Source organism: Leuresthes tenuis, unplaced genomic scaffold, assembly GCF_036924035.1.
Source record: "Leuresthes tenuis unplaced genomic scaffold, fLeuTen1.0.hap1 SCAF_20, whole genome shotgun sequence".
Classification (NCBI taxonomy): Eukaryota; Metazoa; Chordata; class Actinopteri; order Atheriniformes; family Atherinopsidae; genus Leuresthes; species Leuresthes tenuis.
The window spans coordinates 12,324,643-12,834,671 of NW_027325374.1; the positions used below are offsets into that span (position 1 = coordinate 12,324,643).

The 510,029-nt window shown below is 38.8% G+C and overlaps 9 protein-coding genes across 10 annotated transcripts; 5 read left to right on the forward strand and 4 right to left on the reverse strand.

The window, feature by feature from the left end:
• Positions 1-8,000: 8,000 nt before the first annotated feature.
• LOC140277889 (cone cGMP-specific 3',5'-cyclic phosphodiesterase subunit alpha'-like) lies at positions 8,001-38,267 on the forward strand. Its single transcript, XM_072372711.1, has 30 exons — positions 8,001-8,299; positions 8,409-8,516; positions 9,354-9,506; positions 12,276-12,329; positions 12,609-12,753; positions 13,253-13,398; positions 13,733-13,926; positions 14,182-14,302; positions 14,553-14,624; positions 27,695-27,847; positions 28,884-28,973; positions 29,225-29,365; positions 29,453-29,527; positions 29,669-29,733; positions 30,000-30,066; positions 30,429-30,476; positions 30,603-30,752; positions 30,881-31,024; positions 31,385-31,450; positions 31,666-31,821; positions 32,312-32,419; positions 32,524-32,633; positions 32,740-32,827; positions 32,931-33,031; positions 33,482-33,589; positions 33,748-33,811; positions 34,256-34,330; positions 34,439-34,522; positions 35,133-35,286; positions 36,326-38,267. The coding sequence occupies exons 1-30, from the start codon at positions 8,111-8,113 to the stop codon at positions 36,382-36,384; spliced, it is 3,288 nt and encodes a 1,095-aa protein (XP_072228812.1). The 5' UTR covers positions 8,001-8,110; the 3' UTR covers positions 36,385-38,267.
• On the reverse strand, positions 19,334-21,902 carry rbp4 (retinol binding protein 4, plasma). The gene is made up of 6 exons (XM_072372710.1): positions 21,852-21,902; positions 21,450-21,552; positions 21,120-21,256; positions 20,887-20,993; positions 20,379-20,591; positions 19,334-20,057 (listed from the first exon to the last, which is right to left on the reverse strand). The coding sequence occupies exons 2-6, from the start codon at positions 21,549-21,551 to the stop codon at positions 20,020-20,022; spliced, it is 597 nt and encodes a 198-aa protein (XP_072228811.1). The 5' UTR covers position 21,552; positions 21,852-21,902; the 3' UTR covers positions 19,334-20,019.
• Positions 38,268-40,379: 2,112 nt separating the features above from the next.
• Positions 40,380-55,982, reverse strand: fra10ac1 (FRA10A associated CGG repeat 1). Of its 2 annotated transcripts, XM_072373131.1 has the most exons (14): positions 55,883-55,982; positions 54,635-54,714; positions 54,293-54,385; positions 54,082-54,127; positions 53,807-53,883; positions 53,535-53,618; positions 53,234-53,318; positions 52,307-52,352; positions 43,986-44,099; positions 42,646-42,688; positions 42,094-42,236; positions 41,865-41,918; positions 40,786-40,870; positions 40,380-40,541 (listed from the first exon to the last, which is right to left on the reverse strand). In XM_072373131.1, the coding sequence occupies exons 1-14, from the start codon at positions 55,898-55,900 to the stop codon at positions 40,499-40,501; spliced, it is 1,011 nt and encodes a 336-aa protein (XP_072229232.1). In that variant the 5' UTR covers positions 55,901-55,982; the 3' UTR covers positions 40,380-40,498. The 2 variants fall into 2 exon arrangements, with proteins under 2 accessions (XP_072229232.1, XP_072229233.1); XM_072373132.1 differs by lacking the exon at positions 43,986-44,099.
• A 1,856-nt stretch (positions 55,983-57,838) lies between these two features.
• On the forward strand, positions 57,839-75,624 carry lgi1b (leucine-rich, glioma inactivated 1b). Its single transcript, XM_072372948.1, has 10 exons — positions 57,839-58,509; positions 58,691-58,762; positions 59,984-60,055; positions 61,095-61,166; positions 65,435-65,506; positions 66,354-66,523; positions 66,723-66,887; positions 67,941-68,161; positions 68,628-68,874; positions 73,349-75,624. Exons 1-10 carry the CDS (start codon positions 58,316-58,318, stop codon positions 73,696-73,698), a joined length of 1,635 nt encoding a protein of 544 aa, XP_072229049.1. The 5' UTR covers positions 57,839-58,315; the 3' UTR covers positions 73,699-75,624.
• Positions 75,625-75,647: 23 nt separating this feature from the next.
• slc35g1 (solute carrier family 35 member G1) lies at positions 75,648-82,390 on the forward strand. The gene is made up of 5 exons (XM_072372949.1): positions 75,648-76,152; positions 78,132-78,306; positions 79,143-79,277; positions 79,505-79,701; positions 80,536-82,390. Exons 1-5 carry the CDS (start codon positions 75,837-75,839, stop codon positions 80,946-80,948), a joined length of 1,236 nt encoding a protein of 411 aa, XP_072229050.1. The 5' UTR covers positions 75,648-75,836; the 3' UTR covers positions 80,949-82,390.
• A 12,835-nt stretch (positions 82,391-95,225) lies between these two features.
• On the forward strand, positions 95,226-159,909 carry plce1 (phospholipase C, epsilon 1). The gene is made up of 45 exons (XM_072373936.1): positions 95,226-95,339; positions 98,184-98,324; positions 98,676-99,348; positions 99,543-99,905; positions 100,051-100,254; positions 121,458-121,618; positions 122,044-122,186; positions 134,473-134,624; positions 134,814-134,981; positions 139,149-139,294; positions 139,427-139,574; positions 139,664-139,774; positions 139,866-139,975; positions 140,085-140,201; positions 141,989-142,117; positions 142,207-142,343; positions 142,846-142,952; positions 143,088-143,212; positions 143,331-143,475; positions 143,966-144,130; positions 144,391-144,505; positions 144,655-144,814; positions 144,978-145,100; positions 145,999-146,135; positions 146,225-146,463; positions 146,682-146,743; positions 146,894-147,059; positions 147,163-147,270; positions 147,626-147,742; positions 148,442-148,600; positions 148,882-149,017; positions 149,286-149,327; positions 151,973-152,091; positions 152,263-152,380; positions 153,756-153,893; positions 154,078-154,368; positions 155,105-155,268; positions 155,791-156,052; positions 156,164-156,282; positions 156,566-156,694; positions 156,831-157,028; positions 157,143-157,334; positions 157,451-157,663; positions 158,387-158,595; positions 159,724-159,909. The coding sequence occupies exons 3-44, from the start codon at positions 98,722-98,724 to the stop codon at positions 158,549-158,551; spliced, it is 6,930 nt and encodes a 2,309-aa protein (XP_072230037.1). The 5' UTR covers positions 95,226-95,339; positions 98,184-98,324; positions 98,676-98,721; the 3' UTR covers positions 158,552-158,595; positions 159,724-159,909.
• A 6,570-nt stretch (positions 159,910-166,479) lies between these two features.
• On the reverse strand, positions 166,480-346,398 carry LOC140278755 (protocadherin-15-like). The gene is made up of 40 exons (XM_072373834.1): positions 346,323-346,398; positions 322,689-322,839; positions 309,036-309,050; positions 308,660-308,725; positions 297,066-297,226; positions 295,313-295,468; positions 292,176-292,295; positions 290,423-290,533; positions 287,909-288,079; positions 279,369-279,477; positions 275,635-275,747; positions 273,846-274,052; positions 271,779-271,913; positions 268,950-269,099; positions 268,774-268,865; positions 266,384-266,485; positions 259,645-259,777; positions 256,930-257,009; positions 255,348-255,441; positions 249,199-249,327; positions 241,407-241,526; positions 241,068-241,253; positions 239,731-239,967; positions 235,973-236,089; positions 233,274-233,414; positions 230,643-230,755; positions 215,773-215,882; positions 215,401-215,541; positions 210,432-210,559; positions 198,992-199,222; positions 198,614-198,702; positions 197,042-197,218; positions 196,313-196,531; positions 195,391-195,399; positions 194,312-194,422; positions 179,159-179,180; positions 177,254-177,292; positions 177,009-177,082; positions 172,338-172,467; positions 166,480-167,788 (listed from the first exon to the last, which is right to left on the reverse strand). The coding sequence occupies exons 2-40, from the start codon at positions 322,819-322,821 to the stop codon at positions 167,018-167,020; spliced, it is 5,442 nt and encodes a 1,813-aa protein (XP_072229935.1). The 5' UTR covers positions 322,822-322,839; positions 346,323-346,398; the 3' UTR covers positions 166,480-167,017.
• Positions 346,399-356,102: 9,704 nt separating this feature from the next.
• On the reverse strand, positions 356,103-359,030 carry LOC140278023 (leucine-rich repeat-containing protein 51-like). Its single transcript, XM_072372912.1, has 4 exons — positions 358,979-359,030; positions 358,291-358,496; positions 357,859-358,007; positions 356,103-356,226 (listed from the first exon to the last, which is right to left on the reverse strand). The coding sequence occupies exons 1-4, from the start codon at positions 359,028-359,030 to the stop codon at positions 356,103-356,105; spliced, it is 531 nt and encodes a 176-aa protein (XP_072229013.1).
• A 134,326-nt stretch (positions 359,031-493,356) lies between these two features.
• LOC140278150 (glycylpeptide N-tetradecanoyltransferase 2-like) lies at positions 493,357-499,171 on the forward strand. The gene is made up of 12 exons (XM_072373086.1): positions 493,357-493,410; positions 493,518-493,626; positions 494,091-494,235; positions 495,628-495,746; positions 496,241-496,332; positions 496,911-497,027; positions 497,130-497,300; positions 497,548-497,656; positions 497,818-497,988; positions 498,106-498,273; positions 498,644-498,781; positions 499,017-499,171. Exons 1-12 carry the CDS (start codon positions 493,391-493,393, stop codon positions 499,038-499,040), a joined length of 1,383 nt encoding a protein of 460 aa, XP_072229187.1. The 5' UTR covers positions 493,357-493,390; the 3' UTR covers positions 499,041-499,171.
• Positions 499,172-510,029: the final 10,858 nt, after the last annotated feature.

Here is a 510,029-nt window from a genome sequence, read left to right on the forward strand (position 1 = left end):
GCTTATCCATGATTTTGTTCCTCAGTCTAGAGATAAACAACTCATGGCAAATATGTAAGATCTTTTATTGATTTAACTCTTTCAAAACTACAGCAAATAGTGAGAAACAAGTATAACAAATATACTATTTACATCAAAGGATTTCTCTAATTGCGGATCATAATTAATCATAACGAAATCAGTCAAATCTATCAAACAGGTACATCAACATAACATGTTTTGCACAAAATAGTGCCTAATTTGTTAATTGGGGACCATTTTTTGGTTGTAAAAGGACATAATTTGTAAATGGATCATACTGAAACTAGCATAACAATTATCTTATTCCGGCATGCACAGTTCACAGCTCTTACACTACATGTATACTGACTATTGACAGCAGGCAGTTTTCATCTGGCAAATATCAAACAAGCTGGCTCTGTCACAAAATGAAAAAATGTGTTCTGGGTGTTGATGCAAGGTTACAAGACCTCACAAACAATTTGTCAGCATTGGGATTACTTTAATTCAAAAGATTGATTGCACTTACAACAAAGCCTCAAAGAAGTGTAGGAAATATCCACTGTAGCCAGAACAGTAAGTTGGATAAAAATCATTCCTGTGTATTTACTTTCAATTTTCATCTCTTGCCATGTTTTGCTCTCTGGTGAAGGATACTTGTTAACACCACTATTTCTTCACATAGAAATAAAGCCTTGAAGAGCTTTCTGGATTTTTCATATTTGCCCCTCAGCTCAGTGGAGTAATATTTTTCAGCATCGAGTAATGGGAGAATTATATTTAACACTAGCATTGGGTTGGAAATGCATTATTTGTTAAGATATGTACATTTTTTGTTAGTTTTGATTAGTCTTTTATTTTTCATGTGGCTCCTCCTGTCCTGTGGGAGTGGTGATGGCTGGCTGCTGTGGCTCTAATTGCTGACTCCACTTACCTGGACAGGACACAGGACACAGGACACAGGCGCAGGGCTTTCAGAATAAGTAGTTTATTTATTTAACCACTTATATGTCTCCAGGTCAGAGAAATCAACAGGCTATGGAAGACTAACACACTTCCCTCAATAACTATGAAATCTCTCCTCTAAACGGAGGCAGTATGAAAGACTACAAAATCGCAACCACTCCTTTAACGGAGGCACTGTGAAACTTTATCAAAACAAAGTCGCTCCTTACGGAGGAAACAAAACAGGCTATGAGATTAGACTCAGCTAGACTATGACTAGGAATCAAAAGGTGACAAAACAAAACCACTCTGATGGAGGGAAACGCTTTCTCGCAAGGACTTGGATTCAAGGCTGTGAATGTCATGGAAGGCTAGAATGATCATACTCTCACAATTTTTTTCACTTGTAACGATTGTAACAAAAACACACTGGCATGGGACAGAGGGAGACGCAGACTATACATACACATGGAGGGAAATGGGGAACAGGTGGAAACACTCTGGGATCAAGGAAGACAATCAGACTGGTGACACATGAGGAAGAGCAAGTGACCTGAAACGAGAGGGAAAGTTAATCCTTCAAAATAAAACAGGAAATGACGAGACAAGACAGGCTAAAAAACAAAACACCTCACTGCAGCGTAACACTGGGCTTGGCTGTATTTAAGATTGCCAGATTCTTTTTTTGCTGTTACCGAAGCTTCAAGTTTTAAACTTTAATTTTCATGTTCACAGAAGGCCTGCTGCCTGGAGCTGCTGTTTGCCCTCTCTGGATTCTCTGCACCACAGCCAGTTTGCCACAGCCTTAGTCAGCCTGCCTCTGCCCGCTACAGCAATTGTTTCAGCCACTGTTTGCCACAGCCCCAGTCCCCGTGTCACAGGAGAGTTAACCTAGTTTGGAGGACCTTTTCCTGGAAGAGGAAAGCCTCACCTCTAACTGTTTCTCTTTCCAGAGACCCACTCTCACCTCAGAAGGAGCTAAGTCTCAGTGTTCATGTAATCCCCCCCGATTCATTGCAAATAAATCTACCTAGCTCATACTTCCCTGTTTCTCTGCTGCCTTTCCTTTTTAAATGACCTTAAACAAACTATACCATTTTGGTGTTACTTGTGGGGTTATTTATATGTTTAAATGTCTCTGTTTCTGGATGTAGCATATGTGGAAACATCGAGGTGACATGTAAGATTTTAGATCTCAGAACAAAGACTACAACAGAAACAGTGTCAAGGCTGACAATACATTTTTAAAATATGAGGTGACTATCTTGATTTGCTAATTGATGACTTAACGATAGCATCCACATCTGGCAACATGCACCTACTAATCAGGGTTTGTCTGCCTTTGCTGCAGCATTGCCATAATTTACAGTCACCTTGTCCAAAGTGATGGAAACTACTTGTTTAAAGTCAGCTTGGATGTGGGCCACTGACATTCCTTTGCCATATGTTCACTAGTATTACTCTTACTGCAGCTAGTTTGTCCTTGTGTGAGGCACTATCAGTGATGGGGTCAGTCTGAATGAGGAGCACCACAGGAACATAAGAGAGAGGCTCGGACCTGGTTTCAATAGGTTTGAATGTTTATTCAATTTGGAGGCATTAGGCTTTTTTTAAAACAGTGTATTCTCTTGTCTTTTATATTATGCAATCATGGGGGCAGTGAGCATTTATATGAAACAGACTATAAGAACTGATACTGAATAAGTGTGACAAGCCCGCTTATTTAATCTTGGAGTTACTGTATACTAACTTTGACTTATTTCTGTTTACTCTGACAAAGGCATGAGCAGAAACGGAGCATTATTTTAGCATCAATCCCATTTTAATCAAGTTCTATAATGTGGCTGAAGTTATTAAATATACACAATGCCTGTATGCTATTATAGGATGAAAAATACAGGCAACAAAAACATAGCTCCTAACACAGTGTGAGGTGACTAATTACAAAACCCTGACAAAACTCAGATGTGCATTAGCATTTGCAAAAAAATTGGGATGATGTGTAAAACAATAATAAAACAGAATGTGAAGATGTACCCAACATTTAAACCCTATATCTAATTGAAAATAGTACAAAACTACTAACTGATCTCGTTTATATATATTGAAAACTTATTGTTACCCAAACCAAGTGACGTTGTTACTTAAACCTAAAAAGGAAATTATATTGTTTTGTCATAATGTCTTGTGTTTACATGAAGCAACCATATAACCAGTAAAATGACATCCATGATGTTCATGTTGGGAAAAGAACATTTATTTTGTTTATTTAATCCTATAGATGTAATGTTATGGTCTAAATCCAACCAATAGGTGATACAAGTTGTGTGTTCAGGTTATGGAGGGGCAGTAGCTCAGGAAGAGCAGTCGCCCGCCCATTGGTTTAATTCCTACCTTCCCTGAGCCACATGTTGAAGTGTCCTTGGGCAAGACACTGAACCTCACGTTGCCTACTGATGCATCCGGCGGTGTGTGAATGTGTTGAAGAAAGCACCGTGTAGCCCGTATATGTACGAAGATGTGCTGTATGAGTGCATGAGTGAAAGGGTGAATGTGGTGTTAAAGTGCTTTGAGTGATCAGCTAGACTAGAAAAATGCAATCCAAGTACAGTCCATTTACCATTTATGGACCGAAGATATATTGGTCTTCATCTCACGTCACACAAATTTCCATGGTGCTAAGTTTAACTGCAGCAGCCAACCGCTTCATTTTCCCCTCGTTCCTCCTTTCAGGGTCTTTTCAGCTTCTTTAAGAAAAGGCTTGAGAATGGCGTTTTTGTGTAAAAATGTCCATATTATTTGCATTTTCCCTGTTCCACTTATACAGGACCCTGTTATGAGTCGCATTGATGGATATGAACAAAGACCTTTTCAAAGATCATTTCAGCTGGAGATCTGTTGAGAGTAGAAGATCCCCAACTTCTTTGCTCTGCTAACATCTAACTACTTTCCCACACAGAGAATTTAGATGGAGATCCCCATCTAAATTCTCTTGGATGATCTTTTAGCACCCAGTTATGTGACTGGCACACAGCAAATCATTTTGGAGAGGTTTCATAGGGGTGGCTTTTAGAATAAGAGACAGTGTGACAACTTTTAACTTTCCAGTGTGTAAACAGCTAAGCCAGGCAGGCAAGGCAGAGGCAGAGATTAAACATTAACCATCCATCACCGTCTCTGAGCATAGCTTGCTGCCTAGTTTGCCACTTTCTTCAGTTGTTGTGTCTTCTTATCATGCTCTATCACAGACTCTATCTGATCCATCTGTCTACTTCTCTTCTAGTGTGTGTTTGAAGTAGCACTCCAATATCTGCAGATGTGCACAATCAGTACATGCACAGCTGAATTAAACTACTGTTTGAGTTTGACCTGGGCCATTTTGATTGGACCACAGTCCTCATCCCAGTGTTTATGAACAGGAGCGGAATTGCCCAACAGACTGGATTTTGTTTGAGACAATCTGAATTTCTCTTTAAGAAGTTGTCATGGAAATACTTGAAGTGAGTGCATGCTGACATGTAGTCTTAATTGGTTGCTTTTCAGTCACAATATCTGATGTGTTAAGCCGTGTGACAAAAGGAACAGAAAACAAATGAGAGCAGCTTTATTGGGAATTCCCAGAGGAAAAATGGACTTGTTTGTGGAGGCCAAAGTGTGATTCTCACGTCGACCTCATTTTAGTTTCTAGTTTGCCTGGTTTGTGTCTCCTAATATTCACTATCAGAAAAGAGTGTGATGGGACATTTAGCAATAAGAGTCATGCTTGAGCACTTAAGGAGATGCCTTGCTAAACTTGGCTCAGTCATTAATGGCTCTTTTATGGATCATTTTGAAAACAAAATTAGCAACAGCAGAATTACTTTGTAACCCCACCTGAAAAATATCTTGTGTTGACCCACACACCTGCTTGGACTTTTTGGGCACCCACATGACTTAGAATTTAATCCTGTCACCCCAAGGGACAACTGAATGAAATGTTTTGTTTGATATATTTCTGTATTTACTTTACCTTATAAAAAGATATGTAATGCATAGATATGTAAGGAAAGTTGGGAAAGTACTGCGGTAATTAATATGTTTCAGATGGCGACAGGTTGTTTAACCCTAACTAATGCAGTGAATTAGGGTTAGAATAGCACTGTCGCCTCACAGCAAGAGGGTCCCTAGTTCAAATCCTGGCTAAGCTGTCTGTAGTTCTGGAGTGTGCATGTTTTCCTTGTGTATGCGTGGGTTCTCTCAGGGTACTCTGGCTTCCTCCCTAAGAGTGACTGTGAGTGTAGATTGGTCGTTTGTCTCTGTGTGGCCCTGTGATTGACTGGCGACCTGTCCAGGGTGTACCCTGCCTCTCACCCAGTGGCAGCAAAATTGGATAAGCAAGTGTAGAAATTGGATGGCTAGTGGTGAACGACTGGTGAAATCTAATTGAAGAACATCGGCGGTAGAACTCATAGCAATGTTTAATGGTCTGTTTTGTTGATAGTGCATAAGGAGAGGTTCAGAGTTATAGGGTTCTCAGTTTATCCTAAAGTTTTACATTATTAGACATTCCACAAAAAAAGTCTCCAATAGTTAGCAAAAGACATACAGGAGTCAGAGATTGAAAAAAAAAAAAAAGATTAATTTGAGTCTTGATAAGAATACAGTGAGTGCATGCAGAGTGCACTTGATTTGCTCTGTTTGAGGTCAGCATGAGATGTATGAATTGAGTTTAACAAAAGTTTGGTGTGAGAATAGATTGAGTTCATATGGAGAGCTCTCTGATTTCTCTGTTTGAGATAGATTAAAAAGAGGCCCAAACTGAGAGCAAGCGAACTGTGAGTGACTGGAGAAATAAGATGTATTTTCATTTTGGTTCTACTTAGAACTAATAGCTGTCTAGGAGAAATAAATCAAGCATTTTAGAGCTCTCATTCCTATTTTTCTTTCCCCTGACTATATTAATATACACTATTTACTGTATAAACAAAAAGATTAAATTTTGAAGCATGTGCCAGACAACTAAAATGTCACAAAGTATTTATCTATCTATCTATCAAGGCCCATTTGAGTCTTGTTTAGAGTGTCCATGCAGGAGTGACTTGATCATCAACGTCATTCTCAAGGTGTGTTGATCCATCTTTGAGGGCTTCAGTTTCATGTGATTTTGGTCAGACTAACATGTTAACATACATTATAAAAATCTTTTTTTTTTCTGGCACACTCAATTATTTGCTTTTTCCTCGTGTCGTATAAACATGCACACTGTCTGCAGAGCATCACGCGATGAGTGATGCTCCACAGTCCCAGACAGCTTCACTTCAGCTTGTATATTTCGTTAAATTGTCCCATTATATATTTCATTTGCAGCATGTCATGTCCTGATCCTTTGTTGCCCACATGCCACTGTATATCAGTAACATGCACACTGACATGCACAATGCAGGCTGAAGAGACCCAGACAGCTTGCTTTTTGTGCTCACTGAAGCTAGTATTTTTAATTAATCTGTGGTGTTTGATATTGGGAATAGATAAATAAATGCCTCTGTAACTGTTATTTCAAATGATAGTGCTCAGCCTGTCTCTGAAAGCTTTTTTGTAGGACAGCTGATCAATGTTGGAGCATTTTGCAATGCCTGTGGCTAATGCTCATTATATACTCAACATTCCAGTAGTGCCTAATAAATCTAAAAGTTAGAAACAAATAAACTTTATTATAGGTTTCATCAAGGCTTGATTTTCTTCATAGTCTGGTTGAATTGTTTATATTGGGAGGGTTTTCGCTCTTTTGCTTTAACAGTACTACAAATACAAATCAGTTATTGGTCAGTCAATGAAAAATCCCAATTATCTGTCCAAGAAAGCCTACTTGGTGAAACAGTAAAGCACATGTATATGAAATGATCTTAGTCTCTGGTACTCATTCATAAATAAAGGTGTCACTGAATTCGTTGTGTCACTGCAAAGTAAGTGCATGAGCATTCAAACTGCTCAGTGGGCATGCACCTTCAACAAAATAACGTTTAAATATTATATGGCTCTACAGGTTGGGTTAGAAGGGCTGCAATACCTTGTCAAGACACAAACAAGACTTGCCAGTTCTGGTGACTCGTTCAACTGCGCTCGGTGGGTTGCTTCATTTACTTAAACGGACAGCCCGCTGCAAAAATTTAGGACCAAAAGATAATGATATGATTCTTCTCTAATTAATTATTCATTAGGTAACATACAGTTTAATTAAATTGGTTTAAATGATCCCTGCAGAGGATACTTTTTTAAAAATGCATTTTTTACATACTATCTTCATTGCCCCGCCTGCAAATGTATTTGCCGGCACATCCCGGGTGACAAAAGAAAACGCACCCTCGCACCACATCACGGACATGACGTCACCGCGCTGCAATTCAAACTTCAGGAAATGAAAGTGTTGTGTTTAACAACGGTCTCGACGCAGAGAGGCTAGTTTCAGTGGATATCTGCAGCAGCTATCTTTGTTTGTGAGTGTATATATTTTAATTATCTGTGTCAAGAAGTTTCGTTGTGTACTTCAACTTGGGTAATTGGCATGTTAGGCTATGTTTATGGCATCAATTTAGCTCTGCTAGTTTATAAAGACAGATGGTACTACTACTTTGTGCGACGCCAGTGGGCTGTCAATTTGTCTTTTCATTGAATTTCACATTTTTAAAAATGTACTCATTATTTTTTTTTCTAACCGTTTAAAGCGAGTAGGTAATTTCATGATTTAGCAAACACTTACGATGAGAGGATATGAGGAAATGTGTAAATTTTGGCCAGTTTGGGTTGAGCATTTTTAGTTGCACCCGGACCGACGACAGAACATGTGGTGATCTGAGTTTTAGTCTCAGTAATCAGACCCAGCCCAATATACAGATTTATGTGTATGTTTGGCTGCATGGGCCGTAAAATATTGAAGTCATGAGCCACAGGCACATATGTTATTTTCGGTAAAATTAGCTCAAGTACAACCTATTTACTTCCCCAAATGTATATCAGTGTTCAGTACCACTTTTTATCACAGCTAATGTGTAATACTGGCCAAATTATTTAATTTTTGATTGAAACAGAGCACGCTCTGGTGAACTTGAGATTAAAACGCTCACTCATTAAAATTACTTTTCTGTCTAGAGCACTCCATTTTCCATTTGCAATAGCATCAAAGAAAGCCATGGCATCTAAAGGTGCCAAAGAGACCATAGTCTCCAAGTTGGGTTTCAAATCCAGCAGCTCTGCCTCTAAGGCTGAGGCGGAGCTGGAGAAGGTCAGGAAGGAGAACGCTCACCTGAGGAGAAAGATTGATGAACTGGCCAAGCGACCCATCAAATTACCTGACTCAGACAAAAGCAAGCTGCTGGAGGTAAATGAAGTTTTCACCCTTACACCAAGGAGCCACAGTTCCTTCTGGCTGTTTTGTTGTGTTTTCATGTGTATGTCATGATTTCTTTTCTTGTTTTGTTTGTTTTTAGAGGATTCTTTCCCTCGAGACGCTGCGAGAGAGGAACAATCAGCAGCTACTGGTTAAAGAGCATGAACTGGAAGCTCTGAGACAGCAGCTGTCAGCTAAAGGAGGAGAGGTACAATCACTGACACCTCTCTGCAGGAATATATGGTTAAATGTCACATATATAGTCAACTATCCATCAAGAAGTCCACTGTAAACAAGGGCACGTGCTCAGAATGAGGAGGTACCCACAGCAGTGTCTTCGAGACTGCTCTTCAACTTGTGAAAATTTGTTACATTCTTGGCATTGTGTCAGTGGCGTATGTTTCACTGGCAGCAGACAACTGGGGGGGGTCTCACTAGAATCCCAATGAGCTGCCACAAACAGTTGAGGGGAAAATAACTTCTATTCCATTTTGACAGCAGCTCAGCAAAGTGAAGCTTAGACATCTAGCAGCAGGTGCATACCAACGCATGGTGTTATGTGCTGTTCACTTGACATTTATAAACTGTCAGTAGTGGGTGTGTCTATGTATTAGCATTCATGACTTACTGGTACTGTTTGATACTGGTGTAAGAATTCATGCTATCTATTTACGGTTGTTGCTTATCCTTTTGTAATCTCTCTTCTATTGTTGCAGAAATGGTTATCGAATTTAGTCTAGTCAGAATGGCACGAGGCTAAACTCGAAGATGACATGCTGGCACATTGAATATCAGCACTTTGTTTTGCTCAGACATTAATCACGCTTGCCTCCTCCTCATTGTTTCATCAGCAGAGGTGCTAACTGGGCTATGCTACCAGACTTTCAGCCATGGAGCGTCAATTATGTAATGAGGATAATTGTGTGGAAGACATGAAAACAAATTTTCTCAGCAAATTGCCTCTACTTAAACAAAGGTTGAAAAGACTCAGGGTTGTTATGGAGGCTACTTAAGTTCCCGTTTTTCATTTTGTCCTGCATTTCAGGTGGTAGCATCGCTGCAGGCCCAGCTGGAGCAACGGAGGAAAGAGGCTGAGCAAAGAGACGCGCTATTCCAGAACTTGTCACAGGAGACGGAGAATCTGAAGAACAAGCTGGCCACCGTTTCTGCTCGATGCCAGTCCCTGGAAACGCAGGTGGTGTTAGGATGACCTGACAGCCTTTGTACCTGTCAAGATGCTCTAATTAGTCTGGGGAAAAAAGAGCGGGGGGGGGGGGGGAACTCGGCCAATTTTTACACATGATCTGTTGCCTTATTGGAAGTCAGTACATCTCAAATGATCTAGTTGGCGTAAATCGTGTCTGGCTACACCCTTGTGCTGTTACAGGTCATAAAAACATTAAATGGTATCACGAGTAGCCTGCCTTTAATTGTATTTGAATAATTCAGGGATATAATGAGGACATTACTATAAAAATGTGAAGGAAATGAGGGGCCAGGCTAGATGGGGAAATGTTACCTTTTGTCAGAAAGCGTTGGTGAGCAGAGTCGGCTGAGTGTTTATATGCTCCCTCAGACAGCATATTTCCCCCTGTTGGAATAGAATGAAATACTGCAACAGCTTTGCTCTCTTATATCCCCCTCATGCAAGTTTTCGCTTTATATCCAAACTGCATCTTCTGTAAGCACACGTCTTTGGAACGGTAATATTTTTAACAGATCAAATTCTGTTTGAGGAATGAATTGGCTTTTGTGCTTCACAGCGCAGAGATGTGTTTTAAAGCAACAAGCACATGAATCATAGCTGGTATCATAAGGCTGGGTTTGGGCTTCGGCATCTGTCTAGATCAGTGGATTGGGTTGCTTTTAATGTAGAATTTCATCAGATTCTTTTCAGCAGGTTTATTGTAAGTTTTAACTGGTGAAAAAATAAAAAATGGGGGGGGGGGGGTGTACTGATGCATCAATTGAAATTTGTCTGGGAGTGCAGTTGCAGCTCTACATTTGTCCACCAGGTGGAAGTGTTTAATCTGTTTTCCTAAGATGCTGACGTCACATTTTCCTTGGGGCATCCTTAACAATTTGTCATGATGAAAGTTAAATTCCCAGTAATACATGGGTCAGAATGAAACCTTGCAAATGTGAATGTTTTTTGTTTTTTTCCCTATAGTCCTAATTTTTATTACATTCATGTCATTACAAGGGCAAGACTCCACTGCTGACTAATTATATAGAATAACCATTAATCTGTGCAAGAACCTTTGATGGAGCTGTAGTTGCCACTTGCCTTTCAACTGAAGACCTTTTTATGGATCAAGTAAATCTTTTGGGGCCTTTTATTTAATTTTATATATATATATATATATATAAGAAGAAACGTTATCTGTTTATAGCTTTTTTTCCCCCTTCTCTAACAGCTTAGTTAGAGATATCCTGCTGTTTTCATTAGAATTAAATAAATTAAGTAAAAGTCCAGGCCATATGCACTCGTGCAACACATTGTTATTGAATTTCTTATGTTTTCTACCTACTCTGCTCCCATTGTGGATGCATCACTGCATCAGTGAGGGCTCGAGCTAAAAGAGTGGGAGAGTTTGAAGGAATCAAAGTGGGGATAATGGAGAGGATACAGACTTTTTTGTTACTCGACAGTCGAGTGCTTGACATGCCGTCTTTGAATAGAGATGTTCTTTGTTCGTTTATTTCATACCTATTTTTACACCCAAGGATGGAAAGCACTAAAGTCCAAATCAGAGATATGAATGGATAGGACTATAGTGCTTATTAGTTATGGGGTGCGTAACATCCTGGTTTAGTCATTCTGTTATGTCACTCAGATATGGGTTAGTGTTGCCTTAATGTTCCTGTCAGCCTCTTTCAGACAAATCCATGACAGTAACAGAGAGCCCCTGTATGTGAGCATTGTTTGCCATCTGCGTCAGACTGGAGATGACTTCCGGTTACATGTCCACGCAGCACAGGAGTGATGCCAGATGTTTATTAGCAGCAAATTGTCAGCGTGTCCTTGGAAGATGATTTTGTCTCTAGGTTTTGCCGCTTTAAGCATTCTCTGAAATCATATTCCTCTGTTATGAGAGTGTTAAGTGATCGATAAATGTTGCTGACTGCAGTCACCACTTCAGCATCCTCAGTGAGACATGAAACAATCACCTTCAAATGCTGCCATCAAAATGGAAGAAAGGATCTTTCTGCAATTTATCAAACATATCATTCAGCTTCTGCTACAAGTTTTTAAAAATGTATTTATTTCATTTTACTGAAACATTCTGCTTTTTAATTCCTTGGCTTGACTAGCTAGCCTACCAGCTTTTTCCCTCCTCCCTCCTAGGTGCTCAAACGCTATCGATAGTTTTAGCTTATGGGTGTACATTTAATTTATGTTAGAAAGTTGACAATCTCAAGTTAAAGGCTTTTCTTAGATCAGACACAGAGACCTCTGAGTTAATGTGGCATCACTGTGAATTGAGTGACAGTCCTTTACGGATGGGTGTTATGGAGCTGGCTCTGGGGTTAGTGCGCTGGGTCCTGTGGCCAAGCTTTTGAAAAGTAGTGCAAAGACTGACCGCTTGCTCAAGTGTGTTTTTCTTGCATTATTCAAAATTGCGTTGAATGATTTAAGGCAGCAAGCCTGTGTGGAACCCCGAGCCCTTGAAAGAACTGCAGTTTTGTGTCTGAGATTATTCTCCTGAAAAGTCATAAAGCTTTAAAATGATCTTAAAATGGCAATATTTACTATTTGCCCAACTAACTGTGTTGACTGAAATTAAAGTCAGAAGATTAATCTCAACAGAGATATTTGCAGAATACCGGCTGTATGTGTGATTTTTCTTTTCTTTTTTTAAAAAATGGCCCAACAGCTGCACACTGCTTTTTCATAAATAACACATTTATTTATTTATGCTGGCAACAATGTTTCGTAGACTTAAACAACATTTCTTCTCTTCAGACTGGGCAGACACCTCCTGCAGACTTGGCACAGGTGCAAAATCAACTGAGAGATGTGAGTGTTTCTGTATGCAGTTTAACTGTGGACATTCCTTTTGTTTGTTTCTACCATAGCTATGTAACTCAAAGATTATAAAGCCCATCATATCTTTTTTTTCGAAGCATTTACTGGTAATTTCTTATGCTTTTGTCCAGGCAAGAGGAGAGGAAAAAAAAAACGTAATCATCATTTAATATCTGTAAAAACATCACTGACTTGATTGTTCTTGAATTTAAACGTCCACATGGAAAGAATACAGCATGTCACTGCAGGCATTGTGTATTTCACCACCAGGCTCTTGAAAAGAACCAGCAATGGCTGGTTTACGACCAGCAGAGAGAGGCCTACGTCCAGGCTGTTGTTGCACGTACGCTGGAGCTGGAGCAGCAGCTGTCTCAGGAAAAGCAGCAGCAAACCGAAGCAGAGGCCAGTTCAAAGGGTAACAGTATCTGACATCCTCATACTATCCTACAGTGTGTGAATGTTTTCTGTTAACGTTAAGATCAAATAAAGACTTCACTATGTGTTCGTACAGCATGAAATGCGAGAAGGGAAAGTTAGTGAAACGCATGCTGTTTGATGCAGGTGTGTATTTTTATTATTTTTTTGCTTGAACATTAATGATTAATAATTATATAAATTAATTTAGCGGGCACAAAAAGTGTCTGCTAAATGAGAAGCACAAGTGAGGCCATGTGGGATTCAGTAACCTGCCCAAGGATACTTGAGCATGGAGACAGGGGAAGTTAGGGACTGAACTAGTTACTTTCACTCACTCTCCCTCTTGAGTAACAGCCACCAAGATCGATTGTGAGTAACACCGAAAAAAATCATCTCTCCTGTTCTGAAAGGCAGCAATTTATCTAAATCTTATATAAAGAGGAAGTGAATGTCACTGATTTAATTTGCTTAAAGATTTGATTTGATTCTCATTTCAGCTCCCATGAAATCTCCAGGTCCTGAAAAGGAATCTGAACTGAAAAGCCACTATGACCGGTTGCTTTCAGGGATGCAGAAAGAGCTGGAGAGTCAAAAAGATCAGTCTGCCAGGGCCCAACTGGAGCTGAGTGTGCAGAGGCAACAGGTAAATAATTAAAAGACTCCCATGTAATTACATTTCACTCATTTGACCAAATCCTTGTAAGTATCCCTCTTACCTTGATTTGCTTTTATTCTGTATGCTGTGGCTTGTGGTTTGCACATAAGAGACAAACCTTGTCCTTAGTCTCCTTCTAAAAGTGCAAACAGATTAATCGACATTCCCTCCGTTCAAAAGACACCACTGAATCAGTATGCTGTTGAATGCCCGCAGTTCTTGGATTCAGACATCTTTATAATTGATCTGCAGCGCTCGATTGAAGAACTGAGGAGACAGAAAATGTAAACTGTTTTGCAATTTGTTTTCATCGGCTCTGCAGACCTTGAAAGCCCAGGCTGAGCTGCAGTGTCAAAAGGAGCAGGTCGCCAGAGTCCAGGAGGAGCTGTCGGTGCTGCAAAGGAAGTACGAGGAAAAGTGCAGTGAGTTGTCAGCCTTTCTGAGGAAGTACGAAGAGAAGAACAAAGAGCTGGACGAGACCAAGATGCAACTGCAGGCAGAGCAAGCTGGCAACAGGTAAAACAAGTCTGGTGTGGTGGCTGATATCAAACCGCCAGTTTTCACAGTTGATCTATAAATCTGACTTGAGCAAAGAAACTACACAGACCTGCGGTAAAATGTTTCATTTTATGGTAAATGGAAGATTTGCTACAGGTTTCTGAATGTGCTATTTCTCCCTTTACCCTCATAAACTACTGTTGTGTTGTTTAAGAACCATAAAGAGGAAGCATAACCGTTATTAGTTTTTATGTGGATTTCACAAACATCCAGGCGGGCAGTGCATGGGGAAAGAAAGGTGTCTGAGCGGACGGACAGATTGAGAGCAGAACTGGAGACGGCTGACACCAGATTGGAAGAGGAGAGAAAGAGATCTGCTGATCTTTTATTGCAGGTGACACGTAATTATCTGTTTATTTAGTTAGTCTTTACTCATGTGATATGAAAGTTATTTCTTCATAACGCATTAAAAGAAGTCTGCATATTGAAATGCCATCTATCATCGATTGTATTTGAGTAAATGCAATGCAAGACAGATTGCTAGAATATAACTTCTGTTAGGTCTGTTAGAGCTAAATGGCGTTATCATTTACTCTTTAAATGGACCTCTACAAATAGTATATAATAATCTTTGGTCTTCGCAGGTAAATATGCTCCAAAAGTCACTTCTGAGCCAAAATGAAGAACACAGGAGGATCGCAGCACTGGAACAACAGGTAACTAAATTGTGCATTTAAGAGGTTATTGTTCTGTTATTTTATTTTTTAATATTTTTTTAAAAAGAAAAGGATAAAAAACGTTCCCTTTTGTGCTCGCCACTGACGTCTCCACTTACTGCCTCTGCTAAGATCCAGCTCTCTGCCAAGGACTTTGAGAATGAAAAAATTGATCGTCAGAGTATGCAGCAGCAGTTACATAAGGTCCTGAAGGAGCTTCGCAAAGCCCGCGATCAGATTGCTAAACTGGAGTCTGCTGTAAGTCATAGAGCCATATGTTTCGAGTTAGATTTGTTAAGCAAATTTCTTAAAGAGGGATTATGTAAAGTAATTATGAGTAGTTTTAATGTCTTTCCCGCAGCAGGCAACGGTCAAAATGTGGGGCATACTTTAAGAAAAAAAAAAATTCTAGTCCAGTAAAAGTGGTGAATGCATATGTATTCACCCTCTTTGCTGTGAAGATCTGGTGTTACCAAAGTGAAGAACAAAGAGCTCTCCAAAAAAAGGTCGGTACAAATCAGGATTGAGTTGTGAAAAAAGAAATAAAAACACTTTAAACGACTGGTGTATCTGTCCAGAGTGCCATCATAAACTGTGCACTCCACAGAGCCAGGCTTTGTGGAAGAGTGGCTTATATAAAATTTCACCAAAGGAGAGGGTCCTCTGGTGAAATGAGATCAAAACATAAACCCAACAGCTCTCATCATCCCAACACTATACCCACAGTGAAACATGGTGGTTGCAGCATCATGCTGTGGGGGATGCAGCAGGGACCTAGACACTGGTCAGAATTAAAGGGGAACTCCGGTATTTGTAAACCTAGACCTTATTTCTGGCATGAAATGCGTTTATCTACTCACCGAAAACAGTTTGGCTCTGCTATACTATAGCAGAGCTATAGTATAGCTTTTCATAATTCTCATCTGGAAAATTAGCTTTGCAAATGCAGTGTTTTCTCAATGCAGCCAGTGGAGTGCTGACAGCTAACTGTCGGTGTTAAGTCATAACCTTCAGGTACATGTCCATCAAGGGAATATGGCCAGAATCTTAGGAGTCTATTGTAACCGCTTGAAAAAGCTAGACGTTTTTTTTTTTGTTGTTGTTCAGTAATGCTCAGCAGTAAGCTGTCCCATGAGTCTGACCCAACTCAGAATGAACTCAGCTGTGCAAGTAATGATGTGGAGCAACATGGATATTCTTTGGTGAACAAAATGGTTCCCAAGTAAACGCCTCTCTGCTGCAAAAGTGGCGCAGTGTAAAACAAATCATATGTAGCACTGAAATGGCTTTTGAGGTTTGAGTTGTTTTAGATGGAAAAAATGTTGATCTTCTTGTGGCCTCCTTTTGGATAGCTTTTATGCTTTAGCTCACCTTTCGGAAAAGCTTCCGATTCTCCAGGCTGGATGCACTCCGACCGCTGCTTACGACACTACTACTACTCATAAGTTCCTCACCCAATCCCACTTTAGAAGAAAAGGAAATATCCCTTTAATGTCATTTTAGTAAGATTAGTGTAAAAAAACTTTTCTGTGCAACCAAAACCAAATGCTTTTTGTGTTCTGTTGCAAAAATGCAATGTCTTCTGCTGTATTTCAGAAGCAGCCAAATGCCCGCTTTTCAGAGCCCAGCTCGTACAATAAGCTCGAGTTTGAGCGTCTTACTATTGATGACACTTACGGCCCCACGTCTCCGACTAAAGTCATCAACCTCCTGGATGAGAGTTTCTTGGAGTGTCCAAAGTGTCGGGCTCCCTATCCAACCAGTCGCCACAGGGAGCTCCTGGCCCACATCGACTACTGCTTGTCCTAAGCTAGCACTGATCAGGGTTTCCCCACCTGTCCTTCGGGAAATGTAACCCCTGTAGTGTTTTTCTTAAACACGCATCCTGATCTGAGAGCACCATGCAGGAATTATAGGCGCAGATTCCACAAACCGCACTCTCATAAGGAACAAAGGTGAGAAAAGCATTTTTAAATTCACCTCGAAGGCTTGTAATATGACTCCCAACTACTTTTTTTATTTTCTGATTTTAAAAAAAACAAACAGTCTTATTGTGTCTTATTTCATCCTCATTTGAGCTAAAATGGAAGAAATCCTGATATTATTACAACACTGGGCTATTTATTTATCACTCCAAGAGATACCCCAGAAAAGACAAATACTTGACATCTTATCAAATAAAGTTGTTTATTATAGACATTTTTTTAAGATAAAAGGGAATCGAAGGGCATCCTTTAAATTGCATTTTTCATTCCTGTGTTTACACCTTGTTGTCATATACTCCAACCTTTTTTGCCCTTTGAATATCACAGGGTCGTAGCACTGATCATTTTAAAATAATTTGCATGGTTTCCTGCATTTTTATTTTAGTTTGTAAAGCTCTTGTGTGTGTGTATTTGATGCATTTATTTATTCTTGGGTTTTTCGAGTGAGCTACTGTCTTTTTATGATCAAAGTTTTATCTTTTAGAAAATTACTTATTTCTGTACAACTTTATGCAGTTATTATGACCTTTTTTTTCGCTCTATAATCATGGGATATACCCTGTTATATTCTGTATGAAACCTCCATGATACAGAAGGCTCCATAGATTGAAACTGCTCGTAAATGCAGACATTCTCCACTCCTGGTTTCAGTAACCTCACCTTCTGTGACACTGTAACATTTTACTCAGTGTGTATATTGTTGATGGCATATTTGAATTGGACCATTAAAAAAGAGCAGAAGTGATCATTTGTGATTTCTGGCAGTATTGTTGTGAAGAACAAAATGGGGGAGATATTTCTACGTTCTAGTTGTTGTTTTTTCAACTATGCTAAAAGGCACTTCTAATTGTCGTCGACCGTCAAACTATAGCACCATCTGTTGTCTATTACAGTATGACCTAAGTGTGGAGCGTGCTGCACACAGTTGGATAAACCTCACTGAACCATGTGACTGTAACCATGACTAAGATTTTTCTCTTGGTTTTATTCGCCGAACCTTACCAGACCGCAAACGTACAACAGTGGGGAGCTTAACTGGTCACATGTGGCAAGTTGTCTGTGCATTCTTCCCGTTCATCTCCACCGGGACTTTTCTAGCCTGCAGCCCCATAAGGCTGGAATGAGATTGCATGCGTTAATTCCTTGTACTAAACTATTTACAGTAGGGATTACTGAAGGTCTCCTTCGTAGGAGAAAAGGGTTAAGGTGTCTTTATTCCTGCAGTCTTGGCAATGTGACTGGATAGATTTAAGAGAGGCAGGCACTGCTGTCCATCTGACCCTTTAGGTAGTGGTTTTAACTTGGGCTGTGTACATTAAGAGTGCCAATCTGGGAATTATTTTGAGCAGCTTTTGTCATCTTTACGTGTACTTTGTTTTATTTCAATCATGTGCTCCAAAATTGTTTTGCTGTCCTCTGTACTGTACGAAAATGTGCAATAAAGACCTAAATCTCCCTTCAGCACAACAGTTTTTTTTTTTGTGTACTTTTTGTCACAGCTCCACAATAACTAAATCTGTCCATCAGATATCCAGGTGTTTTATCATTTAAGTGGAATCTTCTAACAGTTATTGGCACTTGACAAAGGATAGCGTCACAGAAGCTGATAAGATATTTTACATTGCTTGATCCAACATTTAAAATTTCCAATCAACTACAGACCGCCTCTTCCAATTATGGAGTTTAGCATAGTTGTCTCTGTCAATTTGATTTTAAGGTCAACAAACTGCTCATCACAAGCTTTCAGACATCTAAGATTGTAAAAATTAAACGTAAACATATGCGTTACAACTGGCCTCATGACAAGAGCTGCTGTTAAGAACTAAGCACAGATGTCTGTGGTGAGAAAGTACATCTCTCTCTTGAACCCACCCTTAAAACACTCAAAGTAACTTGAGCAGACATTGAGTTGACAAACAACCCCCAATTCCCCAAAAATTACTTAAATAGTCAGAATCCCGACTGGAGCTTTTCTGTACATGTTCTCCCTGTACATGCATGGGTTTTCTCCAGGTACTTTGGTACCTAATGTCCAATCGCAGCTGGGATTCGCTCCATCCAAGGCTTATTTAAAATCTAAAATTGTTCAGTGGTCAGATCAATTTGAAATTCTTTTCCTGAAATCATAGACATCGTGTCCTCTGGATTAAAGAGGAGAGAAGCCATTTGTTTTTGTTTTTTAATCTACACTCTTTGAACACTGTTCAAAAACCTGCATAGCTGATGGTATTGGGAGTGCATTAGTGCCAATGCAACTGCTAACAAAATGAGTGCTCAGAGGTATTTGCCGTTTTTAGTGCAACATATGTTCATAACCATTTTTTTTCAGGGAAGGTCTTCCATAATTCAGCAAGACATAGCTAAACCACATACTGCATATATTATAACAGCATTGCTTCATGGTAGACAGAATCCTGTATCAGACAAGAGTGAGAAAACACTCCTCTCCCAAAGATCCATAAACTGGGCTTCTTGGATCCCCAGAGGGGATGATACACAGGTCGATCCAAATTTCTATGATATACAAGAGTCGCTTCTACATTTATGTTGTACTCATTTCCTACCAGCTATATCGGAAGGTGTAGCTAGAAGATAATCGCATACCTTATAAACTTGGATTTTGATGTTTTAGTACTGCTTGAGCTAAGAAGCCATGAGTTTATTATTTCCTTTTGAGAATTCGGCTAAATACCTGAAGCACCATCAACAACTGATGATCCAGCGTGATTTGAATGTTTTATTTGAAAAACTGAATAAAAGTATACATCATACAATTAAGAAACAACAGAACTACCACTATATGCTATGTCTAGCACCTAAGGTGTATATATATATATATATATATATATATATATATTAAGATTATCAACAATATGTACTTATGTGCTACAAGATGCTGCATGTCCATCAGTATAAAAGTAAAGCGACTAAGATTGGAACCTCCTTTTCTTTTCTAAACTAACTGTTCAAATTCAGAGCAGCTAAAAGTTTTGGATGTCTTACAGCTGCCAGACATTGTCTGACAACAGACATTGTTCCATATGTCGTTCTTTGTTGAGTAGATTTGGATGTTGTTTTTTTTCTTTCTTACTGGAATCAGAAAAGCTCCATAATAATGCAGGTTTCCAAATGGAGGACTGTTCCATTTAATGAAAAACAAAACGTACAAACAGATGCTGAGGACAACACTGATGGGGAAGTTTGGGGAAGTAACAGATGACTAGTAACATTCTGGTATTTAAATGTGACAGTTCATAGTTTGGAATGTTTTGTTTTGTTTTTTAAAACAAAAATGGTCTACTTTCTCTCTCAAGACAACATAAACAGAGGCAGTGGGGGTAGGCCAGAGGTTGGATTCAGTCTGACACCAGCAGAGGGGATCACAGTCCTAAGGTTGGGGGCGTCGAGTGTCACTGTTGGTAAAAAGTTTCACTGTTGTCACAGAAGCCTGCAATGCAAGAAGAGAAACATTTAGCTCATTACAAAATACAGTCTGACAACAACACGCCATCATACGTTAGCTGATTCTGTATTGTCTTAAAAAATTGCTTATAGCTGCTGAATTTAACCAGCAGTAATGTGCTAATGAGATTTTTATAATAGTTTGGAGTCTTTCTGAACGTGAATCTCTTCAGTAAATTAAGTTAAACAATGATTACAAGGATTTACTGAACATTCGTCAATCATTAACTTGCTCTTTCACCTTTCTAAGTGACACCCATTGATAAATAGTCCTGTTTCAATCAGCATTTAGTGGAAATCAACTAACCGTTGTGTGAAACCCGTCTGTATTTGCCCAGTAGACAAAGATCCATCTTCTTCTGCGTGATGATGACTTGGTCTTCTGGCCTCAGGCCAGTCGGGTGACGGGAGAACACAAAGGAGTAGCTGTCCAAGCATGTGCCATCTGAGTCTTGTACTCTGCAGGAGTAGTGGATGGCGTAGTTGTCGTAGTCGGTGTCGATAACCCAGTGTTCATCATCTGAGAGCAGGAACAGAGTGGGAGAGGTTAGTTGTTTGACTAAACCACCATCAATTTGTTAAAATTGGTGGTTTAAACTTATTAAACCAGTAGATGAAAATCCAAAATAGATGCAAAGTGAAAAAAAAAGTTTCAAATTCAAATATCTTAGTACAATACATGTTGGAACTTCTGATGTATCTATATGACAGGTTCTTCCCTTACATTATAATTAAGGTATAAATTTGCAATAAAATTATTTTATCGTCTGAAAGCAACAAATTATGTTGAGAAAGTGAACGTCAGTCCTGCTTACTTCCAGTCTGGAGGTATGAAGCAGCTCCCCAGTACTTCATCCTAAACTTCGCAGGGTTATCAGAGTCCTCAAAGGTGGCAAACATGTGGGCGCACATTTCCCAGTTGCTATTTCAAAGAGAAAGATGTGAAAAGATGTGAGACATGAGACAAACTAGCTTAGAGGTATTTTGTAAAAACAAAGCGCAGGAAAGGTGAGCCTCTGAAGTCTCCACTGAACCGAAAGGAACCTACTTGAGGATGACTACTCTGCCCTTGGCATTGGCTGTCATTTTGCCATCGTCCTGGACAGTAAACTGGGCCACAACGTTGTCAAGTAAGAACAAACCCTCTGGGTCCTTCTTTCCAACAGCATACCAGGTCCCTGCATACTGTGGTTGAAAAATAATTCATGTGTAAGCTTACATCTCAATTAAACACTAAAGAAAAAAGATACATATTAAGTCCAATAATTTCATTCATATTACTTTGAAAGACAAGATATCTATTTCCAGCCACAGAACTTGGACGATAGCAAGTACAGTTAAATAGAACTCAATGGATCTCTTGATAATGTCAACTCACCCTGGTTTTGTCAAAGTCCTGCTTGACTTGGAAATTTTGGATCTGACAGTCCTGTGCCAAGGACAATGCCAGGAGACCTAGGGCCACAAAGTACCGCAGCATTCTACCTCAGAGGATAGAAAGAAAGGATAAAAAGAGGGAAAGAGGTTCAGTGAAGGCAGTTTGAGAAAAAAAAAACAGAGAAAAGAAAGATGACAGACCAATTTGTCAGCCACAATGTTTGTTAATTTCCTTTCAAGTCTCAAGTCAAGTAAATTTGAATGTGATATATAAAGTATCGCCACAGCATTTGTCAACTAGTAATATGTAAGTCAAATTACATCTTTGACAAAAAAGTAAATCACTTTAAAAGTTTAGCTTAAAATACAAAAAGCAAACGCATAATCCATTATCAAAGCATACCTTACAAAAAGAAGTGGCAAGCTCACAAAGATCCTCAGTTTTGAGTGTGGGTCTGGCCTTATATACAGCTGGCTGGTATTGCATAACTTCAGGGGACCTGAAACTCCCCTATTCTCCCCACAGTTACCCTGCCCTGCGTTGGATAAACATTTACATAACTGCAGGTTCCAATCCTATTGATTTGTGTGTCCTGCACATTTGGTTGACCACATCGTCGAATCCTCCCAGAAGTTAGTTTTGCTGTTCCTGCTTATGTCTTCTTAGTCTTATAAATGCAACCATCAGCGAGGCCAAGTGGACCATAGAAAATAAGCTATAAAATGTGTGAATACAAATGTATACGCCTCAGTGGTATACAGATACAAAGTTATGCACCCTCAAAATAAGGTGGACGGTTGAGTGTTTAAAAGATGTAACTTGAAAAAGTTGCCTCAAACAAAACTACACTTTGAGTATATGGGCCGAACCTCCAGTTTTGTAGTTAAAAGTTAACTCGTTCAGCAGTTTTTGCTTTATTTAGTTCAGAAATGTTGCAGTAATCATGCATACTTCCCACCATCATCAGTGTAATGTCATCAGTTACTGCTTTATCTCACAGCACTGTGTTTGCATAAAAGAAGGGCAGAGTCCACTCTCTTCTGGTGTAACATAGTCTATTCAAGAACTATTCAAAGATGTGTTATTTTATAGTCAAACAGCTTGTTTCAGTGTTCGGACCCGATGTTGCGGGTAAAATGTGCGTTGGGTAGGAGAAATACCTTCTCCCCTCCCCAGTTTAGATCTGTTTTTCATCTGGCTTAAATCTTCTGTGGCAGACTTTTTATAAATTGATGCTGTTATTTTGCAATGAGATCATATAACTACTCCTCTGTGGACTAGGGGAGCACAGCGGAGCCAAACATCTGCAGCTTGCATAAGCAGTAAAAAAAAAAAAAAAAACACAGCACTTTCACTCTTGAGCATAAATAATAGCAGCTGGAGTTTGGCCGAAGGCAGTGCAACATTTCACAATCTTGAAAACAGGGGGAGAAAAGAAATGTATATGCTTCACTGCCAGGTTTGTGTGTACATATGAACATTTTGAACAGTTTTTTGGCAGCAACAGGCTTCCTGATTGTTGGCGTGAAACTCGAGTTACTCTAAATCTCCAATAAATATATGGGATTGAGTAAAATACCTCATGGCTAAATGCAGCCCTTTTATTAGCTGAAATGTAAAACTTTGTGAAGGGAAATTGCACCTCATGGGAAAAGTACATGTACTGGTTATGCCAAATATGTAAAAAAATTCAGTCCAATACTGTCACTACTGTACATTTTGGCCTAGAATACTAACAAGTTGTCAAAAAGCTTCCAAAAGCAGGATCATTTGCAAGGCAGTCTCAAAAGATTTAATTTGTTTAAATCTGATTTACACAAAAAAGTTCAGATTATATTATGTCATTACTGACATTCAATTCAGTCCACTTTGATTCAATTCAGTCCAGTTTATTCTAGTTGTATTTATGTAATGCCAGTTCAGAAAAGTAGCCCTGTTAAAGAAACCCAAGGATTGCATTGAAACTTCAGTTCCATTCGTTCCCCAGCCCTGAGCATTAACTAGGCGATTCATGGAGAGAAAAAAACAAACAACTCGCTTTTAAGGAGTCTCAGAGCGGCCATCTGGCACCGACTGGTCAGGAGCTGAGAGAGCAAAACAGACACACAAACAATCACAAAAACTCAAAAAAACAAAGTTGACACAAAGTAAATGACACCAGTGAAGGTACGACTTCATGAAGATGGAAGACAATAGGGTGAGGAGAGGGGCTCAGTGCATTACAGGAGGTCTCTCAGCAGCATAGGCTTATAATAGCACCACTAAAGGTATGGCTAAGGGGCACCCAAGCCAACCCTTCTAAATTTTGTCAGACATAAAAATGGATGCCTGCCACCTGAGACAATACTAAGAGCTGTCTCCACTAGAGAGGGGCCTAATAGCTGAAGGCTCTACCTCACATTCTACTTTTGGAAACTCAAGACACCACAAGTACGCCTACAGACTGAAAGCAAGGGGCTGTGTTGGGGAAAAATGGAACTCTGAAGTCTTTAAAATGAAATTAAGCTTTGTCAAGAGAAGCTAAAATTGGAGAATTATCTTTTCTAATTTAACTCCTGTTGCAGCATTTTGGATCAGCCGGTAGACTTTTCGGGGACTTTTTAGCACAGCCTGATATGAAGGAGTTGTAGTAGTGCAACCTGGGAGGAACAAAAGTATGACTTTTTTTTTTCTGAGTCATTCTGAGACAGGATTGCCCTCCTTATGACAATATTGCATCGGTGTACAATAAGGCAATGTGAAATGTCTTGGGACACACACAGGAAGGATTTTACAACATTTCTGGAAACCATCATAATTCCACCCAGAGCACATTTATGGTCTGTTTTTCTTAGGTGTTTTGGCTCTGAAATAGTACTTACTGGGTTTGGGGTTTTTTTTCTGCATGAGGATGCATAAAATTACAGGTCAAATTTTTCAAATCTTTATGACTATGAGGCATGCTTGTTTTTTTGTTTCTTCCGTTGTATTAATTCTTCATTGTAAAGTAGAATTAACCCCCTGTTTTGCATCAACAAGAACTGAAAATGTAGAAACTTTGGAAAAGCAGCATTTTTTGGAAAAGTTAGGCAGCGTGTTTAATATTTCATCAACCAGCCAGAGATTGTTGGTGTCACACAAAGAGAAAAGTTTGAAGTCAACATGTGAAATAAAACCATTGAAGCTGATATTACAGCCACTGAACACTGAAAAATGTACTATTTTTAAAAGATTGTCCAAGAGTAGTATGTTCTAACAATACAATTTTGTACATGGATTTGGTACAAATTTTTATTGTAGGAAATTGAAAAGTTATGAATATATTCATCTTTTAAATTTAGAAATTGATTGAGGCTTTGAAATGATTTGTTCTCTGTAAATCCTTCAACAAACACTGCTGAGTTATAGATTATCCATAAAATGTTGTAAATGTTCAGCAAAAGGTTTTTTTTGTTGTTGTTGTTGTAATATCATCTAGTGTCAGCAGAATAACTGATAAGTTCATCTTGGTCCTCACAGAAGAATCAAGTGGGGAACTTCCTGCCGGTCTGCCAGCAGCTTACAAGAAAGTGCATCCAAGTTAAGAATGTCCAGCCATCTTTTTTTAGAACCTTTCACTCAGACACCCACTGGACTGGCTTGTTTCCAGTCCAAGATCTTATACTCTGTTATGATTACCTTAACGCACAAATGGGCTGCTTTCATAATGAGAGCTTTTAGGGTGTCATTATGGTTGTGCAAGCGATCGCTTTTGTTGAATGACAGCATTTAGGTGCTTCCTTCGCCATAGCAACAAGGATATAACATTGGCAGTAGTCATTGCAGTGTTGGTGGGGAGGTTATTTGAGGCGAGGAAAGCTCCTATGGCTTGATTGCAATAATTGCTTAAACATAGGATGGTGCATTAGCCAGGAGCTGTTATAGACTGCTAGTTTGAGTCCAGTAATTGGCTTGGAAAAGCAGTGTGATCATATGAAATAAGCATAAGATAACAATGCTACAGTAATTACTACAATAATACAATGGGAAAACATTTAGGCAAGAATTAACTTTTTGGCTGAGTTTGTATTCGAGGTATACTGAAAAACCAAAGAATATTCAGGAATTCTACAAAAGGAGGCATAAAGCTACAAGATAAAACCAACTTAAAATAGACGTAAAATAAATATGAAAGTACAAAAATGAAAGTTCCAAATTACTCAAAATAACAACAAAACAACAGAAAACCTCAACATAATTTGTCAAAATGATGACTTAAGATACTTAAGACATGCAAAAACAAAAAAAGAAATCCAGATACTTAAAAAGTAAAAGAAACAAACACAAACTTGTAATGCAAAAAGTCTTGAAATGACACAAAAAAGCCATAAAAGGGACTTTGGGAATCATGCACTTCTATGCCATTTGCTGTTGCTTTGTGTCTCTTCCAGTATGGGTGTTTTGCTTAAACAGTATATACACTAGGATGGTGCTTGTGCTTTGCGTGTTTCCAGGAGCCTGTTTGCATGTAATCTTCCCATGTTGTACCAAGGCACGAAAGCCTCTACAGATGCCAGTGGTTTGACAAGTTCAGCCTGTCCCTGAAACTCTAACCATCTTAACCCATGAAGTATAGTTTCAACATTGTTACTTCTGTGCAGTCTCAACTTATTTACCTTTTTATGTCACTACAGGGCTTATAATATCCTGCCAGGATGTAGCTCAACTGTGCTGCCAGGCATCAGACCTGCCAACATCTCACTCTCCCTCAGCCGGGTAGGATTGCCCCATGTTCAATGATCATCGCTGGGATTTGCAGGTTAAGGACGCTTAAAGCAGGGGTTTTAATGTCATGACGTCACGTTAATTAGTGGCCACTTTGATCCTTTCAGCCTCTAAGCTGCACTCTGCCCTATTCTGTCAGTCGGTGGACACAGGATGTGTCCGCAGAGGAGAATTCACATCAGCTCAAAGGGACACTAGTGATCCATCCAAACCTGAAGGCCAGGACAGAGCTCATATCTCCTTTTTAACATTTCCGTGCAGGTGATGCTTTGGTGAGTTTCAAAAAAGAGGACACAGTTTGAGTTCAAAATGGCAGACAAGGATAGCGTGGAGAAATACCTGGAGAACAACCCGCAGTTCGCCAAAGAATACTTCGATAAGAAGGTGCGCGCGGAAGCTCTAACCGCCGCCTTCTCTGCAACTGTCGACATCAAAGACACCGCATCGTTCAAGGATGTTAACTCTGTGCAAGAGGCTGCCATCATCTTCGAACTGGTCCAGGAGTTGCAGAAGCCGGGAGACATGGAGAAGAGCCTTCACAAAGTGTTGCAGAGAGTTTCCCTGATCATACAGGCCGACAGGATCAGCTATTATATGTGCCGCTCAAGAAACGGCACGCCTGAGCTCACCACTTGCCTCTTTGACATTACTCCAACATCCAAATATGAAGCCAACCTGGTCAACCCGCAGAGTGAAATTGTGTTCCCTATTGACATGGGTATTGTTGGTCACACAGCGAACTCAAAAAAGCCGCAGAATGTCCCAGATGTCTCAAAGGTGAGAGGTTTTGAAGTTCCCGCTCCTTCTTGAATTGTAGCCCGTAAAAAATGTTCTCCAGTGGGCGTTGGGAAGGGAAAAAACAAAACAAAACAAGGAAAGATTTTGTTTTTTAAAGGTGGGGGGGACAAAACAAAAAAAACAAGGAAAGATTTTGTTTTTTAAAGGTATAAAAAATTGTATCCTGTAAAATAAGCTGCCTGTGAATTAAACATATTGTTGAAAGGACACAGGCAGGACTACTTTGTGTGATTTGCTTCCAAACGTGCAAAACAAATGTCCATATATGTTATGAATGGATAAAGTAAAGCGGAGCCACACTAGTTAATGTTCACGGTGCATTTGATGAAGATGGGATTTATTTTTGCTATTTATAGCCTGTTACATGATGAGGTTCCAGTTATTTTAAATGAAGTAAATTAAATTACTACAGGAAACTAAAGTAATGACCCTGACTTAACCTGGCTGGTATTAAACATCATGGTCTTTATTATAATCAAATCAGTAGCAATAACTGAAATATACTTGCTGATCGACAACTATTCACTCAAAACCATTCATTTGAGAATAAAATAGATGAGATTAGATTTGGTAGCTGATTAATGAGCAGATGAAAAAAAGACGACCAGTGTGAGTGTTGTGTTGCTGTTTTAATGGATCTATCTTTCTGTTTTGGGATCATACAGACCTAATACAAGTGTTTGTTTGTTTTTCATTTGATCCAGAATCCAAAGTTCTCTGACTTTGTGGACAAACAGACTGGATACAAGACCAAGTGCATGCTCACTTTCCCTATGATAGCTGACAAAGAGTGTATTGGAGTTGTCATGGCCCTCAACAAAATAGGAGCAGATGCATTCACTGCAGAGGATGAAAAGGTAAGAATAGATGCTTAAACTCTTAAAGAACTTTCAAGCTTATCCGCCGTGGCCTTCAGAGTGAGGTGGAGAAAAACACCACAGTGTTGTGTACACACTGCTGTCCTTGATAGGCTTGTCTAACAATTGGAGATGGAGGAACATTAACTGTATTAGCACAACATGAATAGCATTTTGTGGGAATTCTGCTCATCCTGTGCTTTTTTACTTGGCTGCCAGTTTAAAAAGCCTCTACTCAGACTTTTGAAATGTTCTGCAGAGTAGAGATCACCTGGGTCATCACATCCTGCCAGTAACGTGTAAAACACTCCCATTTTAGCCGATCAAATCTATCTGGCTTTGGCCAATCAGCCTGGTTATAAAAAAGACCAAATGCTTTAACTGGAAAAAAACGTTATCTCTGTGGTCTGTGTCAGAGCACATTAACTACTGCCTCTGAAGCCATAAACTCACACTAAGAGAACAATTATATCAAGAATAAAGTGGGTCAGATGGAGATAATGTTTTTATAGGACTACTGAAGTTGATTCTCACTTAAGAGATTCAAGGAGAAGGCTGGGGGTGGCTTTAACAGTTTAGATGCTATAAAATGTCTGGCTATAGTATGATAGTTATATTTCTTTTGTGTGTCAATGTTGCATATAAAAACATTTCACTTTCAGCTGTTAAGGAAAACACAGTTGTTATCTTAATCTTGCATCAAAGGCCCGTAAAGACCCATTAAATGTATTGCATGTTTATGTAAATCTATGTATAGTATAAGTGTCGTCTGTATAAAGATACCCAACTTGGACAGTTTTGTTTGAATTTATTGAATTTCTAAATCTACATTTCAACATATGCATGGTGTATACTCAGTGTCCCATCCAATTAATCCTGTGCAGTTCACTTCCTATGAACCCACATATCTACGCTTGAGGAAGTGAATCAAAATTGTTCTGCGATGGGAAATGTTTTCATGTTTTTCAGATGTCTTGCCTTGCTGTGTTAAAAAAAAAACAACAACAAAAAAACCCTCCTCTGTTTTGGTTTATAGCTCTTTCACAAGTACATGACGTTTGCTCAAGTCATCACCCTGCAGCATTACACGGCCTATATGTTCAATGTGGAGTCCAGGAGGAGTCAGGTAAGCTCAGACACTAGAATTTTTCACATATAATGTATGCTTTCAGTCAGGAAAGCAGGTGACAGAGTTGGACATGGGAGACTGGATGTGTCACATAGTCCTTCCTTTCTGTCAATAATGATTACAGTGTCCCCTGCTAGCTGCCTGGAGATAAGAAACTCGTGTTATTCTGGAAATATATAAAAAGTATCTCACAGCATGTATTTCCTGCCTTCTTTTTTTGTTTGTTTTTCTGGTTTCTTTGGTGCTAGGTGCTGCTCTGGTCAGCCAGTAAAGTGTTTGAGGAGTTGACAGACATTGAGAGACAGTTCCACAAAGCCCTCTACACCGTAAGGATCTATCTGAATTGCGAACGATACTCAGTGGGTCTGTTGGACATGACCAAAGAGAAGGTTGGTTTTCAGAAACACATTTAGTTTGTGGCTGCAAGCTTGAAAAACTTTGTCTTTTATTGAATTTGTTTGTTTGTTTTTCTTCAGGAATTTTACGATGAGTGGCCTGTGAAACTTGGAGACGTGGAACCCTACAAAGGACCAAAAACACCCGATGGCAGGGTGACAAACCTATTTTCCTCCTAAACAAATTATCTTTTCCCACGCATGGCACTTTAAATCTAGCTTTCTTTGTTTTTGTTTTTTTATTGACCAGCTTGACGATGAGAAGTGGTTTCTAGCTGCCTTTTGCTTTTTACGCAGGAAATCATCTTTTACAAGATCATTGACTACCTCCTGGAAGGCAAAGAAGAAATCAAAGTCATACCGTGAGCAGCACTGGCTACATGCTACTAACACACTCAAATTCAGAACACATTTGAAAATGAAAACAAAACTAATTGCATCTGTTGGCAAAATGGCAGCATCCAGTTTTAACTAACACGAACCATCCCTGCAATAACTACCATCGATCTACTTCTAGTAATGCAGTTTCATCTGAAACAAAGAGCATGAGGCAGAAGAGTCAGCACGGTTTCAAATGGATTTCAGCCGAGCTTATACTTCTCTGTTTCTTTCTGTCATCTTTTTTCAGTGGTCCACCTGTAGATCACTGGGCTTTGGTTAGCGGACTGCCAACCTATGTCGCAGAGAATGGCTTTGTAAGTGCTCCAGTTTGAAGTCAGAAATACACCAATTATAAAGGAACAAAAGCAGACGTGCGCTCTCCATCTATTCCACCGACTCGTTGACAACTAATAACAAGTGAAACCATCTGCAATTAGTTTTTGCTCCAAGAAAATTCTAATGACTTGGTCAAACTATGTGCAAAACACAACAACAGAACCAAAATCACATCACAATCTCACCATACTTAAAACAGAAGAAATAGATAAGCAAATAGTTACTGTAGTTCACATACAAAACATGAATTAAATCTGCTTTATGATTTGTTCAGTGATGACAAAATGTTCGATACGTTCAAAATGACCTTGAATAAATGTTTTCCTGTGACGGCCTGCAGATCTGCAACATGATGAACGTGGCTGCAGATGACTACTTCACTTTCCAGGTTTGCTTGGGCTCATGAAGCACACATCAGTATCTCTTCTGTACACAATGAGCAATGCTGAGGATTGTGTTGAAGAAAAGCAGAAAAACAGAGCCCTGCTCTGACGCACGTCTCTGTGCTTTACAGAAAGAGGCTGTGGATGAAACAGGTTTTGTCATCAAAAACGTCCTGTCGCTGCCGATCGTCAACAAGAAGGAGGAAATTGTTGGCATCGCCACGTTCTTCAACAGGAAAGACGGCAAACCATTTGACGAACACGATGAGCAGATCACTGAGGTTCGCATTCTTTCTCGATTCCTGTCACCATCATACAGCATGTTTTTAGAGTACTGTGCTGCTGTCAGTCTGTTTCAAGAGTAGCATCTTTCTGTTATTCTGTTTCACTTTCATCTTGTTTGTCCCAGGCCCTGACACAGTTCCTGGGCTGGTCGGTGCTGAACTGCGATACCTATGACAGGCTGAACCGTATGGAGTGGAGGAAAGACATCGCCCAGGAGATGCTCATGTACCAGACCAAATGCACCACAGATGAGATGCAGTCCATTCTGGTCAGAAAACATTCTTCCACATTCTTGTCTCCAGAAACACACCTTTGATCTCTCCACATTTGCTTAAGAGGCAATTAAAGGCAGCAATTTAAAGTGACGCTCTGTAAATAGCTTTTTGAAAAGCAGTTTTCCATCTGTGTGTTAGAGGACTGATGGAAGGTCTGGTGGATTATATAATCACTTGGCTACTAACATTTAAAAAGATGACACAAGTTTAAACACAAGGTTACTGTTGGAGCACTTGTCTGAAGAATATATGACAAAAAGATACGTGCTATAAATTGCACTACAGGGCCACAGCATGTTGATTGATAGAATGTAAATGTCATTTGAAATGAGTGTTCTTTCTTTTATGACCAGAACACCAAGGAGAAGTTCGATGCAGACCCGGAAGACTGTGACCAGAAACAGATGTACAAACTCTTGGTGTGTATACTGCACCACAAAACCTCTTGGGGAAAAAAACAAACACTTCTTTTAATTCATGAGCAGAATAAAAGAATAACTTTCATACAGTCGTTATATTATTACTTTGATAAATAAAGGAAATGTGTGTGCAAAGTGATTCTTCCATCGTAATCTGTACTTTCCCGTGATTCCTTAATGCCTCTGTCTGAACTGTGTTGTGCGTTTTTCTTCAGAGGGCAAACTGCCCCACAGCAGACAACGTTGATGGTGAGAATCTGTATTCGTTCGCCTTCAGTGACTTCCCCGTTTCAGAGTTCGGTCTCATCAAAGCAGGCATTCGCATGTTCTTTGAACTCGGAGTTATCGAAAAGTTTAAAGTTCCCGCAGAGGTGAGTCACCTCGTCTGTCACTTGTGTTAATGAATCAGCTCCAACAAGATGTTCTCAAAGGTGCTTTTAACAAGGGACGTTTTCCTCCCATGTTCTGAGACATGATATCATTATTCTTTGACTCTTGTAATCTGAAGTATGTTTTGAATTGTAAATCTTCTTAACGTATAAATGGCAACCATAAAAAAAAAGCTTAAGGAACTGATATTTTTCTTTTTTGAAATGTGTATATTTCAAGAAAAGTGGGAAAGCTCAACCTTGGGGATGCAGAGTGTTTACAGCACTGTCTGTGAAGCTTTTGTATTAAAGACAAACTGCTTTCCCTCTAAACAAGTAGATGTGATCCTTGAAGCAAGTAGTGCTTGAATAGTAATAAATTTACATGGGGCTCTGTAGTGTAGCTGTAGAAGCAGAAAGTGAAACGGTTTCCATCCTTGTCACATTATCCTTGATGCTTCTCTTTGAATAATACCCACCCTTTCCCTTTCAGACACTGACCAGGTGGATGTACACAGTGAGGAAGGGTTACCGTGCCATTACTTATCACAACTGGAGGCATGGTTTCAACGTAGGCCACACCATGTTCTGCCTGCTGCAGGTAACAACTTTTCGATTACTGACCAACCATATACTTACATAGATGTTGGCACATGTGTGCATCTATTGTGCAAAGACCCGTTTTAAGAATTTATTTTGCTACAGACAGGGAGGCTGAGGAAGTACTACTCTGATCTAGATGCCTTTGCCATGGTGGCTGCAGCTTTCTGCCATGATATCGACCACAGAGGGACCAACAACCTCTACCAAACAAAGCAAGTGAAAACTCTTTGAGTGAATATGCGAGCAATGTTCTCACACGACTAAGCAAAATGACTGATCTAACGCCATCATTTCCGGGTGTTTTTTTTTTCTCTGCAGGAGTGCATCTCCTCTGGGCAGACTTCATGGGTCCTCCATCATGGAGAGGCACCATTTGGAGTACAGCAAGACCCTCATGGAAGAGGAGGTATGAGTCATTATTGGCCAATAAATGAACGGAAGTAACATATTTAAATGGTGCTTGGTGAGAAGGCTCACTTCTTCTCACTGGTCTCTCTCCTCTCTTGCAGACCTTGAACATCTTCTGTAACCTCCAGAAGCGTCAGTTTGAGACTGTGCAGCACTTGTTTGATGTCTGCATCATTGCCACCGATCTGGCCCTATACTTCAAGTAGGCTCTGTGAAAAAAAAATTGAGAACCTATATGATCCCACAGTGATGGCATGGAATGAGAGTAGAATGGCAAAAAAGTAAATAATCTGCACAGTAATAAGGAAATTAATGCGTGGATATGGCCAATGAAGGAATGAAAATGTGTAACGAAAACACATTAATATAAAGATAAATTCATCTGAACATTTAAAGTACAAGTCAAGTCACTGCAAGTCATATTCTCTCACTGGCTGGGTAACTACTGTCATCAAGTCATACAGCTTAGAAAACAGTTTTGCTGTGATGCCATCTCCTGTTTACCTTTTATTGGGAAATAGTGAAATGAAAATAAATGGGTAAAAAGAAATATGTTAAATAAAATATGTTCGAAAAATAGAGAAATGTACATGAAGCTGAATTAGTCTGTTCATTTGTGTTAATTCCCTGTCATTTGTTTGTCCTCATGCAGAAAGAGAACCATGTTTCAAAATATTGTGAATGCCACCGAGCCAATGCCAGAGGAAAAGGAGGCTATTGCTTATATTTCCAACAACCCCATCAGGAAGGAAATTATCATGTACGTAGTTGATTTAAGAGGAAATGCAGCTGTTGAGAAAAGTCTTTCCAGCTGATTTGTGAGACAAGTTCTAACACAGCAGGGCCTTGAAAGTCATCAGCATAACTAGCACTAGAGTGTCATTTTCCTTTGCCTGACAGTCTGTCTCTCACCTTCAGGGCCATGATGATGACAGGCTGTGACTTGTCAGCCATCACCAAGCCTTGGGAGGTACAGAGCAAGGTGAGAGGCCTTGAAGTGAACACCACAAGAAACTACAAAGAAAAAAAAAGTTCTAAGTGAGAACTGGAGGGAATAATATATATGATTGTTGTTCAGCTAAACAAACGGATTCAAATCAGTTTCCTTTTTAAAAACCTGATTATGCAGAAATTGTCCTTGATTTGTTCCCGGTGGTACACGGAGGCGGTAGTCTGGTTTCAAATGGTCTAAGTCTGTTAGAGTGTGTGTTATTACTTTTATGTCAAAAGCTAACAGAAAGTAAGTGACACTTCCATATTTACGGATGGCAAATTAGATCCTGCCCCGTTGACATGAAATCTCATCTACATCTAACAGCTTTAGTTTCGAGAGGAATGAAAATAACCCTGACACGATAAAAGACTTGGCTGGAGTGGAATATCTTGTGTAATGCTTTGTTGCCTTGTTTACGTCTTTTCTCTGCAGGTGGCTCTGATGGTCGCTGCTGAATTCTGGGAACAGGGTGATTTGGAGAGAACTGTTTTGGACCAACAGCCAATTGTAAGAGCTGCACCTTTTTCTATTTGTACTTTGCCTTTGTTTTTATAGGGTCCATGGGACTGCTTACGCCTTTTTTTTACATAAAAACCTCTGCTCTGTCTCCCTTAGCCCATGATGGACAGAAACTGTGCCGAACAGCTGCCCAAGATGCAGTGTGGTTTCATCGACTTTGTGTGCTCATTTGTGTACAAGGTAATAGACCGTTTTTTTACACCGCACAGCCCTTCCTCTATATTTTGAAGGAAAAAGCAACGTGATAGATGTTATGACTGAAATTGCGACAGCTCATCTGTCTGTGTTTGAATCTAAGCACACTCAAAGTCTAACAGGAGTGTTACAGTATAATTCTACAGAGAATTTATTCGCAGGAAAGCATGTGTGTGTGTGTGTATGTGCACGTGACTCATGTTTTAAGCCCATCAACACTAATACTTGTAAGGACTGCAGTAAATGTTTGAATTTTTAAGTGATTTGGTTTTTTCAGAGAGATGCAGATTTAATTCTGCACTCTCTCACAGACCACAAAATAGCCTACGAGTTCAAATAATTTGTCATGCAAACTCATTATGAATGTGACTGAGGTGTTATTGTGCCTTAATCCATCTGAGGATGTGGAGCGAGATTTGTGCTAAATACACACACGGGCTACATTAATAGTAATTAACATGTTCCTGCTGTCCCCATGCTGCTGTATGAGGCATTGGATATTATTCAAGCAAAGCTAGAAATCCCAAAACTATTACCTTAAGTAGCTCACAGCATGAATAACATATACTCTCTCTCCCCCACCCCCATTTCTCAGGAGTTCTCCAGGTTCCACAAAGAGATTCAGCCCATGTTTGATGGTCTGAACAACAACAGGTCACACTGGAATGAGCTAGCTGAGGTATACAATGCAAAGATGAAGGCCATAGAAGATGAAAAGAAGAGACTAGAAGAAGAGGAAGCCAAGAAAGGTAAGAATATATATTTGTATAATCAGGATAAAGGTAATGCACTTATGTCTCTGTTCTATACAAACACATCACCTGAGTGGCATAATGGAGTAATAGAGTAAAACAAGTGAATATAATCTTATTATCACTAATAAAATTGTTGGTTTCCTGCTTTTTATGTGTAGCTCATTTGTACAAAGGGAAGTTTGAAAGCAGGTAAAAGTCTGGATGCCTGGTCGTATTTGAAAATGGGATTTGTCATTAAAATTAATGGCATGCTGGTCATATACAGACAGGTTTATGCTAACAGTTTTATTTTGTTCAAACTTTTGTAGAGGAAAACACGGATGAAACGAAAAGTGCTCTTTGAAAGCGCTTTTTGCTTCTTTAAAGTGGTCTCATAAACTTTTTTCCTCTTTACCCTCTCGATATAGAACACTGAGAAAAACTGTGAACCTGGGAATCAGGATGATTCAATTCAATTCGGTTTTATTTATATTGTGCCAAATTACAACAATTTTCATCTTAAGGCACTTAAATAATATAGTCCAATTCAAGCCAATTGGAATTCAATTCATTGTAATCATAATCCAATTAAATCCAATTAAAAAATTAAAAAATAATCCAATTATTATAATGCTTATAAAGGCTGGTTAGGAGTGGGATTTACTTATTTTGAATATATTTGGAACAAACTTGAAATATTTGCTCTCTGTACAAATATAATTTATGAAATGCACCCATTAGGGTTAATTGTCATGCTGAGCTAATATCTAATCCTCACCCAAATCACAGACCAAAAAGAGTGCTGTTACCTATTTTTTTTTTCATCAAATGCAAAAACATTGTAATTACAGCAGGCTATCAGGGAAGCGATACTAATTAGCCTATTTAGCTTGTTAATAATGTTTTTTTCCTACACATACCAGGCAAAGAGTGTTCACTTCAAGCCAGCTGTCTTTTTGCCGCTCAGAGGCCATAACCTGAGTACAGCCACATGTATGATGACACCACGACCGTCATGTATTGATACGTCTTCCTTATTTTTGTGTTTGTTTAGCTGGTGGCGGCAGCGCTGGAGGAGAGGCAGGGAAGTCAAAGACCTGCACCATCTGTTAGGGTCATCCGGTGCTTGGATCTGGACTGATGAAGTCTGTTTGGGACTGATCTATACATCACTAGTCTCTCCTGGTCTGACAAATCATCTTTTGGATCTTTTCCTTTGTATGGTTTCCACCACACCAGCTTAGCTCTTTGTTCAGTTCAGTGAACTCTAATAGTCATAATATAGTCAGGTCTGGTCTGCAGTGCAGTCTGGATTATGTCAGCTTGTCTTCAAGAAGGGATCAAGACATTTTACTAAGAAGAAACGTCGGGACTTTTACTGCAGAAGATGTCTGACTCCAAAGTTGTGACGTGAAATTTCTTCCTTCCTCTGCTTTGTACCCCCGCATGGCCACGGACATTTCAAAGGCGAAACATGATTGCTCAACAGATTTTTCCCCTTAGTACAGAATTATTTCAAACATTTCTGGTGGTATCACGCTCGGAAAAGCTCATATGCAAATCATGCAAAACAGTGTACATAGTTGAAATAGGCACTGCATGAGCTTGGTGAGCGTATACATGTCAAAGCAATAACATTCAGACGAGGTTCTTATTGGCAGTCATTAACACACAGTATAGCATCGCTGTAGCTGCTGATATTTCTGCAGTGGTAGGCCTGAATACAGAAAGGAGGGAGATAAAAAGAAAAATATAACTGTCTAGTAGTCACAGGGAACTGGATAATTTTCTTCTTTTTTTGTGATTCTCTGAGTATTTTGTACTTGAAACTGTTTTGATGAATGGAGACCTTGAGAGAAACTTTGAGAGAGGGTGTTCTGTATCTTTAAACATGCTGAAATCCCATTCAGGCATGGCAAATATGCTCTGCACTTGTGAAACTTTATTGTCGGCTTTAATGAACACCTTGAAGCTGTTTTGACCTGGAGAATTATGTAACATTAACCGCAGTGTTTAGATCAAACGTACGATTCCATTTTCTTTTCATGAATTCACATGTATATAGTTTATACTATAGTAAATTGTGTAAACTTGATGACAAAAAAACAAAACTGAAGGATAAAACTTCTTTGAAGGCTGTAGGAGCAACTCTTGCTCCCACGAAGCAGACAAGAGTCAAACTGTTCAGGAGATCTACGTCTCCTGTAAAGAAGCTTTGATAGGATTTGTTTGCAAGCCAGTGTTTGAGAGCCACACAGCTTTAGACTTTAAATACACATCTTACAAAGGGGTCAAATGAGGCTGCTAAAGTCTTATTATATATTTATATGCAGATAACATGTTTTTGTAAAGCTGCAACTGTTGTCCCATTGATTGAATGATGGCCCAGTCAAAGTTCTCCGCTTCTTTTACTAAGCAGATGAGTGTTAATCAATACCTTTCTTTGTTCACCTAAACTGAAGTGATCTAGTTAGGCTTCTGGGCTTACAGTGCAACATCAGTGCACCCTCTGTCCCATCGGGTAATAGCAAGCGCTTAACTTCCTGTTATGCGACCTCATCTCCTCTGATCAATGGGGAATCAATCAAAGGCATTTAATCCGATCAGCATAGCTTTGAGACAACGGGGAGACTCCTTGTCTGCTTCCTTAGGTGAAGCGAGGAGCTGTTGTAATCTACACAATCTAGCATTGAGAAAAACATTTTCAAACATTCAACCAAAGATTCACCCCCGTCGTTGCTCCGGCGCCATTCCATGTTGATAACACCTCCAGTTTTGTTTCCAGCGATATGAATGGCCCCTAACTTTCCCTTTTGGCTCCTTTGTGAGATTTCAGCATAATACACTTTGCTTTCTACTTACTTATCCAATCACTTGTCATTGAGACATTAGAAATCTGTCATATGATGTATGAAATGACCTCAATTGTATGTATAAACCATGAGATGTAATATGTATAAGCAAATGTAGGAAGTCATGAAGCTGTAAAAATAAAGAGTATCACTTTTGTCATTATGAAAATAGTCTTGCACGCACACAAAGGTGTCATTTTATCTTGTTTTCGCACTCATGCACGCGAAGGTTGGACAGAGAGTGAACTCAAGAATCCTCGGGCTTAGCTGCAGCAGCGCTCGCTCTTAGTCGTATATCTTGCAGGATCTTAAAAGGTTCCAAAGCTGGATGAGCCTCTGGGGCAATAGGATCAGGATTGATTCTCATCCCTGCCTGATTCAGTGCTGTCTGGCTATTCAGTGCTCTTCCTGGGGCCTGTTCTCAACCAACCGATTCTGCATGCAGAAATGTGGAAACTGCATGGTGTTGGATTTTCTTTTAACAAGTGTAGGAATAATAAAATCACCCAAAACATTTTAGATCAATATTACTGAAGCAAAGCAATCAAGTATGCCTGTTATGTAAAGGGAGCATGCTGATGAAGCGTCCCCTGAGATGGAAAATCTGACAGAGCAAATGTTTAATTTGGCTCTTCAGCAGCTTTAACCCTTTCATCAACATGGCCCTTCATTCCCGAGACAGTTTAGGGGTCAGCGAGGCCAGCACCTCTATTCACAAGTGCCCCTCTGCTTCTCTGTGGAGCGTGAAGGCTCTTTTTTTCTTTATACAGAAAGTGGACTATTGCACATGAACTTGACATCTTGCTATCAGCAATTCAGAGCTAGGTATTATGTGTCTGGAAAAAAAAAAGGCTTGAAAATGAGTTTTTATACCAGAAAGTGCTGTTGAAACATAGGGTATATGGATTCCTCCCAGGACATTTGTAAGAGCCTATGCACACATGTGCAGGCAACTGATTTTGACAGCACTATTGATGCTGTAACTGTAAACGCATCCAAGTGCGGAAGTTTAGCCTGAGGCTGAATTGTACCCAATCTCCAGTCAAAGAGACCACAATGTTATTGCTCAATGTACCATATTCAACCACCTGTTGGCTCACACGGCCATGAATCACAAAGTGAAAGACTGAGAGGAAAGTTTAAGGGGAAAACAAGACAGATAGTGCTGCAAGAAGGAAAGTAATTGTCTTTATTCAAGCCTAGGTCTATCACCTCTCAGCAACCTCATGCAGTCTCATTTTCTACAGTCAGCAGAGTGCTTCAATCTGCCCTTTCCAAAGGGATATCTCAATTCAATCCACTTTGTCTTTCTGGCAATAGTACACAAAGAGTTGGACTCTTTTGAATGTTTGCTCATTTACTGACAATTCTTTTTTCTTTTTGAAATCATTTAATCATGCAGCCCTGCTCAGAATTATTGTATATGCTGTAGTAAGTTTCCTGTTTATGCTCTTGGACAGCCATGCAAATGGCCGTGTAATGCTTAGGTAAGGACATTTTAAACATTTTATCTAACACAGCTGCACGCAACAGTTTTGCCATCTTAGGTCAAAAGTGCTGTGAATGTGTGTGATTTTCCATGACATGTTTCTTTCACATTTACAGCAGGATTGCTTTTCTGAATTTTCTAATTTTACAGGTTTAGATAAACAAAGGAATGAATGGGGAATAGCCTGGGCCCTCTGCATGGTCAGCACTGAGTAACAAGACTCTTTCTGGCTTCTTTAAGTTCTTTCATCTACAAGTGAAATGTTGTCTGTACTACTGGCTGCAACTCAAGCCCAATGACTGATCCAACCACATCACAGCTGGAGAGGTGGACTTCTTGTGGTACAACCCTCTCTCCAAAGAGGACTTATTTCTATAGAGAATCAGGAAAATTTAGATGTGCTGAATTTTTTAGTCAGAGAGCACCTCAATTTGGACAAAACGCAGGTTTATAGGTAACCTAGTTCTAGAGACATTACATAGAATTGAGTCCTGAAAGGGACATATAAAAAATGACTGCACAAAATAATGTTTGCAGTAGTTGAAAAGCTAAAGACTTTCTCAAGTAATTCATCACAACATGACGCAAATCTTCACAGTAATCCATCAAAAAACAGATACTTTTCATGCTGGATCTTAGCTGCAAGTCAGACTTTGCCATCCCTAGAGGCATGCTGCCTTAAAACCGCTTTCAATTATTCTCACCACGATAGTGGAGAGACTCAAACGCAGATGACGCCAGAAGTGTAAATGAAAGACTGACAGGTACAGACTGAGTAAACATTATGTTTATTTCATACACATAAGACTCAAATAGAACATACTTAATGTCAGCGGGATTCAAAAGAAGTGTAGTCACAGCAGGGTTGCCGCTGATACCAGCAGATTCAAAGAAACATGTCTTCAAAGTACTCATCAAATTCTTCCTCCCTAAACAGATAAAACAACCAGAACACAGAAATGTCAGTCCCTGTCATGCTCAGCGCTGACTTAAACGATTGGATGCTTCACATGGGAGAAGACCCTGAATAACTCTGGCAACATCAGTACTCCTAATGATAGGAAATGATGTTGCCTACCAACATTGATACAGAACACAAGGACTACATAATGGGTAGAAGGATACATTTGACTTAGAAACCATTTTAGTTTAAAAATTAGTTATCAATCTCACCTCGACTTTTCCTCCACTGTAGGGGCGGGTCCTCGCCAGTGGTCAGCTTCTGATTGGTCGTCCTGCTCATTCCCAGCTTCGCCGTCTAATAGGAAGGTGTCAGAGGTCCAGGAAGGAAAAACTAGATCAATATGTAACCATCGCTCACTAGTTTTAGTTACTGTTAGTCTTGTAAAGCAGGAATTTAGTCGGAGGAGAAAGAGAAAACTACATGTTATTCTGCAACTGCATGGCCTTTTTCTTACCATAGACTCAGAAATAAGACTTGGTAGATCATTTATGGTTTATATCTACATGCACTTTAAAAGTCCTGTTTTGGTCAAACTAACACGATAAAGCTTTTGTTTCTTTTCTATTGTCATCTAAACATGCTTATTTAGTGGTCCATGAACTCTTCTAGAGTCAAATGTCAAGCCATCTTTTCTGACAGCTAAAGCTCGGCCCAAATTAGAACCTGCAACAGGACAATGATCCCAAAAGCAGCAGCAAATCGACCACAGTGACTGGAAAAGAAAATAATGAGGTGTTGCAAAGGCCAAGTTACAGTCCAGACCTAAACATGTTTGAGATTGTGATTGGGCTGTTAGGAGAGCTGCACATAAGCAAATGTTCCAAGCCTCACTAAACTGAAGCAGCCTTGTAATGTTTTGAATGCAGCTCTACAAGCTACTGAACAACAGGATTTACTTGGTTTTACACACACCACTTCTGCATCTTAACCTGTGCTTTTTGTTCTCCTTTAAAAAGACGATAATGTTAAACAAAAACGATAGTGACAGAGCGAAATATGTGTGGAGAGAATTCTAAATGTATGAATAATGCGAAACTAAGAATTAAGATAAACATCTTTGAGAAAACAGAGCTGCTGTCAGTCGATCACCAGGAACTGCGGGGCGAATTGATGTGTCGTCAGAGAGAGCTGCCATGGTGATTTTATTGGAGACGTTTGGAGCGTCATGACCACGAGATTAGGTCAAGAGACCGTGAACTACCCGATGAGTGAGTGTGGTTTGTTTCTAAATAAGGAAAGCACTTGCGTGTTTCAGTGTGTGTTGGTTAGAGAGAGTTATGTACGCTACCTTTGTCCGAGTTTTGTGAGCCTGACTCAGAGCTGCTGGAGGAGGTGGAGCCATCTGTAAAAAGGAAAAACAAAAAGCATGAAGACAAAATGGGAGTCACAAAGAATTCATGTCATTTCCAAGAACACAATCTAAACAAAGCTGTTTAAACCGGATTGATCCATTTGATGAGATTACAGCCTTGAAGTACAATATATTTGACTTGGATGGGAGAGAAGACGGCTTTCACCTCTGTGCCTCTTCTGTTTGTGTTTCTTGGAATGAGAGGATGATCTCTTCTTCTTCTTCTTCTTCTTCTTCTTAGTCAGAGGCTCCTGGTTCTCCTCTGATATCCCTCTTATTTTCTTTGTCTTCGCTTTCACCTCCTTCCTCCTGAACAGTGCCACAAGTTCACCGAAATGAACACAATACAAAGCAGCCGGCTACGCTTGAAATACAACGTCGGGCCCATATCAGTAAATGTGAACTGGACTTTACATACATTTGTATCTTAGTTCTATAATAACTAAACAATTTGTTATTACACACAGTTGCATCCAGATTGAAAAATAAAGAAAGAAAATAAACACTTGCTGAATTTGACAGGTGAGGTCATAAAGGAGATATGACTCATGGTTTGAATTCTTTTCCCCTGTATACCTCAGAATACTGTGTGCTCACTGTCCACGGTGCCCTGCCCTACTTCTGGCTGAAGAGTGCACACTCTACAATCTCAGAAAACTGCCTTTGAGAGCAAACAGACCTACATTTGGAATATAAGAGAGAAAATGTGCTGGCTTACTTGTGATGGTAGTTGAGCTTGAAAGAGCATTCAGGGCACAGTCCTGGAAGAGAAAGCACATGGCATCATTACTACCGGCCCCCGTGGGGTCGCCGCTGTAAAAATATTTTCATGCTTGCTACTGTCATTAATTTCATTGTCATCACAGGTATCATCAGGGGGCTTGTAGTGTTAATTGTGGCACCTCTTACAGCAGCTCAGCTGTAATACCGATACGATAAACAGCCACATGCAGTATGTCTCTGTATTCCAGCCGTTAAATGCACCGTATGTCACGGCTGAAATGTGCTGACATGAACCAAACAGATACAGAGACATGTTTTTTTACTTTCACAAAGCTGTTTCATATTGGAAATCAACTAATTTCTTTAAATGTTTCCAAAAACATATAAAGGAGAGCTTGAAATGTGTGGGTTTTTTTTTTTTTTAAAAAGACTAATTTGGAAAATGGCTTCAATACAAAATTTAAGAGAACTGCACAAAGGCAAAATATTGATTTCAATTAAAAAAAGACTTGAACCATTTTACCATTGTGCTCTACCACCTCTTCTTTAAACAGCACTCTAACTGTTTGGGAACTGAGGAGCCCTCCCAATGTTTCAGGCTGTTAAAAAGCTTCTTTCTTTGCATTTCAACTCGTATTTGTGGGTTTGAGGGCCTGAAGATCATGACCTTTTTGTTTTCCGCCTTATTAGCCCTGCCTGTACATTCTTGAACATTAAAATCTACATTCAGCACTTCCAAAGTCTACACATAGAGATGAACTTTATCTAAAAGGATATGCAACAGTGTTATCAAAATACATCTAGATATCATCTCCAGGATATAGACTAATCATTTGGATACAAAAAACAGAGAAGAGGACCAAGGAAATGACCCTGTGGAGATCCTGGTGTACTTTCCTTAAAAAAGACAAATGTCTTCTTATTATAACAACATGGAGATAGCGGTGTTTAATGATTCATTAAACATTATGTAACAAACTAAGAAGGATCATCCTTCTCCGTTACATGTCTCCAATAAAGCATCCCAAAGTTCAAGGTCTTGTTTAATTTCTGCCCAAACGCTCGATTTAGAATTAGCACCAAATTATTCATCTTTTTAGTTGAGGACAAACAAACAATGTCTCTGGGGGTGGTCTGTTCCACTAGCTTGCTAAAATAGCCTGGTATTCCCTGTTTCGCCGACTTCACTCTGACGGTTCTTCAAATTACAGTAATCATTTTAACAGGATCCTCTGCAGTATGATACTTAGAGGAGGATTATTGTGAGGTGCACAGCAACACACACAAACACACACACACACACACAAAGCTTTTACAAAGAACGATTTCTCTTACTGAGTTTGACTAAAGCGTTCCTCTTCTCCCCGTGTTCGACATAGGCAAAATTCACTTCCCAGCTTTTGAGGCCGTCCTCTTTCTGACAGTGTTTGTTTCCACACTGGAACTGACCTGAAAGACCAGAGAGCTTGCATACAGCACACATCGAAGAATACTACATTTCCCAATTGCTTACATTCGAAGGTGTTCGCTACTTATCTTGCATACAGTTTGACTTTATGATAGCTATACAATGAGAGGTAAAGCTCAGAATGCCACAGATGCATAACAGTGACCATGATCATAATCTTGTGAGTAAACAATTATCATAGAGAAAGAGGAGATGACATCGCAGCAGAAAAGACAAGTGGAAAACTACATAATAGTTTTATTTTAGGACTGGGCATTTCAGCCAAACTCTTCAATTGTCCAAACCCTGCAGCTCTCCTTCATCCATCTCTCCACACACTCCCCCTTTTCAAGCCTGCTCCTTTTCATCTCCTTTTCTACATCTCACCTCGTGCCCCCAGGCCACCCTCCAGCCACTGCACTGCCTGACTATTATCCCTAGAGGAGATTATGGCTGCACTGATCTGGTCTTCGGGGGTTCCTCCAGGTTGTAACAGAGGGAGCGAATGCGTCAGAGGAGACGTTTCTTGGCTCAGAGACAAGAAATGCTCCTCCATGGGAGGAAAGTGAAAGCCTGTCCTCACCTGCCTGGGCTCGAAACTCAACATTCAGCTGAGTGGATGCTGGTCATCACGACTTCACACCACTTGAGCGATACGGTGGACTGGCTCTTCACGTGCAAGATTAAAGTCCATGACGTGCCAGATTAAAGTCCATGATGTAAGCAAAAGAAAAAAAGCCTGGGTTCTAATGACGCTCACTGGATTTGTCTGCGGATGGATTTTAGCTTAAAGAAATTTAAAAGAAATATGAGTTTATAGTTTAAATGAAACAGGTACATTCTATATACCAAAACCTCCTTAAAGTAGGTGGTCTATCAATTATTTAAGACAAATATTCAATTGATTTTTCCTGACACCGAATGATGCCTCGATTCATCTTAGTTTTTCACATCTTCAAATCCAGAATAAGACATGTGCACACATATGTGTGTTTACACATGTTGGCTTTACTTACTTTACTGCAAAAGCAAAAGCAGCAAAAACTGCCCTAAAGGTTCTGAAGCCCTTCAGTGCTAAACAGAAGCAGCTCAGTGTATCGTGAAAGACAGATATATCAAGAACAGTGCAAGTGAGTCCTGACCCCCCCCACCCCACCCCCCCAGGCTACATGCAAACCCTCAAAGAGTGGAATCAATATTAATAGTTTTCTCGGTGAGTTCATTGACAAAACAAATGGCAAAAACTAAATATAATCAAGGCCAGAGCTGTTTGCTTATTTCTGACACTCCGTCCCCCAGGCCAACAATGTCTTATATAATGAGCAATATTTCGGCCACTGGTTCTGTGTTCAGATGGTTTTTAAAAAAAAGATTCAAGCGGCATCCCTGCTTTACATAATTGACTTTTTTGGCCCATCTCAGAGTCTGATGTGAAGAAAAAAAAAAGATATTCACTGTGGTTTGATGACATGCACTGGGTATTCTCACACATCAGCTCAGGTGAGCCTCACATGCTTCATAAAAGAAAAAAAAAAAGCTGCCATCAGGGTGGCTGAGTAAACTCGTTAAGAGGGGAAACTCCTTTTCTCTTACGTCAATGGTTGATAATACCAGCAGCCAGCAGCCTGAGATCAGGACAGATATTCATCTCATGACAGATGGCTGCATGATTAACAGTAACTGGACAAAGTCAACGGTCTGTGACCTGAGTCGGAGTGCATTCACTTTACATTCACTCTTGAACAACTCTTAAAAGTTCCCAAAGGACCCATTACTGTGAAACCGAATGCTGAATATGCATATATTCATGTTTTCTAACAGCAAGTTAATCAAAGTATTGAGTTCAAAGGAAACATTTCAAGGACAGATAACCTTTATCTCTGTGGCTGGAGTTTGGACAAAACAACCAATAGTACTTAAGTCTGTGCATTAAGCTACAAAAGGAAGACTATTATCTTAGGATTACTGTATGAGCATCAAGTGAAACCAGAGGAAAGACACGACGCTTCCACACAGCACTGCTGTTGATTTTTTTTGCCCCCATGGTCACTATATTGAAGAAAATATGCTTTTGAAGGCATGGTTCTGATAACAAGCTGAATGGCCTCTCTCCTCTTTAGCCCCGAGGACATGACTTCTTTGAACATTTTGGATTTCTTAGACCACTGGACAGTTTTCTGCATCGACTCAGTCTACAACTAACAAACTCAAAGCCATGGAGAGCAAGGCAATCTCTGCATGTTGTTTGTATACAACTCTGAGCTTAAAAAAAAAAAGGAGTGGTCCATAAAATGGTTTAATTAAGTAGGTTCACTGGCAACAGGTCAGTAACCTGTTTGAGAATTAAAAGAGCACCTTAGAGAAGCAAAGTCTAAAAGAAGTAAAGATGGGCAGCAATTCAGAAATGTGCAAAAATACAAAGTCTATAGCCTGTGGAGCAATTTCAAAATAATGTTTCTCAGCTTAAAATGGCAAAACTTTGAACATCTCATGATCTGCATTTTATAACACCACCAAAAGATTCAGAAGGCCTGTAGACATCTCTGTGAACACGAGCCACACTCGAACAACAGTCACATGCTCTTTGAGCCCTCAGATGGCACTGCACTAAAAACGGACATAATTCCACCGTGAAAATTACTGCATGGGATCAGGAACACTTACAGCAAACATCATCTGTAAGCACAGCTCAGCGTGCCACCCACATGCAGGTTTAAATTTGGTCAGGCAAAGAAAATAGTTACCTGAACTTTTCTGGGCCAAAGCTCATTTAAAATGGACTGAGGAAAAATGGAAAACTGTTCTGTGGTCAGATGACTCAAAATTCAATCTTCTTTTTTGGAAATCATGGATTCTGTGTCCTCTAGACTAAAGAGGAGAGGGACCATCCGCTTCATTATCAGCTCCTACCTCTTCAGCCCCCTTATATCTCCAATGGTATGGGGGCACATTGCTGCCTATAGAACTGGTAACTTGCGCATCTGGAAAAGCTCCATCAATACTGAAAGGTATATATATCGGCTTTAGAGCAACATATATTCCCATCCAAATGACATATCGGTATTTTTGATAGAAGACCTTGTATATTTCAGAAAGACAATGCTAAAGCACATACTGCATCCACTCCAACAGCACGGCTTTGTAGTAGAAGAGCCTGCCTGCAATCCACATCTTTTACAAATTGAAAACATTTGGTACATAATGAAATGCAAAATGGGGAAACATTCCTCTCCCAGAGGTCCAGCAGCTGGTCTGTTCAGTTCCCAGATGTTTGCAGACTGCTGTTAACAGAGGAAGGGACACTTCACAGTGGTAAACGTGGCCCCGTTCCAGCTTTTTTTTGAGACGTGTGGCAGCCATCAATTTCAAGTGGAGCCAGTATTGTTAATGAAATGGAAACCTCCGAGATTTGATATCATTTCTACAAAAATATTGATTTTTAACAGTGATGTTAAAAAGTGTGACTCTAGTACAGAAGCACGCCTCTTCCTGATACAGGTAATAAAGCCTGGAGGTCGCATATTGCAATAAACTCAAATTTACACTGAGAAACATCAACCTGAATCCGATTAACTATCAGCACTGCGTATTTCACAGAGAAGTGGATTCCTCCCGATCTTTACTTCTGAAACCTCAAGCACTCAGTGGTATTCAAATTTGCTACAATGTCTTTTTTGCTTTTTGGAAACCAGGCTGTGCATCTGTGGGGAAACTATCCTGACTCAGTCTGAGTGAGTCAGAACAAGATCCAACGTTGGCATATATACGTAGGCATCTTGTCATCTCCCAACACTGACAGGCAGTGAACGCATGACATCGCAAACTGTTTACTCTCAGCTGCAAATGTAAAGATTTTTTTTTCCATTACTGCTTGATTTCAGCAGAGATGTGACATTAGGATGTACTTTGTCATCTTACTTTCTGTGTAAAAATATGCCAGCAAACCTCCCAAAACACTGAGCTGTCACTCTAATGTCATGGCTTTCACAATTCGGCCTGATACACTCAGCAACCCCCGATCTCCTCTTATACACATCTGTATTACTAGAAATGCAACTGGCAGCCAAATGAATGCAACACCAACCACACAGTCGCAGGGTGGATCAGATTTAGCTCCGTTTTGTCTGTCCTTCACGTCGAGAAGCAGTCGACGGAAATATTGATGTTAAGTTCAGCACACACTCTTCGTTTTGTAAAGCAAACAGCGACACAACTGTCATAACCAGCCTCACAGCTCTCCGTCTACCATCGAGAAACACTTAAGTATTAAGTACAAACCCTGCATGGAACACAGGCCTAGATGAAGCAATCATTTAATGAGGACATTATCTCACCTGAAAATTCCCTTGCCTCTTTCATTTTACTTCAATAGATGTTCTAGTTAAAATGCCAGGATGTATAAAAGATGTCACATTATGTGGAACCAGTTGTTTGGCGGTGGATTTAATGCTTTCTATGACAAATAAATCTGAGGCCGGAGCAGAGGTGGGAGTGGACAGCTTGAGCCGTAAAAACAGAGGAAATAAGAAGACAGGACATAGCAAGATTAAGAAAGGAAAAAAAATAAATAAATGGATGTCCAAAAAATTAATAATACACTGAGGCGTGAACTAAAACTGTGAGGTCGGCGAGTCAATAACACAAGAACACTCGAAGTGGCCTCACTTTCCAGCTAATAGAGTCCGTCAAACCTGCTCAAATTCCTGCTCTTTGAGAGTGGGAGTGTGGAAGGGAGCATGTTCTAAGTTCTAACCATTTTCTATAGCATGTGAAGTTACATAAGCCGACAATAAGCCTTTAACAGGAGGCCTACGTAAAAGGAGCGCAGCCTCAGCCACCTCCCGCCCTTTCACCTCCTCTTGACAGAAACACTGGAGCTCAGCTTTTACGAGAAGGGAAAACCACAGAGGAACATGACCTGGAATGAAGTACTACATGCCTCACACCACAGATGAACATCAGGGCCAGCATGCCAGATCGTCAAGACAAATTTCAAATCTGGACTGCTACATGTTAATGATCATCCATTACATTTAGGCAATTTCTTAACCAGTCCTCCGGGTAACCGTTTCCGTATGTCGCACAGCGACACGATTTTAAATCTGGTTTCGGCGGCGATGTTCCCACACTTTAGCAGGAGGGATGCATTTTACATCAGCCAGAGATGAAAGATTAAAGGACACAAGTCTAGAAAAGAAAGGGGTCATAGGCTCAGACAAAGATTATTGCTTTTGTAAATTTTCCTCGTTGGAGAGAGAGAGACACACACTTTGGTCAGACATCGTGTTTGCTGCCTTGAACAAAAGTTCTGTACCGCTGCTTCACGTCAAAAATGCTCCATCTTATGTACACAGAACCTACGTATTTTGTGCTTACGCCCTCTGATTGGCTCAGAGATAATGAACTGTTTTAACTGGCTCAAAAGCATCTTTAAAATGTAAAGTATCTTTTGGTAAGAAGTAAGGCTTTTTTTTTTTTTTCACAAACCTACATAAAGTTAAGAGAAGAGAGACAGAGATTGCTGCCATTCATACGGGCAACTAGATCCCAGGTGTTTAACTACGGATCCCAAAACTACGGATTTGAAGTGAACGCTTTGTTTCTGGCATGTTAGATTTTGAGCAAAAGTCATTATTGTGCAACATTGTGAAAAAGCCTAGAGAGACTATTTTGTGTCTCCCATTTATAGTCTGCGATTGCAATGTTTTTGTACTTTATCAAATTTTTAAAAAAAAACACGTAACAACGCCAACGGGTGCATTCTGCAAATTAAATCTGTTCACAAGGTTTCAGTATTTAAGGGAATTAAGAAGGCAAAACGCAAAGCGGCCTTGAAAGACAAAGTTTCCATGAATTAAAGGGGTGTAAATGTGAGTTTCTGATCCCTAGCAGTGCTACACTGAATGTTTTTTTTCAGCTGCTGACTGATTGGTCTGTATCACACACATCTGTGTTGAAACGTCGATACACACACAAAAACAGTGTCGCAATGCAGTATCACTACCGAAAACTTATTTCATGCTATTCCACTGAGCTGTTATACCTGAGGAAGCATAGCAGGGCACCAGCACATATGAAATATAAGGCAACTAAGCAAAAATAAAAGAATAACGAGAAAGTGATTCAATTACACAACTTTTGTTTATGCAGAATATGGAACTTTTAGAGACATGTCACTGGACCAGAAACAAGGAGCTACCAGCGTGTTGTGGAAATACATCTCATTCTTCAAGAATGTAGTCTAAAATGTAGTGAAACTAAGACTACCATGGGAGGATTAACAAGCGACCCCCATTTAAAGAAGAAAGAAAATAACCTTTATGTACTGCACACTCCTTGCTCCCGTATCACACTGTGGCCACGAAGGGAAGGGTCAGGGTTCTTAGTGATCCACCTTATTGGATGGAGTGTGGTCAGCATTACCTAACACCAACATGACCTACAGGGCACACAGAGCCGGGATGATAAGGGGACTGTTTGCACAGAGGTGTTTGTGGCAGAGCTGAAGTTTAAGGAAATGCAAGATCAGTTTAATTGGGGAAAGTACAGCCGTTTTTAATGTATCGGTAAACAGAAGTCCAGTCTGGCCATCTGACAAGAACAACACGTGAGCCTGGCTGACATCATTTCGTCCACGTGGATTTTCTAGTTATCAAATAAACCTTCTTTGTGACGTTTCCACAGAGAGTTGGCAATATTGAATTTTGCTCTGTCCGTGCCTTAAAATCAATTCTAACCCATGTTATAGCCTATTAAGCTTCATTTACACAAGCATTTTCACCATACCTTCACTTTAACCGTGCATCTGCCTAACATACTCAGATTAGCATCGATTTCTTCAGGGAGTTCAGCGACACCCATCAGTTACGTCGGCATTTCTCTGAAAATGACTGATGTATACAAATCACAAGAGTGACAGCTGAAGTGAAACGCGTCTGACTCCTACCTAATCCCACTTCCTGTCGAGTATCACAACAGGAGATGAACTGTCAGAGACCAGGATTACAAAGTCCTAATCTGGAACAATATATTGGCTTAGTCAGCTTTCTCAGACACACTTCAAGTTTGTGACGCTGCAACGGTGTAAACATGAACCAACCAGAAGCCCTCGGCAGAGTAAAGCAACTGATTTGGATCCGCACTAAGAATTCAGAGTGCTCCGCCTCTGACTGCGCCCCACATGTCCCTGTTCCAAGAATTTCCAGTCAAATGGTAGTTTTTACACATACTTGCTGAAAAACAGGCTGAAAACATACCACCAGCTTGGCGGAGGAATTAGTTGAATGTGAAAAGTATGAGTGTGTGCGCTCAAAGCCCATCGATGAGCAGTCGGAGGACGTTCCCCCTTGCCGAGTTGCAGGCGTCGTCATTCCTGGCAAACCTATAACTATCTGTCACTGTCACACGAAGCAGCGGTTGACAGCGAGGAAGTGTGCTAATCCTCAACAATCATTAGACAGTGATCATCAAAGCTCTTCCTCTCGGTAGTGCAGAAGCAGACTGAAGATGACAGGCATAAACAGAAAACTCAAGTGTTAGGTTTGAGTCAACAGATCGGGTGATTAGCGTTCCCAAAATCTAGAAGCCGAGAGTCAAACAAAAAAAGAAAACAAAGAGAAACCACATAAGAGAACATGCTGTTACTATTTGATTAAAAAACAGTGAGTCAAACTAAAGTGACACAATAAAAGATCTCCAATGAGGACAGGCTTGTTAGGGGGGGTGACTACAGTACTTTATGTACTGCTGTGTAAAGTGCTGTATCTCTATCACCATCTAGTGGAGAAGTGTGTTTACTGTGGACAGCAAACGGTGACTTGTATCCATGCAACACAGTCATACAGAAAGTACAACAGACTAATGGCTGTTTTTTTTAGCCGTTAGCACACAAAGAAATCAACACTTCGTGCTAAAATGAAAATAAACAATAAATGTAAATGACAATGCATCAAAATGTAGCTTATTTTTTTTTAAATGCTAAAAAAGTCTCTGGAGAGTGGATTTAAAAGAAGCCATCCGTACAACAACTTCAATAAGTAAAGGTTCCCGTTATCATTTAATGAATTTCTTGATTTATCTCATGAAGATCCCTCTTGGATGATCATATCAGAACACAAAGTGACACTGTTTCGCTGAGCAGGGAGAAGTATGCTTACATCAACGTAAAAATGCATCCCGTCTATAGTAGATCAACAGGAGTAAGTTGTACCTTTGCCAGAGACAACTTCATTCTCAGTCCGCCAACGAAACCCAAACTGTTGGGAAGTTTAAAAAAAAAAAAAAAGGTATCAGTTAGCAAAAACCCTCATAAGCAAACACAGATTAAATTAATCTGTATGTGTAGATATTTATACGCTCAATACATTTCTACTTACTTTATTTTCTTGTTTTTTTTATCAGTTTCATACTCATTTACAGTATCAATGCATTTATAGACAGAGATTTCACAATTTTTAATCACTGGTTGCGTCAGTTCATTCACTGGATGAATAAAGTATTTTTCTGTTTTATTCTATTCTGTTCTTCTATCAATAGTAAGAGAAGAAATCAAACTCATGACAAGTTTTGAGTCATCTGTGCCGATGCATTTACTGCTGGATATAAAACTGACTAATGACAGCTGTGGGTTCCCTGGTTATCATGCATCATGAACCTGTGAAATCGCCACACAGTCCGAGAATCACATCATTTCAAAAATAAATATCTGAATCCAGGAAACTCATTAGCCCAAACACAGGAGCTGCTGAGCAGGGCCGCTTTCACACCGACTCTCAGTTTAACTCACTGTCAGTTTTAATGATTGGCCTCAGACCAGAACAGGCCAGTGGCCACGAGAGACAGAGCGCAGCGCCAGAACACATTACTCCACCAACTTTTGCCTACAGTCGGCCAGTAAAGATGGAGATTAGTGTGAGCCAGCAAATATTAACCTTTTCACTTGGCGTCAGCACTGGGACAATTAGTGTAATCTTTCACACAACTGGAGCAGACCGCAACAATGGATCATTCTGCTGTGTCCTGGCAATTGTGGGCCTGCAGTCACTGTATTATTTCCTTGTAAGAGTTTTAACTCCTGTTTAACCTTATATTGTGTTTAAAATGGGTCCATTGTCATCATTTCTGCCATTAATCTCACCTTGTTCTCCTTGTATCTTCTGAGGTCAGCTATGCAGTACTCCTTAAAGAGCTTGTCGTAATACTTCTTGGCAAGTTCTTTCTCCCTGGGGGGGTGTAATAAGTGGCAAGTGAGGTAAAAAAAAACAACAACAAAAAAAAAAACAGCACAGATGCATCTAAGGCAAACAGATTTTTGTCACCAGGCACAAGCTACTCAGGGCATCCCATCCTACAAGCATACTTTCAGAACAAAGAAGAACACACTGAAACGAACTGAATACTGAAGCTGCTTGTGTGAGCAGCTGACATCAGATGATCACCATGTCATGTCTTCCTCGTCCTCATCCTTCCAGAGAAAGCGATGATTTTGACGCAGCACATCCAGATCTGTTCTGTCTTCAGCCCTGAAGGGTACAAAAGGTCAGATGGCAACAATTATAAGCATTGACAAATGGATCAATTTTGTACTATTTTCAATTGTAATTCATTATTTGACGGGATCAAAAAAATGTGTATCCTGTGCTGTAAAACCGAAACAAACACTTATCATGCCAGCAGCCAACTGAATTTCAAGCTGTGGCAGACTACTTACACAGAACGTCTGAAGTCAGCCATCTGTCCTCCGTAATACAAAATGTAATCACCGACAAACTTCTTGTGCCGCTCAAACTGTGATTTGTTTAGGATCAATCTTTCAGCGTTAACCCTGGTGCCCTGGGAAGTGCAGAAACCGCCAGTACTTCCACTCATCATTAATTTGAATGTTTTCAAATGAACAGAGCTAATCATTTCATTCATCTCAGACATCTCTCTTCAGACTGAAACTATTAGAGAGAGCCCCGTCAAGGGTAAATTAAAAGAGGATACGGCATTCATTGATATCAGGTGGGCTCTTCTGTTCCTGGCTTCTTCTCTGAAAAACAGGAGCAGAAAAAAAAGAAAACACTGAATATTCAAGATGATGAATAATTGCTGAGAGGCCTGTGCGATGATATTTTAAGTCAATTTCCCCAAATTCGATTGGCATAAGGATGTTTCTCATCGCCGTTGTGTTGTAACAGCTGCCACAGTAAAGTACCTGTCCACTTCATTAGAATGTAAACTGCGGTGAGCCACCTTAGACTGCCGGCCTCTTTGGAACGGCTTCTGTATGATTTCCTCCTCACGTTTCCTGTCAAAAGAACGCACAAAGCTTGTCTTAGTGGTGATGCGGTCACCTAACAGCAGTCTAACTGTTAAATATTGGATGAAAAGGGAAGACAGTTAACAAAGTGCTCATCTTTGTTCAGGACACATTTCTCTTTTTAGTTTGGTCAGCACAGACACATTCTAACATAAGAGTGGAAGATAAAAATCTGAACAAACTGATACTGCGGATCATTGGGTATTATGAGTATCATTCATTAATCTTTCATTTTACCTCTTAAGGGCTCTTTCTGACGGCTCACCCTGCCCATCATCGTCACTGAAGTCGGAGTCATAGCCACCACCTCCGTGAACCTGAGGAAACAGAAGAGCTCATCTGGGTTTGTACAAAGGCATGTAATCTTTTTCTGCATGCAAATATATGTGCAACAGTCCTGCTCAGAAGTTGTCGGTACCAATACATTTCAGAGGGATAATTCAGATTACGTTCAGGCAATTTAGACATGTTCAGAAATGAAGACACAATTCTGTCTTTCCTTTTTAGACCTTCCTGTTGTGCTGTTAGATAAATGCCTTATGTTGTTGTCATGCTAAAAGAATTGAGACTTCACTTCAAACCATGATTTCTTACACAGAAAACACGTTTGACGTTTTAACTTTCCAATCTTGCGATGTCATTCTATACATTTAATGTCTCAAATACCATTAAAGACCTCCGTTCCATTAAAGACCTCCATTCATTTTTTTGGTTCGCTTTTACTTTCATAGAATATTATCAACTGCCTTATAAACCTTTCCATATTTTTTGCAAACATCATGCCTGGCTTTTGTGTCCATCTTTCAATACTGATGTCCTCACTTTCCTGCTGGGTTAAAGTGCGCAGTGTTTCAGGCCAGGCTGAAACCACAACTCAAAAATTGCTCCAGGTCATCCTGAAACTCTTTGGTGTTTTGTTTAGTTTTTTTTCCACTGATGGAGTTTCTTTTTGCAGCCACATCCTTCATAACATAACAAAAAGCTTTTTTTTCTGTTTCGGACCTAGACTGTCACTGCAATATTCCACTCAGTTGTTTCAACAGTATCAGCAGATCTCTGCAAACAAGTCAAGTTATGACTGGTCATACAGTGAGTATTACAATTTCTGGTGAAACTGGTTGAATGAGATGTATTTTGCGCCACATAAATAATATAAAAGGTAACCGCTGTGAGAACCGCAATAAGAAAAGAAAATGCACAAACCCTGATCAACTCGCTTTAGCTCTGACGTTATGATGACACTTTACACAGTCATTTCTAAACAAGCATGAGAATAAGCGGCCGTTTTTCTAGAATCACTGCATTTCATTGCTGTTTTCCTAAAAGTAACTGAAACCTGCAGAGCTGTCAGGAGACGACTATCAACAAAGCTGCCTTTTCTTTAAGCAAACGTCTCGTGCTAACGGGGTGAAAACAAACCCACGAGCGGCAAAAACGCTTCCATACTTCTTTGCATAAAACAATTTTGGATATATTATAGTTTACCTTCACAAGATCATCCATGTCGTTTATTCGCCAACCAGTTCCGAAGATAGCTTTGAACTGTTTACAAAATTAAAAGCGCGTCGCCAGATTATGTCGCTCAAAAAGAAGTCGCGTCGTGATGACGCAAAAAATAGCCTGCCTTCTTCAGTCGGCTGTTTATCCAGTGAACCCAGCAAAACAATTACCAAAAATATATAAAAATGTTATCTCTTAGTCGTCTTTTTTAATGTTGCCACAAATTGTAGTCAATTAACTATGTATATTTTTTAAAAGCCTATAATGAGAAAATTAAACCCATTCATTTAGTCTGGTGAGTGTAATGATTTGCTTTAATTGTGCTGGCTGTTGTTTTGGACCTTAATTGAGCTTTTTTTTTTCTCATCATTATCATTATTATTCATGTTTAGCAGTCGCCCTGGAGTGAGATATAGAACAACACTGGGCAAAATACAAACAAAAGAGAGAAAAAAAGGATTTTGGAATTCAAAACCTAAATGGAAATGCAACTCTTTTGAAAACAACCATGGAGACAGAGAGTGACTTGGCCTGCAAATGTTCATTTTGATCCCGTTCGCTTAGGATCGAGGGTTGATTATTTTTTACTTTTCGAAATAACAAAGCTCGTTTTTGCATCATAACACGTTGATTTATCTCGTTTCCGCAAGAAATAACGACACCCTGAGAAAACACGGTTTCTATGCTTAAAAATGAGCGTTTCCTGTTTTAACACCTAATTTCATTGTTCATTATCACAGTCATGACTCTTGGAGATTATCTATAGCATTGAAACGAGGAATAAATGTGTATATCGGTGCTCCACACTGACTACGTAAGCAAAAAAAAAGTGGCCTCTGTATGCAATAGCCTAGATAAGAGTTCGAGAAGACGGTAAATTAACTTTACTTGACTGAGCAAAACATATTAATCTAGCTCGAGGAAGCAAGCCGTATGAAAACGATGGAAATCATCACGACAAAAAGAGGTTCGTTATCACAAGATAATTAGACGGTTCACGGGATTATGGTATTAAATAAATTTTTCCACTGCAGTGTTCTCTGAAATGTCCATGTCCTCTTATACTGTGTTTTTGGCTTTGCTGAGTCCGAGTGACATGTTTTTTTCCTCCTTTTTCTGTTGTCTTCTCTAAAATACAGCGTTTGGGGATGTGTTGTGTCTTGTTAAAGAGCCACGTGAGCAATGATGCCTTCTCTATTATCTTTTATTTGATGAGTTAACCAGGACTGACTGATAGATGATTTGCAAATCATTCATCAACCCCATCTGTCGTCCATTTGAGACAAAGTCATTATCGCAGGACATGGCCCAATGAGAAATATATTGGAAAACACGGGCGGAGTACAAAAGACACTGACTTCCATTTTGCAACTCACTAATTGGCTCCTCAGTGTCCATATCGGTCATCTCCACTGAGGGAACAAATTTGTTCACAGGCTTCTGAATAGATGGAAAATAAAGAAGCCATTATGCCATTTGAATGTCTGAGGACAATTCAGTCCTTGGATTATGACAATTTAAAGGGGTGAAAGTTCGCCACGCTCTGGGAACAAAAGTCCAGTGTTTTATGACTTTAAATTGAGCCCAACAAAGGACTTAATGTGGGCCCCAAAGAAAGAGGAAGAGAAAAAACTATGCTCGAGAAAAAAACAGAATTTTTCATGAAATCGATTGCCATATTTATCGTGCGTCTTGCCGTTACTCCATGGTAGGCTATGCTAGACCCCTGTCTTTCCACCGTTAATGTCATTATCATGCCCAAGCAGGGAAGAAAAGAGGCGGCATTTGAATGTGTGGGGCAGGTGCATTTGCACAGAACCTCATGAATAGTCGCATCCCATTAGCCATGCACGGCTCTGAAGCGCGCATAAATAATAGCTGGCAGTGCTGATAAAAAAAAGCGCACCTTAGGGCTTCTCCCCCTCCTCCTCCCCCATCTCTCTCTTTCGTCCTTTCTCCTTCTCTCTTATGGGCTTTATCCTTTCTTCTTTGGCGACGTCATTAAGTCTACAGGACTACTTTACCGGAGGCAGTAAACTACTAAGAAGCAGACGATTTCTTTTTTAACAACACCGTGTTTTGCTTTTCGAGAATAAGATCGTTCCTTTTCATGCCATAAAAAGAAAAAAAAAACTGAGATGTTTTCCGCTCTGATGTCCCGTCTGTCCCGCATTTGTAATCGTGAGCCCTGCAGAACAAATCTGCTGGAGAGGCTTCCCATTGAGACGCAAGAAGCATAGACACAAGCCTGCATCAAAGCGCTGGCTTCTATGATTACAAAGAAATAAGAAAATTGAGAAGAAATTTAATTGATTAAAACGAGAGCACGTCTCGTCTGAAGTTTTTTTTTTTTTTTTTGGAAGTGTGATCGTTCGCAGATTTTGCCTGGAAGTTGCTTGTGCAGGAGTGACAGAGGTAATGGGATACCCGCTCAGAGGATGGAGAGGATGGACGCTCCTGTTTGGGGTCGCTGCTGTCAGCTTGGTGTTATGTGACGGACGGAGACTGAGGCAGCCCAGATGCCCCACTGGATGCACCTGCACTAAAGATAATGCCCTTTGTGAGAATGTCCGATCCGTGCCTCACAATTTCCCATCCGACGTCGTCTCACTGTAAGCGGTGTTGAAGTGGAGTCCAGCCGGACTCTTAAGACTTGATTTCTTTGTTCAAAGTAGCTTATAATGATCTGCTACAGAGGTTCCGACTGCTCCCCACTAGTGTGTCATATTCATTACATTTTCTGTCAGTTTTCCCGTTGCTAAGCCCGCTCTATTTATCTCTCTATTTAATCAGATCTTTTGTCAAGTCTGGATTTAATGAAATCCCAGGAGGAAGCTTTGTTCACACTCCTCACCTTCAACTGCTGTGAGTATCTATCTATCTATCTATCTATCTATCTATCTATCTATCTATCTATCTATCTATCTATCTATCTATCTATCTATCTATCTATCTATCTATCTATCTATCTATCTATCTATCTATCTATCTATCTATCTATCTATCTATCTATCTATCTATCTATCTATCTATCTATCTATCTATATCTCTTTATGGAGTCAAACAATGAGTCGAGTCTCCCCAGAGGACTTGTATGGAGGCTGAAATGCAGATTTTAAGGGGGATTCTCCATAATGGTGTCAGGATTATGCAATAGACCACATGGCTACAGCAGATCACAGCAGGGGCAGAGTGTGTGTGCTGGGCAGAGTGGGTGGGAAAAACAATGGACTTGTTCCTTCTTTTCCTGAAGAATTCAGAAAAGAAAAATGTCAAACAAAGCCAAGATAACTGTGTTTGTACTGACAATGTTTTCATTCAGTAACGGTATCGTAGGCCACATCCTAATAGGTCTATAGAGCAATTTGTTATTGCAGATCTGCAAGTTAACGCTCAGGTCAGGCCCATGTGTGCGCCAATCACACCTCACACTGCACACATCATAGCAGGCTGTCACAGAGCATCACTCTGTCTTAGCAGGATATCTTTCTTGGCGTCCATTGCTTCATAGTCTTAGATGACACTAACTGGCTGCATGCATCATGCATCAGCTTCCATTAAAGCACAACTTAATAAGTGGGACAGTGATTGTTTTGTAATGTGACGTGTTGAAATGTGTTTTGAAATATTGATAACATTTTTGTTTAAAAATAAAAGCGGAAATTCTCCATTGAGGCAGGTGCTTCCAGTGGATATGAATTGAACCACTTCTAGTTTTCATATTCTATGTAGATTAGTTGTTTTTTTATAGAGCGGTTTATCACATGACTTGACTTTCTTTTGATGATTTAATGAAAAAAATGTTGGAGTGAACAGTCATTTCTTTGATTTATATTTAATTCGTTATTTAACAATATGTTGTCGCCAACAAACTTTGAACCAGTGAATTGTCTGGGCCGTGACAGCGTCCCACACCCCGTCTCTTTTTCTGTTTATCAGAAGCGTCACAACATTAATCTCAACTTTTTGTTGAGTTGTGAGGCAGAAACAGCTAGTTGAGGGCAAAATCTTGTCACTGTTGCTTTCAGTTACACAGAATGATGAGATATTTACATTTTGTTGCTGTTTTTCTTCTCTTTCTCGCAGATTATTCACAGCAAACTCTTTTGACCTCATTGATGAGGATGCATTCCAAGGTTTACCACATCTGGAGTACTTGTAAGTGTTTTGTTTTTAACTTACAGAGTTCACTTTAATGTGTTCATTTCCTTGCTTTCTCCATTGTATCACCAGCTTTGGTTTAGGTTATTATCTTCTTGGAACACCAAACGTTGTCCAAATTTCAGCTATTTGGTCAATGTTTTCGGCTGCTTCATTATTTCATTAGGTTTACAACTTCATTCAAGCTTTACAGCCCCCAAACATGATGCTACCTTGGCCATCTTTATTTAGTGTTTTTCGGATTAAAGGCATGACCAAGGCCTAACCAAATTTATCAATGGTTATTGTGTGACCTAACACTAACAGATCTGTGCCTTGGTGGTTCCAAGGTTGCTCCTGATAATCAAATTCAGTTTCCACTCATTTAGGGGTGACAAATTGAGTCTTCAGCCAGACTTTGGCAAAGTGGTTACGCCTCCCAATAAATTGCACTTCAGTACAGATGTTCAAAATGGCTCTATTATCGCTTCCTGACTTAAATCTACAATCCTCTTTCTCAGATGTGAGCTGAGCTGTATGGACTTTCCCATCAATATTGTGTGTTTGCGCCAAATTCAACTGGGAACAGTTGACAGCATAAGTCAGTTTCTTTAATGACTATTCAGTTTATATCTTTGTGTTTACTTCTGCTCTCAACTGCAGAGTATGGCAATGTGTGATACCAGCTTCTTCTATTGATACAATGTAACATTTTAAAGCCACTTCACACTGATGATTCATCCACACACATGTTTCTATTCATGTTGCTCATTTAGGGAAGGATTTTTATTGGTTCTGGATATTTGGGGCACTTATGTAACTCTACATCAACCAAGGCGGATTAGCTCAATTACTGAAGAGGGATTTTTCCTATGTGAATGTACTGCATGCAGTGTTATTTGTAACATCACTCCTGTAAACAACTCAGAGCCACAAAGATAATAGATGCAGATGTTAGGGTAAGCAAGTGAAACTGTGGTTATATTTGTACAAGATGATTTTTAAAGTGTTTGTTTATTTTTGACCGGCCTGTTTAATCCCTGAATGTCATCCACAGATTCATCGAAAACAACAGAATTGCATCAATATCCCCGTATGCTTTCAGGGGCTTGAAGACACTGATACATCTGTAAGTAATTTATCTTTGCAGGAGTCATGTTGGGGGAATGTGATTTGTCCTCTGCTATCTTCTATACATTCTCTGTTTAAGACATTTCTCAAAAACAGGGAAAGCACTGTGATATTCAAGATATGCAAGATATATGCATCAGTTTCCCTTTTCTGTCACTGCATCACATTGTTACTGTCTGAAATGCAAAGGTAGGCAGAAGTGCCACTGCCAGTAGTCAGATTGCAAGGTAACTGTCTGAAAGTGTCTCTTGGATCAGGTTGCAAAATGTCAAAAGTGGATGCTTCACTGCCTCAGAGTACCAAAAAAATAATAATTAGAATGTAAGTATTTATTTTTATCCTCCAAGGAGACAATAAACTAGAAAATCACAAAGAAGGACACAAAAATAGATTAATCCATTCTCAGAAGTTGTTTTGGAAACAGTGTTTCACTTTCCTGAAATGCAGAGCTTGACAAAACTAAAGGTTGCTGGGAACATGAGGGACCTGTAGGTCAAACCCAAATTTAGCTGTACTGTAACCTTAGACTGGGTGACCTATAATCTGACCCCGGCTCTTTAACAGGTTGTTCCCTGCACATTTGAAGTTCATAAAGCTTAGTGCAGTCCAGTGCTTGCATCAGGGTTCTTCATTCACAGGTACAAATGGATGTATGTGGAGCGATTGATTGCCCCTTTCAGAGAAAGCAAACTTAAGAGAAAGAAACCTTGATAGGTTCTATTGATTTTAGAAACAGAAAACAGTCTGTTACATAGACTGAGATAATAAGAGCATACCTCACTGGTCGGTCATTCAAAGTATCCTGGCTTGGTCACACTTCTGGAGCGCACCACCTCGCCACAGGGGTCCCCCAAGGTTCAGTACTGGGGCCTCTTCTCTTTGCCATATACACCACCTCACTGAGCCAGATCATCCGATCACATGGCTTCTCATACTAATGTTATGCTAATGATACCCAGCTCTATCTGTCATTCCCACCTGACGACCACACGGTCTCAGCACGAATCTCAGACTGTCTCTCTGACATATCAACGTGGATGAAAGCCCATCATCTCCAACTTAACCTCCCAAAAACTGAACTGCTTGTCTTCCCAGCCAAACCAACCATACACCACAGCATCTGCATCCAAACTGAATCCCTATCTCTTGCTCCATCAAAGGTAGCTAGAAACTTGGGTGTCATGATTGATGACCAACTAACCTTTAAAGATCACGTTACCTCTGTTGCCTGTTAATGCCGCTTTGTATTGCTAAACATAAGAAAGATCAGACCATACCTAACCCAACATGCCACCCAGCTCCTGGTGCAGGCCATGGTCATCTCCCACCTTGACTACTGCAATGCTCTCCTAACTGGTTTCCCAGCCTGTGCTGTAAAACCTCTGCAGATGGTCCAGAACGCGGCAGGGCATCTGGTCTTCAATCAGCCTAAAAGAGCACACATCACCCCTTTGTTTATTGAACTCCACTGGCTGCCCTTAGCCGCCCGCATCAAATTCAAGTTACTGATGTTAGCTACAAAGTGCTTAATGGAATGGCTCCCATCTACCTGAATGCTCTCGCAAAGGCTTATGTCACAACTTGGTCCCTCTGTTCGTCGCAAGATTGTCGTCTAGCAGTGCCTACACCACGCTTAAGACAATCAAAACTCTTTTCATGTGTCGTTCCACGATGGTGGAATGACCTACCAAGCGCTACCAGAACAGGGGCGTCCCTGTCTATCTTCAAGAAACTCTTGAAAACCCAGCTTAATAGTTTTTTCCTAAGAAAAAAGCAAAAAGCAAAACTGTGTTTAAAACTCACCTGAATGGAAATGACTGTGTTTGGCCAAGGTGCCTTAATTTAATGTTTAAATGTTTTGTTTGACATAGGTATGGACATCTTTGCCCATGGGGTAGGTATATGATCTATTACCCACTGATACTTGATCTTGAGCATGACTTGCTTGGTTCAAACTATCCAAGAGTATGTAAAAATCATCTACATCAGAATAGAATTGAAAATACAATTTTGTAACAGGCTGTCAATCAACCTCCTCCAACAAATATCTGGGCCAACAGATGTTTCATTCAGGCAACACTTCACTTCATCAAAGACTATTCTGACAAAGAACTGCTGTTATGTAATTCTAATTAAGCTGTTTTAAAGCTCATTTAGCTGTTTGCTGTTAATCTAACAAGTTCCGCAAGCTCATCATTATAGTTGAAGTGTTCCTCATCCTCAAGGCTGGAAATGTAGGTGTTCAACACTCATGATTCCTTTGATAAGGATGCGTCAACACTGACTAAACCAGACTTACTCTCCTCCCAAAGCAAGAGAAGCGATGTGCCAATCTGAGTGGGTGCATGGCTCCGTGCTTGACATTTTTACATATGCAGAGCGTCATTTCCACTGCATGATGTTTGTTTCAGCATCCTAAATCTGCTTGTTGGTGTCGTTGTAGAGTGATGTGTCCTCCAGGTACCCTATGCATCAGTCAGCAGGTCGTTCAGCTCTGTAGCAGCAGTGTTTGATGCAAACAGGCTTTGACAATCCAGTAAATGTTGGCAACCACTAGACATTTGAATAGATTGGATGCTGTTTATATGAAAAAGCAGTAACAACAAAATAGGGATTGGCAAAATATGTGGGCATTGTAAATGCATCCTCAAGAGTAAATACATTATTAAAGGGCACAGGCAAAGGTCCTGTTGGCATCCCCACTGCTCCAAGCCCATCTGTATGGAGAGTGCATTCGTGCAGAGGCTCAAATAAAATGGTCTTTCTTCCCAGAACAACCGACTCGAATTAATAATTCAGCTTTCATCTTTTTTCGTTTTACTGTTTTGGAGCTCAGTTCAGCTTTCAAACAAAACACCTCAGTGGGTTCTATGTTTGTTGGCTGGTCTTAACTGGAAGATAAAGATACCCTCTACTGGAGAGCACTTCCAAAGGTTGCCACAGTTTTAGGTGGTTAAAAGACAAAATGATAATACAGATTGTTAGTGATAAGTGTGACCAACAGTAAGAGAAAGAAAAACTGCTCTGTTTTCAAAAAGGTGCCTGGACACTGTAAAATCCCTGTAAGAATAAAAGTTGGCACATGGGCCAGATTTGTCATCATCTTTGTCGCAGCTCATCGCCTCTTCTTTTGACAAAAGTCTGTAAATATTACAAAACTGCAGAAAACTGTTTCTGTGGTTGTGAAAGCAAAATTTGACATTTGTATTTGATTGAATTGAATTTGTATTTGATATAGAATGTCAGCCTCTCAGCAGTTTGTCATGCTTTTTATTTCCATAATGGTTGACGATCCCTCTTCTTTATTTTTACTCAGAGAACACAACAACCATTTTACTTTTGTTTATTTTTTAAAAAAAGAAAATTCTAGATCTTTTTATCTTTACATTTCACATTTTACTTATTAGGTCAGTGGAGTTATAACTGGTGTCTGTGGATGCAGTAATGAACCGTGTTCGCTGACTGGTTTTTCGGAAGTGTTCCTGAGTACTTCCAGTGATTTCCTCTATAAATTAAGTTCTATTTTTATAACCAGAGTTAAGCACAGATGCTCTATTCGTCTTTGGTTTGAGGCCTTCTCCCTTTGTTCGAAGATTTTTTCAGCTTCTCTGAATCTTTTATTGATATTTTGTACTATGACTACTGAAATAGTTGAACTATTTTAATTTCCCACATTGGTTGACCTCTTCCCATTTTGACCTCTGAGTGACCTTACATACCCATTGAGAGGTCATACCCTGTTGACCTTTAACCTTATTAGATATGTGCTGTTCCAACATGAACATTTTTGCTGGCATAACAGAAATCTAGCTTATATTTTTATTTAGAATAATGTGATATCTTCTGACTTTTCATTTTTCATATGAAGTATTTGTTCTTATTTCAGCTGAATATAAGGTTTGAATGATTTATAAATCTCTCTGTGTTCCAACTTTCTCGAAATAGTTTCAAATACTTCTGCTTCTGCTGTAATCTGTAAATCTGGTGTGCAAAGAGCAAACTATTAATGGTCTTCCTTTCAAATTCAATTCTTATAGATTCAAACATGTCATATGAATGTGATGTGCTGCAGGACCATTCTTGTCTTTTTTATATGCATGATTGCTTGTAGCTCTGCTTATGTATTCTACTGTTTCTCCAGCCAATCCTGCAAACGACCAATGAAAAGCATATGATATATCAAAAAGAATCTGGCTACTGTCTGCAGAGGCATGGTCTGCTCCTAATTCAATTACTATGTGTATTTTGTTCCACTTTGCTGATTAGGAGTCTGGCTTACAATAACCTCGAGACCCTGCCCAAAGATGTTTTCAAAGGCATGGACGCTTTGACCAAAGTGTGAGTCTGTGTTTCAAAGTATTTTCTCAACAGTTTATCACAAATGCATGCATGTATTGTGTGTTTCAATCTCATAATTTCATGATTATCTTTTTAAGAAAACAGCATGTTTAGCTTTTGAGTTAGTTTTCTGGTTGATCATTTCATATAGGTTAGCGTGTATGTAAAGTTTACCAGAGTTTAACTTTGATAGAGTACAAATAGGCAGTGGGTTTGATTTACATTTGATCTGAGTATCAACATAGTGGAAGAATTTAATGGGTCTTGAGTGGAGAAGGGCTGAAATGGTTGATGTTAAACATTGAGAGGAATCTTTCCTGGCCTGTCATCCTGTCTTGAGGTCACAGTGCTGAAAAGTAAAGGAGAAAACATTTTTTTAAAGAGGCCCTTTTGTGCTACAATGGAGAACATAAAAAAAGGATTGAAGTCTAAAGGAAAGAGGGGAAAGCGTGGGTTAGGATGCCAGAATGTCTGAGTAAATGGTAAACAAGTCGATCAGAGAAAAAAAGAACTGGATCCTTCCTTTAGTCACACTGACACACAACCAGCTGGAACAATGCCAGTGTCCGTGGATTCAATACTTTCATCCAACGTTAGTAACTATTCAGACTGCGAGTGGGTGATGAGCAGAAAGTACTCAGGAGATTGGACACTTGTTGTGCCTTTGTTGGCCTGAAGCCAAAGTGCAACGGAGTACACGTGAGTCAGAGATTGCAGCAGCAAGCTGAAACTGAAGGTTGACTGGATATAAACCACATAACGTACCTGTTTAAAAAGTAAACCTCAATCATTTTATGCCTTAAGATTAAGTTATCTGGTTATTTATGTGATCCATTTGCACACGCAGGGATCTCCGAGGTAACAATCTGATTTGTGACTGCAAGCTCAAGTGGCTGGTGGAGTGGATGCATCACACCAATGCCACGCTGGACCAGATCTACTGCAGCGGCCCCCCCATTCAGCAGGGAAAGAAGATCAATGACCTACTGCCGCATCATTTTGACTGCATCACAGCAGGTAAAACAGCTACTATCTGACCCCTTAATTGCACAAAAAAAATACTCTTGCATACTTTTCTCTCAAATCTCTTTCGGTGCTCAGATTAAAAGATAATAAAGAGGAGTGTTCTTCCTTCGTTTTTATGCAAGAATTCGTGAACATGAAGCAAATACTTAGAGATATAGGGCAAAGTGAACTGTTGTGTCATGCTTTTCAGAGTTTGCTTCCTATCAGCTGCTGAAGTTTGAGTCGATTTCTGTGGAAGCCTTCACCTTTGATAACGAGCAGTACGTCGTGTTTGCCCAGCCTTTTGCTGGGACGTGCAGCTTCCTGGAATGGGATCATGTTGAGATGACCTTCAGAACTTATGACACCATTGAAAGTGAGTTTAAAAAAACAAGTCAAGAACAGTAAGCCCACTGGATATGTTTCCAACTCAAAGGGTTATGATTCATTTAGGGAATAGTAAGATGCAGAACTCCAGAGAAATCCTTTCATGTGTTCATGACAGGAGTTTCGCAAGTTTTACTTCTGAGTTTTGTTCAGCAAATAACACAATAACAACAAAAAAAAACCCCACTGTTGTCACTTCCTGGTAGGATTTAGGCAACAATATTAGTTTCTTAGGGTTAGAAAACGATCATGGTTAGGACTAAAATACATACTTTCTACAACACATTGGACACCACATTGCTGGTTGTCTTCGTTACAGGTAAACAAAACTTTATGGTAACACTTTAGGGTAAGCTGTCCTGATGTCGGATGAACGCAAATGTAAAATGCTTTGAGGGAATTCATTTGAAGGGCCATCTGGTTGGTTATCAGCACATGGTTTCAAGCATCTGTGGTGGTACTGAGGTACATTAGTGCATGTGGTATTTTTAAAGTGCATGCATGAGAAGACACCATTAATGCCAAATTTTTGTTTGAGGTTTTGGAGCAAGATAATGCCGGATCCTTCTGTATGTATTTAAACATCATGGTTGTCTAGGAAATACACAAAAAGACCTCAAACGTCAACCTTTAGGGGGTGACAAACCTGTCGATAATGCAATAAAGAGGTTCTCCTCATCTGCCCAACACTTACAGAGCAGTGTTAGAAGGAGAGAAGATGTGTCACTATGGTAGAGATGCTGCTGTCTCAGCTTTTTTTTAAAAGTATCACTGGCATCACATTCTGAAGGACACAATGGGAAAAATATCTGACTTTAATACTGTTTTATTTGAATAAAGTTTTTTGCAGAAAACCATTTTACTGTAAATCTATCTATTCCTCAACTTAAGCAAAATACTTGATTTCTTCCTCCAAAGACAGTTATATGCTGTTTAAGTGACACAAAATAATACTGGAACTAGCAGGTTATTAATATAACTATCACTGACTGCTGACTAGTGTTGACAATGTCTTTTGTGTGTCCTCTTTTTTACTGTTAAGGCACCTCCACTGTTGTCTGCAAGCCCATGGTGATTGACAGCCACCTCTTTGTCATCGTGGCCCAGTTATTTGGAGGCTCACACATATATAAACGCGACTCCTCTGCCAGCAAGTTTATCAAGATCCAGGACATTGACATTCTGAAGATTCGCAAACCCAATGACATTGAGACATTCATGATCGACGAGGAGTCTTTCTTTGTCATTGCTGACAGCTCGAAGGTTTTTTTTCCTCACATTGCTCTTTCCAATATTCAAGAGAATTACAGTTTCAGAGCAGAAACATATACATTATTTATGGTCAACTTGAAAAACAGCTATTGTATTTCATGCCAAACTATTGCACCAGTGTTGTTGTGTCTCCTTTCTGAATAATGCCACCATGTCTGCCAGTTCTTCCCCCGGTGTTCTTCTGTGCGACATGTCGCCTCATGTCTGCTCCTGCTGATTAGTCTTACATTGCCAAATGTTTGCATATGCTGTCACATATGCTTGGGGACACTCAGGAACACTCACACGCACTTGTGTCTGACAGCATACTGAGTTTACTGCTTAAGTTTGGCCTTGTACAATAATCTTTGAAAATCAGTAAAGGACTCTTAATTGAAAATCTTTTTTTTTACACTAAGGGTATGTTTTGAATGAAGTTGACCTGAGCTGACATTTTCTATACATGTGTGTCTTGTAGGCTGGCTCCACAACTGTGTACAAATGGAACGGCAATGGCTTCTATTCCCACCAATCACTCCATCCATGGTACAGAGACACGGACGTAGAATATCTTGAGATCGCCAACAAACCCCATCTGATTTTGTCCAGCAGCTCCCAGAGGCCTGTTGTGTACCAGTGGAACAGAAGCCAGAAGCAGTTTGACCGCAGAACTGATATACCAGACATGGAGGACGTCTTCTCTGTCAAACACTTTCGAGTGAAAGGTGAGAGCTTCAGTTTCAGTTACTGTTACTACAATGACACTCTGTGTCTCTGATTTATTGAGACTGAAGTGCTTCATATGTTTTTCTTTGAACGGTTTAATTTGATAAAAACATAAATGAGTCATACTCATAATTTATAATACTGTAGTTCCTCATCACTTAGCATATTAAATTGTTCATTTTGAAGTTGGTTTTGTGTCACATTGTGTCATAAAGCCTCCCCATAAATAATTTCTGTTAAATATTACCTATATTTTCTTATGAGGCAGCTGAATTATAAGAGACTCTTTGCGGAATTGCTATTGACAACAAGCAAAGAATTATTTCACACAACACCACGTTTTAAAAAATCGCGATGCTGTGTAAAATGCAGGTTTTAAAAATGCAGTGATTTGCAAATCTCTTATACCAATATTTTTTTCGCAGTACACACAAACTGTCAACATATTAAAAGTTGAAACTGAGACATTTTAGCTCATGGCAGCAACATGTCTCAGAAAAGTTGGAACGAGGGCAACAAAAGGCTTGAAAAGTAAGTGGCAATGATAAAAGTATACATTTTTATACAAAATATACAAATTATGTTAATTTGCAACCATGAGTGAGTATAAAACGTTTCTTAGAAGTAAAAAAACTGCACCTACAAATTGTGGAGAAATTTCAGAATAATGTTTGCTAGCTTAAAATTATTAAGAAACTAAATATTCAATCTGCTTTAATCTACAGTACTTGAGAGACACAAGGAACATGCCCAGTAATCAATGATGAATGCCCCTGAGTTTTGGGTCCTCACAACACAGCACTAAAGACAGGCCAGAAATGATTAAGTTAGGACATAGTTTCCTGTACCATTCAGAAATGCAGGTCAAAGCTCTATCAAGCAAAGAAGAAGCTATATGTGAACATGATCCAGAAAAGATACCATAGTCTCTGGGCCAACGTTTATTTAAAATGGACTGAGGCAAAGTAAAAAACTGTTCTTTGGTCAGATAAATTAAATACTTTGAAATTAAATAAACAATTTGAAATTCCTTTTGGAAATCTCTGATACTGTGTCCTCCAGACTAAAGAGGAGCGAGACAGTCTGACTTGTTATCAGCACTCTATCAAAAACCTGCATTTTGGATAATGTAGGGCTGCCAGATCACACATTTGGAAAAGCTCCAACAATACTGAAAGGTGCATACAGGTTTTAGTTCAACGTGTGTTATTACCGCATTTATTCCAGAGAAGGCCTTGCATATTACAGCAAGACAATGCTAAACCAACAACTACTTAGAATTTTTGACTGAGTTTAAGACCATATTATCAGCAGAGGGAGGTATTGTGATTTCTTGTGTTTTAACATACCTCATCTGTATATATGCTGAAACAACCTGTGACGTAGTGCACTTCACAGTCTCAAGACTACAAGCAAAATATGCAAACTCATTTCTTTTATATCTGGCGATCGTAACCACGTTAACACTGGATCTCTTGTATATTAATTTCAAAGATTCCTATAAATTCTCTGTCCTGCTGCCCCTTAGGAGATTACACCCCAATCTCACCCATCTCCCATTTACACTCCTGTTGTGAAAAGAATGCCTGTCACCACCAAAACCTTAAAACACTGGTCCCAAGAGCCCATTGAAACTTTGCAGTGTTGCCTGGAAATAACTGACTGGGATGTTTTCTGTGAGACCTAATAATGGACTTACTTATTGCGTCACTGCTTACATCAAGTTTTGTGTTGATGCCAACATACACAGCAGGGGGATTTGCTTCCAGTAACCAGACTGCCCAATCAGTAGAAAATGCTTTTACAGCTGGGTGACAAGGAAAAGGAAATACAAAAGAAGCTACGGGTGAAAATTAAGGAGGGGAAGTAAAATCTTCACATATTTATTTAACCTGAGGCTGTGGCTACAGAGGATCCCAACACTCTGGGAAATGTCATGTTTGGGTCCCTGTTCCCAAGATGAAATATCCAGCTGACTTCAATGCCTACTGACCTATCAACCTTACCTGATGTCAGCCCGACATCAGCATGGATGATGCCATCATCCACATAATCTAGAGGGGATATTCACATCTCAACACCCTGATGCATGTATGTCGTCCCTCCCATTCCCAGGCCTCTGAGTTTCTAGACCTTATAGACTCTTTTAACCTCACTCAGTCTGTGAAAGAGGCTACATACTCTAAAGGTCACACTTTAAACCTGGTGCTCTCACCTGGTTTTACCCTAACCTCCCTGAAGCTGCCACAAAGACCAGACCACAAAGCAATTACTTTTGAAGTGCCTCTTCATCAGTCTCCTTCTGCGGAAAGATACTCTCCCATTTTCAATCCACACTGCAGTTAAATTTTGAAATGCCGTCATTTCTATTTCCTTAACCCACTTTGAACCACTGCTCAGACCAGAAGCACTATTGCAGTTGTATAATCAACATTGCCTTTCCATCCTTGACCAAATCGTCCCATTCAAACCAAAAATCTGATAATGCCCCTTGGATCAATAATCACATTCAAGCCCTGTAACGACATGGGAATCTTATTCAATGCCACAATGTTAATAACCATTTTATGCTGATGACAACCAGCTGTACATGCCCATGAAGCCCAAATATCACAACAGGCCTGTCAGTCTCACATCCTGTCTCTCTGACATTCAATCCTGGATGGCGCAAAATTTCCTGATAATGATGTTACGATAAAAAATGATAATGTTTGGTCACCCAAATTCTGTCAGTTCTATTATTTCTGTCCTTGGCAATCTTTCAGATAATATCATTCAAACTGCGAGAGTTCAAGAAGTAATATTTGACTCTAACCTTAGTCAGTTTCCAGCTTAAGACAATAGCTAAAATCAAGACATTTCTTTCAACTGCTGACTTACAAAAAGTTACGCACGATTTTGTCTGCTCTGGCATAGACGACTGGAATTCATTATACTCAGGTATTAGTCAGGGCACCCTTTGTCGCCTCCAATTAATTCAAAACGCTGCAGCTAGACTCATCACTGGTTCAAAAAAGTATGAACACATCACCCCTGTGCTTGCTTCACTTCACTGGCTTCTTGTTAGATTTCATATTGATTTCAAACTCTTATATCTCAGACTTATTGACCTGATGTGCCCTCCTGACCACTGAGATATAGACAATGCTCTTCTAGTTATCCCTAGATCACAGTTTGTGACTAAGGGAGTTCGGGCTTTTTCCATTAAAGCCCCTACTTTATGGAACTCTCTACCCACTGTACTCAGGCATACAACTTCTCCTGAGACTTCTAAATCCCAGCTTAAAACTTTCCTTTTCTGGAGGGCTTTTATAGAGTCTGATTAATATATCACACATTCTGTTGCTGCTAATCTGACTGTCTGTCCCCTCTATTCTTTTTAATTCTGCTGCTATGTTAAGCACTTAGTAACATTGTTTGGAAAAGTGCTATAAAAATAAAATTCTATTATCATTATTACTCAGCTTGTCTCTTGCAAAAAGTACTTTGAAGTGCTGCTGTTAACAAATTGAGCTTGTCCTGCCATATGAAGGCAGTTTATGAAAAGGGTTAAAGTTGGGTGTTCTTCTTATAAAGAAGGCTGCAGTCCTTTTACCAGACTATGATAGCCAGTGTTCTGATTTTTGTGTCGTGTGGGTGCTTGCTCATCTGATCAAAACAGACTTGATAAACATATTCAAAAGGCGAGCTCCATCGTTGGCATCGATCAGGCTTGTGATGAGCAGGTGGCTGAGGTGAGAGAGTTGAGACAAATGAAAGTCATAATGCACAACATATAACCACGTCATGCCTTGGAGGTGTTTCCGGTAGAGCAGCTTCAGCAGCCGGTTGATCCCACCAAAGAGTAAAACTGAATGATATATAAGATCTTTCCAGCCAGCTGGCATCAGGCTCTTTAATGTTCAATAACTGTTGTTTAAAGTGGCCGTTGTTTTATTTTATTTTTTTGCATTGATTGAAACTCCTTCTAGGTGCAATGGTGGATTCACTATCAGCAACTTTATGAAGTTACTCTAACATTATTAAGCTTTTTATTTAGTTATGTAGTTAGTTTTTACCCTGAACTTACTTCACATACAGGTGGATTAGTTTTTTTTATTTATTCTGTTCTCAGCATGTGATTACTGGATAATGTTGCTGCTGTAATTATGGAATTTCCCGTAAAGGATTGGTAAAATATATTATCATCATAAACATGGTCCCGTCTCAATCTTTTGAGACGTGTTGTTGCCATCACAGTCGGGACAAGCTGAGGTTTCTCATTACATTATTTTCTATTATGGATACAATTTGACTGCATTTATTTTAGAATCATTCCACTCTGTTTTTATCTGCATTTTACACAGCGTCCCAACTTTTTTTGGAATTGGCGTAGTAATTATGTAAAGTGTTTTTCTGAGTTTTTCCCGCTTGAGATCCACATTTAGTTGCTGAAAGACTAAAGAGTTCCTCGAATCTTTGTCCTTTTCAAAGGTGACCTGTTCATATGCTTGACAAGATTCATCGGGGACTCCAGGGTGATGCGCTGGGACGGTGCCATGTTCATGGAGGTCCAGGCATTTCCCTCCCGTGGCTCCATGGTGTTCCAGCCAGTCTCCGTCGGCAACTGGCAGTATGCCATCTTGGGCAGCGATTATTCACTGACACAGGTTTACCAATGGGACACTAAGAGGGGCCAGTTTGTCCCATCTCAGGAGCTCAGTATCCAGGCGCCTCGAGGGTTTTCCATCGTCTCCGTTGACAACAGGGTGTTCCTGTTTGCATCCAGCTTCAAGGGAAAAACTCAGATATACGAGCACCTCATGATCGATTTGAGTAACTAAACACTGTTTGTTTGGAATGCAATGCTTCTCCAATGCTTTTTTCTTCAGTTTTGTTGAACTGTTCAGTCCCATTTGAATCCAGCAAACAGTAAAATATTCAAAATGTGAAGAGGTTCTACAAATATAACCAGGACATACATTTAAATCAGGACTTACTTTAGTAAAGGAGGAAAATAAGAAGTTGAAGTAACTCACTTGGTAATGATCCTCCAGTTTTGAGCGGTCTGAAACATGATTCATTTTCCTCAGTCCCTATATTTAATATTTATCAGTATGTTTAAACTAGTTGATAAAGTACAAGTATTTACATGTTACTATGTTATGGAGTTGAATGACTCCATAACATAGTTAACGTACATAACGTAGTGTTAGGAAAAGTCAGGGAATTCGATAATGCTGATAGCTGGTCAGTACTGAATATTTATTTGAAAAGAAAAAGGAGATACCATTTTTTTCAATCTTTTTTTAAGTCTTTAATTCAACAGAGCATTTCAGGAGCATGTTATCCAGTATAAAGCATACTGTAAGGTACAGACATGTGGTCATTGAAAGGAAAACAGACAAAAAGGTGTGGTGCTACCATGTGCGGTTTGTTGACCTCAAGCAAAGGTTTGGAGCCTTCCAAACAAACAAATCAAGAATTAGATCCCTTTATTGGCAACTAGTCAACCCGAATTCCTTCTCTCGCTGTGACTCCTGCTCTCCTTTAATGATATTTTTTTGCACTCAAAGAAGTGTGATGAAAAATCCAACAAACACTGTGAGTAACTGAGAAAAGTAAGTGCACTGACAGTGTGTATGAGAGAGGAGGGACACTCGCGGTGTTGGTTTTCTGGTGAATGACGCACTAGAAGCGTCCCGCGGTGTCACTCGGCCCTCTCTCTTTCACTGCACTCCTACCCCTTTTCTCCCTCACTGACAAAACCATTGTTGTCTTTACCCCACAACTCAAAGCCAGCCACTGTGCGGCACACGCTACCTGTGCTTTCACCCGGGCCTCTTATTCTCACACAAAAGAAGTTGAATCTTGATAACAGTGAGCGTCATCCCAGACAACAGTTTGCCAAATACAGTGTTTATGTGTTTACAGTACTGTGTAAAGTAATTTATATTACTTTTGTATGTAGAGGGGCCCAGACTCAGTGTTATTTTTGATAGATAGCCTGTAGAACTTAGTCAGCATAGTGTGAGATACATCACTTTTCTTTACATGCTATTTCTAATTAACGTCATAGATTTACTTTTGTCAGTCTAAGCTAGTTAGTTAAGACCAGGGGATATTAGATCTTTGTCATCTTCCTCATTGTATTCTATGTAATTTAGTAATAAATATACAAAAATTCTCAGTCAGAAAACTTGTGTAATTGTTGTTGGTTTGGCTGTTAAGTTTTTGCATTCCTCGAGTGTTGATTAAATGAGTCATTGTCAGTTATGGTGTTTTATAATGAAATCCAGTCCCATGTAACACCACATTCTGTGACCCATCAAATTCTGTGATGTACACACTGTGAGAATCGTTGCCATTACAAAGACATACTTTATTGTGATATGGTTGACCACAAATGCTGCTCCATGGGCTTTAGAAGCTAACTGGACACCTTTAGTGTGTGTGTGCCTATTGACATTTTTAACATATTCTAAATTATTAATTTTCTTTAACAAAAATTAAAAAAAAATATATGATTTTTTGTATGATAGTTATGCTTCAGGGAATGAGTACGTTTGTAGAATGTTTAATATTCCTGTTGGTGGCTGGGCTGATGCTAAGACCTACACAGTGTTTAAGAATAATAAAACATAACTTCAGTGCTTGTTAGCAGCATGGAGCCAACATAAATGTATTCCAAAAAGATGCCCCTGTGTGGCCAATATGTGTGAAAGCTGGGTTTTTGTCTGTTTCAAACTGCCATGACACCCATGGAAAGGGGGCGTGAACATTAGATAACATTTTAGTTTCCCAGCGGAGCCGGGCCGAGTTCACTTCTGCCCCCCTGTGGGTAAAGTAACCACCGCATGGGAGTTTGTGGTGTGACACCAAGGTTAGTGATTAACCTTGCCTTCTAAGTCTCTCAGGGCAGCGGAGACAACGGACTGAATTCTCACCAAGGCATGCTGCAGCTCAGCCGCCACATCTTATCATGGGCGACCGCAACCACTGTGTACACGAACGGGCTTTAACCGTGGAGGACGACGTGACGGTGGCGTTTCATAAAGTTGTTGTCAGCCATGACAACCAAAGCCGCTCCGGGGAAGAAGACGAGCGGGGCGATGACGAACGGACAGAGGAGAGGATTCACTTGCGAACCAACTGCCTTGATGATGCTGAAGGCGAGGGGGAAACGAGAAGGAGAAGCGACAATTCACAGGAAGGCAGCGAGGAGGAAACGCTGTGTCCACCGGCGTTTTGCGTCAAATGCAAGCCCGCATCTTCCCGCGAGGGAGGTGCACGTGAAGGTAGATTCAAACTCCCCTAACTACCACTGTCACTGATATTGCACCTAGTGATAGAGAAATGAAGTGAACGACCAACCAATGACTTCCTGCTTAGCTTCACGTTATACAACCGTGCTACGTCATCTATCAGTGATAACATAGTTATCACGTGTGTGATATTGGCCTATAAACGGGTGTTTGCTCACGCTTACAAAGTTTACTTTTTACGAAGCAGACTAAAGTCTTAATTAAGAACATGCCATTCTAATATCCCTTTTATTTGCTCGTGTATTAGGCCTTGTCTGATGAAAAAGATGCTGTTTGTATTGATTATAATGAGCTTCAAGTCTTCATTTCAGAACTATAATGTTGGTCTAATATTCACCTCCACACACACACACACACACACATCCAGTTCATGTCCAGTTTATGAGCAGCTGGGTTACAAAGTGTGTGGCCACACTGTTTGACAGGCTGCTGTAAGCCAGCTTAAAATTTTCCATCACCCTTGAGGATGGATGACTGTGCACTTTTACAGCAACAGGACCACAAGACCTGTGGGCTTTTATTCCACTTACAAATGACCCTTTTCAGGGTTTTGGAGAAAACACTTTGTAGTTATTGACTTTAATTGCTGAGCTGATTTTTATTTGGTCCAATTTACCTCAATACAAGAAAGACTCAATAGACAAAAGACGTATGAAACTAAGAGGGTTTTTCCCATTGGTGTTGCTGTGTATGATTCATCCTAACATTACAAGGAAGTCAAAAATGTGCTCTATACTTGTGCTGATTAGTTTTCTTTCCTCTCCTCATGTAAGTATACTTGACGATTTGCAGTGTACCTGAAGCTAAATGACCAAATGAAAAGAGACACAAGAACTGAATTCAAAAGGGCAGGTCCATGTAAAATTCCTTGGTAAAAATAATCTATTCTTGAGTGACTCGTTTTAAGCTTTAAATGTAGTCTTTATGAAAATAAAACCAAATCTGCTTAAACTAAACAACAGTGACCTCCATGCCATTTCAACACCTTTTTAACAGAGACTATTACAAAGACAACATTTCACATGTTAAATCTTTCTGCTGTTGTCTTTTGAAATGTATTCATAAGCTCAACAGCTAGTTTCAAGAAAAAAAAACAGTGGATAACAAAAACTGGACAAGTGGTGTAAAGCTTTTGCAGAAATACTCGCTGACACATCTCACAGCTTATTGAAAAAAAAAGAAAATTAAAAGGCATTGCAGAGAATCTTTCACGTTGAGATGGGAAGGAGTTTACCATTCTCAGGCAGAGCGGTTAACCTTTCTGTGGTTCGGTAAAAAAAACTTGAAATGCTTTTTCGAGATCACGGGATGCTACATTCTCCGGGCTAAAGATGAGAGGCGCCATTTGACCACGCCAGCATCCGTCGTTGTATGGGGCGCATTAGTGCGCATGTCATGGGCGTCTTTTACAGCGAAGGCCTTGATTATTTTGCCAAGACAATGCCAAGCTATGCTCTGTGGGCATAATGACAACGTGACTCTGTAATAAAATAGCCCAGATGCTGAAGACCGGGTCACTGTGTGAAAACATCTGGAAAATGCAACAAAGCACACGTATGTATCAAGCCAGAGTGGAATAACTCAGCGGTTCTAAAGTTTTGAAATGTGTTCTTAGCATAGAAACATATTTATGAAAAACATTGCTCAATCTCAGATTTTGATTAGTTTTCAAGACACAGGGTTAAGAAAGCAAACTCTGTAAGGTATGGGAACTACAAAGACAGATGCCTGCATAGCCTCAGGTTGAAATTTAATCTATCCAAAGACATCATTATGTTACTCCACAGGCAGAGTGTACAAACACTTCATCTCAGTCCTTGGCAAAAACCTGCAATAAGCAAAATCAGTTGTTAAAAGACTGTGCTGAACACTGAAACTCCCCTGTTTTGCACCCCTGCCCTCACACTTATGTATGAATGCCTCATTCTTTCCTGTTTTTTTTTCTCTCCCAGAGAAACCAAAGAGATGTCCAGGTCTGGGTTTGTTCTATGCATTCCTCTCCACTGTTTTCTTCTCCATCATTGCCCTCTTGGTGAAAACCATCCAGGGAATCCACGCCATAGAGATCAGTGCCATTCGCTGCTTCTTCCAGATGATTTTTATTGTGCCGTTACTCATCTACCACAAGTAAGCATGACTTTGATAAAGGGTCCACACAGACTGTACGCTCCCAAACCGTGTTCTGTGAGAAGATTAGGAGCATAAACCCTCTGAGGCAGCACTTAACCCTAACAGTCATTTTCTCCTGGTTTTGTGTGCATTTTCACCCACTTTGATATCCCGGCTTCCATGCTCCAACATTAAGTTGTCAAAATATTGAGAGAGAATGTATTATTCCACTCACACTCTTGGAAATATACAGTATAATTCCTGGGTTGAAATGGTTCAGAATTATAGCTTCTGGCATGAAATTACAGATAGGGATTTCAAAATGCCCACAGCTGGGTTTTTTTTTTTTTCATATGGTACCAAATCCTCTATTTTATGTAAAATGTTTAATGAAAATATAGCTCACGGCAGCTTGGAATTTTACTCTTCATTTCTTCATTCCATGGTATGATGAAATTAGTGTTGGTAAATATATTTTTAAAATGACATCCTGAAGTAATTTCACTTCAGCTGTAATCTCAAAGACTACCACCAGTGCTCCTATTCATCCATCTATCTTCCCATCCATCCATTATTTCATCCTCTACATGGGCTTTTAACTTAATTCATCAATTACAAATCTTCTTCTCTCTCATTTCAGTCCCATCCATGCAGCCATCCATCACTGTCATTCCCACTTTACTTTAATCTACCCATTTCTTTAGCCATTCCACTTATCATCCCTCAGGCTCTTCAAATTTTCTTCATCCGTCCCCTCCTAAATTTTTTTTTATTACTTCCTCTATCAGTCAGTCCACTCATCCATCTTTTTAGTCATCTGTTCATCCATCATCTTCATGTATTTGCTCCTCCAGGACAGGTTTCCTTGGTCCCAGAGATAAACGTATTTTTCTGGTGCTTCGAGGTTTCCTCGGCTCCAATGCAATGATAATGCTCTTCTATGCAGTTCAGCAGATGCCTCTGGCGGACGCCACAGTCATCATGTTTAGGTGAGTACTGGTAGTGATTGGTTGAGGTGTCCTTTTTGAACCATGTAAATGTCCAACTCCTTTAGTTTTAGGCAGCTGATTGTAAACTATCCTGTGAAATAGATTCAAATGGAAACTTATGCAAACCTCTCTCTTAACCTTTCTTTGCATCGTTTCCTTTGTTTAACCGTACTGTTATTACTTTCTCACATCTCTTTCTCCCTTCCTCTTTGTCGTTGACCCCACAGCAATCCAGTCTTTACCTCCCTCTTGGCTTGGATCTTCTTGAAAGAGAAATGTACCATATGGGACTGTGTTTTCACTGTTTTCACCATCACTGGAGTCATTCTCATTGCCCGCCCGCCATTCCTCTTTGGCGATCATCTCCGTGGCATTGAGGGCAACTACACAAACCACGTCAAGGGGACTATTGCAGCCTTTGCAGGTGACAAATTAGTCAAAATTGCTTTGGTTGAAACATGATAAGAGACTTTTGTTCATATGTAAGGTGGGTATTGCCATGACAACCAGGGAACTTGAATGCAGTACAGCCGTCCTGACACATCAAACTCAGCTGAAAGGCCCACTCTTCCTATTGTGCTCAAATAGCTTCTGTCAAAGAGCACCTGTAAGATTTATAAAGACTAAAATAAGCTTTCTGAATAAAAAGAAAAAGAAGAAGAAAGCTCGAGGTGCTTGAATTTACAGCCTGAATTTGCAGCCGAACACATATTGCTGATTTTTTTTTTTTTTTTGGGACCTAATAAATGTCTTGGAGTTAGTCTCAGGTGACGACAGAACTATTAATTCAGACTTTTCGTCTTGGTTTTCTTCTTGTGCAACATTGTGCAGATAAAAGGCAGTAATGTTCAGTGAAGTGTGTGTGTCCGTGCTCACCTAAGCAGCGGTAGTGGCCACAGCTGTGTTATTATTTCCCCCTATTTTGTCTGCGCTTTCGAGAAACACTGAGATTGCGATTCTGGCATTGACAAGAGGGGGAAGTAACAGCATTGCTGGCTTTATTTTGGAAAAGAACACAGTACATTTTGAAGCATGAGAGTCCACAAGATCAATTTGAACAAAAACTCCAACCAGCAGGTTTAAGACAATGCTTTATTAATCTAATTTAAAATGGTGATGGAGCAAAGCAGGAGGTCTGACAATAGCTACAGTCTACAGTCTTTTAAGTTGCTATTCTATCTCATATTTTTTTATTACTTAGCATTACTTAGCAGATTAGCATTTTCACTCTGTGTCATATGCATTCATTTCCCTATAGGAGCAATTGCAGCTGCTTTTACATTTGTTGTTCTTCGCAAGATGGGGAAGAGCGTCCACTACTACCTCTCCGTGTGGTACTACGCTGTCATCGGTCTTATCGAGTGCATCATCACTATATCCATCCTCGGGGAGTGGAAAATCCCATTTTGTGGTCGTGACCGCTGGATACTGATGTTGATCGCTGTTTTAGGTATCGCTGGCCAGACCTTCCTCACAAAGGCACTGCAGATTGAAAAGGCTGGACCTGTGTCCCTGATGAGGACGGTAGACGTGGTGCTGGCCTTTTTCTTCCAGTTTGTTTTCTTTAATCGATCCCCGACCTGGTGGAGCCTTGGAGGAGCGCTGTGCGTGGTGCTGAGCACCAGTGGAATAGCGATTAGAAAGTGGTATATCAACTCTCGCAAGAGCTGAGAGGCACAAGTATTATATCGATATTTAGTATTACTTTTTTCACAGGACCATATGATTCTGATTTACTCTTTATTTTTACTTATTTGAATGCATACCTGTTTTGGGGTTCATGCTCCTTGATCAGTTAAGAGCTTTATTAATTATACAGGCCTCATCTAAAAGGGGTCAGTCATGAGTTTGTGATAGTTTGAAATTCGAAACTGACTTTTCTGCACAACGAGACATGTTGATTCTAAAGAGTCGACCTGTATTATTTCCTGAATGCATTTGTTTTTGTATCTATGCACACATCTGTAAAGGGAAAAGGAGCAACGAAAGTCTGTTGCTCCCAAGCATATGCTGCTCTTTGGATCCCGTGTGGCTACTTAGCCTTCCCATATCCACCTTGATAAAAGATAGACAACATAAAAAAGGACTGAAAGTTCAAGTTCAGTTGAATTAAACAAACGTTAAAGGATGTCTACAGTCCTATTTCCCTTTTGCTTTAACTTGAATGGAATGGCCAAAGTAAGGTAGGGACCATTTATACTGTATTATTTCCTTTAAAAGCTATTGAATACCAACCTATTTGATTTTACTATGATTTGTACTTGGCACTATTGAATCTATAACTCAGCTGAGCACTTACACTTTTATGACCTATGAGATAGGCCATGTTTCTTAAGAAACGACAGATAGTTCAGTCGTCTCAGATAATATAAAAGCTAATAATAAAATCCCAGCATTGGCTACAAGTTCTTACTTGAAAACGGGGTAATTCGGTATGATTTTCTCAGGGATCTCTCATCCGTTTCATAATGCACAAATTACAGTTTATCTGAAGTGCCTAATGCATGGAAGGTTATCCAACAGCTTACCTTGATAGAACTGACCAGTAACCAGCAATTTGTACTGTGCAGCTCTCAGATCATTATGAACATGAGTATGAGGTTATTTACCAAAGATCTTTATCCCTACAAAGGCCATACTGATTTTTTTCAAGCTCTCATGTTTGAGGCTGTATCACAGCCAGCTTAGTAAAAGCATGGCCTGTAACAAAATTCTTTATTTATTATATCCACCAGTATTTCTTGTAAATACTTTTTATTTTTTGTTGGAAACTGCTGGACCAATTGTCACAAAACTGGCTTAGAATCATCTACAGCGCTGAAGTTGTTTACGAAATTAAGGCCGTAAAACCATTAAGTTTTATCGATGTTTTCCCAATAACTCGCAATACATTTAGATTTTGACTGGCCCAAACTGAGGCAGGGGCAGGAGTCTTCATCCCGCATATGTACCAAAGTGCCTTGCCTTTTACCACTAATTGGCCACAAATAGGAAAAAGATTAGCACATTGTAATTTGCAGCGTGGATTGATGAAATTTGGTTCATATGATCAACGGTTATGACCCAGTCGATCCATGTAGATTGGTAAAGGCTGATTTAAATTGGCAAGACATATTTAAAAAAAGAGAAAAACAGATCTTAAGTTAAATTAACTTTCCAAACTTTTAATTGGGAGGATAAAATAATTATGCTAAACGAGTTACCATCTCTGAGCAAGCTGTCATTCAAATGCTACCGAAATTGACACAGACATTCTTTAAATACAAGACTACGTGTTCTGATTGCTGTTCAGAAATGTCAGTATGTGTATCTGCAGTGACATTAACTGTCTAACTGTTAGTACTGTATGCACATTGTCTATTTTTACAGTTGTTTGTGGTGCAGTCGGGCGTCTTCTGTTGGATGAAGGTCATATTGTCGTCTTCACTAATACTTTATTCATCCTTGAAAGGCAATTATATTGCTGCAGTATAAAGATGAATAAGTAAATAGATAGATGGATTAATAATATAATAACAATCTGTTGACAAACTTTTGGAAAATTGAAGTGTAGCAGAGAAAAACATGAATGCACTATGAATGAATGCAGTTAATGCAGGTGAACTCTCTGTAGACAATATGGCTCCAGTTCAGTTGCATGTTCGTGAATTACACTATCTGCTGTTAACAAGCCTCCTGTACAGCTACCCCTCTGTCTGCAGCCTTTGTCTGCCTGTATAGTCTGAAAGTCAAAGAGAGGTGTTAGTGGTTAGTGCAGCCATATTTCAGTAAAACAAATAATATTGCTGTCCTGATATTTGTTTTGTTTCTGCCTTGTATCCCAGACATCTCCTCTTCAACATCTAACGCCCTCAACAGTTGGATATTATATGCAAATTGCCTCTGCTAACAAAGCAGAGAAAGTGTCAATAACCTGCCAGTATAATTTGGTTGATAAACAGCTGCACAAGAGAATAGCTTCAAGCGATTGTGCGATAAAAAATCCTGAATTAAAGAGCTTAAGCAGAGGGTGAAACCCCACAGCAGAGTGTCAGTGTCATCATGCTCACCACATAGCCCATATCATTCAACTTAATTCAAGCTAAATAATTACATTTTGTTGCAACACTATCTTAAAGCTGTCATATCTGATTCTTGTGCTAAGTTGAGGTGATATGTTGTATGTGTCTGGATGATATTTGTTCAGTGTGGATAAGTTAAACTCCTAGCAAGAAAAAAAAAAAGAGAAAGACTTGAAATTTGGTCTCTAAAACACATTGCATTGGAATATTTCAATGTAGACTAATGCCTAAAGCTGTGCTATCTATTCCTTTTTACTCAAACAAGTTGCCTTGTGCGTTTTTCTTTAGTTACATCTGCTCATATCTGTAGGAATTCTGCTTTTAATTAAAAGAATGTGGGTTTCTAGTTCAACAGTTTGTATGTGATGTAAATTGTACTCTGCAGTAAGCAACAACTTATGCACTACTATGAGTATTTGCGTCCCAGTGCAACTGCAGTACTGCATTTGACACTGTTCAGTAGGGAGCAGCACAGCTAGAGACAGTTTCTTCTTTGAAATGTTTCACACACTCCTGTCTTTGTTCTTGTTAGACCTTTTGAAACTGTGTAAGCACAGCTGGACAATCAGAACTGGTTCCTATTTTTGTTCGGCCCTTTAAATAGTGAATGCTTTACCACAAGTAAGTGAGCGCAGAGTTTGCACTTTACTAGTGTTATGAAATGTAACTGATGCTTTTTTTTTACTTGTGATTGTTTTGTTCCCTTAAATCTCTTCTCTAATAAGATGAAAAGCACTCTTTTACACTGATCTGAGCGTTTATCTGATTTTGTCTCTTGCTGTGGATTGTAATGAGATTATTCTGACCTTATTAGATCCATACTTGGTTTTAAAAAAAGCATACACTTTTTAATTGCAACTTGGACAGCAAGCACTGGGATAGACTTAATATCAAAAGTGACGCACAGTTTGAAGATTCAAGTCTGAAATACAGTAAAACCACTGTGCTGCTATCGGTTATTGTTAACACAGTTAATGTTCACAGTTAATCTTATATTTCTTCTGTTTGATTTGCTTCTACATTGACATATATTTTTCTTAGAAATGAATTTAGTTGACTTGATTGCTGGTAGTTTAGGCTGGTTAGCTGTACAGTCTCAGGACCTGATAAACCCAACAATGAAGTTTTCAGGGTTTTTTATACTGAGCTTTGATACATTTCTGTATGTACATCATAAGATTCTGTCAGATGTATGTATTTATGCATATTGGATTATATTTAGTATATATATATGATTTATTAATAAATTATATATTAATTTATAAATCTTACTGTCTGTGGTCTTCACTTAAAATACTCGTATTCATATTTTAATGTTAAGAAAAATCTGCTAATGCAGATGAAAAATCTGCTGTCCTTTTGAATTCCTTGAGAAATAGTGCATCATTAAGCCATTTTAATTCAAATGAAACTTGTGGAATATCCCTACATTCTGTCACAGTATGTCTGTAACTAAAGTATCACCCATAAGCCAATAGTCTTACCCTAACTAATATGTCAGTAAACAACCATGGCCACACAGCAAACCACCGAGCCAGGTAGCATGTGAGTGATAGTGCTCTTAATATTACCCAGCAGCATTGTCATGTCTTTGATTATATCCCCTTCATTTATAAACAGCACACATGATGCTTTTTACGCTCATGCAGAGTAACTGTGCTCCAGAGTTTCACATCATAACCAATACCTTCCAAATACCTTTGTTTTTCAATGTACAGCAGTGGCACGGTCCTGTAAAAAATTGTGGTGCCCTTGAATTGCAAGTACACCGTTTAGAATATCCTCTGAGATATGTGCAACTGAACCCTTTATGTACCAGCACCAGAGGCAGCACAGCAGCCCCACATCATGATAGCGCTTCCGCTATGTTCTACTGCAAAAAGGGTGTTCTTTTCCTTCGGGGCCTCATTATGTTGCCAGTAAACAAACTGTTGTAATGTACACTCAAATTCCTCTACTTTGTTTTCCTCTGCATAGAGCATTATGCTTCTCTTTTTGAGCCTATCTTTTGATAGTAGAGTCCTCCTTGGCCTTCGCCCATGGAGCCCAGCTTGAGTCAGTGTACAGCAACTTGTGCTTAAACAACATTTGTGTCCAACAAACACTTTTTTTGTGATGGTGTATTTTTGTGCAATTTTTTTGAGTAACTGTTGGATATCTTATTGAAATATTTGGATGACCCAAAACTGTTTAGCTAGCATGTATTTCTGAAGAAATCCCATGTTACATGTGAGGGGTGCCAATAACTCAACAGTACTATCTTTTGCATTTGTAATGAACCTTGTCTGGCAGCAGAGGGCAGGATCCACATAAATAGGACTTGGTCCCGCTGCTTCTATAATGTCTGGGGTCACAATTAAAAAAACGGATGTCACAAGTTGCTAACTTTCTGTGGAAGTACACACCTAGTACGAAAATCACAGATGAGTTGTGGGCTCATTCTGCGGCTGTAGCTTCAGTGCTTCAACCAACTGGGATACATGAAATACATATGTAATGCTTTGCTGTTTTAGGTTATAAAGGTATATGTAAGAAGTCTGTTAAACAGGCATCAGTAGGGAGGTCTGACCGATACCTTCTGCTTCTGTCAACTTTTACAGTCCCAGTAGAAGCCAAGAATCACCAGGCATGTGGCATCTATCTCCTTCACCACTTGTTTATCTGGCCACCGCAATTTATTTGGGGCCTTATCTCATCGACATGTGCCTGTTGGCCAGGTGGAAGCTGTGTATCTGCGGCGTTGGGTTATCAGGGTGAATCAGATCAAAATGGGAGGACTTGGTCCAAACAGACTGGAGAGTCAAAGCAAAGAAGCTGAAGAGAGACTTACGTAATTTAATAAAAAACAAACAACAAAAACATTTGATAGTAACACAGAGGCGCTGAAAAACACAGCAAACCTTATAAGTTAGAAAAATGGGCCCTTGTTCATTTTGCAGTTCTCTCTGTGTACAGTGTGACAAAAATCCATGTTATCACTATAAAATAGCTCATTTACATTGGCCGCCAGCACCCACTTATCCATTCACCTGCACAAATGCAGTCTGCAGTTTCCAGATAAGCCTGCTTCTCACAGAGTGCGGATGTGCACTCATGCTGAACACAAGATATCTGCTTTCATCAATTTGTGTGTTATCTTGTGTCATTTTCTGACAGGATACTATATCTAAAACCCAGAGCGAATGCAGGGCCGCTTCCCCATTTTCAATCTGTTTACTTACTCTCTTACTGCACACCTGAGTTCCTCTTACCTGTCCTATTACATTTTATCACTCACATCTATTACCAACGTCAGAATGATGGCAGCGCAAAGACTTTAAGGAAGGCAGCGAAACTCCACGTTCTGTTTAAGAATGACTCTGTAAGACAGCGATGTGCAAAAACGCTGGATTGACGAAAAAAAGCCACTCGTCCTCCTTTTTTTTTTTTTTGATCACTGGAAAGGGGATTCCCAAAGGTTCGCATGCTCCTGGGTGGAGGAGAGTTGGAGGGATGGAAGGGTTGCACATTCCTGTCGGATGGCATAAGACTTCCCATCAGTGCAGCCGAGAGCGAATTGGAGACTAATCTCTCATTTTCCATGTTGAAATAAAAGCAGTTCTAGTCGTCAACTGGCAGAGGGTATCTTTGCGTGTGCGCGAGGCAAAACGCAGTAATGATTACAAGTAAAAAAAAAAAAAGAAAAAGCGTGCAATGAGAACAATGGAAAAAACTAACACGCACTGCTTAATGTTGGTGCCTATGGAAATCGCTTTTGTCCCTGTGGGAGGGGTACCTGTATTGGTTGTAGGCAAACTGCGATTGGAGGTGGAGCAAACACACATTAAATCCTTCTGCACTCTTTAAAACTGACGTCTGCCGTGAGGCATCCCTGCAAGCTAGAGGCAACAAAATATAGGATGTGCAGCTTATGAAGTGAACGACAGGCTACAGTGATAGTAGTTGCCAGACATTCCAATGTGGTGACACAGACACACACACACACTGTAGGCTACCCCAGAGCCACAGTTATTGTCCTCCTGTTCGCGGCTCATTTGGCTACCCAAGGAAATTTGAGGTTGCCTTTGGGTGCTGCTGGATATTTTGCAGTTAAGCCCCAAAGCGTTGCAAAGCAGCCACACCGAGAGCATGATTAGGAACTGTGACGACGTTCAATTTCCCCTCCCGTTAATATCACGCAGACCGCGCTTAAACTTGATCAAAATAGGCCAACCTAGAAATGAATCGTTATCCTGCTGTAAACTGTTGCACTTTGTCATAGTTGTTTGAGAATCAGATGAATGGTCCTGACTAAATGGAACATATTAATTCAGGAATATGCAGTGCATGGGAACGGTACCAAAAACAATCAGTATACAGCATTTTTTCAGCCGATAACGTTTCTACAAAATGGCAGATGAAGTGAAAATGTGGCTTTGGAGATTTCTTATGTCAGGCCCCATTTTACAGGTTAGTAGTCAAGTCTGAGTTCTGGGTGACATAAATCAATTCCTTATCATTGTGACTGTACTATAAATCTGCACGATAAATAACCGCTAATTGTTTTATTATGATGTCACATCACATCACTTAGTCAAACACTTAAAACAAAAAACGTTTTTCGCTGTTATCATTACACGAAACAGCTTTACACCAGTATAACAAAGTGATTTAGGAACATTGGTTAATACATTTACCTATTCAAGACTTGAGGACAGTAACAGTATATTGACTGGTCAGCATAAAACATCGGGCTGACAACTTCAGAATGCTTCAGAAAGTCCTGAGGTCTCTGCTCTGGCCTCTGAAAAACGGTTGTTGGTGCATGAAGTTGAAATGGTTTAGGAATAAAATGCCGAAGTTAAACTAAACAATGGAGAAACTGTCTTTTTTTTTTTTGCATACTGAACGTCCAGAGAACTACAGGTCCACTGCAACTCTTGCTTCTTAAACGTCTGATCTTAAGCATTTCCTGTTTGCCAGTGTAATTAAACGAATTCCAACTGAATTAAATTGAAGGACCTTGATTAAAAACTCACAATGCACCGAACATTTACCCCGTTTTATTGTCTCACGATTGGACACATTTTGTTTTAATGCATTTCGTGTTGCCTCGTTGATGAACTATGCTGTGTACAAAATTAGTATCCAGCCTCGCCGATGTTTTATTGCAAATATTTTAAAGCCGGGGATTTGCTACGAGATCCCTGCTGGGAAAACAGTTTTAGTAAAAGAGCAATTAGTAAACGAGCAATTAGCGCCATCGTGGTTGCACAGTATTCCGAGGAGCACCTGAAGGCAACACCGAGGAGAGAGCGGGTTCCCACCGCAGCACGAGCTGCTGCGTCAACTGTCTCTGTCTGCCAGCGTTGAGAAGAGAGTCCCAGTCAACGAAAACTTAGCTGACCGTGCATTGAATTTGTACTTTTGCGGCGATCCGGTGGATGCTAGCGGACTCGACAACACTGGCCGGTAAGTTTGTGCCAATGTGTCCTCAAACGGTCCCCTCAGCATTAGTTTGGATAACTTTTCGGGAGTTGTGTTGCGAGAGTGTTTAGATCTGAGCAGTTGTTGGTAAGTGGAGCTGCTGGCAGTGCTGATGTCCAAAGTCACCTCAAATCACCCCATTAGTGAAGCTGCAGCGTTCACCGGGATTTGTCCGTTTCTCCGAATCAACGTGAGTGAAATATGGCTGCGTCTTTCCAGAAACTGTCCCGAGGATGGGGTTCGGCTGGTTTGTGAAGTGTTCTGAGGTTCGTCGCGTGAAAAAAAAAGAGCGAAAGAAAAACACGTGCTATTTGGTGCAGTCCTCTTTGCGGCGATCATATCACTGTCAGAATTGCTTGTGTCCATTTACCTGAGTCTAAGATCACTTTCTTCTTACGTGATCAGGACAGCCACTGTTTTCATCCGCATGACAGGTGCGCGCGCGTGTAGTGCACATCAGCGTTAGCCTTTTGGTTTGACAGGTCATGTTACTGTTTACGTTGGAGTGCCCTTTGCCATCCTCAGGGAATGATGACCTTTAACTCTTTTGTAGGAGGTGTTTCTGAGAGGGAAGTTTAGAGCTTAATCGGGTTCAAATGGAAATGAAAGGGAAACTCTGCTCAGCTTAATCCAGATCCAGATCAGAATCAGTCTTACAGAAGGGCAGGAATCTTGCCTGGTGTGTTAAAGGTAGAGACCCATGGGTAAACGAAGACATATTTACATTGTAAACTGAGGTGCCACAGAACAATGTGACCTCTCAGTTGCAAAGTGTTTATAGTAGGCATAGAGTGAGATGTATTCTGCAGATTGAGAATGGGGTTTGTGGTGCTTTTTCAGTACATGGAATGACATAAAAAGATGTTTCTAATATTTGACTTAGACATGTTTGATGTAGAACGGGTCGATAAATGTATTTGAAACAAATTTCATCAGCACTACAGCCTGCAGCCTTGAAAAAACTACGTGCTTCTGACTAATTTTGAAGTACATTTTTTTTGGTAGCTTCTTTTTGTGGCGCACATTCAACAGACCTGAAGCTGCCCTGGAGCACCCAGAGGCTGAGATACTTCCAGCCCTGCACCACACTGTTTACTTAACGGTCACTCGATCGTTTTGTGGGCTTTTCATGGCGTCTTTGTAGCCTCTTCAAGCTGACACTAAATTCATGCGTACAGCTGTGCATGTGCAGGGCTCACATTGAGTTTTTTAAATTTTTTATGGCAATGGTGTTACATGCCACAACTGCAGGGGGAACCAAAGAGCAAAAACAAATGTTAAAATGATCTGGTGTTATTCTAAGACGACTTTAATGTTGAGCCAACACCAAAATGTATGGTTTAGAAGACAGCTGCTGGGGTCAAAGTGATTATTAAAGACATGTTGTCATACTAACGTGGCTCTTTGAGTTTCTTTATCCAGACTGGATACTAGATTGGAAACATACTCAGTTCTGTTTTAATTGACAATGTTTGCATTAGGCATATATATTTTTTAAATTGTGAATCAGTACGTGCCGTGAAATATAATAACATGCTCCTGCAGTTGGAGAAATGGGGTGGTGGTGTTTTGAGATAGTGTCTTGAGACTGGTTGGACTTGTTTCCAGTGCTTCTGTTGTTTTTACACCATCACTTCCAGAGTTGCCAGTAGGTGCTTTTCATTTTATCACACTCTGTGAACGGCATCATGAAACGTTGTGGTGTTTGACACTGTTAATCGTGGCCTTAACTGACTTTCGATCGCATTAAGTCGACGCCGTTCGAAGTTGTGATTCATTTCTCAGCTGCACACATCTTTGAGGGTTGTTGATGTTTTGATTGCCGCAATCCTTTTTTAGTCCTCTTTTTTTCAAAGTGATGCAAATCTCCGAGATGAGAAGTGCGACCTTTGGGCACGTTGGAGATGAAAAGTGTCGACGGTTGAAGGTAGCGTCCAGACGACAGCTGCGTAGAAAGGATTTGAACAGTGAACCCCGCTGCTGTGAGGACGCCGCGGCGGTCAACACCAACCTCCCCGAAAGATGCGTCAGCGCAGCAGAGAAGTGAATCACAACTTCCAGTCAATACTTTCAGGATAAAAATCTGAAGTTAGAATAGTTTTGCCCCTTGGGATAGTTACTGTAATTCGTGCTCATGCATTTTTAAGCCGCCTAATGCAGATGGCAAATTGGGAACATGAACAAATGTTAGGCAAAGGGGGGAGACATAAGAACAAAGCGGTTGGTGAATGTAATGGCCTGGAAAAGTAATAAAGAAAGACTCCATGCAAGCAACTTTATCGTTGTTTATTGGCTTTCTTTAACATATTTACACTTGGCCTTTTTCAGGGCCAACATATGGGCCCTGGTTCATTGTTTGGCTGCATGGAAAAAGAACATTCTGATTTCACAGATGGGACTTTAATGGCTTGCGATCACAGGGTAAAAGTACGTATGATGGGCACATCGCTGTTATTTTGACTGGCGTGGTTCGTGTTTGTTATGCCGCAGCAACACTCTCTCTGTTGCTGCAGATAAACACACACACGGACACGCACGCTCGCAGATAGCATCGTTCTTTGAGTTTCCGCGGTCTCCCCCTTCTGAGTCATCCCTCATTCCACCTTTGTTAATGAGCCCATGCATACGGTTCACGTACTCGCATTTAGGCGCTTGTCTACCGTGAAAACCCAGTCTCTCCGACAGTCTGCCCCTCTCCCTCTGTTGTTACACTAATGTACATGAACAGATATGCGCACACACAGAGCACTTCTCTCTTTCTGTGCAGTTTCCACTGGCGTCTCTCTCTGCCCTGCCCTCTAATCAAAGCCATATGTTCCCCAGATCCCTTGCATGAAAAGTCTGTTCTGTTTGCAGCAACGCTCCCCCTAAAAGCCAGCTTCTTACTTACTTTGTGGCTGGCAGAGCGGGTCGTTGTTCACAATGAAAAGAAACCTGCAAAAGGTTGCATCTTGTTAACTTCGATTTCCTTTTCTCTTGTTGGAATCGGTCCGACCGTCAGATACCGATTTCTATACAAATTTACGGTGATAGAAACTGGTAGCTGGTTCTCTCTCATTTAGATTCCTGTGTTTCCTGAGTAGTTGCTCCAGTATGTTTTATGAGATGTCCAGCTGCTTGAGTTGAGTAGAATCCTTCAGGGCTTATGGTTGGAATGGGCCTTCGGTGGGTAACTATGCACAGCAGTAAGTATGACACATACTGTACAGGCATTGAGATTGTGGTGCCCTTGTTGAAATGAATCTAGACATTGCCTTGTTATTTCTGGCCATTTGACGAAAGCAGCGAATGAATTTCTAACGACACCAGAGGGAGGTGGGACGGTCTGCAGACAGGAGGGTTCAATTTGCAAACATTTCATTAAAGGATAGGTATTCAGATTTACATTCACTTTCCTCCCTGCACAGTTCATTTCTCCGCATGTCTTTGGCATTGAAAAAGGAGGACTGAGAGCTTTTTTTCCTTCAGATACTGCAGCCAATGAGAGCCAGTCAGAAAATGTAACGGCACACTTAAAGCACGGGTGGTTAGAAACTAGCTCAATAAGTTTCGTTACCCAAGGAGAGACCCATATGGTGGTCACGTGACTTTAGTGATATTTAGTGCACTGCTACAGTGGCCAGGAGAACCCGGTGCTCTGCTGCTTACGTGAACACATGCAAGACAACCTCCTTAGCACTTGGCTGTAATTAGAGAGGTGAACTAAAGTTCAGTGTTCACTGCTAACGGGGAGCGGGAAGGTCAAGTTGGAAACTCAGATGTTTCACAATAAAAAGGACGACAAAACAGACAAAAACTGACACGATTACCTGCCCTCTGATTAGGGGAATATCAGGCTGTACCCCTCCTATCCCTCAGTGACAGCGGTGACAACCCCCTCCCCCGAGCCACACTGTTTTCTTTTCTTTGTGTAGGTCTTTGCACTGCTTGGTAGATCTCCCCCCCCCCCCCCCCCCCCTAGTTTCTTTTCAACAGTGGAACTTTTAAAGAATGCGACTCCATTGTAGTCTTTTCTCCTCTGACCGCTCTGTGTCGAATGGAAGAAGGTTCTTCTTCTAAATGATCATCCTTATTCGGCTGAATGTTCGTTTTTCCTGTGCAGGGCAATAGTGTCTATGAGATAACACTAAGATTACCTCCACAGCTCCACCGTGCTGAATACTGTACTGTATGTACATATCAACCTGAAGGCTGTAAAATGTGTCACTGGAGTTTTATTGTCTGGGCCTGTATGGCTGTCAAAGTACACGATACATTAACAGTCAATAAATGTCCTCTGATGCTTAATGCTTGCTTTCAAGTCAGGAGTTCAGAAGTTGATTTTATTTACAAGTCAAATGATTCGGACTTGTCGTTGTGGACTGTGAGTCGCTTCTCTTCCTCGCATCAGTAAAGTAAGGGTAAAGATACCTTTCTGGAAATCTGCATCTCATTTGCATGCCGTTGGACAGTAGGAGCATCATCCTGTTGTACTCGCACTGCGTGCCTTTATTACCGGGAGTGCTGCACAACGTAATGGGGGATTCCTTCTCTTCCCGACCCGCCTATTGCGTTGTGGAACGTTCAAGACCCCCAACTAAATCTTTGTGTGAAGTATTCAGCGGAGCAATTTGGAGGCTCGGGAGGCTAAGTAGCATTTGAGTTCAGTTTTAACACAGCTGATTACTCTGCCTTTTACTCTCCTTTGCTCACCGGCTGTGCAGTATCAAAGTAAGCCTTTAGGAATGATTCTTATCGAGTGTAAAGTTTTCCAGCCGTGCCAGTTTGTTGCTCTCTACCTCTCTGATGGGGCTTTTCTTTTTCGCGCTCCACGTGAGGGTGGATCTTATCACATACCAGGCTGTGAGTCATCGGTTGGATGAGTTGTGAAATAATCCCTCATGAATGAGCATTAGAGAAAAAAAAAAAAGGCTTTCGTGTGAAGGCCCCCTATTGAGGGGATAAACGGTGATTTAGGCCAGGGGCTCAAAAACTGTTCTACACTCGGGAGGCCTATACTCGTTCAAACAAACTGTTACTCATTTGAATTTGGTATTCTTAGGGAGTTATTACAGATAAAGGGCTTTGCTATTTCAATTTATAACTCTAGTTGTTGAATTTGTATTGCTTTGTGAACTGCGTCCCGCTTTGAGGTGTCGGGTGAAGTGAAGACTGTTCTCTCTGAGTTTGCCTTTACTTTCTGTTCTTCTTCTGCTCTCTCAGTGGCCAACGAGAGAACACAGGCGTGCACGAGGGTCCTCCCTCTGTTCGCCACCGCTATCAGTTGAGAGCAGAAATCCTCGTCCTTAATTGGCTCAGTTGCAGAAGAGCCATCTCTAATGAGCAGAAGAACAACGAGTCCTGGGACCCATTTCAAAGCATCCTCTCTTTGAATATCTACGTTTTGCACCAATCGTATGTAACAAAAAAACCAAAAAACTTTGAGATGAACGAGGGGAACAAGTGACGCAGAGTCACATAACAGCATAAAAAAAAAAAAGGGTACACAGCTCTTTTGTTAACCATCTGATTTTCATTATATGCAGTGTCTTTAGGACTCTCAGAGGTGCTGACATCATACCCCTTTGCTTTCATCAACATGTGCTGCACTTTACTGGAGCACGAGAAATATTGAGTCTCGCCGGCCACACTGATATACAGTCAGCCGTCTGCTCCTATTTCATCAGACTTCATTGTGGTTTGGTTTACTGTGAGGAGTTTTCCTTGGCTTCTGTTAAAGTATACAAGCTTTCTAAAACAATACACATGCCCACTTTCACACATTTTCCATTCCTAAAACAATCAGTTGCCTCGAGGATTTTTCAGTTCCGAACATCCATCGTCTGCATTAAGTACAAGTAAGCATATTATAGCCTGAGATTCTCCTAGTTGTTTAGGGCATAGATTGCATATGTTGTTTTTTTTTTATTAGTGGACTAAAAATAATAAGAGATTAAGTATTGGTTAATGCACTTACAAAGGTCCTGAGATGGATTTAGTTACTTTTGGATGGCTGAAGTGTTTCACTGTACACTTGTTGTTGTGCACACTTCTGCCAAGCCAACTATTTGTACAGTGGCTTCACATTTTCATAGTATGAGAGTGGTGTCAGTTTCCTCATCTGGCTCCTGGCATGAAAGCTACTTAGCAGAATTCCTAAAATTTCACACTGTTGCTTTAATATGGAGAAACGATGGCAGTTTCTCTTAATACCCAGATAAACGTTAACCCCTTCTTACAGGAACAGTTCACATATATCTAAGAAAAAAAAGGCCTCTATGTTTAGTGCTGTAGCCATCAGTCACACGAAAAACCACTTTTATGGATAAATTAAGCGCAAACTTAAAAGGAAGCCTTTTGATTGGCTGCTGAGCTTTGCATGGACGGCCCATCCCTCGTGTGTCTCTGTGTCTCTCACACTCTCTCTTTCACTCTCACTCTCACACTTAATAAAAGACGCTGAGTCGGAGGCTTGAATCACCTGGAAACCTGAAGCGTTGGGGTTAAACTCTCCCCCCCCTCGCCCCCTATTTGGAGCCATACTCTTGCATTAAATGTAAGTATTGCAAGGAAAATTGTCTTAAAAAAGGAAAAAAAAAAAAGGTATTCAAATTTGTGGCATTTTACTGGAAGGGCAGCTTCGTGTGGAGATAAAAAAGTTCCATGTGTGGGACAATACTGCTTTTAATAGGGCAAGTGAAGTAGAAGTGATTGAGCGTTTGCTTGGTCAGTGCACTTGTCACTCTGTGTGACCTGGTTTTCAGTGTGTGGGTGTGTTGCATGTATGTCTGTCTACGTTTTTAGCCCTGGGCTGAGATTGAGCCTGGAAGAACCATTTGATTTCCCAGCTAGGGTCAGAGTTCAGCTGATAACAAGAGCTACTTTAAACAAAGGTGCATGTGGTTGTTTTATTTTTTATTAGTTTTACTGTCAGCAGAGATGTGATTACTCTTCTTTTTAAAATTTTTTTTTATTACGGGCCCATTTAATTTGTTTATTTGTATTTTTTTTTATATAATTGTAAGATTGAATTCTTGTTAACAGAAGACTTGCACCTCTGTGCGTAGCAAACACGTCTTTAGGCACGCGTGCGTCCGTTTTTTCATGTCTGCTGTGCAGAAATGTTGTCCCACTGATGGTGAGCACAGCTGTCCATCACGCTGCTCAGAACATGGCTTCTGAAATCAAGGCTCCGGGTGTGCATCTTCTCCTCTCGAGTGTTATTGTACGACTGCCCTCCTGACCTGTAATTGGATGGCTGTGTGGCCTAACACGAGTCACAGCTGGTGTCTTCAAACGACATCAGCCTCGCTGAGTCAGCTACCATCAGAGCAGTCGCAGCTTCGGTCGACGCAGCAGAAATGCACAGCTTTACATGTTGTTTACTGTAATCCATCTTCCCCTTCGATTGATCAGGTTTCCTTTATGATCTAGTCGTTGCTGCGACTTGCCTCTGCTGTAGCCTTTATAACTACGCCCAAGCTTAGGGACTGGTGGCTATAGAATCGCACACACCAAAACCTGACTGGTGGTTTCAGGCTACGGGGAATACTGGCATGTATGCACAGGTTTGTGGAAAGGTGTAGCATTCAGTATTTTCAAAACAAAGAAATAAACGTTCATGATTAATAGGCAAAAGGTTTAATTGTCATATCCAACAGGAATGACAACAACCGACAGGACATACTGCACCGTTTTGTGGCACATATTTTTGAAAGAAATTGACATATCTGGTTGGACCTGTTGGCTAACTGCAACATGTGCAGGTTGTCCCTGACTGTTGTGCTCTGGAGCGAGTTCTCTGCTCAGAAAAGAAGATAATCTGACATTATGACTCGCTTCAGATTTGAAAATTGATCTGATCTCGATTAGCTCGACGCTCTCTTGAGTTTGTCTTCAGACAACGTCGAGGATTGGAAGTGAAAATGTTCTGTGTGGCATCACCGTGTCAGTAGGTCAAATTGCATTAGGGGTTTGCACTCGGTCAACAATGTCGCTCCAGGAAAACAGCTTCCATGTGGCGTAGTTTCAGTCTAAAGGTGCAGTGCGTATGAGATGGTGCAACTGGCTGCTTTCACCTGAGGCTGCTGCATTTCTTTCAAAATAACATCCCGCCTGCTTATCTTTTTTAATACATACATTTAGAGCTGTAAAGAAGTCTTATATTGGCTGTTACTTATGACAAGACTGGTTTAGTTTGAAGCGATCAGTGGACGTCGGGGTGGGGCTGGATTCAGTTATTTCATTGTGCACAATGTGAGGAACAGTGTTCTGGTATTGAACAAAAGCAGTAAAAATCAGGCAGTTCTATGCTCAGAGGTAATGTTTTTTTGGCAATGATATCCCCCACAAAAAGCCCACAATTAAGCTAGAAAAGTTTTCCTTTTATGTAAGTGCTTGCCTTTGAATGGAGCACTTGTCCGTCTCGTCCCTTTGGCAGATGTGCTGTCTGTGTGAATGTAGCATAGAGCCTTGAAAAGAGCCTGCAGACATCCAACACACACTCCTTGATGTGTGTTTGTCCCTCTCTCTCTCTTTAACAAACACACACTCAGACTGAATTGCCGCCCTCCCCCTCTGGGTCTGCTCCACATACTGGCTGTGGCCCACACATTTGGGCAGGGAACCGAGGGCTGTGGGCACTTTAATTACAAGGTTTCAGAGTTTTTCTTTTTTTTTTTTTGGTCATCGTTCGCCACCATAATGATACCAGAACCACACAATTAGTATGTGTGCATGTAGTGGGCGAGTGTGTCCATGAAACACGCATTTCATTTCAGCAGCATCCTTAGCGGATCCACGCTCAGCTGTTGCTCACTTCGACTCTTGTGTTATAGATGTATTGGGACAGAAAAAGTTTAATTAATTTGTTCGTACAGTAGAGACATCAATCCTCATGTGTTGTAGCACTTGGTGCGAGAAATGCCAGCCACACATGGGCCTATTTTCACAGGCAGGGTTGTTTGTAACATGAATCTTAGCGGTCATCTGAGTTTGCATTCATGCTTCTTATAAGCAGTTTGTGCCTTCATTTCCAAAGCAACATTTTTAATGCTTGTTGGACTAAATCAAAATAAAAGAACCGTGATAAAAGTTTTTCAGGCTCACAACATAAAGTTCTGCTCCTCGTACATATTCACAGGAAACGTGATGCCTCTGGGGGATTTTTGCTTGCCCTGGGCAGCGAATGAGCTGAATACTCATTGATGGGCGAGTCGATGAGATGGATGAGGGAGGACATGTTTTACTTAGTTCAGTTAGCTTTTAGATAATTTTGGTCATGCTGCCTGAACCCATCTTCTCTTTGCATCATTTAATGCCACGGAATTTGAATATGTAAAAAAAAAAAAAAACAGGAAGGTGACTTTATTCGTGTGTCCATGTCCTTTCTGTTTTTCAGGACCTCCGACTGGATAACTATGCCACAGACCCAAGTCCAGGTCCAGACAGAGCAAGCGCACGCAGGGACACACATGGCCCTGTAAGCTGTGACTGTGACCGTCCTATCAAGGAAATTCCTCAGTCCCCCAGGGTCGCCTTGGTGGGTTTTTTATCTGCTGGTTTGTACAGCTGCACAAGCTTCTGTTTCCACAACACGCATGCACAGAGCACACTGTGTATGGACGTGGTGTCTTAGTCACTCAAGAGGTTACTGGGAACCTGACTGTTATTTGCCTCAGCACAGGCCTTTATCCATGATAGCACATTGAAACTGAGTATTCAGTTGATGCAGCTATGACTGTGCTGTAATGTCTTGTCTTGCTGCAATATCGAAAGTCATTTAGTCTTTTACTCTTTGCATTAAAGGCAAATGTGTGACATTTTATGTCTGAAAATTTCTTCCAAATCAGCTAATGAGCTAAAGTTTCCTGTGGTTCTTTTTCTTTTCAAGTGTGCAGCGAGACACGGGACTAAGCAGGACACCACGGGGAGACGAAATGGCCACCGAGGAAAATCAGACTCAAGTCGGGCATGAGGTTTTGGCTCAGAATGTTTCACCTCCATCCACTGGGAGCAGACCCAGCAAAGAAGCCAAGCATGCAAATTATGGCCAGGAAGCATGGCGAGGATCTGACCAACCGTGGCTTTCCAAGCAGCGAAGCAGCCCTTCCCTCCTCTTCTACAGGAAGCTATCGTGTGAAAGTGTGAAAGGGACAATTTTGGATGAAGAAAACAAGGACTTTACTTACAGTACAAAAGTGATAAATACCAAAGAAAAACATTTTGCAGAACTTGCGTCTGGCAAGAACATCGAAGGAATAACTCTGGTATCGGGGCAAAGCTCGCAGGGATCGATGTGGCAGAAAGACACCCCCGGAGACATCGCGGAGACACAGGGAAACAGAAATGGCAGCACCCGCTATCCTTGTGACATTTCTAGCTTTAACACAAGTTCAAACACTCGCCAGAGCGCTATATCCAGTCCAAGCTCCAGCCCTGTTCAGTGGTGTCACCCCAGCTCCAACCCCAGCTCCAACCCCAGCTCAAACCCCAGCCCCTCCTGCCCCCGCAAGAGACACATCCGGCGGGGCAGCCTTCCTGTGTCTATGCTGGCTTTCTACAAGGTAATAAAGAAACACTTTACTAGCCCTTTAGCACGAGATAAACATAACCAACAGCACAATGTTTACACTGTAGATTTGTTGCCTTGCACCTCATTTGAGGCACCTCCTCCTTAGCCTCACAGAACCATACTTTGAGTTGTTTTTTTTTTTAAATACTACTATGTTTTTAGATATTGCCTTGTCTCTCATCACAGGGCTCCCCTTCGAGTGAGCCGAACTCTTTGGTGTCATCTCCCTCCGGTTCCCCTCTTTCCAACCATCAGCAGCATCACCAGAATGGACACATCCCCCGGCACCGCCTCAAAGATGGATACTCAAGTTTAGAGCGACTCAACCGGAGGCCCCGGGCTAACACGTGCTCTTTGGAGAAAGTATTCCTCCGACGGGCTTCTCTTGAGACCACGGCGGCAACCCTTGGATCATCCTCAGGAGGGACCAGGGACAGCAGCAGCGATGAGGTGGATGGGGAGGGCCTGTTTGATAACACAGAGTTCGTCAGGAACCGTAAAGAGCGTTCCACTGTCCTGGTGAGGCGGTTCTACAAGAATAACCAGAAGGTATTTGAAGGGACGAATCAATTTCTCAATTTGTATTTTGATTGATTAGGTTTCAGGCTTTGAGGTGGTGTCTCCGACAAATTGGTTCAGTTGACCTCTTATTTGTCAAAATAATCAGAAATGCTGAAATCCCTCTCGTCCTAAGGTGACCATGTCGGTGTGCGCTGGTACCAAAGCGATTGTCCGAACGCTGCCTTCCGGACACATCTCAGAGGATGTCTGGAGGGTTGTTGTTGATCGCACGTTCTGGCATCCCAGCAAGAAAGATATCTGGCCAATCTTAATGCGGGGGGAGGAATTCAGAGGCTGCAGAGGGATGCTGTGCTCCATTGGAGTTGAGCTTCAACAGGTAAAAGAATAGATACAAGCAATTTCTGTGTGCATTAGATCATTTCACATAAGTCTTCAGAGGTCCTCAGTGTTAATCTGAAATTTTCTTTCTTTGTTCCTATTTTGTCGTTCACATTTAACATGAATATGTGACATATTGGAAGCATATATACTCTTGGCATATATGCAAGAGAGTGAAATCAATGCCGCTGCTCCAATAATGAAATTTCAGACCATTTAAGGGACTTTTAAGATTTTTCCTTCTCTGTCATCGGGTCTCTGTAATTCTGCCTGCTTATGACTTATCACACTGACACAGAGCAGGAGACGACACCAGGTTTCCATTTGCCCAAGCTAACCACAGACGATCGTGAGTGCAACACATGTCTGCAGAACTTCACTGCCTTTGACAGGCCCTCATTAGATTAGGCTTGTATTTCTAATTCTCGTTGCATTTACCGGGTTTGCATTTTAAACTGGTTTCTAGCTGGCGACAGTGCAACACTGAATCACTGCAGTGGCACACGAGTATTTCTGACTTGACTGATTCTTGGGTCAGTGGAGAAAAATTGTTCTTGGCTTTTGCTTGCCTGTGTTTGTGTTGAAATGTTATGCCTGTGATGCATGGAAGATGAATAATTTGTACGAGGAGTATGTTGATAGACTAACGCGCACACGCACACCAAAAACACTTACACACAGGCTCTTTGTTTCGGAGTAGGCCCCTTCTGTGGAAAAATGATTTATTCTGTGCTCCCCGTATTACTGACAGAGCGAATGACTGAGCCCTCTGTGTGTGTGTGTGTGTGTGTGTGTGTGTGTGTGTTTGTGCCTGTGTGCATGCACGTGTAAATGGACTGAGCAGAGACGGCATCTGTAATAAATCTACAGGCAGAGAAATTGGACACAGGGTGAATTAGAAAGCGAGACTGAGACGGACGGCGATGGAAGATCGGACAAGAATCGGAATGAGACAGACGGAGACCCACAACAGTGGCCTGTTATCAAGTTTCCAAGCAAGAGTGCTTTAAAAACATGAAAACGTCTCACAGGAACTGTTCAACTTTAGCAGCCTTGGACGGCTCTGTTTAGGGTACATTCCACTTTCCCCTACCTTCCAACAAAAGGTGCTAAGCAGAGAGCTGTGCTTTTCAGTCCTTGGGGTGCAGACACTGTTGGGACCGAGGACCGGCAGCATCACACAGGATGCCCTCTTGTTGTGTTTTGTTATCTTCTTCCTTTTCGTCCTGTAAAAACTCGTAACACACGGAACCTAAAACTCTAGAGCCTTTTGGGCACGTAACAACCACGGAATTATTCAAGATTTTATGCTGATGCTCGTTAAAGTCGGGTTGTTGCTGTAGTGCGAAACAGAAGAAAAATAGTGAGAGCCGGAGTTTTTCATGCGATAGCAAGAAGACTCAACGAAGAGTTCTTCCACGAGTCTAGTTCAGATCCCCACAAGTATTGAATGTGGAGGAGTGTGTGAGCATGTGAATATGATGTGTTTTTTTTGTTTGCATCCCCACATATGATAGGTTTCCAGCACTGATATGCACTGTTGTGCATGTGTGTGCATAGTATTACTTTTTTCTGGGTCAGTCATAGCCACAACAGAGCCGAGTCATATGGAGGAGGTTCGCACGCTCCCATCGTAGAAACACACACGCCGACACTCGTGTGCAAGCTGCAGTGTGGTTCCGAACTTTGCCACACTGTTTATGAATCCTCTGCGGTTGTTGAAACACAGACCGAGTGAGGTCCAGGGAGAGCTGCTTTAATAACGAGCCTATTGAAAATGGTGGAGTTGCCAGCAGTTCACTCGTAAAAACACCATCCGAGAACCTCTAGAACAAGATTCCCAAAGAAAACGACAATACTAGGCCGCAGCAATCCAGTAAAGTTGGTTAAAAGTTTAGAAAATAGGAGGAAGTTATCCCATTTGAAATGGGAGTCACAATACAAGCATTTTCTGTACACTTTTATTTGACCTCAGGGAACAATTGAGCATTTTAAGGCATATTTCTGAGTCAAAACCTAAAGCATAGTGTGAAAACTACACATCTTAACCGGACATCTTTCATGTTTAACCAGTTTTACATGTAAACTTTATGCTAAGCAGCCTGACGCTGCAGTAATCACGATGAGGAGTTGTCTGGATGCATCCTGTGGCCTTGGGGCGTTTATTGCTACAACTAATGAAGTGAGCCAAAGAACACAGGATTATGTGAAGTAGGGGCTGGAGCAAGGCTTCAGGGACAGAATAAGGGTAAAGGAGGGGTAACACTGGGAGAGGAAGGGGGAGAAAAAGAGATTTTAACAATGGGGAAAGGAGAAAATTACCATGGGAGAGAAGTGAGATATGTGTTCGGGGAGAGAAGGCGTGAGTTATTTAAGAGAGAAAAGGGAGAGGGAGGAAGTCATGACATTAAATGTTTTCATATGATAAACACATTTATACACAGTGAACACATACAGGATCAAAGTATGTACTGTTTTTGCTTCTGTTCTCCTATCAGCAACCACATAACTGTGGTGAAAACCTGCAGTTCTTTCTGAGGACAGCCCAAAAGTGTTGGGATAGTGCTTCTTTAGCTGGTAAATACAAAGCTTTTAACCTAAGAGACTTGATGGAATAATCCTGTACCCATTATGCTTACTGTTTTTGTACCTTTTTATAGTCATGGTAACTTCCCAAAAAGCTCCTTTAGACTGTGTTATGTATCCAAATGGCCCTGATGTGCATTTATCTGTGTGCCTACAGCCTTTTTCAACCTGTTGCCCCACTGCGTAACACTACAGAAGCGTTATGTTATGTTATTCTGGTTTTAGTGAAACACTCGCATACGGAACACACACTTTGGAAATAAACTGTCGCTGAAGCAGTTGAGTTTTCAGCTTTCTGGAACGTACCAATTAGAGTCCTGCAGAGTCCCTTCGTTTAACTCAAAGAGATGTCAGGCCAAGCTGCAAGTGACACGTTAACTTCTTTAGAACAAGCAGTGTGGGCTGACAGATGGATGCTTGTAAATGTGTCTTCTCCGCCTTACTAGGCTTGCTAATAGTTTTTGGGCACGGAGATGCATTCTTTTCTCTGGGGATGCTCCGTACTTTCCCGTTTCCCTCAGTATATCTTGTTATAAGTAGACCTACAGCCAGAATGTCTCCAGCTCGCCTCCGGGATTGTCTTTGGTGGGAAAGTAAATAAAAACATTTCTTTTGCTGTCACGTACTGCTGTCCTCATCTTAATCCCCACGGGAGTTTGGCAAGAGCTAAAACAGAACTACAGTTGTACTATAGTCAAAAATAGCTCTTTGCTTCTTGGATTGTTCTTTTGGAGTCCCCGTTGAGCACTTTCCTCTTAGTATACGGTTTATAATTCTCACCTTTTTTTTCTGTTCACCTTTTGTTCTAATAATATAATCAAGAGAAGGCTTGTTCAGTGTATCCCAAGCAGCTTTTTATGGTGGGATTACCTCTGAAGTCTTAGGTTTTGTGACATGTGTCGTCTTCTGTTGCTTTATTCTGACAACTTTCCATTAAGTAGTGATGGTGTAGGTGGATTTTAAACATGATATGCATGATAGACTTTGTAAGAGGGTCTAGCACAAAGTAAAGTGATGGTAGATCTAATCTAAGACTCACTTTCATTCTGCTTTTTTACACATTTCTCAGGGACATTTGATCGTAACATCCCCTTCAGCCACATTGTTGATTACCTGGGAGATTATCTGTTTTCTGGCGTGCTGGATGTCATCACGTTTTGTGACTTCTTGCATGTCTATTGTTTGGGTAGGTTTAAAAAAAAAAAAAAGGACGTGTCATGTTTGATTCATTAAAACAACAGTCTTGGTCATGTGCATCATTTCCTCTATGGGTGGATTGAAAGATGAGTGGGAGCTTATCAGCGCACAGCATTTTTCTGTGTGGTGATAATGAAAGCCACTCATACATATACTGACTTCCAGTTCACATTCAAGGAGTTTGGCTTTTAGCTTCAAAGCTAACAGTCGAACTCAGCAGTCTCGAGTACTGTACATGGACCACATTGTTGAGCTACAGTAAACGTTGTTTATACTTCAAATCACACCTCTTTGTGTTTTGTTTGGAAGAAATCTGACAAGTATCCACAAATCTGTGGCTGATGTCACTGTAAACGGAAGTGCTGCGTCGGGTGATCTCCCCAGTTTCCAGTTCAAATGGGATTCTTTTTCTGATGAGCAAATATGAACCAGGCTATCCCAGAAAGTCCAGTTCAAAGCTCAACCTTTGGCACATGGAAATGCTTGTTTGCCCTGTTGAACTCCATGTTTCCTCATGGCTAATGAAACAGCGATGTCATAGACGGGTCACTTAAGAGCACAGATGACAACTGCTGTAAACACATCCACATTGTGGCGACCAATTAGTGCTTCTTTGGAAGGTGCTGTTTCCAAATAAAATGTCCAGCAAATATCCGGCTTTAAAACATGAACTCGGTGCCAGGCATTGTCATGAGATTAGTTTTCGGTGATTGGTTTTCCAGGTATTTGCCACAGTAAATGGACTTAATTTCATTTTTGGGGTCATCAGAGGTTCACGTCGTTTTTTTTTTTTGTTTTTTTTTCCTTTTCTGTAAATGTGTATTTGGACTGAGCTGCTTCACATGCTGTGGCAGTTCATACACCTCATTAAAGTTTCCATTTATGTTTATCATCTCATCCAATACACAGTGATGTCGCGGCCTAAAACATTTGAAATGATATAGATAAGATAAAAAAAAGATAGAGTTGATCTTGGGCTGTGGTAATTGTCTGAGCCTTCTATGGACATATTTATAAGGGGAGCAACACAATACACCTGCTGTTGTCTTCTCTTGGTTACCAGTAAGGAATGCAGTTTTACAGTTGTGTTGGATATTGTTTTCTTATCAGTGGCATGAATCAGTTAAGCAAGTTGCGTCACTGTGATAAGAAATGTGCCTCAAGTATCGCGCAATGCACGCCGATCACGTCTAACTCAAAAGGGGAAAGCTCTTAAATAACTCCTGAATGTTCCTTGCGATTCTCATTTAGTTTGAGGGGTGGTTTACACCAGGGTAGCCGGTCAATAAAGCTGCGTTATGATCACTTGACCTTGTGTCGCCTAGGCTTCAATATGAAAGGAAAGAACAATTCACAGTCCTCATTGCGTGCAATAGCGCTGCGTTAAATCATCGTGCCACAACTGTTACCCTGGCAAATGGTCCTAGATTTTTCTAACTCTTAATCCCCCCCGTCATTAAAACAGGAAGCCCTTTTAGAAGGGTTATTTTGATGGGCAGCATTATTACATCATGCAAATGCATTTAGTTTTTCACAGGGACAGCTGCCTATTGTTGTGAGACAGATTAGAGACAAAGGGATGAACCCATCCTTTAATGTCACAATCAAATGCCTCCAAATCTTTGATGCTTTCTCTGAGATTACAGCCTTTAGGGAACACCGTGCTACATTTTCAAAATGTAACTGAACTGTAACTAAAACTACTCGGAAAAAGGCAACCGAACGAGCGGTTTCGATTGTGAACTGTCGTGGAAATCGCAACAAAGCCCTAAACCAACACACACGCTTTTAAACCTCCTCGCATGTCACACTCGTTTAACCTGGTGTTTGTCACTCTTACGTTCTCTCTGTGTGTGCTGTGCCACTACAAAGGAATGTGCCGAACAGGCCACTTTCTTGCCCAGTTGGGTGTTATGGCTTAGCTAGAGATTAGAGTTTGTGTGTGTGTGTGTGTGTGTGTATTGAGACACACTCTTAGTTTAGTCAGATGCTTACTTAGACAGAAAAGGGGTAGGACTTTAAATATCTAGCATGCCTCTGTGAGGAGTACCGCTTTTCGCTAAGTGACAGCAGCTCAAACAATGTGACCTCTCTGCTGTCAAAACAAGACAAGCCTCCATCGTTAGCTGCGTAGCTTTTGGTGTGTTTTCTCCAATCTGCTGCAGGGGAGCACATTGCGACAGCGCCTCTTCCTGTTGAAACGCTGTCTGTCTGTTTTTGTGGAATGACAGATGGGTGCTAAAACCGCGCGTGGCTACGGTTTCCCATCACTGGGTTATTAACGTGTGCGCGCAGGTCAGCTTTTAGCACAGGCCTCTCACATCTTTATGACATTGTGGAGGTTTGCACTCCACCTCAGATGGGAGTGTGTTGTCTAAGCAGAGGTCCAGAGACTGGAGTTATTCAAGTGAATTTCAGGACCAAACGCCCAAGAATGTCGCATTGCAAAAGTCACCATCTGAGTTTTATTTACCATGAAACAAAGACAACCTATGAGATGTTGAAAGGGAAATATACTATTTAATGAGAGGTATTAGCTCATCTTGCATTTGACAGCAGCAATGTGGAAAATGGGGACAAGGCCATGTTTACAACTGTGTAGCATCCCCAGTTCTTTAAACTGCAGTCTGTTAACGTTTGGGAAGTGAGGAGACCAGATGCTGGACCTCTGGGAGGGAAAGTTGTCCCATTCTGAACTGATAAAGGATCCAAGCTGCTCAACACTCCCAGTTGCCATTTAACCAATTAGTGGCATCGTGTTCCTCCAGCTGTTTCTTTTGACTTCCACTTGACTCGTCCAGCCTTTTGCTGCTCCTGTCTTTTGTGTCGCTTTGAGAACGTCTCACTTTAAACCTTTTGCTCTCTATGTTCTACCATGAATAAAATGCTCCTTTATGAGATTTCCAATTTGTTAAAGCCTAATTTTATTTGCATTTTACAAAGTGCCCCAATGGTTTTGGAATTGGAGTTGTATTTTTAAAAAATGCATGCGTTACTTGGAGGATAATAACTATGTCGATGCATTTTTATATTGAATTTTACCCAAACATGTAACATGATGTCATATTAGAGCCACTTACCAGTATAGTAAATGTCATAGTGATGAACTACTAAACACTTTGGCCTTTGGACCTCTCCCAGTTTTGGTCTCATGGACTGCAGCACAAATATAGATACAAACAGTGGCAATAAATACATCACTCTGTGCTCCTCCAACGATGCAGTGACATCTTACTAAAACAGAACAACCTTGAAACACCAAATTTATCCACCGGTTTGATTGAAGATGGCTGGATGTGAACAAACGATACTTGTACTCCCTAAACTATAAATTCTAATAACGAAGCGGATGTGAGTCATGTCTTTATTGTTGCACTCAAAGAATAACACAAGTGATGTGAAAACATTCAGCCGCATCGCCCTCCTAACTCTCTTGCTCACAATTTGAGAGGTCAGCCAGAGGGGATTTTTTACAAAAACCCCTAAGCTTGCAGGATGATGTGGAGCGGTACTCTTGACCGCATCTCCTCTTTTTAGGTAGCGGCTACATTAAAAATGCATCCAAAGGAGTACGTCTAAAGAAGATGTCTGAGGACCTACATCTCAAGTGATTTAAGGAGAAATACACAAGGTAATACTGAGGGGCTCTGAAGAAAACATCACCGATCATCAGGGATTAGTTTGAAAATACCTTCTTTGTGCCCGTGTGCTCTGCTTTTTAAGATTAAAGTACATTATAATGTATACAGCACTGAAAACAGTGAGATGTCTGATTTGAGTGGCCATTATTGTTGGTATATAAATCAGCCTTTGGTGCCATCTAGTGGAGAAGAATATATATATATACAGGTATATATGAATTGCTAAACACTTTGTGCATTTCCTATGACTCCTAAAACATGGGTCACAATTTATGTTTCATGAGAAGTTGGATGTCTTGTGGCAATCTTCTTTGGTTTTGACAAGAAAGCTACTTCCTATGACCCTTTAATCTACTTTTTCCTTTTGTAAAGCTCTTGAAATCCATTGTTGCTGTTGTTTAAGTTGTTAGTAAATGAACTTCAACAGCAGCCAACAGATGAATTCACTGCTCCAAGAAAACAATTCTTTTCACTATGGATTTTTCTGATTGACAGATTTAATTCCAACTGATATTGCTGCTAAACACAGTTTGCTTTAACCTCGCAGTTGTGTTTTGAAGTAGTTTGCGTCAGCAAATGGAAGACGATCGGTTAACGAACACGCTTTATTTGAATTAATTAACAGGTGCAATGATTTCAGTTTCAGTTGTCAGTGCTGACACAGCTGTCCACCAGAGGGCAGCATCATTTTTAGAAACACATTGCTGTTTTTAAGATTTATCTGTACTAAAACTGTGTTTTAGCGTCAGCTGTACTTTTCTTTTTCTTTTTTTTGGAAGAAAACAGTCCATTTGTCCAGAGAACAACAGTTAGGACAGGCTCGTGTCCACGTTCAGTCGTTGGAAGTTCAAGTTTGCGCTGTCATCGCCTTAATTAATATTGATCAGAGACTTTATGTCTTGTAAAGACAATTAATGTGAAACATGTAGTATTATACATGAATCTCATTCCCTTATTACAGGCTCAGCAGACCAGTCTAATTAGCTGAGTATTGATCAAAGAAATGCAAAGCGAGGGCAGGCCAGCTGTTTGCTTTGTTCTGCAGACCACTTTGATGTGAACTGGGCATGCAGCTGATTAATTTTTCCACTTGAGTAGGCAGATCCAATAAGACATACTGTATTCATTTAGACCTGTGACTGCTGTGTGTCCACGTGTGAGGAAACTCTCACATTCAATATTACAGAAAAATCACTTTGGCTCCAGCAACATCGTAATAGATGCCAAAATAACAAGTTCAGTCTGTTTCTGTGGAGCTGTGACAACTCAATGTTTTTTTTTAATCTATTCTGTATTATAGCATATTTTCTGCCTAAGCTGCTGTTTTAGTTGCACATGCTTGATTAGACGTCATTCAGTGATGCAGCTGCTGACAGGCAGATGGGTGGCTTGCTGGTGATTGTAAAGCTTTGTCGTCTTTGTAGAGTAAAACGGCTGCTTTCTTTTCAACAGTTGATGAAGAAGAGCCTTAGTTGTTCACTTATTTTACTTATTTTACTGTCGGCCATCTTCTTTTCAGATGCTCTGCGTTTGCAGGGGTGTTCTGTTCTTGTAACAAATCAACAACACGAGTGTTCACGGGCTCACCGGGTTCCTCCATTTATGCGCCCCGAACCCCCCCAAAAAATGAGGAACCACGCGATACTTGAAATTAAATTTAAAAAAAAGCTTTTTTATTCTTAAGGGAAATCATAATGTCGCAGTATTTTTTTGTCCTTTCTTCTTCGAGTGCGCCAAGATTAAACCGTGATTACAAAAAATAAAATAAAAATTGCAAGTAACAATTTAAAATCGTGATCAGCAGAGCTGGGTTGCCTAACTAGAGGCGGCTGCCATGAATTTAGCTTAAAGCACGCGTCCACACTGCAGGGTGTGTTTCTCGTGTGAATGGGACTTTGATGTGGAAGCATATTCATTCGACGTGGTTGATCTGTGGTAAAGTCCTTACAAAGTGTGAGACTTTTCACCAGACATAACTCATGACTCGTCCGACTGATCTCTTACACACAGTTCAGGCTGTTGCGGTGTACACAGTACTAGCAGCTTCTGGTAAGTCGGTATCTTTCTGCTCACGTGGTTGTTAAGGAGAAAGTAGCATTTCGCTTTCGCAGCCTGCCACGTCTCCAAGAATCACCCAAATCCCGTCTTCGATACATCCACACGGAGCAAATGATGGCCGCCACTCAGACCCTCGGGTCTGGACCAGTCGTCTGTGACCTCAAAGATTTTTCTATGACGGGAATATCGGTTTAGCATCTCTGAGAGGGAACCGGCTTTTACAGATCAGTTTTGGATTCAGCTGGTTATTTGACTTTGAATGTTTCCCATGCCTGCGTGAATGTTCAAGGTTCGAAGGAGTGACAGCGCTGTTGGCTGTCGAAGCCGGTGAGAATCCAATGTTTTGCTTGAGGGCTTGTCAGCAGGACAAAAACAGAACCTCCAAGCACAGTATTGTATGAAAATGGTAACTCTGAAAAATGACCAATATTACACTATTTGATTCCATAACATGAGAAATATTTAAGCACGTATGTACAGTAAATGGAGTGCTTATTGTTTGCTTTGCTTATCCGTCTAACTGTCATGAATAAGTGCTCCAGCTGATGTTTTAAAGTTCTCTGTTTGACTTCTGTGGTTCTATTGTAACAGTGTGTGTGTAGTGTGTCAGCAGTCCGAATCTGTTGCTGCACAAAACGCTAACACACACTTTCGCTCCTGTAAACAGCAGAGGCTGAGGGGCTGCCATGTGGGAGCTGTCTGTAGCAGAAAAGCTGCAACACTGGTCTTTAATTAGAGGTTGGCATAGAAACTGGAGCGAAGCTAGTAACAACGAGCAAGAGGCTGCACCTCAGCCACAACTGGTTTGATGGCCTGTCACCTTAACAATAAATGTCAATTAGCAGTGTGGTGCCCTCAGGGTGACTTAGGCTCAGAAAGACCACATGTGTTATTCGTAACTTCAATTTACTTTGTACAGGAACAGCTGTATAATTGCTGCTGCTTAATTAGATTTCCTTACTTTACGTCAGAAGCACTAATTAACGTTTTCACTTCTGAAAAGGAAATTGTGCTACATTGAGACGCAAGGATTGTTTTTCAAAAATAGTTTCTTCTCCTTTCAGATTAGCTTCAGATTAAATCCAACTGGAGATTGCGTCAAATCACTAATGTCACTTTTTGAAAAACAGGGATCCGGGGGTCATTCATCAGGTTCAGCTGAGTTGTCCCTAATAAAAACACAGTGGCCTTATTTTACTTTAGTCAGACATTGCTTATACAGTGAAGTGGTTCCAAGAGCAGGATCGATTGAAACCTTGTAGACCAGTGTCTCCTCCATCTCTCTGTGTTTAGATTGTGCTCTCTGATTAAAATCTCCCCTCATCCTGCAGAGTTGCGATGGCCGAGTTGTCTCATAACCTAATATGGGGGTACCCTCTGCGTGAGGGAGCGATCGCTGGATCTCTGTCTTCTTTCTCTCTTCTCTCTTTTTTTTTTTTTTCCTCTCATATCTTAATTCTCTCCCCCTATTTCTCGTCCTCTGCTAGTTTGACTGTTACGGAGATCTCCTGCACTCCCTCTCTTCCTCCGGCTCTCTCGTGCTCTCTTACGCTCAAGCCTTCTCTCACTTCTGTAAGTGTACACAGTCTGAGAGGGATTGGAGCTTGTTTTTTTTTTTTTTTCCCTTCCTCTCTCTTCATTTATCAGCCTTTTTTACCCCCGATACAGTAAGTAAACCGTTTACTACGAGTAGTTGTTGTGCTTGAAGGAAAAACTTTTCATCATGTCGTGGGGCTGCACTGTGAGCTTTATGCTGCGTCAGTTCACTGTTGCAGCAACAGGGTTTGTTTAGTTCATTAGGGTGAATGTCTTCGTGGTGGTGATGTCAAAATACATTTGAAGGTACCTGCCATGTGGCGCTTTTGAACATGATAACAGTTTAAGTCTAACCGAGCTGTGCAGAATGGCTTTTTAGACTTGGGTCTGGGAGGAAGTTTATTGTATATTTGTGATGAAAAAGTCCAAACAAGTGAGAGAACTTGAATCAATATGCTTTAAACCCAAATTTAAAACAGCTTAGAGTTAGAAAAAGTAGCATTTGTATCCAGAGCAACATGGCAAACTTGCCTTTGTGCTTATTGTGAGTTGCTTGCATGTTGTACCAGGAGCTATAAGCATAAGTTATGCCTCAAACTTTCAAAAGTGAAAAACATTCATCAGGCTTATCTCTGGCTGTCTGACCAGGGCTGTGTGCTGTTTTGTAGGAGAGTATAGTGGCTTGCTGTAGTATGACATCATGAGAACTGTACGTGGGGGAGTGTGGTGGTGTTGAGGGGTCCCACTGAGTGTTTTGGGTAATGATTTCCAGGTTGTTTTGGCCCTCAGGATGACCCTGCTTTTTTTCTCTCTCTGACTTTTCCAGCTCCTCTGTCATATTCCTCTCTGCTACACTGTAACTCCCCCCCTTGCTTCTCCGCTGCTTTTGCCTGTTGTTATTAAAACATTATTTAGCGTTCACGACTTTTCCCTTTTGTACTCTCTTAAAGCTAAATGTTTTATTTGTAAAATAAAACTCACCAGTTACAGTTGAGGGAATTGCTCCGCCTCAGTTTCTGTTCTACAGCAGCTCATTATTGTGATTGATCACTAATACTACAGACTGAAAGTAACGCTGGAGAATCTGGCTATGTCGTTTGCTCTTTGGCTCCACCTACAATTTTTGGTTCTGCACATGCACAGCCATTACGCTCATATTTGCCTTCACACTGAAGAGGAAAAGACACCACCAGAGGTCACCAAAAATGTCAAGCTGAAATATCAGGTAATGCTACAGGACCTTACAAGAATGAGACAACTTATCTTTATCGACTACATGTAATGAACAAACACATAAAAAGACAAAAGAAAATCTTCTAATATATCTGATTACAGTTTTATTTTCCTGATTTATAGTTTATGCTATTTCTGTGAGCTCCAGCAGTAAAAACTTTAGTTTATTTTGGTGAACGTTTGTTGATATCCAGTCGGTGTGTTGGAACTGTAGTATCTGAGGTGCTTCAGGGCTGTTTCAGGGCTGAGCATTAAGGCTGAGCATTACGAATGTCACCGTGCTTCAGAAGTGTTGCTTTGATATCGAGGCTTAACAAAGATAACATCAGTTTTAGGCATCAGTTTTAATCCTCACTTTGTTTTTTCTGTCAATTACCCGCTATGAATCTTTATGAACCATAAAACAAAGTCATGCAAATGCTCTCCTCTCAAATGGAGATATTAATCTGTTCAATAATGGTTGATAATAAAATCAAGTGTGACCACATGCAACATGTCATTACATCTCTACTCTCTCTCCACTCTCCACCAGGTGGATTTCTCAATCCTTTCCTATGAATCTCTATCTGTGCGTTGATGCTGCACGTTCCTCGACTTCTTTCTGCTTCTCTGGCATTCACAAACCGTTTGATGACAGTCAAACGCAGCCATTTACCCGTGAAGCTCGGCGTGTGCTTTTTTGCTTTCATCTTTGAGGTGTTGCTTCTCTCCTCTAAAACGGTGGAAAGCGTGTGTTGGCTGGGTTTCGGTGCAGGTTCACCACGGATTTATTCAAGTCTACGATAAATGGAATACACGTAGTTGTTGTGCTACCTTCGTCTGTGCGACACACATCCGAGCAGAGCACACATAATAGTACCCTCAGCTTGTTAAAGGTGTGAGGCGGTGCTCAGGAGGTGGGCTCAGCTCCTGGCTCTGTGGTCAAACGGCTCCTTGTGAAATTCAACAGGGGATTATAATTCAAGTCACCCCTGGCCTCCCTCTCCATTTCCTTCGTTGTTCTCCCCTGTGTATTTCTTTCTTCACCTCTCTTTGTGTTTCCTGCTGTGCTGTCCTTTTTCATATCCTTTCCCTTCCCCTTTCTCATCCTTCATTTTTCATCTTCGGCTCTCCTCTTCATCCTTCTTCTGCTCTCTGTCAAACCTCTCCTCCTGTTTTGACAAAACCTCCTTCGAACCACGTTGATCTCTTTTGTAACAGTTTTTTTTTCTTTCTGCTTCTGTCCTTCCGTCTCATCAGTCTTGTTGGAGCCTCCTGTGGTTAGAACAGACTCCTAAAATCTGATTTGAATCCAGTTTGCTTTTATTCCTTGTTGAACCAGATCAAAAGCTATGCAAGAAACTATATCTAAAACTCTTAATCGTGACGTCAAATTTCACAGTTGTGAAATTTATCGCTTTTCCTTCCAGATATTTTAGCTTCAGCCAGTTTTTAAATATGTCTGTCAATTCATAAACTTCTTTATAGCCACAAACTATGTGGGAGTTCCCAAATATCTGTTCCCCTACGGCATTCAGAGAACAGTATTTAAAGAGCCTAATCTCCTGTTCTGAATACACACATTATTTTTCTGGTGTAATTGTCTCTTTGCACTGGACTTGTATCGTACTGTTCTCTTTTAAAAGCAAGGTTGCATTTTAGCTGCTTTTGAGGTTGATAAATGCAGAAGACTGTGGACATTTGTACTTATTATTTTCAAAATTGGCATGTCTCTTGTAGATATTGTAGTCAAACTTTTTTTTTTTCCATCTTGATAGTTTTCTCTACCTCTTTGGTTTTTGTTGGCAGACTATAAATCAGTGTTACAGGTGCTCGTTGCGGTCTGCTGTTCAGGAGAATGTGTGATGTCAGGAAGTGTTTGTTGTGCTGCCAGAGGGACAAAGTGAAAAGTGCTTTTCTCGTAAGGACTGAATGTTCGTGTCGTAGCCCAGCAGGTGAGCTACAAAGAGCCTGACCTGGAGCACCTTGTGAGTCACCACACACGGCAAGTCTTTTTGCAGAAACCTAATTATCGGCGTGCATATTCTCTCCATGTCGTTTCGGTTTTTCTCTTCTTTTCCTTCGGTCGTTCATTGCCTTCCTTCCTGTCAGCTGAGCGGATGTTGTTGCCGGTCCAGTTGTCATTGCACGTTCTGATGGACTGCAAACAACTTTTGCCTCGCCTTTCATCTTTTTAATCTGACTGAAAAGTCTTTTGTCATCTTGGAGCTAAGACAAATTATTTTGCATGAATACATAGATAAATAAAGAATTTAGCTGCAGATTTGTCGGGTTTGTCTAAGACTTTCGCTGTGAGGAGTCACAGGCAGCTTCTGGTGTTATTCTCCAGTCTGTTGTACAGTTATACTTAATTTAGTAAATCTGTCTTCCTGCCCACCCTTGATAATGTGAATTCCAATTTTTTTGTTTTGATTTTGATTCTAGCATCCTAAATCTGTCCTTATATGGTACTAGTCTGGACTCTGCAGTCTTATTCAAAGTGGATACTGAGACTCGGACACCAGGTATCTCTGGTCTTAGTTTGTCTGTGATTGCAGACCCTGTACACATACAACACACTGAAACTTTCCTAATAAAGTAAAACTTTACTCAGGCACACTAACAAAGCATATGGTAGATGCATACAAAGCGTATGTTGATGTACAAAGGTTCTGTGTCCATCCTCATTTTTTTATATCCATAAAAATCACCAGGCGGTTGGTTAATGTTTGAGGACATAAAACACCAAACAAGGATTTTAGCTTGTGAATAAGCTGCGGCACCATCATCTCATCGGACCTTAATTATGCTGTTGGGACATTAGTTTGGCTCCATCCAATTTAAAGGAGACATATTATTCCTATTTTCTTTTCTTAAATAGATATTTTTTTAACCAAGTTGGCATAATGACACGAGGTCATATCAAAGCACACTTGTTAGATTAATTAGTAAGAATCAACCGTGTACATAATGAATGTATGATTTGTGAAAAGATATCCCATATTGTGTGCATGACTAATGAATACATGACCATGGGCATGAACTGTATGGATTTACAGATTGATCTTTGTTTCTCCAGTGACCGGATCTGAGCTCGGCTGCGCTCAGTCGAGTCTTAGTCGTTCTCATTCAGTGCAGTAACTCCTCCATAAAAGTGTCTTCTAAATGAATGTAATGTACGGTAATAAACACACACGCAGTCACCACAGCTTCACACCCGCTGCGATGACAAACAGCCGACCACCCCCACAGCGAGGGGACACGGCATGTCATGTCATGGCCGTACACCTTGTAATGGAAAAGCCTCATTTTCTGCTCTGAGGCTGGAGTCTACGTGAGATGCATGCTGCTCAGCAGAGGTGACCAGAGAACATTTCTGTGCGACGCTAGCGTCGTCATTCCAGCAAGCTGGTGAGGGCGGGGTTCAGAGGCCGAGGCCAAGCAGAGGGGGCGGAATGAACTTGACGAGTGATGTAGGCAGCCACTGAAAATCTGAACGGGTCACTGAATGAGTTATTTTCAAACGTTTGGGGGCACAAAACAAAGTGCCGTGTATGAGTTTTTCCATTGGTTTTGACTACAGACACCTAAATACGTGCTCTCGAGAGCAGAAATATTGACTTTCTTCATAATCCTCTTTAAACGATCTTCTTCATGGTCATACCTTTGCACGAGCCCTGGGGCCGGAGAGCCAGCTTCTCTTAGATGTTTCCACATCTAGATTGAAACACACAGGTGATTGAGCTTTTGTGGCTGCTCCGATCTGTGGAACAGATTACCTCTCCATGTATGCTCTGCACAGACGGAAGCCATGTTTAAATAGCTATGTAAGACTCACCTCTTCTCCTCGGCTTTAGACTTAAGCAGAGTATGATACTTTAATAATTTGCACTGGGTTGCACTGTTGCTCTGTTTTATTGTCTGTTTATTCCTAGTTACAGTATTTTCACGTTTATGGGATTGTAAAGCAGTCATGTATTCTATTACCCATATTCTATGAACACATTTGGCCTTTGACTTGACTTAGAGACGATCAGCTAATGATATTTCCAGAGCCAATAGATTTAGCTCTAATATATGGATGCAAAGCTGAGAAATGGAGGAGTCTTCAGAACAGACAAGTGGAGGCCAGGAGTTTGATAAAGCAGAGCCACTTTAGATTCAGTTTAGAAATATGGGAGACAGACGTTCTCCTTAAGCCTTCACTGTAAGAAAACAGTGAGGAAGATCTTAATCGAGGAACTTCCGACCTTTAAAGCATGGGTAGAATAATGCTGCTCTGGGATTGTGTGACTGTCAGTGGCGTGGGGAAAAAGAAAAATCCAGAAAATTCTGGATGCAAATCTCTCAGAGTCAAAATACTGAGACCGAAAACAGCCATGTTCCACAACAATGCAACGACCAAAAGTCTATAGTTCTTCAAGAAAGTTCAAGATGTTTTTGGACTGGTCCTCACTGTCCCCCAAGGTGTATGTGTAAGATATCTACATGTTTAATGCGTGGGACAGCTTAGAAATACTCCAGATCTTGAGGTGGTCTGCATGTGAGAGTTTAACTTTCCCACTGTAAATCAAGACTGAGCAATTCTAAAAGACTACAAACAAATTTGGAGACTGTGATATCTGAGGGGCCTTTGGAAGCTTTACTCAACAATCGTCTTTTTTGCTAATTTTTATTAATGTTTGCTGTGAGGGATGGATTTACCTTATGCACTTGTAAGTTGCTCAAGGATCCCCAAAGTTGTGCATCCAATACATACAAGTATAAGTAAGCACAACTTGGCCAGACACACGAGAGCACAGCGCAGAACCAGCGGTGAGACAGTCCAGGCTGAGGGTGCAGGGAAGCAGACATTACTTTGTGGAGACAGCAATCGAGTAAAAAAAAGTAAGAACAGAACAGGGCAGAGTAGAAAGTATGTCTGGTTTTTTTTGGTGATGCAAAGCAGGATCAGAAGTTCCTTGGAGGAAGAGTGTGATACACGGTGTGCACAAGCATAAATCTTAACCGTTGATTTCAGAGTAAGAAACACATCTGAAACCTCCAGCGACAGATTCAGCCTAACAGAGGATGTCTTGGCATGTTTAGGTGTGCTTGGTTTATGTCTTTTGATTTGGTTTATACTCGCTAGGATGGGTGGGGTTAAGAGTGTCCGGGCGCTGGAATACCAGAGCTGCTGCACATACCTGGCTCGGAGTTTCAAATACACTAGGTCCACTTGGTTTAAACTTTCTTGTCTTGTTGGGTGGGCAGGGTGTACATTTTCTCCTTTCTCCCAGGCTCTATTTTCTCCACATTAAAGCAAACACACAGCTTAAATGGTTTGAAGGGTCTCATGAATAAGTGGGCTATCTCGGACATGATTTACAATAATTCAAGAATGAAGCAACCCAGAGATTCCGCTTTACTGCGTTTGTAAATGCTTCGCAAGCACAGTTTTTATGCTCATGCGGCTCCACTGAAAAGTTTTGCAGACTTGATTATGTTATAGATTCTAATGTATCATAAAACATAAAATGTGTTTCTTTTTCCTTGTGCTTGCGAACCATGATTTGTATCATTTATGTCATAAATTGAGGCATATTTACACAAGCCTTGGCTCGTCATCTGTCCTGCAGAGGCACAACTGAAGGACAATTTGAAAATGTCTAAGGAATAGAAGCAGTCAGAGTTAAATCTTTCTAATGACCCTAGCTAACCTCAACTGACCTTGACCCTCCAGGATGCTTCTAAAAGTAGGTTTCAGGCGAAATGATGCATTACTGTTCCTCGAGTGTCCACATCGTGGGAGAGTATGTCTCAGGGCAGAGCGCTGTTAAAGTGATTTTAGTCCAGTCCCATTTAAAAACTTTCATAGATATCATTACCAGATAAGACTTTGTGGCCTTGTGTGTCTGCATACATGTCAACAGTCAGCATTTTACAGACAGCTGAGCTGTATCGTATCGTAGAACCTAAGCCCTTAGAGAATCAGCGTAATTGCTGAGAAGTGTGTGTCGGTGTGTGTTTGAGAGAAATAGACTGTTGGTATGGGGAGAAGGTGTCATTGTGTAAATATGTGCGTTTGTGTGGGGCCAGTCGGAGACATCAAAGTAAAGAGTTCAAGACGGCTTCGGCTTCTCCAGTGTCCTGCGTGCTCATGCAGAGGGAATGTGCCTGCTGTGATGTGCATTACGGCACGAGCATGAGTCACAAAGTGTTTGCATATCTGCTTCTTTAGCATGTGCATGTATATGTGTGTGCATTCCAGCTCAAAGTTCATCGGTCTCTGCGGTGCCCCTCAGTGACCCTTGCTAATCCTTTCCCTGTACGGCTGTTGTCAGGCAGAGCAATTACCCAACAGGGCACTAATAGGACTTTTAATGGCACATTCAGTCAAGTATGTAAGTTATGTGAGTTTACTGTCACTTAAAATGTTTTATTATTTCTTCTCCTTGTTGTATTATTTGACCCTCCTTTTATTGTCAAAAAGCCTAAAACCACACTCTTATAAACGCAGTTTACAGTCTGGATATAGCTGCCGTTTTGCGGTGGTTTTGGGCAGTGTTGGAACAGGAAACTATCTGTCCAATAAAAGGTGGATTTGTAAACTGGGGGAAATATTTCAGGAGCTCATTTACTATACACAAACTTTTATAGGGGCATGTGAGCTGTCAGTTGCTAACCTTCGTAGCAGGGTAAATCAGCCATTCCAGTTGTCCTGTGCAGAGCTTAAGCCATTAGCATTTCCTGTGCACGCACTGTGACACATGAGCTACAATCATGGCGACTGTCTAATACAAGTTAGTTTAACTAACTGAAGAGAAAGATCAGTGGTAATGCAATCTACGATGAAGAAGAACACACTGGACATATTGATATTGAATGACGTGCACAGTGTTATGTAACAGAGTTGAAAAACGATTATTACCCCACACACACACACACACACATGTTTTCTTTGATTGTGGCTACATGAAAGAAAAGAATGCTATTTGTTTGGCAACATTCCAGAGATTTCTTTTCATGTATGTACATATATGTGCTTCCACGATTACTGGAAGTACTTTTGTGTGGATTTTTGGGATGATTCCTGAAAGTCTGGCTGTCTGCGTTTGAAAATGTGCTTGTTTTGTGTGCACGGGAAGCCAGCTACTCTGCGTTGATCAAAAGCAGCACCACATCCCCTGGAGTGTCCTTTGGAGTCGGGCGCATTTATATACAAGAGCTCTTACCCACAGTTTTGGGTTTTTTTTTTTTTTTGCTTCGTTTTGCCTTTATGGTTCTGTGGGCTACTCAAAAGAAAGAGAAAGCATCACAGGAGAAGAACTGACCTAAAGTGGGTGAAGAATTTGGAAAAATTCAAACAATATTTGATTCTTTGGCTTTAAGGAACAACCATCCCTGAAAAGTGTCATACTCTGTTGATACGGTATATTCAGTGGACACAGACAATCGCTAGCAGCAAATGTTGAAATTAAAAAGCTGATGTGTTTAGGGAAGGAAAAAGGAGGGACATATCTGATAAGCTATTAACTCAAATTAGGTTGATTGTATATTTTTAAGCATGAGCTTTTTGTAGGAGGTGTGTGTCCCTTGCGTCCGTGTTTGTTGTTAGTATTTAACGCCCCCTTCCTTTATTCCTTACTCTTTGCCCTCTCTAAACGTGCAGCCTGGTATGTCTCTTTTCCCCGGGGAGGACTCAGATCTGACAACAGCCTGGCCTACACCCCATGCAGGAAACCCATCCCATTGAGGGAACTAGCTTGCCATGGACTATATTCCCTGTGTGTTTGTGTGTGCACATGTCACAGCGTTGCCAGTCTGTGATGACAGATTCACATACACTCAATGTAAAGAAGTGATAAGAATGTAGCTTTCGCGTAGCTTTTTCCTGCCACTGTTATGAAGCGTTGCTTATGGACGCTGATTACACCCGAGCTGCATTTTCTCATTAAACTTGTATTACACTCATCCCCCTCTTTGTCGCCGGTATCGATTTTGTTGGATTTTGTAATATCCATCCCCACTGAAGGCATAAGTGCCCACTTATAGTGCCACAAAATGTTGTCTTAATGGCTTTTCTCTGAAATCTGTGCCAGAAGAGCCAGTCTGGAGGTTCACCCAAGGACAAAGAACAAGCCAATCGTTCTGGATAAGTGATTCCTTTTATGTCAGATGGATTTTGTTCCAAGAAAGGTTGGAATCGAAAGAATACTGTAGGAGGCTTTTTTCTTAAAGGTCAAAAAGTTCAGCTCAGTCAGAGCTCCTCGATCACTTCTTTTCTTTCGCTGTGCTTTTGTCTGCTGCTTTCTTCAGTTTTTTTTTTTTTTTTAACTCGAGCTCCCTGTTATTCAACACTCGCTGTATGGCTACATATCTGTCTGTCTCACTCTGTGCGAGTCCTTTTCCCACCTTTCCTCCCATCTGTTTTGTGCCACGGTGCATTCTTTTTGTTAATTCTTTCTTTTCACACTTTGATTTATTTTCTTTCAAGGGGAAATTGCTTCTGAGACTCATCACAGCAGACGAGCTGATGACATTGACTTGTAATTCAAATGTTGCATAATGGTCTGAAATGGCTCTGCACGAATGAATTTTCTTTTTCATTTCATATGCATACATACCTCAGGCTCGATGAGGCTATTCGACTTTATCACTTTTCACTGTCAGTGTAAGTCAGTGCAAGCCCAGCCTAACCAGATCTGATCCTGCTTTAATTGCTTTTTACTGTAACGATTGACACTTAATGTAGGTAGAGCCTTTCTATAAAGTGTAAATAACAGTTTCTTTTAAAGCATGCGTGTAATCTTTTACAATATTCTGATGGTGGATGTTTTGTTTCTACAGAAGCCGGTCCCGTTCAAAGTGGCAAAAGAGTGTTTTCTGCCTGTTTCCTTCTCATTGTACTGTATGGGAGCAGCTAATGGATGAAAGATTGGCACGGGTCACACTCAGTAAGTGATCTATTTGTTAATGGTTTTCTTAACAGATTCACAACTATGTGCGGGACAGGGAGGGATTCAACTTGATTCATCCCGCCAGAAAGCTCCTGCTGTCTTGGCCTGGATGTGCACGTCTCGGGGAGTCTCTCGGTCCTGATCTGAGCTCCTGCCCTCATCGCTGTTGCTGTCATCCTTCTCAACCACCCAGGTTTGGTTATATTCCCACCATACAAAATCTCAAATTTTTTCAGCCTGGATGTTATTTAGCAGCTGGATCCATATTTGACCAGAGCATCATGAACAACGACCGCTTAAGAGTTGCTAGTTTTGCTCATTAAAGTAAAAATGCTTGTATATGCATCTAACCGGCACCAAATGCAATTATAAGTGTTTGAGAAACATTATCGAAAAAGATGCCTTGGGGAGTGGTTGTCTGCTAATCAGAGGTGGTGGTTCACTTCCTGGCTTCCCCAATCAGCCTTTCGAAATGTCCTTAAGCAAGACTCTGAATCCCACATTGCGTCCCAACGTGTTTATCATTGTGTGATGCAGTAAATAGTGCTGTATAAGTGTGTGAATGCGGCTTGTATTTTAAAAAGCGATAGCACTAAAGCAAACAAACTTTGTCTGTAGGTATTATCGGGCTTGTGGCCAGAGAACGCTGGTGTGTTCCCTGCTGGCTGGAGCACTTCTAGAGACCACCGTTGCTCTCGGTGTCCGCTCTGCTCTATACTGTCCTTTGCCCCAGGGCCCCAGCAGCCACGCTGTGCTGAAAGGTAGGTGTTGGGAAAAGGAAAACATCGGCGTATTTAAAACTTGTGAACTTGTAAACCTCGTGAATTAAGGTTGAATTGAATTGATCTCAGAAATGTTAGCTGGGGTCGTGAAGTTAAACTTTACGCAGTTCTTTTGTCTATCCTACAGCATTGTCTTCCAGCAATGGTCTGGAACACAACTTAAGTGTCAAGTATGATAATTAGCAGTTTAATCTCCTCAAAAGCTAATAAACAAAGGTGCATATGAAGACGCAGTAGCAGTGACCTGAGGGTATCTCATTATTCCCCTGTGGTCTCCTGCTCTCTTCCTTCTCTTCCTCTTTGCTCTTTTCCCACATGTTTCCTCATCCACAGCAGAATCTGTCTTGGTTGGGCTTGATCCCAGTGGTTGCCCTTTTACTTTCTTTCCTTTTTCTTTATTACCCGTCTCTCTTTTTCTTTCCATTCCATCCTCTAATTTAGATCCAACAAATTCACACAAGATTTACAAAGGCCATGAGGAAAGAAAGAAAAAGCTTTCTGACATCACAGGCTCCACATCACACCCATACAATCAGGTTACATCTTAACATTTATATAACTGTATGTATACACAGATAGACTGTTAAATAATTTATGTTCTGTTTCACCCTCTTCCTGCCTCGGTTTCCCTCCACATGACTTTGCCGTCCAGTCAGTCAAGTTGTTGTTCAGCTGGTAACTGTCTGTCCACCATCTCTAGAATGATGTTACGTAGGACTTAAATGTAAGCTGATACTGACATTAATTTCCACTGGCAGTGGGCCAGGGGACAGGCTGTCTCTGGTAAGATCAAGGAGACATGGAGCTCAGTGTACACACAGGCGTTTAAAGTTATTCATTTCTGTATTTCTGTCTTTGGGACTTGCTGAAATATCAGTCGCGCTAATCACCACACTTTCATTTGGATCAGACGACCTTTTTTAACATTCACACGCAAACGCTCGCACACGATCCATTTGTTCAGCATTGCACTGAGCTCTGTTCTAATGGGGGTTCCAGCAAACAGAAGTGAGCCAGACACGTGTACACATAGCTATTTAGAAGTCTTGGCAGGAATAGGATTTGATACACACAAGCCGTAACTGTCTAATTTCCCGGTATCCTATTGTCAAAGCAACCCAGATACTGAATGTTTTGTTTAAGCACGACTCTTCTGTACAGGGAGAGTAGTGTGTGTGTGTGTGTGTGTGTGTGTGTGTGTGTGTGTGTGTGTGTGGGGGGGGCTTATGTTTCTGATCAGCTGTTTATACTTTGGGAAACTACCTGAGTAACCGTTCAGTGAATCTGAAAGCTGTTTCTTTCTCCAGAGACAACAGAGACTCTTAGATTCGGACTCACTTGTAAGGCTTTAGGGCAAAGGGTGAAATGCTGAGCTTTCAAGTGGCTTCAGAAAATCAACTTTGCCCGGTGTTAAGGCTCTTCGCATTGTTGGGGCCGAGATAGAAGAAAATGTGTAAAAGATTGAAGAAATGATCTGATAGCATGAAAGACATTTCATTATCCTCAAGCTGGGGCAGGGTCTGAGTTAAGTTTCCAACTTGGACAATGTTGGGGTAGTTATTGCTTTCTTCCCATTTTTGGTATTGTTCCACTCTTCAGAGTTTCAGTGTAACAATCTGCTCCTAATCTTTAAGCCTTAGTGAAAATTGCTTCTTTCTCAATCCCAGCCATGTAGTCTAAGCAGATAATAAGAGTAGGCTTTTTAACGTAGCAGTAACAAAGAGGAAAAAAGAAGAAAAAGCCCATTCTAATGTTTATTGTAGCACTTATTTTCGGATTGGGGATTTTTAAGTGTTACTTTGATGAAGCTGCATGTAATGCATTTCAATCTTCTCTGGTTTCTCAGCAGTTTTTATGTCCAGAATAGTGGTGCTGTATGGAGTTTTATTTCAGACTGGGTTTGAAATGATAGCAGAACTTTAGAAACATGGTTTGCACCGCTATATGTGATGGGTCATTTCTCCTGGAAGTCAAAGTGTGCTTTTGTTCTCCCGAGTGTTTTGCATCAGTACAATTACAGAATAATTATCAAGCGTTTGCAGCCTTTACAGAATTATATTACCTAACCCTTAACCCCTTAGTGTGCAATAATAAAGTTGCACAGTTACAGCAGTACAGTACGTTTAACCGATGTAACACTCCAAAGAAGTAGAAGTAGTTACTTTGAATAGCTTTAATGTGATGCTAATGTAACTGCGGTGGTTAATATGGCGGAGGAGTAAATGATAAATGGGAGGCACAGACATCTGGACACATTGTGGATTTACGTTGCACTGCCAACTTTGTGCTCCAACTCTGAGAGACCGAAAAGCGAAATCACCACATTTGGGGCAACTTCTGTAGTTAAGGATCTATGGACTTGTGCTGCCGCTGGTAACGTTTTGTAAGAGACTATTAAGACTATAATCTTCAGAATGGTCTGTATTCCTCATAAAGACAATAAAGTTCCATCGTTTTACCATCTGATGTGTTTTCTTTGTATAGTTCCCCATTAATTATTGCTTCTTTTTCACCCATTGCCATCTGGGATGGGCTACATTGCCACGTTCAATTGCATTTAAGCAAGTATGAATAAAAACAGATGGATGGGATGATGCTGGATTTTTATTCCATGTTTCCCCCCTCAATTCATGATTAAAACATTGTCTCAGATTGGGATCAAATGTAAAATGTGAACTGTGTCAGAGCAAATGCTTTTTAAATATTATTGAAATATTAGCCTTGATGTGATCACAGAGTTTAACTTAACTAAACTTTAGTTAAAAAAAACTCCAAACTGTCTTTACACGCCGGTTCTTTGCATGCCAGTGTCACTGTAATGAACCAAAAGTATTCGGCTGCCTTATTTGTGTACAAATAATTTGCGGCACGTCTGCGACATCAATCATTTGCAGGCAAGTCAGGAGCAACATTTTGAAGATGATAAATTACATTTAACAGGTTGGGCAGGCACGTGTGTGGGTCAGTACGACGGGCTTTGGTTGGGAGGTTAAGCTGCTGCTGTTGGAAGGCGGCGTCAGCTGGTGGAGACAAAGTGGAGGTCAAGGTGGATCGCACTGCTTAGAGGGGTAGAGATACCATAGAGATAACATCGGGAGAATTGGAGGCAGATATTGTCCTTACTAAGCATGAGGAGCCTAATGTCTGCCCAGTCCATGTCAGCTGACATACAGAACGTACTGCATTGCTATGACATAGACATAAAGGATATGGTAGAAAGCCATTACATGGACTGTTCTTTTAGTTTTAGTTTTAGGAAAAGATGGGTTTAGATATTTTCAAGTAGATTTCATAGCAATATTTGGCCAAACAACAATAGGAACAGTAGCTGCTAGCTGAAATTGTTCCCTTCTGTTCATATTAGCCATGAAATGGGGCTTTATGATGCGCTGCCAGTATAAGTGGAGCGGTAAAGGCTCACTGTCCTGGTTTGCTGAATTGTCTAGAACTAGAACTAGAACTAGATCCTTGAAGTGTACAGAGCATCTGTCACTCTTTGATTAGTGGATGAGTACCTACTTACCTTCTTTATGGTCAAAGTAGTAATTCAAGCACACGAAACTCAAAGGACCACTTGTATTTAGCCATGTATTTATGTATGTCAGCTGTAAACGACTGTTGTTTTAAGGGATTTTCTTGAGATCATTTCCTTCTTTTTTTAAGGCTATTTGAATGTGCTGTGCTACTGAAAAGGAAGTATGTAGCTCAGTCACAGGCTGCTATCCTTATGGCTCGATATTGGTGTTTATTTTTTTTTGTTTCCTTGCTTCTTTGTCTCTCCTCCTTTCAGTCGTCACTTTACATTGTGTTGGATTCCAGCATTTAGGACCCATTGACAGCAAATATGGTGGGGAGTTAAAGTGAAAGGAAGTCTCAAGGATTTTAAGAACACGTATTGTTTACATGGCCTTTATGGCTAAATATACTCTCTGTAGAACTTTTCTGTGATCAGAGTTGTAGACACACAGTTATTATCAGAATGTCTCTCTCTGTCTTTGAATCTCTACAACATATATATGCACTATCTCATGAATATTTTATAAAATACTTTGTCCAAGATAACAGCAAAACTAAAAGGAAACAGCTCTACATTCATTGGGCGCCGTCCTTTATTTAGGGGCATACCGATACTGAGGAAAATACTTAATACTTAATACCTCAGAGAGGAAAAAAACTAATTAGGAGGCATTCAATGTTTTTTAATCAAATCTAGTCGAATTTATTTAGAAATCACATTTAAAAACAGCAAATCAGTTATCCCTACCAGTGTTGGGTCACAGCGATGGCAGTACACGAAATACGCGTCATTAGTTTGTTCGAATATAGAATTCAAAACCGTTGACGAGGTGGAAGAGGAAGATCTCCACCTGCTGTGTCCACATCTCACCCCCATCAGTATTTCAGGGCTTGTCACAGGTCTGAGTGCTCGTTTCTTTTGTTAAACACGCTGTAGTTAGAATGACTGAGCGAAGCAAGACCTAGGATGGAAACAGGTAGAAGCTTAACTGTCCCCACCTGCTGTTGTTATGATGGCTATGAGACAGGCTCAATATAGCTCTCACACACACACTCAAACACAGATTCTTGCTCCCTCCCGGTGTTTCATAAGATATATCATGACAATTAAAGGGGGGTATATATATATACATATATATATGTATATATATATATGAAATACTGTGGCCCTGTCTCCAAAAATGCTTCCAAAATTAAACAAGTGGTCACAATCTAAAACCCTTGAACATTGAATTAGGTCTATGCTGGGTTAGCTCATGTCTTGAATGTCAACCAATGCTCCTGTGTCCAGCTGCTAGTGAGGGGCTGCGTGTAGTTGTGTGTCAGCTGGGGGAGGTGAAGACTGCGCCGTTGGTATTGATACTGTTGCAAACGAGTAACTAATTAGGTACCAATTCATTTTTTTGTATCGATTAGTATCTGGGTATCTTTTTTTCCCTTGTTTTTTGACCACCCCTGAGGCAGACCGAACTACTCGTTTTGGTTACGCAGTATTCAAGCAGAGTCCAGACGGACAGGTTGTGTCTGATTAGAATTCATTCATAATCATAAAGCACATCTTTGCACACAGCCGCACACATTTTTCTATGCAAGTCCTGCTTCTGCATGCGGAGCGGACAGCAGAGGTTGGAGGGAGTGATTTGTACTGATTGTACTGATTTTTACTCTCCACACCTGTGATTTGACATTGGTTGTTGTCTGCATAACCTCCACCCAGTCTGACACAAACCATGAGCAAGTTATGAGTTATGAGCAACTGGAAAGGTGTTTGTTTATAACGAGACTGACGTGTGAAGGTGAGATAGCGTAGAATATAGTTATACCTTACCCAGTATTTCAAATTATACCTCCATAAAAGAATTCCTGTGATAGCAAGCTTGTGTTATTACGTCACTGTAGTTATAAAATCCCTTTCCAAACACTCGATAGACACATGTCAAGATATGGGGCAAGCAGTGACGCTGCAAGTGACGTCACCGGCCAGGTAGTGAGTTAACGAGGATTTTCAACGATATCTGCTCACACACTAACATTCAGAGAGACAGTTTGCAGACAGCGATACCCTTCCTCTGCTTTAGCTAACGTTACAACAACAGAATATGTTGGTTCTATGAAACACGGCCAAACTAATCTCACCCTCCCATCAAGCAGAAACGGAGCAACCTCGCTCTCAGGCCTCGTTACTCTGATCACAGAAGGAAAGCGTCACAGATGTTTGTGTGACTCTTCATCCTTATCTGATTGTAGACTTCTTTTTTTTTCAGTTTTCAGCTCTGTGGTGCTCTGCCACCTTGCCTGCTTCTCGGCCAGCTTTCATTTTCATCAGCGCTGTTATGCTTGTTGGCATGTGCCGGGTTTACTGTCCCTGTCGCTCCTGCCGACTCCTTTTCCTTCAGTCCTGTTCGTGAGCACAAACGCCGCCTGTGTTCAGCAGATGGGAACAGTGCTGTGTGAGTTAGTCCTTGTCCAGAAGAGAAGACTTTTTCTTTTTTTTTTTAATTGAAAAAAGTAAGAAGAAAAAGAGTTTTAGAACAGGCCACTTCACCGTTGATGTGTTTTTCATTCATTCATTCAGATGAGAGACAGCGGCTAAAAGGATTTCAGTGGTTTAGATATTGAAGTATAACTAATTACTGATTTCTGACTGTTGAAGTATGACACTGTGTGTTTGTGTGGTGGGGTAGTGTGGCCGGTCTAACTGTAGCGCATGGCCGTGAACTATGTATAGTGTGAGTGAGGAGTGGGCGGGACACACACAAAGAGAGAGAGAGAGAGAGAGAGCTTACATGAGTGCGCGGTAGAGAGAGCGAGAGAAGCATAGAGAATGTAGTCAAGACAGAGCGAGGGAAGAAAGTCTCTGCTATTCAGGACAGGGAGGGCAGGCAGGTGAGTGACAGAGAGAAGGCAGTGCGAGTTTAAGAAAGTCTGAGTTAGAAATGAAGCGAGGAAGAGAGAGATAGAGCAGAGAGTGCGATTGAAAGGAGGAGCAGCTGCGGGAGAGACGGGACTGTCGGCTCAAATGTGGACAAGTGTATCTCAGTCACTCCGGCACTGAGCTGTCAGTGTGGGAGGCAGAGTGGTCAGCTGTGTCTGAAACCATGAAGCACTCTCACCGAACAGACTTCAAGATGATCAGTGAGTAGAGAAAACGTAAGGTACAGTGTGGCTGCGGGTCTCCTCACACAGCTGTGTTGGTGGTACCAAATCATATTTGTCTGCATGTGTGCATCCGTGTATTTTGGGTCTCCTTGAGTATTCTGCCTTTTTGTGGATGTAATCGGGACTGTTGTAAATGGCCTTCTCTTACATAAAAGGCATTTAAACTGTAGCAAGTTTCTGCAAAGGGCTTTCCGGTGTGTTTCTCCTTTTCTACGTTCACAAATCCACGCAGGCAGAACTGCCTTGCAAGGATGTGTGCTCGCCTTCTATTGGGAGCAGCTTGGCGTTCGTTGTCTTGCCCCAAGGACACTTGAGCTTGTGTCGAATCATTTGATTTGTGATTACTGGAAAGGCCTCTTCACTAACTTTGCCACAGCAACCCCGGTCTGGTAGGGTCATCAATCAGCAGTTATTGCATGTGAGAAATCCACGGACAGTGAAGAAGTAGAGGAAGTAGTTTGCATTCTGTCTAACAATATTTATTTGAATCCTCCCTTCTAAGCGTAGCACCTTCCAGCTCACTGTGCCGGTACAACAATAAGCTGCAGTGGGAGAAGGAAACACCAGTTTGATTTTAAGAAGTCAGTGTGTTAGTTGAATATGTGAATGATGATGTAACGCCTGTACTCTGTGGCCCTCTTTATACCACAAACCTGACATCATGACCGTCAAGTACTTCAGGGTTTCTGGGTAACGTCACTTTGAACTGATCCTAACACTGAATGTCACACATGGCTGTGGAAGTGTTTTGACTCGGAGGATAAAATAACATACCTTTCATGAAAAACAAAACCACCAGTGCGTTCAGTCCGATATGGATCAGGTTACTGTGAAGTGAGCTCTTACATAAAGAGAATTCGGGCTGTAGTTTTGTTTTTTTTCCTCTCTTTTTTTAGTATTTAAATCTCGTTTTCACGTGCTTGCTTTGATCGTCTGTTTTGGTCTTTTAACAATAAAAGTGGATATTTGCTTTGTTTAAATTTTTTTCCTCTGGTTTTTGTCGGAGTCCTGTTCAACTCAAACATAAAAGATCGCGAGAATCCAAATGTTATAAGGCTGCACCTGGTTCCACCACAGTGGGACAGATCAGTGTTTATTGTCTCTGCTACTGCACAGTGTTTGAATGAGTGTGTTGATGTTTGCTGCTGTAAGCCTGTTTACTACTAACTTGTTGAGCTAAAACTTACTTGTACATACATTTATGTGAGTGTGTGTTCTAGCTGACGGCGAGATAGTGTCTAATGGGATTTAGTGCGTGGTTTTATTTCTTTTCTTCTTGACAGAGGAACTGTCGGATGAGGCAATTTGGTTGCAGATTTAAAGATTTAAATCTGTAAAGTTTACAGATTGTAAAGGGACATTTCATGCCTCGTTTTCACAGACTTAGCACCCAGAAGGAGGATAGAGCCACAGAATGATCTGATAAACATGCGGGCTATTATCCACCCAAAGAAAAACATAGCTTTACTTTCTAAATTTGTCCTTTTGTGACATGAGCCGAGTAAAGAGTAGGGGAATAACACGCAGCAAAGGTTCGGCCAGCTGGCAGCTAAACATAAAGAATTTGAAGTTGAAGGCATCGTATTGCCCTAAAATAAGATTGTTTTCAATAAAAATCCTATACTTGCAATTATCATGTATTTATAGGTTCAAAGAGGAGATTTGTTAACGGTCGTTTGACACAGACAGTTTGTGCCGCACCTGTCAAAGTGCCCTGCATTCTCCAGAGGGAAGTTGTCATCAGATCTAAACGTGCTTGTGAGGACGGTGTACAATATATGGCTGCCAAAGGAATCACAGGGTCTGTGTTCAAGGTTCCTCTCCTTTGGTTGGTATAAATAACCTTTATTCGCTCAGGAAACGAGTCAGTCCTTACGGTAATGATGAAAGCTTTCACTCATTTCCTTTCATTTTGTTTCAGGTCCAAAAATCAGTGTGAGACCAGCATTAATATTGGCTCACTTATTATGAGTCAACTCACCCACATTGGACTGGAAGACAATATCTTTATTTTGCTTTCATTTCCAGTTGGTGAAAAAAAGGAAAAAAAAAACCCATTAAATTACCAGGACAATCAATTAAAAGAACAACAACATTTAGTGTCCTTGTAATGTGCGGGGCCTCCATGTTTTGCCTTAACGGATCATGTGCTCCTTGGCATAGATTCAGCAAATCTTTGGAAAACTACCGGAGGGATGGAGCACCATTCTTTTTAAAGATATTCCCTCGTGTAAAATTTTGATGGTGTGGGATTCTGTTGTTCCACACATCTCCAGTTTTCTGATGAGACCCCTTTTATTCCACATCCTTGCTGCAAAATGGGTTTTTCCATTCGATTCCATTCCAGTTTCCCAAATTCCATGTCTGACCAATTCTCAGGACAAGCCTTACCTTTACATTTTCAGTCACCCAAGAAATCTGACTGGTGCCCGAGTACCATTGTCACCAGTTAAGCGCTGTCCAATTTGATTTCAGTCCTGTGCCCACTGAAAGATGAGCTATCTTTGAGCTGCACAACAGTGAGCCTTTTTCAAAGTTACTGACTCTAAATTCAGTTCTGATTCAGTTCTGTTTTAAGACCGATCAGAATGGACGGTTCACAGTCACGACGAGATGTAAATACCTTGCATCTGACTTTCATGTGTTTGCAACTGCACACTAAAATGGCATGCATGTGCGCTCAGTGCATTTTTGCATGCATTATTCGTATCAACGATGGAAAGAGTCACATTTGTGAGATCATCTGGAAGATCACGTTAAGACACACAAACAGTTCTGAAATGGGAGTCCATATAGAGAGACTTGTTTGACTTGCTATACACACACACACACACACACACACATGCAAAAACCTATTTCCTGTTGTCAGAACAGAAATGCCACGAAGGGTTAAAAAGGATGTTCAGCTTATCTGTTCCATCCACCGCCACATTTAGAAGTGGTTCTATTAACATACACACACACACACACACACACACACACACACACGTAGGTGTGTTTGCATTCAGCATGCGTTATAGAGGAGTGAACTCCAGCATAGAAATCACAAATCCAGGTCTTGCCAGAGTCTTAACAGAAAGACCACATGTTCAATATAACTTGGAAATGGTTACGATGTTTAATAGATTAAAGGTCTTTTTCACATGAAACAGGTTATATGAGATAAACTGATCACATCGGATTCCCCAACCTCATCCCACGCGGTTGTGTTTATTACGATTTTTTTTTTTTTTAATTCTTGTTTTCTTTTCTCCTTTGTGGGTAAGATCACCCCCTAACTGTGAAGCACGATGAATTCCCATTTGCTTTGACACGGCAGCGTGTTTGCAGTCGCTGTACGGTCAGGATGTTTCTCTCCGTATTGACGCACATTAGCGTTGAGTTTATTCCTCTGTCGGACAGCTCTGTCTGCCAGCGTGTTCAGTGGATGAATAAATGAATGAGTGAGGAGGCTGCATGATCATGAATTTCATGCGAATAATTTGAGGCCGTCTCAATTTCCACTTCACAAGAAGAGCTGGGAATAACAATTCTTGGTAAGAGATGTGGCTATAATTTTAGAATGAATTTAGATTATTTTAAACTTAATGCCGTCCTCATCTTTTTCTGAAATAAAAAAAAACTGTGTTTTCTAAAATGCATTATAGTGATTTAACGCAAGTTTAAGGTTTAGTGCATATTGAAAAAGAGAGAAAATCAAGATCAGTTTAGCCAGATCACATCCTGACTGCATGGTATGATCAAGTGGGCTTCAGTTCATGTCTTCAGTTTTTGATTTTTAACAAGCTGCAGCTGTTTACATCGTAGAAACTCTATAGAATGGCTCGACAAGGAGGTCTGGTATCCATGCTTTGCTCCTTTTGGATTTCCTCTGTATTTATTTACATGACATACTGTGTGTCAGCCTCTTAAACACATTTCTCACATTTTCAGTCGTCACGTTTTGTTATTCTCTTTCATTTCATGTCTGGGAAGAATGCTCTTTGCCTAGGATTATTTTCTAAACAATCACTGATAACTTTTTAATGTGTCTCAGTAGGACAATAAAAGGATTCAGGGTTTTTTCTGTTCCGCTGCAACAGAAAGTTCAGTTTGTATAAATGACCACATTTCCACAGATTTTACTAATCAGTTCCCTCCCCTCTATGTTATCTGCCTTCTCCTCCCATTCCTTTTTTCTTTGCTTTTGTGCATGTTTTAACCAATCGAACTCTTTCTTTCTTTTTTTTTCCCCTCTTAATTTCAGTGACATCTTTTTTTCTCCCTATATTTCTGTTCCTGCCATTTCCCTTCCTTTTCTCTGCTCGTGCGCGTTGTCACTTTGCTCTTATCCTGTGCGCACACGTCTGCTTACACACAGGCACACACCGAGAGTTCATTACAGAAGCTGTGAGGCCGGATCCACAAATCAAACTGTGTAAATAAGCAAGTTTTGTTCCTGCGGAGCAGTCACTGCGGTTGCCATGACTACCTGTTGCACATCTCAGGAGTTACCAAGGACAATCTTTAAGTGTGTGTGTGTGTGTGTGTGTGTGTGCATATGTATGCTGACACAGTTTTGTGTCTGTGTAGCAGCAGGGGGAGATGAGGTTCTGCATATGACAAGTTGACAATGACCAGAGAGGGCCTGTCTAATTCCTGGTGTTTATTTAATGCACATCTCCTTGCCATATGTTGTTTTACTATCAACATTGATGTATGAATATGAAACTGCTGAACTGTCTGGTCAATAGCAAACACTTAACTCACACACAGGCATCTTCATAAATCAACTGAATATTAATTATGTAGAAAAATTGATCCTAAGAACATCTGGCCGCTTTTGTCTGAATAAATGTTTTGTCGTAGCTTTGGTTTGACCATTCGCCAACACCACAAGCCTCACCCGGACATCCTGTTTTACGAGTACATTCTTTTTGAGAGTAGGTATCATATCTCAGCGCCTGCTGTATGAAACTCTTCAAAGAGTCTTCCTGAAGTGACTCATGGAAAAGCTCCCTCGGGGAAAAAAGGTCTGTTTATGTGGCATTCATCCCGACAATGCACAGAATGTCCACCTGGCAGCACCTGAACCAGTGTAAGATCTGTCCATTAGTCCTTTGTTAGCAGAGATCGGGACAGGTTCGCGTTGGTGTGTAAACAGACAGTCTAATGGACCTGACTGAAATCCAAACACAGGAACTTGCAGGTGATCAGTGCTGTTTACTTTCAGAGGGTGAAGTGGGCTTTGCTCTGTGGGTTGAAGAGGAGAATATGGTATAAAGGGACAAATGGATCAGCTGACTGGAGACACCCAGTTTATTCCTGAAAAAGAAAAACACAGGGGACACTTTGGGAAGAAAATGTTTCACCCACACTCTCTCTGTCTAACTCTGCTTTGATGTTCTTTTAATTTACGAGCATGTGCATAAATGCTCTTTGCTTTCCCTTCTCACCTTCTCACTTTCTTCCTTATTCCTCATATATCTGTCTATCTCTCTCCCTTGTGCTTATTTAAGATACAACCTAGAAGTTTACACAAACTAAGCAAATAATGAGCATTTACTGTTCCTCTTTAACTGTCCTCCGTCTTCCTCATCTGTTCACTCAGAGCGTCAGCTGGCCAACAGCATGAGCAGCAGCACTCTTCCTCCCAGTGTCAGTGGGATCAGTAAGGAGTTGGCAGAACTGCGACACCTTGTTCAGTTCCCAGAGGAGATTGCGTGTATTCTCACTGAGCAGGAGCAGCAGCTTTACCAGCAGGTAAAAAAGTTTTATCCAGGTTGGGATTGATTATTTTTATCTTTTTAAAGCCTTTAAGTTCTGTGTGACTTCTTTGTACAGACAGATATTGACAGTCGCAGCATCATTCTATCGTTTGGCGGTATGAGAAAATATTAAAGCCTTCGATTTCAGCAAGCCGCTGTAATAAGAGTGCTTGTCTTTCCGCAGGTCTTCCCCTTGGACTACCTCTGTTTCCTCACGCGGGACCTGGGCAGTCCTGAGTGTCAAATCAAACGCCACCCAAACCTCAAGGCCTCGCTGTCGGCGCCCACCATGCCCTCTCAGAGCGCCCGGCGAAGTAACGCTGTGGAGGACCTGGTGGCACGCTTCAACGAGGTGCGGAGGCCACTCTTCTAAATTGGATTTCTCATGTTAATTGCTCTTTATTTTGCAAAATTCTGACAGAAGACATAAGGCGGTTCCTCTAAATTCCTAACATCCACATCTGTTTCATAAACCTTCATCAGTTTTTAATGATTATGAGAATTCATTGTATTAACTTTGCACAGCCATGTTCTATATTAAAGCTCGGGTTTTATAAGATAATGTAAATGTGGATACTACTCAACAGTAACTATGTGGTATAGATTAGTGTGTGTCTCCTGAATGTCTTGTTCAGCCTTTTTAAAGGTTTGTGCCAATATTTTACCATAACATTTTACAGACTAATCACTTGTCAAAAATGTTCCTGTTGTGGTCTCTTTAGCGACTTCTTGTTATTGCATAATTGGAGACATTGATGTGAAAGGTTGAGAGGAAGGTTGTGTTTTCCTCCAGCTGGAATTTTCCCAGTTGCATTGCCACGCAAAGCCTGTCATCGTCACATAGGCCAAACATACACGAGCACACACACTTGTTGGGGTGTAGGTTGGCTAAAGTTCTGCTCCCGGGCCTCGTGTCTTTTATGGTGAGTCACTTTGCGCATAAACAATCACAACACTGCACTGCTGAGAAAGAGAGCGTGTTGGAGGGAGAGAGATTGATAGAGAATAATGAAGTCATCTTTAAGTCGCATTCCTTCAGCATCAGCTGGTTTTCATTTAAGTCAGCCAGGGGAGAGACACGCAAAATGGTTTTCCAAATGTGCAGCGTAGCCATATATGGACACAGTGGAACAAGAGTCAAGTGACAACAGTGATTCTCCCCTGAAGACACCGAAGTGGCTTCAGATCCTTAAGTCTTGGTGCAGCTTTGACTGGACATCAGTTTTCCTCAGCACTGGCCTACAGTGTTTTGTCAGATATTATGTCAGATATTATATCTGTTTTTTTTTTTAAACCACGATTTGGATCGTTGTAAATCGACATGAATTAATTTGTTAGGTAATTGCAGTTGCTAGGTAACTGGAAACATTCCAGTTTTTATATTCAATTTCCAGTGTTACCTTTCGGTTGACTGAAAATCTCTGGCGTTGTTCTCACTTTCATTTTAGATCGATGGAATCACTATGTATAAACGCTCGAAAATAACTGTGACTGAAGAATAGTGTGACTTGTTATCTCTATAATATTGAGACGACGGCCTCCCTGGACTTGAATCGCTATTTTGAGATTATAGCCTTCTAACTTCAGGTTCCTAATCGTTTTCATCCTTTTTAGCTCTCGGGCCATGTAAGGGAGGGAAGAAAAGATAGCCTAGAAGGGAAAACTGGGAGGCAGGGAAGGGCGAGAAGTTAAGGCCTCTTTGTGTTTGTCTCGACTGTTTAGCTTTGACGGAACCAGTATGTGCTGCGTTGAATTTGAAATAGTTCTCTGTCAACCTCGGTTATGTAATTCTTATATCAAGAAGAAACTGACGCTCATAGTTCAACTAATAACAGCTGGAGACAGACAGACGATCACATATACAAACATCAAATGGGATCAGCTTGTACCCAGCTCTAGTTCTGTATATATATATGTATGTATGTATGTATGTGTGTGTGTGTGTGTCTCTGCTATAGATAAGAACAATGCTATGTATACAAGGGGGCTGTTGTTTTACACTTTTCACAGCATTTCTGTCAGTTTTACTAAACTCTCGTCTAATCTCGTGTTTGCTCTCTGCTGCTCTTCTGTGCCACTCCATGCTCTCTCTGCTTATAGTATCTCCTTGTGTCCTGTCTATTATCTATCATACGCAACACAGAGTACACACTTTTGCTATCTGGCCTATCAGAGGAGATGCAGACTCAGTGCAAATCCCTTGATCTTTTGCTGTTCAAAAAGCCACTCTGCAGACGGTCAGAACAGTTTAGATGCTAATCGTAATTCAGCCCCTCTGCTGACACGGTGTTGCATTATGTCATAAAGCAAGAAGTGGCTAATAGAAGGTTTTCATGCATGGCACGCACATCCTGCCACGCACAGAAAACAGGGGCGTGACAGATAAGAGGCAGCAGGGTTGTGTTTCACTAAGCCATGTACGGTAGATTCTCCAAGAGATTCACAATATTCACAAGATGTACTGATGTTGTGCTTCTAGACCTGGGGTTAATTCATAGTGGTACACCTATGTCTTTAATGAAATAATCTGTACATTTATTTGATTAAGTTTTATTTTATGTAGCCAAGGAGGTGTCATTTAGTCATTTAGTTACAAGATTTCTTCTTCCAGAAAATCTTGGCAAAGATGTCGACCTAAAATAGCATTTTACTTTTTTTGTCTTAATGTACTGCCCATTATTTTCTGCGTGTGCTTGTGTAATAATCCACGTTGAGGTCAGTGGAGGGGAGAAAAGGAAACATGTCAATGATTTCTAACAATAGTTTTATGTGAAACTATGTACTTTGTGAGATGTTTTCGAATCAGTTTGCCGGTGTGCGTTTGGTGCTTTATTTAGTCCCAGTGGAGTCAGACTGTGGTGGGCTTTACAGATCCTTACATAAGCCAGTAATAGATCTCTGGGCCAGGGGATGTTTTTACCACCTGCAGGTTAGGGAGTTGCAGTGTGAGCGTGTTTTTATGTGTGTGCGACCACAGTAATGAGGCTTTAATGCGTGGAGACTATGACACAAGCAGGCAGGAAGCTTTACTGCATGGTTTGTGTGTGTATATATAAGTGTCTATCACCCAGAATGTGTGGGAAAGTTGACCCGATACATATCTGGTTCTGCCATTGTGTCTTACGTGGATGCTTGAGGGCAGGCGGTGCGGAGACAGAGCGCAGCTGATAGATATCTGATCTCACTCTGTTCTTGTGTGTGTGTGTGTGTGTGTTGCCAGCTGGTATTAATCCTGTACATATATTACCACTTCAGACTCAGGTCCTGAAAGACCACACACAATAGAGTTTCAGCTGAACATGACATAGCTGTGGATACACTTTCCTTTTCACCCCGGCTCTGGTACGGTTGCAGTAGTAACAGCCTTGTGATAACACACAAACACTTCAGCTGGTCAGCTGGTGGTTTAGCACACGATATTTCTAGTTATTCAAGTTGTACAGGCAGAAATGTTTACTATCTACTAAAAGTTGTCATCTCCTTGATTCTTTTCTTTTCCAGCTGTTCTGTTATCGATCTGCTGCTGTGTTTGGGATCATTGTCCTGTGTCGGGATCCTGTTTCAGCTAAGCTTTTTTTCTGTTGGACAGATGGCCTCACATTTGACTTTACAATACTTGGGTACAGAGGAGTTTATGGTTGACTCATTGACTGCCATGTGCCCAGGTACTGTGGCAGCAGTAAAAGCCCAGGTCATCACCCCACTACCACTGGGCTCCATAGTCGATATGACATGTTTGAGTTGATGTTATTGATTTTGATGTGACAAAATATACATTTTGACCAAACATCTCCACTTTAGTCTTGCCTGTCTCAAAGATATTGTCTTTTGGTGTGTCCAGACGACTTTTTAGAAACAGGAGGCTTTCTGCCTTCCAAACAAGCCACCCTTTGTTCAGTCTCTTTCTGGTTGTACTGTCGAGAACTTCAACATCTAACGTGCTAACTTAGGCCTGTAGAATCCGAGCTGTAGCTTTTTGGTCTTTTGCAGTTTCTCTGAGCATTGCTCAGTCTGACCTTTGGGTGAACTTGGTGGGATGTCTACTTTTTTGGAAGATTCACAACTGTCCCAATTCTTATGGGAGCTGGAAGTCTGTTCTCTTAGCGCACAGCTTTTTGCACACAGCACGGTGTGATGTGTCGTGTCTTGCTGGTTTTCTATGCCGGCTTAGATTCTGTTTACCTAATTTAAAGACCTGGTAAGTACCAGATGATTTTTTTCAATCCAATAAGCCTTAGAGATGAAAGTGGGTGAACTGTAGCGTGCCCGTAGATGTGCAGTATATTGTGCAAAGGCTCGGAAAATGTTTTGTCGAATATGTGTTTATTTTGACATTGGAAATGGATTTGAAGATAATTTTGATAAACAAAGCAAAGTTTGTTCTTCGTGAAGAATTATATTCTTGCTCTACTGAGTTTATGATTGATAGACCTGGGCTGAGGGTCAGTATTCGCTTTACGAGGTCATTTTGATCGAACTTTTAGTGACATATATTATATGTACATTTTGTAACATGCAGGTAAGTTCGTGGGTGACGTGGCTGGTCCTCACAGCAGGCTCCATGGAGGAGAAGAGAGAAGTTTTCTCATATCTCGTCCATGTGGCTAAATGCTGTTGGAACATGGGAAACTACAACGGTGTCATGGAGTTCCTGGCTGGACTCAGGTTTGAAGAAACACACACAGCTCCTCTGTGCAGCATTACACAACACATGCAACTCAAATATCCTCACATACTGTACAGTTTTGTTTCTGTGACAAAAACACATGTACATTTGCAATATTTCTTGTCCTGCAGGTCCCGCAAGGTGCTGAAGATGTGGCAATTTATGGACCAGTCAGACATCGAGATCATGAGAGGTTTGAAGGATGCCATGGCTCAGCACGAGTCTTCTTCTGAATACAAGAAGCTTGTGACCAGAGCTCTTAATATCCCAGGCTGCAAGGTGCGCATCTGATCACAATTATGTAAGATTGCTAAATTCTTTTACTGTGCCTGTTTTCATTTTTTTCCACTGGTACCCTTACACTATAGGTGGTGCCATTCTGTGGGGTGTTTCTCAAGGAGCTAAGCGATGCACTGGATGGCACAGCAAGCATCATAAGTCTCAAACAGTCTCCAGATAATACCGAGGACTCCATAGAGGTACAGCAAACATGCACAGTTATAGACACATTTAAAAATCAGACATTGCATGTGTTTGATCCATCTTGCTCTGCTTTGTCTGCCTCTCCAGTTTGTGTCTGACTACAGCGGCCAGCACAGTTTCATGTCACGGTCTGGTCCAGACGGGCTTCACGTCCCAGAGAAAGAAGCTACTGTCAGCAACATCCTGCAGATTATCAGGTGCACCATGTTCCGTCTTTGAAAACATGTTTTTGGGAAAAAAAAGACACAGTCCTCTCCAATATTCTGTTCTTATCTGTGTGTCTGACTTTCTCTTCCTGGTCCTTAGATCTTGTAACCGTAGTTTGGAGGCAGAGGATCCTGATGACTCGTCCACCAGTCCCTCTTCCGCTGGCCCATCCTTCGCATTCAGAAGCAACTCCTTCAAGGACCGCTGCCGCAATCAGTTAGTTCCGTTTGTTTTCCCCAAAGATATTCTTTAACTATGCAGTTTCAGGTACAGGTGAAACTGTAGATCTTATTAAATATTAGCACATTAAGGATATATTGGAATATTAAAGTTTACTTTCACAGTGACCAGAGACCATCCAGCTGGAGGATGGTCTCTGTTTGCTAGCAGAATGTAGGGGAAGTGTTTAGCTTGAAACCCAGAGCATAGCTTTTTGCTGACAGATATTTTACTTTAACTGGTGCAAGTAATTAGATATCTACTGTGCCCAAGTCTCATTTTGTGTATTTGCGTTAAATTCCACAGTATCTCTTTTTTTCTCTTTTTTCATTTTTGGTTGCATTCTTCCTTTAAGGCAGTCTATAGATGGCATAGTTAAGGACTGTGACCCTTTGTCCTAAAGGTCTGTTTCCAAAATTGAGTTTTCTACGTTGCTATTCATTCACAGACAATGAGTCACGGGCAAAGTGAAAGAATGTTGCATACAGATTTATAACAGAACTGTGAATACTCCCATGCTGGGAGCAATAGGCATGGCTGGTCACTTTTGAATAAAAACACTATTCCTGCACTGAAAAGATGATTCATGGAAATAGACATTCGCAGATGTGCTGCAATACTTCTCATTGGATAAGACACGCTGTGTAGAAACAATTATTTTGGTGCCCATTGCTTGCTTTCAGCTGTTGACTGACAAAGATGGTTATATTTCACCTCCGTGCAAAGATATTTATCCTCCTGGAGCAGATGAACCGGATTCTCACCAATGTTTCATTTTGGTTTATTATTCACTTCATAAACATCAGTACAAGATAATGGTTTGTAAAAGAACACATTTGCAGATTGTTATTGAGATGAAGCGATGTTCACATAAAACTCTGTGTCACAAAGAAAAAAGATAACGGGTTCGTTTCCTGTCAGGACAGGAAGGAACAGAGCTCTGGTAATTTTCAGCACACTTGTGGCAGGTAGCTAATAACACAAGCTGGAATGTAGACACTGTAGAAAACTTATTCGATTCCAGCTTTGGCCTGTTATATTTGTGTGAAGTCGACTGTTTTCTCTGTCTGGTATATTTCACGTTTAGGCTCAGGATGAGCATTCTGCTTGATTTTGGCCAGCTCTAGAATTTTTATCTCTTTGGATCACAACACAGTTAAATGTCCCTTTACTCGGCACAATTTCCTACTTCTTTTCTTGTGGTTTGGATATTCTCATGCTGCCCCCTCCTCTTTTTGGTACTTTTTCAGCTTAGACGACCGTCAGAACCTCTGTGTCATCTTTTTCTCTCTCACCCTTCCTCTCCTCCTTCTCTGTTTCCTTCTTTTATTCTAGTTCCCATTCATTTAGGACAACGCCAGAAACAAAGCGGGTTTTGTAAGTGGCTGTACAATAAGAGTGGCAGGAGTTTGTACAATTTGTTCTCTCACACCAACATGAGTTGAGTTGTAGCCTGACTAGAAGCTTCTTTAATAGGAATGAGCAATGACAAATGCACGTGGCTTTACTGCTTGTTTACCTGCTGCCTGCTGGGCAGAGAGCATTTTTTTGTTGTGTTAATGCAGGTCATTTCTCATGTGTGATTGGACCTTCTTGCAGTCAATAAATTACTGTCTTGCCACTTTTTTTTTTTGCTGATGTTGAAACTAAAAGATTGCTTTTGCAGATTCCCTTTCACAAAAGCATGAGCAAAAAAAAATAGAAAATACAAATCCAGATGTAATTATCCTCCTGTTCCCTGACTGCATCTCTGCTCTTTGAATCCAACTTGTGTGCATCGACAGATTCACGGTCGGGGACTTGTCGGACTCAGATGGCGATTTGTCAATTGAGCCTGTGGTGAAAGAGGTTGAGTTTCAGGGGACTGAGGAGACACACAGAGCTTTTAGCCACGGCACCGAGCTCATTCCTTGGTAAGAAATGGCCTGAAAAAAAAAAAAAATCGTGCATAGCTACATTACCTCAATAGACACACCGTAATCTTTCTATTCTAAATTTCTAGGTATGTGTTGTCACTACAACCAGACACTCACCAGTTTCTGCTGCAGGGGGCTACGGTTATTCATTATGACCAGGACAGCCACCTCACAGCCCGCTGCCTGCTGCGACTGCAGCCAGATAACACAACCCTCACCTGGGGTAAATATCATCCGCTCTGTTGGCTTCTACAGAAAAGCACAAATTCAGATGCTGTTTTGGGGGTTTTATATTATTCAGAATATGAAGAATTCCCATCAGTGATTCAGCCAGACTCTAAAGGATTATTCTCAACCAGTGAGAGATTTTCCTTAGATTAATATGTTAGGATAAATATGGAAAACTGCATGGAAACATTTCCTTTGTTATGAGCTAATTGTGAAACCATCAAATATGTTTACAGCTCAAATGGAAAAGCTTAATTTCCTCTTGCGTTATTATTCTTTAAACAAATTCAAAACGGGCATCCATGACATAGAAAATTAATTTTCCCGTCAATATGTTTTGAACCGACTTTGTTTATCCACTGGAGGTAAGACCCTTATCTTTTATAGCATACACAATTTAAACAAGCTGTAAATGTGAGTGTCTGCGCACGACTTCCTTCATTTCCTATGCCTTTACTACATTTCAAACATACCATAAATGTGTTGATGTTTGGCAGGTAAGCCTCAAAGTGGAGGGGGCTCCCCCCCAGAGCAGCCTCTGGGATTAGGACAGACTGTAGCAGCTGGTCTAGCAGAAGGCCTGTTGGATCTGGGAGTGGTGAAGGTTCGTTGAGAACAGATCCTGAATCTATTGTAGTGATGTGATTTTTAAAGATTTGTAAGCAGTTTTGTGTTTGAATCACACGTGACTGCCATGGGATAAAGTGTACTCATAACATTTTGTTATTACAACACGCAGGCAGTGTTTCTGGGTCATCAGGGAGTTGATGTCCATGCTGTGTGTTTGCAAAACAAGCTGAGCCAAATGACCGTGGAGGACAATGGCCTTACCCTCCTCTATGGTCTTAGTACCACTGACAACAGGTTAGTGACTTGTTAATACCAGCACACTGCTCAGAAATCTCCTTCTGCACTGCAAAACTTCCTAAACAGCTCACTATTTACTTAATAATTTAACTAATCCCCTTACTAATTCCATTAGACTTCTGCACTTCGTGGCGCCAAATCACACGGCACAGATGCTCCACAAGGGCCTGTCAGAGTTGGTGAATGCAACCAGGAAACTGAAGAAGTTTCCGGACCAAAGGTTGCAGTGGCTGAGGAGGCAGTATGTCAGTTTGTATCAGGTAAACCGAACTGTTAAGTTATTTTACATACCTTTTTTTGTACATTATCCACTTTTCCAACTTCGCTGTCTAAATGATGCTGTATTGACTAAAATTGGCCGCTTTGGACCTGTTGAATTAAATAATAGCAGACTTATTCTTCTTGCATTGTAGATCATGCATTTCGAATTAAAATGAAAAGTTTTAAGCTTTTTTTTCCCTCTTTTTAAACAAACCTTTTATTTCCTTTTCATTTTGAATTCAGGGTGGCGTACCATTTCTTAGCCTATTTTTAGCTATTTTCAAACTTGCAACCAATGATCACGTGGTTTAACCTTCCAGAAGTATTCAATAATAATAAAAAAAAAGCCTTTGTCTCACAGATAATTGTATTACAACATTACAGTAAAAAAGGATGAGATTGTAATTCTGAACCAAAGAACAGCCTTCAGCTAAACTATGCTCGTGTTGACCTGTCTTTCTACCTTTCTGCTTCTCTATGTCTCGGCAGGAGGATGGCAGGTACGAGGGTCCTACATTAGCTCAGGCCATTGAGCTCTTTGGTGGGCGGAGGTGGAACATGGGTTCGGGTGGTGTTGAGAAACCTGGCACGCAAAAAAACAGCCCGCTGAGCATCAATGATAAGTCCAAAAAGAAGAAGAAAGTTCTTGTCAGGGTTGGTAAATAAATGTTTTCTCCTGTGCTTTTTGATGGAGCGTAACACTAAACATGTTTACCATCCTCTGCTCTAATTAAACAAATGTTAGCGTACTATATATACCTGGGGATGGTTCAGACCTCATTAAACTATATTACAGCAAATCTCTGGTCCTTTACACGGTTCTTCATCTATATTCCATGTTTCCATGTCACACAGCAGGTTCCAGTGGTTCATAGTTTCTAAAGCTTTCTGTTTATATTATACACACAACACAGGGAGACAGTGGAGATGCCACTGACGACGAGATGGTTTCCAGAAAGACACGGAGTTGCAAAGAAGGACTGTATCGAAATGGTCCAGAGTCTGACAGCATTGACCAAGAAGATCCAGGTGACCTTTTTTTAAGGAACTATTTAAATACAGACTAAATAATTTTGTTCAGACTTTACAATGCCATATTAAACTGTACAAAAGCTTATTTAAAGAACCGATGTGTGTCTGTGTCTGTGTGATGTTTATTTACTTCTCCACCTCCATAGATGACAACTTCCCTGGACCATTCTCCCTCTCATCCAGTAAGAGCCCTGGATTGCTACCCTCCTCTTCTTCTTCATCCTCCTCCTCCAGCATGACAGGGTCCAACCACTCTCGTCCACAATCATCTCCAATCATTTCCGGAACGTCAAAGTCACAGCCAGGGTACTCAGTCCAATTCAGTTTATTTATATTCAAATAGCACCAAATCACAACACATGTCGACCCCCCCCTCACAGCTCAAAGAAAAACAACTGGAGGCATGGCATGCAAAGCAGGCCCTGCTGAGATTGAAACCTTTTTTTTTTTCTTTCTCTGTGTGTCGCAGGGCATGGAGCAGCAGATCGTGGCATGGCCGAGGCAAAGCTTGTTTCAAAGGCTTTCAGAATCTTATGATTTCTGACAGCACCATGAGCTTCATTGAATTTGTGGAGCTTTTCAAGTCTTTCAGGTAAATTGAACTTGATTTATTTCTTTCGACATATGAATAAGGTTTTATTTTTCTAAAGTAGTTTAAAGACAGTTTTATGTGATATCCCAGTGTTGTGTCCCGAAGCACTGATGTATGTAAGTATCGTACATGTTCCGTTCATCCCTTTTGCCATCTAACTCCTCTCTTTTATGCGATTGTTATATTCTTATCAAAGGCACCTAAAGGTGGTGTGTTCCAATGAATTTTACAAATACCTCAAAAGGTTTTTTTTCCCTGACATTTTCAAAGGATTCTTGTGTGTATGATATTCACCTTTTCTCATTTTTTTTCTGTCAAATGAATGAAAAAGTGTTGTGCCTTGATAAGCAATTCCTGTAACAGTCCTCCTACATTTCTTAGATTGTGACGTAGCCTCTCATCTGTTGCCCAACTTTATAAATTCTGTTCTTGCACAGCTACAACCACAAAGTGGAGGTTTGACTATCTTTGTGGATGAATGTCTCGAAAATCATAAAAAGTTGATCGCTCTACTATGTTAAATGAAACCATCTTGCCCTTTTGAAGTGCTCGTAATGAATTTAACTCTCACTTCAATTTTTTATCAAAACCAAAGAGGAGATTTTGTACAAGAGTCCAGACAAATAAACACTGCCTAATATTATAGCAAACTGAATGTAGAGGAGATAGATATTTAGGTATATATAGGTATTTGAAATTAGGAAGCTGAGTCTCTTGCAGCAAAACTGGACCTTGTTAAAACTGTTTGACCTATAAACCTTTCATTTACCCATGGAAACTTTCTCTGAGTACAGACTAAAGTTGCAGGAACAATTTAAAAACAACTATTAGGCTAACTAATTAGTCCAACAGTAGTTGCTTGAATTGAACGAAATTCAGTGATTTGTTTTCTCAACAGTATTCGAAGCAGAAAGGACCTGAAAGAGCTGTTCGACATCTTCGCTGTCCCCTGTAGTCGCTCTTGTCCTGAATCATCCCCTCTTTACACCAACCTTAGGATTGATGACAGAGAGACGGGACTGCAGCCTGACCTTGGTAAACCAGCTTGCTGTTTAAGCGGTCAAAATCATGCTTGAAATCCCTTTTTTCTCCCATACTTCCTTATCTCCTTCTGTCCTTTTCAGACCTACTAACCCGTAATGGTTCTGATCTTGGCCTGTTTATCCGGACGAGGCAGCAAATGTCTGACAACCAGAAGCAGATCTCAGACGCCATAGCAGCCGCCAGCATTGTGACCAACGGCACAGGAGTGGAGAGCGCGTCGCTGGGTGTACTGGGATTGGCTATCCCTCAACTCAACGACTTCTTAGTCAACTGTCAGAAAGAGCACCTGAGCTATGATGAGATTCTCAGCATTATACAGGTAGGTATCTGGAGCTGGAGGGATGAAGGGATGGCTGAGGACTGATTGAGGCAAGAGTGCTTATGAAGAACATATACTGCAGTTAAGGATGGAGAGAAGGATGAGAAAACCCCTGATATACTGTATAGTAGTGAATTTAAAAAATAAAGAACGACAAAACACAAGAAAGGATGGGAGACTCTAAATCAACAAAGTCAATGACTTGTTTTCTCTTGCAGAAATTTGAGCCCTCATCAACCTTGAGACAAATGGGTTGGATGTCATTTGAAGGTTTTGCAAGGTATAGCAAAATCAACATTTTTTAAAAAAAAAACGCATGAAATGAACGTATATATCAAATTGATAATCGGTTTAGAAAAACTGTGTAAACTATGTCTCGAAACAGTGGGAATTTTTAAGCTAAGTGTTTGTATTGTCCTGTCCATGCCAGGTTCCTAATGGACAAGGACAGCTTCGCTTCTCGTAATGAAGAATCTCAGATTAAACCAGAGGAGCTGCAGTACCCTCTGTCATACTATTACATCGAGTCCTCCCACAACACTTATCTGACTGGGCACCAGCTCAAGGGCGAGTCCTCTGTTGAGCTTTATAGTCAGGTAAGTCAGACAGTTTAAATACTCTGCAGCAGCTTTATACCCAGTCTGCTGACGTCTTTGGTCCTGCAGCTGATTCTTATTCAAGACTGTTTCGGTCACTCAGGTGCTGCTGCAAGGCTGCAGGAGTGTCGAGTTGGACTGCTGGGATGGAGATGATGGCATGCCAGTTATTTACCACGGACACACACTCACCACTAAGATTCCATTTAAGGTTATCAATGCTCATGCCCTTTGTTAGTAGAAGAAAAAGAAACAAAACACTTGCTCACTTGCTCTTCTTCCTTTAAGCTCACATGCCTTTAAATTTCTGGCACATCACCATATCCTCAAACACATATTTTACTGCTGTCTGATGTAATCATGTGGACAAATCCAGGCTTTTTAAACGTATGAGAATAACATAAGCTCACCAGCTCAGCATCATGTTTGTATGATTTATTTTGTGTATGTAAGTGAAGCTGGAGTGAACTTCATTTGTATTGGTTTTATTGTCTCATATTTGACTTGGATTGCTGGTTGTAAGATAAGTTTTTTATTTTTTATTTTTTGCTTCCTTGATCCTTCAGGATGTGGTGGAAGCAATTAACCGGTCAGCATTTGTCAATTCTGACATGCCCGTCATCCTGTCCATAGAGAACCACTGCTCCCTTCCGCAGCAGCGCAAAATGGCTGAAATCTTCAAGGTAAGATGGAGGCTGCTTCTGAAATTCATATTCGTCACATTTTACAGTTTAACTGAGCTGGTAAATGTTTCCATCGCTTTAGTTTTAGAGCGGTCCATCCACCTGCACCGTCCCTCTACCCCACATAAGGCCAAAAGAGGTTGCTGTGTGGTTTTTCTCCCACAGTGACACTTGCACCAGCACTTTTTGAGCAAGACCACAGGCTCTTTAACTCTGCTCCATTATTTCCTTCGACCAGATTTCTTTCAGCTGTTTTTGGCATCCAAACTGGCAGACTTCCAGGGAGAAGTTTTTCCTTTCTAATCTTTAGGCTACCACTGTCTGTTTCTTCTTCTTTTTTAAGTAATACTGTATACTCAAGCCCGCACATGTTTAGGCAAGACGACCGCATCATGGAATATCATCATGCTTTCATCTTAAGAAACTTCTCAGCATTTCATCCTCCCTGGAGACTGACTTCTGAGTATCCGATAAAGAGAAGTCTTTCAAGTTCAGTCAGCTCTGTGCCCCCGGGCAGCTTACATCACCATGCTCTTGTTTGTTTGTAATGCTTTGATAAAAGCACTTTTTTTCTGGCACCAAAGATTTGCGTCCAGCTTCTGAAATGATTGTTTTCCTCGTGTCCTTTCACGTGACACTTCTCCTCATTCAACTGAAGCCATCTGCTGTGTTCAAACGTTCTTTTATATTTTTCATCAGGCGGTGTTTGGGGAACGTCTTGTGACGCGCTTCCTTTTTGAAAGCGATTTCAGCGATGACCCTCACCTGCCATCCCCGCTGCAGCTTTGTGAGAAGATCCTTCTCAAGAACAAAAAACTCAAAGCTCATCAAGCACCGGTGGACATCCTCAAACAGAAGGTGGGGAAGCAACAAATCCTCCACATGCTTGTAGCAACATGTGCATAATTTATTTCCTGTAAGCTATCCTGAAAAGCAACTTCCAGCCTGCTTATTTAGCACTGCTGATCATTAGAGTGCTGTCAAACATAAATAATAGATACAAAATGGCTCAAATGTACACACCATTTTTCAGCCAGCATCTGAATGTCTGCTACAGCTTCTCAGGGGAATAACTGCTTGCAGATTTGTGATTGATAGGGGAAAGATCATTCTTCACGTATGTTTTAACCCTTTCACAGGCTCACCAACTGGCCCACATGCAGGCACAGGCAAGCAATGGGTCACCAGGGGTTACCTCATCTGGCAACCATGCCAATGAGGAAGAGGAAGAAGAAGAAGACGAATATGACTATGATTATGAGTCCCTTTCAGATGGTAAGGAAAACTGCGATGGGGTTTGTGAATTAAAACCAAAAAAACTGACTCCTAAACTAAATCCATTTTGGAAGACCTACAAGTTTTCAGTGAACTCTCACCCTTTCTCAGGTTTAAATTCTTACTTTAACTGTAAATCTTTACATTTTCACCTTTAGATCAGTTTCTGTTTATGACTTTATTCTGTCTCTCCGCTTTTTAACACTTGAGTCTCCTTTTGTGTTGACACTATTCCTTTCCTATGTTTTCTTGCCTGTTGTCCACTTAGCTGATGTCCTCACAGCCTCTACTACCTCCTATGGCCTTGAAGGTAAATGCACAGCCCTGATGCGCCTCTTTAAGCACCACTGATTTCCTCTGTTGTTGACTTGCAGTATTAGCTGGTGTTCCTTCTCTGATCTAGTTTTGTTCCTGAGAAACAACAGCATCTTAGTAGAATCGTTAATGGTGTCTTAAATAGCTACTTAAAATGTGACAGTCAGATACTGACTTTGCAGTTACTGTATGTTTTAAGGGGACATTATGATTGATTGGTCCAAACTGACTTGCTGTGCTTGCACACTACTGCAGAATAACGACAGAGGAAACACTGGCATGAAGAAGTGCATTAGTGATCATTGCTACCTCAGCTTCTAGCTCTCTGCTGTTTACAGGTCAGGTACGGCTGTGCTGTACCTACCTTGCATGGTAATCAGCACTTCAAAGATGTTACCATTATGTCATCACGCATTGTATAATGTGCTAAGTCATTCTCCCTCTGCCGCCGATGGAGAAAACAACCGTGTGTATTGGGCTCTAACAACAGTGCTGAAGTTAACATCGTTCTACTTAAGTTCTACTCTTTGTTGCTGTTCAATGACATCTGGAGTGTTTGATAAGTGCACTTCTGTCACGAGTGTGTAGTTGTAGAAACACAGGTCGTCCCAGCCACCCAGCTCACCACAGCTATATTTCATTTGTTGTGTGTCAGTGGAGGTAATCAGCTGTCTGTGCAGCCATTCAAACATGCGTCTATTTTAAATCAAATTGCCCTCACTATGAACACTGTTTACAGTAACTAGATATCCCTTTTTTTTTTGTTTGTTTCTGTGTGTGTGAAACTGAACCATCAATAAACCACCTGGAGCAGAAAAACACTGTTCAGCTGTGCAAATGCAATGCAGGATGGGAACGTAGAGCTCACATCTGTACCGACTATCGGTGAAGCGTACGCGATTAAGACCGACATGAAAATTGGTTGCCTGTGAAAAAAAACACAAAACAAACAAAAAAAACCATTTGGTCAATGTTAAAAGCAGCCTACTGTCTGCTAAAATGTGTCTTTCTCCCACCAACACATCGGCTCCCCTCCTCTCCGTACTGTATTTGTCTGTGACCTCGCCAGTGGCTGGGCAGGCTCATCAGGGAAGCAAAACAAAGCCATCTGGTTTCTCAGGCCCTGCGCTGCCCCCGCACTAAACAACAGACCAGGGGAAACTACCCCGTCCCGGTTCCAGTCCCAGCACTGCCCTTCTCCTAATCCCTGCACTTCGCTTGTCCCTGTCTTATGAACTTACCGGTCATGGACCTTTTTAAAAAAATATATATATATATATATTTCAAACAAATAATCTAAACCTTGTCGTAGACTGGTCTGGTTTTCCTGCTTGTGCAAGACTTGTGACATATTCACAATGAGTGTTGGCATGCAAGGCGTCCTCATTAAATAAACCACACTCCACCCTCAATGCTGCTTTTACACCATACATGTTTAGCACTCAATGTCAGCCGGCCCTGAGAATGCAAACACTTGAGCACTAAGCTGCCAAATCGCCACCATCTCCAGTTGGACAGTAGCTCCTCGCAGTCGCAGCTTGGTCCACCTCAATTATCTGGCATCTGTCTGCAGCAAGATATTCAGGGTCAACTTTGTTGCTAAACCATCTATAAAGAAGGAGACGGCAAATGTCAAGAATCAAACAAGCTTTCTGTGACAAAAAGCCTCCACGTTTTCAAGCAGATGTGTTTTTTCTCTCTGTGGTTTTGGCTGCGATTAATGTGTAGGAGGAATGAGAGCAAAGGGAAGAACTCCTTACTGTTGCCTCTGTTTACAGTGAGTTGACTTTGCTTTGAGTATCAGTTAGTAGGTGACTCTGCGGTGTTTGCTTCTAACCTGCTCATAGGCTCTCCAAGTAGGAAGGAATCTTAACTGCTTAGTTTTCCATTTCAAATGACTCTGTAATTGTTTCCACCTGCCAAAAGTTTTGTATCCGAAAGGGGATGCCACACAAATGAGCTATAAATTAGAGAAAAACTCTTAACTAGTAAACAAGTTCAATGTAAGTCCCATTGGATACAGTCGAATTTAGTCCAATTACGACCCAATTTAATCTAAATTGCTTGAAGGCGGTCATAATCCAAAATCAATCCGATTCCTGCCCTGAAACACAAGGTGAATTTGTTTTTTACAAGCATTAGATTCCCAGAGGAGCAACAGGGACATTAAAACTCTTTCTGGCTCAAAAACTTCTATGCTGCTTTACATAAAGATTAGAGCTTGAGAGTGATGTGCTGGAAACTGATTCAGCATACTCTGATTTTTATATAATTGCATGCATAGAGATGTTCTTATAAGATGCATTGGCATATTCTAGCCTTAATGAGAAAGAAGACTTTGTTTGGATGTTAACTTCCTAGAATGCCAGGGGTCTATTATGGTTCCTGTGGTGGTCGCATGTTAACACACAAGAACAGTTGCTCAGTAACTTCAAACATCAATATTTTTCTTTGATTATCCGCATCTATAGTCTGTTTTGTGTTTTACCAAAGTAACAACTGTTGGGGATTATTCTGTGTTCTCATTTGGTTGCAATCCGCTGTTCTATTTAGAGAAGATAAGAAAGGCTTTGTTTGGTCTGAAGGTGTAGGTATCAGCAGGCTCCGTTTCTTCAGTAATCTGTTGTTTTGTTTGCACAGATAACATTCTAGATGACAAGCCAGAGGGTAAGAGCTCAGGAGACAAAGAGGAGCAACCTGCTGATGAAATCCCTAAGAGGATGAAGAAGGCTGACAGCACGGTGCAGAGCAAAGGAAAGGTACAAACTTTATGAAGTATCTATTATGATATATATATATATTTTTGTCGTTATACCATATCAAAGACATATGTTGAAGTCATCATAGCTTTAAAAAAGAAATTAAGGGTATCAAATTTCAATGGGAACCTGGAGAAGAAGCGTTTTTCACGTCTCTACCTGCACCTGTAGGTGTTTGACATGGAGCTTGGCGAGGAGTTTTACCTTCCTCAGAACAAGAAGGAGAGCCGACAGATTGCCCAGGAGCTGTCTGACCTGGTCATCTACAGCCAGGCTGTGAAATTTCCGGGTAAGAAATATTTCATCTTTCCATCTTTATGTTAAACAGTTCCTGTTCTCCTTCTCACTTTCTCATGTGAACGATTTATCCAAAAGATAAATACCCTCTTTTGGTACTCTCCTCCTCCTTTTCCCAGTAAGAAGAAGTTTATATCTTTCACTTTTAAGATGACGTCGCTTTCATTTCTTCTCCTTTTCCCGTCTTGTTCCACCCTAATCCACTTCCATGTAATATTTAAGAGGTCAGGCCTTTCCCCATGTTTAAGGATTTTTTTTTTCATTGTAGGACATTCAATATCCCTCTGTTACACTTCTTTTCTGTCCCACACAGGACACCCACTAAGACCACGACTCCTCCTCTCCCTGTGGGAAAGATGCGGTTTCTTAATTGTGCTTTAATTCTCTACACAACATGACGACACTTGTTTTTCATGTACAGGAGGAAAATGTTTGGGGGGATGTCCTGGTGGGCCAGTCTAGTTCAAATTGAAGCGAAGGCCTTTGTCTCATGTCAGATTTATTTGAGAATGTTCTCACTTCATCAGTTCAGAACACTTGACTTAGCTTTCTTGGCGCACACATGACATCCCTCATATCATCCGTCTTCATTCCTCGCTACAATTTATCTCAAATATCTCTCTTTGTCCCCTTAAATATCACCCCCTTAACGTCTCTTTCCTCCCTCAAGTATCCTCTTCACTGTCTGTCTCCTCTTTTCTCTAAATGACATCTGACTCCTGACATTTCCTTATAAACCCTGTGTTTTCCACTGGTATTTTATTTGTTTACAGTCTCCAGAGAGTCAGATCTGAGAGAGAGGAAGCAGGGCAATTGGCCCACTTCAGACAGGCAGCAGGCTGGTCACATTCACTAAATGTTGTCCGGAATGTTCTCAGGTGGTCATGCTACTTGTAAAGATTCCTGTTCAAATACTGACATTTATAAAAATGCAGTTGACATTTGTTATTTCAAATAGTTTTAGGCAAGGGTGAAGGAGAAATATTAGAAGATAATACATTTCTAAAAGTATTGCATTTTAACAATAGAGGATTGTGAAATGCCATTAGTTTTATTACCATTAGCACATTGGACTTCCTGTTCCCCCTCACTGTTCAGGCGATTCTTATGCGACAGATGGTTTCTGGCACAGAAATTCAACAGACATTTCTATAACTTTAGTTCTACAAATAAAACCTAAAATCGTTCTGTTTTTCAAACAAATTGCCACCTCAGAAACAGAGGCGCAGTTTGCTCTTTAAAGAAAGTGGCGTCTTGAATTGTGAAGTATCGAGAGGGACACTGTGCGACCGCTTTGCTGTTACTAGTCTGTCTGTTTATGTTAATGACTATCCTCCTCTATCCGCTTATTTTTTGTGGGAACCCAGGCCTGTCTACGTTGTCTCCGGCCGGCTCTGGTCGAGGGAAGGACAGAGGGAAGAGCAGGAAGTCCATATTTGGCACAGCTCCTTCTCGTTGCAGCACAACAGGGGAGGTCATGACCCAGAGCCGCGCTCCTGGGAAAGGTAAGCAGAGCTGTGCTACTGGATTTGCTCGAATGTGTGTGAATGTGTGTGCTTAGATGGAAAAAAACAAACTGATGGACTGTACCCCACCTCTAGCCAAATGCCAGCTGGGATATGAGTAAGAAGCTGACTAAGAAAAAGTATTTCCAGGGTCTTAAAAAGTCTCTCAATATCCCACCTGTAGGTGGGTCGGAGCGACTCAGCTGGGAGGAGACGCAAACCTCGCCGGTCCTCAACCCCCCCACATCGCTCAGCGCCATCATCCGCACTCCAAAGTGCTACCACATCTCGTCCGTCAACGAGAACGCCGCCAAGCGGCTGTGCAGGCGGTACTCTCAGAAGCTGATACAGCACACCGTGTGCCAGCTACTCAGGACGTACCCGGCAGCCACCAGGATCGACTCAACCAACCCCAACCCTCTGCTTTTCTGGCTGCACGGAATCCAGCTGGTGGCTCTGAATTATCAGACTGATGGTGAGGACGCGGTGCTGAGATGCTTCTCTCTCTTTATATGACGAGGAACATCACCTTGAACTTTCTGCAGCACTTAGATTATTGACCATTCAAAAGGATTTCTCTTAATTCATATGTATAAAACGAAATAGCCTTATATAAGTATATTGATGGCAGAAGGTAGAGGAGAAGTGACAATGCCCTACATTATAATTGGCAGAAAAACAGCTTATTTGTGATACATTTGTGAAAGGGGAGGGATAAAATGAACATGAAGTTGTTGGCTCCAAGCTGCTGAACTCCTTTTTCTCAGGTTTTCTGTAGAAAATCCAGACTGACAGATGGAGGTGTTTTCTTCATTGAAGTCGTATTACATTTGAAACGACGCACAGCATCTCCTGCTGGCTGACATTCAGTGCTTTGCTTTGTTTTCTCTGTCTCGCTCTGCTTCTCAAATCATTCCCCTCAGTTTGGAACTAAAGTAGACCAAGTTGTTGGCACAAACAAATGCTTATGCTCTCAGACGTTTGTCTTGTTTAAAAGTTACTTGTCCTGTCCTTTTGATGAACACCACCAAGCTACCACAAAGATTTGAATGGTTTAACGGGAGAAATCCCTGCAGCTACCCGTTCCTGAATGGGATGTTTGTCTTTAATTCCCCTTCTTGTAAAGCTGACGGGGAGCTTTGCTGCATTTTTGTGTTTGAAAAGTTCTTCTTGTGAACATTATCTGTATTTTTCCTCTCTCTTCTCCTCAGACCTGCCAATGCAGCTGAACACCGCACTGTTTGAGGCTAATGGTGGCTGTGGCTACGTACTGAAGCCTGTGGTGCTTTGGGATCGCAGCTGCCCACTTTATCAGCAGTTCTGTCCGATGGAGAGGGATTTTGAGAAAATGAGCCCTGCTGTCTATTCCCTCACTGTGAGTCAAAATGACAAATAAAGCAGAGTGGAACATCACTTAGAATGACAACTTCATCCTTTTTCATCCTCTCGCTGCATTTTTCCCCTCCCTCCTGACGGTTTGAATTGAAACAAAGCTATAGATTAATTCTTTGGTCACAGATTTCAAACCACACAGTAGCTAAATGCTTTTATAGTGGGATAAAATGTAATAAATTTAAACAGAGTAGAGGAAAATAAAAAGGATCTCACTGCTTTTAATTACTGTCAGAATAATTTGAACATTTGAGGCCTCGCTTTTAGAAGCAACATAAACACTGGTGAAACCTGCGGGTTTCAGTGTGTCTGAGAGAAGGAAGCTAAAAGAAGGTAAATCCACGCTGGCAGGTCAGAGTAACTTTTGGCTTCTGACTTGTGTTTTATCAGATGAACAAAGGATAAGCTTGATTTAACGACTGGAGAAGAATTTAACAACAGGCTTTGTTCAGACAGTGATTATAACACCCATTCATCACACCACACTTCATCTGGTTTTCCGCAGATTGTTTCTGGTCAGAATATTTGTCCGGGTAACAGCTCTGGCAGCCCCTGCATCGAGGTGGATGTTCTGGGCATGCCCGTCGACAGCTGCCACTTCCGTACCAAACCCATCCACCGCAACACCCTCAACCCCATGTGGAGTGAGCACTTTCAGTTCACCGTGCATTTCGAAGAGATGTGTTTCCTGCGATTTGCCGTGGTGGAGAACAACAGCTCTCAGACCACTGCCCAGAGGACTCTGCCTCTGAAAGCTCTCAAAGCAGGTCGGAGTCACAGCTGTAGATGAGAAAGCTCTAGAAAGTTCCAACCCTGTCACTGTCACGGCGGTAGTACCAGTAGAAATTCTAAATATTTGTTGTTGCTGTGTGTTTTAGGTTACAGACACGTTCAACTGAGAACGCAGCACAACGAGCCTCTGGAAGTGTCCAGCTTATTTATCTACAGCCGCAGAACAGAGGAAGGTCCCACAGGGGGCGCCACTCCCTCATCGCTGGTAAGACTCACTCAGGTCTCAGGTAGCAGCTCTTCAAGGTTTGATTGGTTAAGTGCACTTGTTAGACTTCAAAGCCTGGCTAATGACACATACTCATTAAAATTTGAAACGTGATAGACTACGATCCAAGAATGTTCAAAGACATCCTGCTGCTGCAGTCGGCAACATTGGAAACTGGCTTTGGTTTTGCTTTATCGTGCTCTCTGAGGAGAATTAAAGAGATTTTTTAATAAAGGAGAAATGTCATGTCAGGATATCTCATAACAACCTGCTCCCTTCACAGCTGTTCAGCTCGGAGGAGAAACATGGCTCCCAGCAGCATAGGGTGACGATACACGGAGCTCCAGGTCCTGAGCCCTTCACAGTTTTCTGTGTTACAGAGCAGACTACGGCCAAACAGCTGCTGGACATGGTTCGTGCTTCAGAAATAAATGCTTATGATTTAGCTGCAGCCCAGTATGAAGAAATTTCCATTTGCGTTTATGTTCTGGCAGACTTTGCTTTGGTCACTGTATAAGTGATACAGTTTGACCTTTTCTCCTCCACAGGTTCTTGCATCAGGAGGAAACCCATCGGAGTACTTCTTGTGTGAGGAGAAGGTTCCCCTGTTGAAGGAGCGCAGTGAGGTGAAGCGGTGTGCTCAGTATCGGTCCTTAGCCCCTGAGGAGGAGGTGGTCCGGCTCGTCTGCAGCTGGAACACAGAGGAGGGATATGTGGGGAGGATCTGCCTCAAAACCAGAGAGGAGGTACAAACAAAAAACAAGTTCCTTTTGTGGCATATGATAAAGACTCTGGTGCCCTCTTGTGGTCACCTAGTACAATACATTCACATTTGTCACTGTGTGGTTTAATAATTGCAGAACTTAATTGAGAAAAACACAGTGCTGGAGAGAGAGGAGGACGCGACTGTGGGAGGGAAAGAAGGAGCAGGAGGAGGAGGAGGAGGGGAGGAAGATATGTTCTTTGTCCAGGTCCATGAGGTTTCACCAGAACAGCCTCACACTGTGATTAAGGCCCCACGATACAGCACTGCTCAGGACATCATACAGCAGGTGAGTCACAGAAAATGTAAGTTGGTCTTCAGACCAGCACCTTAAACATCATCATGTTATACATAGAAACTACAGGCTTCTTAGTTAGTAATTCTGCTGTATTCTCTTTTGACCAGACTCTGTCAAAGGCTAAATATTCCTTCAGTATCCTGTCTAATCCAAATCCCTGTGACTATGTGTTGATGGAGGAAGTGACCAAGGATGCCGGTTCTAAGAAGTCCTCCACCACCAAACCCCTTCAGCGGGTGCTGTTGGACCACGAGTGTGTATACCAAGCTCAGAACCGCTGGCGGGGCGCGGGAAAGTTCATTCTTAAACTCAAAGAGCAGGTAGCTCTAAATGCGACCATTGATTTTCAGTCTTAGAGACGTTACAGTTTTTGTTTTCAGTGTTCTCTTTAACACGAATGCATTCCATTAAACGTGTTGTTTTGGTCCCTTTTGTGCTCTCCATGTGTTTCTGTGGACTACTTCCTGTGTGTTTACTCCATGCAGACGCAAATCAAAGTGGACAGTTTTGTATGTGCTAACAGGCTGTTTTATTCACAATAATCCATGCTGCCGCATGCGCGCCGCTGTTTTAACCACCGTGGCTTTTATCTTTAACATCTTGCTGCTACTTTTGTTTTCATCATCTTTCAGGTGCGCCGCTCTTCTGTCTTGTTTCTGTGATTTTCTCTGTATTGCTAATGAGCCTGTAATATTATACGTTTTATTTCTGTCAGTCCCTGGTTTATTCGTAATCCTGTTGAGTTCGAGGCCTTTGCTCATTGAGCCTTGGAATTCAAGTACTTAAATATCTCTCCTCGCTGAATAAAGGTCATATGATTTTCTAACTTTGTTCCTTGTGGGTTTGTCAGTAATGCTGGCACAGACTAGCTATGGATTATGTTACGTCAAACCAAAAGACGAAGAAGAAAGAATTAATGAAGGAACATTACACAGATATTTACCAATGTTTACAGTCTGTTATGTGCCTTCAGATTTTGAGAGAAGAGAAATCACTAAAACACACTGGCAAATTTTTCAAAATGAATCCTTTTCTGCTTCCAGGTGGTGCGGGAGGACAAAAAGAAAGTCATGTCCTTTGCCAGCGAGCTCAAGAAGCTGACCAGTCGCAGCCGCAGCATGACGGCTGGCATCGGCGTGGATGGCCCTGCCCAGAGTAAGGACGATCGAGCTGCATGCTGTGTGGCTCTGACAGAGCTCCAGGAGTGAGGCTCACACTTTGCCTGCTGTCTGTGCATGGAAAGGCAACAGAGGTACCGTATGTTGTCTCTAACCTCTAACATTTAGTGGAACTCAGTGGAGGCTAAAAAAAAGGAAAAACTCTGAGTGTTCAGAAGAGCGTCATGGATGAAATATTTGGAAATTGAATTGCAAATCTTGCTTCTAGCTTTTTCTTCCAATAAGGTAAAACAGTAGTATTCAAAATCACACTGTTGTGTGTTTGAGGCTCATGTGTGGTAAGATTGGTCCTTTAAAACATCATTGACAGTTTCAACCTTATTCACTCAGGCTGAAAACACTCAGCTGTCATGTGACACGTTAAGCGCCATCAGTCTGACATCTAATATGTGTGTGGAGCTCCCTTCACTATAAAACCTTTGTGGAGTTAGAAATCTGCATCATTTAGAGCCACTCATGCTGGTAAGCGCTGTTCTTCTTCACTGCTGCAGTGGATCAGTCTATTGGTGTGGAAACATCCAACTTGAAAGAACAAACTGTAATAATATGTTTATGGTTAATATGTTTATTGTTGCTCAAACCCCTGATAAGCTAGGCTACCTTAAATGTAGAACTAGTTATTTAAATTATTTTCTCTGAGAGTAGCAGTGGGTAGAAAAGGACAAGAAAACAGAGTGCATATAAGTGTTAAAGGCAACTTGTGAAGATGGACTCTGAAGTAAATGTTTCTAATTAAAAGCTGCTACAAAAAAGGGCCGTATTAGGCTAAGTTGTAATTAGCACATTTGTCAGCTGTAACGTGGCTCTGTTGTCAGCAGCTTCCAAGTTTCAGTTTAAAATAGGTGGAACAGCTCAGAAAATGGAAATTCATGTGACAAATCCGCAGAATGGAACTAAATGTAAAGCAGAAACATGTCAGCTCAATACAGTTTTATATGACCAGCTTTCATGGTAGCATTGGCAGTTTCTTCAGTCTATTTTTATGAAAGGAATTAATTATTCTGTCCATGTATCCTGATATTTACCGTTTAAATTAACTTTTCACATATAAGTGAGGTCTACCTTAATGTGGCAGCAATGCCTTTGTCATGGTTGTCTTATCAAGTACAAGGTTATTTTATTTTTAGGGGATCCGTGTGTTCCCCTTACCCAGATACTCTTATCTGAATGCTAATGTGAAAATGAAACCATTTTCTCTGCAGGGTATCCGTCTGCAGCTGCAGGTCTGAAGGCATGGGTCACAGAGGGCAGGGTGAGGGCTGAAAGGATCCTACAGGCCTCCTCCTCCCACTCCTCCTCCATTACGGGGCAGGTCCAGCCTGTCCATCATCCCAACTCTTCTCTAACCCCCATAGCCTGGAAACTTCACCTCCTCAGGAACTGGAAGATCCACAAATGAGATCCAAGATGAGAGAAATGCACTGAACTCTAAGTCTAAACTTGGAGGAATCCCCTTTTCCATGAGAGGCAGAGAAGTGTTTCCACGAGGGTGTAAGGAGTTGTGGACTTCTGGGATATGCCCCCTCTCAAGGTCTCGAAGGAGTTGGATCCCGCTTTTGTGTTTGTTCAGCAAGTAAATGACAGGAAGCTCTGTCAAGGGGTTAGGTGTTCAGCACCTTGACTTGATTTAGTGATGCACAGCAGTTTGGAAATCGCACCCGGGATCAGCAGTGATGATCATATGGGTGGGTAGTTCCAGTTCCTCTTGGTTTATTGTTGTGGCTGTGGCTCCACAGGGGTCCAGAGCACCAGGGGCAGCTGTTGTTCTTCAAGTCATCAGGGACGTTAAAAAGCACTAAGGTATTCCTCCTGTTTCTTAAGAACAGATGAAAAAAGAAAAAAAATTACTCTCCCTGAGCCCCATTCAAAGTATAAAGAGGTGTGAGTTTGATTTATGTGCCAGTTGTTTATTTTATTTTTTAATGTCCTGGATGAGCTGCTAAATGGCCTTTGGATCAGGCTGAACCACAAACTATTTTGAGTGTTTTTTCAAAGATAATTCAAATATGGCTCCACAAGATAACTACTCTGTCTTTCCATTGCACGGTACAGCTCGACTCTACTCGCTTCTTCATAACAGTACTCAATTTTCTATTGGATATAGTACACGACTTCACGAGTGAATCATCCTATCATCGCAGCAGTGCTGTGAGAAGCTGCTGTGGGGCAATGTGTTGAGTGGCCGTTTCTCTGTGGGAATTTGTGGCATTTAAACGCACAGGTGTGATGTACATGGGAAACCATCAGCTTTGGTTCAAAAACGGGTCCTCTGGGCCACTATTTCTGGGTTTCCAGTATAACCAGCGAGTCTCCGGACAACAGTTATCTGGGCCAAGTTCAACAAGAGTTCCTGCATCCAGCTCACAGCTTGTGTTCTGCATCTTCTTCTCTCCACATGACTGTTGATATGCGACAAAAAAAAGCGAGTAGAGTTGAAGCGTACCATCGACTGGAAAAACAGCATCTGTCAGATAAATACATGTCATACTTTTGTTGTTCACATCAGTTTTTGAACCAGGATTTCCCTGCATGACAGAAACCAAGCACCTGGCAGCTGTGGGGAGATCGGCTTGGATAAACTGAAGGGGGGGGGGGGGGGGGGGGGCAAGAGCGTGAGACAGCGTTGGTTTCTCTTCCTGGGGTGGTAGAGGACACGGTGAAGGAGGCTGACAAGCTGGCTTGTTTGGTTCTTTTCTTACTGCTCCAGTTTCGCAGTACTGTTAGGGCACATGAGGCAGCGCAGTGGCTCACTCCGAGGCGTTTTCACTCGGTTTCATTATTCTGTTATGGAAGCCGCGAGGCGTTGGGCCGTTTCTTGGACACTACCATATCTGCACTGAATGTGGCAACACACGGGCAGCAGTTTAAGGCAGTGTAGGCGTGCAGTACTCAGTAGTTCAGGAACAACTATGGACCAGCCTCCCATCATCATGGTGCCACGTTGCTGTAAAATGTTGCAACACTGCCTCTAACTCTTTGTCATTTTGAAGCTGTCTTTAAGGATGATCGGCTCTGTTCCACAAAGCGTCTTAAAGCTGTCATCACTGACCTGAAATAACTTGGACTAAAGGCATCTTATCGTGCCAGCCAACAGATAAATGAATACGTTCTAAAGAAATACATATTCTTTCAAGTATCAGTGCCAGTACAGAAACTTTCTCAAATTTGAGCAGACAATCGACTCCAGGCTTCGTTACCTGATGAACGTCCCCCGTATGTGACAAAGCTCTGATGGAGGAGTGTTTCCTACAGTTTCATTCTTCATTTGAGTGCTGCAGTGGTGATTTCAGCTCTGAGATCCTTTGTGAAAACACTGTGATCCTCTCCAAACAGTATTTTGCACATTTTGTTTTCCTTTTGCTGTTGAGTGTGTTTGTGTTCCTGTTGTTAGATGGTCAGAATGTCTCCTTTATTATGACCGTCGTACTCGTTGCTTTCAACTTTTAGCTCAGTTGTGGATAAAGTCTGCAGGAGAGCACAAGATAGACCGCAGCTGTTCGTGTTGATATATCGTCCGAAGCCAAGTTTGAAAGTTCTTGACACACAAAAATATAATGAATTGCATTTCACTTTGATTTATTAGCCCTGGATTTGCTGTTCTGTATTTTGAGAGCAGTATCTTTATACATATGGAACACTGTGCTATTGATTGCTTGATAGTGATTTCTTTATTTTTCAGTCAGAATGTAAAACTCGACCCTCTTGGGGCCAGTCCCCCCCTTTATCTGCTTTGATCTGATGACATTTCCATCTTTGTACTCATCGTCGTGCTCCCTCCTAACATTATTGTATATTTTTATGTTTTGGCATTTCAGTTTTTAGCATGTCGGTCTTCTGAATCTAACTGATCCATGAGAAAACCTACTAAAATGTACTTGAAATATCCATGGGGAAAGTTTTTGGTCAGTCAAAGACCAGAAGAAGTCGTCCTCACACATGATGCATTCAACTCTCATTTACGGTTAAGCTCACAGCTGCCTAACTGCATTATGTATCTATCATATTTCCACTTTAACAAATTACTCCAAATCCCTCCTGTGACTCTCTTAACTGATGGTGCTCCGAACAAATTCCTGCTAAATCAGTTTGGGGTTAATAAATCAGTAAGAAAGAAGTGCATTTTAATCCACATTCCATCAATTTATTCAGCAGACTGATATTTAGGCAAATGTGGCCACGATCCGCAAGAGAAACTGACTTCATGTCCTTTTACTTTTAATTTCTTTTGAATTTACCAAGCTCTGTGCCAAGTAATGTGTTTGACTATTTGTGCAATACTGAAGTTGTGTCACTTCAACTCTTCTTCTTCTTCTTTTTAAAAATGGTCTGCAAATTACTGACTTGTTCTGCTTCTGGTTTTAAACTCTTGGCCTTGAGTTGTTGTTTCAATTTGTCAGAATCAATATCATTCACGCACACAGATTATCATCTGCCGGTGGCGAGGCTTATTGTATAATTAAGGTAGACGAGACCCAGAAACCACAACGTCATGTCGGCGATAATGAAGCTGTAATCCTTTTATCCTGTAGGGCTTCTGTTATTATTATGGATTAGAGTTGAAACACGGAGAAATGCCATTATGTCAAGCAAAAGATAATACTTCATTAAATGGTCATTACCCACAGCTCCCCTGCCTGGATGAAAGCGATAACAGCGATTGTAGGTGTGTGAAATCCACCCAGCAGGAACTTTCTGCTCAACTGTAAATCTGTGAGCGTCCGGCTTCATCACTCCACCGAGTCTTGTTTTCCTTCAACTTAACCTGTAGACCTCATTTCTGAATGTAACATTTCTTACAACCTGAGACAACTGTGTGTTTGGAAGTTATTTATTTTAATGTGAAGCCCTGGTTGGCAGTTATCTTTTATGTCTGTACAAGTTCCTGTAAGTAGTTTTAAGTGTTTTTTATTTATTTCACTATGAGAGAGGGTGAAGCCTTCCGCCCTAACTTTACTCAAACTTATTTAGATATGTAAAGAAATATTTTACTTTGTGTGTAAAATATTCAGTGTAGCATTCATACTTGTGGCATGTTATCCAGCAGTAAACGGCATCATTAAATGTCTAATTTTTCATCAAACGTGGACAAAATTTGGACTATTTTGCATTTAGTTGTATTCATTATATCCACTGAATATGACCTGTTTGCCGACAGTCAACCGTTTCATCTTCAGCACCGTTTCCATAAGACGTCCATTATATCCTTTAACATCTGTGTTAAGACGTGACTGTTAAGTGAACATCTGTCTATTTACTTGAATTTCTAAATGAATGATAATTGGTGGATTTGTCATATAGCAGGATCACAATAAAGATGTAAAAAGGTTGAACGATGCCGCATATTAGCGTGTTTCTTTGTGAGGATTTCCATTGACTTGCTACTTTACACCTCCTACTTCACTATGACTCATATAGAGTGGTTTCTTCATTCAGTGCAGCTCTGACAGCTGATCTCAATATTTTTTCATCATACAGAGCCATAAAAGCACAAGTGAATATTGGGATACTTAAAACTGTTAAAAATAAATAGTGGCACCTACTTTCTATGAGGAGTCTCGAAAGAAAACACGATGTTGGTCCAGGATATAATACATTTGCATAATTCCTCATATAAAAATCACCTGAAACTGGCTTTTACACAGATGAACATTTTCTTCCACGTATTAAGAAGTCCAGCTTTAATTCTACCTCTGACACTTTGTGTGTGTAAGGACTGATTGATCTTTGGTGAACTTTGACCAGACAATGGATTCAGTTTCACAAGCAGATTTCAGGCTGATCAATAATATGAATTTAGTTTCACTCTTAGGTTTGTTTGATTCTCACATGAAAATAAGGGGTGACTAACTCTCTCCATGGGAACAGCAGGTGACACTCTGCCTGCTGACATGCGTTTCCGTGGTACTGTATGGTATATTTTACTAATCACGCATCCTTTATCAGGAAGAAGCATCTGAAGTATCTTTTTAGCAGCAGTTTAAAACGGTCTCAGTGTCGACGCACTTGTGCATGCAACCTGTCAGTTACACATCATTTAAATTAGACTAAAACTTTGCATTCACGAAAGCATGCATAATTAAGCACTTGGTTTTTAGATGAAACATCCTTTTTCTTACATCAACTCAGCAACTAATCAACTCTTTGCTGCAGTCGCTTAATGAGTCAAGCTCAGTCTGCCTTCTCCAGTGCAGCACAGTGGACTCGGGAATCAGTGACATAATCAGCTCATTTGGTTGAATCAATAAGAGCCGCTCAGACGTGCCCGGCCTTCCAGAAACTGTTTAAAATATGACTTTGTGGCTCAGTCCACTAATTCTGTTTAATAAGGAGGCCTCCGCTTCAAATATCACCACCGTTACAGCACACTCTGATGAGTCCCCTAATGCAAAATTATGCAGTCATCGGATTAAATGGCCAGTTTTAAAACCTGGTAATTCTGCAGGTTAATGATCCTTCCTTCCCAAGACTTCAAATGAAACAATTTACTGTAATGTGTTTCACAATTAAAAGTTCCCCCACATTTATACTGATGAACTTTGACAAGGGAGATGTGCTCTGTTAAGTGGATCCCCCAGGAAATTAAAAAGAAACGTTCCTCCCGAACAGCGTCTGTTTAAGTAAAACTTAATGCAATTAACAGTTAAAACTGAAGAAGGGGGAAGAACATAGGGGAGAGTGACTCACTTTTTTTTTTCATGTCGCAGATTGGAATCAAAGCTTAAATTTACCATAACTTTTTGTGTTATTTGCTCAAGTGCCTGAGAAGTTGGGTGAGAAGAGCGACTGGTTACACCATCTAGCAGCATCAACATTGTTTTATGATTAGTGGAACATCTCATTTACAACCTTCCAAAAAATAAATATAATCCAACTATCTGAACAAATATGAAGCTGAAAAGAGTCCAAAGGAAACGGGACATGTTGAAATTGAATCTATACTTATAATAATTAAATTTCCTTGTATGTCTTATAAAAAATACTCTAATCTGCCCATGTTGAATGTGTTGTCAGCAGGACTTTTGGGATGTTGGGATCAGTGTTAGGATACGAAGGGAAGTACTGAAAATCCTCTCATGAGTATTAAGAGAATTCAGACGGCTCTTATCGTGGCTGCAACTTATTGTTGGTGACACCTTACCTGAAAATATCGATGGCTTTATAATTTGCTTTAAAATGCTGAGCATTAATGGAGCTTACTGTGCACTGGATATGATGATGTGGCATACAGAGCCATCGGTGATATACCCACATTATTATTATTTATATGTTTAATATTACTTGCATTAAGTATAGCTCATGACTGTGTTGAAAATTGTCCGTGTAATATCTGATCGGGAAAGGTTAGTTTATTGTTTGACAAATGTGGTGATGCAGTGTCTAACTACCATCAGCAGAGGGCGCGTTCGCTACACTATGTACAGGGACAATGGAAGTCTCGCGGGAATACGTTGTGAGAACGAGAACACACCTGAGTGTGAAGATGTGTGTGGCGTAACGGTGATAAATAATACAATTTTTAACTCTTTGCAGAACAAAAATAAAAGACTTTTTCAAATTAAATGTGTAGTGGAGTGGACTTTGTACCACGCTAAAATTATGCTAAAATTCTTTAAATTCTTGACTCCACATTTGGATGCTCATGTTGTTGAACTGTTTCATCTGTTTTATGTTGTCTTTGAACTACTTTGATTTTGAAGTATATGGGTTAAATGACTGGCCTTATAATATGATAATATATAAATAGCAACTTTTCTTTGGAAAGTTTTGTTCAGTTAATTTAGTCCAGATTGTAATCACTGTGTAACCTGATAGCTACATAGGTACAGTTCATTTACCAGTTACCACATCTCACCGTGGTCACATCTTCCCACTTCTGCAGAGCAGACATCTGCAAGGTAACCACAACTCCACCTATAATTCAATAGATGAAACTTTATTTGGATTCAATCTGCCAAGCAACTTGACAAGAATAAAAAGGCAAGTGTGAACAATACAAGACTTCATGTGTCAATGGAACGTGTCAGGCAAATTCAAGATGAGTTGCGCCAGTGGTCATGATACTGAATGAACCAAGCTCAGTTCCATACAGACACCAGTCGCTTAAAGGGCCATAAAAAAGTTCATCAGCTTTTCCCTCATTGTCAAAGTAGAAATATATTGAGTCCTCATCTTCTAGGTCCAGTTTTTTGAATGTCCTGCAGCTCTGAGATCAGTTGGGCACAGATTAGAGCATCAACATTATAAAACAGACATTTTAAAGATTGAATTGGTAAATAACCAATTAAACGCCACGGTTGTTGCACTGGAAGTATTTTCATCATTTGATATTCAATTTAAATGGAAATAAATTAACTGATCTGAGCCAATCGTGTTATTAGATTTGTTTGAACTGAACTGGAGCGTCCAAATTAGTTCCACAACTAATGAACAGAAATCATGTCTGAACATTTTAATGATCTTAGCAATAAGAAGCGATCACAGTGACGTTGGGGTCAGTCAGAGTTTGGTCATGGGTATGTGAAGGTTGTTCCATGGCCCCATCCATAGTTCTTCCTCATCGGACTGCGTCCTGTCACTCGGGCACTCCAGCGGCTCCACCCTAACGACTCCAACCACATCGTCTTTGTCCACATCGACCTTTGACTCGCTCTTACCTTCTTTCGGCTCATCTATCTCCTCTGTGCTCTCATGCTGCTCTGTGGTGTCGCACGCCGCTTTAAGCAGGTCGGGCTTAGATGCTAAACTTTTGGGGCCCGTGATGCTGGTGCTGGTTGACCCCAAAGATGCACTGGATTGTCGAGTGTTTAACACATTCAGCGTTTTATTGTTGTCAGAGTTAGAGAAAGAGGATGTGGCTGTCGCAGAGTTGACCTTTCGAAAACTTTGGAAGGTGCACAGTGTGTTGCATCCGCCTTCTGCTGTTGTTCTGGGGCTGTTCAGGGGTACTCTCTCCTCCAGCGTGGCAGCCATTTTATCTAGTTTTTTAAAGTGCTTGGCCAGCCGTGAGCTGAAGATGGGAGAGCTCGGTTTGATATTGTTGTTTGAGGTGGTTGTGGTGTGTGTTGGACCTGTAGCGTTTACCGATCGTCGGGTGCGGATGATGGAGCCGTTCTGGGCCACATAGATGCTGCCATTAACATTAACGTGGCTGTTGTGGATGGTGGATAAGCGGCTGCGTTGGGTTTCTGGCATGCTGTCCTCACCAGTGGAGCTGGTCTCATACTCCCGGTCGACCACCAACTTGATCCGACGCTTTTTACTGCCCTGCTGTGGAAACACAAATCATATGGCATCAGTGGAAATAAAAGCTACATTAGAGACACAAAGCAAAAATACCATTACATTTATATTCTTATCAATATGTGTTTATTGATATGAAAACTTTTAAACTCAAAAAAAGCAGAAAAAGATGCTTGAGGCTATTTGAAAATGGCATCATCCCATAGTCTTTCAGATAGGCAGAGAAATGTGCAGGAAATGTGCAGAACATATCCAGAACATGAAAAAAAGTTGAAGAGCATCACTGGAACTAAATAACTCTCGCAGTAAGAATGGATGAAAATCCCCCAAAAAAGAACTGCTAAACTCTTAGCTGCTATAAAGATTTGTTGGAATTTTTATTTTTCTTTGTTACTTTGAAAATGATAAAGATGAATATTAAAAAAAATGTCTTTTAGAATGAAACAATGGTCATTAAAATTCTGCCCTGACCTTTTCTGGTTTCTTAAACATTTATTGCTCCACTTTACTTCACCTTTAACCTACTGAAGTGTTAAATTCAGACAATGTACAACGTAAAAGTTGCACATTCAAATCAGCAGAGTTGATTTCATCCTCGTCACCAGCTATTCAAAGCAGCCTGTGAATCTGATGCTTAAAATTTGACCAAAAGACAGCAACGATGACGTGCCTTTGAGAATAAACTGTATACTAGATGTAACAATTTACTGAAGGTTAGATCCAACACTGCTGTGTGCTACGCACACACTTTGCAAAAAGAACAAGGTGGTTGTGATAGTAGCTCTGCAGTTACACAATGCATCCCTGACAGTTTTTCCACTTAACCTTGATATTATAGAGGAAATGATATCTTCTTTTTCGACAGCAGAGGCGTCTTTCCACCCTGCAGATAACGGGTGCAGGGAGAGCTCACTGATCCCAGGAGAATGATGCACACAGAAAGAGAGGTGACAAATGAAAAAAGCTTAAACAAACCATCAGAGGTCAGTAAATAACAAAGTTTGAGCTGCAGAGAGATAATCAGATGGTAGGAAAGCTTTTTCAACAGTAAAACGAGAGAAGTCAGCTCAGGAAAGAAAACCGAGGATGTGAACCTGACATGAGGAAGAAGAGGGAAATGCCTGATTGGAAGGGGGGGTTAAAGACACAAGCAAACGACAAAGAAAAGCAGATAAGACTCTGCGAGGGCAGCAGAGGACATGCCAGCAATTCAAACACACGTGAATATAAATCACAGCAAACAGAGAAGAAAGAAACAGATTACAGTAATAGATTTCACTCAGGTAATGACTGCACACCCAATCCAGGCATTCTCACCAAGATCTTACTTATTGGCAATGGTTTTAATCTCAGATGGAGGCTGAGGCCTCATCAGGATTTCAATCAGCTGACTCATTTTCCAATTCCCGATCTTCCTCTTCATCTCCTTCCCCACCAGGGTTGCTGCTTTTCTCTTCCTCTTCAGCATCCTCCATGATGGGTGACAAATCTTCTGAGGTGTTGGTCACACCTGAGCTTATTTCAGACTGGGTACGACTGGAAGTTCGCCTACTGACTGAGGACTTTCCAGATCCAACGCTTTGCCTCTCCTCCTCTTCCTCACTGTCTTCTTCACCCTCAAGCTCTGATATCTCATGAGAGGAGTATGATTGTTTAGAGGTTTTGGGCCTTGACCTAGAAACTGCAGAGCCTAAATATCGGGAGCTTTTAGAGTTGCTCTTGGTGCTGTTTTTGGTGCGGCTGCTCAAATTGCTTCTACTTTCATTACTAATCCTGTTATTACTCCAAGAGCTATTATTGCTAATTCTTGAACCTTTTCTGTTTGATTCTGTCACCTCATCTTCAGTCTCTGACCCTGATTCACCCTCAGACTCAGACCTCTCTTCCTCCTCACCCTGGCTTCCCTCTTCCCTCTCTGTTCCTGAGTCGGATTCATTTGTTTCCGTTTCTGCTGTAACTGATGTGGTTGGGCTGCTTCTGTTAGAAACACTAAGTTCTGATGGAGACTCTTTGCTAACACTTCCTATTTCTGAATCACTTTGCTCTGTCACACTGTCACTAATCTCCCCTCCTCTGCTCCGCCTCCCCCCTTGATCTCCTCTGGCAGACACCGATGCAGAAACACTCATATCTCCTATGGAGCCGTACATCTTCCTACTGTTCTCCTCTCCTCTGTCCCAGCTTTTACTATTGCTCCTCTGTTCATCTCCCACCCTCGCAGGTCCCTGGAGCCTTCTGGCCAAGGAGATAAGACTGAGGGTCTCACTCAGCTTTTGTCTCACTGGAGGGGGTTTGCTTGCTTCAATGGATGTTTGGAAATAACTCCCATCGATGATCATGCCACCGTCCAGGGTGATATACTGGCCAGAGGAGTGAGGGAGCTCTCCCCTGTGCTCTGGCCTGACGCCTTCTCTTTCTCCAGCTGTATTTCTCATTACATTATTCGTCATACTGCCCCTGCCTCCTCTTCCCCATGTTTCCAATTCTGCTCTTCCTCCCCACCCTCCCCTTCTTTCTATTGCTTCATCTCTCCCTCTATTTTCATTCTCTTTTTTCCCTGCCTCCCCTTTCTCCAACCCCACATGTGCTCCCTCTGCTATTCTTCCTGCCAGTCTGCCTCCCTCCTCTATGGGTCTGACTCTGGCTTTTCTCCATGGAGGGTGGATGGCAGGAGGCTGAGTCGATGTTTTACCCGAAGGGGACAGCAGAGTACTCATTCCCATTATGGCCTTCAACCTGGCAACTGCACTCGAGCCTTTAGGTTTACTTGAGCCACCGTCTTGTTTTTTGTCACCCTCAGCTCCCGAGGGTCCCAGGGTATTTTGTGCAGGTGGAACAGGTCGAGGATGGGGTTTGAGGTAGGCAGGGTGTGGGGCTAATCTGTCTCCTTGAAACTGTCTCCTCACCTGTTGTCATGACAATACATACAAGAGTTCTAAATTTCAAAAAGTAATTATGTCAGTGTCAGAAGTGTGAGGAGGTTCACAGCTGCTAGCATTATGCAGACTTGCATCATTTTAACTTAGATATTACTTCAAACCCCTGTACATGGGAGCATAGGTTTCTAAAAGCACAGTTGAACATTTTTATGATTACAGATAGATGAGAAGATGGTCTAATTTTGGTCTTATTACTTCAAAACCACAGTCTCCCTTCCTTCAAAGTCTGGCAGAGTAGCTAATATTTAAAAAAGCCCGAGTTCATTAGAAATAGTAATAAAACAGTCAAATATAACGCCCAGCACAAGGCTAGTAAGTTAATCTGGAATCGATCAGTTTTGTCTAAATGCTGTGAAAATGTCATCACTCATTCTCACCACCTTGAATCAATTTTAATGTTGGCCTTTTTTGTAGAAATCTGTGTTTTAGCTGGACTCCTGAACAGCGTGCAGGCCTAAAAATTCTTGCCAACTTGGTGATGAAATTGCATCACCTGGTCAGCAGTCTTCAGGTTTTCCCAATGGCTGTTGCTCTTTCCAAAGTATTTTGGCAAATTATTCTCCCAGAATAATCAGATGAATTCTCCCAGGTTAAAGCTATCCCTCCCTTAAGCCAGAGTTTAACAAAAGGAGCATTCAAATCAACAGCATACAGAACTTGAATATCCTCGGGTCTTTTTCAAGGAGCCAGAAGATTTTTCCAGTCTTCGGGCTTTTGCTTTAGGTTTATGATACAGAGTTAGGTGTGTCGCTCAACCTCGACACTTTACCATGCTGGTCACGCAGCGGCCTACAATGGAATGAGAGCGAGTTGAGAATGATACCCTCTAAAAGACCCTAGTTCCTGTGGTCAAATGGCAGCCAAATATTACCTCACTACTCATTACTTATAATTCTGTTTTGTTTTTATTCCAAGTAACTAAGAAGTTCCTTCTGACTGTTGGTTGGCTGCATTTCCACCGTGACTTAAAAACACTGAAAGATTCATCTGGTGATGTATGAAAGAGAGAAACCTCTGTGGGAGAACCATGGTTCTATTAGACACAGAGAGCACTGAGGCACAAGCGGGGAGGACGGAGCTGTGTTTCGGCTGCATTAACACAAAATTGGACCATGCGGTTGTGCAAGTTAATTTGTGCTTCAGAACACAACCGCTGTAGGACAATCAAGTAGCAGCATTTCATGTCTCCGACTGACTGCTTTGATATTACAATCACAGTTTCTCCCCTCATTTACTAATTACCTGATTCATCCATTCATTAGCAGCTCTATGCAGCTATTATAAGGATGGGTGCAATCATAAATTCCACCTCGAATGATCAGAGGATCATCTGAACTGTTTCTAAGAAATGAAAAGTTTCTGTTTCATAGAGCAGGATGATTTTGTGACTTGTTGGCTGCAGACTAATGACAACTTGTTCATTACAGCAGTATTCATTTTGTCCTCAACTTATCCAATTTTCTCATTAAAAAAGGAACCCACAACATTTCAGAGTATGTATATGTCAAATATCGGTCAATGAGGATCAAGGATTTCCCACCGTAGACTATCAATATCATACAATAAACTGCATATACTACTTCTATACATAGTTCAGATATAAACTAGGTTTTCATCCACTCTTGTTCTGTGTTTACCTCTCCATCAGACTCCTGAGGGCTGTAGTAGTAGCTGCCATCATCATCAACCACAACTTCTCCATATTCATCATAGAGACCAGAGGGTGAGATCAGCTTCCTGCGACTGCCGTACTGTGGAAGTTCGTACCTGGACAGACAAAGAGAAGGAGGCAGAACATGAAAACAGAAACAAGTAGTGCAGAGCTCAATTTTATAGCTGAAAACTTTTTAACTTATTATAATTACTTTGTTAGAAATAAATGGAAGCTGTGTTATTGTGCAATCTCAGCCAATCGGCAGTAAAGATAGGAAGGAAAGCTGCTTACAAACAAAGCTGTACACTTCTTCACCCACAGCCACTTATCCAAGCAGTAACAAATAGTGCAACAATGTGGTTCAGTCCAATGATAAGCAGTGCCTAATGACTTTCCTGAACAAAGCTGCCCTAATCACAAAAGGAGCATTTTGTTGCCAGGAGACATTCAGTTTGCAGAAAACACTGGAATTGATTTTCCTCCCTTTTGTCTCTACTTGTTGCCTGTTGCTGGGAGCTCTGCCCGACTTCACCTGCCAAGAAAACTGTTGTGTATCACAACTTGGGCTCTGTGCCCTGCAGCCAGCAACTCAGAGACAGCCAATAGGTCAAGAATAAAAAAAAAGGCATCTTCTCGAATGGTTTCCTGAAAACAATATGTCCCAGAGTGATTAAAGTTCCCAATCTGCTGCGAGTCCTTTACCGGAGTTGCATCGAGAAGTTGCCTTGAGTAATTATTCTGCCTCCAGCGAGCTAGTGGGAGAAGTTGCCCTTCGATTATAATATGTAGCCAAGTAATAAACAAATGGAAGAGCCACATGGATCACAGATGGATGAGGGTGAGAGAGAACGTGGGCAGAAAAAGAATACAAGGAAAAAAACAGAAAGACAGGAGAAATTAAGGAGTCCGAGTAAAATGACCAGGTAACATTCAAATGTCACATTCATAAATCTTACAGCATGACCTCTGCAAACTAATGTAGTGAGTCTAAACCCCCCACTAAACTCTGATTAGCTACAGTGAAATTAGTCATAGGTCTCACTATGTTTCTTTCTTCTAAGTCACATTTGCCCCCATCCTTTCTTCCCTTTACTCTCTTCATATCTACTTTACGACTCCTCCCTATCTCTCCATATGACCACTAGAGGGCAGTAATAACTTAAGAATTGCTTCAATCATGACAAAGTTTCAAGGTTGGTAACTGATGGAAAACAAAAAAAACTTTTACATTTGTAATACTTGTAATTCTTCTTTTTCCTAAATATTTTTTAGTTTGCCAAAACTGCTGTCTGATGCAAATGAGTGCTTTTGAATAGGGACGCAATCTGCTGTTTGCAGGAGTAAAATAGCTATTTTTAGCCCATGTGTAATGCATCATAATCACTAAGCCAACAGCTTGCCCCGAGGAAGAGCAAACTTTAACACTTTGGGGAAAACACTTGTTTCTCCTCATGCCTTAAAATAAAAGAACAGATTGTATTCACTAACATTTGTCCGATAGATTTAATGCAGGAGCTGTGAGACTGTCTGAAGCCGAATTTCATTTGAAAACATCCCAGAAATAGTTTTTTTTTAGAGATTACAGAAACAACTTGTACAAATCACAGTCATGATTGAAGCTGGAGATAGAAAACTGCAGCCGGAGGATAGCTGAATTTTATCTTAGAACTCACAAATCACAGTAACAAGATGTAACATTCTAATTATTCAAATCAGATGTGTTTGTCTGATGTCTGTTTGTTTTTCTATTTTCAGCCACTTTGCTATATTTCTAATGTACCCTTGATTGAACAGCCAAACACTGGCGGTAGAGCAGATGGTTTCTCCGAGATGCTTTAAAGGGACACGTTCGGTGAGGCTTATGTTTAGTTGGCTGCAAGTTGTTTCTTTACCACTACGTGTCGCTAAATTTCACACTCGTTACAGGTGACCTTATAAAGCACCCGATTTTTTTTTTTTACAAGATTTGTGTGATCATCTTGAGGCAAAAATCAGCCAGGTTGAAACATAACAATAAATTCTCCATCCTACTCTAATAGCTGCTGGAGGCTCTTTAACTTCACCACTTGTGTAGCATTTTGTTGCTTGTGCTGGACAAATGCTTCAGGAAATACTAATCTTTATATTTTTTCTGACAATTTTCTGAAAAACTAACTGCATCTTAGCGAATCGGGTCATCCTATATTTTTTTCTGTGGTTGCCATCGGTCTCTGCACCAACCATACCTACAGCAGCCTCGCTGATCACTATACTGCATCACCCACACTGATGATGGCGGAGGAGCAAGATCTAATCCCTTGTATCGGTATCTTGACACATATGGTTTGAGCATTACTGATGTCTAGAAGACAACTTGAATTTGGCTTGCTTGGTTGTTTTTTTTCTCTCCAAAGGATCACACCTGCGCAACAAATGATTCAAGTTATTTTTGCATCCATATGAATCCAATCAGAGCTTGTGCCATTGGCAGATGGTCACAGTCCCACATGGAGAGAAAATCCCATTTTGGTGTCATCTTTTGGAGACAGATAAGAGTAAAGGTCAAGAGTTTGTGAGCCGTGACTCCAGATCATTCATAAATGGATTATTATGGCTATGAAGAAGTATCTCACGACTGTTTCAAGGAGAAATGAGAAAAGATTTTATTATTTGGCAGCATATACTACCCGTTCCTTTCATTTACTGAAACATATCAGATCTCACTCTCACAAAGTCTGATTTCCTGATCCTGTGTGTGTACAAAGACATGAGTTTGTAGATGTTGCTCTAAGCCACCAGCATCTGGCCCATTGTCTGCTTCCACGGCTGGATGCCTGATGAGCTGCAACAGTACTGCAAATCTAGGGAGAGAATTAGCTTCCAGTGTCTGTGTGTGTGTACGAGAGACACAGGGAGAGCGTGTGCATGAAATAACAAGCACGAGAGGGTTTGAGTGATTGTATGAGTGAATGAATGCGTCTGCCTCAGGAGATTTTGTGTGTGTGAATGTCTTCTACTGTGCATTTATGCGAGAGCATATGTCAGTAGTGTTTGTTTGGGAGTATCAAATCAAGTTCCTGGGAGACTGAAGCTAGAATTACAAAAATTGCACAAGGCTCCACAGATGGCAAGCAGTTTGCATAGCACCACACACATGGATGCCACAAGAATGCTTCATACTTGTTTGTAAACTCTTTGGTCAAATGATTTTCATTAATGTACTTCAAGTTCATTCATTCATTCATCTTCCATACCCACTTCATCCTATCCAGGGTCACAAGGGTATTGCTAGCTTCAATATAGCATTTCTCCTTTCCCTTAACATCAAGGAACAAAAAGTGCATGCATGCACCGTATAATAGAGCTCTCTCTCTCTCACACACACACACACACAGAAATCGATTGACTTCCTGTAGATCAAAAATGGAATGAGGCTGGCATGAGGCAGGTTGCTAGTGTAGCCAACAAGGTGCAGCTGATGCAATCAGCTTTATGTGAAAGAAGCTTCTGTGTGGCTGACATGAGACTCGACTGCATAAAATGCTCACAGGGAGGTCCAGACTCTCGTCTGTCACTGCTATCAAAGGTCAGACATAATTCACTACCTGTAGTATCTATTCCACTCATAAAGAAAGCATACAATGATGCAACTCTACAGTAGCTAGACCTACTGTTGTACAACAGTAAAAGGGACCATATTTGTCTAGAATTAGTATCATGTCTTAATATAAAAACGAATATATCCTGATAATTACTTATGCTATTAGGCAATGTAATGAGAGAGGTGCTTGTAAGGTTGATCCTCTGCCTTGGCCATTTAACTAATTGGCCATTCAAATTAAGGTAATTAACGCTAATAATAAATACATTCTTTCCTTGACCAAGGTCCATCGTTCCACCAAGTGTCAAGTAATTATGCTTGTACGTTTTTGTATAATTTTGCTGATAAAGAGACTGCTCAGTACAGGAAACCTCACCTCTGCACAACAGAAGAAAAACATCCACAATTTTAAATTGCTATTAGTATACTACACTATAGTTGTATATTCTGAAACCACATTAGGAATTTATTTAGATTAAGTATTTGGTGGTTACTGTATCAGAGTAAAGTACAATGTAGCCAAGCCAATGCCGATAGGCCAAAAACATTATGACCAATGACCCAGCCAGTGTTTAGTTTTTTATCTGCTATCTTAGTGTGATCTCTGAAGGTGGCGTGTTACATCAAGAAATAAAGAGCAGGTCCTCTAAGTTTGGTGAATATGTGCCCATTACTGCTGACCAGTACAAGTCTGGCCACTAAAGACTATGGTCCTCTCCCAATTCGTCTCCTTAACTTCCTCCTCTGAAGCAGTGGTCACATAGCTATCCAAATGCTTGAACACCATTCCTTGATCCCTAAAACAAAAGGGGCACCTTACCCTTGAAAAATGGAGGGTTAGGGCCAAGTGGTAGAGTCAAGGGGGCGTGATTAGACCCGGGTCTTTTCCCCTGCTCATTTTCCTCCACATTCAACACTTTGACACCAAGAACCAACTGTTCACTTATGATTTGAAACATCCCCGACCATGACATATGGCAGAGACAGTTTTGTTTCCTTTGATTTATTTTACAAATGAAAATATGGCAAAAAAATGAATGCATTCTGCTCTGTGCAGTGTGTGTAAATACTAACCCATGGTCATAGTTGTAATAATCTTGTGTGTAGTATTCTTGGCCTGGGTCAATGCCAGATTCCATCGATAGTTCCTGTAAGAACGAAAGGCCGTTATTAGCACCTTTCCACACAGTCAGTCACATCACTCGACCATTTAGAAGAAAAAAACGAAAAATCACACTAATAGACACAGACCCCTTCTTGATCATTTCAATACATGTGCGGAGTAAAGATGTATTCAGAGAAAAGGAGAGACAGAGTACCTCTGGTCTGAGCAGAGAGGGTCGGAGAAGTTGCTGTGTCTGCCAGAGGGAAAGAAAAGCAGTGGATGAAAAGAAAGAGGCACTCAAAGCTCTCCCTAAGATATTTAGATATCAACTTCTGGATCAACTGTGTGTTGAATGCACATTAACCAACAGAGTTTGACACTCAAGTAAATATTTTAGTATTTGTTAATGATTAAGTGCATACAAGACTACACGATCATCAAAAGGCATAAAGTTAATGTCTCAGAAAATGAAAAGGAACAAAACAAGAACAAGACTGGATTCTTTGCATGGTCAATACTTACTTTCATCTCCTGCACAACAGAGCTTGTAAACACTCTTGCAGTAACTAAAGGTTTCTCAGCTCTTGGGGAATCGTTTTCTGTTCTTCCCGCACAAAACTATTTCTGTAAGATTCTGTAAGATGAACTCCTCTTTAAAGGTCTGTCCACAGACTTTCAACAATGTTTAGGTCAGGGACTGTGGGAGCCTTGTTGATACTTACAGTTTGCACCTCTTCAAGTAATCCATTGTGGATTTTAAGAGGTGGAAATGATCATTATCTGGCTGTAGAGGCCATCCACTCTTTATCGTTAGGTATTTTCGTGGCTAGTGTGTTTGCTTCCAAAATGTATTGTTATGCGTCTGACTTCATTCTTCCCTCAGCCAGTGAATTGTTCCCCAATGCCTCTGGCTCAATCACAAAGCACGACTGATTTACCCCGGTTTTTGACAGTTGGAAACTTCTTACTCTCATGAAATTTCCCCTCTTTTATTCCAAACACACCCGTGCTAATTGTAGCTGAAAAGTACTATTTTGAATGTATTATTCCACAAGCCTCTTTAAAAAAAAACAAAAAACAGGCTTTCTTCAGATGATACAAACATATGAAACGAAATTTGGTAGCTACGACATGTCTCCATCCGATTATTCTTTCATGAGAGACTTGTTTGTGACAGTTTCACTTCACAGCAGAGCAGTGCACTTCTAGTGTGTCTTTTACAGTCAAATAGGAGGTTTGATTTGCCACTCTAACAACCCTTTGAGCAGTTCTCTGAAAGAATTCTTTTGCCTCCAAAATCTCAGCATGACTTCCAGTGCTCATCTTATGTTTCTCTTTATCACATTACAAACTAAGGAAATAAATTTAGCCATCCTCTTATAGCCTTATTTCAAGGTTGAGCCCTCTATGCATAGAAAGCTCATAGCTGCTGATTTCTGGGACCTAATTTAAAGGGGAACTCCGGTATTTTTAAACCTAGACCTTATTTCTATACACGTACGTTCGTTCATTCATTCTTCTTTAAGTATTGGTGAAATAAAGACAGATAATACCTTATTTAGAGGCTGCATCGTCCCTGCTCTGTGCACTCCGTTATATGGATATATATACCGATCGCGAGTTATCTAAATAAGCTTCTGATGGACGCCAGCTTTCTCCAAACTGTTCTCGGTGAGTAGATAAACATATTTCATGCCAGAAATAAGATCTGGGTTTAAAAATACCAGAGTTCCCCTTTAAGGAGTCAAAATTTTTGCAAAGCAGATAACTGAACTAACACTGCTAACAACATAATCAAGGTTTGACAGCTTTGAACAAATAATCATTGCGCTCAAATCTCGTGTCAATTTTTATTTGAATGCAGTGGGTCTTATAAGTTACTATTACTATACTGATAATAAAGGTGTGTTTTAATCTTCAAACTCTTAAAATGCACAAATCAGTGGACAGCACAAATGTAGACAAATGCCTTCATCTTCATTTTGATTGCATCAAAAAGTATAGAAAAAAGAGCAGAAAAAAGGGTAAAGCCAATCATCAAGTTAAAGATGTTCGAGGAAAAAGTGATACATAAATAACGATTTACAACTTAAGCAAGAACGAGAATGAAAACTCTTACCTCGTGTTGTCCATATCCTCGACTAGAAAGTTGGGGAGAGAAACAGTAAGACCGTTAACCTTCCATCATCAAAACACCTGTCATTAAACACAAGACACTGACGAGCCACAAATGTTTAATTCAGAGTCAGTGTATAGTTATGCATTTACCAACTGTTGAGGTAAACACATATTTACATAAAAACCCAAATAGAAGTAGCTTGCAAGTAGTAAAACTTTGAACATTACATGTGTATAAATGTGTAAAGCAGTAGGACTGTATAAGAGATAACAACCAAAGGAAAAAAAAACAAAGAGGAAACTATAATACTATATTAGGCAAAGTGCTTTCCTGCAAGAGCACATTTTCTTTTTCAATGGAAGGTTTTTTTTGGATAAACTATACCTTTGTAAATATATCATTGTCACATCCATACTATACTTGAATCTTCTTGGTTAAGGTTACAATTAGGCGTAGAGCAAGGCCTTAGGGTTAGGTATTTAACTGTGATGGTGAGCATTAACGTATGGAGCAGAGATCCAAATTAAGCAAGACAGCATTGGAAGCAATTGTTGGCCTCTGTTAAAAAAGGTTGGTCCACTTGGCTAGCCTTCGGTCAAGTTTAGATAGAGACATTTTGTACATAAGAAGAATCTGCTTTTATTTTGAGGTCATGAAAGGAAATTAAATCATTAGTGAATTTGAAAAAAATTAAATGCAAGAAACAACACTTTGATGGTTGGTTTTAAAAAAAAGTTCATAGACTGGCTTCAAACTGTCAGTGGCAGGTGAAAAAGATTCCTATTAGTAGTAGTCAGAATAACAGAATCATTTTGGAAATTGTCTGTGAATAAACTAAGAATTTAAGTCTTTACATCTAAGCCAGATGGGTGTCTTCAGCACAGAAAAGACATTTTAGTTAATATTGTTTTTCCTATTCATCTCAGCGGTCTGTAATTTTCAACATTTGCATGCAACGGCATCAGAGAGGATTTGCTTTGAAAACCACTAAAGTAATCCAAAATTTGAGAATTCAGAGAATTTGTTCCATATAAAAGGTCAAATTTTTGACAATCATGAATGCCCTCAGGAAGACATGAAAAGAAGAAAAGAAGATAAACAAAAGGCACCTGGCTATGATGTGGCAGACTCCCTGTGCCATCACGGTTTGTGTGAAACTACACTAATAATGTGCTGACTGTAGTGGGTGGAATCCATTTTTTCATGCACAGTTAGGTCAATAAATATTTGGGTACCGACACAATCCCCTGATCTCAACCTGAGTGAGCTGCATAGCACCTGCTGCGGAGAAGTATCAAAAGCCTGGAAACCAATTATCTGGGGATGTCATTAAGACACATTAAGACTTAGAGAATGGGAGAGAGAGATGGGAATTACATAATTACACTTTCATACAAAACAAGAGAAAGAAATACAGAATAACAACCAATAACCTCTTTGTCCATGAGTCTTAACTATGGGAATACAGAGATTACTGTGGTGTGAAACTTAGCTAATGAGCTGTTAAAATTAAGATGTATCACAGAACAACAAATGCCGACCGTTAGAGGACACATTCAATTCTTCCTTCTGTTCTTTGAGTGCGTACACACACGCACACACGCTAATTACTCAACCAGTTGAACGTTTCATGAATTCTTTTCAGTAATTCACACTACAACTGTGCCTCGTACACTGACTAACATATGCTCCAATGACAAATTATAGCTATTTGTTCAGTATCAAGACGCACCATAAAATAAAAGTGAGGGTTTCAAAAAAGAAAAGAACGTCAGTTAAATGCAGGTAAAGAAGGCTTGGTGAGTGGATTATGGCTGATGAACATATCAGTGGCTGAAGAGACGGAATGATTGGGAAAATGAAAAGAAGAATTACTGGGTGAGATGAATAGGATGACTTTGGGATGATATACTTGTTAAAATGAGATGAGAGTGTGTATGTACCCTCAAGATATTAGCTGCTAACAGCTTGTGCTTGGTACTGGGTGTGCGTTTGTTTTTGTCAGTGTGTGAAGAAAGGTCTATCTTTGTGCCCTTGTTGCTCTGACAGACACATTATGAGGTCCTCTGGAGACAATAACACAGACAGCCATCTAATCTCCGCCGCACACACAGACACACATCTGGCATGACTGACTTTCACTCTTTGTGTCATCTCCACCTCATCTTGGAAAACACGAGTGGAGAAATATTCGGTTTTAAAAAACAAAACAAAAAAACACAGTATGACAACGCGGTGAGGCTTCTCATTTTCTATACGTTTTATCTCTCCGTTTCCTTCTATAGGGCTAGTGTAGCTCCTCCCCCTTTCACACTCAGTGCTGACTCCTGATTACCTTTTCCTTCCACCTGTTTCAGACTTCTTTGCCTAATAACATCCATTATTTTCTCTTTGGTTAGGATCGTCTTTAGATGTGGCTGAATGTTATTAAAAGAATTGCTGAAAAAAATCTGAGCTGCTGTTAGAATTATCCCCTCTAAGGAAAGATCAACCAAAAATACAAGAGCGAAAAGAAGCTCCTTAGTGCCACTGCATAAATTACCATAACATTATACATATTCAGCACTCACTACATTCAATAAACTTCATTTGACACTAAGAAGTTCAGATTTTCTTTTGAATATTACCCTGGAAGGTAGCTGGATAGTGGTATGATTGGTTAAATAGCAAGAGAATGCGGCGTGCCAGATTCAGGTCAAAGACCATGTACGAGCTGTCAGGCCCCCTGACATCTCTTTTAGATGCAGATGATAGGCTGTATAATTAGTTTTTAACACAATTTGCAAATGTGGTTCAATGTGTCATTATCCATCACAATGGATTAACAAGTGTTATTAAAAAAAGAAAAAATCATTATTTTTCTAAATCTTACCAAGTAGTTTTACCGTTTAAATCTAACCAGGGAATTGTGTTGCCTGCCCCTGAAACAAGTAGCTGTAATGCCCAAACTAACCACACAGCAACTGAGACCAAAGAAAACAGTGAATGAAAACCATGTCAAACTTAAGTTTCTCATTGTGTTTAAATAATGACAAGTTATGGTTTCATTAACTGTGTCCACTGGACAAAGGCTGCCTCAGTGACACTGTGGGTTGCAGGGGGGGGGGGGGCCTCCGTGGATCTGGCTCATCGTATTTTGTGGATGGGTATCTAAAAAGAGCGCAGATCAAAACCTTTGGTTATTTTCATGCTCCTTGAGCTGTTCCTTATTAGTTTTTTTGCAGCACTGCTTGGCTCTTAGTCCTGTCATGAGAGACATCAGGGGTGGGCCTGGTTTTCAGGCTGGTTTCTCCTTGTCCAAATAACATCTACTTAAATGCCAAGATCCCAGCTCTTGCATGGTTAAAAAAATTTAAAAAAAGATAATTTATTCATTTAACCTTTCATTGATTTTAAAGTTTACATTTAAACTAAAAGGTGATGCTGATTTCTGTTAAATTATACCACCAACTAGCACACTCCACTTTCAGAAGACAGAGCCACTGCTGGGTTAGCCTTCATTTCTCTTTTTCTCTTTCGTCTAATACAGACTTGAGTATAATCATTTCTTTTTCTTTTTATCTTGATGATATCATATTCTCTGCTGGGTGAAAATAACAGCTAAACAGGAAGATGGTAAGCATAGCCTTTCCTCTGAGGAGATACACCTTTAAGTGATGTACATCAGAAGAATTGACACATTGTGAAAATCTGTTGGCTTGGCTTCTTCAGATTCCTCTTCCAACCTTTACCAAAGCTGACACACACTGTCACCTCTGTTATGTCGGACTCGCGCTCTTGATCATGTCAGTGTAATTCTATCAAATCATGTTACGCAGGCAAATAAAATACACTCTGGTCATAACTTTGACATCATGAGATTTCCCCTGACAGAAGTTCTGGTGGAATCTTCTCCGCTGCACTTTCACAACACAGTGTGCGAGCGTCTGTTTCAGTTGTTGCGTGTTTTCTTCCACACAAAGTCGTGATCCAACTACAAACCTTGTGCTGTCAAAATGGGATTTTTTTTTTTATCAAGGGCTCTGTGTGCTCGTAACAAAAGCACAAGTGCACATTCAAAGTAGAGACTCCGCATAAACAGGAGCAGAAATATGCAAACACACATTCAGCTACACATCAGCATTATGCAGGTCGCAGGCAGTAGTTCCGTTTCAGATGACTGCACCGAAAAATGTTTTATGTCAAGATTAGCTCTCAACCTCCGTCTGCTGCATCTCATTACACATAACTTTTTCTCTCAATTTACCTTCATTGTCTAACAGGCAGCTTCTGTATTTTACTAATTCAGTTCTTATTGTGTGCTTTTGCAACGTGTTGTTATCAATATTAATTCTGAATAAAACTAAGATTCATGAGTTGAAGACAGCAAAGCTTTGAGAACCCAGTGCATCTGTTACCAACATCAGAAATCACAGTACATCCAAGAGGTCCAGTGTACAAAAGCTAACACCAGAACCTGTAATAGTTACATCTGTCACAGACCCAGTCAAAAAATTATTTCCACTGTCATTTTATTCTTTTACTTCACCTCACTTGTGAACGGTAAGGGCTGAGAGTTAAAAATAAACATTTAGGCTTAGATGTTATGAAATACTTGATTTCGATCTCGATTTGCCATCTGACAATCTCCAACCATGGATTGTTACAGCACAATGTTTTGGAGATGAGGACAAGCACATTTCCTCTTGAGACTGGACTCTATCTAGAGCTCAGTGGTTCAGAGCAATTTTGGCAGCACAAAAGGTATCTAACAGGATATCAGGGAGGTAGTTTTAATGTTGTGGCTGATCAGTGTATTTGCGTTAACCCAAATACAGAGTAAAGCCGACATGAAAACAGTTAACTGCTTCTGGACTTTAGCTTATCAAAGTGGAGATGGGATGCCTTTATTTGATAGCAATATACTGTCATTTTAAGCCAAATTTACAAGTATCATATGTCACTATATGAGCAGAAAAGCATTTGGTTTACAAGGAAACTCCTCAATCCTTATATGCACAGTGAAATTTCTTCCAGTCTTAAATTATAAGCCAGTGGAGATGGCTGTTTGACCTCCGAATATAGTCACAGCAGCATGAGTAAATGTTCCCCTTTGTACATACGAATGTCCCTTCTGTTCCACCCTGAGGCATATTAGTGCTGTAATTATACAACACAACACACAGATGCACAACTTGGGGTTTAATCTTATTTACTGTTGCACAAAATGATACAAAGCAGGGGACCAGACAAGACTAACTCAACCTGCTACAGTATCTATGTGAGAAGCATTCTAAACGGTTACCGTTTGAGCAATAATGAAATAATGTGGGCACAAGTTTGTTCATCCCTGCCATATAATACACCCTGTGAGCTTAAAATTATTTAGCACTTTATATTTTCTGTCATAAAAATATATTAGTGCCACATTTAGTGCCACACATTTTGTTGCATAAAATTGCCATTTTATATATTTCATATTAGTGTCATATCCAGTACCCAAAGCAGGCTAATATTATTGAATCTAAGAAGCAAGAACATAGGCTGGAAAATAACTGTAAAAATGTAATGCATACTGTGAATAAAAATGCCACAATATGAATGTTATAAACTTTTCTTTTTAAGCCTTGGTTTGACTCCACTTACATATTAACATTTGTTTCTCTGGAAAACAGATGAAATAAAAATACATGAACATTGTACAGACAACATAGGCTAAATAATAAAGAAAACAAAAACTATTAAATGACATCAATGAGAGTGAGAGCTCCTAGAAGACAGACTGGGAACAGGAAGAACTAAAACCTGAGACAAATAAGTGCTTATAAAAACAGAAACAGTACGGGCAAAAGACAATATTTTAACCACCGGTTAATGTCCCTAAGTATCAATGCAGTATAAAAAGCTCAACCTCTAACGAACTGTGGTCAAATGCAAGTAATTTGCAGCAGCAAATTTACTTTGATGGGATTAATGGAGGCTTGTTTGCTCGTTTCTGACTTAGGCTCTGGCTGTGTTTGTTAAAGTCAGGGAACGTTTGTGGTCCTCGTCGAAATTATGAAACACAACATGATTACATAGCGAAGGTCCACTCGTTCCGAGAGAGCATAATTCAGGATCCGACGTTGAGCAGAACTTTCAACAACACATTCCCAAAAAAATTACGTGAAACACCAGGCAACAGTTTAAGGAACATCTCCAGCTTGGGGCCGGTCCCTTGAACTTTTGACTGTTTGAGCCCCTTGGTGAGCCTGCAGCATTCAAGAGTTAAGTTTGATTCGCATTAAGCACCAATTGGGTAAGCATCATCTCAACTTGCCATCATAAACAGAGGAACTCTTAGGTCAACCTATAGGCACCAAGTTTCATTTTCCACCAAAGTCAGAATTTCGAGACTTAAATAATTGACAACAAGTTACTGAGTAACCCAGCTGGCTGCAGCTAACAGCGAAAACAAATATGTATACATATACATTAGAAAAATATAATCCCCCCTAAAAGCTTGGATGGTTTGGAAACATTAAAAACAAGAGAGAAAATGCTGAATCTTAAATTTACTTTGATCTTTATTCATCTGTAGACATATGAGCCCTAGAGTTTTCATGCAATGTCTCGCCAACTTCATTTTATTTGTTAATGTGCACCCATTATTGCATTTCAGGCCTGAAACACAAAACAACAACAAAAACAAATAAACAAAAAGAAAAACAGTTGGGACAGCTTTTACCACTTCGTAATGTTGCCATTCTTCTCACAAAACTTGAACGCTGTATTGTGGTGTCTGATAAAGGCTTCCCGCAGTAATCCTTTGCCCATTTGGTTATACCAGCTATCGACGAATGATGGTTCTTGATTCAGTGCCATCGAGGGATCAAGGGTGTTCAGTTTGGGTCTGCTGCCGTTTACACACTGAAACTCTTCCAGATTGTTTCAATGGTATTCTCTTTATTTACATATCTGTTGACAAACTGGAGATCCTCCACCCTTGTTTGCTTCCCAAAAACTCTCTTTCCACGTTGATGCTTTCGTGCCAAATTATAACAATCACATATTGACATTGCCTATTTGAAATAGCATTTTGGTTATTTTTGTCTTTTTCTTTTAGCTATCCTTAATAGTCGCTGTGCCAATTTTTTGGAATGTTTTGTGAGCCTGAAATGCTAAATAGGATGTCTATTAAGAAATTAAATCAAATTGACAGGAAACAAAATGAATTGTCTTGGGTTCAAACTGTCTGTATTTAATAAAGATTATTCCATTCCATATCGTCCCTTTGTGTCTTTAGATTGGTTTAGTTTAGGGGGTCAGTGATATTTTTCATTCATCAAACATGAAGTCAAAGTCAAAATCTTTGAGTTATCTTGGGCTTGCATCTCAGTTATTTAAACTAAAAAGAAATAAACTCATATAATAATAAAGATTATCGTGAATGGCTTCCATGAAATAAGTTTTAAAATACCAACAATAAATTAGTTTGTAGTATGTATGATAGACCCATTTTTAGGCCAACAACAAGGACACAACACAGATTATTACTCATACTAAGAGGATGAATATTTCCAAAACAGAAGAAAATATGTGCACATGCACAGTAGTTTCTTTATTGAAATAAAATGCCATTTTTGCCCCATAAAGTCCCATAATTATCAGCAAGCCACCAAAAAAAGCAATCTTTTCCTAAACTCTAAAGTTCTCTTGGTGTCTAAATTCTGAAACACAGTAGGAATATCGTGATGCGGCATAATTGGGGCAAATTCATGCTTTCCACACCCGTGCATCCACAAGAGTCTGTGTCGCTCGATATTAAGTAAATCTGCCAAGGATCTGTTTTTTTTGTTTTTTCATAAACAACAACCACAATACCTCCTCCTCTTGTTGTAACCATTTCTTTCTCCCTAATGAACATGCAGGGAACAGGTTTTTAAGAAAGCAAACTGATCCTTTGTAGTGGGAATGGAATCATGCATGTATGAAAACTTTGGATTGGCCTCTAATATAGGACTGAATTTGCTCATAAAAATGTTGCGTGGGTATGTCATGCCGGTAATCACTTTGATGGCACAACATAACCGAAAGAGGAAAGTTACACAGTGCATCCACAATATTAATGACAAAGACAGAGATAAAAGACTACTGATAAGAACAGACAATCCGACAGAAATTGTTACTGCACGAGGTATCTATGCAATGATAAAGTGAATACTGATCAAAAAGAGAATAAAAAGTCAACGTGGCAGTGATCACATAAAGGTGGTAGCAGCTCTGTAGCAACAGAAGCGCTGGATCAAAGTTATCTATAAAAGGGGAAAAAAGGATTCCTTTCCATAAAGGTTCAATCCAAGTTGGCAGATTTGACAATATTCTCTTCTCATCTTTTCCCCTCTTCTTCACACTCATTGCACCAGGTATTGTTCAGAGGGAGTGTGACAGCCAACCCAAACTCGTAATCAGCTTCTCATCACAGCAAGTGTCAGTCAACATCTCTGTCTGTGACCCCTGTCCAATTTAATTGAGAACACCACTGGCTGGAGCTGACTGATTTTCATTTGTTGACAGGTATGCAATTTACCTGCAATGGATATGAAATGTTAACAACAGTCAAACTGAAAGTTAACCAGGAGATATTTCAACACTTTCAAGCATCTTTAAGTTTTTCGCTCCTAATTTTCTGTTTATAATAAGCTCCAAAAACGAGCGGCATTTTCTTTGCCCAAAGCGTTCATATTGCTTTCTTTTCTTCCATAAAATACAGGAAGTCCAGTAAGAAAAGCATACCATACCACAGTGAAAATCACAGTATCCAACCGAGTTGCTTTAATTAGTCACTTGGCAGCTCCACAGCAGTCTACACAGCCGTGTTAAGCAGCTCGCTCTAAAGGTTTTCCATATCCAGAAAACCAAGGCTAGAGCATTGTAGACTGGGAGGGAAATCGTTTCTCAAGCTCTTCCACAATAGAGTTCATGTTTACACTTGGAATCGGTGAAGGTGGGGGATCATCTCCTTCTCCTCCTCCTGGTCCTTCACTACCTCGCTCTCCTCCCTCTCCTCCTCCAATAGCCAATGTGTCCAAAGAGTCAAGAGAATCCAGGGAATCCATAGAAGCCCGACTTTTCCTCACTTTTTTGAGTGGAATCTGTTTCTGATCTATCTGACTGAACATGTTAGCAACAGACTTCTCTATGTCTGCTATGTTTTGGATGTTCTTTAAGATTCCTTTAAGTTCTTTACGGGGAGGTTCAGGTTCCACAGGGAGGGGTGGAGGTGGAGGGCGGAGAGACACGGGTCGCAGAGCGGGGACCTCTGCGAGAGATGGGAGGACAAATGTGGATGGACGCAGGAGTGAGGGAGACACAGGAGGAGGGAGGGGTGGAGGTGGTGGTGGTGGTGGTGGTGGTGGGGGGGGAGGAGGGGGAGGGGGAGGGGGAGGAGGAGGAGGAGTCCCTTTTTGGCCAGAGTGAGATGAAGCAGGGGAGGCAGGAGGGGGGGTTTGAGGGTGATTTAAAGAGGGAGATGAGGGAGGAAGAGGAGCAGAGATGGGAGGTGGTGGAGGTGGAGATGGAGGTGGTGGTGGAGGTGTTGCAGGAGGGTCAGGGATGAACTCTAAATTAACCTGAAGCCTTTCTTCTCCACTGTGATTTCCTGTTAAGTTTGCACCAAAGCGCCGCAGGACAGGAGGAGTTGGCTTGTGATTAGGTGGAGGGGTGCCTCCATCACTATGAGTGATGATGATACTAGGGGGACCTTCTGCAGTCTGAGCAGGTGAAGCACTGTGAGTGGGGCTGTACTTTTGATGCTGAGGAGTGTCTGGGAAAACAGAAAGTAGCATATCAGGTGATAATGAACCCCTGGAATCTCTGTTTAGCCTTTGCCTCATTTCCTGAAGTGCCTGTTGCTCAAACTGTCTGGCTTGTTCTTTCACTGACAGCTTTGGTTCCAGACTTGGGCTTCCAATCACGTCTGAATCCAGTCCGTGGTCAAAGCCTGAATCCAGACCAGCATCTTTACTCTCCTTGAATTCTGCCTTTAGGAGCTCCAGCTCCCACTGCACAGGATCCATAACCACTTGGCGCCTCAAAGCATCATACATCTCTCTTCGATGTAATCTTGATGGGAGTGTCCAGCTGTGTCCAGCACTAGATCCCCATCCGCTGTCACTGCCGCTGTATCCACCAAACCCCACATCACATCCAGGTGAGCTGAGCCTCAGCCAGGCGTCTCGAAGGCCTTTCCTTGAAGGGGAGAAATTCCCAAGAAAATCTTTTTTTCTCTGGTTCTTTACAAGCATCTCGGGACTGCTCAAAGTCCCGTCCTCATGGTAGATGGGATTTTTGGTAGTCCGGGGATTTTCATCAGAGAGAAAGGTGACGTTGGACTCTGACTTGGGGAGTTTGTTAAGCACTCCTCCATTAGCAACACACTGGCGATGGGCAGCAATTGCTCGTGTAGCAAAATCTGAGATCAAACGTTGGCGGTCGCTTTCATCCAAACTGCCAGCGCTCCCCCCACGATTTGACCGGCTGGTACATGGACTTAGCGGAAAAGAAAATAGACAGAAAATGGAATGAAATGAGAAATAAAGGATTACAAATTAAATATAAGGGAGAAGAGTAATAATGAATAGGAGAGATGTAACTTTATAAATCAAAATACATGAAATGGGATAGGGAGACAGGAATGGAATGAAATTTAAATGAAAGAGCATCAATATACATGATAGCATGAACTGTTGTACAAAGGGTAGAGTAGTAGATAACAAAACAGACTGTATGCTCAAACTGCAGTCTGGTAAATGTACTGAACACTGAGTTCACATCAGTTAAGTGAGAGAAAAAAAATCTTAAGAGGTAAGAGCTTAATGTCGGTGCTGTTAATACACAGGAATAACAGATAAAGCTCTACAAAACACATCTGAGACACAGGCATATAATGCAGGCAGATTTCAAGTATGCAACAACAATGCCTCTGTAGAACAGCTACAAGCAATACCACGTCTGCAAGGGAGGAAAACACAATAGTGCGTCATTGAGCTGTGAGAGTAAGCAGATTTCTTTACAATAAGAGACTGAATTATTTTTTCCTCTGAGGTTGACAGTATGCTAATTTATGAAATTAAAATGTATGTGACTCACTGAGACTCATGCCTACTCTTTCTAAACCACAACATATAACTAAAGCTCAAAATGTCACCCAACCCATTCAAAAAATTTAAATCCAAACACTAAAATGCAAAAAGAATAATTAGCTTCTGGCACCTTAATTTCATCGGCAGATATACCAAATTACTCCCCACACAAAACAACACCGATCACCAACGACCACAGACACAAATCTACAGCTGGGGATTGCTGAATGGTAAACTAGTCAGAGATTTGAAGCCGTTTCATCCTACTCACTTTTGTCTGTCTCCCATGGATGAAGGTGAAAGGATGAGAATAAAGAGAGGAGAGGAAAAGAAGTGGGATAATAACATGAATGGTACTGAAATGGTGAGAGTTTAAGAAAGGATCTTCAATAATGGTCAACAGGAGATGTTAATGACTCAGTGTAAAGATGAAGATGACTTTTGTTAACTTGTTAATTTAGTAAAAATGCAATATTTTTAATCAAAAGCAGTAAATATTGAACATATAGCCTACACTGCTGATATTATTTTGAAATGATATTGAAATGTGACTACACTGGATATACTGCACATGTATGCATAAATATGACCTGAAACATCATCAGATTTGTTCAAATATTAAAAGCAGATCAAGAGCTACAATCAAATAGATGAGAACAAAATATTTTACTTGGTCATATATTTATTGATAAATATGATCTAATTTTACATATCTGCAGGTGGAAAAAGTATATTAACCTTCAGGATTATCAGTTAATTTGAAGATGACTTTAGAGTCAGGTTACAGAGTTGGACTGTTACCCTGCTCAGGCACGGTTGACCAACCAAGATCACTACAAGAGCAAAAAGTCACAAAGGAACCCAGGATTACTCCTATACTAATAAAGGCTTCTGTCAAATGTCATATGGGAAGGCTGCAAGGAGAAAGCCACTGCTCTACCAAAAGAGCACTGCTACCTGTCTGCAGTTTATTACATATCAAATGAAAAAGCTAGAAAGTGGTTAGAGAAAAGTTTTGTTGACAGATAAGACCAAAAGAGACTTGTTTGGTTTCTCAAAATAATCATATTTAAGCATGTAAAGCATTCAAAAAATAATCATATTTTGAGAAAGGAAACCATTGCATTCCTGAAAAATAACTTTATCCCATTTGTGAAACATGGTGGCCTGTAATATCATGGTTTGGGTCTGCTGCGGCATCTGGGCAAGGATGGCTAATCATCACTGATGGAACAATGAACTTTGGATTTTACAAACAAATTGTGAATGAAAACATCAAGACATCTATTCATGAAGGGAATCTCCACAGATAGTGGGTCCTGCAGAAAGAAAACAACTGTAAGCACATCAGTCTCCACTGTAGCTTGACTAAAGAATCCTAATAGAAGTATTAGGGAATGATGATGTCAAAGTCCTGATCTTAATCCAGTGGAAATGTAGAGGAAAGACCTGAAGGAAGCAGTTCATGAAAGGAAACCTACCAACATCTCATAATGGTGACTCATCTGTGCAGAAGAAATGGGCTAAAATTCCTCAAAGCTGATGTAAAAGAATGAGCAACAGTTAATAGAAGTTTTAATTGCAGGAATTTCTGCAGAAAAGGGGATCACATCAGATACTGTGAGCAAAGGTTCACACACTTTTTCCCCACTCAACTGTGTTTATATATATAAATATATATGTATTATATATAATTATTTTTACTTAGTTAGAAGACAGTCTAAAAATCTGATGATGCCTCAGGGCATATTCATGAAGAGAGAAACTTTCACTATTTCACAGTTGTAGTTTACTACCCTTAAGATTCTGTAAAACTTTATTATGTTGCACAAAAGATGACAATGTGCTGCGTCACTCAATAATGTGACTTTTGATGTAGCATTTAAAAAACATGCTTCATTTAATTTGTTGCCAATAAGACGTTAGAGAACACTTAATTTTTCACAGGTAATTAAAAGAGGCATTAAAACTAACCTTGTCAAGAGAACAGCCAAAGGTAATAAAAAAGGGCCTTCAAACCAGTCCACTGAGCACTTTAGTAATGGACCTTAATCATGAATGTGCTAACTTTTGCATTTTGCCGAATTTTATGGGTTTTAGGGATTAAATCCCTACAAAATGGAAATGATACAGAACAAGTATTTCACACAAAACCTAAACTCCCTTTTCTGCAAACGCACACAACGTTGTCCCACCTCAATTAAACATGCTCTGCATCTTATCAATGGAATTAATTACCGCCCCACACATTTATTGCATTTATTTCAATTATCCCACAACCAAGTTCATTCGCACACACATTTTTCAGACAATCGCTTGGACTTTTGTCAACTTAAATGGACGCACACACAAACACACAGATCTCATTGGGATATAGTTTCTACCGTCTTGCATATGAATTTATCTCATGTTAAGAGGAGTGAGGAAACAAATCAAGGACAGACAAGAAACCACTAATGCTTGAAATGCTGATGAGAATTCTCAACTCTCAGTGGCCTAGAAAGGAGTTATAAATCAACTATGTATGTCAAAATTGGCAAGGTGGGTTATTAAAACATGCTTTACTAGAAAACATACAAAAACAGATGCACCACAGAAGGAGAAGAAGATAAAGTAACATAATCACACAACGAGAAAAAACAAGCTTATTTTTGTCTTGAACAGCTTAATGTCAAAATTACTAGTGAAGCACATGCCATAGAAACAGTCAAATGTTTAACTTGTGATTACAGTTTCTGAAAGCCACCAGTTGATGAAAAACTTGATGTGAGCACTCTGATGGCTGAAAATTCCTCGGGGAGGGCAGGGTAGTGACCTTCACTTTATCTCTTGTAATAGTGAGAAAATTAGTATGCATTATGACAAACAAACTGGCAAGTAAAGGCCTGATTTTAACTGAGTTTTGTGAGGATAAAATCGTGGGTTATCTACAACTGTCAATGCAGTGAAAAATTATAGCCTTGTTTGTTGTCAGTTTCATGCGGGTTTACAAAGCTGTGCTTGATTAGTTCAAGACTCTGTCCTCTCTGAATACCGTCAGTCTTTTTTGCCACTGCAAAATATAAATTGAGGGAAAGGAAATGTCTCAAGACTAGAAAAAGTAAGGACTGAAAGCCTCCACTCACAAACGCCTGAGGACAATTTTGCTCAGAATATAAATCTTTCCAAAGGCTCCCAGCCTTAGGAGCGAGTCGAGATCAACACAGCAACTGTGTGTTTCAAAGTGTTTTATTTCAGTAAGCGGGGGTGTGTTTCAGTTGCTGTCATTAAAAGAAAGCTCAGAGTACTTCTTTCAGACTTATGATTCCCATATGTTTGCATGATTTACTTTTAAATTAGCAGTAAGAGTAACATAATCTGTACTCGATCTTTGGGAACAGACTAAAGTGTACTTTGTGTGAGTGCAGCCATCTCAGCATTTATTAGTTTGACTTTAAACTGGCTTTGAACTCTGAACAATTAGTTTGATTGCACAGCTTTGTTGGTAAGGCCTAAAATATGGTTGCAGAACAAATCTATTAGGGATCAGTGTCCCAATGAAAACTGATACAGCCCATTATCACCGTCAGGGCTATTTAGTTTCATTGCAAAGCACAATCAGAAATGATGAAATATAAGAGATAAAATATATTTCCATTGTTCTAATGTTTGGATCCAGCAGTTGAGTGATCTTGTTTTTATAATGAACATTTTGTCATTACTGTTTTATAAAGGTATTTTGTATCAGCAAAAATACTATCTGTTGTGTGATAGCACAGGTGTCTGCCAACATGTGCGAAAATGGAGAAATTATGGGGAATCATGCTCAACCTTGGCTTCGTGAACAATCGGTTGTTCATTGGAGAAGCAGGAATACAATTGTGAATGCAGGAGCATCATTCAGTAACTTTTTGTAATTGGAAAAATACAAAAAGGGTGACTGCACGAGGACAACGCAAAGCTCCCAAAGCAGTCGTACTGCCAAAGTCTAAAATTTAACAGCTTTCAAAATGTGAGCTAATGACTCTGCTTTGGCTCAGTAATGTAAATGCCACTTTCACACTTCACTTACATGGCATTGTCACCCAGCTCTTCGTACAGGTTGTTGGCGGTTCCTCCTCCAGGTTTGCCTGTTGGCAGGGCCATCTGGATACGGGCTGTTTTGGCACACTCTGCTTGGCGTCTGGACACAGCAGAGAGGAAAAACTGAGCACAAAAAATTTAATGAAGCTGGAGCAAAAACACTACCTTAAAAAGTCATGTGGCAGGACGGCTCATAAACTATTTTCTTTCATGTCACAGGTGTCAGGGAAAAGAAAAAAACATTAATAGATTCTCATTCTGTGGCATGCATTTTGATACACCATTGAGTAGTTAATCACAACAGTCTGTTGGTTAACACAATGATATTTCTCCAATGATGGATTGCTGTCATTCATCTATATTTTTTTGTATAGTATACCCCTGTTTCCCAAATGATAATTAAAATGATGCTGCTACATTTGAGTATATTTACAGCTCATTTTTATTGTCTATATTTCTGGATAAACAATGGGATCCTGTAATATATTTGCATATCAGTGTCTGTCTTAATCTAAAACACTGGGTATGATTAAAAGTACATAATGGCACAATGAATGAGACAGCTGACAGTGCTTTGGCAAAGGGATCATGAACCAGAAGCAACAAATGTCAAACTGTTGCATGTTCCAGACTGCTTAAATCTTACTTTGGCATTTTTGAAAAAAAATGATGACACAAGTACAGAGGACATGTGAAGTCACTGCACTATGGTTTTACTGCAAAATGTAGCTAATGTTAGCCAGCATAAGTTATATCAGAAATAAGTTGGATAATGTCACTTAAAACAAGCAGCTGGCATTGATGCATGTTAACACTGTGATGATCTGGACTCCTACAAATACCACACACTCACACGCATTAATGAACGCATCTGTTTTGGCCCTTTATACTTGTGTTGTTTGAGACACATTTTGTTGACTGTCTGCTGTCCTCTCTGTTTCACAGCCCTTTCTGATCTCATCCATTTTATTGTACAATGAAAGCCAATGGATTAATCGCAGTGAAAGGTTTTGAGACAACCATGTCATTAATATTCTATCTAGGGAATAAAAAAAAGGGGATACTCACTCTTTGAATCTGGAGACAACAGATGACGTGGCAGATGAGAGACAGAGACAGATTATCGGTTATTTTAAGCATAGATCATACAAGAACTTTTGTTGTCCAAGTTTACTTATAATCTACAAGCCGAGCCATGCAATTGCTCTTCATTGAGGTCATTTAGCAACAGATAGAAGGGATCATCATGCTCAGGATTACCACTATTCTCTCTTCACATCTCCCTTTCTCTCTCTCTTACTAATTTGTTTCTCAGCAGAATGAGGAGCACCCTCCAAAAACCACTCACATCCAGTTTAAATGAATGTGTGCAGCTGTTTATGTGCATCTCAGATAAATTAATTGCATTTGCTGTGGTTAGCTAAACAAACTATTAGAAGTGGCACTGTGGGGCTGGCTGCCATGCTGAATCATCTAAGAGAAGTGACTGGCCCAGGTGATGATAAATGTTCTAAAATGCAATAAATAATCAATTCGCTCTAAGACTTCCTTTGGGAGAGACTGACAGATTAATTTGACTGTATATACAGTTTGCTGTAAGCTGATTGGCTCCTAGAAAGTATATAAATCAATCAGACTTTACTTAATTTCACTGATCAAAAAAGCTCAGATAAATTCTGAAAAGGCTGAAATGATACTCAGACATTAATTAATAGTAAGTTTGTTTGGGATTAATTTCAACTGTGGATCAAAACATATCAACATACCAAAAGGAATTCATCATTGAATCATGATGAAAGAACACAATCACTAAACAATACAACAGCATGGCTAAACTGTTTTCTTTAGCTGTATAATTGTCATTGGGATTCATTTTGTTTTAGTTATGCCTGATTTGGGGCATAAGCCAATCAGAGGATGTATGTCATTTAATCTAAATTGTACCTGCTTACAGTATCACTATTATTGCACATAAATACATTTTACTTACTGTCTGTAGGTGATAATGACAATAAGTATGGCAGGAACACAGCAGATAATGATAATCACTGCCAGAGCCAGCAGTGCCCCCTCTGTGTAGCCTACACTCTGCACAGCTTTCTTGACACTGGTCACTATTTCAGGGGTTCGAATTTCCAGAATTCGCCCACCAGGAGGGAGAAAGGGCTGGAACTCTTTATTGATGTCCAAGAGCTTTCCATCCAGAAACCTTGAGACAAGAAATTCAGAGTGATAAAGACCTTTTGCATTTGATTTTCAGTTCCTTTTATCAGGGGATTAATGCTAAAATCTTTATTCTCTGCAAGCTACAGTAAGGAAGCACATCTAGTTCAAAATTAGTCACTAGATGTGACAATGTCAAACTGAAAATACATTTGACATACTGCTCAATGCATACCAAATTACTTGTGCTTTATAACCAACATATCTGTGGACAAAATATCTGAAATTCTGTTTGAATAAAAAATTATTTGGGTGTTGCTAAAATGCAAAGTAAGATTTAGATTAAAAATTCCCATTAAATAGCACTAAGAAAGGAGCAAGGGCAATACTGCAATTCGCTATTTTAAAAAAAACACAAAAATGTAATGGATTCCTCTCTACCTATGCCCCTACGCTCCAATGAGTTTAATGAAAATCAGCTTGATTCAGCTTGCATTATCTGGCTAACAAACATAAAAACAATTACTTCTTATGAATTTGGTGGTAAAGTTCTTACTTGTAGAGCTCTTGTCTAGCTACAGCTCTATTTGTCAGTGGGTCGATGGCATATATCATGAGGTCCGATTTTGTGTAATCTTCCAGTTCCATTCCATCACCATGTCGACGGGGACCTATGGTTTCCACGACAACCTTTGCTCCCGGTATCTGCTCTTGGACATAACGTTCCAAAATGCTAAGGATTGAAAATATCAGACTTAGACTGATGGCATCACCCTATTTTCAGAATTTAGATATCTGAGGAACAAACACACTATATATCCAGTCCATTTCCCATTTAACTTCTTCAGGATTACTGAATTGGTAGATCTACACACTCACACTTTAAGGTCGAGGCAAAATACATAAGCATGAACCCAAACACGCATCTTATATAGATGGATAGAAAAGGCCATCAGATTTCAGCCACACTATACACATTTTTTTCCCACATCCTGTCAGCTAGGCAGACTCATGCTGTGAAATATTGATTTCTGCCCCATCTGAAACATCTGCTCACAGCAGGAGTGACTCTGTCACAGTGTGCATGCTTACATGTGTTTTTGTGTGCATGAGAGTGATGAACACAGGAAAGATGGTTATAAAATATAATTTTCAAAGAATGTCTGATGTCTGTCTGGCAAAACAAAGCAGCAAGCTTATACGCAGTGATTGTGCAGAAAGGGTCACAGGTGAGTGCACAAGAGAGAAAATATCAAAGCACGTAATTGACAATATGTATACATTTTACAAACTGGGGACAGATAATTCTACCCAATTAAGCCAAAACCTGAAAAAAAATCTAAGAAGCATTGAACCAAAGTAATTGAGTGTTGCATATTTTAGCTGCTACTGTGAAATTTATTGTGTTTTGAAGATAGCAAGGAATTACTTAGATAGTGTGAGCTAGTTCTAGGAAGATGGAGAGAGATTAAAAGGAATCAGCAGCGTAAGTCATAATAATTGGTAAGACCTCAAGTCAGCACGGTAGATTTTATATAATGTTTCCTTAAGCTTGCTGCTGAGATGAACTTTTGATGACTTCGAATCTTAGAAATAAGTAAATATTGTACACTAACTATTATGCCTGGGTGATAAATATCAAAGTAATTTGATTCTGTTGCATTGAGTGGAATGTAAATAATGTGTGTCTCTTCATCTGCTTTATCTTGTGTCATCAGCTCTTGTGATAGGACAGGAAGTTACAGAAAACATGAAAATAGTCTGTTTTTTTTGTCTGAATATTGGAAACGATCAATCAAGCAGAAAATATGTTGGTATCAGAGAATATTTTTGAGCACTGCCACTGGAGAAGGCCTCCCAAACTAAAAGAAAAAACTGAACTGCTAATGTCAAGGCTTGCATTTAAACCAGTGACTTTTAACATTCTCTGTTGCTGTTTGAAATGTCAGACTATAAAGTGCTTTAACTTAATAAGTAATAGTTAATTATTAGTCTTTTTTTTTTTTTTTTTTTACCAGCAACAGATCAGTGTTTTATCAAGCAAAGTGTCTATCAGAAGTAAATGTACATGAGTATGGAGGTTATGTTAAACTGAATTCTATATGAACAATAAATCATTAAGTATTACCTGAGCAGCTTCTCTTTGTTTTTCTCCACATAAGTTGGAGGAACATTTGATACCACCACCTGCATGTCCAGCTGGTTCACGACTGACACCTGTATGAGAGAAGAAATCAAAGTAAATAAAACTTGGAACATTTAAAATGAGCTACAGACAACATAATCAACACAGAGTTATTTCAAACTTTAACAGACAGGTTGATGGAAAAAAGGTTGCAGTGGAAGACATTATTTCCCTCCCACTCATACTTCTAGCTTGTAATAAACTGAATTAATCTTCCTGCAGTGATGTTAAATCCAGGTCATCAAAAATAAGTCAAAACAAACTTCCCTTTAAGAGGTTATAATAAAACTGCCATCAGCGTCAAAGATAAAATATACACACCACTATCTCTGCTTTGCTGCTGTGTCCTTGGCCGTAGTTATCCGTGGCAACCACCTCAAACTTAAAATATGACCTTCTCATGTTGCGGTACATGATTGCCGTCTTCACCACACCACTGTACGGCTCGATGACAAAGCCATCTTTGCTGTTTTTAGTGTCTTTGCCAGTGGGAGGAGGAATGATCAGTCGGTACGTCATGGAACTATAGTTCCCAGTGTCTTTGTCCAGAGCCTGGAAGATGAGGATCATCATAATTATCATTATTGTCATCACTATTATCATCGTGAAATATTATCATCATCCTGCTTGTGACCTCCACTATGGTCAAGTTATTGCTGTAGTTATAAAGCTATGATCACTTCATAATCTGTGATTATTATGAATGTATTAGTCATTTCTTTGCCTTTTTGTGATGATCATTATTTGACTGCAGGTGTCTGAGCAGCTGATCAGTGTGGGACATTGCCATGTACTTTATAGGTAACTCAGGACTCTGTACCCATCTTATAGGACTCACTCATCAAAAGCTCACTCATTCTATGTGATGACACCTTTCATTTATTCTGTCACTCTGAATATTAACTTTCATTCATACATACACACTCAGACAAGAGGGCCTGAGTTTTAACAATAATAATGATGATGACGATGAAACAAAAAGATGAAAATGAAAGTAATAAAGTATTGATCACTGTTCTTATTCAATATGTGTAAGGTCTTATGTTTAAGGTCCTTATCCTATGGAAATACCAGAGAGCTTAAGCTCAAGACACTGGCTAACATTTCTCTCCTCATTGCATTGGTAGTTTTCCCTTTGATATATTCAGAGCAACCAAGACTGCGTCAGCAAACAAGGGTGCTCTGTTACTTATGGGCTTTAAACAGTGGTGTCTCCTTTTCTGACTTTGCCCATGTTAAGCTAGACTGAGTGTGAAGCGTATGGTAGGAGCTGGAATGGACTGGATGTCTCGCATTGTGCTCTTTCCGCACTGTTCTCATTGAGTTAGTTCTCAGGATAATTTCCTAGAGATGCCTTTAAGTGAAACTTGATAGTGTGATGGTAATTTTTATGTCTCAGGACTGACAGACCCTCCAATCCACATTAACCATTTGTATCACCCAGACACGCTAATTGTTTTAAACTATTTACTTCTTAATTAACACTCAGACAAGATAATTGTTTTAACCTCCTGTTTATCATCAAGACTGCATCCTGCCCCCCTCTGGAGATGTTGTTACACATCTAAAGGTATAAATACTCTGGATTCCTTTTGTTTGTATCTTTTCATACCATTGCTGCTGAATGGTGTGGACTGATCTTTTTCCTTGCAACGAAGAATAAAAACTTAGCCGGCCGGCAGAAAAAGTAAGTTTCTCTATTTCATTGCTCATCAGAAATATTAGGAAGGAAGCGATTAAAAACTTCCATAACAGTTTGGCGTTGTTGGCTGGACCCCGTGAGCAGCCGTTCAGGACGAGGCACGGAAAGCGACAGGCCAACCTGGAGAAATAGATTATTTCCAGCCTCCAAACCTCAATTAATTTGTGAGACGGGAGGGCTAACCGGTAACACGTCCTGAGTCGCTGCCACCGGGGTTCCAAGAACAGAGTTCAGTGAAACTCGTCTGGTGAGTGTTGAAATATTGACTTATTGCATTTTCTTTCAAATTTGGATTTTAATTAGACAACAATTTCATTTCTCATAGTCTTCACAGTTGGCCAGCTATTTATCTGTTTTTAGCAATCAAAACAGTTAGCTTTGTTTGTCATTTGAAGCAGAAATCGAAATGTCGCTATTTATCTGTTTTTAGCAATCAAAACAGTTAGCTTTATTCGCCATTTGAAGCTGAAATCGAAATGTCGCTATTTATCTGTTTATAGCAATGGAAACAGTTAGCTTTATTTGTCATTTGCAGCTGAAATCGAAATGTCGCTATTTATCTGTTTTTAGCAATCAAAACAGTTAGCTTTGTTTGTCATTTGAAGCAGAAATCGAAATGTCGCTATTTATCTGTTTTTAGCAATCAAAACAGTTAGCTTTATTCGCCATTTGAAGCTGAAATCGAAATGTCGCTATTTATCTGTTTATAGCAATGGAAACAGTTAGCTTTATTTGTCATTTGAAGCTGAAATCGAAATGTCGCTTTTGCCAGTTGTAGCATAACTAATTGGCTCTCGTCGTACGACCTCTTCATTCAGAATGGGGAGTAAATTTTCCGTAGAAGCGGTCCAGTCTGCGGAGGGGCCAATTGTGGAAATTATGAAAAAGAGATTTGGGGATAAAAGGTTAAAATATTAAAATTTATGGACAAATGAGCTCAGATTCCCAATAGGGGGGTCCCTTAGTTTAAAAGAAAAAAAAAACTTAAAAAAAACAAAGAAAAACGGAAAAACTAGAAGAGAAACTGATTTTTAAAATGTTGCTTTTTAAAATCTGTCCCAGTAACCTGACAGGCAGGAACTGGATGTGTAAATGATAATCCCAACCCCAGTTGTCTTCCACACCTCGAACATGACATATGCATCTGCAACCACTAACAACCTTCCCTGAGTTTGTTTCAGCAAAAAACATCATTTCAACAGCCTCAACAGACTTCATGGCCAAAGAGGACCTGCAGTGTACCTCCCATCTGTCACCAGAATCTGACGAATCGTACGAGGAAAGCTGGTTAAGGGAGAGGTTTGACAAACTAACACTGACACACATTTCTTTGGACAGAACATAAATGCGCTGTGTCAGTCTCTCTCACACCAGCTCAACGTAACATGTACACCATGGACTACTCAGTCCCACACATCCCACTAGAAAAACACACATCGGATAGCTGGGAAGATTTGAGCCCAGTTATGAAATTGTGTAAGCCTACAGCCGAAAGGCAACAAACATCTGATAGATCTATTATTTTTTCACCTTCACTGACATCTTTTGTGTACACACAAAGAACAGTCAACAGAAAGTATGATGTTAACCTTGTCAAAAATTGTGAAAATGTTGTCATCATTCTAAAATCAGACTTTAAACCTTGCAAGGCTCAATACTCACTTAAACAAAAAGCCATTGTTAATATACCACCATTCTTTGAGTCTCTTAAGGCAGCAGGAGTAATTGTTCCACGTAACGATTCTCCAATACGCACGCCTTTGTTTAAAATCAGAGGCAAAGATCAACCAACAGACTGGCGCTACATTCAGGATCTGCAAACAGGTGATGCAACCAACTAATGGAAAATTCTTTTCAGTGGTCAACCTTTCAGACACCTCCAGTGTTCCAGGTCACCCAGGAAGCTAATTCTGGTTTGCTTTCAAATTCAATAGGAGGGACTACACATTCACACGTCTGTGCCAAGGATACTGTGAAAGTCCCACCATTTGCATTAAAGCTCTCAGACAGTCTTGAACCCTTTGTTCTCTCCCCAGACACTGCTTTGTTACAGTATGTGGATGACCTCATGATCTGCAGTCCGACTAAAGAGCAGTGTGAAGCCAACACAGTCACACTCTTGAAACATCTGGCACAAACTGGTCACAAAGCCAGCTTGACAAAACTCCAATCTGTCCAGGAAAGGGTTGTCTTCTTAGGTCATGTCATCACTTCTGAAGGTAAAACTCTTTCACCAAAAAGAGTGGATGCAATTCAGAACCTTCCAAAACCCATCACAAAGAAGCAGATGATGTCATTTCTTGGTATGTGCTCTTACTGTCGACAATTCATTTCTAACTATGCCATTCTTGAAGCTCCACTCGCCTCCCTCATTCATGGCAAGGGCCTGCAAGCAAAACATGAGATCAAATGGACTCCTGAAGCAGAACAATCTTTCACAGAACTAAAAACTTTCTTTACAAAGCACTCCAACTTTGGGCCTGCCTGACCCTACCAGACCGTTCATTCAAACAGTAGATGAAAAAGATGGATGTATGACTTCTGTTTTGTTGCAGGATCATGGAAATAAGCTGCGGCCTGTAGCTTATTTTTCTTCAAAACTGGACCCCGTGGCTGCAGGTCTCCCAAGATATATTCAGATATGTGGCGGCAGCTGAAAAGGCAGTTATGGCCTCCAGAGACATTGTGGCCTATTCTGATGTAGCTCTCCTGGTCCCACATGCTGTGTCCATGATTTTACTTGAACAAAAGACTTCTCACCTCTCCACAGCATGATGGCTACGATACAACAAAAACACTTTTAGAAATGTCTAACATCACTGTCAAACACCCTGTGTTAAAACCTGCCACCCTCCTCCCCACACCAGATGACAGAACACAACATAACTGTGTTGCTGTCCCCCAACCGGTTTGCTTGCCAAGAAACACCATTAACAAACCCTGATTTGGTTCTCTTTGCAGATGGATCAGCTTCACGTGACCCACAAACGGGTCACAACAGAGTTGGTTTTACTGTTGTCACTAATCATGAAACTCTTCTCTCCAGCTCACTCCCCCCTCACCATTCTACACAGGTGGCAGAACTGATAGCAATGGCAGAGGCATGCAGACTAGCTAACAACAAAGCAGTAACCATCTAATCTGATTCCAGACACATGTTTGGGTTGTCCAGGATTTTGACACTCTGTGGAAACACAGACAATTCCTAAAGTCTAACGGCAAACCCATTCTCCATCATGACAAAGTCACAGCTCTTCTTGATGCCATTTTACTCCAAAAAGTCAATCTCTGTTTGTAAATGCTTTGCTCACACTAACAACACAGGTCCTGTCTCTCAAGGAAATGCAAGAGCGGATGCTGCTGAAAAAGAAGCTACACTCCTACCCACTATAATTGATCCCTGTCACTATTTCCACCTCTTTCACAACGGTGCAATCTTTTGCCACACCACAGGAAGATGTGTGCCGAGAAACCGATAATAATCCTTGTCTACCTAAACATTTTTTCCCTCATTTCGCGAAATTGACACATGGATTGGACCATGTGTCAAAAGGGGGGGATGATGGATGCCATAACCCAGCACTGATTCACCAAAGAATTTTCAGTTCATGCAGCAGAAGATCAGTCAACCGCGTATGGTTTGTGCAACGCATAAAAGGTAAAACCAAAGCAGTCACACACATCGCTCACCCATCACCAGACAGACCATTCGAACACTTAATGATGGATTTCATAGAACTGTCACCAGCAGAAGGAAAGAAACGCTGCTTAGTAATAGTTGACGTGGTCAAAATAGATTGAAGTATTTCCAGCAAAACACCAGAGTAGCCAAGTGGTAGCAAAGGCTCTGCTAACAGAGATTACTCCCCATCTGGGAACTACACCAAAACTGAGCAGCGATAATGGCTCTCACTTTGTCAATTCTGCAATAACCCAAATTAGTGAATTTCTTATCATTAACCTCAGACAACATTGTGTATAACACCCTGCCAGTAGAGACGTTGTCAAACGAGAAAATGGCACTCTGAAATCAAAATTTCAATTTTGGCAGACCTCCATCTCTGGGAGTAAAACCTGTAACCAGGCCACTCCCCTCCACTGGCCTATGTGAGAATATATGCTAAAATATTGCAAAAACTTATTCTCTCCCTCTCTCTCTCTGCAGACTTCCAACCTGGGTGGTGAGAAACGACTTCAGAAAGGAGCACTGGAATTCCAAACGGTGACGAGATCCATTCTGACAACGCGGAGATAGCTGAGAGGGCAACGTGGGTTCACGCCATCCACTGCAGGAAGATCCCCGAGCCACCGGAGGAGCCCAGCTGCCAACGTGATCGACGCGAGGACGGACGACACGAGGACGCACAGAGGACGGACGGTGACGGACGACACGAGGACGAGCAGAGGCCAAAGACGACGGACGGTGCAAGGACGCACAGACGCCAAAGAGGACGACCCGTGGAATTGGCCCTGTGGATTCAACAAACACCAACCAGACGTGTTCCACCAAACTCCACCATGCATCACCTGATTCTGATGCTGTCATGTTTGGCACAGCTGATGGAGGCTTACACCTACAAACCTGCCAGGACTGTCACTTTGACAGAAGGTCAAAGTGCAACATTCACCTGCCTTGTTTACCCTGAAATTTGGCGATCAGGACGGGTTCAGGCATATTATGCCAAGTATGACAAATACCTATGCAGAGACCCCTGCGGCCCACACGATTGGCACTTGATCGTTGCCACCACTGACAAAACCATTGCTCCAAACCGCTTCACAATAACAAAACTTCCAAATTCCAACGGAGCCCAGATCACCATCTCTGATGCAAACCCACTGATGCAGGCACGTATTGGTGTGGAATTGAATATCCAAGCTCGGATATGTACAGACAACTCACAGTCATAGTCAATGGGCCACCAGACCCACATGACGCCCTACTTAACATGCTGTCAGATGTTAACACGGTCATGTTGACCTCTGGAATTGAAGACAACCACTATGAGAACATTACCAACATTATCAAACACATGAAAGATGCCATTCAACTCCCTCCTGTAATAAATGACTCATGGTTCCCTTGGCTGAAATCTTTGGGCCAAGGATGGCCAACATGGTTTTTAACAATAATCCCATATGTAATGATTTTCCTTTTGCTCTGCACCTTAATTCCATGTGTATTGAAATGCCTGTCTAACGTGCTCATGAAAGAGATGACTCATTCCTCCACATATGTTCAGGTGAACGCCAATAATGCTGATCAAAATCCAACCTCTCCTCATATTCCTGACCCCGATATTTTACCCCAGCTAAGACTCTAACTTTGATAACAGTCTGTAAAATTTTATTTCATTTTGTTTTTTTGGGTTGTTTTTTTTGTTTGCTTTGTTTTGTTAGTCTTTTATCTGCTCTAATCAACTACCACGATGATACATTTTCAAATCTGCTTGAAATAGCATACCGGATACTTAAGTATTCTCTTGCATTTAGTTTTCATCCATTTTATTTTTCTTAAGTTTGTTTTCTGTTAGTGATTAATTAATAATCAAAAGGGAGAATTGTGATGGTAATTTTTATGTCTCAGGACTGACAGACCCTCCAATCCACATTAACCATTTGTATCACCCAGACACGCTAATTGTTTTAAACTATTTACTTCTTAATTAACACTCAGACAAGATAATTGTTTTAACCTCCTGTTTATCATCAAGACTGCATCCTGCCCCCCTCTGGAGATGTTGTTACACATCTAAAGGTATAAATACTCTGGATTCCTTTTGTTTGTATCTTTTCATACCATTGCTGCTGAATGGTGTGGACTGATCTTTTTCCTTGCAACGAAGAATAAAAACTTAGCCGGCCGGCAGAAAAAGTAAGTTTCTCTATTTCATTGCTCATCAGAAGTATTAGGAAGGAAGCGATTAAAAACTTCCATAACAATAGCATAACAAAATGATCAAGCAAGCAGAATAGGTTCACATGGTTTAATTTTTGAAAAATAAAAGTAATCTATATATTGATTTTTTCATACTGAACATTGCTGCATTGCTCTTGATCACCTCAGAGTACAAAAAAGTGACTGTGAGTCAGACGCTCATTTCTTCACCTTGATTTATAACTCAGTAAAGGAATGTGAGCATTGCTTTAAATTTTGTGAAACCTACAAAACCAAATTTCAGAAAACTTTGAGGAGAATTTTGAGCATGACAAAAAGGAGAAACCCATAAATCTTGGTGCAGACTGGGCTCACTTTAATTAAAACGGCATAACACAGTGTTGAATTTGGTGGACAATGTGCTCACTGTGAGTTATTTTATGAAAGGATTTTGCCAAATTAAGCAATCACTATGCAAATGTGATTAATGGTGATGTCATCAAGCAGAAAGGAACGCCTGAAATGTATCATGACTTTATGATTGAGGGAGTGTCTTCAGTGAGAAAACATCAATTCCTGACACATGCACAAAAAATCTATACAACATACTTATGGAAAGAAAAAAAAACATAATATGGCTTCTTTATATAGCTCTATTCCTGTACTGTACTTTATCAACAATGCATGTAATTTCATTAAAAAATGTAGCAGCTAATCAAATGTCTCCATGTTATGGAAACAATTGATCCCAAGCTGTTATATTTACAAATTTATACGCACTACATATGGGTCCGCATTTATGTTGTTGTTTACCATCTCAAAAAAGACTCAACTACACATGCTGAGAAATAATTGGCTGATGTCAATTATCTCAGAATGGTAAATGAGAGCAGTTAGAGAGTACATACGCCTGTCAGGGCTGAATAACAAATTCCTGGATTCATATCTAGATCGACATAAAAAGTTAATCACTTCTGAGTTGGGCCATGCCCCACCTCTGCTAAAACTTTGATGCTAATCCATCCATACAGTAACTTTTTGAGTAACACTGGCAACAAGCTGACAAACAGACATAATAACAAATCCTATCAACCACATAACTTCTTTGGAGAGGTAACAACTGACCCCAGTATCACAAGTAAGTAGTGTTTTTGTAAAAGAGAACCAATATTCTTTGCATTAGTCATAAAACAAAAGATAACAACATTTCTGTTTTGTCATTCCTAAGTCGTGGCTTGGTTTTCTTGTATGTAGCCTGCATGCACTGAGGCATTTCAGTGCATGTTCTCACTTCTCAGTCTGCTCATCTTTTATTTGTCTCTTTGTCTCCTCTCTCCTTCCGATGTGTTTTAGGAAATTGAGACATCCTTCAATGTGTTTTTTTTTTTTTTTAGATCTATTATTGAGTCACAGGCCGTAAGAGGGAGAAGAAAGGACATGTTAAAGTACAAAACGGAGAAATGGAAGAGACTAAAAGCTATTCTTCTGCTGCCCAATTTTACAGGAAATCAATAATGTGAAGGCAAAAAAAAAAAAAAAAAGAAATTCCTCGAACCACCTGAGCGCTATTCAAAAGCATTTTCACAAGATTACTTTGTAAGTAATTCTACCCAACAACTTTGTGCTGGAGTCATCTAGCAAGGCATTTGCTGGTCAAATACATGCTGGTCATCATTCCAGATCGATTGAAATAAAGCTACTGTTTACATTGTAATTGTTATAAAGAAGAATAAAATAATACGTGCTGTGGTAAATGGCACTACTGAGTGGTGTTTTGCTATTAGTCGAGTAACTGAACTTTTTGAGAAAATGCTTTTTGGATAGTACCCCCATCAACACAACCTCAATAATGCAGTCATTTTGATTTAGATATCTTTTTTTTTGCATTGGTTTCTATGGGAAAAATTAGAAAAGGAATGTCTTGGAAAGAATCCTTTGAAGGACAAAGAGTCGGGTGAACTGTTGTAAATGCACTTTAACACAAGGACAGTAAAGGAATGAGTCATGCCTTTCAAACTCAGGTTCAGATAACTGTGATGGAATTAGTTACACTTGAGTGAAGCCACTGAGACTGAAATTATGCATGATTACTATTATGCATACTTCTCAAACTCTCTCTCCATTTTGTCGTAAGAAAGTGTGCTGCCAGTTTCCATGTCTCTCCATCTGATCACCCTCACCATCAATCCATCCACTAATGTATCGTGTATCTTCCCTGCCTTCGACTGTTCAGACTATTTCTCTCTCAGCAGGATGACAGAGGTCTTTATCGAGCCATCAAGCCCCTTTCTTCCTTTAACCTCCAGATCTACTGCCTCTTCCTGTGACAATCAGGGTTACAAGTGAGTTATTGCTTTTTTAAGTATTACATAGGTCAAAAGATGAGCAGGCTTGTGTTGACCAGCTCCAGCCAAATACAGCCTATGCTCACACAAAATACCAATAGAGTGGTGGAACACAACAAATATTGATATTTCCATACATTGTCACTACATAGCACATTTTAGCATGTGACAAAAACTATTTCATTGATATTCATAAATATGCCGAACAAGCTCAACTCATTCCCACGGCACCAGGAAAATAACTGTGACTTTAAAATAGAGTTCATTGTTAGAGTAAGGATGACTGGAACTCTCAGTCATAAAGACCATATTAAGCTTCTTTATGAGAGAAAATGTTTATTAAACAAAAATTATTGTGTTATGTTGTACATTGCTGCATCTCCTTTAGTCACATTCTGACTGAAAAACTCAGTTTTAGCATGTACAACAAACAAGGCATATTAGGAAGCCGAGGAAGTAGTGCTTTCTGTGGAAGACAATGACTCTTTGCTGTGGACTTTGAACTAATAAAAATACTGTAGGCATTTTACATTAACATAACACTGTATTACAAACTACAAATAATGGAAAATGTGATCTCTTTAACTGGCTAATATTTCAGAAGGGACAGCATACCAATTGGCATCAGCATCAGATTGAAACTGCACATTCAAAGACTATGATTCTTGTGCATGAAGAACAACATGTGACAGAGCAGGACATGCTTGGACTGACAGTATGAACAGGATGTTGAAAGTTATATTGAGAGAGTAATTATCGTAGCGTTGTAATACATAAACTCTCATTACATAAAACGATGACTGACCCTTCATCATATTCTTTACATGTGAGGATGGACGTGTGTGATGCAGACCAAAAAAAAAAAAAACAGTTGGCGGACTGTATGCTTGACCCTCTAAAATGAGAGGACAGTATGTCTCCTTGTCCACTTAGAGGGAAAGATCACTTGAAATCAATACAACATTCTCACAAGTAATGACTGTTAGCCTGTCATCAAAGAGATATATCATGATGGGAGAGGCCTCTTCTGAATAATAATGCCAGCATACACAGGCCAAAAACCATTGAATGATTGGATTATTATGAATATACTGTATGCTGTGACCTTTCTCAGTCGCCGGATTTGAACGCAGTTTAAAACCAAAAGTAAAGGAGATTTTGGACCGAAATGTTAGACAGTTAAAAACTACAAATGAGAGAATATCTTATGGAAGAATGGTGCTCCGTTTTCTATAAGCCTGTGATCCACAGACTTGTAGAATAAATACCAAGAGGAACTGAAACTGTTCTGGTAACTCTTGTTGGCCTACCACCTTACGAAGACTCATTATGTTAGCTTCTTCTTTAAATTGCTTTTGCTTGTCCAAAAAGTCTGTAAACCCATCACCTTGGGTGTTTGCACTAACCTGCAATACAAGCGCATTTTCTTCACTCATTAAACTGTGTGAATCGGTGCATGTTCTTTATGTCTCTCTCATCTGTACTGTCACTGACATTGTGCAAGGTCTAATGAAATAAGAATGTCTTAGAATGATCTTCTAACACGTGATGAAATATTAACGCACAAACGTTTTTGCAAAATATACCACCTGAGTCTCTCCTGTTATCCAGGCTCATTAAGATATATTGCTATTCATTAGATAGAGCTTTAGAACGTCTGGCTCTGTGACCTACTTTAGTTCCCGAAAGGCATTTTAATGATACGAGATGGCCTCAAGTTGACCTTTCTTTCTTCTCATCTCAACTCAATAAAAGGAACACAATTCCACAAAAGGCACTGTAAGCACCTGCAAAGTGCATAAGACTGGTTTGACTGTGTATCTTAATGCATCTGACCTGTACTTGCAAGACCGAGGTGAAAGTTTTGGCATCTTCTGCAACTCCTCCGATGTAAAGGGATCTGGTGAACACTGGTGGATGGTCGTTTTCATCCTCGACATGTATCACCACCTTAGCGGTGTTAGCTAGAAGACACAGATATAAAAAAAAAAAATAATAATAATTATACATTTGTGTTTGGACACAACAAAAGTGCACTTTTTGAGGTGGTGTAGAGTAGAGCTGCATGGTGAAATATATAATATCTCTTTGCAAATTAACTGGTTTTGCAAGGTTGCAGTTATGTGCCGATTTTACTGCTCCAACCTGTGGTGCATATCAGAAAGGAGCTATACCAGCTATAGATTTCTGCTTTGCCTGCAACACCAATGCTCCTTTTGGGTGGCATAACTGTAATTTCAGCTGCAACTGTATCACCATCTTTGCCTGCAGTTGGCAATAGTGACATGTCTACTGCAGATTTAAACTCGTTCCCTTGCTTTCTCTCTCTCATACATGTTGGTGTGTCAACAGCTTGACTGACAGTGTCCCCTAGTGATGAATTGATAGACAGAGTTACAATATATTTTCATTGGGTGATCAGTAGCAGTTTGTGAAATGTAACAAGACAAATTCAATGTGTGGAAAAAAAGATCAAATGAGAAAAATTAGGAGTCGCTTTGCCAATGCTTAAGCAGGACTGTGTGGATGTGGTTTGATAAGATTTGTTTAAAAAGTCATTTTGCTGCTTTAAGATGACCTTTTAAACAACTTTGTGTCCTCTAACTTCACTCCTGTTGCTATCAGATTTAATGCCCTGATGTTACCTCTGCCTCTCCATCTTCTATTTAAATACAATGCAGCATGGATTTGCTAAGGATTCACTGGTGTCATCCGTAGTGTCTAATCTTTACATGAAGGAAATGGAAAGCAGGGCACTAAACTGGGACAAGGGAACAACATCAAGCCGTGGTGCTGTGCACATTGAGGTGAATGAAAATCTCTACACTTAAGTAACCGAAACCCTACGCACATGAATGATTATCTGCTTGTTGACTCGCTCCACCCTCTTGGAATATAAACTAGTTGTCATCAGAGATCAACACTATTGGGCTTAGAGTGTCACAACTAAGCCAGTAGTAAAAGAAAGAACACAAACGCATCTAAAAAGCGCTTCAGATCTGTGATGATACAAAGTGGGCCTTTGTCAAGTTAGCTAAGAAACTTGGAAAAGACAACAGAGAGTCAAAGAAAGAGTAAAAGAAGGATAGGTGCAAAAAATATTGTATTTTTTTGTATTGTATATTAATCAAAATCCATAAAAGGATCTTCTCCAAACACAACATCCTGATGCATTTCAAATCCAAAACACCCATAGAGAAAAAGAATAAAAGACCCAAACACAGCAACATTGTTTATGCAGTACAGAGAGTACAGACCTTTAGAAAGGGGAATCTAAACAACCACTTCACAGGCGCACGGCACAACAAAGAGCAGGCAGCTCCTCGGGTCAAGAATTAGTGGTCCAACTACACCTCAGGAAGAAGGGACAGTTTTGAGTAGTGTACCCATTTTGGACTGGGAAGATAGTTGACTTAAAAAAAAAAAAAAACATAAATCGGTCTACGTTAAACAGGAAAAAACAGAGGAGGTGATCTCAGGTATAACCTTCCTAACTCTTGCTGCTTTGACTCACCTCCCCAGGCAGTTTCACAACCATTCACACCTAGAATCTTTGACAAAGAAATCTTGGTAAACAACTCAGAAGTGACAATGAACAAAACCACCTGCTGAATGGTTGGGTGGATCAGTGAAACATACAGGACCTCAGCAACTGTGAGGGTCTTGTTAACCCGAGACTCCCCACCAGTCAACTAGAACTAAAGAGCCTTTCAAATGACAGGTGAAGCATCCTCAAGAACAGAAGTCCAGTTACCTTCTATTTAAGCACTGAGGATTAATTAATAGCAGAGCTTCCAGTTTATTACAGAGTAATTCATTGTCTTCTTCTACAAAAGTCCTTCAATACGGATTATTAGGAAAGTACTTGTCAATGAGTAATCAATTTTCACGCCATTCCTGATTTATTCTGCTCTGGTCTTCAGTCAATCAACCAACCCTGATGAGCCAATGCATTCGTGTTTCATCCAAATTGACATGTGCTCTTTGTAACTAAATTGCTTAGAAAGTACTCATCCCATGAAAAGGGATAACCTATCACAAGAAACTGAACAACAATGATGTTTGCTTGCCTGGATGACCAAGTGTTGGACAAAGCAGAGAAAGAAAAAATAACATGTATTATAGCGCTGCATATGTTACATGCTATGGCCTTTGCAGTCAGAAAGGCATCTGCCCATGTCTGTTAGATTTTTCACAGTGATTTTTAAACAGTGATATTTATCACATAAGATATGAAAAAGTATAACTTCAGCTTTTTAATGATGCTTGACACATATTTGTGTACTCTAATTGTTAATGTTTAATGAAATTATGAAAAAAAAGATAAAACATACACAAAGTAAAATCTTTGCCATCTTCCAAAGCCATTTTCACTCTCAATCTTTCACAAGATAACACATATAAAAATAAACCTTCCACAGACAATAGCCGTGTCTCTATACATGCTATGCTCTCTGGTAACCATTGAACAGTTGTGTTCCTGACTGTAAAGTGTTCAACTGAAGTCCAGTCTGAAAGTGTGCGGTGAAAAAACAAGAAACTGCTCAGGTTCCGTCTATGCCATAACCACATCCAGATCTGAACTCAAGGTTTGACATGAATGCAACAGCAACCTCTGCCATTTATATTAAGTGATGGGAACTTGGAGTGACTCACGTCGTGTCTTATCTGGAAACAAACAGGGAATTATGAATCACCTCCAGTAAAACTACGACGAAACATAAATCCAACTGGAGAAAAGTGAAAAGAGTTTTACTCCAAGAAAGACAAAAAAGCAAAGACATAGAGAAACTGTAGAGAAAAATGCAAATAAATGATCTACAACAACTTCCTTGACACACAATGGCAAAATGTCTAGTTGTCAACCAAATCTTTGCTCAACTTAGAAAGCGGGATTAACATACTGTTCAGAGTCGTATTGATTTGTCGCCTGATTAAGATGTGAATCGAAAAGAACTGGAGACTTGTTAATTACTACAATGGTTGGCTGTTTTAATTACAACAGAATTCTTAAATTCTAATAGCTTTAAATTAATTGAGGAAAGCGTGCGGTAAACACAGAAGATAAGGGACAGTTGTGGAGTCAATATTCAATCAAGAACAATTCAAATATGTTTAGAGGTAAAAGAAAGATGCCATAGACAATAAGGCCATAAAGAAGCAAAAACAGACAATTTAGAACCCTTAATACTTCTGTTCTTTTCACAATTAAAACCATAAGAAATAGATAGTTCTGATATGTATTTACTCTTACATGTAATTTAAGGCTAATGACAGGCTTCTGTAGGTTTAACGCAGATCAAACGAGCAAGGATCACTAGGTGTTGATTGAAAAAGTAACAGCTTTAGAGATAGAATCATCAATCTTCCAAACTGCTCATAAGCTTATTGGGCCACTTAGATCTTTGTGAACTTGTTTGACAGTTCCAAAATAAGTTTTGAAAAGATAGACGACTGTGTAAATGTAGAGACTTGTGATATACAACTAGCAGCAGGTAGAAAGACACGCATTTCTAAAACAGCAACAGAAAAGGCAACAAGCTGGTATCGCCTTAATATTTGATAGACAGCTGCAAGATAAATGAAAAAGCAGCTTGAAAGGAAACAGCCAAAGCCAAATATAACATCTTCCGAGACAAGATGGAAAGCTGCAGAGAACTCCTTTGCAAGATAAAAAAGAGCTCCAAGATGCGAGTGTGAGTGATAACAGAGAGATAAACTGATCAGCAACAACATTAAAACCACCTGCCTGATAATGTAGGCCCCACTTGTGCTGTGAAAACATCTCTTGTTCCATCGAGGCACGAACATGACACCTCAGAGACACTTTTTATGTTCTTTCAGCTGCTCCTGAGCAGTCTACAATATGTCTGGGGCACTGCTGCGGGAGGCTGAGTCATGAGGGGAGTGCGTGTGGTCTGTAACAATGTACGAGAGGCAGTTCAGAAACGAGATTACCCGCTGAAGAGTAATTTCCTGTATCTGTGTCACATGATTTTCCTTGACTGACACATCCGTTTAGGACATCAGTGGCAGGTCCTGAGTCTATAAGCTACAATGGGAAAGGCGAAGGTGAACAGGAAGCTGATAGATTCTATCACTCCACAGTCTCTGAGGGAAATACTGGACCCATGTTACACAAGCCAGTCATCCTCTGAACATCAGATAGTAAATTGATACTTTCAAGACCTACAAATAAAGGAGAAAACTATCTTTATCCTGAGCCTGTCTGTGTCTAAGCAGATTCATTTAGCAACACAAATGCCTCTTCGAAACATAACAGCTGAATATATGACCCAAGTATAACCTAAGTGTGTATGTATCTCAGTATTTAGTCATAAGCCTCCTTACTTTAACTGATAATACCAAATGCCATTTTATCAATTCTTCCATCTTCACAACATTCTAATTGTGCTCACATTGGTGATCAGAAGCCTGAACTGTTAGTGTCTTCGTGCAGCTTGATATGTGTTATCTTATTGGTGCAGACGGTCTCTGGTGATACATTCAAATGAAAGACAGGCTTTCCCAGCAGAGCATTGCATCAAGATGATTATTCACATCCCCTATCAGCAACTGAAATATTGTTGCTAAACGGTGGACCTACTGCAAGTGTCTGATAGAAAGATTGGATCTGATACTGTTAAAGTTGATACTGATATAATATTCTTTGTAATGCACTGTATGACTGTGCATGAGTATGATTAGAACAATAAAGAACTGAAGGTACAGTAATTTAATCCATTGACAAGAAAAACTAGTTCTGTAATCTGACATGATTTCATGAACACAATCACACACTTACTCTTTGAGGGAACTCGAAGGTTGGAGGACACCACTCTCATGGAGTCCGCCTCTACTTTCAGAACATAACTGGAATTGGCTTCATAGTCAAGGGGCTTGGCTGTGAAAATCACTCCTGTTGTCTCATTTAATGTAAAGAAATCTGAGGAGAAAAACGCAATAAACAAAGACAGCAATAAAAGAAAAAAAGTTTAAGTTCTTGCACAAAGCAGATAGCTAGTGAGTGGGTAATTTAAAGTCTAAAAAGAGTGAAAATGAAAATGTGCAGTTTGCCTTGAGCTGTTGCTGGAGATGCTTCAACCAGGAAGAAGTTTTAACAAATGGCAAAAGTTAGCCCACAAGACCCCAGAAGAGAAGATCTGAGTGTACTCACCTCCCTCGTTGCCGTCGATGATGGAATAAACGATAGTTTGATTGACAGCAGATGCCATGATGACTCCCACCAGGGTACCAACAGGAGCTTCTTCACTAACTGGTGAAAATCTGGGAATGGATCAGTCAATCAATGTTATGTGATAAAAATAAATAAATATGCATGTGTGAGCTCTGGGCTCACTTCCTCTCAAAGGGCAACCGAGATCTGGCAAATTAAACACAATATTAAATCTGTTAAACACATCCAGAATTTCTTCCTCTTGCCAAGCTGACACTGACTTTACACCAAATGATAAAGTATATGCAAGCAGTGTACACATTTAAGAGTTAAAAGGATATAGCAATAAAGTACAATGTCAGTCTCGAGAAGAGTTTAGAGAGGAAGCGAGAGACGGGTGCTAACAATTAGCTTTTAAAGACAGGTAATAAAGCAAATTAACTCAATCCTTGACAACACTCATTTTTTTTGTCACATGCACTTAAAAAGATCATTACTGCAATTTTCAAGCCAAATGTCGGCAAAAGTAGTTTGCACACAAAACCATTATACTACAATAACACGAGTTGCACAAAAAAGACTGTTTTGTTTAGTTGTTGGAGCGAAAGCTTTTTACAGAGGGGATTTTGGATATCTCTTCTTTTAGTCATCCCATAGATTAAAAAAAAAAAGTCATGAGGTGATGAAATTCTGCATTATAAGTTTTCTGAAATTCATTGTTTTAATATCCAAATGAAGCATTATCTAATCAAACATGCACCAACTGGAAATTATAAGGTCTAAATACCAAAGAACAGACAATTCATATCCAAAAACATATAGGGTCCCCCTCTCTAACAATCTGCCTAGTTGCACTAACATGTTACTGCAATTGTCCAGAAGGGACTAACCGCACACTAGATATAAAATGGGTGTTCAGCACTTTTTTTGGGCAGCCACTGTAGTTTTTCTTGTACATCTGGATGTGGAGGAGAAGGGTTGTAATTTATCTCACTAGATGCCACTACATCCCACACACTGGGCCTTTAAACCTTGTCTTTGTTTCTACTTGTTTATTATCATTTTCACTTGCTGTTTTGGCTGGGTTTAAGCACCTGGGAAATACTTGGTGAGAGTTAAGAAAACACTGTATTGCCTTAAAGACACTCACAAATTTTAAGGTTACAAATTTAATTCTCTTTGCATACCAAGAAAGTTCAACCAAATCTGCCAAATATAAAAACATGTTAGGGACATGAAAGAATCCTCCCACTCAGGTACATCACTTGGAAAGTTTTAGTGCAGATCTGTATGAAAATATTGATTTTAATTTTGTGCCAACAGCATTTCATGTTCTACCATGAGAGCAGTCTGGGCTTTCCCTGAAGTATCTAACATGCACATCTTAGGACTGTAAGGGGGGAAAAAATGGAGCATCAGGGTAAAATCCCAGGCTGACACAACAAAAAAAGAGATGCCGTCCTTTTCTTGTGAAGCACCAGTGCTAACCATCATCTCCACTGTGCCACACCATATGTGGCAGCATTTCCCAAACCTTATAAAACTCCCTGAAAAGTAATTTTAAGCATAAATTATATTTGGATGATGAAGCAAGTTTGGAACAAGCCGTCTTCCAGGACCCATCAGCAGTGAAATTAAATCATCAACATGGTCTTGTTTTTGTCCACCTGCCTCTCTTTGCATGTGGTGGGCAATTTTTTTTTTTGTACTTACAACTCTGACAGATTTTCTTAGAATCTGGCAACTCTCAAATTTCCTGCAGGTTTTGCTCCATTAAGTAAACCCAGTACAGTCATTAGGCCAACCGTCACAGCTGGCTAAACATTATAGCATGGGCAACCAACTGGCCAGGCTATCAAGTCATCACAACATGATAAATGATGCTGTTGGAAAGCAAGGAGTGTGAGTGTGTTTGTGTAGATGTTGACTGCCAGCCCAGTCAATTGCCTCTTGAACCTCCTGTTCTACCCAAGTAAACACAAACCTAAAGCTGACTAAATAAATATATGGCAGATTTAATGCCGTTCATTGGGAAACTTCAGGATGTTTAATATGTAGAGCCTTTGCACAGCTGACATTTTGACCTATTATTGATAAGCAAACACATACATTACAAATGGCATATATGATAGCACATATCAGTTAGACTTTAATAGTAAGCTATGATGGTGTCCCTTCGCACCACCATGCCCAACACTGAAATAAAGCATCAAAATCAGATTCAGACACTACACATTTCACTATCATCACCTGGGCTCTTCCGACTCGGACAAAAAATGTTTACAATGCAGTACAGGGTGCTATTTACTTGGCAACACAGAACATTTATTTTGGGATATTTTTTTCTTCTACTTCATGGTACACAATTAGTAGATATATGACCATCTTCTGAAGTTCTTTTATGATTACTACAGAGCCCATCAGTAGCTTAACATTTCCCCTATGCTGTACACGAAGAGAAGTCTTCATGCTACATTAAAGATAAATGTAAACACAATTATTCAGGAATGAATAATATTGTCCTCATCTACAACCATCTTTTACATGATGCAAAGCTAGATAAACATGCCCAGTGTGTAAAATTATATTATCAAATTATTCAGTCAGAATTTATTTATTTTTTTAATTCATAAATAGTTAGGAAACAGTTTAGCTGCAGCAGCTGCACAAATAAAATGAATGAAATTGGTTTTTTAAGTGTTTAATAACACTTGTTTGTTGTAATATATAACTCCTCTGTGTCTTACTATAGATTTATCCATTTTCCACTTCCACTCAAACCATTTGTGCACATCTCATTCTGCAATTTCCTCCACCTTTCCCCTCCTGCCCCTTTCTCTACCTCTTTCCATCGGCTCCTGCTTCCAATCAACATCCCCGCAGAAGACATCCTCAACTAAATTTATTATTTTCTTCCCATTCCTTCTCTACATAATGACAACTGGACAGGGGTAAAGGGGCAAACCTTCTGTGTGCTCACACACACATACACCTGAAAGCTGATCGACAGGATTTTATGTTCAATATAGTAAAAAAAAAAAGAAAAACTCATTTAAAGCAAGATACACACATGCAAACAAAACTGCATGCACATACAATATAAAGGACACGCTGTTTACGATTTAAAACTCAAACGCAGCTCATTATCAGGTCAATGTCCCCCCTCCTGTGCTCTCCAATCATTGCGGTCCTGACTGCAGCAAGCTGGACTGATACTGATAGCAGAAACACACACATACATTAACACTTGGACCAATACACTAATGGGGGCAATGTAATGACTTTCAATAATTCACTTGAGGTTTTCACTGTAAAATAAATGTACTCACACATCTCAAGAACACATTCACATTCAATATAGACAATATGATGCTAGAATGCAACCCTTAACAGAGCTGTGCTCACATGGTTTGAGCTTTTTTAATGAAAATAATATACATATATATATATATATATATATTCATTGTCTTTAGGGTCAGCTGCCCGTGTGTTAAGGTTATCAGGGCTTCCTATTGTGGCTTGGTACCCATTCTCGAATGGTGGGAATAATGATATATCTCTGTCATCCTGGCTCCCCCCTTCTCGTAGCATCTTTGTTGTACCTCATCCATCTCTAGTTGTGATAGCAGGTTACGCCTCTTTCTTAGTTTGTTTAGAATAGATGAACTTGTCATTCAATAGGTCCTTTTCTGTATCCATTTTTGCTTGCAATCTACAAGATAAGACTACATCCCTTCTTGATTTCGCACACCATTCAGAGAACAAAAATTAATCTTGTGATCACAATGTACTAAAGAGGTGAGTCAAAATTAACCACAGAGTGTCGTACTAGATCTAATTAATCATACATTCATGCTTTGAGTGTGAACCACCACTGTGCAAGCCAAGCCAAGCCTGCTGCCCTTGCAGCTCTTCATGCTGCAAAATCCAGTGCTTTTGTCCCTGTGGTAAAAGGGACAGTTCCAGCTGGCCCACACTTTCTCAGTGGGGAAGTCTTGCTGCTATCCCCCCTGACAGATTGCCACCCAGAGTGGATCTGTATCTGTTGCCTTTTCCCTCACTGGCTAGACACAATGCTTATAAAGGGTTGCAGGTCTACTGTGAACCTAGAAATAGTCTCACTTCTGAGGAAGAGAGCTATAATGACGATCTGTCAGTAGCACAGATGGGCTTCTTCTCCACTATTTGATACAATGAAACCAACTGTAGGCTATTGCCCAGAAGTCCCAGAAAGGATTGTTGGCAAAAGACTATCCTCAGACTATAAAGTTATTTTCCAAGCACTCTTCTACAAAATAACCTTCCAAATAGAGCCATCTCACAGAAATATAATATTGTTGTCAGTTTGTTGTGAAACCCATTATCTGTGTCAAACATTGCTTTTTTAAATTTTACTTGACATTTACCGGTATGTGTTATCCACTTCATACAATAGCCCACCTTAAAACGTGCAAGAGACAAGACGTGTTCTGTGTAGTCAGCAAATAGCTGGCTGATATAACAGCACAACCTCAGTCAACACTATAGCAACCAAAACAAATAAAACATAGCTAATAATTAGTGAATCAAGCTCATTACAGTTCTATCACAAACAAGAAATCAGACTGTGGGATGTGGGACTGTTCCAACTGTAAGACAATCTAACACAACTTTCCAACTGTCAGGTCCTTGATTGTTAAGAAAACATGACATGACTCTTCAAAAAGAGTGAGACAAATCAATTCTCATTTACAAAGGGAATCAAATACTAAAGTTTTTTTTACAAAGCTGGTATCTATTGCACTGCAATTGTTTTACATTATAAACAAATCCCGTTTTATGAATAAAAAATTAGGTATGCAATACATTGGAGATATCGTGGTGGAATAAGCTGTGGGAGCTTTTATTTTGGAGATCAGGATTCAATTCCTGTGTGAGATTGTTGTTTTTTTTCTCTTCAGCTCTTTAAATACAAGACAAGTAACATTAATGGCTTTGTTGTTGAAGCAATGCCAGTCAGTCATTTACCCATTGTTCACCTTGTCCTTCACATCTTCATTTAAATATGTGAAAGTGACAGAAAGAGCTATGGTGCACATGGTATAATCTCATTACATAAGTCTTACATTAAACTCTTTACATAGTCACAGTTTTCTCATATGCCAAAATGCAACAAATAGGGTCATAGAAATGTGATCTGAACAGCTGATCAGAAGTCAAATGAATCCTTCACTATGGGTCCATTTACCCGTAAATGTGACTGCAGCAGTTCACATTTGTGCTGTGTTGAAAGTGATACATGCACATCCAAAATCTTACGTCACTGTATGAGAAGGGATATAGCTTTGCCTTGAACAGTATGGCTCCACAATTGCAAGAGACTGCTATTTGTTAGTTCTTACAGTTTTGTTCTGATTTGCACTTTGATTAGGTGATGAAACTGATCCGGTTTAGGCCACCAAACTCCTCAGTTAATTGAGGCTCAAAGGTTTCCTCATTACCATTAAGAAAAGAGAATGGTGAGCCCTAAAAAAACCCATTCATAACATTACCAATTGCGTGTTGGTGGTCTTTGGATTTTGGATAGAAACTTGGTTATTGAATTCTGAACTGTCATTTTGACTGCTATTTTTGTCAGCCTTTCTTTATCCATCAGAAGTCCTCCGTTATTCTCGCTTGTTCTCAGTTTGCTATCCACTTCTCCTGCATTCTATTTTCCTATCGAGCTTACCTACATCCATTTTTCTCATAACTATCAGTCAGGATTTAAACTTCTAATTTTGTTTAGCTTCTCTGTTTGGTTCTTGCTTTGATATAGAGTTTGTCATTTATTTGGATATTCTTTGTTATGTCTCTGTTTTTCAATTTTCAGTGAATAAGTAAAGTTTTGTTTTTCCTTTTCACCAACTTGCCTCCTTCTCACAGACAAGATTTGCTGAAGCTTGCAAACCTAGCCAATAGGAGGAGCTTAAGTATATAGCTCAGCTTTTGATAAGGACTTAGGATAAGTCGTATACCAATCAACTAGAGATCAATTCTATTCTTTCAAGAGCATTGATGGGATGTTGGTCAGTCTTGTCAAATCTAGTTTAGATTCTTAGGATGAGGATCGAATGAGATGAGCTTTTGCTCTGAGTAGTAGTCAGCAGGCTGAGATCAAAACTCTGACAGCAACACAAACACCAGCTTGAAAAGACAACTTACTCTTCTCTCTTGCTGTTGCTTCATCTTTCACTTTATCTACCTGCAGCCTATTTTCTTTTTGGGTTTCCATTTAGTGGTCTGAATTGCCACCAGTAAAAGCCTTTACAGGTTGGAATTGTGAAAGTTCTGTCTTTTCAAGCTGTAATTTAAAGATTCAGTTCACGTTCCTGCAATTTCAAAAACTCGTTGACACATGCCAGTTGTTTTTTCTGTTAAAGCGATTATGTGAGGTTATTTCGAAAATTTGTATTGTTTAAAATCTGATTTTTAAAGTGTTTATTTCAGATTGTCAAGAATATAAATTCCATAAATGTGTGGTGGTCCATCTGTATACCTAAAATCTACTTTCTACTCAATAAATCTCTCTGGTTTATTCAGCACTTTCTTTTCCTTTAAACTCAGTTCTTTTTTCTGTATTCTGTTAGCATGCGTTTTCTTCACATGCATGATCGTGATTTCACCTTTTGTCATTCAGTGTTGTCATAATCCACAGATTAAATCTGCTTAATGCAAATGTAGTTGCATTTCTGTTCAGAAAAAAGAAAAGGGGGCAAATATAAAATTCTAGCCTTTACTTTGTCGTTGATTAAAGTTTTATTTTGCTGCTCAAATGTCACAGTTTGTTCTTCTTTTGTTATTAAATTCCACACTCATTAAAAACACTGAAAACCTCTATACATTCTAATAACTACCAATCATGACAAAAAATGATTGACTCTCAGTATAAGGAATCAGGCATCGGGGTCCTGATTTGAATCCCAGCTGGGGCCTTTCTGTGTGGAGTTTGCACGTTCTACCCATGTATACGTGGGTTCTCTCTGGGTACTCCGGCTTCCTCCCACCGTCCAAAAAACATGCATGTCAGGTTAATTGGTGACTTTAAATTGATCCTAGGAGTGAGTGTAAGCATGAATGGTTGTTTATCTCATTTGTCTCCATGTTGCCCTGTGATGGACTGGCGACCTGTCCAGGGTGTAACCCGCCTCTCGCCCAGTGACAGCTGGGATAGGCTCCAGCCCCTCCTGTGACCCTGAGTTAGATTAAACGGTTATAGAAAATGGATGGATGGTATTGTAAATTGAGAAAGTAGAGTTTTTTTATTCATTCGTTTGAATTCTAAATGCCCTTTTATAGAGTTCTCTTTTTCGTGCTTTTCATTATTGTAACAGAAATAACTTTCTGCAGTGAATGATTAATTTATAACCATATTTATGAGTAATATTTGACCATGTGTATTGTGACTAACATCACATTGTGTTGCCTGAGAGAGCGAAAGCCTGAAAGAGATGATAGTTATTTTGTTATCACAAATCAAAACCAAGTCTTTCATCACAACCTGCTGCCTCTCTCTTGGTAGTATCTCTCTATTAATTATCTTATAAATCAACTTCTTTTTGAGATGCTTCAAAGAGGCAACCACAGCTAGTAATGGATGAAAAAAAGATTAAAAAGAAGGTATTACTAAAATATGCAACAATCATGTTAAAAGAAACAAGCTCAATAGAGGTACTGCTAATTAAAAGATGATGAAAAGATGATGAAAAGTACTAGCATCACTGTGACAGTGTGCAGAAGAAAACCCTTCTTTAAAACATTCTCATCTTAAATCCTGAGCCCCTGGCTTAAAAGTCAACTCAGTTTTATTCACGCTTGACATGTGACTTATCTTTGATATTACACAGGAGCACAAAGTTAATAATATAAGGTGAGAAGTTTTTGATCACAAGCTGCTTTACCTAACTGTTTGGCCATCCTCACTGTAACTCATCTCAACTCAATTGTTGTGTCATCAGCAACTGAATGACCGAGGCTGATGAGGAAGAACCACATCATTCATCCCCTGAGGGCTACATAAATATATAAACTATCATGCATAGTCTGCTATCATCTGGGGGTTGTGTAATAGTACACATTTAATTTAAAAAAAAAAAAAATTTCATCACATGTTAAATTATCCTACATGTACAGTTGTACTCAGACCAGTCCAATATAAATACATCTGACAGGTAAGTGTCACAATTCTCAGAAATTGTAGGAAGGTAGCATTTTTCACTGCCTGTTTTTTCTTAGCATAAGAAATTGTTGAGGAGACACATACGTATGTTTTTCTCTTAAATGTGAACCTAAACATGTATTTTATTTATCACCAACACTGGAAATATTTTTCATTGATATCTAAACCTAACTATGTGTATTTATAATCCTAACCAACTGCAAATGAGCCTAAAGTCGGATAATATAGGGACAGACAAGACTCAAACTTAGTTCTCTTATGTGAAAATGCATTTGAAAATTTTTGAGAATGCTTGGACAGTTTAAAATAATGAAGGAAAGAGCAAGAGGTTTTCAGACATGCAATGTGACAATGCAGGCTGTTAGACTATATTGCGAAAAGTATTCACTCAACCATCCAAATAAATAAATTGAGGTGTACCAATCACTTCCATGGCCACAGGTGTATAAATGCAAGCACCTCGCCATGCAGACTGCTTCTACAAAGGTCTACGAGGTACGGTGATAGGATGCCACCTGTGCAACAAGTACAGTGATGAAATTTCCTTGCTACTAAATATTCAACAGTCAACTGTCAGCGGTATTATAACAAAGTGGAAGTGATTCGGAACAACAGCAACTCAGCCACAAAGTGGTAGGCCACATAAAATGATGGAGCAGGGTCAGTGGATGCTGAGGCACATAGTGTGCAGAGGTCGCCAACTTTCTGCAGAGTCGATCACTACAGACCTCCAAACTTCATGTGACTTTCAAATTAGCTCAAGAACAATGCATAGAGAGCTTCATGAAATGGGTTTCCATTGCTGAGCAGCTGCATCCGAGCCATACATCACCAAGTGCAATGCAAAGCGTTGGATGCAGTGGTTCAAAGCACGCCGCCACAGGACTCTAGAGCAGTTGAGATGCGTTCTCTGGAATGATGACTCACGCTTCTCCATCTGGCAATCTGATGGATAACTCTGGGTTTGGCGGTTGCCGGGACAACGGTACTTCTCTGACTGCATTATGCCAAGTGTAAAGTTTGGTGGAGGGGGGATTATGGGCTTGTTTTTCAGGAGCTGGGCTTGGCCCCTTAGTTCTAGTGAAAGGAACTGATAATGCTTCAGCATACCAAGAGATTTTGGACATTCCACTTTGTGGAAACAGTTTGGGGATGGTCCCTTCCTGTTCCAACATGACTGCACACCAGTGTACAAATCAAGGTCCATAAAGACATGGATGAGCGAGTTTGGTGTGAAAGAACTTGACTGGCCTGCACAGAGTCCTTTGGGATGAATTAAAGCAGAGACTGCGAGCCAGGCCTTCTCGTCCAACATCAGTGTCTGACCTCACAAATGCACTTCTGGAAGAATGGTCAAAAATTCCCATAAACACAGTCCTAAATCTTGTGGAAAGCTTGCCCAGAAGAGTTGAAGCTGTTATAGCTGCAAAGGGTGGGCTGACGTCATATTAAACCCTGTGGATTAAGAATGGGATGTCACTTAAATTCATATGCATGTAAAGGCAGGTGAGCGAATACTTTAGGCAATATAGTGTATATTACAATTTTTGAAGTAGTTACTTTGAAAATGCTAATTTTCTGTGGAGAAATGTAGCTTATACCACAATGTATACCTTACATCTGGCTGAAGGCTGCTAGTGAAGGAGATGGTCCCTCGTCAGATGTTGCATGTCTGAGAAGTAGACTCAGAATGATATTTTTCAAATAAAAACAACTCTCAATGAATGGGTATGTTGAGCAGCACATTTTCAGATGACTACAGTAGTTTTAAAATCCTATGCACACTCAAATTGGGCAACACATCACATCTTGTGGATGTGGGATATAATAACTGTATTTAGGCTTTGATTGTTGGCAGCTCAGAACAAATCTTTGTGTTCATCTTCATACATAACTGCATCTCATCTAGCCAGTAACTGTGGTTAGTTCAAGCTGCTATATAAAAATTGAAATCAGCTGACCTTTCAAGACACTGCAGATATGCAGGTTATTGCTGTCGGCAACAGATATTATGTCTAAATAAACTGTTTACATTTGTAGTTTTACAGTGAAACCATTTATATTTCTTCCTTTTTTCATTTTTTATCTGTCAGTTTGGTAATCTGTGCATCAAAGCCAAGATGATTGTCTGTGTATCTGTCACAGAGAGCAGTGAAAAAAAACTGGACCTAGATAAACCACCACTGATTCAAAAGGGAGCAGATGAAGAAGGAGGCATCTTTCAGAGTGTGCCAATGGCATCCTTTTTGCTGCCATTGGTTTCAGGTCACAGAAATCTGCAGAAAAGGGAATTTTTTTACATTTAATTTTTCTAAGGCTTTGAATATTTCACATTACTTAGGAATTATCTTTTAAATTGTGTTAGCAAAACAAAAACTAAACAAACAAAAATGAAACATCTAAAAATATGTTTTCAAACAAACAATACTTGTACACATTGATGTCTACCCAAGTGCACACACAGAGCATTATCTATCAAGTTAGTAGATCAGTTTGTGTGTCATATCTGCCTGCCCATAAGTTTGACTGCTTCAACATCTTCCACTCCATCTACATTGGACTAATTCTCCATTCAAAATGTTACCTGCTTGTTGGTGTTAATCTATGTCGATCTCTCGGCATGTCAGCTCATCTCCCACTATCAGGGCTTACCGCCCAGTATGTTGGGCTACTCTGGAATGGAATATTCTAACACTGCCATCAGCTCTTTTCTTTCAATTTCTCCTTAAATTTGTTGTCAGAGACATAACATTGGGAAGGTTCCATTTATTGGCAACAAATGATACATCGAACATGATCCATATTTTGTAATCAAACATTTTCCGAAATAAGTTAGGCACAAACTCAGTTACCGTGATGGAAAGCAAATGGGATTATTGTCTCACACATGCATTGTTGTGTAGCGGTCCATTAGGCTGATGGCACTAAACATTGTGACCTTCTGCCTGACTTAGTCTGTGATTCTTTTACAGGATGTGTGCAACATATCTGTACCATAAAGCTGATTAATGGTTGCATTTTTCTAAAGATTTTGCCACGGTGCATAGTATTATAACTATGTGTGTAATGATGTAAGACAAAGAAACATATTGCCATCCTTGATCATATAATCCGATTATAAACCAAGCATTTGATTGTTAGAAACATTTTGGCGTTTAACTCAGTCAATACTTTCTAATTAGATTAAATAATGTAAGAGACCATTCTGACAGCAAAGGGGGAACCTGTGCCTGCGTTTAGACACACACACAAAAAAAAAAAAAAAAACTCATATACACACATATAAACACAGAAAAAGGGAAATGCTTTCTGTAATCTTTCAAAAGGCAATATTTCCTTTCAGTTCACTTAACCTCATGCTGATCATTTCCAGGCAGATGCTGATAACTATCCATGTGTCAGCAATACTGTTTGCATACTAATTATGCAGGTGCAAGGAGTGCACTACAGCGAGAGAAAGAGAAAGGCTGGTAGAAATTCTGCTCAGACCGAACACTGTGGCAGCAATGATTTAACAAACTTCCTTCATGGCTTGTTAATTGCCTTGCTGGAAGAGCGAAGCGAAGTAAAAAGACACCAACAGCAAGCGGTGCCAAAGCTATGGATGACCAGTGCTCTGTCTCTATATACTATGAGCTTGTGTGCTAAAACGTTTGTGTTGGTATAGATTTGTGCCTGCCTGCAGCTGCCCAAAATATTTTGTATTACATCCCAAACACACTGTGTTTGTTTCATCCTGAAAAACATAGACAATGTCAGAAATAATTCAGAAATACAAAATTAATAATAATGGCTATTTTAAAATTCTTTGTTGCAGTTGTGAAAAAGCATCATATATTATTAAATGGGAAGAGGAAAAAATGAAAATGAAAAAAAGTATATAGTATATATGTATTTTTATTTTCCCCCCCTGGATTTGTTCACCAAAGTTGGAAAAAAAAACTATGTTGAACACTTGCAATACTGTGAAACTTTCCTTTGTTCAAAGCCCATGCAGAAAGACAATATCTGTACCACAGCACTCTGGTTTGAAGTGAAACACCAACTGTAACAATGTGAAAGTGCTAAGTTTCAGCCATCATCATCTGATAAAAACTGTTGCAAATTGTAGAAATCTAAATAAATAACCCAGGGAGTGATATTGAGGACACCAAGTCCTGTATTGCTCTGGGGATTCAAAGCAAAAGTCCTCAGCCATAGTATTAATAGTTGAGTTGATTTTTCTCATGATATGCCTCCAAATGCATAAAAAACACCCATTATAGACATGATAATATGATTAAAAACATGGATTTTAGAGAAAGAGGACTTTAAACAAATGTAATGTTTTGTTATAACACAAGTGGACAAGCGAAAATGGGCTGGTTTTCACCATTTTAAACAGTAAGCACTTGCATGGAAAACGCAGAAATGTGAATGATCTCAGCCTCAGTCTGTCTGAGACTGAAGTAGACTATAAATTATGAGTAAATGAGAAACATGTCGTAAAGCTTTGTAGACCTGAGACAAGAATGTGCTAAAAATGTGCTACGTAAGTGTGAAACAGTTACTATTGACCAAGCTTCATGTCCTATGTTATATCACAGAAAAAAATGTATTTGCTGCCACTGGTCATTACTGTTCTTCTGTCAAACTGGAGCTCCAGTTCAATTTTGCTGTACATTTAGAGGAGGCAACGACAATAAAGATATCATTTTCAAGAACAGCAGCTACTCAAACTACTATGTCATAAAAGATTAAAAACACGTCAGACAGCGGGCCAAACCATTCCCAACATTAGGATGAAACAAGTTTAGCTGTACTTTTTCCAAGAGGTTGCTTTTAAAATAACTTTTTCATAGAAGGAATCATCATTACCAATTCAGCCCTGCTCATGACTGGACACCCGAACCAAACAAAACCCTTAAACCATGCTGGTAATGTGATTAAGTAGTGGTGAATATAACCAGGAAAATCAATTCCAAACTGTTAGACTGTATGCAGTTTAAATACAGCATGGATTAAGAGCTATAACAACAACAAAAAAAAACAATCTTCCATACACACAGATTCCTACACAGGGACAATGATGCAAAAGCAAATCTACACACACACACACACACACACACACATATAGACAAAACACACATACAAAAACCAATACCCACAGAAAGGGATTTTCACAGTGCTCAAACATAAATATGTGTAGTGAACAGTATGATGATCAAAAGAAAAAAAGATGAAGTGTGTACACAGATATGTCTGCACACTGCTGTAGCTGTAAGCTATGTTACATATTCATAAATGGAGAATGATATGGCTCGCTGGTATCGCTCTGTAACTGTTTTCCCACAATAACTCAGCGCTTCACACCACTGTACGTCAACAACAAATCTTACAAACTGGATTTGCAACAATGAGAAAACATACATATAACATACTCATTAGTTTACTGTTTCAGGTGTTGAATTATTATAAAAGGTACAGAAGCACTGCTGTTTCATGACAGATGCCATATGACGATGTGAAAATAAGCACGATCACAGTAAATACTAGATGTGAAATTACCATAAAAGTTTGAATCACCTTTATATGTGGTTGAGGTTGACAAAGTACCTGAAAGGAATTACTCAAAACTAATGCTATTCCTCTCACTACAAAACAGTCAAAGTCCTGAAAAGATTTTCTCTCACAATTTTCATCTAAGTCCGTGAAGCAATATACCGACAACATTACAAAAGAGAAAATGGCAGGAGAATAAATCATTCAGTCCTGCATAACAAAGGCCTTCAGAGTGAGTGACGAAAGCCAGAATAAGAGACCAATTTTGTTTTCTATGAAAAATAAAAAGAATAAAATAAATTTTTAAAAATCAACATAGAAAAAAGGGAAATTATAGATGGAGACTGTGGGACAATTTCATGTGATGCAACCAAACATAGAAAAAAGAATAATCAATCAATAATAATCAATGAAATGAAACACTTGCAATGAGGACCTTGGTGGCAGCGTATTTGTGTCTGCTTATGAGCTAAGATTGTCATAAATTAATGGTTTGTGGTGAGTAATTGCTGAGATTGTTGTCATTATTAAACAAAAAGGGAATTAAATATTGTAAGAAGTATATGCACTGTCATCACAGAGATTAAAAGAACTCCTATTTTACTTTCTTTTGTATTTCCCAACGAGATATACCAGGGTTTTATGATTGATTTATAGTGCTTCCAGACACATTTAAACTTCAAAGTAACAGTCTCAGACAGTGAGAAGGTGTCAACTGGATGAAGATGCAATCACTTCTGTAAGACAGGAAATAATCTTTGGAAAAGTTGTGCTGCTTTGTTTAAGGAAGGAGACTGAACTTGGCTGCAATCTGCCATATTTCTATGGGATGTGGAGGAAACTGTGTTGTTTGCTTTGACTTCATCAGAGAGAAGGTGATGAAAACTAATTCAGTTTCACTTCAGAATTTTGAACCTTTCTCTCTAATCTTGTTGAATGTTTTTCAATACATTGCATTCATTTGCACATAAAAACAAATCCTCTTATTTTGTTGCAGTGAAACTTATAAAATTGATAAATGTATCTTATCCCTATACTGCCAAACGAGTGACCCGTAAATAGCTGCCTTCTGATATTTACCGGCAATAAAATAGCTCAGCGTGTGTTTGTGCGTGTGTGAGTGAGTGAGTACCTGTATTCTTCCTGGGTGAACACAGGAATAACTGAGGGCTGAAGCACTGTGATTTCAACCAGAGTTGAATTCTCTTTCACAGGCTCACCGTGATCATAGGCCACCACCACCAGCTGTCATACACACACACAGAGAGAGATAGACAGAGTTAGTACTTCACAAAGTATCACATCCTTACAATACCCGTCTGCTGCTACTGTTGCTCTCCTTTATGTCCTACAACACTGCTAAAAAAGAAAAAAAAAAGAAAAGAAACAGAGAATACCAGCTCACAACATTTCAGTCTGCTTATAATAATAGCAGCTAAAATAAAAATAATGCAGGATTCCTAGATCAAAAAATGTGCACATTCACACTATGTGCACATTTAATTGGTTAATTGGAGAATAGTGTAGTGTAATTACAATAAATAGTGGAGAATAGTGTCTTTCTTTCTGGTGGGTCGAAGTTTTCCTGCTTATTTAGTCTTTCCTTTCCAATAACTAATGCTACTCTGTAATTACTGTACTCTGCTCTTTTAATGTTGATGAAACTTGAGAAACTTTTAAATACATACAGAATTATTCAAAAGCAAAGATTTTTTTAGCTTGAAACATGATGGTTGAGTGCCCGGTTGATTCACATCACAACCTGTATTATCATTATTTGTTTTTCTTCTAGTCTGGATGACTTGAATTGGCTACAATGAACACTTTGCTTCTGCGCCTCCCAATACCTAAACCAGTGATGCCTTTTGGCAAGGAATGTTGATTTACTCTGCTAAACATCAGTAGGTCTTCATAAAGGTGTGTACATCTGTAAGAGATCAGTTCCTTAGTCAGTGTTATCTCAGCCATAATGAAAAATTGTACGCAGGTTTGGACATTTTGTTTGAGATATTTGGATAAAATTAAGTAGAATTAGTTTAATTAGTCTGAGCAACATGTTCAGAGGACGCTGAATCCTTGTTGTGATAATTAAAACCAAATCAAAAGATAGAATTAGCATGGCTCAAAGGCTCGTTGAAGCATGCAGCTGAGAAGAGGCAGTTCTGAAACTCATAAGCTACTGCAGTATATGTTATACACTGGACAGGGATTTACAGGACACCTTTATCTATAGAAACACCGTATGTAAGCAGTTAAAATCTGAAAGTGATGCTCAAATTAATGCTTAATGGTCCAGTTCATGTGATGTCCTCCCAAAGTTCCACCCTCTAAATCCAGAATCTAGAAAGCAAAACAGGGACATGTCAGATAAATCTTCTCCAGTAATAATGTCTGAGCTATAGTAAACAGGAGCCTCAGTGCCAAGGTTTGCAGTTGAAGAGATCAATGTGATTGATTAGAAATCACATATCCTGATGTTGCATACTAAATTTACTGCACGATTATATCTAATGCACTGGATGCATTATAGAAAAGTGAATTAATAATCCTCCAGAGGATGAATCATCATCACTTCAGTGACTATCCTGAACACGATCAAACACAAAGACAAATTAATTTCAAAATGAGATTTCAGAATGCAGTAGAGCAAAAGGTGTCAAGTTAAATTAAACATTTAACAGAATCCTGTACACAAAAATGGTTTCCAATGGAACAGAGTCTTTAAAGCTGTGTAATGCTCAGTGTAATGTATTGGAAAAATATATTTATGTTTTCATTAATGTTGAATATTGTAAAACATTTGAAGAATTGCCACTAGATGTCACTATATTACGCAAACTGAACATTTAAGGTGATCATAGTAACAGATTACTCCTTCTTTCAATAAAATAAAAAAACTAAAATGTTATACTCTCTATATACGGCAGACGTAAAGTGGCTCCTGTCACATTACTCTCATCTACCTTAAGTCGTCTTAGAGAACATGTTCCATACATATGCAATGGCTTCTTCAGGGTCGTCTTAAGCGGGAATCATTTTTTATTTCAAGGGTACATGCAGTTGGTGTGGATTTGTCACAGCTAACGAGAGGGTATACATACGTCCAAACTGTGCCTCACAGACAGATATCGTCAGATCACAACATTCATGTTAATTTGACACCGACACAAGGTGACCATTGAGTCCTTACACTTGTGAAAAGTTCCTCTTCTAGCTGACAGAGTATATGCATTTAGGCTTATTTTAGTTAATTAGAGACATAAGCATCCTCAACACATGGTCCCACATAGCATTTCACAAAAGGTATGACTAAATTCAAGAGCCACACAAGAGGCAGTGTGAAGTTCATTTCCTCTGTAGTGAGGCTTATAAGATCTAACATCAGTGTCCTCACAATGACACAGCAAATTATTAAACAAATATTAAATAGATGCCTTTTTTTTTTTACCATGCTCAAAATCTTTGTAGAATTTATCATTTTTTGTTCTGTTTTATTTTTTACTTAGCAGTAAACACAAGGTACAAGTATGGGCTCACCATATCCTGCCAAACATTGTGCCAATCCTTTGTATTTGTCTGGGCTATTGGGATGATCAGAACAGTTATGGCACTTACTATGATGGATGCACCAAATCTCTTGACAATCCTTTAAATATTCTTGAAATAGTCAAAAACCAAATAATTCCTTTCAAACAAGCAATTGATGGCAGTTCTTTAGTTGATCATTTTTCATTTAAAAGTTCAACTCTGTGTGCATACTTACACTGAACTTCAGATTGGGCTCCTCATTAAGGTTTACTCTGGTTACCACATGTCCTGCCTCTTCTTCTACATCAAATATAGTAGCAGAATATGGATATGCCTCCTGGTCCACCTTGTAGCGAACGAGACTTGCCGGGGTACCCTATAAAGAAACAAAAAAAAAGGTGAATGCTTTAACATTAAGGTCCAAGGATGAAATGTTTCATCTATCATTTTTTATGCCCAGCAGCCTGAAAGTGAAGCATAGTACAATAATGTAAAGACTTTTTTAGTATTCATTATCTCAAGCAGTTTGATTGGACCCAAATGTCAAAAGAATCTGTTCATTACAAAAAATAATAATTAAAGAGTGAAAATGCACAAACCACCACTGCAGATACATGAAGTCCAATTCTAATAGTCATGGATGAATCTCTTAAGTGTTTCAGGTAAAAACTATGCGTTAGATAGTATGACGAGTTTGACTCAAGGATGCATTTCTTTGGAATTACATTTAACAGCACCCATTCACAGAAATTTGGCCTCTACATTTAAATCTTCCTTTGAGGAGCAGTTTGGAGAAATCTGCATAAGTTAATAACAGTTTGAGCATCCACACTGTTTGCTTCAAAGGTGTCATATCTGCTCAGCCTGGTCTCATTAAAAGGTGCAGGTACTGCACGCCAAGTCATATCAAGCGTTATTAGTATGCATTCCTGCAAGTTAGACAGTATTTTAGCTGGAAGTTTTCATACACTTTTCATAGGCAAAAAAAGTCAGCATTATTGATCTTTCAGTGTTTTTTTAACTGTATTTTTAACTGCATTTTATTTTAATTGTAGCCTCCACTTAAAAAACAATATTAATAGCACAATTTCAGTTAATTCAGGGTTTTCTGAAACAAAGAAGAAGACATAAAATTCCACATGACACTTGCTATTGTTGCGTGTACACAGACAAGATCAATAATGTAATTACAGCAAACCTAATATGTGGTTGAACGCTCCATAACTAGTAGATGCTTTCAGTAACCATCAACAAGAATCTTGTAGATTTCTGCTGGAATACTGATCACTCTTAATGGCACAATTGATTGAATTAAGTTCAGTCAAGTTTTTTGGTTTCCTGTAACGGTATGTCTTTTAAAATCTTCTAAATCTGTCCTTTTTATCCTCAGAGGATGAAAGGATCTTGCCATGTGTCTCAGTCATAAAGACTTAAGATAATAAAGACGGTTGTGAAAGCTATCAACAACAATGACGGATTACCGTTTCATGTTTAATCGTACAGCTGCAACAAGTAATCACATTGCCAGGAACCACAGGATCTTAAGATAATCAAGATTTCCACTAATACTCCTGTTTTACTGTAATAACACTGAAAGAGTCAGAGTTGCAGTATCTATCGTATCTATCTCCGAGGTGCAGCAAAAATATTTCTTACAAAACACAAACTGAAGATCTGCAGTCTCTATTTTTTCCATAAAGCAAAGTCCATCTACGTGTTCTAGTTTCTAACTGTGCTTTGTCAAGTGTTCTTATGTTTTCACTTTTATGGTCACGGTCTGTGTCGGGTTGTGTTTACGCTTTTGGGGACGTGTCTTTTAAAGCATGGTTTGCACTTTAGGGCAATCAGTGTGAAATTAAGTTTGTCAAAGCAAATGCACATTCCACATAAATCAATGTTTAATCTGTGTAATTACAAAGCAAGTGGTATATGTTTCAGTCTTACCATCTTTTCATCCTAAATCACTTTGCTTTTACAGACAGACTACAGTTCTGAGTGGTATTGCAGAGCTGCTTGTTCCAGTTTAACATTTCATGACATAACAGCTTGATGTGAGTCAGCAAAACTCTGAGGTCTTCAGAAATAAAATTTAAATCTTCTGAAAATTAGTGAAATTTACACTCATATGTATATATATATATATATATATATATAGTGCACAAAAGCTGCCATTTAGCACCTCATTTGATCTATGGGAGTATTTTTATAACATACCATCTGGACAGTATAATGTTTTTTTTTACTCATAAGAATCTTCTCTGATGCTTTAACCTGCAGTCTGAATCAGTTTAGGTGATGAAAGAGAAGAGCAAGCACATTATTCACAGGATGTGATGCTTATAAAGAGGCTTATGGGGAAACATTCGCTGATGTAGAGGATCTTGCTTGCAAATGGGGAAATGAAAAATGAGTTCAGAGCCTCTTGAGTGATACTTTTGAGTTTGTATCTGGAATTCCTCATAAATATTTATTTGGTGGGTAGAATTGAAAATTTACCAGGTGGCTGTTTTTTGGTCTCCAATAAAAATGGAGGCTACTTTTCTTAAAGCCGCTTCAGACCTGCATCTAAACACAACCTGTGTGACTCACCAAAGGTAATCTCACACACACACTGCACTTAGACCCCTGTTTAGACATGTTGCCACCTTTTAAACCTCCTTTAAACCCGTTTATAACTGCAGCACACTTTTAATGGTTCAAAACGGAATACTAAAGTAAGCTAGCCTTCAATTTACAAGTTAAATAAACCAGCACACACTACAAAGATGTTTAGCCTCAAAAGCCCAGTGGACGCATCACTAAGTGCTGCCCCGGGTTTAACAGATTCAGAGTGCACACAAACACACAAGCATCATTATCTTGCATCATCCCGACACACAATTTTACGATGGTGGGAAACAGTTTGATTGAGTATCAGCAGCTTGAAACGCTCACCGCAGGGTCAGAGTCATTGGCCGACACCGTGGTTACAATGGTTCCCTTGACAGCATTAGGGGCAACCATGCCTCGGTACACTGTCTGGCTGAACACTGGAGAGAAGTCATTCATGTCCTGAAGAGAGATTTAACAAACAGTATGACATCAGCATTATAAACTTAATGTGTCTGAAATGATTTTTATCTATTAAACACTGAGAAACTACATGGAGATATACCCCTGCCCCTGTATACAGTCCAATCAAGTCGGCACTAAAGTACATAAACATAAAACCATAGTACAGATAACCAGAACAGGTTAAAAAAAGAAAACTAAACAAAAACGGAAAAACAAATCCAAGAGAAATTAATACACAACCAAAATCTCATAATACGATAGATTCAGATAAATTTAGTTTTTTTTCTAAAATCCTTGATTTTGACAAATACATTTCAAAAGGCTATATCTTAAAACTGATAAGCGATTTTCTGTAAATTAGAGAAATGTTAAGGATGACCCAAAGTTTATATATGTATAAGTTTGTATATGTGCTATACAATGCAAAATGTTCAGGGAAATAGCACAGTAAACCAATACTGTAAATCATTTCTATTAAATGGCCGAAAAATGATCCAATAGCTTTATCCAATTTTTGTACCCCACCTCAGTCAAATACTCAAAGCCTGCATTTCCATAACCTGGCTTAGTTAGACGCATGTTGGCTGACTTGGCTCTGTCTGGAAATGCACCACTTGTGCCACCTTGCGCTCCTGTCATGTCTTCACCAAGTGCGCTAATACGCAGCATGGCTGCGGCTACGCGCATAAACTGCGCCGCTACGTTTTCCCCCAGCTCTCCCACTGACACTTCGACCATGTCTGACATGTCCATCAGATTTGTCAAGCTACTGGCTGCGCCATCGCGGACACTTTGTGAAGGCACCGTGTCAGAAAGCACAGCGTTCACATGGCGAGCTCGATAAAAAGAACACCTACATTACTCCCAGCCTGGTTCCCTCCAGTACTACCACCCTACTAACTCCTCGATGCAAACTTCGACCCCGTGAAACAATTTCCTCACCACCTACATTGCTGGGAAAATTATCTGAAGTTGGTGTTTGGTGTAGGGAAACACTTTGTCCGACTGCTGGTGAGGCAGGGACGCGGGGCGGGAACGCGTCGCCACTAGAGCCGGGACGAGCGGACAGCGGACCATCATCTTCCCACCATCCCCTTCAGAATCAGGACTAGCCAATAGAAGACCCAGCGCTTCTTTGCAGGTAAACTTTTTAGTGGACATTGTGGACATTATTTGAAAGAAATACTCGCTAATGCTGACTATATCGCTCTGCTGCTGTCGCTCAATGGTGCTCTCGCTCGGTGAAGAACTCCTACTGTTTCAACTTGCTGTAGCACGAAAAGTTTATATAGACAGATGACGTTTGTTACGTCAGAGGTTAAGTGTGACATGTCTGCCAACCAGAGGTGGAGAGTAGGAACAAAATATGACGTCATTTTTGCCACAATGGGCCGTTTTATTTAGAACACCATCTTGTCGACTTAAGTCAACCATGGTGCTTAGAGGGAAGGAAAAACAAAAAAGGTCATGAGGTGTTTAGAGGTCTATTATCTGTGTCATTGGTTTCCATCTTTTCTCAAATGTTCCTAGCTTCAGCTGTAGTGTTGCTGTCGTGTGACCTTTTTTTACTTTGTTTGAAAATTGCATGATATTGGGGAAGTTATGGTTTCAGCCAAGAGGTTGTAATCACATGCCATAATGAGCAGGGTTTTTAGTCTGTACAGTTTCTGTCTCTGAAATGACACATTAATTACAATAAAACTATAACAATATTAACGTTAAAACTAACTCAAGGTTGTTTATTTTTGATCTCACTCTAATTGCTAAATTTGTCCGTGCAGTCCAAAAACTCACTCACTTACTCCAGTAGATTCCTCAGATTTCAAGACATCTGGTTCCAACAAGGAATCATATCATCACACTATGCAGCAACAACATGTAGTCTTTGTAAAATAAACCTTCAGTCCAAAGCCTTAATGCCTATGTTGACAAATGAATTATCGTCAAGCCTTTTTTTTTTTTAAGAAAAATGTCAACATATCTCAGAGGATTTTATACAGTAAGTAGAGTAAAAGGAGAAATCCTGTAGAGTTTTAATCACGACGGGCATCTACAAGAAGTTGAGACACCACAAAATAGTGGTTTATGGCACAAGCTGCTCAAATGATGGATACAAAAACTTGTTTCATATTTAAATTGAGGAGATGCACAAAAATAAGTAAACAAAGATGCTATGAAAAGTCAACTTATTTTCTGTAATTGCAGTTTCATACCTTTCCAAAACAAGATTAATGTATCACAGCAAATTCAGTAAATGTGCACATCTTTGTGGAAACACAGGAAAGTCACTTGATTGACAGTATACCAGATAAAGCAGGATCACACAGTGATTGATGTCTGTGTGGCTTAGTATCATCAGTGGGAGGTACACACATCAGAGAGCAGTGTAGAGCTCAAGCAGATGAACATCAAATTCTTGTCTTTGTCAACAAAAACTGCTCTTATGTCAATCATATCTGGAAAAACACAAGTTTAAGTTTCCAAACCAACCCACCATAATCTGAGATAAAGTGACCTGTAACTATCACATTAGAAACAACTGATATGTATACAAGTACATCCATCAGATTAATTATGTTACAGGTCCCCTTAGATTAGTCTGTTTTCCCATTTGTTCGTTAGCTTGTTTTGCTAATATATTCATAGGATGTACTGAAACTCTTAAGGATGACCTCTACTAATCACAAAGCACAATCTTAACTGATCCACAAATCTTAAAGTTAATTAACTGTAGTCTGAGTTTGGCTTTGTTACAAGTAATTGATTAGCAATATTTATTGGTTCAAATCCATTCCAAGCAAACAAAGTGTGGGACATTACCACTGCCCACGTGTCACTGTGATCGTAGTTAGTGAGTAGCTAAGTAGGGTTCCTAGTAGAACTTTGTTTTCATCTCTTTCTGTACTCTTTCTGCAGATAAACAGGAATTTCAAATTCTAGTGGCTAGAATAATACCTTGTGTCCAAAATGCAAAATTGTGTTGTCTTGCTGAAATATGATGGGGATAACTATGTTATAAACATGTTATCTTCAAGGCAGAATATGTTGATTCTTACATGTTATAAAAATCTTACTTTTCTTTTCAGTACGGACAGAGGACAGAAGAAGACGGAGCATACGATTTGAGCTTCATGTTGTCAAAGGTTCTATCTTTTTCTGTGTTTTTTGGCATATAGTGCACATGTTTTCAATGCCTCAGAATGCTTCTGAGCACTATTAAAATGAGGCACCTTTTTGCGGGGAAAACTTTTGAAGTGGTTATGTAACAACATAAATTGAAGTATTCAGCTTTCAACATTCCTTGATATTTTAATTATATTATGTTCCATAGAGATAGAAAGCTTCTCATTCCATATCCATCTTTATTGATTTTCTTTTACATTGAATGATTATCTAGTATAATTTGTAAAACATTTGTGATCCATGTTTGCCCTTGAAGAAATACCTTTGATGGATGCTGCTTTTGTATCAAGTTCAGAAATTTGTTCACCAGCTCTTGAGATTTACATTATTTTTTTTTTCAAATTATTAGTTAAATCCAACACTTTCTAAATTGAAGTTTTAAAAGCGTGACATACAGACCAACCTTTTTCTCTTCATATTTGGACAGAGTAACCATCTGAGAAACACCTACTCACCATTATTCTGACAGTAACAGAGGCCAGTCCAGGAGGCATGGTTCCCTCCGTGTCCACGGCTTCTACAGTGAACGTGTACGAAGGTTCAGAGTCACCCAGAGCCTCATAGTCCAGAACCCTGAGAAGTGACAGCTCCCCCGTCATGGGGTCAACGTGGAATAACTGCACTATCTCAGGATCCAGGTCTTTAGTTCGGATTCGATATGTGAGGTTGGAGCTGAGGTCAGCGTCTGTTGCCTAGAGAGAAACAAAAAATTGAAAGAAAGTAATATCACTGCTGTGGGATTTTTCTTTCATTTTTTTTTTTATAAGTTACGTGTGTCATATTTGCAAGCAGGATGTACAGAACATGTGCTGGAGGTTGTATTAATCTTTCCATTAGGCTCTGTATTGAACTGATATATCTGAAACGCCTGTGGTAGTAACCTTTAAAGTCCAGCTGGTGGTTCATATCATATTTTTTCTTTTGTGGGTATTTAACTGGCTGCTTCAGGGAAAACTGTTTTCAATTTTGTATTCTGCTGCAACTCACAGGGTAATTTTTTTTTATGACATTTCTAGTGCTGCCTGGAATTCAAAACGAAACCAATTTGGTAAATTCAAGAAAATATAAGCAAGTGACACAAAATAACTAAAATTAGTCTTATGGACTAGACTCAATAGTCAAATTCATTACTTCAAGGGAAGACTAAGTACATTAATCTTATGTTGCCTTGTTTCGAATAGCAAACCCCTTGTTTAGGATTAATAGACCAACTTTTTTTATGAAAATGCTAAGCTACACAATTTGTTAGATGAAAATGGTACAACAACTCAACAGAGCAATCTTATTGTAATATCGTAAATATATTGTTTATTTTATAAGAAGGGAGTACATTTTCATGCTTTCCGTATAGCATGTTGTTTTTGCAAGAATGTTGAATAACAAATCATGAACTGTATACTGAGGCAAGAGAAATAGCACCGTTCAACTGCAGCCCCATTGATGACTTTTCGAAATGCAGTTGTGATACTGATACTTTTAAACTCAACATCTTATCAAACTCAACATTTTTCTCAGGTGGAAAAGAAATATCTTAGAGATTTGTGGGATGAATATTCTGTAAAATATGATATTTCTCAATATTTTTTCTGTACTACATTGATAATCAGTCAGTATTGATGTACATGTAACAAGCTGCAGCTAACCCAGACAGGTTAGCTGCAGCAGGTTTTCAGTTGCAAAAAGGGCTCACTCGCAGTTTGGTTTGGGGGATTTCTTCAGAAAGCACACAGAACACACTACTGAACTACAGCATCAGTTGTAAAGTGACCTTTACCTGTATCTATACACACACCTTTAATTGTAGGATGACAGTATCTTTTGGGCTGTTCTCTGGTAAATCGACGTTGTAAGTTTGTTGGTGGAATATCGGACTGTTGTCGTCTACGTCCAGAACGGTGACAGAAAGTGTCAGTCTGGAACGCCGAGGGTCCACTGCGCCATCTGAAGCTTCAACGACTAGTAAGTAGTGGCCTTCCACCTTCAAAGTTACAGACATTTCAGATTATAAATCAACACCACAGCTATGAAAACATTTACACTGACATTTTGCCACTGATTACTGCTGCCTGTTTTGCATTACATCCAATAAACTATGGCACTCGTGTGGAACTAATCTGTGACTTCCTCTGACCTCTCTGTCCAGTGGCACAGCAGTTCTGATGGCTCCAGTGGCGTTGATGGAAAACAGCGTCTGATGGTTGACGAGCCGATAATGGACCTGACCGCTTGCCCCAAGATCTGGATCTGTTGCCTAAATCAAGACGCATAATAACATACATGCAGGCAATTAGCAAGGAGAACTGATTTTAGATTTCTCTAAAATCATGCTAAAGCTCTTTCAGTCTTGCAAACATTTACATGTATTCTCTAAAGACTAAAAGAAGAAAAAGCAAAAAAATGATAATTGGTTGAATTAATGCAAGCGTGATAAGGAAAAAGGAATAAGGCTCAAGATGATTAACTTGCCTTATGATTTCATGCAGGGAGCTTTTGTCAGACAGGTACACAACCATAATTAATTTCTGTTGGCTCTGAATAATATCACTTAGTACTGATTATATGAGAGGTACCGTTTAAAATTTGAGGCAGTGACTTTTTTGTTGACACATTTATTTAACATTTCAATATATTTTATTTTAATTTGTTACAGTTTCTTAATAAGAGATCATGAAAAAGGGCCCAGAGCAAAAGTTTAGGCATCTTGACTGGCACTACATCAGTTCTTCTTTAGGAACTTTGTCCATTCTTCCAACTGTAATATCTTGTATTACTGCTCTTAACGACTAAAAATATTTTTAGTGATGACTAAACCTAGAGTCAGTCCTTGGTTCATTTTGAAATAGGTATTCTTGGATGTGTGTGTATATATATATATATATATATATATATATATATATTGTTACAGTTAGAGCTTTTTTCTAAGAAAATGGGACAATGCTCCCAGAATGTGCTGGTGCTTAACTGAATCCATTCTTCCGTCTACGAGTGAAATATTACCTGTGCCAGGGCTGCAAAAAAAAATCCAGCAAAACAAAAAGAGAAGCAGAGAAGGGTTTTCTTCTGATGACCCTAACAAGCTAATAAAGTTACTTGACACCTCAAATCTGTATTTTAAATGGAGCTATTCTCATATTTCTTACACTAAATTATACCAAAATAATATAACTAAGTAATACGTTAATTTGTATAAAATCTTATAAAAATCTATGTTTTAATGATCAATTCGTCATTACTCGTAAATATTCAAAGTAGAACATTTTGACCAGAGGTCCACATATTGATCTCTTAGTAGAGATCATGAGATGTAGTCACAAAAGAGCAGCATGTATTTGAGATCAAAGACCAGTACAAAGATAAGTTAAGGATCTGATCTCTACCTCTAAGTATCTCTCTCATATTTATCTGCTGTCATCTCACAGTTTTCTTCTTTTCTTTTCTTACAGTTTTTTTGTCAGAAGGAATTAAACTAGTCTTACTCCAATTGTTAAACTTTCCCAGAGTGAATGAGGCCGTGGTTTAAATTTTCATGTGGAAAAAGAAGTAGCTTTCCTTTCTTGCACTTCTGTCATCTGGCTATCCTTCTGAGTCTGTTCTGCAGTCAAACCCCGACTTCTCCACATAATCTCTTTCAACTAATAAAATAACATGGTGAGAAGGTGACAAATTGCGAGCACATGCTCCTCTCCCCCCGTCTCAGTGCTCATCCTGGGCAATCAACATTCTGACTGCATTAAAAAAAGAAAGAGCAGCCCAGCGGACACACGGACACTCTTGTGTTTGAGACTTCACATTCGGTACCATTTCTCGATGTGTAAACCTCCCAAAAGAAAAACTTGTGACTAATTTGGGATTAGAAATAATTGATTTAATCTTGGAAAACTGTGAGTGCATTTTACTTACAGACCGTCTTTGTGAGGACCATTTTGAGTTTTAGTCCTTGAGAGACTGAGGAGATTTCAGAACAGTTCCCACTTTGAGAAAACTTCAAAGAACTGTTTGAGGTTTAAGATGTGGTTTTAGGGTTTAGCAGTGCTTTAGTCAGCAAAGTCACAATGATTGTTGCTTCTAAAATCTTCGATGGGGTGGGTCTGTTTGAAATAAAGCTAACAATTCATAAGTCTGTGGATTTTGATTATCAAATGAAGTACTAAAAGCAAACACATTTCTGATTTTAATTCAATTTAATCTAATTTGCAAAGCAGTAGGAACTGAAAAAAGAAGGGAACCGTGGTCTGGATGCATTTCTAAAATAGCAGATTGGAACAGACGACTGGGCACAGGGAGGAGTGAGCTGAAAAAGATTATTTCATTTCTATTTTACATCAGCTGAATTTGAATTTTGATGTTAATCCCAATGAGAAAAAAATAACCTTAAATATTGAATCACTGAAATGTTGAAGAAGCGACACAGCAGGCAACAGAAACAGATGTAATAGTGTAATCGTGCAGGTTAATACAAGTTTGACAAGGAAATTGACAAAAAACAAAAAGAAAAAAAAACTGGGTTTCATCTAATCAAACTCCAGCTATGGAAAAAGAACTTTACATGTGTTTGAGTGCTCCTTAAAAACAATTTCCATCACTTCTAAAACCAAACTAACTAAGTCCATGCACCATAATGTAAAGTTTGAATATAACTTGTATAATTAACTTTCACATAAGAACATATCTTATAATCTATAATCTTATATAATTGTTTTAATTCATAGTTAAACTCCACTTTTTTACTGTGATGCTGTCATAAATTGCTGTTGCAGTGACCCATTCTTGTGCATTTCTTTAATTATCATTCACTTAACTTTAATCATGTATCACACAGCGAATATAAAAGTTTGTAGAAATTAGACTCCGTCTGTTGATGACTGAGTGAGAAATTAAGTCATCTTGATCCGTTTCATCTGGGGAAAAAAGCTGTGAAAAATGTAATGCAGCATCCAGCTTTTGGGTGATTATCATAGGTTGTTTGGAGAAGGGAGACAATTGATAAAAATAAAAAAGCTTGAGGTGAAGGCAACTGTATTTTTAGTGAAAGTGCAAGATGAGACGTGGATGTTATGGTTTATTTTGAATTTAATTCCATTTTAACGTGGGCCCCCCATTTGGTACGTTTACACTGAAATCTGTGCAATGAAGGAATTCAACTTTCACGTTCGATAAGAGTGTTGAGGCCACTTCACGAAATTAAATAAAAAAAACTACATTCATAAGTTAGTTTAGTTCTGCATAAAGAACTGGTATCTAACAACAATATACCACAACATCCAATTAATCTAGTTTTAATTAGTAAGCATTATTGAATAAACACAGAAGTTAATTTATTTTTGTTAAGAAATTCTATAAAATTATAGAGGGTGGTGATAGCTGAATTTAGCAACCCTTGGACATAGCCAGACAATGCTAGCTCCATATGCTTTCATTCTATAGCATAAGCTAACAAATATCAGTCATCCCTACTTATAATCATCTCACAGGGGCACATATGAGAGCTTTCACCAACAGTGAACAGGCAGAGTATTCAGAGCGCATGACTACTTTCACACAAATTTCAAAAGGCAAAAACAGGTCCAGCCCAGGGAATTATACCGTAATTTTCATAGTTTAGTTTTGACATGAAAAATGTACCTCTGTGAAACAGGCTAGCTGAACTGACAGGGGAAAAAAAGAGAAAAAAGTTAAATGGATAGAAATGTTCTCCTGCCAACATAAAATAAATATAACTATGAACACGGCAGATATTTGACATATGAAAAGGAAACCTTATTTTCCATAAAAGTTCCATCAAACTGCCAACGGTAAAGTTTTCGCTGCATTTCAGAGACAAGATTAAATCCTCCACATAGAAGGCCGGATTAATTGTCTGATGTCAAACATATGAATGGATGCATGTCCCGTAGTGAGGTACTATAGAGGGTTGTGTACATAATGTATGTATAATTAATGTCTCACCTGCATAACGTCTGTGGGTTTTCAACAAACAGTGACAAAAAAATAGAAGCTCGAAGCCTGAAATGGTTACTCTGTCGCTACAACCACTAGCTTTGTCATCTGTGTTCAGGTGCTAATGCATCTTGTCTTCTAGTTTCATCCTTTTTTCTCCCCATAGGTATAACCACAACTACACCACATGTAACTAAAACTGAACCACTCCCACCACCACCAAAAACAAGTAATTCTCTAACCTACTTCTGCTCAGGCTTTCACCTTTTATGTCTACAGTGGGGCATTCTATAGAAAAATGGCATCAAAAGTATAAAGAGTATAAACAATATAAAGAGAGATCTATATGTGCTTTCTTAAGGATTTTCCTTCTGAAATGTTTTTCCTATGAAATCACCCTATGACCATTTACAAAGAAAATTGAGCCAATTTTGTGCAAAATATTGCCTGTCCCTACACAACCTTGTACAGGGAAAGGCAATCACACTACCAACAGTGTATTTTTATTTATTCATTTCCATTTCAGCCAACAACTGCAGCAGGTGATTTCACTGATTTATACTCCTCTCTGAAGTTGTAGGAGTGAGAAATCAGAAAAATCATCTGATGTCAAGCCTGAGGGCAGAAAATCCCCCCAGTCCCCTCCTAAGCCTGTAGTTGAGGGATAAACAAAACTGATCAAGGGGTCCTCTGGTGTGGGGCTAGCTGTGATACAGAATATGATATTAGATACATTAACGTTCCAAAACACACCACAGATTGCAACACAAAGAAGTGGCATTACAAAAAAAGCTTTATTTTGGTAAATTAATCCCAAAACAGGTTTTCTTTTTTATCTTTCATCTTTCCTGGTTTTTCATATTGTCTACTGTTAGATACTGTAATTCAAGGCAATACATATATTCTTAAAATAAATCACAACAGAAAACGTTATTTTAAAGTATTTTACTGCTAACTGAAAAACATTTTTATTTACTTTTATTTTACTTCATAAAGCCTTTAAGAATAGAAGTCGTTACAACAGACCTAATCATTTGCATCCATAATCTACTATGTAAAGAAAATGTATATTTTACATCTACTGTTAAACTGAGTCTGAACTCAAAGGCTAACACTGTGCAATTGATTTCATACACAGATTTGAGTTTGTTTTGATCTGCAGACTTTACGTTACAAATATGAGAATGATTTATTAAAATTACAACAGAAAGAAAAGCTAGGCAACATGTTTAAGGAGGGTCTCATAGCTTTTTAATTTAGACCAGTTTTAAAACTGGAAAAGAGAGTTTTTTGTTGTTTGACAAGCTCAAGAAGGGAGCATGGAAATTCATCCCACACAGTATCATTTTTTACAGAATGGCTGTCCCACAGAGATAAGCTCTCTTTCACATTAACATCTCCCCTCTCCTTTAGAACGCTGCCTGTTCCTCATCCTTACCTTAAATTTCCCGGTATTCCTTCTTGTCTTTCTCGTACAACTGTCCCTGACAGTGTCTGAGTCTACTGGTAACAGTAATTGTGTTGGTCCCATATTGATGTTATCTATTATCTACAATACATCTGAGCTCAAACCCTGAGTATTTCTAACTAAAAAAAAAATAATAATCATAGCCTCGCCTTCCAACCACTTAGGATCCTGAATTCTAAGCATTAATGATACAAATGACAGTAACGTTGTTGTATTAATTTTAATTTATTTTTCCTGTTACACACGACTTGCCTCTGAATTGATCTTTTTTAATGTAATTTTTCCACAGAAATTAAATTGTAAACTCAGCAAAATTTAGACTAAGAATGCTGCCACACTCCCTTAGCTCTGTCATCTCTACCTCTGTTACCTCTCCCTTGTGTCTTTCACCCATTTGTCTCTGCCAATTGAACATGTCACTCTTCCTCCCCTCTTTCCATCCCTCTATACCTAACCTGCATTTGCAAACCAAGGTCAGATCCATTCATTCTTCCGGAAATCTGTTTTAATACATACAGGTAGAGACCCTGGTTTGGAATGAGGCCCAGAGTCGTGCTTTGCACAGCTCGCTGAGGGATCGGACCGTATGTTTTGCTTTGGAATATATCCAAAGGTCCTTGAAAGGGAGGTTGAGGATTGGAGTACGTTTAAGTGCCCTCTCTGTAGATTAGGATGGGTTTTGGATGTTGCATTTCAAACATGCCCTAAGGTCTGAGTAAGAGTTCAAATTTGGAATGCTTTGAATGAAATGTCTTCTTTATGGAAGAAGGGGGATAAAAAAGTTTGGAATTATGCTTATTGGTCCAAGAAAAGAGAAAAAAAAGGGCAATGAACATTTATGTAAAACCTGTCAAATGTATGACTTGTTCAAAGTTCTACAGATGCGTGTTCAATGGGCAAATAGTGACCACATGAGAAGTCATTGTGTCAAACTAAAGACTCCTGATTAACATTCTGAATCTTGGAAAGATTCCCTGATATCAGTGTACAAAGACTTTCAATTAAGCTTGGAACAAATACATGTAAGCTGCAACAAGGGAATGTTTTCAAAGATCTAAGCCTATCTAAGTGTTAGATTTACCCCTAAAACTCATATGAGGAACCCTCACATCAGTCATTAGGTCTGGAACAAGTCCTGGAATTTTTGTACAAAGTGTGGAAAAAAGTTGCTGATGCAGGTGGGAACATATCTTTTTAAAATGATCTCTAAAAACACAAATACAAACAGGAAATGCAACCAGGATTTATAGTTTAAAGTTGGCTGTCCTTTTCTGGTAAAAAATCTTGAAAAAGATTTTCCAAATCTAAAACTGTGTTCTTCCAAAATGCAAGGAAAATATTAAAACCTCAGTAGTTTCCATTACCCCCGCATTAATATTCTTGCTAAAATGCCAGCAAAAAAGTGGTTTGAGCAGCTCCATAATGCTTAATTGTTTGTTTTTTTCCATTACAAAAAAAATGTCCCATTGGGAGATATCATTGCTTTACTAAGACTTATTGCAAGAGAAAGAAAGAACAAAATAAACACAATTTAAGGACTCATCATCTGCTGTTTGAAAATAAACTATTTGCCTGTACAAAGATGAGCAGAATCCCTGGAAGTAGCAATTTTAAAACCACAGGGAAATATTCAAGGCTAATAGACCTCATCCTCGTTCCCGCACATGAGAGCAGACAAGTCCTTGTACCCTGTCCACAAAAAATAAATAAATGCATACGTCCTCTGAGCATTTTCACAACAAGTCCCAATTACAAAGCTAACACGGTTTACAAAATTATGTTAATGATCTTTGGTCCCCATAGTAAATGATACTGAGAGCTGAATTTAATTATAGCCTCTGAGAATCTGTATGTACAGCATTACTACTGTTGCAGAGACCATTTACACAGACTCAGTGCAGGGACTCACCTTCATTCTGGGGACAACAAGCAAGTCCATATAATATTAGTTAACATTTTAATGTGACAACTTAGATTGAGCTTAGGATAAGAGATAGACTGGTAGTAGACATGTACAAGGATGGAGTAAGAGATCAAGAAATTAATGTAAAAATAGATCAAAGTCATATTCACTGACACAACGAACACAGCTGTGTACGTGAATGTACAGGGAAGGTCAAATAAATGAAGATCAAAGTGCATGTCTGTTCATCATGGTACAGATATTCCATCAGGATTGCAGAAACATTCCAGTATTATTATCTGTGCCACCACAACATAAGAGCCATGTAGCCACCTTCAAACACACTGGTCTGCTCCACTGAAGAAACACTAAATTTGTCACTTGAGTTGCCCTTTAATTGGAACATGTGCATTAAGGGAGTGGGAGTTATAGCGAGATCTACCTTGGCTTTTTTGTTCATGAAACATCAATATAAGAAAGGATTAGCACACATTAGAAGCCATAACCATTTAAGTTCACATAGTCACATTCAAAGTACTGAGGTGAGAGAGTAAGAGCTTATGTGTGGTTGTTGCATGAATTACATGCATGTTTGTGTGTGTGGCATCTTCTTACCTTGACCTGTCCAACATATGCATGATCCTGCTCCTCAGTGACAGTGAGGTTCACTGGCAGGGAAGAATTGAACACCGGATCGTTGTCATTAACATCAGTCACCACGATGTTCACTGTCACAGTGGAGGTCTGCGCACACACATGCAAACATTTGTGTTATTTATCAATTTAGAAACTTACTAGTTTTCTTTTTCATTTTCCTGGAAGTGATAATCAGGATGAATCCATCTCCAAATACAGAGCTTTATTTCACCCTGTAATATACTTGTTCCTCTTGCTAACCTTGCTTCCATCCATAACAAACTTAAAAGCCCATTAAATGTGCTAATTAGCTGTTCTCTGGTCCTGACTGCCCCTTCTCTTTGGCCTGTATCAACTGCAGACTCATAAAAGATGTAATATATATATATATATATATATATATATATATATATATATATATATATATATATATATAAAAATTATTTTATTTTTTCCTTCTCTGGTAAACTTCCATATTCCCTTGTTAGTATTAATGTAACTTAGGTGGTCCAGTGGTAAAACAGCTCTTCAGAAAATCAAGCCTGTGATGGTAGACTTTGCCATGTGAGACGTCATCCTCTAAGATGTGATGATGACCTCACCGTTATTTTCATAGCACCAATTCACAACAAAAGTAATCTCAAGGCACTTCAAAGCTACATCGACTGAATCTGATTATAATCCAATCCAATTTGTGAATCAAATGTTGGTTTATGAGATTTGCACGTGATTGCATGTTTTTACACCCACTTCTTTCCAAATCTAGGTTTCATATATAGTTTTAAATATATAGTCTGTTTTAAATCCATGTACATCTTTTAAATGTTGTCCAAGGTTAGAATACAGAACAAATTAAGAGAGATGGTATCATTAATGAGTCTTTGCATGTTCCACTGCTACTTTTTTTTATCTTTTTTGTGCCTGACTGTCAAATGAATTAATATTCAAATGAAAATATGACAAAAAACAGACTTTGAAAATTATTCCGGAAATCTAGCAACGGGGAAAAAAGAAAATTAACATGACTTAACTAATGAACTGCAGCAATAAAGCTTGTTTGAAAATGTTCGGAGATACACGAAAAGCTAGTTTTTGTACAAACTTTTCTGAGTAAATGTCAGAAGTCACCACATAATCACAGAAGAATAGAGGAAAGAGACGCTTCTATGAAGTCATCAATGTCTTAATTCGACTTTCTTTGTAGAGAAGAAGTCCAAGGTTTGACTTTGAAGAAAAATAACAAGAAGGGTGAGGCAACTGATAGGTTTCCAACAGTGGGATGAAAGAAAAGAAGGAGGTTTTGCATGTTGTGCGCGTGTGTTTTCACAGAGATAAAAATGGGATATTGATGGTGATGCAAGTATGTAATGATTGAGAGGTTTGCCCTCCATTGCCAAGAATCACACCATAGACAACAGAAGAAGCATCCAAGCATACCCCACCAATTTTGGTTACAAAGGCAACATGTAGCGGGAAAGCATCCAAAATACTGTAAAAATACCAAAAACCAAACAATGAGAGGAGCAAATATTAAATGTAGTGACAGAATTACATAGATGATTTTTTATTTTTTTTTTACTGCTTCAGCCTGCCATCAACTTCTTAATTTTCAGAAAGCCAACTGACTCAACATCAAACAGGGGACGCAAGTCAATTTCCTGACGCCATGATGCAATACAATACAGACTATCTGACAAATGCATACTGTCCTCCACCAGAGGTTAGATTGCATCTTACAATATACATTGTCTTTGGAGTGGAGCAGGATTACTGCAACAACTTGTATCCTCCTCAGACTGTGGCAGTATGATGGATTCACTGGCCAAATAGCCAATTAGGCACTTTGTAGTCTGACACTCTCACAACAGGACATTTAATAATATGGGACACAAAGCGCTGTGTTTGGGTGTGTGTGTGTGTGTGCGCACATATGAAGACAACCCAAGGCTTTTGGGGGGTGGTGCTGATTAATGGGCCAGTATGAGCCCAACTACACTCCAGTATTCTCTTCTTTTTTGTATCTTTCGTTCCATGTCGCTAGTTCTGTGTCTCGGTAGCTGATACCATTCCTCTCGCCTTATTCGCACTCTCCTCTCTTTTTTGCACCTCGTTCAAAAAATAATGAAATGTCAAACAGAAAAATGTTCAAACTACTTTTAGCCACTTTATGACTTGGGGCAGAAAGATAATACACTAATTGTAAAAATTCAGGGATTGACTAAGTATGTGTCAATGAGTGTGAGAGTATAAGCACACAGAATGCCTCTAAAATCTTTAACTGTTTTCCCACTTGCTGTTTGACTCTGTGTTGTGATTAAGGCTGTGTGTCAGAGAGGGACTCAGTGTTAGTAAAGGGCATTTTCTTTGTTCAAACAGGTCCTAAACTTCACCTTTTGTTTTCACTCACATTTGAGGGCAAATGATTATTAAAGAGGAGACATGTTTTAATGCCCGTCTAATGGACGTAAGAAGAGATGAAAAACAAGAAAGGGAACCTGATGAAAGCCAAAGGAGCAGAGAGGAAGGACAGAGGGACTCCATTCAATGTCCTCATTTGACTTTCATGTGAGAGAGAATCTTGTGAGATTATCGACTTTCAAACAGAAAAGCAAAGAAAGTCAGAAAGTGAGTCTGATGACCAGTGGCTAATTAACTAAGTGATAATGTGAGCAGTGGTATAGACAGCTCATTTCTTCCAAAGGAAAAAAAAAAAAGTTATAGTTGATTTACAACAACATGATGAAAAATTCCTTTGCCAGTTATTATTCATATGCATTTATTCAGGTTTTCACACTTTGCACAGTGAAGGTGGCGTGAAAAACTTACCAACACAGAAAGAAATGGGGTGCAATTCTATTTAAAAACAGGGATAATGGCACATATTTTCAGATATGGATTGTACAAAAGTAAGGGCTATAAATAGCTGAGTAATGAGTGAAAAAGGAGAACTTGAAAATAGAGACACGGTGCCGGGCTTCTCTCTCATCTCAATACAGTAAATTACAGTGTGAAGAGTCTCAATGTTGAATTGCCAGTTACAGAAAGTTACAGATGAGTAGCACAGAAACAAATTCTCAATGTCAGAAAGGTGTGAGGAAAGCTACCAGATTTCTATCAGACAAAAATATGCCACAGTGGCTATGGCATACAGCAAAGGTCACAGACCATGTTTAAACTAAGAATTTGTATTAAAACTTTACAGGCAATTCACAGCATTATCCTTCAGATAGAAACTAAATCATGAAGACAGAGTTTCACTGCCCTCTTTGGTTTAAATATTCAGTACTATTGATAAGTGTCAGAGGTCAAAATATTGGGGTAGTTCTCTAAGAAAAACCAAACTGTCTGGGTTACAGGTGCAACATCTTTTGCAGTTATCCAATCAGGAAAGTAAAGACAAACATAATTCAATAACTTATTTTTCGTGTCGAAAACTATATTGTTGCTTTGGCCAGCTGTCCGTGCTGCTTTATGATGAGTCTCTATCATAAAATTTGTTCAATGACTGTGAACCAATTAGATTCTGTTGTCCTCATACTGTGTGAGTTACAATCTGAAACACACAGCATAAGCAACTCATTTAAAATGTCATAACCTCATAATTTGACATATCTTGTGGAAAAACAGAAAATAAAACTAAACGGAGAGAAACATGACTACAAAAGGAAACAGCAAAGAAAATTCTTACAGAGTTAGTTTGAAAACTTTCCCTTTTCCACTACAATCAGGAGAATAACACTGTAGTCTCAGGTGTTCTAGAAGAAGGCAGACTTGTGAGATTGTGAGAATTCTGTTACCATTTTCTTTGATGGTTAATCTTTTTCTTATTCTAGCAACGTGAAAAATAGAAAGACAGCTCCTTGTTTGCACAGTATTATAACTTTTAGCGTTGTGTCATTCTTGACAAATACAAGTTTTATAAATATCCAGGTACTGGATAATCACAAATACAACACAGCATACTTTAACAAATCATTAGAGCCACAGTATAATATATATATATATATATATATATATATATATATATATATATATATATAATCCCTGTTGAGGTTTTCTCTTTTTGCAATTTTTTAATTTTTTGATTTTTATTTATTTATTTATGCATTTATTTTTATTTCAAATCAGCCATAATTTCCCATTTTGGACGAGTAAGAGGCTATGAGGCAAGTAGACCATGTCAGGCTCTAGTCTGACATTTTTTGATTCAGGTTGTGATGAGTGGCAGCATGGTGAAGGGGTGGTTGGAAGAAGAGTGAATTTTATGCTTCTTGGGTTTTTAACTTGTGGTGTGTTTTGTTTGCATGTAGATGACCCGCAAAGTTACAAAGCCAAAGGACGTCATCTCCCACAGAGGGCACTGTACAGACACACACACGCACACACACACGATACACACACACACGATACAACAGCTGCTGCTGTCAGCCTTAAAGAGATGGGAGCCAAAATGGACCATTTCAGACAGAGAGTAAAAAAGAAAAGCAGATTATAATGCACACTTCCAAGTATGATGGAAGTAAGTGTTTATTGAATCTAACACAATATAAACTACTATCATATTTCCTCATAATAAAATTCTGAACTTGTAAGTGAATAAAATATTGGCCATTTAAAAAGAGACGTGATTAAGCAGCGGTGTGGTTCCATGTCTAGCTCTACAGAAGTTTGCTTTAATAGTGCTGACAGAGGAGTATAGAGCAAATCAGTAGTTGCATTGTGTCTTAGCGAGCTTTGAAAAAAACACACAATTGAATGCTTTGAGAGAAAGTGTGGTGCTGCAAGAGGAGGCCAAGGAGTGGCAGGAATATATAAGCATGGTGAACTGGCAGTGAGACAGCAGTAAGGTGTATTTTAGGAGTGACAGATGGAGTTAGGATAGACGTGGGATTGTACCAAGGGTCTGCTCTGAGTCGTCTTTTGTTTGCAGTGGTGATGGACAGACTCATGGATGAGCTCAGGCAAGAGTCTCAGTAGACTTCAATGTTCGGAAATGACATTGTAAAGAGAGTATGGAGCAGGCTGATGAAAGTGGAGGCATGCTCTGGAGACAAAAGCAATGGAAGTCAGTAGGAGCAGAACGAATTACATGTGCATAACAGGAGTAGTGGGAGTACATGGAGGTGGTGAAGGTGGATAAGTTTAAGTAAGTTTTGCACGGTTTATAGTGGGATGGAAAGATGTAATGCCAGTGAGTGATTGGTGACCGAAATGTACTGGCAAGAGTGAAAAGGAAAATTTACAAGACTGGATGAAATCAGCTATGTTAAAGGATTTGGAGGCTGTGACACTGATAAAAAACAAACAAAAAAAAAAGGGGGCAACTGAATTAAAGATGATTTATTTCACACTGACAGTGACAATGATAACCCTGAAAGGGTCAGGGATGAGTTTGTCGGAGAGACAGCTTAACTTGGATAGTTTGGGGACAAAGAAAGGAGTGAATGAGTTGGTTTGGACATGTGTGGGGAGGGATGTTGGGTGATAAATGCTGAAGTTGGACCTGCAAAACAATAGCGGAACGCGATTGAACAAGCAAGATATTTGCAGCAGGGGAGAGTTAGAGATGGAAACAGGTGATCTGCTGAGTTGACCCTTATTGTAGCCTCCTGTTATTCAAATTGTTTCTTCTAAGACAGTAAGCATGTTTATGAGACATTAAAAAAATACTGTTAGTCTGATCAAAATCAGACTTGTAAAAGGCATGTAAATATGTAGGTCTTACTAAAATTTTATATCAAGCTTCTCATAATTGAACAAACATAAAATAGAATTCTAATGTTGTGACAAAAAAATCTGATGTCAGTTATGACAAACTTGGTGCATCAATTATCAGATTTGAACTCTACTCACTTATTATGGTGCCAAGGACTATTCAATCCATTGACTAAATATATAGTATATTCTAATATTTTGCTGTCATAATAATTATACTCCATGTCAAGAATGTCCAAAACTAATCGCTCTTTTCAAGTAATACAACAGCTGCTGTTTGTGGCATTTTACTGTGAAGGATTTAGAATCCCTTCCAGCAGCCGCTCAGATTAATTCCAGTGGGGATGTATGACAACTTGAGTTGTCTGAAAAAGAACCAGTTGATATCTGTGTGGTACAGCTGAGTTTCTTACTCCGTCTGGATGTCCGTCTGAGGCTGTGACCACCAGGGTGTAATAATCCAGAGACTCCCTGTCCAGAGGACTGTCCAGAACCAAATACCCTGAACTGGAGAGAGAACACAGAGTTCTGGTATAAGTATAAACTTGAAAGTATAAACTTGAAAGTATATCACAGCAGTAAAATAGACTAAAGAAAGAAAAATAAAACGGCATTTCTTTTTTATGATTTCATGTAGTTTCTGCTCATGAAATGTTGATTTACAGAGCACGTTCAGCACTCCTTCGCTAACAATTTCAGACATTTGCTAGACATTTCAGTGCAAATACAAGTAACATAGAAGTAAGTTAAAAACTGTTTCATGTAAGCCTGATAGCACTTCATGCCCAACACCTCACTAACGATAACCTGAACACCCTCCTGGGTGTTGATGCTTCAACACCAAAGGCAGTGATTTGTCTTTCAACACAGCCTTTCTACCTCCTGAGCAACTTAAAATCTGGACAAGTAAGACCACTGCAAGTACACACAGTCTTACTTTATCAAATACATCACACATTTTGACAAATTTTCTCAAACTGCTCTGAAAGAAAAAATTAGTTACCATGTGTGGACAACTTCCAGTGAGTCTATTGTAGACAACCCAAGGCTTATTGTATAGTCAAAAATTGCTTATTCAAAAGCTCGGAGCAATAAACCCCAGAGATCATTTCTTGAATTCTATGTTCATGCAGATCATTTGATTCCTGTGTTTAAAGTACCTGAAATATTTGGCAGTTACTGTAGTACAATGTCAGCCACTTTAATCGTGATTCTGGACAAAAGCTGTCAAAGAACTACTGTGCAGATATATAGTAAGCTACATTGTATGTTGGACTAGAGCAGTGGAAAAAGACTGACGGAGGTTGTTCTGACTGAGCCATAAAGCAGAAGATACAACAGAGGCAAAGTGGCATTTTGGCATCTGTTTCTTCATTTATTTAACCACACACAATCAACAAAATAGTGCACAAATCCTTGAGTGCACAAATAAAAGCTAGTCAGTTCCATTTGATTGGTGCTGTTATGGAATTCTTTTCACCAGATTTGTTTAGTCATGTTTGTGCTTTTAAATGATGTCCTTTCAGTAATATGTTACTCTTGTACTTTGTCTCCATCTTGTCTTATCAATCCTCTTTTCTCCTTTTCTCGCCCTTTGTTTTCTTAGTTCAGCCTCAGTTCTTGCAAACTTTCACAACTTGCAGTTCTTTTCTTTTCTCTCTACTATCCTCAAGAAATGTAGATTTTATCCCAGCATTAGCGATGAAATTTTAACAAGCAATAATGAATAAATTTAACCAAAGCCTACAGTCTGTGTGTGTGTGTGAGTGGCACACATGTGTACATGTGTATGTGAAGCTACAAACTAAATAATAAAAATGAGGTTGCTTTCTGCCCCAACATGAACAGATAACCACACAAAATGTATGTGCATGAAAAGCAGAAGGAACACTTCTGACACTAAGAGGAAAAAATGTCTTGCTTCAGCTTCTGAAACCAGCCCCAGTGTTTTAAGTAAAAATGATATACACATGACTTTTGGATTGACACACTTACTTCTGCTGCAGTGCAAAGTTTCCATTGATGTCTCCACTGTGGATTTTGTAGGTTATGGAGTCCCTCTCCCGATCCACTGCCTTGAAAGGAAATAGGGACAGAACTAACATTGTCACATATTTATCGTCTTAACTTTTTCATTTTTTAAATTTCTTTCACTGGTCAAAAACCCCACTAACACTTGTTGACATCTGACTTTTACGTGCGATTGTAAAGTGTTTAATGGGCATTCAAGTCCCATGTCAAATTAAAACAGTAGTCACGGGTATTTATTGCCTTCTGCTCCAAGTAACACTGATGAGAACACTCATATTTCACTAAGGATGCTATACTCAGGGCAACAAAAGTGGGCTCACTTTTTCTTTACAGAAACACATTTTTACTGACAATAACATCTCACATGGAGTTTTTGAAACTGCTGGTAACAACTCATGGACAAAAAGACAGGATTTGTCAATTTTTTTCATCTGCAAGAGGGCTGACATCTTACTCACAACACCACTGTGTGGGGCTGATGTCCGCACTCCACTTAAAAATATCAAATCTGTTTAACTGTCTCAGAAAGCCATGATTTTATGATGCCGTGGTCCAACACAGCCAGTAGGAAACAATGTAATGCCATTCCTTCATACTGTTGTTGTTACAGGCTTGTCCCCTGGAGGTAGTAGTAGTTACTGGCACTTAGGGTAAACATGCCTTGACTGATGATAGGAAAGGATTTTTCATATTTTTCAAATATGTCTTAAAAGTAGATGAAGAGATTGAACTAGAAAAAGCTGTTTCTGCGAAACAGCAATGCTGTTCAGTGAGAATGCTGATTAAGTTGAATGGGGATAGCTGACAATGCTAAAAAAAGTGGAAAAACTTTCAGTTGCTCAAAAAACAGTTGCTGAAGTCTTGGTTGAAGGAATTTGAGGTTGAATAACAAAAGTGGAATGATTTAAACCTATTGGAAAAACGAAAGATTTGACGAAAGGGTCAGAAAATGCAGACATTTTTTTTCATGTTTTTGAAGCTGTCATGTTTCAAAATTGGCTTAATATTTGAAAAAGCTGAACCATTTGGTAATTGCTGAATGTCTCCTGAAATGTTTAAAATTTGAATGTGTCTCTAGCTGAAAGTATGTTAAAGTAGTAATATTGAAAAGAGGAGAAAGAGTTTAAATTTGCATAAAATTGGAATAAAATGTTAAATATTTTAAAATGTATAAAGTTAGAAACACCAAAAGTCGAAGTCAGAATCTCCTGAAAGAGCTGAACGTTTTGAAACTAAAATAGTTGAAATCACTTAACAGCATTCTCACAATTATATCAAAACAAGCACTAGATAATTTATTTACCAAGGACAATGATCCAATATTACAAACCTGTATCTGTGGGTGGCATCAAAGAATATCAGTTCATTTTAAGAGGAAATTAGAGCCAGGTGGTTTTGATTAGTGGAATTACGATCAGGTGTGTGTGGGTGCTCTGTTTTACTTAAAGAACGGCCATTATCAGAGGGGCACAAAGGAAATTTCTGAGAACCTCACAAATTAGCACAAAATAAGGAAATTAAAAACCATAATTATCACCACTTCAGAGTGATCCTCAAATAAACATAAAGGCATGAAATAGTGAACTAACAAAAGATTCTAGCGTAACTTCTAACCTCTCATGAGTCCACCATGATAGCATGATGGCCTGCAAGAAAATTCCATTCTCTCTGAAGAGAAAATTGCAGCCCATGTGCCGTTTGCTAAAGATCACGTGGACAAGACAGAGAGCTGTTGTAAACCTGTCTTGTGGACAAATCAGGGCAGAATAGAACTTCTCAGTTTTAGTAGTAGTGATGTATAAAATGTGATGTATAAAAACATTATCTCATCTGTGACACATGGTGGTGGTGTAATGATGTGGGAATGTTTTACTGCATATGGTCCTGAACAGCTTGCCATCATTGATGGAACTATTAACTCTGAAATATACAAGCACAATCTAAAGAAACATGGAGAGACTTCCGCTGGTAAAAGAAATCAAGAGAAAGTGGGTCATGCACTGAGCCATTGACCCTAAGCAAAGAAATCACTTCAAGTCAAGTTGAAGTTCTGAAAGACCTTAAAAGAGCATTTCATGTGAGGAAACCCACATTCCTCATTTCACATCCCAGAGCCGAAACCGTTCTTTACAGAGTAAAGAACTAATATTCCTCTAGGCCAATGTGTGGGAGGAAACAATCACCAGCTAAAAATGTGTCAATGAGCGTTTATTCCCAACTGGGGGTATTTGTACCTCAGGAAGTCCTTAAGCAGTCACCAAGTGGCTTAAAAAATAGCAGTTAAGTTAAATATAAAGAGGAGAAAAAGGCATTTAATCATTCAATGGTTTGAATTATATGCATACTTAACAAATTAACCCTTCAACAAGGTACTGCGAGGCAAAAGATGACTGGAACTGTTTACTAAAAGAACCTGAAAAGGTTTAAAGTAATGGGTAAACAATTCAAGCAGGTTGTGGATGGTAATGATGGCAAACAGTTTGAACTGTGACATTAGAGGTAAGTGATAAACAACTTAAACATCGTCTTTCTTTTACAGAGGTTATTGATTCCATTTATATGTCAATCCTAAAAGGCGGTGGTGATGAAGACGTACTTGCCAAATTCTTTATGAAGATGTGAGGAAACTTCAACCCAAAAAAGTTTATAACCACCATCATAAATAGCTCATGTGTGTACCTGCAGATTGAGCAGTGTAGCACCCGTCCTCATAGCTTCACTGATCTCCAGGTTGTATTGTTGCCGTGGGAAACGGGGAGGGCTCTGGTTGTTTGGAGGCAAAACTTCAATGTAGACTGTTGTAATGGATGACCTAAGGAGAGGGCGAGAAAGTGAGAAGACAAAGAGAATGAGGTAAGGCAACTGGGACAGTCGAGGGGAACACACAGACAGATAGAGAAACAACCTCTATCAGAGAAGCCGATAAATTAACAATAGCAGGTAAGGGATGTTAAGAGTGGAATGGGAGGAGAGAATGAGAACTCAAACAGCAGTAGAAAGCACATACAGAGAGAATGGCCAATGATTTAAGTGAAGTGTGGCCGGCCAATATTCGTTTTCCTTGTTCTTCATGCTATGTTTGAGAAATTTAAAAAATAAAAAAAATAAAAAACAGTGTGAGTGACAAAGACACTGGATAGTGCTTTGCTGCAAGGCGTTTTTACAAAAGTCATTGCAGAGCTGAAAGTTTCTATTGTGCTTCCTGACAAACTTTTTCTGCCGTTTCAGTGATTTGTTCATGTAGAAGGTGATGGAGTTTTATAGACAGAAAATGCAGCTGTAACCCCATTTGGTGAATATGTTTGCAAACAGTTTAATCATCATCTTAAATCTTTAGACTATCCTTTTTCTGCTCTTTGTTTAATATGATGGTTGTGACAACAAGTTTATGGAACAATCTGCAAGGTTTCTCAGAGCTGCCCTCATTGTGGTTTGTGGATATCAAGTTTATAAAGGTAAACATATCTGATGTTAAAAGTGTGGGTTTCATATTGACCTGTTATCGTTTTTGTGGGGTTTTCTGTCCGTTTTTATGTGACTTTTGATAAGGCCGCAAAATACAAAATTCAGTTTTATTGTTGCTGCCAAGAGCATCTGCAAAAGCAAATGATGATTATTTTGAGTTTGAATTTGACAAGGCATCAAAAGAAAATTTGCATTTGTTTAGAAGAACATTTGACAGTTGATCGTTTCACATTGTAAAATAAAGACTTAATCATACAGTATTCACCATCCTTCAGATAAAAAGAATATATCTCTAGTTTAATGAGGTGTAGACATATCTCATAATCTACACTTTGTCCAAAACTTCAAAAGAACGTGTCACTGAAATTACTTGTTACTAACAGTTTAGTTCTGTGTGCCTTTCTAAAAGAAGTGATTACCTTGGTCACATATTTTGAGACTTGTAAGCAACAATGTTACTGTGGTTCTTCAGTCTGACACTTTCCTTTCAACCTTTGCATGCTCAATGCACAAAGTAGAATCACACAATCCAATATTTACTTCTGAAGCACATAATTATTAAAAAACATATCCTGTAGTACAGGATACCAAAGCCGAACATTGAAACAGACTATATCAGACTGTTCAAACTCTTTCATGAAGCAATATAGAGTTTATAGTGAGTAATGTTATGTTTCCTGTGACATCAACAGCCAACCAATAATGAGACTTACAGGACTAATATTGCAATTATTTCCAAAACTACAGCTATATCTAGTTATCTAAAAAACATTTTTTGAAATTTGGACTCAATTCTGATTAGCTGCACAGCATAAGTTGGCTCTGACTGGTCCATCAGCATTTTACTTGTTAAAATATATTCATTCACTGTCATACTTGTATAATAAATGGATCAAAGTCCAAAGGGGCATACAGATCATGTAGATTGATTCGGATTAGAACTGGACGGTAATAAATTGAAATTGAATACAACTGTATTTCTCTTTAAAATACCCTGAGATTAATTAGATGTTGTAAACTGAACCTATAGCAATCTAAATAATTGAAGCATTGAACTGAATTGATGAAAATGTCCCATTAGAAAATAAGGAGGATGCCCCCAATCTCATGATATCATCATTTTTGGTCAAATTTGGTAACCGATGTTTCATTCACAGTTGTAAAAAACTGAAAATTCCTATTTTCCAAATTTGTTATAAAGTTTGGCTTATTCTGAACATTCAGAGTGAGGAAGGAATTTAATCTGCAGGAAGAGATCAAGTCCTCTCAAACTAGATTTTTTACTGAAGATGCCAAGAAACATCAGGTCTAGCCCATTAAATCTATTTATATTTTCAGAACATTAATAACATTAATTCGTAGATAAAGGATGAAAGAAAGAGAATATCCAGAGAGTGACAGCCAGGGTGTTATTAAATTATGATGGCATTATAGGTTAAAATCAATTTCCACTGTGGTTTAAACCTATTTTTTGGTGTATACCTGCATCCTAAAACTAGTTGTTCATCAGTGGAAAGAAGTGGAAAGTTTCTGTTCCCCCAAGACTGATTTAAAGGAAAAAATATGCAGCCCATCTGTATTTCTACATGGGAAGGGAAATCACAATATACTTAGGGAGGATTCATCACTCCACATAATGAGTTTCAGTCCATTTTTTTTCTCCAATCTATAAGGGGCATCACTGATAGATCCAGCTCATCTGCTGTAAATTGTTTTATAGTCCTGCTACATCTTCTTTTGTGCAGCAGTTGTAAAGTTTCCAAAATATTCTTAAGGTCAGACTGCACACCATATGCCGTTGTCTGGTTATATGACTCAACCAAACAAACAAACAAAAATATATTCCTCAGAAAATAGTGTGGTACAAGGACTTTAGAAGGCTGTGATAGCTATTTGTCATGATCAATTTGAAAGATTACACAAAAGTCTGGCCCTTTGGAAGCCAGAAGTGAGGAGGGCAGGGGTAGATGGCTGACTTTGTTGTAAGTCATTGCATCTATGCACGTGTATAAACCCATTGGCAAAAATTGTCAGTATTCTAGGGTTCATCCAGGGCCCTTCTAATCTTAATAAAACATGCATTGCAAGGTTTCTTCAAAAGTTTCGGGCTACTAACGTGGTACTTGATGTAACACTTAAAAATCTGAGATCCAATCTCATAAAGAAGCAGAAACCAACAAAAAATGACTACATTCCTGAGAGGAAGAGGAGGCAGTTTACTTTGAGTCTTTGACCTATAGTTTCAACAACACAGCTAGCAGAGAGAGATATTGATTTGTCATGCCAGTTATGTTTTCAGCTGAGATAAACAAATGGTCTGGGGAAATCTGGAGACAATCTGTGAGCCAATCACTGGAACCACCTCAATCTGCAATGGTTCAAATTTTATTGATTTCGTAGCTACATTGCTGAAACCAAGTGCTGGTGGAGTGAGGAGAGAGTGACCTATTATAGTTGATTTTATTAGAGTCAACTAAATGTTATTTTAAAAGATGTACATAAGCAATGATGATTGATGCTTTATACATAAGATATTATCAGTTTGGTTTGACAGGATTCATTCATTGCGTAAGTTCAAAGACAGCTAACAGGGTTACTCAATTCTTACTGCTTCATAAGCGCCTCAGATGCTGACAGTTTCAGTGCATTTTTTATCATTTCTGACCAAATACCTTCAAATGTGAAGATACATTTTATAAAATGATTTAAATATTGTTATCATAAAATAATATCAGTGTCTGATGTTTATCTGGCCCTGTAGGCACTTCCTAAGGATGGGATTTTCAACTTTTCAAACAATTATTGAACAATGATAAATTTGTTTGAATGCGACCAATGTTTTGATGTGGAACCATTTTGATTTAAAATGCATTATTCCCACAAAGTGCACAAAACTGTTGGCAAAAGGCATTAAAACAACATCAGAAAAGTGCTTCACCACTGCCTGGTTCCAGTATGACACATCTAGTTCTGTGAGCTCAGGTACTCATGAAGCTCCACTAAGAGAAACATGCAAAGCTGAAGTCTGCAGCCATCAACACTGTGTGGAAGTCAGTTAAAGTTAGCATGCATAGTTTTATCACAACTATGCACATTTCATTTGAGAGCAAAGCACCAATACAATAATGTATCAAACAGTTTCTGACAAGTAAGACATTGTAGGGATGTACTTTTGCTCATTAATCATAGCATTGCATCGTAAAAGAATACAATAGAAAACTAAAAAAGTATTGTCACAAAAGGTGAATGGCCATGCTGGAGCGATGGCATAATAAATGTATTGCCTTTTGTAAAGATTAAAAGCATGTAATTTAAACCCTTACATGAGCTTAATATGGGCTCCTAAAGGGTGGCTGTTTGGAAGATAAAACATATAGTATTGAGATAAAGGAAGCAAAGCCATGTATGACTGGTTGTTTGCAGCCAAAGTAGTTAGTTTACACATTTGGTGTAAATTGTCTTAAATTCTCCTCTACCTCTTTATTTTTCAGGTATGAATGGCAAAGGCTTGAGAATTACAAAGTGAGAAAAACTTGTGAAAAAGCCAGTTGCAACATTGACAAATGTATTCTATAATCATATCCCAAGCTTATAATTAGAGCAGCTGAGCAGACTTACAGGCCTCGGAAGCATTAAATTACTTCACAGTTAAATAATTCCACTAAAATATTGTGCAACACTCATACTTTGCTCTGTTACAAAGGTCTGGTGGAAACATTGACACATCTCCTTGGGAAGATACTCAGCTGAACAGTCTAGCTGCCATGGTCCATGTATGTGTTGGTTTTTTAGTTTCTGTTTCACATTATGTTTTTTACTTGAGTTGAATTTATTTTGTTGAGCTTTGTGCTCTCCGTTAAGTTTACTTCCCCTCTTGTTTCACACCAGGTTCTCAGTTTCTGATTGCTGCAGCTGTTCCTCATTTGTTATTACTTCCCTCAGTATATATGCTCCACGTTTTCCTTAGTTCAGTGCCAGACCATTGTATGTATGTATGTTTGTAAGTTGGTTCTTTTGGTTCTTGCTCGCTATAATTTGTGTTTTTTCTTGCCATCTGTCGGTTCGTTCCCCTTCAGTTCCATTTTATTTGCAGTTTTTGTTTAGTTTAGTTTTTCTAAGAAAAATAAAACTTGTTGTTTTACCACATTGCCAGTCCCTCCTTCTGATAATTCTGCCTTTGGGTCCTCAACCTCTCACTCCACCAAAACCTGTGACATTAGCTTACACAAGGCTTGACGTTAACTTTCTTTACAAATTGTAAAGAGTGGGTTTGGTATTCCTTCAGTTGAATTTACACTGCATTGAATACAGCAGGTTGGCCTCATGTTTCAGGTTATCATATGTTTAAATATAATATTTTCGCACAAACATTTTTATCCAAGGGATCAACACTTCTAATTCTTTTTATTCTGTAGTTTTGTTCTAAGGCGAGGTGCTGATGAACACAAGCAAAAAGTAATTTTTTCTTTTCCATATGCTAACTTTTCACCATGTGCCAGGGGAGTAAATTACATTTGATTAGATTTCTGTCGGGATATGAAAGAGAAATTGAATTTCTATCAGTAACAGCTCAAATAAAAACCTGGGTGTTCAGTGATATCCTTGAGTGTGTTTCACTATAATTAAAGAGTGAGGAAGAAATATTCCCCATTGACCTGCTCAGACTATATCAACGAACACATGGCTTCCTAACAAGCTGCCATCGCCTCATTACTGCCCTGAGCCTTTTCCTCAAACAGTTTAAGTGGAAAAAAAGAAGTCTTGATTAAATGCATCTGTGTCTGTAAATGATTGTTTCTTTTGTTGTGAGCTTCTTAGTGCAAGAATTCTGCTTGTTTGTCCCTTCTCAAGGACACTGCAGCGTTAATTTATCCTTTTGTCAAGCTATTCCCGAAGGCATAACACAAGGAACTAACCCAAGTGTGCTCTGAGCATCAAGAACAACAGGCTGCTGATTTGTTAGTGCAGTTTTTATGGCCTTTTACACTCAGGTAACTATTTCACAATTGTCTTTCTAGTCTTATTCCTAATAGTCGGGGTGTATTTGATGATATATAGCGAGAGTAGAAAACAAACCGGGGAGGAGGGACAAGAAGACTTGCATGAAGGGTGTTTGCTAGACTGTAACTTGTAGCAGCAGTTCTGTGAGTCCTGTTCTGTGATGTTTCTTGAGTAAAAAAATACTTAGGAAATCAGACTCTGCCACTCCAGCTGCTATATCAATTTATGGTTCAGAATGGGTTGACCGAGTTCCAGTGGGTGAGCCGTACTTCTGTTCTAAAATATTGCTTAGTAATTGCAATAACTGAAACTTCACAATTTAACTGCTCTCAAGCAGACTTAAGATAACAAATCAATACACAGAGTTTACTAAATGTTAGGAGCAGCTGCTCTTTTCATGAAATTGGAAAAAATTTGGGGAAAAGCCTGAAGTCGGGGGTTTCAGAAAGTTCTAGCTCCTTACTGATTTAATTATCAAAGAAGAGATTAAAGGCAAAAATGAGGAGGCAGATGGGTAAAAAAAGCAAAAAATGTCACCTTATCCTGTCAAAACCTATGAATACAGAAGGTCATAGCACATTACATTCTGTCTTTTACACTTCCTAGCATTTATTTACCTGCAATTGCTGACATTGTCCATTTTCTGAACTGCAGACATAATTTTCTCTCTACTAAAAAAAAAGAGATTTTTGTTCTTTAAAACCATAAATCTTGGTATATATTTAAAAAAAATTATATATATATATATATATATATATATATATATATATATATATATAAAGTCTCACAGAAATGGGGAATAGATGAGGAGGTGGTGAGGGACTAACAAAGAGCCAGTGCTGAGGACGGCCTGAAAATGAATGTGAAAGCTGAGGAAATATGATGACCTTTCATGCCTCAGCTCCTGACAGACAAGAGAAACGAGTAGTGAAGCAGACAGAGAAATCCGTACCTTCTGTTGGGTACAGGCCCGTTGTCCATGGCTTCTACAGTCAAAGCATAGCTTCGTCCCACAGTGAGTTCAACACCCGGTGCCACTGTTATTTCCCCAGTGCTGTGAAATCAGTTAATGAAAAAGTATATCATTATGAGCTCTCACCACACCACATTCCTTAGGAAATTGCCCTGTATACAGACCACCAGTTTTCTCAGTACTGGCCTTTTTGCTTACAAGAGTAAATAACCATCTTTGCAGTTTTGTTAATATAATATGCGATAACATCAATAAGGTGTATAAAAAAAATCCTCAATAAATAATCCTCAATAAAAATAGAGGAACTGTTTGCAATAGCGGGGAACAGTACAGAAATCAAATATATGGATATATTTCAGTTGCGCTTGGAGGTTTTAACTTTCCCTTCAAAACTGTTTTTGTTTTTGCAAGTAAAAAGTCTATGAAGTTAGAGAGCCCAAAGCTCACACCAAATTGGTTTATGTTCCCCAAGAGTAAAGACTATTCCTAATCTGCACGAAACTTTTGCAGTCCAGTCTTTCTTCGTTTAGTTAGTGACATCGCAATGAAACACAAACATGTTTCATGGAGGTTCGGCACACTTCACATAAACAATGAGCGGTTATTTTATTATCATCATCATGCTAACCAATCAGAGCCACCGGGACTTTTAGGACACGCACATATATTGACTTGCAAATAAGCCTAATATGAGCTTAATAAATGCTTGTTAATCATTATGTTATATAACAAATGTATTGTTATTGTAAAATTATGGAAGTAATGTTTAAAACAAAAAAGTTTTTTTTTGTTTTTTTTCCCAAATACTGGGGAGCACCAGTGATGATATATAATAAAGTTCACTGTGCAAAGACCTTTTAAAAAAGAAGGAAAGAGATAAAAAAAATAAACAGATGTACTTTCTCTTGTTGAGTATATATTATTAAACCATGCTAATATGATTCTAAAAATCAGTAATTCACTTTTGGTTTTCAATTAAACCGCTTACAAAGCTATCTTTGAGGATAATGAGTGTGAAGACATAAACAGCATACAACTCCAAATCAGAAAGTGTTGCAATGGTTGCAGAAAAGTGAAATAAAAAAATAAATGAGAATTAATAAACAGTGATTCTTACTTCGATTTACTTTGACTTTTATTTCCCTGCAGACAGTATGAACCCAAGATTTTTTCATGTTTTGTCCTGTTAACTTAATTTCAGTAGCACTTCGTAACATTGCCATTTCTCCTCACAAACACACAAAAGATGTCCTGGCAATAAAAGCACAAGTGATGAAGGATTTCAGGTGTTATTTTATCCCATTCTTCCTGAAAACCATCCAAGTCATAAGGTGTGGAACAGTACATTATTGTCAATGCATTTTTCCTCATGAAATTCTCCACACGTTTTCTTCTGAGGACAGGTCTAGACTGCAGGGAGGTCAGTCCATTGCCTGAACCCTCTTTTTTCCACAGTTAATCCTTTGTAATGTGTTCAGCAAGAGGTTTTGCATTACCATGATGAAAAATGTATGGAGTTGTCTGGAAAAGTTTTGTAGTGTAAAGTGTTTTGAAGAGTAAATAAACTTTGACAAGGGCACTGACACAACCCCATATCATCAGAGAGTCTGGCTTTTAGACTTGTTGCTGATAACAGCCTGGATGGTTCCTTTTATCTTCGCTCCAGATGACACAGCATCCATTTCTTCTAAAAAATATATCTTGGATACTGATTAGTCTGGCCACATTACATGTTTTTACTATGTGATGGTCCATTCCAGATGCCTCAGAGCCAAGACAAGACAATGCTGCATCTGAGCGGGGTTAACATTAGACTTCTTTTTGCACTATGAGGTTTGAAGTGGATGTAAATCTGTATTACAGTGCTTAGAAAAGGTTTCCCACAGTAATCCCTTGCACACGTGGTTGTATGAGCTTAAGATGGATCTTGATGGAGTGCCATCTGAGGGATCATTGGCCTCTGTCTTTGCCCTTAACACACTGAAACTTGCCCAGATTGCTTGAATAGTTTAATATGCAAAAATGCAACCCCTTCCCTTCCAATCTTTATTTTATGAAAGACAAACATTGAAATGATTTTCTCCCAAATCTTTTGACAAACTTGTGATCATCTGCCCATCTTTGCTCCTGAAAGCCTCTGCCTTTCATGTATGCTGCTTTTGTACCAAATTATAATTTGAATCATCTGCTGACATAATCATTTTTTACCCTATTCATAAAGTAGGACAAACACATTTTGCTTGTACCCGAGTCTGTGCATTAATTTCTCTAGATATAGATGCAACTTTTAGATACACTTAGATACACATAGATAATGACCGAATTAACCAAAACTTGATTCAAATAGCTAAGGTTCATGATCCATTTACCTGATGTCTATAAGGAACTCTCCCTGAGCACCAGCCAAGATCCGATAGGTGACCTGACCATTTTGATCGGCATCAGAGTCATCTGCTGACAGCTAGAAAGACACACACAAATTATAGATAAAAAAATATACATGCACACATACGTTATTAACGGCTGTGTATTTGAAAGTGTGTACCTGTAGCACAGTTTCTCCAGGCATCATATCAGTGAACAGGTTGACACTATAAGAGATATTAGGAAAAGTTGGAGTGTTGTCATTAGCATCCAACACCGTTATGGTCACGGTAACTGGAGCACTCTGCTGGACACCATCTGATGCCAACAGCTGCGGACACAGAGAAACAGATAGACAGATAGATCATCAACAACAACAAAATGCATGGAATCAGTGAATAGATAAATCTGTATGATGATATTAATGTTGCCCATTTAATATGTTAGTTAAACAGGTTATAGTAAGTCCATGGCAAATATTATTTTGCATAATTTCCCTTGTCCTTTTTCGGTAACTCTGCCCTTGTTTTAGTGGATCAACAAAAAAGAAGTTCCTTCACTGATACCAATCTTCTCTGCAAGATCATCTGCCAAGAACCTGATTGAGTCTTTTCAAATGAAAATCACCATGTCTCATAGCTCTTTCTCTCTTTCAGAGTTTAATTTCTTCTCCAAGGCTTTCATAATGATTACAGTATACCTCTCCCTTTCAATCAATACACCAGACCTTCTGCTTTTCCATCTTTAACTTGCTGAATGTACACTCAAGGACACCTCAAGCCACATATTACTCTGTACGCCCTCACAGACAAACACACTGTCACTGTTGTCAGGTTAGACTTATCCATTGGTTTTATCAAGCAACAATCCTTTACATCATCTGGTGAGGCACACATACTGAGATGCTGCTCTTGGCAAAGGGCAGCCTCTCTGTGCCAGCCAATAAAAAGCTGTTGAATTAGATTGCACTGCAATAAGATAAAGAAAAAAAAGGGAGAAAGGCAGAACAATAGGGAGAACAACAATAAAGAAAATAAAGTGATCAAGGAGAAGGCAACGAGACAAAGGATGAGTCAGACACAGGCACAAAACTGATGGAGAAAAGTATACAAAGAGGGAAAGTTCAAACTCTAATAAGGCTTGTTTACAGCATCTCTACAATGAGAATCGGATGACTTAACGATAAGAGGCCCTTTTTCCTCAAAGACACACTGTGCTGTCCCAACAAAGACTTCAATGTGAATGTAACCCTTACAGAGCCTCTGGAATCCAAAGTCAATATGTAGCACCTTCCCGGCGACTTTGTAAGATGAATGCTTCGTGACAAATTCAACACTGAAGGTCTCCTGGGATTATTTATCTATTTTTTCTCTTGAAAACAGCGACTGTTGTCGTTAGCTTTCATGCAGCTCATTATGACTTGGGTGAAGTCTTTTGACCAACCAAACCAAAGGCTGCCTTACTTGGTACAGGGTATATTTCTTACAAGCTTTGTTTGCACTGTTGTGCAGTGGTGTAACATGAAGCTGACTCCATTCTCACCTTTACTAGAGCTTCTCAGTGTCAGTTAAGACACAGGCCTTGTGTTATGAATACAATTTGTTTTGAAGTGTAAAATTTGACATCTTGAAATGCATTATCGTTTGATCAATAAATGATATTAAGCTGGAGTAGCTGGAGATTTTTCACAGCAATTCTGTTGCCAGTTAAGTATGCTTTTAAAGTCTCATTTTCTTATTCATCAAGGAGAAAATAGCTGTTGTGCAGATTGCTGAGTGTTGCTGCTGAGGTCTCACACTCGTGATGTGAAGAACATTTCTAGTGTGGTTTATTGGTGATTTTTATTTCTATTTTTTCAATATTCACACCCTCCTGCCCAGTCATGAGAGAAATACCCGTTAAGCAACCATCAAAACCACATCTGAAATTCATGTTGCAGACCATCTTAAACACATCTATGACCTGTCTTCATACAACTCTATGACAGTTCTACTTTTACAGATAATTCGAGTTAAAAGATGGAACATAATTTTCTACATATTAACCTCTGCTATCAGAGCATAGACAGCAGCAATTTCACATCACAGTTTAATGATCATTAAAGTAACACCAGAGAGATTTCTCAGCCTTAAAACAACTTGCTTCTGACTCGTTCACTGATTTTTGTTATGCACATGTCTGAAACTGCTCTGGGGCACAGTTTTTTAGCCTCTTTAACATGACAAAAGAATTTTGTATATGGCTGTACCATATACACAAATATACAGCCAAAGTTCTTTTAGATCATGTGCCGATTTTTAGGCTATAGAATCAGTATTATTTCCAAATGAAGCCAAGCAAACCAAATAAAAAGAAAAACATTGTTTAGATCCAGTTGGTTTTAACCTTGAATTCCAAAGGTAATCTAATTATGACTAAAAGCCAGATTTTTCATTCCAAAGTGCTGCAGTTTCACAGTATTATAAAAAATAAACCAATCCAACACTAAAAAGTAGAAAATTTGGAATTCTGGACTGTGTTTATAAAAGCTCAAAAGTGAAATCCAATGCTTGTCTTTTTCTTTTTTTTCTTTTCAGATTCCTTAATTTTCCTTGTCCCTTCCAACTCTCCCTCTACAGTAACTCAATAGTTCTTTTCTTTTCTTTTCTGTAACCTCTCTGTAACCCCTCTGATTTTTTCACGCACTTCTGCTACTAATTCTTTCCAAACCTCTCTTTTTCTCACTCCTTCATCCTTAAAGGCTGATAATATGTGTATGTTTAAAATGATTCCTCTTTTGTTCCTACCTGCATTCTTCTCTTCTCTTTCCCCGAAATGTTTCGATTCCTTGCATCAAATTTTCCAATTTACAAATCTTGAGATTAAGCTCTCTTTTCAAAACCGCAGGTTTTCTTAAGGATTTAAGGGGAATCCCTCAAATGTATCCAGACACTTATCGCTAACTTACCCTCCCCTGCAACTGTTTTCTCTGACAATAATACTCTACACAAATGTTAAGCCTTTACAGTACCGTGAATGTGTAGGAGTCCTGCATCTCTCTGTCAACAGGCTGCATCAGGGTGAGATATCTTTTGATTCCAGTTGCGGATGCAGAGAAAACATCGAAATAACTGTCCAGTGAGAAATGGAGCTGAGGATCTCGGGTCTGTTGAAGACAAAGGGACCATATAGAGGCAAAATGACACCATTAGTCAGTGAAGAATTAATTGCATCATTTTTTAACCTGGTATTTGCTTGGTATAAAAGTGCAAAAAATTACTTAGAAATAAATCAAGAAAGGATTCAATATTAATCTGTGTAAAAAGAGCATACTTGCAGATGCCTTATTTGCAAGACAAAGGAGAGTATAGATGCTTTGACAGAAGATTCAAAATTAATTTTTTAAAATTTTTTCTTGATATAAAAACTCACAGATAATGTACCCGTTTGTCTGTATGTGTGGTATTCTCAATGATGGAGAGGCGCTCCCAAGACCTACACAGTCATCTCTTCTGTGTGTATTAATGCAATGTGGGTGTGTGTGTGTGTGAGTGGGAGAGAGCGCTTCTCATTCCAGATAAGGCAAGCTCAGCAGGGGGGGGGGGGGGGGGCTGATAATATTGTCAATGTAGCTGGTGTGGATATTGAGTCATAAATAAGCAGGAGTGCACACAGACACACAGAACACATAAACACACACATTTGCATGTATATACATATATAAATGTGATGGACAGCGCATAAAAGCTATTAGGACTAATCATAATTGTTGGTGCTTAATGCTGGAGGAAAGACCAGGGTTAGCAATGTTAAAAATAACTGAATGTGTATCAGTTGCCTCAAACACACAATCACACAAAAACACACACATTATCCTCCCTAAGCCCACTCCCTGCTGGGGGGAGACTTTTAGAATGCAGTGAACCAAAGCTTGTTTTTGTCAAAATGCCTATGCTACATCTTAAACAAACTAAGCTCTTGGGAATGCATCAGCGATAACAATGCTGCAGCATAGTAAATTCTTAAATTACTACTGAGAGATAATTTAAGAGGAAAATGGTTTTACTAGCAGATTCACAAGGACAATAGATAGGGCACTTCAAACACTGCAAGCCAGGCACAATCTGAGATTCAGTGAAGCAAAAAGCAGGATAGAAATGGACCTTTGGAAGGGCCGATACTTAATTTATCCATGGTGTGTTTAAGTGCCATCACAATGCTGCTAGCTCTGCTTAAACAATAGTTTCATTTTCTTTTGAGGCATAATTATTTATTCAAACAACACATAAGTGCTCCTATTATGACAGGAAAGTATATTTCCTCAAATACCTTCAGGATCCTCAACTGCAAAAGGCTCTTTTGATAAGTATGATTAATCATAGTTCAGCATGAAGCCTAGTTTTAATCTAACCCTTACTGACATGTTGAAGTTACTTTATTACTCTTTTTCCTAACTGACAAAGCTCTGCACCGACTATAAATACACAGACTATGCTCACTCGTGTTCATCGTATGAAACTGCACTGCAGATGATCCCTGAGGAAAGATGCAGATTTTTTTCAATGTTGTTAAGTCCTGCTGCACATGGAGCATGGTGCACTCTGTATGCTACGCAGCTACCGATAAATCTTTTCAAGTTGCAGAGATCAGTGTAGTCTATCAGTCACATATCAATGAGCATCCACATGTTTACTAACTTGAGTGGCACCATCTTTACTGACACTAACCAGTAGAAGAACTAGAGAACTCAGAAAAAGAGGTTGACACAAAACTTAGCTAATACCTACAGGCATCTCATTGGGTGTCAGCTACAAAGAAAACACATCCAACAAATCACATATTGTGACTCATTGAGAGATATCAACACACAGACACATCTGTTAAACATAAATAAAATACAACAAATAGGAAACAGATCTGAATGATATCCATCTATATTAAAAGTCTAAGGTGCACAAAAGAAAAATTATAAATATTTGGAGGAAAGGGTTGATAATGAGTAACATTTTCATAATTTTCTACTTTAACTTTTCGTTTTGATTTATGAGTAATAGGACCATTCATGAGCTGACATTGCTCTTCTTCTGCTTATCCTCACCTCCTCTACATCATTATCCAGAGCTATGATAGCAAGTGGTGCAGACAGGCTGGTGTTCATCGCGATGGTTGTTCCTACTGGTGATGCCTCACTGATGTATCCATGGTAACTGGTCTCCAGGAAGTAGGGAGCCTGGTTGTTTTCATCCAGAACTTCAATTTGGAGATTGGCAAAAGCTGGCAGGGGGTGGCCGTTGTCCTGCTCTGCCTAAAGAGGAGAGAAAGAATAATTGTTCAGCTTTGCAGTGAATCTTTTGTTACTGACCTGCTTTAAATAGCACTGCTTTCGTACAACCCATACTTTAGTTTTCATGTCGGCAACACTTACGGACGTGAATCCTGTCTGCTTAGCCAGTTTACCAAAATGGAAATGTAGATCGGCTGAGTACTGTAAATCAAATCAATTAAGCAGTTCTTTCTTGCTTGCAGTGTTGCCCTTCATGTAAAAACCTTTTACACGGGATTACTTTAGAAACTTTAGAAAACATAAAAACATAAAGGTCTGACAATGACGGCAATCTCCACTGTCACTGTACAGTGTAAACTAATGTCATGTTTCGGTTTGACTGATTTTTAACCATTTGTGACTCAGTACATCACCTTTCTTCTCTGTAATACTTTGGCTCTTGGTTTCAGCTTTGCAAGATGTAATTGCCTATGTTCACTGTAGAGAAATAGTGCATAACTCATACACCATGTGTTCATTCTAAAACACTTTGCTATACATGGCTAATGAATGAATAACATGAATAACTATAACTACATGAGACTCCTCTCCTCTTTGAATAAAGCGAGCCACAGGTCACTGTTAAGAGCAGCCAATTAAGACCCATAATTATGTTTGATCAGTTCAGTGCTTTTTTGTTTCTGTTGTAATTATGATAGAAGAAAGAAGGAAATGAGCTGAAAAAGTTACGAAGCCAAATAAATTTGTTTAGTTGTAGCTGGGTGGATTGGTCAACAAAATACTATATTGTACATTAATGTGGCTGTCAATATAAAGAACTGTTATTATTTTGCTTCTTAAAATCATTATGAAGCATTACTTTTACCTCAAGCTATGCTAGCAAAGCAGCGGACCAAGAATTAAATTTGGCAACGGAAGATATCACACCTTAGAAAGTAAATGAGAAGAAAATACCTCTGTGTGAATCCAGCCTCACTAACCAAACCCTAAACTTAGAGAAGCTAAATATTTGTATGCCATACTTCATACCTATGCATCATAGTCAGCAAGTAGGGGCACTTTCATCCATTTTAAACAATATTGTGAAGATAATCAAGTGTGCAAAATTAAGCGGTCTGAATGTTTGGGAAGCTGTTGTGTATTATTTTGTGTCTGCAAATTTTTTTTGGCAGTCAGTGAATTTGCTGATATTCTTCTCTTATAATTCATTAGTTGTATGCAACAGCTTTACCATCCAACAAATTTTTTAAGGATGTAACATTTTTACAGTCACATACACAAAGATTCTAACACACATTGAACTTCACCAAAAACATCCTACCATCCAACAAAGAAAACGAAAATTCCATTTTCGTTTTCAGCAGAGTGGAACCCGGTGGGTTTATTTCATCTCTGACCCCACATAGAAAGCTACACAAAGAAATGTATAGTTCTGATGCTTTTACTGCCCTTCAAAATGATCAGGACATACTACTTTTAAGTTAACAAATCGAGCAGGACATTTTTATTTTTTTTATTCAAGCCAAAGTTCTACTCACCAGCCTGGTGGACAATTGAGGGTTGGTAGACAAACAACAGTCGACAGCAGGAGTTTTTTTCTTACCTTAACAACCAGATCAAATCTTCGGTACAGTTCTCTGTCGATGGCCCTTAGTAGCAGGAGCTCTGCTGTTGTTCTGTTTAAGCTGAAATATTCTGCATAGGACTCTGGTTTGCCTGAGAGAGGCCAAACAAAGGGACAATAAAATCAGAGCAAAAACTACATCTGTGTGTCAGAGGGAGAGGGGAAACATCAGTAATTGGTTAAGAATCAATATATGATTGGTGTGTGTGGTGACAGAGTATTAAAGATTAAGAGAGTGAAGGGGGGAAAGGCAAGACTATCGCTGTCTGTTATTTCATCTCAGCTTTCGACATGAGGGGATATACACACATGTAACATATTCACATATGGTACTTTGAAATACTGCAATGTTCAGCAGGGAAATCATGTGAGGGAAGCAGCAAAAAAGGCACATGTGCACGATTACATGTCTCAAGTGTGCATTTCTATGTATTTGTGTTACTCCTTTATAGCTAGGACTGATTTGACAGGTTTCCCCAGAGGGATGCTGCTTTCCAAGACAACATGATTACCAGTATGTTTGAGCAGCTCGTTGTTACTCCCAGCCTGTCATGTACAGACATTTGGCCAGGACCCCTTGGCATTAGGTTTCACCATAACCTTTATAGTAATTTCTTAAAATCCAGGTTAGCCAGACTTTAAAAGAAGTATGTTGAAGTCTGAAACAGATGACATGAGACTGTTGTCAAATGTTTGATATAAAGAAAAAGTGTGCAGTTGAGCATGAGCTTAACATAAAAGAGTACATTTGATTGTTTTCCTAAACCTAACCAAGTGACAATGTAACTGAATCTGATCTTGAAGTCTAAAACTTAAAGTCTCATAGCTTGTGACTTGTGACTCCCACAACATTCAAACCTCCAAATGTGGACATTGTCAATTACAAATGGCAGCTTTGACAAGAAGCATCAGTGAGTGACAAGTTGGGATCTGGAATACAGCATGTTGGTTAGTAGCTGACTGTGTTTTTAAGTTTCTATATTGTCGTTGTGTTTTGTCCTTGCACCACTGTTAGAAAAATTATGGAGTTATACTATGAGAAAAGCTGGAAGGATAAAGGTACATGTGATGGGGGAGGCTTCCTCCTATCTTTTGGTTCTCATAACACCATAACAAGCAAAATTGTTGTCAATATGTCTGAACTCGTTTTCCCCCAACATTGAATGGCTAGTAATGTTAGTTTTCCATAACATTATGTGGCCAGTAAACATAAATATAAATAGCAATAGTATCATTTTGTGAGTCAGACAACTCTGAGTCAGCTTCCTGATAGGTTGTGTGGACTTGTCGCTTTCTTGCAAGAAATAAATATTTTGTGTTAATTGTATCCGACGACTGAGCCTAATTTTGAGAGAAATATTTCTGACATCTTGGTCCTTCGAACTGGATCCCAACATCCTTTCCACCACCCAGGATCGTAGCTGAAACCGTGCACAGGGGAGTCCAGGACTCCTAACTAAAGTCCTCTCAGCGGAGTTACTGATAGAGGCTGGCTGCCACTGGCTGGGGGAAAGGTGACGGGATCTTATTTTTGAATCGGTGGCCAGACTTGCTGGATTCTTCGTTGGTGGACTTAGCAGGGGATTTATGTTAAGGGATCCCTTTGTGTTACTATTGTTGGTGAGAAATAGTGGTGAGAAATAGTGAGAAATATATATATATATTTTTGGCTTAATAATCAAAAGGTAAAAAAATAAATTAGGCAAAAAATAGTTAGATCAATGAGGTTAGATTGTTGAAGTGGTGGTGAAACAGCTGCTGCAAACTTTGCAGTTTAGCCGTACTGTTGTTTGTGAAATGACAGGAGTAATGTTTTACTGACTAGTTCAGATTGAACTTCATTTAAATAAGACGTTTGCAAATAGCCATTTTTTGCAAGTGCAGCTAAGTACCCAAGCGGCCTCTAATTAAACTGTATAAGATTGCGATGAGGAACCCATGAAATGACGATACACGTGAGTAGGGGCATTGCTATTTTTTTTTAAAGGAAAAACGTTGCTATTTCGAGTGCAGCTTAGTATCAAAGGATGTCGTCTTTAACTAAAGACTGTTTAGTTGTTTAGGATTAACCCATGATAAGTAACATAAAACCAGTCAAGTAAAGGTGAGTGAGTCCATAGTCTGTGTGAGAAGAGTACAGGGATAAATAACTCTGTGCCACGCTTTATAAGTGGAGTTTTTCTTAAGACAGTTTGCAATGGGAGATCGCAATAAGTAAATCCATCTTTGTTTGTTTGTTTACTTGCTGCAGTGTTGTTGTTATGTTTGCTATGTATGTATAAAGTGTGAAACAGCTGCTGATGGTGTGTTAAAGTTGCTGGTAATGACAGGAGTAATGTTTCACTGACCAGTTCAGATTGAGTTGAAGTGGTGGTGAAATAGCTGCTGTAAGCTTTGCAGTTTAGCCGTACCGTTGTTTGTGAAACGACAGGAGTAATGTTTCACTGACTAGTTCAGATTGAGTTGAAGTGGTGGTGAAATAGCTGCTGTAAGCTTTGCAGTTTAGCCGTACTGTGCCAGAGTGGATATATTCCCTACAGTGTTACAAGAAAAGTTGGTTTTATCTTTATTCTTTTCTTTGGTATTTATATGGAGTGATGCAGGTAGAATGAAGGGCCATGACACTCAGAAAAGGTCAAAAGATGTTGAGTCAAAAACATGGCATCTCAATTGTTCGTTTGCTATCCAACGTCTTTTCAAAAGTCTAAAGGGGAACTATTGTATGTGGCATTTAATCTTCTGTAACTGACAATCAACTACTATTTTAAAATCATATGCTGGTTAAGTTTCCATGTTAAAACTGATTTATTTTTTTACCTTTAATACACACTCTTTAATGCCTTATTCAAACAGAAATGTTCATCACAAGACCAGTCTGGGAAATTAAATCACATCTATGTTAAGTAATTTAAGCGGCTATATGGACTATACACATTATCAAGGGTTAAAATCCAAGTGTTTTGTGACCTTGCATTTAACAGTATCAGTCAGAGCAGAACGGAGCACCATTTCTCAAATGAATCACTTTGAACTTGAAGGGCTTTTGAAGCATTAATTGACAACCGTCATATCTCTGTAATTTTCTTACATTTTATCCTTTGACAGTAGACTCGTTAATTGCTTCACAATTTATCTAATATTGCACCTAAAAATTTAAGTGGCTTCATCATCAAGAGCCATAGATCTTTTCAAATGGTTAGCAGTTAGAGTCCGTGCTAAGGAGCCCTAAAAAAATCTAATAAGATTAGCCTCTTTTGTGAACAAATATGCTAGTGCCACTCAACTGATGAGTACAAAATTTGTGAATAATGTTATCTGTTTTGTTAAATCATTCAATATTCACTGAAAAGGGGAGACATTTATACTGTGCTCGTTTTTTTTTTTGCTTCAAACATTTTAACATGAATAAATTCTATTTTCAATCATATAGGACTTCACTTTGCATTAAAGAAAAAGGATCAGACATGAAATTTGTGTTTGGATAAAATATTACTAATTATTAGTCACAAGATCAATGACATTCTTTCATATAACATACATATTCTGTTGCCATCATAAAATCCTTAACGTTACCTACAAAGACTTGATGTACCCATGCTATAAAATTTCGTGGTCATACTTAGCAAGTAGACAAATTAGTAATGTCCCAAAGTATATAATGCCTTTAGCTGAACCAGCAGCAAGAAACCTAAGTCCCAAAATTCTAAACCTACCAATGAGGATGGAGTACAAGATCCCTGGTCTATCAGACGGAGGTTGTATGTTTCTGTCTTGGTCCACAGCTTGAATTGGCGGAGTCACATTGAGGGGATTCACCCTATTCTGGAGACAAAACAAATTAGAGAAGTAGAGTTACAAAGTCTGGTATGTTGTTCTTGGAAGAACCAGCACAGCTGTATCTTGTTCAGCTTTTAACAGAAAGGTGCATATGTAGTAAGTTCTCTGAAAAAGTTAAAGAAATAAAAATGAACACAAAAAACAGCTGCTACTAAAAGTAGCAGCTTAAATGAAGAGGATCGTGTAACATGTAACATGGAAAATCTTTGGTCTCCAACAAGCTCAGAAGACACTAACATGTGAGAGTTAAATAGCAATATAGTGAAATCCACTGTTGACAACATGAAAAAATACACATGTAGGGTACCCATCCCTATGCTTTACACAGGAAGCACAAGAGCAGTAAAAACTCAAAAAAAGGAAATCACTACTCATAAAAAAGAGGACCCATTTGTATGCTACGGTGACTGAGAAGTGCAAAACACTTTTACAATTAAAAAAACCCACATTTTTACAATAAAAATAACACATTAACAAATGAAAATATTAGCATATTAATGTTCGTATGCATATTTACTGCATACACATATTCACAAACACACAGAAGAGACTTCCAAGTGTGACGTATGTGTACTTATAATTTTAAAATATGTAAGGTCTATCCTGCTGACAGAAATATATAATGTCTATCGTATAAATCCTAATGCTTGACAACCTGTCAAACATCAAGCATTGCACACCAACAACACTGCATTTATTTATTAATGTCTATGAGAGCATGGCCATAGGACCCAGATACATATGTTCTATACACTACCATAACCTCCTGTACATTGTATGATATATTATTTAAGCAGTGTGCCTGTCATGCAGTACTTAAAATTTACCAGCAATCACTGAGCTATCTCTGCAGTTGCCTGTCAGTGAGAAGGGTAGAGATAAACGTAATGGGAAGAAATTAAGTAAAATAAAAAAAAGGGTGGAGGAATGCAAATATATACAAAGGAGATTAATCTGCCAAGAGTTGAGGGTAAATGGGGAGCAGAGTGATATATAAATGCAACACAGAAGAATAATCTGGGAAAAACTGCCAAGTCATTGACAATGCAGATGTTATTGCTACAGTTTTTATTAAAGATAACACTTTACACACTGCCTCGGAAAAGGGAAAGATCAAAAGCCCTGACAAAAATGTAGAACTGCAAAAGCAATGAAAGAGTCAGTGATAGGAAAGATACTGATATCGCTTCCGATACTGCATGTATTGTATTTTGTCGCTGAAGCTATCATAAAGGACAAATGTTTAAGCTAAATGTGTTCAAGATCAACAGCTTTTTTTCAGATCAATTAATTCCTTTAAAAGACTAAATGTCTCCGATTTGCTTTTTTATGAAAGCAAAGAGGTGTATCGGTACAATCTGCTTCAGTTTTAAAATTCATCAATCCCCATCTGCAAAGTGTCTAATTTTTATAAAAATCCTGAACAATTCTTTTTCAAAACAAGTTTCTGTTTGTTGGCAGCTTCAAGCTGATCAAAGTTTTAAAAATATTAAATGTACACTTCAATAACTTATCAGGAAATCCATCCATCCATATTCAGTCAACAAATCAACAGTGGGCTGCAGTCACCTGACTTGAATTTGAGCAGTAATGGTAAAAATCAAGTCAGATCTGTTGCTAGAAAACACACCTCAGACTTTAAATCTTAAACTTTGTTATGCAGATAAGATTTATGATTTCATATCCATTCATGTTTACATCTTACTGCACAACATATTTCATGTTAACATTGGTACTTAGTGTGGTGTTTAGCACTGGTGCCTCACACTGGTCCCTGGTCGAATCTCAGCTGGAGCCTTTCTGTGTGGAGTTTGCAAGTTCTCCCACTTTACCTAATTCAGGTTCAAGGGATGCTGGACAATGCTGGAGCCTATTTACGCTGCCACAGAGTGAGAAGCAGGGCCACCACAGAGACAAACAACCAGGAACACTCACATTCCCTCCCCGGGACAATTTAGAATCACCATGTAACCTATAATACATGTTTTAGGATGGTGGGAGAAAGCCAAAGTACCGAGAGAGAACCCACACTGGCATGGAGAGGCAAATATAATGTCAACCACCCATATAAGATACTGCTGAAGACATGAAATGAGGTGCCAGACATAAAATGGAAAGGTATGAGTTAGTTTAATGTACTGAACAAATTAAATGGAAAACTTTTCGTAGGAAAATAAACAAGATAAATCGTTTAAATCATTTGTAAGCAATGGATTTCAGCATATACATACTTAACTTTTCTTATCCTACATATTAGCATTCAATGTATGGAGCCATTTCGGGGTTATAATGTTTATTCATTTTAAACAAATATTTGAAATGGAAAAAATACGTCATGAAATTGAAAGTGCAAAATCTCAAAAGTCCCAAAAAGTCTCAAAGATTAAGCCATGCAAGTCAAAGAGCACACGGCAGGTACAGTGAAACTTTGATTGGCTCAATAAATCAGTTATGGTTCCTGCTAAAGTAAAACAAAAAAGTTATTTCAGTTTGAATTTAAGTTTTTTCCTTTCAAGTATACAATTTTAAGATTTTTTTTTGTCAGTTTCAGATTTTACATTTTCAGATGGCTTTATTTGCAGCCACAGCCCTGTTCTAATTAAAACTGAACATGGAGACAAGAACACTCCAAATATCCATATGTGCAGCCTACTTGCTCTGCCTTTATGGAGGAGGCTCGTCAGCTGTGGCAACTGCTGACGGACTGAAGAAAACATTTTTGGTACACTTTGTCCCTACACTTAAAGCTCAACCTTTGTCAGACTAGAAGAAAAACCCTTCATTTTGAGTAATATGTGCTTAAACAGAGCTTCTAACTTCATACAGAGACGGAACTCCCAAAGACAATCTTTATGGTGTGGCACAGGAAAAACTAAAAGTAGTTTTCATCAGCAGCTCTGAAGGCAGTAACAGCACTACTTTATAATAATGTGTTGCATAGTTTATGGTTATGGCACATAAACTGTAGAGCTTATGGCATAAACGACGTATCCCCTTTAGCTGTGTCAGGGCCTTCCTGTACTCACTGCCGAGTCTTACTTGAATTAAACCCTTAATCAATTAATATTGAAAGACAATTCAATTTCCATTAATTGCCAAAGCTAATTTAAATATTAAAAGTGCTCTTAAGTGATTGTCTCAATCAAGTAAATGTTTTAGATCTACCTGGCATTATCGAATGTTAAGCTGGCCTCAGCTGTGGTTAGCATGTGTGAGGAGTTCTCAGCATAAAAACAAGACCACTCAATGACAACCTGTTCTAGATCAACTCAAACAAGGGTACAGGGAAGAAAATTTAGATTCTCATTTAGACACAGCAAGCTGGGAGGGTAACACCAAAAGGCTCTTTGCATGCTGCGCTTTCAAGGCTTGCCATCAGTGACACGCAGACTAAATCAAGCAAGCAAACAGTGCAAAATCAGCAGGAAGAGTAACATCAACAGGTATCAGGCGGGCATGAATGTCACCATGGCAAGTGAGCTACCTCTCTTGGCACACTGCCTTCTATATATACTGGCACTGGCTGGCAGGTGGCTGATCCTGAGAGAAGTCAGAAGATCAATATTAAAAAGAACTGAGGACTTTTGAAGGCCAGGTGAGGCCTTGTGTCAAATACTGATTTACACAAAAGATCATGGCTTGATGCACGTTGTGCACACAGATTAATGCAACTTGTAGCCAATTAACTACCAGTGTGACATACTAAAAAACTCAATAACTGGTCAGGATTTGGGTAAGTTGTTTTTTTCCCCTGACAGCTATAAATATCTGAATTGAAGAGGCAGCAACACTTTCTTAGTGTATGTGTGAACATGGCCTGTGAGTCGATGCCTTGCATAAATGACTTCCAACTTGGTGTGTATATCAGAGAGTGTGTGGCTATGATAGAGAAAGACACAGGGAGCATACTATAGTTACGCTGACTCTAAAGCTCAGAGGTTGTCACAACTTATCAGTCTGATTGGGACTCAATCTATTAAAGTAGCTCGACTCTCCCTGCTCATTCTCCTTTCTTCTACCACAGCAAAAACAGCTTGTTGATATCCTTTCCATTTGTTCTTGTGACCTAAATAACACTGATCTAATTCATTCTGATGTCCGTTGGTATGTAAAATCTGAGCAAATGCATAATCCAGGTTGAACACTGTAGAGTGCGACACTGTGTTGACTGTCGAGTCAAAAGACTATTACTGCTTCTGTGGTGACTTTGGAGATAAATGAATAAGATAGTGGTTGTGATCCTTTGCAACAAATGAAGAAACATTTTTCTGCACTTATTTTTGAATTTCAATAGTGTTCAGTTTTGAGTGGAGGATCGTCTACACTGTAAATCAGAGGTGACTTAGAAAAAAATATCTAAATACAACGATCTGAATATAACTTGTATATGCCTCAGGCTACAGAGAGAGTGATGTTGCACATTTATAGGGATTTTTATCACTATTATTAAGACTACTAGCAGATAATTCATCAACTTGACTGTCATACTGAAGGGAGTGTTGTAAAACTCTAAAATCAAACTAATATTAAACTTATCCTGGAAATCATACAAAATGAGGAAATACTGAAATGATATGTGGACAGACATGAGAATGATACTGTACTACCCAAGACTCATCTGACACAAAACTACGGTACTGCAGTATAACAAAATATACTTTTCAGTGACAACTGAGAAAAGACCAAAAGTAATTGTGTAAACTCCAAAAGCGTCCCTTCCTCCTGAATGTTTTGTTCTGGTACCCACTCATCAGCATGTTATGGTCCCTCAGCATCTGACATGATGTCCAAGCTGGCATTTCCTCATTTCTGTGTGTCTCACTTACGCTAATGAAAATTACTTTTAATGGCACTACTTTTTTTTTAATGCAAGATTAACGTAGGCATGTTCTGTGAATGTGAACCCCGGTCCGCCACATATTGCGAGAAATGGGATATAACCTAATCCTGTGAATGCCAAGCTAAATAATAAAGAATAAATGGATAAAGAAAAGAGTGAATGGCAAGTTCATCCTCAAAACTCTGCCAGATGGTTCTCTCGACAATACATAAGTTATCTGCTACTACCATTGATACAAACTGTGTTACTGCCAGAGTACGTAGAGAATTAAGTCTCACTTGCAGGCAACACTTATTTGAATTTCCCCCATGGGGGATGAATAAAGTATTTTTCTATATTTCTATTCTAAAACCTCCAGCTGATGCAGAGATCCTCACTCCCTCACACCAAAGGTAGTCCATGCTAAGCAGTTTCCAGAGAGAAAGCTCTACTTGCAGCAAGGTTAGACACAGTTACAGTGTATTACATTTTCTTAAAGTGTGAATTTTACACCCTGTTTATGTCAGATTTCAAAATGAATAATTTTAATATACAGCAGACCTGTTTTCATTTTGACAATGAAAACAAAAAGTAGAAAACAACTAACGTTACTCAAAGACCTTTTTATTACAGATAATTTACTTTGCATTGAAGCAGAAGTGCCGTTTCAACAACTCTGCAATAGCCTGTTTTTAATAAAGGCTACTAGATGTTGCATGAGCCGTACCGAAGAGCTTATAAGCAAAATGTAAAAGATTTGGAACTAGCAAAACTACACAGGATGTAGTCAGCTTTCATGCTAAGCAACAGACTCCTCCTTTTCTCTCTGAAACAAAATGACATCAAGTGGAAAATGTCTATTCTTTCCTAAATATTAGCTTTGATTTGAGACTGATTCTAACAGCTGAGACCACAGATAGTACAGCATTATGAGCAAATGAAGACTGTTTACAGAAAGGAGAGGCCGGTTTTGTCTGTATAACTAACTTTTTATTGCTGCAGTGATGTGTGGTCATACAAACTGAAATCCGTGAAACCTGTTGAATCAGCAGCATCTTTGCAGAAACAACCGTCATACCTAATGCAACACTGCCTCAGATTATGACACCAAACAGTCATTTTCACATTCCTGTCATTTCTCAACCCCCCCCCCACCCCCAAAATCACACGTCTGTCTTGGCTGGGAGGAAAGAATGCATTCAATTCCGTTAGTGTGTATGTTGTATGACATGTTGACGTTAGAAAAGAGTAACATAGTGGTCAACAAGCACTGACAATTTTTCCTTGCTGTGTCCAGAACAGAAATTAGCATTCAAGTGTATGCAGATACGCGTCTGTCTCACCATGAATAAATAGATGAGGCACAACTGCTCTACTGGCTTGACACTGTTCTGAGGGTGTGTGGAGGTGGATAGGAGGTGTTAAGGCATGAATGCACCGCTGGCTTGTCACAATCATACGTGTGTGTCTGTTTATGGTAAGGGATGAATGCACTGCTGACTTGCTGGAGTTGAGAAATTTTTCTACAGCAACTTTGTCTCGTTTGCAAAGTGATATTGCTAGTTACTCTGCATCAGCTGAATGTCAGCAATATAAAAACAAAAGTGCTGCACACATAGCTGTGCAAGCATGAATAACACTTCTTGTTACAAGATATTTATAGTACCATCCATTAGAAAACATATAGATTTTGACAGTTTGTCCAAAATTGATTTCTTGGGGTCCCAGAATCGTTCCTCTTAAGTAAAGAGTTGTACAAAATTATTTTGCAGCACGGTTTAAGATAGCAGTTACATACACGATTAACACCTGGGGCCAAATGCATAAAACTATAAAAAGAGTAGATTCATGCCTAAAAATGTGCACAAAAGCAGAAATGCATGTGCATTCTTTTCATCAGCTATCTGAAGTATAAATACCAATCATTGTGAATCTATACATGCATGAACCTGATTTCTACTCAAATTTTAGCCATGGTAAATGGACTGTACTAATAAAGTGTTTTTCTAGTCTAGTTGACCAATCAAAGCCCTTTTACACTACAAGCAACATTCACCTATTTAAACACACTCATAAAACACTTCTTAGCCTATACAGTATTACAGGCAAAGCGGTGGTTTTTCACACACATTCGCAAACTGATGGTCAGATGAAATATGGGGCTCAATGTCCTGTCCTCTGATTGGTAGAAAACCACTACAAATGCCTTGAATGGATTTACACTCTAATTTGTGATTTGCATATCAACACATTATTTGTGAAAAAACAAAAAAAGGCATTATAATTATACAGATTTACTCAATTTAAAACTGAGACACAAGGAAATTCCTTTTTCCGGCTCTGCAATCAAAAACAGAACAAAAATGTTATCTAATAATTGCTGAATTAAAAAAAGGAACAAGGGATCAGCTTTGTAAGTTTGGAGCAAGCGACTGCAGAGGTAAAAAAATGAATGTTCAGATTAAAACCCAAACTCTCATCCGCTTCCACATCACATCTAAGCTGACCTACAAGTCCTGTTTCATCTGCAATGGATGATCCATAGCCTGTACTGCACACAGTTTGTGTGGAGGTGATCGGGTGGGAGATACACATCTATAGATGGTTCACAGTATGTTGGCTGTTTTCTTACACAACCCTGTGGAAGCCTGTGAGACACAATCTTGTGTCAGAAAATCATAATGGCATCTATATATTAATTTCCCTCTTTAAGCCTCATTGGAGACGTCTTCCAAAGCCATTATGTACAACATACGTAGATCTGCAGTTATTTAAAGCAATAATAATTACTCTTAATAAGAGTATACTATGAAATAATGAGAAACATTAAAAAAAAGAATTACTGTCATACCGAGCAAGCTCCATGAAATTGTCTGTTTTGTTTCATGGCTAATTATGTTGCCTCTTTCAATTTCCACCTCAGATCAGGGTTACATTGCTATAAAAACATGTGCACATATACAAGAACGTGTGAGGGACACACAATCTGACTGCACAATGACTGCAGGAAAATGTTTTTTGTGTGTATGCATAGCTCATGCCTCTGGTGTTACCCTTTTTCATTCATAACTTGTATAGACATGACACTGCGACTGCAAAAACGTGTTACTCTAAATGTGTTTTCCATATGACACTAATTGGTTCTGGCTTGAGTTCACATACAAAACAAAAAGCCTAGATAATTCAAGAGTACATGGATAATGCTAGCCTTTGCTCTAAAGCAGCAACATAACTACATTTCACGATGAGAAAACACAGGCTTCAGCTTCACACTTTTCTTTTAACTGCAGGCTCTATGTAAATATTATACTTTGATTATGAGAGCAGAGATTTTGAAGCAGATATCGACACTGACACAGGCTCTAAATTAGCAGTATAAAATGGGATTATTTCCACCTAACTCTCAAAGTTACAGAATGTCACTGTAATTTCATTTGTTTTCTAGAGGCTTGACAGTTATTGTGAACATGGCACATAGTCCTGAAATTCTCAACAGTTTAATACAAATAGGCAAAACTTGGAGGTTTAGAATTATAAGGCCTCTGCCCCATACACAAAACTATGATGCGGTAAATTATGTATGCGCTTGATACTTACCGGCTCTGTCAGCTCAAGCACGTTAGCCCGATACGTGATGGGACTACAGTCACGCGTGTTTCCCACGAGGGTACATGGTAGAAACATGGGACCCAAGTCATCACCATCCAACACATCCACTGTCAGTGTGGTGGTGGCTGTGCGGCGCTCACTCGGGTAGGGGGCTCGATCCTAAAGGGAGAGATTATATTTTTGGATTATAAATGCTATTTCAGTGGTTTAGTTGGTTTTGATACTTGCATGTAAAATCTTTTAATAGTTTCAGCGAGACAAATGAAGAAACAAATGGAGAGCAGCGCGGAGGGGGGACTTTTAATGTTTAACAACATTTGACAAGAATGAACCAAGATGAAATACCTTGAAAGGAAGAATACAGTTAGTTTTTTATTTTTAGAATTTGAAAGGATCAGCAAATGTAGACTTTCCAGTTTCACATAACAAAATAATGCTTAACACATACATAAGACAGATAACAGACAGACCTGCTTCTTGTGGTAAACTGAAAAAATATAAAACAAGATTATTTGAAAAGCGACTACAGTTTTAACAGCCTGGTCTTACTGCTTACTTTCAGAAAACCTACACAATCTACATTAATAGGCAATTTCTGTGTACATCAGAGTTCCCTTTATTGGTAAAGAAAGATGGTAGGACCTTGTTGCAGTGCTAGTTTCTGCCAATTTGTGTTTCATTTTCTTCAGGTTTCATTTTCTCGTTTTTACAAGATTCTTTACAAACACGAGTCAGGGAGGTAAAAATGTTTTCAATAGAAACTAATAAACCTGTGTTTTAAAAAAAAATCTATATCATAATTAGTTATTAAGCAAAGTCTTTGATGATAATGAAAAAAAAAATAATCAGATCAAATTGAGAGTTCTTGAGAGTTGAGTAATTACATTCACAGTACACTGATTTGTATCGTCAGTCAAAAGTCACTATCCAGGAAACACACCATTACAATTTTACTTAGCGGTGACACTTAGCGGTAGGTTCATTCAAAAACAAAATTATTGAATAACCTTGTGAAAAGGAATATTCAGGCATCCCTTCTCATTTTTCTGAATGAGCACCTGCTAACCCATCGCATAGTCAGAAAAAGAAAATTGTGATGCTTTCAAGTGAAAATGTTAGAATTGTGTAATTGCCGATGATCTTGGAAAAAGATCTGACCTTTAAACACAAAATTAAATATGGATGTGCTTGCAAATGGTTATGTTTTTTTCCAGAGGAAGACCTTCAGTAGACCTTGGGCTGAAATAGCTGGATTGTAGCAGGACCCTCTTGAAATATCAATACAAATAGTTTCCAAGAAACTCACCACTCCTCATCAGACACTTGGAGACCAGTCTCTTACATTCTTTTAGGTAAACATATTCAATAGTTACGAGAAAAATTACACAGGTTTGAATGACTCAGTTCAGCTGTTCTGATCCCTTCGTCAACGTGTTAAGCAGTTATTCAAAGCACTGGTCTCCAGTTCAGTCATGACTGAGGTAGCTAAATCATCACAGCTTGGGCATTTCTTGGATTTTAGATTTTTCAGCTCTTAGAAAGAAGAGAAAAATAATTTTTCTCCAAGTGCATTCTTTAATTATTTGTGCATGTGCATATAAAGGCATAGAGTTAAATATAGTGAAAACATGTCACTGTCATGCTCATTAAGGTCATTTATGTAGAAAAGACTATAAATTTATGTTACACAATCTTCATTCAATTTTTTTTCACTGTAACAGTGGAGCCAAAAAGGTCAGCCTTTCTCAAAGGTTTTTTTTTTATGGCTGCACATGATCTGCAAGCTTTGTTAAGAATTTATATTCAGCAAATTCACAGCCCCTCGAAACATTCTTAATATTGTATTTGGATGAACAGAGAATATGTCAGCCTCTCAAGCAGAAACTCAATCTTTCAGTGTACAGTTGACTTTTAATAATGCTTTCAGAAAATGGGCCTTGAGATATAAAAATCTGGCAGAATACTTTTGTTGAGAACTAAAGCTTTTGAGAGCAAAGTTTTTGTGTCGCAAAAAAATCTTAAACTGTATAATCAGCACAATTTAGATCCCTCAAACCCCCACAATGAGTGTGCTTTATGTTTTGGCTGAATTATACACCACTTTCATGAATAAAACATACAGAGTGCAGGGTAATAAAAGGAAAACAATTACATTAACAAATACATTAGCAACAATTAAGGATGCTTTCCAGATCCCTTCAGGCTGACCAAGCAAAGCAGAAATAGCCAGAAAAGGCTGTGAAACATTAATATTGCTACGATAATAGAAATTTACATAAACATGACAGTATTCTCGACTCCTGCCTATATTCCACTCAGTGGGGAGAGGGTTTCTTTTCTCTTGCCAACTTTTTAACATTTTAACAAGTTGGAGAAGAAAAGTTTGCATTTCAAATGTTTTCATATTATGAGAAAATAAAAAGACAATATCAAATTGAACCTTGCTCTGAAACTGATGCCAAGAGAGATGAAAGCATACGAACACACAAGCTTGCCACTTACATTTGCCTGTATGATGACCAGGTATCTTGTTATTTCCTCGTAGTTGAGTCTTTCTCTGAGAACTACGGAGCCAAACAACGTCAGAGGGATGTCAAAGGTTCTATTGGCTGTCTGAAAGATACAGGGCAAACACTTACGTTATATACAACTCTTAAGGTTTTATTTTACCAGAGTTAAGACGAGTCAATACATGTGGCAGATGGGTGAAGATGTTAGCAGAGGTGTAGTGAGTGTGCATATGTGTGCAGGGGCGACTATATGATTTGAATATGCTCCAAATATTTAATGAACAGACAATAATAACTGAAGACTGATAAATTTCTATGAACCGAGAAAAATATGGAGCTTTATTATTAAAAATGTAATAAAAATATTACATTTCCACCACACTGTGGACACTAATAGGGTGGTTAAAATCGGATCTAATAAGGACATATTTCATATAATCCACAGTCGTTACAGACCAATCATTAACAATAAATACAGTCTGTTGGTTGTCGAGTTCAGTTTTAATGTGAGAGGTAAGATGTGGAAAAAATGGTTTACATAAGGGTTATACCATGGATCATAGTCATATATATACACACATTGCACACCTTTAGAGCAGAAGAATACAACAAAGAAAAACTTACTTTGAACAGTTATCTGATTGATACAAACTGCTTGTAATTTGTGAAGTTATATATGAAATTATATGTGAAATAAAATTAGATGTATGGGGTATTATGTTGTTATCACACTTTTCCCATTTGAAGAGTCCACAGCATGTTTGAATGTAGTTTTTGCCATTCTCAGGGTATAACATATCTATATAGTATATTGCCATGGGATGGTTGTATAGTGCCTATACAGTTTTTATAATTGTATTGCGTAAAGAACCCTGTAAAGAAAATCCCTATTTACCGAATCGGGTGCTTTTTCAGCCTTCACACTTTTCACTGTTGCTCTACTATTACTTTTTTGTGTATAATCAATAATATCTAGTGTCCTTCGTACATTGTACTCTGTCTGATCACTATAAATCAGTATGTATGAACTCTTCAAGTCATTTGGCCATAACAGGAGTAAATACTCTATAGTCTACAGAAAGAACATATATTGGTCTGTAGAAGTGTAAAAATGTAAAAGTGCCATTTTATTCTTGTCATTTTTCAGTAGAACTGAAATTGTTGCTTCACTCAAACTCCGAGGCATTTGTGCCTTCTCTAAAACCCAGTTCCATATTGGAAAGTTACGAGTTAACGTGTGATTTTTTTGTTAAGACGAGTTAATTCCATTAATAGCAGGTTTTAGTTCTTGTTCACCTGTGTCAGCAGTCATCGTTCTGTTATTCATTTAAGGTGGGTAAACAACAAATTGTTAATCTTGTTCCTAATTTTGAAATATTTGTGTATTTTTTCCTCAATCTTTCAGCTTGTGTGATAATTCCTCAAGTGTATATGCCTTGATTTTTGTTTCGGGTTAAGTATATATTTCAATCACCCCATATCAATAAGTCTTCGGTTTCTTTTACCATCATATTGACTTATTTTCCGGAAGAAAGTAAAATTCTAGGCAAGGGCATATATTCAATAGTATGAAAACCATGCTAGAGGTTAAATCTTCAGTTTTTATTATAGATGACTGGCGTTGCCTTTGTGTTTATCAATATATATGTGAAAATCATTATTCCCATGTCTTGAAAATTAACTTAATGAGTCATAGCTGGATCTGCAAAGCTTGATAATGATTAGCAGGCAGATGGCTAACCCACCGGGTCTTTCGGGTTGTACTGGATGGTATACTCGATTTGTCCATTGGGACCGTCGTCAATGTCTGTCGCTCCATTGTTCCCCGAGAAACCAGAGAAGATTGTTGTTCCCACTGGAGTCAGCTTAAAACACAACAGAGACAGGAATTTCCTTAAATTTTGTCTACAAACCCTGAGCAGGTGATGTCAAACACTTTGACATCAAACTACACATGATATCAAACTGTATATCCCCAACATTAAACTCATTCTACCTTTCCTGAATCATGCCAACATCTACTGCGTGCACAGGGAAGGAAGAACCAAATGAAAAAAAATAAAAATAATAAATCACATTCATTTGGCAACAAGGAATATTCATCTCCCACTGGGTCTAAAAACAAACAGAATTAATTTGCAGTGTAATGTTTATTGTCCTCAAAAGGGGCTTTGGGGTTTGGAAGAGAATATCTGTAAGCTGCTGTTTTTGTGCCTTCAGTGGCACTAAAATAAATGCAACACATGCAGCATTTAACTCATTTCCTTCGTTTCTATAATCTGTAATATATATCCGTCTTTAATCAGTCTGTAATCTTGTGAATTGTGAATACATGCAAAAACTCATAACCCTAAGTGATAAAATAAGAAAATTGGGTGACCAAAATACCAAAAGCTATAAATAATCTGTCAGTGTCAAAACTGATTACTGTGATGATCAAAAAATGAAAGGAAGAGGTTATGGCTTACTACACCGACCTTTTTTATGGAACAGCTGTGATTACTTTAATAAACAAACAACAATCAGCTAAATGCAGCTTTCATAAAAAAAAAAACTCTTTCATTTTGAATAGAGCAGAGCACATGACACATACTAGAATTGAATGAAAAATGTATTGACTATTCCAAACACAGGGCAGATATGGTCAGTACCTCACTGCAGGCAGTGAATGAAAAGGGCTTTAAGGGTCACTCTGTTCAAAGTTCATACCAACTTTTATATTGCAAACATGTTCTTTGAACTGAATTCACACTGACAGGTTAGGCTACACACAGGTAATAAATAACACAAATAAAAAAATCCAGACAGAGCATTCATAATGGTAAAACGTTGAGTGTACAATACTGATAAATTCATTCCTTTAGAGGTCACCATCTTGGCAACACAGTAATCACCAAACAATTTTCAACCATTAAAAGGACAATATACCATCATTGTGGTCGGTGTCTAATACTAGCTAGCCAGCTAACAGCAGCATTTCAATTAATCAGACGTTGATGTTACATGAGTTCCGACAAGTTTGGCATTTCAGTGCACAATTGTATCATCTTCAAGGTACTTCAATATACTGAAGGACCAGGATCTTCCATATTTCAAGATGACAATGTCTGGATTTATTGGGCTCAAACTGTAAAAGGGTGAAAAGAGTGGTTTTAGGACTGAGGAGTAAAGGAGTTAACTAAGCATTTAGATTCTGAAATAAAAGAGTATCTAACACAGTTTAACAACTTAATTCAAAATATGAAAAAAATTGAAAATTAAAGAAAATCTAGGCAATAGCCAGTGAAGTGTTATCATGTAATGTGCATAGAAACAGTAAATAAACACCATGTTTAGCGCGTGTTTACAATTAAGTCACTTTTGCTGCACATGTGGAACTGCACACCTGTCTTTCTAGAAGAGAAATAAGAAGCAACAGTTTTGCTACAGTTCTATAATATTTTTTCAGCAATGGGTCAAAGGATCTTTGATTAGATGCCAAAACAGAAGTTAAAGCTCTAGTCAGCATGAAAAACATTGACTATTAAGTTCAATTTATTGGCTGCACCATTGAATTGTTTTATAGTTTCAATCAGCAGGGTTATCTTTCACTCCCACTGATCCATCTGCGAGTCTCCTGAATGCCTTATGCTGTCACTTTGCCACATTTGGATAATGAAGAAACTACAGACCCTCACAGCAGTGCCAACTTGTGAAATCTGCCATGGGGATAATCTTACCCTTGAAACCATTCGCAATGAACTCATAAATTGTGTCTTAGACATTCTTATAAAGCACCACATTGTTACTGTGTGTGTACCCACAAGTCTTGAAGTTAGTAATTGTCAGTAATAAACGACTTGGTTTAAACAAGGTTTATAACGGACAAAGCAGGGTGAACTTACTCTTCAATACTGAATTTACTGTATTAGGTGACTGGAGTTCTGTCAGCAACCGAAGCAAATTAGAAAAAAAAACTTTGTGACTAATAAGGACACGTGAAATTTTGCATAAATCAGCACATGCCCACAATCATTGCATACATCTAAATAATTGTCCTTATTTTTAAAAAGGATTACCATCCATTTTGACTGAATTAGTCCAACCTGGCACAGGAAATACATTTTTCTATAGTGATGCATTTCTGAAACACTTTGTAGTCATTGTTTGTGAAAGGAGGAAATTGTTTAAACAACCGCAGGAAGACGTGATATAGGTGAAAAAGAAGAGACAACCAGAAATTAATGTGGCACAGTAAAAGTGGAAAGGTTGAGAGACAGTAAAATAATGAGGTTATAACTAAGGTTTAAGTGTGTGAGGGTGAAAAGGGGAAAAAGCTATAAGAAGTTATGGGACAGATTGACCTAGACAGGCTGTGGAAGAGCACATAATTATATATTCTGCTTGATCTGCCTGGATCTGTGCTGGCAGCAACTTAGAGGTATCTTTGTCCAGCTTAAGTTTGAACCTCCTCTTGCTGAATTCCTCTTCCCTTGACACAAGAGGACAAATCAAATGAGGGACTGTCATCTTAAAGAATATTCTGAAAGCCACAGAATAACATTGCTTTCCCCCTGTAAAATTGCCTTTCAACTTGTGTGATAACCAAAAAAAACAAAACAATGTGGTTTATGTGTCTTACACTCATACAGTACCAGGTAACATTTTCTCTAATGCTACCACAAAACCTTTAAGCTTGAAATAGCAAACGCAATCTGTCTGGCACCTGCCGTCATGATGGACAGCAGTGATGAAAGGTAAGCCAAAAGAATAGCTTTGAAGTTGGTGAGAGACAGTTAAGCATTTCCACCACACTCACTTTTAAGGAATATTTTTGACTTTTGTCTAGCTTCACGAGACAGATTGTGTCTATGTGTGAAATATATGTGTCTAAGAGTTTTACCTCACTGACGGCAACATAGTATCTAGGCTGCTGGAAATGTGGTGCGTTGTCGTTGCGGTCTCGGACAACAATGCGGACCTCGTGTAATATCACAGTGCCAATCAGCTCGTTAGTACACTGAACCTGAACCACGATGGACTGGATATAGGAAGGAGGCTGGAAAAGAGAAACAGATATAGATAAATACTTTTGGAAAACATACAATTGCACTATAGAATGAAAAGAAAAATCTAATAAAATTGCACAGAAGACTACCAGAGGACATGTACTTCCTTTTTTTGTCCAGTCCAAAACTCCAAAATAGTTGCTGGATAACTTTACAAAGCAAAGCAGCAGGAGATTGGATGTTTCTCAGACAAGATGAAGTAAAACTTTACAAAATGTTCACAAAATCAAATGGTAGTGAGAGAACCGTGAAAATATATTTCTTACATCAAAGTTTCTCTTATAGTATAGAGAGTAAATGCACTGGTGCCACTTTAGTGTGAAATTGTTAAAGGCACCAGATTCACTGACATTTGGATTTCAGTCTGTGCCACATAGATAAAGTGCAGACAAAAAGTTCCTTTCATGTTTTGCACATTTTGTTGGGTTTCAGACTCATCTTGAAAATGATTCAGTCCTCTTTGTATCTCATAGATCTGCACCTATTTCTTCAAAACTCTAAAAACTGTATAGACTGGATAAATAAAATGCTTAAATATTGTATTTCCAAATTCAAACTATACTGAAAAAATACATAAAAAAAAAAGTAGAGCGAAATACATAGTGTGGAATAGCCCCTGTCTTGCCCCTCTACCATAAAGGTTGGATTGATGAAGTGCTGCACTGATGGTTGTGCTTTTCTAAGGTTCTTTCTATCTCTTCAAAGTACTCTGGATCTCATTTATGGTGACTACTGATTGAATACCTGTCTGACCAAAGCTCTTTGTTCCTGACTTCTCACTCTGGTTGGGCAGGCAGTTATAGGAAACTTCCTTTATTCTTCTGCAGGTATTGCTCAATATAATCCTGTTTCACAGGTATAAAGACAATACTCTCAACCTCAAAGCCTAGTTTTCACTCCAACTGTCATGCCCCTGCTTCTTGGCCATAACATAAAGAGCACAGAGTTTAGAAAAATAAGTGTTTTTCGACTAAAAGAAAAACATCCACAGGATGCAAAAGTCAGTATGTTGAGCTGCAGCAGCAAGACTGCTGAACTCCCAGCAGGCATCTCCAGGCTTGCTTATAATCCACATCTTTACAAGTGCAGTCAATTAAGACATCTGACATTTGAAGCCCCTGTGCCACCCAGAAACAATGCTACTGCAAGTTCAGCTAATATGCAAACAGGCCAGTGGGGACACAACAGAAGTATATATCATCATCTTGGAAAGCTTACTATAGATAGGTGTGTATTTTGTTAAAACAGGTGAACTCCTGTTAACTTGTAGACATCCAAAGGACCAGTGAAAAAACAAAGATTAATAAGTTTAATTTGGAGAACTAAAACCTTGCGTAAATGGAATACACATGTAAATAGTTATTCTTTACTTAATAAAATATAACAAAATCCGTCTTTGCTTTGTGATTGTAGAAAATTGTTTATAAATCAAGGAGAAAACTATTTCAAGATGAGTTTTAAGATGTCACAAAATATGGAAAACTTGTCAGGGTCTGAAAACTTCCCATTAGCAATGCTTAACAAGGCAAAAAGACAGAACAACATGATTTTAGACAAGGCTTGAATAAAACAGATGAGTTTGCTTACATCTCTATCCAGAACCCGTCCAGTGCTGTTTAGGTAAAGAGCCTGTTTGGAAGGATCAAGGATCACCCAGTAGTCACGATTGTCTCTTAGGGACAAAGAGATGGTACGATCGGGACCCTCAGCTACGCCATTGATCTGCATGTTCTCCACCAACAATGTTCCTGGAAAGAAATAAAATATAAAAAATGATGTCTTATTCGTTTAACTTCTGACTTTAAATCAAAATACACAAACTATTTGGTCCTGGATCACATTTATTAATGAATGGAAACGAACCAAAAAAACTTCAAACGGACACCCCGCCCACCCCCACCACTCTTTTTCTTCTTTCTTTTCATGTTCTCAATTAATTATATACCTGGAAATTACATGTAGATCGACAGCCAAAGTCAAAGAGAATGAGATGGAGAGCCACGCAACATGCAGAAAGAGGAAAGAGTATGTAAAACGGAGGAAAATTTAATTAAGGCAGTCCAGATATTGAGGCTTTTCTGTTATCCATATACAAGGATTTTCCTACAACGCGAACTAATGGGAAAACAATATTTAACTACTTGATTAATTGCACACAGTCAGCTATCTATGGTGAACCAGTTTGGAAATGCAAGAAATGTTGCAAGATGGAGCCAAATAACAGAAACTGCATCAGATAAACACATCAATGTATCAGTCTAACTGTGGGCAGATCCAAGATCTCCTGTGCTTAGCAAGCATATGTCTTCAAGTCTAAGAGTCAATGAGTAAAAAGATTAAGAGTTTTTGCCTATTTGTGCGATATAGCCATGGTGCCATCTGTGGAGTCAAAAAAGCAGAGGAATCTTTAAATGTGCTCTTTGCCTTTTGCAGCTTTGGTCTTGGCCCCATGATATTCTTTCAAGCTTTTGTAATGAATACTCAACTGCAGATTAAATTGCAGCGTCTGCTCTACAGTGTGCCATTGTCCTCATGACTAAAATGACAAGACGTGTATTTGCAGAGAACAAAGAGGATGAGGGAGAAACATTCTTGTCTATAGTGTTTCTTTAAAATTTAACAGTGTTGCTACTCCAACAATATTCTTGTAGAGGCCTGACTAAAGTTAGTTTTTACAGTGGATGTGGAAATAAAAACAAAATTCAAGAGTAATTTTGAAGGGCACAATGGTTTCATTATTATTCGATCTGCTCTGATCTCCTGTGGTCTTTGAGGTCTCAGCCTTTCTCATTGAAATCCTTTCACCTCTCTCACAGAATCTGAACAGTGTTTCTCTTAGAACAGATGCAAGGGTCTTTCAACACTCAGAACTACCAAAAGTGCCAAGACTGTCGTCTCTACGTTGTTACAATTCTAAATGTAAAAAGGCTCCACGTTTAATAGCAACAAACCAACCTAAGACTGTCTGACCCTGTCTCTTGGAGCCCAGCTCTGTTCTGTGTTGCTCTCTTCTCGTGACATTGCTATAAAATATCATCATAAGAACTTAAAGGGGAACTCCGGTATTTTTAAACCTAGACTGCTGCAGCACAGCTTATTTACTCTGTGCTCTGTGACAGTCAGCTAACTTCACACGTAGTTTGTAACTGATAGTTTAGTGCAACATGGCAGGATATTTATCAGATTTTGGCAACATGGATGACAACTTTGAGTACGATGGACGTCCTTACCGGAGTGAATGAGCTGTGGTGCAGCGGCGGGCGTTAATGATGTCATCCCAGTAGACGAGTGTGTAGAAAGCCCTCAATAAGCCCCCCGATAGCCGCCAATAACAACAACATCGCAGCAATGAACTAACAGCGCAATAGTACGCGTTCATTCATTCATTCGTCTTAAAGTACTGGTGAAATAAAGACAGATAATGCCTTATTTAGAGGCTGCATCGTCTAAGCCCTGTTCACTCCGTTATATGGATCTCGAGGAATCTAAATATCTTCCAAAGGACGCCGACTTTCACCGAACTGCTCTCGGTGAGTAGATGAACATCTTTTATGCCAGAAATAAGGTCTAGGTTTAAAAATACCAGAGTTTCCCCTTTAAGCCCTTTTTATAAAGACTGTATATCAAACTGTAAAATAGAAAAATGGATAAATGGTTTCCTTTTTGCTTTATCTGCCATTTCAACTGACCGGACTGTCTAACAAGTACACACAAACTAAAAAATTAAAAAGAGAATCTAATAATTCTTTATAAGTTTAGTTTAGCTGAGTCCACCAAATGGTACATGTATGCTCTTTTTCAGGTTGTTCCAATAAAGCGACTTCCTGTTCACCAGATTTTGCAATCACTCATTTCCACCGTCTCATAGTTGTTGTGGGACTAGATCAGCACACAGCTGATCAGATGAAGGAGCCGTCAGGTAGCCAAAGTGCACGTGGTAATGCAGAAGAAACGCAAAAGTGAAAATAGTGGTAACTTAAACAATGGTCGGATGCAAGTGTGATGCATTGTAAAAAACAATCTTTATTGCAGTTGAACTGCAATAAAGTCTTCTAGGTTTCAGTTGTTTTACACGGCAAAAATGTACTCTTGTTTTATCCCGGCTCTCAGTAGCAGTTAACTTGGCTCCTCCATGAGAATTCCTCCTTGCTTGTCCAAACTGAGTGCTCTGGATTGGATGTACATTTCACAACTCTAAAGGCAGTTTAAGATTCCTACGAATGCTTAACATAATTTAAGTTTTGCATTCCCATTGCACTTCAAGCCAAAGCAGTAAAAGAAAGCGACATATAATAAGGACACTTACTTTAAGCAAAAGCATTCTTGAATGCTCAAAGGCAAATAAGTCTGAGTTCATCTGTATTTTCACTTACAGTTGGTGAAATTGTCATGCTCATATGTGTAGAAATATACAGCCATTACCCATCACGGGTCTTTTCACCTCATTGGAAATATAACAGTAGGGAAGTGCGTGAAATATTTCAGAATGAAAATAACTAAAAACTGTGCATGCTTGACTCTGTACTACTTCACATCACAAGAGACCAATTACCGGGCCTTACACGCTGAATTATTAATGGAAAACAGCATTGTGTCCCATCTTTCAGCACATTATCACATATTGCAGGCTTTTAAACTGCAGGCATAATTTTCTGTATGTGCCTGTATGTGTCTTTACACGTGATAACAAATAGACTGGTGGATGAAAAGCAAAACTTTTAATAGATTTCACGTGGCATCTAACCCCTTAAAAGAGACTAGCACACAAAATAGATAGATATGGACGAAAACCCCCCAACAAAATGAATGGTTTGCAACTTGCCCAATGGATCAACTCAGAAAAGGGTGTGTGTGAGTTTTCGAGTTAGAGACTGAGATAGAAAAATTAAGAGAAAGAGATAAATAAATCAGAAATAATTAGAAAAGAGAGATAACGAAACACATTCAGATGTGGAAAAACAGCTAAAAGTTGAGAGCCAAGCAGGATTGTGTTTGCTTGAGTTTATGTGTCTACATGGCAGAACACTTCATATTGTTTGTCAATGCGCACACAACCGTTCGTGTACACATACACTGTACAATCTCATATCTGATCTCCCAGACATCAAATTGGGTCATGCCCTTCTGTGCTACCATGGAAACCATTTCAAATGCTTTGCTGTGATTCGCTGATTTGAAATAAATAAGGAAATTTAATAAAATTGGTTTCTTTATGAGAGATGGGATAGAAAATGGAATTCATTACAGGAGTTTATTTCCTTACCATCTTTCGTTCCGTTTTTTTCTGTGTCTGTCTTGTGAAAGCACAGAAAAAAGACAGAGACTGATAGTGCCAACACCTTGTTTTACTGTGTCTAATTTAATATTGTAGACCATCAAATATAAATGGGCTCTTTTCACAGTTATCTAACTTTGTGACTGAATATTGCATTCTTCAGCACCTGATTAAATTTGCCCTAGTGCATATACAAAGACCCATGTATGTGTGTAGCAACACAGAAAGTAAAATGAAACCAGGACAAATTACAAAAAGCAATTAGAGAACAAAAAAATGAGAAAGAAAGCAAAATAAGAGAGGTGAAAGGAGATTGGGTTGAAAGAAAGAATGATGAAAATAAAGAAAACAGAAGATACATGATAAAAAATTTACAATGTGATGGTGCATTAATGGTGATTGTACAGGATGCCTAACTGAATGTGACCATGCTGCTAGTGGTTCATCCAGGAATGAGCCATTGACTGAAAAGTAGTCATCACATAAGCCTCCTCCCTGAGCTCTTAGAGGGGGAGGAAATGGGGGTGGACACAAAAGCACAAAGAAGAGTTGAAGGTAGACATAAATGATCTCTATTCAGCGATACTTCAATAGTAGGCTTGCAAAAAATAAGAACTATAATTTCAAATAAATTCAAGGTCTAGTATTCAGTTTGCCACCTATCATTTGTAACTTCAACACTTGTTTTGGACTCACAACACTGTTTTCTGACATGCTGCATTTATTCTTTATAACATCTGTGATTTATTTTTCATTTGCACTAATTTGAAAAAAGGGTTATTCGTATCACAAGCTCCTCCAAAGGGATGAAAGAGAGACATATCATGAGATGAACAACAAATATTTCATTAAAAGAATTATACTTGAACATTTACTTCAAACACTGATGGTGATGAAGATTCTCAGTCATCCTGCTCATGGTAATAACAACAGCTTGAATAGGGGCAACTGGACGACTTCCTAGACCTTAAAGATGTTTCACTTCTCATCCGAAAGGCTTATTCAGTTCTTCAGTACAGATGGTACATATATTTATTCATATTTGTGTATATATATGTATATACACACATATATATATGTATACATACATGTATACATACATGTATACATATTTTTTACATATGTCAAAATCTTGATTTGTCATGTCTACAGTCTGTTAGAATTATTTAAGAATGCTACATGAATTATATAAATCAAACTTTTACTGCATTTACATAACCCTGTATATTTGGATGCTTCAGATACTGAAGCAAGAATGAAACATTTAGATATTCATGTCTCATTAAATCAATTGGAGCTTTTAAGTCTCAATTTTAGTGTTACCCTTTAGTTAAAATACTGAGGATAGTCTAAAATGACAGAGCAAGCTACCACAGAGCCAAATACACTGAATTGCAACAAATTAGAATGTAAATAGTATCAAACTGGTTTATCTATTCCAAATTATTCCAGTCCTGTCAAAAGACATTTGACAGCTTAATCACAGTATGTTATTGGGAGCATGACACTGAACTTCCCAGTACCTCAGTACTTAGACTTAAATACTTACTCTTCAATGTAATTTTCAGCTTAAAATATACTTGTAATCAAACACAAACTGGTGGGACGCATCAACAAGCTCTATTTAGTTCCTGGCTGCAGCATTACAATGGCACATTATTCTGGCTGCTCAGAGACCATTTCTGTCCCCCAGTCCTATAAAAAATTCATAATAAAGACTGGCTCCAGTGTGTTTAACTTGAGCTGGAGAAGACCAACATCTGTCAAGGTGTGGATGCAACTTATCAGGTTACTCTAGATGCATACAAAGCTTTTTTTTCCAAAAAAAAAAAACTTAATCAGCTGAAATGTAGTCCTCTTGTATTCTGGGGTCTAATCTTTTATTGTTTTACTTTACTTTATTTGTTTTACCTTTTCTGAGAAAGTTGGGATTTATAAAAGCAAACTTGCAATGAAAATGTTTGCATCTGTTTGGAAACTGACCAATAAGTATAAACATGTGGAAGACTGAGGAAACTCACAACACTGATGGTGAGGCAGTATTAGTACAGAGTTCAAAACTGGTAATTTTATATGTGTAAATGAGCCACAACTATAACAACTTTTAGTTATGATAGATAGAAACAAACTTAAGACAAATTTTCAAAGACATCAAGGGTAAGGTAGGGTACATCCAGGAAAAATGTATGTTTTGGACTGTGAGGAAGCGAGGGTAACTGAGGAGAACCCAGACATGCACAGGTGGAACATGCAAACAAGATTTGAACTGGGAACCTTCTTGCTGCGAGGTGACAGAGTTGACCTCAATTCCACCATGCATTCCTATCTATAAAATCTAAGGTCATAATTTACTTCTGTCCTCCAACTGGTTATTGTTCATCTGTAGTTCATTTTTCATTCACAGACTACAGGCATTTGAACTGATTGCAACTGATCACGTTTTTATAGTCCTGACACCAAAAACAAACTCTGTTCAAATGTTTCAGCCTAAAAATGTCCCAAAGGCACAAAATAAATGAATATATATATTATAGTATATCATATTTAATGCTGCAACAACTTCTCAGCAACATTTCACCATTTTACATAGCATAAGTAACACATCAAACGCTTTACATTCTTCCCCAACAAAACAAAAAAGTGTGGGAATTTTTCAGAAACGGTGCTGTGTACTCTTTGCTTTATGAAAATGGCCTAAAAACAGCAGCACAACTGCTATGCACAAACGTCTAAAAAAGATAACATCTTGAGCCTCTCCAACATCAGAGCAAAGAAGCTCAAGTATTTCACCCCTTTCACAAAAGCACACTTTACTGTTAACGCAAAACTGACTCTGCCCGGTTCAGTGGATGTTTAATTCAGATTGAGTCAAGATGGCCAAGACAGTTTGTAAATGAGTTGTTCAGAGGAAATAAAAATTTTCACGATTAACAGAAATTTTTGATCTGAAACACTCCGTAGTCTTGTCTGTGCAACACCAGAGTTTCCTTTCACTGATGCAAGTTGGCATTATTGACATTACTGGCATTAGCTGATGATTTACAGTTGAATTTAAGTTCAAGAAAATCATTTTTTTTAAACTAGTAAACTTAAATACAAAAGACCAATAAATAATATTGTTTTTAATATTCAGTTAAATCATTCAATTAATCATGAACCAAAACCATCATAATTATGATTCAAGCTATAATCAACCATGCCCAATATAGGTTGAACAATAATTTCAAGTTATGGTCATTATCTATTGGCTAATCTAAAAAAAAAAATTAACAACTAAACAGAAAATTATTATGACAATAATTGAACAAATTATTATTATTTTTTTTATTTATCGACTAAAAGAATGGTGGAAAGATAAATCGATGATGGGAAAAAAAAAGCTATTTTTGTCTGCAACCATAATCGAAATAAAATGGAAAAAAAAAAAAAAAAGCAGAAGATACACAACCAACTGACCCACTGAGGCAAAAATATTTGCTGCAAATCCATACATTCAATAGGTTTTTCGGTAAAGACTCTATTAACTGGATTGTTTTTGCAGCATTTCACACAGATGTTTGATCAGACTGAGATCTCCTAAAGCTAGAGAACTTACAGCAAAAAAAAATTGTTATGTTCCCTTAACCATTTATGAAAAATCATTCCAATGTGGCAAGAAAAAAATAGAAGAGGCCAACGAAGACGTTTATGTGGTTTGGAACAATTGTCAGGTCCATGGTACCTTTCAAAGAACTAAAACATCACATCAGTGTTGAGGCTCAAAGTTTTCCTGCTGAACATCACTTGGTGTACTATACAATTAAGGACCATTCTCATGGAGTAATCAGTATTATTCACTTCACCTGTCAGTGGTTTCAGTGTTGAGATAGGAGAGTTAATTAAATGTCACATCACACTTTAAGCAGCTAAAATGGCAAAATAATACTTTTGTTGTTGTCATGGAATGCTGAAATGGCTGGTAAGCAGGAAATGCAAATCAAAGCCCTGCATGGAGTTACTAGTTCCAGGCTGATGTGCATACCCAACACAACGCTTTTGAAGATCAGGGGGGAAAGGAAAAGAGGAGAAGTAAGGAGATAGATAGCTTTGAAGGAAGTATTAAGCAATCAACAGATAAAGACATGTCAGCTGGGTGGATGGATGGCAATGCTCTCTTTTCTATTTAGTTTTGCCATGCTAATCTCTGTTAATGTCAGAACTACTGTGATCAGGTCTCACTACTGCTTTTGAAACTTTGTGGGAAAGCAAGCATGTCAAACATGATAGGTTGTCTCTGAACAGTAATCTATAAACTAGAGATAAGAGGGTGGTTTGAGCACACAGACCTGCTTGTCTGTCTATAATTCATATTCAAGTTTTAGAATTATCCCTTCTTCCTTCGGGTCAGCGAAACCCTTAATTTACTTCTGACTACAGTCAAGATTAAACTGAATAATTAAAACATGATCTTTTCAAAAATAACCTAATCAAAATATGGTGTACAAAAATCCTGAAATAAAGCACAACGCCTAATGAAGAATCTGTTTCTTCGGATCCCTCGGTGCAGTCTAAATGGTACAAGGATCAAACCAGGAGTCACTAATGAGCTCAGAAGGTCTTGAAGAGTTTGACTTAACTCTGGGGACTGAATGTGCTCCTCAAATACGAGACATAAAAAAAAAAAACTCTTATTCTTTATCTAGTCATTTCAAGGAGAAGAGAAGAGCAGAGATTTAAAAGGTTTCTTTAGTAATCCTTTTTACAATGTAAAATTAGAAAACACTAGTGATTATTCATCACAAGACAAAGAAACTAAACAAAAACTGTCAAATGGATCATACAATATCTCCTAGTTCCCATAAAGTATGGTTTATGGGAGCCATTTAAAATAAGTATATTCAACCTTAAGCTGAGTTTTCAATATTACCTGAAACATCACCCCCCAACCACACATAACCAATAGATTCAGCACAATTGTTCCATGTTGACCATATAATAAGTATATTAGTAGAAAAAATCAAATTGACTTGCTTCTTCCTGACAGAATACTTTAGACCAAAGAAACAAAGGAAACGAAGGAATACACCGACCCAAGCTTGAGATACTATTCTTTAAAACATAAAACATCCTCTACAGTCTTCAGCACTGAAGAAATCTAGACTGCTAAAATCTCCTCAAAGTGGAACCTGAATTAAAACCTCCAACAACCTCAATGCTGTCTAATCCTTTAGAAAAAAACATAAAAAAACCACAAATGTTCAAGGACAGAGGTAAAAAATGGTGGAAGACTGGTAAGATCGGCCTCTACCTGCTTCAGAAGTTGTTTGTCATACCCAAGCCTTCAAACCCTTTGCAAAACAAGGTGTGTCCAGCCTTAAACCCCAACTCAAAGTGATGAAGAAGCCTGTTTGAAGGCCAACATCCTGGACACGCTGTTAATAAGACCTTGAGTTTCCTCTGCTAGTGACAGTAAATATGCAGGTTCACATATCCAGAGTTTTCTGGTCTAGAAGAAATAAAAGAGTATATTGTTCTCTCTCAATTAGGTCTTTAGGAGGAGAGAAAACTATCAGTTAGTGCAAAAACATTGAGGATGCTAGATTATTAGCAATCAGGACAGACCCTCTGTAAGACAACTGAGGTAGATACCATTTCCATTTCCAGCTTCACATTTTGCAGATGATGTTTTCATATAAACATTAAAAACCTTTTTTCAGAATCTTAATGTCTGCCTGTTCTCCAATAAAAACATTCACATCATCAGCATAAGCACTTGCAACCAACATAACACTGTCATCTGTCACGGTTATCCTGTAGCCTACGTAACAAAGGTTCAATAGCTAACCTATAAAGTTGCCCTGAGATGAAACAGCCCTGCATTATTCCCCAGCTCACTGGGATAGTATGAGACAACTTCTCACTTTAAAAAAAAAATTTTTAACTTTTAAATTAATCTTTCCCCAAAACCAAATGCACTCAACACGGAAAACAAATAATCATGGTCCACTCTATCAAAAGCTTTCTCCTAAACTAAAGTAATTGTGCCAAAACTAAAATGATCAATATTACACAAATCACGTACATCTCGGATGGAAAAAAGACTGTCCATTATATTTCTGTCTGGAACAAAGTAAGTTTGGCCCATATGAAGTATTAAATGAAGGCACTTTAAGTCTATTAGCAAGTACTTTAGACAACACCTTGTAATCTGTGCATAAAAGGGCCACAGGTCTCCAATTCCTCAGGAGTTCCAAAATCTCCTTATTTAGGAAGAAGAGATAAAAACTATTTGACAAGACACAGGTAGTTTCCCCAACCTGAAGCAGAACAGGAAAAACTGATAGATTGTAGAATATGAATTATTTTTGCTAGCAGAAAACTAAATAAATAAAAGGGATCTGTTATTTTTCGGAACCCCTTTCATTGTTCCAATGACAAAGTCTCCTATCATGATAATCCGATGGACTTAAAGGTCCTGAAGCTCTAATAAAATATTTTATCCTGTAGTAACTATTATTTAAGTGCCAAAATGACCCAATATGTTTTCTTTGAAGCAGCTGTTTGAAGCTAATGCAAACTAAATGGTGGTCACTAAAATTAACTGAAAGTGATTTCCATTCTTGCAGCACTTACTGTACTACCACTAACCATGAATGTTGTCCATCACAAGCATGTTTTACTCTCCAAGCATCGACCGCTTCTAAATGCCTCACAGCTGTTTTTAGGCAGACCAAAGATTGAATACGAGACTCTTCTATAAAGAGTTCTATAAAGGGTCAAATTAATGATGCCGTTCCAATCTCCTTCCAAGATTAGCTGGTCATTTCTATACCTTTCTAACTCAGAAGCTTCTTTTTCTTTTTAAATCAACTATTTCATATACACTGGCTACACAAAAATCTAGTCATTTTCAATTTTTATCATCTTTAATTTTCCTTTCACCACTTCTGTATGTAATATAAAAATCAAATATTGTCCTCTTATAAAAAGAATGGTGACCTCTTAACCATAATTTGACCTTAGAACACATGGGCTCTCGCAACACCACTGCCAATCTAGCTCATAACCTAAGGAGGTAGATGAGAACATCTATCCCTCTTTCCTGTCTGTTCACTTAATGTGAAGGTGGCGGCTGGCTTGGTCTGCCATAAAGTACGAAAGTGAAGAAACAGCTCGCCCAGCTATGTCAAAGGTAAGAAAATCTACCTGGCAGCATAATGGCTCAACAATTAGAGCACTGTAACTAAAAAACCAAGGTCATGTTGTCACCTTGATGTTGCCAGGCAACTGGTGGATACAACAAAACTGTGCCTGGTCAAATAATCCTTGTGTCCATGGATGCACTAACACTTTTTTTGTTTCTACCTATACATCGCTGTTTAGGTAACTGAATGAACTAATGTCATTTCCTCTGCAACAGGAGTCAGATTTAAATTAGTAGACACTCATGTGTCGATGCCAACACAATTACTACAGACCTAATGGATATTAATGAGTGCATGCAACATACCATGCTGATCAACATCTGCTAAAAAGGAAAAGACCATCAAGCTGTAATTAACATAACACAGTAAAACATGTTATGGCAATGAACTGGTTTGCTTAATAGGTGTGGAAAAGAGTTGGATGGTGTGGCTCAGAAAGGTAAGTTGTGCTCCTGTTGTAGTAACAGCATCTTTTCAAAATGACTGATAAAGGAAGGATTTAGAAAACATCCAGGTCACGTCTCCACAAAAACTTTTCGATGACGTACATTTTTGACAATGGTATAGAATATTGCAAGTGAACATAAACAAAAATGTAATTAAATGGAAAAAAAATAAATATTGAAATAATCATTTATTTTTCACACCTTGAACACACCAAGTTCATTCTCAACTCAAACACCCAACATTGAATCAAGAAGAAAAAATATTTAATACTTTACCATTTGGGCTCTCTTCATCTATGGCCACAATAGTAGCAGGAGGACCTGACCGAGAGAGTTTACATTCTGGAAAGATGGAAACAAATAATGTTACACTGATATACGTTAATGTTAATACATGTTAATAAATGTTTTGTTAAAAACTAAAATAAAATGCACTGAATTATTTATGAGAATAATCAGTTTAAAAAGATGAGTAAAGTGCAGTAAAAAAGGAAGAGTGATAATGGAGGCAAGAAAGTAAAGAGAGGCTAAACTATTTTCTAAGGAAAGATCTACCCTGTTACAATCACCTCTGAATTGTCAGCAGGCATTAATACTGTAGCATGGTGACTGAACACATTTAGCAGAGGAAGGAAAAGGTGATCATTCTTACCCTCATATTGCCAGTCTGCAGTTAGCGACAACCACACCAAACCAGAATGGAAGAAAGGGGAGGAGGAAGATAGCAGTCAAGGAGGGACAGGAATTTGGAAAAAGAAAAAGAAATGAAAAATGAGCAAAGACCACAAGGGCAAAGATAATCAATGAAGCAGGTTTGAATATATAACATGCAAAAAGAAGGTTTAAGGAGTGAGTACTTGCATACGCAGTACACAGTTGTCAAAATGTCAGAATTTAGCTTGTTCTGACACCAGAATGTTTTGCAGCCTATTACTATGGGGAAAAAACAACTTAACTCTGCAAACTTGAAATATTCCCATTCAAAAACAGAAGAGTGCCATCATATGAGTTCTCCTTCATACCTCTGTCCTTGCCAGGATACATGAAAACAAGACTACCTACATTCAGTAGACAGGCTGACATTATAGTACAGGTTTTGAGGATGGCTGTGAAACTCTCAGAGGAAGCCTGGAAGATGGATATCTGCTCACCGAGAAAATAGACTTCATGCAACAATGATCACACTTTATCTCCCTCTCACCTAGCAACTCTCTCATACTTTCCATTATGACACATTACTCAAATTAGATTATTTCAACATTCATCTATAATGTTTACAGTATTTACCCAAAGGAGAATCCAAAAAAAAAGATTTAACCCTCCCTCAACTCCATATTTACCTAAAAATGTTGGAATTTTTTTTTGCAGCTGATCATGCAGAGAAAACAGTTTTTTTTCCCCTTCGTCTTTCAAATTTTAAAGCAACCCCTTAAACCAGACCAAAGGTAGTAATTTTTTATTAATGTAAATCAGGTGGTAAAGCTGATGAAACTATGAAACAATAAATATTCCTTTTTTAAGAGAGCAGCAGTTTAAGCTTGCCTAAATTCTGAAATAATCATATAGTATTTGTAACTTTCTATATTGCCATTAGAGTTCCCCTATCTATTTCACCCATTTTAAACACACATACCAGCATAAAAAAAAAATCCCTTGATTAAAAACACTTCAGTTCTTGTCCTGCTAACCTTTTTGCATCTTAACCATGCTACATTAACTACACAATGTTCTCTTCAATAAAAGTTATGCACTGTAAAATGAAACTAAAGCAATAAAGCAATGCTATTACTCATTCAAATTCAGATCTTATATTTAATCAAAAATAATATTAGACATCAAATGTCAAAACACAGCAATATCTGTTAATATACTGCATATCAAATACATGCTAATTTTGTTATGTATCACTTTCAGAATAGTTAGGAAAAAATACCACGAAAGTTGTGAAATACAGTAAAAAATTGAGAAATGGCATAAATGGGTATTACTAAGACAATATCAGAATCAAAGCTTATGAATACAGATACTTTTTAATCAGTATAATATAATTTAGTGCAAACATTAATGCCAATATTTGCCATGTCTTTATGCCTGACACTAAATTTGTTTTGGTGTTAAATTACAAGTGGTATTTACTGTTCAGGCGCAGTGGTAATTATAGCATCAAAGACAGACACTCATCTTCGCACCTGGCTGTGTTGTATATGCATTTATGAGAGTTTCCCCTTTCAGAGTACAAAAGAGAGTATTTAATCAATCTCACAGTGATTTATGCTTTGCATTGAGCAATTCATAGCCAATTGAGCCATTATTTGCTGAACAAAGCGGTCTTAGATTTGGCTTTGAAAAGGCTCCCATTGTTGCTGTGTAGAGGAGTCACATGTGTTGCATTACACAAACAGGTGGAGAGTTGTTATGAGAGAATATCTTCCCCATTCATGTAAATTAATTAAGAATACCAGTAAAACCTGAAATCTCTAATTCGACTCCTCACATTACTGTTGTTTGTCAGATGAAATAAGAAGCCGGAGCACGACAAAACTCTGCAAGGCCTTAGAGTTACACAGCTCTTCCAAAATGTAATTTTGCCATGAACTTATATGTCAGGCTACCAACCCCACAGCCCTGTGCTAAACATAAAAGGCAGCTGACTCAGTGGATAGTGAGCACAGGAAACAGTTTTAACTCATTCCATTGGCTCAGGTGTGAAAGAAAGAAGACTGTGCTATAGCTAATTATGGTAATTATCACAGGTTAAGCCATGGCGGAGGAAGGTTTGGGCCACTGCAATGAACTTCTTTAATATTGCAAACTGTCATATTTCTCTGAACAGCCGATCACACAAATCTTAACCTACCATCACTGTGTGACATGTTCAAAAGGATACATATACGTTATAAGGACCGACTTTGATGCAGCCGGCCCAGGTTCGAGTCTTGGCCTGAAGCCCTTTGATGCATTTCTTCCCCCACTCTCTCAGTCCCTTTCCTGTCCACCTACTGTCACATAAATCCCACTAGCAAGTAAAGAAACTTAAATTCACAAATGACACCAACTCATTCAGTTGCCACAAGATTAATGGAAAACTGTGAATGCCTGAAAGGAGATTTTGAAACCCAATTTCATATACATGCCAATTGTTTCTCACGTTTGTGTGGTTAATAAGCTGCTTCATTCTGTGGTGAGACACAAAATGCATATTTGAAATAATGCACTCACTCACACAACAGCTTTGTCTCATGTTTTACTTGAACAAAGTTGGTGTTTAAAATGTTTAAAAATGATGGAACGTGATTACACCCATGTGAGGATTTTCTAAAGGCAAAGCTCGGGTTAGCAGCTTAGGAAGGTGCACGATCTATGGAACAACAGTCACTAGTTACATCACACTCTACCAGCTGGCCTGTCTGTGTGTATGAACAGCAGATGACAGACGTGTATCCCCTGCTTGAGTGCCTTTTTATCCCTCAGTGTAAGCCAATGCCCCTCATATATTACTAACCAGCCATTTGTTCTCCACGGGGCATCTCTGTCTCTCCTTCTTTCTCTTCCCTCGCTTTATTTCCCCTCTTGTCTCTTCTAATCTGCCTCCCCCCCCATCTACCTGTCAGCCCAATTTCCCCCTCAAATAATAAAAATTAGATGCTATGAAAAAGTAAGCCGTCTGGGCTGTAAATTTAAGGAGCAAATAAACACAAATTTAGCTAAACCTCTTAAACTTGGAGGAGAGGTAGTGCTAATTCAAAGTTCTCTCTATTTATGTTAAAATCTTTTTTATTTTATTTTTTAATTAAGCACGATTAAAACAAATGCTTCCAAGTATTTGCAAAAATTGAAAATTAAATAAATGTCATCACACAGTGAGCAGTGCAATCAAATCAGGTGCTACAGTTGTTCACCTTCTTTTTGACAGCGATCAACTCAAGATGAAGGGTTAATTGCAGTAAAGGCATAACTCTTCATCCAGTAAATTAGCTCCAACAGTTCGTGGTTTCTTGTGTACAGGCACTTATGCTCTTTCAGTGTCTTATAGGATGTACTTGTGCATTTCTTCCATCGCTGATATATCTGCATAAATTCTTGTTTTCTAAAGTTTCTGGAAAAAAAAATAATCACAAAAAGTAACTGCATGAGCAAGCATATAAATCTATCTAATACAAGGTTTTCGTCAGGCTGATGAGAAACTCCATGCAAAAGAGTAGTGAAAAACAACTTTGACAGAAGTGTTTGAATTAAGGCTGTCACAGGCATTCAATGAAAGAAAAGTTTTTAAAAAATTCAGATTTATAACTCACGCAAAGCCTTTTCATTAAAACCTGGAGTGTCTCAATAGTTCACCTCTGTATTTACCATTCAAATTCTATCTAAATAAGTGGGTGGAATGAGTAGGCTAAGCAGCCCAATGAGTGACAGAAAAGGAACAATTCTGACTGAGGAAGAAGAAAAAAGAAGCAACTTTGTCTACAACAAAAGACCACATGAATGATCATGGAGTTCCAGTAGGCTTTAGCTAGCTGAGACCAGGACTTTTTGTCTCAATATCACAAAAACAAAGCTTAGCAACTGTCTCCATGACACACACACACACATACACAAACATGTTTTGCAGTCACATCACTTTATGCAGTTAACACAATTGAGCCTATTTGCGTATCTGTCAGACACTCGCACATGCTAGAGTTACCATAAAATATACATGCTGTGGCCGTGACTCAGTGGGACACCTGGACAAAGCTGACTGTGTGTGTGTGTGTGTGTGTGTGTGTGTGTCTGGTGAGCCAAGGTCCACTGGACACAAAGACTGAGATAATCTCCTGGTATAAGATGTTGCCACTGTCGTATCATTATCACAATATTCAAGGGACAATTTAAACACTCCTAAATGCTGAGAAAAGCATGTTTGATTTACTCTTCTTTTTACATCGATTAAACAAAAGAGAGACACAGTCTTGATGAGTGAGTCTTAGAGCCAAGCTTTAGACAGACCCGTGTCACCATTTATTACCGTTGTTTAGGCTAACTTACCTGATTTTCTACACTTTTAAACCAAACATTAGACACTGCATTTGAAGAAAACATTTGCATGTAGGTATGGTGAAAAGCAACATATGCAGCATAGTAATGACACAAATTGGGGTAAATTGTACCAAACAACCTATAGACCGATGGGTACCAAAAATATCTTTAAAATAGAAAATAAGCGGCATCCCTTCAGGATGTATAAACATGTGGGAAATTTGTGTATATGCAGTTTCTTTTTTTTTCAAAAAGACCACAAAGTATCAACGATCTCTGTAATGGCCTCCTTCTGTTTAACCAAGTGGCTCATTTCATCACATGATGTTCAGAAAGGATCTGTCTGATGTGTGGTTTAAAAATAAATGCAAAGTTGTTTTCAACTTGTTTATGTTTCAGGTAAGGGATGGAGGATGATTATTAGAAATGTAGCTATCATTATCATCATTAGTAGTAGTCCAATTAGGAGCAGGAGAAGTCCTCCAATGAGTAGTGCCATTTATCTTTTTGAGATTGTTTTGGTGAGTAATGTGGTCATGACTCGGTTTCTTAAGAACATCCACAAAAATTTGTTGTGACCACTTTTACATGAGAACTATTGCAACGCCATAATATCATGACATTATCATGACATCTGTAGAAGACTGGACATGACTTGACATTTTAGGCAACACAGTTACTTTACTGAGTGTTCGAGGTCACATAACTCAGAGACACCTTCCTCCCCTCATCAGTGTCCATTTAGATGTACACTAACAAACTAGAGGTTTCTTTTCATGCATCCACTTGAAACAAATGAAAACAATGGGTTTAGCTTATTCTAAAATAATAAATCCATTACCTAGTAGCACTGAAGTCTATTTCTCAGACTATTATAATGATTTTATGTCAGACTAGTAATCGTAATATACATTCTGGCATTGAACAATATTAAAGACTGTCATCCCATTACTAGAAAAAAACTAATTATATCTAAAGAGGAGCACATCGGCTGTTAACTTTCTGAAATAGCTTTTTCCTCCAGAGTTTAAAATTCTTTCTAAAGCTTTTTAATCAGTTTGTTTAATCATGCCATACTGTGAAAAATTTGGTCTCATTTGAGCAAGTTGTACTTGACTGCATTCTACTTTTTACCATCTGTTATATAATTTGCTTGGCTTACTTTGCCTGGAGTCTAGATCATGAATGGGCAAACTCAATGGTGGTGAACTCCAAAGTTTGCTTGAGTAATGTGTGAACACATTCTACAAATACATGCAGACAGGCGTGATCTCAAGAGACGTTCATGTTGAAGATTATCTAAAGGTCTAAATTTAGAAGGAAAAAAAAAATGTTTTCCCAACTTGATGGATGGACTTTTAATTTGGACCCACGACGGGTAAAGTTAACTTTTCTTTTGAAAGACTGAAGTGATCCCTTAAGATTTCACTTGTTTTTTTTGTTTGTTTTACCAGCCTTTAGAGTAGTACAACTAAAAGACCATAGAATGCTGGTTGTCTCTTGTATATGTAGACAGTGGGATTAATGAGGTATTACATAGTGACCTAATGTTGCAAACAATTTGTTCGTAGCAATCATACAGAATTTGTGGGCATCTAGCTTTTAATAGAGTTGCACTGGGTTTGCACGTTTATTACATGTTCTCTGAAGATAATATGCTTTTGATAAGAAAACTATTCAAACTGTGCAAATATAAATGGTAAAACAAGTGGCAACAATGGTAATGTTTCATCATTCATTCTATCCATAAGCTCTGATAGCTGATTCACAGTACAGCTGCAAAAATACAGATTACCCAGTAGTTTGTTGCAGAATAACTATCTGACCGTGAGACAAGATCAACCACAGAAAACATAGTACACAATATTTCATACAAGAGACATGACAGACATGTCTGTAAAAAGAAATTACAATACAGGACAAAAAGAAGAGAGCAAGGGTGCTTTTTCACAACAAGTTCTCATGTATCATGTCCTTTTTAAGCTTCCATCAGCAGGTACGCCAATCTACACACTTCCCTGGGGTCTGATCCCACTATATCTTCCCTGCTCTACCCAACCAGTGAGCCATTCATCCATCACCCGTTCATCTCTGTCCATCCCCTCCTCTGCTCCATTCATCCGTGGAGGACAGAGAAGGAACAGATGAGAAAAAAAATTGTGAGAAAAAAGATTTTGAAGAGTAGAGACAAAAAATAAAAAGCAAAATTGGGAGAGGACAGATGAGCAATGACTGAGCAAGAGGACAGAGTGCTGTGATGAGCGGATGGATGGGAAAGCTGAGAAAGAGGAGATGAGTAAAAGGAGAGGATTGTTGAAGTGAGGCAGTCTGACCTTGTGTTAGATTGATGTATCTCAAGAGAAAACGCATTGCCAAACAGCTCACACACAAAAACACATTCACACAAAGGTACAGGTACGCGCTCAAGTTCAGTTCTGTAGAGATCACTACTATGTCACTCTGCATGGCGTATCCATTATCCTGACTCTCCCCATTTCTGTCTCGGTATGTCAGCTCGGTTCCCAGCCAGTGCAGGGTTGAACACAGCTGACAGCTGTAGTTGTAGTAATCAGACAGCACTTGTTCTGCAGACAATGTGGAAATACATAAATGGCTCCCAGAAAGCCCCAAACAATCCTACATCCTTTCCCAAAAAAATGTGATGCACACACTTCTGGGTCATGGTGATGAATGAGGAAAAACAGACTTGAGGGGTCTGCCATGTCCCCCACAGAAAGATGATGATATTTATATATCATCATCTCTCTGACTCATAGTGACCCCATGCAGAAACAGAGAAGTTGACTATCAAGATACCATGTGGATTATTTTTCAACCACTGTTAGTGCTGCAGGGCAATGGTTTAAAGAGCAACTTGTAGTACTTACTTTGAATTTGGACACTTTTGAACTCACTTAGGATAATGAAAGGGATCAGTTAATCTTTTCTCAAACGCTTCTAAGTGATAAACCTCTAGTACTTATACTTCGGGAATCCCCTTGGCAGAATGGCTGTCCCACATAATCACATAGTTTGCATCTGGTAAACTGTTCTAGGTTGCACACACGACCTGGAGATATTGGTACAGAATTGGTAACTGCAGTTTGTCAAGAAAGAGCTAACAATAACAACTAGTCTTTTAACACTTATATTCAGATTTTTTTTTCCTCATTCACCGTTGGGACAAAAACAACTAGTTTAAGTTTAAGCACAAAACTATTTAGTAAACAAAACAACGAAAAGAAATCCCTATGGTTTCTAATGTGTTAGCTTGATTACGATAAAGACTGCACGAAGACAAGGGTCATAGAGGTTTGTTTATAGGTTGTTCTGTCAGAAGCCTTCAGAGCAGAAAGCTTTCAGGAAACTAGGTAAGGTACTAATTAGAAAAAAAGTTTAGGTTCATTTCATGGTAAGAATAGGCCACATTAAGTATTTTGTGTGTCTTTTGACATATCAAAAGGCTTTACTTCACAACAAGTGACTGGTCAGTTACAATGATGCTCCTGGAACAACATTAATGAAGATGTTGTAAGAGCAACACCAACATGGTGATATTACATCAACAGGAGTGTTGTATTTGATGTATTGTCATAATCAAAAAGGATGTTTTTAGACTAAAAGTATTATGTTTATAATGATGTGTGTACAAATCATAAAGGAACATTAATCACAGTAGAAGTGTGTTTTGGGTAAAGAAGTGGAGAACAAAAAATTTAGTTTTGCCCAGCTGCAGCATCCTTCCACACAAAATAATTTGACACAGGACTGGGAGCAAATTAAACACTTCCCCACAGTGCCCATAAGACAGATGTTACCAGATTTTTTTTGTCCAGTATAAAAAGGCTGAAGTAATTAAAGTCCTGAATTTGAATCTTTATTTATGTTAGACTACTTCTGTTTAAATCAACTGCTAGCCATAATTTTTTTCTCCTCTTATGTTGATTATTTTCCAACTCTTTCCATGAAGGCTATTTTTTTAAAGCATCGTGAGTACATCCTTCACTAGTAGATTATTCAAATACAGACTCCAAACCAAACATATATATAGTATCTTTAGTACTACAAGTGCCTGTCAAGTACACTCATGTAAAATTCATTCAGTTAATCAAATAAATAAGAAGTGGGTTTGGGGAGAAGGAAATAGAGGATCTGAGTGCAGTGATGTGGTGATGGAAGTAAAGGCAAAAGTAAGTAAATGGAAGTGGGGTAAAGTTGTGAAAGTACTGGGAGAGATTAAAAGAGACCAATCACTAGATATACCAGTCTATTCCAGAGATGGGTGCATAAGAGGGAGACGACATGCCCTCATGAAAAGAAATGGTTGACTGAGAAAAAAAAAGACAAAGAAAAGGAAAGGAAGAAGAAAAATACCTCCAATCACAAAGGAAACCAGTCACACATATTGAAATCAGTTCATACCATTAATGAGAGACTCCTGTAAATCACAGACACGATACCAGAGATGAGTTAGGATATAACTGCTATACTTTTGCCTATATTTACATGTAAGATGGCTCAGAAAGAAAATTAGAGATGAATCAATGTCTTTGTCTTTACTATCTCACAATGCTGTCAGATGCTGTGTCCTCTGTGTTCTTGGCCACACAGCAGCAAAATCCAAAAGTGCATCTACGTAGTCAAAACTAGCTACACCAATATTCTGACTTCCCCCTGCATACCTGTTGTATTTCCATTGGATACTGTACAAGCTCAATGGCAATTTAGCCCCAGTGGCTTTACCGTATCAACTTCTCAATTCCAATCACACATTACAATGTACAACTCGAATTTAATCTTATCAATTAAAGGTACTCTAACAAATGCTATGTAGCCAAGATATAATGAGCCACTTCTTTAATTTCCCATTCCATTTAAATTAAATGTTGTCCTTCAGTTGATGTATCCATTGCTCTGGCTGAGAAATGGCACTCTGGTAATTGGAAGGTTGGCAGTTCAGTCCCAAGCACCTTCACAAGAGGAAGTGTTCTTGGTCAAGATAATGAAACACCTTACTTCCCCATTATATATATATATATATATATATATATATATATATATATATATATATACTCTTACACACAACAGTAAGAGTGTAATAACACCATATAACCCTAACCTAACCCTACCCTAAAAATGTAGCTAAGAAGAGCTGACCAAGCACAGACTGGATGTGTGGTGATAACACAATAATCAACATCAATTCTGCAGGCATATCTGCCCATCTTCAAGAAGCTAGAAGTATTTTCCAATTGAAGCCGCAATCACCACAAGTTCAGTGCAAATTTGGAAGTCCTATGCTTCTACACTAGTGTTTTCTTGAGCTACAGTTACTTTTAAAGGTAATGTTACCCAACCCAATACTGGCAAAACCCAATAACGATGACAGTTCAATCATTACTCTTTTCATCCACTTTGTTGCGTCTTGTTCACATTTGCAGTTACTCTACGTCACATTTAATTACAACAGGCAGTGAAGCATTGCATATACACTTGTGAGTTAAAATTAATTAATAATCGTGTCAACTGAAGGAGAGAAATTTACCGAAGCCGAGGGCCCACATTTAAGTCCTCCATTTCTCACACTGTACTTAAACCAGCAAGTGTGTCACAATTGGATCTAATGACTGAAGTAAGGAATAAGACGAAAGTCGTAACTGATTTTAGTAATGAGCAGAAAATCAAAATGATCTTAATGAAAGGTTATCACAAGTAAGTAGGAAGAAAAGAAACATAAAAGATCTTACAGCTATTCACATTGCAGTGAAAATGCCATATTTAACATACTGCGAGGCCACCAACTCTAGATTTGAGGCTCATCAAAAATTTATAAGTACTTTTTTCGCCTGGGAAACCAAAAGTGAGTAAACAGAGGCTCTTACCTGGGGACACAACCTAATTAAAACATTCAAGTACCATCATGATGTGGGGGTCTAAAGAGCTAAAATCAACTGCTCATCCTGAGACTTAAGCTCATCAAAAAACATACCAGTACTCATATATGTCATGAGAGAACCAAAACTGAAAATATTGTTTTTCCATTGTGAAACCCAGGCTTATTAAAGTAGATCATTTTGGTACAAGCAGTTCCGCAAGAATCCTGCCTGCAACTCTGTTTGAAACCTGTCAGTGGTTTTACAGTTATAGCTGAAGGCAGCAAGACAGAACGAAGAAAAATTATACGGATATATCCAAAGAGCTTTGAGATTAAGGAATATTTGGAAAAGTAAAGCTATGTTGTATATTTACAACAAACATACACATCTATTCTTACAGCAAGGCTTGATGCCAACATATGATCCCTCTATAACTCTGCAGAGAAATTTCACAGATGTTCACCTCTGACTACAGCTCCTATCAGCTAAATGCCAACCATAGAAACCTCAAAGACCATGGGTTAAGCTGAGTAGTAATATACTGAAAAATTGAGCAGAAAGTCTAGAGAGTATTGTCCTGAGCTCTCCCAGCAGTGATGACTTAAATTTCTCCCTCAGTTCAAGGAAAAAAAATAACATGGTTTTTCAACATTGAAATAATCATCAACATGTTTTTCTCATTGGTCTTTGCTACTGTCAGACGAATGAAGCAAGAGAAGCCTTTGTGTTTGCATGTTACATAAAACTCCTATTGTACTAATTCAAATTCTAAATTGCATTATCTAAAAAGTAAAAAATGACGAGGCCCTCCCTTCATTAAATGGCTTGTAAATATGATGTATAGTTGGGATTCGGGATACTGAAGGGAATTACATCCATCAAGATGCAAATTCTAACTTTTAAACTGTAATGGGTTGCAGTGGGACTGTGGTAGCACATGGCTTGGCTGGCATCCGTCTAATTTGCCACAACAGTGTTATAAGACTGACACTCTACTGCATTTATATCAGTTTTGATCAGAAGCTACATTTGAGCACAGTGCTGTGCTGAAGTAGTTGGAACTTTTAGTTTCTTATCCATGGCGCACTTCCTACAGGGAGGTGTCTGATCAGTCCCAAATTCATTCCGCAACATGAAAATGGCCTCAAACGTGCAACTAGAGTCCTACAGAATTGTCTACCGTGACAGGAAGGAACACTGCAGCAGCTGGCGTTGTCCCTGCAGAGCCCTGATTTCTACACCATCATATCAATCTGGGATTACATAAAGAAAAAAGAGGCAACTGAGAAAACTTAAATCTACAAATCATTCTGGCAACTTCTTGGAGGAAAACTGTTTATTGTTTAACTCTGCCATTGAGAATGTTCAACATAAAAGGGATGGTAACATCTAAATATATGATTAAGTTGTTTTTTTTCCAGTTTACTGCTCTTTTAAAATTAAATTAATCCTAAAAACTATTATTTTTTTCACTTTGCTTTATAAAATAATAAAAGTATAGAGGAGTAGCAATTTATACAGCACTGTAAAGAAGTCTTAGACCACCACTCGTTTTATTCGTGTATTGCAAAAGATGCATTGACTTATTGAAAAATGTGCAAACATAAATAAAAATAAAGTCATGCATAAATAGAATGGCATGCATAAATAGAGGGTACAGTTCTAAAAAGCTTAAAAGGTCAATATCTGGTATGACCATCTGTCTACTTCAACTCAGCCTGAACCCTCTTAGACAAGCTGTCTTACAATTTCTTCATGCAGCCTTCGTGAATAGTTGTCCAGGCTTTTTGAAGGACATTTCAAAGCTCTTAGGATGTTGGCCGCTTTTTGTTCCGTTCTCTGTCAAGAGGATCCCACCCTGCTTCAATAATGTTGAGGTCGGGGCTCTGGAGAGGATTCATTCGACCTGCTGCCACTGATTTTCAGTCCTGGATCAACTGAAGGTCCAGATGCATCTCTCAGCTCCTGTGTCAGGTCTTTGCTGGATTTTTTTCCTATTTCTTAAGAGCTTTCATATACTGTTAATCTGTTTCTGTATGGCCTTCCACTTTTTTTTTTTGTTCTGTACTTGTTTAACTTCCTGAAATATTCCAAGGACAAACTGCACACCAAGCCAAGATGTGCCACGTTTTCTATCAATACTCTTTAGAAATCACATTACTCTTTAATGGCTGTCAATTGGTGTGTTGGGCATTTTTCCCAACTGCAACTAAAACATTATAGCAGACTGAGTCTTTGCAACACGCTTTGAATTAGTTGCCTTTTTAATGTTTGAATGAGTCATAGGTCAGTGGTAAGTCGCTTAACACGCAAATCAAATCAAATTTTATTTATATGGCACCTTTCATACTTTAAAAAGCAACACAAAGTGCCTCATAGAGGCTAAAAACAACAACGATAGAACATACCAATGCACCCGCCCCCATAAATACCCAGAGAGACACGGAGACAAACAGACACACACACACACACGCACAAACACACAAGCTCAGACCCACTTCCCTTATCAGACAGAGACATGGCCGGGCACCCAGACCTAAGGCAAGGAAAAAAGCCACCTTAGGGGGCCGACCACACTGAGAGGGCACCTGGCCCACGACCACAGGGAGCACTGCCACAAGGACAGCCCCGACCCGGGCAGGTAAGAGGCCCCACATCAAGGTCAGCCACCCGGGCCAGAGTAGTCCACAGAACAGCACCCCTGTCAGTGGACCAAAAGCAGCTCCCAGCGTGGTAGGCCCCCATGAGGAAACACTGGAACTAAAAACTGAAAGACTAAAACAGTGAAATAAGATAAAAAGGTGTAAAATTAACAAAATGGATAAAAAGCTTTTCAGCTCATATAGTTAAAACTAACTAAAACATGGAGTTAAAAAAAAACAAGCAAACATAAAGAACATTCCTCTGACCGTGGTCAGGTACAAGGTTTGAATTGATAATAATAATAAAAAAAGCAGCCAATGTCCAAAGAAAAACTTTGAAAGACCTTCATAAACTCTGAACTATAACTCAATGTCACAAATCAAATCTGGATCCTTGGAAGCAAAATATAGAGAAATGAGGAAGGGGCTATTGTTGTTACATATTTATTCTATCATTACAACACACACTGCATGTACCATAAACAGAATCAAATCCTGACTAGTAAGTAAGAATTAAGTATAGGGGAAAGCAAAAAATGTATATGAGATGGGATAAAAGTAACAAAATACTGAGGGAAAGTCAACTTTTCATCCTCAGTCATCAACAGATTTTACACAGCTGAATCAAAAATCTAAATTATTTGGACATGTGAAAAAAAAAGGCTTCAGCTCAAGCAAACTTTATTTGACTAAGACAAGAAAAAAATATGGAACAAAGAGAAAAGAAGAGGGAGAAATTAGACAGGGTGGAGGAGACCAGAATTCTTTTACCTTCTGTGTCTTGGCCAAGACAGGATGAGAGCAGCAACAGATAAAGAGCTCCTGTTCTCATTACATTCATCCATTGGACCTGGCCCCATGTCAGTGGCCCCAATAAGTGAGTTCTAACCATCTTCACCACCATGCTTCTCCAAGCGTCCACCTGGGGAGAGAAAGGAAAAGACAGGAACAGTCTCAATCATTACACTCATTTCTCGATGGGCAGACTGCGACACTGGAACATGAAAACATCTTGTGGCCTCAGTCTGCGCTGTTCAATATTAAAGAAACATTAAATTAAGCTTATTTACAGGCACTCCTTTACAGGGTTGGATCACCTGTGTAGTGGTTTTCAGCCACTCTCAGGAGTAAATGGAGATGGTTGGGGATCAGATTAGGTTCAGTTTAAGGTGAAGGGAAACAAACTTCACGTCAAACAGGATCTGCTCCCCCGCATCACAATCTAACAAGCTCTCATTGTGTTTGATGCGGCTGAACTGTAAGAACTCCATCCCAGTTTACAGAAGTAAGCTGTGAATTAAAGGATGTTTTACATATTGACAGTTCCCTCCATTTAATCCCAAAGGTGAGGTGCACACACAATCTAAAGCTCAGATGACATTTAATATTCATTTTATTGCTACACCTAAGAGGAACCATGCTGCAATCTAAAATCTTTGATCAATCTTTGTGTTCATACATCAAAGCAAATTCTTTCACAGGGACTGACAAAAAAAACCTGAAAATATTGAAATCCTCAAATGACGATAGAGAAGGAAAGCTTTAGTGCAATGTTAAATGCCAGAGGTGCCAGCAACATCTCAGATCTTGCAGCAGAAAATCTGCCAGATTTGAAATGCTATATGGAGGAGCAAGAGAGGAAAATGCATTAAATGATGTGTTTATGAAAGCATGTACAGCTTTCCCATATGTAGCTGCGTTAGGATTAGATTAATTACATTTTACAGGAAGAATATAAAGCCAAAGGGAAAATTAGATGTTTCTTTGAAGTTCAAGAAGCACTTGTACTGTGCTTCTCAGTACAAATGTCAATAAATTGGTCTGTGAATGATTTTAGCTCAAACTCCTCTACCACCATGACTTCCCAGCTTCTCACTTTCATAGTGGGTTCAAATCTAGTATCAGATAAAACAACTTGGGTAATTAGTGCAGACAACGCTGATGAGTTAAAGTCCTTTGGAGGGAATGTATGAGTAGAATACATTTCTTCTGTCAACCCTCCAAATAAAGAAGGTTCCTTTTCCCTTTTTGTCTTCACTTGCTCATTCACCCCTTTAAGCGTCAGACTTTCATATGCACCAACTCAGTCTTAAACTCTCAGCCAGCTTTATGCCACATGTGTATCATAGTGAAGGACATAATTACTTAAGAAGTTAAACACTTACACCTTGAGCTTTTGGAGCCACATTTCCTGCAAGACCTACCAATCTGTGGGCTGATGCTGTACTGGATATGCATCTGCCTTAAAAAATAAAATAAAATAAAAAAAAGTCTTGAGTAAAAAATTTGAATTCCTTATGGTATTTTCTCAGATTTTTCCCAGTAACAAAGGACACTACAAGTAAAGAGTCTTTTTCCATTCCCTGGTCAATTGTGACATTAGCGACCATTTTGCTTTCATGATACGTCTTCCTTAAAAATAGATACTTTATTGATCCTGAAGGAAATTGTTCAGAAAGAATATGTTCAAATCATCTGTCATCGTTTATGCATTTGGCAGACACTGTTATCCAAAGCGACTTACAGGTAGGCAGATAGGGTAAGGGGGCCTCGCCTAAAGACACCTATGGGAGGTAGCACTTTTCAGGCAGGGGATTTGAACCCAGGTCTCCCACATGGAAGGTGGAAATCTTACCACACCATTACTACACCATCCAATTGTCCATCTGTGCCTTTTTTTTTTTTACCCCTTCCAAATATGACTTTTAAATTTTTGCGATTTTGAAAAAAAAAAAAAACTCCAGAGAGTCCTCCTTCACTGGTATTATTTAATTACCTGACTTCCAATGTTCTCAACCTTCTTTTATCCAAGTCCTCATTAGCTCATTTCCACTAAAATATTCTTTACACAAAAGACACCTTCACCGAGACTGTACTCGACTTTTTCAGTAAAACATTAACCTCGTTCTTTCACACAGAATGTGCCTTCTGATTAATTAGAGGACTGATTCATGAAGCTCCCGTGGCAGAGATTACCATGACAGAGTCAGATTACTATTGCCCTGCCCTCTGAATTGAGGCAGGGATGGTTGACAATTAAAATGTAATTGTGATATTCTACCAAATCCCACAGGTGAAATCCAGTGAACATGGGGATTTAAGCCACAAGCTTCATTTAAAGATGACTCGTTAGACTCAATGCCAGTGCATTCTGAACCGTGGCGTTTTCTTTATTATTTTATTTTTTATTAAATAAATCTACCCATTAGGGTAGCAAGTGAATGTGGTGGACAGTGCCAGAGAAAGACTGAAGAGAAAACTGATAGCAATTCTGACACTGGAGAGAAGCTCAGTGGCAAACAGTGGAACAGATGGTATTTTTCCCCTTTTTCTGAGGCAGTTATTCTTATGAATCACCACATACTAGAAGTTTCTGAATCCCTAATGTAATGTTAGACCTGCTGATGAGTTTTATAAATAATTCAATTCTTTTAATGAGGCTGAAACCCGGGGCAATTAAACTCTGCATGGAAACCTTGCGACACATAAGGCTTAGCTTGCATCCCAATCATTTGTGCTGGCTTGTCAGAGTATCTAAAAATGCAAATTAGATGTTAAAAAAAAAAAGTTTCAGTCTGTCAAACTTTGAAAAACGTTTTTGTGTGAGTAATAGCATTGCAAAATTTAGAGTTTTCGTTTGTTCTCCCCCCCCCCCATAAAGGACACATTGCTTTAGAATGACTAATATACCATTTTTTTGTCCAGTTAAAAATCTTCAGCTAAAAAAAACATACTATATATCAATATAATTTTCATGTCCTCCCTGTTTGACTTTGGGGAAATTCTGCTTTCGTGCAGGTTCTGTAAGTAAATTAAGTATTTTAAGTATATTAATGACTGTCGTGAAAAAAAAAAATAATAATTTGCTCTGTAATTTGCTAATGTTACTTAGTTGAACAATTATTTTAGTTTTTAGAACTGAGAAGCAATTCTGCAAAGGCTTTTGATTTAAATGGTTATTTGTCAATTTATACACTCTAAATCCACACAAAAACTGAATGTAAAACGAATATCAATGCTAAATGCGGACTCTTCACAGCATACACCCTTTCCTTGTAAATATGAGACCAAATGACAAAGACAAGAAACATTTTCTGCAGTTTGACACAAAAAAGTTAGACAAAAGTAGCATTCCTGAAAAAAAGCATCACTGAGACAAGCTGATAATTCATGTCAGGCATCTGTTAGTTCCTAAACATCATTTGTAGCTTCCATAGCATCTCTATTCGTTCTTTCGTTCACATACCTGAACCCAACTTCTGCTCTCCGTAATGTTCTCCACATTGCTCTTTTGGCAGCGCAGCTGCAACGAGACTGCTTTGATTGGACAGTTGTTGAAGCACCTGTGCCAATGTAATCACTGACGCAACGGGCTGGACAGACGCTGATTGGCTCGACTGCTGAGGAGGCGGTCGCTGTAGTCTGAAAACCGTTAATTGGTCGTTTGTAACCTAGTAACCTTCCTGGGAGCCGCAGTTACCACGCAACAACGCTGAAGTTCTAATGGAAATACAGACTCACTTTTAAAGATGCAACAATGCTCAAGGAGAGTGTTTTATAAAAACCTTTTATCTATTTTGGTAGGAGAAATGTTAACACTTGTTAAGGCTAAGTGAGTTCTGCTATAGGATCAAGACCTTTCATTAAACGCATGTCTACTCTCCAAGTGCTTTTACTAGCTGCACAGAAAATAGTCAGATTTTTTTTATCATGAGTTTGAGTTAAGAAAACTAAGGCAATAACTTGATTTCTGAGCGTCTCAGTAGTCTATTATTATCCACAACATAAAGCCAAGTCCAAAAATGTTCAATAGCAATTGCGTTTACTTCTGCTTATGAGTGACCTCAAATGAGAGATTCAAAAGCCAATTTTTTTTAATCTAAAAAAGAATAGCACCTCAGTTCCATTTAATATAAAATAACATGACTTAACTGTCTCATGGTAAACAAAGTGACGTTGTTTGTTGCAGAAATGTCACCATCATTAAACTATAGCTGGGTCTGGCCAAGAATTGTACTCTTGGATTTATATGATAAGGCCATATGCATCCTTTCATGTTTGCTTATATTCTAGCTTGAGCTCAATAATAATTGAAAAAAAAAAAGAAAAATCAATTAAAAATTCCTACTGCCAAACATTTATTTTGCCGCTGCCAAACACTGTGACCAGAGATAATGAATTTTCCTTTAAGAATAACGTGGAAATGAAGAGAAGCAGACAAATAAGATTTCTATATAGTTATAGAGGCATTAAGCTTGAAGAACTGTGGGGACTAAAATAGGGCTACAACTCTTGACAGTGTATTATCCTCATAACAGATTTAAAAAAAAGTGCATTTTTTATATATATACATATATATAGGGAACACAAAAAATAGTTTGCAAGTTTGACACTCTCCAGTGGAATGTATTCAGGTGCTAACAACACTCACATTTGGTCTTATTTCATCTTCTACCAACTTCATCTCAAAAGACATTTCTCATGAATAAAATTTTGAGGCATATGTTTGAGCTATCTGTTCCATTCTCCCAGTCCATGTGTTTGCATTTCTTGACGAGGACCCCTCTGTAAAACTAAATTGCAATCTCAGCCAAGTTTAACTGACTAGAAGAAGGGTAAAAAATATACAGTGCATGTGCTGCAGTCAAATATAACCACACATGTAAGTGACAGTCCTACAACTCCACAAGTTGTTTTAACTCCTTAAATTAGATAAGAGGTACTTTATTAATCCATAAAGGGAAGTTTTACTTTTGCAGTATTAAAAGAATTTAAAAAGCAAACAATATTCATATTGACTCTTGTGGAGCCAAGAATATCTCCACTACACTGCATGTCCCTGACTACTTCAAATATAAAGAAGAGATAAACTGTGGGGAAGGTGGAAGGAAGAGAATAGATATTATTTTGATACAGCAACATTTCAGTCGAATCTGCTCACATTTACATATTTTCAGCTTCTTCTGACAGTAAAATAAGCCAAATTTAAGGAGTGACAAGAGGTCCCTGTACAGTAACCCAGTGTTATTTATATAATTTCCAAGCTTCTGCTTTTGTTTTGCTTCGGTCCTAAATATACAACCACAATGTGGTCAGACAAAATGTTGCACAGTGATTTTGGTTAGATAAAGACATAAAATAATGACTTACAGGGACACAAGAAGGGCACCGCACCGCATTCTTGGTTTGGGTGCAATCAGCAGAATGTGCTGCTCTTGTCACTCACTAAACAGAGTAGTAAAATAGCTTTCCTTGCAGCAGGAAACCAAGAGAAGGATTATGTGCCAGCATATTCCCATTTAAATACACTAAAGAAACAAAAAACGGCACTTTTGACTTTGTTACAGTGCATGTTGATTGTTAATCTTATACTGGTTGTGGATTCTCTTATTTTTCCGACATGCTAAACACTTATACAATGGATTTTAACTCTAACTGTATGAGGGTATTACACAGCACTCTACAATGTGTAGAGAAACATCATGGTGACAACCAAATGACTACATATAATACCAGTCCCACACACCAAGCTACTATGCCAGTGGTTTTATGAAGCACAGTGGAAATCAAACTGTTTAGAGTAGTTTGACTGCAAATTGATTTAAAGCTGGCCAGTAGCAATAAAGAATCTGTTGAAATTATGAATGATATATAAATAAACATCTTTCTTCATGAGTAACCAATCGTGATGATTTCAGAAATGAACTCAGACAGAACCAGTTCAGGATCACAACGATGAGTCAGCCTCTGTGTTGGGCAGAGCTGCCTCATGTTAAATTCTCTTGTAAAGTAAACAGTGCACTGTTGCAGACAATTGCAGGCCCTGCTGTGAACGTCAGAAACCAGGATGAAGTGTATTAGGGCTGAAGGCTCTTCTCCTCTGCTAGAACTTCAAAACGCTGTATTCCTCCAGAGAGGGATGGAAACACACCCGACAGAGAAACAGACGAGCACACAAAGGAGGAGAGAGAAACATGGAAATGCATAGGAAACAGAAAAAGGGAGGCGGATCAGAGAACAAGAGGAGACACAGGCAGAAAGTTGAAAGTTGTGATCCTGAAAAAAAATTCTAAGAAATCTGGACAGACAGAAAAAGAAAAAAACATGACAGAATTTCTGCCGCCTGCTGATTTCATTGAATTTTATCAGTCTATCACTGATGGTGATCACAAACGGTGGGTGGAGTAAAGTGTTTGGGTGAGAAGGGCTCATAGCTAGTGGAAGGATAGGATGAAATGGAAAAACAGGATGAGTGAAAGAGAAAAAGAAGACAAAAGATTGAAGTAAGTGCAGAGTACTAAAGACAAAGTAAGTGTTCAAAATAGCAAGATAAAGAAACTAAGGAACAACATTAACTGAAAGTAAAAGATGCTGACATGCTGTTTTAAGATGTTTTCTTCCTCCCTGTCAATGCTTGCGACTGATAAGACTTTGTTACTGTAACTGTGTGTGTGTGAGTGTGTGTGTGCTGAAAAAGAGAACAACCAGTGATATTTTCCTTATACTACCAGAGCCAACATGTCTGTTTCTTTTCTGTCAGTCTGTCTATTCGTGCATCTTTCTGCCTGTTTGTTAGTGCGTGTCTGCTTTGTCAGGTCCTCCACTGCAAAAACAGCTTTTTTTCTATCAAATTCATTTGACAGATGGCCAACAGCCTTATGAGCAGCAGCTTAGTATCTGAGGCACACCGTCTTGCTCACTGGACTCGGTTCATTTACTGGATGCAAAGGCCAAACACATTCATACCAGATTTAATCTTATTTCCAGTTATTTTTTCTTCCATGTATACAATCACTGAAGGTGTGTACACTTTGAAACACAAAACAAGGCAGTTATTTTTGCAATAGTGGGTCAGCAATTACAGTATTTAAACAATATGACAGGCTTTGTGTGCCTTTAATCGACACACAGCTCGCATGTTGATCCTGTCAAAATGAATTAGGTGATGCATATGAATCAAACAGTGTTTGCAGATATGCTCACTGCTGCATTTGGAATTTCTGTATAAAAACAATAAACATAAAATCCAGGCAACTTGGCAGTATCAGCGAGAACAATCACTTCCTCCCACTCTTACACTCACAGTTTTGTTGACCAGGCTGTCCAATAAGCTAATGGCTGAGCACTCTGCTCATCTTGTTCTGCCAATCTCACTGAGTGTCAAACAGTCAGTACAGGTGAGAGTGAAGAAACAGCATCCACAACACCACAATATCCCTGATTGTGTTGTAGTCCTGACCAGAGAAAATCCCACACAAAGCCAGAGAGTCCAGCCTTTTCTTCCCTCCCTCATCTACATTGCATTGAAACATATTTAAGGCCTGCCTTCTGACTACAGAGCTGACTGCATCTTTTGAATGGGAGGTATAAAGGGACCCAGAAGCAGAAAGTTTCAGGCTGAACCTGTTGTGGTGAGTAGTCAGAAGAGGACCCAAAGTAGTAGATAGTAGATGAAGATAAATAAATCATTTTTATTTTACAAAAACAAAAATGAAAACATGACTAAACCGGGAAATCCTGGCAAGGAACACTAAACGAACAAGAAGCTGAGAGGCTGAACTGACACGGATATATATGTGTAGTATATTATACTTGTGTAGTATATGTACAGCAAAGAGGAATTTCTTGAGCGGCTATAAGTGACAGAACAGAGGGGGGCTCGCTTGGGGCTAAGCGAAATCTGTTGAAAGGCAGTTTTTTTTTATTTAGGAAAGTATTCAGTGAATAAAGGTAATAAATTATAAAGTTAAAAGTTCAAGAGTGTTCCTGTATGTGCATCTTTAATAATAAAAATGGCAGGCATGTACTAATTTGCACAACTCATAACTTTCTGGCTGCTGTCCTCTGTGGCAGTTGTGTTTTTTCTGTAATGGTTTTGTTGATTATGATAATGTGATTTTTCCATTAAAAGAACCTGTTCTGATTATGAATGAAGTGTCTGGTGATTGGTGTATTTTGCACGGGAGAACTGTCAAATTACATTTCATTGGAGTGTGCACAGAGCCTGAAGAAGAAAGCCAGGCTGTGGTGAACTTGCTGCTCAGGACACCCCTCGAGTGATGAAAGGTAATTTGTAAAAGGATCAGGGAAGCCGAGGACAAGTAGGGAATATGACAAAACTGGAACTAAGAACTATAAACTAAAGAGAATATACAAGAAAAAAAAAAATTCCAATTCCTTCATAACAGAATCTCATTACGTTTTCAGTTTTTTTTTAAACTGCATTGCAGGGTCATTCCATTGCACTCAAGTTCAAATCTTAATATTTTCACCAGCACTGGAATGCAGCAAAATACCACAATACAAAGTGGGAACATTAAGCTGCCACACATTCATGTCAGCAAAACTGACACTTGTTGTGTGACCTCCAGTGCTGCCAAGTAAATGAAGCAATTTGTGAGATTTGCTCGCATCTTCCTCCAAGGACTTTAGGTTTCTTAATGTAATCAGTTTATTACAACTGGGCTCATGGAAGGCACAATAAGATAACATTTGAGATGGGGAAATATATGTATTGATTTGTTGTGCCATCCCAGAGGCAAAAGGACGGATATGAGTAATGCAGGGCAAATATTATGAACGTATACCAAATCAGCAAAAGCAGAGAGCACAGAGGGAGCCAGAGAGAGAGAGCACAGAAAAAAAGAAGGAAATATAAAGAGAATTATGAACTGAAGCAAACTGAGAAGAAAGTTAAAGAGAGTAACCCCTAGAGACAGAATAAATCCGGGAAATGTCTTAAACATTTGCATTTCCAACTGATTATGCAAATAAGTACTTTAAAGCACTGGGGAGTAAATGTACATGTTTGTTTTATTCACATATTTTTGTAAAACTGCCACAGAAATATTGCTGTAACAGTCATCCCCGTAAATCATTTACGTTTGATTGATTGCATCTATTCTCATTGATGATATAAATCCCTTTCAGTTTACTTCTATTGCTGGTTGCATGAAAACTCTCACTATAACTAAATTCGAAGTTCACTTGGTCTCTTTAGAAAGTTTGAGTATGAAAACTGTAACTGTCAACATTCTGTATTTGCTTGTGTCTCGGTAAGATTTTGTTTGAAGTCGACCCATTGTCCAACCTGTCTCTCACACCAGGCCGGCATTCTCTGTCAACAAGATGCCTTACCAGGCTGGACATGTTGGCTGGCCTGGACTGAGGAGGTTTCAAACATATCTGGAGTTTGTGGTGTCTGCAAGTTCTCCCCAACTGTCCGTCATGCAATATTCATGAGTGTACTTTGTCAACAAGTCATGAAGGGTTGACAAGAGCAATTCAGCTTCTTGTTCCCTCACTATGGAAGCTGCAGTGTGCATATGAGAGAATGGGCACATCTAATATGCTATGAGTGGGAGCAGAGTGTAGCCCGCACACATCCTGCTGTCATATACTGCTGCACGTCAGGAGATGTGGCTCTTATTAAATCACTGTTAAGTACAGTCACTAATCAAATGGGATATTGTACCATTTTAATGAGGATATTTTGCAATATGTTTCTAGTATCAGTATAACACTCATAAATAGACTATATTTAAGAGATGAACATTGTCACTGAGACACAACACACTGTGTTTGTGAACAGCAGTTCTGAGACCTTGAGTTAAGCATTGGATGTCACTATCTTGTTCTTTCTTTTTGTGTAGCCTCATAACTACCTAATCACAGAATTGTATAGAAAATGACAACACAGATCAGAAGTGAATCTAGCTAATGACACCATAATAACTTCTGTACAAAATTGATTTACTTAGTGATTAGTGAGAGAATTTGCTCTTTTGGAGCTCACCCCTGGTGGCCATAAATAGTATTATACTTAAGTGTCAGTTAGCTTTACCTCTTATACTGAATAACTGGGACCATCTTTTAGTGAGGGAACTCGTGTGTTCATCACAAAAACATGAGTTGTTATTGGATATGTTCAACGATCACCAAATAATGATGGGTACTGCTTATTTAGAAATCTCTGAGATCAAGTAGCTTTTGAGCTTTTAACTTTGATTTTGTGATTCCCTCATTGCTGTTATAGGTCTCATTTCAACACCTAAGACCGGCTGTTTTAAGACAAAGTTCAGACAAATTGACAATATGCCACCAGACCAGCACTGAATAAGGGATGATCTCAGTGGAGGATTTAACTGTTGATTACCAACAGCTCACGGTGTCGAGCAAAACACAAATCCAAATGAAAGCTCGAGTTGCATAAAATCGCTAAAATTGGCAATGATTTTGAATTTCAAAACACAGTGTTATTGCATGGAGAAGACTATTTTTAAGAAACAACAGGCCTGACCTTTCTGTCTGATCTCTGCCTGTAATCTGCACTGGCCTTTTAAAAAATGTAATACTTGAGGAAGATGCTCTCACATCGTAGTTTGGCACAGGTTTGCAGGTAGACATCAAACACAAGGCTGGAGATCCAAACAAATTTCACTGACACTCAGTCAATAAATAAATGTTTGTGCAACGTTCGTCTTTTTTTTTTTCTTTAATAACATAGACAGTCTTTTCCTTATGTATAATATGCTTTTGTCATATGTCATACACATACATATGAATCAATAGTCAACAAAAAAAAAACAAAAAAACATTCCTACTGAATTCTAAACTCTCCAGAAAAATCTAACATCATCATCATGTTTACGAACTGGACTGCATGCTCGCAGGTGTGAGGAGTTGTGGGTTTTGTATGTTGGGAGAAGTAATGCTAAGTTAGAAATGTCAGAAATAGCACACACAAATGAACACATTCCATTTCACTCAGTTTAAAGACAATGGGCCTATTTGGTGCAGTTAAGTTTTGACCATCTATTTCCTGCCTTCCATTACACCACACTGTGGGGCGTAGTTGGCATGCATGTGTTCATACAATATGTGTGTGTGCAGAGGTGTAGATGAGCTGATGTATCCACATGTTCCCATTCACATGTGAGAGAGTGAATAATGAGGCATGCCTCGTGGTTAACATGGTGTAAGTAGATGTTAACTATGACAGATTGAGCTGCCACCGGTGACCATGGCTGATCAGTCCGACAGCCTTCACCTCTCTGCTCCTCAATTACATTACAGTCAAATAACTCCACGGATGGCAATTGATCTCACAACTCATTGTATGTGGTTGAATTCATCATTAATGCAATGGAAGCCCCAATGTCAATTTGTCTGCTACTTTTCTTTTTAAAATCCAGCTAACAATGACTGAGCTAGTGACTGTGAGCTGCCAGTGTTTTGCCTCACGCCTTCAGATTGCATCTCAGGCAATTAGTTCACAGATGAGATTCAAGTCTGACAACTTTGAGCAAAAAAGGAGCAAATCTTGAGTTACTCAGTAAACTGGAGATTCGACTGTATACGCATTCAATAAGTGAGAGTCTTCGTGTTGTCACGAAGCGCTAAGGTGAACATCAACATTTCCTGAGCACCCAGTATATTTTTTGAGCTTGAAATTTGTCAAGAAATCTAAAAAGAATTTTGCAAGCTGTATGTATACCTTGCCATGTGCCAGGGGAAAGTAGGTGTCTACATAACATTTGTCCCGAGCAAATTCTTACATATCTTCACACATAGGTTACTTAAGCACAATTTGGTATAGGAAGGCATTTAGTGAACATATCTATGGCATATTAATGCAACTCCCTGACAGAAATCACTACCACCATTATCTCGAACCAGTACCCTCTATTTTCAGGAAACTCTGCATAAAGATGTCAGATCACCTGTGTCAGCCAAGTGAGCTAATTCCAATGCACATGATGCAGGGTTGAAATTCTACCCTGGAACAGGTAACAGGTCTTTGCACATAGGTGTCCAATGAAAAGCTTACACTTTAATGTGGTTGCAAAGCTGCTGATCCAATGAGCCACAGTGCTTTGGTTGTCGCATAAAACATGTGCACAGAGTTCCCCTTTAAAGACTACAATCATTATTTGATCAACCAGTAAAGCAGTGCATTGATAAGCTCTACATCTTAAACCAGCACTAATAACAGCTCCAGAGAATTAAGAAGTTTTCTTTTATGAAGTGCAAAATAGCATCACTCAATACCTTGAAAACCCATCAAAACTGACATCTTTGTTAAATATTAACGGCAGCAGGGAGAACGAGAATGGACAGAGGGTGAACACGCTGGTGAGCAGGTAGAAATAATTGGTTATAAATTTGGTGGTTTTATGTTTTGAAAAGGGAGTTGGAGAAAACTCAGGCGAGAGAAAACAGACTGCATGGGAAGACAGGAAGAAAAAGGCAGAGAGTCAAGATGGGGAACAGAGACACCATGTTCAATAAGCTTCTAAGTATCAAGCTATTTATCCAAAAATGACCTCCTTTTTTCATATCTAATGAAGAAAACTTGACATGATAATAGCAGACAAAACTGATATGAAAATAGTATACTGGTCAATTTAACAACTTTCTGCTTGTCTAAGGTTTTACTTAATCTGCAGTTATATAATGTATTCTTAAAGGACAAGTCGAAGTTGGAGCCACTCATTAGATTTCTATAGAAGGATAACCAAGAGTGATGGTCAGCATTTAATGGCTGACATTAAAAGTAATAGTTTGAAGCAGAACAGAAGCTGATTAATCAACAGTTGAATCAGTTGATACAGAATCAGTAGTAGAGCTGAAGAAGATTACTGCCATAGTGCTGTGAATGTGGACGTAAACTCATGATGAGGATTACCCGAGAGCCTTAGCAAGAGAAACACAGATTGCTTTGTTGTAACTGCTAACGGCAGTTATGTTTATCTGTGTCTGTTTATCCATTTTCCTACTCTCTTTTTTGTGTTTCATTTTCTGATGGTATAAATGGTCTTTGGGTAAGGATGAGAAATAGCAGTTTAAACACAGAATTGGCACTTAGTTACGTGGTTGGTTTTCTTTATAAGTAGCCATGTGGAACTGCTACCTCGCCATATAGGTCTGGTTGCTAAGCAGTTGAAAACTGCACTGTTTAAAATCAGAATTGGAAATAACTGATACAAAACATACATGCACTCATTTGGCTCTGTAATTCAGCTGACCTCTAATTCCAATAAAATCCTCAAAAAGCTGTCATGAAATGTAGACTCAAACACCTCCCAGTTTTTGTTTAACTGGTATAAAATGAAAAAAAACTTTCAGATCACATGAGCCATGCACTCTGACATCATCACATATTGTATGCATATTGGCATCACAAACTGATGCAGAGGCACCTTCAGCAATGGTTTTCAGTCTGACAGATAAACAGTGAAATGGTGCGCCTCATTATTTTAGGATTTTTCAGTATTAAACTTTCAGCAGTCCTCTCCGAAACCTGACCCTGGATATTGTTGGTTCTTAAGCGATTGAAAATATAGAATGAGTGAAAAAAGAATCCTAAACAAAACCAATAAGAAGAAAAAAAAACTGAAAGTATGAAAAACTCTCTCAGGCTCATTTTACACTTAAGTCTCACTATCCAAAGTCCTGCGATCTACTACCACCCCTACTTCAGCCTCCATATGAGAGCCTTGTTATTTGTAAAAAGTAAACACTCCAGAATGACCTTAGAGCATTTGCTCATGGCAACTAATATTGTCGAGGTCAGAGTATTGCAGCACCAACACCAAATGATAATTTGTGTGTATCTCACAGAAGCAATTTAGGATGGTAAGAAAGCACCACTTGATGCTTTTAGATGAGAACCGGTTGAAACGTCACAGCATCTTTCCAAGCTGTCCAACATACAAGTTCAGGAAAGGTTAAACTTTAGATTTTCTTCAAAAAGGAACCACTGAACATTCAAGTCACCATAGCTGTCATCTAAGTTGGACTTTGTCTGTAAAGACAGAATAAATCTTGTCAGGGGACTTTAAGCTTTATCTTTGCCTCTCAAGGTTTCTCACATGCACAAGAAAATCCTCAACCTCAATACGTGCATGGAAATTTACTCCAATTACCAACTGGGCTGTTTCACAGACTGTAACGGTCCACAGTTCCTAGCATTTGGTCTTTTTATTTATTTATTTCTCCAATATAAGAGATTGACATGACAGTTAGATTGCTGGCATGGTTTACATATGTTACGGGGACGAAATTCTGATTCCGTTCGTTATGATTAGAAAAATGACCAACATCGCACGTAATAGAACTTACTGTAGTTTTACATCCTCGGTGTAACTGTCCGACAAACAATTGTCTTCAAAGTTACACCTTTTCACAATTATACAAAATTTTTCAAATCTTAGACCAAGAGTAATATAATTTTATGTAAAACCTATGTAAGTGGGCCAGTTTTAGGGAGCCATATTTGGGTATTGTAGAAATGATACATGGTCTGGCACAGAGGTTAGAGGAAAACAATGATATAATAGTGATATTACTGCTTATTATGCTACCCCTCACAAAAATAGATTCATTAGAACTGTTTTTCCCAGCACATTCTGGTGGATGTGCAATGTTTTTCTTTTTCTCACAAGCAATGGAACTGTGTGCATAATCTGAGCCTTGAGACTTCACTCTGACCAGAAGACTGGGATGCTTCAAAGGCTTGTGTTTGTACATGAAAAGAAGCAAAGTGGGCAGTGGACAACTTTGGAGGCAGGTTTTCAGCTGCCAGACAATTAAAAGTTATAGTACCGGAAGTTTAGTTATAGTCTCTTTTTGAGTGGCCACAGCTCTTTTAGTTTTTTTGTGCTTTCGGTGCCTGGCTGATAAAGTAAAATGCCGACATTTAAAGTTTCACAAATCTCATACATATTTCAGTGTTTCTCAGCAAATGCCTCAGAACTACCGGACCAACAAGTGCCATGACAACCAGCAAACAAATGGGTTTTTTTTTAGGTTGGAGGGCTGCTATTGGATTAAGTTAGTGGAACCTCCAAGCTTGACTCCAGTTTCGATCCATTGTTTTTCACCTAGTTTTACTATACCCATCAGTCACAATATTATAAATGAAAAACAGGTCAAGTGAGCAATGCTGCTTATCTTTTTACAGGGTTGTTCTGCCCCAAAATGTCACCTTGATACTTGTTACCATTGTGAACGTTTTTCTTCTGTTTCATGAGCTAGAAACCATATTAACAATGACACTTTTATACTTTTTCCCCTACATTTGGCTTGATTTGTTTAGCCTAGGTAAGTTTACACCTACATTTGGCAAGTTTTTTCCTCATTTTCTTTATTCTTTTTTGACATGTTGGGGTCATGATCATTTCAACATTTGTGGGAACTTCTTCATTCTCATCCAGAAAGAGATTTTCTTTTTTTAAACTGAGGGAAAAATATCAGTTTTAAGAAATATCTGCAGTTGTGTGGATAGCTCAAAACAAGCTGTCCCCTCAGTTTTTCAGTTGTTGTTTAAGGTTAAGCTTACTGGCTGTGGCTGTAGTCTTGTATGTCCCCTGGAATGAAAATCTTCTCATCTTTCATCTCAATCTCTTCAACAAAGCACATTCCAGATTTGTCAAAGTACTGATTTGAATGGTACCATCTCAGAGAACACACAATATCTCAAAACAGTGATTTTAACATCCAGCATGTGTGATTTGACTTGTTCAGTCTTTCCTGAAGATAGTTGGGAAAGTTTATAAATCTATGAGCGTTAACTATTTTAAGCCTCCAGTGAGGCTTTTAACTTTTCTCGAACAGAATGTTATGGCCAACTCGACTTGTCAGAGTGAGGGGGAGAGTGAGTGAATGAAAGACATGGGAGAGGGAGGGAGAGGGGGAGATGGTGGAATCGGTTTGATGCCAAGAGCTGCATGGAGACCCTGATTAAAAGCCTCCCCTAACTCACAGGGACCACTGATAAGACCAATACACTCCGGGCGGTGTGCGTGTTTTGTGTGTGTATGTGTGTATATCCAGGATCAAGGTGTGTCTATACAGGAGCGCGTGTGAGTCAGTGTGTGTGTGTCCCAACACCAATTCTCCTGTGTAAACATGCTGACCTGGCACAACACCAGTAGACACTTTGAAGTTGGCCATAGCCTCAGTAATCTCCTTCCCTCTATCTCTCAGAGTCTCTCTTGCGCACACATACTAAGATACACACCACTGAGCCAGTGGCAAGACTTAACACTCGCAACCTTCTTTTGGCGTAGGATGTGGCTGCTAACACACTGGCACCCACACATGGCGATACACACACTTTGCCATTGTTATAAACAGGAATATCTCTCTCCAGGACAGAAAGATGAAATGGCAGATTGTTGAACAATAATGAAATAATTATGACCAAATTAATTGCATTACACAGTCACTATTTATCCTTGCTACACATATTATCATTATTATTAGTAATAGTATTAGTAGTAATATTATTACTATCAGTATTATTGTTTATCCTTTTTAATTTTTCAAGAATTTATCCTCCACTATTGAAAGGGTTATTGTTTAAATGTCTCACTGTCAGATATACTGTTACTGTCAGTGCTTTCGTAGTTTTATTTTTGGCAGCAGCTGGCTGGGGTTTTGAGTAAATGACAGACAGACAGACACAGTTGGAAACTAGCTGGAGAAAACACAAAGATCCCTTGATGTACTCAGCAAAAAAAGTTAGACATTTAAATCACCAGTGGGTGGAACTCAAAGACAGAGCTAAATGTATGAAATTGTATTTCTTTTTAGTTAAAAATACATTATATAAGCGTGGATAATTTACCATGAACCATAAATTGATTTTGTAAGTGTAAATGTATTGAATATCATTGTGCAGCCCTTCTTGTTTTTTCCTTAAAGGTTAAGTCAGTCTTTGTAATCCAATGCTATCTTTTTTAAGAGTTTGTGTTAATGCATAGACCTAAACTATGTGCAGAGGACAGTCCAATGAATATTTAAACATTCCTGGTCAGGATAATTCAGACAATTTTCAAAGCTCTCCTCATTATGATCTGGTATAGATCTCAACTACGATGCAAGATAGGCGATTGGCCTTGGTGGAGAACTGCTCATGCTGACTGTCCTTACAAAATATTAAAAATATTACATTCCCGTTACCTCACTATCCTGCCTGATGTTGCTTCTTTTTTAACATTTCAGTTTACAAACTTTCTATTTCCAATTAAAATGTTTTTTTGGTCTTGACATGCGTAATCAAATAATCACCATTTCTAAACTTTAAAAACATTTGCAGCAGTGTTTCCAGAATTCAAATTTGTAACAAAACAAAACAACATAGGTGGAAAGTCTGCTACTCCATTAACTCTTTGCTTATATCCTACATTTTCAATCCCAGCCACACTAAACAGATTACTGACTTTGTATAGTTAACTCAGTATTTCAAATTATGAGTAAACATTTGCAGAGTAGACAGTGAACCTATATGGCAAACAGCACTTTATTGTACTACTGAATTTCTATGACTCGCTGACTAATTCTTTTTTATTTGGGTCCAGAACTGACGAGGCTCAGAAGCCCCTGATCAGATAGAAAGCTTCTTATGGCATTAAACTGGAGCAGTGGGCTTTCAGAACTTTTACCACACAGGATTAAAACTGACTTAATTTAATCTCTCCCTGGGACTTAAGAACGTTAGGGAAGTTGTTCTTGTACAGGGACCCACCAGTAACAACCAAAAACTAATTTTTGACCCAGTTTTATAAACTGGGGGTTAACATTCAGGTTGGGGCGTTTGGTAAGCATCTTGGTAAACATCTTGTTGAATTGAGGTGAGTGTATTTCCTTTGGTAAGAAGAACATTGTTTGTTTTTTTTCATTGAGAAGGACATTAATTTATTAAACATGTGCAAGGTTTAACAGAATTTATGCTATTCGTGGAAAAAAAAAGTGAAAATTTGGTCATGAAGAAAATAAGTAAGGCAGCTGACAGGACTTTGCCTCTTTTGTTTCTCCTGCTTGCGTTGCCAGATATGCAGATTGCAGGCAGTTCTTTGGCCGGCAGGCACATAATCTTGTTAGAAACAATAGACTCGGCTGTATTGTTTAATGTGAGTTCAATCCCTCACACAGACACATTCATAACAGCACATGGAACAAAAATTATCAAAAAGTCAAAGATGATCAAAACCTCTGTGCCGAAGTTAAAACATACCAGCAGCAGACACCAGGTGTGAATTGCATACATACTGTAAGAATAAAGCAAAAAAGCAAAAGTACACCCTTGTCCTCATCTCCTCCCATATTGCTATGAGGAAATAAACTCAATCACAGGAAAGGCAAGCATCTAACATGAATTTCATATCAAATTTGATTTCTACATAAACCTGCTTCTAACAGGAAGAAAGTGCTGTTTTCTACTGCATAGGGTGCACAGGGCTGACACACATCGATTAAATGCCTACAGATCTGTTGAAAGACATTATTCAGAAAAATAAATGCTACGGTAGTTTAATTTCTTGGGTGACAAATGATCTACCTGTAAATTTGTAGCTCCTGTTGTGTTTGGCAAGAATTAGGCCAATACAATCAGGGCCACAGGGGAGTGGTGTTTGGATTTCACTGCATGTTCGTTCATCTGACAGGTACACTTAAAAGTTCATAGGCCCAAAGATTATGTCTTTAGTTGAGATGCAGCCAGTGTTGTTCACAGAAGCCTCACTAACTCAATAAGACATGCCTGTGCAAGCTTGTTGAAAGCATTTTAACAAAAATATACCTCCCAGAAAAGGTGCAACAACAACTGTCTGCTAAAGCTTGAAAGAAGCATTTGAACACAGCATCTTCTAATCAGGGGTTGTATGCCGAAAAGGGCACAAGAAGAATTTTACGGCTCCACTGGGCAAATTAATTGGATTGATTAAATAAGATCTGCAACAACCCCAAACAATCAGGTGTAGAAGATAAAATATGCTTTTGAAGTACATAGCATTCTGTACTTGGAGAGAAACTAATGAACTCTGAGGATCTGAGCCTGCTTCCACAAGTAAGTGTAATTCACTATGACAAATTTTTAATATCCACTGGGGTGGGATGGGACCAAATGTACTGTATTCAGATATCACAGGTATAAAGTAATAATTCTGAATAAAGATATAATGACTAAGCTTGGCGGGATCTTTATATGGAAATTAAAGAAGTAGGAAAAAAAGAAGCTCCATGGGTCTTTGAACAAACACTAATTACAGTCACGCAAGACCAACTCAAAATAATCTGTTTTAAAATAAACTATTACAGCAGCATCGAGTTATTATGTCAGAGTGGTATATTTGTCAATTATAACCAAAGAAAATGGCAAAGCAGCTGTCTTATCTAATAGTTTTACAGGCTGAGACTAGCAGATGGAACATATATTTATCTAAGAAAGGGCATCCGCACAGGCTGAGCAGTATTGTGAGTGAGGTGTAAAAACAGAACTAGTGTAATTGTTTAATGCATTAACTTAAAATGCAATACAATTTTAAAACTGGATGCAGCGTAATTACATTGCATCCCAAATACATGCTAATTCTGTTGTAGAAATGGTATACAAGTGATGAATTGACTGATTTGTAGGTATTAGTAACATATCTTCATACGTTTAAAAAAGATTGACTTGAACTTGAATAAATTCAGAGACAATTAAAGAAACATGTCACCTTTGGAAACACAGACAGATTTTCTAATTGTAAAGATGAATGAGAGTGCTGAACTCAGATCCTTTCTCCCAGTGGAATGTGACAGTTCAATCAGTCAAACTCCACATAATTACCATGTAGATGTTAATAGGTGGAGCAAGGTTAAATGTCTCTGTGATGGATCTTTTATCGAATCATTGGTAACTTTGAGGCGCTTTTTCTTAAACTTTTGACTGCAGCCACAGTGTAGGTGTGAATTTCAGGCAGCCTAGAAGGTGAGGTGTGTATGTGTGTGTATCATCTTGATCTCAGGTTATCACTCCTGCCAGTTGGGCAGCTCCAGGTGACAGTAATGAAATCTGAGTAAGGCTTTGCAGAACCAGCTATCCTGGGATCTGTAGGAACCAGATTGATCAATAATCCTGCCTAGGAGTCTATTTGGTCCACTGCTGCAACAGAGCAGAACGGTTCAGGTAACACAGTTTACATTTCCAAACAAATAATCTGAAATCTTATTTTGAATTCCAGTATGTCACACACATGCTCACAGTAAATGGCCTATCTCAGTGCTGCCATTTTCTTGTCACACATATGCCAATAAATGATGCTACATAAATAACTCCAACTAAAAGAAAACAACACAAACTGTCAAATTGCCTTACTTCAACAATCATCAAGTCTTAGTTTATGAATGAATAGCTTGCTATGAATAGTTTATGTACTTGTTATTGACTACCCAGGCTGGATGGTGGTAAGTATTTTTAGGATAAAATGCTTAAAAACTGAGACCATTTGTGTCTAACATGACTTCTTGGAACCATATGAAACATTTTGTATAGATTTTGTTTAATGGATGCTCTCAGAGTGTTGATAGTGACTAAATACTTATTTTTGTCTTTTCTATTTCACTGAAGTAAATCACACATGAGGAATAATGAAAAAAGGGACTCTGGGTTCTTATGGCTTAAGGTCAAAGTTGGATCTTGTCTTATCTCATGAGGTCACATTCTACTGCAACTCCATGACATCTAATGATGTCACTCAGTCAACGGCTTTTGACTGACACCTTTGCTCACATGACAGTAAAGATGGTCACTGTACTAGTCGAACTGAAAGATTTCAGTACTTTTACGGTATTGAAATTAATTCTAAATAAAAGGCAGCCTAAAAAATCAAATCACTGGCAACGGTGACTACAGTAATATTCATTCTGAACCTTGGGAAGCTGAATAACCAACCCGACAAGGTAGAAATGTCAGGAGTCAAAAATGAAAACTCCTGCAATTTAATAATCATCACTTAATCATCACTACAATTAATATTATAATTCTTCCCAAAAAAACCCAGCTCACCAGGGCTTTGTCTGTTTGTCAGTGTAAAATAGTTTCTTTCAATTAAATCACAACATACTTAGGACTGCAATCCCAATCCAATGTCACAGCAGAATATGTAATAACTTTGGTCTACAGAACAAAATAAGATAATTTAAAAAAAAGTACAATTAATTAATTTTCTCTCTTTATTCCTTACACTGATGCAGCTTGAGTTTCGATTTGTTTGAATGTTGATGTGCTACATCTCCATTAATGTAATCATGTAATGATGTTCACTTTCAACATCTCACACAAATGAGTAAACACCTAAATTAAGTGAGAGATGGGTGGAAAGCATTATTTCATAGACCATCATGCAAGAGATCACTAGTTTCAGACTCGCTCTTAAAGTGTTCCAAACATTTTTTCCTCCCACTTACAATTCTTCACTCATCTGATGGACTCTCAAAGCTGCAGAAATCTAAATGGTTGAAGCTTGCACATTTTACAACTAATGTCCCGATTCCTAGATGTCAAGCGAAGACTGCCTGACACAAAACAACAGCCAAGGGATATGTTCCCATCTCATAATTTACAACAATGGATTGTGACACTGCTACTTTTTAGAGTAGTGGGAAAATGTTCCTGTTACTCAGAATCTGATGAGACTGAAGTGTTTACTTTGAAACCTGTTGTGCCAAAATGTTCTCTGGAAGCATGTTTATACAAAATGTAATCAATAGTGAAGGATGCATTATCATATTACGACCCTTTTCCAATAATGGATTGAGAATTTAGAAGATTTGTGTCAATTAGCATTTCTGAAAAAAAAAATATGTCATGAGTGATGGAATGAAGTAAATTTGATGACTTTATTCTATCCAGGTAGTGTGGTGTCCAAGTATGATATAATCACAGTAAACAAAGCTAATTTTGTTCCAAACTAACACATATTCCCCAAATCTTTGCCTTTTTCAGCAAGACATGAGTTTGCGGCAGACAGGCTTCAAATAAAGCAAAGAGAGAAGGAGGCTTTGTTTGATGGAGGGGTGTTAAAAGCAATTTTTTTTATACACCAATAACTTAAAATGTCCAACCACAGTAAAACATTGCTTCATAGTGACTCTCCCATCGAGTGGCAAATAGTTGCCTACATTTATTCAAATTAAAGTCCTTGTTTGTCTGTCACCCAGCCTGACTAACATGATTTGACATGGTGAAGAGTGAAGGACCCCAGGTTCAAAAAGCACATTGTATCTGTCTGACCCCTCTCTGCACACATACATGCACAACAGCCGAAACAATCCCTTCTGCCCATCACACATGGGTAAAAAGCAGTGTCACATAATCCACTGGGTATACTTACTTCGACACAGCTTCTAACTCTGCTCCACCGTTATGTTCACAGCAGCAACATCTGTTTGCCACAATAGATGACTACACAGCTGAATGTGTATATAAAATAGATGTTATCTATGGGTGAGGCTCAAGTTTAATCCAAACCTTCGTGTTGGAACAAAGTCCAGAATGAAGTTCCCAATTAGGGCTGGGATTTGTATGAGCACCAGGATCAAAACAAAACAGTGTAAAAACGGGGAACCTTTACGACATCTTTTACACACCTGACATCACCTCAGCCTCCTCTCACCTTTGACTTTCTCCACTCTATCAACCCTGTGTTGAAGAGGCGACAGCTTGTTGTAATTTCTACTAATCGGATGACTCTCTCTTCATAATCCGAGACACACAGGCTGCTGTTGAGCAACCTGCTTATGACAGGACCACTGAACCACTCTTATACAGACCAGATCCTGCGTAGCGTGGAGGCTCTTACAGTATACTTGTTGAAAAATAAACCACAGTCGTGGCATTTCAGGTGAGCTGGAAGTGATCATTTGCAAAAGAATAGGGGGAGGACGATTACTGTTCATTTCCAAAAGCTACGTTGGGACCACAATGCAATTAATTACAATAAGATCAATAATTAATTCCGTTTATCCATGTAATCGCACTCGAAATCCGACATTAAGCTAAGATGGTTTACATAAAAGGAGTAAAGTTCGTGTCCAGTCGTCCCTTATCATCATAATCACAGCGCGTCAGTGTTAATCGATAGATCGAGTAGATGTAAGATTTAAGATGGGCTTTGCATACGAATGCTCTGAGTCGCCTTAAATTAATTCAAGTGGACGTCATTTACGGCTACTAAACCAGCACCAGTAATCTCGCCACAACGTTTCAGCACCACGGACAGCGAATTCTCCTATTCGGCTCACAATATGGGAAAACACTCAACTCCAACTGCTCAAAGTGCTCTACTCAACACTTTACTTATATGAAGCATATATATACTCTGTCGTCTATTCGACTTATCCCTGGTTTAGTCACAGGAGCGGCACACACCTGCTAACTGCTTTATTTCTAACAAAAAAAAAAAAGAAAATGACCCAGCTGGTGGTATGTGGACTGTGATAGCAGCCAGAGGAAGAAGTCAAAGATATCAAATAAAAAAAAAAAAGATGGTCGCTTAGGTCGCCAAAGTCACTACTGAGTCAATAGGGAGATATCAAAGAAATATAGGCTCAAAAGGGATGCGTTGTTCGACTTACCGTGTTATTCTTGTCGAAGCCATATGTCCAACATGCAAATCTACTTTTCCACACACTGTTGCTTTCTTTTGGCCGAGGTAAGACACAACCCGAAGAAGAAATCCAGAAAAAACATCCACTCAACTCCACTCCTCCACCCGCCCGCCTGGCTAAAAACTGCCCCCCCCCCTCCCTTCCTATTTATTTATTTTTTCCTCTTGGGAGGGGGTATTCCATTTCCAGCGCCTCCACCGCGAGAAAAAAACGCCGAGTGGTTAACTTTTAAGTCATATCAGGGATAGTTTTGTTTTGGCTCTCATGGAGTAGAGAACGTCCTCTTCTCCTGAGTCTTCTTTAGTTTAAGTCTCCGTTGTGGGACTTAGAGCTCTAGGAGGTAGACAGAGTAACAGTATATGTGCTCTAGTGTTCCCCCTTGCTTCCCCAACCAAAGAGTGAGACGGAGAGGGAGGGGGTAAGACCGACGACATTAGCCGAGAGAGAAGAGGAGAAGAAAGAAAGAGACGAAGCGGACTCAGAAAGAGAGGTTTTGTCCTAAGGTAGCAGTGCATTTACCGCATAACCAGCGAGCGGCAGAGACGGAGACCGTTGCGCCATAATCTAATTATGTCCACGGCAAAAAGCGCACGGATTACTGGGTGGCTGCTTTACTCTGTTCGGCTTCAGTCTGGTATTTGCGCCCCGCGGTGGAGAGGGAAGTACAGGAGCAATGTTATCAAATGTTGACTCGTCAGTATCATCTAGCACTCACGTTGAATAGACCAACACCAAAGAATGAGAGAGAAAAAAAAACGATTGAACCTGTTTTGCTTTAACTAAATGAAATACACAACCAGTAACAATAAAAAGAAAAAATAACTGCTCGTGTTTAAGTTTTTTTCCCGTCAGCGTTGGTGACATCACTAGGTGCGTGTTGTACCATTCAGCAGCACATTGAGCAATATTCACAAGAACGTTTTTAACTGACATGAAACATTTGGAAAAAATGCAATAAATAATCTAACTCCATGCATCTTTGGTGCAACAAAGCATTTGTTTAGAATTAAATATATGCCTCTTCCAACGTTTAAATATTTGCAAAGTAGTTATTTCCAAGTCACCCATCATCATCTTTGCCAATAATAATAGAAAGTATTGGCAATAATTGAAAATTTCGTGATTTTCCTACTTATTTTTTACTTCCAAAATATGGACATAGTAGTTGAGTAACTAACCCCACAATTAAACAGTAATTCTTTAGAACATTAAAGACTGACCCTTATTGAAGGTAAAGTTAAATGAAAATTACACAAATGTAGATGTAAAATAACCAATTATCTAATAAGTGCAAAATGTTAAACTTGCTAGGAAAAATGCTGGCCAGACTTCAAGAATTGAGCATAAATCTTTTGAATTTAGATTTCTATTGTATTATTCTAGTGTATTGTTATTTCTTGTAAAATCTTAAAACAGTGAGTATCTAATAAAGTTTTTTTCTAAAGCTGAAAATCCAAGAAGTATTAAAAAGTGCAACAATTAAATTTTAAGATCCAATGTTTATTACTGACATCTAGTGGCACAAATTTCAAATAGCCACAAAGTTAAATGTGGTATGGAGCAATTAAACATACTACTGTCTATGCTATATTACACATACTGGTAATAAGTAGTAGAAGCTGTTAACTGGAGACTGAACGTTGACGTCGAGGACACAAACAAAACTAGAAGTCTTGCAAAGATCTTTTTTCTGGATTTTTATTTTTTTACATCTGGGTTTATTATGGTTATTGTTTCAGCTCTGTCAGTACTGGTTATCTTTATACTCTACAAGCAGGGAATGTTGACCATTCTTGTGATCAGTATTGGGAGTACCATATGTGTTACATCAGAGCAAACATTAGAACTCCCATAAAACTCCTTGAGGTGGTTTTTAGATGTTTATTGAGTCTTCCTATGACCTTATCTTTTCATATATGCACTTTTTACACTTGCAACAAAACCATTGATAAAACATGACTTGTGTTTTTTTAGTCACTCCTGTGAGAGTGTACAATCAGAAATATCTCTACATGGAGGCTCTGGAAAAGTCTGTTGAGCTAATAAAGCTCTCACACATATGTAACACTGCAGAATGGATCCATTAATGCCTCTAGAAGACCAATTGAATGCAGGAATAAGGAACAAGTGTTTGGGCACAGCCAAGATGCCTTAGACAGTAAGCATGTAAACCTGCTGGGGATGCCTTTGTCATTAAAGAGGGAGATTCCCATGGGGGAGTGGATGTCTTGGTTTTTAATTATGTTAAATATATGTAAAAATAACACACAAATGTCAATATTTCCCTGTTGAATATTGAATTGTAACAAGATGATCAGTATGATTAGTATCAATGGTTTTATGCTGTGGTAATGAGGTGATCATGACCAAATTATCAAATACTCCCCTTCCTTGATAAAACAATTGACTCAGATAGATAGATGTTATATCAATCAATGTTACACATTTAAACTTTTTCTAATTTCAATCCCTGAAAAAAAAAAAACAACAACATACAGACACTGTGGTGTGTTCTGCCATAAAACAGCAGAACTCACAAATGCACTAGGGCTGCAGTGTACATAAAAAATAAGCTAAATGTGTTTACAGCTGTCTACAAAACATGCAGTGTCTCTACAAATACTTTGAAAGTTGTAATTTGCTCAAGGGGGAAAGCAGAGTTAATGCTCATTGAAGAAGTATCAGAGCTAGCACTAATTAATTACTTTAATGTAAATGTGAGGAGCCAACCGAACCACTGTGAAATATCTACAAGGAGTTAATTATACATCTTCACTGTAGATGAATCAATCTCTCAAAAAATCCGTTTTTGTAGTAAACTTTGATTCTGTTCTGCTGCACTATTCGTGTTTTAGTCAGCCTGGTGAATTGTTCACTGTTTTTGAGATGACTTTCTGATTGCAAAGATATATGCATTTTGTCAGTCTTCTTCCACAAACCAAACAACAGTGGAAAAAAAAAGTATGCGTCCACATAGCAATGAAACTGGTTACAAGTTGACGAGAACAGTAAAAGTGCATTTGGTTATCTGTTGTGCACAGAAAAATCTATGCAGTGAAGGAAGAGGATTGAACATTGAATAATCCTTTGCTTCCTTTGTTAGAGTCAAGTAATCCTGCTTTAATGCCACATGCATTTGATTGTATCGGGTTATATAGACATATGGAGCCTTGTTTAAGACAAATGTGCATGCAAAGAATTTAAACTGATTAGAAAAAGAAAATCCTGCAAACACACAACTTTTAATGGAACTTCTTTAACTCTTAATTTCTAATTTACTCAGCAATCTCGAAGGGTACGATAAAAAATAAAATAGATACTTAGGATAACAGTTGTCAGAGTTGTTTAATGGCAGTTTTGAAAGTCGTGACACCAATTTGTTTTGGCTTAAGGGAGACATAGCTTAGATTGCAGGACCTGTTGAATACCCTGACCATAAAATGTAAGAAATGCTACTGCCATGTCTCTTTTGTTTTTATGTACTAAGCTTTAACCTATACAGAAGAAAAAAAATCTTATCTCATTTGCCTAAGAAATTTCCAGCACTAAATGTTTAACAACCTGTACAAAACCAAAGTGCTGTGCAGCAGGCATGACGCAGACTACTGCTGCTATAATGGTGCAGCTCAATCACCTCTGATTTGATTCATGGCTTTTATACAATGCTCATAAAATATGTGAAAGGAAGAGTGATAGTTGCAAGACAACCATCTGCTCAATTATATCACAGTACATCTAGTAATAATTCTATACTTTTGATTTAATGACAGTGATAGATGAGATGGACCTGTTTGTGCTCCAGTGACCTGACCTGTCTGCCCATCTGCTCAGCAGGATTATAGTATAGTAATTGTATAGGCAGGCGCTATATCTGATCCTAAATCCAAAAATCAATGTATCAGCTATCAACCTAAAATTGGATAAGAGGATTTTTAAATGAAATGCTCCTGTGGGATATACATTGATCGTGACAAGGATAATGCTGAATTCTGATTAGATCATCAAAAATTGAAACTACTACCAGTAAAAGGGCTTTGTGGGCAGAGGGCCAGGCCACTTATAGCCCCTCTACCACTGGGATCTTACCTGTGTGCCCATCTGCTCTACTTTGCTCTGTAGGATTACACCAAATCCTATTGAGCACAGGGAATGGCAGCCAAGATTGGTAGGTCTGAACCAATCATGACAAGCCACACCACCAGTACACAACTGAAGTTTGTTTTCAGCAAAGCGCATTTTAATGCTCATTTATAATTATAGAATGAGTAGATGCCATTCTCAATATCTCGCAAAGCTGTAATAGAAATAAACAAGTGTAGAAATTTTGATAGTTGAAAAAAACATTACATAAATGAGATGTTACTCATCCATGAGGCTTCCATTTTCTTAGAGAAACTGCAGTTCAGAACTAAACAAACAGACATAAATATAATGTTTGAATGTACAATGCCTTTAAACCCTGTGTTTTAAAAAAAAAAAATCATATATTTACACATATTCATTCTCTCACCGTAAACCCCCCCCCTTTTTTAGAGCTTACATTTTGCTCAGCTACTTGCATGTGTTCATAACTTACTTTGAAAATAATAAAAACTGTAATTTACATCTGAATAGGTTTAATCTGGACTTCAACCAAGACTAAGGAAGCTTAACACAAAACACTGAGGAATTTTTAGATTCAAATCAGCTTAAGTTAAAAGTCATATAACTTTTATCCCTGTAGCAAAGAGTACTTTAAAGCACCATGTGCTGTATTTAGCCATTCATAGTGCCTACTTGTTTGTGTTCTACATGCATATGTGGATGAATGTGTGAAAGCAATCGTACTCAAATGGGTTCATTTAAAGTGACACACCTGCACAGCTGATCAAATAGAAGATTGACAACTGTTTATTATGGATGTAAAAAACCCATTATTTAGGAGAAATAAAGAAAGTAGCAAATCATCTTTTAGTGAGTAAATGTGAACATATAACAAACCTCAGTATTTATCTGTTTATTCAGAAAAAACTCTGCTATTTACTTCTAAGGTTATGTAACTGGAGTCATACTTCAACTCATGATTATATGCATACAGTATTTTTTCTGCACTCATTTTTCTCTTCACCCTGACTGGTTTCCCAGTTTCTGCAACAGGAAAAAAATAAGATAAAAATCCCACTGCACAAACCATGTTTTTTTTAAATAAGTCCGTTATAATAGCTTGAACTGTCAGAACCAACAAAGAAGCTTTATGACAATTTAACATTGCGCAGAAACAAGAAAGGACACAATTTCTTTACCTTTCCTCACATCGAGGAGAGCCAAAGGCTGAGGTAAAATTTGTAAGCTATATTGCACCACGGAAGATCCTTTGACCAGAGAATATCAGAAAATTAGCAGCCAAAAGAATGTCAAATTTAACATGACCAACAAAGTGTGTTTTGACTGATAACTAATCCCACCTCCCTCTGCCAAGAATTTACGGTAACTTCTGGCTTAAAACATGATCGTGACAGCTAAATTCCAGTTTAAGGCTTTGAAACAACCACAAATACATAGGTGACACCAAACATGTGACATGATTTAATCATATTTTCTGAAGGATTAATCAGGGCTTTAATCTCAGTGACTGAATGACAAGCATTACTTTTTGTGTTGGAGCGCTTCCTAGTTCATTTGGTGGAGCAGATGCCGACAGCTTAACTGGGCTGTCAGTAAGTGTTTAATTAGGTCTGGTAAAAATTGATTTATCAAACACATCTTGGTCTATTAAAATACCACTCTATGGATTCTGCCATTTATGACTACAAAGGAAGATTTTCTCCCCCAAACGCTGAAAATGTTACTGTCTTGTGTCTTCAAAAGCCACATCCTTCAGAAACATTGTCTGTGTCCTGTAGTATGTCATGTACCCTTAGGGAATCGAGAAACAATAGCACCAAGTGGTAGGAGGCACAGTAGGGGATGTGTTAGTCATAATCAAGCAGTGCAGTGCAGTTTAGTGTGGAGGATTTATGGGATTTGTACAAGTCGCGTGACGACTCAGCTTACATCAAAGTCCACGATGCTGCTCTGTCCTTTTTTTAAAGGTTAGTTTAGACTATTTCCCTCACATGCACAAAACAGACACAGCATTAATATTTGACTAAACAGATTTGTTGCTACAGTGAGAATGACTGTACATTTAATGACCACTTACTGAGGACACTGATGGAGGAGTGTGGTTTGCGATTGTGGCCACTCACTTAATACATTTCAATTATATGAAAGTAGATGTCTGCTGTTGTACGATATCCCTGAATTGCTGCCCAGTTTCTGGTAGTGATGCTGAGCCACAAATTTTTTTGTCAAAAAATGTTCTGTGGACTGTAGATGATCGATGCCTTAAATCTGCTTCGCACCAGGAATTTATACGACTTTAAAGCAAATTGAAAAAAAAGTACATTCACACACATACAGATATACATATATATATGAATATATACATTATATATGTATATGTATATATTCCAGACTGATAAACAGGTGATTGCTATCCAACTGGACATTGATTGTGGTGGTTGACAAACTACAGAAGAACTAGTGACAGATGTACCTGGGGTGAAGGTACCTGGAGGTTGAAAAGATGTGGGAAGGCAGCTGTGGTACCATTGGTAACTGGACCACTCAAAGCCGCGATCGCCAAACTGGGAGAGTGGCAGCAGATTTTGGGAACAACAGAGCACAGTTCTAGGAACAGCTATGATTCTGGTAGAGGACCTCAGCCTGAAAGAGGCGGAACTGCCCACATGAAGAGTAAATGTAGTGTTGATGGTGGTGGTGGTCAATCACATCATTTACACTCAAACAAATTTTAAAGTTTGCTCAAATTCATTTAGTGAAACCAGCTACTTAAGATTCAGGTGACTTTGCACTTTTTTTACAAGCAGAAGGAGCAGCATACCTAATTTTTTTTTTTTCAGGTGGTTCAATAATGCAGTGCGTTTTATGGACAATTTCTGATTTTACAACACTGGTATTTACATCTATATCTGATAATGAATTCTAAATTTCTGAATGGAAGGTATGTGATTAATTCTGATCAGAACTTCATTTGATTAAATTCAGTCCCTGTGACAGCATTAGTTTGACTTGATATCACTGCAAATAATTTAAAAGGAATTCATTTGATCTATAATCATGTTGCATATCTCATGAATTTTTGTTTAAATAGAGAAAAAAAAGCAAAGCATGCTGTCAGGCCTTGATTCACATAGCCATTTTCTATTATTTGTTAACAACGCACACATTAACAGAAATCTAAAGGAACTTTCCTTTTAGAAAATAAAGATCTGAAAAGGAAGGCTGTTTATATATATATATATATATATATATAAACTGTGTGTATGTAACTGAAAATGAATGAGGCTTTTATGCTTATAGTGCTTTCAGTCTAAAACGGAGTCGGTGCGTTAGAATAGACTTCTTGATGCTTGATATATTACGTGTTTTCCAATCGAAAAAAATACTTTGCAAAAGGTAAAAAAATTTTATGTAATCTTTGTCAAGTATACCTTTCGGAGGAACTATTAGGGCAGACAAATTCAACAAGATTACTGTTGACATTAGCCTTCAGGGTGACTTCTGAAATGTGAGCAGGTTACTGACTTTTGTAGCAGTTCTCAGCCTGCAGGGCTATATGAATACTACATGCAGTTTGACCTTTCTTTTTCTCTCTCAGAAAGTAAGCCTATTCTTCACAAAGCAAATACAATGTAGCTCATTCCTCACTAATTTATTTAGTTTAGCCAATAAATTTCTCTCTGAATGAAAATGCAAATTAAACAACACATATTTGCCAGACATTAGCCCACAAGGTAACTGTGAATTCACAGTAAAATTAAGTACTTTAACACGACTGAAGCATTCAGATCTGCTCGATCCATGCCTCATATCAGGCTGTCTGACTACAAAGATTTAGTGTATAAAAGTAGTTTTAATATGGGACCACCAACCCTATACATGAAATTAAATCATTAACCCACTTATTCTCCTCACCAGATTACATGTACCTATGTCCTCAATGACAAGTGTTTGGTTTACAACATATCCATCAGCACATATCTCAAGCAAATTTCAACCTTATTTTTTCAGATAATAACTGTTAAAATGTAGTCAGAAAGCTGCATCTTCATTTTTTTTAAGTCTGAAGACAGCTGTTATCAGTCTGTCGTTTTTTCTCTCTTCCTCTTACATCTTCTTTTTCCCATGCAATACTTCCTCTCTGCAGCACTTATCACAGCTGTGTTTAATACAAAATTTAAAACATTTAAAGCTTCGAAAAAAAATAAAAACTGTTGTAAATAATGTGCAACCAGCAGTAAATCTGCACCGGCAAACCTCAGTAAATTGCAATGCTCCATTCATTTAAATTCTGTTCTCCGGCATTTGTGTTGTCGGATAAGAAAACTCCAACGAGCTGTGAAATGTACTATATCCACACCTTTTAAACTCTAAGTTTTCACTGCACCACTTCAGTCAATCCTAACAAGAGTTTTTAATGCCAATTTGTTCAATCTGCTGGCGCTATTAACTATTAAATAATTCTGACCTACAAAAAAAATTTGAATTTCACCCTATCTTACAATATAGTAATTGATGTGATTTATTTGAACAAAGCCTTTTCCACCACAAATATCAAAAAAGGGATGTTCACATACTGCACAAGTCAGCTGTTGGGCATCTGTAACACACAAAAAGTAGTTTCTGAATCATTGTCAAAGGGGGCAATCCTGCTGAGAGCACCTGCCTTCTTGCCTGAAAGTTATTCATTTGCATTGACTTTATTGCTCAATATAAGACATGGTCTAAATGCTGTTTCATCAGAACAGTTTAATTGCAGGTTTTAGAGGAAATAAAATAACTAGGGGCATTTCACACAAGGATCACAATATGAGTTGTTGTTTTTTCTAATCAAATGGCTTTAAATCAACCTTTGATTTGATTAGTATTGGTTTTAGTGGTCAGCTCTGATGTGTCATGCTCTACACTGATTCAGGGACATTTCCATCCCACCAATTAAAGATGTTTCAGTCAAACTTTGATACACTAATTCTGTAACAAATAGAGCCCAGAGGACTGGCAGTAAATCTGCCTCAGAGCTGATGTATGGTCAGCATTTCTTCTTTAACAAGACCAGACTGTAATAACAGAGGCCCAAAGCTGTTTGCAATCTAAACTGAACATATCACATTCTTATGTGTGTCAGTGTGTGTCCTTTCATACATGCAATTTGTAAATTGCAGTTACCTTATAATGAAATAAACCTATCTTTACACTTACACACAGTATATCCATTTTCTATACCCGCTTAATCCAATTTAGGGTCGCTGGGGGGCTGGAGTCTATTCCAGCTGTCATTGGGCGAGAGGCAGAGTACACCCTGGACAGATCGCCAGTCCATCACAGGGCCACACAGAGACGCACCACCGTGCAACCATCACACAGTATGTGCACAATATACAGTATACTGCAGAAACTGACAGAAGGCCTTACTATATTAGATTCAGTTCGGGTGACCTATATATGTTTTTTTGCCACTCTGATAGAACTCTCAAAGTGTCATATCTGTATAAATAAGTGTCTAACCCTAACATATCACATAATCAAAAATGTTGTTTCTTATGAAAAAGGATTTGTGGTCAGTTGTTTACATAAATCAGCCTTCAGAAAAAAAGACTACATTTTACATTTGTGAAAACATTTTATTCAAAAAAACGTTGAGAATCAGTTGGCTTTCTGGACAGGCTTGGATCGATGACACGAAAAATGTGCCATGACCCGCTCGTCCCGTGTCACAAGACTGAAATCCATCTTCTTCAGGTGAGGCAAATGCAAAATCACATGATTCCTAAAACACAAAAATACACACACATTAAATTATGTTTAAACACAGCTCTCCATGGACATTTTGACACCATATTAAGGAGATTTCATTTCAACTATTCAGAGGAGACCTTGACCAAACTTTGCTGCTATTTCAAAGTAATAATTATGCATGAAATGCAATGAAAATTAACTTAAAAAAAAGTGCATGTGAAATATCAGAGTGCAGTGTGGCACTCCTTTGAACTGTTGCTGTTATGCAAGACAAGCTCTCTGAAGTTCATGACTCTTTTGGTGGATGCTGATTGACCATTTCTTCCTGCCGCACAGCTTAACTCAACTCAGGTTTTTTATTATCAATCAATTTGTCGGTGATAGGGTGACTAACACTATCTAAAACAACAAAGACAAAAAGGCACTTATTGTTAACTGGCACTCTTATCTCACTAGAACAATATAATGTCAATATATCAGTCGCAGAGGCGATTTCTTTCTTTTTTTTCTGCAGAGCAAGTACTTCTACTTTTGCTCTTGAAATTTAAGTATCAGCACATTTGGCTGGATTGTGGAAGCTGTATATCAAAAGTGAAGCTCATGAAAATTGTGAAGTTTTTGGTATGTGGATTTGGGCCAGTTTGTACAGAGAATTAGCAAATCTAAATGCTTTCTGACCCATTTTAGAGGAAGTGTTCATTAATACAGAACTACGGATCCTTTACAAGTGTGGTGACCTGAATATGTGCACAATCCAAACCTAGTTCAGATTCTTCTTGTGCTTGGGGTTTATTCTGTGACCCCATTCATTATGCATCTTAGTCAAACTCTGGTCTGTGGGATTTAGGCCTTTAAGACGGCAAACCTTTTTTGTACGGCAGATTAAAATCATATGCTCCTATGCTCCTTTAAGGCAACATATCCTAGGAACTACAAATTCATAAAACCTAGGGACTTCTTACTATTTTTCATCAGTATCTGTTAAAGCACTATAGCTCCTTCTCCTCTAGTTCTGCTTGTTCAAACTTTTAGGAGCTTCTGGTCAGTTACCTTTTACGTCTTGTAGCATATCACAGGCTGCATGGTGGTGGGCACCGTTCCCACACAGAAAGAGGGTTTCTGGTTCCTGGCCTTTCTCTGTGAAATTTGCATGTTTTCTGTGTGTATGTGTGGGTTCTCTCTGGTTACTCAGGCTTCCTACCACCCTCACACTACAAGTGAGTGTGACTGTGCATGGTTGTTTGTCTCTGTGTGGCCCTGTGATGTTCTAGCAACCTAGTCTACCCCTCCTCTCCATCCCTAAGTAGGTATAGACCACCATAGATCACTCTTATGGGCAAAAACTGTCACCCTGTTAAGCTTTGTCTGTCTATTCTGAGCATGGGGCTATGACATGTTAGACAGAAATGTCAGAACAAAGAAATGCCCATTTGTGGTGGCAGATCAGTCAAACACTAAATGTTGATAGTAACAGTAATTGAGAAAGTTGACAAAGCTGGAACTGTCCACAGGTGACCACAGGGCTCAGATATGCTCTACAGGACAAACTCTATCTCTTTGTGAAAGTTGTATTCTTGCATCTCAAGCCATCTGAAAAGTCACTTAAAAATGTTCTTTGATTAACCTAAAATGAAAATAGTTGTGAAGTAAATTAGGTTGCCACCTGTAGCTGTTGCTGGATTCTATGTAATTTCCATGTAGTGTGATGGTGTGCAGATGCCTCAGCTGTCCCAACTTGTCTATCTCTGTCAGGTTCCAGATGCTGTTGCCATGAAGATATAGCACCCGCAACTCTTGCAGCTCACACAAAATCTGGAACACAGGCAGGCTGTTACTCTGGCAAGTTGTAAAATTAAATACCAAACTTTAAGTTGGCATGAATAATACTGAAAAAGTTTCATAGGGAAAACACCAGTGCGAAGATTTGTGAAAATTGAGCATTCTTGAGAAATGTTCACAGAATATATGTCCACTCACTGCTTTTTGAAAAGTTGCCAATGAAAACAGACAAGAAAAATGGAAAGATAACAAAAGAAAGAAGCAAACGAACAAGTGTGTAAGTACACAAAAAACACAAGAGAAGACTGAGTCTTACAGAATCTACAAGTGTTATCTTGTTGAAGGACAAGTCCAGCCAGCCGAGCTGTGCCGGCTGAGCCAGAAAGCCAGAGAGCATGAACTGGAGGCCAACGAGGTCTGTGATGTTGTTGTTGCTGAGCCGCACAGAGCGGCTCAGGTACTTCTTCTCTGAGTTTGTGCTTAAAGGGCGCAGGCCACTATGGGGTACCTCTGACAGCGCGCCTAAACCACAAATAAAGCAATTACAGTCAATTAAACACACCAGCAATTTCTTTCTTGAATATTTGCATCTCTATTTCTGCCATCAAAGTGATGCACTGCAGTGACTACATGTTGATTACATTACATGCTTAGTGGTGTAGAAATAAGGAATCTTCTTGATCTCTTTGGAATCGCAAAAGTTATTTAATGTGACTTTAAAAAAAATTTCTAATACCCTTTTAATTAGAACATTGCATGTCGATTAGAATAGACAATACACCAGGCCTTTGTTAGTACTTAACATATCAAGAAAGACCAGTAAAAAATAGTGGTATTTATTGACATGAAACACAAACAGATTAAAAGTAACACGTTTCAATTGTAAAGTACTCTTATAAGAAATGTTGACGTACTCTAGTCAAAGGTCCCATGAAACAATAAAATCCAAGCACAATAACTTTTCCAACTGTAAAATGAAGAAACTAAAAAAAATATGACACTACCTGTGACGTGGGTGATGCCTTTAAAAGACAGATCTACTGGAGGACCATACATGTCTGAAGGTCTTCACACGTGTCAAACAGCAAATGTTTGAAAAAAAAAAAAAAACTAATGCAGACACTGAGCTTGGAACTCCCAGACCAGTTAACGTTCAAACAAAAACACATGGATGTAAACACTAGTTTCCTAGCAATGGATTTCTAAATTCATACTTTTCTTCTCATTTCCTTCTACGCATTCTCAGTTGTCAGGTTTGATGCAGAAGACTATTAAAGCTGCTTTTAACTGCCTTTTGCTGCTCTCTCTCCAAGCTGCTCTGCAACCTACCTCCACCCAAGCACCTTCTTCTCAAACTGTGTCTGACTTAATCAGTGTTATATTTGTTGTCATTGATGCTGCTTCGTTCACTCCTTTGGGGTCTCTGCTGCCGCAGGCATTCCACTTTTAAACAAGGAAGGGTGGACAGGTCCCATAACAGAGGCATAGCTACTATAAATATAAAATGCTATGAATTGCTACAATAATGACTCCAAGTGGCTATAATAATTTTTTTGATGAAAGTAGTCCTGACTGAATTAGATCTGCCTTGTTACCAGGACAATTTGTTGCCATTTTTCATTTCTAGGCACAAAAATAACGAATAATGAGTATGTGCCTTGTGCACCTATTCTACTGTTTTTTTTTGTCTTGTGATTTTTCTTGACAGATTGTTTACTATTGCATGGCTGTCAACTTTATTAATCAACAAGGACAATAATAAAGAAACAAATTGGGCTGGTGGATGGCCGCAACACAGAACGTGTATTTGTCTTTAGCTCAATTTATTTCAGATACATTTTAATATCAATATCACTCATCCAATTTGGATTGCTGTTTGAATTCTGAAGCATTGATTAAATAAATCATGTCGTACACCAGAAAACTGTTACAAGGCACACCAAAAATAGTGTCCCAGAGAAACTTCATCAGACATAAATGGGGAGAACAAATAAAAATGCTGTTTAACTGTCACAAAAAAAGCATCATAGGTTTGCATTAGTACCTGGTGAATGTTTTCCGCATGCGAAAGGCAATTTGCCTTCGTTTTCCGGGATAGATGACAGCAGACTGAAAATGAATAGGAGCACTTAGAAATGAACAAATATGATCTTTACAGAGAAAATGGAGGATAAGAAATGCTGATATTGGCAGAAAAAAAGATAATGATGGAAAATGAAATGGCCTGAGTTTTTCCTTAAGTATGTGTTTTTTTGTTTGTTTTTTCTTGTTGAAAGCACATTGTCTTATCATTGAGTACAATAAGTCCTTCAATAACATGAATAAAAAGCAAGCAGACAATTGCAGATCAAAAGCACAGGCAGAGACGTACACAGTGGCTTGAATCAGGATATGTGTGAACAGATTGCCAATATGACACTTAGTAGAGCATGCTGGAGACAAGTATAATTGGTGTGTATTTGTGTGTGTTTACTTATGGTTAAATGTATTAAATCATACCTCAGGAAACAGTAATTTTGTCTGAATAAAGAAAAGAGAGAAACTAGATGAGAAGGCCTGAATTTTTAAACGGGTGACACACTTTCATCACTTTGCAACTAATACCCATGCACAGAGTCTGTTTAACAGAACAGTGCAAAGCTGAAGATGCTTGGCAGCAATAGTTTTGGGGATTTTATAGTACAGTCGATGTAGGCCTCAAAATGGATTACTGATACTGAGAAAAGATGAACATCTCTGATCAGAGGCTAAGTGTCATGAATTCCGTCAAAGGTTTAGATCAGGAGTCACTGAGACATCTGATGAACACAGCAAAGAAATATATAATTGGATGAAAAATAGTTTAAAAAGTTTGGTCACCGTTCGGTAAGGTGGAAATCTAAATGTTACAGTGATATGAACATCTCTGGGTAAGCCTATGTCACTTCAGTTAAAAAAGAAAAAAACCTCTCCCACAGTCAAAATAGTAAAAAATGTTTAATTAAAAAAGACTGTCTTGGAATGTAATGTGAGGTTTTGCATAATTGTCCAATGTCAATGTGCAGGACTGGCGGAGCTGGAGCAGCCCTCAGTAATGGCAGATCCCATTAATTTCTCTCTATGATAGCATTTGCAAATACATGTGGTCTGAGCGAGCAGAAAGCCATAAGACTGGAACAATTTCAGGCTGCACTGCAGACTTTCACAGTGTACAGTAAATTAATTTACTTGCAGCCACAAAATTACTGAAAGTCACAGACATTAAAAGTTTACTACTTAGTTTGTGCATTTGAATAATGCACAGTCCCTAAACATTAAAATGGAATGGTGCCAGTAAGATTTGCTTGCTTAGGATTTCATGATTTTTAAGTTGTTACAAGTAGAATTAAACAACACCATGTATTTTTGTAAGAGTGACCAGATGTCCTCTTTTGCCCGGATATGTCCTCTTTTTGAGAGCTAAAAATTGCATCCGGCTGGACTCTCAAAATTGTCCCGGATTGTGCTCGACCTCCGCCTCAAATATGTTTACATCAGATCTGTGTTGCGTTTCACTCCCCATACTTGCTTATTATCATACAGTTGCTCATACACTTAAGCAAAATCATCTTCGTATAAAAAGCTGTGTTCAAATCATAGATATGTCATGTATCAGTATTTCTTTAGGTCTTTTTTTTTTTTACACAAGCCTCATGTTTGCAGTGACAAGCCCACATCAAAGAACTTGCCACTCTAACTAGTGACTCTGTAATTATTGAGCTTATTCCGTGATGTCGGTTTGATGTGTGAAAGCACTCACTTATGTGGGTCTGGGCCACCTGTTTGACATTTGTGAATCACAAAAGAGGTAACGAGGACATCTTTTCTGGCCAGTGAAGGTACCCAGAATGATTTTCCACAGGAAAAAGATGTAGTGTTTGCAATATTTATAGAATTAGATTAAATTGAAAGGTGAAGTGAACCACCTGAAGAAAAAAATGTTTTCAGAATAACTAAGTCGTGATGCTATAGTTTATAAGCTGTTCCAAGGGCTTACTGACCTCCAGACTTTTTTTAGTTCATGAATGGATAAAATAAGGGCTATATCACTCAGAATGCATAAATATGTAGTTGTCTCCCATTATTGTCTGTGTGTCGGTATTGTTTACCCATTCTGCACAGCTTTTGTGGATATTTAATAGCATTATGATGCATACCAGCATAAAGGTCCCATTAGGTGGTTGGAGGCGGGTGCCAGATAGACCGAGGACTCACAATGAGACTTGAGTTTGAGAATGGCACATTCAGTTTTATCTTCATTCCGTTCTATTTTAACTTTTTTTGTTACTATTTTCTTTCACTTACCCTACTAGTTAGTTTTGGTGACAAAAACTGCTTGGTTAAATTTAGGAACCTGATGGTTTGATTCAAAATACCTTGCTTCACAATATCAATATGCAAAGACTGCATTTGGTTATTGACACGGAAACACATAATTTTTCACTGTCTACCTGCCACATGGATAACTGATGACAAATGCTACAGCAGTGCAGGCTGCTGTTGGAGTGAGAATGGTCTGGAAAATGATAAACCTTGGCTTTCAGATCTAAATAAAGAGGAACTACTGTACTAAAAAATGTCATGTGCTGTGACTTAGAGTTTGACTTAAAGTAAATTTGTTGCTCTTTAGCTGCCCCAACAGTTGTAGGATGTAAAATCACTGTCATTAAAACAATCGTCCGTATGAGCCTTGCAAATGTGCAGCCACACACATGCTTTTAAGTTTCACAAAATTGAATATAGCAACCTCTTGTATTATATATTTCGCCGTTGTGGGTCTAGTAAATCTGATGATACGTCTGACAATACATAAAGACTGCAGAGATTGCATCATTCTCTCTGTAAAACAAGACAAGTGGATTAAGTGGTAGATGTCACATCACTTATGCCCTCTAGGAAACTCTGTGTTGCCCAAGGGGACAAGGAGACACGCACACAATCATACAAGGTTGATATCTGAGCATATACACTTACGATAAAAGTAGAAAGACCTGGACACAGAACTGCATTAGCACAAACAATAAAAAGAAAAGCATTGATACAATCCATATTTTGTTTTGCTCAAAGGCACCCAGAGGCAATCTTTTTCTAATGCACACCATATGACATTTTCCACCACAGTTCTCAGGCTTTTCCCGTATCTTTCCTGCTTCCCTGCCTCCCTGCCTTTACTCTATTTTATCTTCTCATTATACCTATTCTATCGGTTTCTCATTCATCTTTCTCCCTTGTCCTCTAATACAAGTGTGTGGACCTGTCTGTCAGGTGCGCTGTGATAGACCATAACAGCACTTTTTAAAAAAAGTCTCTCCCCCTTTTCCTTGCCGCAGTTTCTCCACGTGTCTTCATTCATTTTCTTCTCACCAACCATCTCCTCACCTTCTGCCTGTCACCATCTCTGGCTCTCCTTCTTTCCACTTTCTCTTCTGTTTTTAGTATTAGCAAGGAGGTCAAGTCATTAGCACACTGATAATTCAGCTTTCTCATAGTACAGACACAAATACCTTTTTTTACGAGTACCAGTACAGTGCACCATCATAACACAGCTGTTTGAAAAGGTTGATTGCTTAACCTATTCTTTTTCTTTTCAGAATAAATATACAAATTTTCAATCTCCCAATCATCATCTAATATCTCAACAACACGTTTGTGTTATAATGACAATAAACTGTAATTGTTAAGATGCTTAATGAATAAAGATGTTGATTGTTTTAGAGAATTACTGTCTGAGCAACGGCATGAATGTGAGGCTAATGAATTACTTTGATGTGGATTTAAGTTAGTTACTCATACAGTATACAACAGTTGTAGTAAACATAAAAAGCTGATTATAATAATAGATCAACTTTACTGCATGTGAAATTATTTCTCACATGGGAGGCGATAGATAAACATTTAGAAAATCACTTTTCATGGTGTGCACTTTTTAGATTTAGTCCAATAAAAATAATAATAAAATCCTAAAAAGGAACTCTAAGCTCAGCTCAACTATTTCTTCAAAACATTTTAGCTTTATTGCTTCCCATATTTTGGCACAGGCGTCAAAACCACCATTTCCTTGTATCATGTCTTAATTTGCATGTGTAACACAACAGATGTAGTGACATCTCTGCTGGTAAAAATCCCTAAATATAAGGTCTGCTGGAAGGCTTTTGAACAGGAATTGAACAAGCGCACTTAACCTAACGTAGAAGGTTGTTTTGCAAGTTTCAGTGGTAAGACTGATTTCTGCTTTGGTTCAGACCAGAAAACAAGTCTGAAAAACACACTCCAGAAAAAAAAAACTACAAGTACTAACAGAATGGCCATATTAGGAGAATTATAAAGTAGCAATTACCACATGCATACTTTGCCTGTTAATCCTTTGTGTAAAATCTTCATCTTCTGGGTTTTTTTTCAAGGCGATACCTCTATTCAAAATGTATTTTCACCCTACCGCACAGTCTATACTGCGAGAACCTGTCTCAGTTGGCTGAAAATGGTTCCTGGTTTGACAGTCAGTTGAGGCCATATGCTTAAAATCAGCATTGTTTCATGACTAAAACAGTGCATACCCACAAAAGCAGAAGAGATGCATACATATTATTTTCTTCATCTCTCAGTCAACCTTCTTCTTTGCACTCTGCTTTTGTTGTATGTGTGAGCCCCAACTAAGAAAAAACACTGGTTAATGGTGACTTGCTATTAAGTTGCTTTTAAGTCTAATTACTTTACTAACATTTTTAGCCATATGAGAACCACTCATACAAACCACACCTGTCTCCTGAAAATAACCAAGCAATCTTACAGTTTAGGAAACCCACATTATCATATGTACATTCCTTGGCCAAAAGTGCCTAGTGTATATGCCTCCACATGACACATAATAATGGTTTATGAGAAACTCACAAATTGTGCAAAAATCTAACAAATTGGACACTGAAACAGGTTTTCCTCCCACGCCTTGACCAAGTCTTTTATTTCCCAAACCATAACCAGGTCTTACATTTTCTAAACATAACAAAGCACAGAAACAACAAAAAAGTTATAAAATAATCACCACTGACAGAACTTACTATAAAGTGAAACAATGATGTTTAATGTAAAAGCAGAGGTATATTTTTCTAATCATGTTCAGCATTCGAAGTGTACTAAACTTCTCAGTCTGTACAGGCTATGCAGTGCTTTTTCTCTATCATACACAAATTGATAAATGTATTGGCAGCAAAGTAGGGATCTGTGTCTTTCCCAAGGACACATTTGGACTACAAAAGCCAGTGATTGAACCATTAGAAACCTTTGGCTTTGCTACCTGAGCATCTGCTCTTTTAATTACGTTAAAGTTTAAAGGTGTAATCTCAAGTACTTGTGAGAGCAACTGCATGTGAAGGTTAAAAATGGCGTGAATTATGCTTTAAGCATATGCCCTAAGCCTGATTGTTTTTTTGTCCTGTTCAAGTAATTTTGATTTGTAACCCTAACCAAATAATTTCATTTTCTGAACCCAACCAGAAAGTGATAAAATGCCTCTCAACAAGCACACAAAAGTACTTGTTGAGATATACACGTGTCCCAACAGTCATTTGTACATGTGTGGGGAGAAAAAGGAAAAAGGTCAAATAGCTGTCAGTAATACTATATCTGAGATTGAGGTAAATTGGATAAAAGATTGTTGACAAAAGTGAGAGACACCTGAAAAGATACAGAGATGTTCAAATTGTCTCGTGGGAAACTCAAAAAATCCATCAGCTGCCCTTATAGCCAGCCGCTCTCTCAGATCCTAAGTTCTTTAGTCAGTCATCAAGCTCATCAATCAGTTAGCTGCTCTGTCACATATTCATTCAGCCAGTCACACGAAGTATCATTAATGTCAGTCAATTAAGACACACAGCAAAAGATCCATCAGTATGACAGCTGACACTGTACAGTAATTAAACTAATAAGATAACCACTCAGTTGTGTAGATCTGACATAAGATTTGACATGAGACATAAACATTACATGATAACAGTTCAGGAATTGCAGTTAACAACAAAACTGAACACAGGAAAATTGAAGACAGTTTTGAATATTCTTAACATTTCTGTTAAAAATGTCTTTCTGAGAGAAGCAGGTACAGGAAGTAGCTCTCCATTAGCATATGATTGCTGTTAAAATCCTGCATTCATTTAAAAAGAGAGGACCAAAAGCTACACAAAATGGTTGAAAACTCATCATCCAGTCTTTTTTTTTTTTTTTTTTTAAATCTTTTGTCAACTAAAGATCACAGGGGAGACTTGATTCAATACCACCCATATCACCATAATTCAGTTACACAAAGTGACTTCGGGGATTAGCTCAATATAGCTCCAGTGGTGGCACCACTCAAGGGCACCACCAAAAAGACATGCTGCTGAAAAGAAAAAGCTAGCACAAATACTCACACAGTTCCTAGTTAAGAAAACACATTGCAATCATCAAGTTAAAATCAACACACAGAGCTGAAGAGCCAAAGAAGCTTCACAGGTTCATATAATAGAACTAATTTTAAGATTTAAAAACACATATACCTAAAAGTGCTGAAGCTGGTTTGGAGAAAAAATTCTATAAGAAAATAAAAGTTCAAGTTATAAATCTACAAGCTATCAAGTGACATGAGAAAGTACTCTTCTTTTTAATTAGCTTTTCAAAGATGAGCCATATATGCTTTTGATTGTGAAAGATAATTCCTGCCAGAATGTAACACAATGTGCACACGTGCAAACTTCAGTTTTTATCTCAGAGCACCTGCACGCCCTCACAAATCCTCACAGAGCCACTAGCAAAGCTGTGGAAGTCTTGTTTTAAAGTTCAGACCCAGCTCATCCTTAAATAATCTCATCTTCCAGTGTGTAATTGGCTACATTTCCTCAGGCTAACAGCCAGACCTTTTTTCTGCTTGTCAGACTGTTACACAAAAATCTACCATTTTCATCAGAATTGAAAAAAATACACTGAGATCCACTATTTTCAATATATTGTATGTACAAAGTCAAACCTTTCTGAATATATGTAGTCTGGAGAACAAAATCTATCTCTTACCTTATATACCCCCCCCCCCTTAAGAAAGCAGTAAAAGTGGAGGCTTTATCGGCTGTTAATTAAGAATTCATCTCAAATTGAAAAAAGAAAAATGTGGACATAAAGGCTGACATTTAAATCCATTACCATGAAGAGCACCATCTGTAAAGATTCAACGTACTGTTTGGTTTATCTGAAGAAATTAACAAAATTAACGATGAATTCTGGAGGTTTTCTTTTCTCTGATTAGACAGACCTGAAATTCCAAAATGAGATTTAAAAAAATGAAAATACATATATTATAAAAAGAAGAAAAGAAACTCAGAAATCCTATAAATATTCCAATGGTGTATGACAGAGAAGTAAAGATGAGCAAGTATCTACATTTCCAGAGTAGATTGTTGTGAGGGAGGTGATGAAAGCAATAAAATAAACACGGAATTCAAAGATATTTAACCGCAAATATAGGGCTACTTTCTTTTCCAGATGGCTGAGTTTACAACTGTGTGAGAATCCATCTTAACGGACACCAAAGCTACAGAACTGTGCCCAAGGCATACTGTTGTTATTTTTGGACCAGTCAGTGTCCAAAACATTCATGTATTTTGGCAGATAAAAGACGGTTTTAGATGTGCCAACGGTCAACAATGGTGGTTTTCAAACAGTTTGCATAGCTACTGCTAAAGCATCAGTAATACCAGAAATAGAGCATTTAAAATATATATATATTTATATTATTAAAAGAAGAAAAAAGCATTTAAGCTAAAGTTTGACTTGAAAGTCTCCAACGATGGTGCTTTGATGAACTGATTGGTTTAAGTTCCCTTCTGAGAGTAGCAATGGGTGGTTGATCCAATCTAACATTTTTTAAATGTTTTTCATCTTTTTCAAACAGTAACCAAGGACAACTTCCAAAATGCTTCTGTGTAAAAAAAATTTTAAAACATCTGCCTTGTCAGGTTTATTCAGACACATTCTGAGATCCGACACTCAACTGAAATCTCAATGAAATTCCTTCACGTGTGTACACTGAGCCTCGGTCACATTAACAGAGTCGTCGAGAAGATAACTGATGTCTGTGTGATTCATAAGTAAAATTAAAGTGGACTTTGATTCTTTCACAGAGAAGCCAATTTCGGGTGCTTGTGCCTTTCAAGTGCAAAGATGCGCGTGACATTCACATCCAAACATTAAAGTTTGACATTTAAAAAAAAAAAAACAATTTCAAGCTGCCAGGGAAGATTCAGAATCCGAGCAGTGTTCCAAAGAAAATTAAGCAAGAAAAGGACGTTTGCTGTAACAAATATAATTAAGCAGCAACAATGACACAGTGAAAATCTGAAATATGTTCATTAATAAAACCTCCCATTTTGTGATCCCAAAGACTGGAAAATACAAATCCATTTTGATTGACTTCTTAAAGGTCATGTGATTAAGAAGGTAATGGTGAAGATATCTATCTTTATGACATTTCAATGAACACTTGACATCAGCAGATTACACACACACATACACACGCGCACAGACAAAGTCACAGAAATGTGCTTCAGAATGATGCTGTTGTGTGCATGTGAGTGTGAGAGTGTGTGTGTATATAAACAGGAAACCATAACTCATTATTATCTACCACACACAGACAGTGACCTCTTAGCATTAGAGAGATAGGTGATGGAGAGAAAATTTGTATGTCTACATGCATGGTGAAAAGGATGATGAATGAGTGTGTACATGTGTGTTTTTCTTCCCAGCTGAACTGATGGTAAATGTAATATAAGGGACACAGTTTATTAATACCACAAAAAGCGATATATGAGAACTTCAAAGGCATGCATGTGGATGCATTAGTATCAGCGATGTTTGTATATTTGTATTATTCATCGTGTGAAAATGAATTTGTTTACACAGTAAGATGGAAGCACAGACTCAGTCATCATATGTAAATTATGATATCTTGTATAATTATTTGGTTTAAATTTAGTGTAACACAAGATATGGTTATTATTTGTATGTGATAAACAGCAGTTAAGTGAGGTTAGGTCAATGTAGTGTCCTCTGAAGTAATGAAAACATAACTCTGACGAGTCATGAATGTCTGTCTTTGGTCCAGGAGCAGAGGATTTTACAGAGGGGTGTAATTACTTTGCACATAACAGCCAATAGAGAGAAATATAATATGTCATTCAGCCAGTGCTATGATGCGTGTGACTGTGAGAGCAAAGTGTTCTCATCTGTGTTTGAAATACATCCAGAAATCTACACCAAGACTTCAGAAACATTTTTGGCATTTTATTTACATTTGTACATTTATCAGATGCTTCTGTCTAAAGCAACTTACAAGTGAGGAATGGCATTTAATCTTCAGTACAGTAAGAGATCCTGGCATAAGCAGCAATCAGTAAATGTGTGTAAAAGGACAAAGTACAATTAGATCGAGTAGACAAGCGCAAATGAAGTTATCCGTATTTTAGAGGTGGTTGGAGACTGCATGTTTATGTCTGCTTCTTGATCCGTGTTCATGTGTGTGAATGTCTGAGACGTTTGTGTGTGACAGCCAACTAAGAGCTTCTCCAAAAACATCTCAGTTCAGAGAACAGTCGTTTGCCTTTGGCTCGTTTGGCAAATGGTGATCTGAGAAAGGATCAAATGCAGTAGACGATTTTCAAATCAGACACATGAGTGGAGCATTTTTCGACACCATGTTAAATATACAAATCTCAGAAACATTTTCAACTAATTTTGACAAAGTTTAATTGATACTCAATTATTAGAGCATAGAGTGAACTTTAACGATATATTTCATGTTAAAAATGTCAGCCACTGGCTACAGTAGAACTGTATTGGGTATTTTCTCAGCAGCTACGTTTAAATATAATAAAAAGTCCAGCTGGTGTTAGTTAACTATTTAGGAGACTGTTATTACAGCTGGTTCAAACACTGGACATATCAATGGACACAACATTAAGGCAGAAGTTTATTGAATGAATGTTTAACAGAGCAGATGAATAAATGTTTACAAAGCTGCATGCTAAGCCATCCAAATGTGCTGCTGCTGCTGCAGCGCAGTGCACAGAGAGATAAAAGAGCTAGAAAGGTCCTCCTTAAAGAGGTTTAGCCCACAAGCCAGCGGTGCTTATCAATCAGCTGAAACAGGAAACAGCAACAGAAACAAACAGGGTGTAGCACTAATTCATAATCAATCTGTTCAAGAAATATTAAAATGGAACCCTTTGTTAACATTGTAAAGATGGCAACGTGTGTGCATTAGCATGTGAATACAGGAAATAGACAATCAAATGCAGTTCAAATTTGTTGTGTTCGTGTTCCATGTTAAATATCCCTAAATATTACCATACAACGTGCCATTACTTATGCCCTTCCCTTGTGATATGGCTTTCCTGTTTGTAATCATTCATGACATGAGGTCAATATGCAGCCTACAATAACAGCCTACAAATAACGAAAGTACTTTCTTCACAAGATGCTTGTGCCATAAATCACGAATAAGTACTAAGTGAGTTTTTGTCAATCAAGACATTAAGTCTGTCACCTGGACTGTTTATATAGTATATATATATATACCTGTTGGTCTGTGGACTGCCATTTTGAGGCCTTGTGATCTTTTTTGCAGCTAGAGTTGACATTAAAGGGATAGATCAGGCTGAGTGGTCAATGTACAAGGCCACTTTTCATGGATGACCAAACTGTAATAAAACACAACTTTATTAGAAAATTTAATTTACCAGTTTAAATTGTTGTTTGTTTCACTTCAGTTATGACTTACTTTCTTAACCCCAGTTTGCTGTTTAGTGAGTGTTACCACCTGGCTCTAAGGTGGCAACAAGGAGGGAGGCACACACACAGATAGAGCTCAAAAAGTAGTTTTATTTGATATAACTAAATTAACTTATTTACAAATGAATGTGGCATGTAGGTAAGATAGGAGTCATGTCAGAGGTGTGTGTACGCGTGGACAATATGGTGAAATGTGTGGTGTGGTGCAACAAACCAGGCAATGAAGCAACGATGGCAGGTCTGGAGCCTGCTGTGAGAGAGAGAAGTTATGCTGAAGGCTGTCTTTTATGCCCTCTGGAGAGCCCAGCCCACACGGGCAGGTATAATTACGACCCTCCCTCTCTACCCACTAACCACTCCCCGTACCTTAACCCCCCCTAAGAGACAACCCCCAACCTAAAATACAACAAAAAGGAACTACTAACAAATACAACTATGGATTTTAATTCAATACAGTCTAGTTCTCAAATGTCAACATGGGATGTTTCTAATACAACCTGCAGGCAGTTGCAAATCTGGACTATCCAAGCCAACCTCTCAGCAACCTTGGTACCTTAGAAGCACTTTTAAGATTAGAAAGCAAGAATGGACAGAGACACTGCTGGGAGGATAGAGACAACACAAGTTAACCTTAGGTCATAGCTCTGGACATGGCATCAGCTACAGTATTTTCAACTCCCTTTATGTGTCGTTTGTCCAAATGAAAAGGCTGGAGGAAAAGACACCAACGCATGAGCCACTGGTTTGGCTTTTGGAGTGAGTGGAGAAAAGTTAAAGGATTATGGTCAGTGTATACCACTAAAGAAGTTACAAAGACTTTTAACTAAACCTGATCAAGAATGCAGCATCCTTTGACCGGCTCAAATGAACATAAGCAGCTTAACATGCCCAGCAACAGAAAGTAAAAGAACAAAACAATAAAACACTAAAGGCGGTCATTCTTTAAACAATGTTAAAGGGGAACTGCGGTATTTTTTTAAACCTAGACCTTATTTCTGGCATGAAATACATTTATCTACTTAACGAGAGCAGTTTGGTGAAACTGGAAAATATTTAGATTCCTTGAGATCCATATAACGGAGTGAACGGGGCTTAGATGATGCAGCCTCTAAAGAAGGAATTATCTGTCTTTATTTCACCAATACTTTAAGACGAATGAATGAATGAACGGGTACTATTGCACTGTTAGCTTTTTGTTGTTATTGGCGGCTATCGGGGGGCTTATTGAGGGCATTCTACACACTCATCTACTGGGATGACGTCATCGCCGCGCGCTGCTGCTGCAGTACAGCTTATTTACTTTCACGGACTTTCACCAAACTGCTCTCGGTGAGTAGATGAACATATTTCATGCCAGAAATAAGGTCTAGGTTTAAAAATACCGGAGTTCCCCTTTAAACTATCTGGAACCGTTTGCTCAAACCCAAGAAGAAGACGGATCAATAAGATATAGATAAGAGCCATGATCCCATGGCTGATTTCAACTCGTGAATAATCGTACTCTATTAAGAAGACAAAGAATTGAAGGCTGGGTAAAACTTTAAAGAAGAATTCAGACAGTGTCCACCAATGTGTAAAAGTATGTGAAATAAAATTTATTCTTGAAGCACAATAAAAAAAATATGGGATATTCCCTTTCTCATATAAGCAGTTCAAATGGAACTCCTACAAGTCTTGCGCCTTACATGTCAAATGATTGAAAGAGTTTTCCCTTGGGAGCTTTAGGCTGGGCAGCTGTGATATATAACATTTTCACATGAACCAAAAACTAAACAGCTCCTCAAGCGCAGCTTAAATGGGAGTAATATGCTGTGTTTTCTTAGTTCTCGTCAGGAGTCTGATTGCAGCAGTCGACACCAATGCTTGGTGTATGCTTGCTGAGCATATTCAAAGTACAGAGGAAAAAAAATAATTCTGGCTCTTCAGTCAGACAGAAAATGTGTAGTTTGGAGATGTTCTCATTTTTATTCACCTGTTACAATAAGAAATTGTCCAACAAGATTGTTATTATTATCATTTAAAATGTCACAGGTTCTAGAGCTTGAAATTAGGTTTCCATTAGACAGATGATAGATAAGTGCATTTATCTTTACCTTTGGGAGCACCAAGGGGTCTCAAAAGAAGAAAAATCCAATTTACTTTTTTTTCATTAGCTTCAACACAGACAGCACAGTAGGTGTCAACACAGCCTTGCATAATATGTTCTATGGTGATAAAGAGGCCTGAAGATGCAGGAACAAGCGCTGAGAATCTGTTAGGAGCCAGTTACTTTGACATTGTAGCTTTTGGTTAAAAAATAATTCTGACATGTGAACTGTTTTTTATTCACAAGTAACTGATGGCTCCATCAAGAGCTGGACTTTTCCAGTGGTGTTGTAATGGTCTGTTTAACTTTATACACTCAGAAAGCCTCGTTCACACTAAAAAGAAAAACACAATCAACATCATTATTAGCAGGAAAACTTTATTTTCCCAGTGGTGCTGTGCACAGAGGCTTTGAGCAATGCTGATTTTTGTCTGCTCACTGAGTTTTAATTAAGACAACAAGGATTTAGTGTCCTCCAACGCTAAGACTCACGGGCATAATTCTACCTCATTTGCTTACCATGATTTTCTCAAACAAAATAAAATGCCATCAAAGACTGTTCAATTTGGAATTTAAAATGAACTGGTCATATCGCACTGATTGTACTTTGAGCACGGTCGAACATTAAGCTAATTCATGTTGTATTTTTATGGAATACGACATATTACATATGCAAGGTCAGGTGAAAACCTTGTAATTCTTACTCTTACTCTGCATAATTATAATTTCAGATTGACAGATCTTTTTCTTTTTGGAATTGTATAGACCCTTGGGTCATGAAAGTTAAATAAAGAATGCCATACACTTCTTATACAAATGAAACAGACACACAAATGTTTGGCATCAGGGGGAGTCTTGATGATGGCAGAAATTTGGCTCCCAGCCCTGCCTTTGATCACAGCGTACACAACTTCAAATGCACAAATAGAGAATTTAAATTTGAATGTAATGGAACACTTTTAGATGTATAAAAGTCCTACCAAAAATCCCCTCGCATTACCTGTCTCTGAAAAATAAGACAGAGGGGCATTTTCAGTGCGTTGGGATAGACTACTCGCAATGTGTTAATAATCTATCTTTTACGACAAACCGGACACCTTCACTACCACTTTGTAGCTGTCTGTAGCTCCGCTACTTTTTTATTTCCTCGTTCCTTAGGCAACAGCAACCATAGACATATATTCGTCACATACGTCAAATCAGCCTAAATGTTTGTAGCGGTCAGAAAGTATGTGGACATCCAATGACAAATATATGAAATCACAAAACTGACACAGAATAGGTAAACAAAGTTTGGATTCAAAACTAGATACATTTCACAGGAAATGTGATCTCAGAATGTTTTTGTGGCTGTGAGATAGAAGGGAGTTTATGTGCTCACAAAATTCTCTAATATTTCTCAGCTGCACCCAATACTGGTTCTTTTTCTCCAGATTATTTCCATTTTCATTCCTAGAAATGCTACCGTTGCCAGAAGCTAGACACATTTCGACAGAATCTGGTTAATTGTGTGCATATGTAAATGACAATGTGTTGTTGGTGCAGTAGGTTTTGATTAGTTCTTTTGGGATTAGTCAAGTTAATTGATTTAACTAACAGTCCACTCATAAAACATGAAAGGTTAACCATCCTGATTACCTGGTACTGCATTTTGTATCTGTTTGGACTACAAAATTTAAATGATTCCGTTTCAATTAATCTGAATTGTTTGCGTAAAACTCCCATCTTGCTCAATAGAGGCAAACCACCCTATTTTAATATAGCAGCATGATTAAATATCTATTGCTCACATTGCTTTCAGTTCTATAAAATCTAAAGGTTGAACGCTGTGTTTTAATCTTTACCAGTCCTGTCAGCATCATAACTTAGACATCTTAAATAAAACCGGGGATTTCATGTTTTTACATGTTTTGTCCAGTACTGAGCAAGAGTGTAACAGTCTAACCAACAGCCCCCAGCATCTGCAGCGTAATCTGAGGGACTGTTTTCCACATCAAACCAACAGTCCCCAAACTCATTGTTATCCTGCCATGGCTTTATGGCATTAACAGAAAAATGGGAAGGGGACCAACATTGCTAGCTGGAAGGTTGCACCCCAGTACCTACCATCTCAGTCTTTTTTAATGAGGTAAATACAAGGACAGGAGCTGCCATATAGAAGAGATAGCATTAATTAAATTAAATCACAACCACCAACAAGCTATATACAGTATTTTTTTTATTTTATATAATTAAAGCTAAATTTACCTTTATACTAGAATTTAAAAAAAGTCACATGTAAACAAGGATACTAAAAACTACCAGTGAGAAATTGCTGTCTGGGTATTTTTTACGTCTCTTTGTGAAATCTTTACCTATTACTTTTACTCATATGCAAAAATTCTAATAACATCAACAGGCATGCCCATCCTACCCACAAATAGCATTCTGCTACGCAAAAAGGGAAGGGAACGAAAAAAGAGGAGTTATTAGCTTGGCCCACCATACTGCTTACTTAATCCTGACCTAACACCAGAACTAAAGTCACATAAGGAAGGACATTGAGGCCAAGTCGAACACAGGTCAACAGGAATTAACACAACATGGGAATGAAATGGAAATCTGGGGAATATGTTTGCCTGATAAGACACCACCAGCCTGTTCACAAACATTTGGTATTATGCTATATTCACCTGCTCTATGGAAGCATTCTTGAATGACATCAGACAACACTTGTTACACTAATTTCTTAGCTTTAGTCTGACAACAGTTTTCCTCAATCGATCATTTGAGAGCTACACATCTGTATATTCATCCATTTTCATGTCAAGTGAGTTTTAGGAGAGATGTAAACATTCAGACTGTGCATGTTGTAATAATTTATCTCTGACTTTAATTCAATTTCTCGTTGTAAAAGTTAAACTATAGGAATAGACAGGTGCGGATGAATAATCCATACGATGCCCATATGATTGGTCACTAAAGAGTAGAGACAGTGGCTAGGTTTACATAGACAAATATTTCACACGTTTCAATCACAGATTTGATTTGGTTCGATATTGAAACTATATGAGCATCTAATAAAAAGGGAGAATAAAGAGAATATTTACATGCTACAAAAAAAAATCAAATAAAACTTATTTGACATGTAAAAAGTGGGCCTGACTAATATTCTGCAGAAAATCTAACAAAAGAAGAGAAATTGTGTATTTTCAACCAGAAAGCACATATGTCTCATTCTACTGCTTCCTACGCAGAGGATGAAAGTGGACTTTATACTACTCAGTTCAGCCTGTGAAGCACTGTAAAAAGGTTTAACTCTTCTAAAGTATCCAACAGCAAAGTGTCCTTCATAGATCAGATTAATTCTGCCGCCACCATGTTTCTACCTTTCTGAAACACATCACCTCCCCTCACTTCCATGTCGCTCGTGCATGGTTGGAGGAAACACATTTATTCTTGTCCGAGAGAAACAGTCAGATTACGTGTTTAAATGGTTACATTTTCCTTTTGATCAGAATATCAAAAGGCGTTTCCCATCCCACTAGCTTTGATTAAAGATTAATTCTGATTCAGCCAGATTGGATCAGCCTGATCTGACTGAGCTGTTTACGTGAGGTATTTTGGTTTTCTGATTGGCTTGTTAATCTGAGAGAAAGTGATTCATTTAAATACAGCCAGTGCAGACAGCAGCACATTTTTAAAAAGTCTCAGATTTCAAATTTGAAGCAAAAACAAAGATGGAACTCTCACACAAAAAAGTTATAACATTCTAAAAGAGGCTGGATGCTGGTGCCTTTTCTCTACTGCATATGTTCTCCTATGATAAGGACTATCTGAAAAGGGACACTGCTCCTCTTTCCACTATTGGAACAGAGCAGAGGGAGGCTTCTTCTGTATCCCAAATAATAACTGTTTTTGTGTTGATCAGTTTTAAAGTGCATACATGTATCTCCTCTGCAGGTAAGAGTATGAATCAGCAACCAGCAGATTTACCTGTTATTTTAATGCATGGGTTTGATGAGGTTTGCACTCTTGCTTTTTGCCGTCCTGCAACAACAAAAATTATGTGCTGCTGTGCATGTGGGAAAATGGCTTAAAAATATGAAATTTACCAGAAGAAGTGTTTGTAGCTTTCATTTGTAGCACAACTAGCCAAAACTTCAGCATGTACCAGTCCCCTAAAGGTAGTCTGTGAAAGCCCTGTGAGGTATGACTCATCATTTTATCACCACAACTCCTTATAGTGTGAACATCAACAATTGATTTTTTTCCTTTAAGATCACAGTAAGCTACTGTTTCTGTACAGCGACTATGGAACATCAATTTGCTTCTCATCCAGATGGTATTTTCCACTCTCTTTCATGTATACACTGATGTCTTTCTGCAACAACTCACCTCCCAGGAGGTTTCAGAGTGAGACGTCTGTTACATGTCACTTGTAATAAGAAACTGAGCTTGTTGTATAGGCAAAAGCAAGCACCTTCATCTTGATGCAGAGTTGTCATTTGGATTACGTTAGCAGCTGTCACTCAGTATTTGACTGTAATTATGGAAAAGCAGATATCAGATACAAAAACACTTATTTTATTTGATTGGTGACAGTCTGAGCACATTTCTCAAACATCTAATCAATTGTCTTGAGTGAGGGAAACGTGCTACATCCATAAATTGACTTGTAGCACAATGTTGATATTCTTTTTGAGTCCTCTTGGATGTACTCTTGGCAGGCTTTCAAAGGAACAGTACAGAGAGACAAACATTCCCACTCAAACTTACATTCAATACAGCACAGAAAGAACTTGCACACTTCCCACTCAAAGGACCCAGCTGTCATTCTTGCAGTTATTTTTTAGCTTTTATTTTTCCATGAAAACTGGTCACAATAAGGGAAACAATGTGATTTCTGATCCATAAAGTTAGTCAAGAGGTCAGTCTTCGCAAACAAAGAGCTTGTGTGTGGAATTTGTCCCTCTAACTCTGGCTAATAAAATAAAGATGATGTATTATCACTTGTGAAGCTTTTCTGAATACTTGTCATTGCTTTTCACTAAGTCCAGATACAACTTTTTTTCTGTCTCAGCTCACATCCTCCTCTCTGTCTCTCCTCTCTTTTGGTTTCAAGGGCATTTTTTTTCCAGACTGTGTGGGCAAAAAGAAAAAAAAAACTAGTTTGTAACAAAAACAGTTCCTGTTTCAGGTACAAACATTAAAATATTGGCTGTATCTATAGGGATCTGTTGACTGATATGCAATATAATTCCATATTAGCTATGTTATATACATGGTAAAATAAAATAAAAATAAATAAATACACAGACAATTCAGGTCTTCCACCTTGCCTTGTTTCTACATTAGCCCAGAACAGGAAAACTTAAGACTGGCTCTCCAGGTTTGCCAAAAAAATTAATCTGGACACTTGGAAAAGGAGGGTGAAGCAGATGGTATTCAGCTGGCTGCAGTTTTAAGTTGATTTGGTTGCATTTTTACAAACTGGACACCTACTGTCATCTTTATCTAACATATACATGAGTTTTTTCTTTTTCTTAACTAATACTCAATAATCAAAATAAAACTAAAAGTAAGTCAGTGCCAAAGTCTGTGACCCCACTGTACCTGAAGAAAGTGACAATAAATAGCAACACCAGCTATATAAAGAGGTTTTTGCCTGTGGCTTTTGGTAGTTTCACATGTCAGCTTTCCAAGGCTGTGAACCTGTCTTAACCTGCCCCAACAACATTGCTAAGGAAAGAGGGCCAGAGCAGCTGAAAAAGCTGCAAAGTGATAATTCCAGGTGAAAAGTCTTTTGGGAAGCTACTCAGTGCTGGACTGAGACTACTGTGCTGATGGTTCCGAATACAAGAAGCCAGTCCGTGACTTCAAGCCGGTTAGCAAACAAAATTAACTTCTGCCATTTTATGATATGTGTGAAAACCTCAACATCTTCCTCCTCAACATTGCTGACTCAGGCTTTCTTATTATGTTCTATCTTGTAAACAAATCCCCCTATTAAACAACGTTTCGGTTTTCTTACCTTTTATGTAGAAGGCAGAAATGCCTGAGTTATTCAAATTCCCCATATTGAATTCTAAGTGTTGAATTCATGCATTTATCAATCTCTAAAATAGAGACCTTGTTAATGGCATGTAAAATGAATGTGGATTACATCTTATTGCTATGCAGTGAACAGGTCTAAAATTCGGCTTTCATAATGTCACCTAGAAAAACAAGGAAAAACAAATTAAGGCAGCTGACGGGATAACAACCCATATTCCAGTGCAGTGTGTTCTTGTTTTCTTCCTAAAATGGGACGCAGACCTACTTTAGGTGCCTCCTCGCTTGTCCCACTAAAGCTCGGTAAGAATTGATTACTCATTAGTTGTAGTCCAGTTTATTTAGTGAACAGATTGCAAAAGGTGAAACACATTTGGAGTACATTTTTCTTTGTCACCGAGACAGTCTGAACTGCATCTTTTAAAATCTTAGCTTCTGATATTACAAATACTGATACCTGCAAGTACAGCAGTCTGCCTTTCTCTAAGTCTATGCTCGCTTAGCTTTCAATGCAGAAATGTGTAAAGGAAAAAAAAGATGGGGTGAGGCATATAATGAGGCACTATGCATATAAGGAGCTCAATGAGAGCTTGTGTTCACATTTGTGGGAATTTGAATGTGGGAAAGTTTCAGTAATGACTGCAAGAAAATATGCATGTTTTTGTATGTATAGTAGCAGTGTCAGCAGTGAGACAGCATTAGTGATGGCAGGGTAAATGTCAGCCCATCAGTCAACATGACATCTGCAATCTCGTCTCCTCTCTGTTGCTCTCTATCTGCTTCGTTCCTATTCAGTCGGTTACACTATTTAGGACAGAAGAGCTCTTCCCACCCTACGTAATTATCTCACGCTTTCTGTCTAGGTTTATGTCAACCACTCTGGATCGCTTCGCTCTGTACTCATCTCTCCTCCATTTCCTCCTGTTATTCTCTATCCACATTTTTCTTCTCCAGTTTAATTCAGGCATTCATCTCACTCATGTATCCAAGAACAGAGCAGTGTGCAGATTTTTGCCAATGTGTGCATTTCAGGCTTTTAGATAAAAAAACAATGAGATGCTTCTAATGTGGCTGCCCTTTAAAATTCTCTATACAAAGCTCCTTTTTTCAGCTGAGAAGAGCGCTTTGAAAAGTAGAAAACATCTGACCTTTGTGAGAAATGCTTAAATGACATCAGCTGGTCAATCATGACAAAAAGAGAGAGAAATGAAATATACCTTTTGAAACATTACGGGGGAAAAAAGCTTTTTAGCAGTTTAAATTTAAGTGAGGAATAAAAATGCTTTAGGAGTGCTCAAGCACCATCATCCGTTTTGAAAAATAAAGCCTGAAACTGATGGAAAGAATAAAAAAAGAAGCTAAAATTACAAATAAATGAATTATTATTTAATTATTCACTCATAGATCTCAATTTCATCATTTCAATTTTGTGACATTCAAGTCACAATTTTTCTAAAGTCTCACTTGAGGAGCTCACCTTACTGTAAGAACCAATTTGTGAAAGTTACTTTTTACTTTGACTAAATTGAGCTTTATTCCACCATACAGAATCCCCAAATTAGATGTTTCAGGTGCCAAAAACAAAGAAAATTCAAACAAACTCCGCCAAGGATACATTAGTATCTTACTCATAGCTCTTTCAACAAGTCTCTTCTTTACCAGGAATCAAAAAGGGTGAAATTAGAGAAATGAGACAGGCCTTCAGCTACCTCCCAACTCTACACATCCACGATCATGATCTATCCTTCGGGGTATCCTAACTTCTTCACTTCATTTGTTTATCTCACTATTCTACCAATGTGATACATTGTAGACCAATTGCTAAGGCAAAACTGTGTATCTTTTCTTTCCATTTATTTCTCCTTTTTGAATTAAGTTTACACACAGATCTCTTTGTAGGTTTGGGATTTTAGGGCTCAAATTATTCTGGCTTCCATCCCAAACTGAGCCTTTTCATTCTGAATATTAGCAAACACTTTTGTACTGATCTAAATGTTAATAAGAAATGTAACCTATTTTTCCACTATGTGACACAAATACTTAAAGTTCTGTCATGACTTGTGCACAGTCAAAGGAACAAAAAAGGAACACCTGGGCTGCAGCATGAGGTGAAAAAAACCCTCAGCATGCAGCAGTTAGTCTTCACCAAGCATGTCCTTTAATGTCCTTTAATGTCCTTTGTGTCCAATCTATCTATCTATCTATCTATCTATCTATCTATCTATCTATCTATCTATCTATCTATCTATCTATCTATCTATCTATCTATCTATCTATCTATCTATCAATCTATCTATCTATCTATCTATCTATCTATCTATCTATCTATCTATCTATCTATCTATCTATCTATCTATCTATCTATTCATACTATCCATCAATCCCATGGAAGCATTATGTGTTTGCTAAACCTCCACTTTTCTTTAATTTGAACTCGTGTAAGCCCAAACGCTGCCCTTAAAAAGGCCCATCGCTAGAGGGTTGAGATCATATCGATTGAACTCTGTATGAAGTGCCTCGAACCCACGCTTGAATATTACACAACGCTGAGGGCAGAACTGCAGGGTTATAGCTCTGCTTAAAAGAAAGCAAGAGCCAAGGCAGAAGTGAGGGATTTTACTGCCAGATGCATCTCTGATCCTAGTTCTGTTTCTTTCTTCTAGGGTGATGTCAGAAACTAAGTGGACAATCAAATGTCTGCAAAATACAAACACGGGTATATATGATTCGGGCACATTATACTTTGATAAACAATAGACAAATGTAAGAAAATATCATTAATGGTTCACCAATCGAAAACATGCTTGTAAGGCTAACCTGTAATTCCAAATTGACTGTGCATGTGATTTCCAATGGATACATTTCTGTCCCAAACCATATGCAGTTTTGTTCTCTCAAGCAATCCCCACTAGTAGTGCAAAATCTAGCCAAAACCGTATTGACACCCTTGGCTGATATTTGTTTGTGATACCAGTGGCAACCAAGAAAGCCTTTAATTCTTATTTGTATTCTCCTCATTGTTGGCTACTTTAATACAATCCAGCTTTTTCTTTTCAACCATTCTATTGTGCTGTTCGATTTGTACTTGCTCCTAAACAATCCAAGACCTTCAACAAATCTACTTTTGTTTGCTAGGAATAGGTAAAACATTTCACTTTGATTGCCTATGTAATCTGATTTTGATTTGATCACTACTTTGATACACACAGTACCTAATAGAGACAAAGTCAAATAGCTCTGACACCTTGTTGGAGGTTCAGTCTTAATTGCAGTCAGATTTTATTTTCTTTATTATGGGTGAAACATTTATGGGAGGGATCAGCAAAGGATATTCCTGGTTCACATTTCAGGCCTTCTGTGAGGAGTGCATGTTTTCTCTGTGAGAGGGATTGTTTGATGGAACGTGGCTGTGCATGAGTGCATCTGAATTGGTGACATGTGCAGGATTTGTCCTGACTTTTGACGCCACAATAGACTCCAGCCCCTAGTAAACCTGAACGGAATAAAGTGGGCATGGAAAATTAGGCATATATCAGATTCGGTGCTTAAAATTCAGACCTGGCAAATACTCTTACCAGGACTGTAAAATATTCCACGGAGTCTGATAATAAGACAAAAGAACAAGTGTGGCTCCGTTCATAAAATAAAAAGGGTCAGAAAAAAGTAATTAGTAAGTAAGAAAGTCATGTCGATCTGTAAATTAATGTTTACAAGTGATAGCTCTTTAATTGAGTGAAAACATAAATGCACACAACATTATTACTGTTCAAAACCACTTTGTGATATAATACAAGAGCCATAACTGTTTTGATTGAACACCTAAAGGGTAAAATCATATTCTCCTATACCCTTTGGATCTCTGGCTTGAAATTTGTTACAGATTTCCACACTCGCTCTCCTGTCGTTCAAAGCAGATATGCCGAAAAAATATGCAAGACTTGCTCTCTCTCCCTCTCTCTAAGTCACGCTTACATGCACACATGCACGCAATGAGACGAAACCCTGCAAACTCAGACCACAATTGGTTTCAGTGAGTTGTCACATTCTGGGTGAAAGTCAATTTTACACTTACTTAGACCCATAATAAGAAGTCATGTTGACAACCCCATAATACATCTTTCCTTTCAGCTGAGGGGAAGAGGAAGGAAAACAATGACTGGAGAACAGTGGGACTGTGGGGGGTTAAGCAGCATGTGGGGTACCTGATAAAGACCTGCTGAGATGGAATAAGTGCCATAAAGAACAAAGAGAGAGAAATGACATCCATAGTATCCATATGTGCCCCTGGTGTGGTTGGACCAAACCACTGAAATAAAGTTTCTCTGGATTGAGTCCATTCAGTCCTTTAAGTCTTTTTACATTATATATTTTATATATAATGTACTGAATCTGATATACTTTTAGTAAAAGTAGACTTTTATGAAATTCATCTGCTTTGTGGTCAGTCTTTTTTCATCAACAGCCAGTTAATGTATTAACATTCAATAACTGCGTCAATGTACAGTCCACCGCTCCAAACCTGGAAAGTGTCAGGAAACAAGGCGTTTGATGAAGATCAATTTTATCGGACGGATAGCATTTCCACTGTTGACTGTTTGCTTATTGTCAGAGTGTCAGAACTACATTAACATGAAGCTGATACAAACAAAATATCTCCTGTTGCTGCTGCATTCATCTGGTGAAATAGCCGGTTTTGCGAAGAAAACTTTCTCCATTATTGTTGTGAGTGCCAACAGCAATCAGTCATCAGTGTTTCTGTAAAAAAAGAAGACATGTTTTGACAGCTGATCATTTTCTTATTTATTTTGGAGTGATGAAATAAGATGGAGCAGTCACATCGAGCTGTCAGAGGAGCAGCAACAGGCTCCACACATCCAACACCTCAGCAGGTGATAGATTTCACTGTGTTTTAAAGTTCTGTTTTCTCTTGTTGAAGTTTGAGTCTTGTTGAAGGTCATAACAAAAAGGCGTTTGTTATGACCTTCCCCTTTGCATATATACTAGTGCTAAATGTTCCTTCTGAGCTCATTATCACAGTTTTGTTTTCACGTGTGTATAATCCTCAGATTAGTAAAGTGCTCTGCCCTGTATTTTTTGAATTTCAGCTTCTGGACTCCCTGCCTTTGCAGCACATTTTGCATATTAAAGGTTTACTTATTTCACATCCTTTTGACACTCCCTTGTCAGCCTGCATTTAGGTCCACCTCGATTAACTACACCAACCATGACAGTATAAAACCATGTGTGCCTTCTACATCATTTGATCATTTCACACCGACAATAACTACTTACTTTATCAAAATATGTCTTTTTAAATAAATAAAGTCCCAGCTCTCTTCAGCTTTTGACACAGGAGAGGCTTGAGGAGCATTTGATGTACTACGCCGTCACTATGGTAACCATTGCTCTCACAAAATCAACAAGGAATCAAATTTGAAAAGGATTACAGCTGCAGAACACAAAATGAGTGATCTAGAGATGCATGAACGCTAAAACTTTTTCAGTTTTTCATAAAACAAATTAGGTCCAATCATGTGCCAGCATCCTACAACATGAAACCGCCCTGTGTTTTAATGCAAGTGAGTCATAGCTGTATTCCGAAGAGCTGGTTTGCAGAACTGACTCAAAACATGCATATCTTTACTAGATTTTATCTTTAGTAAGACATTGTTTTCTTGTTGGGTTTTTTCATTGGTTGATAATTTGTCAGGCAAGCAGAAGCACTTGCTCCACGTTTGACAGCTGAGCTAGCGCTCTTAACTAGTTGCTGCAGGCGCCGTGCTTGTTTCTCCCGTTGACAAGGTAAACACACTCCTCCTCAGACCGCTTGCCTCCAAGTATTTCAAAAGTCGGAAATGTTCTTTATCAGAGAAAGAAAATCCTTTCATATTTTTTCTTAATCAAATCAATGCCGCAAACACGCCTAATGTCACATCAGTAGCGGCAATCCGTTCCAAACTTCCAAAAGTTAACGACTGAAATGAAACTTTCACTTTTTTGTTATATCTTTTTACATCCATGTTTGTTTATTTAGGAGCTTTCTTAATTCATCTGCACATCAAAGGAGTCCCTGACATCAAACAACCAATCCATGACACCCCTTGTCATTATCATCTGCCAATCACCTCCGGAAATAATAAATTACATTTCAGCTAAACAGCATCAGACATGATAACTCCATCTCTGAATGCATTATTCATGCATCATCTGTATTTGGTGGTTATGTCATGCATTGCAGTAGGACATGCTAAAACGGTGACCTTCATGGCAGAGAAGTAATTTCACAGCAGACATCATTTGCACAGGTCTGTTTGTCCGTCACAAAGAGCCCAGTTTATGGCAACCATCATCCCTCTTTTATTTTGTTGGTGTCTCTGGAAGCTGGTATGTTTACGCCTCTCTCTATAAACAGATAATACCAACACTCTGAGATATAAACCTTCATTCACTCTGCACCGCTCTCTGAACAACTAAAACGATGCTGGACCCCCTGATGAGCAGCATTTGATCTTGCTTTGTTGAGGAAAACAAACATGGAAAAATTTTCACCACAGAGACTTGAGAGCTATTTTCTTCAGAGAAAAAAAATCAAAAGAGCGTTATGAATGCGTGCCTATGGAATTATTTCTTTGTTAGTCACTTTCAAGTGCTTTGGTTTCCTCTTCTACTGACATGGCTTGGTCAATATATATCAGTGTAGTGGCTAGTTTTGCATTTAGGACAGATAGAAAAAAAAATTTCAAATAGAAATTAGTTAATTTCCTTAAAACACATTTTTTCCTTGAACCTGGGCAAGTTCTTTGACATTGTTTTGTTGCCGTTGTGACTTTAGCTGACAGTCTTAACGGTGTAATGTGCAACCTTAGCTGATCAGAGTAGTAAAGTCTAACTCCATAACAAACTCAATCAAAACCAAATGTGAAACTTAACTTAACCTTCAATCTGCCCCTTAATGCCCATTTCTAGGTTTTAAAAAAATAAAAGAAAGCTATTTCTAAGAGTTTAGATCTAATTCATCTCTTGGTAGGTATCCATTTAACTGAATATCACTGCTCCAACAGAAACTCTTGCAGACAAATAGTTCATGAGAATTAGTTTTACATGGTGACGTCATTAGGTGCCAGAACAAAAGCATTGACTTTAGAGAACGTGATTGAGTTAGTTCAGCAGAGGTGTCCTCTGAAGGAGGTAATATCACCCTTAAAACTGAACCTAAGGGAGATACTGGAGGCTGAAGGAGAGCCGGGAGATCCAAGACCATGACGTGACCTAACTAATGTTTTTCCTGGCCAGGTTTCCCTAAAACATCCATGCATTCTGTTGAATGCTTATTGGTGCATGAAACTACATGACTGTTTAGTTTCCACATGAGTCTTAGGCTTAGTTATTTATTTCATCCTTTTCTAACTTAACCCACTTCAAAGCAGACAAATGAGATGAGGATATAAAAACATTAATGCAGAAATATGTCATGTGAGAGACTAAAATGTTTTCTAACTTTGACAGAATATTATACAGTGTATTCACCCAGGATCCCATCACTCACAGTAACAAGCTGACTGGCAAGGCAAGTCTCAAAGGCCTTTAACTCTTTCCAAATGATTGCATTATAAAATCAATTATTATTAAATTCCAACTCAACAGTTTTCTCAAGATCGAACATGGGCAGGTGGCTCAGATCAGTGTTGGTTCTCGGGGTAACAAAATTGTAGTTTGACCTCTGAAAATGTCACATATTGACATTTTAAGCTTTGGTGGTAATTGCTGTAATATTGACTGGTAAGAGTTTGAGGTTAGGCCAAAATAGCTTCAGTCATTATACCCAAGAGGGCAAAACACAAACAGACACGCACACAGGCAGACATAACTCACATAAAAACATGGATGGGGGCAAATAATGGCCAGCTAAAAGTGCTTAACAATCACATGTTTATAAGGAATGTCTCACATGAATAAATATTGTTTACATTTTTATGCTAAAAGTAAGTATTCTCTTTTAAAAATCATGATATTGCCACAACTTTCTGTTTAAACGTATACAGTGAAGTCATGTGATAATTAGAGTACATGTTCTTTCATTTCTAGGTTTTATGTATCAGGACATAATGGAAATAAAGATGAAAAAAAGAAAATCTTGTCCTTAACAGGTCTTGAAAAATAACTGATCATCAGAAATTGTGAGCACCTCCATAAAGCAGAAGTTTTAGCATTTTGCACATCTGGAGCATTCAGGTGTGCACATTGTCGAGGAGAAAGACATTAGCAAAGATCTAAGAGGGTCAACTGTTGCTGCCCATCAGTCTGGGATGGCTTTAATGGCCACTTCCAAACGATATGAAGTCCATTATTCCACAGTGTGAAGGATTATTTACATGTGGAAAACATTCAAGTCAGTTGATAAGCTTCAAATTCAGCATGGCATATCAGCACAAGCACCTCATACCAACACAATGGAGGAGTGATTATTTTGGCTTGTTTTGCAGCCACAGGACTTTGATACCTTGAAGCCATTTAGTTTAGCATGAATTTTTCCGTGTACCAAAGAATCCAAAGTAAGTCAAAAGTAAGACTGTCTATCGGACAGAAAAGCTACAACAGAATGAATGAAAAAGAAAAGAATCAATGTGTTGCAAAGACCCAGGGAAAGACCACAACTCAACATGATGATAATGAGGTGGCAGGACCATAGAAGAGTTGTGTAAGAACTAAGTAACTGTAAGGAAGAGTGGACAAAAATTCTTCAATATGAGATGCTGTTAACATTACTGCTTTAAATTATTGCTGCTAGAAATGGTTCTATAAGTTAATAAATCAGTCTTTGTTTTCCCACACACTGCTTCTGATCTAGTGTGCTGTACTTTCTTTTTCATATGATGTAATATGTAAGAAATAAAGCTTCTCTGTGTGTCATTATTCATATGAAAACTTATGCTGTCCACTTGCTGCTTTTATCAAATATTTTCTTGAAGCTTGAAAGGCAATCATTGTTGTCACAGAACAATAGAAGAAAGTTCCTGATTGACACAACATTTGACAGAGTAACTCCCATGCAGAGCAATTAATGCAATTATCATCAATAGATATAATTTCTTGATAACAGCTTTCTTTGTACATTTCTTTTTAGTTAAGTTTATTTGCACACTTCGGACACAATTTTGCAGGTGACATAATATTTCATTATTTGAAGCACACCAAAAGTCTTTCCAATTAAACTTGAGGCTTCAGGGAGCACATCTCCATTGGGTTGAATACATATGTAGCCTATAGAGCACATACACAAATAAACTCGCAGGCCTCTGAAATTCCGAAATGTTGCCTGAAGCAAAAAGATGCAGACAATAATCATAAAGAAAATAAATAACCTATCTCTTCAAAGCTGCTTCTTTAGACTTAGGACACTTGACAGATGCTTTCAAGATGTCTTCATACAATCAAAAGATTTTACCTCTCCCAGATATGAGCCTTTGAAAGCTAAACAAGAAGGATGTGGCAAATAATCTCGGAAACATGTGGCAGAAATAGAGCAAAACCTCCTTTTGTACTTAGGGAAAATCGTATCTGAGTGCCGCCTTGGACTGCCACATTCTTATATGGAAACTTATATAGAAACAAAATGTCATATTTGAGACATACAGTACACCAGTCTTATCTTGGTAATCGGAACTGTTTGTTGGTTGGTCAAAAGAGATCACTGGAAAAAGCTTCTATTGAGACAATGATATCCATTTCTTTCACACTTTTAAAGTTGTACCTATGTACAGATTGTTGCTTATCTCTAATTTTCTTATAACCACAGTATTATCTGAGAGAATCTTAAAGACAACGTCTGTGTGGTGAATTCAAACGTACCAGTACTTACGTGTACTTTGATCTTCCACAGAGAAAGTTAGAAGCAGAAGAATGTCTTAAATGTTTACTCACACAGTCCACAGAACTGGACATACAGGGATTTTAATACAGGGATTTTGGTCCAGTCAAACTTGATGTTCCCCCATCAGAAATCTAAAGAAAAGAAACTTTGGCCAACACTATGTTTTCAAGCCTAACAAAACCTCAAATCGAGTCGTACATGTTCATCCAGAGTATGAAAGTGAGCAGCTTGACAAACCACCACGACAAAGCTTACAGTCAGACACCTGAATGGCAAAGCATTACAGACTATGGCGTCTTTCAGTTTCTTACCACACATACTTTTACATATTTTCTATATATATTCTTGTGTTGATAGGAGCAGATGTGGGAACTGTGGTAAATTGCCAACTGAGGTAGAAAACATCTGCTCCCAGAACAAGAAAAAATTATGCTTACACACTCCCCCATTGTTACCTGAGGCTAAGTGGTTAATTGTATTTCTTTGTATACAGTGGGTGAAGTACATGGTGGAGTGGTAAAAGTGAACTATGTTTGCCGGTGTAAGTAATTCTGTCTGTCTGAGCAATTATTGAAGCAACAAATGGATACCATCTGTTGCCCATGAACAAATGTAACATAAAGTATCGTTAGTCCCCTCATCAATCTTTCCACTCAGTGTTACCATGATGTTTGTATTAAATAGGTTTCTTTGTCTAATGCCAACTCAACACAGTCTTTTGAAACAGTTTTACTCACTGCTTCAGGCTCAGACTTGTGTCCTTTAATCAGCTCCTGCTAATAACGCAGTTGTCTGGTAAGCATAGTGAACAAATCTAAACATTTTTGCAACTGCGTTGCTGACCAGGAAAAAAATCTGCACTCACTGAAACAAGGTCACCGGATCTTCAGGGAAGCTGAAAGGGGTCAAATTGCTTTTGCAGCCAAAAGCACATTTTTGAGAGCACATCTTCAAAATAAAGACAAAGTGCCATGCTTTGTGATGAATTGGTGGCTCATTTGCTCCGTGCTGCACAAAAATGTCCACTTTTAAAATGACTGCAGTTGCTAACAAAAAAGTCCCACAAGTGACACTCGGAGACCACAGGATAAAACAGGTTTATTTCGGAGGAAGCTTATACTGGAGGAATTGAGCATTAAGACAAGCAGTCTGAGCGTAGCCATAGACATTTTTCACATAAAAAAAGTAATGTGACGGATTAAGGTTTTATTAGATTTAAGTTTTCATGATCTGCAGTCTTTGCAGACAGATTCTAGATATTTTTGCATCAACATTTATTGAAATAAAGGCTAGTTCAAAGCTGGGTGGTATTGTGCTTGTTAACACTGATGCCTTGCAACAAGTTCAGATGTTGGCTTGGGCCTTTCTGTGTGGAGTTTGTACCAGTGTGTGTTTTCTACAAGTACCCTGACTTTCTCCCATTGTCCAAAAACATGCATGTTAGATTAATTATTGAAGCTAAACTTGACTGTAGGTTGTTTGTTTCATTTGTTTGTGATGGACTGGCGACCTAGAGTGTACCCTGCTTCTTGCCCAGTGGTAGCTGGGAAAGGCTCCAGGAGGTCCCCGTGACCCTGAATGGGATAAAGCAAGAATGACACATGCACGAATGAAAAACTGGCTCACTGTAATAACAACTCTTCTGATGGGCGGAGGGGGAAGCATAGAATAAATGCATCTAGAATCATGTTGGTGGCAGTAAAAGGCAAGTTAACCATTTTTTGCAGTCAGCTTTTGTCAGAAGTGACTTAAAATGACTGTGCAGGTGTATAGTCAGCATCTTGCTCAAGGACAAATTTGACAGGACACACGGCTGTTTATGCACACACAGTCTGCCTCTGAGATTGAATCTGTAACCTTACAGTAATGGGATGGTCACACTAACCACTAATCTGCTCTGCCACCTGAGAGGGAGAAAGGGGCGAGACTGAGACAGAAAAATAGATAGGCAGAGAAATATAAGTGTGGATAAAGAGAAAGGAGGAGATGAGTAGTGGAAATAGGTAGGACAGTAGAATAGATAATAATAGAGCAGTGACACAGAGGTGATAGAGAGAAAAACAAAGTGTAAATACCACAGCTAGTGTAAATACCAAAATAAATTAAAGCAAAAGTGGAGGGGGAGCATGGAATGATTGGAATGACAGAAAGCAAGCTATCTGAAATAGATAAAAAGAGAAGGCCACCCAAATTAAGACAGAGATACATGTTTAAGAAGACAAACTAGACAAAGACAAATGTTTCTTAGAAAAAAAGAGGCTGCTTTCATAACTGAGTTCATCAGTAGGTTTTTCTTTGTCTCTTAACACTTAACAGCCATTGGTTAGGAAGAGGGAAGTTGAAGGCACTAAACCCTGTAACCCTTCATTCCCTCAATGACAAATTCAGGTGTCCTTCAATTTCACTTCCTCTCTGTCTCACTTACTGCCAGCACCGTCACACATTCTCATTAGTCACCGTGGCAGCTAAGATGTGGGTGAGCAAGCACATGCGTGTAATTTTTGGGACAGAAATAGAAATAAAGAACATGGCAGAAAATGCTTGAGCATGAGAAATTGTTTACAAAATTAAACGAAATAGGACTCTGAATAACTGAAAAGGTATGTATGCATGTGTGAATGATGTATGTTTGTGTTTCTGTACTTCTGAAAGAGTGTAATTTTATCAACTGCAAGATCTCAGAAATTTTGCTTTGGTTCTCTTGGTATGTAGAAAACCAATAAGACAAAGCCAAGCTTCATATGTACAAAGGTAACATCAGGTAATGTTCATACAACACATTGTGCAGAGAAATTAACAAGAATTTGAAGTTAAGCTCCCATTATCGGCAGTCATTGCAAATTTATGTTCACAAATAATATATCACTTAAACCACAGCTGTAAAATGACATCCCTGTACACAGTTACTGTAAACAACACAGATTCGTATTCTCAAATCTCACATATTTTCAAATCAAATCATTAGCAACAACGCCACACGGTTCGTGTTTCTCAGAAAGGTATTTTTTGCTGTTTAACATTACAGTCACTGCCAATCATTTTTATGCCAGACACCTTTTGTCTTCAAGCAATTGAAAGTGCATCACTTCTTAAGAAAAATTAGGATGAAACAATTATTTAGAAAAAGACAGCAGCAATGATCAAACAATCTGTTAAGTTACAATCGTAGTCAAATGCTGGACCAAACCTATAATAGTTCCAGATTCTTTCTCAGACTACAAACCCCCCCAAAAATAACCCAAAAAAAACATTTCTTCTGTTCACTTCTGCGGTTGGTTCTACTGAAGCAAACAAGTTAAAAGGACTACTTTCGAAATTTAAATCTGAAGTTAATTCTTATGGGCAAGTTTTTCAGAGAAGTGCATAAAAACACTTCCAAAAGTATGTCCAAAAGACTTGGCAGCCTCTTCCTGTAGCTGCATCAGACTTATGGTCAGTGTGGCAAGTGTTGCTCTGTTTTTACTACTGAAACACTGACGCTCACACTGTTTCTGTCTAAATTTGAAAAGTACAGTGATGTATTACTTGTATTACATGAGATCTTGGTTGGTCTTTTTATTCAAATTCCATTAGTCCTAACAACTGTATAAAATATAATAATTGTATATTTACAATGCATTAAATGTTCAGATCTAGTTAAAGGCGAGTTGCTTTCCCATACACAAGTAGTCATTTTCTACTATCAATTTGATTAAACTGACTGTCATCTTATCAGTCCCTCCAAAACATGAGACTGTTTCATAATATAGAAAATTGTAAAATATATAAAGGTTAATTTATATCTATGTAAGTTGTTAATCATTTTGATAAAAGCCAGCATAATATAGGATAAGTGTTCAGTGAGAATATTAAGCCATTAAGGTTGAAACAGCATGCTGAGTTATGCCTACAAAGCATTTATCTACACAGTGTTTCCAGGCTCCCTTTGACATTAATTCGCTCTTTCAAAGAAGAATAGCCAGTTGTTTTCAAATAACATAATGGCAACAAACATGATTGTAGATTGCTTTTATGAAGTCCTGAGAAGTGCCATTTGTCAAACTGTGCACCACAAGAGAAGGTGAGGCATTTGTGCAATGTGAGCATATGTGCATCAAGAGGTCTTTATACACCTGGGATTTCTCTCTTCACTTACCTCAGGGTAAGTGTCACGGGTGGAGAGAGGAAACGCAAGTTCTGCATGATGAAAATAATCCTCTCTGTGATACTGCGTACAGTCCCTTGCAGTTTTACCCAAAAATGTATTCTTTAATTGTTGAGACATTTGTTCACTCCGTTTTTCACAGAATGGTCACTTTCTGTCACTGTCAAAGTATTAATTTGATAGTTTTTTTTCTTCACTTAGATCCTGTAAGAATAGACAATTTATAATATTTACTAATACTTGTGGTGCATAGAATATTTCAAAGTAATTGCTTATTGATGATCAAACTTTGAATCTGCCTACAGGCCACCCCTTCTTTTGACTGATCTTGTTTTGGATAACTACAGTAGTTAATTTAGAAGTTTTGCTCTCACTGTCCTTCGTACATTTGTCCTTCATACAAACAGCCAGTATGTCCTTCCTCACCACATTCATAAATCTGCTTTTTGGCTTTCCTTTGTTTGTGCCTGGCAGCTCCAGCTTCAGAACTCTTCTCCCAGTATACCCAGAAAATCTCCTCCACATATGTCAGAGCAAACTCAGTCCAAATTGTAATGCTTTGGCCTTTAACTGTCCAAGCTGAACAATTTTTCTTAAGACAAGCTTTAAGACTTTAGCTGTTGTGTAAGTTCATTACAGGCCACACCACACCTGACTATGATGCCACTTTTAATGTGCGACCAAGATTTTCTCACAATGCTCATCTTTCGTCTGGGGACACCCAAAATCATGCAATATATACCAGGCATTATGCACACATACCTAAACCTACCACTCCGTATTATTCCCAAATCAAATCTTATAATTTTTCTTCAGCTTCCTCCTGTATTTTAATCACTTTAATTAACAAAATCTTGCCGCTGTCTTACAAACCGCCCCCTTCACTCCTTTTGGTATCTCACTGTTGCAAATCCCTCATGACATTCTCATCCACCCACTCCACCCTGCCTGCACTTTCTTCTTCACTTTTCTCCCACTAGCCTTGCTGCTTCTAAAATTTGCCCACAAGTATTTAAACTCATCCACCTTCAGCACATCCTTGCATCCTCAGCACTCTGTAGTTATCCATTCCTTCCATTCCATCGTATTCAGCCTGTCACTGCTCTTCTGTCACAGCTTACCTTCACCCTGCAAACTTTCCAACCTGCTCCCTTGTCTCAGTGACATCTGTGTATATAGTTGAAAACAGACGCTTTATGTCTGATCTCATTCATCAGCCTGCCCACCACAACTGCAAGAGATAACACACTCAACCACTTTCTTTTTGTTTATTAAACAAGTCCATTTTAACTGCCATTTGGAAGAAGTAAAATCAATAAGACTCAGTTTTCAACCGTGAATAAGATATTTAATTAACAGCAGCTATTACATGGTAGGCTATCGTGTGAAGAGAATTGAAATAAAAAAGTGGTGACTGAATTCAGACTATCCGGACTGTGTATCAGTGGAGATTGTAGTACTATACATCAGAAACTGGGACTGTTGGCAGTTGCCAATCCAGTTGGACACGGATCCACCTCCCAAGAGCCACAATTCTGTCCATCAGAAGAAAGAAATGTGGGAACAGATTGGACTGTGCAGACAAGAAGTAGCCAGGCAAAATTCTTTACGATGGGTTTCACCGTGAAAGACCCATTCCAGGACGAGTCTGTGTGCAACCAATTTACACTGTCCAAACAAAATGAGCAGAAATCAAAGCAGTTTTCTTTTTTCAAATCATACTAGTGGACATGTAAAATGCATCTGTGCAGTATGGACACTCGCTCTGGACTTTTAATGGTTGGAAAGGTGGATGCTGGATAGATTGGATCACCAGATGTTATTGGCTGGTGTCTGGCTCATCCCGGACTCCAAGACTATAAAATCAATTGTAAAATTCACATCAGTTCTTCATGAATTGACAGCTGCTGTGTTTGTTTAAGAAATGTTTGGTAGTTATGTTACAACAGAGAAATAAAGAAAAGGGAAAAAAAATTGATATTGACCAAAAAAAGAGAGATGGAATGCCCCCTTTGTTTATCAGTAATGTGAAAGAGTGAACAGAAAATTAAACTGAAAAATGTGACAAATGTGAGGAGGGCTTTGCCCCTGATGTCTCATAATATTGCAGCTGGTGCATCACAGCTTTAATGCTGAAAGAGACCTTGTCTGCATCTCAAAGACGCTTTGACAAAACAGTAGTAATTGATGAGCTACTACAGGAAGAGAAAGGCAGTGAGGTGAAAACAAAGATGGTTCATCTTTGGGCATACATTAAAACCCTATCACTAATCTCAGTTCATTGATATTATTCAATTCCCCCCTCCATTTACACAATTATTTTAAGCCTTGAAATGGCTTAGACATTGCTCTACACGGCTGCTTCATTTAGTATGCGAAGATATAAATATGCAAATTAGCCCCGTCTTACCCTCTGCCGCTTGCTTGTAGCTCTCACCTCTCGCTCCCCGCAGCTGCTTGAAAGCCTGGTCTGTTGCTCCAACAAGGGAGCCATAGATTTGCTCAACGCTACTTAGGTGTGGGTTTTTTTTTAAGCGAAACAAGAGAACCCAGTCTTTAATTTTCAAATCCAGACGAAAGCCACTTGTTGGGCATTTACAGTAATGTGCCAGAGTGTTGACAGCTTAAGTAACTAATCCTCACTTCATCTATCCCCCCTTTTTTTTTCTGTTCTCCACTTTGATGTGTCATAGGAAAGGAGACACATTCATAAGTCAAGATTATTTGTAATAAAATTCTGAAAATATGTAACTTTGAGGAACAAATTACTTTTAGGGATTTAGTTGATGTTGAGTGAAAAACTTTAAGGAGCAAAATGCCACATAATTAACCTTCAGAAATCAGAAACAAAAGTGTTACCATTTTTTTTTTTTTGCATGGTAGTCCTATATTTTTGTTTGAAGTCATTCATTAGTGTGGGAGCAGCTTGCCCCAAGTAGAAATGAATAGACTTCTGAGATGGAAACCTAAGAGACTCTCAGAGGAAAAGGGCACAGGTGGGTGCTACTGTATATCTCACTGTAAAGGTCATGTGTTTATTATGTGAGCAGAAGGACTTTTCATTTCTCCTTTTCAAAGAGGGTCAGTAACAATGCGACACATTTACAGCCTCCACTAAGAGCAATCCATTAAACTCTACTAATGAGAGTTTTCAGAAAAAGTTGGAGAACTTGGACTTCAGCCTCATTACTGACACAGTAATTCTGTGGTAATTCAATGGTCTTTTAGGAATGCTCCATCCAAATACTTGAAAAAGGTCTTGGTAAAGGGGTTTAACTTGTATAAATTTGTAAGGACTTCATTTACCGTTTTCTGTCTTCCAAGGTTTCCCTTTCTTAGTCTTTTTCCTTTTGCATCATTCTCATTGCTTTTCAATCAATTCTTCTTCTTTCTTCTCAGATCCAACTCAGGGCCACCTCTCTCCTTCTCTCTCACTTTTGTCCTCGTCCTCCAAACTTTCTTGCCCACTATTCTCCCATTCTCTTTCTCAAGGTTTTAATTTAGGTGATTTTAATAAATGAGAGGACATCTTCAAACACCAACGGAATTATCTAGCACTGAGACAAGTTCTCCTCTTTTGCTAGCTTTCTGCCCCCTTCACATGTGCTCCACAATGTCAGCAGTAAAACTATAAAAAAAAAAAAAAGTTTCATTGCCAGTATTTAGTACGACATGCACCTACACACAGCTGGCACAGATTGCAAAATGAGTATATGTAAAGCTGTAATGTAGAACTATTATTCAGCAAAAATAATCATGTCTGTCAATGTTTAATCACTTATCATTATGAGGTGCCTATGAAGTACACTGCTCAAAAAAAAAAAAGAAAGGAACACTAAAATAACACATCGTAGAGCTCAATGAATGAAATATTCCAGTTGAAAGCTGTTATTCATTACAGTGCAATATGTTGAGAACAAAATAACACAAAATTGATCAATGCAAATCAAAATGATTATCCAATGGAGGTCTGGATTTGGAATTATACTGAAGATAAAAGTGGAAAATCACATTTCAGGCTCATCCAACTGCAGTGGAAAATATGTGCCTGTATGCCCTTCCTACAATGCCTGGGCATGCTCCTGATGAGGCGGCGGATGTTCTCCTGAGGGATCTCCTCCCAGACCTTTGAATTGATTGAAGCATCAGTCAATTCCTGGACAATCTGAGGTGCAATGTGGCGTTGGTGGATGGAACAAGACATGATGTCCCAGATGTGCTTGATTGGATTCAGATATGGGGAACGGGCAGGCCAGTCCATAGCATCAATGCCTTCATCATGCAGAAACTGCCGATACATTTTAGCCACATGATGCTTAACAATGTCATGCATCAGAAGGAACCCAGAAGGAACCCAGGAGCACCAATGGCGAATCTGCCAATCTTGGTGTTCTCTGGCAAATGCCAATCACCCTGCTTGGTGTTGGGCTGTAACCACAAGCCATACTTGTGTATGTTGGGCCCTCATACCACCCTCATGGAGTCTGTTTCTGACAGTTTGAGCAGAAACATGCATATTAGTGGCCTGCTGGAGGTCATTTTGCAGGGCTCTGGCAGTGCTCCTTCTGTTCCTCCTTGCACAAAGGAGGGGGTAGCAGTCCTGCTGCTGTTGTTGCCCTCCTACAGCCCCCTCCACATCTCCTGATGTACTGGCCTGTCTCCTGGTATCTCCTCCATGCTCTGCACACTGTGCTGAGAGACACGGCAAATCTGTGCCAGTGGATGTAGAAGGAGAGAACATCATCTGCTGAATGAACAAAGAGTGAATGCATGACTGGGACAGCAAAACGCAACTAGGCCAGGGTCATTGCAGATTTAATTAAAGGTCAAAAGCAGAAGAACAACTGAAGTGTCTTGGATTAGTTCAAATATGTCTTGCAATCAAAGCAATACAGAAAGGGCAAAAAATGTCTACATGTCTTTAGAGAGTGCAGTTAACATGGAAGAAATAGCTGATAGATTTAGTCCTTTTTGAAGAACTAAAAATGCTCCTTCAGACCATTATTGGCTGTGTTTCCAAAGTGTTCTACTGGCCCATATTGTAATTCGGCAAAGTGGGTTGGTGAACTGAAAACTGTAAGAAAGGAAAAAGATCAGTTTAATCTCACTGCTCTCTGTCTCTGGGCGGCAAGCAAATATAAAGGCCAGATCTGAGCTGTGAAGCCACAGTGTACATGGGCATCAGTTACAGCAGTCACATAAAATCCATTAATGTGACTCCTTTCTACTTATTTGTGCTGGGGTGCAGAAGCTTAAATTCATACTTTAGACTACAATACTTTTTTTTTTTACAGTACACTGCTTTGTTCTGTTATTGACAATAGAGGCTGGGAAAAATAAAACACTCAGAATAGACGACCAGTTGGAAATTTTTAGTACAGCAAGACTAAAAGTATTGAGACTCCTGACAAGGACAGTTTTGAGTGTTATATATCTCCACAGTACTTTATTCAGTGGTCTTAGGGCATTTAAAAGGTTCTCAATCCCTGGTAAAAGTTCTACCTGCAGTTCCAAATGCAGCCATCAAAGTAGGTGGACCCATTTTAGATGGAGCACTTGCCCGAGTATGTAGTTGAAGTCTAAATACAAACAGAAGTGAGCAACAAGCTTTCATCCTCCGTACAGAGTTCTGTACAGAGTGCAGATTTTGTTGCTGCCCAATACCTGCTTAGCAGTCCACTGCATTGGTATGCAGTGTGAAGGGGTAAGGGGGAAAACATATGTGATTCAGAGCAACTTTGACTGAAGCAAACTACTAACTGAGCAAACAGAGATTACAGTAATGGATGTTGGGGTCTGCAGTTTTCCTCCTCTTGTGTCTCTCTCTTTCTCCTGTCTTTCTCTCTGTCTCCACTTCCCAATGAGCAGGGGATTGGGAGTGGGTTGATTACTGATACTTTCCACCTATGGCCTATCATTTTTCCTGCTTAAAAGCCCCAGTCTGCTCTACAGTTACCACAGATTCATCTGGTACCAATGTGGTATCATTCGGGCTAGTCCATAGTCTTGTACGCTGAGAAGTCTAGTCTCCTTGATCCAAGTAATCCCCTTTTATCAGGATTCAGGTACTGTCACCAGATAAGCCTTAACTTTAACAATTCACATGAATGTTATCTGTCTTGCTTTGCCTGTTGCCTGGACAACCACCTCTTTGTTTGGAATAGTTTCAAGATTCTCAACTCTGCATCACTGCTGCAGCCGCAATCACCACTCATCTACAAAGGTCTAGAAAACGCTTGTTCACTGCAGCCTACCAGTCAGTAACCTGACATATATCAGTTTTTACCTGCCACTCATTTGTAAGATCACTCACCTGGCTGTCGACCAGCAGACGTCCGAGCCTCTGATCACTGGAGACCTCTACTGTGTTAGCTGTGATAACAAATCATGTTTAATCATTCTGAGTTAACCAGAAAATAAGTCTGTTCAACCTGCCTTCACTTGTCAGTCTCTGTTTAAGGGTCCTACCTGGTTTGAATATAACAGATGGATCATTGATGGTGACCCTCTGGCTTCTCCTGAGCTCCTTGCACAATTTCCAGAAAAGCCCACTGATGCACATTTTTAAGTGTTGTGACAGTGTCTTATGTCTTATGTGGCATTTCAGTATACTTAATGTACAAAGTAGAAAGTGAGCGTAGCTTCTGGACCAAACGCTCTCTGGTAATGCCTGATTTAAGTTCGATTAAGAGGGAAGTAAACAGAAATGTATATATCAGGATGACTATTCATAGCTGGTCCAGTGAGTTGAGGTGGCTACACATATGACTAAGGTGAACAATCGTAAAAGATTGGCCCTGTTGTTTTTTAATTGATTAGGTTTCAGCAGCAGCAGCTGTATGGAAGTAGTACTCTGGGCTTAGCAAGCAAAGTACGCTTACAAATGATCCTTTTATCTCAGAGAAATGGCTGGAAACCATAGAAAATATTTTACTTTCCAGAACTAATGAAATCAATGAAAATGATTAGTTGCATAAATCTATAGCAATTTCATGCCCCGAAACTCTTGAGCTGTAAGCCGTTGCTCCTTTTTCCAGTATAACAGCATCAAAGTTTCTGTGTAAGATGTGCCCAAGCTTACCATCATCGATTTAGCCTTTCCTCATTTTGCCTCATAACTTAATGTCAGTTTTTGAAAGCACTCCCTACATTTTAAAGCCGCTTCATACTACAATAGACAATTTTGGTAGCATTTCTATAATGCATTCTTCACACTTGCAGCAGTTACTGAAATCAATAAAAAAACAGAAAAATGGCTTTAGAAATGTATCGTTGAATCACACTGAATCAAAGTGTTTGCAATTTGTTTGGAGTGTGTCTTGCACTCCATTCACTCTGTGTCAACCTTCGCTGTTTAGAGCTACATCTCCTGTTAGGGAAAATGGACAAAGAGCAGCACCACCTCTTCACTTACATCAGTCAGCCACTCACTCGGAGAAACTGCCGAACAACTGTTGCAAGTCTTGTGTTCACGTATGCATTGCTAAGCTGAAGATAAACCTCTTTGACTGGGCATATGTCATTGCTGTTCTTGTGTGTCTTCATCTACTGTTCATTGGCTGATTATGCAAAGAAGAAAGCTGCACAAGTTGATGAACATAATGGAAAACCACTGCCCACACATAATGATTAAACAACTGTGTTCAGTCAGAGGCTTATTTAGCATTGCTGCAACACAAAACAAAAAATGATGACAGCTTCTAATGAATAGGCATTGGAAAAAGAATAGTGATATCATTTGTGAATAATTTTGATTTTATTTTATGCAATTGTTTTAGCAAACAGAACAATTTATCTTTCAAAGCGTCTGGGAGTTGTGTACAAAACAGCAATAAGTGGGAGAGGGTGGCATCAATAGAGATGACAAAAGGAGGAAAGAGGAATTGAGGAAGAGAAGAAGGTAGAGCATCTCAGGAGGAAAGAAGTATTGTAACGTTCATACGTCGGCAGCAGGGAGGTTCTAAATTAATTAAGTCAAGGTGAAATTGTAATTGAGGGTGATTCAAAATTCAGTTATCTCTATTAGTTCACTTTATTATCTTGGCTCAGCTGCTCTAATTGTGCTGTTATATAATCGCTGGTGCACAGTACCCCTCTTTAGCACTTTTATTCTTTTTTGTTTTCTCTCTACAGGTGCTGTGTTTCTCTGGCATATTAATGCACATGGATAAGGGAAGATGAAAGTAGGTGAACAATCAGGTTTTAGACATTTTCAGAACCACATACAGAATGAAGTTCATACACAGAGTGTTAGAGTTTAGATACTTTACAGACAGAGCGCCTACCTGACATTCGACAAAGCAATTGGAAAAAAAAAAAAAAAAAAAACGCAACTTGGTTTCAAATTTGATTGTGACGATTGATTGATTGATTGTGTGCGACGCACGCTATCAAGAGTGAATAATTTGCATGCTTCTTATACTGTTTTAATGAAGTTAGCTAAACTTATTAGCTCAAGCCTCACCATTACACTGTGTTAGAATTATTAACTTATTGTACTACAACAGCTCATGTTAGCACTGTTCTTGCTGCAGATATGTTAGCATGTGGACATGAGACTTTAGCACTCGTGTCAAAGACACCACTTTCAACTGTAGTGTCTTTCTTTAAATATATTCCCTTTAATTCTAACACAAAAACAAGTATGAAAAGACTAATTTCAAGGTAAAATAATCTATTGGAAAATAATCAAGCTAAATTTAGTTACAAATGTAACATTTGTGGATAAAATTTAATACATTTTCAGTATTGTATGTACTGTTCAATCCACATTTCTCTGAGATTTAAACATTTTTGTCCTTGAATCTGCACAGAAACCTCAATATGTAAAAATGTAGGAAAACACATTTGTTCTGGGTAGTTTTTAATACTTTTTGGAGAGTGGAATTATGTCAGATCACTCATTCTTACCTTTTTACATTGAGTTGAGACCTTTTTTCTGGGACATGAATTCTGAAGAAATGCATGCCTTGAAGAGAATTTTTTCTTCTTGTTCCTATAACAAAATACTAAATCTACAACTAAACTTGTTCTATTATTTCTGAAAAAGTGGCTGTGCTGCTTGTCGTTTCTTTGTTTTCACCTGGGAGGAAAACACCTTCAAAATCTGACACATCTGACACTCATACAGGAAAAACAAATCAAGCATTCCTGACATTTTTCTCTTCCATTAGTCTGTAGCTTGTCTGATCTTTATTGTCTCTGCTCCACAGGGGTCCCAGGAAAGAAGACAAAGAATCTGCTCTGGTTCACAAATTTGCATGCAGGGACCTATTGATGAGTGAGGCCAAAATTGGGAGCACTATACAGTAGGAGAAGAGGAGCACGATTAATTACAATGCAGAGTGCCACTTCAGAGACTATAAAAACACCAACCAGAGGCCACTGCATAAAGACGCTTCAGTTTGGCATATTCTGTTTGTTAACACACCACAGCCTAGTTAAAGTTCATTCTCTTTCACTTTCTGGGATATTACACTGCCAATAAACAAAAATCCACTCATTTCTTTAATGTATATAATTTCATAAGATAACACCTCCATTATTGTGGTTGTCTCCCCTTAATGAAGTTATTGTTGCATAAATAATAGAGGCCCAGTCCAGTTATACAGCAAGGCCTGAGCGTATTGATTTACCATTCATCTGTTGTTGAGGTCATTACCAGCATAGTAAACGTAATCATATTCTTTATTAAGGATGGATAATTCAAGCAGTGCTATGAAGGAGGGAATATGGGGAGAAGGAGGACAGGAAAGGAGGAAAGTATGAAGGTGAGTGGCTGGGAAACAAAGAGGAAGTATATAAGGAGAAACAAAGAAACATGAATCATTCCATGAATTAATCCAATCTGTTTGACAGAAATTTCACAGAGGACAAACAAAGTGAAAAACCGACAAGACAGTATCAGTGGAAACTTTGAAACTCTCTCGAAACAAAATAACTGTACATCTTTTCCACACTTACATAATAATTAGGGTTAGATCTGATGTTGTTTTGTACACAGAGAAGCAATTCCATGCAGGAGAAGGAAGACTGTGATAAGAGAGTTATGTTCATCTTTGGTCATTTCTATTTCTGATCAACGGTTTTTTCCACAAGCCACCAACACAGTACTAATTAGATGATATGAGCCTTCTTCAAGGCCCTTCTTCAAAATGCATCAGAGCAATTAATGAGCTTCATAAGATAGACTTTAAATTGCAACTAGAAGTCAAACAAGCAAGCTGGAGTCATCACAAATAAGTTGAAAGTTTTTAGCATCCCCTTCATCTGACCAGAAGGTTTGATTTGACATTGAAAAGTAAATGAATAAATTATCTCAATGGAATACATAGCTTGTGTTTGAAACACAAGGTTAGGGAGTTTTCAGATCAGCACCGTATTATTTCAAAGCTTCATCTCGGGTCGTCATTAGATAGATAATGGTTCTGCACTAGGCTGCAGTTAGGCAACCTAAACAAAAGATAACAACTGGGTGTCGGTGATGTAGTAATGGGTTTCTATGTATGTTGAATAAAAACTATACTTTGCTGAAAAGAAAAACGACACACATCCGCTTTTAAATCATGAAACCAACGCAAGCTGCCATAATGATGACTGCTTGGTGCTGGCTCCAATAGAAAGTCATTTAAAACACTTTTTTTCCCCAAAAGTCCCCATGGTGTCATTACCTGAATTCACTCCTTCAGATCAGTGTCATGGTAGTTCTTCTCAAAATCGTCCCTTTATTTACTAGATGTTTGCCCTCAAAAATATATGTTGTTTTTACTAGTTTCTTTTATCCTGTGTTTGTATGTGCTATAAGGCACTTTGCAATCCAGCTTTTGAAAGGTGCTACTGTATATAAATAAAAAGGAAAGGTTTGAAAAAGATGAACACAGAAGAGTAGCGAGGACTAGATGGAAACCCGGGGTAGACAGGCTGAAGTGTCTTGATTAGGTGATATGTGGCAGGTGATTAGGCTGATGCAATCTCCAGTGCCAGGTTGGGGAGGAGCACCTTGTCCAGATTTACAATCACAGGCACAGAGTGTAACTGACAGAAAGACGGGAGAAACAGGGAGGAAAACAATGAAAAAAGGAACTATGACATCCAAAACCAAGACATGGACAAAGAGTCAATTTTCTTTTGCAGCGTGCTAAAGGACAGACGTGTATTTTTCAATGTTAAGTGTAGAGTTGGTGTTTTAATTAAACAGCAGAGAGATAATAAAGTACATCTTCCGGGATTTTTTTTTTTTTGGCATGATAAACAGCATCTCTTATCATGCTATTTTCTTATCCCGCAACACAAAATATGTGTTCAGTGCATTGTGGGAGGAATGTGAACAAAACAATTCGTACACCATCAGTTTATTCAGAACATTTAGGGACTTGATATAAAAAGTACCAGCTTACATTTTAACAAGTATATAGGAAAGTAACACCTCTAAGCATCAGCCATTTGCATGAATTTGTTGTCACGTTGAAGGGCATGTTGAGGGAACAAAAACACCATCAGAAGCCTACAAAATCGTCATGCGACCGGCTGGAAACCAAAGTTGTATCTGACATGCTGTATCTGACCCTGCGCACTCAGAATAGTTTCACGCTCGGTGCAGAACAAGAGTCAATGTACTTCAAAAACGAGTCAGAGGCACATAGTTTTCAGGTTCACAAACTTCTTTAATGTCTCTTTAAATTTCCGAAACCAGTCACAAACTAAAAGGAAGCTGCTCTTTTTCAACTGATTGAATCAGTTGTGCTTGTACTAATGTAAAGTTTTATTAATTTGTAAATATATATCCATTTTATATACCCACTTAACCTAATTCAGGGTCATGGTGGGGCTAAAGCCTATTATTGTATTATCATATCCCATTGGACAAGAGATGGGGCACACCCTGGACAGGTCGCCAATCCATCACAGAGCTACACAGAGACAACCAACCACACACACTCACACTAACATCTAAGGACAATTTAGAGTCACCAATTAATCTAACGTGCATGTTAGATAGTGGGGGCACGGTGGAGTACCCAGAGAGATAGATAGAAGCCACACATTCACGAGGAAAACATGAAAACTCCACACAGAAAGGCCCCAGACAGGTTTCAGACCAGGAATCCATTTGCTTTGAGGCAACACACTACCATGCAGCCCTGAATTTGTAACTATCATAAGAATAAGGGTTTGTGCTGTCAACATTTGTTTTCTTCCTTTTTTTTTTTACATCCGCTCTTAGTTACACTGTCAAATCACTGACATGTGGTGAATTTTTATTTTTGTTTAGTTTCATTGTAATTATAATCAAAAGTTCATGCACATCGCTTAAGTATGCGGAGGCAGCCACAGTCTGAAAATCCTGTCATGCTTTGTAGATGAGCAACAACATTACAATTGCAGTTTAGAAGATGAAGGTTGGCGAATGGATAATTAAAGTGGCTGTTACACAGATGTGTTTCGATGAACTCGTCTCGCAAATTTTTCAGCTGGCATCATATGGACTTTGGTTGATCGCTAAAATGATCTCTTTCTGAAAATAATTTCACAGATAGCAGCCTTATGTTGTGCGGTACTCCTTACAAAAATGGCTGATTGCCCATTTCAGTGAAATAAGAAGGAAACAAACATGGACAGAGTTTGAGTGGTTGAGCTCTGACCCAGAAAGAAAACTAGAGAAATGTCATTCCTACAAATAATTTCAAAGTTTCCGATGATACTTCAGTCTTGAAGAAGTATCAACCAAAACAAAACATCAATAACAGAACATCATGAAATATAAAAAAATGGAATGTCTAACTTATTTCTGTTACTAAGTATCCCTGAGAAGCTGGTATACATAAATCGAATGCATACAGTGTTGTGTATTTATTGCCCATCAATATGGAGCATGTCATCCCCAAGGCAAAAGGGAAGTGAATGATGTTTGGCAAATCAGAAATTATACTTTCCTCTTGGTGTACACTAGTAAGTGAGTGTGTTTGTTTACTTGAGGGAAAGAGACACTGTGAGAGAGAGTTTGCCAGCTTGTTTAAGGAATAGCGAAGATCACAGTGGAGTCTGTGTGTCTGCATTTTTATCTGTTTTGCCTTTGGAGACTTAGAGAAATAAGAAATATTAAAAATCTAATTTTGCAAAAACAGAAGGCAGCAGGAGTGTTATAACCACACAGCACAATGAGTAAAGGCCAAATATTTGGCAACCAGCAGATCAGTGCTCACAATGTGGTATGATTAGGTCTACAGAGGGAAACATGCAAACACTCATTTACTTTAAATCTCCTAAATTTCATCTCCTTTATATTCATCCAAAGCTATGTATTTTGTGCCTCACAGATAATATTAAGGTGTAGTTAGCAGAAGAAATATTTGAATTCAGGTGCAAAAATTCCCTGATGCTCAGTTTATTGAGGATAAATTCTGCATCAGTTTTATATAGTCATAAGCATTCCCGTGGGTTACACAAAAGAAGTAATAATTTTCTTTGACTTTTCTGTTTGTGAGCCACAGCCTAAGAAGCTGGTGACACACAGAGAAGCTCTGTGTTATTGATTCTAGAGCCCAAGACCTACAAAGAGATAATGTTGAGTGTGTGCTTCATTGTATAAAGAGTGCAGACAGCCTGGTCTCATGGTAAATTGTGAAAGGGGCACAAAAGGAAAATCGTTTTATCCATGGACAAGAACTGTGAGTCTTCTTTTTTTGTGACACACAGCATGACGTTAAAAGTAGAACGAGGTGGGGTTTATTTCATACCTGCACCATTTTGCAGATGGTATGAAAGATGCATTTCCCGTTAGGCCAAAAGATTAAAAAAAAGGACCACATAGGGTCTGGAAAGAATTTCAGAAAAGGAAAATTGTTTTATTTTTGGGTCACAACATCTGAAAAGTCATATGACAAGAAAATATCCACATACAAAACCATTTACGTGCCAGATCCCACGCACCTTTCCTGAATAAATCTTAATGAATGTGAAACTGAGCATATGTGCATGAGACAATTACCCCACCATTTTCCTTCAAAATATGAATTAGTCAAATACTACAAAAATCAAACTTATGAACAATAAAGCAGGCTAGACCAAGTGACATGTTATGATTATATTTATTGTCATAACAGTAGTCCGCGCAACTCAAGCAGAGCTCGAGAAAGGAGCAACCATCAGCATGCGCCCAGCATCTCCACACCATCTGAATGTGCAGTCACGCTGGATCCCACTGGTCCCAAGCCACCCTGAGTGTGGAGGATTAATGCTAATGAAATGCTATTAATGCTATTTTAAAAGAGTTTACACATTTAAAACTATTGTGTATGCAAAGCGAAAGGATAAAATCATGTCACAGCAGACTAATGAATAGAAAATGTTTTGTGACAGCTTCCAAATCTTAACACTGGTTTATGATTTATGATACACTCAACTTGTTATATTTCAAACAGAAAAAAGTACATTTTGTTACATTAAGTCATCATTTCAAAAGTGAAACAGTTATAGAAGTGCTTTATTGAATGAGCACTTAAACAGCATCGCTCATTAAAGTAGAAAGGGTTGTGTTGAAATTAAAGTTCGACTTAATACAAATGAAACCATTGAACTTTTTGTTCAAAAGTGTCAAAAACTTAGAGGGTACAAATAAGACCTTTAAGTCTGTCTGACATCCATTTTCAAATTATCTTTAGACCTGAGAAGACAGTACTATTTTTGGATCATATTCACATGTGGCTTTTTATTTACATGATTGAGCTTTTACCTGAATTTGTGAATGGCGCAGTGAGCTGTGTTCGCAGTGACTTCTGGTAGTGTTTCTGAGACCATGCAGTGTTTTTGATGACAGAATCATGCATGCTTTCAATGCAGTGCTGCCTGAGGGCTTTAAGATCACGAGCGTCTAATATAGATTTCCAGGCATATCCCATAATGCACAGATGTCTGCAGATTCTTTTGAAGACATTATGTACCTTAGATGATAGAATATTCATAGTTTTTGCATATTAATGACCCTCTGCCCATCTTTATTTCTGACAGACTCTATTTCTCTTTAGTGATCTTTTTATGCCCAACATGTTCCTGACCTAGTTGCAACAAGTTTCTAAAGCTGTTTTTTTTTTTAGTACCACTTACTTTTTCAGCTTTAGCTTCTACCAACCTTTTTCAGACCTGTTACTGCCAACAATTTCAAGGTTACCTATCAATTTTAATGTGATAATACATTAAAATTTCCCTTTCAACATTTTATATGTAATCTATGTTCTAATTTGAGTAAATGTTTTATTCTAATAAATGGGTTTGTGAAATCTGCAAATCATTGCATTATACACAGTGTCTCAACTTTTTTGGAATTGGAGTTGAACATGGAACAATAGAATACTATAATAGCCTACTGTTTAAAGGAAACACTGCAAAGTTCTTTCTTGCATACATAAAACCATGAGAACGTGCAAACACAACCATGATCTGTTGTGGTCACATGACAGGCAAATGCTCTGTGTTAACTATGCAGACACATACAGACGGAGCCTTCTGTCCGTTCCCTGTGTTCATTTCATGTGTATTTTTGGTACGTTTTCAGAGACCTTGCAAATGCGTGCCCAAACACAGCAAACGGAGCAGTACCACCGGAAATCATGGAGGCATTGCTGTGCCGTATAAAGCTGATGTGCAACCAGTGAAAGGAACAGATAAAACAGAGGTGTATTTAATGGCAGCAGAGACCACTACTGCGCTGCCACACAGTACAGTGAAATTCCACTCTGCCAATACTCCCACTAAACATTCATGGAAAAATAATAATACACAAACAAGCTCCACATGAATAAGAAAACTGTGCAAGAAATTATAAAAGACGAAAATTTGCCTATTGTTCTCCAGACGTTATACGTATAATTAGAGAGAAAGATTCTTCAGATCTGGCAAATTTTATCCTCTGAAGATCATAGAATCTGTGCAAACTTTAACTGTTGCTGCTGAAAATAGAGGACTGACCATGAGAAAATTAGAACCCCTTGAGCCATTCTACCGGCTAAAAATAACTTTGCATGAGACGACAGCACTGCGCCCATTACAAAGTCATAGAGTAAATTGTATATACAGTAGGCCTGGGGCATTAAGACACTCTTTGTTCTTCACATGGAAGAGGAGTGCTGTTGCTGTTTTCTCTAGTTAAAACAACATGGTTACCTACAGCTTGCAACAAAACATTTTAGAACTACTGCTTTTATCTTTAATCAGCGCAATTACAGCATTGACTAAGCACTGTGCCGAGAGTCCCCAAGCTGTCTAAATGCTTCGCTCTGAATTTCTTTAATTTGTCAATATAATTTTTTGCAGTGACTCTCAAATAATAAAAGCCCAGATGGGCTTGCACATTACAGAGCCCCATATGGGAGGAACTGTTTAGAGCTATAAGTGTCATGCAGAGTTTGCTGTGGTTGTCATTGACAAACGTCTGCTAGAAAGACCCGAGCTGTCAGTTGGGGGTGCATAAGGTAAGCCGCTCCCATCTGTCGATCCACTAGCAGGTGGCCTGGATAATGATGTGCCGCAGCATAGCTCAAACAGGGCACCAGTCAACAGAAACCTGAGTGGAACTACATTAGTTTTGGAGTGTGAAAATTATTTATCAAGTGCATGAGAAAAACAAATTACGTTGCACAGACAAATTATGCGAGGCTCCTATGCAAGAATGCCTCACACAAATATCTCTATTGTGTGAGGTGACAAGCTAGACATTCTTTTCTCACAAAGTCTTGTGCCTTTGACTTTCATAACCTCAAGACAGCTACCCATAGTAACAGGTCCAGTGGGGCTCCTTTGTGACTGGCTTCTGTGGTCAGCGGGGAGATGGAAACACCGCTTGCTGCTTGATTTATTTCATTTTACGTTATATCAAACAGCTCAGGATGCTAGGTTGCCTCCTCCTGAAGACAACATCTGTCACCTACAAATTCTAAGGGGGAATGTAATTACCATGCCTACAGGACTCATCAAAACATATGTCAGCAGCATGTAGGCTGAAGTGGGACAAACTTTTTTTTAACAAGAAAACTTATAATACTACAGAATTTTATTGACATCTTGCAACAAATTAAAATTTTCCATCCTTGAATTTTATCTTTGAACTGTTACTCTCTTGTGTACTTGGTTGTTTGGTGTTGACCTTAAAAACGTAAATTTGCTTGATAGCTAGTAAGAATCATCCATCCATTTTCTATCCCTGTTTTATCATTGAGAGTTTGACAGAGAGAGACAAACAGGACAAATAACCCTCCGCCCTCAAACTCGTGGACTCATAAATTTTCACAACAATCTACTGTGGGATAATCATACAAACCTCACAGAGAGAGTCCCTAGTTGGGATTTGAACCAGGAACTATCTTGCTGTGAGGCAGCCATATCATGATAACATCAGGGATGTAAGTAAGTACTCACAGCCTTTACCGGAGTAAAACTGGTTTTTTTTTTTTAAAAATTTATAGAAATCCCACTCAAGTTAAACTAAGAGTGTCTCTGTATCATGGTGCGTTACAATGCAACTCAACCACACTTGCCGTTTAATTTTGTTTTATACTTTTTTGCCCCACCGCAGCTGGGGTTGGAAGTAAGCTAAGGTGATACTGAAAGACGATATGAAAACACTGCAGACCATTGACTGGGAAGAGAAACATTTTTTTTTGTAAAATCATCTGGCTCGAAAGTTCTGGATTCAAACCTGCTGAACATCTTGAGCCTTTCTTTGTGATGTTCTATCTGCACCTGTATTGGCAGATGTCTTCCTGCAGACATTCCGCACTTCCACACATAACAGGACATTTTATACACTTGTGGATAGATTGTGGGAGTAAGGAAATATATTTTGTAACGCTTTAAAATGAGGAGTTAATGGGTTATATGCAGAGGTAAAACCAGCTTTGAGAAACCTGAAAAAGGTCCTGCAATAAGGGATTGACAGAGGGTCTTTCAACTGTGTCACTAAGCATAAACAGTCTCTTAGAAAATTAGGGGTTTTCAAAGAGACCAATTCTCTCTTAAATTAAGAACTGTATTTACTCTTGACTCATGATGCTCTTAGAGAATATCCCATTAGGACTGAGCTTGAGACCATTCCTTCTGTTGCCCTCTGCAGCACACGCACACACACACACGTCAGACACACACTGTTCATCCTATAGGGATTAAAACATGGAAAGTCCTTCACATGCAGCACACACACCATCCAGAGAACTCATGGTAAAACTCATGGCCTAAACTTGACATACACACATTGCTCTGAATGGGCATGTTGCCACGGCCCATGTGGTAAGGAGACATAAGCATACAAACTCAGAGTGAAACTGGCCCCTCTCTGTCAAAGCCTATTAAAAAAGAAGAAATTGTTGTTGGTTTTAATCCCTCAGCTCAAACCTGAGCTGCATAGCCTGACAGACAAAAAGATATACTGGCAGGCAAAGAGAGCGAGACAGAAACAGGGCAATAGTGCAGGGAGACAGACCAGTGTTGAGTGGAAACTCTGTCGTGTTGCTTTCAAACAAAATTTTAAAGCAAAAAAATAAGTTACAAATGCAAATCATAGGATATGCTCCAGAAGGAAAAAGAAACCAATTGCAAGAAACCAAAGTCATGCTGCCTGGCTGCTTGTGATGGATGATGGTTACATTATGACAGGGGTGTCTGCTTTCCACAGTCGCCTCGTGCACACTCAGGACAGGGGATTGGATCGAAGAGAAGTTTCAGTGCAATATGTTGGTTTCCTTAGTTAGGCTACTTTTTTAAATTTGCTTTGTATGTATGAGTTGAACTAATTGTGAATTCAATTACTTGGATTTGACTGGATTATGATTGGATTACAATGAATCGGATTCTAATTGGCTTGAATCGGATTGTATCTTTGAAGCTCCACAAAATGACATTTTTGTAATTTGGCGCTTTATAAATAAAAATTAATTGAATTGAATTACTTTTGGAAAATAATTGAGTGAAATGTAACTTGTGTTTACTGTATGCATGCATTTATTGAATCGTCCTTTTCAAGCAAAACGAACCGTGTTTACACCAGCTGTGGCGGTATGGAGTCAAATCCAGTCAAACCATGCTTTTTTCTGTACTCTTTTCTGGCTCTCATTGCACTTTATCACAAACCATTCAGAGTCAACTGCTCTCCAACATTTAGGAAATGAGCTTTTCATGTTGAATGGGTTGATTGGGAACCACTCTAGTCAGAATCTTGATTAATGCCTAATTAGGCATACTTAAGCAGATTTGGAAAATAAGGAAGATAATAAAGGTAATCTCTAATCAGAAATGTTTCCACTTTCACCCACAAAGTCACTTTAGACAGACATCTATTGTAAAATACTCACTGATAAATGGGTCTTATCTTATCCTTAATTTGCTGTGTTACAAGAGATTCTAAAAGTTTTTCTCATATTTGTTACTTATTCTGAATCAAAAGCATCACAAGCTTATGCTTCATCATCACCTGATGGCATCACAACTCAGCAGAGGAATGCCTTAAACATCACTTTTCAGTCCAGCAAGATAGTGAAACGTATTTTAAACCAAAGCACAGTTCTTACGCAACTCAAACCTCAGTTTCTAAACCAAATCCAGACGTTTCAGTGCCTAAACATGACCTAGAATTTGTGATGCCAAAAGGAAACGTCTCAAACCAGGGTCTCAAATTTTAAGTCCTGTGGGTGACTTACATACCTAGGCCCTCACCACCTTGGTGAAAATATTTGAAACGAGCACGACATTTGTCTAAGCTGATGGAAACTTATCACTCAGGATATGATGCTATTTGCCTTGCAAAGCTTTGAAATGTCCGGCTTCATGTCATGCTGGGACTAAAGCCGACGGTTTGAACCGATACATCTGAAAACCACCATGTTGCTATGCCTGTTCACTGTGATTGTATTTATAATTCAGCGTGTCTTGAGGGTAAATTCAAATTAGATGTTTCTGTGAAAGAAACCACTGGAGATGCTAAAAAAAAAAAAAACAGCAGGCACTTTGCAGGTGATTGGATGAAGTAACTGTCAAAACTTTTACCAGTCAGAAGAGAAAGCAGAAACACTTCAAACCTGTACATAGCTATCATTATGTTGGTCTGAATTATTATATCATTGGTCGGCATGTTACTATTTCTTTCACAAACTGACAGCTTCGAGCCAGCAAGGACTCTCTTGTTAACATGATCTTGCAAATCTCATGAGAACCACCAAGGTGAGGACAAACGTTTTCTATCCCAAAGCTCACTCTGCAGCAGGTGCCAAACTCACATCACCCACTCAGCCTATCCAGGTGCTGCCCTCAACAAAGTTAGATTTGTTCTGCTATTTGCATTTCAACAATTCAGCCAAATTTGTTCCGAGACACTGAAACTGCATTATATTATCCAGGCACATCAGGTAACCCCTACTCCTAAGGCCTTTTCTCATTAAAGTGGCACACATTATTATACCGAATCAGTTCAACCATTGTTGCCTGTCCAAATAATCTCACCCTAAATACAAAAGGTAAATTCAATTATTAAGAAAACTAACTCGTTTAGTGGGCATACTGCAACAGCAATTATCACCTAAACATAAACACTAGTGGCTGTCTCCATCCTAGAGCAGTTCATCACGGCTGTTGTGAGTGATGAAAACAAGCCTGATCTTGGCTGCATTGGGGAATGAAGGAAGAGCCATATACAAGGTATCAATCATAGGTATGGGGCAGCCATTTTTTTGTAAGCGCCACAGAGGGACAGTGAGTGATGGTACCTCCCATGAACCACTCAACGGTGTTCATCTGAAGGATAGATGAGAGATAGATGAAGGGAAAAGATTAGATGGAAATGGCAAATGAAGAGAAGCTGAGCAGAGGCTAAAAATAAAAAATAAAAATAAGGTTTTACAAAAATCTGATTAAAAAATGCCTAAAATTAAATGTGCTTCTGATGTAAAACTAAAGCACTGTACAATCAGCACACTTGTCATCTTTATAATATGGACAGTGCTGATCTGATCAACAAACATTACCCTAACTGATTGATTGCCAGAATGGGGGGTCAGTCAGACTGATCAGTTATTACTGTGAGGCCAGTTTGTCATCATCTACGGATGATGAGGGATGATGTGATCTGTGAAATGCTCATCATTCATTTCTCTGGGAGATTGTCAGATGCCATGGCAGGTGATGACAGATTGTGGGACAGACTGAGATGGACATGGATAGATGTATCTTCATCTGAAAATGTAGAAAAAAACTGATTCTTATAATGTGGTACCCAAACACTATTTGATCATTTATCACATAAAGATGAAAGTGATACAAAAAAAAAAGACACTGAAAGTTAGAGAAGACATATAATCAAACAGGAATAGTGGTGCACAAGTAGCCATCTGCTATAGTAGCCCTGGACAGTCTGTGCTCCTTTTTTTTTTGTGTTTTCTTAAGATTTTCAAATTAGCTTATGGAATGCCTGGAATAAGATCCCAAATCCAGATGAGCTGAAGAGGAGATATCGAGGATGCAGAGCAGGAACAAAACGGTGAAAGGAGGAGGTTTAAACAATTTCTTGTCTTTATCATCACGGGAAATATGAGATCATTCGCAGATCAAATTGAAAAGCTTGGAGCCATGACGAGAGCAGAAATATCAAGAAGATGATATTACTTTTTTTTCACCAAGACGTGGCTGCAGGAACAATTCTAACACCTATCTACTCTGCTTTGAGATTGCATGGGCAGACGGGGACTGCAGACTGAGAGGTAACAACAGCAAAGGAGGAAGTAGTGTAGTGCTTGTTAAGAACAGATGGTGTAATCCTGAACATATCAGCACCCCAGAACTGTTTAACTGTTGACCGTGAGGGTGACTCTTCAGCTAAGTTGTTGCCAAGCTACAAAAACAACACCCAAATTGCTTCATAGCAAACTCTGAAGATTTCTACCACACCTCTCTCTGCTAAACTTCAACTTTCTAAATGTTTCTTATGTCATTTGTTTTTCAGCTTTGTTATCTATCTATAATAATGGAATATCATTAATAACAATTTATACTGCCACAATATCATTTCTCTTTGAGGATTAATAAAGTATTACTGAGCTGAATTGAATAGAATTGAACTGAGTTGAAAACTGGCAAGAAAATGAGAAAAACAAATTGACAATGCGCCAGTGCACTCTAACTTTTTTTAAAACTAACTTTTGACACTATTATATCCCATTCTCTGGCTCTCTTGGTGGCTTAAAGCTATGATTATAGTCAGTGATGGAGTTCAGGGGTTCTTTGTCTTGTGCAGTCTGTATAATGTGTTTCTCATAAGATATTACTTGTAAATAATTCAAACAGTCACACAAGTGCCACACATTAGTATACCCATACTGTGATGAAGCCACACAAATGTACACAAACGCATACACACACAGTGTCATATATCCACATACCTTTAACCAACAACAGTTTTCCAGTTAGAAGGATAATTCTCCAATTTTCCAAGGTAATTATGCATGGATCAGGCCACTGAGAAAACTGCAACACCAGCTTTAAATTTTGTGGTTTCAGCTGTTTCGCTGTCTTAAAGTATTTTACATCTTACTGTGCCATGCCTCAACCTGAAGAGGAAAGTGAAGAACATCTGCAATGTCATACGGGGAAGAGGTGTGTGCTTCCACACATGTGCATATAGAATGAGAATCCAAGCTACATTCACATCACAAAAAAATGCATGGCTCATTTGCATACAGAGACAATTTCCCTTTTATGACTTGCAGCACCGAGCAAATATCAAATATGCACAGACCACTGAGTCCATTTAGTGTGTCTCACTGATATTTATTTTGCATTATGTGCGACTAGCATGATCTGTATACTCTCATGGGAGATTTTTTAACCATGCTGTGATGGTGAGAAGCCATTACAATGCTGTTGACAGGATAGTAATTAAAGTACTTTTCACTATAAGCCCCTGTGGGTCATAACTTTGCATAGGTGGCATTTTCAGACGAGAAGCCAAAAAACATGAATTCCATCATTTTTTGGATATGTGTCTCTGACTTATTGCCCTCTCTTGGTATTTAACTGCACGCAGTTTATGTACTAGATAAATGTGTAGAAAAGACAAGCTGATTGTGAGGTACATGGTCTCTTGCGTCACAGATGCCCTGACAAGAAACCAAGATTCATAAGATTCAGTGGCAGAAGATGGGGGTGTTTGAGTGACAAAAGCAAAGTGAAAGAACAAAATCATTTCTGTGATAGAAGACATTAAAGACATACAGACATGAACTACTATATAGAATTTCATTAGTTAGTTTGAATAGATAATAGAATTGGCATTTCAGAAATTAAACAGATGAAAAAAAAAATCTGTCACAGACCAATTCATTGGTTTCCACCTATTTGGTTATTATTAATCAAAGTTTACTTTTTGACTTTCCTTCGGCTTCCTCCAGAGTGCCTGTGTTTGTGTCCTCTTCAACCTCACATTGTAACACCAAGAGAAGACATTTTTATGTAAATATATCCTAAAATTCTCCAAGAGTAGAGTAGAGCAGCCTATACGCTATATGGACAGCGTTGTACAAAAAGAGTATCAGAGTAGAACAACGTTTTGCCAATAAACACATTAAAAAAACAAGGCTTTTGGGAATAATGTACTCTGGACAGATGAATCAAAGGAAGAATTTGGATGCAGTTGTGAACATTTGTCCATAAGAATAAACTCTCATATCAAATATGCAGAGTTATGGAACGGCTATGGTTTGAAGCTGCTTTGCTGCCTGGAACTGGGTAGATTGGTTTTATTGATTCAACTGTTATTTTTGTTTCATATGAGAGCCCTTGAAACAATATGAAATAATCCCTTAGAAAGTTCAACTAGAAGCAAACCTTTCAGCATGGTAATGATCATGTTTATGTTTATGCATTTAGCAGATGTTTTTATCCAAAGCGACTTACAAATGAAGATACAACAAGCTATATAAAAAAAGCTAACAATAAACTAAATAGAAGGAACCCACTAGTCAGACTCTGTCAGGTGACAGATGAGAGATTCACTGGAGTGCAGGCATAGAGGACAATTATGAAATGAGGCTATTTCTGTTGAAGGAGGGAAATAATTGCTCCTGATGCAAAGTTTATATTTAGTCTATCGCCTTTATTTGTATGCAGTGTATGGAAGAGGACTGAATGTTTTCAATTTAAAAAATGCAAAAGAAATCAGCGATACAGATGGGGTGTATTGCTTTTTCACATGATTGTATGGGATGAAGAGCTCCAGTTACACTTTGCTGCTTTTACACAACACTGACAAAAGTTTCTTGACTTGCTTGTGTGTGACAGTGTTTTTTTCTTCTTTTTTTAATATTTAACACATTTCATCTTTTTTTTTAGGACACTTTTCTTCAGGCAACACATCTGGTGTTGTGAATTCTCTAGAGAATTTCACTGAGTTATCACCCATGAGATTTAGCATTGTAAGAATGTGTTGCATACTGTTATTGCTGCTATATACAGCACATTGTAATCGCCGGGAAGTCTTAGTCTAAGAAAGCACTACAACAACTTCTTATACGGCTGGACAACTGGCTTGGGACAGGTAACATGCAACTATTCTTTATGGTAATTGGCTTTTGTGCTATGCAGGCTGTTTAACACGAGAAGCATTTGAGATGACAATCGTCACAAATGTCCAGTTTTTAACACACCTCCTTGTCCTGTCAGTTTAATCATTCCTCCCTGTTCTGCTTGAGGTACCCAAAGAAAAATGGAAATGTTAATACATATAAAACACAGCGTAACCACCAAATTTTTCATCTGTGGAGTTTTATTTTCAAAGCAACCATAGCATATCTTGGAGATCATAATATGAGATGTCAAATGACAACTATTTCTGTAATCGAGGCATATATCAGTAGTTCCTATAAAAAAAGAACATTAGAACATAAATACATGAAGTCCTAGAAACAGAAAATTACTGATACAGGTGAGCACTGTTCAACACAGTACAATGAAATCAGTCTCATTCTGTATATTCATATTTGTTCATGATTTCTATCTTTATGCTGTCACTCTAAAGGCTTTTTTTTTACATTAATGTACCGACAGCTCAGGGGCACAGCAAGTCAGATTACTTTAGCAAGCCTGGGGACATTTTTCAATTATTAACGGCAGACTCAGGAACACTCTACCAGACTCTGTAATCTCAATGTCCACACACAACCCTCAAAGAGACGGAGAGGGTGAGAAAGCCAATATATTACGCACATTATGTGGTCTAAGGAAACTACTTTTCTCAAATAGATGCCACACAACAAAACCGCAACCGAGTACTTCAAGTAATGGATATGAAAAACAAAGGGCTCATAATTTGTATTAGAGAGCACAAGTATGAGCTGAAGAATGATTTGATAAAGGATATAAAGTAGAAAGACAAGAAAAAACCACAGACAATAAATATGTGATTGTTTTCATGATCAGTAAGAAGGATTATATTCCAAATTATTCAAATCACTTTACAGATAAATATTTTAAAGAGTGCCCACATTACAGTGGAAAGAGTATTCAAATGATTTTTCTGTCTGCAGTAGAAACTGCTGAGAGATTAAGATCATCCCTGTGATTGAAAAAGTTATGCAGTCCAAAATAATTTGATGGAAATTAAACTAAAAATTTGAAATCGGTCTTTGCCATATACTTGGAATAAAAAGTATGTTATTCAGGTTGCTGAATATTGCTAGATTACATGATATTAGAGAGTTTGGACTCTAGCCCTGGACTCTAGCCTTTTACATCAGTTTGTTCTCTCCCACTTGTTTTTTTGCAAAAAAACATGTTATCTGAAACAAACTTGACAAAATCCCCATCCACGTGAAGACCATCAATGTGCTGTGATTTCAGCTGTGCATTTAAAATGATCTCTTAGAAAGAAAGCTAAGTGGCAGAATGTCTTACTTTTTCTGTCATATGGTGCACAACATCCTTCTGGCAACTGTGCTAAACATTAGCGTATGATTGACATCTGTCGGAAAACACAGTTGTGAAGACAAAACCCCTTTGCACATGTACAACACAGCACATGTGCAAGCACTAGTGGCAACTGGTGATTAATTTCTGAATTTGTGATTGTTATCCAACGACAATTGATAGTTGCTAAAAGGGTTTGAAATGTTGTGAAATGTTGCAACACAATCATTGAATTGGCTATAGTGAATTCATTTCAGAGCCAGATCTTTGGTGAAAGGTTTTTTGTTTTTTTTGACACAAAAATTGGATTTGCACAAGTAACAATCAGTAGATCTATCCTTATATCACATTTATCATGTCTTAGTGACTACACACATAAGAAGTGCACTGTGCTCTGTATGTACTTTCTCATGTGATGCATGAATTTTGACAAGATAGTCTCACTGCAAACTGAACATTGCAAGGTGTGAAGTTACCAGGGGTGACAAAGTAACACTGACGCACATTCAGCAGAGATATATGCACCATTGAGTTATGCTATGGTTACGGCTCAACTTGGCCTTATAACTGGGCGGCCAACCTTTTCTGAAAATACATGCACAGGAAGGGGATAGTACAGTGGGTCAAGAAAGCTCAACGCACTGCAGTTTTGGAAAACACAAGAAAATAGGCAAGTCGCACTGGGGAACACTTGGGCTACAAACGTATACAACACAGCCAAACAGATAACCACACTGCAAATCATCACAACAAATGCAGATGAAGAAATGCCTGCAAAGCACAGACAACAAAGGAAGCAACACAGCTAGCCCGAAATGGGCTTGTTGTACTTGTCGACAATTGGGAAGTATATTTTCATTGGAAAAACAAGCTAAAAAGCACAGTTTTTTAAGTTTCAATTGCATGATTCCAATATTATTGCAGATATGTGTTACATCAGCTTCAGTTCTGTGCTAAACATTAGCTTATGATTGACATCTGTCAGAAAACACAGTTGTGAAAGCTAATCATAATATTAAGTTCAATTGCAATCACATTAGGTTATATGTAAGTTGTCTTTTATGCATTTTAGTGTCTAAATTTATGTTCACATTTTGCCAACATAATTATGTTTTAACACTCTCTTGCTTCGTGTGTTTTTGTGTGACCACGGATATATTTTTTATGTTTTTAATTTGGCATGTATTAGTGGCTTCTGGCAGATGTAATGACCTTGTTATCTGGATAGCTGTTACACACGAACCAAGAGGCTCAAGTCTGATTATAGATAAAAGAGCGAAGTGGCAGACATTTAGTAGCTCACCCTCAATCAGTTTACAACATTTATTTTAACATCTGTGGCTTTGTAAACACTCTTAGAGATCTGTGTTGAACTAAAACTCTCCAGGTGTACCAATATGCCGAGCATATCTGCATTCAATAAAAATTACAAACATATTTCATGATAGTTGTATTACATATAACAATATCTCAATGGTATCAGGACATCTATTATATATTCTAGTGAGAGGCTTTGATTGATTCACTTTCACAAAATACAGCACAAAACATAAACAAAATGCCTGCATTTCTAAAATGGTAAGACCAGTAAATGTACAGTATATTCACAGCATTTGAATCACACTCTTCAAATGAGGCTAAGGTCGGGGTTTTCAGCCAAAGGAAGTCATTCTTCAAGCCTTAGTATTGTGTTCTGTGGGACAGAGGCAAGAAATTGGTCCCTCTCAAAGACCCACAGTCTTCAACTAGCAACAGTCTTTATAGCCTCTTCAATTTCAAGCCACAGAAAGTTGCAAAAGATGCTAAATTAAAGAGCTTTGCATCTTAACATGAACATGAATTTTATCACCAACCAAGTCCACAACATATGCTCAGTCACTACCTGTTAGACATTGTTAACTTTAATTGTCAACTGGTTAGTCAGCAACACATAATATTGCTAAAAGTAAAACAGAGGATGACGTTCAGTAATCCATAATCTTCTTTTTGATCACCATTAGTGCAGTCTGGGTACTTAAGCGCTCCATGTAGCCATATCAACAGCGTGAACACAGTGTTTGAAAAAAAAGAGCAATTTAAGACACATCAGAATATAACAAAACACATCCAAATTAAATAAGAGACACCACAAATTTATCATTCAAATTCAATAGTTTCTTCCAAACCTTAAATGACACAAATATTCACATGTAAGTAACTAGAATTAGTTAGTTTGGATATATTGCTTAAAGTTTGATAACTAATGACTGCAGAGTGGTACAGTCACCTCACAGTGAACCTGCCAGACAACTGGAGCCTTTCTACGGTCAGTTTTTATCTTCACATTGCACCGTTGTGGGTTTTCTGTGACAAATGGATAGATTACATATTACCTAACAAAGCATTTGAGCAACAAGCATGTTAGGCAACACCAGATATTAAGGGTTCAAGAATCCAAGCTTCTTTTACTAAACAAACTGCATTAATATGTTCCTGGAACCAGACTGCTGAGGTCTACTTCCATTCACTTATCGATATGGGGCCGGAAAGGCCTTATTTTCAGTCAGGGTTCCAATTCATCCCAAAGGTGATGGATCCTCTTGGGGATCAGAGCTGTGCCTGTCCATCTAAAGAATCCTGTTAAATTCATACACTTCAACACCAAAGATACACAATTATCTACATCTGACTCCAAGCAACCTCAACCGGACACATACAGAAAGTAGGAAACAAAAGGACTTTAAAATTTTCAGTGCCAATACGCACACACACATTTTATTCACTGATTTTTTATCTCTCAAACCCACAAAATACCTTTTTCCCATTCCCCTAAGAACATCCTCATTATCCTTTTTAATCATACACCACTTTTTACTCATCAATTCATCATTTTTTGTTTAAGGCAACATTTGCATGCATCTGGGAGGTCAAACAACAAACACACCCTCCAGACACAATTAAAAACAATCATTTTGTGTTGGAAAACTTTTAATAGAGACAGACAGGCCCCTGGACCTTCTGCAGTTATTCTCACTTTCCCTCTCAATCTGACACGTGTATGTAAATACACACATGAGACCGGAATAGCTTAATGTTGCCAGTGGTGTAAACAAACAATAAACCAGTAATGTGATAAATTGTGGCCAGTTTGCTACTTAATTTGCTCACATGGGATTACAAATTAAGGAAAATTGAAACAGGAAATTAACCCAAATCTCACAGCTTGTTTAGACACATTTTCATTATCAAGACAAGCTGTAAATGACTACATTTCCATTTAGATTATACAACAGTTATTTTAATATTAGATTATAAATATTTCCAACTGAGCACTTTAGTTTGTTGAAGTTTGGTTCAAAGGCACCATATGTTGGCCTTTCATTGATGTACGCCGATGAAGTAAAAGGTGCTTGAAGTAGGTTTACAGTAGACACAACCCTTTATTTCTCACTATATTTCATATTTCAATAATATCTAAGTATGAAGATCACCTTTGAACATTCCCTGTCTGCCCTGTACAGTTCACAATACTGCTTCAGTCTTTTAGTTGTACTGGGAGCAGTGACTCCCATCTGATAAAAAATCATCATGCCTCTAATGTTTTTTTTCTGCACAATTTAATAATTAACCCATTAGTAAACTGCATTGTAGCTTTAATAATCTAACTTGACAGTAAATGAAGTACATTATGAACAAAGGACTTGGGGCTTGTACTACGTAGCAGATATAGTATATCTGGGGTATCTTCTTGGCAGCAGCTGACCAATCACAATCGAATGTTTCTAACGAACAACGCAGAAACAAATGCTGAAACAATGCAGCTGCTGCATGCAAAGCAGGCAGGAAAGCTGACAGTAGAAGAAAATGAATGCCAGCTGTGTGAATGCATAAATGCATGAATTAGTGCACTGATCAATATCGCTGCTACACAGGTTGGTAAACCATTTACAATTTGTTCAGCCAGTTTTTGTGGGCTGCAACACTGGGTTTTTTTTAGATGCGATTTGCATCAAATAAAGAACGGACATGGAAGCTTTTTATACCATTATTCATTGTAGCAGCATTTCCTTTCCTCTCATCCAGGTTTGAAAAGTAGTTTTACTTGTGCAGTTGTTGTAATTAGTTTTTTCTTAAAAGGTTTTTCCTTTCGAATCATGAATCAAACATTGCCTTAAATGTACTTTTAGTGATTGGTTAGTGTATGTTGTTCATAAATATTACATTTCTGTGACAATTCAGGACATATAAAACAGAATCCATGTATTTCTAATTAGTTTGTCATAAACTCGTGTATCACAAGAGATGCAGCTTTTGTTCGTGTTAATTCAAATTCAACTGCGTAACCGAGTCTCTTTCTCCATCTCGCTGATGTTTTTCAGGGACTCAAACAGGATATTGTGACCCTTCATGTCTGTGTCTGCTGACAAGACTGTGTGGATTAAACTTTGATTTTTCACAAAATTAAAAACAGAAAACAAGCATGCTACTGATCCATTTACCTCACCTTGTCAACTTTACTTTACCACATTGTGTCCCGCATGATCTCAGGGTGACAGTGAAAAGCTTATTGCGTTCTGCATTAATCATTAAAAAATAACTACTCAGAGAAATGACAAAACAAATCTGTAGAAAAAATAGATAGTTGGGTAAATATAAACTCCAGCCTGAGGCAGATGTGACCAAATGTCAAAAATTGATTTGGCTATATTGAAACAAACCATGAGACATGAGGGCAACAACTGTCAGTACTGGAGAAATCAACATGCAGCTGCATAATGATGCCTCTTGCTTTGCAGCTTTTACAATGCCTTCAGTTGGAGATGCAAATACTCGGATATTTTTACAATTCTCTTACACTTGAAACTGATTTCTTATGCAGTCAAAGGGTATCGTATTACATAGATCTAAGTTGAGTTTCTAAAACAAAAGTCACATTGTTTCTGTGAACCCATTCATTTACAGTAGCAAACTTGTTACTATGTAGCAAACGGACTAGTTCTTGCAAATTAGAAAGATATTGACAACTGGAATGAAATGTACGCATTATGAGAAGTGTTTGTAGAGATGTGTCGAGTCTCAATAACTTACTCACAGTTTACCTTCGGAACACGAGGATTGGTCTAGAATTTAGAAAGTTATGGTAGGATGCTAGAAGCTACAGGAACATTTGCATTTAGGGTTAATTTACTAATCTAATGATGTACACCTGAAAATCGTATAAAGGTGCCCTATCAGTAGCACAAGTAGAGCGTCAGCATCCCCATTTATCATTTATTCAAAGCTCACGATTATGTTTTTATTAGTTTAAAGTGGAACTGAACTGTGATAGAAATATAGAGCCAATAAAAGTCTGAGCTAACCAGCTGCCCCATTTGCTTGGTAGTCAGACAGTACTGAGATGAGACGCTGGTAAACAAACCAAGTCAGAGTTGGCACATTCAAGTGACAGTGCTGCCATGTCTTACTGAGTGTGAGTCAGACAAATCACAGTTAAAAACTCCACATCATAACGCTATTCTAAGGTGAGAAATATCCACAGCTCTGTAATAATTCACAGCTCTCTAATTTGCTCAGCAACTCCAACAAATCTAGTCAGCCCGAAGCAGCTGGCAGCTGTATATTGCTCTCTTCTGGTGACATGTGCACTCATGCATATATGTGAGCCTCCAGCTTCACACTGGGAGCGTCACACATGCATTGCTTTTGAACTGCTGTATCTGGACGGAAAACAGAGACGCTCGCTGTTTCTGTCACTATGAACCTTTCTCACACTTCCAAACATCAAGTTTCTAGGTTAATAGGCTGTGAATATGCAGAATCGTGAATGTAAGCACAGCAAAACACAGATGTACTATTTTAGGTAAGACGGGGTCAGCACCGTCTTCTCAGTTTCTGGTTCTAAATTCCAAAAATTCTACAAACTGTCCCTAGGTGTGAGCGTGCATGGTTGTTTGGCTCATTGGTTTCTGTGTGGCAATCTGTCCAGAGTGTACCTTGCTTTTTGTCCGATGACTCTAGCTGATAAAGTATGTTCTCTCTCTTGTTCTGGAGTACTGTACTTCATTCTGCACTGTTCTGTTGTAGAATAACTTTCTGCACTTCCTTCTATGCCTGCACCCTATCTCTACTCTGTCACCTCTGACAGAGTCGGACTATTGGGTTTCTTCTATGTAGTTTATTGTTAGCTTTTTGTATAGCTTGCAATATCTTGATTTGTAAGTCGCTTTGGATAAAAGCGTCTGCTAAATACATAAACACATAAACATAATAACTAAAAATGGTGCTTTGAAATGCCACTGCAACCATGTATGTTTTAACACCTCAACGGTTACTATTCAAGGCATTTCTGTGGTCATCAACATTGATTATTCCACTACATTAAGGAGGACAGCATAGCAGAGCAGCAGTAAGAGTAGTGGGAGATATGGTAGAGGACATATGAGAGGCAAAGAAAGGGCAATATCATGTGAGGTTAAAACCAAGTTAGACTTGTCTGTATCAATTCATCTGTGTGTTTACAATGTCCCCACCACAAATTATTATTTTTTCTTGGAGAAAGGAGGGTAATTGCTCCTCTGTAGGTGTATGAGGCTTGATGTACATGAACATATGTCACCCTCTACCCAATGTTTGGTCCACTGACATTAAAATAAATGATTCTTATAATTTGTTATGCAGCATTCTTTCCTCGTCTAATAGAGGATGGTTGCTTGTGCATTCAAATATCAATTTTCTTTCTACTGAGAAGAACTACCACCTGATTCTGTGTATAAAATTAACAGGTGGGTGCAGATAGTTGTTGTTTATTAGACTTTAAAGTAGGGCTGGGACTCGATTAAAAAAAATAATCTGATTAAATAGATGTTAATTAGTTAATCAAAATTAATTAAATTTTTAATCGCATATAAATATTTGACCTATAAACAAGGAGAAGCAATTTTTTTCACATGGATTTTAGTATACCATTGAATAATGACTGATTACATAAGCTTAAGCAACAAAACATTGTACTTAACCAGCCGTGCTCTTATCAACGCTTCCATCCATCTGTCTGGGTTTTTTTTAAATGCCTTTTAATGGACAGGACAGACAGAAAGAGACAGGAGCAGAGAGAGGGGGAATCACACGCAGTAAAAGGCCGTCCCTTTTGTTGTGACTTTTCATTGTCAACTCCATTAAAGGAGAGTTAAAGTTCATAGAGCCTCTGTTTGTCTTTTGTTTTACTCCGCCTCGTTTTGAGAGCGTGACTTTGTTTTGTTAAGCGTTCATAGCTTTTTGTTTTCCTCTCAGTTTGGAGAGTTATGTTTGTAACTTTCACAGCTGCGCTCTTTCTCCGCGAGGAGAGCGCTTACGTTTTTCATAGCCTTTTCTTTTGCGCTGCCAGGAGATCGCCCTGCATTGCTGTGCTCTGTGTGCTGCATTTAAATAATAAAACCTTTTGGAACCCATACGACCCTGCATCTGTGTCCTGAGTCCCCTGGTAAACTGACAATTTATATGAACTGATTGTCTTTGTTTGAACCCAAGGCTACTCCACACAGTCCACAGCCTGCAGCCACATTAGGCTTCATAGTGTGATGATGAAATATAATCTTATTAAATGTATCTAAATTGTTAATTTCCTTATCTACACATCATACACTGTTCTCGCTGCCTTCTAGGTTTTCATAACACCCTCAGTCTTAACTCATCTTGAACTGCTCTTGGTAGCTGATTATTCAATTTGCCAAGAGGTCAAGCACTGTAAAAATGCAGGATTTAATTTGATTATGAGACCATTTTTTTCCATTTAAAAACATAACCATGCACTCAGGATATGGTAGAGTAGCAAACGGTAGAGGAGCAAAGGTGGTTTCACACATGACACAAACCCCAGTTTCTGCAGTTACAGTCTGGTGTATAATTCATTCCTACTCTTTGTCACTTCTTATGCTGTCTGACGTGACTCCTTGAGGCCCTGCTGTTGGAGACTTTCCAGTAGAAATTCCTTCAACTGCTGTGCTCATTATCCTTAATGTCGAGGACAGAAATTGAGATGTTTGAATACATTTAAAGAAACAGTTCAGGATCAGGACATTCTGTCACATGATTATCAGCAACATCTGATCCACATCTGGTTAACTTTAAACTGTTCACCTGCCGTAACTTATGTGTGATACCGCTGAAGCAGCCAAATTGCACATATGCTGCTCCTGTTGCATCATCTTTACAGACACTGTGTTGCCCATGAAAGCACTGAAAGAAAACACAAGGGAGTGTATTTCCCAAAAACAAGCATTAATAGTTTTGGGCACTAATGGTTTTTATTCTAAAATAGAGAGAAGACTCAAAACCTTGACCTTGAGTTTAAGCCTCCATATGGAGAGCCTACACACCCAGTTGTCATATAGAATCATATAGCTCAAACAGTTCAGCAGAAAACTTGAACATGAGTTTTTTTTTTAGCTAGATTTTGTTTGTTTTTTCAAGGATAATTCGTGAAATTAGAAGTAAGGTAAGCAAGTTGGACAAAGCCATGTTGTGGCTAGTAAAATGCATATCTAGTAAACCAGTGGACAGGCAGTATTTTAGGAGAGGAACACTAGTTCACTGTGGGATTTGTGACACTGCAAAAGAAGTTAGATAAATAAAATGTACAGTTACAGAACTGCCAGTCCTTTTTCGCTGATGTCCAAATTCCCCTACAGTAATTATCCTAATTACTCAAAACAAATATAGTAATGATTTATTGATTAACATAGCACTTTTAGGTTAGGTAATGCATGAGTTGCAGGAAGTACAGTGAGTAATTGTACTGATGTCAAGGAGAGGGGAGTGAGTACCCACTGACGTCCTCAAGCACACAAACTGATTTCATGTGACAACTAATGCCCAGATTAGAAATGGCATCCCATGCTCTGAAGACACTGCAGCTTGTGTTTATATATATACATGCTTATCTATGTGTGTATGAAGGTCATACCATAATTAGATATTGATCCATACAGACTGTAGGCTCCAATGATTCTTCATAGTTACGCAGACTGTCTGAAGGTGTGAGTTTGTCTGTCTGTGGTCATGCCATGTGTTAAACACATTTTGTATTGTGTATTTTGTATAGTTCCATTCACTTTTTACTCATATATATCATCTGTAGAGATCATATGCTTTCTTTTAAGCTTGATGTATGTGTTTATGTTGTATTCCTCTTCCAGGTTTCCCCCTGTTGTCATTGTCATCAGCATCAATTCTTTGCTCTTGGCTCGCTCAACAGTTTCTCTCCAACCGTGTTCTCCATAATATTCAGCATGCAAAATTTTTGGTCAGATTCTGGTAGTGTCCACAAGCTTCATAAATCATGTCTTTGTTTAGTTATGGCCAATTAAACACCAATTTGCTTCAGATCTGGACCATTTGTCTTCAAGCTCCAAAATTCAGGCTTAAAATCTTGTAGCCAACTTCCTGTAGATACAGCTCAGTGCAGTGCAATGATCTGCAAAATAACTTTCTTTGTTTTCTTTCATTATGAACAGCTAAAAAAGTTCAAAATAAAGATGGCATTTTACTTTGATAGTCCAAGCAAGCAGCTGATTAAAAGAAAAGAAAAAGTTTGGGCACACTGTGGAGGCAGTTCTGATAAACACTATTTTGTAAACTCTTTTTCTATTCTGATCTGGGTGAGTCTTTCTTAAAACAAAAAAAGTAAACGAAAATCATTTTCTTTCTGTCTGAGGTTCTAGGGCCTTCATGATCTGTTTGTTTGAGGTCTATGTACAGATGTAAGATTAGGGCACTGTCAGGTCAGAGGCAAAACCTTCAGCTTGTGGCTCCAGAGGGTCCATTAAGTTAAGTAGTTTAACCGAAATTGAAATGTCTGTCCACAGTCCACATGTTCAGCGCTTTTGGGGAAGATACTGAATCCTCTTTACCTATTTGGCTCATCTGTGAACTTCTAACATTGGAAGGTTGTGTTCTGATGACTCTTACATGAAGTTTCTGCACAGTAAGTCTAAAAAACTTTGAGGAAATGGTGCCATCAGTTATTTTCTGTTTCAGTCCACCAGACAGGTGCCCAGAGGAGCCAAAGACTGCCGGTGGAGAATAATCCCACCACCATCAAGATTAAATGTGTCAAACTTTTTAGATGGTGGTGTGGTATTTATTCATCTCTCTATCCTGTAATTAAAGAAAATTCAATTAAAATTGAATCGTGTTGGTGGAGGATAACCTCAAGTATATCAGAGAAGGCTCTAATATAACAGCTCTCTGATAAGACAGTTACACAAACAATAGTCCTACTCCAATCCACAGGCCACATCTATGTGATGGGCATTGCCTGATGTTGTTGTTATGATCTGTGCGCTTGGATTAAAACCCCATTTTGAACCAATTTTATTTCAGAGTGCCACGGTAAACTATGTAGATTTCAATATACGTTGTTAGTGACTGAAAACATTCTTGCATCCTGTCAAAGTGAGGTCTGATTATGATTTCCATGGTCACTCAGTAGAGTAACTAATTTTTTTTATTTATTTATTTATTTTTTTTTACTGTCTGTCTTTCTATGCCTGCTTCTTTGCAAAAAACTTAATTAAAATAAAAATGTTTGAAAGCCACTATTGGACTTTTTGCATAACTGAATGTGTTTCTCTTCAAATATTCACTGTTTATACATTTAAATGAACTACGTCTCATACAAAAAAACATCTCAGGGGAGTTCATTTTTTACCTACATGGTATGTTATAAAGGAGACATTTTTCAGGGCTCCAGAGATCATACATCAGACCATAAAATGATAAATCTGTCAAGCAGGTGTGTGTGCATGTGCGTGTTTGAGTGCATGTGTCTGCAAACACAGTCTGCATTAAAGCTGTGAGCTGTGAATCTTTGAGTTTTGCTGGGATTCCTCGCTCTGGGTGCTGGGAGATTTTGACTCTCAGGACTCAGGTTGTATTGGCTTGTAAGAGTCCCTGTAGTTTAGTTTTCAGTCTTAAATTGATCATATCTTGTTTAAAAGCTGAACACTGATTATATTTATGAAATGTCACCATTTTCTTTCTCTTCTATTTGATGATGGGTGAGTTAATCAGAAAAACTTATAGATTTTTTGAAAAAATGCTGTCGTTGAATGCATTTCATGTGACAGAAAAGTGACTGTTTCACAGATTTTTGCAGTATTTTGGCATTTCAATTTCGGTTTTGAATGAGTTTTGTCAGCAATTGGATGAAAATATCTGATATCAATTTGCTTGTCTCAGTATGACGGTTCATCTCAAAAACTTCAGTCAACATTTTACAGCACTCACAAGCCAGGGTGCTTTCAATCTATAGTACAGCAGAGAGCAGGGAAGAAAAAGAAAGATGATGCAAAAATAAGAAAAAGGACATTCTATAAATTATACCTATAAAAAAACCCAAAGTAAACTAAAGAAAAAAAAGAATTGAATAGAAAAAATATATTTTTTGAACTAACATCCTCTTTGCACAACACAAACTTCAGACTCACATCTACAGAACAGAGCAGGATCAAGTGCTGAACAATAAGCAGATAAAGCTTAGTTATTGATGGCAACAAATTAGTGAGCCAGCAAAAGACACACACAGGTTTACGTCAGAGTTTAGCTGTAACCATATGATTTACATTCATAAGAAGCACACTTATGCTTATCCCAATTTTGTCACATCCTTCTCACTCTAACTCCTTAAGTCCCTGTTGGCTGGACCAGTTACAACTACCTGAACCAATGACATCAACAGACCAGTTCATATTTCTAAAGAGCCATTTGAATAGATTGAGTGGCCCCATTTTAAATAAGTTGAAAACATGAAATGTTTTAATATATATGTATATCTTTATTATTTATATTTGCATTTGATTTGATGTTTTACATCTTGTTTTGTATGTTTGACTTTTTGTTTTTCTCAGTAGGGCCTGCTTTCTGCTCCCTGCACACCTGGATTCAATATGTAAATACCGCATCTGCCTCTTATTACTCATTACCTCCCTCTGTATATGTTGTCATGTATTCATTTGTCCGTTGCCATTCTTGTTTCTGTTCTAAATCCCTGTTCTTTAGGACTGCGTGGCACTGCAATGCCCTCAGTTTTTGTTTTAAATAAAATTGATTTGTTTTACTCTAATTGCGTGGCTCCTGAGACTGCATCTGTCTCCTCTTCCCTACAACAACACACAGATGACAAAGCTTCCCCCACAGCTTGTACGGTTGGGACTAAGCATGATAGGTGCCACACTTCATCCAGTGCTTTTATTAACATAGAGCAGCCATCACAGAAGAAAAGGGTAAATCTGGACTGCGTGACCTTTTTCCTTTGCTCCAAAGACCAATCTTTATGCTCCAGAGTAAACTGAAGCTGCTTTTTAAAAAATAATTCATCTTTTTTATTAGGAGGGAGAAAAAAGCCTCACTGATAAATGGTCTTCTTAAAGCTCCACAGCTCTTTAACCCCAATACCTTTACTTCTCTTTGCATTGCTCTTATGGAAATGCTCTTACTTTTGCAACTATACATTGCTATAGATACCATTGATTATCTTTGATGTGAATACTAATTTGATGAACGTTTAAGCAATCTCCGTTCTAGATGATTCAGGTTTGTTTTGGTGTTTTTTTCCCAACATATTTCTTCCTAGATGATGGTTGTTCACCAATATCATTCCAGGTTTTAATAATGCATTGGACATTTCTTAACCTAATTTCACTAGGTTTGGCAATATAGTTGTATATAAATAGCCCTTCTGAAATAGAGCAAGGTCTTCCAACAAGGTTGTTTGAGGCATGGGGAGCCAACCACTGCATCAGTGTAAATATTGCCAGCTGAAATGTATTAATAGTATTAAACTCTTACCTATTTTCTTAGGTAAAAGTTAAGTTCAGGTGGTAACTTTATGCCTCCATTTGCTTATGGTGTGTGTGTCTGCCAGTAGGAGTTGGTACTTCCAATCAGCTTGTATTAGGTGTGCATGTCTGTTCCCCAACCTAGTTGTCAGTGTGTTAGTGAGAGAGTTAAATCTAGATTCTGATACCATCAGAAAGACAAAGGTTTGCACATTGAGCAGAAATTACCTGGCAACAGCATATTTCCGGTGGAGCTTTAGCCTGTTTAAAGCTTCATTTATAATAATTTGCTTGTGCAAATGAGAAATGTGAAGAAGTTATCTAAATCATAAACTGCATTCAGCTTTTAGACTGCTCAACCGGGACATGATTGGCTAATCCAATTTAACAACACACAGACTAAACAGTCACCGATGCACCAAAGCAATTAACTCTCAAATATACGTACATCCAAAGAGTATCATAGAAAATATTGTTAATTCAGACTAAGTAAATTAACCTGAATGTTTAACAAGGTAAAGATGAGTTTTGTCTGAGAGTAAGTTAAATGTAAACTAAATTATTAGATTTAAAAAAGAGTATTTCCTGACACAATTGTTCTCAGCCTGTGTGTGTGTGTGTGCGTGCATATGTGTGTAAAGACTGTACTCGTTTGTTTCTCTTGATCAACTAACTACAGGTGCAACCACAGGCTCCTAAATGCTAAGAAGAAATGTATTTTCCTCCCTCACTAAATCTGACATTTGAGGAGATTTGACCTACGAGTTCTCAATAAGGATTAATTCCGATGAGGAAGGCAGACGCATCATTATTCAGTAATCTATGAGACTTTTGATGGTTTGTAAAGCTGAGGAGTATTTGGATGAATGCACTGGGACATTGTCCTGCATAATGACCAAAGTCTAATTAAATGCTGAAGATTTCTTCCTGTACCACTGTGTGAGGAAATAGACCTTTTCATAGCAGATATTATGACATGTCACACTATGAAATGCAACGGTGTAATAATATTGGTTTCATCACGTAGAGGAGGGTCCTGCTATTGGGCAAGCTGGTTTGTTGTAAAGATTAACTAGGACAGTGAAAGGAACAAAGCCATTGTTAATGTCATCTGTTACATCTGTCCTTTCTTTGTCATGACAAGTCAAAATGTCGGCAATGCGAAAGGTCTATTGACCCTGAAAGACTGGCAGATGTTTTTCCTAAACTCTGTCTTCAGGGGCTATAGCCCTGTACTGTGGGTTGTTTCCCTGCTCAAACACACATGATTAAGTTAAACACATATCGATCCACAAGGAACGTGCATTGGTACTTTGGTTTTGCTTCAAAGATGTTTTCAAGCAAATGTGCTTTTGGTTATACATCAAGTCTGGTGTTGATTTAAAAGTTGCAGCCATAAGGAATTGTTGGACCTAATTATCTCATGTCTTTTATAAAAGATGGTCCAGTGTTTAATATGCTAAAGGCAAAATTCAAGCGAGAATTTAAGCTTTTTTCTTTATTTACAGAATTGGAACAGCTATCATCACTCAGATACATTCATTCATACAGTCATTTCATTCAGTTGCAAATAATCTGAAGCAAAAACTTTTTAATCCAAGTCTTCAAGTACGGTCCGTTAATAAGCAGTTATTTATAGCCAGGTGTGTTGAAGCTGTAAGGGGTGTTGAGGAGGACTGGTTCAGGAGATTATTTCCTTTACATCTTCAAACTGAAAACTACCTAGTTCTCCCTTACTAGCAGATTAGCACCCCTCCACCACCTCATTTGCACAGGAGTTTAAGTAGTACCTTTTTGTCCAACAGTAATCCATGCCTGTTGTATCTGCTCTTTCAAAAACCACTTTAATTTCAGATGTTCATAAACTTTTCCCCTCTGGTATTTCCGGGTCCAAACTTAATGCTTAAGTTTGTGAATCTAATTAATTGGTAGTCATGTTTCTGCCTTCTCTATATTGATTGTGTCTTTGAGCATGCAGCACCTTGCAATTCTGAACGGCCCAAGTAAGTTGCTGTTTTGTAATATAATGGTAATGGAGGGTATCATATATATTGTTTTTCCATTTGCTTGCTTTTGTTCTTGATTTGCTCCCTGTGACTCTGTTGACTGTTAGTAACAGCATTTGTGAGTGTCCTTTGCTCAGGTGTCAGTAGTTTAGCTGCTTAAAGATTTCACCTGAAGCAATGAAGCTTCCTATGTTAAGGGGTCAAAACAGAAAGTGGCTGCTTGAACTGACATCATTTTGTCATATTCACTTAAATTGTGACTAGACTCTGACAGTGATACATGCAACTCAAGTTTACTTTGCTCCTCCAACTGCTCTGAAGGCATTATGTCAGAATAATAACTAATAGGAAACGTTAGGGGTCTCAAAAGGTTGTCAGTCACTGCCACTTCTACAGTTCCCCTACTTACTAACTATGTGTGTGAGAGGGGAAGTTTAGATTTGAATTTGTTCAAATTTTTCAATATCTGTCCATCCTCATCATACGTATTAACTGAATATGATTAAATCCAATAAGTTTAAAAATTGATTGCGTTTGGAGTTGGAAATTGTTCACAATGATAAGTCAAAGCATAGATTTTGATTCTTAATTTCATGGTTGAAATAATCTGTCATAAGAATTTCGATACCATTTTCCTACTGAATCTACCAGGCTGCAGGTATTGTTAATTGCCATTCATATGTAATGATGTTTTCGTAAAACGGGTTCAATCCATTTTTATTTATACAGTTGTGGTGAAATCTTTTGATAATTTTTAATTTACTGTGATGGAGATATTTATAAGAACTTGCCAGTGTCATAAAGGTTAATTAAATGAACAGGTAATACTTGATGGCATTTCCTTTACTTACTTACAGTGATTTCAAGCAAAGTCACCTGCATGACACAGGCTGTTCTGCAATTTTGACAAAGCGTACATAAGAAAATTTGTAATGAAGACTTGTGCTAATAAATGTTTCTACCTTTCAAATTCAATAGGAGAGCTGTTTCTTAGGTGATTGTTCCAAACAGGTGGTTTTGGTGATTTTACCCTATTAGACCTCTTCCCAAAACTTGGATGATTTAAAAAAAGAAGAGCGGTGTGGGACCAATTTACATAAACTGGTGTATTCAGCCGGGCTGGTGTTTTTTCCAGCTGCCATCGGACAAGAGGCAGTACATTAGTCTATTGCAGGGTCGACACAGAAACAAAGCAGACAAACAACCATGCAGGCTCACACTCAATTTAGAGTTACCAATCAATCTAACAAGCATGTTTCTGGATGGTGGGAGGAAGCTGAAGTACCCGGAGAGAATTCAAGTATGCACAGGGAGAACATGCAAATTCCACAAAGGAAGCAGGGATTTGAACTGGGAAACTTGTTGCAGAGAGCTCAATATATGAACTATTTTAGCCCACTTAGTCTTCTATTCTTTATCTTTACTCTTCAGTGATCCCATTCTTTGTCTGCTACCGACTCTTTGTACGAAACAGAAGTCTGTTTTCGGACATAAGCCAGTATTTGCTGATATCAATAAACACACTTTGTAGCCTGTAATGTGCTATTAAACCGATGATGCAGGAGCTCAAATGTGTCTGACTGGAATTTCTTTACTAGAAAGGGAATTATTAATATGAAGTACCTATTGGCACTGACTTTTCTGTCTTTTTTAGGAGAGGAAAAGTGGGTATGTATTTAGACATTAGAATATTCTAAATAATTACATTGTCAGTCACCTTTTTGTCACCAAGAGAAAAACAGAGGGGCCAAACAAGTTTTTAAGACAATTTGTCTCATGGGTGTGAATGGCAGAAACACTTAGATAGCTGCCGGTCTTATCATTTCAATAAGCCTGAAAAACAAAAACAGAAGATCTGTTTTGCTCCTTACTGGATCCTCAGTTTGGAAGAATGCAAGTGAAATAAATAGGAAACCACAAAAGAAAGGGAAAAGGGATATATGGATGGATAAACAGATTGTGTTGCATTAAACTAAACACTAAAGATTGCTGCAGGATAGTTGAATTCAGTGATCCTGAAAACCACAAAAGCAATCTGTTTTTATCCTCCAGCAATGCCAGCAGTCCTATCTCTCTACCCTTCTTTTCCTCTTTTTTTTACCAGACTATGTCCAAAGCACTGAATCCTCTTACTTTAACAGGCTAAAGATGCCATCAGTGTTGTGTATCTCATGTCTGAAAAGGTTGTCAAAGTTAAAACCAAAGGCTCACTCCCCTCAAATCCAATGTAGAGATCCTTGTACCTTTTCAAGGTATTAAATACTTATTTTGATTGACACTGTGACGCATCACTTTTGAAGCTGGTCGTTGATCATCCATCAAATCATCCTGTGATGAATTAATGTGTCTCCTTTCTCTTCTCTTCCATCTCATTATGTGTTGAATCACCTAGGACAACTATGTGCACCCACGTGCACGTGCTGACATCCTTTCTCTGTGTTTCAGTGTATCTGTAATTATCAGTGTGATAATTAGTGTTGCATTTAAATGAGCATTAAAAGGACTGGTGTCAGAAAGAGCTGCTGACCTCACCGTGAACCTCAACACACAAGCACACACAAGCACACACCTAGACAAATTGTACCCAATGACACAAGCATACATACACGCAATTACTTTGATAAATAGACAGAATTTCTCCCTCGGGGCCTCTGTCATCACATGTCATTGCTGGTTGTGTATGTCCGTGATGTGCAGGTGAGGGTGTCTTTATACTCACAAACACAAGCCGATAAAGTGGGAGTGGAATGAATGCAGAGGTAAAAGTAATTATCGACAGAAAGTTTTCTAATTGAACATCTTGATTACCATATTTCTCATTGTTGAGGGCAAGAGAAGCAACAGCTTTCTTTCTCATTTGACTTAGCCCTTCAGAGTCTATATTAGAAGAACTTTTTTTAAACTTTTCTTTACTACACAATATATTTGCATTTACTACATGTAAGATTGAAAAAATGGATTTAACTCCATAGAGAACACCATTTGCGAGTGCTTTATCTTATCATGCAATCTGATATTATCAAGAGCCAGCCACTCCACTGGAGCCTAACCCACGAGTTCACCTTAGGTCTTGTCGTTGAAAAGCTATTTGACCTTTCCCGAGAATTTTCTGACCTCAGATGGTTAGAGCCAACACCTAAGCACAAAGAACAAGATGTGTGGATTTACTAGAGGTTCATTTCTTTGGGATATCTTTGGCTGCAGTGAACATGTGTTGACATGGACATGTTGTGTTGTGTGAATCGGCGATGAGGTAAATTCATTCAGACAGTAATTACAACAGTCCCACAGAGACACACATGCTCCGGTTCTACAGACCTCACAGGTGACTTATTTATTAACAGATGGCTCTGAGAGATGACAAACACAAACAAGCACACATGCAGGATAACACTATCATCCCAAACATACAGACCAAACCCAAAACTCCCACTTGTTCTTACATGCACTGCTGAATTAAACATTTGGCAAAAACACTAAAAGAAACATGAAAACACAGACTTATGAAGTTACATGTATATAATGACACTGATGTATATGAATATAACCATGTCTGTAATGGATATAACTTCAGCTTTGAATATTGATGTTATTACTATTTTCTGTTACACTTCTGAAAAAAACAGATTTAGGGTGTAGAAGTTTGTGACTAAGACCTGTCCAGGGTGTACCACGCCTTTCGCCCAATGACTGCTGGGATAGGGTCCGGCCCACCTGCTACCCGACTACGGATTGACGGTATAGAAAATGGATGGATGGAAGTTTGTGACTCCTTTGAATTACTTGTTAAAAACCATTGACATGCATATTCCCATAGGTTACCACTCATGTGCTCTCATGGTCGCTGCAAAGTCAGACTGAATTTGGAGAAAATATAACACTAACAAAATTCAACACATTAAGGCAAAACATGCTCACTTTTTTAATTTTTTTCCACACCGCGCCTCTATTAGGGTTGGGGTTTTGTTAAGTCACAACACATAATGTGTCAGGTGCTTTTTTTAATTTCATCTAAGCTTATCCACATGCAAACAGGGTTTTAGTCAGAAAAGAAAAAACAACAACCAAAACACTTTCCAACACGAAGATTTTTTTCAAATGATATGCTCACAACAAACAGAGGTTTTAGAGCATCTCAACCCACTTTGCACACACTAGTTTTCTCGGCATAATGAGCATATCCTGGAAATCACACCAACAATTGTGTCAGCATACTGTTTTCTCTGATATTTTCCTTGGCTTTTATCGCTTTGTACTGTAAAGTCACACTGAGCTTTGTCTGTCCACAAAACAAACAGCAGTCTTTCAGTTTCTCCATTGAATATGCTTCTGTTTTGTTTACAAAGTTTTGACCAAAATGGGAATCAGTTTACAAGGCACGCTCACAATGTTCTTCTCTTGTATTTTCTGGGTATGATTATTGTAGATGTTACTGCTGCCTACTTGATTATTCTGGATATATGAATATTTGTTAGACAAAATGTCCAGTGTAGTGTTGTCAGGGCCTAAAACTAAGGTGACAAGTTAACACTATAAGTTAGCATTAGACAGCCAGCTGGTGGCCGGGAAGGTTCAGCAGCCACTCTTTGTTAGTGCTTCTGATAGCTTTGGAGACGTATATCTACCTGTTTTTCTATCTACCATGATTTTCTCAAATAGATGTAGAGAAACCAAACATGTTAACTTGTGCTTTTTCTGCTTCTTACCCTTTGTCTTACTGCAGAATAGATAAAAACCATTGTGGACAAATAAGTGCTTCCTGGCAGGGTGACAACGAATGTTTCAAGTCATAAAGCGTCCGAGGGTCCGGTGCAGCCGTCTTCTGTGCTCCTCATCAGAGTACATTTTCTGGTTTTGTTTTACTGTTTTCACTCACACCTTCTTTGAGGTGAGTGCTACAGTGATTGTTCCCAAATCTGCATTTGATCCAAACATAGTATGGCTGCTAAGGGAACACAAACGTTTTTGGAAATTGATGGGTTGGTTAAATTCCATCAATCTTACTCTGTACGGGGTGAGAATTACATAGATAGATAGATAGATGGATAGATAGATAGATAGATAGATAGATAGATAGATAGATAGATAGATAGATAGATAGATAGATAGATAGATAGATAGATAGATAGATAGATAGATAGATAGATAGATAGATAGATAGATAGATAGATAGATAGATAGATAGATAGATAGATAGATAGATAGATAGATAGAGCCATACATATGCTGCAGTATCTATCATTATCCGCAGTTGAAAGGGTAAGGTAATTTTTATTCCTTAGAAGGCTGCAGGGAACACTTGTTGTGCACCCTTGCGGCAAAGCAAATACACCTGTAACTCGAGCATATTGAATGTCAAGAAGCTAATCTAGCAGCGAATGTGGAAACAACAACAGCCGAACAGAATTTTTTCCAGTGTATAATTTGCAGTTAAGTAGCACTTTCATTTTGTGCAACTCGAATAACAAATTGAAAGTGATTTCCTGTCAATGGGCTTACATTATTAACAAAACTCAACACGCAGCATGTGAACCTGTCGGTCTGGTTTCCAGCAAAAAGCAAAACAAAGATTAATTCTTTCGAGCTGTTCTGTCTTACACAGGATACATGACCATCTTGCTTTACATGAGAAACTGTAAAATAGAAAGTGAAAATGTTTTACACTTAAATGTTTGGCTCACTGAAGTTGATCAGTTTAGGTTTCTGGATTATCTGCCTCTTGTCTGTAGTGAGAACAGCTTCTGGCAGTAAGTCAGAGATGACAGAGGAGCTGATGTTTTGTGGCAATTTGCATTTGTTATTTTCCATGTATCTGCATATGAGATTTATATTTCCGTATGTGATTTTTTTATGAGACTGTGTGTGTGTGTGTGTTTATCTTAACGCGCAACTCCTGGCTGTATGTGTTTACCCATTGTACGCCCTCAAGCTGTGAATACACAAACCATCACAAATAAAATCCTGCTCAATCAGCACAAGCAGCCATGGAACAAAACTACAGGGACACTACAACCATAGAGACAAGTGAGCCACCACTGAGACTGAGCTTAGTCAAAATGTTCTCACTGCCATTATATCTTGGATAAATATGTACAACTTGGAAAGTCAAATACCATGTGTGTGGTTGGTTGCCCAGTAGGAGATGTCTGCAGTGCTTCTTTCATTTCAAATTAAAAACACATTTTATCGAGAACAATAATGCTTACAATAGAGAACATTTGTTGTTTCTGATGGATATGACAAAAAAAACAACTACAATGTGCTGTGAGTCACTCCAATTGTCTACACACAAGTAATTTATCTATTATTATGTCGGGCCCATTACTTTGCATTTATACTTTCTCTGTTTTATTACCCTTGTGTACAGCATGTTCTATGAGATATTTCCCAAAGCTTTTCTGCATGTTCCTCATCATCCCTCTCTCTTTCCCATAGGGTCAACAGAGGAAAGTTATGGATTCAGTAACTTTTCAAGAATGCTACAATAGGCCTCAAGTCCAGTTGGGGGGTTTGGAAATATTCAATATGAATGACGGGAAAAATGAATTATGAATGATGGGAAAAAATGCTCAGCTGCCTTTTCACAGGTTAATTTCTTAGTTTCTCTGATAGAATCAAAAAAGTTCAAAAAGAGAAAAACTTGCATTAAATATATACAATGTTTTTGGTGTGAACAAGTGCACAAAGCTCTATCTATAATATTCTCCACAAACTCAATATATCTGTACACTGTACATCAGATGACCCAAACACCTTACAAAAGTAAAGCAGAGTTGGTAGGTAGTGAAATCAATAAGCACCTTTCATGAAAATGTACAGGGAGGGGGGGAGACAAGGAGTATCAGGGGAACAAAAAGGAAATCCAGGATGAAATAAAAGCAAGTCTTTGAAAGAATGAGTGAAGGAAAACATTCAAAAAACTATATCCAAAGCAATACAAGGACACCGAAAGCTGAATAGACTTTAAGAATACAAGAGGGCTACCAAGCTGGGAAAACAAACAAACTCTTGCTTAGGAGGTGCAAGGCTGTGAATACATGATGCCTTTTTACATGTGACTTTCAAGCCCAGACTTATGTGCCTTCACAGCACATTGGTGTCATGTGTCAAAGTACAGTGTGTCACTGGTAAGACTGTGAGCTAGCAAGGGAGGTAATAACAGATATAAAATGGGCTGTGTTAAAGGAAAAGGCCACATCAGGGAACACACAACGGTGTCGTGTGTTACCTCACAGTGATGTGGTGCCGCAGGTTTTTTCTTTGTGCAAAAAAAGGTGTTTATTTCTTTTTTCAAAGCAAAAAGAAAAAAAAACATTTTTGTATGAATTAAGCATCGAGACTAAATGAAACATCAATTCATCACCATAGCTGATTGCCAATAGGCTCTTTCACACCTGTCGCATTTTGTGACACTAAAAGCGGTTTATGAGTATCACCCAAATTGTAAAAGGGTGCTGTCCTTCAAGTGGAATATTGGATGAGTGAGAACCTGAGGTAAGATTATTTCCTTTCAACATGTTTACTAATTCAGTATAAGAGAGGAAGCTTTACTCCTGAGAGACTCTGGATTTATGAGCCAGTTTTCACAATGATATACTGTCCTTGATTTTACAATTGTCAGTCTTCAAAAAGTTACACAGAAACTCAATATTATGGCAAATTATACATTACCTAATATCCATGCGTCAAATGTGGTGTTTCATGCGCTTCTTCTTTTTTATGGTGACCCTGACGTTATAATCGCCATACAGGGAAAATAATTGAAAGTTTCCTCATGCAGTTCACCCAGAAAAGCTTGATCCCTCGTGGAAGAACTTTCTATTTTGTTCTTAATTTCTTTTTACAACATTTTCTCCTTTCGAAGACATTGTTTTTCATGTTGGACAAATGTCGTTTTTTTTTTTTCCCTTAATTTATAATCACACCTGAGACCCCGGTGGACACATTTAACTTTAACCCTCTTCAACAGCTCCTTGAGAATGAGCATATCTATTTGAATAATTTCATTATTTTTTGCACCCTATGATTTGTTTTGATAACTATCATTTACAGTTGAGTTTTTTTAAAAGTGTTCTTCCATCACGTTACAGAAAGAGGGCAGAGACCAGTAAGCATTTCTCAAAATTATTTAAATGAGCAGAACAGAAACTTTTGAAGACATTTGTTTAGTTTGTAAGGCAGCTGTCTCAGCCTCTACTCGTCTTTCAGTTTATCTTTTTATTACAAATAAGAAATTAAGTCCACTCGGTGCCTGTAATGGCACAAGCAATCAATAACATACTCTGATGGATCCATCTCAATTATGTACCTGATTGGCAAAGGCCTTTCAAAAAGGTTTCTGTCTGTGAAGAGGCACAATAGAAATAAAAAAAAGAAAAAAAAGATGCATTTGGAGCTGAAAAAAGCAAAGCACCATTAAAAGCAATGCTCCAATAAAGCGTAATTTACTTTATAAATGTGGCATTTCAGCTACATTAATATGAAAGAGAGCGGTAGGTAGCTAGTGATGTCATATTCACAGCAGCTTTTGTTACACTTTGTTCATGTACGTCACGTCACAGTGATCTGAAGATTACAGATACCTCTGATTACAGTAGTAATCCCTTCTGAGAGCAGAAAGATAGTGAACTGAACTTTTCCAGCACATTCATTTCTGACAGTTAGTAGAAATTTCACACTGCTGAATAATCATGGTTAGTCCTTGATGTTTGTAAGGTTTCCATGTTCCTTCCGTATTTGTCTCTGCATCTTTTGTTACTCCACCACTGCTTTTGCTTTTGGTTTAGTAAACAAAGTTTGCTCATTCCTCATCCATCACCCTTCATCATCAACTACTACAAGACCAAATTTGACAATAATATCTACCATGGACGGCCTTGGCTCAGTCGTGAGAGTTAGTCATCCAATAACCCAAAGGTTGGTGGTTCAATTCCCACTCTCACTGCTCAAAGATCAGTGAACTGACAGCTGGAGGGGCAGTCCACCTCCTTACCACAGCCGAGGTGCCCTTGAGCAAGGCTGTACCACCATGCTGTCCGGGCACAGTGAATGGCTGCCCACTGCTCCAGTGTATCAATCAAGAGGCTTGACTATGGATGTTCTATATCCTCTGGCCTTAGGAGCTCCAATGTCCTCTTATTTTAATTTAGGGAAATCAAAAATAGAGTAGATCAAGTTCTTTTAAATTTTTCTTGCATGGCCTGTGGGCCAGACAATACCTACTGCGGAGCTATAATCAGAATCAGAATCACTTTATTAATACATCATTTATATATACACTATTTATATATACACTACTACCTTATTCCAACATGGGGAAATCCTGTCCCAGCGACAAGTTGTGAACAGGCTTCAAAATCACATTCTGTATATGAAAGCCCAAAATTCTTAGAGAATTATAAGCCTTTTGTGGGTAGAATGGGAGAAAACAATCCAAACGTTAACAGAAAAATAAGGGTATTGGAAGGAGAGGTATATGAAAAAGATGGATGGTGGAACAGTGACATGAACAAAGGCAAAGAACATAGCAGAACCTACAAGAGTCTCGATGCTGGGGGTGAAGTCGCAGGTTAAGGATGTGGTATAGACTTCAGATGAGGCTCCTTGGGCATTAGGAAGAGGTGGAGATGGGGAGGCGGTGATTTGCAGGAAAGTCAATCTGGTGGGAGAATGAATGAACATAGGAGCTTTAGAGAACATGGATCAGACTGAATTGATTCAAAAAGTTGCTGGCAAAAAGGCTATTGGATAAGAGTCATGGCAGCAGAATTAAGAATGAGGTTGAGTATGACAGCGTGGGAAAACGGAAGTGACGCAGCATAGCAGGATGAAAAGCCCAAACACCAGGGAATGAGGGCAAATGTGAAAGAAAAGATCTTCTCACTTGAACTTATGCAAAACCTTCATTTGTAAATGGTGATTCTTGCCAAAGAGGGATTTACCACTGACCATGCAGGGTGCACAAATGTTCTTTGTTGTTTGGAAACTGTAATTAATGATGACATAAAAGTCCTCTTTCATAGAATATTAAACATGTGTTTCATAATTAAATATATGCCCTGTGGAAATGAAGTCATGCTCCACACAGCAACAGAAATTTTGATCAAGTGTTCCCAAAGTTTTGCACACCACTGTATGTTAAAGCTTAATTCACCCACAGATTCTGGGCTTTAACTTGACAGCAGCTACTTAGATCTGAGCTCCATTTTAATTCAACGAGTTGGAGATTATCCCTCTGCTAATATGGTTTAGGAATACCAGCACTTGAGAGGATTAAGAAGACAGAGAGATGAGGGCCAGAGTAATAACAAGAAAGCACAGGAGATTGTACAGAGGGGTGAGACATGAACAAGGACACACGAGGAGAAAGAAGAGGAGAAAATGGTGGGGGAGCAAAAACAGACTGTGACAGACACTAAAATCGCTCTTTAATCTTTTTTTTTTTTTTTTCCCCAAAGGTACCTGACATTTCTCTGCATTGTAAGCCTGTGCTGCTGCCGAACTGGGCTGAGTATTAAGGGAGACTATGGGATAGAATCAATAAGATACACAAAAAAAAGGCCACTGAGAGGGAAGGACAGTTTGTTGACCAAAAGATAGGGAGACGAGACTGGAGTACAGATAACCTGAAATATGTAACATGCAGGGCATGCCAGGACAGAAATTAGTAAAAGTGAGACTGACAGAAAATGAGAGGCAGATAAACTGAATCCCACACAGGGAGTGTTTGTAAAAAAAAAAACTAAAAAAAAAACCTAGAACTCTCCTTCCTTTATTACTCTACTATTTCCCTTCTTTGCCATTGTTGCTCAGAAACCATTTTTGTCAGGTGTTTTTGGAGGACATGAGTTCCATAACTGTACGTCAGTTGATAACATCCTCACACGAGTTGGAAAGTGTTTCAGTGACTGAAAATCAGTTTTCACTTGCAAAGCTTTTTCAGCTGTGGTCAACACGTTGTCATTCCTAACATACCAACCAGTTTTCAGTGCACAAAGTACCCATTTATTATCACCTTCTGATGCAGAGGGAACTGTTCCACGGCTGCATATTGACAGTTATCCTTCTTTGATTGTGACACACTGGTCGTGCAGAGTATAAACGGTCAAAGGAAACCGTCAATCTAAAGTGCTGACTTATCAGTATCGTATCTTATAAAACTGACTCCATAAGAAAGTCGGAGGAGAACATGGGAATAGACACCTGACTCCTTAACATGGGAAATATTTTCAAGTCCAACCCTGAGGCTGCTGTTTTTTATTACCTCTTTGTATTTCTCTTAATTTTGACCCACCTTTGCTCCATACTCTACAGCTTTACCTATCAAAAGTATTTGGTTTAGATAACCCTACAGCAACGAATATAACTGTTTTTTTAACCTGCCTCTGTGTATGTTTGAAACACAGATGGTTCTCAGCTTTTTTTTTTCCTAACAAGATCTCGAGACAAACTAAGCAAGTTTTATTTTTGGCAGAAACCATATGACCTCGTTCAAAAACATGTTATTGTATGAGAAAGAAAAAAAAGAAGTATTAAACCTAATACTTGAAACTGAATGTCCTTTTGACATAAATAAACAAGTTCTCTCACTCCTACCAATGTGTCAGATAGAACCATCCTTTTGTGGCAGGAAACATCAGTTTTTTGGGTTTTTTTCTAGAAAATAATCTGAAATATCTAGAATTGCTCATGCAGTGATCATTTCTCAACTGGACAAAAGGTCACATCTCTTTTGGCACAGCAGTTTTTATCTTTATCTTTTTTTTCAATGCTACTGTATTGGTTGACTGTGCACAATCATCTGCACAATATTGTGTACTCTGTGGACTGCTTTTAAAAGCCTTTCTCCACCAAAGTTAGAACATTCATGATATACTTTTATTTGATCTTACCATACCTTATTGTTACAACTGACAACTTTTCCACTTCCAGAAAACAGCATGATTATTGCTGCAGACTGAAAAAAAGGATTGAATTGCATTCAACTTTGTTATGGGCTGTGACAGGTTTATCAATTTCTGGAGGGTTTTAATTTCAGAGAAAAATTGCCTGATTTTTTTTTGGAATCTAACACTGGAGCCAATCCTGCACAACAAAACTTAGAGTATTAGCTGTCACCTACTGTGCAGTCAAATAAAACTGATTCATTGTGTCTTTTTACATCTATGTTTGGTCCATACTCAATTCTGATCTATGTCAATTGGTAAACATGGTTTTAAAACTTATTTTGGGGCTGCTCTCACTCTTGGGACCCCTAAGTGAAGCAAACCAACATGTTCTCATTCCAGGTCATCAAATACCATCAAGGCTACTTGCAGTCTCAGAGATGCACAAGTTGCCAGTTTTAATGAATGCAGAGAGAAACTTTTAGTGTTATTCTTTACTGTTGATGAAGAAAATAAAGTTATCATGAGGAAGTGGGATATCCAGGATGTAGAACCATAAGATCTGAGTTTGAGACCAGATTTGACAGTTCCACTTAAGTGATTTCCTGTTTCCTTTTTACTCTGTGGTTCCTCTCCCTGTTTGATAGTTTGGTTTTGGCAACATAATTCCCTGTCAGTAAGTATTGAGAGCTAAGAATCATGGTTAGCTTTGAATTGGACAGCTGATCAACATCAATCCAACCTGCATTGGAATGTCATGGAAATACACAATTTCCCTATGTTTAACCACCGTGCCAAAAACTGAACCAAGGTCACATCTACATGTGACATCAGAGTCCAATCATACTCGGTAAAAACATATGCGTCAACCAGGGTTTCCATTATTGCTGATTGGAGCTAGATCAATAAATATCCACAACCACTGAATAGTCATTGTGCTCAAGACTGAATACTGTTGGCAATATTTGACATTAAAGCCATTAAAAAAGGTTATGGGAAAAATAAATTACACATTTTCAATTTGTATCAATTCTGGGATGGTAGAGTACTTACCTTATTGTATGTGTGAAGTGTATGTTCATGTTTGTTTAATAAACAATGTGTTTTGAGGCTAGAGTTAAGATAGAAATCCACCTATGTCAAGTAGTCCTTAAGTAGTCCTTCAATCCCATGTGTCGTTGGCCAAATACTCTGGACTTTTAATGTTACAAACCACCTTTAGATAACAAATACTTCACTCTCAAACATACACACTCACACGCCCAAGCACATGCTTAAATTTGGACTCGAACATGGTTCATCTCTGAACATTAAACTGAGGTTTCGTGACTGTCTATGTTTCCTGATTAAGTGTGTGTGTTGTGTATCTCTGTGTCTGTGTGTGAGTTAGACACAAGGTTTTTTTGTTTTTTTCTAATGAATAAAGCATATCATATAACTGTACATACATGTGCTGAAGAGCAATGAAGGCTAAGGTTTTGTCCTGAGAGTTGTCAAAAGCCATGATGTCATGATGATGACACTGTTTTCAGAAAATACAAAAATAAAGGTTGAATCTCTTTGAAAGCTGACATGGCCACATTCTCTTTAACTACTGAGTATCCCTTAAGACTACGACTGACATCAAATCTTATAACTTGTAAACAAGACTCAACAAAATCTGGAAACTTTTCATTGACTTTCTGTTTCTTTTTGACTTAAGTTTGAATCAAAATCTCAGTAGAAGTTGTTTTACTGGAGAAAATTACCAGAGAGCATGGCTTCTCTCCTGCTGCCTGTCAGTATTTCCTATTCATAACCTCTCTGTTGTTACAAGACAAATGCACAGGCCTGTCTTTTCAAGGAGGCAATTTCTTCTTTTTTTTTCACTGAATAATGCACCTTATTTAGTTTGAAAGACAAAGACAGGAATACAATATGAGTCCAAAATAATATTTTATTCAAAATAGAAAGATTTGAGTGATTTGAAAAACCACACCTTGGGTTTATTTAAGGCTAGTACTCACAAAGAGGTATTTCAATAAAATGGGTATTTCCCTCCTCCACTCTCCTCAAAATAGAAATCACATCCACGCAGCACAATTTACAACAACAAAAAAACACTGTCCACACAAAAATACATAGGCACAACTGAAGCTCAGTAGTACGGTTAGCATGGAATCTTTATGACAGGACTCACAGATAAATGTTCATACGCTTTCGATATACGGAAGAATCAGCTCAGAAAAGGAAAATTCTCTTGCCATTCCTTCCTGAATAGCTGTCTCATTCTCAAAGTCGTCCCATCAACTTTAGGTCGGATCAGGTCTGGGCCAAAACCGATGACAATGGCATACATGTTTAATTTGAGTTTTGTTTAAGCAGCAATGCACTCTGTATGGCATTCTGTTCCTCAGTGTACTCAGAGAATAACTGTATATTGGAAAGGTAAGTCCTTTAAAGGTTAGTACCAGTGCTATGTTGGCTAATCAGCCATTGACATGTAAACAAAGAAGTGCATATTCTGATGTTAAACCAATGAGATGGTGGCTCACAATTTGATGTTGAACAGACAAAAAACCCAGTTTTTCAGTCCACACATAAACGTTCCAGAAGGATAAAGTGAAAATCTTCACCCTGAAATGTGTTTTCCTAAAACTTCTGTTTCAGTGGCTGATAGGAGGAAATTTATAGAAATAACTATGACTATAATAAAAAAAAGCCCTGTTCATGTGTAAGGAGCCTATGTCTGAGCTGCTGCTCACAGTAGTTTTCAAAGGTTGTGTATTACCCTTTTAACCTTTATAAATTCCAAATTGTTTAGCATTAAAATCAAAACCACTGCATCCAATAGTTGTTAAGAATTATTGAGTCAGTATCAAAGGAGTGGATGGACCAAATAATCAATGCTGGCATCTGCACACCCACACTGAAAGCATGGGTATGTCACTACACCAACATTTTAAACTGCCTCCAGCTCCAAGCTGAATAGGTGACAGCAACCTCCCTCACTCTTTTTGGCTCTAGGCTCTGCTAATATTTTTTTTTTATAAGGACTTCAGGTTTGCATTCACACAATCCACCTAGAATTTAAAAGAGCATTCCCACACTGCAGTTTCCAGGGCCTCCATCACCACTTGGATGAACGTTTTCATCTTATTCCTGTCAATCCAGCCACATGACAGGCCCGATGCAGTTGAGGGACATGTGATGTTGAGCTCATGCTGCTTCATTAGAAAAAGCGGGAAGTGTAACGTTCCATTGGCCTCTGTTGTATCCCGTACTGTCCATGCAGCAGCTTGGCACTTTGGTGTGTCCTGCCAGATTCTGGAAAGCTGCCATCCGACTCTTCATGTCAGATTTGCCAAATAAGCCCAGACCGGAGAGCGCCCACCACCTTCCCCTGAATCTCTGCCAAGAAGCTGCAAGCACCATTAAGCATGATGTCACAGGCAGACAGCTGCCAAGTTGTTTATTATCAGCACCCTGCCTCTGCATGAGAGATGCGATAGCAGGTGCTTACACTTCAGCAGCCTTGCTTCAATTGCTTGAGACTGTACCTTGCAAGAGACCCATTACTCAATAATATTTCCTGTCAATCTTCCTTGAAGCCTGCTGGGATCTGCGGGCAAGAAACAGCACACATTACACCACACGGCAGTGCCCCAGTCTCACCAAGACCCCCTCTTCACATCTAAACAATTTTTCCTCTTGTGCCATACTGTACAGCTCGTCCTCTAATTAAAATATTCTAGATACTTGCATGGACGGATTGAAAAGTATTACTCTCCCTGAAGCCAGAATGAATCCTGCAAGCTCAGTTTGCACACAAGTTTAGTGTGGAAAAGACTAGCTAAAAACCAATTGGCTCTGGCAGCTGCAAGCAGAACTAATCAGTGAGCTGTGTACAGTGATGTAGATGACACCAAACACCTCATTTACATGAGATGTGAGCACATATTTAATTTATCAAAGTGACAAAGAAAAAAAAAAGTTTTTTTTTTTTTACCCTGCTTAATCTAACCAAGACCTACAATCTTATATCCAGCTATGAAGAATTATTCATTTGGATTTGAGAATCCAAAGTGACTATATTTAAAAACGTATATAAACACTTTCCAGTAACAACAGCTTATTGTTATTTAGGTTTACATGCACATAAAATATCTTTTCAACCAGCTCTACAGAATCAGGACAGATTGACTATCAGCCTTAAGATGGTATGTTTTTGATTAGATCAGAAATCTAATGGACATGGGTATTTTTAAAAACTCGATGTTTCCCTCCTCCATTTCCCTCCAAAAAATCATGTCCACACAGAAAAGTTTATAAAAAATAATCACTGTCCACATGAGAACACAAAGGCCCAATTGACTGTTTCAAGTCGTAGTGTACTCTATTCTTTCTGCGCTCTCTGTTCCAGTGTAAATTACAAGCAGGTGAAGATTTACGTGGAAACATGTAAAGGTCCTGTTAGCAATGCTAGCCAGCGCTGCCTTAGCTTTATCCGTTGTTGCCAGGTAAACAGAGAGAAGATCAGCATTATATGCTCATGTTAAACCAAATGCACAATATGATGTTGCAAGCCAAAAGCCTCAGTTTTAGATGGTAGACGCAAACAGAGAAAAATCTGCGATTATTAAAACACCCATTTTCATTTGTTCAGGGCTTTCGCTGCGTAATCACACATATACTATATAAAGTTACAGTCTTATCTCTAAGCAATAAGGGGTTTATTTCTTATATTTACAGAGTACACTTATAATGAGCCAGAAGTAGAGGGTGAGAAGTAAAAGATACGAAACCCAGAAAATCAGAGCAAATAAGTTACAGATAAAGATAAACTGGTATCACATCAAAAAGAAAACCACTGAGAATGAAGGAAGGGCTTACACAGAGTAAAAAGAAAGATGTGAAGATGCCAGCCAGCTTTATGCTAGCTGCTCTACTTTGTAGTCTGAGCATTAACCAAATGTAATGGAAAAGCATGGAAATGAGTGGCCATTATAGGTAATTTTAACAGTTTTAAACATTTCTAGCTATAGCATGACCTTCACAACAGGAGATTTCAGCTGGCAGGGCTGCAAAGGCTACACCGCAGGAATTCTAATGAGCCCTTTTTTTTATTATCATATCAACACTGAAAATCTTATTTTTTTAATACAGGTCTGTCCAAAAACACGACGGTAACTAAATTAAGATCTGTTAAATCTGTGCAACAGAGCATATGATTATTTTCCCAGTTTCGGCTGTTTATTGGAAGTGTGAAACGACAAACGAGCTTGATAAACTGTAACAAGAAAAGTGAATGCACTCATTTGTTACATTTGCGTGCGTCTGACGATGTCATACTTTGACAGTAAAAGAAAGAAAACTACAATACTACAATATCTGTGTATTGATGCAAAGTCGTTGAGTGTATGTGCAAAAAACACACACAACAAATGCAGCAGGTTTGCCAAGGTTTGTGTGGTTAGGTTATATGCACATCTCTTTTCATTTAGATTTAAGTCGTAGCAGAATTTAACAAAATGATTTTGCATGAATAATTCAAAGTGCAGCACATTTTCCTGAGGATTCCTTACTGTTCATAAAGAATATTTATGAGGGAACAAATATGTGTATGTATGTGTGTGTGTGAAATACAATATAAATACCATAAATAAAAGCCAGTCCACTGAATATTTACTACGGCTGAAACCAGAGGCCCAATTGTGCCTCATCCACTGTGGATATGTGCATCCTCTTGTGCACATATTCACAGCGCATACATACATCCGGATTAACGGTGTTCATTAAATGAGCGCCTGCTCTATTGCATGTGCACTTTAATAATTCTCACAGCCAATTAGACACATTCACCACTGTACACCTTCAAAGTCAAAGCAAAACTTTGAAAGCAAAAATTCGACTGTAGCTTGTTATTACCAAGCTCGCTTTGTGGCAGACACATCAAAGGAACTCCTTTTGACTCACATACCTAACAGCACATCTCTTATAGCCAAAGGAATTAAGTCACACATAGAAAAGGTTTTGTGAAGCGACTGAAGCAGGTCGTTATTTGGAAGCGGTGGATGCTAAATAAGACATGCATACAAGAGTATTACAAAAAAAAGGCTAGTTCAAAAGGAACACGTAGCCCTGCATATTTGAATGAACAATTAAAAAAAAAACTATTTTTATTATTGAGAATGACATTCACATATTTTCTAACAAAAATCAAAGCTTTCATTCATAAAAGGTGGGTATCAATGTTTAAACGGTTGATTAAGGATAAGAATACTCAGAATGAGCCTCTTTATTCATCACTGCCTTTTATCCTGTCATTACATGAGTACTGCCAGTGACATAACTCGCCACAAAGAAAGGAGATTTCTGGCAATTTGTGAAGTACTCCTGCTGTTTACAAAAGTCTGTGCCCTGCCTGAAAAAAATCGGGGTCAAAACATTCCTACATGCAAAGTTAGCATTGATACTTCTCTGAGGTAAGAGCTCAAACACAAAGCACCACAGATAGACCAATAGCCATGAAGAGGAAATAACAAAAGCAACACTCAGGTTTTGCTGTCGTAAGTTTGAACAGTGATTGTATTTTGGATACACTGCTCAAAACTGCACGAAACCACAATTTTCTCAAGAAATCCTTATCTGATTTGATAGGTTGCTGTTTAGATGAAGGAGCAACAGAAAAAGACACTTAATCTATGTGTTGGCACAGTGGAGGCAGCCAGCAGAGTAGCAACAGTCTGCTATCCTGTGCCATTTTTGCACTTCAAGAATATAAAGGGCTCCTGCACCAATTCACTATGTTGGTAAATGCATTTCCAAAGAGATTTCATTGTTTAGAGGGTTACCACTGCTGTGTATTTGAGGATTCAAGATGAGCATTAGACAGAAAATGTTTTCTTTGTAAGAAATGAAGAGAAATTATGTCAACTCAAGTTGATTTGTTTTGCTTTGTATATGTTTTATGCAAAGGAGCTCTGGTGGCCTGCCTTCTGCACAGACTTATGTTCTCACATCTTTCATATTTCCATTAGGAATTTATTGATGTTGAAGGTGTTTGTCAGGCAGGTTAGACAGGTTATATAGGATGCCAAGTCTTCTTAAAGCTGACTTCCTTTATAAAGATTTTGTTGACTTTCGATGTCATTTGTTACTTTTTTTTAATGCACTCTCAAAACATACTTATGGCTCTTTATGACACAATAAGATTTGATTTTATGTGGCGAGGAAGTGAAATGATCATTTTGAGTAAATTTATCACTAGAATTTCTGCTAGAAAATCTGGAAAAGTCCCCTTGAAAATGCTTAGATGCTCCTCGAATTTGAATTTGAGAGAAATGTAAGAATCCTGACACTGGCAAGGAGAAGGAAAAAGTAAAGCAGTACAAATTATCTAAAAAAAAAGATGACTAAAAGAAGAACAATCTGGCAATTTAGGGCTGAACAGAGAAGACTACTGCATATACACAAAGGAGAGCAATGACTCTTTGATCAAGAAATCAAAGACAGCGCAAAAGTAAAGCTGCTAAAATGAAAAAAGAGTCCTAAAACATAGAAGGAATGGCAAAAGGATGACAACTTCTCTGTCAGATACAATGGGAGACTTAAAATTTGAATGTACTACATTCTGAAAATGAATGTAGCAGCAAACAACTACTTGCTATGTAGATATATAGCAATGTAATGAGGCTTTTACCAGAGCAGGAGGTCACACTCCCACTCTGTGCATTGTACTCTAAGATGCAGTCCTTTAAATGCAAATATACTCCTTACAAAATATTTTACCATTACCAGTCAAGCCTTCCCCTTTCACACATTGGCATTGTATGTACTCTGGTTGTGAAGTAGTTGCTGTGAGAAGCGGAATGCTGTGGAGCACCATCTGTCTGTGCCAAAAATACATGCCAATAGAGATTAGATCATTCGTAATGAACCATTAAGTACCTAGATGGGTTAAGTATCCAGACCAAGAATAACTGTCATATTCAAATTTAGTACATTTCGTTTTGTAGTTCAGATGTGAATATACAGCTGATGAAGATATGACATTGTCTCCCTCATTGTAGTTGTTTCAAACAAGCTTCAGGCTTCAGAAGAGACACACCACTGCTTTTAGCAAACACACTATCATTCATTTGCCAGAGGTTGATGTGCTGCTGTTTTTCACTTTGCAGTGTCGAAGTCTTTTGCCAAGAACAACGCTGTTAGTGTTTGATATATGCTAGGCTTACATATTGTCAGATGGATAGTTGATTAGACTCACTAATTTAAAAATTGTAGTGCTTTTTTTCAAAATGTGCTCCAGCCTCTGCAGTTAAAGCTTTAGATAAGCAAAGCTGGCTCAGTTGTGTCAAGATAGTAATTAGAAAACGAATTCTAACTCTGTAAAAACAAATATACCTGACAGTTGGAAGACTTCCAGTGAAGTGCAGTAACTTATTTTTACTAAATCAAAAAGGCATTTTATCAAAACAACTTCTCTTATTATTTCATTATATCTATATATAGCCAATCCCAGCTACCATCAGGCCAGAGGCAAGGTGAACCCTCAACAAGCCACCATCACAGGGCCAACACAGAGACAAACGAGACAAACAACCTTGCAGACTCACACTCACCCGTATAGTCACTTTAGAATCACCAATTAAACTATGTACTTTTCTGAACTGTAGAGGGAAGCCAGAGTACCTGGAGAAAAGCTACGCTTGCACGGGGTGAACGAGCAAACTCCACACAAAGACCTGAGCTAAGATTTGAGCCAGGAACCTTCTTCCTATGAGGTGAAAACCAAAACACCAGCATGCATCCCCTCAGAAATGACACAAAGTTGTCAAATGTTAAGAACACTAAAACGCTCCACACTTGTCTGGAATGGAGCCAATACTGCAATTACACAGGAAGCTGACAAATTATTTTTTTTAGTTTTGTTATCTGAACAAGGACTTAGAGTATAGGAGCAGCAGACAAAGCGAAATTATCAGCACAGCACATGCTGGAAGCTGACACATCCTCTAACGATTTCTTGACATTCAAAGGCGCAGCCGTAGACACTTGCACAAAATGAAAGGGATTCACTTATTCAGTAATACAAGAAAATATAAGGAGAGGCATTCATTCACTCAGGTGAAACAGAGCCTAGTCCATTAACATCTCTCAATTTCTTTTATTTCCCATTCTTTTCTACTCCAAAGGTCTGATTGACAGTTTATATAATAGGAGAAAAAAATCTTACCTCTCATTTTTTTTCATTCCCTACCCTGTGACAGATGATAAATTGAGCAATTGATATTTCTGACAGGAACTCAATTAAGTCCTGAGGCCACCATAAAAAAGCTCAATGAGATGTATGTACGAGATATGATACTTTTGATGCATTGGTGTCGCGTTAGGAGAGATTATATACATGTAATATGTATGTATGTATATAAGAATTTCGGAGGAGAAAATTTTATGTCAGAATTTACATTTTCCATTTAGTGTGTTTTCCCATCATGTGATATCTTTGTAATGATTTTGTTATCTATCTGGCCACTCACTTCATCAACATCTGCCAATTGGGTTTTTGATTACATTAATCCTAACAAAATCAGCTTGTCCATTAAGTTGTCGACTGAATTTGTGCTTCATTATCTCTACAAGAGACACAAAGAATGTGGTGGAAAAAACTTGAGGATTGAAAAGAAACAGAAATGCAAAATGCAAAGAGGGAACAGGACAAGTGAGGGAAGGGAGAATAACAGCAAACAAAAGAAAGACAGACAAGCTGCCCGTGTGGCACTAAGTGATAAGGATATTATGTAGATTATAATGCTTCATGCAGGTTGAAATTAGTATAAAATGGTGTAGCAAGTTTTTTTTTTTAAAGTCTCTTCATTGCTTACTGCTAAATAATACAGACCCCTCTTTTAGAGTGATCAGAATTTCAACAAATTTCTAATCTTAGCTTATATGGAACATCTGAAGACAGAAGTATAAAAAGATTTCGACAGATGTTACGTCACCCACCTACAACATAGAGGCTATGGTCAGGGTGGACAAACAGGATGATGTATAGCCACATGTATCAAAAATGCAAATGATCTTCTTTGATTATTCATGTACAACTATTCTAGCTTGGTGAACAGTGACTGTTAATATTTAACCGAGATGAAGATGAACTGATCTCCGGGAGGTTAAAGATTAAACATTATCTTTAACAGTTGATCAGGTTCAATATTAAGGAAAAAAAGTTTTTTGGAATGGTGAAGGCCAAGTTGGTGTCTTGGAAGACCAAGGAAAAGAGAACTGCTCGTTGCTCGTTGGCTATCTAGAAAGCTACTTCAAAAAGTGACTTTTACTTGCAAAATCAGGAATATTTAGTCGACTCAAGTGATGGTGCAGTGTTTTACCGGGCAGCTATGCCTGGAAGACTCAACAAAAGAAAACCTGCTGTGTGTCTTCATTAGAAAACTTTAATTTCAGAAAGTTGCATTTTAATGTCTGTACAAGCCTGATGTACGTTACAAATGCAACTAGTGGGTAAATGAAGTTAAAGTTAAAGTGAAGTTGTTTTTTGCAATGACATGTTTGTGGAAAAATGGAACAAAATTTCCAGACAAAAACTAATGAAATACTAAGCTCAGGATTTGCTTATGGTGTAACTATTTTGCCTGAAGAAAGATTTAGACAAATCCTGAAAGCAAACTTAATACTACCTATTAAAGAGAAAAGCTGCAGATGAAAAAGAGGATGGTTTCTATGACAGAATAATGATCCAAATGCACCATAAAATCTAAACTGCCAACTACAGCACAGCACAGTGCAATTTGTTTTCTGTGTTTGGCTGTAGTCTGTGATATAGGCTTAGACAAATGGGAGGAATCTGCTCTCCTAGTTTAAGTGTTGCAGCCTGTAATCCTATACCAAGGCAAGCACTTTCAACTTCACCTTCAACATCTCGTCCAGTTGTTCCTTCAACCTTTGGTTGCAATCCCAGATGAGTATTTGTTGATGGGATGGGTTTGCAAGGTGATGGCTTACATCTTATTCCCACCAATTGGTTGGCTAGTACCTATTTTTATCCTGTATCTGATCTTCTCTTAATCATGACTCCAATTGGCCTGCGGGCTATTCAGGTTTGTGTGGCTGTCCTAGGCATCTGCTATCCTGCCCCCTGGCTACTCCTCTCCCCGAGTCTTGATCGTCTCTCTCTTTGTCACCGTACACCATACCGAATTACATCCCAATATCCTTGCTGTAGATCACAGTGAGATAGATCAGTGCATAATTGTCACTTTAACTTTCACCATTCAGTTTCATGCTATCTAAGTAGCTTGTGGGCAATCAGTTACCCAATCTGTATCAGAATCCTCTATTTGTGATTGCTGTGGAGATTGGTCTGTTAAGTCTTAGAGTCCTGGGTGATTGCTCTGTCAACCAGTGAGTGCTTTGACCCGCTGGTGCTCTTTCCTATGCCCCTCTGAGCTTTGCTTATGTGCTGACTCATGCAAGTACTTAACTGCTTTAATGCTTGAGAGGAGCTTCCATGTTGCGGAGAGGCAGGTTATTGGCCTGTGATTCAGTTATGTGATGCCTTACAGGGATCCATCCTGATCAGGATGGTCCTGCTCTCTGTTAGCCAGTCTAACTGGTCTGAGTGCTCGTTGTAAACAGTTCACTCATTTGTGCTGCCAGATTAACATTGCATGCCCTTTGCTTTGTCAGCCACGGTGAATGGATCATGTCAAATCCTGGTGCTGTCCAGCTCTTCAAGCCTCACTGGTTGACTGCCTTGAAGATTGTGTCTGATTCAGTTTTCACTATTAACTCTCTTGCATAAAGTTGTTTCTGGGGTAGGGGGCTTGCAGACATTTTTACATGGTTTTCTTTACGTTCCTCCATTTAAATAGCAAAAGACATGGAAATATATATTTCACAGATTGATCACCTCACTTGACAGTAATTAAAGTTAATGACAAATAAAGAAGAAGGCAAAAAAGCAGCGGGTACAGGTGGAAACAGATGGAAAGTCGGTAAGTCTGAAGGGAAAAAGAGACAGTAATGACAGCAAACAGGAGAGGATTTGTAATTATTCAGTTTCAGTGTCCCACTGTGAAGCCAACTATTTCTGGGACCCAATCTCATAATCCCCAGCATGCCAACAAAGCATTTTCTAATTCATTTCCTGAGAGCATCACATCAGCCTTAAAACCACAAACGGAGCAGTAAATAGCCTAATAACTACCAGGGGTTTCTTTTTACAGCTGTCTTTGTCTCTTTAGTAATAGATAGCCCAACTCTCTGTGAAACTTTCAGCAAATTAAATCATAAACCAAAATAGCAAGTAAACTGTGGCTGAGTTGGTTGTTGATGCAGGAGGCAGAAACTGCAGCCAATCAACATTCAGGTAAACGCTTTTCACTCTGTAGACTTAGGTTTTTTGAATAGTCTGTAAAAACTTGTTGAATTTTGGCAAGTATTTTCTTGCATTCACACATGTGATATCAGGCAGTTAATTCATGCCATCTAAATTAAATAACAGGATTTAGAGGATATATGCAGCATTTATTTGCATATTTCTGCTATATAAAAAGGTGAATTTACAAAACTCTTTCAGGAGAAAAAAGTTAAGTTACTGCTGACACACTTACCATTTCATGATCACCCCTTATAAAAACTGAATTAGTAAATAAAAGAAAATACAGATTACTGACAGCAGCTGTGATGGGATGTCATACAAGTACGGCCTGCATCTGTGCAGAGGTGGCCAGTGTATTGGTGGATGCAGGTGGTGAAAACACAGATGACAACCCACTCACATCATCTTTTCAGAACACTGGACATAGGTGTTGCTATATGTTGGACAAGGCTGAACATTTCAAAGGAGAAATAAAAAAATATAATCTAACAAAAGTACTTTGAAATTGAAAATAATATAAAATGTCAGCTTATACTTTATTTCAATTCTTATTTGCCATAATTTGAGGTCACCCCATGAGCCATTTAATTGCTCTTCCTCTTACTGGTGCAGCCTGTCTGACTTCAGACGTGCCAAATGTCAATGATCTTGAACTATAAAGTCTTACATCTGAAGAAGTCACACTGTGAACACTGCTTTTTGACCTGATTTTCTAAAACTGTGGGTGTGGAGTGAAAAGATTAGCTTTTTTGGATTTCAAAGGCTCACCTCCAGTAGAAAGAAAGATAATAAATACAATTTAATTTAAAAAAAACCTTGCTGCACATGACTACAGAGAAGTATACACACATTTCAATCAAGGCCAATGTAGTTAGAGTTGTACACTTTGAACACAAAACCACACACCTGCAAACATGTCTGTCAAGCCTGTATATGGCTAAAACACAGCAGATGGAGATAACCCTAAAATCTGCAAGTTATGAAGAAGTGTGAGGATTATCTTGATTAAAGCGGGAAAAGGATACTGATTTGGGATCACACATCAGGGGCCTGTACTACAAGGCAGGTTCAACATATCCAGGGTGTCTTGGTTATCTGGCTAAACTGACCCAAACAATGGAGATCTCACTAAGTGGTACTGCGACATTGGCAATCAATTCAGTAAGTCACCTGGGGTTTTCTCACTCCAGATGAATGCACGTTATTGGAGATGACATTATATGACCAATCACTATCACATTAATCAACTGGAGTCCAACTGGTGTGCCATCTGCTGGGTTAGCAGAATCAGAGTCAGTAATTTAAAGAAACTAAACAAACTGATAAAGAAGGCTGGCTCTGTGCTCGGGACTGCTCTGGAGTCCCTGAAGCTGATTGATAATGAATACTACACAAGTTGGTGAACATAAAGAACAACTTTGACTATCCTTTTCATAACATTGTGTTGAATTAATGGAATGTGATCAGTTTAAGACTTATTCAGCTCTACTTCAGTACAGAAAGATACAGGAGGTCTTTCCTACCAGCAGCAATAACTGTTTATAATGAAAACTTACAATGTAAAAAGCAAATAATACTGCAACAATATAATTCATCCTTTGGGATAATGTATTCTCAAATTTCTTTTCATATGTTGGTAGCATGTTGAAAATCAACACAACTGCTGCCCCAAAGCAAGAGAGAACACAAAAAAAGAAAGCAGATTATGTAAATTATTAATCTGTCAAGATTACTGCAACATCATTAAAACATAAGTAGATCTGACTATTTACGATGGTATATCCTTGAGGCATGTGAGAAAATTTCAGTTTTATTCTGCCGGATGCAGCAGTGCCTGTTTGCAACTGTGAACAGAAAAACAAGTTAGTGATATTTTTGTAAATGTTCATTTTCTATCATCCATGCTCTTAACTGTTCAGTAAAAGAAGTTTTACTTGTCCAGTTGTTTAGATTAGTTTGTTAAACACTTCACAAGTACAGACACCTGTTGATTCAGTTTGGTAAGTTTGAAATACAGCACACTGATGCACAGTATAAAAAATCACAGGGAATCTTTTATCGCTCAGGGATCTTAGGAATATGAATATGAAAATAATGTTAGTTCCAAATCTGTAAGTCAACAGGAACAAGCTTAGAGTAAAGAGTCCTAGCTTTGGGCAATATAAGTAATCGATTCTGTTCTATCTTTCATCCAGACAAGTGAAAGTCTATCCAGTCCTACTTTTCCAGTTCCTGATCTTTGACCCTGAGAAGAAAGAGAAGAAACTTCCTCGCTGTCCCAACTCAAGGTCTTTTTGATACTTCCTGAGAAAATGGATTGGTCGGAAGGCTATGCTAACCTGCTCCAGGTTAGGTTTCAAGCAAAAACTGCCATGGTGTTACAGCTCATTTTGAAATGAACAAGCTTGTGATGCCAAAAAAATAGAGTTGAACCTGAAGTTACCTCACAAAGCCTCCAAGCCTGATTAGTAAATACAGGCCCCAGGTGCAAGAAAGGATTACTACAATGTAAACCCTGCACAAATTTGAGGAGAATCATTAACAGAATTTATAAAGGGAAACGGTAAAGTTTTTGTTTGCCTTACAATATCGTAAAGATGTGGTATCTGGTGAGCTTGTGCAAATTTCCATACACAGAATGACATGATAAGACACATTTTACACTTTTGAGGCACGACAGCATCTATGCTGAAAGTAACAAGAGTCGAAAAACATATTTACTTTGTAGTAAAGTGAGAGATGCAGGGCCCCACAAGCATCACGCTGGTCAGGAGGTGTACAGAGTACAAGTTGACTTTTATTAACTCATCCAACGTAGCCTTTTAACAAAGGGAAAATGGGGTGTTACTCTTCCCATAGCACATAAAACATACCCCCTTCCAACACGACAGAACAAATCCCAACAGACATATATACTCTGATAGGCCTCCTCTCCATTTCAAACGAGCCTATCAGAGCAGATCTGGGGATAAGAGGACAGACATCATTAACAATGAAATCATACAGATCTTAATTTGTTTGTGCCAACAAATACAAATTAACTCCTGCAAAATAAAGAAAGAAAATATAGTGCATTCAAAACTAATCCACAAAGTGTACAACATAAATAATCCAACTTAATTAACTGAAAATATTTCCACCCATTTTGTCTACCAATCACAACAATCCCCACCTCTTTCTGGTCTCCATAAAGGAAGACCTATAGAGGCGAGCTCCCTCTTTGAGCCCATGCCCAGATGCAAACAGGACTGGAGAGACCAGGTGACAAACCACACCGCTCCACACCTACAATCCGACCCAGCATACAGTGAGAAGGTTAGCACTTCCTCACATACTTATATAGGTTGATATATGTATAATATATGAGTGTAATGCAGTGTATCTACATTTTGACATTAGCCTTATCTGACATGGAAGGGAAATAGACAGTGTTGCACTGCTGTACTTCAGGCCAACTCATGTTTGCAATTCTGATCACTGTTAAACTGCTAATTAAAAAGGGTAGCGTACTAGACAATAATTATAAGGGTCTGTTGCTCTAATTCATTACTCTAGCTCATCATTAGACCTTAAAATATCATCTCCAAAACTTTTAGAGCTTGAAAATTAATTATTGCATACAAAAAAAGGAAAGACTGGTATTACGTTATTCCAAATAAATTTTTCCAAATTCCTAAAACTCTGCTCCTCATGTTCATCATACTAAAATATTATTATATGTGCTCTATTCCAATTGTTGACTGAATTTAAAGCAAACTTGGAAAAAAAAACAAAGGAAAATATCCAATATAAGACCAGTTGCCTTGGCGACATGTGAGAGAAATGGAGAGATCTCTACAGGAATAAGGAATACTTTTTAAATGGGTATGTTTTCTGTCATGTTAGCGGTTGTTTAATGTCTTTGTGTTTAATGTTTAGTGTGATCAGTGATATGAGTGGCATGTTTGCCATATGTCTTAACTTTATTTGCAAAAGCAGTTTCCATCACCTCCTGAAATTCCCCTAGTCTTAGGTGAAAAGGACAATAAAAACACCTAACACTTTTAGTAAAATTGAAGAGTTCATCTATTTATTTATTTCCAGATTTGCAATTTTTGTCAACTTCTGTGCAACATTAAAATGCGCATTTAAAAAACCTTGAATGAAACATGGCCACTTTTCTTCTTGTTTTTGAAGAGGAAATTATTTGATTTATCTCATTATTACAGAAATAATTCAAATAAGTAATTAAACTCACATTTTGAGACATAAATGTTCATGTCAACCAAGAAAACAAATCTGTTGTTGAAACACAGAAACGCAAAAGCTTGAGGAAGCCTCAGAAAAGTTCTTCAGAAAAACCCATGTTTGGATTATTTTCTCGAAAGAGTCATTTTATTTACTTGTGAGTTCAGAAAGTGTAGTGTTTCTCTAGTTTATAACCTCCATTAGATGTAGATGTTAGGGGTAAAGTAAGCATTGTTGCAAACCTCACTTAAATGAAAACACGTTTGCACTTCACATTCTTTATACCACCAATACTTCTTTCACTTAATTTATAAGTCTTTCATGCCAAGTCGAAAGCTTTCTGTTTGTTGAAAAAGCAGTTTATTTTAATATATTTCTATCTCAATATCTTTCCCTCTCTCTGAAACACACACACACGCACTAACATGCAATGCTGGGTCAGACGGAACGTCTTTAATCATTTATGAGTCTCCAGCACTAATACAAACTGCACACCAATACTCACTTAATAATTAAAGCCTTGAATTGATTGTTGCATTACAATGCTTGTGTTGAGGGACATTAGTCAGCGCTGCTGATGGTAATAACACGGCTGATTCCCTCCCATAAAACCAGCTTCAATTCAGTGAGCGACTAGAAATCGAAGGGAGGAGAAGAAATGAAATGATGTAGGGAGCAGTTGAAAAAACAAACTGAAAGTCAGACAGTTTAAAAAGAAGTCCCTTGACAAACTGGAGTTGAATAGAATATTGTAAGATAGAATCATCTTCTATCACTATGGGATTTAGATCCAGTCGATGTTGGTTATTTATTAGGTTTCACCAAACTAGATCAATATTAGTTTTGTAACAATGTTTGCCCCCCTGCAATTAGAAGCACAGAAGTTAAAATATTTTCAGCAATGAAGTTAATCAAACCAATTTTGTTTTCTTTGGTGGCTGAGGTTGTTTTTGCTGCTGACCAACCCATGATAATATGTTACCTAACGCTCCTGCTGGTTCTGCAATCAACTGACCGAACTTACTACTGGAGGAGTACTCCACACATTAGTAGAGAGAAACAAAGTGATATGTATTTTTGGTTAATCTGGTGATGTGTTTCCAGGATTTTAAACTTAACTTAACTTAAATGACATTTTGCATTAATATAACAGCTCAAAAGCACATATATCCAGTGTGTAAAGAGCGGATGATGTTTGACTTTTTCTACTGTCTTGATCGGGCTTAAATCCATCACAAAGTGTACTTATCTTAACAAAATATACAAATACAACACAAACAATACCTAAGAAAATTATTAGATATGGCAATCCATGGTGAGACTGACTGTGAGGATGAGGATAAAGTGGTGCGGGAAAAAGAGGAGCTCCGTTGACTGGATGTGTGGTTTCACAGGAGGACGGGACACTGGGCCCAGGTGTCTTAATTGATCCGAGGTCTGCCTCTAACTGCTGCAACAAAGAATAAAACTAACAGATTTTAAACAAAAACGGACCATCAAACTGCAAAGTGCCAATATCATGCTAGAAATTGCATGATATTGGCACTTTGCAGTTTGATGTATCTCTTGGAGGTGATGAGCAAACAAAAAGGCTTGTGCAGAGCCTATCTGGTTAATCAGATAGCACACAGGGTTTCTAAAGAAAACTTCCTTAGAGTCTACCCAGTCCTGCTTTTAAAGTTTGTGACATTTTTCATCTCAGTGCATCATTGCTGATGTGGCCAACCTGCTAAGCATTCTGAAAGAAATGTCTCACTCCAGATGTTATACATAAAAATTCATCACAGAGAAACATGAGGCACTGGTGTGTTTTCTGTGGACATTTTACAATTTAAAAAGAGGGAAAGGCGGAGATAGGAAGAGAGTCCCTTCCCCAGTGAAAACATGGCATCACCCCAAACACGTGGTCTCTCTGAATTTGACAGCCGGCTCAATGATGCTGCTCCCTCTGGAGAGTCTAAATAAAAAATATTCCCTAAGAAACTGCACATCATTTATCATCATCACCTTTATTTATCACAGGCAGTTTCACTGAGAGTGCTTCAAGGGCTTAAAGCCAGAAGTAAGGAGTGAATTAAACAGTGTAGTGAGCAACACAGTCGATGTAGACCTAAGATCAGTACATTACAAACTGGAGACACAGGGAGAAACAAGCATGTCTGAACTTATGTAAATAAGCTTATAAGTACAGTATATATACAATATGGAATGCTTCAGTGGTGCGGCTCATTGGGTCATGTAATGACGACAACAACAGAACAAATATTTACATGCATTGTCTTATTGTTTAGCTTTAAATTAAAGAGATAAGAGTACCAGTATTAGTTTTAGCAGTGTTAACCAGTACTAGTCCCAATAAGCAGAGTTAATACAAATGCTGTCTATCCTGACAATAACTGACAAGAACTGTTATGTATCTGTGTCTGAATCTGTTACTGTGTTATTGTCATGTATTTTGTGTTGGTGAACATTCATACATTTTTGGACCGAAGATATTGTGTTTTACTTCTATTTTAGTTTCTAAAGCATTTGCATTGTGTATCTTGAAGAGAAAGACTCACCTGCAGTCTGTGGAGCTCTCGGCAGAGTGGACGGCACATAGTTTCCGAGTGCACTCTAAGGTTTTAAAGCCACTTTGACCTTTTAGAGACCACTGAAAACGTTTAGAAATCGGGCTTGTTAATTGTCAGCAATGATGTCTGTTGAAGACAGAGAGAGGAGATAGGAAAAGCATAGACCACTTAAAGAGAAATAAATAAAACTGCAGCTGTGTTACTTGGCTTAACTTGATCTGTAAAACACTCCATGCTATCTTTTTATTATTTTCTAAAGGACAACTGTAAAAGTGAAGAAGAGTGTTTAATGATTGGCCGGCTCATGCTTTAGCACATTGCAGCTGAACAAATGAAGCCTGGCTGAACAAAAATGTTATGTTCCTATATTCCACTACCAGCTGTCTCTGTGCCTTTCTTGCCTTTGGTTGATGGTTGTTGCAACATACCGCATATAAGGGCTTTTTTGATAAAAGCTCTCTCAGTGCTAAAGTGTAAGATTTTGAGTGTGACATCAGAAATTCAGCAGTCTTAAGTTTCTGTTTCCATCATATAGGATGGAATAGGAAAATATCTACCTGACTTCTGTTGCACTTGCAGGTTTTGATCTCCTTCACATCTCAATTCCTGTCAAGTTTCTTTTTGTCTTGGTGCAACGAGGCATTGCTTGATCCGCATGTAATGTCCGCTAAATCCACCGTTTCCTCGTTACATTTGTTATTTCAACACCAATATGCTCTTTTACTCTGGTGAAGGCTACAGGAATGGCTGCCTAATTCTGCCTTTAAGATTTGAATTGCTTTTAGTAATTTTCCTATTTTGCATCACAGTCTAATTTAGGCAGGCTCTGCTTCATAAACCATCAACATAATCCTAATCAGCCCAGCTTGTTTGACACAGAGCAAGATTTATTGAATTCATATTCAACCTGTGTGTGGGTGTGCATGTGTGTGTATGTGGTTTCTACCATAGGTGACGGACTGTATATTTCTGTGAGCTTGCCTGCATTGATGTGTGAGGGGAAAGAATTGCAACTGAACCACTTTAGAGGCTGTGAGGTTAAGATTTCTTTTCCTAATCCTTCAAACATGTACGCCAGAAATTCTCATTGTCTCTTGATTTTGTCTTCTCCTTTGTTGGATCAGTCCAAATTAGTTTAGTGTTTATTTTTTGTAATTTCTATTTTTTGTTGCATTGTTGGAAGAAGGCCTTGATAGCTGTTGATCCCTGGTGTGTTTTTAAATCAGTGGTCAGCAGCTTTAAAGTGCTTTTCTGTTTCTCTTACAGTTTCTCCTTTTTTAGTATCTGAGAGCTTGCATTGGTGGTGGATAGGCTCTTCTTGTTTTTCTTGTTGACAACTCAATGTTAGCTTACTGTAGTCTTTCAGTAATAGCTTGTTTTTCGGAGGAAATGGTAGAATCCTTACAGTTTTGTTTTGGGTGATGTCAAATCACAAGACAGTATTGAACTGTGTAGATTGCAACAGTGTATTTTTGAACAACATATTTTTGAACATCTAAACCTAACCACGTAATTGTAACTCCTAACTTTAATCATTAGCGAGTGGAAGCGAAGTACAAAAGCATGTATTAGCTGAAGTAGAAAAGTGAAAGCTCTGTGGAAGAGATTGTGCGAGTTTAGGTTTGCAATCTCATGCTTGATGAGGTTTAACATCACCCACCAACCTCTCCTGAAAAGGCATTTTTGTCGCACTCGGGAGTGACTATCGACATCATTTCATCATAAGTGAAGTGTAAATGTCATAAGCACCACGACGTGGGCTGTACCGCAGTGGAGAACTGAGAAAGGAAAGCACAGTGATTGTACAACGTTTTTACAACCCTTTATCGTGAAATTACTTTTTCGTGGGTCATATGAGGCCCAAATGTTTCCGTCTCATCCAAATAGAGATTTTTCTTTTCAAATCTCTTTTTTTATTCTCTGTCCTTGAGTATTTTTCCTTTTCTTTTCTCTTCTTGTCTGTCTCCAATGAGACTGCTCCTCTTCCTCCTGTTCTTTTCATTCTTTGTGCTGATTATTCTGTGCTTGTGTGAACCTTTTCGGAAACTCTGCAGGATGGATGGTGGGTGCAGACAGACACCACGGGTACTTTAATCAAGGTGCAAACGGCAATAACAGCTACACACACTCAAAAGCTTAAAGAGACTTGAAGCAGCAAGCCAACATATGCACGGTCACAAACAGAAGTTGCTGTGTCATTTGTAATAGATAGCTTAGTAGAATTTCCTCTCTTGGCTAAAAAGGATTTAAATGCCAAAACAGGCATGATCACAAATTAATAAAGCATCCCCATTTTCTCATAGGCAGGTGTAAGTTTGTGCAGTGTTTTCAGGACAGAGCTGGTGGAATTTTGTTCTGCCACAGTTCTATTTCATTTCTCATGCATTTAATATTGTTCCCAATGAAATGGCCCTGAACCATGTTCATAAGATGAACTTTATTGATCCTTCAGAAAAAATTGAACAGCAAAGAAAAATATATCAAATAAAATCTGGAGTCTCTTCAGATTGTTCCTGCAAGGCTTCAAGAAAGTCTTTGTAGTTTACTTTTTGGAGATTTTTTTCCCTTTGCTGATATGTATTATATATATCTTTGTTATAAATCATATTTACAAAGAAGTCTGAAACATCTAAAAGCAACTTTTGGATGTTTTCAACAGAAAACACCACTGGAGAGTGCCCCTAACCTCATCATATCCTGACTAGTATTATCTAAACAGTGATGTGCATCAAAGGAAGGGGCCCTGTGCTGCACACAACCTAGATATGAGGTTATATTTGGAAATTTCTGAAATATTTGTCATGATATGTTAGAAAACTGTAGAGGGACACGGATCATGGTGTAAATCTGTCTAACTCGAGTTAAATATGCAATGTCTTTGCATTGGCTTTCAGGCTTAATTGTCTTATCCTCATTGTTTTACTAAGTTGAAACAATATCTTATTAAGTGTTCAACTTTTCCCTTATTTCGTCTACATGGCTGCTACTAAATTCCTCTACTGACAGAGTTCAGAGTGTCACAGAACTGCAACATGGCCATGAACACCCTTAATTTCCCCAGAGAGTTTGGTGGATCCCAGTAACGGTACATTCTCATTTCCAAAGTTTAAGTGAAAACATGAATAATTCTGGCAGTGGATCACACTTTATGTCCATGGTGCTCAAAAAGGCATGAAAGGTGATATGTGCAATGCGAGTCCAGAATAGATTTATTAGTTACGCCATTTCAGGAGGGATTCTCTGGTGTAACTTTTGAAATACTCTTAACGGATGGTTCCTCTTTCAGCACTGCTTCCCCAATTCTAAAACATAATTGCACTCACAGGCAGCCATAACCAGCATTACCAGCTGCATTTTTAAAATTCTCTTCTCCACTTACTCTTGGCAGGATGTCTTGAAGAGTGCCTTCTATTTGATCATCAGCATTTAAGAATGACTGATGGCTCCTTCGTCCTGTGGGATTAAGCCACTCTGATGTCAGACTGTTACATTTGGAGAAGTGGTCTAGACGCTTCTATGTTATTGCACTTAAAGATATAAGATCAGACCTGCACTTACCTTTATGTACTGCAGATGAATAAAAGCGAATAATTTCTACAGAAGTTAGTTCTTTAGAAATTGGAGACTATAAATCTTTGGTACATTATCCTGTCATATTTGCGACTCTGTTTAACCCGTTTAGGCCTGATGCAACATATGGGTATTGAATTTAAGAATACTTTAATTAACCCCAAAGATGTCATGATCTGGCTGTGAACTTCCTTACCTTTTGTGTCTCTTCCCCTTTTCCTGTTTTTTCCTGCTTGTTTTCTCCTTGTCCATCTCTACTTTGCTCTTTGGAGTGGCCAGCTGCTGAGCAGTGTTTGCTCACGGGCTGCACCTGTGGCTCATTACCTCCCAGCTGTTCACCAGCCCGGGCCTGATCTTCAATCTCTACCAGTTTGTCTTTGCAATATTTAGCAGGGTTTACATTTGCCGCATACTAATCAGTGGAGACCCTTGCATTTTTGTAGTAGCCTTTTCCCCCCACTCCTTTCAGGAAAGTACCCCACTGAATTTTACCAGTCAGATCGTCCTGCAATTTTACTTATCTAGGAGTTAACGCCACAGCTTGCTCACTGCCTCTGTCGCCACACCTGGAGAGAGAACACTTCAGTGTACACTTCAGCTCTGGTCAGTTGTATTCTCCTTTCCCTTCTCAAATGTCAGGGTTAATTTCGTACATTTTGGAAGATACTTACCTCTCAATTGAACTCAAGATACTTAACTACCAACTAGACACTGAACCCTCCTCACAGCCTTATGAATAGTCTAGAAAATACCTACTAGTGTTAGGTTAGAAAAAAAATCCTTTTAACTTGCCTCCTTGTGTCCGTCTCTGCCTAAGGGTTCTACTCGTGTAAGAAATATAACAAAAAGGAAATTAAATTAATGCAGTACAGTATACATGTAAAAACCCAATTATTTATCAGAGTATAACTAAAAATGAATAAGGGAATATTTGAAAAAGTTGTGTTGAACAGGAATGACATTCTGTAATAGTTTTTATTCCAGCTAAGAAAAAGAAGCCTGTTGAATCAGTATACTGTGTAGAAGACTATTACAGTCAGGGTATTGCAACTCTCATGCTCTGAGGGGGCCTCAGGTGGTTTAAAATTGTGGCCTCATCTGGCAGAAAACTGGCTTTACAACAGAAGGGACAAAAGTGAAGCAAAAAAATCTGAACTAATGTTGGTGAGCTCAACATTAGTTCAGATTTTTTTATTGCCATAGCTGTTTAAGCCTTGCTTTTGTACTGTAAGGCACTTTGGATTACGCTTCTGATTAAAAGGTGCTGTAGAAATAATGTTGAGCTGAGAAACCTGAGCTCTACTCTTGATAATGCAATACAGTTGAACACCACAACTGTACAATGGCCTCCCAATTAATCTTTAGCTCCATCAAAGCCTCCCTCTGACCACAGTTACTATATTCCAAATATTCAATTATACATCATAACCTTCACTAAAAAAAGATGTATAGCCAATTCAATTGAGTTTATTTATAGAGCACTAATTCACAACAAAAAAAAATTTCAGAGTATTTTAAGAAATTAAACAAGTCCAGCTCAAGTTCAAGAAAATAAAGTATGTTACATTGTACATTGTTATACAAATAACCCAGTTAATTGTATTCAGAGCACTGTGTACACACAGCGATCCAGTTAAATAAATTTTTATCATTTGTGCAATTGCATTCTAGTCCCACAGACACAAACTAACACAAACATACCAGAATAGGGATACCTGCTATAGGAAGGGGGGGACAAAACAAAAAAAGCAAAAGTTATAGAGTATACACATGCGGAAAGTTAGGAGAGCATAATGAAGAGAGGTGCTCAGTGCGCCATGAGATGTCTCCCAGCAACTTGGGCCTAGGGCAGCTTTGTATTGATGGCTCAGGCTCGGCCAAGCCAGCCCTGACTATATGCATTAAGTGAATGAATGACTTCAACTGACATAACCTGGAGAATTCACTCACTGTTCCATTGGACATGGGCACTGTCAAATAGAGTCAGAGAAGCCTGTCAATTGTAGTGTCTGATATTTACCACCTGTGCAAAGTTGTTTTGGGAAGTGATGTAGAATGGTTTGGTTAAACTTGTGAGCCATGTCATACTCTATCTAGAAGCACTAACTATATAGGGGGATTATTATCCATTATTGAGGTGCATCTCCATCATCACCACTGCACAGAGTGTGTCGCCATGGACACAGTGCTGGTTTCAAGACCACGATGTTAGCTTCAAAGATGTTGTGGAATGCCTCAGCTGACGTCAGGTTTCTGGAGCAGCTGCACTGCTGACTCAACTTTCTCCGCTGAGATGTCTGTAAAGTGGGGCACCCGAGTCACCCCTTCAGCAGGAGAAAACAGTTTGTCAAACACTTTCAATCTGAAGAGAGCACTGAAGTGTGTCAACAGTGCCTGCAGGTGCTTTGTGCTTTTCTGCATCACTCCTGTGTGCCCATTTCGACTTTTTTTTTTTTTGTTTTAGACTGCTTTGTAATTATCAAGTGAAATTTTTTTGGCTGTCCATCGAGTGGGCCAGAGCAGTGTGAGCCAATGATTGGTGTGACAGGTAGGGCTGTGCTGATGGTTTTAAAGATGGCAAGTCATCTTGGTGAGTTATTGATTATTTCATGTATGTCCCAAACAAAACTTAAGGCCCTTTCACTGGTGACTGATGCTGGATTAATGCCTTTTATGTTCAGTAGTACATGACAGATGTCCCTGTAAAGCAGATAGGTTTGCCCTCTCATGACATTAGTGTCAAGGCAGCGGATAAGCAATATGTCTTTGATTGTGAAGGTTATTGATTCTACACCAGTATTGGGAAAGACATGCATGGTGTTTTGCATTGCTTTTAATTTCCTTTAGAATATAAACTAGCTTCCAATAATTGCTCTCCTTATTCGCATCTGCGTGCCCCCAGTTGGGTGCTCATGTCGTGTTAGAAACTGCTGACAGCAGGGCTGCTCCATCGTATCATCCATTCTTTTCTCTTGATAAATAATGATTGGTGTTTTCTGAAGTAAAAACACTTTACAAAGCTATAATTTCCCCGGATAAAAGCTGTTTAATTTCACAGAGGGCTTGTTTAGAGCTGCTGCAAACAATTCACAACTCTCTAGTTTGAAACCATTTTACACCGAGTTAAATTTCTTTTTGGCCAAACAATAAAAAAATCTCCTTTTCATGCCCATAATCAGCTGAGCAGCTTTGTCCATCTTCATGGGTTGACAACAATTCTCGAAGCACTCTGAGGCCAGCATTAGCAAAAGTTTAAGTCTGAAATGCCCTTCTTTAGAACATCTGCATAGCTTTTAAAGGCTAAGAATCCACTATAAAAATATTCTATTAAGCACATTATGATTATTATTCTGTTAAAATATGTGTCTTAGCCCTTGTTACTTTCCACAATCCTCTCTGGACTAAAAGACTGGTACATCTAACTATGTGTTCTGGTCCCGGCTCTCACTTTCCATCAGAGGTGTGTTCGAACAAAAACATCTTTGGCAGGGAATTAAATGTTTTATAGTCCTGATTTTCCACACGCCACACCAATGTGTTTCCCATGGAGAGAGCATCTCACAAGATGTAATTATATCATTAGGTTATCTCCAGACAACTTTCCTTCACACTAATCTGTCTAGTTTTTTGTGAATGTAAAAACTGCCAGATAGGTGCAGAATAGCTTGGCTGCACAGGTTGTGCAGGAGTGAGGTCAAGCATCCTCTGCCAGCAGGATTTGGCATGAATTAGATTGTAATTTGTTTTCAGCTAACTCAGATGAATGATTTGATGCATGAATCCCTTGTACAAATGCCAATTAAATAATGGTACAAAATGTACTTTTTGCATGCAACTGTGGGTGAGATCTTAAGGAGGATAAAGGAGGACAGACATGACAGTGACTCCGTAAAAATGAGCTGAACACATACACACACTAAGTGTCTAACACATTTGGAATTCATGACCAAAAGTTACCATGAGTCATTCATTTACTTTCCTTACAGCACTGTAGACTTTTACAAACAAACTTGTTTTACCTCATGATAGTGAAACTCGTCCAATGCCAATATATAAAGTGTTGCCCCTCTCACCTCATGTGTTCAAACAGGGTCAGTCATTTATACATTAATCCATTCTTTTAACCTCTCTTCACATAGTCAATGGAAAATCAAAAAAAGATGCAACTAATTAATCTGCATCACCATCTTAAGAACAATTGATAGCTGTCTTAAGTTTTATGAGTTGGTTGCTGTATCCTTTAAGATTATTTTGCGTTCTGTGCCAGATCGATGCTGACTGCACATATGTGTAGCCCACAAAGCTGAGTTGTAACACAACTCCAGAGCTGGGTGTTGAGCATGCTTTGTACTTAATTTGTGCCTGACGTTTAACAAAAAAAATACATCTAACCTGATGTCCCTTTTAACAGGTTGATGTAAAATGTGTTAATGCTTTTCTGACTTCCTTCAAATCTTTGACAGAGAATTGCATCACATCATGAAACTTGGTAGGTTCAGATACAGAAATCTCTATCTATGGATTTATTGCAAGATCATGGTTTGGGCAAAATAGATAGTGAATAATTATTGTCCTGGCCATTCATGCTAACCTTCCTCATATGGAAATAGCATTAGTTTAAAGTAACATCATCTGACAAACAACACCCAGGTGGAATAATTACTGCAAAAATTGCTGCCAGAGGGCTTTTGTACTTTAGTGTAAATCTATGCTGGCCCTGATTCTGTAATTTCTCACGAGAGGACAGTCTCTCCACAGAGCTACATTATGCGTTTTCAAAAGCTGACAGCTCTCACCTGACTTGCTGTCTTTTAAAACAAATCAACTGATCAACTTTATGAATGATTGGATTTCTTTAGGACAAACCAGAGCTCTATTTTCATCCTCATCTGCCTTGAAGACTGACAGTCTTGGCAGTCGCTCATGACTGTAGCGCAATTTATCTGCCTCCCAGGTAAGTAAATATGGATATGTTACTGCTGCAGTCCAAGTTGCTTGGCTGTCAGTTCATGTCCACTTTAATGAGTGTGTATAGCCTATGTTAATTATAGTGTGCAGGTATGAGACAGTGATTGCTGGTGCAGCTACCAGCTCTAAGAGGATTACCTCCTGGCAGACAAAGGCACCCAAGAAAAAGAGACTAGCCACCACATCAAGATGGAGCTGCTGCAGTGCCAGGGGAAAACTTCTCCCGACCAGCCACGTGTTTGTCGACTATACTCTCTGCTATGTGAATTACAAACATAATATTTAGGAGCTTATGTAGGTGGTGTGCCACTTCTTTGGGTCTTAAGATGAGGAAGTAATTATTTTGTTGTATTGGTTTTAGGTTCAGGTTCAGGGATCTTTTTGTTTATTTTGTAGAGACGATAGACTGCAGAAAAAAGTGGAAGATAGTAGTCCTCCTCTGTATGTGTGAAGCCATATGAAAGTGCCTGATAGTAAAACACCACTTAAAAGCATCTCTGACTACAACAGACTCCCATTTAAAAAGCATCAAACTCTCTCATTAAATACTCATTAAAATAATTTTGTCCTATTACCTGGATTTTACACCATTATTGTGTTGGTGGTCCTTCTGAAAGTATTTAGAATGTAAGATATGTGACTTTGTACAAGAAGCTTTCAAAGATCACTCTCCAGCTTGCCCTTTTCATTCAAAAAGAATCCTTGACATCTTCTCAGATGCTCTCACTGTGCTGTTCTGCTACACACCACATCTGTATCATGTGCAGCTTTGTGTAAGCTATGCCCATTCTGCAGCTGTTAACTGAATCAGCCAATATGCTGCCAGTACAGATGTTTGTTCTTGCTACAACTGAACACATCTCAATGCATAACACATGGTTGTGTTAGATATGATATGGGAAGAGTAATTATTTCCCGCAAGAAATGTCTTATTATTCCACTGATACGTCAAACTAAGTTTGAACTGCCTGAAGCAAACTTGAACCTTGTTTATGTCTTTCCTTTTAATCTGTATCCTACAAAAATTCACCTTACGTTAGCAATAAACAAACTTTCAAGCTTTTAGAAATCTTCGTAGGACAATTACACCCAATTTCTTCTACATCTTCCTGTCATGCATTGAATTTGATAGGCAAAGTCAATTTGGATCACAACTATAATGTTCTATTATTTAGGATGGGCAACTCTTATGGAGACCTCTTGCGTAGGATTTATTGACATCTGCAAATAAGGCATAAAAACACAAATACCATTATTTTCATGTGATTCTAAACTAAGGAAAACCTCGGCATATATTTGCATTTCTGCTTGATGATCTTTCTAAATGCTAAAAACTCCAATTATAATAGCTTACAGCAGTCTTATCCCCGGGGTTTGAGGACTGGCGCAGTTAGACCCATTTTAATAATCCAGGATAAGCTTTTTAGCCTTTCCCTCCTCAACTCCTTCCATTACAACCTCTTATTATTTGCAATCAAGCTCCAGTCACAAACACCTGCTGCAGTTCGCACCCACTTTATCAAAACCATTATCCTCTACCATCATCATCTATGTTTACTTTATTTGGCCTTTTCCACAGCCACCACTGGTCTTGGCACCACTCTGCTCTCTTCCCTTTGGGAGAGTGAGGGTGACGAGCAACGTCTGTCTGTTTGTATGAAATTTTTCCCGCCACCATCCATTCTCATCCCCACTGATCTCCCACTCAAGGCCCCTTTCACACGACCACTTAGACATCTGCACCATCATATATCCCCTTTCACTTCAACACTCACTCCACAAAGACTGAACTGGTTGCCTTTGTACAGTAGTTTTCACTTTATCACACAAGGGGAAAAAACAAAGGCTCCGCTATGTATTCAATAAAGTCAATTTCTTCAAAGTGAAAACATTGTGAAAGGTTCAGGAGAGTATGAAGTTGCTTGAGATAACTGAGTTGAAAAACTCAGTAAGGGTGCTATTTTGATTTAGACTGGACTGGATTATTCATCTTGTTTTAGGAAGTTTATGAATGAAAAATTAAATGAAAAAAAACACAAACTCAGGGCACCGGTTAATCATCATTGTCGTGGCTGCCTGGGTTCGAGAACAGATATTTGTCCAAATGTCATACAGAGGCATGGAGATGTCTTGGACAAATAGTGAGGGAATGGAAAACAACATTACTTAACACAATCATAAAGGATACCTAGAGAAAGGAGAATGAATGATGAGCGTTACTGTAATAACTACTGAGGTATAAAGTCTAGCTGCCACAGCTTGAGGTTCTAGGTAAGAATTGTGGAGGGTACGTTGAGAAGAAGTGATCGTTAGTGAGCACCAGTGAGTGTGGTTTCCTGCCCGTAAAGAGCACTTCAGGGGCAAGATTTGGTTTGAGAGTGCTGAAGAAGTGTCCAAAGGAGTTGCGTTCAGCCTGTGTAGATTGATTTATAGAGGGCATATGATAAGAGGAGTGGTATTTGCATTAGGAAGGCAGGAGCGACAGAGAAATCTGTAGGAGTGGTGTAAAAAAAGGCAGTGAGACAGAAGAGATGTTTCCATCAAAGTTTTTTATGCACGTTTCATGAAATATTGTGGGAGATGGAAACATTTGATGTAGTAATAAGTTGAACAATCAGCTGCTTCTGCTTCTCGAGAAGGTATGTGGCCACGACTGGCCGATGTGACAGAATAAATGCAAATGGTTTCGCTTGTGTCTTCCCATGTTAGTGTTGTTTTTTTTCTGTTAACCATCACTGTTACTGTACAGTTAAGAGCCTAGTTATTTTTCAGGGGAGAAAAAAGGTGCCAAATGCAAACGCTGTTTAGTTCATTTTCAAAAGTTCTCTTCAAATTCACATAACAGTTAAATGACAACATGGCTAGTGGTGGGAGGTAAATAGCAGTGACAGATACAAGATGGAGTTGGGATCACACTGAGGGTTGGTTCTGAGCCATCTCTTATTTTGATGAACAGGCTGATGGAAAAGATCAGACAAGAGTCTCATTGGACCATGATGTTCACAGACAAGATTATGAAGAGACTGAAGAGGTGAAGATATACTCTGGAGAAATTAAGGTCAGTACCAGTGAGATGAATACATGCGCATAAAAGAGAATGAGGACATCAATTGTGAAGCCTCAACTGAGACATCAGAACATCTGCCCAGAGAAACCCTTCTAGCAGGACAAAGATATCTGATGTTGTTCCTGGAAACTGTTGGAACCACTTTACTAGACTGGGGGTCCAATTACCATTGACACCACTGTTGCCATCACTGTTTTATCTCTTGGAAATTTTTGACCGTCTTGTTTTTCCTCTTGATGTTGCTTTCACTTGGGATTTCTATATATCATTGCTGCCTTCTTCTGCAGTTTGCCGGTTATAATGTCCCATTGGTTAGCTATCACCAGTTTATCAGACTGGATCTGGATTTCCCACAGGATCTTAGCTCTATTGTTCTCCATCACCCTTTTGGTTTTTCTCACTTTGACTTTGGGACTGCCAACCCATACCAACCAGATGCTCCCGTATACTAGTCCAGTCACTTGGTTGTGGTGTTTCGTGTATGCCGTACTCTGCTAGTGTTGCACTGTCTCTGAGGCCTCCATGCACAGCCTGCACCTGGGGTCTTGTCTGATGTGGTGAACCCCTGCCTCTACTGCTCTTGTGCTCAGTACCTGTTCTGTACCGTTGTGCTACTTAGATTAGTGCCTCCATGCTGTTCCTCTGATCAGCCTTGTAACCCTCTGTATTTTTGTTTGATTAACAAATACAGATAAGATTAAGTAGTTTGAAACCATTTCTGTTCCACAGATCAACCGACTAACTGTAACATGCCTACATTTATAAAAAGTGAGAATTTTCAGCTGTATTCTGTGACCAAAGGGCCATTTTAATCTCAAATACTTGTGAATGTGAATCGAGTCCAATTATAACATAAAATATTAGTAGGCTATACACTAGCAGCATTTCTGTTCATTGAGCAGCTGTGCATTGCTCTTCGTGAAGGTTCTGTAGTTCAAGTTTAGTTCAGATAAAGATTAAAAAGTTAGAGCTGGTCCAGAGTATAATGTGAGTTTCCGTTTTACCCTGAAATAATTTCTGAAACTTCACATTCTCATTGTTACTACAGGGAATTCATTCAGTCGCCTCATGCCAGACCCTCAGTCTCTGCCAGTAAATCAACCAAGCATTTCTGTCCCTCTGTGCCAGTGCTGGCTCAGTCTATAGGCATGTACAGAACACCCTATGAAAGTATGTGCAGATGACAGAGTTTGTAACTACCTGTTTTTATTCCTTTGCTTTTGATAGCTATGTTACTTGGTAAGTTACATAGCCTGGCAGTTCACTTCACTTTGGTCAAGTGTAAAAAGAACATTTTTGTCCCAATGAATTGTTGTGCAGAAATTGATTTCACCAATTCTCAAATTCTAATAACCTTGGTGATACTTGAATTATTTCGACTGACAGTTAATTAATCTTATGAGACTTGATGATACTTCTGCTCTTAAGACATCATCTGCAATAATTTCTTTACCATATTATCTTTAACTTGCTACAGTGAGCTACAGCAGCTGATCAAACTGATTCACACACACCCCACTGACCCAACAACATCTTGTCCTTTGCCAGCTATTAGCTTCTTTACATATAAAGAGCAGATAGTTGTGATTTCATGCCTCCCTCAGAGAGAGCCATTTCCATATTGAAAAAATACTCTGACCTTTCCTTCTCAGCAGCACTGCACTCAAGCCATACTTGCACCTTATAAACTATTGAAACATGTGGCTCAAATGCTGACACATTCTCAAGTGACACACAACTTACTAATTTGTATTAACACTGGTTTAATGACAGGGGAGCACCCTCTGTTCACTGTACATTATTCTAAATAGAAAAAGCTTTGTTCCCTCAGGCACCTGGATTCTGAATTTATTTAGTAGGGTTAAGAGGATCTTTAGAAGAAATTTTGCATGATTAACAGTGAATGCAAATTATAGCCTCTTAATGCTACTTCATCTCAACCCATCATCCCAGAAGTGATATGGTCTGGTGCTCTGCTAAATATACATGGCTATATCTATTTTTGATGGACACTGCATTAAAAGCACAGACTGGAAGAGTTAAACAGAAAGTCAGACACAGGAACACCGCAGAAAATCTGGGACTACCAGACTACCAATTGCTTATCATACATGAAACCTGCAACTTAAAGCCATATATCAGTTGCTGTTAAAAGGATTTTGAATATGTCTAAGAGATTTATGATTTGGAGAACACAAAGTGTTAGCTACTGTCGGGTTCTGTTTAGATCAACACCAGAAAAGGACCAGGTGGGGAAACTATTGGTGGGGAAACTATGAGTTTTATAAACACTGCATTTATCTTATTAGCTACTGTGGCTTTGCATCACAAAGGTTTTTCAACCTGATAAATTCATTCATTCTGATCAATTTCACCAAACCTCTGTGTGACATGGCAATAAAGTCAAATTTCCCGTTACAAGCAGCAGAAAAAGGCTTTTGTCTGAAGCATACGTGGAATGTCAAGTTAGTTTTACTGCGAGCGGTAATTATCTTCATGAAAATGTCACTTTTGTCATTTCGACAATATTACATAGTGTGCATTATGATTCAACTTGTAGAGCGCAGTAAACGAAAAAAATGATTTCAGTCGTTCCATTGTTTTAACTGATTCCTCTGTCTCACGCTCTACATACCTCTGTCAGCAGTGGCTACAGCTTGAAAGACCCCCCTTGTCTTTGCAGATGTCTACACTAGTCATCTGTGTTTTGTTCTGTTTTTATTATCCATTGAAGGAAACAGAGCTGTCTCCTGCACCATCACTTCCCATTCTTTATGTCTGTGTTGCTCTACAACAAAAATAAACCTTCACTTCTTTCCTTTCTCTTTTTTAGCTTTCTCACAAATCTTTCTTCCTCTCCCTCTCTGTATTTCATAGACGTCAGAAAGACGTTTGTGTGCTCTGAATATAGAGTCGAGGTGATGTTTGGATGTTTTGAAGCAGACCTGTCTGTCAGCTGTCTGAATACGGACTGAGACCTATTGATTTCTGGTTTACGAAGAAATTTGAAGCTAATCCGTGTGCCATGCACACTCACAGAAAAGCGCGTAAACCCCTGTAGAAGGTACACAAGCTGACACTCAGTGTCAAACATTTTTCGTGTCTTTACAGTATGGAAGTGTTGCTGCATAGATGAATGATAAAAACTGTTTAAGGTTATCATGGTGAGTCATGACTCAAGCTGAAGGAGAAGCAGTTTAGCTTCTGTTGATTGTTATGATGCAGGATATTTACTGCTCGTTAGAGATGATCTGCATGGTTTGAAAAGTAGTAGTAGCACTTCTTCTACATGTAGGTAGAACTTCAAATACACGTCAATCATGTAAGTGAATCCCATGTTGTGTAGAGAGATGTTTTAGGCTGTGTCAGGTGAAATAGTCATTTTGAAGACATTCAAACTGCAGTTGATATTACCTCTCTTTGTTAAATGTTGCCAATGTTGGACCCCTTCTTCTTCTTCTCTGCTAGAGGCTACTCTGTTTTTGGGGCAGCATAAATTGATGCACGTGTATGATTTGCAGTCAGTGTGTACAGAGGCTACAATGCTGTTGAAAGATTTGCAACTGGCTCTCCAACGGATCTGGTTCTCAATTTTAATTCCAAGTTATGTACGATACCTTGTGGAGTCATATTTTTCTGACAACACATGACATTGCTATCAAAGGTCACATATTTTACACATCTTGGAGAAGCAAAAACTTGCTTTTCTACATGTCTGGGCCATTTGTGTTGAAAAGCAACTATGCTTGGCTTCTTATACTAGTAAAGTTTCTAATTGGAGTTTTAATAATGAGAATATTGGTATCAACTGGAGGAAAATGTGTTCTTTGACTTGGCCAGGAAACATTGTCCTCCCCATTAGATTTGTGCAGTCCACTGTAAGAGTCGAAGCTGTAGTGCGTTACATAATTTTCTTGTGCACAGAAGTTATCGGTGCGAAACAAAAAGAAATGGCTATGATGGCTGTTCATGGGCTCCCCGGGCTTCACGGAGACGTTCATCTGCTGTGAGAAATTAAAAGTTTGATGCAGATGAACATGTTTTTATGGCTGTTTTCATAATATTTAATTCAGCAAGACATATGCTTTTTAAAATTATCATCCCATATACAGTGAAAATGATAACATAATGAGGGTTATTCTCGTTTTTTTCCCTCTCTTCTTTGCCATTTTCATAATAAAGATTCTCCTCCATTCCAAAGTTTTCTTTTGCAGATAGCTTTGAGTAACAAGCCACCACTGTCATATACATCAACGCACTTTCATACATTTTTGCAAAGGTAGGAAAATTAGGCCCCCTTAATGGCCATTTTACACTGTACAACATGAACATTTGCAAATAAATTTTCTCTTCATGCTGAAAGCAAAATTTACTTCATATCATAACAGCAATAAAAGCTATGGACTGAAGTTGTGTTACGGTTGCCTAATTACTTATTAAAACTGATTTGTCTCGGTCGTATTTCTCTGTCAGATATATTATTATTATAATATACTTCACTCACACAAATAGACCCTTGATGAATTTCTAATTAATTGTTTATGAGTTTATATGCACAAACATATTAATGCATGGCACACACACACAAACAAAACCAAGACATTGAATTGTCTTATCACTTTCCAAGCTAAGTGATTTGGGAGGCTCCCAGGATGAATCACTCACAGCCTGACACTCTCAATAACACGTCTCCTGTTTTATTAATTCTCCCCAGTCTCTCTCCCTCTCCTTCTCCTTCTTTTATTCATGCACTTCATCTGTCTATTCGGCCTCGTGTCATGACTACTGTTGATAAAGCTCAGGTAGAGAAATGAAAAAATTTGAAATGAAATCAAAGCCAGATTGTTCACAACAACTTTTGTGCCTCAAGTTTTCTTCACAGCTCTTATCACGCTTGCTTTTTTAATTTAGACTTGAGAGTTGATGTGGTTTGTCTAAAAATACATCCTTAGGATTACAGTAAACCTCCCAAAGTAGCAGATTGATTGTGGTGATCCGTGGGATGGCTGGATTTTAAATCAAAGCCGTTCACATGGTAATGATAGGGAATAAAAGGTATGTGCATTTTCTGTAATGATGATTTGTGATGAAACTGGGAGGAAATGGTGTCCCATATGGACTTGAACTGTTTCCTCCACCTAAACTGAGTTATCTGTCTGACCCTAAGGCGCCTGTATGTGTGAGAATTGTTTCTCTGCAAGGGGTTTTGAAATGATTCTGGAGATACTGGAATCAGACAAATGAATTTATGAAGTGATTCTTTTTTTTTTTTCATGTCACAAAGATCTTTCCAAAGAACTTTGTGACAGTTGTGTTAAAGCAGGTAAGAGGAGGAGACAAAACAAGACTTTAATAATAAGAAATTGTGGGTACACACAACAAGAGATGACAAGCTGTTGTTGGCAGGCTTTTGTTTGCATAGTATTGTTAAATGAAGTGTTTGTTTTCATGTTTATTCCAATCCTCACATAAGGTACATTGCAAACAATCAGCTCGGGGAAAGTAATAATGAGCCAACAGTCAACACACGCCAGGAAATTTTGACTGCTGTTTTTAAACTGTTGTGTACTTCACTGCTGTGGCAGGAATCCAAACCTGCATATAGAGGTTTACTTGAAGCACAAAATTAGTTTGGCTGCTGGAATAAAGAAATTGACGAATGAGTTTTTGGAATGCACAAACCATTGTGGCCACAGTCCAAAGAAAGATTTGTCTTCCTCTCAGAATAAAACTGGGGAGGAGGAAAGATGTATAGTTGCTTGAATAGACAAAACCTCGTTATACAGGTAGATTAGTCTCCATGGTTATAAATGACAAATGTGTACACAATAAAAAAAATCACAAATAAAGAAAGTTGTTCCTCTGAAGGGAAATATCATTTGAAATTTGTTACCGTGACAGCAAAATAATAAAGTGCTTAGGGACAATCCCAACTTCATCTCTTGGTCGTTATTTTTATCCTGTAGGTAGAATGGGCTCCCCTTTTCTTTTGGGAATCTAAAACCCCTTTTTTTACTCTGGTGAACAGAAACCCACCAACACCTGCAGACATCAGGGGCAAGATTCACAAATTATGTGCAAGCATAAAAACCCACGTGTATGATATCGTCTCCACAGGAAGAAGCATTTATGAAGAATGAAAGTGAAAGAGTTTTACAGCAATGTAACCTGAATATGAGATGGAGAGGATAAGTTAGCCAAGTCATTTACCATAAAACAGAACAGGTGATTTTACTGAGATTGGACAGTGTGATAGGAATTTTTTTCTGATTTTGTATCTCATCAATTTTTACAACATACACACAGTAATTGTAGGTGCTATAAATAACTGTAGCTGTACATCAAGAAACATGGCTGTGGATGAGACTTTTAAAAAGAAAACATTCGGAGATTGTTCTGGTTTTCTGGCACAAAATTGCTTCCTTAGGGCTGTTTAAGAAAACTGCAAACATATCATGATCCATTTATTCATGTGTGCCTCCCTCACAGACTGGAGTCCTCACAGACTGTATACGTTTCAGGCTGTGGATTCATCTAATGCAGATAAAAATAAAGCAATGTGTGAGCTGTTGCACAGCTCGGCCACTTGTTTATTATCTGATCATTTCTTTTTACCGCTGCAGGATGATTACTCCACACTGATAGAGCTGATTGCTTGTTACTTTTTCAGTCTAGCCATTTGTGTTGTGTTAGTGATTACAGAACTGAGATCACCAAATAAAACCGATTTCCGTTTTCTCTGCTTCACCGGTGAGTGTGTTGGTTTTATATTTGGTATAAAACTAACTTTTATCTCTTCTTTACTGTTGTCTTATTATCTTGCCTATTTTGTTGTGGCACAAATGGGGCCTTGGTGAGCAAATAACAAATTAGGTGGGGTAGTCTGCATCCATTCATAGCTAATAATGGGAGTGGAAATGAGGTTTGAGTGTGTGCGTATAGTTTCTTGATGATGTAGATTCATGAAAGAAAACTACATGTGTACACAGCTTGATAAACCTTGCAAAAAACATCCTGATGCACATTGTTGTCTTTGTACATACACTGAGCTTTAGTCATCAATCTACACAGTTTTATGCTGGAATTTGAGTGCTGGTGAAATTGCTCAATCAGTATTTAGTCCCATGTAAAATATGTCAGCAGTAGTCCATATTTCCCATCTCAGCATTAATAGGAACAGGAACACCCATGTGCACATGGTAATTCTTCGATTTGTCCAATGCAGCATGTAGAATACAGGGTCAGAGTAAACCTGCTTCTGTTGACAATAGGAAAGTTGTTGTTTTTTAAAGCTTATTACAGTAGGTGTAGCTACGTTTAAGCAAAAGACTGGGGGGGTCATTTAGCTATTCAAATGGCTTCAACACCCAGTGGTGAGGCTATGGGAGTGGATTGAATTGGAATTGGGCCTTAACAACAGATGTCTTTCACAAAATCACTTTGTCAGCCATGAAGCCGATTAGTCACAGAAAAGTGACCAACGTGTGAATGGCATTACTTTAACATCGATTAAGCCGTTGATGTAACATATCTCATGTCTGAAAAAGGCTTTACTTTGCCCAAAGGGAACATAATCTAACATAAGCTTCTAATTGATTTGAATAGCTCAAAAACAGCAAGTTAGGACTTAGGAAGAGGTTACATACAAGACTATATGACATGCTCTCATTATGCAACTGCACAAGGACTGCACACAAATTACTTTGGCTTTGGTCCCACCATGAAAGCCATTCAGGTAGGAAATGATCCTGATTGTAGACATTTGATCACAGATTAGCTACTCCCCCGTACCCACTCACGTACTTTCTAGTCTTACAACAAAGATCATTCAATTATCATTCGCTGTGGCAGACAAAAGAGTAATTGATCTATAAAATCCTGAACTATCTCCAGTGTGTACTTTTGTACACATGGGAAAGTTAATGCTTTTGTTACAATTGCCTCTAAAAAGTATTTAAAAGTGCATTTGCAATATGAAGACAACAACTGCGGGCTATCAGGGGGCTTACTTAAAACTCGTGTTACTTAGGGATGGAGTTTGCATTTGTGATGTAGCTCCATCTGACCCTTAAGATATTACACTGATTTATATACACACTGCGCTCATCTTACTGTCATTTTCTGTTTCACAAGTTTGAACCCTAAAAACAAACACACGCACACACATTTATTTTATAAATACAGTGATAAACTGTGCTTTTTTAGATATGAAAACCATACTGGTTGTTTTGTAGCTCTCAGAGAGGCGTCGCCAAGGGGATTACATTGACGAGCTGAGTAAGAGAATATAACTACAAAGCTCCAAATGCAAAGCTCTCTGTCAGTGCTTTGCCACATGGTGGGATGAAGTCACAGGAGGCCAGAGGACTGCTTTGTGTAACTTAAGACTTATATTTACACAGAAAGCGTATCAAATATCAAAGTTATGAAATAATGACAGACCTCATTAAGCTGGATAAAGCAAAATCTTGATATTCAGCTTGCTTACTGAACATTAACGACTGCGCTGGATGAGTGTAGACTCAGAAACATTTTTTAACACTGCTTGTTTACGATTGAAGTATGCATTTTCTAAATTGAATTTGAGTTCATTTGACACTTCACTGGAAACTTATTTCATTTAATGCTTATGTCATCGTGTGAAATCTCATTTATATAATGAACAAGAAATCCTATGGTGAGAACCTGCAGTGAATACAATGTCAGGCTAAATGACAATAAGAACACCACGACAAGCCAAACGCACACCTTGGTGGACAATGTAGTCATTTACACAATTCTCAGGAGACTTATAGTTGTACTTAAAGTGTGCGAACTACAGGCAATTCTAACTTCTAATATTAGCCATGCATTAACCTTAAAATGTAATGATATGCTTTATGAGAGCTGGATATTTGCAAACCCTTGAGTCCCTATACATTGTGATGTGGGACAAGATTTACTGCTGGTCACTTGACACTGCAAGATAATAAGAAGAGGATTTAGAATATCTTCAGATGCATATAAACCAGTTTTGTCTAAAGTTATTGAACAATGGGAGAAAAAAAAGGCTTTTGTATATTGAAACAAAGACACAATCACAAAATTAACCCTGACACAACTACAAGCAGCTTTTTGATTACGGTAAATGAAATTAGTTCCTAGCTCAAACCTGAAAAAAGGCTCCCCTGTTTTTAATTTTCAGCTTTCATATGGCCTGAATCCTCCAGTGAAATATGATATCACTGGATGAAAGTGTCAGATTGTTTCCATTTTCTTTCTCACAATGACGAAGAGCAACGAGCTGTCTGAAAGCATCAGAAATACTATCGTAAAAAAAAGAAAACATAACTATTTCAAAGGCTACAAGGCAAACACAAAAAATCGTGAAATATTAGTATCAACATTTCAAGACGTTATCAAGAGGTTTTACCTCCATAAAATCGGTAAAACACCTCTAGGATGTGGCATTAAAAAGAAACTCAATGTGTCTGTGGTAGTTGGTATTGGTTGTGGAAGGAAAGAAAGAAAAACATCACACAAGACATCTAAAGAGCTGCAGTCTGACCCGGAGCAATCTGGAGTGGTGCTGTCAGCCCATATCTCAAAAGTGCGCCATAGGCAAAGGCCAAGGAGGACACCACGGCTGAAAGAAAAACACAACAAAGCAGCACTAATGTTCATAATGTTTATGAACTTTTAAGCTTCTGTTACTCTGGAATAATGGTCCAAGCAAAGTAAATTTGTACTTCAACCCAACTTAAAACTTAAAAACTTAAAAAAAAAGCCCTCCTCACAGTAAAACATGGTAAAGGTTCTATCCTGCTGTGGGACTACCTTGCTGTGCTTCCTGGTTATTTAACCTTTGGATGAATCGAAAAAAAAAAAAAAGATGGAATATGAGACTAAGGTATTTTAGATTGAAATGCGTCAATCTAAAAAATACAAAGTTATCTGAAATACTGTCAGATAACTTTGTGTTTAAGGTTTTTTTCATTTTTCTTTTTATCTTCCAATAGTAATTGTCAGGTTCTTTGGTGCATGAAGGGAGGACCCAGATGCAGACTTAAAAAATGACAAGGTTTATTCCAAAAACAAAGGTAAGGTAAGAACAGAGGGCGCGACTGAGCCGGTTATCAAAAATACCTGGACTACGAAACAAACAATCAAAACAAGACGAGACTATGATCTGACTATGATTCATAAATAAACAAGACTATGGTGGCAAAACCTTACTTGGCAAACCGCAGCATGAAACATGGACGATAATTGAAGTGAGGATTTTGCAATGAGTGAGACTGAACCTATAAACTAAATACTGTGGGGAGGTGTTTGGTGATGACGTGCAGCTGTGAACAGAAACAGGTGACTTGAGTGAGACTAAGTGACAGGGGGAAAAACATGACCAGAAATGTGAAAACATAAGAACCTGAAAACATAACAAAAGACCTGAAACAAGATCATCAAAACATAAAACCGTGACAGTAATCAAGACAGACAGCACAGCACAGTGGTTGAAAAGTAAAAGATGGACTGTTTTTAAATTATCCAGTGGAAAGTCCTGACCTAAATCTGGTTGACAACCTTTGGAGAAAGATTAAATCTACCAGTGCAAATATACTCATAAGAGCATGAGTATATTTGCATGAAGGAGGAGAAGCAGAAACTCAGCAGCAGAGTTGCCACATGTACATTACATGTAGATGGTATGTGCATACATTGCAATAAAAGCCCTCTCATTGTGTGCTTCCACAAGCTTTGCATCCATATTGTTTCAGAGTATCTTTGCAAATAAAGGGAAAGGGTTTATGTGGCATGAATGTTGTTGGGCTGCTAGTTAAAGACAGAGAAAGCAGGGTTTTTGATGTTCTGCTTGCAGCTCCACAGTGAAAGAACATTTTGCTATGTTGATATAATAAAAATGTACCAAAAAATAGATCACTCAAATCAACTCAACAGTTTGGGAGCGTGAGCTCGTTCTCAGCCTCACCCGTGCTGTGATGCCTCTCATCAGGTCCACTCATTCTCCCTCACAAGCATTCAGTCCTGTTTCCCTGTGGTAGCTCAAACAATGTTCACTGGTAATGGATGGTATTGTGCTTTGACGTGATGTTCAGACACAATGAATTTGCTTGTGCTGAGGGACAGGCTTTGTGCTCATTCAATGGATCGACAAATATGTGTAATCCCCAAGATCAACCTAAACTTCATTTCAATCTATCTTTCGGCTTTTTTTTTTTCTGAGCCAATTTTAAAGTCAGTACTTTGGTCTCCCATCGTAGGCATTTTTAAATCAATTCATTTTTATTTATAATAGCTGCAGGCCTCAAATGTAAGTTGGAAATAGCTATAGAGAGATGACAAGTTACAAATAATTCTGACAGATGTTTCTGAAAGCTAAACCACTTATACAGCAAAAAACAGGCCAGATATATTCTTTCAAAGCTAGAGCTGTTGTCTGGTCCGCTAGTCAGGGACAGCATGATGGTAATAATATTAACTGGGGGCCCATTTATACTTGCACAAGGGTATCCATCTGTGTTGTTCTCAGTCCGCACACATGAATATTTTTTCAATGCAGTTGGACAGATGTGCACTCCTCCAAAGAGCTAACACTGCATAGGCTTTAGAGACACTACACTATGTTTGGATCAAATGCTAATTGGATTAACCTTAGCTTGTGCCAGGATAGGCCAACAACAACCAGTTTCATAACAAAGAGGACAAATAGCAAAAAGCTTGGGTGAAAAGCACAGAAAACAAACGTTATTTTTAACACTTAGTGTCACTCCAACACAAAGTCTTTTGAAAAGCAGAACAAAGCTAAAGCACCGACAACAGCACCACCTTAACCAAGACCAGTCCACAGGTCAGAATCCCACATGTCAGATTTTTCTGAACAACAAATTACATTCAAGACAATCCCAGTTCATGTGAAAATCCTCTTTTTTTCATTCCCTTGTGGGGAAGCAGTTCGCACAGCCTCAGAAAAGATGCCTTTACAAGATAGACAGTCCATCAAAATGAGTGATAAGTGTGTGGAAGATAGTGGGTCATGTGCCAAGAGTTTTGTTTGTTGTTGTTTTGTCAACCAACTTTCTAAAAATGAGCATGCATATAGCATCACTCTGCAAAAGTACCAATGGGATCATGTCTCGATTATTTTTTACAATTATTTTCATACCCTTAAATATGACCCATAAAGGCTTCCCTTTAAAGTACGAGAAGCGGGAGTTAAATGTGACCACATCAGAGCTGACAGCATTCACTAAAGCACTTTTAGCATAAAAAGATGATCATATAGAAGGCCAATTGCCTGCCTTGTTTACATGTAAACACAACAAATTACAATGACTTTGTCACTCCTTAGCTGGGCTCAGTCAGTAACTAAAATTGGATAGATTTGGAAATCAAAAGTGCTTGGTTATGGTTAGAAAGTATGTTGTGTCATGAATGACAGGACTTTTTTCATAATATTTGGATATTCAAAGTGTGTGGTCATTATGAAAAGATTTGAAGAGTTCTGTTAGGCTTTTTCTTTTTTAAAAGGATGTGTATACGTCTTGCAAGGGACTTTAACACATTCTCCTAATTATTTGTAAGAAAAATATTTCACAAATGTTGTGAATTTCAGGCCACTGCCCTTTAGTGTCTTCAGGGAGAGCCTTTGATCTAAAAAGAAGTCAACAGTAGACGCAACATTTTTCACTGGATCTGCACAGTTGTTGATCTCAAACAGTCAGAAAGTAAAAGTATGAATTGGCCCAAAATTTCCACCAAATTTTGCTTAATTACATCTTAAACTTGTTGAAATCACAATTATTGGGAAATTCTCAAATGCTCTTTTGTTCTGAGCAATAACCAATCCAGTGATTGATCTTACAAGATACATTTTTTAATGGTATCGTCATTCAAATGCCTTTTTTATTATTAATTGTCATACAATTTAAGACTGTAATGATTTATCTGACAGTCTTGCTGCCTTAAATAAATGAGTTGAGATGCATAAGTGAGAGAGACTAAGACAAGGACAGAACAACAAGCTGAAAAGGAACTCTTAGAGACAGCGAGTCTGAAAGACAGAAGTCAACACAGAGGAAGAGAGCCGCTGAGGTTGTTATTCATTCATCCAGCCTCTCAAACAACAGAGTCACAGATACTGAGGCAGATGTGAAAAAAGAAGAAGGAGCAAGGAGGATCTTGTTCGGCAAGAGAGATCACAGCTGTACAGATCTATTTACAGATTAGTAAAGGCTCTATAGTATGGGTGGGTGTACAGCAGGCACCAACATTAGCAAAGTCACACATACTCATGCCTCATTTACACATTAACAAAGCAAACGTACCTTTGTTCAGTTATTCTCATATTGCCTGGGCAAAGAGCAACAAATGGCCCCGCTGCAGTTAGTCATCAATGATTGACCACAGGGGTTTTTGTGCCATCTAGAGGCTTAGTTTTGAACACAAGGCTTTCATTACTATATTAGGGATCAAGTTGCTTACATTAACTGCAATGACAGAGGCATCAAGTGCCTCTGCATAAATAATACACACGTTGCGGTGGTAATATCTAAATCTCCTCAGGGATGTTCATCTCCATCAGCCCCTTTCTTCTGGCAATTTTTTTTTTCATTTGTCTCAACCTTTAATACGTCACCCATGTATTCAGAAACATAACAGCAAAAAAAAAAAAAAACTAACATAAAAACAATGTAGCCAGAAGACTAACTCTGAAGAACTGAAATGGACTTTTTCAAACCACTTGAATAGTTGTGTATCTGTGTGTGAGGATTTATAGGAGCGGGAATGGGCAGACAAAAGTAAAAACAAGATAACAGACAATCCAGGAAGATGTTCATCAATAATGACGATTAAAAAAAAAAAGAACCAATATAACCAATTATCTGCAAAAAATATGGACATGAAACAAGCAAACCACAAAAAGAAATCAATAAATAACTGCAGCATTATATAAGGATCCCTAGTACAACAGGCAGGCTGAGACAGTATGTGTTCCAAAAAAATAGTCCTTTTTCATTTGTTTTCATTTCATACGCTGTCACTCTCACAATGCTTTCTTCTGTTCTTCTGTTTCAGTTCAGTTGCATACAAAGTCAGATATCCTTTAGAACAGGGTCTTCCCCAATGGGGCACCATCCTCTTCATTCCTAATGATCCTTTCTGTTATTCAACTTTCCTGGTGCAAATAATCAAATAATTATATCTAATTAAATTCATTCAAATTTCATTATTGGTTCATGCTGTTTCTGGGATTCAAACACAGGTCATCAACCACATGTAGCAGATTGTCTCATGACAACATTGACTTATCCCGATGCTTTTTTAGCTCTTCACAAAGTTTTCATGTTTCATTTGAAAACGTTCAAACTGTATGACGAACAGAACTGTCACTGACGTGTGAGCCAAGCAAAGTAGAAAAGACCAACACCTCTAACGAAAGCTTGCAGAATACACCCCATGATCATTAAGTGCAGTTGAGCACACCACAATTTTGAGCAAATTAACAGCACAGAAGACATAACTGTTTATGCTAAAGTCAAGACTGATTTCAGCGTCTATGTTCTCTATGTCAGGTATCAGATTCAACTGTAGCTAGAAAGATGAATATATATATATACATATATTAGGTGGTGTATCAACACAGAATAAATGTGCTGTGTGTTGTTCACTGGGTAATTTTGTTTAGTGTTATTCCTCTACCTCCATGCTTTGCAGCCAAGCCTTCTGTGTCACCAGTTTCGTCAACTGTCCTGCATAAACAGACTTCCTCTCTTCCCCAACATTGTAAATAAAAGTGCACTGGCATCCTAATTTCTGGTTTTAGAGTGCAGTGTCACCTTGACACTCCTGAATCTCCTCTTGCTCTCTGCCTCTTTGCCCTTCAACAGCAGTTGTTCTAACTCCTCTACCTCCCCCTGAATGATAGCAGGTGGTAGCAGCATCCTTCTCCTTCTGGCATTTAGCTTTGAGTGGCAGACTTATAACACAGAAGCACGAGGCATGACGAAAATAGCTTCAGGCTGCACTTTCAAAGATGAAAGAAAATGCAGGCTGCATCTGTTTTACATGTATATTTTAGCTTAAAGCATTTCGATCAAAGCTTTTAGAGCACAAATGGTTATACAGATGAAGTGAGTTCAGAGCTCACGAGGATGCACAACAGGCAAATCCAAGCAGCATGCAACAGACTCCACAGAGGCAGCACAAACGCTCCCTGAGAGTACACAGAGGAAAACATTCATCATGTACAACCGAGGAGGTGTCATAATTATTGTTGGCAAAAGTAGCTTTGTTCTATGTCCCACCCAATGGGTATTTTCATATAACTTTGCTTTTTACACTGTTTAAACACATGGACTGTGTAGTAGAAGTGGATATAGCTAGCATGACGTCACCTTTGGCTTTTAATCGTTTTATAGTCTAACCATATTAGAACAAGAGCGCGAAGCTGGGGAAAGCTAGTTTTTGTCTGATTGGAAAAAGTTTGCATCTTTAAAGCCTTGAATCTACTTAATTATGGAACTGTTTACTAAAGGACCTCCAGCATATTGATAATCAACAGTTAATCCAGTTGATGACGTCAAATTGACAAGAGGAGGGAAAGTATACAAAGGTTCCTGGTTCAAAGCTCTGCTGGGGTTTTCTTTTGAGAAGTCTGCATGCCTTCCATGTCTGGGTTTTTTCTTGGTGCTCGGGGTGTCCCTCCACAGTTCGAAGACTTGTAAAGTTGACTGGTCTTTCTAGAGTGGGCGTAGATATGGGTGAGGTCATCCATGGTCCATCAACTTTGTGGAGCACTGGCGATAGGTTCAGGACAACCCTAAACGGGGTTAACTTGGAGTTCGAATTGAAGGATCATTTTCCTATTTAGTTTTCCATGAAGTTCACTGAGACTTTCTGGATTTCAGACTAAACTTTTTGCAACATTTGACAAACTATTACAGGTAAATTAAGTTAGTGGCAAGGTGTTCCAGAAGAAGAATGGGAAGTTTGGTATATGGTAGCTGCTGAATGTTCTCTAAGGGTACTAGGCAGAGTCCTTTACAGTTTAAGCAGTTGATACCACTGCTAGAATAGCAACTTTTCCTGCTCAGTCTTCTGCCACTAGGTTTTTAACCATCTGACAACATATACTCTGACATTTGCATTTAGATCAGCCAATAAAAATGCCTTTCCACAGAAAAGCCCTATGTTTGATCAACGTCTACCATCAGAGGCTTCTAAAGCCTGAAAACAGAGACAATAGGAGGAGCTGGAGCCTGTTTTCCTCTCAGGTCACTTTTAAAATGTGCGAAAAGCTTTTTATGGAATTTTCATCCAACGATGCCAAAAGATTGTGTGAAGGTTATTTGCAAGTGTGAAAAAGTGTTAAATCATTAGTGTTTTGGGGTTTTTTTTATTATACAACCAATATATAACAGTTTTTGTTTTTTTTGTCCCTGCTGGGCCAGAGCTTAATATGACCACATGATTTCATACAAATCCTCTCATCCTTGTTAGTGGAGAATACATAAACAATAAGACCTTTTTCATATCTGTATGTTGTTGATTTGATTTGATGTGATGCCAAAACTGCCAAGAAAGCAGGTTGTTGAATTATAACAGCTTGGTAATGAGATTCTATTTCAACGCTACAGAGCCAATGTTAAATTGCTGAACAAACCCACAATGATTACCAAGTCTGCAAGAGATAAAAAGTTTTAGTAACTGCTGAATTTCAAACTGTGGACTGTGTGGGAACCCCACAATTAGTCAGCCTCAACTAATTAAATTCAATACCTGGATCAAGCTGCTGTAGTTTTAATCTGCTAGAGGTCTCTATTCAGCTGCTGTCTGACATTTGAATTCTTAGTTATATTTGATGGTTAGTACTTCTCACATTTATCTTTTGGCTGGTTGGGTAGGGTTGGGTTATTGATGCGATCACTCCTCCCCTCACTGCTCAAAGAGATAAGAGCTGAGCAACTGCAAATGTCTCAGAAGCACACCCCAGTTCACCCGCAGCTTCACAGAGTAACACTTACTGACAATGACTGATTCAAAGCCTTCGTAAGTACAGACATACTCTGTGCTTTGAATAGAATTCAACCATTTGAATTTACATTGTTGAAAATAGATGGATTTGCAGGAACTTCAGTGCTTGAAATGTCTTTTAGTGGGAAGAATCTGACAGATGGAGAGAGTGGCAGTCTTAAAAAGAGCAAGAAGAAGCAAAAGGGAGAAGTTGCTTGGAAGCCAGAGGGACCCAAAGACCCATTTGCCATGGTCTGTGTCTTTGTGTGAGTGTGAGAGATATTCCATCTTGGTGTTTTGGCGTTTTTTTTGTGTTTGTTTGTATTTGGTGTGTGTGTGTGTGTGTGTGTGTGTGTGTGTGTGTGTGTGTGTGTGTGTGTGTGTGTGTGTGTGTGTGTGTGTGTGTGTGTGTGTGTGTGTGTGTGTGTGTGTGTGTGTGTGTGTGTGTGTGTGTGTGTGTGTGTGTGTGTGTGTGTGTGTGTGTGTGTGTGTGTGTGTGTGTGTGTGTGTGTGTGTGTGTGTGTGTGTGTGCGTGTGTGTGTGTGCGTGTGTGTGTGCGTGTGTGTGTGTGTGTACATTGCATATAAAACAAGTATGTTTGGTATTCACTCTACTTTTGTGCTCAAGCTGACTCATGTTGCTGTGGGATAGTCAAAGAGCCTGTTTCCTGGGAAAATCATGGTAAGCTGTTCTTTCCCTTTCCTGTTCTGTGCCAGCTGGACTCTCTGCCTGAAAAGAAACAGCAGGAGATTCAGAAAGCCCTTCATCTTTTCTGCATGGGCCCAAACCTGCCTAAGAACCTGCAACAGGCCAAAAAACACACCTACCACTTCTGGGACACACAACCTGTCCCCAAACTGGGTAAGAAGAAAGTCCTCCCTTTGCAGTTATGCTAGATAATCTAAATTTCTAAGTGGAGAAAAAAACGGGCTCACATCAGTTGAGAAGACTTTTTTGCTTTCAGGTCTGTTCATTCGTTGTAAGGTTTATGTCAACGATCTGTTAGCTTCGATTAGCACAGAATAGACTAACAAGATATAACAAGGAAATCATGATCTTTGGATTTGCTTGCAGGCAGGCTTTATTACCTTGGACAGATACGTGTTTCACTCTTGCCAGTCTATATGCAAATTTAGTGTAAAATAAGAAGTTACTGGCAAGCAATAGTTTCATATTAAATAAACTGATGGCATATTCTTGTTTAATTCTACTTCAGAAAATGCATATAGCTATTTACTGAAACATCATTTCTAGAATATTACAAATAGATATTGTCCAATTTTCCAATTTATTGTCATTTCAATATGCTGAAGTTTCCATTATAGCTTTTAGTTTTTTATTAACACATGACCATGCTTTATTGCATATTTACGCATGATAAGTCGAATGTATTATGATATGTTTGAATGTGCGTAGGTGAGACAATTACATGCAAACTTCTGTCTCCCGGACGGATGCTCTGAAACTCTCGGAACTAATTTATTTGTAGCTGACACAAATAAGGCCAAAGAAGATTTGTATTTTGTAGTCCAGGTAGTACCAACAAATCATCTCTGTGGGGCCTTCAGTTGCTTGGGGCTTAATACTTTGTCGAGACTAAAAGAGGTACATTGGTTCTACTCCAATCTTTCAACCATCAGCTACCATCTGACCAGAACTCAGCACCACACAGTAAGCCTTGGCCTTGATATCTGTTATCCATCCTCTGATTACAGAGGAGGTTCCAAAGGCTTGGTTGCCGACCCCATACTAGCCAGCAGGTTTCCAGATTGGTGGCTCTGATACAAACAACATTGGGCTTACTCTTCAAAACACTGGTCTATACAGCTGCTGTTTTTCATTTCCACTCAAGCATTCATATGGCACTGCTTGCAAATTGTAATGATTTTTAAAAGTATATATAATTTGTCCTCTCAGAAGACGTGCTTGAATTGTCAGTCGGCATTAATATTACAAAAAATTTACAAAAGACTATGACAGACTAGAGGAGGATGGTTGATGGTCAAATAGCTGACCGTTGTAAAGAAATCATAGAGTACCAATTAACAGACTGTGATTGCGAAGATGGCTGATGTGATTATTCTCAGTCAAGGAGGGGGAAGAGCAGCACAGAAGATCTAGCTGGATGTGCATGGTGAGAAAATGGTACTTGGAGGTATTGACTACAGACCTCCTAGTTTGACAGGGTACAGGCCACAACCTTAAGGTCTTTGCAGGGAATGAAGTTATATGTTCCTCCTTTTGTGTTGTCAGGTGACCTTATTACAGCTCATGGTCCAATAGCAGAGGGTGAACCCAGCATTCGAAATGAGCCCTACTCACTACCTCAGGGTTTTGCCTGGGATACTCTGGACCTGAGCAGCCCTCCTGTGGTAAGTTAATTGTTGTCAGTTGTGCTACATATCGGCATCATGCAATTGAAACAAACTGTTTTCTTTTGTGAAAAGTTCTGGCTTGATATCAGACATCTATCAGTCTTTCAGACATTTCCTCAGATTTAATCGATTTCTTTGCAGGAGAGTGTTAGCTTTTTCCCTCACAGGAGACAAACACATCTGCCTCGATTTCATGTCATTTTGAGTTTAAAAAGATGCATAGTCATGCAGATGCACCTGTTTTACATGAGTTCTAGCAGACCAAAGCAAGAGCCGTTTGGCATGTCTTTCCATTTGGAGATCAGAAGCCAGTATCCTGGAGTGTTGATAAAAAGCAAGCTCCTTAAAAACGTCTCTTGGCGGCATCTTTACAACCTGCCAAACCAGCCAGTCAGCTCAGTGGAGTGGGTGAATTCAAATGTTTGGGCCTGGCAAGTAAAGCTCAGGAGGAATACATATCATTTATTTCAGTGCTTTTTCTTTCACTTCAGCTCAGAGAGCTATGCAGTTTTCTTAATGAGAACTATATGGAAGAAGATGACAACACAATCAGATTTGACTTCTCTCAAGAGTATCTGCAGTGGTAAGCCTCAAGCACACTGACTTGTACATTTTCTGTATTAAAAGATTTTCAAACCTTTTATTCATATCCCGAGTAAGACAGGCATGCATTTTGCTACAGCCCAATCCTGATTAATGTGTGCTGTTTGCAGTTCTGCAGATTCAAGCTTTCAGCTTGCCAGTGTAATTGTACCGTATTTAGTTTGGCTTCTGTGTTACCCTGAATTAAAGCTCTGAACTTCATCAAAGGGCAGAATCATTTTTTCATCTCAACTCACCAATATGAGTCAACACATCATTTTAGCAACAAGCAGGCTGTTCTAGTCTCTTTACTTAACTTTGAAGTTTGTTTTTTTTCTCACTGATCTCCATAAATGGCATCATCACCCTCAGGGACACTTGCATCAAAACACAACATTAACTTTGAAATGAAAAGTTACAATTTAGCTTTCCAAGAACTGGCCCTGGGCTTCAGGCCTGACAATAAGGAAAAATACTGACTGTATTCAACTAGTTCACAATAGCTCTCTTTCTGGAAATGAGATTAATATGAGTTTGCTATTCAGAGTCATGCTGCAGTGTCTCCGTTTTTTTCCTAAGGGCTTTGCAACCTCCAACTTGGCTGTTTCAGTGGAACTGTGGAGTGAGAGTAGACTCCAATAAGAAGTTAGTTGGCTTCATTGCTGCCGTTCCTGTTGATGTTCGCATTTATGAGATGTGAGTATCCCATCAATATATGCGTTCATGTGTGTTGTGTAAAATCTGACGATTCATATTAGAAATCAGGGAATGACTCAAAGCTCGACATGCGTTGTGCAGGAAGAAGCGGGTGGCACAGGTCAAGTTCCTGTGTGTCCACAATAAGCTGCGCTTCAAACGAATGACTCCAGTTCTGATCCGAGAACTCGCCAGACGGGTCAACCAGCAGGGCCTCTACCAGGCTGTCTACACGACTGGACCAGTACTACCTACACCACTAAGCTCCTGCAGGTAGCGACGACTCACACGCGATTCACACACAAAGCAATTATTTTCAGTTTGGGCATTATACAGAGGTGAATAAAAAGAGAATATTTAGCTTTTTTGTGTGTTTATATGTCATCAAATAGACTTACATTACAATACGGACTATCAGTAAGCTTTGTTTAGGTACCATGTAAACATTTTTTGGTATTTTCCCTGTGATGCTGCATCTACCTTTGTTGTTCCTTCCATATAAACAAACTAATCCCTTTAGTCAGTGGCATCGGCCTCTGAATCCCCTTAAGCTGATGGAGGTCAACTACCCGGGTCTGAGAAAGAGCATGAGCCTTCAGAGAGCTCTGAAGTTCAACCGCTTGCCTGAGGTTAGTGTGTGCTGCCATCTAAAGGCAGAAAACTATTACTGCTTCTCGAAATTGACAGTAAAGATCTATTGATGTCTGCATTGGAATTTTGTGGCAAGACACAATGCATTTTATGAATGTTTTCTTTGTTTCTGCCCTGCTTTTATTTTATTTTCTCCAAGGGGACAAAGGTACTGGGTCTGCGCCCTATGACCAAAGAAGATGCTCCAGGGATCCACTCACTTCTCCAGAAATACCTCAGCAAGTTTCACCTCAGTCCCCTCTTGTCTCTACAGGAAGTAGAGCACTGGCTGTTGCCAAGGGAGAATGTGATTTACACCTATGTGGCAGAGGTCTGACCTCACTGTACTTTGCTTTAAGTTTACTTTAAGTTTCCTCAAAAGGGGAAAAACTTTCCTTGTTGTGCCGTAGTAGTTAAAAATTGATTGATCTCCCCTCCTCACACTCAGGGTGACGATGGTTCATTGACAGATGTGGTTAGTTTCTATAGCGTCTCCTCCAGTGTGCTGAATCACCCTGTCCACACTGGTCTCAGAGCAGCTCATCTCCTTTATATTGCCTCGACTGCCACGGAGCTCACCGAGCTCATGGAGAACACGTTGGTCCTGGCTAAATCTGTGAGTGTGTCTTATCATAATTCAACAAATGCACAAGATTTTTGTGAGAATAGACTAAGTTAAATGCATTTCTTCATTATGCCCAAACATGGTCAGAGATGTTAATGGTATCTGAGACAACCTAGTAATTGGTTTTACTAATTAATGTTGTCTGTGATGCTTCTAAGTCTATTTCTAATCATCAAGAACTTCAAAAGAAGAAAATTACACGAAATCTGGCAATTCATTTCGGAAGACGCTTCCTCCCCACACACCATGCATCATTAATTGAATGATAGCAAATTATTATGAGGATTTTTTTTTCTAAGCTTTGCAGGTTTGATTTTGTGCACCTGCAGTCAGTTTAAATGTTCTTTTCTTTCACTAACAGAACGGCTTTGACATCTTCTCTGCTCTCAACGTGATGGATAACATGAGTTTTCTGGAGAAACTCAAGTTCACTATCAGTGACAAGAGTGTTCATTACTACTTGTACAACTGGATGTGTCCCCCAATGAGCCCAGACAAGGTATTCAGGGGAGTAATATCTCCACCTGTCAAGAGATGTTGCAGTCTGTCTATAAGGCCTCAAAGGCCTTCCCCTCTGTACCGCTCTGCTGACAGTGTTTGGAGCTTGATAAGAATTTCTCTGTCAAATCTTGATTTATGTTGCTGAACGCTTTGAGTTTTAAATAGATTTCATGGTGGTGACAGCTTCCAGTCATCAGTAATTCATATTAATACAGTGGGTGTATGTTTTACAGGTCGGCTTGGTGTTACACAACTAATCTGAACTGGTGAGGATGAATGGACCGATGTGACCAGCATTAGTGTGGATGTCAACATTAATGAATATCTACTTGGTTTTCAGAATGAAAATGAATTAAAAAAAAACTGTGAAACACAAATGTACAAATTAGGGCAGTTGAATGGCAGTTATTTCATGAGTTCAGTGTTTGTACACCAGGAAAATATTGCTTCTGACACAATGGGGTATTGAGTAATCAGATTCAAGCAGTTCAGAGGATGTTTTTTATAATGAACTGGCAATCCACATAACTTCTAGAGACATGACATTTAATGTTCTTGTGACCAGTACTAAAAAATCTGAGTACAAGTTCATTAATCATTGTCACTTACACACAAGATCAAGGACACAAACACATGCCGAAGCAATCCAATTTCTGTGTGAATGCAGCAGATTTATAATGTAAAGTGTAGAAGCAGTCAAGACAAGTAGAAAAACAACAGGAAAGCATGTTTCAGTAGGTTTCTCGTCCCATAGTGATGACTGACAAACAAACCAGCCCTTAGCAAAAAGTAGTATCCTTGAAGTTACTTTTATTAAGTATGCTTGAGTATAAGTATAAGTACAGCAAGTATACTACTAGAAAGTATACTAATTTAATACTTCTAGAATTCTTCTTAAATTGGAACATTTTAAGTTTACAAAAGCACACTTTCAAGTATTCAACAAGTACACTCATCTATATAATTCTAGTGTACTAGTTATATACTTCCAGTCCACCTTTTAGTTTATTGAAGTATACTTTAAGTATACATTTATGAATTTAGAATTACTAAAACTAAAAAAAAAACATTTTTCTGCAAGTTACTTAGCGTATTACTTGTAGCATGCTATTTATATTTATGCATTTGGCTCACACCTTCATCCAAAGCAACTTACACTGGTAGAATAAGGGGGTCTTGTCTAAGGAACCCTGCTGGAGGTAGTACCTGTCATGCACAGGATTTGAACACCCATATTAAAGGTGGCCAAGAGCCTCTATGAAATCAAAACCTTATTCTCTACTTGGATCAAGATAAACTAAGCATAAGTATTTTGTGGCAGGAAGAAGTAAGAAGTATACTAAAGTACAAGTATAAGCTTTAGTATTAAAGTATAAGTGTAAGTCTTAGTATTAATGCACTTTGTCTGAGACATTTTTTTATACTTTTCAGTATAAGCCAAGTATACTTCAATATACTATTCTTAAGTATATAAAAAGTAAACTTCAAGTATACTGCCTCAGTTTTAGTATAAAATAAGTATACTAGTAGTACACTTGGATAAACTAATTTTTGCTAAGGGAGGAAAGAAAAAGTATGAATGAAGTAGTTTGTCATCACAAACATATGAAACACAGCATTTGACATTCCATCTCTTTTGAAAAGATGGAAAAAAAGATAAGAATTTTAGTATGACTGAATAAAAGCTTGTCGTTTTTAAGAAAGCCTAAGCACCTTTGATTTAAACCTTGCAACAGCTAATGAGCACCATGACAAAGCTCATCACTGTCTAACGGCAGACCAGAAGAGCACAACAAAATCAATAGGTACATATCGCACACTGTGTAAATGTGAACAGTAGGGTGCGCTGCAACATTGTGCCACTGCGAGCTCTTTTACTTGGAACAACTACACAGGAACTGCAATTACAGACACGGTGGCCTACTTTGCATTAGTTGAACAGATATCCAAGAAAATCATTAACATCAATCAAACTTATTATTGTCAGGAGGACAGACAATATGCTAATATGTATTTCATAAATGTAAACGTATGGATGTAAAGTATGGATGAAAGTAATACAACCATAGATATACATTTGTATGGCTACAGGTTATGAACTGAAGACATAAGAAAGTGTTTGTCACGGACCACAGGACACAGATGCAGGGTCGATTTCAAGGCAAGAATGTTTATTTAACAATAAACAAGTTGAGGATCTCCAGACAGAGCAAAACAAAGGAGCTGTGAAAATCCTAAAGCACTTTCCACAATAAATGTTTGAGGAGGGTGCCGCTATGAAACTGATCAGAAACCAAGACTCACTCCACTCCAGGAGGAAAACGAAAAACTATGAAAGATTATCTTTAAACTTCACTCTTCTAAAGTGGCGAAACAAACAAAAGACGCTCTCCAAAAACGGAGGCACCATGAAACTTACAGAAAACAAAAATCCTCTCCTTCTAATGGAGGCTCTATGAAATTACATATAACTATACGCAACCGATCCTATACCGGAGGTGCTATGAAACATTAACGAAATCAAAAATCACTCCTTAAGGCATGAACAAAAACAGGCTATGGAACTTACCGTGACTAATCTAAGGCTAAGGAATAAATTACAAACAAAGAATGTTCTACAAGAGGATCCCTCGACTGCAGGCTCTAGGATTCAAGGATGTGGATTTCGTGGGAGAAGGATGCTCGAATGAGGAACGAGACAGGTTACAACACACTGGCACAACGGAGACGCAGACTATTTGAGCACATGAGGAGCCATGGGGAACAAGTGGAAACACTTTTGGAATCAAGGAAGACAATCAGACACTTGACACAGGAGGAAGGGCAGGGTACCTGAAACGAGAGGGGCAGTTAGTATTTCAAAATAAAACAGGAAATGACGAGTAAAGACATGAATAAAAGTATAAAACGTGACAGTATCAACATAAAAAAAAACAATCAACTTTAATGTAGCTGATTTTCATCTCATGTTGCTGGGTATTACCGTGGCAAGAACATTAAAAGAGAAGATTTAAATTGATAAATGGAAAAGGGGAATAAAGTAGTCAAATCTGTTGGAACCCATGATTCAAATATATTGAAAATAGTTGTTTTCTTCATGAAATCCACACTACAACGTGCACATACTGTAACGAAGCACAGCTAAGCAATGTTAGAAACAAAAAAGTACACATTAACTGTACAAAGTGTGCCGTGCATTGTGAATCTCCATTGATTTAATTTTCTAATGTACATCAGGAAAACCCTGGAGTCACAATTTACGCTTCAGACAGACAAGGATGGGCGTTTACCAGGAACATGTGAATGCATCGTTGTGCAGAGTTTCGACCAATCAGAATCGAGAAGGCATTTTAAGTTTGAAGAGACCGGACCTTGGAGCTGCATATGCTGCTGTCTCTGCAGGTTGGTCGGTTAGCAGGGAATCCCGTGTCTTCTCCTAGTTTTTGCAGAGAACAAATAATTGCACCCAGACTGTCTTCTGAAAAAGGCAAGTGTTGATTAAAATTCTGTTTGCTTTTGATGTAATAATAACGCGCTCTCACGGGCGGTGTGTTAGCTGTCGACTCACGCAGCGACGTGCTCGTTAGCGCTGTCATGAACTTTGCAAAACACGTTTGATGTGCTTTTAAACCGTCTAACCCTGAAACAGCTGTCTCACAGGGGTCTCATGCTAAAACGTCAGTGTATGTAGCGTTAGCAGACGTTTGAGGAGGCTTACGTACAAATAGTGCAGTTATATTGTGACACTGTGTCAATTGGCAGTTCATGTTTTTGTGAGACATTAGCACAAACCGCACGCTTCCCGTGAACAACCTGAAGCGTTTTTTAAAAAAAATAATTAATTTTTTTTTTATGAAAATGCGAATCTCTTTGACAGTCACGATCATATTACATACGAGGATAGGACGTGCTGTTTTGTGTCTAACACTGTAATACACACCCTCGACAGCTGTCATTGCGTTAGTCAGTATAGTTCCCTTCCTTAATCATTAGCTTTGTTTTCAACGGGACGAAACACCGACTACCTGCTATTTGTACCCATTTGTTACAGACCTCGCATATTTGTATGGATTTGTCTGTCGCGAGGAGCGATAAAGCCACGGCACATCCTTTCCTTTCAGCAATTGACACACTTTTTTGTTGAAAATAGTTCAAGTTGGTGAGTGGAGTTCTCCTTCTCTTTTGCCACAGCCTGCACTCTTACACTCAGCAGTTACTTCACAAGCAGTGACAGGAGGGAGTGAACATTTGGGGCTTGTGTTGTGCAAAACCAGCTGTGAAAACAAAGTGTGTGAGGTAAGCTGAAAATGGCATCTGTCACAGAACCAAAAGTGGTGGAAACAGTTCCAGTAATGTCAGTGCAGATATATATATATATATGTGCTCTAAACTACTTTGAATCCGATTCATCTGTGTCAGTATGTCAGGGTTATGCAAGCACTTTCAGACATGTGTGATTTCCTTTGAAATGTATTGACTGTACTCTTTGTAGGGTGTGACAAACGTCAAGCCGGTGTGTTTAATTTCTTATGAAATTATCTTAACATTACCCCTAGGCTGGAAATCTAAGTCTTAATATTTTGGGGTTTTTTTTAAATGTTTTTCTCTAGGGCTGAAGAATATATCCAGAAGTTATCATTTCTACATCTTCAAAACCTTACTTTTCTCACTTGCTACCTCCCAAAAAGGCTGTCATTTGTTTTAGTCCAACCAGCTATCATTTCAGGAGAACCTGTTACTTTTTCTCAAACGATGAAAAGAGTGAGACTCACTGAGGTTTCGTATCCAAGGGTTATGGTATTTGAGGCTTGCCAGACTTGCAATTTTCTCATGGCAAGGCACCTCTGTTGTCTGTCGCAACAGGCTTCTCGTAGACCTTTCTGATCCAAATCTTGTTGAGCAAGACAGAGAAAGAAAACCGATGCAGGACAGCACATGTTTACTGTACTCTTTCCCTCTTTATTAAGCAAACCTGCTTTGTGTCGCTGTGATTGGTGGTGAAATAACAGAAAGTTGGTGAACAATGCGTAGTTGTCACTGAGTAATAACCATCCTGTGCTGTAAACTGAGCAGCTGGAGCTAGTGTGCCCAAACAGGAAGTGGCTCTTTTTTTTTTTCCCTGTCCCACCTACATAATTTTGCAATACTGCTCTTTACCTGACTTTTCTTTGGACCATGTAAAGAGCCCAAACAAAGAGACAAACGCTCTATTGTATGGGCCAATGTGAGTGTTATATGGTTGTGGTTCATATTATTCACTTGAACAGCGCGTGTCAGTCGAGGGGGGGGGTTGCATTACCGTTGCAGGAATCGTGTTTCTAAACACTCTCAAATGTGCCCCCAGAGGATATATGACTTTGTCTCAGATGAAGACTTTTGCTGTAGTAACATATCTTGTTCTGTACAGGAACAGTTTTTTTTTTTTTTGTTATTGTCTTCAGATCAAGTCGTCCTAACCGCATAAAATAATCAAGTTTCAATTCCTAAGTTACCTAGACCACAAGGTAACTTTTACAAGGTGTGAAAGTCTCTGATTCACAGGCATGTTCCCTTCATGATTGAGCAAAGTGAAAAACTGTGCCGTCAGAGCGTTGCCTTGCTACGTCGTGGCGGTGTTTCAGTCCCAGAAAGGGTTCTCTGAAAGGTTAACAAAGTGCTTCTGGACATATTTCTTACTCTACTCTTCCCATTTCCAGCAACAAGTCACCGTCTTCAGTGCAAGACTTCCTTCAGCAAAGCATATGTTTTCTGTGCTGTTGAACACTTAAAAATAACAAGACGAGCTGAACATTTTCTATGTTAAAGGGCCACTTTGTTGGATGTGGTGACTGCTAGTGGTATTAACTGCAAATTGCAGCTGACTGAATATCCCCCACCTCACCTTTACCTTCCAGTTTAGGAAAAACTGCGCTGGCTGTGAGAAATGCAAAAGGCCCGCTCCATGGCAAGGGTTTGGTTTGTCCCATGTGGGCCTCTGTAGTAACATGGCAGCATCATGACCTTGAGAGTTTTTATTAGCATGAAACTGTGCCTCTCGCTCTTCTGAAACAGTTTAACACGCTGTTAGGATGTGCTCGTGTACAAATAAGACAACATTTAGTTGCTACAGCAGGTATTATATCATATATTATTCCTCCTGCTCGGCGGGATGCATTATAAGCATTTCACAGGCTTGATCTGTACTGTACTTGGATGTATTACTTAATAGTGAAGTAACATGCAGCAGCTGAACTGTAAAAGTTGGCCACAGTAAGTTAGACACTCCATCCACCCACTCAAACCAATCTCTCCCCTCTTTCTGGGTCTGACCTATCCTCTCCCCTCAGCTCTCAGTTGGAGTGCTACAGCCAGGAGGTTCTGAAGTACAAATATTTATATAAAGCAGAGGGGATGTGACAGTGTGAGCAATGGGAACTCCACAGGGAAGAGTGCGAGGGGTTACCCTCAGGCTAATCTCTGCTAAGACATATTTATAAACCCAGCTAGCTGTTGGAGTGGATCGCTTCCAGCCTCAGCACCAAAATGCTAGCTGTATTTGGTCAGCAACTTTCCCATCGACGCTCGCTTCAGCGACGGCTTTAGACGAGTCTGAAATTTGCATGGCATGCAAACATATGGTTATACTTTGGAGATTTGTTTGATAAGCATACGCACATAATAGCTTCCATGAGTAGAGGCAGCACATGACCCTACTCCACGCTGTCTCTAGCTTTGTTTGAGCTCTGTGCCAGAGCCAAGTTCTACCTGACACCATCCTTAACTGAAAACAAAACCGTGGCATTAAAAAATGTTTTCAGTTTGTATTCAAAGGAAGTCGGTTAATGGGCGACATGTTTTTTTGCCTCTCCACCTTGTTTTTTTTGTTTTTTTTCTTGGCCTTGAAGCCCGCACGAGTGACAGATGTTGTCATGAAACATTCATGACTAAAGCTTGCTCACTCTTTGAGTGTAACTGCTAAACTGCATGTAGAAGACTGACTTTAAAGAGCACAAATTGAAAAAAGTGAATTCTAACCGCAGCGTATTTATCCTAATAGGACAAGTTTACCGAACAAATAGTATTAGTAATGGCTCATCTTCTTCTTGCGGTTTCATTTGCAATTTAATTACGCATGCTTTCGACATACGAAGCTTTCTGCTACAGAGCATCAGAAACGATGGGGAACAGATGTAATTTAGGCTGAATCCATCCATCTATTAAAGAGAATGATTAGCCTTTTTTTTTTTTTTCCATGACATTATTTGCTGCAAGGTTCATACAGTGGACATTTGAAATAACCATGAAGCAGCATTTAAGAAAACATTTGCTTTCTCGCTAAGAGTAAGACGAGAAGTTTGATACCACATTTCTGGGGTGAACTTTTGGTTTGAAGAGTTTTGATCATCAGTCAATCAGTGGTTTATACCACTACTGTTAATTCTCTATGACTTGGACATAACCCATCCCCCTGCACAACAGTCCTTAACTCATCCACCCCCTGCTCCGTTGCATTCCAGCTGGCCAGATGGTGTCTGCTCTGCACTGTGGACACCAGAGAGTTAAGAGGGAGAAACCCCAGCGGCAGGATTCTCTGGATGAGACACTTCACCCCACTGATTTTCACCCCTCGTTATGTTGTCCCTCTCTCTCTCTCTCTCTCTCTTCGGCGCTGTTCTTGTCTGACTTTAACAGGCAGTCATTTTAGGAATGAAGCCCATGTTGATAAGTTGTTGGCAAGTGGAAAAAATCTCATTATGGTTTCCAGAGGATGACAGCTCTGCAGTTGATCGCCATTGAACTGTAAAGCAGAATGACAGTTGAAATCAAAGAAGAAATAGCACTGTGTTTTTTATGGGCAGAGGTCATACTGCCGTCACAAAATCTATGTTCAAGTACAGGATGATTAACCAGTGACTAGTAATTAAAGTTATTTGGTTTGATTGAACAATTTGCGAGCTAATCAGGTTGTTATTTTAACATGTCAAAGCTCATTTGTTGGTCAAATTCCCCTCCCCCAGCGCTTGCAGTTTTTAATTTTAGATTCCTTGCACATCCGTAAACATTCCAGCATGCATACACATTCAATAAAACGTTGGTCCTCCTCAGAGTAAGTGGCCCTACTTGAAGTTTTGAAGAATTGGCGCAACGTCCATTCAGCCAGCTGATTAACTCCATGGTCGATTTGCACATTTTCCTTTGAAAGTAGGCCAAATGAATGCACATTCTGAAGTTTGATGGTAAATGTTGGTGCAAACATAAGGGCTTTGCTAGTACATATGTCTCCTAAAAAAAAAAAAACTGTGGGTGTTCGCCTCTTGCCTACATGAAGCTTTTGGCAGGGATCCAACTCACCACATGTGTGTGTGTGTGTGTGTGTGTGTATGCATATGGACAATCCCCTGGCTAGATAAAGCGCCATAAACCCCACCCTTCCTTCTCACCACTGTGGCTTCCATGATTGCAGCCTTGTTGGAGAGCCAGTGTGTGTGTGTGTGTGTGTGTGTTTCTCTTGGCCTGTTTTTGTGGTTTTTCTTGTTGCAAGTCATTCAGCGTACACTGCAGCGTGTTTGTGTGTACATTTGTTTGTTTGCTTTCCCATACGTCACAGTTAATGGTTCCTTTGAATGCAGCAAATGGAAAGCCGGAAGACTGGGACAAAGAGCTAGCCTGTAAATAAAGGAAATCGTACACATGCTCTGCTGTGTTTAACTTTGAAGCTTTAGTGAAGGCAAGCAGCACACTTCTTTTGTCATTCTGGTGATAGAATATTGCTCTGATCCAAGCAGGTCAGTATTTTTTTTTTTTTTTTTTTTTACAGTGTCCCTTACGAAGGCAAAGCAGAAAGCAGGCATGACTATCGCAGGGGTTAATTATGTCAACTGCCTTTCGGGTGACTGGCTACAGTCAGCAGGACTTCTGGTAAAAGGGATTTGAGGGAGTTTCTGTCTTTGTGAGACAGAGAGGGGAGGAGGGAGGGAGAGAGAGAGGGGGGGGGGGGGGGGGGGGGGATTAGTCTCAGACCCTGCTTTTGCCCCATCCTTCTCCTCTTGCCCCCCCTCCTCCTCCATAGAACACACTAGAACCCGTTGGCACCCTGGAAACGCATGCCCTACAAAGCCATCACATCCACCCCCAACAAAAGCTCATTCTCCATCTTTTTCCTCCTTTCCTCCTTCTCTGACCTCTGCTGTTCTGTTCATTCTCCTGCTCTTTGCTCCTGACTTTTCCTCTGAACTCTTTTCTTTCTCTGTTGTTTGGGCTGCTTTTCCTTCCTGTGCCACTTAAACCCCGTCAGTCCCTCTTTCCGTCCTCTCCTCGCAGCTCAAAGCCAGGGGGGGAGTTGAGTCATGTGAATGAAGAGCCTGTGCCGTGTTAGACAAACACACCCTCTTGTCAGGAGCATCCTTTGAAGCGCTACGTCAGTGGAGACGCATTTCTTTCAGTGGGATGGATTGTTCTGAGCCTCCTCAGCGACTGCAATTAAAACCTTATTCTGCCAGTTATTGTAGGCTGGGTACTAAACTGCCTTAGGTGGTGAAAAACTGCTTTTTAATGAGATGCATGTTGGCTACTCGGTCTGCACCAGCCCCGCTGTCCTGCCTATTCTGATGCATTTTTGGGGGGTTGGATAATAAGTTTGAAGCTGGTGCTTGTTGCACAGTAGTTAAGTTGGAGTTATTGAATTAGACACTGGTGAGCCATACTCAAGCCTTTCTTGGCAGTATTCTGATTATGGGTTTTGATTTTGGTTTGTTTCATCAAGAGACTTATAGTATTTCAATGTTTCATCATGTTAATTGATCACGATAAAGGTGAGATCAGACTTTTAATTTGCAGGTTAGTTTATTCTGCACTACCTGCTCCAAAAATGGCAACAGTTTTCAGATGGGAAATGTGAAAAAAAAAGACTTTTGGAAGTCATCCAGATATCCTTCCTGATGAGAACACACAATACTTCCAGTTTTTGTTTTGCTCCTTTATGATTCCTGAAGCCAGAGCTGCACAAGCTGACATTTCCTTTTACAAAATGGACAGGCAGTCTATTTGTTGAACTGGCACCTGGTTTTCTCAGCAAAGTGAAGTTTCCACTCTCTCCGCCCTCCTCCCTCAGGAAGAAAGTGTGTCAGCAGCTGGCTCTTCCTCAGACGCCTCTTGTCTTTTTTGTCCACTGTAGGAAAGTAGCATCTTAATGTTTCTCTGATGCTATGGTAATGTAATGTGGATTCCTGAAGGTTTATAGTGGCAAACTGCAACAGTTTTTCCTGGGAAGCTCAACTAAACCAATGCATAGAAAGAAATGCTTAGACTGCCCTAACTGTTTGCTTCCTAGTGTTTACATGTACTTGTTTGCTGTTATTCCTGTGAAGTAATTAGGTTGTTAGGTTTTTTTTTACTTCTTGTTACTTACCTCATGAGAATATCCCTATTTTCTTATTATACAGTTGAAATGACCAATCTTTCCCATGCAAATACACTGTTCAGAAGGAAGGTGCCCGCTGCATTCCTGCGTTGTGTTGTCTTGTATGGACATGTGATTTCTGAAATGCTCAGTCTCTTCAGCTCCAGGTCAGCTTTTGCTTTTGAGGCGGCTTTCAGTCTAGCCATTATCCCAGAATGAATCACAGCTAATGTGGTTCTATGGTTCTGAGTGGCGGGTGTTAACATCCTGTGCGCTTCACCCCTGTACATAATGACATCACTGGGTTATAACAATGCCTTGATGATCTTTCATTGGATTTTGGTGAGATGATGTAGTTGACTTTGCTAAAAAAAAAATTGAAGAATAATCAAATATCTATTTTGTGCAGTATTAATTCTGCCAAATTCTGAATAAAGTTGCTGTCATTCATTTTAGCTTCTTTGTCAAATGGCTAAACGCATCAGACTTGTGACTGAAAATGAGCCCATTCATACTATATGTCGCTCTCGTGGTCGCTTTCCAGACTGTCACTTTGATTTTATAAAATCCTGATTTTTTTTTTTTTTGTTTGTTTGTTTGTTTTTAATTTTTAAAAAAAAAAAATTTTATGGCCGCAGTGTCACATGACAAAATTATCATTCAAGCAACTTCAAGAATGTGCAGTGAATTGGATTATACTTAAATTTACACAGATATGACAAAAACATTCTGACTCTGTAAAACATACCTAAAAATGGAAGAAAAAGAATAGAAATGTTTCACGGGACTAAGGTACCAGCATCAGCATTTGGCATCTAATAGAAATCCCCATTTCCTGTAGCCAGTTTCTTACAGTTAGCTCCCGTTT

What these genes read in the sequence shown, in the direction of transcription:
- rbp4 (XM_072372710.1), bottom strand. Translation starts at nt 21,551, where the DNA reads ATGCTGCGGTACTTTGTGGCCCTAGGTCTCCTGGCATTGTCCTTGGCA. An exon ending in GGCAGAGTAGTCATCCTCAA is followed by an intron (nt 20,994 to 21,119) that starts GTAGGTTCCTTT and finishes TCTTTGAAATAG; the next exon opens with CAACTGGGAAATGTGCGCCC. An exon ending in CAGACGGGTTTCACACAACG is followed by an intron (nt 20,058 to 20,378) that starts GTTAGTTGATTT and finishes CTTGCATTGCAG; the next exon opens with GCTTCTGTGACAACAGTGAA.
- LOC140278023 (XM_072372912.1), bottom strand. Translation starts at nt 359,030, where the DNA reads ATGTATGGTCCTCCAGTAGATCTGTCTTTTAAAGGCATCACCCACGTC. An exon ending in AGGCATCACCCACGTCACAG is followed by an intron (nt 358,497 to 358,978) that starts GTAGTGTCATAT and finishes TTTGTGGTTTAG; the next exon opens with GCGCGCTGTCAGAGGTACCC. An exon ending in GAATCCAGCAACAGCTACAG is followed by an intron (nt 356,227 to 357,858) that starts GTGGCAACCTAA and finishes TTTGTGTTTTAG; the next exon opens with GAATCATGTGATTTTGCATT.
- plce1 (XM_072373936.1), top strand. Translation starts at nt 98,722, where the DNA reads ATGGCCACCGAGGAAAATCAGACTCAAGTCGGGCATGAGGTTTTGGCT. An exon ending in AGCAGCAGCTTTACCAGCAG is followed by an intron (nt 134,625 to 134,813) that starts GTAAAAAAGTTT and finishes GTCTTTCCGCAG; the next exon opens with GTCTTCCCCTTGGACTACCT. An exon ending in TCTGAATTATCAGACTGATG is followed by an intron (nt 154,369 to 155,104) that starts GTGAGGACGCGG and finishes TCTTCTCCTCAG; the next exon opens with ACCTGCCAATGCAGCTGAAC.
- fra10ac1 (XM_072373131.1), bottom strand. An exon ending in CATTCTAATGAAGTGGACAG is followed by an intron (nt 54,128 to 54,292) that starts GTACTTTACTGT and finishes CCTGTTTTTCAG; the next exon opens with AGAAGAAGCCAGGAACAGAA. An exon ending in ACAGTGGAGGAAAAGTCGAG is followed by an intron (nt 40,542 to 40,785) that starts GTGAGATTGATA and finishes TTATCTGTTTAG; the next exon opens with GGAGGAAGAATTTGATGAGT.
- LOC140278755 (XM_072373834.1), bottom strand. Translation starts at nt 322,821, where the DNA reads ATGGTGGTGAAGATGGTTAGAACTCACTTATTGGGGCCACTGACATGG. An exon ending in TGGTCATCATACAGGCAAAT is followed by an intron (nt 288,080 to 290,422) that starts GTAAGTGGCAAG and finishes CTCTCCCTTTAG; the next exon opens with GATCGAGCCCCCTACCCGAG. An exon ending in CTGTTACTGTCAGAATAATG is followed by an intron (nt 236,090 to 239,730) that starts GTGAGTAGGTGT and finishes ATCTCTCTTCAG; the next exon opens with GACATGAATGACTTCTCTCC.
- slc35g1 (XM_072372949.1), top strand. Translation starts at nt 75,837, where the DNA reads ATGGGCGACCGCAACCACTGTGTACACGAACGGGCTTTAACCGTGGAG. An exon ending in CGAGGGAGGTGCACGTGAAG is followed by an intron (nt 76,153 to 78,131) that starts GTAGATTCAAAC and finishes TTTCTCTCCCAG; the next exon opens with AGAAACCAAAGAGATGTCCA. An exon ending in GCCACAGTCATCATGTTTAG is followed by an intron (nt 79,278 to 79,504) that starts GTGAGTACTGGT and finishes TTGACCCCACAG; the next exon opens with CAATCCAGTCTTTACCTCCC.
- lgi1b (XM_072372948.1), top strand. Translation starts at nt 58,316, where the DNA reads ATGGGATACCCGCTCAGAGGATGGAGAGGATGGACGCTCCTGTTTGGG. An exon ending in CCATCCGACGTCGTCTCACT is followed by an intron (nt 58,510 to 58,690) that starts GTAAGCGGTGTT and finishes CTATTTAATCAG; the next exon opens with ATCTTTTGTCAAGTCTGGAT. An exon ending in ATGGACGCTTTGACCAAAGT is followed by an intron (nt 65,507 to 66,353) that starts GTGAGTCTGTGT and finishes TTGCACACGCAG; the next exon opens with GGATCTCCGAGGTAACAATC.
- LOC140277889 (XM_072372711.1), top strand. Translation starts at nt 8,111, where the DNA reads ATGGCATCTAAAGGTGCCAAAGAGACCATAGTCTCCAAGTTGGGTTTC. An exon ending in ATGTCGCAGAGAATGGCTTT is followed by an intron (nt 30,067 to 30,428) that starts GTAAGTGCTCCA and finishes GACGGCCTGCAG; the next exon opens with ATCTGCAACATGATGAACGT. An exon ending in CCATGTTCTGCCTGCTGCAG is followed by an intron (nt 32,420 to 32,523) that starts GTAACAACTTTT and finishes ATTTTGCTACAG; the next exon opens with ACAGGGAGGCTGAGGAAGTA.
- LOC140278150 (XM_072373086.1), top strand. Translation starts at nt 493,391, where the DNA reads ATGACTGATTCAAAGCCTTC. An exon ending in ATGACTGATTCAAAGCCTTC is followed by an intron (nt 493,411 to 493,517) that starts GTAAGTACAGAC and finishes AATGTCTTTTAG; the next exon opens with TGGGAAGAATCTGACAGATG. An exon ending in CGTTGGTCCTGGCTAAATCT is followed by an intron (nt 498,274 to 498,643) that starts GTGAGTGTGTCT and finishes TTTCACTAACAG; the next exon opens with AACGGCTTTGACATCTTCTC.